The sequence below is a fragment of the Filicampus tigris genome, chromosome 21 (genome assembly GCF_054856515.1).
Source record: "Filicampus tigris isolate MCC_2025a chromosome 21, RoL_Ftig_1.0, whole genome shotgun sequence".
NCBI classification, from domain to species: domain Eukaryota; kingdom Metazoa; phylum Chordata; class Actinopteri; order Syngnathiformes; family Syngnathidae; genus Filicampus; species Filicampus tigris.
The window spans coordinates 8,340,956-8,917,671 of record NC_141237.1 but is presented as its reverse complement, the minus strand read 5'-3'; the positions used below and the strand labels follow the sequence as shown (position 1 = coordinate 8,917,671).

At 40.2% G+C, this 576,716-nt stretch overlaps 10 protein-coding genes and 3 long non-coding RNA genes across 43 annotated transcripts; 6 read left to right on the top strand and 7 right to left on the bottom strand.

Moving 5' to 3' along the window:
• Nucleotides 1–5,330: 5,330 nt before the first annotated feature.
• klf6a (Kruppel like factor 6a) lies at nucleotides 5,331–9,564 on the bottom strand. Its single transcript, XM_086021531.1, has 4 exons — nucleotides 9,210–9,564; nucleotides 7,021–7,606; nucleotides 6,155–6,278; nucleotides 5,331–5,426 (listed from the first exon to the last, which is right to left on the bottom strand). The coding sequence occupies exons 1-4, from the start codon at nucleotides 9,309–9,311 to the stop codon at nucleotides 5,375–5,377; spliced, it is 864 nt and encodes a 287-aa protein (XP_085877657.1). The 5' UTR covers nucleotides 9,312–9,564; the 3' UTR covers nucleotides 5,331–5,374.
• A 260-nt stretch (nucleotides 9,565–9,824) lies between these two features.
• Nucleotides 9,825–10,723, top strand: LOC147127489 (uncharacterized). Its single transcript, XR_015084528.1, has 3 exons — nucleotides 9,825–9,966; nucleotides 10,403–10,466; nucleotides 10,592–10,723. It is a non-coding gene; the product is annotated as an uncharacterized LOC147127489 (long non-coding RNA).
• A 184,160-nt stretch (nucleotides 10,724–194,883) lies between these two features.
• On the top strand, nucleotides 194,884–197,589 carry fzd8a (frizzled class receptor 8a). Its single transcript, XM_086021473.1, has one exon. It carries the CDS (start codon nucleotides 195,275–195,277, stop codon nucleotides 197,024–197,026), a length of 1,752 nt encoding a protein of 583 aa, XP_085877599.1. The 5' UTR covers nucleotides 194,884–195,274; the 3' UTR covers nucleotides 197,027–197,589.
• Nucleotides 197,590–201,923: 4,334 nt separating this feature from the next.
• Nucleotides 201,924–203,227, bottom strand: gjd4 (gap junction protein delta 4). Its single transcript, XM_086021337.1, has 2 exons — nucleotides 203,164–203,227; nucleotides 201,924–203,095 (listed from the first exon to the last, which is right to left on the bottom strand). The coding sequence occupies exons 1-2, from the start codon at nucleotides 203,225–203,227 to the stop codon at nucleotides 201,924–201,926; spliced, it is 1,236 nt and encodes a 411-aa protein (XP_085877463.1).
• Nucleotides 203,228–204,429: 1,202 nt separating this feature from the next.
• Nucleotides 204,430–217,814, bottom strand: ccny (cyclin Y). 4 transcript variants are annotated; one of them, XM_086021372.1, is made up of 12 exons: nucleotides 217,120–217,814; nucleotides 210,221–210,295; nucleotides 209,358–209,378; nucleotides 208,624–208,658; nucleotides 208,455–208,478; nucleotides 208,093–208,193; nucleotides 207,945–207,980; nucleotides 207,598–207,655; nucleotides 207,229–207,348; nucleotides 206,914–207,080; nucleotides 205,850–206,012; nucleotides 204,430–205,757 (listed from the first exon to the last, which is right to left on the bottom strand). In XM_086021372.1, exons 1-12 carry the CDS (start codon nucleotides 217,271–217,273, stop codon nucleotides 205,641–205,643), a joined length of 1,071 nt encoding a protein of 356 aa, XP_085877498.1. In that variant the 5' UTR covers nucleotides 217,274–217,814; the 3' UTR covers nucleotides 204,430–205,640. The 4 variants fall into 4 exon arrangements, with proteins under 4 accessions (XP_085877498.1, XP_085877500.1, XP_085877499.1 ...); XM_086021374.1 differs by lacking the exon at nucleotides 208,455–208,478; XM_086021373.1 differs by lacking the exon at nucleotides 209,358–209,378.
• Nucleotides 217,815–219,366: 1,552 nt separating this feature from the next.
• On the bottom strand, nucleotides 219,367–221,981 carry LOC147127485 (cyclic AMP-responsive element-binding protein 1-like). Of its 2 annotated transcripts, none has more exons than XM_086021233.1 (4): nucleotides 221,960–221,981; nucleotides 221,274–221,362; nucleotides 220,382–220,511; nucleotides 219,367–219,749 (listed from the first exon to the last, which is right to left on the bottom strand). In XM_086021233.1, exons 2-4 carry the CDS (start codon nucleotides 221,302–221,304, stop codon nucleotides 219,605–219,607), a joined length of 306 nt encoding a protein of 101 aa, XP_085877359.1. In that variant the 5' UTR covers nucleotides 221,305–221,362; nucleotides 221,960–221,981; the 3' UTR covers nucleotides 219,367–219,604. The 2 variants fall into 2 exon arrangements, with proteins under 2 accessions (XP_085877359.1, XP_085877358.1); XM_086021232.1 differs by lacking the exon at nucleotides 221,960–221,981 and adding an exon at nucleotides 220,976–221,043 and having other exon boundaries at nucleotides 221,274–221,358.
• A 1,541-nt stretch (nucleotides 221,982–223,522) lies between these two features.
• On the top strand, nucleotides 223,523–231,388 carry cul2 (cullin 2). Its single transcript, XM_086021523.1, has 21 exons — nucleotides 223,523–223,760; nucleotides 225,247–225,379; nucleotides 225,575–225,677; nucleotides 225,756–225,850; nucleotides 226,029–226,134; nucleotides 226,232–226,314; nucleotides 226,403–226,499; nucleotides 226,846–226,956; nucleotides 227,286–227,448; nucleotides 227,528–227,652; nucleotides 227,866–227,973; nucleotides 228,067–228,126; nucleotides 228,226–228,354; nucleotides 228,503–228,589; nucleotides 228,683–228,835; nucleotides 228,927–229,004; nucleotides 229,075–229,141; nucleotides 229,540–229,742; nucleotides 229,927–230,028; nucleotides 230,470–230,586; nucleotides 230,677–231,388. The coding sequence occupies exons 2-21, from the start codon at nucleotides 225,261–225,263 to the stop codon at nucleotides 230,806–230,808; spliced, it is 2,238 nt and encodes a 745-aa protein (XP_085877649.1). The 5' UTR covers nucleotides 223,523–223,760; nucleotides 225,247–225,260; the 3' UTR covers nucleotides 230,809–231,388.
• A 3,236-nt stretch (nucleotides 231,389–234,624) lies between these two features.
• Nucleotides 234,625–505,840, top strand: LOC147127483 (partitioning defective 3 homolog). 4 transcript variants are annotated; one of them, XR_015084281.1, is made up of 26 exons: nucleotides 234,625–235,113; nucleotides 250,601–250,702; nucleotides 293,704–293,878; nucleotides 306,118–306,302; nucleotides 308,903–309,040; nucleotides 320,547–320,650; nucleotides 321,182–321,265; nucleotides 323,942–324,067; nucleotides 327,070–327,267; nucleotides 327,362–327,549; nucleotides 329,823–329,962; nucleotides 330,178–330,306; nucleotides 339,431–339,619; nucleotides 339,714–339,884; nucleotides 350,241–350,394; nucleotides 357,503–357,689; nucleotides 362,965–363,113; nucleotides 368,174–368,407; nucleotides 372,162–372,390; nucleotides 388,788–388,916; nucleotides 396,447–396,758; nucleotides 437,721–437,841; nucleotides 442,607–442,734; nucleotides 452,727–452,854; nucleotides 500,929–503,843; nucleotides 504,511–505,840. XR_015084281.1 is itself a non-coding variant. In XM_086020897.1 (24 exons), the coding sequence occupies exons 1-24, from the start codon at nucleotides 234,994–234,996 to the stop codon at nucleotides 447,445–447,447; spliced, it is 4,098 nt and encodes a 1,365-aa protein (XP_085877023.1). In that variant the 5' UTR covers nucleotides 234,625–234,993; the 3' UTR covers nucleotides 447,448–449,398. The 4 variants fall into 4 exon arrangements, 2 of the variants coding, with proteins under 2 accessions (XP_085877023.1, XP_085877024.1); XR_015084282.1 differs by lacking the exon at nucleotides 452,727–452,854; XM_086020897.1 differs by lacking the exons at nucleotides 452,727–452,854; nucleotides 500,929–503,843; nucleotides 504,511–505,840 and adding an exon at nucleotides 447,042–449,398.
• Nucleotides 505,841–506,979: 1,139 nt separating this feature from the next.
• Nucleotides 506,980–509,861, top strand: LOC147127482 (uncharacterized). 4 transcript variants are annotated; one of them, XR_015084357.1, is made up of 11 exons: nucleotides 506,980–507,139; nucleotides 507,620–507,719; nucleotides 507,871–507,915; nucleotides 508,345–508,472; nucleotides 508,628–508,722; nucleotides 508,801–508,923; nucleotides 508,995–509,060; nucleotides 509,194–509,263; nucleotides 509,325–509,479; nucleotides 509,563–509,624; nucleotides 509,705–509,861. It is a non-coding gene; the product is annotated as an uncharacterized LOC147127482 (long non-coding RNA). The 4 variants fall into 4 exon arrangements; XR_015084356.1 differs by having other exon boundaries at nucleotides 508,623–508,722; nucleotides 509,705–509,860; XR_015084358.1 differs by lacking the exons at nucleotides 508,801–508,923; nucleotides 508,995–509,060; nucleotides 509,194–509,263; ... (1 more) ...; nucleotides 509,563–509,624; nucleotides 509,705–509,861 and having other exon boundaries at nucleotides 508,628–508,761.
• On the bottom strand, nucleotides 508,157–514,452 carry LOC147127481 (uncharacterized). 11 transcript variants are annotated; one of them, XM_086021056.1, is made up of 10 exons: nucleotides 514,390–514,446; nucleotides 514,223–514,299; nucleotides 514,047–514,133; nucleotides 511,279–511,370; nucleotides 509,676–509,868; nucleotides 509,345–509,450; nucleotides 509,180–509,260; nucleotides 508,810–508,866; nucleotides 508,596–508,663; nucleotides 508,157–508,524 (listed from the first exon to the last, which is right to left on the bottom strand). In XM_086021056.1, the coding sequence occupies exons 6-10, from the start codon at nucleotides 509,413–509,415 to the stop codon at nucleotides 508,466–508,468; spliced, it is 336 nt and encodes a 111-aa protein (XP_085877182.1). In that variant the 5' UTR covers nucleotides 509,416–509,450; nucleotides 509,676–509,868; nucleotides 511,279–511,370; nucleotides 514,047–514,133; nucleotides 514,223–514,299; nucleotides 514,390–514,446; the 3' UTR covers nucleotides 508,157–508,465. The 11 variants fall into 11 exon arrangements, with proteins under 11 accessions (XP_085877182.1, XP_085877183.1, XP_085877181.1 ...); XM_086021057.1 differs by lacking the exon at nucleotides 514,223–514,299 and having other exon boundaries at nucleotides 514,390–514,452; XM_086021055.1 differs by having other exon boundaries at nucleotides 514,223–514,440.
• Nucleotides 514,453–519,073: 4,621 nt separating this feature from the next.
• LOC147127480 (uncharacterized) lies at nucleotides 519,074–521,997 on the top strand. 3 transcript variants are annotated; one of them, XR_015084354.1, is made up of 10 exons: nucleotides 519,125–519,233; nucleotides 519,494–519,639; nucleotides 519,719–519,820; nucleotides 519,972–520,016; nucleotides 520,444–520,571; nucleotides 520,722–521,021; nucleotides 521,093–521,361; nucleotides 521,423–521,573; nucleotides 521,657–521,718; nucleotides 521,799–521,997. It is a non-coding gene; the product is annotated as an uncharacterized LOC147127480 (long non-coding RNA). The 3 variants fall into 3 exon arrangements; XR_015084353.1 differs by lacking the exon at nucleotides 519,494–519,639 and having other exon boundaries at nucleotides 519,074–519,233; nucleotides 520,727–521,021; XR_015084352.1 differs by lacking the exon at nucleotides 519,494–519,639 and having other exon boundaries at nucleotides 519,074–519,233.
• On the bottom strand, nucleotides 520,309–526,585 carry LOC147127479 (uncharacterized). 7 transcript variants are annotated; one of them, XM_086021047.1, is made up of 10 exons: nucleotides 526,523–526,579; nucleotides 526,356–526,432; nucleotides 526,180–526,266; nucleotides 523,378–523,469; nucleotides 521,770–521,962; nucleotides 521,443–521,544; nucleotides 521,278–521,358; nucleotides 520,908–520,964; nucleotides 520,695–520,759; nucleotides 520,309–520,623 (listed from the first exon to the last, which is right to left on the bottom strand). In XM_086021047.1, the coding sequence occupies exons 5-10, from the start codon at nucleotides 521,919–521,921 to the stop codon at nucleotides 520,565–520,567; spliced, it is 516 nt and encodes a 171-aa protein (XP_085877173.1). In that variant the 5' UTR covers nucleotides 521,922–521,962; nucleotides 523,378–523,469; nucleotides 526,180–526,266; nucleotides 526,356–526,432; nucleotides 526,523–526,579; the 3' UTR covers nucleotides 520,309–520,564. The 7 variants fall into 7 exon arrangements, with proteins under 7 accessions (XP_085877173.1, XP_085877174.1, XP_085877178.1 ...); XM_086021048.1 differs by lacking the exon at nucleotides 526,356–526,432 and having other exon boundaries at nucleotides 526,523–526,585; XM_086021052.1 differs by having other exon boundaries at nucleotides 520,309–520,620; nucleotides 526,356–526,573.
• A 2,617-nt stretch (nucleotides 526,586–529,202) lies between these two features.
• LOC147127478 (uncharacterized) lies at nucleotides 529,203–534,935 on the bottom strand. Of its 3 annotated transcripts, none has more exons than XR_015084350.1 (6): nucleotides 534,819–534,935; nucleotides 533,064–533,155; nucleotides 531,563–531,750; nucleotides 531,224–531,332; nucleotides 531,056–531,142; nucleotides 529,203–531,016 (listed from the first exon to the last, which is right to left on the bottom strand). XR_015084350.1 is itself a non-coding variant. In XM_086021054.1 (5 exons), exons 1-5 carry the CDS (start codon nucleotides 534,853–534,855, stop codon nucleotides 531,110–531,112), a joined length of 459 nt encoding a protein of 152 aa, XP_085877180.1. In that variant the 5' UTR covers nucleotides 534,856–534,935; the 3' UTR covers nucleotides 529,203–531,109. The 3 variants fall into 3 exon arrangements, 1 of the variants encoding a protein (XP_085877180.1); XR_015084351.1 differs by having other exon boundaries at nucleotides 529,203–530,995; XM_086021054.1 differs by having other exon boundaries at nucleotides 529,203–531,142.
• Between the last annotated feature and the right edge of the window lie 41,781 nt (nucleotides 534,936–576,716).

Genomic DNA, 576,716 nt, shown 5'->3' with positions numbered 1-576,716 from the left:
TCTTTCAGTGAATATGATACATTGTGCATATTAGTTAACTGGTTACACTAATTTCATTTGTGTAATTGAATCTCAGCGGACCCAAATAACAACATAATGCTTATCGGGGAACTGCTGTCGCTCCCCCACTGTTTCATTGGGCCCAATCCTTCATTTTCATGCTGCTATTGCGGTCATTTGAACTGCTGCTCGTATAGTATTTTAACAGCACAGGGTGTGAGGTAAATCCCTGCAAACACATGGCTCTTATTCCACATTTTGGGAGTAACTTGCTTTTGTCATAATGTCAAATGACTGACTGTCAGGCAAATCTGCCAGATTATCGTTTCCACATGATCTTATAGTGTTCAGCATCAACAAAGCCAATCCCTTTCAGTCATCACCCCTCGTTGTGACAAGAACTTGAATGTGTACTCACTCACTGTCGTGACTCTCTGCAGGGGGAGTCGGTCGTTTTCACAGTTTAACAAGGTCGTGCTCGGCAACATCAACTGGCAGAGGTTTGCTGTAAACTCACCTCGGCAAGGTGATATCACTGAGGATTTTTTGGGGGGTTCAAAAGATGCACTTTGCACTCATTTGAATTTATCAATGAAGAAAGGCACAAATAGCTTCCTCTTTGCAGACAATCTGGACTATACCGCACTGTTGTACATGGACAAAAATATTGTGAGCACTTCCGACTACATTTGATTCATGTCGCTTAAGTTGCTGTGCTGAGCATTGTTGTTGGTGGCACTTTCAGGAACAAATTGAAGAATGCGGAAGATATTTCCACTCTTCTGGAATGCCATTGCGACAAAATTTCAGAGCAGATCCAGTTCTACAGAAGAGTGGTTAAGATTTATTTGAGCAAACATGATTGTTTTGTCGCACAACTTTTATGGCAGGAATGATTCTTATCCTGGCTATATTTTGAAGTAAAGTGAGGTAAATACATATTTTGTGGCTGAAACTACCACAATAAAGTGGCAAATGACTGGAAAACAATATTAGATAAATGCCAAATATTTTAGATTATTAATTGATTATTGACCTTAATGGACTGTGAGACTATTGTTTTTGAAATATTTGATCCTTTTCATACTTTTTACATGAGAATTAATTAGAATTAACATCACCGGTTGTGAATATTTTGTGATTGTGAATATTTTTCTTATTTATTGTTTAACACAATATTTTGCTTTCATTATTTCACAAACCAAAAAAAAAAACAATACTCATTCACCAAATTAAAAAGGAAATTTAATTCTTTTTTTGCGGTTAGCTGCATTACTGTACCATGTTTTTTTGTTGTTTTTTTTACAATGCCTTGTGGGCTACATTATGGTCATGCAAAACCCTGCATTTCCATTTGATTTCGACTCTTTTATTTTTTTCTAAGTGAACACACTTGATTGTTTGCAGATAAAATGGACCGTGAGGGGTCCGGACTGGTAAAGGCTGATAGCGATGTTAGTGATTACAGTGCGGCGGCGGGGACTGCTTGGTGGGCACTTAAAACGTAAAGGAAGGTTGGTGACCTCTGATTTTCCTTCTCTTGCCCCAATAAGACAAGTCCTAATAGACTCCATTAACAGAAAGAGTTGGAGGGAGGGAGCCCCACACATCGGCTTTCACAGTGAAATCGGCATATGTGATGACTTGCAGTCTGGCTGGCTGAATGGACCAGACTCGGAGCCTGATAACCTCCTCTTCTCTTATTATTTCCCCTCATTTAACTTGCTGGAGGCCTTCATCACCCTCCATTTTCTCATGTGTGTCTGGCTCAGGCTCAGTTAACCCAGTCGCTCACTCTTGCTACTTGTCTGTTATTTCACAGTTTGAATAATGTAGCATTTGTCTCGGGTATACTAAAATAGTAGTGCCTTTGCACTTACGCAACGAGAGATGTTTCTATTCAATGAGATTACATGTGACTTATTGTGAACCGCTTGGATTGAAAACGCTTGGATATAAACAACACAACAGGAATGACAAAACGGTTGATCAACACCGGGAAAATGATCATTTACGCATTTGTGTTTGCATCTGTACCCATTTTGTTTTAGAAAGAACATGTTTCATTTGTCTTTGTATCTCCATGTTCTGTATTATGCATGGTACTGGAGGTAGATTTGAAGTTTGCAAATCAAGCGGGGCAGATCAAGGAGCTGCAGCATTCCCGGGCAAAAACAACATTCCTCGCCAAATCTGGGGGGTTCTTAAAAAAAAAAATGGGCTAATTACCAACTGCTTGCGAACCTCATTTAAAACGCAAAGGGCTTTTACTGGAAATCAGAGGCGCTAATAAGTTGCCTGCCCATTCTAGGTCATCAGCATAAGCAGGGGAGCATGTTATTTCTCGTTAGTTTATAACTTAAACTCGGCTCTTTGGTTTACCCACTGCTGTTTTGTATCATTATCTGCGTTAAAGAAAGTAATCATCAAACAAATGTATGAAAGTGTCTCTATAATTAAATGCCATGGGCTATAAGAAGGAGAGATAAATTATTTATACTGCTTTGATGAGCAGTAGCTTGCTGTAAGGAATGGGGAGCTCATGGAATTTTCAACTACGGTATACAGCAGCGTTTTGCAGGAAACTTTTCTGGGGGTGTTTCATTTGGGTGGGGGTAGACAAGGGCACTGGGCGTCCATGTTTAACAAGCTGTTATTTTCATACTGTTATTTACAAGTCAGGAAAAGGTGAGGCCTTAGAGAGCAACTTAAAAAATGTAGGAAGGATGTTGCACAATAGAGCACCTGGTCAACATCATGGTTCTAAATTCACTAAGTAGGTGACATAAAATGTCACATTTGGACCCTTGGTGCCCGCACACTGGCTTTAATTTAATTTTTGTCTGCATCACCGCAGGGCAAGAAGCGCTCGCAATAAATGTCGGCCAACTGAGGAGACTCAACAAATAAGACAAAGGAAGCAAGGTCAGATAAGAATTTCTTATTATTCCAATAAAAAATACATTCATACAGAAATATAACAATTTTGCAAAACAATTCCAAATAAAAATTTCATAAAGCATAAACATAACAATTTTACAAAAGTTTTTTTTTTCCTTTTATACAAAGAGTCAATTGAGAACAAAGCTGTGTGTGTGTGTGTGTGTGTGTGTGTGAGAGAGAGAGAGAGACAGAAGAGCTGGAATAGTGGCATGAAAGAGATGACGTCAAGTGAAAACGATGTCAGCAAGCAGAGCTGTTTCAAGGCTCAATTACGATTTGAACTGTATCGGCTGCCAGCTATCTCCAATCCATCGTAGTTTCAAGTTTGCACACGTCCCGGTGCACCCGCCCATCTGAAATCTATATATTGCAGCACAACATCTGATTCCTTTTGGCAAGGTGGCGGGGATCGTTTAATCCTGCATGAATTGCGGCCTCCACCTTTGGGCGAGTATCCATTGCAAACTCAAGATGCAGATCGCCCTCGGGCAGTTAGTGTTTTGCCTCTCTTTTCTGATTTAACTTTTGACAAGCACTGTCAAATGGTTGATCATTATCACCCCGCCCCGTCCCTGCTTTTTGGGCCAGATCGTGCTTTTGCTTTTCATAATACTGTTGCTGCCTTGCTAAAACAACGCTCCCCAGACAGGTCAATACCCAACCTCCACAGTCAGCAGTCTGTGACAGATTCCATGCCAACAAAGCCTTTAGCAATTCATTACTGCGAGGCACTACAAGGCGAGGCCTGTCCAACTGCAGCCTGTTAATTACAATAAATCTTTAGCTATTTCTTCAGTCCCACTTGCAGGCATAAAAGGGACGAGGAGAAGGGGGTGGGGGGTTTTTACTGAGAAAAGGATCAACTTAAAAATCATGGGGGTCTTTTTGTACCTTTTGAGCTGTGTTTGATGGACATCAGTACATACTACACAGTAGTTGACATCGTTAATAACGAAAAATAAGTGCTTTAAGCATACAGCATTTGAACTATTTACAGAGTTGTCGCTAAATCGGTGCTGTGACTCAAAAAGAAAACAAGTACTTCCATGACCACAGTTAAGAAACAAGAGATCGCTGTCACCAAACACAAAGGGAAAACATTTGTAATTGAGCCTTGATCAAGCTTGTCAAATCACCCATATAACAAATATGACCTCCCGAGGGGAGCACACCACCGCTGCCTCGGGGCAGTCACTTGCATAAGGCACCATTCAGGTCAACAGTGCATTATTCGATAGAAAGAAAGTACAAAAAAATTCCAAAATTGTCACCCCAAGGCAGAAGATGAATGAGAAGAACGAGCAAGCAGTGGTGAAATGAACACAGGAATGAGAAGGATTTGGTTAAATAAAAAAAGAGGGAATCATCAAGGCTTTATGTACAGTATTGTAACATTTTTTAACCATTTTGCATTTTAGCTGCACTTTAATTGAAACTATTTGCAGTCCTGATTATAGTGGAAACGGGAAATGAACAAACCCTAGAACCATGCAACACCTGTCTATGATACTGAAGTTATAGTTGTGTTATACCTCTAAGCACACAGCTTATACAATTGAACTACAAATGAAGCTTTGTAGCTTGTAAAAAAATAAGAAATCAGGCTACATAACACATTGCACATTTAGTAGCTGCACCAAAAAAACACCAAAACAAAACAAAAAAACTCATCTCATACAGCGACCACGGGGGTGAGTTTCGGTCCTGGACCAGAAAGGTGACATGTTTTTCTCGGGTAGAAAAACGTACTCACCCCCAAGTCTAGGTGCCAGACAGACTGCCACTGGGGGAACATAAGTGGAATGTTTCCCCCAGAAACCCCACTCAGTCCACAGCAACGTTGGTGCCAGCCCCCTCGGAGCATCCAACTAGCCATCCATCCTCTCTTCTTCCCTCCCAGAAGCCTCCTTTCTTCCCGGAAGGGGGCAGGCAGCCGATGCCAGTCATTCACAGTACATTCGTGCTCACCTCAGACAGTTTTTGCAAAGTACCAGTGTATCAGCTGTCCGACGGGGAGATGTCCCCAAAACATCATGCACCATACAAACAAAATCATTCATTCTTTTCTTGTCTTTTTTTTTCTTTTTTTTTTTTTCGTATTTTTCCTGACCGTTTTAATCAAAAATTGCTCTCAGCATCTTTCTCCCTAACATTGATGATTTTGTCCGCTTGTTGCAACCTTCAGGGCGCCCCTCCTCTGAAGAGAGGTCCCGGAGGCACTGGGTTTCAGTATGGTGCAAAACAGCATGCTTTGGCTGGAACACACTCCCACCACTCGGCTCTCTGGGATAAGTTCAACCAAGAGACTGGTAGGGAGACTGATTTTTTTTTTTTTTTTTTCCCCATTTAAAAAAAAAAAAAAAAAAAAAAAAAAAAAAAAAAAAAAAGTTTGCCCTCCGCTGTGTTGCTTGGTTTGGTGCTCACCCCGGTTTCAGATGTGCCTCTTCATGTGAAGGGCCAGATGGTCAGACCTGGAGAAACATCTGGGGACGGGAAGGAGGAGGAGGATAAAAAGGCAAACATTAGTGGAGCAGAGGCTGGAGGCTGAGACATGTGTTTTCAAGGACAACGGAATGGGGATTTTTGCAGCCGTTACGTTCATTTTGATTCTTTATTAGAAAAGTCCCCTGCTTGGCAATGCAATAATCGGGCCATGTCCAAGACTATTTAAAAAAATATATATAAATAAATCCATGATCAAATTGCATTTCAATGACTGAAAAACGGTTAGGGTGAAGACTCAGTAAATGCATATGTGTAACCTGCACTGGCTGCATTAAAGACAATGTCTACCTCTACACCAGTCATGACATATGATTCCCAATCTTCCCTTGATTTGCCATTGTTGTTCTGACTTTTCTGCTAGTTACATTCTTCAGATTGGTTAAAAATGGTCACATGCCATGTTTTTAACTTACTTAGCCAATAAAGCTATTTTTGAGTTCGCCATCTGTTTTGGCAATTCGGTATAATGTTCTTTTTTAAAGCATTGTTGTTGAAAGAAGCAAACAAAAAGACACTTGAAAACACAAAGATTGAGCCTTTCATAGTGTTAAACACTCTCCCCTTGATTCGCTTTGCAGATCTGACTCAGAGCTTTAAAAGTTTCCATATAAAGTTCCAAGCAAGATGCCCAGCTTGTGAACACATTTTTGGCCTGCCAGTGTGAAACTCTGCTTATACTATTGGCAATAAAATAAGCCAAACTTACCTGTCACAGTGACTGCATTTGAATGGCTTTGCCCCGGTGTGCTTCCTGAAGTGTCTGGTCAACTCGTCGCTCCGTGCAAAACGCCACTCGCAGCCCTCCCATGAACACCTGTACGGCTTCTCACCTGCAACAAGCAAACATAAAACCATTTGAAGCAAGACCAAATCGGGATATTTTGTTTTTCGGCCAAGGCTTGTGCTGTGCTTTTAACTCAGGTCTTATTTGCATAATATTCAAAATCAATCATCCCTAAGGGTGAAACAGGTCTGATGAGTCATGCGGAGTCACCCAAAACAGATTCCACTGAACCCGTCGGATGACTAGCATGTTTTGTTTGACACTTTTGAATGCAACGGGAAGCATGCTGGGAATGCTGCCGCTGATGTAGGACAGAATGTGAAAGCGGGATATGCGAAACCAGCAAACCCACTCATACAATTTCACACCTCTAATCAAAAAGTGACCACTCAAACGCGGCGAACCCCCCCCCCCCCCCCCCATAACACACCGCCACCCCACCCGAGCCCATTCTGCCTTTCCCAGGGCGAAACTCAATCTGTTTTGAAGTCCTTTTATCTCTCATGTGCGACCCCTCCCCCTTACGCCTGCTTGCTTGGCTCTCTCACTGGGCCAGTCAGTTACATTCCACATAGATTAGGTCACAGTTTAGGTATCCAGCCATGCAAGGCTAATGTTGCTGTGCACCAGCTGAGGACATCATGCAATGTGGGCCTTTAATTACGTTACATGTCGGATGTAAGATGCCATTTGAGGTGGATGTCTGAATTAGGAGCCTCTTCAATCAATTAAGACTTTTTAGGTCTGAAAAGTCATTTATTTATTAGCAAGTAAAGCGTACAACTCACCTGTATGAGTGCGCTGGTGTGCTTTTAGGTGGGAGCTCTTTGTGTAAACCTTGCGACACCCGTTGAACTGACACCTGTGTATTCTCCTCCTGCCGTCCGGAGAAACATCCCCGCAGGTGAGTCCCGTCTTTTCCGAACCCTTTGCCACGCCGCTGCTCCTGATTTTGGCCGGCAAGTGCAAGTCGCCGTGTGTGCCGACCCAGCCGCTCACGACGCCGCCGGGTTCGGAGATGGCCTCCGGCGAGGACGGCGGAGTGCTGATCACGGACGGGCTAAAAGGTCCAGAGCCTACCAAGGCAGAGCCGAGAGGGTTGGAGGTAAAGCTGTGCGTGGGCGAGAGCTCCTCGGAACTGTCTGACGCTTCACTGCTGGCATCCGAATTCACGCTGTTGGTGTCAAAAATTTGGCTGTCATGATTGTCCTCCTCTTGGGGGGCCAGGGGCAGCTTGGGGTCGGACTCGGCTTTGGCCTTATCCCCGCAGGCCAAGATCAACTTGCTCCAGAGGTCCTCCTGGCCATCAAACTTCAGATCAGGAGTGGAGACGTAAGGCTCGCTCTGCAGATAGCGCTCCAGCTCCAAGCATGTCTGAAGCAATGACAACAAACCAGAAAGTACAGTGAGAAAACATGAGTTTTAATACAACCCCTGCAGAGTGTAGGCTCCTTCACGCTGGATTCTACAGAAGGGAGGTTGGGGGGTCCTTTTAAATGATGTACTGTATGTGTTCACAAGCCCAAACACTGCATGTGGTGGAATACTTGCCTGCAGCAGCAAGTGATCACCAACCAATATGCGTGTGGATTAAAACCAAAATATTACAAATACCTTCGTGTATGATGTCATGCATTCTACAAACTATTGTTGAAGCAAAGTGTCAATCAGCCTGATCATATTAAAAAGGCACAAAATATGGTCACAATGTATGCAGGTTGTGTCCTGAATCCCATTAGATTGTGCAGGTATGTGGTATGTTGTTGCCATGAGTGTATTTCACATGCATTTATAATTATATGACAACATACAGCATTATCTTAACCTGCGACTGGCTTGGATAATACATTCAAACCACCACCTTCCTCATTGAGTAACATATACTGCAGCTCTCAACATTGTCATTTTAGTAGCCCAATGACTCACTGAACAAATTTAGATACCTTTTAAGGAAGCTACTCGATCCCCCCCCCCCCCCAACATGAGCTATTCAGCTGCTTTTCCTCATGCGTACCTCTGACATGCAATCACATCCTTCCTCACAGTGTCAGCTACACTACACAGCTCTCCAATTTACTCCAGCGGCCATTAAAGTTGAAAGGCAGGGCCATTCATTAGATGCTGCTCAGAGACAGCCACGCTGACTACGTTCATGTAGAATAAATATTTCCTCCAGGAATACATGTATGCCTCGCTCTTGTGCAGCCTTAACAATGTTTCCCAGCTGCGCTTGCTTCCATGCATGCCAGTAGGGAATTGAAATTTGATATGCTCTCATCTTGTGCTGCTGATTCCAGTTTAAAGATAAAAAACACACACTAACCATGACATCAGGTACACTTGTACACATCCAGTGCACAGTTTCTCAGAAATGTATTCGCTTTCAATGTATGTAATAGTATGGTTGTAGTTTGTAGTGATGTGGAACTGCACAGATGCATCACAATGATAATCATTTTGTTGCCTTATTCAGATAAAAGTGAGGCGCAAGATATTGGAAAATACGCTCAGTATAATAGAGCGCACACCAATGTAACTTCAACCACGATGATAAACATTTGAACCTGACAGCGTCAACCACAACTCGCTGCCTTACAGGCAGAAATTGTACACAAGTGTATCTATTCAAGTGTGCGATTTGTTTGATATTCTTACGAAAGAAAGTCGGGCAAAGCACCTCTAAATGTGTGCCTAGAATGATCCGCAGAGTTTTTCGACAGAACCAGCATGAAATGCTGAATGGAGTACGGCGGAGTCGTGCCCACGCACGCAGGATCGCAGCGCAAGCCACACATGCACGCGGGTGTTTTGGACTTCCAGCTGTCAGACGTGACACAGTGATCCACTTCGCCTAGAGCTCCACGTTCAAGCCATCTAATCACAAGCAATTGGCCGGTCTAAACCTTAAGCATGCACATGTGAGTGCACCTATGTTATTTCTTGACGTAGCTGAATATAGAGTGGATGATATATTCACCTGCTGCCAGTACTCCTCCAGTGACGGTAAGGCGGAGAAATAGCCCGTGTCGTGAACTATTTGAAGTTCTTGAAAGATACTGCACATGGGTAGAACATCCATTTTCCCGAGCTTCTGTCAAAGTAAGCCTATTTGATCTGCGCGTGAAATGTGTTGTGAGGAAGAAAAACAAGCCAAGAGGAAAAGGAGCGAAGAGTGTCCCCTGCTGTAACTCGCATGCGACGCAAACCAAGCAGCGCTTGCTTTCAAGCAGCCTCCTTCCGTCCCCCTCCTTCTTCTCTCGCTTGGCGTTTAAGGTATTTGCAAACACTGCACCGGACTGGATGGAGAGCAACTGGCTCTGCAAAGTTCCCTATTCAAACCTCCAAGCCCGCCCCCCCTTCCTCACGGCTGTATGACGCGCACGACGGTTCAGCCAATCACTGGCGGGCAGCCTCCTGCATGCCAAATGATATCACAACCGACCAATGGCGATGAAGCGCCACATTCATGAGGCTAACTCTGCGCTCTGATTGGCGCGTTTGACTCCCAGCGTCTCGTCGCTGATTGGCTAGTTATTTTTAGCATGTATATAAGCGCGCAACGCGGACGGCCACCCGCTCCAGTCTCTGCGTTGCTTACTTCATGTTTGACCACAGACAGCGCATGTGAGCCGAAACCGCTCGAGCCTTTGAAAACATATCCTCTCGCTCTTTCTGTGCTCTCAAGTAGCACTGTGACAGCAACGTTTAAACGCTATGAGCTCACCAAAAGTATGGTGAGGACTGTGTGTTGACATCGGTCACGGAAAAAAGAAGTTTCAGCATATCCTTGGAACAGTGGTTGCTGGAACTGTCCAGTCATTACATAAGCACATTAGTTTTATGAGTTTAAAATGAAAATAACCTTTAGTCTGAGTAGTTTTGCATATAACACACTTTAGAATTCAACTTGGCATGCTCCCAAACATAGTCATTTCATCGTGAAGTTTATTAGTATCTTGAAGATCCAGGAATATTTTATAGTGCTTTTGATTGCTTTCATTATTAATTGTTTTTATAATAATGATGCATGAGCATGAAACAATAGAATTCAGACATGCTTGTGATGCAATTGGTTTGGTTCTCATTGGCATGTCTGTTGAAGATTTGAAGATACTGTATATGTCAGGTGTGCTGCCTCAGCTATGTGCGTGTGTTTTGGATGCTTTGCAGGTTTGATGTGTTGGAGTGAGTCGGCAGCTGAGTCCAATCCCCCTAATCACCGCCACTACTTAAGGTGCTCTGGGCCGCCAACACATCGGCAGAATGTCTATGCTCTACACGACGTTTGTAGCTATCTGTTGCCTAGTACTGAGCTCTACCTTGCAAGTGTGTATTTAGTTGTCTTTTGTCTGACAACAGATTACTCATTGCCATCATTGTTCTTGTAAACCCTGCCTGTCTGCTTACCTGCTTGAGCCCCACACCTGTGACCCGCTTGCCACCCCAATGGAACTCCGCTTCACTCTGGTCACATCGGACATTCAAATAAACATTTTTGACCGCTAACCTGCCTTTCCCGTTTCTACATTTGGGTCCCCTAGTCCCACCCACGAACCCTCACAGTATATCATTTCCAAACATATTTGACACTACTTTTGGAATAGTATATTTATTCCCTAAGTACACAATATTACAATCTCAGAGAGCGTACAGTAGTGTAGAGATGGTGATGCCACGCACTTCCCAGCATGCTTTGCAGCACTCCTTGTAAATATTTGTAAATAGTTGTTGCGCTTTGATTGCTTTGTTGTGAGTGGGCCTGTGATGACAGACAGGCAAAGGTACAAAGGAACATCTCAGATAAAAGCACAGGATAGACAAACTTGATAAACTTGAACGCTATCTTAAGTGAGGAGTCAGTATGTGGAGTGAGTGGGCCTGGGTTAACTGTGTCATTTAACTCCATATGAAGGTGTTACAATAGACAATGTTTTGCCATATTTTGCCGTTTGTTGCACAGGACAAATTGCCAAGAACCAAAATACAAAAGTAGGCCAAGACTCACACCCTGAAGCTCACTTGCAGACAAACCAGCCAAGTTGTGCCAACTTTCTGCCCTTTAAAGGCGCACACTCATAAATGAAGGTACTATTAAAACCGTACTTTGGGCCTTTATTTTGTCACTTGCTTTGATCCTTTATTTTGTCACGGCATTGGGCATGGCTTGGTGTTTTTCAGTATTTAGGTTCCTCAGTCAATCAAATCGTCGCCCTCACCAAAACGTCTCGTATCTTCCCATGCGTCCTCGTAGGGAGCTCTATCGTTGTGTGTTGTTACTTTGTTTGTGGCATGATTTTGCCATTGAAAATGTTTGAGCTCTATACTCAAGGCTCTCATGTGCTTTCGTACTTTCTCACTCTAGGTCATTTCTCCCTCTGGTGCCGACCGAGCCAACAAGTAACTGTGAGAAAACAAGCTGTGCTCAACCTTATGGTACAGTTGATTTAACAAATGTATCTTCGCTTTAATAGGCATTTTGTTAGCGTGTCTTCATACTGCACATTCTGAAGCAATGTCTTCTTTTTCCCCGTGCGAAGGAACATCATTATTCTCATTTAGTGTTAAAAACGTGTGCAGTGGCCTGGCAGAGTGTCCACTGTTTTATGTCAAACGTGTGTTTATTAGCTGTTTCACACACTTGGCCATACTAACCTGTTTGTCTATACAGAACGTAACCTCAGCCAATAGAGCTTCCCAGTGTGTGGGAAGCAGACTAAGTTTACAAATGCATCAATTGATTCAGACCTAGTAAAGCAAATTGTTGTTGGTTAAGGACACCAGAAAAGAGCATAAATGAATATTCAGGCAGACATGACAAGTGTAATAATTATGCTACTGTATAAAGTTGCATGAGGGGAAAGTGTTGGGTATGAAGTTGAGGACACTTACTGATAACCGAGCGTAAAGCCAGCGTGTCAGCGTTCTTTTAAAAATCCATCTCTTATAAACCTGCCTGAGATTAGTTTTGGATGAGGATGAGCCTAGAAAATCTCCTAACCTTGCAATTTAGGTGAGAAGTCTTGCTTCCTCCTTCTGTGACTGGAAGTAACCCAAAAGTATTTTTCCTCTTCACGTACTGTGTGACACGGTACATTTTTGCTCCTGTGAGCTCTCAAACATCGTTATGCTCAATGGTGACACTTGTTGTGAATGATGCATCCGCTTGTAACATTCCATGACATAGTGACTCTACGTCACCCCGAACGCCCTTTTATCATGTGCTCTGCCGCTGTGCCAGTCCGCACTTCCTGCACATATTGCATAAATCCAGAGTGTGAAGTTAGACGACGACCTGGCACGCCATCTCCAGATGAGATAAACAACATTTCGAACACAAGAACCACATTGTCTTCCAAGTGGCAGTATTTTCTGTCATTGGCTAAGTAGACAACTGAGCATCCTTTGTGCTACTCTCAGCTGTGAGGCCGTATTTGTCACCCACGGCATCTGATTTAGTCATATGGTGGCGGGATGTCTTGTTCAGCCTGGAGCTGGGCTGAGCAGCCCCGTGAAGGAATTCCACTTTGCTTTTATGTTTCAAAAGAGGCTGTTCATTGTGTCCTTGTAGAACTCAATGGAAAGTCTAATTTGAAAAGTGTCCATTTAGTAGAGCTGCTAAAACTCCTTTTGTCACAAGCACATGAAATGTAGAAGAATGCGAGGCTCCTCATTGCACAATAATGGCCCGTCATTACTCATGTATTTTCCAAGTTGCCAAGGCTTCCACTGTATGTATTTGATGAATAACATAGTACACGTTCAGGTCCCGCCGGAGCATTAGTGGGCTGCTCTACGGTAATCACTTCCTTCAGAAGGCGTCTTAGATGAAGCATTTAGAGAATGCGCGGGGTCCTTGCATGGCAGTTTTATCTTGGAAGGCCAGGTCTGCAGCTTTATCATCGTTATGTAATTCCAGGCCCGCAAGTAGCCGCAAGGAAAGAGCAATTACGGGGTGACCCATTTAATGCATCACTGTCAACCCAATCAGTGAGTTGTTCCATGGAGGGGTTTTTTGGGGGTACAATTCAGCGACCTGAGACCGCTTTAACTCTTTTAATGGTCACCATGAAGGACCAACGTGAGAAGTCAATGGCCCAATGTTATGCTAGGTTTTTGGCCACACAAGCTTATTTCTAACATTTATCTTGTTGAATTGTCAGTACTGCTGGAATCAAAATTAATTGGAGTGAAGCAGATGATGGAAAGAATGTAATAATATGGAACATTTGACTTCAGAATAAAATGCTTCTGAGTGTCCATGTGTGCCATTTAATGACGTGCTACTCTGAGTTTAAATAATCGGGTCACTGCCATTCATCTACTGTACCCATAAAAGTTAATGTGCAGAAGTTACTACTGTATGTAGGATTAGTCACCAATTATCAACTGCTTCCATGGAAAAGCACTGATGAATTCACATAGAATTGCTGCTCAATGAAAAGCATGTATCATTTTTAAAATTTGTTTTTACCCAATAAAGAAATAAAATGACTTCATTTTGGATATAAAGAAAAAAAAATCCCAGTGGCTGTTCGTTTGGATTTTAACAGACGCCACAAACCTTACTGTAAGACAACCATGGAAAATAAGTGACTTAAATGAAATTGTTGTAATTATGATTTCAAAGCCGACATCCTTGTAAGTTCACATGATGGAAGATAAGTTAATAAAAGGCAGTATTTTTTTGTATGAAACTAAATCTCATCAAGACTCAAAGCAAATGTGATTATACTCGTACTGTGTATAAATATAGTGTATATATGATTGAATACCAGAACACTGAAATAGGCATTAAAATCACCAAAACAACCGTGGCAAGGCCTTCAAATGAAGATTTCAGAAAACATTAGGTGAAAGAGATACAAAAAAATAAAACAATAGGGAATATAATTAATTCTACAACAATATATCATTGGATACATGCCGTATGTCAAGTCATAATGACACAAAAGTCAAAGAGTCTTGTAATGTAGTTCAGTAATGATCAAGCATTTCAGTGAGTGCCCTCACTGAAAAAGGGTTAAAGAGTAAGATTTGGTCTAAAATGAGCTGACACGTTCATTTAGCATATTTGTTTATGAGTGTCACGTAAAGGCTCCCGCGACAAATTCATTGCCAGACAATGTTTATGCCGGCATGACAGATTCCGAAATAAACCTTTGCTCATTATTTCCCCGCCAACTATCAGAAGGCCAGTTAGTAATGAGGTACATCACTATTGATAGAGATGCATTGCCCTCTGTGGGGGCCACTGAAATTTGTCCAGGCTTAAATAAAATGAAAATAAAAATAATTGATTGGAAATCAATGTACATATATCATTCACTCTTTTGTTAAAAGGAGAAATGGAAGGAGAGCGAGAGAGGAGGGGGTTGTGGTGGCGGTGCGAGGTGGGGGGGGTGGGGAGAAAAAAGAGCTCCTGGAAAATCAATATTCATTCAAATCATAAATCAGAATTGAGTCAGCGCTTGCAGGGAGGGGAGATAATCATTGGCCTGGTTTTGGATTACATACTTTGGCAAGGCTGAGGCTTGACCAGCCTGCAAATATGTCCCCGCACATCATATGCACACACGTAACACAGAAACACAAATAAGATCCTCTCGTTGGAATGCAATGATGGTTTTATGCCATGTTAGACTCACGTCTCGCTGTCAGACCACGTCTGGGGACAGATCAACATGTGTATACTTTGGGCCGCATGGTGTCACTTCCATCAGTCAACGACCTGGCTCTTGACCTTGAAGATGAAGAGTGGTCCCCTTCCCGTAAGTGTGTGTGTGTCTTTGCTGCTAAACAGACATGCATCAGACATAGCAATCAGTCACGGGGGCTCTTGTGATGTTTGGTGATGGTGCTTCATGAATTGGTCTGTGTGCTTGCATTCAGAGTACAGCGATACATCAGTTTGCTGATACATTGAGGTGGGGAATCAATATTGTCCACCTCCAATGTGATAAAGGATTTCGGATTCTTGCTGCACTCAAAAGCAGCAGTCTTTGATTTGGGTGCATGACTCATCAATTACAAAATCTTATGAAGTAAGGAACTCATCTATTATCAAATAACTTTGGAATTTACTTGCGGAAAACCTGATATGTAAAGTACATGTATAAACATAATTGGAATATAGGATTTCACAACTTATAGTTCACTAAAAATCCTTCTACATTTTAAGTCCAGAAAATTATTGAAATACGTAATGACCATTTACACATTTTGTTCCCTATTTGAATCAATTATCATTTTTATGACATTTTTTAGAATGATACTTTGCTTCATTATATTGACTAATTTTAAAAATAGCCAACATAGAAGCACATGGTTCTACTATCTCATAGCGATGTATGCGGGGTCCATTTTTTTCTTCTTCCACTAACAAAACACTTCCCTTTTATTTCATACTGTAGTTTGTATGTGATGTTGAACCATGGTGGTTTGAGTCGATTTCTAACATGCTTGGCATAGTGATGTTGTTATGCATGCATGTTCATCCAACTGCAGCATGTTAGTACACAAACATCACCTTGTTAGTGCAATGGAATGTGAACATTCATGCAGGTATTTAGCCATAAATCTAAGTACCGCATAGCATGTACTCATTAACCCCGAGCATGACTTTTGTACGCACATCAAAAACATTGCCCTTATGGAAAAGATACTACATTTACATTTTTACACTTGTCCCCGAGTAGTTTTTGGATTTATTATTCATAGTTGTGAATAGAAATGTTAATAAAATTTGAATTAGCGTAACTTTCAGAGTGATTATGTGGTTAAAGCTTTTCAGAATGTTTTAAAAATGTAAACCTCATTAGTCATTAGTACTGGTGCCAAATAGGGTAACGACTCATCCATTAAATTTTCCGGATGCCGAAATGGCTGGTAGCCACCAGTTGGGGTGCATAATTATTCGGCCTGACTTGTCAGCAAAAACAACACCGATTTAGATCCAAGAATAGGTTTCATTCTTTAATTATGATATTGAACCACAATTGTGCGGTTACTGATTAACCAAAACCAGGGGTCACCAACGCTACTTCTTGGGTACTTATAAATGTGAAGGGATACCAGTTTGATACGCACTCCTGAAGTAAGAAATTTGCTCAAATTATTAAGATTCAAATCATTTCAACACACACACAGTGGAGAGTTTTAGTTGAAATAAACATCTACAGCATACTGGAAAGCAAAATGCAGTCAAAATGTCCAATTATGTGTGCATTGACAACAGGAAATCACAGCTAACCATGCAGGCTTTGTCATATAGCCTTGAGGTTTTCAAGCAAGTGAATAGAAACAGTGTCCGCCTCCTATCATTGTTTGCCTTGAGCGCTTTCTTTGTTAAAATGAAACTGATGAACAAATACTCCCTTGCTACACTAAACACACGCGCTCTCCCTCAAAATTGCACTTGGCAAACACAAAAGCGTCACATGCACCTTGAGGATTTGAAGTTTGTTTGAGCATTGCAGTCACGTACAAAGATATTTCAGCGGCAGATCTTAAAGGTGCTGGAAAATCAGTGGGACAGTTCAATAGTTATTGTTTCACACAGAGTGGTGCATTCAGAGGGTACATGTTGCTTTTTCCCTTCCATTAATGCCAGCAACTCAGGACTACTATATTATACTTAGTGAAGGAATGCTGGGTATTTTATTATTTTCTGCCAACCTCTGTGGGAACCAGTACTCTCGGGGGTGGTATTTATTGAGGCCACGGTATAAACAGAGACCCGAGCCGCTGATTAGCAGACTGGGATATAGTCAATGTACACATTCTGTGGGAGAAATGTGAGTGGGTAGGTCTGGGTGGGGGTTACGCTCAGGTTACCATGACTATAAGTGTAACGTACTTTGGTCAGATAAAACGTCACCTATCACCCGGTTGAAGACGGCCCACTCATGCATTCCTTGTACGTGAGTACAAGCACATAGCGTTGGCTCATAGTTTGAATGCTGTGTTGCAGGAAACATATTGTACATACTGTCGTCATAGTTTATCACTCATGCCACAGCCAGGTGATTGTTGTCTCACCTGGCCTGGATTGTGTCTGGAATTTTACTGTTACTAAATACAGACTTGAGTCAATAAGGAACTAGTTTCGCATTATTCAACAGTGGCTAGAAATTCAAATGGGAGAAATTAAGCCTTTTATTGTTTTTTTGTTTCCGCACTTCTGTCTTTGATTGGTTGTTTTTTGTCAGTGCAGTGGTTTTCTTGACTAGAGGTACAAGATGAAAGGCCAGAGAGTGATAACCCCCACAGGTTATTTTAATAATGTACTACTGTCAGGTCTACATTGACAGTTTTAACAAATACTATAGAATAAAAGTTGAAAAAAATAAAAAATAAACCCCCATTAAACCCAACCCCATGTTTGACACTGATATTTTAACCGTATGTCCCTTTCATCCGTTGATGTCTCATGCTGTGCATTTAGAGCATTTGCCCACAGTGGGTTTGTCTTCACACAACAGTGAACAATGTGACTCCACCACTTGCTTATCATGCTTGTCCAAACTCAGATCTATCATTTATTGCCACAAATCTGTGTCACGGATCAGCTAGCCAACTCCTTTGCTGTACTGATGATAGGATTGATGAGAATTACAATGGCAATTTAAGAGAGGACGAGTGCATTTATTGTCTTCAAGGCAGACAGAGTGGGACTTTTTCCACTTGGTTAAGTTTGTAATAAATGACCATCTGTTTTAAAGTGAATCTTTAAGCAGCAAAAGCACTATGAGTAAGTCTTTGGTCCTCACATTAGGAATCCAATTTCTTGCAGGAATACAAATAATCCAAGCAAGGATTTGTGATCTTGTAAAGAATGAACATGGGCAATATATTCTCAGGTGTAGTTAATCATAATTGTGTAATAGTCAGGCAAGCCGGTGACCCACTGCCAATGCTGCGTGTGAACTTTAGGAAGCTGCCGTGTATAGGAAACACATCAGCTCCCCTGCACCTTTCGCCAAGGTCGTGACTTTTAAAGGTTGACTCCAAACACAGGCTTTGTTGACTCAGCGGCTGTCTGTACATTAGGACACTCTTAGTGGGCAACCTAACAGACTGCTGTTGCCAAAGTAACAAATCCTATTCGGTATGACCTCACCGGTCACTGAAGGTTGTTGAACTTTGAACAGTTATGTCATTTATTTGATCTGTGTGTCATTGGCACTTCCTGTCATAAGCTCCTCCTCTCTGCAGCCCTCCCCTTTTCCCTGTAGTTCACCTGCCTTCTCTTTTTGGCAAAAGGAATGCTACACCAATAGCCCCTTGTGTCCCTTCATAACACATTGTCATTGCTTTAGTGGGCTTCCATTTTGAGTTTGCTATAGCATAATCATTGCTATGTTAGCCCTTTTCACTTCATGCATGTACGTCCATTTCCCCAATCTTAAATAATGGATATTCTCTTCAAGTGGGTAAGAACATTGATTTAAAGTGATCCACACTAGAAGGTTTTAATTGAACATTACAAATGCTAATTACTTCAGTCACAAAAAAAGAAAAGGAGTTGTTATACTCAAAATATAATGTGATGAGGTTAAACTTGCAATGATGCTACTGTCCTTTTACTTACGCTGCCTGGCTATTTCAAGCATATTGAACAAATACCCTTCAAGTTCCCCATTAAACAACATGTGGCCTTGTTTGTACATTATTATCATGGTGGTTGCGGCAATCAGGTGATCATCATCCATGATAGAGAATGTCCTTCTCTCCTTCCCCCAGCAGATACCTTTGCCCTGCTGAGAATGACTCATTCGTATCTCATGACTGCTTTCCAATGAAACATGTTGTTCCGAGCGGCACTTTACTGGCAAATGGATGAGTGGTGAATTATACCATCACACCACCTCCAGGGAAAAAATAAACAAATATGCAGCAAAATCCCCAACTATATTCACCCGTGACTCCTATATATACACATCCATACAAATAATTGAGCAAATTGTTTCATTCTAAAATACTAAACAACAATTATTGAATTGACCATAGCTATTTTTTCTCCAGTTCTTTACTTACAGCATAGGAAACAATAAAAATGACATCAAATACAGAATGTATAATTTAGCTTTATCAAAGGCAATAATGGTTTTGATTAACAGTTGATTTGCTGTCATTATATTGTGTGTTCATTTTGTGAATAGTTTTCCCACATTCCGAAAACAGGCTTGTTAAGGCTAATTGAAGACTCTTTTCCTAAGGTGCAAATGTGAGTGCCAATGGTTGCCTGTGTAAATATGCCCTGAGAATGAGTGGTGACCAATGCAGGCTGGGATAAGCTCCGGCACATCCATGACTCACTTGAGGATAAAGTGTACAAAACGTAGACTTCCTCAACATATTGCTCAAATGCACCAAAGAAGAGTGTGTCCCCTAGTTTCATTCTGTGGCTGAACAAGGGGACAGACACCATGAGGTCCGCTACACTGGTGCAGCAAGGTGACATATAAAGACAGACAGACAGGCTGGCAGACTGGAGCAGACAGGTAAACACACAGGCAAACAGGGTCGCGCGAATGCCCCAGAGAGCAATGACACAAGCCACTGCTTCCATCCCACAACACACAACCTGAGCAGGCAGACGGCTTTCCAATGACTGCAACGCACAGCGCGCTGCTTGCCTGAATCAAACACACATCTTCTAATGACAGGAGACATGGCTGGCATCCCTTGGGAACAATACGAGGGAAGGGCTGCACACATGACAAAAACCACCTCTTTCCCCAAATGGCCTGGGCTCAGTAAATAACAAGAATGACAACACCAAGCCAAATAAGCCATGACAGCATGTGGGGTACCCACAACAGCACCTAATTGATCATTCTCTGCAGGTGACACGCACCCGGCTCGTACACGCCGCTCTCACTTTTGCATCGTGGCTATTCTTAGCGCATGGTGTTCTGCGCGGCTGGATTTTTTTTATTTTGAGCTCAGCCGCTTTAGCTGCAGACACTCGTAGAAAGGTGTGCTTCTGTGACACTAGACAGTTCTTTATTCTCGATTAGGGAACTAAACTTGTAACGTTCTCCAAGTAGGTTTGACATCAACCCACAGCAGGCTGACCCATTGTGAGAATTCATTAGCAGCCCTGGCAGATTCTAGCACTGTTATTTGGGACTTTCGCTACATAGGTGTGATATGTGGGTCAGCGTGGTGCAGGAGCAGGCAGGCCAACGTCACGACTGGACGTCATGTCATCCTCGTGCTATCAGACCCTGACAGACGCGCTGAACATCCTCAATAGTAAAGCATGCTTATCCCAGCCGAGCCTGCTGACCAGCACAGTTTAGCATTCCCTGCCTTCTACAGTGCCCTAATCTGGGAATTTCACAATGTGTCTGGTCTTCCAAACCACGGCACAAATCCTCCCCCCCTCCCTCTCTTTACTGGTTGACTCTGTATTAGTCCAGTTAGCACATGTGCCCACCCACAAAGCCGACAAGTAGAACTTCACACTCTCACACCCTGTGCTCATTCAGCAACCCCAACCACACGCAACACTGAGTCACACAAGGATGCTAATAAGAGCTGTGGATTTCTCCTCGGCTTCCTCTCTTTTCTTAGTTTCCTTCTCTGTGAGATCATATGTAAGTAACCCTCAAACTAATAAACCTACATTGGTGGCTCCTAAGGTCTTTAACTTGCATTATGCCGCGTGACATTGACAACATTGAGAGGAGAGTGTTTGCACAGCAGAGGTGGAATCAAATCCACCGAGAAATCTATTTCCTTGAGAAGCCAAACAGAAACACGGGAATAACAGGACACATCCTGACATGCAATTAGGCTACAACTGCACTTTGGGAGAATTGCAATTAGCATCTTTCATTTTCATGCTTTCTTTGTCGTCACCCCGTTCAGTGTGAGCTCCTTGTGTTTCAGCTCAGGCCATCACAAGGGGAGATGGAAGAGATAGTCAAGGCCGGTGTCGGAACCTCTCAGCTGTATGCGGTAATTACTAGTGTCCTTGATATTTGATGTGAAATGGGGATGGTAACCTTTAGTGTTTGCCTGTTAGCCCACCCCTCCTCTCACTGTCCCTGCCCTCGATTGCCCTACCTCCCTCCACATATCACTCCCCTGCTCTCCTGGAGAATAGACGGAAAACAAGAGGCTCACTTTGGACAGAAGTGCGAAGTGTGTTTGCGTGCCAGCTGGTGCCCTGGGACATGGTCGAACATCCACTGGTTCAACGGCGTAGTGTCATTTCTTTGATGCAGGAGGGAGCAGTACTGTAGATGTTGTCAAGGGAGGGCAGGTGAAAGGTTAAAGGGCCCAAGGTGAACCCTTTAGTGCTATTTACAGTATACTCTGTATTTTATGATGACGTTTGCTGCATTTTAAGCAGTGCACCAGCAGGTATACTGATTGATTGTTTACTGTAGGATCCATCCATCAATTTCTGTCGCTCATTCTGTTTAGGTTTGCAAGGGGACTTGACTGTCCCAACTGTCTTAAGGGAAAAGGCCAAAACACTTTGGATTGGTTGGCAGTCAATGAACTGTATATTTCAGCTCCCGTTCCTACATTTCACTAATATACACATATACTTGCTGTTGAAATAGCTTAGAGCCACTTCAGTTTCTTTTATTTTCATGAATCACGAACAGTTGCCCATGGAAGACCCAAATGCCACCCATGGGCAACTGTTCCTTTATTAAAGTGGCCACTGTGGACACAATTCTCATCTGATTTTCAAATCTCCAAGGATTGTCTCTCTTCATGAAAACACCATTCCATATACCAATTAGTATTTCCCAACACATCTTCAAACTTCAGGGGGTGTCGTTTTGAATGATATTCTGTACGAGATATACGGGCCTTATGCAGAATGTCACGTGACTAAACTGGAAAAAAAGTTGGTGGTCTTTTTGTTTGTGCAGCAGTAACTGTGTCAAACATTATCAGGACATTATCAACAGTTTATATGTCTACTGGTGCTTTGTCAAATATGCCACATTTCACAACTGTTTTGGACATGCAAAGAGAAAATATGGCCAGGCGTATTCGGAAAATCAAACTTCAAGTTTGGTAACACACATTCAAAAACTGGACTTGTGATGACTTGCTCTTATAGTGGATTCTCTCAGAGTGTTTGGAGACTCAAACATGGCCTGTGGCTACTAATTAGACTAACTATGCCATCGGTCTCTAATGAGCTGTTTTAATTGGCAGAACAACAATTGAAGTAAACCTTGCAGCTATTAGTGGAAACCAAACATGGGCTGAAGAAACTCCTGCTTTTATGAATGCATGTTGATTGTTGCATGTAGTAAACGCTCTACTGGACTGTAAACAGTGAAGCTCCAATCCTCTTGATGGTTTGGTAGTGCTCCGTGCAACTTCTTCTTGGGTTTTAGGCAGCCATGTCATAATATTTCATCCAGACACAGCAGCCATTAGACTGTGTTTTCATCAAGTTCTGTTAGGAGAGCGCAGGTGTTAGCACCGAAATGCAATTCAGATAGGCATCTAAGCAGGCAATTACATAGTTTGGTGTGGAGATGTTCGGTATGGTGCATATATGCGAGCTGCCGGTCGAGTTTTATACATAGTTTGTGGGACATAGATCGTGCGAGAGTGGCTTTCTTTTGAGGAACACTGACAGCTGGTGTCTAGATTCTCTGTTGTTGATGAGAACAGATATGACGTAGTCTAGGCCCTACTCAGTTTGAGTCACCAGAACCTTAGATATACCGAGATTAGAGCCATATCAGATGTGAGTGCTTCCTCTACCATATGTCAGGTCTTGTGGAAGTCGAGTAGTACCAGATCGTCACAGATGTTGAAAACTTCAACATATACATCTGTAACATCTTGCTTTTCAATGAAAAACAAGGGCAAAAGACATGACCCCTGTTGCACTCCGTTTCTTAGGTGGCGGGGACGATTACACTGCCCATATCTGGTCCTCAGTTAAAAAGGTCAGATTTTCCAAGATATTGGTGATTTTATCCAGGATCATGTGGAGAAGCTAAAGCACTAGGCCTTGGTGCCACACAGTGTCGTAAACTGCTTTGCTTGCCCTTTTCGAAGCTGTCCTCAATCTCATTAGTCAGTTTGATTGCTGGTCGGAATCCAGCTTGTTCTTCAGACAGCTGGGGGTTGACCATTGGATTCGAGTGGCTCCATGCAATGACATTCCATCAGATTTATAATTTTGACTGCTGCTTTTAAGGCACCATGTTGTGCAATCTAGTTGTAATACTACGCTATAGAGAGCTCTTGCCGACACATTCTTAGCAAGTGTGGCAGGTTGCAGCATGTCAGGTGTTTTGACAGTCAGCTTGCGTTAAACATCTCTCTCAGGCACCTACGTCAAGTCTGGTCAGAGGCCCACCCCACCAGCTGAATAGCTCTGGCTTATATAACACTGCTTCACATTCATCAGGCTCTAAATATCAATGTTTACTTTAGCCTCTTACTATTTTTCTTGGAGTTCCTGTTGCATGGAAAGCCGCAATGGAACATAAGTGGTCACCTGCATATTTGAGATGCCGGGCAGGATGTATCATCACGGACCACTGTAAACACACACCTGATCTCTGTGCACGTGCTTAATGAAAGCTTCAGGAACACTCATGCAAACAAAATGTGACAGTTGAAGAAAAACTGAAAGGGATAAATTACACCTGAATCTATGTTTGGACTTGCAACTGGTAAGAGAAAAAAAAAAAAAAAAAAAAAGAAAGATTTGAGGTTTGTGTTGGAACACGTTGGAAAAGAAGTAGCTGCTTTGCTACTTTTACAAACATGGGGAGTCTTGAGTATCTTACTGTTTATTAATGTTTGACTCATTCCACTGAGAGGAAATATAGATGTTGCATCAATAAAAATATCACAACTGCTCTGTAATAGGCTATAATATTGCAATTACAACTGGTTAGGGAATTCAGCAGTAAAACAGTAATGGCTTTCCATTACAGCCACAGCAATAAAGACGTTTGGAGTCACATTATCTACACTTATTGATATTTTTGTCATTACTTTTCTCAGCTAATTTCAAGTCAGCCATTCTATACGACTTTTATTGATTCGCTGAAAAAACACCAAGAAGCGGGTGGAAAGATATGAAGGTGAAAGCAGGAGGGAATGTTGCAGAGCCACTGAGGTCAGCACCATTGTGTGGTCGTGATCTCCATCTTCGTCCATTGTCAATCTGTGGATGCCAGGCCTGAATAGGGCTTTTCTTTCGCCTTGATACACTTTTGACCTAAACATATCTCCTCCTTGGGAAAACATGTTGACCTTGTCTCGCTATGAAGTGACCGGCTGAGCCATTGGGCTAAGAGTGATAGAAGACAACATTTTGATGAGTGTTTTGTGTTCATATTTGCGATTTTATGAAAGTTGTATTTACAAAATTTTGACAAACTGAGATGAGCACCTGGGAGTTAGTTTAGGTTAATTGTATGCTTAGACTATTGGTTATATTGTATCTATATACAGTTCTTTTGACAAAACAAACACAAAACCTCCACGTTCAAAAACTCAAAATAACCTAGGAAACCTCAGTTCTTTGATTTTTTTTTTTTTTGTGTGGCGAAAAGGCACCACTTGCACTGGGGGTGTAAAAAGAACAACCATGTAAAAGGGAAAAAGGCAGAAAAGGATATCCAGGCTTGCTGGGGGTAACCGGAACACACAATGATGCAGGAATGCAGGGAGAGATGCCAGGCAAATGGAGGACGCTGATGCACAGAGGCCAGCCTATTGACTGGCATCTTTCCAACAACTAGTTGCATTATCTATTTCTTTTCTGCATTGGGAATAGAAACACGATCCTCCTTCCTGAAGCCCAAGTTCTTGCAGATGAGCGCCACCTCTCAAGTCAGCAGCCTTGTGTTAAAAAAAAACATGTAAATGTTTCTAGGGGTACGAGAACTCAACCCAGAATTCATTCTTGGGCCCTTTCGCCCTGTTAGCATCTACACCACACAACAAATCAGTGGCATGATAGGCACTGAGCTTTAGTCAAAAATTGCTCAGCAGTGGCTGGGAGTGATGGATAGTCTTGTAGAAGCTCATTGTTGATGGTTTCCCCGCGCACTTGCATGCATTTTCATCACATATGCTCATCTCCCAACTTTTCATCAGAGGTCATTAGCATCAGGTCGTGCACTGCTCCCAAAGTCCTATTGCACTAAAAGACATCCACTCGCTATGTTTTTTATAATACTTCTGTAAAATAAGAGCAAGAGGGAGGGTTAGGGAATGTGTGATTGCCACCTGCCACTTCATTCAACTGCATTTTAATCTGGGCTGTCTGGATAAATCTTGTTTCGCAAATGACTTCAACTGAGGAGTGGCGGCGCAGACGGAAGGGAGACGAGATTTTAGCAGCTGATACCTCGTAACAAATCACCTGGATATGAACTATCCGCTTTCTAATGGGAATCCATATTCATCTTCCTCTCCAAAAGCTCTCCAGCGGGGATGCAGATGTGTGGCTGCTTTTATATCTTCCCCTTATCAACTTTTCCATCCGTGTCCCCTAATCAAAACCCCCCACACACACATCTTTTAGGCCCTCCACCATCCGCATACTCATATTGAATTTCCACAGCTACACCATTGGTTTTATGGACCATCTTTGGGATTATTAATGACACGGCACAGCGTTCTACATATGAATATGGAGATCAGCCACATTGTGCGTACGCTCTCCTATAAAAGTGGATTGATGTAAATCTCAAATGTCTTCTGATTGATGGCACCACCCTACTGCTCCACCGGCTTTTCTTAATAATGTGGCTTTCGTACGGCCATTATCTGTATATTTCCAAACCAAGACCCCACATAAGCAGCCGTGAATGATAAGTGTCCTCAACACAAACACCCCACACTACGTCAATTCAATGGGCTGCATTGATAAAGGGGTCAACTTCATGCTGAAAGGGATCACATTGAAATCATAACAGGTTTAGTTCTAGTGGTCTATTACAATGTAAGAAATGTGCATTTTATTTAGGCATCTGGAAGGGCACCTTCATGCTTGTTGCTCTTTCAGAGGTGTTTTGCAATACTCATGTGATGCTTGGACAAGATATGTAGGATGAATTATTACAGTCAAGGCATTGCATTTATTAACCCACCCATGGAAGTTTGGTCAGTGCCTGCTTGAATGCAGAGACTTATCTGATATCTGCGTTTCTGGAAACAGACAATAATAATAATATAGTCTGGTTCTACAGCAAAATTAGTTTGTATTGACTAAAACATGCAAACTCCAAACAGGAGGGCCTGAGATTCAAACCCAGAACCTCTTGACAGTGAAGCACGTGCGCTAACCACCTTCATCAAAATTTCTGCAGCTCCATTCTAAATCACCTCTGAAAGATTTATTTAATGATGTGCTATTTTAAAATAATTACTTAACCAGGAAGTGTCTGGAGACTAATCTGGATAGCTTTAGCAGGGATGGATTTAATGACTCCCAAAAAAATGAAAACGCTGAAGAAACATTAAAGCCCCAGTAGCTACTAGAGCAGGGGTCACCAAGTCCGGTCCTCAAGGGCACCTATCCTGCATGTTTTCCATCTCTCCCCGCTGCAACACACCTGATTGAAATGATCAGTAAGTTCACACCATAATGTAGATGATTTGAATCGAAGCTTTCTAATTTTATGTTTTGAAATTAGTAGTTCAATCATGTTCATTTTGCATTCTCGCAACATGCCATAGTTGTAGTTTTTTTGATTTGCTGTTGTCCTTTAATGTTATTCATGGTTTAAAGTAATACTGGGTGTTCCATGCAGCGTGCTGTCTGACGCGGTGACTTTTAGAAGTCAGGCGAGGTTGTTTTCATTTATTAGAACGCGTTTGTGATGCTGTGTGTCTTCAACTGTTAAATTGCAAGTCTACCTTTAGAACAGACAGCTGAGATAAAGTATGAAAGAGCCCTCATCCCTCTCCATTGTCGTTAGCTCTCTCCAACTGAATCATTTAATGTGGCTTCAAACTAGTAACATGAGAACAGCTTCAGAACTTCATTTTGAATGATGAATGAGACAGCTGAGTGCCGATTGGTTAGTTGCCATAGGCTTCTCACTTGTGATCAAAGGGTAGTGTTACAAATGTGTGCTATGTTTAAATGTTCACATAATATTAGTGGTTGTTTTTATTTTACACTATGTGAGGTCACTGATAGCGTAGCGGAACACGCGCCTGAGTTGTGTGCGGGCAGCGTGGGATCGATTCCCGCTCAGTGACCGTGTCTGTGTGTGCCCTTCGACTGGCTGGCGACCAGTTCGGGGTGTGATCTGACTTCGCCCGTTGACGGCTGGGATAGGGTCCGGCACCTCCCCGCGACCCTGTATAGGATAAGCGGTTTGGAAGATGACACATGACACCATGTGAGAGTCATGTTAATATATTAAGTGCAACACAAATGTCCTTAACAAATTGCTGTGATGTGCTGAAGCACAACCATATAATTGCCCGTGACCACATTGAATTATATAATGTCATGCAAGTAGAATTCAAGCATCATTTTCAGGAGAAATTTTACAATAAGCAGGAAAGAAGGTCTCATTGTGTCAGCTTGAAACAGCAGCTTCGTTCAGTTGGCCTTACTGACCTTCCAAGCCATTACAGTACAAGCTGTGCTAGTCAAACAAGTGGTCATTTGGGGAAATTGACAACAGATCATTTCCTTTCAATTCAAAATTTGATTAACCAATCATTTTTCAATTTTGAGCACATGGCTGTACAGAACATGGCTGTGTGTATTTCTAGAATAAGGACATCACCATAGGAACTGTTGTGATTGTCTCTTGTGGAGGAGTCGCTGATACATCATGGCCTTGGCACAGATGTAATCTGTCAGTTCAGTGACAAATATACCAGCAAGACAGTCATAATGAGAAGAAGGGAGCAGCAACAACAACAGTGGTAACTGAGTTCAAATGTGTAATATTCACAAATCACTTTTGCCAGTGATAGGGTGGCAATTATAAAACGAGGGCTAAAAAGACCATCCTTTGCCTGTTGACAGGGGTTAGGGTTGTTTTTATATTATTTTCATATATAAAGTGTTGCCCTGTTATATCGCCGTTCACCTACCGCTGTCCTAATTCATGGCAGATTTTTTTTGTGCAACACATCTATGGGTCTGTCACAGAAATATCCCCTGTAACTAAAATCTGCGTTTTTTAGCAATCATTTTTACAATATGCTTAAAGTAAGGTACGCTTCACATCCAAACCAAATTATGCCATACTGGTGTGATTATAAAAATAAGACAATTAAAAACATCTGAAACTCTCACGAATATGTCCATGTCTTAACAGTGATTTTTGTGTGTCGTCATTGTTCGTGTTCAAAGCAGTAGTGGAGTTGAGGAGCTTCCTGGGCGGTTCTGACCTGCGCTGCTAATGAGTATCATCTGCACATGTTGTGGAGCACTCCGCGAAATCAGATGATAGTCATGTTTGTCCAGGATTGTTATCCCGGGTTGAGAAACAGCTTGGGCTAAACAAGTGGAAACAGAGTGCTCACACATAAGGTCGGTCTTGCAGTAAAAGACACGGAAACGCTGTTTTTTTTCTTTTCTTTTTTTTCGTCACTTTCTCTTTCGGTTTCATCGTAGACTGATGCTGCATCATCTCATCAACAATTTGGTAGGGTTTTGACTGCAGATAAATGGCAGCTCTACAGCACACCGGCAAATCCTATCACTCGGGGGGGAAAGTCAACTGTGTTTTTATTTGGGAGCAGCAATTTCATCTCCGAGTCTTCACATCCGTCTCAGAAATCCAATAAAGATGACTGACTACATTTTATCAATGCAGGATTTATCTTTAAGAAAGATTTGCATGGCCACCCTGATAACATGCTTGAAATAAAATGAAAAAATGGATAAGGTTTTTTTTTTCTCTGACTTACATCCTCAGAGGAGCTATTAAAACCTTTAACGGTGCATTTACTTCTGAATAACACAATTAGACAGCTGATTTATAGTTGCGCTAATACTGCTTCATATAATTTGCCCATTTGTCAAATAGTAGGGTTATTTTGTGCACATTTCCACAACTTCCCACTAGAGATTTTGTTATCTGATCCAAACCAACACACTGACAGTGGCTCTTTGGCCCTGTGACTCGGGAAGAGCCTGTTCCACCCTTGACCTTTGTCATTATCCACCAACAACATCGTGGGCAGACAATCAAGGGATCAAGGCCGGCCAGGAGAAATCCTGTCCCTCGACATAAAAAAGGATGCGCAGGGCGATCTCTCCCCCACTCATTGCCAGGAATTCAATTTCACTCAGCTAACATCTGCCACAGATAAGTGAAACATAAACAATGTCACTCACAGAAAGCAAGCAAGTGAGAGAGGGGAGAGAAAGCTCCATTTCGTCTCCCCTATTGGTACTGAAACATCCTTGAATGTACGTAACCATGCAGTTTATGGATAACTTTTTCTTTCTTTACTATTATCTCTGGATGAAGAAAAATCACAGAAAATCCTTTGGCTAGATTAAGGAAAGCATTTGCTTGACAAAGGAGACCATTGTCAGTGGATGGAAATAGGGGCACAATAGAAGTCAATTTTCCTCAAATGTACCATTGACAACAATGATCCCAACAGGGCTAATTGTTAGACAATAATCCAGTTGCATGGTGGCTGTTGCCAGAAAAGGTGGTGCATCAAGTATTCACACCCAAACCTGTGGATTTATTGTGATCGCTTGTTGTTGTTTGGCAATGCAAAAGTGGGAAAAACATAGCTAAATACAATATGTTGCACAATGCAAACTTCTCAAGTGGAATAAAATACGTCTGCCCCAATTTTACAGAGATCATACCACTGTCCCTTTTTTTTTGCTACCAATCGGCTAACACTTACTGTTGCATTAAAAAAAAAGTACTCCAAGGGAAATACAATGATTCATTCATGTTCCAACTGTTCTCATATGGGTCATGGGCGAACTGTGGGGCATATCCCAGCGGCCTTTGGAAAAGTGTTACACCTGGGATCGCGGGCCAGCTAATTGCAGGTAGTTCAATTATGCTTTAATTGTATCATTATAATAAACCAACAAGTATTGTGCCATAGTGATGATAAATGAAACAAAAAATGCATTTTTGGGATGAGAATAGTAATGAAACGACTGCATTGAGATTTCACATTAACAAACGCTGAGAATCCCAAAATACCCAACTCTGAATATACCGTGATTGAAACCAGGTTTCAAAACCAACATTTCAATATCCACAAGCTCCTGATACTGACCGACACCCGCAGGTCCGTCTTCTGGTGATGTTTACTTCTGTACTGCTGTGTCTTCATTTGAAAATACCATAATGGTTGAGATGACACAGGCAGCAACAGCTTGGGATAACCCGATTGGACCTCCTGACTTACTCCTGAAGAAACAGCATTGCAAACTATGTTGTTTACATTTTGTCAGCGATAGACTGCGGTGCTAACCTGTACCAGTATACACAAAATTTCATGCTCATACCTTTAAAGGATGAGGTTTGCTGAGTGATTATAGCCTATAGTCAAATGTAATGTATATCTACTTTGAATCATGCATGACGGCTTTTTTAGTTTTACTGAGGGAATTTGCCTCTGTTAATGCAGAATAACATTTAGTCACCTTGAAATAATGGCCAAAGTCATATTTTGGCAAAAAATTTAAAAAAGAAATAAAAATCCTTTAAACATGTCCTCATGCTGCTGGCTATCTCTGCTATATTGGCTACATCTTTAGTTAAACAGGTCATTATTTTCTACCCCTCAAATGAAATGATTGTTATAATATAGTCAGTATTTGGTTCAAGTTTTTTTTTGTGTTTCTTCTAAAAAAAATAGGTCAATATTTTAGGAAGATGATGATTCATAAAGTCAATAATAATCTCAATTTTTGCTGATCTAAAAAGGTTTTGGTTAGCATGTTATGTGGATTTGTCAAGGACTTTCTGACCAAGCTCATCCAAATAAGCCCTTGTGGACCTCTCTTTGTGCAACATTTTTTTCCCAAAATGTATTGGCTTGTTTCAGGGTGAAACTAATGGGTCTAGCTCTGCTCTTGATTAATTTATTGATTAAGAGCCTCCCAAGATTTCTGCATCCATAACTAAGCAAGAAGACGCATGAACCAGAAAATGATATTATAACTTGAAGGTGGAAAACTGTGGTTTTGTCATTATCCACACTTCATAATTCACTCACTTTTCCCCCAAGCATCACCTTGTAATTTTAGCCAAATGTGGGGGAAACTCCCCCCCATAAATTTCCCAAATGAGGCTTTTTAAAGATTTATAGTTCCTAAAGTAAGATTATCTGCAGCCAGATTGGGTTGCCTGATCGTTTCACAAATGTCATCAGTAAAAGCATGAATGCGCCCTTGCAACTATATGTGCAGCTTTACCAATGTCCTGCCTTTAGATTTATTGCTTTATTCAAGTACATAAGGCAAACCTAATGCAATCACCTTATGCTGATGGGATAACACAATTTTATCTTTACTGCCTCAAAGGAAAATGTAGCCCACTATTTTCACTAACTATACTCTTGAGAGACAACAAGAAACCCTAAAAACGTAATTTGTGTCCTGTGTGTGCCAGTCGCATGTGGAAACACGGTAAAGAATCAGTATTCATGCAGATTTTGGTTATTTGGTGAGCAGACCTCATTATATTAGCATACCAGGAGGTAAATGACAAATAAATGCAGCACTCATCACCATTTCTACTTCTGCTTGACGATGTGGTGCTGGATGAATGAATATTGATGCACAGCTTCCCCTCTCCGATACATTTTAACATGGCTCCTTTTTTTTTTGGGGTGGGAGGGGGTTGCAAGGGGTAGAGAGGGAAGAAGTTTAAAAAAAGAAAAAGAGCAGCAAGAAGACTTGTAAGTAGCGCACATTGTTAGCACTGAAGGCGTTTCCTGCTGCTAGTCAATAAACAGGATGCTTGCTTGCTGTGTCATCCCAGACGTTTGAAGACAGCTGCCGTATGGCAAAGAGAACAGCTTGGTGTCTGGATTTTGGAAACGACAGCTATTTCTGGGATTCATATTCATCTTCTCTCTCTGAAGGGGTGGAGATGAGGATGAATGAAAACAGACGCTCTCCACCACTTCCACTCCTCCTCTCCCTCGACGCAAGTCCCTCTCCTTGCAGTTACCTTCACATCTGTTTTTTGTTGCAACGCAAAGCGGATTACACTTTTCAATACTGATGTTAATTTTTTTTTTTTTTTAAAAGCCAGTCTTGACAATCGCCATGGTCAAATAATTATTGAAATTGCAAGAACAAAAGAACTGTGCGACATTGTGAAAGGGGGAATACACGGAAATTCAAATCCATCCATTTTCCATATCGCTCGCTGGTCACCGGTTCGCGGATGTGCTGAGCCTATCCCAGTTTACTTTGGATGAGAATTGGATCGCACTCTGGACTCGGCGCCAGCCAATCGCAGGGCACATACATATAAAGACAACAATTCATACTCACATTCACACATTTGGACTGTTTGGAGTATTTAGTTTAAGCCAGAACACCCAGAGAAAACCAAAGAAAGCACAGGGGGAACACGCCAACTCCACATATGAGAGCTGGAGCTAAGATTCAAACCTGGATACTCTTCACTGTATGCACATCAAAACAAAAATATTAAGGATGGAGAATAAAATTGGTTCAAATATTGTAGATGGCCAGAGCATGAAAATATATTCAACTGTTTTCCCTTCTGGAAGAAAAATCATACCAGATACAAAGTATTTTTTCAAAACAATGCTCTGTTTAGAAATTCATAAAAAAAATGCCTCCTCAATCCCAGTTCATTAATAAAATCCAGACTTTATGAATATGCAAATGTTTAGCATCTCCAAAGATGTCTTCAAGTCTTGCTTGGTACACTGGAGGTTTCAAGTTTCCACATGCACGTATGTCATTTCCATATTCAGAGTTGGTTTGGACCTGTATTGTCACAAAAAACTTTTCTTCATCTACCTTTTTAGCATAAAGTAAAAGTAAGAAAAATCAACATCAGTACAATTTTCCACTCTGTAAGGTTTGAAAATGCCTGTGGGACGTTGTTATTGTCTATTTTTTTTTTTTTAATCCCCTGCAGTTTCAGAAGCCCCCTTGACTTGCTCTACTCAACCCCAACCTGAACTGATCGTACCCAGCCCAGCCGGTGGGCAACCCGCGAGTTCATCCTCCCCCTGGGAAGCGACTCACATCCTTCCTCTTCAGTTCGTGCTCTTTACTATTCTCCTTGTATCTTTCGCAGAGCTCCACTTCCGTCCAGAGCGAGAGGATCACCATCTGCTTGGCCAAATCCCTCGCCAACTCACCGGTTTCCCCGCATCCCTCCCGCCTGATCTCAAAGCCTCCTTCCGTTTAGGAGGAAGCTTCACCTGCTGATTTGCCTCATTTCCTGCTGTCAGAATTACTACTGGTGTTTTTTCACATTTTAGAAACATCACAATTTTGTTTGGTCTTGACTCGTTTGTTCCCCGGTTCCCACAGTCGAGGCTGTAATTCACGTGTGGACACTTAATTCTCTCGCGCAGACAACCTTGGCTACCATTTTCTCCCTGACCCGGGCCACTGCATGACAAAGATGCTGGCATAAATCATACCACCTTTGTTGGTATCTTATCAGATCTTTCATATGTCCCTTTGTTGGGGGTCTGTCATCTTTACAGCAACATAAAACCGACATTGTGCCAGCTTGACCTTATACTTACTGTAGGCCCAAAAGAAAGTCCATAAAAGACGTTCGACTACATTAACTTCCAATGCTGCATTCTTCTGTCACAACCCATTTCCCTCTGATTCTTGCCATTACACAGCTTAGGAAATATTCTTATTGTTTTTTTTTTCTTTTTTGCAGCAGCAGATCTATTGAGTTAGGTAACTCAAAACAGGATGTTTCGCTGTGCAATTACCGCTCACGAGGAATGATGGAGGAACAAACAGAGGCTGAAGTCACAAGGAGAAGTGATTTCAGTTTCTCTCTGGGTGGATGTCCATTGTTTTACCTACCCTGGTTACTCTTTGTTCAATCTACTTCCTGTACTATCACAGGGCTAAAGTTACTCAGCTGACCCATAAAGGTCACCCTGGTATGCTTTTTAAAAAAGTGCTGCACAAAGGTCTTGGTCTATCACAAGCTGTTCATGACTTTTTGCAGCAGTCTTTTTGACACAGTAAAAGAGTAAATAGTTAGCAGTATTAAACACAAATAAAAATCGAACTCCAAAAATGTTGGTATGCCCGATGATGAAAAATTGAAACGAGATGATCAGGTAGCAGTGACTTTCAGTAAATAATTCGATCCAAAGCAGATCAAAATTTCTTTTGTGGTCTTATTTTTCATCAAATTCTGGTAACAGAATGTTCATACAAATAACAACCCAATTGCTGTGGTATTCATACTTACATTGTCGTCATAAAAGCCATAAATAGCTTGGATGACTTAAATCGATCTCCACCCCTTGATTTACATGGCTTTGTGAAACTACTAATAGTACATCTCAGACCTTGAGGCTAAACCAATTGATCCCATACAATGTTTTTCATTGGTCTTAGATGTAGAGTATTGATATAGTGAATATGGATTTGCTCTATTAGAGTTTGCAAAGATTTGGACATTCTCGAAAATGAACATATATTGGCTCATGGACAACAACGTGTATGAGAAAACATTATTGCTTGCTGTGCTATGTTCAAGGCATTGCTGTTTAGGTACGACAAGAGCTTACTGATGCAAATACAATCATAACTAAATCAGCCAATATTGGATATTCATGATTAATGAGCTCCAAGACTGATTGATCTGTCTGGGACAGTCATGACAGGCAAAATGTTTCATTATGGAAATCAATATAATTGTCTGGGTTGACAGCAAATTTTCAAGTGCGTAAAGAGCTAATCTAACGTTTGATCTACACTATATGATGGGGCTTATTAGGAAACAAGGTTCAAAGATCAGGGAAGCTCGGAGAAGCTATTGATGATATCGAAGCTGCGTTGCCAGGCGACCAAACAGCTTGGCCATAACAGGAAATGATGTCATTGCCTCCGTCTTAAATGTGCAACATGCAGACATGCTGGATTTTTTTTTTTAGACACAACAGGAAAAGTAAAGTTGATGTTGTGGTGTATTAAATATGCATACACAAGCTAACAAAACACCTTGTTCTCTCTCCCATATAAGGTTTAAAAGTTACAGTGGCTTGTCAAAAGGACACTGTTGGTGCTAAAGCTGTTCTTAAAATTGGCACCAATTATATCATATGATAATGCATTCAAGACCTGGAGGATGTATTGTTTGATTGTTAAGTATCAAAATTGGAATGCATACAAATTATTATTCAGTGAAACACTGACAGGTAACGTAGGAGTTTTCAATCGATTCAAAAATGTCTTTCTTGAAATTCCAACTATTTTTTGTAGCCTACTGCTTATCCTCACAAGGGTCATGGGTGAGCTGGAGCCTGTCCCAGTTTAAGGCGAGAAGCAAGGTACACCCTGAACTGGTTTTAGAGTCCATCCAGCCATCCATTTCCTGTACCACTTATCCAACCTGTCTTTGGGCAAAAGATGGACTACAACTTGGACTGGTCTCCAGTCAATTTCACCTAGTCACCTCGAGCCAGAAAACAATTTACACTCCCATTCACACAGTCACTGAGTGGGAACTAAACCCATTCTGCCTGCACCGGAATGAGGTGAATGTGCCACTGCACCATCAATGACCCTTTCTTGAAATGGTCAGTTGCAAACATAACTCACCCTCAGTCAGCTAGTCAACAAATCCATATTTGCAGAAGTCCATTTGTACTAATGGTAGTGACAAAAGCAAATATTATTAAATTATTATCCAATTCTTCTTTGCTACGTTAACCGACCTGCACTTCAGCCACTGCTTCCTGTGTCCATTTGAAAGCTTTCTAATGTGTGGTTTCTGTACGTGCTTTGCATCCGCACTCCTTTCATTAGAAGCTGTGTGCAAGCCACTGGAGCGGGTTGATAGTTGCCAGGTCTGAGCCAGAAGGGTTCATCTGTTGAAGATAAGGCTGAACCATACCAGAGCAGCCTCAGGCACTCTCTCTGACATCGTTTAATGCCTGCTTGATAGAGCTGTGTGGAATGTGCTATCTCGTACATGTCTTCTCTTCTTCAGCGGCTTAGTATTTGGACTTCACTCGCCACAATATCACACAATTGTAGAAATCATGCTATTTTTTAGCAATTCTAATCCAGAACTAATATTGTCTTATAATGAATTTATAACACTGGCCTATTCTTCCTGAATACCTCCTGCTCTGAATCCCCACAAACTCCCTTCTGTCATATTGTCTCCTGCATTAAAGTCTTCATAAATGATCTGCAGTGTCTGTCAAGGTTTAAAGGGAAAGTCAACCCAAACATATGTTTTTCAAGAATATGTTCTACGCAGGCCCACTAGTTGAAACACGGCATTGTGATTAAGATTGCATTTGTGGAATGTGAATTAAGCAGCAAAATCCACACGTTTTTAGTCAACTCATGCTCAGGCTGAGCAACTGTAATGTCAATTGGTGGATTAACTCTTATTCCACAAACGTGATATTTATCAGAATGCCTTGTTTCAACTAATGGGCCTGCATAGAACATATTCTTTGAAAAATATGTTTGGGTTTATCCCCTTTAAAAAAATACTTTGGTGGTTGCACCTTCAAATAATTTGTGCCCCGGTGAGGATGAGCGGGGCCTCAGGTCTGGTCACAGGAGGCACACGAAAGCCGCATTCCCTGAAAACATGGCTGGAATTTGGCCGCAGGGCAGATGGGTATCATTTTGACACAAGAAGGTGGAATGTGTTTTTTGTTGGAGGGAGTATATGTGTTGAAGGAAGGCAAAGGGGGGCTCGCACATGAGTCAGTGGCTTAGAGACCTATGTGATGTAAACTTGTGCGGAGGTGATGAAAACATGCAGCTGTAACAGGGGAAGTGCTGCTACACAGTGCTGGAATGTGTCGTCTGTTCAATGGACCTTATGCATGGCAACACATTACCGGTGGAAAGATCATTTGGCATACCAGTTTCTGCTGTCAATATGTTACAAGCTAACGGAAACACATCAGACCGAAAAAACCCTCCGTATTTAAAAATATGCTAACCTGCGATTGCGGTTGAAAAACGGGCGTCCGCCAGTGACGTCACTGACGTTCGCCAGTCAATCACTGGGCATATATTGACAAAATAACAACCATTCACACTATGGGCTATTTAGAGTTTTCTCTAAATTATGGCACTTTCAAGGATTAGTGTCAGAACCTTTTCGGAAAGTAGGACTATTTTAATCAAGTACTTTGTGGGTCACAAACATTTGAAGAGCATCCGGTTACATGCAAATTTTAGAATTCTCAAAATAGTCTTTAAGAAGACAAATTAATTAACCAATTCTGCAAATAGTATGTAGTTGTTAATATATGGAAAGAGAATTTGCAGAGTTTATCATGTGAAAAAATGTTCCCACTCACCAACCCCCCCCGCCCCGTGTTTTTTCCAGAAAAGTATTGGACAGGATTACCTTACCTCTATTTGAGCCACCCCACAAAACTTGTCCTAAATCCTGCCAGAATTGGTGTGAAAACTGTTCTGATTACTTTCAAAGCACTTCATGGCATAGCTCCCAGTTTCATTCATTTTATGTTTTTATCGCAACCAACAGCGTCTTACTTAAAATAAACAGCCAAAGAGTTGCTAAAAGGGAGTAAATAACTACTTTCCCAAATGGAAAATGACACAATGCTGTTTGACAGACAGGTGTTTTTTGGAGTGCAAGTATCATGAAGCTGTTAACGTTTTCATGTTTTAAAATGCAGGCAGGGATCATCGTACACAACATAAACCGAATGTTTTGAGTGAGCTGTCGAAGACCTTGTGACATTTTATGTTAACTGTAACTACTGAGCTTCGTATTAAGGGAAACTGCGTGTTTACTGGACATCAGTGGGCTTCTTTTACATCCCTGTGGGAGAACAGTCACTTCCCATTAGCTCGGCTGAGGATGGCCACAGAGGATTTTCATCTCCAAAGACAGGCATTACCTAAACATTGTATTAGCATCTTGCATTATTCATTGAGCTTATTAGCGGAGGTGGACTTTGGGTTATTGCGAATCAGAGGAACAAATATTGTCCCATAACATTAGCATGGGAATGAGTAAGCTTCCCAATGAATGACTTGCATGGAGGGATTTCATAGAAGAAGCCCTAGAGGTAACATGCAGATTCATACCTAATAAAAAACAATAAAGGGTTGGATTAAAATTGTATGACCAAATCCGAGATGATAGCTTGTGAACTACATCTGTGTTAACATTAGGAATAGCACAATTAACCTTGCAATTAAGGGTCATTGCACCATGCTAAAAAAAAGCACATGATAAATTATGATGGGCTATGATTATGTGGACTTTTGTACGCATGTCTGCACATATGTTTCCCTCTTTACAGCTTCTTAAAGCATCAATTAATTTTGGATGAAAATCAATGATCCTCTAGGAGCAAACTGTCTCGTTATTGCCTGAGGTTTTGTTTTCCCGAGATTGGAGACTAATGAGGCAGCGCATGCATAGTTCAATCCCATCCTGCGCCACCCTCCACCCCCACCCAGTTGGATGGTCTTAAACTCCACATGCCCCAATGCAGATGTCTTCAACACTGGATACTCATTAAGGGATAGGCTGAAATTCCAGCCCAGTCTCGCTTTTTCATTTATTATGAAATAGAAGTATGGGAATTATTTAAAACCTGTGGGCGGGAGGGGGCAACTGGCAGCATGCAACGCAAACTGATGCGACTAATACACCAATATACATTTCCAAAAGGGAGTGCTTTTGCTTAAACAGCCAAGTAAACATTGCCTAGTCATGGATCTAATTCTATAGAAAACGTCTCAAGGATGAGCTGTCTCTCTTGTATGATAATGATAGGTTTTTAAATAAATTGCGTCAAAATATTTCAGGCTAAAATTACATGCTTTATATGAAGTACTCATTTCTTTCAATTATCCCCATCTTTACGACATCGTGCCTTGTTCATGACCATGCTTGATGGGAGTCATCAGACTTCAGTCAGCAGGCTCAACGTGCTCCCACTCGTCATCGGCGTGACGTACAGAGCTCAACTTTAGTTGACCCTCTTACATCACTTCGTTGCCTTTCATCTTACTGCATCGGTCATAATTACATTATCCAAGGGTGAGCATGTGTGTAGGTGTGTGTGAACGGAAGCCGGAGAGCCTGTTTTGATCCCAAACATTTAAGGTAGTAAATACATTCAGCTTATGTTTATTTTGGTTTAAGATAACTTGCACCCAGAAGGAACTTTGATTCAAACTGTTATTTGTTATACATGGGCTAAAACGGTATCTGTGGATAATGCACTTAGTGAAAACTGTAAAAATGCTTCTCTGGGAATGTAGCTCACAGAGGGCTACCATTGACTAACACTTTCAGACAACCAGTTGGGAATTCAAATAATATAAGGAATACCAACCACACACTTTAATATATACATTTTTGCCAATAAAGTTCTATGTATGCTGCTTCAGCATTGCTGATAAAAAAGGATGCTGAGCCCAGTTACAGCTCTGACTGGTCAATAACACCTTGGGGGACTTGTTAAGTAAATGGTCAATATACAGTATGATTTTTATAGTATAGTCAAACCTCAAAATCAAAAATATCATGAATCCACCGTTGTATACCACCTCAAGCAAGGTGTTTGCATAACATGGGAAATCTTTGCATAATGAGCATCTGAAGGAAGTGTCTGCGGTGTGCTTTGCTCTTTGTCTTCTATTGATTCACAGAAAGGTACCATTGATGGCAAGGGGGAGAAATGGGATGGTGAACATAAACATGGAAATTAAACTGAGAATTAAAGTTGACAGCAGACCAACATCAAATACAAAACAAGAATGAAACATACAGTGGATTCTTCATTTTACAGACTAAATGTGGGGAGGTGTTGTCCGTTGGCGCCGTTGCACGTTAAATTGACGTTGTGTCCTAGAAATACCTAATACAGTACAAAAAGTACTTTTTTCGCCATCTAAAATTGCTCAGTACAGTACAGAAAAAATAAAAATCACCTCTGATATGATTGGATTTCATAGATAAGGGCTTGACAAAAATACAACAGTTTACTGTACTGTACCTCAGATCCACATACACATACACGTACTACATGACGAGTGCATGCTCCCTTAAATCGCCATATATATGAATATGACATGCTCCTTTTGAGCTGTGTGCCTACGGCAATGCTAAGCTAAGGTTTGTGCTTTCCATTACGTTCGATGGGACAGTTGCCCCTGCTAACATGGCCGCCATATACGCCCATGCACTGCCTTTGATGGGAAAAGTCGGTCCTGCCAACGTAAGCATGGGTTAGAGAAATAAACATCAGGGCTCTTCCTAAGAGCTCAAAAAGCCAATTTCAGTGGCACACTGGCTTCGATTAGGAAGAATAATATTGTATTGCCGGCATTGTATTGCCATGGTGACTCCAAATCAGTTAGTTTAGTGGTGGATCTGCTTGTAGGAAACTCAATTTACAAAAAGCAAAACATATTTTGTATTGTTGCTCTGGCTGACTATTTGATAGTCCTGATGTCATCAAAAGCCCTCATTGCCTCATGAACTTTATCTAAGAGAAACTACATGATGTAACAAAATGCTAATGCTCTGCCTGTTTTACGCTTGATCTCAAGATTTTCCATGCCTTGCATTTGACTTTGAAAAGCCAGTGACAACAAAATCTTGTTTTACACTCAAAACATACAGTAGCTTGGTTGTGTTGGCTGGGCTTTTTGTTATTTTCATTTGACCAGATCCAAAGTGGGTCAGCCATGTAATAAAGGCCAGCTCCATCGTCCTTCGTCTGGTAATTTGGAGCATTGATTGAACTCCGTCTCAACTTTCCGTTAACCTGCGCAGAGGGGCATGAGGCACGGCATCACTCAAGAGAAAAAAAAAAAGGGTAAAAAGTAGGAGGGGTGACTGAAGGGGAAGATGTCTCCATATACTTGATTTGTTCTCTGGAATGAATACAATGTTGTAGCAGTGATCATCTGGAAATGTAAACACTTGCAGAGATATCTAGAACCAACATGTTATATATAGATATACCAGAAGTGTGTATCAAACTGGGAGCCCTTTTCACATTAATGAGAAAGAAGGTTGGTGGCACCTGCTGTACTGCATGTTGCTAGTATGATACCAATAATCACTTTTTTATAATCCACCCATTCCAGTGGGCATGGGTGGGAGTGCAGTACTGCTTGAACGTATATTAACGATCCCGCATTTCAATACCTGCTAATGCCCACCATATTGTTTGTCCTTGCCACATTTCATCACGTCCGTCGTGTATCGAGTGCCATTCATCACTCCTCCGTCAAACACGTTTCATGCGGGGGACACATAATGTGGTCGTAAAAAGATGGATGCTGCGGCGCATAAGAAGCAGTAGATAATGGCCCTTTTTGGACTTGAGGGTATTTGTCACTTTTGTTTGTACACCAAATAGCAAAGTACATCAACAAGGACAACTGTGGTTTACACGAGCCATTGGCAGGCAGCCAAGCAAAGAGTAATAACCAAGATGGGAAGGGGGGAAAAAAAGGAGGCGCCTTACATCATCTGTTGTGTTGAAGACTGGCAGGAGAGTGATGTGCTGTAGATGTGTCACCGGGGAGTTTTAAACTGGCAACAATTGCGGCAAAGACTATTACGACAGGTACTTCAAGAGCCTCGTTTTCCACCATATCTGGCTATCTGAACAATTACCTAATGTGAGAAACAGAAGAAGAGCGCTGAATCACAAGTGATAAGCACTGACGTGAATTTTCCTGGATATTACTCACACCTTCCACAAGGAGATGGGCCGTTTTGAAACATTTCATTTGTCTATAGTCAATTTCCAGCGCTCAGAGGTCAATAGTAAAATGGCGCTCCTACGCACACAAATTGTTAATCCCCCAGTGGGCACCTCCTCGCTGTCTTCACTCTCTCTGCCTGAGCCAGATGGCATTTCTCACCACAAATGAACCCCTACAATGAACGCAGCCTTGAAAACCGGCAGAAAAGCCAGTGGTGCTACATCTCTGAATAAATAAAGAGGCGGCAAACAAAAGGCGCTCTGATCAACAAGACGCCTTGAAATCTCTTTTTAATATGCTAAGACCTTCAGAATATATCAACCTGGCTGCATTAAACTTAGCTTAACATTTAAAATCTACGGGGGATTCGTGTCTGAAGAAGCTGTTAAATCCTCATTTGTTTTGTGGAAAAGTACTCTCATAGGTGTGCTGGAGTGCTTCTCTATTAAATATTGACGTGTTAGGTCTTTCTTTTTCTGCTTTCTTTAATTGACTAACTTTTTTGATTAGTGCCCTGAGATGCAGTTAGTTATAGCTGTGGTAATAATCCTGAATGGTGTATAATTCAGGGGGAGACAAACGTCTGACGCAGGACATTTGTGAAAGTAATCCAAATTCTGATAACTCCGATTTTGTTCAAGGACTGGTTGTCACAGTAGCAACTAGAAAGGTTTACGGGGTGGAGTGTGGCAAAAACATAAAATTAGAAAAGTGGACGGAAGCAGAGAGGCAAGCCAGAATGAATGCTACCGCCTTCGCTCAGAAAGATTTTTTTTTTTTAAAAAGCAAACAAGGCACTGGGAAAAATCTAAATACTGAATTAATAAGGTAACGAAATAATAATAAAAAAAAACAAGAGTCAACAAAACATCCACCTCTACAAGAAGCATGACAAGGGGAACATGACTTGCAAAAGCAATACTGATGACACACAGACTGAAAGAAGCCAGGGAACGAAATGTAAATAAACTGACGAGACGACAAGACACGAGTGGGTGGCGGAAGTTGATTGGTTGACACAAGCAACAAAGCTGATGAGTATGTTTTGAATGGACCATTTTTGACTAAAATTAATTCAGTTTAAAAAAAAAAAAGAAATCAATGAAAATAATCACTCTCCGCCATCGAATGGAACTGATCTTTTTGAATCAAACTTTGCGATCATCGGTACCAGGTATTTATGGGGTATTTAACAACTGACTGACAATCAAGTTTGGTTTTATCAGCATAGTGGCCAAAGTTACTTTTTATTCTTCTCAAGGTCTAGTCTTACAGTACGAACATTTCATCGTTGGTTAATTCGATGCAGCCGGCAGCGTCTGACATTTAGCCACAGGTTTTGCTGATTTATGGAGTCAACCTTCATCATCAATTGTTTGTCTATCGCATTGACGTCAACTTCTGTTTAATCAGCTCTTTTCTGACAAAGGTCATCAGAAAATATCCAAACCTGAACCGCGCATATTATCCTGATCGAAAAGGCATGCGCCAAAACATTTTTGAATTGGTCTTTTTTTTTTTTTTTTTTTCCCTGCAAGTGATTAACCTTTTCAGAAATTATATGTGGATTTGACAGGAACTGGCATAATGTGCCTCATCCCTCAGCCTGGATTAAGTAAGCATAGCTGTGTGTTAAGCAGGATGAAAATTGGAGTGTTTGCAGTGAGACAGTTTGACGTAAACTGTATGTGGGTCAGGTCCAAACTGCCAGACTGTTAGTCCGTATTGAACACTGTCATCCCTTTTCTCTCTGTGCAGCCTCTCAAGCTCCTTTCACATATTGACCGCATGCATTACAGCTTGGGGAACATGACTACAAAAAGTCCCTCATTAGAAGTTTGGGTTTCTCTGAACATTATATGAGAGGAGGAGGAGTATTGATCGCAGCAAGATAGCTAACTGGAAAACACTTCCCATCGGAGCCAACTGAAGCTCATTTGGGAGGCGTGTATCTGGCAAGCTGGAGACTATTCCACATCTGGTTATTGGACCCCGGGCGGTAGTGACTACAGTATGTTTCTCCTGCAATCAGGAAACACTGGGAAATCTATATGTGGTAATTACAAATTCATGCCACCACTGTGAAATTGAACACTTGGCGTCATTATAAAGTAATGGGGGCATTAAATTGAAGTTTGCAGCGATTATCTCCCACTCTGCTCGTCAGTAGCATCAGCAGTGTGCCACACAGTTGCAACATTATACTGTCAGATTGCAAAAAGGAATCCTACTTTATTGGGAGGGAACACTGAAGTGCTACACAAAGTGGGATTAAAGAAAAAAAAAGAAAAAAAAAAGAGCCCCATGCTGTAGTTCGCTTGGTTCATAGGTAAATCCTTTGCATTGCTCACCAAGCTCATTTAGAACACATTATTTCGAGAAGCACTACTACGGCAGCCAATTTGTACATGGGAATGTAAAATACGCTATGACTCATCCATTATCTCCATCTGTAACGTAATTGCCTCACATGTTGTAACTCCCACGACACTTCCATAAATATTCATGCAAATCCAACAATTCATAGGAGACGCACATTCACTTCAACTCTGAAGTGGCATCTGCTTTATTGCAAAAAATACCCCTGACTCTGTTTGATGTTGGACATGAATGGCCGCACTGACAGAGGAAGACACTTCAGACAACGACGCTGCACTCATCGGGCTCACGGATGAAATAGCACTACATCCTGACATGATCATTACAGTATATGGAAAATGTTAACTGCATGGCAAAATGAGGTAGAAGAGAGCTATTATTCAATTAGCCGATACGTGTGAGCTAGACCACTCAGTCCGTCCTTAATCGTGGATGCATACCGTATTCCGTTGATCGGGTGAAAACAAATTATTTTGCTCCCTGATTTTATACCACAGTCTTTCCTCAATTAAAAATGCATTCAATTTTCATTTTTTTTGTTAATGGTAATATTTGAAGGCAAAAGGCAAACACCCCAAACACAGAGGAGTCGAGCTGAGCCGATTTGGTACCGTGCAGTGGAAAAGTTGGAAAGTGTTTAAGTAGGTTTAGTCATGCACGATTCCTTCACAGCCGAAACAGAAACGGCAACGCTGCTGTGTTTGTGTTGCATTTTCAATGTAATATTTTCTCATATTGCTTCTCCTAAACCACTTTATCCATATAATTTATAAATGCATTATCCAGCCTATTTTCCCATCACTGATTGCTTTAATCTGTGTTTACTGGAAAGTCCATCTATCTTGAGAAAAAACAGCTTGTTCTTTGAAGTTATCAGGGATCAAGGCATTCAAACATCGATCGTTCTCCTGCCATTGTTCAGAAGTATTTTCTTTCCTGATTAACACCTTGCTTTCTAACCAGTATCAGACTGTAGTCTCGTCACACTTCACTGCTGTTAAAATGTCACAACTCAATTATGAGTCCAACGCTGGGAAGCGGTGATTAGTTTCCACGCTGTGTAGTTAAAAGGCTTCTGATAATTTACCTCATATATCAGGACCTCAGTGTGAAATAGTTTGTACAAAATCCCTCATAATTACAGCTCTTTCCTTCTCTCACTCAAGCTACTGGTCCTTGGTGTCCTGCAAAACAGAATAAGAGTTGGGGTCCATTCAGCTGGAAATATTGTGCAACTGGGAGGACCCATTGGTGTTTGTTGTGGCCATGCTTGACGAAGCTACTAATTGTTCTTGGCTATTTAAAGCAAACATATGTCACCATTATCCCGAAACAAGTGTGTGAGGTTGTTGCTGGTCTCCAGGGCAGCGATGTGCACATCATTGGACAAGTACAAGTACGCTGCCTTCTTATGATTCATTTATACGAATCCAAGAAATGATCAAGTAATCCTAAAATCTCTGTTCTGCTAATTACAGCAAATTACTTTCATTCAAGATTATACAAACTGCAACACTGTTATTTGCCTCATACAAAAAAAAAAAAAACTATACAAGAGACTGTTAGTCATCATAAATTGCAAAGTTATGAGTCCATTGCCAGTATTTCTGGCAAGCCGTCATGCAAATGAAAAATACATTTCGATTGCAATACACATACATCAAAGTGATTTTTCAGTTGTTGCGCCCAACAGTGAAAAGGTGGAAGTATAAAGTGCAACTTGAAGCAACTCGTGCGTGCTATTTTGGATCACTGGCCATGTGATAAGGGTTTGCGATTTAAGAGAGGAAAACGTGTGTTTGCGTGCAACACCAAACCTTTTCACTGCATGTTCTCTCCCTTTCTCAAAATGCCTGTGGACCTATGTCAGTTTTGGGATGAGGGAAGCGTATGAAAGCCTTCATCACCTTTATCGGATCACTCGTTTGCTGCTGTGGGATTGGTTGTGAAGGCCCGAGTGTGAAACTGTGTCTCACACTAGATATTTGAGTGCAGCCACACTGCTCCTTTATTACTTTAAAGTAAATGGTCAAATAATAAAGGGGAGAAAAAGGACGGGAACAGAACATGCTTTTTCTTTTCTTGTTTTTTTTTTTTTTAAGGAGAAGTTTTATAGTTTCTGTTTTAGTGAGGTTAACTTCTTTTTAAATTTGCATTACTTGTAAGAGTGTTGAATGAAGGGATGCATGATTCGTAACCGCGACATAGCTCACGTTACACATTTGTCATTTATTTCTAGACTTGCACGACAGCCAGGAATGTTCCCTGAAAATTGCCTGTGTTGTACAGCACAGTTAAAAAATTATTGATGACAAGTGACAGTCTGACTGTGCAACTGACTGTTTTAATTGAAATTATTTCCCACGGGTAAAAGCATTTTAATAACAGAAAAGAGCTGAGGTTTGCCAGCATGGAATTGTTTTGTTTTTTTAACCACTAAGTTTCCATTGCATTGCTGTTAGTTCTCTCCTGCGGGTGTTGATCTAGTTTGGATATTCTAGTTTGAATTAAAAATTTATTTTCAGATTTGAGCTAAAGCTGTTCAGTGACTCCAATCCTGGCACACACAAATAAAAAGAAAAAAAAATGAAGACACTGGAATGACATGACTGTCGACTTTATGTGGATATGCTAATTTAAGGACAATTTGGACTGTAGTCTTTTTTCAGAAATGTTAGAATAATAACAGATTAAATCCACTTGTAGTATGTTTCATTGGAGCCGTTAAGTTTCACAATAGCTTATTTCTATTTTTATTATTTTACAACATGACCTTATTGTGGATTACGCCATAAAGGTTTGCTGTTATTTGCGATCTTGAATTATGATTTAACAGCAGTGGCTGCCTGATTGAGTGTTGGTCCTTGGAGAAGCAATTGTGTGTCAGTCTAGTTGGTTTTGAAAATGTCAGATGTCAAATATCACACTATAAAAGAGCAACAACTCACATCAAGCATTGCCCAACACTGCTCATAAAACCAGAATATGCTCCTTGTTTTCCGGTGTCAAGTGAAGTGGTGTCTCTCAAGCAGGGGCGGAGCCAGAACGTGGCTAATGGGTGGGCCTGGAAAAATCAGGGTGGGCCTGAATATTTCACTCACTGAGTACAATCCTCCTGTCCCGACTACATCGTATATTCAAATAAAATGACAAACTGAATAATTTGAAGTTCAGATCCTCCTTAGACAACCACAATTGTCCCATTCTTAATATTCAATAGAAAAAAAAAAGAAAAACAAATTCAAAAATAATTTAATAGTAATTTACAAAACATTTTAAAGTATATATTTTTTCATGAATCTCACTGGGTGAGCACTCTGTCAATCTGGGTGGGCCTGTGCCCATGGCTCCGCCCCTGCTCTGAAGTAGTAGCGCACACATCAGCGACATGCAGCTGGCTGGATTTTGTTTTTTTCAGTTGAGCGGAATATTTTCTGTTTGGATAGATGGAGCAGAAGACCAATCATGTGTCACTTTACCATGACGCACACTAATGCATGGCATCAAGCAAATGTATAAATCTGACGAAATCACTAGTGCGCTTCATTTTTCACCGTAATGGCTGCAGCATTAACAGCTGCTAGTCGTCGCCTTATAGTCATTTATTACCACCTATGTTATCCTAGTCTGCCATTTTACTACCATAGTACCATAAATCAGAAGGGGCAAGAAGAGGGCTTGCTCCCCCCACCGCCATGCCTGCTTCTGGAGAGAAATATGGGTCTGTGTGAAGGCTCATGGAAACCCCAAAACCTCAAGACACGGGATCTCCTGTACTGTTTCAAAGTCAAACACTTGCAGCATTTACATCAATTACCGCAACTGCAGCATTTACCTTGACCAAGGAGGTTATAATTACTATTGTTTGTTGAAACCTTCTTGCTATATTTCAGTACGTACAGTAGTCATGGAAATAATTATTCACTGGGTCAATCAGGGTTAAGACCACACATGGGTGGATACTGGCTTATAAGATTGAAGCCTCGCAACATGCACATCAGCCAACAGCATGCACCATGACATCACCAGTGCATAAGTGTTAGAAAGTGGAATAAATACATTAAAAAAAAAAAACTAAGTAGGTAAAATTTAGTATGCATGGCATCCTACAACAATAGCCCCCCCTTTAGCCCAGGGAGAGAAGAAAAATCCTGGGGCCGTCCCTGCAAATGCCGCGTCGCAACCACAAAATGTTGCAGACTTTAAACCGAGGATCCCATTCAGCATCTGTAAATCCTTCAACCTTGTGTATGCAAGATAAGTGGCTATATTGTCAACGTTTCACCCAGATGTGTTAGTGACAGTTAGTGACATTTGACAGTAATTTAACTTAATCAAGAAAAATTACACTTGAGCTTTAAGACATTTCTTGTCACAGACACTTTATACCAGGCAGTAAAATGTTTGCTTTCTCATTTTGCAATAAAATTCAAATAGAACGACACATGACAAAATGCAAATTAAAGAGCAAGTAGTTGGTGTTGAAATATTCTGAGTTGAGAGAGAGAGAAAATTCACCCTGCACATTAATTTCTATATTTTTTGTGTTCTTATGATACAAACACACCTCATGTTTATTCCTTAGAAATCTGGAACCATTCACTTAACTTTTTTTATTATTATTTTTTTTAATCATTTATGTTGAATCAACTTATTTCATTTTAAACCCGATGCTTTCCAGCCAGAAAGAAACAAAACACAACAAAAAGAATACAATCGCGTTTGCCTCCCGCTGCTCTTGTAAGGGTGTGTAGTGCCAGGAAACACTTTGAGGTATATAAATGTTTTGGCTACAACAGTGAAAGCCAATGTATTCCTACTTGGCCCATTCGCTCCTATGTGGCATGGCCACATGCTGCATTTAATTTACTATGAGCTCGACTAAACGTACCAGGAAAGGCGCTCCATAATTCATGAAGGAAGAGAAAGCGAGGCGAACACATGATGAATCTTCAGTTGCTATTCATGTATCCCTGTTGTTCTGTAATCTAAATTTAATGTTAATAGGCAAAGACAAAAGACAGAAAACGAGATTGGAAGTTTTGATCGATAAGTTATAGAAAAAAAGTTAGATGTGCAGAGGCTATATTTTTATGTAGATGAGGGCATGATCAATGAGGAATCATTGAGCGATAGTTAAAAAAAAAAAAGTGTCGTCAAACTTTGCATTCATCACTGCCATTTCCCTTCCTGCCTATTCTCTTATCTCCATAATTAAGTAATTAACTCTCCCCGGTGCTAGTTAGCTGCATTCTCAGACTGGACACAGCAGGAAAAATAATACACTAAATTACTCGCTCCCTCACTGGAGGATTCTGGAAAAGCACCACACGGTAATGAAAGATTAAAGGTAATGAGTGAAGAAAGAGATATTGGTTTGGCTGGAGCCAGGAAGGAATGTTCTCACACCCACGGCGGCTGCAACAAACACATTCACACACAAACTAATCTGAGCGCTGAAAAATGACCACAGGCATTTTCACACACTTAACACACCGGGATTCATGCGCAGATTCATCCACACATGCATAGACGTGGCGTGCAAATCAACACCTGACAGGCTGGCATTTATCACAGATCTTTGCACTTTTCCGTGGCACGAGGAGACGACCACAAATAACGAGGTGCAATAGTGATATATTGCAAGGTTTTAATCACATGATCATGACAAAGGTAGACTTTACACCAGCAGACAATGAAAAATGGCAGTCAATTAGAGATTGACGTTGTTTCTTGCCCGACCAATGTTTGCTTTTCCGTTCGAATGTGAGCATGGTTGGCAATAAAGTGGTAGTGGATTGCAATGATCACTCACAGGAGTAAAATGTGGCTTGTATTTTTCAGTGTGGTGTCTGTATTTGCTCTGTGAACTTGCATACGTTTCCTCTGGGTACTCTGGCTTCCTCTCGCAGTCTAAAAACCTGTTTGTAGGGTTCATAAAAGATGCTAAAAAAACCTGTGGGTGTGACTGGATTTCTGTCTCTTTTTATATTGTTTCCATCACAGAATCGGATTCTTTTCGCTTCAATTCAGTGCACTGAAAAAAAAAAAAAGGCTCTGTAGCATTCCACCTATCAGCACACTTGCATTAGTGTCCTAATCACGGTATTTGATTGCGTAGGGTGGAGGGTATGACGAGTCTCAAGCAATATAAAGAGACCAGTAGTGCAGGAATTATGATACAATGACAACTACATTGCCTTTCCCGCAAACACTTATAACCCTTACATTTAGGGGTCAAAGTCTGTTGGCTTCATTTTTACCTGCTTTGATGCAAACAAATTTTATCTGTGAAATAAAGCCATTTTAAAAAGATCACCGGTGTATGACCTCCGTTTGAAAGGCGGGGATAACTTTTGATCTCGTATGACATGAAAGCATTCACTTTCACTTGCCTGACTTCCATAAACAGAAACTTCTGGGAAAAAGCAAATTGCTTTTCCATGTAAGGCCTTGTACACCTGAAATCTCACGATGATCACAGTTTATTGAATGTGATCTCACACGCGCCAGTAAAAGTTAACAAGCGCTCTCTTAAAGCCAGGCTCGGACATTTATAAGGTCGTAGGAGAGCCTGTGTTGTATGGTACAGATACAGATATCTACTGTTCAAAGGGCCGCTGGTCATCATTTGCTTCCATAGGCTTCAATAAATTAATCTTTCCTTTCATCGACTAAACTTGTTTATAATGACCATCTATTAGTGGAATAGTCATTAACCTTTCCCATGAGTGATCCTCACCCACCTTTACACACACACACAGAATGACTATTTATCCCCATCACCAACTGAATGTCAAGCGGATTAAAAAGAGAAATGCTCCTCCCCTGTGGTGCCGTTGTAAGAACCGGAGGTGATGTTCGCGGCCGTTGATACGCTTCACTGTACTGGACCAAGTCATGTACTGCTTTTCTTTTTTTTTGTTGTTGCTCTTTTATTACTGAAGAGAAAGGGAGGTCTTTCATTAGTGCCGCTGTCTGGGATAGTTAATCCCGCGTCATAATAGGCTGGCGTTGACTCAACAATTTAGCCGAGCATGTCCCTCTGATTTGAAGGCCTTGTTCCAATCTGGCTTCAATCAGCAGTGCTGAGTTTCCGAGGGCACTGCTGATTCTCTCGCCTCAGATGAGTGATCGCTGAGAGACAGTCGGACATGCGCCTGCTGCCAAAACCAGGATCACACTTACTGAAAAATAACACAATCTCACACTGAAATGACCAACTCTGTGTGTGTGGCGGTAAGGGGGGGGGGGGGGGGGGTTGTATGTGTGTGTACGGCCAAGGCGCTATAGTAAACCAAAAGGCACTGGCTGGGCTCCAGTTTGAACATCCTTTAATCCTCCATCTGCATAAATGCTGTTTCTCACACACACTTACACACACACGGCTTCAAGCGTGGAGACAGTGTGATATCGTGTTTTTGATGTGGGTGGCTAAAGAATTAGAATGCGGTGCAAAGTCAGGCACAGTGGGAGGAAAAAGCCACTGTTTCGATTGAAGTGCACTTGTCAGCGGTCACCTGCTGGATCAAAACAACCGCGACGAAACCCCTGTGGCGACAACACCTTTGACGTTTGTTTGTCTTTACATGCGACATCGTAAGCAATATTATGAATGTAATATAAAAGGGCTACAGGACTACTATTAATACAGTGAAGTAATAAAAATACAATGATAAAATGATTATCAGAATGAGGTCATAATTCTCTGAAATGAAAGCAATTATTACACATGAAAACAGTCTGAATTTTGTTGCCATGATAAATTAAAGAAGCGATTAAGATGGTCATGCAAGGAAACACTTTTCCTCAAAAACTCCATTCCTAAAACTTCTCAACTTTTTTCTTTTCAAAGCGGCCCTTCTCCTAATAGACATTCATAAGGGATGCTGAAAAGGTTATTACGTTGTCAAACAAAGTTTCCAAATAACGCACCAAGAAAAGACAAATATTCTCCCTTTCCTGGCTACAGCAGGTGAAAGTGTGAGCGGAGGGAGAGGCTAACCTTCATAGTGACCCAGGTCATTCGGCCTGATATATGATGCAGCATCACAGCGCACACTGCACATTTATAAGACTATGTGTAATGATAAAAAGATAGTGGGGGGAAATAGATGATGGTTGCATGGGGGCCCACACACGCCAACGAGGCCCCTACTTGCAGTCTCCTGGTGGTAGTGTCATAAAGCAGGCAAGAGACGGCGCCTCCCAGGAATACAAATGTTGCCTTTAAGTCAGGAACGTGTGGCCAGAGATGTGCCACCATCCTGAAAAGGGGGGAAGATTCAGCTCCACAGACGATTAATCTTTGTCATCATCTTAGCATTGTGGAGAAGTAATTTAGATGGTAAATACAGTTTGTGTTCCATATATCATCTGGTTGGTGCGATGGCATGCCAGATTTAGGCGGCACATTTAGGGGCTAAGCAAGATTTATGCTAAATAAATGGCTGTAAGTGTCACTGCTGTTTTTTTGTATATCTGAATTTCATCACCTGTGGAAAAAGGTTGAACTTGTGGGATGAATTTTCTTGGGACTTTTAGTAGAGGGAGGAATGTGTAATGTTCAAATGATGAGACTGCTGCCAATCAACAGAAATAGCACTTTAGATCTTGAATGTATCTGCCAACCCTTCAACATAATTTGACTTATTTTTACATTTGTTCATCATATCTCTTCCACTAATCAGGACATATAGTCATCCGAGCTTTATCTCATTAATCAAAATGATAATGTAAATGTCTTTAATTTATTTTACAATAGTAGATTGCATTCATTCATAATGCAAATTAGATTTTTTTTTCAAGAAGAAACAGGTTGGGCTTTCTGCCTATGATGGAAACAAACATGGCATCACAGGTGGGCCCAAAAAAAAAAAACAGTGGGATTGATAATGAATTAAATATTTGTAATGAATTATTTTTTAGACCACTTTTGGTTGTCTTAAGCCAACAGCATAGTCAGGTTTACCCCATTTTGAGCTATAAAATCCCAAGACAACATAAAGGGTCACACACATAATGTAGTACAGCTGGTCTACATCAACCACTTACTGGGTTGGTCCAACTTTAAGACATATTGGGTTATTTTAACCCAGCGGTTTTAAGGATGTAGCGCATTTCCTCACTTTGGCCGCCGGTGAGCCTGGGTCTATCTGAGCCAGACTTACGGATCCGGATACTTGGGTTGTGATGCGATACATATTGCGATACTTAAATATTATACAAATATTTATTACAAAAACTGAGGCATGTGTTTACAAAGTTTTAACTTAGTATTCTAGCACACTAAAACATATTTGAAAGTGTTGCTTTAACCATTTCAGCCCAGCCTATAACAAATATTTGTAAACCTAAACCTCCATTGGTCCACTGTGAGTGAATCATGCCTTAGAGTCTCTCAACACATCTTATGTCATATTTCCCTACTCAGAATGAAATTTGGAGGATTTTTCTCACAGCCACTACACCCCCATCTGGCTTTCCTCACATCTGAATATTTTGGAGTCCTCCCAAATCTAAAGCTGCCTTAACGCCAGGAATTACCAAGCGGTCCCGCTACTCCCTTGACTGCAATGCATGAGATATACTAGCTTGATATCTGTGTTTGAAAACATCTTTACAACTCCCAGGAAGACTGTAGCGTAACAGCTTCACTCCACTGGCCCGGTGACAGAAGTGATGCTGAACGCATGTTTATATATTCACAAGTCAATGGAGTGCGTAGTGAGCTATGCCACATTCATGCAGTAAAACACACCGATTGTCCCCACTGTGTGCATAACAAATGCAAAACAATTTTAGATGTTGTATTCGTATGACATGTGGCGCTAATGGAAAAGATATAGAACACAGCTCCTCGCAGAGTGATGGAATTTTAAATTGTATTCTACACATGAATGCCTCCCAGGGTGAGCGTCGCTCCAAAGAATCTGCTTCATGGTAAACAATGAAGTTTAGAGTGTTTTTTTTTTATTTTCCCTGTTAGGGGATGAGAGCAAATGCAAACGTTCTTTGTCTCTCTGGACTAACTCTCCCACTCAGTTCATGTCTAGCAAGAAGACTCCCAAAGAGGGTGATGTCATCCGTAGAAGTTAGACACACTGACCTTATATCCTTGTATGGAAGCCATGTGCACCAACTGTGGGGGAAATGCAGTTGCGGATAATTGACAAGTAGAGCAGCTTTGAAATGCTGATTTAGCACAACCTGCCACAACCTCCCCCTACCACCCCCAGACTGTTGGATCTGCATGCGGAGGAGGGAGGGTTTGACATGGGGGGCTGGGGGGGGGGGGGGTATCCGTAAAAAGGCAGCGCTTAGGGATCATGCAGGAATCAAGGCCGCTTCTGCAGAGAATCTTATGTAAAAAGAAATAGACGAGGGGTTGTGGGTGGGTGCAGCATTCATTAGCCGTCCCTGCTTCATTAAAACCCGCTTTCTGTTTATTACTTCCTGGCAAGCAGCGAGTGGATTTTGCCATATGAATCCTGTCGCATCGCCTCTGTTTCTATCTGTTGCTATCTGCAGTGGCCCGTTACGGTCAGGAGATTGGGATCGCCTTTGGAATTAAAATTTAAAGGCTCATTAATTCTTAAATGGAGTGCCGGAACGTGCCTTCTTATGTTAACATCGTTTGCATCATTTACAAATTTTCTACATTTCTAAGTGGACACTGCAAAATATTACTACGACGTTGTACATTCGTGCAGCACTTCCAAGACTTCAGTAACGATCTAATTAAGAAGCAGTAATAGTGATATATTTAATAGCTGGCGCAGGAATTGAACTTGAGGGACTTGAGATTCCGCTATTGTCTCCTGTTGCCATTAACAACGACAAGGTCAATGCACCGGAGGTCATTTGTCTCCCCACACCTGATGAGAAATATTGACCAAGATGCAGTGAAGAACCCGCTAAATGCCAACTTTTTCACTTTGACATATATTTGCGGCGCTACACTGAGTGTGGATTAAAAGACTTGACGCGGCCGAGAGAGCTATCACTCAGGAAGAAGGATAGAGGAGAGACAAGGGGTTACGCAGGGGCCGTTTGGTCTGAAGCTTTTTTCTTTTCTTTACGGGTAGATGGTCAATAGCAACAGACTGGAAACTCATAGGTGCAGGCGAACAGGACAAAAGTGATGGCCCACCCCCGTCCGATGTCACCCAGGGATCGGTCAGACGTATCCCTCGGGAATGGCGAGACCTTCGAGCATAACTCAGCCCTTTGACCTTTCACCCTCTCGACGAGACATTTTCCTGCTTTGATGGATGACTTTTTGTGCATGGTTTAAATCTCATGACTTACAGAGATGAGCTACAAATGTTTACTGTTGGCTTCAGATTTGTACTCATTTATCCCTACCTTCACAGGCATTTTGACATAATATAGGATTAGCCACCTAATCCAGAGATACTGATGGATACAATGTACGGTATATCATAGTAGGACCCTTCCGTTGACATTACATTATGGCAGTAATTGCTCTCTTTTTAATATCGGGGATGTTGAATAACCCATCCATAGCCAAGTGCTGTATCGTAGCCTAAATGTTTTAGAAACTCCCACAATGAAATCAGTTACATCCTCAAACTCGTTTTATTCACTGACAAGGAGATATTGTTCAATAATTTTACTCCAACCCTAAACATTTTAATGCCCCACCCCTGACCCGAAGGTAAATCCTTTATGCTATGTGCGTCACTGTGCAAATTAGAACCACAACCCATAAAATAATTCAAGGGCAATTCTTCTTCCACAGTATGACAGACTGGGAGTGGGCCAGAATTGTTGAAGATGTATTGATATTATATAAGTAGTAAAAATATGACATGCTGAACGATCATTGTATCATGAGTGGTCTGTTAGTTTTGGCCTACAATATAGCAGAAAGTTATAGCATAGATCAGAATATAACGTGAGACAGAACTAGCACACCACATGTTTCCATTTTATTTAGGGCAGTTTGTGATTGATATGGGTTATTTGGCTTGAAATCCAAATTTGCCTTTACCTTATGTTTTCAGAGAAACTTAGCCTATTTATTATTTATAAATTATCATGATTATTATCATTAATTATTATGAATAATTATTTAATATGTGGAGACTTTGCTTCAAGTCTACGCGTGTGCATTTTCCATATTGCTTTATCTTTTGACTATTGTGATGTTGTTAAAAAGAAGGAAACTATGCATCTACCCACAGTTTTGTGAGGTAGTCAAAGGTCTTGTCCACATTTTTAAAAGGTTTGTTTTTTTTTACACTTAAAACGTGCGCTGCCTCACCATTGCACTTCACCTTTGTTTTCTGTCAAGACAGATGACTATTTTTACATTTCACTAACAACCTGTAGTTAATCTTGTATGACCATTAAGAATGTTAATATGTCACTTTAAAAGGTCTGCCTAGTCAATAAATCAGATTGGGTTCGAGCTGAAGTGGACTCTGTACATTTTACATGTAAATAATTCCAATTTCTTGGTGTGATGTTAACAATATGCTATATGTTCTGCACATTTGTAATTGGTGCTGGAATAATCAGTGCAAATTTCAGTATGTGGTCATGCTTCAAGTCGAAGCTACCTGATGAGTCATTGCAGTTCTCTCTCATTGACTTCCTGGCAAGGCTGCACCTCCTTTCGACTGATGATGTTTCTTGGTAATGCATTGCAGAAACTGTCTGCATTTTCTTACATTATCAGCACGGTGACACACTTGAATGATGTTTACTGTTTGCCTGCAACAGCATGCAGGCTCAAGAAAATTAGAGTTTTTTTATTCAAAGTAAATCAGGCAAAACCACTGGCACAGCTCTTTAACCGTCAAAGCGAGCGTCTCATCTGTTGGTAAGACGTTGGAAAGTACTTCACTTCTTTGACTTATGCCTGAGCTCTTCTTTGTGCTCCACTTGTCATCTCGCTACCCGTCTACATAAGCTACTCCGTAAGGGGGAAGAAATAGCGAAAGCTGTCAAGCAGCGGACGAACTGCAAATGGAATGTGGGCAGGCTGAAATGGACAGTGTCCGACTTTAACGCTATTATTTTGACTTTTCTTAAAGCTGTTTGCTCTTTACCCTGGGCTTGAACCGAAGCCTCACTGCTTTAAATCCCGTCAGCTTCGCTATTCATACAGGTAATCCTTGGAGTACACAGGCAGAGTGGAAAATTACAGACAGCGCAAGCGTTCAAGTCGACCAATGTGTTACATAATAACCTGGCAGGTTAGAACAGTGCATGAGGCTCCCAGCATACATATGACCCAGAAATATCAGTGGCAGCTTTATGACACATGCTACAGTACACTTCTGACTTTCACACAATGGCTAGTGGCTTCTTTCCAACATGGGCTCTGTTCATGCCAAGAATGAGAAAAATCTTAAGGGCAAGAACAGAAGACAGAAGTGCTTTTGTAACACATTATTCCTAGTTGTCAATCAGCGAGTTACACTGCAAAGTGGAATCACAACAATACGCCCAAAGAGTGGTCAGTTGAGTCAACAGTTTAATAAACAACAACATTAATAGTTTGATCAGTGTATGTGTTTACATAATGTAACCTGGCAACAAGAGTAACTCCTCCTGACTTGGGACCGGAAATTATTCTGCCCCTTTCTGTCATGATTCAGCTCTTTGTTTCAGGCAGTGAGCTGTTTGGTGGGTGTGTCCTTCGGCGCCGCACCTGTTCGGCATTGCAATCAAGAACTTTAGAAGGACAGTGGCGTCGAAGGCTCGCCGTCAGATTATTCTACCTTGCTTGCTATCATTGCTCCAAGTGCTTGTTTTCTTGACCTCATCCATTCTAGTACCACAGTGTTCCCGTTCGCTTAGTTTTTCCGAGTATAGGGTTTGTGTTAGTTATTTTGTACGGCCTTTTATTTGTTTGTCAATTGGAGTTCCCTGATCCCTTTGTGACAGGTGATTTTGCGTTAGTTGTTCTCCTTGCCTTATTTGCAAGTGTTTTTTTTCCCCCAATTGTTCAAGACATTGTTGCCTGCGGCTTTATTTGCAGTTTTGACGGTAGTGATTTTTCTGTAAATACATTTTTGTTATACCCTTCTCATTTTCTACGTTTGTGGGATCCAACGTTTCCAACGGAACCTAACACTTTCTTGGTAAAAAGAATAAAGCAATTTCATCTTGGAGAGATGTACCAATCTGAACATGTAAAAATGGCATTTTACACATTACATTTAAATTCATACCAGATGCAGGATCTGAATAAAATCTGGATTAAATGCAATTAGGCATCACATGACAGTGTCTATCTCTTGAAAAACATTGTATTCATTTTGGAGTTCTTGAACATGATATATTTACTTTTCCAATATTAACTATTAATATGTTTTTGATTTCACATTTTTAATTAAGTTTGTGTGGAGCCTCTATAATGTAATATCACAGTAACAATGGGAAATCAAAGTTGATGTCTAAAAATGTAGTCAGGGGTAATAATCGAAATTAGTAAACCTAAAAGCAGTTGCTTCATAGACAACCAAATATTTGGACAAGGGCTGTTGTAAGTGTGACACATGCTTTCAAAGCAACCTTTCGGAAAATGCCCTTTTTCCATCAGCAACAATTAACAGTGACACAGACAGACCCCCGTTGCTTCAAGCAGACACAGGCTCAAGAAGTGGGATTGCTGAGTATTTTTATTTCCTAAAAAGAAAGAATTATAAAGAATAGCTTCGAGGCAACTTGAATTAATTTATAACTCACACACAAAACATGAGCGAATCACTTCCGGAAAGCTCCCTCCCACCCAGCTGTGCTGTAGTGTTTACCACTTGGAGTTGTTTTAGATTACACGGTGCACACAAAGGGTTTTTTTTTTTTCCCTGTTTGTTACCAGTGGCAGAAAGGAAAGAATGAGGAAAATGAATAATTAGACAGATCAGAGAAAGAGATCCTTAGCCAGAGGTCATGCGGCTGATAAATGATCAGCTTGCCTGCGACGCATGTAAAGTGAGTATCAGTGTAATTACCCAGACTGCTGCATCATATGAATGTGTGTAATGTCACCATCTTTTTCCTTCGCTTTCACATCCCCCCAAGACGTTTTCCTTCATTGTCAGACGTTCTACAGACATGAAGTGAAGGTCACTTGACCAGAAGAAAAAGGTTAAGGGAGGGGCTGGGACAATGACGGACTCAGCAGCCCATCAACACTGACTTCTGAATTTAATTAAGACAGAATGACATTTCCTTTCCCGGCATCCTCCCTGCTAGCCCTAGAGGTTGTGATTATCAATTATATGAAAGAATACAAACTTCACATTAAGGAAGACAGTTTGATGGAGGTTGAAGCGGGGCCTTATTTTCACTTAACGCATTTTTGAGGTAACTTTTTTGCAGACTCTTTACCCTTTTAGGACGACTTCAGGTTTTAGAAACACGCCAGCTATCTTCATTTAAACATCAAAGGAATCCAGGCAGCGGCTCATTCTGGACCTCCTTCCTTTAAAAATGAGAGGTGCCCGTGCCACGACAATCTGTGCTTGCTTTGCACATTCTTCAGAGCAGATGAGGAACACTGAGCAATAAAAGGAGCCCATTCTGAGTGAAGGTTTGGTGCTATGTTTCTGTGGGCGACATAGAGGAGATCAAGGGAGCCAGAGAACTGACTGGGCAGGCCTGGAGCCGTCTCGCTCTCCAGGGACTCCTCACTTTAATCACAGCACAGTCAAGCAAAGTGATCATGAACTCCAAATGCCTTTGGTGTCTGTCGTTTCTCTATTTTTGCATCTTCATCTCCTCCTCCTCGTATAATGCCCTCGTATTCTTTCTTCTAGGTGTTCATGGATTTCCTTATAGGTTTTGACTTGCAGTACTGATAAGTTTTCTCACTGTGGAGCACAACTGAGGTGTTCATCGTCTTCTGCTTGGCAAGGAATGCTTGCTGCGCAATCTCTAATTGAGGCCTAGACATGTCCCTGATCACCAAGCCGCCAGAGGCCATCTATCATAAAAGTGGTGCTTAGACCAGTCATTATTCTATAGGAAAACATATGGTGTCACGTATCTGTACACTTTACTGTCCAGTCACAAAGTAGAGACCGGGGATATGGAACCAAACATTATGAGAAATCCTGGGGGTGATGCACAGTAGAGGGCCTCAAACAAGCATGTGCTTTACAGCAGCCTCCTGTCTCCTTTCTGTTTTATTGACAGACCTAAAATGGGTACAAGGCCACCTTTTTAAGGTGTGATGCCACTTTTGTGAACAGCAAACTACAAACATAATCGGTATACCTATATATGTTCCATCATTTCTGCATAAAGACATTGTCATGCGGCCTTGTTTTCGTCAACCACTGTGGTTTGGCTCTGTGGATGTTTTTGCCATGGTAAAAATGTCAAAATATATAACCCTCAAACAAGACAGTTGAACATGAAGAAGACAAAAGCACAGTTTAAAAAATACTGTGGATTATGACAGTGTGTAATTTACACCATTTGTGTGACTTGTTTGTACCTTGTAGTAGTAATAGTAGTTAAGATACTTGTACTTCAAGTAGGTGACGTATCACTTTCAGGTATTTTATATAAGCTTGACGTCTGCTTACATGTGTCTTGGCCAAACTAGACCAACAGGGTGACACAGCTCCTAAAAGCATTTACAAACACAACAGCTAACAACATCCAGAAACAAAGCAGAGAAAATAAAAGTGGCTTACCAAAAGTACTAAAAGAGCATACACTGACAACATTTGAACATGTTAACAGAAAACGTTAAGCACATTTAAAAGTAAAGTAAGATGCTAATTGAACTGCTGTCATTTGGGGACATTGATGTAGTAAATATAGCTGAGTGTCATCAGGATAGGCATGATAGCCGACATTGGCATCCATTCAAGCTCATTCAAGTTTCCAACCTGGTTAAAGGTATTTTATAATCAATTGTATAAAACGCTGCACTCAGATCCAATGAAGCTAGCACTGACACCTTCCTTCGTCACTGTTCAATCTTATCTAATTTAGTGCTTTAATAAGAGCGGTTTCTGTACTGTGCTGAGGTCAGAAACCCGATTGGAATTTATTAATATATATAATTTGCTGTGCTGATTAAAAACGACTTTCTCAATAATCTTGGTTGGCCTGTAATTTGTTAAGACATCCAGTGTTCTCTTTTTTTAGTAGTGGCTTGACGGCAGCTACTTTCAGGGGTTTAGGAAGCTCGCCTGACTGAAGTGAGCACTTGATTATTTGTTGTAACAATAGCCATCCACCTCTGTCACTTAAGATCAAATTTAGACTAATGAATAGCGAATGGCTAATTATGAGTCTCTAAAGGGACTCTTTGTACATTTTAGGGTCCATATAGGTCCAGGTAAGTACCCGAGTCATAAAAGTTGAGTGTCATTTGGAAAGCAGTAGCTAGCTTTGAGAGTATCGCCCCAGGGACACGTCATTTTACTTGGTGTACTTATATAACACACTGTATGTTCCTCACCTGCATGACAACGGTGGTACTGATCTTTACTTTCACCTGTTGTGAATGTAAACAACATGTTTGTTTTTCTGACCGGAATACTTATCATGCCTCTGCCATAACCACTTTTACTTTAGCTACTTCACATTTAAAGTAATTAATGAAAGAACATGGTGTGGATTGGAACAATCAGTGCTTTTGTCTTGCTGACTTCCATATCAAAGCAGAACAGCCAATTAGAGTGCTTTCTCTCTCTCCAATGTCCTCCAACTGGTTTGACATGCTTAATTGGCTGTAAAAGCCACCAGTAAGCCTGACAACTGCTAATGTGCAGAGTGCACTTTGAGCTACAGCTGCAGATTAAATGACAGCAGACCCTGAAACTCCAACCTGGTATATGCTCTATTCGTCAGAGCAATACCACATACCATGTCCCTATACGGAGTATGTCTGGGTAGCATAAGATGCAAAAACATCAATATATTATGAGAGCTAAAATTAGCTGATTTGAAAACATGTAGCTATAGTGACTAGTCAGAAAATCAGCCAATGATAGAATGAAGGTGCCTTGCTCAAGGGAACTTCTGCAGTGGCCAGTTAGCAGTCCTCTGGCTCCAAAGCCAAAGTCCTTAGATGACTTCTGATGCTAAAGCTTCTGATGATTTGTACTAGATCTAATTTATATAACGCAGATGTATACCTAATACGTACAAGAATACATGTGTATTAAGTTTTTTTAAGGTAACAATTTGATTAATGTTGCAATTTTGAGCAACACTATCTTGTCTTCCTATGCTGTAATGAGATGCATTGTAGTAAGACTGTCAGTTATGTTTATCAAGTCTATGATGTCTCTGTTGCGTGGCAGCCGTCAGAAATAAATGACGGTTGAGGCTACGTCTCTGTTTTGAAACTCATTTCCTCTTGTGTGAATGTGGGGGTGGGGGTTGAGGAAAAGGAAGGGAACTGTTATTGGGGTTGCCATGGTGATTCAATTTAAGCAACCACCCCCGTCCTCCGTTCCCCCTCATTTCCTCCCTCGAACAAAAAAGCAAATATTTCTGACAGAAATTCCCTCAGCTGTGGCGGCTTCCACCAGCCGTTCTCAATGAGGTTCGGGTGAATATAATTCCCTCTGGGGGGATCTCCTCGCTCACATGTGCACTCTCCCTCACGAGCTGCTGAGCATAGATTTTGCTCAAAACAATGTACATTTTCTGGAATTTTAAGTGTGTGGATATCATTAGAATAGAAATGAAGATCGCTCCAAAGAAATGGCAGCCTTTTCATGGGAGTCACTAAACATGGAGCTTGGACTGTAAATATCACTTGATGTTTTTCTTTTTAGTTTTGTTAGAAGACAACATCTTTGCATCAAATGTAAAGCTCTATCAACTGCAAATGACACTTTGGAAACAAGCACATCCTCGCTACGAAAGCTGGTGTGACATGGAATGCTGTGTTTATTTGAACATCAAACAGGAAGGCTATAGTTATTCTAATCTCCACCCTCCTCTCAAACGGGTCCGCTGAGCTTTTATTTTCCTCCTCAAAATAGAAAGGCTGGTAGCTGAGGGAGACCTTTCCTAATTCCCCAAACAATGGGTCAGGTCTCTTTTAAACATCTCTCAATAATAACAGGCAGTGGTTTTCTTTCTCACCCCACACAGTCGCAGCTCTGAAGTGAGATCTTGTAAGAGCTTCTGTTCTATCAATACAAAACTGTGTTGGACTGTGATCTGGGCAGAGCAGTTTTAAGAGACATGCACGCACGCACACACACACTGGGTTCGTCTTCAGTTTAAGTACAGCTCTTCCTCCCTACTGACTGTCTCAGTCACCATCTGCCATGTTGGAATTTTGCCCTTAGTCTGGAAGCACTGAAGTCTGGATATACTGTCTGCTTCTCTGGACTTCACCTCTTTTGAAAACATGGCAATTTTGCATGAGGGGACTGTACATAAAACGATATGGGCTGTGGTGCAGAAAAAGTGCTTATTTTTACTTAGCAATGATTCGATGCAGTGGTGTAGCATATTTGTGTGGGCAATTTTCCGAAGGGCCACGTGAGAAACTGGGCCTGTGAACGAGGGGCATGTCAACGTGCTAATCTTAATTGTGTTCCATATTAATTCGATGACGCAATAAATTAGATGGCTTCTTGTGTGGTTATGGTGTTTGTTCTAATTTTGATGAAAAAAAAATGCTGGGAGTAGCCCAAAAAGTCAGAGTCAGCGTATATTTTAAGCCAAAGGTGAGAACAAGAAAGTCAATTCTGTCAAGGGTGAAATTAGGGCTACAAAAACGTTCTTTTCTCTAGGTTTCAAAATTTGGAACATACCCACATTTTGTGCCCTACCAACACCTAACCCAATAACAATAATGAAAACTTTAGACTACTAGACTACTTGTCGTCTGTGAGGTTTATGCATGGCCTCTGAGAGAAATGAAAGTTTATTTAGGGGGAAATTAAGAAGAACATGAGAGCATAAGTCCTATATACGTTTCATGCCCTCCAAATTGCTTTCATATATTCAATATCCCACTGACCTAAAGCAATCTCTCAATACAGCACACCAGTTTGACAGCATACTAAACATTGCACGCATGTGGGAGTAATTTATATCCACCACATGTGCGGGGCTTTTTAACCATAGACCAGTTGGCACGTTTGACGAAGAAAGGGGGAAACCCCCAGTGGTGCCAGAAGAGAGGCTTGACGGGAATCCATGCAACACCGAGTGCCGTCACTGGGCTGAAAGGGAATCCCTTCCTGTTTCCGATGTTTTGTCAGCCGCGCACATGGCTGCCATGGTAACTCACTGTTTACTGAGCTGGTGGTTGGCAGCCAAACAGCAACACGCGCATCATGTGCTCATACAGTCACTGCTATTAATATGCTTCGACCATAAGTCTGTGTGCAGTTTCAGTGGAAAGTGTGGCCAAACCAGCAGGCCATGATTTGCTGAGTGATAGTCCAGTGACTCAATAACAGTCTAAAATGAGAAGGACAGAAACACTACAGTAATGTGGAAACTTGATTTCCATGGCAACTGTATCACAACAATGATGATTATGTGTGGATGGACAAGTTACCTTCATAGGAACATCAGTAAATGTCTATGCACAATGTCTATCTCATTTAGTTTCCTAATTCTTGTCAAAATGATTTATCAACATACTTTTTCCCCCTGCTAACATCAATAACTATTTTCTCGAATGGGGGGTATTCTGCATGCATTTTTAAAAGGGGGGGGGGTGAATTAATGAGAGACATTCCTGGCACCAGTGCAAAGGACCACCAGATAGTTACGCTCTGTGGAGCTCAATTAGGAATCATCGCTATCATTAACTCATGCTATAAACTATTAATGGTCTCCAGCTATTTTTTTTTTCCTAGATAAGGATTCACACATTTGAAAAATTCTCATTAGGATCTAAATTAGGGACCTCTCGGAAACCAAAATGGTGTTATCTATATATTTAAACTCAAATGGAAAAATCCCAAATAAGCACAGTTTTTAAATTTGATGTTCAGTGTTGGATGGGTGCAAACTAGGGATTTTAATGAATGCATACAGGACTGTCACCCTCACGCAAACATCTTGACATTGTCTCCATTTTGTATGGAATGCACACACTTCACTTTTTTTCTCTCCATAAAATAGCAGGGAACATTGCATACGCACTCTACAGCATATAGCACTGACTGTGCTTTCCTCCGGTAAAGAAAGGAAAATCACTGAATTTTAAACAGCTCCATAGGAATCAAAATGAAAGCGATGTAAAAATTAATATTACATTTACATGACTTCCTATGCTGTTTAAAAAATAATGAGACTGAATAAAAAAGCACTCAAGTTAATAGCCTTGAAATATTGTGCCCCTGATATAGCATGTGCAGTTCCAGGAAGAAGACAACGTCCAAATTGTTGGCATATCACCCTCATTTTACATAATGCGTGTGTCCATTTGATAACATAATTGTTGCCTCCATTAGGTCGAGGCTTTTAAGTGTGTTCAGGCTCAGGGTTGACAGATAATGTCTTAAAAAAAAGTTTAAGAAAGAAGAACCAAGCGCAAGTTATGGAGAAATATCCAGTGAGCAGGGACACACGTGTGAGCGCCTCCATGCATTCTGGATGTGATCATGTGTAAGAGTGCAAGCAGGGATATCCCCTAATGGTGTTTTCATGGCTAAGCGCATTATGTCTCAAGGAGAACATGCCGTACCCGTCTCCAGCTCCGGAGGAAGCCCACAATCTCTGGGAGGGAGACGTCTTCCTTGAATTCACAGAATCTCATTAGTGTGGAGCTTCTCATGCCACTTCAGGTCGCCATAACCTCACCGGAGAAAGGCATCAGAAGAGAAAATTTGTATGGTACCCATTCACGGTGAGTTTTTGGAAAGTAATATATTCATGAAAAATATGAACTCATATCTTTGTGGAATTGACAATGTTGCCAAAGAAATGTACAGGAAACGCACTGTGACACTGACAATGTTTTTACTAGCAGCTTTTTAAACTACAAAACATCAGTCTTTATTTACACCCCCAAAAAAGAAGCTTTATTACAAGTGAGTACAATCAAATATTAGCAGTTGAAAACAGTCCATTTCTCCCGTGACCATTCAGTGGTACAAATCTGATAGCCATGTTGTTTTTTTCTAACTGTTTATGTGAGTCACCCAGCGATATTTGAAGCCTGTGTGAAGCTGAGACACAATTTCCACTCATACATCCACAAAGTTGTTATCCTCTTTCATATCTGCCTGTTCTCATGAGAATGTTGTACAAAAGACGATGCGCTGCAATTAGTAGCAAACTAGCTAGAGTCATGCTTATTCCTGGCATAGCAATGATAACATTGCAGGGAAATTGTGGATTCAAGTATTTACACATATACAATGATTATAGGTCTAATTTTAGTAGAGTAAGGCTTTTGTTTTTCATAATTTATAGGAAAAGATTTCTCTTCTCAATTCATTATTGTTGTTACATTGTAATGCTATGAAAGCCAAACACGCATCTATTGAAATAGCAAAATATGAACTGAACACAGCACACGTGGAAATTTGGATAGTGTATTTTGGGTGGACATTTCTGCATGGACTGGATAAATGACATCATTTTGTTCAATTTAAAATGAGTTGCCTGCAAATATCGTCATCAGTGTCTGTTTGCATTTGGAGGGGATTACGACAACCCCGGCAAACTAAGCGCTGAGGCTGCGTAATTGGGAGCATCTGGATGTCATTTTGGTCTTCTCAGTCCCGCAATCATGAACACTATTACATCTTGTTTGGCCATTTGTTACAGTGCAGGCCGGCTTGGAAAACAAATTCCAGAAATAAAAATCCCCCGACTCACTTAGGGATAAAATGATGTTCAAAATTATCCAAAAAAAAAATAAATAAATACATAACTCAAACCTTGTTTGTTTGTTTTTAGTTTTGTTTTCTCAGTATTTCTGTCTGTTTCGTCAATGATTGTGTCCACCTGTGTGCATTCCATCCCCAAAGTGTTAGCCAATCAGCTCCCTCCTACCTTGTGTTTCTCGTTGTCTCGTCAGTGTGCCTGTATTTAAGTTCCTAGTTTTCATTCAGTCCTTGTCGGATTGTTGTCACTGTCATGTTGTTTTGTTGCTCCTCGTGTTGTGTTTTGTTTCCTAGTGTTTCTTTGCAACTTTGCGTTTTGGATTTTTTCAAGACTTTGTTTATGCAGTTTTTTTGTTTTTTATTAATAAATATTTTCTTCAGTACACCCTGCTTTTAGCGTTTTTAGTGTGCAATGAAATTGTAATTGTAATATGAAATATTTGCATGTGTATATGTGCATTAGTATTTTTTCAAACAAGCATTAAAAGAAGTTAGACATAAAAACACCAGGATGATCCGCTTGAAAATAAACTAATTCCTGAATTAGTTTTCCATTATTCATCTCTGAATAAAAAATGAAACCCGAACAAATCGAATATTAGACAGCCTCTTAGAACTGAGGGCCCACTGTATTTCTTTTATTTTTAACAATACTTATTCAACACTGCATCAGTGAGATGCACCTTGGAAAGTAGACTAATGAAATTACAATAAAGACTCCAAATAATCCAAGAATGTGAAGTCCGGGTAGCAAGTGGGTGATACAATAGAAGCTTGCATCACCTGCACCGCTTGCACTGCAGGGACCCCTCCACAAAGGTTAAATTGTATCTGACAGTTGGATCGCCACAGAAAAGCGTAGAGTGGGGGTTGCTAAATGAAAATAAATGAGCTCTTAAATCTAATGAAGGATATAACCTAAATGAAGCACAGGTGGCTGCTAATAGGTGCTACTTCCAAGTTGAAAAGATTTCTGGGCATTCCAGCAACTCTCCTCCTCCTCTTCTGGCATTCTTGCCTTCGGTATTTACTCATTCTTTCCCTGAGGTCGCAGTGTCACCGGCACTAGCTGATGGGAATGTGGCGAGTTCCTGTGTTTTCATTGGCCGGGGAAAACATGGGAAAAGAAGCCGGGTATCCTCTGTGATCCCACCCCGAGCAGAGGAACTCCCCTTCAGCCTGCAGGGCCAAGCTTCACCACACGTAACCTCTTGTGCTGCGGACATGCATGGAAATATGATGTCAGAAAAAAAGGGGCTTGACCTTTGCAGCCTTCATTTCATGGGAAAAAAAACTTAAAACCAAAGTGACAAAACATCCTCCTGGGTAAGATCAGGAACCATTTCAGCAGTAGTGTCAGTTAAACTCCAGACTCCATGGACCTGTTTAAGGCAACTTCATATTACACAAATCACGTTGCTTTACTAAGTCCACACATTTGTAGAATAAAACGGCTACTATTTCTGATATTTGATAGTTCAGTGTGGACCGCCCCTGCCTGTGAATAAACATTAAATCATGTTCCTCATAAGTGGTTGGCAGCAAAGGAAAAACACTCAGCTGTTACGTAATCTCTGTTGCAGTTCATAGAGAGGAAGTGTGCCCATTTACTATATACCTAAGTGTGTATCCGCGGCTATTTGTTTTCGGAGGGAAGACATACACCATAAGCTGCTCATTTAGTTTAGTTGCTTATGATGCATTGCCATGTAATGCTACAGAATGGCTGAAACTATAATTACTGTAAATCTGTGTACATTTGGTGCCGTGAAAAATAATTTAGTACATCCACTTTGCTCAGCATTGTTTCCCACTGAGAGGAAAATGAATTATTTAAAACCATCCTCATACTAAGGAAGGGAGATTAATGGTATAGCATTTTTGTTTTCGAGCTAGTGTGATCATGCACATCAAATTTTTCTCAGTTTAAAAACTTAACACGTAAGGTGTTTATGATGAAGCTTGGCAAGCTTCCATTGAATAATAATAATAAGAATAATAGCTTTGGTACTATGGTATATACGTACGGATGGGAATTGGACTATTTCTTACGGTAAATGCAGCAAATGTAAACACAGTTAAGATTCCGACATAGTGACGAATTGGCTGCATGATTAAGATCACTCATTAGTCTATGGTCAATATCTTTGACTGTTCTGCACACCCATAGCCATTTTTGTATGTTTTTTTTTTTTTCTCACAGGCTCTGCCTACAATTATAAAACGTTATTTTGAACTCCCTGCACTAAATACAAGCCAGCGTCAGTAAATAAGTAATAGATTAAAAGTTGCTCAATGTTAAGGATAATTAAAATTGGATTTGCTGAAGACAATGTCTGTTGCATATCTAATATCTGACTACTCACAGGGTGGGTCCATATCTATGATTAATATTTGTGGAATAGTAAATGTGTGTCAGATGGTTTTCAAACACCATTAAAAGCAGTTTTCTTGTTGTTTCAATAAAAATGAAGGATGCCCAATCCGATGATTGAAAAGTTACAATGTTTTTGTTTATTTTTACGATTGGTAATGGCACTTATAGCCTATTACAACTGCACATTAATGAAAGAACGACTCCATATTTCGTAGATGGGACCACTGTGTGTTTTGAAAGTACAGAGTACAGTCTTTAAAAAGTTAGTTAAACAAGAAAATGTGCTCCACGGCCCTCTTTTCTCTCATATTTCGTTTATAATGGGTGGGGTGCAGCTTAAGTCCAGCTGCCGCATAGTGAACCAGTGAATAATAAAAATAAAAGATGTTTGTAGAGGCCTACATCAAAGACTACCCATTCGTAAATCATGAATAGGAGGAGAGAACGTCCACTGAAGAGTTTTCTCCTTGCCCTTTTATGGCTTACCACTAGTACTTTTTAACCAGACTTGAGCCTTTCTCTGGGACCAGGACAGGACTGACTGTAACTCATAGTTAGTTGACTGCTATTTTAATCGCAAAGGAACACCCTACAAGGAAGACAGAACACTGTGTACATTCAAGTGTCATATTGTAATTCATACACGCTCACATTGTGTCTAGCATTTGGGTCGTGTGTTAACACTGTATAACACTGCAGTGGTTGTTTTTGTTTTGGTGCTCTGGCGTAATGAGACCCAGAACAAGCACTGTATCAAACATTTTCCCTTTGCAAAGGCAAATAATGCTAATTTATGAGTTACACTGTCTCAAAAGTACTCATTTAATATATTTATTGTTGTCGTTTGCAACTGTGTAGAACTGAGCTACTGTAAACTATAACCCCCCCAAAAAAAAACACATTTAATTCAAAACTGATGTAGAAAATAACAAATTAAGGTGAATTCAGCCACAAGAAATGATCTTCAATGACTTTTTTGTTTACACTTGTTAAACAGCACAAGAGGTAACGTCATTTTCTTCTGAGCAAAATATTTAAAAACTCACTAAAAGTACAATGTAAAAAGGTACTTGGGTGAATGCAACGGAGTAAATGTCAAGTTACTAGCCACCTCTGACCTAATTAAGCATCCAGTAAGGGAGAACAAGCTAATTTTAAAGGTTACTGTATGCGTGTAAAATAACGACAGGATCTGCACAGCCCCAACAGTCTTGCGAGCCGTACTGTAAAACAGCTGCACCTTTTCAAGTAACCCCAAATGTATGCCCCTTTCATAATATTATATTACCCTTTGTATGAAATCTTTGTGATTCTCTGACAAGGTGAGCTTCAAAGCACGGGCTTTTTATAAATGTTTTGGTCGGGATAACCTAATCACAAGTGAGTCTGTAGTATTATGAATTATCTTCACTTTACCGTGCCACGTATATTTACTTTAGACAGATGCACAGTATGTATGCGCACACTCCCTGTACCATGCTCGATATCCATTTCTCCCCCTTTACCAATCAATGTCAGTCTTGGGATGGGATTAATGAGTGACATTTGTGAGTCAAATCGCTTCAGGTACAACACGGAAAGATTTGGTTTAGCTTCAGCCCGAGCCCGTTGGCCTGTGGGTAGGAAGCAAAAAGACATTCACCTTATTCCTTATTGATCCCCCCTCCTGCGGGGTGTCATTTATTTGTAGGCTGATATAGGTAAGTGGGACTGATGAGAACAAGGGGCTTGATTGATTTACGCACACATGCTGCGTGACAACCGAGGGAAACTCATGGATCAGCATTCATTTGAGCTATGGCAATCTCTTTCTTGTGAGGAAACATCATCTTCAACTGAACATGCCATGTCTTGTGCAAATAGTCCTCGAAGAGGGTCTGAGCGGTTTGAGGATAATAAATGTTGGTACTTTGGCGTCACTGATGGATTTTCAGATAGTTAGTGAACAGTACAAAGAGCCAAACGCACAAATAGTACAGTAGGCCAAAACTCCAGCAATAAACACAAAGATGAATTCATTCAATTAAAAAAAGGTAGATAAAAAGCCATGTGTAATAAACAGTGTTAGGAATAACACACTAAAAAGTAACACGATTATAGGTTTTTCTTACAATTTGCATGTTTTGCAGTCACACAGTAATTGTAAGATACCACTAATGAAAAAACCTTGTGCTGAACATGGGTTGTTTTAGATTTAGTTGTAATAAATCGAATTGCCGTCAAAATACAATAAGTACGAGTTATATTTGTGAGCTAAATTGCCAAACACTGCAAATAAGGAGGTCCGGAATAGCTTCCTAAAATTGTGATGCTGTAGAGTCCAAGGTCACTTGAAGTGACCACTCTGCTTAATCATCTCTTCAGTCAGTCTTTTTCTGATTGTGGGGCTAGTTTGTGGTGTTTAATTGCACACTACATTGCCAACAACTGGCTTGGCATGCAAACTACAACCTTATTTGACTTTTTGGGGGGAATCTTTTCGCCACAATGACCTTAGAAAGACACAGGAAAAATGGTGTGTGTGCGCGTGTGTGTGTGTTCCTCTTTGACATGTGGTGCAAGGCTCACGTTGGCTGCTCCATGTTTGATTCCAACAAATATTCTAACTCAGACCCTAAAACAAGAAGGAAACTCAGATTCATTACCTTGAATGGCAACATTTCTTGTCCCAATTGTTTGTCAGGGGTGAAAATAGATGCCACACAGATGCAACTCTAACTGAATAAGACAAAACATCCCTCCATGGTTAAAGGCATCATTTAGGCCTCCTCAAAGAAAAAAAAGCAGGATTTGACACATCAGGGAAATTTTCACAAGAAGCATTCCTATGTGGAAGCCAGAGGTTAAAAAAACATCCTTAAAATTCTGTCCCATTGCTTCCACAATGTCAGTTAATTACCTTGTCGTCGAGTGCAACCTTCACACGGTTCCACGGTAAATGCCACGGTGATATTTTCTCATTCCACAGATCCCCACATCCATCTACAATGGCGCTGCAGATTACCCAGTTATCCTCTGAAGGGGTGAACATAATCAGACTAAATATTGTATCCGCAGTTAGGTTTTTGCCAATTTCATTCAAGCGAGCGTGCAATCGGTTTCTGAGGTCCAGACTGCTCCTGACCTGTTGCCATAACATTTTTGTAAGATAGTTTAAATCGATAACGAGGAATTGATTAGTTGGTCACATGTAACGGGTTCAAACAGTTTAATTAAAGTGCTTTGTCCCATTACCATCAACAAATCATTTACAGCAGTTTACACTCCAATAGATGCGGGTTAAATGAGGCAATGCTCTGGTAATACACTGCTACAGCAGCTACAATAGATGATTAATTATGGTCTGTTTGTTTGCTTGATGAACAGAACAAAACATGCCTTGGATGCACTCTGGCGCTTAAAGGCTACAGGTAAGTGAATATTTTTTTGCATCCTTTTTTTTAAATATTTTATTTTTTTCAGAATTGGACCCCCTCCATAAAAAAAAAAACTTGGTTTATCGAGCAGAATGAGTCAAATTTCTCAATTTCCAACAAATTCAAGGTCTGGAGCTATTGGGACAATCGGTCCTAATTATGCCGCTCTCGTTATAAGAGAACCACTTAGTCTACATCTTCTCCTCGCAATTGATCTTGAATGTCCTTCTCTCTAAGGAGACTTTAGTTTGTCCCATGTCCTTAATGCCTCTCTTTCTTCCTTTGTTTGCCTATCTCACTCTCGCCTCCCTTGTTGCCTCTTGCATGCATATTAACAAAATGTGCCTGAAAGACGTTCATCCCTAATGCGAGAGGAAGTTGCAGCTTTATCGGCCCCCTCATGACTTATTCAGGCTAATGTGCGACAGTGATGCCCTAATGGCATGCTGTTGTAGAGTTGCTAACAAATGTCAGGCCTTTAGTGTCCGCCCAGAGTCTGATTAATAAGTGGTGGCCATCAATAGAGGCGGCCCGACCCCCCCCCGGTGAGATGTATAGGAAGAAAATCTGAAAGGACACCAGTATGGACAAAATACATAATGGACCATATGTTGACCAGCTGAAAGTGTCTGCATGTAAGACGCGGTGATAGGCATCCGGTTACAAATGAGTAAGCAGAAGTTAAGGATCTTGCTCAAGGGCAATTTGTTCGTCCATCACCATTAGCCATAAAAGCTAAGTTCAGAGCCTTGAGTAATGCAGAGGTTCTGCATCACATCCATGGGTGCATCCAGTATGAATAACCAGCAAAGAATTTCTCAATCTGAATTACTCATTGTTTCCTTAAACTGTTTCCTCTTAACCATATTGACCCTGTGAAAAGTCCAGCACTTTGGTGGTCAGCGAAGACATGAAAAGCCCATCAATAAAACTACACTGGAAAAACACAGCGGCGGAATGGCACATCCCTGGAGGCTTTCTTTTTTTAAACAGCTCGCGTTGCTTTACCAATAAACTCCCAAACTATGACAAGGCAATTAACCTGCATCATTAGCCTGAGAGGAAGCTCTTTTAAAAGTAACCAAGAGGCAGAAGTTTAAGGAAGGTTTGCATTATTGATCCGATGTCAAGGCCCGGAAGCAGTCGTCGTCGACGGGGAGTTGACAGAGGCTGCAGCGAATTACTGTAATGGCTATCAGTGCCATCTGAAAATCAGCTATCATTGTTAACCACTAATGGGCTGTAACATACTGTTAGTGTGCTTGCTAATGCATTACAGATTAGCTGGATTTGGTTTCCTCCTCATCTGTTTTGAAGGGCATTGTTACCATGTGAATTGTACACTTAGTTGGTAGGTAATCCTTGTTCAGTCAAATTTGAGTAATTCAAACATGTACTATGAACCAATTACAATTCACATATATCTAGTTATTTAGTCAAATGTGAATAGGACGCAATATTGAGTCGGGATTTTTAAGGATGTTTAGAGGATGTTACAGCTGCAAAAGCTTGCAGTTGGCCAGGTGTCCTTCCAGATGGCTGTCCGCTGATACACTTGTTTTCAGTGAAAAATTGAAATGACATTTGTTTGAATTCCTACACGGTGAATTAGTTTGTGCAAACCTCTGTGCGATGATAGACTATTGGTGGTCATCTATGAAGGGTAATTTTATCGCATGAACCTTTTTCCTTAACAATAATCATTTTTGCTCCGGGTTATCCCTGCATTGGGAAAGAAATGTCCAATTACATTCAGTAAAATAAATTATGGCTGACATCTCGAACTCTTTGTTTTTGTGGTTAATCGCATAAATTGTTCATGATCCCATATTACTTTTACCAGAAAATGTTGGCCAATAATCCCACCATTTACACATTCTTCATCAGATTCTGAAGTGCTTTAGGACACCATAAAAATATCATTTCCCCCAATAACACTGCATGTATTATTAACTACCGGAGAGAAGATGCCATGCGCCATAAACACACCACAGAACGGCGGCGTGTTTGATATAACACTCTTTTTCCGGGAAAAGGCTGTTTTAATGGAGCTCAAAGTGATGTGACATTTTGTTCTATTACTCAATTCCCCCGTTTGAATGTTATAACCATCATGTAAAAGTTGATGTCATTTTTTTTTTTTTCTTTCTACCTTTCCCTCTCCAGAATATTTTCATGCCTCATGAGGGCAGGGCGCGATCACACAGTTCATTAAAATTTTACCACACCTGCCTTAAAAAAAGTCATGCGTAAGCAAAAGAGCGAGTGAGAGAGAAAAGGAACCCCGATTGTGAACATGCTGCTTTGGCACTGCGGTGCTCCCCGCTTATGTGTGCCATGAACATGCCTCATTGCCTTCAAAGAGCATATTTAACCAGTATTTTGGGATGGTTGCCAACATTTTTTTCCTCGGGAATTAAAAAAAAAAAAAAGGTTTCACTATCTTTATGTTTGTCATTTTTGAATTATGAATAATTAATGTAATGTTCAGTTTGGTCTCCCAAAGCACGGTAAACATCGCTACCTCCTTCTTTTCATTGTTTTTTCAACAAGGAGATCTCTCAGGTAAAATGCCCTTGCAAGTCATACAATTTGGAATTTGTCAAAAATGTTTGGGAATACTACTTCTTAAAAGTCACATAAAACATTTATGTTTCAAGCAACTTTAACATACTGAGTAAGATCTCATTTCAGAGCATCACCAGTGTGTGTTAAGCTTTTAGTTGGCCTTTTGTGGCTTCATCCGAAACCAAAAACAGGCCAACCTCGACAAAGAATGTTAAGAGAAAAAAATTGAGACAAATAAATGAACGGAACCTACATGAAGTACAAGGAATGAGGGTCAGTGACTAGATTAATCAAGTTATGGCTTTGCTTTGGAGGAAAAAACAAATCCATGTGGTGCAAATGTGACATTTAAAATAAAGAGCCAATAATGTGCATCCAAAAACAGACAATGGTTTAAAAGACAAACATGCTCAACCAGATGTAACTCAATTTGCTTAAATGTCTTCTGAGGTCGCAGCAATATATATCAAGATCAGCCCTCCAGTTATTTTTTCCTGCTCTCAAGTCCAGATGCAATTATAGATGCTCTGTTGTATGTAGAGGATGCATTTGTGTTTCCATGCCTGCACACATGTGCAGCCAGTGGACAGTGTGTGCAGGATGATTGGAGTGTACTCAGCTGTGGAGCTCTTCTCTCTGTCTGACAACTGATAGCTGCCCTGTGGGCAACTATGGCTTTGCAACCTCTCACCTTTACCATCTCTTGATAAAACCCCGGCTTCCTGTTGCAATAAGTGTCTGTATTTCCGGGAAGAAACTATGGCTACGTTGTGTAAACTTTTTATTTTTTCAAATCAAAATTGCACACGTTGAAAGATTGTGCTAAGTATTCAGACCTGCTCTGCTCAAGTGCACACTCTCATTATGCCAAAAATGTGACATACTCTTTTTGTTTTGTATATTTTGGCACTAGCAGTAATGTGTTTCTTTGTGCTGTTTTGACTTATTGCCTACAATAACATATGGCAATTTGTCTTCCCTCAGATTTGTATGTATTCTGCATCACTGCCATGATTAGCCTAAAATAAGTTCGCTATATTAAAACTACATACAACGGGAAATTCTGAAGACAGATTAATGGAAATTACCATTGCTATTGCAGTCATTTTAAACCATCATATAAACGTTACTTTTGTTTAAACACAAAAGTAAAACATCCAACGTTACAGACATGTGCTTTGTGGAACGCGTAAAAAATGCTGGGGTTTAGTTTGCTGACTTTCTAATTTGTTTGACATCATCAATCAATTCTGTTTGTAACACAACTGTCCCAGTCAGGCTCAGGAATTCACACCAGAGGGGACAGCAGGTTTAAAATCAGTTAAGTTGTTCTTTTGTTGAGTGTGGCTCAGAATTCACTTTTATTGTATGCATCTCATCAGATCTACCGTACTTAATAGTGTCATGAAATTTGGGTGGAGGGTTAGGGATAAGTCCTTCCGTCTTTGTCCAGAGTAATGAGCTGTGGGTCCATCCATCATGACTGCCAACATTGACATTGTTCTTTCCACACAGACATTGCATGAACTGCTCCGAACACTTGAGCACGGACATCTTTTGTTCCACAACCTTATTCTGCACATCTCTCAGGGAGTCTTTCCATGTGGAAAAAAAAACATGTCCAATAATGAAACATAGTTTCCCTGTCATGGTGATGAGTTCATGTCAAGGTTTCAGCAACAATAGGGTGTTGCAGACTAGCCTTGAATGGCGTTCAACTCTGGAGTCTTCGTGAGTTTGAAAACACAAAGATAAAATATACACTACTTACAAATAGTGTAAACTATTAAGATAATTTGTAAAGTGATATTTTTTCCCCAACAAAACAAGATCTTTTTATTCAGATATTTACAGGTATATGGTCATAAATGAACAAAAGCTAGACATTAATTTGAAAATCAATCAATTTGAAATTAAACATTGGTCACACTTTCACAACCCACAAACCCACTTCCACACAGAACCAATCTTGTGATGTCTGGGCACTGTCCAAAAATTAAATAAACAAACAAAAAAACCTTTATATCTGGCAATCTGCTGCCTAAATGGACATGGACACTGATGAGCCCACCCACTCAGGTGCTCCACACTGGTGTCAGCACCAACTCTGAATTGTATATAATTATTATTTTAAGTATCTTAACTGTCCGATTTCGGTTGGTCAGCATCTAAAATTTGATTTTTTTTTTTCCTAACTGTAAACATGTTGCCTGAATCCTATTTGGTGCCATTGTTTTTATACATGATCAGAAACTAAAATAAATGTTTCTCTCCTGTATTCGAATTAATATTTTTTAGGTCAAACATTTTGACCTGTTGGTGATCGTCCACCAGTTAAGTGCTCCAATCTCATAATAATTCTCTGTTTGCACATCTCTGTTCGACTGAGATGAAGGCAACTTTGTCGGCGTCGCCGCACCCGAAATCAAAGTTGAACTCTCCACGGTCTGGCTCAAGGGGGATTTGGAGGGCACAAAGGGTGGTCCTCAAGCAGCTTTTAGGTTCAAAGGCCTTTATCACCTCCAGAAGCTTACCACTGTCAACCCCTCGAGAGCCAACTTGCTCTGATTGTGTCCTTGTCTTTAAGAGGTTACTTTCCTAGGCTAACACATGCTCAGGACGGTCATCTTTAATAATCAAGCCCGGTGATGGGTAGAATGACCCCAAACAGTTTAAAGTGATAATCTAGTCATTTTATCCTAAAATAACAGCTGAAAATCGTTTTACGGTACACTGACTTATAATGTCTGTCTGTGTTACTGCCAACTGGCCAACTTAAGTGGTCTATAAAATTGGTGGACCAGCCAGGACACCTCTAGTGATATTTGGGCACGATCAGTGCTAACAGAAGTGTTCAGAGTTGTGTGCTGAAAAGAGCAAATCGAAAATGCGATTAGAATGTAAACTTGCCATCGTTCACTTTTAACAATGTCTTTGTCTTAAATGTTTACAGCTGTTGGTTTGTACATACTACATTAACTTAAGTTCAATTAAACAAGCATCGAGGGGTTGGGATTTTAAAACAACAACACTATTACTTCCTACTGCGGCTTTAACCAACATTTAATATAACGTGCATGTCCTTTATTTGATTAATAGTGTCCTTTAAAATGAATAGGGCAATTGATGTTCTTCATGGGCCTGCAAGTAATTTACCATATTAACTTGCTTACACACACACTTTTTTTGTCAAAGTTTAAGAACCTTGATTAAATCAAGTTAATGGCAGCTGACTGCAACGGCATCCAAATGTCCCACACAGCCTATCCTGTTGCAGGAAGTCACATGAATTCCGAGAGTGTTGGAAGAGGGCAACACACCTCATTGGCTTTCCTGTGATGTCCTCCACCATCTTTGAAGATGTCCTCCAGCTCCATTCACCTTTGAATTCTTATCACGGCCCAATAGATCAGTAGTGAAATATACCCTCCAAAGTTAAGAATTCATGAATTTTACAGAGGAATATCTTCTACCAAGTCCGTATCACCAAGGGAAAAGTTCTTCTTGTGCGGGGAGGAAGTTGCACAGTTAAAGTCAAAAACAGATTGCAGTATTGATATTCCATGCTAACCCTCATGTCATGTTTGGAATTAACGCGTAGGGGAGGGTCCTTGCTTATTTCATAGAAAGGTCACCTTTTTATATGCCTGATAAAGGTTGCGATCATGCATCTAGCATGAAAATGATGTACTGCATTCCATCCGCTTTGTGTGTGTATGTGCTGAATAATGAATCAATATAAACTGATAAAAACACCCACTAAACACTCACCAGACACAACATTAGTAAGATATAATATCCCATACAAGAGCTGTTTGAAACAATTCAGCTTTTGAAAATATAACCACGATATCATTAAGTACAGTACAGACCGCCTCCAATTCTGCCCAATAACAATTTGGAGCAAACCGTGCATGTCAATAATTAGCTATCGTACAGTTCTCCACTATTACACAGAGGGATTGTAATCATTACCAGTGAATAGGTAAGGCATCATTTTAATAATTTATTCATATATAATTTTGTCTATTTATAATCATTAAATGTACTTTTCACTGTGGCTATAGTTTGATACAGCTATTGCACTGGATCACGTTTGATCATGCAGGTGTACCTAACGTTGGTAGGCGAGTGGATGCAATCCTGGTGGGAGTCTTTAAGCTCTCCTGCAATAAAGTGAGACTTTATTTTTAATTGCAATAGTGTGTGTTTGAATATGATTGCTAGAACCCATCGAGGAGTGGAACGCAGTGTGCTGTACAATACAGTATTTTATAATCATTAAGTGTAATAGCAACTTGCACACACACACATACACCAATGTCTCAAAGATGCAGATAAATGGCTGTGAGTCACTTACCTTTTCCATTTCTACGCATCTAATATATACTATTCACAGAACATACAGCACTTTAGTTTGGACGAGCAAAGCAGAGTCCTGACTATAGGTGAGCAGACTTTTCTGATGAGGATGGATTACGTTGCTGTGAATCAATATACCTCCATGTTACTCTGCTGTAATGAGTGCAGAGATGTTGACCTCCGTGTCAGCAACAGGCTACTGCTGTTGTTCTCAGCCGATTGTCCCTCAGGTCGAATGGAACAGGCGGAAGCAGATGGAAGTGGAAGAACATGCATCATATTTACAATAGGAAAACACACGCTAAGAAAGAAACTCGACACACACAATATGACATCCTCTTCTCTTATCAGGCCACATCTGTTTCCTGGAGCTCAGGCCGGCCGACCAACTCCATTGAGGCGACTTGGAGCAGCACAGCTCGTGGTGTTTGGGCCAAGCCTCTATTCACAAATCCTCATCTGCCCTGAGTGTTTCCCAAAGAAACACAGGTCCGCTCATGTATCTTTCCCCACTCCAACAACTATAAACACTTTAAAGGATGTTCGCCATGTCCTCTGCAGTCTCCACGGCTTGCAGTGGCAATGGCCAAGCCATTGTTGACAAGCTCTGATGGTCGTCGTGCGGCTGTTAAATATTTGGACCAAGACTAAACTACGGTAGTCTGTTGCTCCAACATATGCAGCTTTGTCTGGAATTTCACCATCAGGCCAGGATGATTCCAATGAGTTTCACATGTGCAACTCTCCTTTAAACAATTCCTCTTTTTAATCTATTATTTAAACACCCACTGAGCGGGGTGTTACTTTTTCTAAAGCACGGCTTGGAAACGCATTGCCTGTGAATATGTCAGAAATATCATTTCTGTCTGACAGTGATGACTTAAATGCATTTTATTTCCTTAGTCTGTATATGGAAAGTAGGTTCTCTTCAATTACTTTTTGTTTCCCTTCTGTCATTAACAAAACATTAGGACATCAAGCCCTCAACCCAATGAAATATCACAGTATCATATGCATTCATCTAAGATATTTTCATTAGACCAGCAGTCTCCTAGTGTCTAAGCTCTTTCGTGGAAGCAGTTTTGGTACAATATACGGAATATAGCGTTGGTCTTCACCACAACACAATTGAAAACGGAAGGAAACATGGTAGATACACTCTTGAGTTTTAGGAAGACTTTAGCTAGGAGGATGAATCCATGTTCTTTTCTTTGTCTTTGTACTGCTACACCTTGTATTGGGTGGTCCTCTGGGATATCTATTTTTGGTAGCAAAGATTTTATCATGCACATGCTGTCAAACCTCATCATTTTGCGAACAGATGAGCTCATTAATAGTCCCGTAATGTGTGAATCCTCATATGTACTGTATCGATTCATATCACCGCCATACACTTGAATACTGTATGTGGTTTCTGCTTACATATGTACATCCTGAATCGAGCTGTTTTCTCCTCATGCACAGTCTGCACATATGATGTGGATTTGTAAAGCATATACTCCCCTTGGCCTGGCCTGCTGAGGTCATGTATAGTGAATCACAGCAGCTGTAAGAGATTTACCTCTCCACCCTGTTCCGTCTGTCCCTGCTTGCTTCATCATTCAATCCCACAATAACAGAATCCGCTCCCTCAGGTTGTACAGTCAAAAGACAACGTCATTACCACAACATAGCTTGACTTGTTTGTCCGCGTTGTGGCTGTGCGTGTGTGCATATATGTAAGTTTGGTATGTTGACAGTTTGGTATCCATACTGCAATGATTCAATTATAAACACACAATGCAGACTGGCTCTGGACTCACAATAGGAAACCCTGTGTTTTAGTCCACTTCCTGTCCTGTGCACATAGACACACACAAATCACCGTCAAAAAGAATGTGCACTGCATTCTAGTTAATGTATATACGGTCATTATAAGTCACCGACAACAACAAGTCTAATAGTGATTTTGCACTGTATCTTTCTAGTCTTGGAAAATCTTGGTGACATTGGGGCCAAGATACAAAACAGTTTATCCATTTGCAAATCCAAATCTGAGGTAACTGTGGCAATTACCACCAAAATATGCAAAATGAAGAAACATACTAAATCTGTTTACCCTCTTTTCTGCGGGAGGTCCCATGTTTCTTTGCCTCTCCCTGACCTCTTGCTAAAAAAATGTTGGCTTTGCCATCTATTCCCTTACCGCTCTGTTTACTCAGTTACAAAGTGTCGCTAACTGCTCAAATCAGCCATCCTCTAGCAGCATAAGTAAAACTGAGCTTGCTTCTGAAGTACCATCAAGAGGCCAGTGAGCATATGCATTTCTTAGCAATCTCTAATGGAGGTCTATTTGGCTCTCCTCCGATTGGTGTGCAGAGGCAGACTAAAAACATGAAAGATCAACGCAAGGCTTCTGCCAGCATAAGCTAAATTCCTTTAGCAATTTGTACAAGTTTTATTGCATCATCTATTGTACAACACAAATATGTGCTATGTGGCTCTGCAAATGTCTGTTTTTACTTTATTTGTTCTCTCTTCTCTGCCACCCGGCACCTCTTTTGCCCGCTTTTGTCATTTAATGTTTTGTTTTATTTACTGTAGTGACAATCAGAGCCATTCAGAGGAATGACATCATTTTTTTTACCCCATCCTGTTATATAGAGATTGCACATAAATGGCAGCAAAGCTATCATATATCCCTAAACAAACAAGATGGAACAATTGGGTCAATTTCACAATGTACTTAAGCAGGGAACTTGATTCCAATACTCGATCTGACCCAGCAATGGGTCTAATATGACAATTACACACTTGGAGTGCCCTGCTTGCCAAAAGACCTCACAGTTAATGACAAGAGATGGCGGTTAATCATATCCCTATGCAGGGATCAGGGTGTAGCTCTTGGGAGCTCAAGCCTCATTGCAACCTGCCAGTGCAATCACCTTTGAGCAATTACGGCAAGCATTATTCAATATAGCTCAGCCCAAAGCTTATAACAAAGAGACAAAGTGCGGCATGGTGGCTGACTGGCATTAAAACTAAGTACAGTTTATAGGTCAAATACACCCACTCGGAATCAATTTAACGACCCATCGTCACATAAAGGAAAGCACGCGTGTTTGGGAAAATGTCCCGGATGCTAAATTTGTAACATGTACATGTTACCCTTCTCACTTAAGAGGGTTTCACGAATTATATCAATGGGCAGCGTGATACTTGTAGCACTACATGTGTTTGGCCCATATGGCAGCCAGAGAAACATTTTTATGAGAGCAGACAGTTCATAAGATCAGCTGTCCTTCATGACCAACATCTGTTAGCCCGCCGATGCCCAAGGCTTGTATTGCGTGTGCGACTGATTTAGTGCAGCGATGCCCTGCACATACAGTATAAAAAAAAAAAAATCTAATGGCCATATGTCCAATGAGTCTAAAACACTCTATTTTTTATGTCAGTGAATAAAAAGGAAGTGGCAGGGAAAAAGGTGCTCTCAAGCATAGATTGTCTTGAAATAAATAAAAAAAAAAAGAAACTTGACATCTGATCTAATCTCATTATGCAACCAGAACAGCTTTTACTCCAGTTAATTATTTCCAAATCTTAAACAAATACATAAGGTACACACTTAAATTTGATTTCAACTTACAAGTCTGGCCTCTTGCTTCTGAAACTACTGCTGTTCTGTATCCATTTTTACTCGGCGTAATCAAATGACTGATAATGCTGGCTGTGTGTTCTCAGGGATGAGGGGAAATGCAGCATCTTACTAAGATAAGAAATCAGTTCCTGCTTTTTTTGATTGGATTACATCTGGGGGAGGGTAATCCTTCATAATGCTCACTCAGGGAGGCGTGCAGGCAAGAGAGTAAATATGGAAGAGGGAGTGTGTGAGAGGATTTTGGATTGAATCCCAAGGCAAACTAAGAACATTTAACCGGGGAGAGGAAATTAGTAACCCCTTCTCCTCTAGAGTCAGGGACTGGTGAAGAGCATCATATGTAGTTCAGCAGAATTTTCTGGTTCACCCAATGACAAGTGTTTTGTCCGTTCAATTTGTATGCTGCTCGAAAACAGTCTTCAAATGACTAACACAAAAATGTAAAATATGATGATGAATACCATCTTTGATAAATGATATATGGTAAAGATAGTTTCTTTATCAGTGCTGAGATAATACACAGATGGTTCAAGTAGTGGTCTCAAGATAAGTGGCTAGCTTTTAAACAGGGCTCTCTTTTGGCCTCAGGTCTTTCTGGATGACTGATTGACCTCTTGGGATGTGAGTTTGACAACCATTGGATACAACCAGAAGGATATTAGCTGCTGCTGACAGATAGTCAGTCACCTCTCTCATCTCCTGTGAACAAGACAACCCTCACTTTCTCTTTAGGTCTGAAAAATACGTTTGGATGCCGAGAAGTGGGAAGAATCAAAAAAAGTAACAAAGTGCATTTCCGTTTTTAGGTGTCGCTTATTGTCAGACAGACTTCGAACCAGGTTTGGCATATCAAGTTATTACCTTGAAAATTAAAATACCCATCATGGTTAGCAATCATATTATCTCCACTCTTGCAAAAAAGTTTTCGCTTTGTATTATATAATCTCATCTCTGAGATAAAAGAAAAAAAAAAAAAAGATTTGTAGTGGCTGGAAATGTGTTTATATTCTTTGACCCCTTGTCAAAAAGTGCAAAGCCGCCTGAGGTAAAAGGAGTCACTAACTCATGGGTCTGTGTTTAACATGCCTTTGGTATGTGGCCTGCACAAACCTGCCCCCCTCTCGCAGCACGGGCGAAAAATTAATAGACGCTCGTATATTCAACACATTATCATTTCTTTGCCAGACAAACACATAATCCCTGTGCGATACAGAACTGAGTAAATTATCCCGACGTCTCATTCAGTTGCTGAATTAGATGATGCTGAATTAGATTATGCTAGAAAATGAGGTGTTCACGCCAAATGAAAGCAATCATGATGGTGGAATCGGAAGACAATGAAAACATGTCGGCTAATCCAGGCCAGTAGAGGGCCTCCTAACAAAAAATGAATGCTCATCAAGCGAAGAATGATTCTGACAGTAAAGCAGTAAACAGGCAATCCGCATGTGACTGTAAAGATGTTAATAGCTTAACAACACTGGAGGTTGAGAGGTCTATTGACCAAATATTTACATTCAGAATTACAAACCAGAGAGTGGAACCAGTGTCTCCAACTAATCCAATTTTCTGTATGGATTTTTCAAGGTTGATGACAAGAATGCAATACTGCAGGTTAACCTGCAAAATAAAAGCAGGTAAGCAGTGTCAAATGTCCAGGTAGCATGACAAATTTTCTGTCAGTGCTCACCAACATGGTGCCTGCAGGCACCTGGTAGCCCAAAAGGACCCCATGAAATGCCCATGGGCCTGTTCTAAAAATAGCTCACCCGTGATGGGACATTGTGAAATCCTAGGAATGTTGTAGAAGTGCACATTTAAACATTTTACTGTGCACGGGCACTTGGAGACTGCCTTATACCCCGATTGTGTGTTAGTGTGTGACACCACCACCCTTCCCACACCCATAGTCAAAGGGAAGCTATTAAAAATATTTTTATTGATTGAGAGGGAGTGTCCCCACTTTGTTGTCATGTTTATGAATGAAATACAATGACCACCACTGCACTTGTCCACGGAGCTCAGAAGGTGTCTGCCTGCCTGCGCCTCCATCAAATCCACAAAAATCGCATTGCACCACAACTTAGACCTGCTTTTAGCCAGTCTTCCTCCAGTGAGGAGCGTGCCACATTCCCAAACACAGTAACCTAGAGTTGTTCAAGCACGGAAATAGAGATACGCCAATTTTTCTGCCGGGCTACCAAAATAGGGCCCCAACACAAACTCATAATCCTTTTTTTAAATTAGATTACAATGGTTGGATTGTAATAATCCATTTGTTCTCATTTGGAATCATATTGCAAACACTGGACATACAAATAATAATTTTCAAACTGTACAGGCAATTTCTAATGTTGTAGTATTACCAAGTGTTATGTCACTGTGACCTGTGTAAGTAAGTTACCCAATGTTAATGTTGAGCTGTTAAAAACATAAACAAAATAAAACAAATGACGGTAAAACATATTATATCTATATTTTCTCAATTGCGACACAAGTTTGAAAATCTGTAAACTACTCTGAAATGTTAAAATAAAACATTACCTTGTGACAGTGTGTGGTTCAGATTTGATGTGTTTTTTACTGCTTTAAAAGGAAACTTCATGTTACTCATGTTGTACAGTATATTTTGCAACCTTCATCTCCCTTTTTGTCCTGCATAAGAGTTTATCTTCACGATGTTGTAAGACATCCTGAATGTTTTTTTTCCATTTCCTGAAAAATGAAGGTCAAATTATGTTACTTTGAGAGGGGATTATTGAACTTCACGGATTCCAATGTGTTTAGGAGACAACTTTACTATGTAATGTGCCATTAATGTTTTCCCACCTTTTTGTTAACTCAACACTTCTTACAATTCTTAAGCAACACATCAGTTAATGTTGCTGTAAGAAAGCAACATGTTTTATTGCTATTTGGTATGGTCGATGAAAGTGAGGTAAAGGGTCAAATCGCATACACCCCGGTTAAAACTTTCTGGAAGGGTTTCTATTGCTGTTGTAGGAATCCTGAAAATGTCCAAACTTGAGACCATAAATATGCTTTGAAAAATTGTCAGCTCCTGTATATTAAAATCCACTATGCTGAATAGTAAAGTCAGCCTGCAAAAGAGAACATAAGGCCGCACACACTATGTAATCAAATGTACCTTTCACTTGGATAGCCACTGTAAATCAGATAGCATTCCAGCAGTTCAATACTATTGTGTAAGAATAACTGCCTGGGAGGATAAATGCACAAGAAAGCCTGCTTGCTCAGGGTGGAGACAGTCTTTGACTCAAAGTACTGCCCACTGACTGATTGCGTCTCTTTCTAGGAGCAGCTCAAGGAGGCAGATACTTTATGTCTGTTTCACCATCAAATGGGCCAATCTGTGCAACAGGGAGATAAATCGAGCTCTGCAGACCAATGTTCTAACCCGTTATGGCCATCCTGACTTGAGGCACTCCTGCAAAAAGCCACAGAGTAAAAAGTAACTCCTTAGTCCTACCGCTTTTTATTGCCTTCATCTGTAACATCTCATTTGGTTTACTCAAATTCTGGTCTTTCAGTGCAAAAAAAAAAAAACCTACCACAAACATTCCAACCATCTCTGGAATTTACTCCAAATTATTGTTTTGCTTTGACTCTTTGTGAATGTGTGTTAAAGTGTATCTGTGTGTGTGGGTGGGTGGGTGTGCATGCATTGCTGCAGGCTAACGAGTAGTGAGGGAGTTCCCCACATCTGTTCACCATAAGAGCTTGTTGACAGCAGCTCTTCTCTCTCTCTTTCTCTTCCAGCTCCCAGTTCATCGCCCCTCTGGATTCTGTTGGCACTGCTCATCTAAGATTTAGTAGAAAACAAGGTTGGCCTCGTGTTTACGGGCCTCCTTGGCCGCTCATATGAAAACTGTAGTAGGATATTTAGCTGTCAATAACAAAAAAAAAAAGACCAGTCTTGGGAAATGGTGCCGATCATGCAATTTTAGTAAAGTAGTGAGCACAAAATGCAGCTAAATAATCACTTTGACAACTATCAATTTAACAATAGGTTTGCTATTGCAGTTGCAGGACCAAACCCCCCCCGCCACCAGCTCATGTAGCTAAATTTATTCGTTCAAGCATGTTCCATACATACACAGGACATATCCTGTTCAGGGTCACAGCTTCACAGCTGAAGCTGGAGCCTCGTCCCAGTTGATTTAGGGCGTGAGACAGACTACACCCTCAGTTGATTGACAGTCAGTTATGTAACCAAATATTTGAAACAGCTTTCAGTATGATGTAGTGCTGTTCCACACAACTGCAATATACGACTACAACAATAAACATGTTGTTGAATTAGTAGCATTCTGACTGTGCCATCATAAAAACACTGCAATTATTTATGATTATTCATGTATTTGTTTATTTTTAAGGAAAAAAAAAACAGTTTGAGTTTGCAATATTTATACATGTTTTGTTCGCAGACAAGCAAAGGCTGCTGAGTAGCCATCTAGAGTCAGAGTCAGGCTAGAGTGTTTCTGAAGGAGGATTGAAAGCCACCCATGCCTTTAATTGGGAAAAGGTCCATTTGGACGACCGGAGTTGTCCATTTGTTTTTAAAAGGGAAAAGCAATCGATGGGCAGCATTAAGCAGATCTGTGCGAGATCTAAATGCTTTCCATTGGCCACAATCTTTACTTCCTGCTTGGGAGATACAGGCCTTTTAATGACCTGAACACGAAACAGAGATAGAAACAAAGCTGTAAAACCAGCCATTTAGATTGAACCGATGCTGTGCAACCTACTGATTGACCCGTTATGCTCCACCCTCCTTTACCTGATTGCTAATCACATGCCACACAGGGAGCCAAATATATTTTTTTTCCTTTTTCTTTTCATCTTTGATTACACTAATTAGATTGCTTCCAATGTCTTCTGACGCAAATGTGGTACTGTGCGCTTGGGCTCCATTTGATTGTCTACGTCCAACATGGTCCCATTGGCAGTGCTAGTGTTAAAACTGGATACCTTCACATCTCACCAGCCCAATACCATACTCTGGGCCAGTAAGTGTATTGATCCACTCTGTGCATGCACAGTATTGGCAGGCTGTATTCTAATACAGTATGATATGTAGATCTGATAATGGAGACTTATAAGCAGGAAAAGGAAACATCAACCTCATAAAATCACTATACAACCAAACAATCACGTGAGCACTGTGTTGTGTGTTGTAGAAGTTCAAATACATTGAGAAGCGCACAGCGTTCACACCTGCTGTACAATACTAGCGCGTGTGGCTTAAACTGCTGAAGCTGTTCAAATGGGTCCTCAGAGGACCTCTCCATTCCTCTCTTGTCTCCATCAGTGTGTAAAGTTTTCCAACAGCTGGTAGACAATAAAAAGTGAGTGCACTGGGGCTGTGATTGCAAAGATTTCCAGAGGTTTATGGAAGGGGGTGAAGAAAGTGTTCCGTTATGACTGCAGCTTAGAACTGCATAGTAAGTGATCTAATTGATGGAATTTTCTCTTGTATTTCCATAAATCCAATTAATCATTTGTTTTTAACACCAGGCAAAATTAATCCAACGCATTTACTTTTCCATGCTCCTCACTATTGCACTTTGATCGTTCCTAGGCGACCCTCAGTGGATAGAAGGCACAAATTGTAATGCAATTTAACTTCTTGTAATTTGGCCTCAATGACACCAACATCAGGTTCACATTATTCACATGTATCTGTAAAAACACGGTGCATTTTTTTTGTACACTTGATGTAGTCACAGGAAATGTCCTTTTCTTTATTCACCTTGGGTGAGAAAATAAGGAGAATTGGTATCCGAGGATTTTCAGATATTTCAATTCCTGTAAAAAATCAAACCGAACTGAATGGTGCGGTGGTAACTAGTTAATACATAACATAAAATAATACCAACCCTCTACCCGAACAAGTATTTAAAAAATAAAGCACAGCTTCAAATACTGCCAAATATGGTTTGGCTGTCATTTGTTACTTAACCCTAGAACACTAACATCGGGTACGTTTAACCTGAGATAATATCCTGGATGAAATACAGTATTCATCAATTTATGTAAAAGTACAACACTGAATGCCAAATTGGAAGTTGTCTCTTTAATTTCCCAATACAAAATATCACACCAAAAAAATGTGTGGGTGAAAATTACTCTGTTAGTATTCGAGGGTTAATCAATCAAAAATTCAACTTATCGATTGACAGATCAACTTGAGAGAAGAGAGATGTTTTAGAACCGCAGTATGCAAACAGTGATAATTATTCCATAAAGCTGTGAGCAGAAGATAAACAAAATAATGGGAATGAATGGAATGCCAATTAAATTAACCTATGTGCTGTATTGAGAATGGCTGGAGTGCCGCAGAGACATAGAAATGCTTATTCTGCATGTTTTGAATTGAAAAAGACAGCTAAAGTTGAGACAAAATGAAAGCAACCTGAACTTGTCTGTACAGCCAAAATCAAACTGAATTTGGGCTATATTCTTTGAATTCCACTCAAATCTGCATAGCACAGATGGAACCCTTTCTAGTATTCATATCCTTTTGGTATTCAGCCTCTTGGCGATTCCTTGTCTCTGGACGGGGCCCACTCTCCTTTCTCCCAGTCTCTTTGTTCCTCCAAAAAGTGCTCGTCTTCCATTGGAGCCGCGGCTGTTGCTGCCTCTTTGATGTGAGTTGGGCAGACGCAGTGAGTTCTCACCTGTCAGCTTTCATGGCTCCTTGAAGGTTGACTTTGAGCCGGTGTCTGTTAAATTGGGATTGATCGGAACAACGGGAGCCACACATTCCGCGCACCCGAGGGGGAAAATAGTGCATTTCCTGACAGTCGCACTGGGGCTGCTGCTGTATGTTGAAGAGCATCATATTTCATGCCGGACGAGGCAGTTTGATGTGACCACGGAAGTCATTTGTGAGGTTTTTCTTTTTATTTTTCTCAAGCTTGGTGGGAAGTCAAGAGAGGTGGCAGGATATGGCGGGAATCTTTAATGCCCACATCGGATGAGGCAAAGACTTATTGTAAGTGGTTCTTCAAGGCATATGTCTGAATTGCAAACCGTAGTGTTCCAGTTGGAAGATTGGTAAACAACATTTAATCTAAAAAACCTTTCAACCAACATGGAGCTGTAAAAACATTGTGCATGTCAAAGTAAGTGGTTGCTGATGACTCTTTGTAAAGGAAACTACACTTTCCTACAGGGCTGTGCTCGGTCTGGAAAAAGAAGTGTGTCAAACTTCAAACTGGATTGTCACATTACTGAAAGACCAACACAACGATTTTTATCCGTACATGTTGAGTCATTTTAAAACGAGCTTTGAGTGCACAAAAAGCTCTGCCGGGATTGAGCAAAACAAACTATTCAACACTATTCAAACATGTCTAACCATCCGATATATAATATAAAATAATACAGTATTATGACTATGTGGAGAATGCAATTATATCCAATACAACATTTTTCTTCGCCTTTACAAAGAGATTGTTGTTCAGTTTTGATACAGTCAAAGATATGCTAATTTAACAATACTGTATGTTAATTATTGTGCTTGTGGTTAATTTATCCCATATTATTTTCATATTATGCAAATCCGCTCACTTTTTGAGTTATACAGATGAAACATACACAAAACTGCCGTTATTTTTGTTTGTTTGTTTTTTTGGGTTCATCCTACGTTCTTGTGTGGACATATTTATTGTATGTCTTTGATAGATGAACATGGTGCTGAAGCTCATTGCATGTCAGCATTATTCCACGTGATCAATGCCGAACCGGTTAACCAAACGAGACTATATAACCATATATTGTCTACATAAGTTTTCCTGTGTGTTTAATAATAAAAGTGTCTCAATATTTGCACCTTGATGGGACTCCCCTCCGCTGAATGAACATGAGCAGAGATGAAGCAGGTCAGCTAATTTGCCTGCAATGGAAATCAACACAAACCCAAAAGGTAAAGTTGGTGATCTTCCCATTACCATTTACACAGTAAAGATCCTCCTCCAAAGTCATCATTGATCAGTACTAAAAAAGAAATTCTTTAGCCAAGTCTCCTTATCTCTCGTGACAAATGCATATGTGTGGCGGGAAGAGTGGCCGAGAATAGAGATAGAGGAGAATGAAAGAGACCATTAAAGCAGCAGAAAAAGGAGAGGAGAGCCCCCCATGGATGCTACTGTCAGCTGTGGGAACTCAGATGAAAGTGGTGGAGCCAGATAGCAGCTCTCTTTGATCGGGCCTTTGTGTGATAAACATCGCGCTATGCCAGCCATGCTCGGTGCATCGTGCCAGGCTGGCTGTGAAGGTGAAGGGCTTTGAGCAGGCTTCCAGCTCAGCTCTACACTGGACCAGCAGGCATTTGCCATGCCAGAGAGCTGTCTGCAACACAGAACGCCTCTGAAGAGCACACAGCGCACATTCTAAAGAAGAGTGCTCTCACGTTGCCTTTCACTGTCTCGCTTTTCTCGCTCCCTTTTTTTTTTTTTTTTTTTTACATTATTATTCTTTCATTCAGCCTCCACCCTTGAGATCTTTTTTAGCAAACGTTGAGATACTTGTTAGAGATGCAGCCACGCTTCCAGAGGCAGGCTCGCCTGCTGTGGAGCAGCACTCTTATTCCAACCAATCAGCCAGCAACTTTTTATTAAATTAAAAAAAAAAAGTGTGCCAGGAGAGCATACATCCCTTTTCTCTGTGTTGTAATAGTAATACAGCTGTTGAATATTTCATATCTACCGATGCTTTGAAATGGTGCAGGTTTACAAAGTTAGTTGTAACAACAACGGTATGAGGGAATTTTGCCAGTGTTGTTTGCATAGAACCTTACCTCATCACCACCTTTAGCTTTCTTTAAACATTCAAACACGCAGTTGCACTTTTTCTTTTTAAAACGATGTGAAGCTTCTGTAACAAAGCCTCATGGTGATTTGATTCAGTGAAAGAAAAACAGGCTTGCTCTTGCATTCACAGTGAAGAAAAGAAGTTCAATGCAGGGAGCATAGCGTGTTCATTTGAAGAGTGAAAAAGACAGAGTCGCAGAGGGGAGTGCTGAATGCTGTGCATGTGTGGGAAGTGGTTTTGGCAAGATTTGAAATTAATGATCTCAACATGTGCTTTCGCTAGTCATCAGATGGAGAAATGCAGACAAAAGCACTTGCATTGCAACCATGCAAGGGTCACACAGATGGAGATGGTTGGCCTGTGAAACACTGGCTCTGGAAAAAACTTAAAAGGGCCAAATCATACTAAAACACATTTTTGGAGCGTTTAGCCATGTTAAAATGCTAATTCCACACCAAAAACACCCCCGAAATGGTGTTTTCCTCCATTCACTCATCTCGTTCCTTCTCTCTGAACAACAGCTCCACCCAATCCAAAAAAATGACTGGGTCCTCACTTTTATACGTCACAAAGTGAGGAGTCACTGAGGAGCATTTTTAGAGAGAAGCAGCTCTTTCCACACACTGGGTCCTATTTGCTTGAATGAGAGGTCTCCAACCACCAGAGTGGAGCGTCGCAGCTTTCCCAGTCCGACGGTTGTGCCTCCACCCTCGGGGAGGCTGGTGGGCGAGCTGCCGACCAACGTCGGACGTCGCAGAGTGAGTATATATATATATATATATATACTTTATATATGGCCAAACATTAAATAAGTCAACTCAATGAATGACATAGATGTATATATTTCATTCCAAGGCACAATTGGCACAGCGTGTTTGTGTGTGCCACCAATATCTAGCACTGCCAAAACTAGCATCCAAGGGCCACTGTGGCAATGGCCTAAGTGCTGTTTTCCCCTTGTGCGAGCCAGTTTGGCATCAAAAGGATTTTGAAGCCGTTTTTAAGTGACACTTCACACTAGCCAATGTGAACGATGCTTGGGTATGCTCCACCAAATTTGGCTAATATACAGTGCGGTGGCTGGAGCATGGTAAACCTCCCTTCCCCCAGCATAGTTTAAGGAGTTGTGGCTCAGCACGGTACGATTCATACAATCAATGTGATTGTTCCATGAATGAGTCATTAACAATCATTGCCACCTTGCAGAATAGAAATAACAGGACAACTCAAAATACTCCAAAAGTCAGGAAAGGTGCAGTTAAGCACCGCCGTATCCCGAAGTGATGAAAAATGTAAATGAGTTGAAGCATGGATAAATGAAGTGGTGTGGGAGTGGAGCCAGCAGAGTATGATAAAACTGGTCTAGTGTAAATTACAGGAAGGCTGAGAATCATATATTCACACTGCTGGCATTAGTTTTGTCTGCAACAAAATCCAAGAAAAGATCACATAAAGTACTGAGTGACTTTGAGCCAGTCTTCAAGGAAAGTGCAGGAAAGTGGTAACATGTTTCTTTTTTTTTTTAAATTGAAATGCCTTCCTAAAGTTGATAAATTTCCGAATGCCTTCTGAGTGTCTCCACGTGAGCACCCAAGTTGCTACGTTTCTGAAATGATGATGTCACAATCTCTGGCTCTCTACATTTAATTGTGTTCTTCCAACATTGCGGGAACATTTTGGAGTGACCCCTACAGTTCCCGAATGACTGTGCCAGAGGACACATGGTCAGCTGAATTTGGTGTGGAAGAACTTGATCGGCCCGACATACACCAAAAGTCAAGTCAAAAATCTAAGATGCAAAAGGAAGATCATTTCAGTCCCTGAAGGTGGCCCATTATGTCGTGTGAATTAATTGATGGGTGTAACGTGAAAGCTTTCTCGGCCTGGAATCTGAAAGAAACAAAAAAAGCTATGCAAGGACATGGTGCCTCTCAATCCACTTTATGCACTTTAACAGACAGAACAGATTCCACTCTTCAGAGCTGTGAGATGTGCCAGTCAGTCTATCTCCATGGCAGCGTGTGACATTTAAGTGGGGGATGGTTTGACACATGGGAAGGACACCTTGCAGACACTTCGGATCGCCCGATGCTACATCTCTCTAGTGATGCATGTTTCACACAGATGGCCGGGTTATGCATACGTGACCCCGGGTTCATGACGCATAGTGGAGCGGCTATAAATGAATCTCAGGGCTGCTCCCCACTAGATAAATACAGACTTTTATTGGCCCAAGAGGAAGACAAGGTGGGGAATTTATTGGAACTCCTCAACGATTCTGAAATCAAATATTCACCGGACAAGGAAGAGATGAACGTCATCTCAGGGTGACTTGCTGTTTGGCTTGTGTATGAATTAGGAAGAATGTCATTGGAGAGTCATTGGATAAGATGCCCGGCATATATTACCAAATGCTCTTTGTCATTGAACTGTCCTTTGCTGTTCAAAAATGTTCCTGAGGTAACAATTGGGGATTGTGTAGGCCTTTAAACTGAAGGCTCTGGCAACACTTTGGCTACAAAGTCAGAAGAAAAGACCCACACTTTCAATCACTTTTATATATAATAATTTTCTTTTCGTAACAATATCTGCCACGATTCAGCTCTCCATTACGCTAAATGTAATAGGTGTACTGTAATTAGGGGGGCCTTGCCGGTCCCATTTTGCCGTAGTATGTGTGTGGACGTACCTGATTTTCTTGAGTTTCAGTTTGTCCATGCCTGGACTGGCAGGTAGTTGGGGGACCACTGATGTAAATAAGTAATACTTTCATCATTATGGGCCTATGTTAAATCCAAAAGGACTTCAAAGCTGTTTCACACAAACTATTTTTTCAGACTGGACCACCAATATTATAAATCTAATCCAAGGTTACCATGGCAATAAAGAGGTTCTATCATCATTACTATTAGCCACTGTACTATCGAAATCATTTTGAAGCTGTTAGATAAAGATGCTGTAAAGGAGTCTTTCTAAAAAGTCGTTTTAAATCGGCATCAAAAATAGCCACCAGGAATATTGCTTTAGATGTGGTCGATCATGAAAATATGATGAGGTTATCAGGGTATGCAACTGAAGAAAGATGGATGGAATTTTCCTAGAGCCAATATTTAACTCCTGCATGACTCACAAATTCTCCTCAATCTATGTCGTTAAGACAACGGCAAACCCTGAATGAGATATCACGGAGCATGTCAAGGTATGAGGCGGTTGTCTCAACCCACTGAGCGTATCCAACATTGTCACCGCTGCTTTCCTGTCTGCCAGCAGTGAACATCCGGCGCTGACACGAGGTGAGCTTCGGCTCTTCCCGGCATCAGTTTTGGATCACTACTTTCAATCAAAGCCAATAAAGGAGGCCCTGCATAATGTGACAGGGATTGTCTCTCTCTTGCTTTTTGATGCCTGAGCAAGGCTCAACTAGAGCAACCCCTGTCAGAATGCCGCCCAAAGGCTCAGACACAAAGAGATAGTGGGTTGGAAGACTATGAGTAGACAGGTAAACAGACAAAAAAGTTGCAGGCAAACAAAAGGCCAACAAAGAGTCTAAAAGTCAGACTGCAATAAACAGAGGGGCGGCGATAAAGACGACAAATGAATCAAAGCTGCTTCATATTCAGCTTATACAAATGCTATCAGCACATGATAAGACTGCACTTTTCATTAAACAGTCCCCGTGGACCAGCTAAATGTATTTACAAATAACAGCAGTCAGATTTACTGACACAATGAGACATTAAAAAGAAGAGAAAAAAAACGGACTGATCTTATCATCTTCTTGTTTCGTATTGATTGCCATATCTGATATCTTGTTTCACATCTTTCCTCATCTAATGCAGTAACAGCTGTGGAAATCGGAGCTGATGGCCTGATGTTAACTGTGCTTATTGCGGTCATGTAATTATAAACTGTAATAATGCGCAATTTATTCGATTAGTGAAAGCATTGTAAATCAGTAATTGGAGGCTGGTGACTGCCTTGCTGCTCAGCTGAGACCTTGCTGTTGTAAACAGTGCCATCTAGTGCACCTTGGCTTGGGGCCCAGAGTCAAAGGGGGCTGAGGGGAGCTCGAGAGGCACAGAGGAGAAGGCGAGGAGGTCAAAACTGGCATATCCAGCAGTTCAAATGTGCACAAATAGATATATTTCCACATTTTGCAGGAGATCAAAGAGCCTGTTTGTAACAACTTAATGTAAGAGTCACTGTTTTAAGTTGTTGTGTGACGATAAAAGCGAAATCGTGACATCGCGATGTTGCGGTATTAAAATTGCCTCTGTCAAAAAAAACGGTACTTTGATACTTTGCGGCGCTGAGCGAATAGGAACACATTACAATGAAAGAACTGACCAAGACTATTTCTTTGTCACTGCTGTTATGAGGCCCAAAAACACAATGTCGTGCGATTTTTTTTTTTTTTTTCATACCACCAAGCTCCCCGTAATATCGTGATAATTATCGTCTCGTGAAGTTCATAGCGTGATAATATCGTATTGTAATGTTTGGATATCATTAAATCACTAGTTTTAAGTGAGGTATACGGTAGGATACATATCTCAATGAAGTGTTGGAACAGAACTGACAAAATGTAAACATTTGGCCTTTTTCTGCTCCAGCATGTGGAACGTCAGTCAACTCGACTGTACAAAAATAAGAAATAAATCTTGATAAACCCATGATATAATTGACTTCAGTTTGCTTGTCTCTTTAAGAAAAATTAAGGTCATCCAAGGATAACGCTCATTCAGAAAGACGTCAAAGAGTGCCTGATACCGCAGCGCATTCTTCAGCTTTTACACCACGGAAAAGAAAGCAATGTACCAAATATACACCAGATCATACCAACATTCATCCTGCAGTTATTCCCAAAATAGGACGTGACCAGAACCAGACTGGTCTCGCTTTGAGGTTTTCTATTTTGCTGTGGCAAAGTATCAAGGAAAATGTTAGTCGAAGTGTATAAATGAGATCAAGATGAATCAGAAGCTCTGGATTCATTTGAGGCCTCTTGAACCACAAGATTTCCATCTTCAGCTGAAAGCCCAGAGAGACCCAGATGTGCAACGCCAGGGCAACTTTGAATGTGATTTCCTCTCTTAAGCCTTGAGTGTAGGTAAAGGCATTATAGCCAATCAAAGCTCTTAGCCTTCCTTCTTGTGGGATTTCATGTACATTACTGACAGTGAGAAATGGCCTGCGTGAAACACAATATCTCACTTCTGGAGATGATGCAGAGAAGAGATGGTGTGTGTGTGTGTGCGTGTGTGTGTTGGCAGGCTTATTACCATGCCTGACAAGAACTAAAGAGGCATAAAAAGAGCATTTTTAGTGTTAAGGCCATGATTCACTTCTTAAGGGGGCTCTTGTTTTTCAACAGAATGGTTTTACAAGATTTTAGTTGTAACTAATAAAATATTAAAATATATTCAAGTTTGCCACAAAACTGTTAGTGTAGCCACAATATGTGAGTGTGAGTTTTTTTTTGTGTTTCCATTTAATTCATTCAGGATCCTGTTTGTAGCATTTTTTTTTTCCTTTTAACACACTGAATGGGCTGATGGAAAACGAGAATTTAAAGACATCTAAATTTGAATAATATTGAGGTGATTAGGATTAAAGGGCTAGGAATAGTAATTTGTTTAGTTCATATATATATAAAAAAAAAAAAACTCCCCCCCTCTGGTAGTAATCTTTCTTTATAATAAATTAACATATACAATTATGGTGAACTGGGCCCATGATCAATCAAGCCAATACTGTCAAGTCCATTGCCTAGTAGGCCAAATGAAAGTGTGATTTGGTTGTATTGCGTGTACTTGACATCCATAAAAATGAAGCTGAGATTTATCGGATACCAAAACGTGTGAAATCAAAGTGTCTACAGATGCAATAATATGTATGTGAAAATAATATATTTGGAAATGGCCTTATAATAAAATGTGATGTATCGCTATTGCCCAACAGGCTTGAAGGCAGAAATGAAGCCAAATAAAAACCATATTGAGGTGGCTCTTCTATAATTGACTATTTGACTTCGCTGTGCTCACTTGTACCATGGCTTATCTATGCCCTTGCCCATGACATAATTGAGCTTTTGGCAGCACATTAAAAGCCTGGCACATGGATTAGCATTTTGAAATGAGAGCAATTTAATGCCTTTATTAACAAAGTGTCTTGCCACATTTTTTTTCCAAAGCAGATGAGAAGAAGGAATCCAGATGTTTCTCTTAACCACCTTTCACCTTCTAAAGGACATTTCCAACTTGTGATATTGATGTACGAGTAAAAATATGAATCCACTTACGCACATGCGCACGCGCGCACGCGCACGCACACACGCATTTCCTTCCATCAGTGAAACCTTCCTATTGGGACTTCCTGCTCTAAGTGTTGTTTGCTCAATGCCCACTTGTCTCCCCCCCAGCAACCTCTTCCTGTTCCTCTCTTCTGTTCCTGTGTGTGTGTGTGTGCGTGTATGAGTGTGTGTTTCAAGTGCATTTGTCTCTGCGCTGCATGTTTCCATGCACAGTTTGACATAACTATGTGTAACTTCACAAATGCATGCGTATATTTTTGTGTTTGTCACAAGACAACTGACATGAGTTATCCTATTCGCTAAAATCCAACCAACAACCAACTCTAAATCTTTCTGACCACTCAGCTTGAATCCTTCCAGGGATCAACTATTGTATACAAAGGGCGACAAATACGTTTGTGTGTGTGTGTAACTCTCCCATATTTTCTCATTGCGGTGCCAAAGCCACACATTTTTATTCCCACCCTGTCAAGCACGGATGCTTGGCCAGTGTTCCGGTGCTTCAAACTATAACAATCTGTTGGGGGAGTTCTGAGCTATTGCCTGACAACAGGTGTTAAGGATATATCGAAAGCCACCCATCTGTTGGGAAAACCACTGAATTTACTAAAGAAACTTAAGGCACAAACTTTAAGTTGTCACTTTTCTAACAATAGTAACGCTAACAGTTGCTCTTTAATAGAAATATTTTCATTGCTTAAAGCAACACTGTGTAACCTTAAGTCATGGCTGGTTGGTTATGGCGGCGCCATGTGGACAAAAGCAGTAGTGATTTGAGTGAAGTCAACCACATTTCCCATGAGCGCCAGTGTACTGTTGTGAAATCCTGAGCTCTCGCTCACCCGCAGTTGGACTGTATTGCATTTCTGTTTCCTGTGGCTGTGTTTAGGGTGAATGGCGATGATGTAGTAAATCTAATTGTGTCCAAACAATCTAATATGACGATGTTTTGTCTTTGTAACAAATGTTGTCACGGTCCACGTTAGTTGTGGCCGTTAAGTTGGTGTGTGGTTGAGCTCCTCTGCTCTGCCCTGATTGGTGGCCTTCGTCCCCAGTTCAGCCATCCAATCAGAGCAAGGGAGGGTAACCAATTTTGTCAATTGCTTTCAGGTGTGGCACCAGCAATTAGTTTAGGAGGGACTGGGTCGCTGGTGGATTCAGCAGGCTGCGGCTGATGTAGTCAATCCCTGGGCTGGCTATGGGTGATGTAGTCAGTCCTTGTATCTTGTGTTTGTAACAGCCGTCTTTTGTTTAGTGCACCTAATTAGCCATAACCCTCATTTATCCTTTTCTGTAGCCACTATCCATTCATTTTCGCCATAACGCCTAAAATTCAGCAATCAATTCATTCTATTCATTCGTGTGTGCACCGGGGATGATCACTCCATTTTGTTTTAATGTGGTCGGTCTTTTGTTAGAGCACTTTTTCATTTTAATCCATTCCAACTCCCACACCTATTTTAGACCCCTCCTCCTTGCCATCTTGAAGAGGGGTCATAACAAATGGGGAAAGGTGGAAGTGACATATACCGTAAATCAGTCAGCACATTTGTAGTTTTTTTTGTGTGGCAGGGTTTGTGGTTTCCTCCTCAAAGTTGCCTAGTGACAGTAAAAGCGATACAGACCCCCTCAGGCCATGAAAAGGCCACCTTCCAATCAGTTGTAAGTTGATATTTCATCAGAAAAGTTATGAAAATATTTTGTTCAGGTCGAATACTTACATGGTGTTGCTTTAAGTGTCCATTACGTCTTATTGTTATCCGGTATTTTCCCAATTTACCATTTGAAAAGAAAAAGACTATTAGTAAATCTAATTATTTCTTCATCAAGAGGTATTTGAAAAAAATAAATGAATAACTTAGTCTTCATTCCTCTTCATTCCTCTTCATAATGGTTAATTCTATGTTTTGCTTTGAATGTTTTAAAGCACTTTGAGTTGCATTTTTATGTATGAAAAGTGCTATATAAATAAAATGTGATTGATTGATTGATTGAAATACTGAGAGCTCACTAAAATTTGAAAGGGTTGAAATATACCTTTTCATGATATTGGATGGTCACGCATACTGTTGGTTGTGATTACATTTGCTAAGCACTACCCATGTGCAATGACATGCTTAGATAGTATATATTTCTTATTCTGTCCTTGTATTTGATTTCACATTCTTTTCATCAGAAATTATTGCATAACAGCTGCTCATTTCATGGTCAATGAGGTAATTGTTTGATCATCATTTGATACAATTCGGATTTGATTTTGTCTTAAAAGACAGATTGTCATGGTTAGTTATATTATTTGGTATTTTGGTGTGCATACATACTGTACTTTGAGTATTAAATTGTTCTATTATTTTAAATTACCTTTATCAGCACCTCTAGGAACCATAAATCACACAAAATATGCAATAAATATACAACATTGGAAATATGTCTTTTTAGCTAAACATTTGCTGTCCAAGAAAGTGAGCTTTAACTATCAGTACATTCATTATGTACGAATCTAATAAAAATGCTTACTTTATCATTTCGATGAAAGTCTATTTTTGCCAGGGCCCCGCATTTCTAATGCATAATGAGTGCACGAAAGAGTGACGTGATCTTTGCCTTTCAGAGCCACTTTCCCCTCCGACCCAGAGTCCAGAGGTTAATGACATCATTAGCATTCTGTTGGGGCTTGCCTGGCCTCTCTTTCCCAGCAGGGCCCGGGCTCTGCTTAGAGGCTGACTAAGCCAGGGAATTAACATTGGCCAATTGTGTGTGGCCAGTGAGTGTGTGTGCATCTGTGACTGAGAGAGAGGAAGAAAAGAGAGCAGAGAGTGGTGCTGGTATGGTGGTGTGATCATTTGGTTGTCACAGGATACTGGCATAGTGAGTCAGAGGCTGAGGATGAAGAGAGGGAGTATGAGAAGGGTTGAAGTTGGATGGGGGGACAAGGGGCAAGATGAGAAGGAACAGGATGTACTAAGAAGTGACTCAAACTCTGAGTCAGAGGGAGTGTCCACAGGTCACACACACGTGCACACACCCTAACACACACTGATACTTACCATACAATCCTTCAGTATCATTTGAACACTTTAAAAAATAAGTGTGGAATTGAAATGGAACTTGTCCACTGTACCAAGCCTGATTGTGTTAGCTTACTGCATTGAAAATCTATATTCTGAAGCCACTTTCAGGAAAAAAAGCCGCAATGTCTAAAATTGCAGACATTTTTAACAAGCTAAGGCTTCATCTGTTATAACCCAAATCCACACAGGACAGCATAATAAGAGGTTAGTGGAAGGTAAACGCTCCGTAAGGCTAATTTTATCTGACAACTTCACCCAACTATTGCTCTGGGTGAAAGAATGGGGTTGCAATGATTGTACTGAGATTTTCCTTGGCTGATTTAGGCCAATCTTGCTCCCCTTGTTCAACTACAGAATGGGTCAGCAAGCTACAACTCTCGAGCTACGTGGGGCAATTTGTGCCATTTGACCAAATTCCCCTCAAAGTTTTGACCGACTGTTGTTTAGACAGGGCCGCTCGGATGGCGCTCAACTTCTCATATCTTATGTCATATTGTTCTATAAACTGCAAACAAGTCTAGACTGAATCAACAGTGACTCTGCTAGTTGCAGCCAAGGAGTGCCCTCTATTTTGCATCCTTCAGAACATTAGTAATCAAAAATCATTTTACAAACAATCAAGTACATTCCATTCTGGTTTGTCACATATATTTTGCAGTTCGGATGCACTGTGGCACCAGGCTGCCTCTCACAGGTCAGTGTTAGTAATACAACAGACATTGTTATGTGTGTAGTGTGCAGTGCTGGACAGCTCGAGTACACTAGACACAATTTTTGGTCTCTCTATTATGAATCTTTAGAAAATGTCAACAGTTCTTTATTACAGTCATATCATTTCTTAAAAGTTAAACTAAAATAACAATAAACTAGTTTGTGTAATTATGTATCCCTGTGTGAAACTCGATTAGCTGTGTTAGTTGTTATTTTAAGAGTCAAATGGATTTGCAGCTCGTGGCAAAAGAGGTTGCAGACCCCCGCCCTATGGGGTGTCTCAGGACTAATGTGTCATCCTATTTCCCTGAAGCCACCACTAGTGGCTTATTGACAACCCTGCGGTGCAATCACACTCTCTCATGCAACAGCAATGGACTGTTGCCACTTAAAGAACAAGATGATGAGATAAGATTATGAGATAAGTCAGGCTGGCACGTATTATTCCCTCACAATGTGTGTCATTGGTGGGAAACTACGATAGGTTCTGGCTCGATTTAGCAAGAGTAATTCAGTCAAACAAATATTGACTCATTCACTGCCAGACATATTCACTCCCTCTTTTACCTTGACGTTTGAAAAAAATATAAATAAGTTCCTGGCATTGAATGGCTGAACTGTGAAAAGACAAGTAAATTCCTCAATGGCAGTGAATGAGTTAATTATGACTAATGTTTATGTGTTCGGTTGTTTCTGTGTGCTCCCCCTACAGTTCTGAAGTATTTTAAGAAACTGTTGTTAATTTTAAATAAATGGTGAAATTTGAGTGAAGCGATAGTCATATTACAAAACTCATGAATCCTAATTCGATGCTGGTGACAAGAGAGGTATGTGAGGTCACTATGGCAATGACACTCACCGCTCCCCTCATTACAAGCCAGTGTTCCATAAAAAAAGTCATTTGAAGCTTTTATTTTTGCATACGGGCGCACTGCCGTTTTAAGACCAGATGTCTGTTCTGATCGCTTCAAAACAAAGTATTAAATGGCGGCATCTCAAGTTGACATATCTGTAAAATTGGATTTATTGATTGAAGATAGATGTTTTACTGCATCGAAACATACAAATGCAAGTATTTGCGGTATATACCATTGACTCAGTGTCATTCTAAAGAAGATACAGTTAACGTGATGGAAACACTAGACCAGAGACTTATGCTCTTTGTTATTTTCTCAGTCCTAATTGCTTTGGTTAGCCTCCATGTGCTCAAATGTGTGTTCAAATGTACTGTACGTGTGTGTGTTTTCATTTCTTTGACAAAGGAGCAGAGGGAAAACTGTTATGTAACAAGGGCTTTTGCCTTGTGGCATGCCGTCTTTGGGGATCAGCCAACAGTTACCTCCCTCACTTTAATTTCATTTTCACTTTTCGTTATGATTCATTTCCCTTTTCAATTAGACCCCTGCATAAAATTACATACCAAGAATCAGTCAAAATACAATACTGACTGCCAGCACCTTTGGATTTATGCCACAGTGTACCATGTCGGTGTAGCGAGCTGGGCCAGATGCATATTTCATTGCTCATAAATAAACGTCACCCCAGCATCAAGGCAACAGTAGCATTTAAAGCAATTCAATGATTATGATCATTAGCAGCTAGAAATGCGGGACATGCCAAACAGTCATTTTGGCATCTGGAGCACTGACTAAGGAGATTATGTGTATTCCCATCAGGTAATGGTGTGGGCCAAGTCAACAAATTAATGAAGGACAAGGAGACATGGGAGGCCGCTGGGTGATTTTCCATGCAGGTGACTTCCACTTTCGATGTGGACTAAAAGCCTTGGGTAGCAGAGAGCATGCTGATCTGCACACAGCAGTGTGACAGTTCTGGCTCACCGTGGGTATGTCACGCCTCTGTGCCGGAACGCTTGGACTGACCCAAATATAACCTGGACATTCTGACGGTCCTCCACTTCACAGGTCACATTTATCAATGCAAAAATAGTAACACGGTTTAAGAAGAGAGGAAGAAGAACAATCCTTTATAGTATATTCCCCTGACAGGAAATTCATTTCGACTCTGCTGTGGCTCTTACATGCATACTCAGAAACCTATGAAGATAAACGTAAGAGTCCTGGAAGCAAACTACCAACTTTCAAGTAACTGTTTCCATTTCATTTGGTCCATTGAGGGTCCTTGAAGACTGATTAACTATCATCCATAATTAAGTAGATAGATCAAATTCATCCAAATACCTGATTAAAATTCTGTAGTTCTGAAACATTCTTATATCACCGTTTGGTGGATTACAATGCTGTTGTTTAATAACATTACTTTAACATACTTCCATTAAAATAATCCTTCAAAACATCTTGCTTTGTCATGTCTTTCACCCGAGTTGGAGAATAATTCAGAAAATGAGCCCCGCATCATATTGGCGAGCATAACTCATGATGTTTGCTGGTGTAGTAAAGTGGGATCCTTTGTGTCGTAAAACGTCAATTCAGTGAAACTGCTTTGTGCAACCAAAAGCATTGCTCTCATGTGTGCCATTCTTCCTTAAAGTCAATCACCGTTATATCACTGTTTCTCCATTACTATTGACCAGTTTGTGAGCCTAGTGGCTTCCCAAGTGTCCAAAGCAATAAGGTAACCGTCACCTAAGGATTACCATGTCAAGCCCCTGTAAATTTTGCGGTCTATTGAGTGAGAATACTATATGTAGCATTTTTTTTTTCCTCGTAAGAGGATATCCTAAGGCACAGTCTAAAAGCACACTGCAGTCAAAAACGTTTCGGCATCATGAAAAGAAACTGCAAATAGCCAAACAATGATGCACCCATAAAGGTCTTTGGGGGATCTTGTGCAACGTGGGTTGCAAAAGGAACACCACTATGCCAACACCCCGTTATTACATTGAAGTGCTGACTTGCTACATTTGCAACAAAGAAGAACTTGTGATGATAGCTCCATTATGTCCCGCTGCAATCTAATAAACCCACAAACCTAACATTGTGTCATCTGATCTATTTGGACTCAGTGAACAATTCAACAGCTCGCCGCGCTCGCGGTGAGCTTTCCTGCCATGCCGAGGCAGGCTCCCTTAAGAGGAAATCACCTTGTTGTTGAGAGGAAATTGTATTTGCACTGATACGGTGGCCTGCATACTAAACCACCCAGCACGCCACACCTGTAAATAACAGCCATTCTCTGACACTCCACATGTCACCACAGAAAAGTGGTCAAAAATTTAAAGCTCCCAAGTTATCTTAAAACAGATGGAGGAGTCTCAGGCCTCTTCTGAAAAGCACCTGCGCTAATTGCTCTAAGCAAAGAGGGAGTAAAGGAGAGGGAAAGGGCAGCATATGCGCGCAGGAGATTTATGAGCAACAAACAATCAAGCAAAAAAAAAAAAAGATTGCTGCACTGCCTATAGCTTGTCAGACAATTGCTCATGGCTAATGATAGGACGTAAAAAATGCTGCTAGAAGTGCAGCTGTTTAAAAGTGCATATGCTGTAGATGAGATGGCGGATCTCTCAGAAGAGAGTGGTGCCATTTGCATGCCAGTAGTAGCAAAATGAGGTGGTTTTCCAAGCAATGTCTGAACAAGCTGATCATGTGCTGCACAATTTTACACTCTATGTAGCGATTCACAATGTACATTAGGATAAGACTTGTTTCATTCAAGTCTCATAGGTATCAGTAGCAGGCCATTTTAACTAAGTAGCCAACTGTCAAATAATTTAAGAAGACAGATGCGCCATTTGTGGACTACAAAGAATGCTAATATCAAAGCCATGTGCTTCCCTGATAATTTGCCTTGATCTGTGCCGATAACCTAAAAAGCAAGCAACGCATGCACATATAAATGAGCAACAACATTTTTGCCCAGCCTTTTTATAGTGAGACAACTTTTAAACATACGTGACTTATTCCATTCATGTGATTTCACTGCTCGCCACATAAATGCAATCAAATTCAGACTCATACATTATACCTGACAAGTCATTTTATCCTAAATCACATGCGATCACTTTCCCTTGCTTGCTCTTACTTAATGTCTTTAAAACATGACCGTCGGAAGGGCGTCTTGTCCGTAATATTTACTTTGTTTCCTCGACTTTGGCTGACCCTGCAGCATCCAGTCTGCCCAGGAAGCAAAGAGCCTTGTAAATTACATTAAGATACTGTGTGAAACACTGGTTCATTCCAAAATGCTGTATCGGCATTGACAGCTGCCGATACAATTCGTGACGTCTACATCATCACCCCAAGTGGAATGAACAGCGCTGTCAACCCGCACAGTGGGGTGAAAGCAGCTGAGGAGAGGGGGGAAAAAAAACGCTCCGGACTCATGGATGCAGACAAAGTCATGGCTATGAAGAGCATAGATACATAATAATGCACATACGTTTCTCATTTGTCATACTATCTGGTTTCGGTACGTCAGTGCAACTGGTCTCACATTGAGCTTCAAGTGTAACCTCTAGATGGGAAAAACAAAGGGCAGTCGTGACATGATACATACAGTAGCCACGGTTAATGCCATTTTCCAACATGTGTCACCCTGAGAGAGGTGGGGACTTTACGCCTGACCCCAACTCCTTCAATCCTGCCATGTGGAATACTTTTACATATCGAGCCAGCCTGTCCATCCTCCATGACCCCGGGGGCACAGATGGGATACGCCGATAGGCTTAACCAAATCTCATGCAAGCCGGCTGAAAAATGACGCTGCAGGTCCCCGGATCGCATCCACACACAAACACACACACACACACACACACACACATACACACGAGTCCCAGGTGAATTGCATAGATTTTAAAAAGGCCACTTTGAATTCAAAGGAGGCTCTGCTGTGAACAATCAAGGAACATGGCTAGCTGATTATGTTCGGTCGGTGTGGGGAGCATTCTCATTCATTTATGCATCTCAGCATGCTCAGTTCTTTATATTCATTGTATGAATCTGCAGCTCCCTTGAAGTCAGAAATTGTGAGGAAAGTCACAGAGGTACTGAACACCAATACATGTCCTTTACGTGTTTCCTCACGAATGTTGCTGCACTGTAACTATTTGAATTATTTACGGATGCATCATGTTTGAGCATGCTTGTAAAGACTGGCATTCACAAAGCGACGCGATATAGAGTCATCTGAACGTCTGACTAGTTTGGCTTGTGGTTTCAAAGAAAATGGCTACATGAAATGTGATGCAACAGTACTTTTGTTGCCGGCCAATCAAAATGCTAGGTCATAATAAATGACCATTCCCCACAAGAATAGCAAAATGGATGCAGTGTTTCTCTACGTAGCGCCCGTGTCTTCTCTCCCCATTTCCTCTCTTTGTATTCTCCACCAAATGAGAAATATAGCAACAGCATTGAGGATAAATTTGCATATTCCTTAATCATGGCAACATGTTGTTTGTGGTTCAAGAAAAGAAAACAGGTGGCGCTTCATAACATTGGTTCCAAAAAGAACACTAGGCCTTCCATTTTTGTTGTTGCAGTGAGTTCAGGATCCTCTGTACGCAAGGGTCAGTTGCCGATTGTAATTTGTTCACGATTGTCCAGTTCTGTTTAGCAGATAGAGCGCCTCGTCGTTGGACCATGGACACGTCCATGGAGTTGAGACATGTTAAATCAGTGGCATCTTTCATTTTATTTTTCCAGAGTGGCATTTTTTTTAAGTATTTGTTTGCATTTTTAATTGTATTAATTTATCCATTTTGACCATCCCATATCAGCCCTCCTTATTATTTGGGTCTGTAAAGCGCCATGGGGTTGTTTTTGCTGTTTGTTTTTGTTTTTTTAATACAATTTGACCATTGTTTTGCTTTGCTGTCTGCCAAAGCACTTTTGTTTAACTCTTGTCTTTAAATGTCAACTTCTCTATAAATAAAGTTTTTTAAGCTATAAATAATATAAACACCTGCAAAATATAATGAAATCCATTTTTTCCTCTTAAATTCTTAGCTAATTATTCCCCTTAAAACAAAGCTATCATTAATCATTTTTGAGCGATGCCTTTGAGTTATTCATTTAACATTTTTTTATATATATTTGCAGCGTGCAGAAAGACCCCCTCATGTAGCAACCAAAAATACCAACAAAAATATTAGAAAGTGCTTTCAGTATGGTGCACTACAGTTGGGCACCTCCACAAACTAAACCACAATAAACATACCGAATACCTCCCTATTATTGTAAAATCAAACTGACTATTATTTGACTTTTAAAGACAGATTTACTGGCTCTTATTAATAAAGTGTAACTAATATCGTGGTTGGTACAGTAAAGTGTATGCGTCGGCTGCAAACATGATAAAGATCAACCGCAACTGCCAAAAATATGACCCAGTTGACTGGTGTATTTCTTTTTGTTCTTAAAGCCATTTAATTAAATATATGTTACAGTTCTGATCAAAGTATTTTACCACACATACCAAAGCCATTGACCTGTGAGAACTACTGACGTTGTACGTCAAGCAGTCGCTTTTCTTTGGCTAAACTGATGCGGCACAGTCTGTACTCGGGAGGTCAGAAGTTAATGAAATTCCTGTGTTCAGTTAAATGGTCATTTAGGTAATATAGTGCCTTCCATGCACACCAGCCATAAATCATCCTAATTTAATAAATGTAGGAATAATGATGAGATGTGATGTGAAGACATTTACCCAGAGACCTCATCCCACTTTAATAGTCACCGTGTAAAGCAGAAAGATGTCAGATTGCATTTAAATGGAGATCTATCACAGACAATTGGGTCAGATTCTACCTGAGGTTTGTGGTCCAGCACACATTTCCCCGTCTCACATAGGAGAAAATGTCTTCTGTAAAGAAATATAGTCCTAAATTCTCAATGTTCTCGATTGTACGTCCCGATAAAAGCAGCCTAATTATAATTTTGGACAAATCAAAAGCAAAGCGTGCATAAGCCAAGATGGACAATTTACAAGACACACTTTTCCGTGGGAGGGGAAAAAAAATGAAGTGTGAAAGAGGAAATCTGGTGTTTTACAACCCACCAATGAATATCAATTGTGTCATATCCAGTGGACTGAATGGACGTCAATGTGGGGGAATATTTTGAAGCTTTCCAAATATCAGCACACGTGACCAATGTGGTTTTATTGTTTCTACTGTGCATTTTCAATGAGATTCTCTGACCAGATTCTCCATAACAGACTCCTCGTTTGAAGAAGTCACAGGCACCTTGCGGGCCATGGGCCACATGTGGCCCACGCACTCTCTCAGTGTTACTGAATGCCATGTGAATCAGATTCAGCTTGGAATGACTCAAGTCATGCACAGTGGGAGAAAAACTGCGCAAGACAAGCAGACACACTCACAGCAAGAACTCTTCCTGCAGGTGTCGTCCATTCTGCTGGCCATTGTGCACAAAATTGAGGATGCGGTGCTTTGGGCAGTGTTGGGAATTTTCCGACCCCTCAAGCAACTTCTTTTCAAAAAACGACGAATGACAAATCTAGAGATGCGCATGAATCGACCAAGGTCTCTAAAAGTCAATACGTGTTGGTCTGGAAAAAAGGATTATGACTCAATATGGAAATATTAGTCCCTTCATTTACAAAGCGAGTAAATTAGCAAAACGAAGCATTATGCACATGATGGATGAATACTTCCGTAATAGATTTGTAATCGTGATTTCTAACAATACATCATCTATAATATTTGTTTTTCATCCATTTTCTAGGGCAGTAGTGGTTGTGTGTTTCAGTCTGGCCCTATGAATAAAGTAATTAAATATGTGCCTTTAAAATCATAACAGTTGCCCTCTTTGATGTAAATGGTCAATGGACAAACAATAGTTTTCCCTTAAATTATTATCCACCTCATGATGCACTCTTCAACGATGCATAGACCAAAAAAATGTACCGTCTCATTCTCCAAAATGTTTCATTATAATATAGTGCCCCCTAATGGATCCAAAACGTCAGTGCTTCATAGAATATGTATGGGATGAGGCCCCGGGGGTCAGTGGGGGCAGCCCACTTTGAAACTGGCAACTATTTGGTACTGAACAACAACAAACTGGCTATTTGCTGTTACTGCCAACTATGAAAGGAGCATGAAGACAAATAAATGTATTTGACTTTCAAGACTCACAGCAATGCCAAAGATCTCAAAAGCACCACGTCTCTGGATTATATCAATAAACAGGTAATTATTTGGTATTTATTTCCAAAGCAAGACTCTCCACTATGTAAATGTCTCCTAGTTATTTGATTTGATCAAATGCCACATACTGTATATGTATATGTGTGTGTGCTTTATCTCGGGAAGGACCAGCTTTTAGTTACTGCCCACTCCAATGTAGACAAAAGCATGATTTAAAAACAAACAAGCACAATATGACTGGAGATAGATATTGGTTGTCACCATGGGTGACCTTACATTCTGTCTACATAGCATTTTACTTTTTTTGTGTGAAGGTGGGTCAAATATTAGCAAGTGAACATGCATTTACCGTACGTATGAAGGTTGCTTTAAATCTTCAGCGTCTGTCTTCCTTCAATGGCTGCTGGGGCAATGTGACTGGACTGAGATCTGTGGGGGGAAAAAAAGACCCAGGAGGAGAACAAAGGGTGTTAGAGAGAGAACAGACTAAATATCTGACCTTTTCTCTCTGATAAGGAACATAATAGCCAATGCCCTGGAATGCATATAACCACTGACAGTGATATGGTGCAAGCCACAGCTTTGTAAGGTTCATGTAAAAATATGTGTGGAATCATCTGGAAGAAAACAATTAATTGGCTCTTTCCTTGAGAAATAACAACACTAAAATAATAATTGCTATTCTCTGGACATAATGAAACCGAGGCACGGTAGATGACGTTCAGTTATACCTTTAATGTTCTCTGGGGATGTTTTCTCCTTTGGTTAAACTGACTGTGCCCCCTGGTGGGATGAGAAAGTGCCGTGAGGTTTGTGGCATTGAATTGCACATGAAAGACAGATATTATAAAGTCCTCTGAGTATATGTTGAAGTGCAATTCTCCACCTGAAAATGAAATCCAATCTAAGTGTCTAGCAACACGGCATTACATAAAACATGCGCATCGCAAACAACGTCACCGTGTATTCCAATCAATGGTGAGGTGATGTTTATAGCGATGACAGGCTTTCTCATCTGAGCAAGGCGAGGTTTGCTGCCATGCTGAGTGTCTACTAAGTGTCAAGTTGACCGATCAGATTGCTCGGTTGGAACTACCTTAGGGTTGCTTGTCAGATATAGTTTACTGCCGTGATAAATGCAGTTCTCATCTCGTGGGCTTTCAGGTTTTAGGGCTTTCAAAGCCCCATTGGCAGGGATTTCATTTTAGCTCCCAATCACCTCATGTCAAAAGTGCACGGGCACATACCAGTAACACCTGAGTTATAAAGTTCCTGTGGCTAAAATGGCCTGATTGCCTGTTGTCATCGGCCAATAATAATGGCCATATTAGAGGCAACCTGATGGGGGGTGAAGGGGACAAGAGTACACACAGGGGAGCAAAGAGGGAGGAAGATGAAGGCAAGGAGGAGGCGAGGAGGCATGCCTATGTCAGAGGGGGATCACACTAATGATCAGTGCCTCAGTCAATGTGGCATGTCTCAGCAGGTAGATGCAACCATGTCAGCTGACAAGGGGCATTCACCTGCCATCCTCCGCTTCCTGGTATAGGCTACTCACATATTGAAGCCATATTCACTTGGAATACATCCAGCAAATCAAAATATGATTCAATTGTGTTATTCTTGACGTCTTTTTTTTACATGTTGCTCTGAACCGCGTTAAAACAGAGAGAGAGTCGGCTACCACCTTGAGTGTGTCTCAGAGCGGTGATTCTCAACTGAAGGGTCGGTCGGACAGCTAGTTAAAAATTACAGGGGGTGGGGGGGGGGGCGGCTTGGGGGTGGGTTCGATTTACGCCAGTGCCAAACAAGACAAATGAGATTTTTCAAAAATGTCGTCACACGGCACAAGAAGGCGCACACAGTTATGTTTATGGCCCAGGTCAGTTTGGATGTTTGTATTTGTAGATATGATGTCGTGTACATTTGTAGATATGATGTCGTGTAAAGGAGTAACGCTTACACCAAATTGAAAACCTAAAACACGTGACACTAGCATGGACAAAATTTGTTGATTCCATCCTGTGTTCAAATACTACAATGATCCGTGGCCACCATCAGGTTGTCTTTATATTCATGAATGATATGAAGAGAATATCAGCAGGCTGGCTTGAAAGCACCTATTAAATAATGTAAAATTACAGGCACTCAGAGGAAGATTTCCCATCATCAGATGATCACAGAAGATGGCTGGTGCTGATGAGATCATATATATAACATAACTGGAATCCATCATCCTTCGTTTAGCACTGACTACTTAAAATATCTATTTTCTCATTGCTTGTTTTATGGTATGTATCAAGTGAGAACCATATTGAGCTATACTCTTTAGAAGACATTTGTCACTCACCTGCTGGGATGCTAACATGACATTGAATAAACTGCTTCCCATTATAAAAGTCATAAACTATGCAAAAATGTCCCGACGGTGGACATGGTTGATACATTTGTGTGGCTTGAGCAAGCATGAAGCGTAGCAACATTTTTAAATGAGCATGAGCTCATTTACACCGTTTTTCTGGCAATCGAGTAGTCACAACCAAGAGGATTGTGACCTCGCCCTCATCCTGCAGCGATGTACAATCTTTCGATCGGCTGGACTAGGCAGGAATACCGATGCCTCATGATGGTGACTGACCCTCCCAGAGGAGAGCAGTCGGGACAGCAAATGACTAAGGGTCAGTGCTCACTAACAACTGGCCCCTGGCACCACGTTGTGATGGATGAGGCATGTGAAATGGCAAACAGAAAATTGGTCTCCTGAGGGGTGTAAGTTCCAAATTGTCTGGCGTGGGTGACACCATGTGGCGCCATGTTCCCGCTTAATTAGGTTTACTCGAACAATTGTCTTATGAGGAGAGAATATTGATGTTAATTTTCAGTGTATTTTAGTCCAGAGTGATAGTTTTTTTTACCTTCAATTGGCTTAATATGACAGATATGTTTCATTAACTCCTGATGGTACCGAGCAAAATGGAATGCTTTTTTTAATCACATTGTCATTTATTAACATTAACATTTAGAATTATAGCAGTGCTATCTTGGTGATCATGGGTTGAATTACAAAGTAGGCGACACGCACGTAGCTGATAAAATCAAAGGACACTTCACTGGGTACGCTTGCATAGCATACCTTTAATTGTAACTGAAATTCGGCCTAAACAAAGATAATTATTGCATTCATTATAGCGGCCGTGGCTTGAAATAGTATTAAGTCCTTCAACCTTCATTTCTTGCTCACAAGCAGTCAGGCAGTGCTCAGAATGCAATCAAGCATGTATGCTTTAACTAGTAACTGCATTAATCTTTAACTCATTCACTGCCGGACATTTTCAGATGCTCTTTCACCCTAACGTATAGAAAAAAAATATAAATAAATTCCTGCGGTTTAATGGCTGGACTGTGAAAAGACAAATAAATACGTCAATGGCAGGGAATTAGTTAATATAGTAAAGCTGTGAGTAAGATATGATGATGATCATAATTATTGGTGTCCCACAAGGGGGGTATTCAACTCACACACTCTGACATATCCAAAGTTTAGTTGCATTGGCTGGGACTCAAACTCAACCTCCTGTGTGGCAGGTAAAATTCTACCACTGAAACACCAATGTAACAAGCGCCCGTTCACACTAATATGAGTCTACGATTAATCTAAAGTGCATGCTGCTTTGGAATGGGGGAAGAAAGAGCTAATCTCCCTTCTGTCCCATTGAATTGAAATTATTTTTAAAAATAAAAAAGAGACATATTTCTCGTAAACTAAAGAGTGCTTAACTCAATGAGTACTATTTATTATACTTTGTGAGGTAGTATTAAAGGATGGGTCACTTCCAAGGCTCAAACCATACTGCATATTTCTCCACAGCCACTAGGTGATAGCAAAACACAACAGCTTACCTCTAGTCCTCTACCACAAATAGTTGTTTATAACATCCCTGAAATAAAGTGTCCAAATTCTTAAAATAACACGTTGCTAACATACATTACATACAATTATATTTCAAATATGTGGAAAAGGTGGGTTGGCCACAAAGAAATGTGAGAAAGTTGGAGATAGAACAAAAATAAAGTGTCTGAATTGCTACTAAATGACCCTTAATCATTCCTTCAAATGTGAATCACTACCTATCATGCCAAAAACAACATCTCAGCCTACTTGCTTCCCTTTTGTAAGATTGAGTCGCTCGCCATTTACAGTAAAGGAATGACATGCTATAGCTTGTGAGTGTGCCCCTCCTTGTGGGCACACATGCAAGCGAAACGCCTGTAATTGGCCGACGAAAGCCGAGATGAAGACATCAAGAAGGAACAGAAGGAACGCATATAGTCCAGTAACCAGATTCGAGATAAGAATATGTATTGTTTGGTGCAAAGCCACTCGTATGGTAAATGCAGAATCTGAGCTTTTCCCTTATGGAATGTGAGGTCATTTGGCTGAAGAATTTCTGCAGAATCTTTTTTTCCCCGCTGTCATTAATCATTCATGTGTTTAGTTTAAGCCTATGATCTATGTGTAAAGCTGTCACGGTGTGCTGTACCAACAACATTAAAGGATTTAGAAGCTCAAATTTACAGTTGTTTTGTTTGTAAAAGCCAGAGGGCCTACATGAAGATATATACGAGGCGATATGTAGGCCCCTGATGTCAGTCTTAAATTCTGATGTGTTGGCTCCAAAGTTTGAGGTATTATTATGCTGCCATGGCAACCCTTCTAGGGGTTTTTTTTTTTTTTTTTTTTTTTTTTTCAGTTAATGATTTGGATGTTCGCCCTCCAAGCTTAAAGAAGCATTGTGGAAAATGACTGGATGGATTTTCTCTGTTATGTACGTGATTTGCAAGTAGTCAAAAAGTAAACTAGAGAATAAGGTCCATTTGTAAAAAATATAAAACAGCACACTCATCCATCACGGGTCCACCCGGAGTATGCATGTAATCAATCACAACCAAGCACGTGCAACCTTGTCTTTGATGTGATACATTCAACAGACAGTGCATGGTGCCTTATTAAATCTTCTGCTTCAATGGCCTTAGGCCTTACATGGGATGTTACATGATAGTGTAGCAGGTTTTTAAACTTGATTTCTTACATTATTTTACTTTTATGTACTTTGAGGATAAGGTGCATCGCATATATTGTGGGTTTTTTTGCTAATCAAGTGAGGTTCAAGATTAGTATATTGCATAATGCATTTTTCTGTAGAATGTGTGATGTGTGTGGGTTTAAGGTGCTGGAAGAGGGATGGTCATCTTGACAGGCAGACTTAGGTGGTGTTGTATTTTTTTATGCTCATTCTATGTAGATGAACTCTATAATTTAACCATGCCTCGTTTTTTTTCAAATTATATGCCTGACCCTCACGCTGGTATAGGATTTCCCTGTCGTGTACTTAACGTGTGCTATTTTGAAACCCTCTCACTGTGATTATTTTGGGGTTTTTCCTTTAATCATTTTGTGTTTTGTCTGGAACAGAGCGTTAAAATGTTTAAAGTAAGCTGCATGGATCGCAAACATACTCAAATGACTCATAATTGCAATAGGCATTAGCTTTGAGTCTGAGCTGCAGTCTAGTGTAACCACAAAAGTCAAACACAATTCATTCAGGGGTGTTGGTCGACCTCTTGAAATACAAATAAGAATTAAGATGCATATCTGATTGGTTTGCAGTCCACTCTTAATTAGTTATTATTGATATTGACATTTTGTCGTAATATAGAGCAGCCAGGACAGAGGTACATGTACCATTTCTGTATCCACGACACTGTTATATTGCAATTATCCATTGGTAAAGTTCATTATGGAGCACTCTTGTCAATGCAGTCCAGGTATTTATGTTATTTTTGGCAATCACTCTTCGTACATTGGCTGTGTTTGAATTCACAGAAAAAATGCACTAAATGAAAAGCAAATGTGTTGTGAACAGTTCTGCTGTGCCATGTTCAGTACGGGATCCTGAAAATAAACGCTAGGGGGCACCAAGCTATAAGCGTAGATCACATCAATCACTTCGAAGTTGTCCTTCCATCCAAATTCTGCACACACTTTATGAACCTCTCTCATTAGACATGTTATCATCGATGTGTGACCTGACCTGTATGCAACTCAGATCTGGTTGAAGTTGAAGACAAATTAATTAGAATATTGCAACAGCGTATGTTCAACAAGCTGACAGAGTGAACTGGTGGAGACAATATGTGCAGTTCAAATGTACAGCGCTCTGAGCTTTCAAGCTTTCCCACTTAGCTGAATTTTGCTGTATTTTCCACAGATTTTCGCTTGAGTGGCCACACATAAATTGATACAAATCCATAATCCTGATCCAGCTTAAATGTGTTTCTCTCCCCTGCCTTTTCCTTACACGAGTGTGCAGAGTATTGATCCGGGCCTAAATAATTGAGCAGCTTAATTTAAGCAAGTGTAAGGCAGTAGCATGTGTGGGTTACACAAGCATGTAAGGGGAAATGGCACTGGATAGTACATCCCAAAATTGGCCGTCAGATTAGTGCACAAGTGCACAGAGCTTTAGTCCAAGTAAACAATATATCATGCTTTCTACTTGTAAGAAAGTTGGGAGGCATCTAAGAAGGAAATAGACAAACCAATTAAGGCATTGTTACAAACACCATCAGTGTAGAGTCACCTTAGTACCATGGGGATGAAAACTTTTTAACAATAATCACATTTAATGCAAAAGTGCCCTCTTCATCTTCATGCTATTTATGTGCTTGAAGGTGAATGCAAAGCATTGCTGATGTACACCTGACTTCAAATGCAAAGTCTCCATTACTCTGATTTACAAACATGCTTAAATGCGTGTGATTGCCATGAAATTTTAAAGGTATGAGTTTGATATAAATCACAGCTGTCAACACCACACATGGATTCTCCAACATCTGGATACAGGAATATTCCATACAGTATGCCACAGCTGTTGCATAGAATTTTTTTTTTTTTTTTTTAATGAATTGTGTCTGGAATTTACAAACAACTTTCAAACTACAAGAATGTCTTGGCAGGAAGTTAAACGTGACAGGTGTTAGCTGCTCTGCATTACTTTGACCTGTAACCAATCATACTTTATCACTTTATCTGTAGTCATTTTGCCAAGAAATTGCCCAATCATATGGATTGTACTTTTTTAGTTAAATCCTGAATGCTCAGCATGTTACCACACTCAATGTGACAATGTGTCGTTATCTATTCTGTGTTCCAGCATACCAACACTGACTAATTTACATCAACAATGCTTGAAGAATATAAAGTTTCAATGGTACATTAAACATGTAAATGGTCCAAACACATACTCAGAGGACGTCCAGGCTCAAGTAAATCTTAATCTAAACATGAAAAACCAATACAAGAGGTCAAAATGAGTGCTGGGGCTGAATGCATACAAACAGTAATGTTCAGGGGAATTCCCTTAAAACTGGGCAGCAGATAGGCAACACCTGACAGAGGGCTTAAAGGCAAAAGAGTGACAGCAGAAGATCTCAGGTGTCAAGTCTGGAACTGGCAAGGAGGGCAAGAGATTTCAGATGGACACGCTGAAGGCTGGTCTCAAGCAGAATCACACATCTTTGAAGGCAGGAATGACAAGCAAAGCCACTGTGGAGGATAAACCCAGGAGTCGCCACCTCGGAGCTGCTCTGGCTGTGCACCTTTTGGAGAAGAAGCCTCTCCAAAGGCCAACACTGATGGTAGCAACAAAGAAACCACACTTGAGGATGACCATGTGAAGGTCTTTAAAAAGCAACCCCTAGGAAGCTGGATGATGGTCAAAGAAACTTCTTTAGAACAGAATGTGGTGTCAAACACAAGGACAATTGGAAGTGTGTTACAATGTGGAAAGAAGACAGCGATGTGACGATGTAGCTTTAGCATACAAAATGGACTACATCTTGAAATAATCACCAGGTAATCACAGGGCTGACAGAGAAAAACAAAGATTACTTACGTCTTTTGTGCCACTCTGTTTCCGTGACCACTGACTGACTCTGGCAGAGGCACAAGCAGACCAAAAGTGTCAGAGGGCGCTTGTTCTGTTGGTTTCCCCTGATTCAGCGCCTCCAACTGGGTGACCCAGGTGCTCATGACTTGGCATTTTCTGACTGCAATCATACTCCGCCATGATAAAATAAGTGCAATAATTTCTTTCTTGGCAGAAGCTCACACTATTTCTGTCACATACACTGTGAACTCAAACCTCCCATCCTCAAAGTGACAACACCTTCTCCGATACCTCTCACTCTTTCATTGGCACTCGCTTTACATGTCAGTGAGGGGACAGGCAAGGAGCACACCAGCAGCTGATCTTGAAATATTAGCTAGTGATTTGTGGATTGCCTGACAGACAGATTGAGGTCTATTATGCAAGGTAGGTCATTTGTCATATACGATCTCGGGTGAATAAAGTGTATACGTAGTCATGATTACAGCCACAGCATCAACAGTTCATTAATTGATCGTTGTTTTTTTAAATATTTGGGCAGAGGATCTCTTTTAATGTTCTGAACTTCCATTTGAGCAGAATTGAGCAAAATAATGCTGAATTTGTGCGTCACTCAACTTCTTATAGCCGTAATTTTGTCTTTTATAAACCTGTATGACAAACTACAAGAGACTGAATCAATAGCACCTCTGCTGGTTGCAGCCAAGTAATGCAATTTTCTGTCAGACGTGTTCTAGCCCTTTTGTAGCAGATATTGGAACACAAACAGTGGAGCAACATATGTAGACCGACCATAAAACAATACAGGCATATTTTCTTTATCCGCACACATTGGTAGGTGTCACACAGTCACAATATTGTCATCCCTTTAAAAAAAAGTCCTTAATAAAGCTCCCTGTCATGCAAAATCATGTCAAGAATGACGTTCAATTCATATCTGATTGAGGTTAGGCTCATATTGAGGAGAATCTATCAAGAAAACATGTTTTCTCTCCATTTTCTCTTCGGATTTTCTTTTTTTGTTCCCCTCCCAAAATACAAACAATGAAAACAGTTTCAAGGCACCTGGTTGCTTCAGAATAAGCTTTTTAGTGTATACCATCCTGCGCATAGGAAGGATCAATCATTCCTGTGCATTCAGTAATAAAACAGAAAAGAAAAAAAAAAAACGTTTCACTCAATGCCTCATTATGCACCAGGAGACACTATGATGGCCCATTATAGAACTTCAGAAAAAGAGCTAAGCAGATGAGGACACCTATAACGCAGGTCCTCTCTGTCCTACAGAGCGGGGGCCTATGACTGACACACAGTCTGAAGTGCTCCCAGCGGTACGTGAGATAGCCGAGAGCAGAAATGAAATAACGCAATCATTCAAGGAGAGAGTGCCAATTATCGAGAGCTCGGGATCGCATGCATGCAAAATAGTTTTAGGGTTGGGCATTTCTGAGTACGCTGCCCACTGCACAACCACCAAGAACTATGAACACTTTTGTAGCAATAAGCACTCTGCTGGAGTTTCAGTAACATTTGGATTTCATGGGGTTTATTGTTCAGTGGTTGTATTTGTAAGAGAGGTCACGCGAACAGCAAGGCAGCACATAACATTCGCATGAGTTTATTTTAAGTTGAACATGAGCTTGACAAGACCATAATAATTCAATGAACAATAGAGGCATTGTAGAGTATCAAATGGCAGATTATATCAGAGATTTGTATTAAAAGTTGAATGACATGGTACAATTTAAATGGCAACAGTGTTTGAAAGAGCACATATCAGGGGTACAGTCATACGTCATTGCTGAGTTCAAATCTTCATTTTGATCTGAAAGCATTATGTCAGAATGAATGAACAAAGTGAGCCAGACATTGTGTATGTTTTTAACTTCTTGTCCTTCAGTTTCTTTATTTTAAAGGCTCAGATAGCTCTGTGATACTTATTGGGGGTTTCCCAAAATACAGCACTGGTATCATGAGACAAGAGTCATCCAATTTCACGTCATGGTTGCAATGGGAAGATCCACATGCAGGAAAGCAGGAGAAGCAAGTCGGGGAATCGAGGTGTACTGAACGAAACAAATAAAAACACAAAAAGGGTTACTGGGGAACAGAAACAACAACAAAATAAAACACACAGCACTAGAAGAAGACAATGTGACAGCATACGTGCGTCTTTGAAAAGCACATTAACTGTCTTATATATTTCTATCTATGTTCTGTCCACACTATGAAGCTTAACTGCCCATAAAGAATATTGTATGGTTTAATATTATTTCAGTATCATCGTCTCTCCATTAGTGCCCATTATATGATGTACTTCCTTAACAAGAGAGGTGTCAAATAATTATTTTTTGCGGGACACATTGCAGTTATGATTTCCCTCAGAGGGTCATTAACTGGACTGTGAAACAATCTAAATGATATCATCGCTACATCATAATTTTTACAGAAAAACTTGATGGATAACTACTTTTGAAGTCAGTGACACATTGTTTGGCTTTAAAACATAGCGCAAAACTCATTAATGGCCTTGCTTGGTGACATGCTTATTATTTTTGACCATAGGCAACAAGCCTGCTGACCAAGATACTGACCGGACATCCTGATGACCCACTGTGGCAGCAGCTTCTTTCAGAGGCCCGATTAAAAGAACAGCAGGCGGTGGAATTTTGACCTGTGACCTCTGTTGTCTGCTCTCCTTTTCCTGTTTCACGTCACTTTGACTTACTACTGTATTGTTGTGTCAAAGTGTGGAGGGCAAGGGTGTTGAAGTTATAAAAAAAACTTGGTTTAACGTCATAGTCATAGCTCATCATGTATCTTAGAAGGGATTTAATCAGGAGGGCTTTTTCAAGCCTGTCTTATGTTATAATACAGTTCAAATTCCATAAATGCACTGATACTGATCCTAGTGTTGGTGTCAATGCGTACTCGTACTCAGACTTGAAAAAAATGCTGCTGCACTCAAATCACCTTGTTGCACCTGGTGGGGACCATCTGAGGCATGGCTTGGTGAGAAAACAGGAGAAAGAAATTATTACTTCAGCTATCCTGTCACAATTTGATTTTATAACTTGCGGTACTGTCAAGGAGCAGTCCCGTATTTCGTTTAACTCACTTTATTATGTATTTAACAGACAGAAGTTATTTTATTATCCTATATGAATTTTCACCAGACTTAACTTTCTTCATCTTTTATTCCTCCTTTGTCCCTTATCATTTTTATGTACTTCTTTTATGTGATGCTTCAGTGTTCACACATGGATACCAAATAACTGAAATGTCTTCTGTTACAACCTTCATGTATAGTAAAATATGTGCCGAAATCGTTAGAAAAACATTTCAAAATGTCAGCAATGACAGGTTGTTACTCTATAAAGAGTTAGTGAGCAAAACGTATGCCACTTTCAAGAAAAGTGTGTGTGTTTTTTTAATTAAAATAAAATGTACTCGGTCCTAAAAAAAAATGTGGTATAGGTGCATTCCTAATAAATGCAGTACAATAATCTTTTTAAGCAGTGGGCAAAATCCTGGGTTTTCCCCATAGGGACTACAATGACTTATTTCCATATCTAAGTGAAGTGAAGTTTCACAAATTGAAAAAAAAATGTTGGCTGTTTATTATTGCCACAGCAGTGTGGACAAAACAAAGCCTTACATCTATCTGAAACTGTAACTTGGAAATGCTTGCTCATTCTTACCTAATTATCTCCCCCAGCAGTGCGGTTCCAACTCTCTGTCAGGAGTAAACAAGACCCCAGCGGGAAAAGGCTCCTGTCTTGGCTAGCAGGCCAATTTTAATAAATCGATGCGCTAATCATTGGATGTGCACCGAGTGTCCTGGTCGTGCTTCCAGTCCTACTCCCTTTGAGGGTAAGTTAATTAGGTTTCCAATGCTGAAAAGCTCCCGACATGCACAAAGAAGTGAAAGGTGAAATTGATTTTCTTTCCCCCCAGTATTTCTGGCATTTAGCTGGTAACAGCGTACAGGGTGAAGGGAATTTAATGACAAAAACAGAAAACAAAAGACCCAGTTTGTGTGGCTTAGGGAACATTTAGCTTAGGATACAGCTGAGGTCTAACGAAGTGAGATTAATCCCTTACAAATTGGGCGAGTTTATTTACAGACAATTTCTTACCCAGTGTTTTTCCTCCGTTTGCCGTCCTTGTTCATATGTTACACAGAAGGTCAGCCTGCTCATCAATCTGCAAATCCATACACTGTGCAGTTTTCATTTTGGTCTGCTTACATTTTAGTGCCGATGTAACAAATCAAATGTGATTTCCATTCAAAATATCTGGTAGCAAAACACATTTTCAAGGATTGTACACTGTTTTGTTTACATTTAATACATCCATGCTCCTCATTCAGTGCCGTAACATCTACTACCACTACTCTGATGACGCATCTCCAAACTGGGACATTTGAGACAAAACAAAATTGTGTTACTGAAACATCATATATCCAACCATAGAGACAATCATTTTTTTCCCCGTGCAACAACCAAAGCCAATGTTGCAATCTTGCACCTCTCCAACCAAGAGCAAACTATTATTTTTGTGCTGAACGGTGCCCAATATTTGCTCATTTGTTTCTAAACTGGAAAGAGTATGATGTCTAGAGTTCCTTGAGGTATGTCTGCGGCATGTACACACTTGAAAACACACAGACACACACAATCTGGGATTTGGAAGGCTTCAGCAGAACCTTAAGGCCTGTACAGCTCTTGTATGGAAAACTCCCTGGAAGCATGTCCCAGGACGTCAATGTGTGCCAGCTCCGGTATTCATACAGCATTTTCTCATTTTACTGGCTGCCGAGTGCTTGCAGTAGGAAATCCATCAGCAAGCAACATGGTATACTATTTCACTTGACATCCGGTCTCCATATGCCAGCAATTGCTCAAAAATGACTCTCTATCTTCTCTTTGCTTGGTTTGGGAAGTTTTCTAAGCAGGGGAGAAGAGTATGGCCGTCGTAAATAATTTTCATAGATAAAGGCGGCCCAAAATTTCTGATAAATATAAGAGGAAGTGAAGGTCTTGTTATCAGTTTGTCTTCAATTTAAAACCAAAATGCCAGTCGGTTTATTGTATCTAGGCTACAATTTAATGTGTCTGCCTCAAAGTGTTTTGAGTTTTGAGGAGGCACTGTGAGAGCCTGTTAAACATTTTTCCCGTGAGTACGAAAAAGCTGGCATGCCTAAGTCAGCTTTATAAAAAACGTTTCAACACTTTCTCCTTACAATTAAATTCTCCTAGTAGCAACATGCGTCCGCTCTGCATTTTTGAATTGCATAAAGCTCACCTGATGTTCATATTAAAAAAAAAAAAAAAAAAGTGTGTTATCACTCAACCAAATCAATGTTGAGTATGGTCAGTTGACTAAATTTTCAATTAAAACGTTTGATTTCTACTTTCTTTTGTAGTTGGAGGTGAATCAGAAAAAAATACAAACAGTAGTTAGTAGTTATTTCTGTTTATTACGCATTGATTTCTCAAATTTAAAGGCCGGCGTTTGGGGAAAAGAATTCTAATTACACATATTGAGTGAAAATCAAAATAATGATAATTAAAATGGGAGTTTCCTGACATTAACCCCATTAATAGGCAACTGCTTTAACCCTCAAATGCTATCCCTGATGGCAATCAGTACTGTTTATTATCCCCAGTTAGTATATACTAGTCCAGCTGTCTGCTGCCTCCATGACGCTCTCTGCGTTACAGGTGTTTATTTTGCATAAGTTGCGAGTGGCGACTGCTGACTCTCGCTAGGTGGTCTTGCCTTTATAACTAAGTCTGTATATTTTGTTTTCCAAGAGGCCATGGGAAATGACATCCCTGTGGATGCCCCTGGGAGAGCAAAGTGACGATCGAGGGACAGTGTGCATGACTTCAGTGGATGGTTGTAAAACCCAGAGCCTGACTTGTCATGTTTTGGTCTGTGTTGGTTTGTTGTTGTTTTTTTTAGTTTTGTTTTCTCAGTAGTTCTGTGTCTGTCTCGTCCATGATTATTGTGTCCACCTGTGTGCATCCCACCCCCTAGTGTTAGCCAATCAGCTCCGTCCTACCTTGTGTGTCTCGTCCAGGTGTTTTTCTTTGTCATCAGTATGCCTGTATTTTAGTTCCTAGTTTTCATTCAGTCCTTGTCTGATCATTGTTGCTGTCATGTTGTTTTGTTGCTCCTCATGGTGTGGTTTGTGTCGTAATGTTTCATTGTTACTTTGAGTTTTGGATTTTTAGGGACTTTGTTTATGCTGTATTTTTTTGTCAATAAATAGTTTTGTTCAGTAAGCCCTGCTTCTCCTGCCTCCCTGCATTTGGTTACACTGGCCCGCAACCATGCCACTACTTAGATAAGGTCGACATAGACTGAGGTAAAACGAATGCCTCGTGCACTGACACTTTATGTCGGGCTGAGTAATGATGGGCAGCTAAAGTCAGAGGTCAACCACACAGAGTTTTTCTGTCAACTCTTTTTACAAGCTTGAGTCACATGCAAGCCCTCCTATAAAAAAAAAAAAAAAAAAAGCGCCTAGCAATTTGTGCCCACTGCAAAAACTAGTATTTAATTACTGCAATTAGAGACATGGCTGTTTATTAAAAGGATAAGTATGGTAATCCTAAAGATGGCTTTATGATAATCCTAAGGATGGTCATCCTTATCCTTTTAATAAACAGCCACGTCTCTTCTTGTGTTTACTTTCCCAACGCGTCTTAAAATTAACTCGCTTGTTATTTTGTTTGAAAAAACAATAGTAAGGAAAAAGGTTTTGACACTTTATATCATGACAAATGTGCTCTGAGGTGTTTCTTGCAGCGTTAATGTCTTCTTTCATGCTCATAACGGGTGGTCTTCCTTCATTACCCCTCCTTTGCTGTTGCTGCCTCTCAACACAGATCAGCCTGAGCTTGTTTGCACGTCTCCCATGATGAGAATGATAAGGCAATTCGCAGGCGAGAAGCATCAGCGCGAGTGATTAAATCATCTCCACAGAGACTTTTTGCCTACACCGTGTTGTCATTGTCTCCATGTTTACATTCATTAGCACTTGTCTGAAATGTTTCTCAACCTCTGTCCCATCAACCAAGCCAATCATTCTTTCACTTGAAGTGCAAGCAGATTCTATCAAGCTCAGAAAATGTTGTTTGTCTTACAAAAGAAAGGGCATGAACTTAGTCAAGATTTCACTTGTCAGAGTGTAGACGATGTATTATTACGGCAACACGAGCAACTAACATTCAAATTATCTTCAAAAAATGGAAACTGAGGCACTTAAAGTATTTTGGATTAAAAAGCCTTTATTTCAACATGGCCAGTTGGAGATAATGCCTACACGTTTCAGGCTTGGTAGGCCTTCTTCAGGACAAGCTTGACATTCAAGTTAGTTTGCAGTCCCTTAAAGTGTCCCTTCATCCAAATCAATGAGCAGAAGATATTTGTCTACCAGTGAGAACTTGTCATACTGAATGCTGTGATAATACAGTGGAAAGGAACTGCATTGGTGTTGTGTATTTATTGACATTAGTGGCATTAAGCCAATCTGTCATTGAATTTTGGAAACATCCGTGCTGCCGAAATTTCGATTCAGGAATTCTTTGCAACAATTAAACTTTGCTGAACAATGCCTGCTCAATTTAATTTGTCAGGTAATTAAAGTGTGTGTGTGACGCGCATCCGTAACACAATAGTTACTGAAAAAGAAATCTGAGGTCAACCAGCATCCTAAACCTTTGAGGTTCTACCGTTAAAGGGGGAGTCAACCCAAACTTTTTTTTCCCAGTCCTTTAAGTGGACATGCACACAATGATGGACTGCAGCAAGTCGGTATTTGTTCTTCTGAAGAGGCTAGTGACAGCCTCGACTGCCAGGTCCACTGAAGTGACAGTTCATCTCAATCAATGGCATTAATAAGTGTCTCCCTCTCGGAAACAATGAAACAAAATTAAGAAGACACACACAAACATACTCCTCCCACTGCATAAACCAAAGCTCATTCCGAGCATACCACTGCCATGCCTTCTATTTGATCAGTCCATTAAGTCCATCTGACACATGAAATGGCCTCCCATGACAAGAGTCAAAATGTGTTCCAATGTGCAAAGACACACGGGCTTCTTGAGGGGCCGCCTGACGGCACAAGCAGGGCGGTGGACGAGAGGACTGTCTGCCGGTATTGGAGGCTGTCAGCAGGCATGGACAGAGGTCACTCGCCGCCAGGCCTTATTAGCTCCACATCAGCAAAATGTGGCATGTCAGACATTGCATTGAAATAGAGGAGGGCTCCTGGTGTGCCTTCTGCCTCTCAGCACCAACTTTCTGGCTCGATGGTCATGATCAAACCCGTCTGGCCCTACCTACTGCGATGTCTTGTGTCACTCCATTAAACAGCATGTATTGCTGGTTTCACGCCAAGTTAAGGAGGTGACAGGGAAAGTCAACTTGACCTTGAAGTCCAGCAGCTGTAATTCCTTTCCAGAAGTGTTTATCATGCAACTAAGAAACTTTTTAAAGAAAAGGAATTTAAAGAGTGAGCACAGATTTAAAAAAAACCAAACAAAAAAAAAACGAACATACAAAAATGATCACTTTATTTCTTTTTCAATACTGACAGTTTCACTTCATAACCATTTTGTGATGCAATTGAATTGTATTTCTATTCTACTGAGTCTATTGATGGAGAATTAGCTATGATGTGGAACCACGTGAATGCATTCCAAAAACAATTAAATTTTGAAAAGAAAACAATTAGGTGGGTGATGGATCTCAAACAGAAATATTTAGTTTGGTCTTGTCTATTTGATCTGCAAAGCTCAGTGTAAACAGCAAAGACCTCCGTAACCATTCCCATAATAAGATCCGGGAGTTTATTTTAAAGAGTCGTTATTTAGATTGAGTCATGATAGTAAATGTAATAATTGTATTGAGGCAACAGATTCAGTACGGACACAGTTAGGCTATAGAGGCCACCACAAATGTTGGCAAACACATGACATATGTTGGGACTGCAAAGTCTGGAGAGTGATATAGCAGGGGATCGCTGTATTGACATTGATATGTGTGGGAAAAGTATCATTTCCTTAGAATTGCGCCGAACACAACTTATAAAGTTGCAAGTACATGATGGATATAGTCATCTCTCTGATATATTAGCAATAAACCATCTGTAAAGTAAACACCAGATTTAAGTCACCAATATGTGTATGCACAAAGAATCTATTTTCATTATACCACCTAAATGCCAGTTTATGGTTGATCCATCCATCACAAAATACAGTATATAGCCAAAATCCATGTCAAAGTTGTTAACAGGGAGTTAAATGTTAATAATATTAAAGCCCCAAGTCTCAAAAAACAACCTGACTCTTTTGCATCCACACTAGGGATCAAATGACAAACTCACGATGACAGCTGCTTCCTGATAAGTTGATTGCCCCTCTGCTTTTCTGCAAGTGAGCCAATTGAATGAAACCAGAGTATGCTTTATGTCTGCCAACATCGCCAGCTCAGGCTATTTCCCCTTACCAGAGGGCTGTTTATACTGTAACTCAAACTGCCAGAAACGTATATGCACATCATAAAGATTACTTTAGGCTAAGTCATGGAGCCCAATAAAAAAGATGGTCTTGCAAATCAATGTTCACCCTAGTTACTGTAATTTAGGTGTTTCTGTTTTCTGGAGATGACTGTCACTGCATAAGCAAAAATTGTATGCACTCGAAATTCAGCAAATCAGCATCCAGGAAAGAGATGATTAATTGGATGTGCAGCTGACATGTAAGTGCTCCTATGAGCAAACCCTCAACTTGTGTTTTTGCTGACCATTTGAAATATGGCACTCTGAGGGACGCAACTGAGTAACTCCCACCTCGAGGAGACAAAATTGTGATTTACGTCCCCTCTTAGTCTGTTGTGGATGTTATATGCATAAAGGGACTCCACCGACGTGGGTTAAAATGAAAAGGGGAAATGTAGGGAATAACCAAGCAGACTGTGTATTGTTTGTTTTTTAAGGAACATTCCATGAGTTGACAGCTATTCCCTTGTCAGGAGATCCGCAATGTGGTACAAATTTCCAGTCCGAAAAACTGAAGAGTATCAATTCCCATTAGACGAATTACGGAAACTGAAGAATGTGTGTTATATTTACAATTTGAGTGTGATGACAATCACAACAGGAGGGGTGAAAAAGTGCAACTCATTCATGGAAACAAATTTGGGTTATGGTAAGGTCATTGGGGAAACACTGTATTTAATTGGATTAAGCTTTTTATTCGTTAATTCCAAAGCACTCTGACTGCTTTCGAGTTGACTGAATGTGATGTATATTTAAATTGGCTTGCAAGAACGATACGTGACTGCTGCATCTGACTCTCTCCATTATCATTCCATGCTGGGGACCCCTGAAAAACATGGTACATGTTTTGTATGTCTTGTCTTTTGACAATGCAGAAAGCATGGAACCCAGTGTTGTAAAAATTATGTTAAGAGAAAAATATACAGAAATACACCCACTGGTTAAAGTTACAAATGAACCTTAAAACTGCCATTAATATATAAACTATCCTAATGTCACATACAGGTGAAGGCTAAGGTTAAAGTGAAGTATCTCATCGTCCACAATTACAGTAAGTTTGTCTGCCTTTGCATATGCTTACAATTCATATTCTGGTATTATTCCTAACGATATTTTAAATAAAATATGCACTTATGCTGTTTTTATATCAAAACAAATTGGTCTCTCCTGTATTCAGCACCATAATCCTGTCAAGTACTTCTATTTATCATGCAAGGGACTTTGCAGCAGTAAGACGATTCCCTGTTGACTACTACATTACTGAAACGCAGTACTGTGTGTTTTATTGTGGCCAGGTGTCTGCACTGCATGCAGTAAATTCCTGCCCTTGTGCAGACAGGGCGGGGTTCCAATCACATTAAATACTTCAGCCGTGTAGTGGTCCTGCCTGAACCTCAAGGATTCCAAAAAACTGCAACATCAAGTAGGCCCCAACCCCTTGCCTCAGGATATGTGCCCATACATGGGCAGCTCTGTTGACTTACCCGAGGTGTTAAAAGTTTGCATCCGAAAAGTCATACATTTTATAGCGCGCTTTAGGAAGGTTCCGCAATCTCGGGACAAAGTCCGCATATCAATTGCCTTTTTCATACCCATTTTCCACAATTCCATAGTTTGACCATTTTTTGTTTAAATGAATAAACAGCAGGCTGTGAAGCACATACCAAGAGTGTATGGTGATATAATTCATCATAGTAAGGCCATTAAAGAGGAATTATAAATGTGGAGTGTCATAAATCTTGAATGTCATCATTGTGCTTCACAGGAGTTTTCAAATCATACATTCACTGCATAACTGCGCTATAATCAAATGTTGTCGATTGATATGAATTCATGTATTTAGCAATATTCTGCTTACATACACTCCTCCGCTTTCCAGCTATTATACCATGTTGTTTCAGCTTTTAGTATTGATCGCACTCCACCTTTTAAATTATAAATTGTGTTGCTGAATTCAGAGAGGTCCCATATGAGTTTGTCAAAGACAGAAAAAACGGATTTGTGCAACTTGGCACTGAGTTGTTAGAAATCAATACAGGTCAAAACATGTCACCGCCATCATTCTTAATTAGCTAGGGCCAAATACAAGCTGGCAACAGAGCTGAGAGGTAAAATGGGGATGTGGATGAGTCTTTCCTGTTCCCCTGACTCTCAAGATCTGGGTCAATACTGTTGGACACCACTGCATTGTGGCTGAGCTGGACAATTACATCTAATCTACTCGTCCGCGCTGTGCAGGCTGAGATTCAGTGGTTTTACTTCATCATTCTCTGCAGGATTCCAGGATTGTAAAGACCCGTTATCCCGTGGTACATTTGTTTGTTTGCAGGAATAATGTGAATCGAAAGTTGTTAGCGATGTATCAAATCGGGTCTGGCGAATTAGTCCAATGTCATGGATGTGACTAAAACCCAAGAAAGACTGTGCGCGTCGGAAATGCACAACCCAACGTCATCACTCAATAATACATGAGAAGATGTTTGGATTGTAATCCTTTCAGCACAAACATTGTGATTCTTGGATACAAGCAGTGGGTTATGATACCGTAAACAATGGATGCAGAGAGTGAATCAGGTTGCATCCCTGTCTCGGCATGAAATTTCCCACGGAAGGGCGCGTCTCCGGAATGGGCTAGCATTACTTTGGTGGAAACAGTCACACAGCTTAGGGGTTTACAAATGTAAAGGAGTGAATGCACGACAGGGTCAAACGAGCAAATCCGGTCCTGTGTTCCTCCTTTATTGTGAGGTTTCCACATGCTATGATATACTTAACACTGCCAATGAAAAGAACCTTCCTTTTCACAAGCCGGCTGACCTGTTAAAAGCAGGTGTGTCTCAGATATAGTTTCACCACCACCTTCTCCCAACCCCCATCTGATGATACTGCTGCCTGATCCGGGTACTTATCAGGACATAAATGAAAGCAAATCAAGAGTTCAGGTGAAATGCATTTCTTTTTATTAGGATTTCAGTTTTTTCATCTTCAAAGAAATACACGGTATTGTGGGGGCTAAAGTAGTTCTTGCAACAAACAGACAATAACTAAGGAAGATGAGGTTCACCTTTCTCACCTCCAACTGCCTCACCTGTTGAATATGGAACAATGTATGAAGAGTGGTGACCTAAAGCTTTCTCACATTTTTACCTTGGGCTTTAGAATGGAAAAGTCAGATCGTCAAGTCAATGCCGTTAAAGAATATCAGGTGATAGCTATTTTCATTTCCACTCAATGGATTCTCCATAAGGCATACCAGCACTAAGCTCTAATTATAGACTCCAATATAATCCAGAATGTGAGGTATTTTCTTCTTTACAAAATTCTGTACAATATAAGAAAAGCATTCAGCAGAGCACATCTCCACAAAGTGTTATAAAATGTACGAACTATAAGTCTCTAGGGTTTATTTGCTTTCATTTATCTCATTTTGACTCAAACAGTATTTATTTTTATTTATTAAACTCGCTCATCTGTCTTTCCTATGCACTTTAAAAGTACCGCGGCAGTGAATTATCTGGAAGGGAAGATACATTTTCGGCATGTAGCTAACTTGTGCCGGATAACCACTGATGTGACAGAAGTTCTTATATAACGAGGGACGAGGGACCCATGCTGGACTGCTCTGTGCATCACTAGTAGTGATGGGCATGACAGTTCTTTCAGTTCATCAAAAACAATCGTTCAAAATATTCAGTCTTTTGTTTTGTTAACTGATTACGGTAAACTCTTTCTTATGAATGTGGTTCAATTAACTTCCTATAATTAACCAATACTTCAGACTGCAGAACCAGGTGTGCCATCAAGGCTATGATTCCTGGTTAGCGAGCTTGATTGCTGGCTACATTCTTTCACGTTGACATCATATCCAAGCTGTTGCTGCATTTTATGTAAGCAGAAACAAGCATGGGATGGAGCCAGAGACACAACATCCGCTGCATTCAGCTGACAGTTTTTGACCCCACAGAACATGTGAATGGCTCTAAATAAACTGAGGCGAGGAAAAGAGAACCTGCAATGTTTGTTCAAATTCTTATCTCTGACTGTACATTTCCTTTTAGATTTCCTTTGTGTACAAAATAGGTCCTATAGTTTATACTTATGCCTAAAGAAGACAAGCAAACATATATCCTGTGAGACAACTTTGACAGTTCAACATTTCCGTTTTTTTTTTCTTCATAGAATAGTTGAAATTGTTTATACAAATTGGAAAACGTTTCTTCATTGTTGGATCCAGACATCTAGAGAAGCACAGTTAAAATTGCTGTTGCTAATCATATTGGGACATTCGTAACGCTATGGATTTTGTCTTACACGCTATGTGTGCACTTTAAAAGTGAAATTCAGTCCCTCAAGTAATGCTATATAATTTTGTGACATTTCCAGTCAATTCCCAGAACTCAATTTGTCCCCTAACTGAATCATAAAAGCCAGTAAGTCTGTGAAGTCATAAATAACGAGAGTCTATTTACTTTGGGAAAGTGAAAATCTACACAGAAAGGTGTTTTATATTAGTTGTGTCATACTGAAGGATAAACAGTGCAAGCTTTGACTCAGAGTCATTAGTATTTACTGAACATTCAAAAAATGAATTGCTGGAGAAAGCAAGTTAGATGTTTTAAACGTAAATATTTCCAATATGTAACAGTGGTTACATCATTGTTTGCTTGAGCCGAACTCAACCATGAAAACACACTAGAAATAATCTAATTGGGGGATATGTAAACATTCCCAGTATGTGTAAGACTGGCAAACTAGCTGCCCTCCTATCAACGTCATATTTTAAGGAATGAGTAATGCTCTTGCCTCACCACTTTTCAGACCAATATTGCTGCTTCAGTGAAATCTATGCCTTTTGGCAAAGTAACTTCTGCTGAACATGGCTCTTTCCTATTACTAAAAGACTGGTTTAATCATACTATATCTGAGCCTCATTCAGTTTCCCAAATCATAAAAACAGCACTGAATCGAACTGCATTTCCCCCTTAGGTTTTCTTAAGGGATATTCCCTTATGAGTCCTTTTTACTTCTGTCAGAAATGTTGCTTTGCATGCTTTATTTGGCCTAGGGGACAAATATTGACATTTTACAGTGTAATTGGAGTTGGGCCAGGTTGAGGTGCCCCCACCCTCTGGATTTCATGCGACAGAAGAGACCCTGGAATCACAATGGAATTTGTATGCCACATTGAAGCTTTCTTAATTAACTAGGACTTGGTTTACAGCAGAGACAACTGAGGCTACACCCAGAATATCCACATATGCCACACTATACATCCCGAAAACGTTAAGTACATCTTTGTATCGTATATTACCATACCTCTGTACTTTAATTGAATCATAGTCCTATTAATGGTAGTTGAATTGAATCATTAGGTGGTGACAGATTCCTACCCCTTGTTAAGCGCTTAAAGTTATTGGCTTGGCTGCTGAACATGAGTCACCAAAGTAGCTTATACTTCAAAACTGTAACGACCCCTAAAGCAAAGAAATAAGTGTTCCTTGAAATTCATTTGAATTGCAAAATTGATATTTGCAGATCTATATGAAAACCAAAATCCAAAGAGACTCTTTTGTGAAAATACTACTCTCCTCCATTCAGAGTAATGCAAATGACTAGTTTACATTTATTGTGTATTATTGTACTGCAATAATGATGCAGCTCAAACTATAAATCATGACAAATGAATGTATACGTTTAATACATTTTTGGAGCCAATATCTTGGCATGACCTAGCTGAGATCTCTGGATTGTTAAATGTGATATTAACAGCACCTAGACAGTAACTCTGATCATGAAGTTCCTCGGGAAGGAAAAAAATACTGATGCCATCTCGCAACTGCTAGTGTAGGAGGTAAGTGCCCCTCTGGCTGCTGTCACTGCTCATTATAACTGATCACGATGCAATACTCTGCAAAATGTACTAATACAGCGATTCAAGAGTTCTTTTCAGGTATATTCTTGTATAGATCTGTAGAGACTGCATGATGGATTGTGAGTTGATATTTGCAGATCATGTACTGCTGTCGGATAGTTTTCCATCTGATTGGTGATATGATAAATATTTACACTTCAGTATGCTCCCTAATACTGCTGCTGGAAGGCGGTTCGGGAAAATAAGAGAGATCTCCTCACCTGATGGCTTAGAGATTATTTATTAATTTACTCACGGAAATGGGTGTCATTACAAATACTGTCCTCAAAGTAGATAGTAGACAGAGTAAGACAAAATACATTTATAAAAAAAAAAAATGCATTGATTTTAGATACATAGATTGATAATCTCTAATTGGATCGTAATAAAATGAAATTGTAAAATGTATCTAAATCATAGTACAAAGACATTCTCATTCTTGCTTTCTATTACAGCAAAAATTCTTCTGACCTCAGGTAGCATGCACACAACAAAGGATGATGGTTCTTTCTCTCTCCCTTGCAGCAAGGGCAAACAGCTAATGTGATTCGTTTGTCACCGCCTGGATGACAGCCTCCTGTCCAGGGAGCAGTTAGTCCAGCACGTGTCTTTTCTTTCCGGTCGTTTGTCGGAATAATGGCGCGCCGAGGCCAGTACTCCATAGTGACCGGGCCTGTTTTCCCAAGCAGCCGACAAGCTGCTCAGGTAATTAGTCAATGATTTGGATGATTGCAAAGCTTGGTGCCCCGAGCTCAAGTCCAAAGGATTGTTACTTGCAATGTCCCAAGATACTAATTTTATTTATGGACTAATTATATCTAATTATATAAGGGACCGTGTTTGGTAAGCAAAACCCGAGTCAAAAAGAAAAAAAAAAAGAAATCAAATTGTTGTCCTTACCACAACTTTCAGTCAGTGAGCTTCAACAAAAGAATGTGCAAGTGATGAACTCCATCTGCCACTCTTTGTGTTCAGTAGCAATCCAGAGGTGCTGTATGATTGTTGTAACATTGCAGTCCTAAATTCCCTCCATTGACATTTTAGTTCCAGTGTCATTGGACACACATGTCGTAAAGTTACGTGTGGAGAGCAGTGTGAGGAACTTCAGTGGTTAACCATCCCATTTCAGAGGCGAAGGGTTTACAATGGATTTACAGTCTGTTTTGACCCCATTAGGCCCATGAGTACGTCTGTATCAACAGTTTCAGGGAATGTGTGCAGGGATGTATTGCAGGGAGACGGAAAGAATAAAAGAGTGTGGAAGGGGGGGGTGGGTTGGTGATAAAGGAGGCTTCCAAGGCCACTGCAGAGCAGGGTTCTGAGCATTGCATCAGGCCCATGTTTATTTCATAAACATTCGCTCCAGCTGTCAGTCGAGAGGAGATCGTATACGCGCTCTCTCTCACCTCTGAAGCTATCCACTGGGGTAAATAAGCAGCAACACTCCTGAACAATAGTGTCCTCGGGAACAGAAGATTCTGCCTATATCTCATCTCGGAAAACAGATTGCATTTTCAAGTCCTGATTGTGTCTATTTTGAATAAAGTAAATATATGATTGGAGCTGGAGAGGTCAGCGTTCATGTCCTCATGGAAGGTCAAGAAGGCACATTTAACTGTTTCACATCAATCAGCAGTGGTATACTTCATTTTGCTTTTCTTGGTATCCCATGATGAGAGACGTATGACTCGAGCGGATATAGAGGTCTAAAGGCCCCCGCATCCCCTGGGTCCCTCCACCCGCAGCACTCATGTGGAAAAACTCTCAAAAAATGCTTGAATCGATGCCCTAAGGCCGTAAAACCTATTGACTGTGCGTTCCCTGCATTCATTTGGAGAGAGGCATTCATTCGTAACTGCACAAAGTGTGTTGTCACATATCTGCTTTTTGCACTTCGAAAATGTGTGTGCTCGTGTGCAATTTGGACTGAACTGTTTCTCCACTCTTCCTGCTGGTCTTATGTAAATAGAGTTGTCAGCCACTTGTTATGGTCGGGCTGGGAGTCATCAGGAGGCCCTGGCAGCCTCTGGGTCCCTGGGCTCCATGTGATTCATAGCTGGCTGGGGGACAGGAGGGAAGTTTAAGTCTGCCCAAATACAAACACAGAAAGGGAGTAAGGTGGAGGGAATGCATCAGGCGTGAAGAAAGAAAAATAGGTAGTAGAGAGGGAGTGATGAAGGCGGAATAAGGAGCGACATCAGGTGGCTTGGCAGTTTGTAAAGAGGCAATTGCTGCGGTAGAGTTTGGGTGTGTTGAGCTTGAATTTGCTGCCTTCTGTCTGCTCTTCCACCTCTCAATCACTGTCACTCCAGTCATCGCCGCAGTTTATCCCTCCTGCACTCTTGCCCTCATTAAAGTCTCTTCTTGCATCTCTCCCCGTATTCTCCCTCCCTTCCTCGACTCCCACTCACCTCTAACCCAACACATTGATTGGCATGAACCAATTTCTGAAACTTTAATTTTCTCCAAACCCCACGGAACACATCGCCTCTAACTATTCTCATGTTTGACTCAAAGTTGTAGAGCAGCGAGGACTTGTAATGATATGGGGGAAATGGAATCCATGGCAGTATTTGAATAATATAAATATTAGCAAGATGTCAAATTGGGATCCAGTGCTGAATATCTATTTAATTGCAGCACAGCTGAATTTTTACTCTCTGGAATCTAGATGATGAACTACCCAACTCAGCAAATTGATGAATAAGGATTTGGAAAAAGTTTGAGTATTCAGAATTCTATACACACAGCATCACCTGGTATCCGTTGTTTGCTGTTACACTGTTTTAATCCTCATTCACTTTGCTGATTCGTGAATAGATTTTATGTCTGTGAACCTAACTGTGCACATGAGTGTAGTTTTCTTTCTTTTAGTATTTACGTAGATGGGTGCAGATAGAAATGGGTATTTGCACCGTTGTGGGAGTGAACACAGTCAAGTTGGTATAAAGAACAACAGCATGAAGGAGGTATATGGGATGGGCTGAAGACCGTCAGACCCACACTGTTTGTTACGGTGCCACGAAAAATGGTGGAAGGCAGCCCAAGTATTTGTGATACTTTTCAACAAGAGGAGTAAGACAGAAATGTGGGCATACTGTATTTTGTTTCTTTAAGACTACAAACAAAAACAACTCCAAGATTGGAATGAATGGGAAGGCAATAATTCAAATCATTTGAGTCATCTGTGCGGTTAATACCACTGTCACCTTCATCATTTTAAGCACACCTTGTGGAGTCTTGCATGCGTGACAATTAATTTATGATGTTTCTGTTTACAATTTCCAATGTGTAAATGTGTAAAAAAAAATAAACGTTTGAAAGCTGCCGATTTTATATTTTTCAATTACCGTAAAAATAAAACGGGTAATATCTGTGATCATTTTCACCACTATAATTGTGATGTAAAAAGTTACTGCGCCATGTCTTCTCTCATTTATGATAAAGCACAGTTTAATGCCATAGTGTGTGTGTTAGTTTATGTGTGGGAGTTGTTATGGCTTGAATTGATAATGTTGTTAAGGTATTCATCGAAAAATGAAGTCAGTGATTATCTCTGCCTTGCTCAATTGAGCTTTTTTTGACGCTTTGTGACTGAACGTTGAACCACAAGCTTGACACTAAGCGATTTGGAAGACAGTGCACATTAAGTCTTGAACTGATGTTACATGTGAGTCCCAAGTAGAAGCGAAGATTATTTGGGAAAGAGAGGGTTTGTCTGGTGAGAGCTGACGTGTTGGTGAGCTGATAACTGCATCAGAAACGATCATCCTTCCGCCTTGATAAAAACATGAGGCCGTTGCTCGTTGCTAAACAAGGCCTTATAGCATTGATGATAATAATAATAAAAAACAAGTCAGAAATTCTCCAGACCAGCTCGTACCTTACTATGTCCTATATTTACTTTGGCTGTACTTGTACTAGCAATTGTTATACTTTTAAAATACTCTTTATTCAGCCTTATATTAGGATACAATTGGATGAAATGCACCCCCAGAGCAAGCTAGTCCATTAAAACATGGTCACTGCAAGAATGTGAGGTGGGAAATCATCTGCTACCTCCACACTGTATTTCCCTTGTCACTTCACCACTGGAGCTTTGCCCACTAAAACAGAGGTAATTAAATCTCCCCGCTCTCACAAAAAACACAGCTGTCTACCACCAAGCACCATGGCTCCTCTAAGTGAATGTAAATTTTCAGTTCATGGTGCAGCAAGAGAGGCGAAGGCAGTCACCGTGACAGTGCCAGCCCAGAATAACCGCTGTACTGATATAATTGTCCCTTTTCTTTCCCCATTTAACTACGGAACATATGGAAACAACTTGTGTGCTAGTTAATTGATGAATTAAGTACAGTCATGTGTCTGTCTATATTATAAGTATATTTTTCTTTTCTTTCTGTTGTGCGATTCAGGGGCAATGATGACAATGTTACCTTTTATTGGTCTTTTACTATTTTTACTTTACACTGCAGTCAGTGGTTCTGGTGAACCCCAAGGAACAATGCTCTCCCCAGTCTTGTTCACACTGTACATTTCATACTTACGTGATAATGGAACACAATTTGACTGAATGAAGTCAAATATGGTGGAAAAAACAGATATCACTGGCTATCACTGGCACTCAGTCAAAAAGACAGACGATGGGCGTGGCGAAGATCTTGGCTTACATTTTAAGATTCGTTCTGACTTTCATGGCAGGTGCATGGGGTCTGAATTTGTGCTTATACCCCCTGTCAATCATCTGGACAAACCCACTGAAGCAGATCTATAATTCAACTACAGGGACTACGGTGAGCTTCTACTGTGAGCTGTGCAGCTTTTGTAGTCTGTATGGTAGTGGTTCAGTGGATTTACACAAATTACATGCGAGTTCAGCCATCCCACGTGATAGTACGACCAATCAAGTCACTGCATTTCAGACACTGACTATAGTAAAGGGAAGCGATAAAGACTACTGCGCTGGAAAAAAAGTTGAGTTAAAGACAGAGGAAGGGAGAGACCGAGATTACTGCATTGGAGAAAGTTGACAGGGTATGCCAGATAGAGGAGAGAAAATATGGAGCAATTGGCACTTTCCACAAAAATCGTGGACAGTGAAAATAGAGTAATAATAATCTGTAATGGACTGACTTGTTTCTGTTCATTCGTCCCACTGGGAGTACTAAGACACTATATCATATCTCATACAATATGTTTCGAAACTGTGGCACTTAGTAAAAGTGCAAGATCTGTTTTGAGGAAATATAACTCAGAGCTCAATATGCTCCATTCAAGCCCAGGGCAAGCTAGAGCTCATATCTTCCAATGAGCAAAAAAAAAAAAAAAAAAATGAGGACCTGAATATGAGTGGGGAAGAAAGTGTAACTTTTAAAAATTATTAAAATGTGGTCACATTTATTCTCTGTAAAGTGGGTGAGACTGATGTTAAAATGTTAAAGGGAAAAATGGAAATGATTCGGGGAAATGAAATGATTGACTGATGTCGACATGCATTCAATTCTTCTTTTGCATGAAGTTGCGGCAAAAAAAGTGATTGTTTCCCTAAGATAAAGCAAAATAAAAGGCGTTTCATTCATCACTCCGCAGTCCGTAAACAGTCCCATATAGAGGATGTTTTGTAAAAACATTGTGACTTGTTTGCTGAAACCGTTTTTGACATATAAACATCTGACAAAATGTTACATCAACATCAGCATTTCTAAAATGTGAGGCAGGAAATGAAGCAGAGCATTATGTTTGTAGATTATAGGTGTCATCACTGAAATAACAGACTAAAATCGGAAAGATTTAACACTGGCCCAACTATTATCTTCTTTTCTAAAATAGCTTTCCTTGTACATGTACAAAGAATGTTGTTCTTTCTCCTGCCCAATATTGGTTGAACGGTTTGGTTTTCATCAGGGTAGTTTAGTGAGACGCAACACCACTGCATGTATACTTGGCTTTCAGAACCAAGGTTGTCTCTCATTTGGTCAATACACTTGTGTAATATTCTCATATTACACGGAGAGATCCCAGTTAAATTATAGGCATGTGTGTCCAAGGACCTACCACACAGTGGTTATTTTAAGCCCCCAAAACCAATGTTCTAATGTCATTGCACTCAACCATAACACCATAGAGCAAACCTAGGGTGAACGGCGCTCAAAGCTGACTTGTATATGAAAGCCTATATTTGTCGGGTTATATTGTTTCACTGTCATTTAAAGCTGCTGTGAGTATTTATACTCAATGCATCTACCAGTATGCATAATGTACTATAAAAAACAACAACAGCAGTATTTTACTTTCAGGCTGAATTATTGTAACCACTGCAGAAATATGTATGGTTATTATTGTTATTTGTATCGTTATTGAGTCAGTAATCACCATTTTATTTTAGAAATGTATTATATGATAATATCGGACGCATAAAGCATTTTTCCCCTCTTTATTCAGATTGCTTTGCCAAATATACCAGATGTGTCTCCTACCTTAATTAAAGAAACTAATAATTGAATTAGTTGACTGATATGTGAGAAAGGTTCCAGGAATGGTGTCACAAAAGATGTATTTCCATCCCAAACTGTGAGTTTTCCCCTTCAGTGCAGGCCAGTACTTTTTCCCACCACCGGTCATAATCCCAGTATAGCAATGGGCCAGGGATATCTCTCTGCAATCCTTATCCAGTTTTTGCCATGATGAAATGGGTCAAATGTGGAAATGTCAAATTCAATTTAAGATGCAACTAGATCAGATTTAACATGGATAATCGAATTTAATATTTTTTTAGTGCTTACATATGATGACATTGGATCCAAAATACATTGTGGATCTGGATGAAACCCTACCTTCTTTTAGAAATTAGCTCTTCTCTCATTATTTTTGCAGGTGACTAATGTTTTAGGCTTGGCAGAGGTCTGTGCTTTCTGAGTGCTCTTATGTTTATTATGCTTTTATCATGTACAAGTGCAGCTTTGTCAGATGTGGTTCTGGCAAGCTTTGAAGTACCACTTTCTGGGTGTGTGGCGGTCTGTTTTACATTAACATGTAAAGCATATGGTTTCTAGGTGTTTTGTGTCTTTCTCATTCAACATGATAGATCCCATGACACATGCAATTGCCCTTCAGTTGGATGGCAAATTGTGTGAGGATCAGTGTTTGATGACGGGGCACTTTGATTAGTCACTGGAGACCAGTAGAGAGACAAAAGAATATGCAGGGAAGCATCTTGAAAGCCAAGTGGTGTTACTTCAATGCCTTCAACGTGCACCGAAAACCAAGACGGAAAAAGGACAATCAGTACGTTATCGCTTTTTCTTTTACCTGCTTTCAGTTTTTTTTTCAGAAAGGCAGGTGCCAGGTGTTCTGGAAGCAGGCGTGATATTGATATGATGCTGTGGAGTTGACCCTGCTAAACTTTCTCTTTGTGATGATTATTCCTTGGATTCTTTTAAGGCCCAGCAGCTTGCAAGTACTCTGCTTTTTCCTCAAAAAAATAGATGGCCATTTTGAGAGTTTGCCACACTGATGGATCCCTGCATTATGCTTTCAAGAAAAATACACCTCCATCACTTTTTAACCACAACAGTGAACATGTCAACTATAACTGGGCTTTTATTCCATATAGCCTACTGTGTTAGCTTCCCTGTTTATTTATACCTGTAATTGGTTTATGAGGGCCACGGCTGCAGGCGATGCATCACTCATTAACATGGCTATTTTCAACATATGGAAGCCGGGGTTTGGTTTTCTTCCCTTTTAAAGTGAAAAAAATGACGTGCAATTTCAAGGAAAAACATCCCCAGTGTTTGAACAAGCGAAAACAAGTGGCTATATTTTGGCAAACCACATAATCTCGCAGCGTATTTATCCAAACAAAGCCTGGTCCAGCACCATCCCGCTGTGGCTTCCAAATGGTTACTGCATCATCCTCCTCGATCCCTACAATAATACGAGGAGCCTTTGGGCTATTTTCAGATTTCCCAGAGTTCTTTGCTGAAATACAACACTTTGTGGTTGAGCTTAGTCCCTCTCACTCAGCTGTGTTTGTTTGTGCAGGTAACATCTGGTTATGGCTGATAGCTAAGATTAGATATATGCACATATATACAAACAGTGAATACATTTGTACATGTGGCCAAATTCTGTAAATTCAGGACGTCTGGATGTCTGAAAACTTAATATGAAAATTTAGTTAAAATTTTGAATTGAAGTCAAAGGGTAAGTGCAGCTCATAGTGGGAACCTAACCCTGAAGCCAACTCTCATCATGAAAATGAACTCCATCTGTGGTGTTAACAGGAGTTATTAATGAAAATGTTGAATTTTCTCCTGATCATAGGTATGTGAATGGTTGTTTTGTGCCCTGTGATTGGCTGGTGACGAGTACAAGGTTGTGTGACCTGCTTCTCGCCCAAAGTAATTTGGGATAAGCTGATGGGATGTCCCCTAATGAGGACAAGCGATATAGAAAATGGATGTAAGATAACTTACTTTCACGACTGACTGCATGTCGAAAAATGCCCAGGTCTACGAGTATCTCAATTCTTTCTTTGTTGTTTTTTAATGAAATCCTGAAGGACACGTTTTCCTTTCAATTGCCCAATGCAGTGCAACAGGAGAGTAACTTTTGTCTCTCTGGGAGCAAAACAAGACCTGAAACAAGAGCTTGTGGTTCCATTGGGCCCTCTCACACAGGTGTGCCAACAAAAGCTCCAAATGGATCCAACCACTGACCCCTGGTAAAGGTCATGTTGGACTCCAATCTAAATTCCTGACTGACAAAGCCATTAAAAAGCTGTCTGAAAAGGCTACCTATCTACAATGCAAGGCCGTAACACAAATCTTTTGCAAGCAAGGTTTCAGTCCAGACATTTGGAATGTGTTATTTCTTTGGGAGCAAGGTGGAGCTCTGGATTAAAGTTTCAAAATTAACTGTGCTGGTTTAGCTACTGTAGGTATAACTGGCTTTGCCGTCAAGGCCTCAGCGTAGCCCTGCCAGAGAAAACCCCGAGGAGGAGGAGTATTTTTCCCGAAATTCTGGCTCAGAGGTGCCCACATTGCTGTCCCTCACAATTATCCAAAGTGTGACCATGTGGTGGGGTTTGGTATCGCTAAAAAGCAGACTCCCCTCTCGGTGTACTTGTCTCCCTCAGATCGCCGCAGTCTCTCTCTCCCTCTTGCCCTCTCTGTTTGTCTTTTGCCTTCAGCAGTTTCAGCGCATGCAGAATGGTCGAACTTGCCACGAGGTGTTTCCAGGGGTTGAGCCCTTTCAGCCTTTGACAAGCATGTCCGTGGAAATGCAGAGCTGTGACCTTGGCAACAGTGCTCATGCCGGGCTACATCCAGCCAGGAAGACTCAATGTTGCTCCTCATCTACAGTTCTCTCTAATTGTGTGCACACCTCACTTGAACTACTCTTAGAGAAAGCTTCCTGAAAGAGTTTTTGAAAGGGGATGAAAAAGATGCTTCATACCTTTTATTTTTATACATATATTGATGCGTAAATTTAACAGCTGATTTAAGATCTTCTTGTACAGTTTATGAAAGATTGTTATGAATGCTTGAGTGCATGTTAGATAACATATATTAGCTTTCTCGTCAGTTTGCTGTGGAAAAAAGGGGGGAGAAAAACAAAGCGGACAGTGTCTCTGCCCGGCAGAATTGAGTTGCAGTGGCAGAAGCTGGCAAGATTTCTCCAATCTCCCCCACTCTATTGACTCTGTGGATAATCTTGACTCCCCAGAAAAAATCCTTAAGCAGCTGGCCACAAACCTTGAGCTTGAGCGCACATGCATACAATATCTCCCTCCAGCCCTAAGGTTGTTTTTCTTCACTCTCCCCCCGCCTTCCCCTTTCCTCTTCCTCCTTTCCTCTTCTTCCCCAGTTCTCCAGTGAGCCAACATATGTGGTGGAAGAAAAAACTGCATTTGTTTGTAGGGACTGCAATAAAGTGCCAAAATCAACACGGCTCCTCTCTTCGCGGAGACCTGCAGCAAATTGGACTCAAGCTTCTCGGACCCGTGTGAGGCCACTGTCTCCGGTCTGAGCCCTGCAGTGAAAGCGGAGTGCATGTGAGCATTTCTTGTTCAAGAAAAAAAAAAAAAGCAAGGCACACAAGTCAAGCATTTTCACCATTTCCTGTGTAAACACAGATGCCTTCTGAGAGTTGGGTTTGATTTGTGACCACACTGTTTATTAGTGTATGCAGTGGTAAGCAAATATTAAATGTGAGTGCTATAATTTAATATAAGCACGTCTGTTTGCTTATTATATTACGCCCAAAAGGTAGAAATTCAAATTCAACAACGTGAAACCACTCAAATCAAACGATTATTATAGAGGCCATTGTAGTGGTTGGCCATATTTCAGCACAGTTCCTCTCATAGAAATCTATTTCAATTGAAGTAATCTGCTCCAGAGTCAAACTGTTTCCATCATAGGTTTTCTAAACTGTACTGTCAAAGTTTGAAGTACTACGTCAACATTCGGAACTATTACGCAAACGTAAAATGAAGTTTATCACAATATAATAAAAGTACGATGAACTTTGTGCTCTCCGTGATTAGGAATGAGTTTCACGCAACACTAAACGTGCAGATGGAGGATTAATGTGTGTGCCTGGGAGGTGAGTATCTTGCAATTAAGAATAAACACAGCTGAGTTCACTGTGTGCATCCTTTCGTTTATTATTGCGGTCAAATATATTGTCGGTTTAGCTCTGACAGAGACGTCTGTACCATTTCTTTACTGTACATCATAATGGTTATTGGATTTCAGTGTCTGGGATTCAAGATGCAATTACAAGAAGCTCCTTAAATGTGACAGTATGTTAACTTTTCACACTTTGGATGACAAAAAGCTATAGTTGGAAACAGGGCCCATCTCTCAGCTCAAGGACGCACTGTTGAATTGTGTGTTTTTTTCAACGAGATACTCTAATGTCTTTTCAAGATTCAAATTGTCTTCTCTGCATGTTTATCATAGCAAGTCAGTTTCCGTTGGCGACGCCAGCTGTCTTTCGATTATGTAAATACTAGCTGAACGTGCCATTGAACGCACAATAATTTAATTTCCATATTTTTATTGCTAATCTACTTGCAAACATGGCATCCTTAACTAGCACCTATCCAACAGGTACACTTAAGTTGAGGTTCACGTCACACGTAGTTTTGTACTGCTCAATTGTAATGCACATTTGACTAATAAAACGTGTAATGAATGGCTGAAAAGGTTTAAAAGAAATTGCAATGCTTTTTCAGTATGTGCTGTATTTTTTTCTTGTGGTGAAACGTAGATTCAGGAAGACATCTTAATTACCCTCTCTGACTGAGGTAGCTGCTTATCTCCTGTCCTGAGGCTTCCTGATCTAACCAAGAGGAAGAGGCTCCAGCATACAGAAATATCGCCTTATGTAAGACATCCCATTGTTTGATAAATCTCGCTCAGTTAAAGGTGAAAGTGTGAGCTACAAGTTTTTGTCAACAGATAGCATTCAGATCAGTGACATGACGTCATTCATTTGGCTGTGGTGCAAATTAAAGCATTCCTTAGCCAAGTTGTAAAGTAGCGTGTCATTGCTGTCCTGTGAAAAACACATATCTAAATTTTTTTTTTTAATTATCACATCAATGGGATGCCTGTGACGCGGAGACTACATTAACGAAAAAAATGGACATACGTGTCTTTCACAGGACAGAGACGATCTGCTGGAAAAAAAAAAACACGATACTAGCACTTTGTTTGTACTGAACTGATTTAAACCACTGCTTGGTGAAAATGGACCTTGTGATGGGGTGAAAAAAAATGCGATTTACACAATTTACAATTGAAATGTGAGGCTGTGATTCAAAATAATCAGAAAAAAACAGTGCATACAGTTTCATAGGGTTCTCGAAATAATGGTCACTTCCATTGTGCGGCACACATTGCATTTGGAGATAGTTTTTTTACCCGCGTCCGACTCTCCCGTGCTCTCTTCTTTCTGAATGCTTCAAAGGTATCCACAACCCCCCGGGGCTCAGTGATTGAAAGCTTAGAAAGAAGGACTGAGTGCCAAAGTCTTATGAAGAATGCAATAGAAAATACATATATTATTCAGATGACATTCTAACACTTCTGTCTGGCGATGCTGTCATATATGATCCAGGAATAATTTCAGACATTCACAGGTAGTTGATGAAGCCAGAAGTAAAAAGTCATCCGATAACCATATCACCAAGAATTGGCATGTCAAAACGTCAAAGATGGCATACTTCTAAGGGTGTACCATGTTGCAGCAGGATGAGAGAAGAAGAAAAACACGCCCTCCTCCATTTGAATGGTTATCCTGGCTATAGATGAGGTGTGACCACATCAAAAACTCATCGAAAGCTAGTGTGATTTCCCCTTCACCAGGGGGGTTCCAGATGTCAAAGCACCAAGCGATTAGCATGGCTCTGACATTAAGAGGAGGGCAAAACCTCAGATACCAACATATTCATAAACTGCTCTCCAAGCAGGCCTGCAGCCACACCACTGCTGCTTTTGCAATCCACTCTTCGCATGGCTGTAAAAATCCCTTTCCTCTGCCTGTGTGCCATCTCAGCACAGTTAGCCTCTCCATATAATCAAGTTATATCAAAATGCCTCTCAAGCAAGATGGACCCCCACGTTGCCACAGGCCACACACTCAAGCAGCACTTTGGTGGCATAATATCCATGGAAGTTAGAAACACTTCTCCAAGTGATGCTCAAGTAAGAATAAATTATGGACATAATATATTCTCCAACCTGAAATTGCCACACTATTATTTGTAATCTTTGTTTGCAGAGGTATCTCATATTTTATTTCTTGCATTGGACTTTGGATGCAGCTGAGCAAAATGAATTTGTCATCAGGTTTAAAGGTTTTTGGCAGCTATCCTGGAGTCAGCCAAGGTCCTTGAAGTAGCAAAGGCTTTCCTGCTGCTCACCTCCTCTGCATCCCAGCAGGTCCATGGATTAAATTTATAGCTTCTGTCAAAGTCCCTGACAAGCCTTAAAGGGGGAGCAGCGCTTCTCTGGCTCCCCCGATATCATTCCCCAAGGATTGGCAAACAAGACATTTTTTATGAGCCGCTGCGATGCTCACGGTGCCCCAGTGAGCTGGTATAATGCGACTCTTGGTTTAGATGCCACTCATGTCTTATGCCACTCTGCATGCCACAACCACTTGATTAGATCCGCCAGATTTCATACATCTGTATTATAATCCATATAGACACAAGGGAAAAAGTTGTGTAGTCAAAGTTAACGTTTTTTTTATATATATCCGGTAGAAATCATATATTCTGTTTTCTCTGTGGCCATTGTGAACTCATATAGAAATCCATATAATAACACAACAGGGCAATTAAAAAAAAAACAACTAAAGCTGTTGGAGCCAAACACAAACATGTCAAATTCTAACCTTGTTGTCAGGGCAGTTTTTTTTTTTCAAACCCCCTGTGCTGCAATTCTTTAATTATTGATTTTCGAGCTCTCCATCCTCGGCAATCCTCCAATTATATAACCACAAGGATTTCCATTGACGGCTCCGAGACCACTTGTCTAGTGCTCCTTCAGATGCTGTGCCCAGCCCTGGAAACAAACCTTGGGAAAGTGTTTGTGGGAGGGTTAATGAATTTAGATCAGGGCTTGCCGCAAACACAGCCTTGCCATCCACTGCAGCGGCCTTGAAGTCGGCGGCCCCGAGGTTAGAGTTGGGTCATCTCTGAGACAATGCGGCTGATTAGGATGGCAAACACCAGAGACTGTGGAGGCATGTCTTGCAGCCAGAGACCCTAAATTCAAAGCCAGGGACCTCAATGACAAACCCAGGAGGCATTGGCGAAACTGAGAAACACAGAAGGTCTGTTAAATTTACTTCACAATGGTTCACAAGCAGATTCAACAAACTAGTCAGCCAATGGAAAAGTAAAATATTGAATTTACACAACAGAAATGCTTGGTCAAGAAGCAGTCTATGAATAGAATAGAATAGAAACGATGCAACCATGTGTTGCAACGATGCGATGTCAAACAACGAGTTCCCATTTCACAAACATTTATTGTATTTATATATCTGATCTGACCTAAAGGTTAAAAGTGAACTCTTCCAAGATTGAATTTAGAAAGTGTGAGCAGAGAGAAACATTAGCATATTACCAAATGAATTTGGAACGAACCCTGTGGCAACCCCGATGCTTAGTTCATTTGCAATATCAACTTGCCTTCGGACCAACGCGACTAAACAGTCCAAAATGGAGGGAAGCTAATTGCTCAGCGGTGGCCAGTGGCAACGTGAGAGTCTATAATTGGAGGACATGCAACACATTTGCATATCGCTTCCACTATCCTTTGAGGTGATGATACATTAATTGCGGTGTACACTGCCTGCGCTGACAATATTCTTAGTCAACATGTTTGCATGAACGCCTCAGTTGAGCTACCACCATTGTATTTCTCCCCCTGTCCTACTTTACATGCACAGACGGAAAACAGAGTCCCATCTTCAAAGTTAGGTAGTAAAACATTCATTTTCAGATTTCAGTTTCAGTTTTCTGGTTGTTCTACTACGAACTTCCACAACTTGTTTCAAAAAGATTTTCAAAATTGTAATCTACTTGTGCTTCTTTGTTGACCTGTCGCTCTGCACAGGGCCTTGCTACTCGGTGACGGGCTCTTCGCTGAGTGCCGCTTTGCTGTTATGTTATTTTTTATTTCATGAAACCCTGACTGTGGGTTGTGTGCCATTCAGTGACCCCTCAAAGATCCGCTGTATGCGTACTAAAGCAAAGATAAGGCTTACCTGGTGACTTTCCAGCTGAGATGATGGGTGTGTGTACTTCCTGGTAATTGTACAAAAAGGCTTCTTCTCAAGCCCAAAGAGCTTTCGTTTTCCTTGTACGACACAGTGCATACTATACAGTCCTGGAAATGTTTTATCCTTCTCTAAAACTTTATCATGTGTTTATTCGATAAATACATGTATGTCACATTATCGTCAGTGTGATGGTGGAATGTGTTGCCACATTTCTAGCAACACCAAGAGGGCCTAACTTGAACACTTCAACCATGTTGTGTCATAGAGGCCAAAAGGAGCAGCCTCATTATTACAGACGAGTACTCAATTTCCCCACTTTGATGAGCAGTCCCCCTTCCAACCTTATTGGGCTTGTTAGGGGGAGACAATACACCTAGGCGCAGCAATGCCCCATGCCTCCACCCTGTTGAACAATGAGCCTGTTGTGCTTAGCCCAGTAGTGAGGGCAAGTCCTGGGAGACTAGGCATAGGCAGCTGTGGTGGGATCCAGAGACAAGGACTGGAGCTCGAGGAGAAGGAGAGGGGGTAGGAGGAAGGGGTGCGTTTTGGGGAGGGTGTGTGGGTTTATGGAGTCTAGAGGGCCAGTGTGTTGTGGGAACCTCAATCTCCCCGCTCAACCTTGTCCTCCCTCCAGCCACCCCCATCCTTTCTGACTCCCCAAAAAAAGGCCAATGCGACAGCACCTCTATTTGCAATGCAGATCATGTCCAGGAGGAAAGTCTAAAAGAAGTCGGGAATCAATGGTTCTGTATCAATCTGCTGCCTGCTAATGTCCTCCACATTCTGATTCTTGACCCCTTCCCTGCCATTCCCAAGACAAACCACCATTGTCCCCAAAGGCCCCACCTTTCCCCCTTCAGTCTATTGCACAGCAAAAGATGCCACATTAGGCGAGGAAAACCCACAACTCAAGGTTTCTTTGAAGAGAGTCGCACTAAGTGTCATTTAGAAATGTGTTAAGCAGGTTTGTGGCCGTGACATAATGGGCTGAAAAGAGAAAAGGGTGAGAATGGGGAGGGTGCAAAAGTAGGGGAAACCAGTCAGTGTTTAGTGAACAACATTTAACCCTTGTGGTCATTGTCATAATATGCCAATTTGTGTCACAAATCTGGTTAGAGTGATACGGTAAATCAGAGGAAGAAAAGAAGAGTGTCAGGTGACATTTCTCAGTGACAAAAAGAGAGGAAACACTATTGGAACTTGCATGCTCATCACATCAGAGCAATAGTTTGTCATTTTCGTATTTGCAGTGTTTAATTCCCATTTCTGAAAGTGATGGCTGAGTGGTTTTGCATTTTACTGTATTACTTCACAGTAGGAAACGTATTTTAACACTTGATAGACAATTAAGAATGTTAAAATGCTACTAGAAAATTGCACAGTGTTACAGTGGTGTAAGATTGCAACTGTAGCATTGCAGAGAGATGCAATTTAATCGAGTGCGAAACATGTTAAAAATTGCATGCTGTTTAATAACTATACATTAAACATATACACAAAAGTATGAATCATTTTCTTATCCCTTATTAACAATACAAGTCAATATTTAACTATAGATGTCACAATACTGGCAATGTGCTTAGTAATCATTTAGTTGATCTGAAAATATGGACTTGATAGTTTATTAATCGCGTCTTGAAGTAACTCAAGCAGAATTAAATTCATTACTGACTGCAACCATAGATGGATAAGATAAGATTCAGCCATGATTTTTTTTTTCTTTTGAGCCCAACAATTTGCTATGCAAATAATTAGTAAAAGTGCAACTGACAACTCACTTAGAATGTAAACCAGCTATTTTCACCCATTAGTCTCTTGGTTAGAATCATCAGTCCATTTCCAAGCTCTTGACCTGCAGGTGAAGAGAACTGCATCAGGGGAATAAAATTGGCTGATATGTGATTCTGAAGCCAAAAGTTCAGCATTTGCAGGATGTTTGGCTGAAGTCCATTTATTATGCAGCAAGACTGAGATGGAGCGTCGCCCAGTGGCACCTTGGCTCTCATTTGGAGCAGCTGAAAAGGCCACAAATGGATGCAGTGACCCTTCAACTCACTTCGGGACTAAGTGAACTCTTGAAATCAGCATTAGGCAGCCAACTGGGGCCATTATGTAGGTCGTTCTTCTGCATTTCTGTCAACTGCACATGTGGATTACATTTCATCAACTGGACAACACTACTATGGCACCTCTTAAAGCTAACAAAGTCATTCAGACCTTTTGGGGGTTTGCGGGGGGGGGGGGGGGGGGTCGAAAAAATCCTCTCCAGTGGTGGTGCATATGCATGATTTCTGACCGGCTGCTCCACAAGAAATACTATACAGTGGATTAACTAGCAATGAGTGGTATGATTTGAAAGGCAGTCTGTCAGCTCCCCCTGTCCATGAGAAGCTCGCTCAGTCCTGTTGCCTGCTGTTTATTTATGAGCAGGTCTGGGCCCAACGCTTTTAATCATTCATGAAACTTCGACAGGCTGAAAAAGAAGTCAACAACATGCTGGATCCTTACCCGAGCCAATGTTGTGGTGTAAAAAAAGATCAACATTTCTCCCGGATTGAGATAAAATATACAAAGGTAAAATCCATAAACACAGAGTTACTTTGCCCATAGAAATGAGCAATTGATTGACGTATCCATAAAATAAACAACTTAGAGCTGTCATACCAGTTCTAACTATTATATTTAGCATATCGTCAATTGGCCGAAATGACAGCATATTCCAATTTACATTATATTCTTTTCACTTTTGGCAGTAATTCTCTGAAAACTCATTTGAGGAAAATAATTATGGTGGCAGGCACCGGCAAAACAACGGTAGATTCCCGCAAAAAATGAATTATGAATTTCTCGCATGCAAGAAAGAAAATTATTTTATTAGCAAAAACGTCGTTTTATATTCTAAATGGCCATATGAATGAAATGGCCATTGTCTTTGCAAGTGTGATGTTTGTCATTGGTATAATAGTAGGATTTTTAGGGTTCCTTGGAAAAAAATGTCCTATCGGTGCATCATGTGAAAATATTCCTGCTCGCTGAAGTAGGCTGCACAATAATGGTGCCGGCGCCCACACATCATTTGATGTTTAACTTTTCCTCGGATATTCTACAAAAGGCCAGTGAGAATTTTTTGGGCCGTTTTTGGTTCACTCTATGTTTGTGCAAGAGAAAGGTCCAGGTTTTAAGCTCTTCTGGTTCAATGTGGACGGTGTATCGTAAAGCCATAAGCCTACACAATTAGCCTTTATTAGCGCACCAACAAACACCATTATGCCTCATTAACTCTTAACTTCTTGATGGATGGACTTGTTAACAAACATTGTTGTTAACAACAGCACATATTTTTCTTGTTTGGCCACATAATGCGTTACTGGGTGTCTCTGAGAAGAACATTTTAGGCTCCATCAACTTGATTACAAAATCGTGAAAAACCATTAACAACCCTCAAACATCACCTAACAAGGAATTCATAGAGTGAGTCTTGTTTTACTTGGCATTGTATTCTTCTCCTGTGGTAAATGTAATAAGAACTGATTCAAACATGCATGAGTTATGCAATATTTGCCACAAACCTATTAATCACAACTGAGCTACAATAAAACATTTGGTACAAGTGCTCGATTGCACACAAATGTATAAGTGAGACAACAACGATATATTTGTTTAGATTTTTTTTTTTCTACGCCCTTGTGTTTTTCACATGTGCACAAACTGGGTCTCATCCAAAAGAATCTTTCAGAAGCGCTTCATGTGCCCATATGTGGGAACACTTAAAACACCTGATTTTGTCAGACAGTTTTCATAGACGAACGATAGCGGTGTTGTTTTCAAAAACTTCCACTCCAGTTTTGAGTCCCGTGTGAATCATAACACATAAATTCTTCTGGATGACAGGCTTTGACAAATGCGGAGGCACAGCTGCAACTCCTGTGGTTTGGTCATGCCAGATCTGAATGTTAACCCTTATGAAGGTTGTATTATTTGGGAATAGGAACATCTGTGTCCGAGAAGGGTAATCTATGAAAGCACAAGTCATTTGAAAAGATTAGCCAATTTGCCTTCCACAAAGTGGAGCCGATTGCCTCAGAGTATTCATTAGGTACAATCGCAATTGCTTGTGCTCACAAATTCCACAGGCTAAAGAAGGAGGACCAAACATGTATGCAAATGAGCCTGACAGTTTCCCAAACTGAGCACTGAATGAGCCCAGCTTGATGAGCAAAACTAAATAACTGTAAATTAAAGCATTGGGAAACTGATAATAAAAGTGAAAAGTATGACGTGAAAACAAAAGCAGGGAGAAAAATAGAACATTTTGAAAAGTTGCCATTTACATTTCAAGAGTTGCCTGAAATGAGCGTGCACAATAGCATGACGACATTAGCGCAGTGCAAACGCCTTGATCTTGCAAAGACAATAAGAGCCCAACAGGAGAAAAGATGGATTGGACACTCACAGGGTCACACCGCTGTTTGTGTGTTTGCTTTTGGTGTTTGCAAAGAACGCCACTTTTTTTTTTTTTTTTTTTTTTTTTTACGATGCCATCTGCGCCACAGCAAGAAAGGCCTACATTGTACGCGTATGGCCCTTGTGAATGATCAAGGCGTTAATGACAATACCGTTTCAAACTTCCCACACTGCTTCTTTGCCTCGATTTTAAAAGTGTGAGCCAGGGAAAACAAGTAGAAAGGCAGCAATTATATGACATGAGACTGCTCGGAGCTTGTGTGTTGTTCGCGATGGTTTGTGTGGGAGAGAAAAACACGGGCTTGACTGTGGAAAGGGCAAAAGTTCAATGCAGTGGAGAGTGCACTGAACTGGACCTTGTGACACAAACAAAACATTATTCAAACAAATGTAGAATTCTCTTTGACAGTGCTCGTGTTACACCAAAGGAACACGAGTAGATCACTCAACTCAAAGATTTATATCATGCTTCCTTGTAGTTCAATGTTAAGCCTGTCCAGCCGCCTCGAGGGAATGCAATATATTCAGAGATGATATACTAGTTCGGTGCTGTGTGTCCATTACATGTTGACAAAATAAGGAAAAGCATCTTGAAGCATTGTCACATTTTGGGGGAGTTGTTTGTACAAGACTACCAATTTTTGGGGTTGTTTTCTGCAAAAACAACAAAGAGAGTTGGCTGAAGGAGTGGATTGGTCCATTTTTGACCCAAAATTATGTTATTTTGAACCCAATGGTTTTTAGAGTGTATAGTGATACTGTGGTAGGTTTTTAGTTATATAATTTACGATTTGTGAATTTTATTTCCATCCATGACTGAAACATTACGGATCCGTAAAAAAAGTGAAAATATGATATTTCTGACAGAGAACAGCACTTAAGTTGTATACAGCCACCGATTAGCAAATGTCAACAAATGAAATTGTCACAGTCCTGGAAATGCATATTTCATAAAGAGTGAAAATATGTACAGAACATCATTGCAGACCTTTTCCAGGAAAAACAAAGTCACTGTGGATTCTCTGCGACATGCAAGAAACACCTTCCATCTTCTAAATATAAAATATGAGATGAAATCCAACCGTGAAACAGCTTTCTACTTCTCAGAATCATCATCTAACAAGTATATAAATTCCGTCTTTTTGAGATGACTCACTGAGTACCTCCCCGAAAGATTACTCTTTATTTTGTAACATAAAGAGTAATACATCAGTAAAGCTGCACACGCTTTTCTGTTGAATCAGAATATTAACTTTAACATTTCTGAGAAAGTATGTGTGTGAAGAAAATGACCACTTTTAAAGATAATCATGCCAAAGGTTTCTCAAAGTGCTGCAGCAAGATCCAAGGCAACACCAGAAGCATCTTTGAATCTGTATTGGGGACATGTAAACAGTCATTATAATATGCACGGAATGCTATTCAAGCTTTTCAGTTGCCTGGTGGAACAGCAACGCCTTGCCAATGTCTAAACAAGCACTGTAAAGCTTGTCACCACATTCAGAAAAAAGACAAATTCACAACTTGTGGGAAGAACTCCACATGCATGGCGCATCATACACACACCTATTCAGGTTGCGTGAAAGTGAAGGGTCCACTCGAGCTGGCGGTGATAATTTTGTTTCTCTTTTCGGAGTTTTCTATGGCAGATGTGCCGGTGCTGTAAAAGCGGAAGGGATGCATTGGGGGCTTGTTAATTAGCAGAGTGTTTTGAAAGGCCTCGCATACCGCCTTGGCTGGCAGGTTGGCAGCACCTGATTAGTGGGGAATAGCGAAGCGCCGAGACGATGCTCTAGTTCCCCAAAATAAAGAGGAGAAACATTCACTCACACGCGCACACACAGGGAGCCCATATGCTGGCCTCATTTTTTCCCTCGTCTTCACCTGACAAATTGCATTCACGCTATGAAAAAGAAAAAGGGAGGGAATACATATGTCTAAAGCAATTGTTGGAGCTGAAAACGGTATATTTTTGCACAACATTGTTTTCCTGCTTAAAGCAATGCTATGTGGAAAAGCTTGATTATGATCAAATAGTTTTAAAGTTTACAAAGTTGTAAAACTTGTCAGTTTGGAATAATTAAAACGACATCCCTATCAATCTTCCCCCAGCTGGACATTAATATATGGCCATTAAAATATGGTTCTGCGTTGACTGACACAGTTAAATGCTTTCTTGATTTATGATGCACTATTTAGTAAAACTGCACTCTGTCATACTGTATCATATGCAGCTAAAACTATACTATTATATTTGTATCGCATATAGAAAGTAATAGAAATAGCTGAGTATGAATTGGAGAGGTAGAGGTTGCACCAGGCCAAAAGGTTACGATATTGATCATATACCCCAAAAAAAGGTTGTACTGGATAAGTGTTCATAATAAATTATGGAAAAAAACATACGTACATGTGTAATTTTTTTATGTTGGAACGGGTGCTTTTTCATTGCCATTAAGTGAATTAGTTTACCGGTAGACTGTGGTCAACTCATTTCAATACCACTTATAACACATTTTTAATTGAAATAAAAATTAGTGATCAAATTCATGATGAAGATAATATATGTAGTTTACAATATTATACGGGTGGCTTGTGTCCCTGAGTGTGTCGTGGTTTTGTCGCCTGACAGTGTGGATGCGACCAGTCCAGGGTGTATCCCACCTCTCACCAGTCAGCTGGAACACTCAAAAGGACAAGAATTGTAGATATTAATTGAGGCATTATACTGTAGAATTAAAGACAATGAGCAATTGTTCTGCTTTCCCATGTGAACAAGTATGCTGTTAAATGTTGGTGGCTAAGAAAACTTAAACATGGCAATGCTACAACCATCTTGAAAAAGTGAGTCAACAGGTTTTAGGGCTAGTTTATTTGTTCACTGTCACTGAATGAGGCCCTATGTCCCTCTGGGTTCTATGATTTCAGAATATTTGTGTTTGTGGAACATGTTTCTATCCCTGTGCTGCCCTCTGTGTCAGGACCACCATGTGAAGCATTTCCTCATGGGAATTTGAAGCAGGTCTTCATAACAGCAATCTGCGCAGAATTATTTCCCATGACTTTAAGATCTAAAAAATGATTTGTGTCTTGTTACTCTATGGTGTTATTGTTGCAACCGCTTTATTAAAATGAGCCAAAACAAAGAGTGTGGAGAGCCAGCAAAAGTTTGTTTGGGATGACATTGTGAACTGGAAATATAGTATAGAGAGGCGACTGTGGAGCCTGCCAGATGGGGACACCAGCTCTGGGGTGGTATAGGTTACCAGAACCTCCTTTTCACTGGCCCTGGGTTCAACTAATGGACATCTGTCACAGTCCCACGACAGCAGACCCAGCCAGTGTTCGTGGCGTTAATGAAATATGTATGAAACAAGGATGTTCAGCACTGGGCTTGGCGCTCCTAATCAATGATTCGATCCAGTGGCACACGCTGTGCGGAGTGCATTTATTATACAGTATCTTTTCATGCAGTCAATTTTATGCATTCTGATTCCACCTCCAGTCGTACAACATTAAATTGGGGCAAAGCAGAAATTGTGTTTAAAATTTAAAGTGTTGCCCCGAGCTACATGCCTCCCTCTCACTGTCATGCATGCAGGATTGTTGGAAGGTGATCTATCCCTCCAACCTTTCCTGCCGATTCTTATATATAAATTAGAGCAAACATTTGCTGCAAATCAATTAGATCCTTTTTTTTTTCTTCTAATTACATGAGGAAAGCAAGCGTCCTGCATGGCGAGTTGCAGTTAAGTGACCTGAGCAGCAGTGGCTGCCAAGGGCAAAGCGGGCTAATGTAAAGCAAATCCTGTACCTGGGGAGCACCAACTATTCAGGCTAATCCACTCGCCTTCAGGCTGCTGTTTAATAGGGGCACCATGGGCCAAGTCATTGTCCTCTCTTGCACCCTACAGCATGCTGCAAAACCCACACTCATTCCTCTGTAAATATTGATCTGAGGCGTATCGTGAGATTTGTTTCATTTGGAATCTGTCAAAACATGATGAGAGCTATTGTTATTACAACTCTTATCCCTCAAAAGAGCTTTGACTGGAGGTTAACACCGACAACAACAACAACAAAATAAAGAATATAAATAGACTGACGGGAGAATGAAGATCTGGCGGTGGATTGTGGCGGTTGTATTATCAAACGCACCTCTTTCCGCAGGCCTGTCATTTGGCACCAGCTAACGGGGGAGCGATAGCAGCTGTCAGCAGCAGCCCTTTACATATCTATCCTCTCAATACATCTCATTGGATACAATTCATTTTACCTGAGGCACTTTTGTCATTCCAGTCAGATTCTTCCATTACGTGTGTGTGTGTGTGTGTGTGTGTGTGTGCATGGCGCACGTGTCGTTGGGTGTATCTTTGGTGTCTGCTACATGCGCACACAAACAGTATGTCTCGAGATTTCCCTCTGCCCTTCGTGTGCACTCATGCGTCACATACGTGTGAGTGCGAAAGCACCGTGTATTTACACACATGTTTACCCTTGCTGCCATGGGAGCCCGGAGTACGCCAGGGGCTGTTGGGGTTACACAGCAGGGGATCAAGTTAGTGAAGAGCTGCCTCAGTAAACTTACTGATTATATGTACCATTAATTCACACCCCCTTGACCTTACTGCTCAATTTATACTCCATCGCTCATAGCAAACGACACGGCTAGAAGAGGCTCATACATCCTAATCTGCGCCTGACACACGCCATTGCTCCAGGCAACACGTGTTGAGTCCATATTTAATAATTACATCCAAAAAGGTATGATGGACATTTTTTTTAAAGCTATTTAGGATTCCAGTTGTTTTCAGAGGCAGTGCAGTATGTTCCAGACTCACCTACAATAGGCAAAAATCCAAAATAGAGACTATTCATAAGAACTTTATTTTATACAATTTTAGCCATCTCACATGCTAAAAGACGTGTAAATCTATTAAAATCCCTTAAACTTCAAAACCTACTTTACAAATTGCAAAGCCTTTAGGAGGCGGAGCCTGGTGGGGATCTCTCATTGTTTAATAAACAGCTGAAAAGTGCACCAGACACTGTAGCTCTTTTTTCCACATATGAGTGCATTACAGAATATCGCTTAAAAACCACAATATATCAGGGACAGAAACGCCGAACCGCAATTTAGCTGTAGTGGGAAAAGGTCAGCGACTGCCATTGGATTTTATTTCAGCCTCTTCACTTTTCCTTCTGCAAGTATTTTCTGATTATTATTTGTTTGAAATTCTGGTGTTGTGTGTGAGTCAAGGTCAGCAGTGTTGATGGTGCACTTCTTCCCCATCCTAAGATACCGGAAAGGTGGACTAGAAATTTCTCCATAAGTGGTTCTCTATCTCCAGCTGAATTCCACTTGGCCTCAGGTGTCTCACAGGGCAAAAAGGCCCACCGACGGGGGACTCTGCCAGACATTCTTAGCAGACCCTCAAAATACGTTTGTTTCTGTCAGGTCAGACTGGCATCGTCACTCACCTTCGAAGCCACCACACCATCAGCTGCTAATCGGTTGACCCCCCTTCATTCTCAAGCAACAAGTTAAACGTATCATGAGGTAAAACCTTCCTCAGATTTTCACTTTTACTTGCTTCTTTGCAGCCATGACTGAAATTAGGATTTCAATTTCCTAAGGGAATTGAGAGGCAGTACACTGTGGCTTCAGCTGGTTATGGTGGGGGCACTACATTTCACCAAGTCCTTCCATCCATTTTCTACTGAAAAGGGATAGCTGGCTAGCAAACACCCTGGTCTGGTCGCCATAGGTGGTCAGCCATAGCGAGTGCATTCTTCGTGCTAATCTGAAAGTCTGTGAGCCTGTCATGTTCCACGCAGACAGCTAAGTCTAATTATTCCAGTCTGCAAGGCTTCAGTTTGACTGTCAGCTACCTGTCTGGGCTGTCTTCTGATGCCACGGGACTGTGTTTAGTTTGCAAGGGGTGGGAGGGAGAAAAAAGTGTGCATGCGCACGTGCACGTGTGTGCATAAAAAACAGTGATCTTCCAATTTGTCTTTGCTGCTCCCTCTTCTATCTTTAACTTTCTTTCTGCAGACACTTCCTTGTGAAGACATCCTCCAGTCGGTCGTCTGTTTCAGCCTCCTTACGTTTCCACGTTCATGAAGCGATTGAGTGAAAAATAAAATCTAGAGACACCGGCAGAAATAAAGAGTCACTTTCGGTAAAATGTAGGCCCTCCACACAGATAGCCCACTAAACATAGCCTGCTTGGTTCAACATCAACTTCAATTTGGGGAACCTCAGAGTATTTTGTTCCTGCATGTAGCAATTAGGATGTCAAATCAAACTTGGAAAGGCAAACAGCAGAGCAAGCCTCCAATGCTGCTATTTCGAGCTACCTCGTCTCTGTCTCAAGCACTCACACATCCAGACGCACACACACGACAGGCTCTCTCCTACTCCCACACAGCCAGCTCGAGCGACTAACGATGATACAAAGTTTCTCAGTGAGAGAGCTCCTCTATCCCTCACATGGACACACACAAACACAGTGTCATGGAAATGATCACATCCCCAAACAATTCTTGAGTTCCTGACCCAGTAATCCATGGAGCCATAAATCGGGGTTTTCAGAGAGCGCCTGACCTTTGACTCTTCCAACACCAGGCCCGTCCTTACTGTCAGTCAGCTCTTTATCTCCCTCTGACCTCTAAACATTACCCAGACAACAACAGGGCAAAGCCAGAGTCTCTATTCATTTGATTGTTGTAAACCAAGTTTCTCACCATGACATCAATATATTTTCCAGTCAGATATATTCATCATCTGAAATGTGATAGGAATCCTTTGGACCAAATCTACACTACCACATGCATCTTTTTTTAAATCTCTCAGGACAGATTCTCTTGAGGCAATTGTGCTGTGCTTGGTTATCCTGGGCACCGAAAATCCAAAGTATTGTTGTCATTGCTCTGTGATGTGAGGACACGCCTCCCTTGCCCAAGCTTGCTTGGAAGAGGTTGGCATGGGAAGAGCACTGTTGCTCATGCACTGGCACGTAAAATGAAGTGATCGTTGCTTATTGGTTATTGATCGATATAACAATTTCAAATATATGTCAAGACACAGGAACCATAATGCTTTGTTGCATTTCAATGGACTGGCAAAACTCTGTTCAATTTAGTACAGCAGCAAAAAGATGGAGTCATTTTTTACTGGACTTAATTCCTAAAATAGAGGAAGTATATTAAATTTAAGTCATGAGAGCTGACAGTTCATGACGAATATGGTGGAAAAAGAGTAGAGTGTCTACAATTATTAGTCAAAAACATTGATCTTAACCAGTGACCTTTTTGTCACTTCAGTAGCACATTGAACATAAAGGGTTTTCAAAAGCACAACCACATGAAGGCAATATCTTCTTTTCGCCACTGACTCCTTTATTTGAAACTTCCTTTTCACTTTTAACTTCAAACGCTGTAATTGATAATTGCTTCAATCTCATTCAAATGCCTGTAATGACAGACCAATTCTCTGAAATGACAGCATTTGAGTTAACTTTGGGAAACAGTAACATAAACTTTAATCAGTGTTAGCATGCCATTGCATGAACTGAGTGGGTAGTGCTATGCCAGTATTTCCTTTTTCTTTTTTTAAATAAGGCATTTTCCAAAACAGCCACTAAGTGGAACAGGCACCCTGCTGTTTGTCTGCAAAGAGGGAGACGCTTGAGAATTTGGAGGCGAGCAGGGCCACCAAGGGACATTGCACTCACTCTGGGTCACTGCCTCTGAGGTCAACCCCCTCCTCCCCTTTTGGTCCCCTTTCAACCTACAAAATGCCACGAGTAACACAATTTCTCAACTTGGCAAACTGATCCACGGGTCCGGTTTGACAAGGCCCTTAATCTGGTATTGAGAAGTGTAATCTTATTTCCTATCTGAAATGGGAATGTGTCAGTAAAAGATGTGGTGTGTGTGTGTATATACAGTGTGTATATATATATATATATATATATATATATATATATATGTGTGTGTGTATGTATGTATATACATATATATGTGTGTGTGTATGTATGTATATACATAACTATGAGCATAACTGACAATCTTGTGAAAATAAATACTTGGAATGATTTAATTTAAAATAGCAATGTTAGCTGCTGGCATCACACAAGGGCACAGAGAAAGAAAAAAGTTTTAAAGTACTAAAAATAGGATACTGTGGCAGTAATTGACAGTTATTAAAAAAAAAATGTTCCTATCCGCTATGATGTTTACACATTGTGAAGTGAATGGAGCTTGGCATTCTTCCCTAGCTTAGCACTGCTTATGTTGGAGGATATTATCCACCTCTGTGAAGCCTCCTCCCAATGTGATGACAAGCTGCGGAGTAACCCTTCACACAGCTGGAAGCTCGGGGCCCCAGACTTTAGAGGCGTGCGCCCAGCCCCTCGACAGAACCCACGCCAGTGTACAGTTTTGTTACTTTGCTCCTATGCCCCTCCCTCCTCACCTTCCCCCCTGTGCTGCCTGTTTTTAACACTAATTTGCTGTGCTGTCACCATTCAGATAATGACGTTCAATTTTGATTGACCCTGTCAGAGGCATTGATACTACTTTATTTTTGTGGCTCGGTTTACAGTGGTTTAAAACTGCACTACATCATGCATGGGAAATATTCCCATCTTTGTCTAACACGTTTTTGTAATTTGTGAGGAAACTGGAGTACCCAGAGAAACCTACACAAGTATAAGCAAACACCACATAGGAAGGCCAGTGACAAGATTTCAACCCAGAACTCCAGAAGTTGCAAATCTGCGCTAGCTACCAGCGAGGCCCACTGTTGCTCTCTGGGCTGACTGACGGAAGGCCTGTAAAAAAACATGACTGATTTACATCCTTGCTGCCTGGGCTTCCACAGACAAGCGCTGCCTCCCCGAGCAAGCCACACAGAGGTTTTTAGGGTACAACAACCATACAAGAGGGGGGTAGTTGTTCTCTACGAAAGAATAGTAGTGCAAAAATGCGAACGAAACGAGGGACAAACGAAGGGGGGAAGCAACGGCGTACGAAGGGGGAGAAGGAGGTCATAAGGGCAGTGCAGGGCGTTCCCAGTCAGCGCTGTGTAAACAGGCCTCCTCCTGGAGTGGACAGGTTGCAGGAGAGTGGGGGGGGGGAGTCTTCCACGGGCCACTGAGGCTGTCAGCAGAGTAGATAACTGATGGCAGGAATGTGGCATTTATTCTCAAAAAGAGAGAACAGGAGGACGAGAAGGGAGAGCGGGAAGGAAAGGAGGGAAGGAGCCCAACTAGTGGCAGAAAGTGGGGGCCACCAATTAACATGTACTTGATGCTTTCACATAGCCGGGCCTCTGGCTCCTTAAGAACTGCAGCTGCATTTGTGCTGGCAGGCAGCTCCCTGCCCTCCCTGGCCCCATACGTTCACATAGACATGGCTTGAACGACACAAAAACAACATGACGGTACAGTGCTCTCCTTGTCTCAGAGTTTAGTCATGACTCCGGAGACCTGTACGCATCTGGTGATTGTTTTACCGGGTTAATTTTTATTTTAAATTCATTACCTCTGCCATAGTATGGCTTGATCAACATTAACAATGTAGAACACATTTTTTTTAACATTTCTTGTGACAGTATTGTCAAAACAATCCCACTGCTGCATAAGCCGCATGTCTTTTTCAAAAGCATGCTTTGATTGATTACACAAAACACTCCAACCGAATTTTCTCAACACTCTGAAGAAAGGTGCCAAATTTGCCAAAGATGGACGTGTTTTAAAAGTGTATTATTTTTTCATTTTATGCAACTCTTGTACTGTACATAATGGCCAGGTGAGAAAGTGACCCAGCAGATGGCACTGTGGGTTCCACTTGCCCAATTTGTCACTCGCTAGCCCATGTTTTGCTGTCGCCGAATTGTCGTCCACTTTGTGAACCGCCAGCCGCTGTAGCACACCATTGTGTTGGCACATACGCAATGAATGCTAAGTGCAGTGTGTAAACGCCTTAATAATATGGCTCAACAAGTCATGATTTTGCAATTCAATGAGTCAAATGGGCGTTTAGGGTTATTCAAGGTCAGCACTGTAAATGTCATTTTCGTAGATACTTAATTCTTGAAAGTTTTGCAAAGTTACACCATCGATGGTTTGTCAGCACAATATCAACTTGAACAAAAAGTAGTGCTGCTTCAGCAGACTCCTTATTAATTCTAATCTCATCCCCTAACATCATGTAGGTTTTTCTTATCATCAGCTGTTTTTTCGAAGCCTTCTTGCGCTGAATAACTTGACATTAATTGTGGTCGTAGGTGGCAGCAGTGATGTGATCCCATAGTCAAGTTCTGTCTGCGGCCTCTGTGGGTGTCCTGCCACCTGAAGACTCTCATTCCCCTCTGATCCCAAAACAGTTCCTAGCCATGTCCTCCCATCAGGAGCACGTAGTGCAAAGAGAGTTGGAGCTGACCTCAAATCTGCGTTCTAGGGAACCTCAGAGATCTCCCTCTGCACCATCCATCTGCAAACGGAGAAGCGATCCTTGTGTTTGACCCTCCCTTTTGCACCACCCGCCGTGGTGGCCTTTGAGGCCAAGTGAAGTGTAAACAAATCCAATATACGCTGCATTGTAAGGCACCCTGAGGATCCCAAAGAAGTAACTCCAGAGGTACAAATCACTTCAGGTCACGGTTTGCTTGCTTTTTCTTGCTCTATTTCCCTGGGGCTACCCAGCCAGCAGCACCATCATACACGTTTATTTACATTTGGACTGCTTAGATTGATTGAATGGGCCCCTTTTTGGTTAAGACCTCCACTGGCCTGCTTAGTGGTAAACCAGGACATCTTTATCCTCTGAAGGAATGCTGCACACACCCAATTCCTTCACTCAGAGTGATATCTTACTCAAGTCCATGCTAAGGCATGATTCTCGCTAAAATTCAGCGAATGGTGAAGTAAAAAACGTGGCGAATTAAACTCTGAAGGCTTTGTTTAAAATATGACTAAAATATGACTAACTATGAACTAAAATTTCATACAATTTCTTACGACGTTCTTGTTGGAACCTGCTGCATAACACAGTCCCTATCATATCTCAATATTTGCAGACGTTACAACTCCCATTCCTCTCTATTTCTCCTTGCTAACCACCTGCAGTGCAATCGTTGGACTGACATTTCCTCCAGCATGCTCCTTATAGATTTGAGGCCATTTTTTTTTTTTTGTTGCATTGTCCCTGGAACTGAGCACTCCGTTGTGTAAATAGCAGCGAACTCGGGTCAGCGGGGCATAGGACAACTATCCATATCCTGGACAACACCCTCTCCTGACCTGGCAGGCACTTATCAGGTCAGCGTGGGTTCAGCCTTGAGGCGTAACCCACTGACTGTCTGCTTGGTTCGTACGGTATTAGGGAAGAGACGAGGAATGTGTCATGTTGTGTTGCAAGGAGGCGAAAAACAAGTGTACTGAATAGCTTGATATAATAGCAAAGACAGAACTCACTGGTGTTAACCACACCTTATTCTGGCTCGAAATTTTCAATGATATATAAATTACACTATTGACAGTCATGTTCCTGGGAAGTCTGAGTGAGTCTAGTAGTGTGTATAGAAGCAATGGCAAAGGTGTGTGTGTGTGTGCTTGAAAGAAACAACAACAACATGCAAGCATCTGCCTGCACACGAATAAGAGATTGCCGTATGGTCCGATGACTCTATTCAGCCAAATATGAAGACGAGTACTTGTAGATGGCAGTTGCTCCAGATGCATATCGCTTCAGTTGACTTTTGGGGTAATTGGGTTTGACACCAGTCTGAGAATGATTGCTGCAAAACTCGTGTAAGCAGCATAGCAGGCTGACTGGGAGCATTGTTTGAGGAGGCAGCAGGAAAATACTCTTCAAGCACGGCGGGTATGATTACCATCTGTGCTTCTCAGCCTTTTTGTCCATCCTGTCATATGTTCTAAACTTGTCCATTTATTTATTTAACAATTAGTATTCTTGGAGGGCTGACAGACTGAGCCTGTCCAGGCAGACAGCCACAAATAAATGTTGCTTGACTGTGTGAATGCTGAGTGTTGAGCATTCAATGAGCTAATATCGTTCAAATATTTCCAGGTTATTCAGCTACCCGAAGTCCAAATATTTAGATTTGAAGCCAATCAACAGAAAATAATGATGCAGCAGTGATGTCACCAATTCCAGCATGAAAGCAAGGGCTGTAAGAACTCACTTTTTAACCGGCAATTTTTATTAGAAAATTATCATCTTATTGCATGCAACTGCTCCTCTTCAAAGGCCTAAATAACCAAACTTCCAATGTCTGAGTTAAAACACAGACTGTCAATGTCAAACATAATTAGCTAGCTTGTTTACTTGTTACTTGTTTTTTACCTCCATATTGCCACTGCACACGCTGATAGGATGCACAAGCAGGCTGGTGCATCAGCATAAACACAGCCACACCTGGTATATGTCACGTGAAATGCACATTAGGTTTAAATATCTAAATAATCGGATACAGGCATTCAATTGAAATTCGGCTGCTGGACCCACAGTGTAAATCCAGACTTAGCTGCGTCACTACATGAGTGGCAACATCTGGTGTAATGCATTTCTCAGCACAATATGGTGGAAGAAAGTGTGTGTTGAGTGTCAAACTTCACACCCCTGTCCCGATATTACAGCATTCAGCTAAACACAGGCGCCATACCGTTTGTGTTATGGCTCTGATAGTACCTCGTGGCAAACACCACCCACACTGGAGTCTGGAGTCTGCAACTGCTTGGTTTACTTAATGCTGTGATGCTGGCTCAGCTGAGATCTACAAGTCTGGCACAAAACATTGTCATCTCACATTCATGTCATCTATGATGGCTTGCTGACCTCCAACTTTTTGTCATAGGACAACTTTAGGTAAGGCAAAGCAGCTTTATTTACGTATATAGCACATTTCATGCACAAAGTAAATCAATGTGCTTCACAGAATTAAAACAAAATAAACAGTTAAAGACATTTAAAAGCAAAGTAAAGAAATAAAAAGTAGCCATGCACTGGAGGATCAAGGATTGGGAAAAAATTACTTTAAAAATGCTTTAAGCAAGGAAATATTTTTTATAACACTTTATTGTGTGCTCACCTAGCTAAATATCCATTAAGACAATTTTATATAGCACAAGCAGAATGAAATTGACAGGAGGTTTTGCTTCTCCACCACAAAAAGTGACTTGATATTTATTTCCATTGGGGGCCATCATTTTAACACTTTATTATTGTTCCGTGTGAGTATTTAAGGTCAAACCGGGTTTGGCCATGACACTAATGACACTAAAAAATATATGGGCTTGGTTTCTTCATGGTCTTGTTAAATTCCTGATCCCTGTCCTATAGACAAAAACACATTTTACAGCCTTTACATACTGTATACATACAGAGGTTTCACATGTGTTAGTAATCCGACAAGAAGGGTGCACGCATTGCATAATCCCAAATAAATCATGGAGACGGGGCAACTTTTATTAGTTATCAAAGTTACACATTTATATCGCAACAAGGCAGGACCATGTCATTCTTTGACAAAGGGAACCTTTACAAATAAGCAGCTCCGTTTGTTATCCATGTTAGGAATGTCAGGATTCAGACATGCGAAACGCCATTTGCTGATTTCTGTCACGCTCCGGCACACTCCACAAACCAATTAAATGAGAATGACAGTTTGAAGACTGATTTGTCATCTCTTCAACTCCATCTGTCAAGGATTAGTGTATGCATACCAGCAATGCTGTCATTGTTTGAACTGTGAACAAACTTTCCTTGAACATTCTTCAAGTATAATTTTAACAGACTTGTAAGTGTAAAGATCAAGTTAACCACGTTTAATTGCAAAACCTTTTAAAGCAAAAGGCATGTCACGCTTTGTATTCCAATTTTTTCTATTCTTATCACACATGATAACTAAAAACAAAACATTTACCAATATACTTTACCTTAACTTTGATAACAACAAGCAATAAAATAATGATAGTACTGTTCTACTAAATTCTGTCATAAACCGTCAATTCAATTTCCCATTAAAATGCCTCTTAGAGGATTTTGTGAAGAATATGTAATATTTTTGGTAGACTTCTACCTTGGTAAAGGAAACTAAGGTATCAACATTTTTTTTGATAAATGACAAAATACATATGTTGTTTGTCCAAAACATACTATTTAATACAATTTGTTTGTGAAAACGAATATACATTTAAAGTAGCATCATCTTGCTAGGTGTGTTTTGTGACAGCTTTGAAAACTATTTCAACCTGGTGCCTGCAACTGATGGCTAAGATGTACTTCTCAATTATGCATTAGGCAGGCCAGTCAGCACCCCAGGGCCCCCGTACACCTCCCTCCCTTGCACTCACACCCTCAGTCCCACACACACCCGTATTGTACAGCCAAATACAGTGATGATGTTCCCTTTGCTCAAAGGTGAGTAAGGCCTATTGATTTGTAGACAGAAAGCCCCCACTTCTCATCTTCCCTGGCCCCAGCTGCAAAATGGATTGGGGCTGAAAAAGGGGTGGTGGTGGTGGTGGTGGTGGTGGTGGCGGTGGCGGCGGGGAGGGAAGAGAATGTGGTGGAAGGCTGTTAGATGGAGTGGGGGGTGTTGAAGGAGACACAGAGAAAGAGATGAACTGGCAAAAGAAAAGGTACCAGTGCTTTTGTTACTCTGTCAGCGTCGATGACGTCATCCTCCCTCCCTCCCTGAAGACAGAGTGAGGAGGTAAAGAAAAATAGAAAAGTTAAGGGGAGGAGAAAAGTAGCTGGTGGTCTAAGAATCTACTCTGGTGGACTTGGAGGCATTGTGCAACAGGGAGAGTCTCCTTGGGAGCCCAAAGCTATGCCGTTTTATAACACATTTGTAAATTCAAGCAAATTAAACTGAAAATATCAAATTGAACATTTAGAACAATTAGAAAGGTGTCACAAACGCTAAATGCACCCAAAACCAAAATGTGTTCATTCGCTAATCTCAGAATTGTGGCGCAGACGTACTCCACGTTATCACTCTTGCAGAGAATCTATATAACGTAATTTTTTCATCTGGTTAAATATAGTTTGGCGTTGACGATAAATGTTTGGAAAGGGCTGAAATAACTTGAAAGCAAAAACAAGGTTGAGTGTGCTTTCAGATAAAAACAAATGTTGCGGACACAGGCCCTAAGTTATGTTGTAAGTCACTCTAGCCACAAACCATGGAAACAAGTTACTACCCACATGCAACTGTGTATTCTGCCGACTTTTAATCTAGATTTGAGATATGTTTGTGCTTTTTTTCACTCAAACATCTTGCTTTGCATGTGTTTCCTATATTTGAAGATTTTCTTTTGGGCCTCCCGGAATGTTTTGCCGTGCATTGGCAATGCTGTTCTGTTAGCTGCTAGACTTGACGTTGTTTTTTTTCCCATATATTTAAATACTAATTACTCTAGTCTTGTTGTCCATCTAGTTGGAACATAAAATGCATTTGCTTGATTGGCATTGATGTCAGATAAACATTTCAATACCAGTAAAGTGAACCAGAGCAAAACTGAGATAAAGAGCATTGTCTCCCCATTTGTCTTTACTCCATCCACCGATGGCTCCCCTAAGTGGACTCGCCATTGATAATTGCACAATGCTTCCCTTCCTGTGCAACAAAGGCTCCCCCAACCAGATGGCAAATTAATGCCAATTGTTGAAAAACAATGTAGACGTCTGATGACAGACGCTCAGGGCGCACGTTGGAGACGATAGCGAGCCAGTGTTTGGATAAGGTTTTTCCCATTCTGTCTCCTCCTGTGCTGCACACCCACACGGAGCGAGGGGTGACCGAGTAGGAATTATTTAATACTCAAGTCGTTTGACGCACATCTACCAAGTTCAAATTGGTCTTTGTATTTTAGTGTTTTGATAGACAGCCCAGTTGGCTTCAGTAGCTCCTTTAATGCATACTGTGTACATGCATAAAAGCGCCACTGAATATACTGTATGGTATCTGGCTTGTATCTAAAGCTCTTTTTGTAGCTACTTCATTGTTTTTTTTTTATCACAGCTATTCCCTAATAACATGAGTTTCATGCAATGCCTGAATTTAGATTTTTCGGTCATTTAGTCATTTTAGCGGTTTCCACGCTATCAATACTAGACAAAAATAAAATATAACAGCATGTAACTGTGCCGCTTACATTATCTGGAGCACTTCAGAATCAAATATTTATCACACAACATGACAAATACAGAGACATTGTAAATGATATATAAATCATACTGGCCAGAGTTGCAAATTTTGGAATAAATTGAAGTCTGTATATTGCTACAAACATGTTTTGCTGGTTGTAACAACATTTGATCTGACCAAGCAAGAAGACAGAAACATGCTTTTGTATTTTTTGTAGGCCAGAATAGCCCGCCCTGTGAGGTGAATTTCAAATCTGACTTGTTAAACTTGTTAATATACTCAAAGTTACATTGGCCAGCACTACCGATTCCGAAGGCCCTGGGTCTGCAATCTGATCTGAAAAAAAGAGAACAGACTGTTGTGGATACACTAATACAATTATAAATGATTAATCTTGAGCACAAAATGTTTATTTATGTTTGTACGTTGACCCACATCCACAAACCACTGCTACTTTAGTTTTGTATTTTTGCAAAAATACAGCTGTGCATGTAACCTGCACTATTTGTCACGTCTCTCCTATACAGCCCCCCCCCCGCCCTTAAATACCCCACCCCAACTCTCTGTCTCTCCCTACCTTTCTCCTACTCCCACCAGCGTACTCGTCTATCGACCTTCACTATTTCCCCTGCAGCAATGACAGGATTATGTCTGACATGTTTAAGGAAGTGGCAGTCTAGAGGAGGCAGGGAATGAGACAAGACACACACACACACACACACATTCCTGATGGCAGCCTGCCTCAATAACCATGTATAGCGATGCAGGTTTCTGCAATGTGTCTGTCAATCTGTCACGGTGCTGCTGAAATTAATCTGTGTGTAAAGAGTGCATGGGAGATGAGCCAGAGAGGTTTTAGGGTTATCATTACAGATGTCAACAAAGATGACAGGGCAGCGGTGATGCCGTTGGCCGAAGGCCTCCCGCATGATTCAACAAGGAATTAGCCCACTTTGTCAAGTGGAAGTGCAGGTACAGGTGAGCATTTATTTACTTGCTCAGTGGTGTGAACCAGAAGGACGATCTCCTGTCACCTCCTGTGCTGTATTTGTCTGTCCGGAATATGATGAATGACTCTGGAGGAGTAAATGCACTCTCCAGCATACCTTCTCCATCTCAAATAACACAACAGCTGAGCCAAATTCCAGCAGGATGGCTTAATTGAAGGGTCGGTTTTCCTTGAAGGTGATTCAACATGAAATAGCGACAATAAATGAGCGGGGCTGTAGATTCAGATTATTGTCCTCAGGTGCGATTACACAGGAGAAATACTGCAAGATATGGGCATAGTTGATGGGTGACATGCCCCCCCCAGCCCTCCTATTTTGAGAATCTTAACCTAACCAGAGGGGCAATGGCATGTGAGGGGATGATCATTTACAATTCCCCCACCCCCATCAACTTTTGAAATATCTGCAAACCTGCTGCAAGAGCAAGAAGGGAGAAAGTATGGAGAGGGGAAAAAATAGGAAGTATGTAGGGCCGCATTGGGTCAGTAATAACAGCGTCCACGAGCAGCTCCTCGTATCCGCTTTCTTATACTTTTTGCATGAACCGTCTTGAACTACAATGCTCGGCCGGGCATGCTGAGAGGCTCCCGATAGCATGCTTTATAAGTTAACATGTCAGAACGTGTCGATGCCCCATCATACCTGTTAAGAATCACTGTTGGTACAGACAGGACAAACTCTTTGCCTGCCCACAAAAGCTGCCATTCATCAGGTATTATATGACGTCGCAGTGCAGTAAATCAAAGATGTTGAAAGGCGTCCAGAGTGTCTTTGAAAATCATACGTCTGCGCAGGCAGGTTTGATTTGTGGTTTGGGTGTTAAATGGGGGTATTTTTTCAGATTCACATAAAAGTGAAGCTAAATAGTTTTTCGGCTGAGAGTGGCTCCGTCTCCTAGAATTGTACCCCCAGGTGTACACAAGTGATGAAACTAAGCATTTACAAAACATCTACTTACGACCGACGGAGGTACAATTGTGAGGTACGGGAGAATTATAGCCTATAGCTGCAAGTGTTCCCCTACATGTAGAACTCAAAGATGTGCATGACTGCAGTCAGAGAGTCGTAGACGCTAAACCTTGTGAAAATGTATTCACAACAATGGCTGCTGAATGACTTACTCCCACTCTGTCCTCGGGGCTTTACCTGTAACTCTGAGAGGCATACGGCAAGAAGACCATTCTTGTAAGCAGCAGAGGGGGATGACTTTTAACGATGCTGGATTAACCCAAACCGCGGTATGTGATGCTATGCTTGCACGAATGGCAATTATGTAGATAATTTATTATACGTTATTCATCCTCAAGGTGATTTTGTCTGCGCGCTCTCTAGTGGAGATGTCAGAATGCGGGAGCTCTACAAATATGTTGTGCCACAGAGCAGTTGTGAACTAGCCTTTCATAGCCACGTCTTTACCATATCAACAGCAAGTTTTGAACTTTGATCTCATGGTCCGCTATATCCGACATGTATTGGCCTACGTGTCTATTTGCGTTTTGTTTTTGTAAAATGAAAGAACATTTTGCAATATTTGTACCTACAAATTGCTTCTAGAATGCGCTACTTTTCCCCAATAAGGATAAGCGGAATAAAAACAGCTGCGTACTTCCTGTGTGGAATTTTCAGTCTCCCCGTGCTTGCATGGGATTCCTCCAGGTGTCCTAATTTCCTCCCACATTTCATAAACATGCATGTCAAAATCACTGACGACTCAAAATCATCCATAGATTTGAATGTGAATGGTTAATTTTCTACATGTACCCTGCGATATGCTGGGGACCAGTCCAGGGTCACCCAGGATAGGCTCCATGATAACGAATTGTAGTTCTGGTAAATACTACGAATGTTCACCATGAAGCGTGTGTGTCCTGAGGACTGCATCACCACAGAGCTAAGATTAAACCTCGGTTTGTTACAGTTGCTTGAACACTGAATGTGGCTTCTTCATGTGGTTTCCAACACAGCTCATTTTTCACTAAATATATTCTTGAACACCACTACATCATCTCGCCCTCCATGTGCCTAACCTAACGTGACCAACCCAAACATTTACTCAGTGTAAAAAGACCATGGAAATTTAAATACTGGATATTAGCAACCAAGTGGTTTTATAGTATGTTCTTGCAATGGAGCAAGTGAGACAATTTATCCTCAACAACCACTCTCAAGATTTTTCCACAACTTACTCCATTAAGTTTGTCCAGTATGTCAGCCTCTCCATTGCTTATTCTACTTCGGGCAAGGAAACATTTTTGATCATTTTAGAATTGTCTATGCATCCAAATGAGCAAAATTGTCATTTATTCCAACCAATCAGATACGACATATAATTAAAATAATACTAGTGTAAAACTATTCACTGATGGTGTAGTAGTTCACTTTCCCAACTTCCATGCAGGACATTGTCGACTGTTAACGCTGCCTTCAGTATGTATCCGCAAACTAGGTACCCCACGGGCAGGGTTCCAAATGTGGTACTTTGATGATCTTGACCAAACTAAATTGTTTCATGGAAACTGACGTTATGAACAAGATAATAATGATAATAATAATAAAATCTTGACTTCCATATTCTGAGAGATGTTTGCGTATTCATGTCACCCTATTGTGTATGAAGGCTGATCTCAATGTGTAGGCATGCTATATTATCACTTGTGAATGGGTTGGCAAGTGATGGCAAACGTTCAACGTATCAAATCACTTCGATCTCAGGTGTATCAACTGCTTTTTTTACATCACCTCATGGAGCATTGGTTGAGAGTGGAAAAACAATTGAGACTGGGTTTTGGTTTAGTTTTGTCAGCCAAGAATCCTTCACCTATACAAACACAGGAAGTGTGCCAGGATAACGCGAGCCAGAGGAGACGATAGGACGGTGGTGGTGACAGATGGGACTAAAAGACAGTGGGGCAATCTTATTGAGTGACGAGACGTTCATGAAGTTTAGAATGTTTTAGAATGTTTAGAATGGACCCGAGCAGGGCCAAAGGCGTCCAAATTCTACTAGATGCATGCCTTTTTTTTCCCGAAATCTAGGCCAGTATATTGGGTAATACTTTTCCAATCGTCCATCAACTGCCTGTCAACTTGCGGTAGGCAATATATTCATGCATGCGGGCAAGAATTAGAAAAGGGACTGATTGGTCTTTTATATGGACTAATTTTCAAATGGGCTGCGGTCATGTCAGGCAGACAGCAGCCATGAGACCACCACCCCCTTCCCCCAAACACACAGAAACCAGATTTAACTCTGACTGTTAAGCATTCGTGTTCTGTGCTTTAATTCAACAACGTGTGCCGTGAGTTGTACAGGAGTGATGTTAATGCAAGATTGTGTAGTAATAGGGACATGGAAAAAAATATTTATGTACCACTTGCGAACAGAGTTTTTCCTGCAAGTAATCTGACTTTTTCCAGGTTTCTATATTTTCATTCGGTTTTTCAGTCACTTTTATCGTCTTGACAAAAACTCGGAAAGTATTTTAGTCCAACATTAACAACATTCTCCCAAGTAAGTCATTCTGCCATTGTATTCAGTATTTTTCCCCGAGGTTTGAAAAACAAACCCAAGTCTTCCAAGGTTAGTAGCATCTATCAATAAAATATAAATGAAAAGCTAGATTACACAGCTGACTGGCCAGGAGCCATCCTTCCGAAGGCAAGAGAGGGGAAAATGAAAAGAAAAGACTGGGAAATGTAAAAGTTTGGTTGTTTTGCTTCGGCCGGGCCCTTCCTCGCCCATGCTATGCAGCAGCTGTATACGCACCCATCAAAACAAACGTGGGATGCCAAGGGCTATTCTACTTTCAGAACACGCCCGGCACCACCTATACACACAAACACAAACCTGTGCGCTGATTCTTAACTGACTTAATCACTCAGTGGCTATGTTCTTCGACAGCTGCCGGTCCATAATAACCCTCGGTGGCAGGATGTAAGTCTCATTGTGTTCCATCTACTTGTGCATTGCAGGTTGAACCTTGTCGTGTGGATTCAAACACAAATAATGTGGTCATGAACAGTCATGTTTGATTTAGGAGTAGGCAAATAGCTCAGAAGACTTTGGAATTTGAACAAGAAGGGGCCTCTATTTGTATATTACGAACCCTCATTTTAAAATGACCACTTTTGTATATGTCGAGAAAAGTACTTTGGCTATTAATACTGTTCATTTTAGATTTTACACAACACGCTAAGCAGGAGCCAGGTACTGTATGTCAGTATTTGCAAACACATTGCACCAACAGAAAAACAACTTTTAAAAACAGATCATAAAATACTACATTCTCTCATCAATTGTACTTGAGATGGTGTGTAATTATCTGACAATTCATTAGACACACCTACACTACAAACTGTGAGTGATGTGTTGATTGCGATAATTTACCTCTGCAATTAGGTTACATCATACAAGAGGTTTTATAATCGAGAAAAAAATTCGAAAATATTCTTCTATTGAATGAAATCAAATGAAAATAATAATTATAATACTAAAATGGGAAAAATGCAAAATTCTAATAAATATACAGCCGGGATGCATTTTTGTTTGTTGTCTAACAATTAGAATAATGTAACTACTACATTAGTCAACAACACTACTAGAATACTAATTAGCTTGTACAGGCTTTCTCTACTACTACTAAATAATAATAATAATAAATAATGATCTCCATGTTTCCAGTGACTATAACGGTGAGGAAAAGTGAAGCGAAAACCCTGAATGTTGTCCTAGAAAAATTGACCTGGACACCAAAGTGAGGTTTTGTCCAGTACCCCTGCTGGTGAGTCCACTACTCGAGTCAGTGAACCACATAATGTGAATTGTTTCCGGTGAGTCCGCTAACCCAGCCAACCAGAGTGTGTCCTAGAGACATCATAAATGTGATTCCTTATTTAGAATGAAGATTAGAATCATTAACTTTGGTTGGTGTGAGGAACCAAGCAGGCAGCCCAATGGCGCAAACTTGAGTTGCAAGACACAAGCTAGCAAAATCAAAGCAGCCCCTTAAAAATGACATCCAAGTTCCAACCTCATTGAGGACCTATACGAGTAAACTTTTCCAGTCCTGCTGCCCACCCCACCTCCACTGCTCCTTCTCTCCCCTCCCATTCACCTCCTTTCTTCTTTTTCTTCACATGCTTTTACAGTGAGGTACGCTGAAAGCTCTCTTTGTTGCCACGGTCTGTGGCGTTTGAATGGTACCAAACAAGCGCCCAAGTGCACCGAGCCCCCAAGACGGCCCGCTGAATAGAATTCTTCCCCTGACTTCTCCCTGGCCGAGCGACAATGACTGGGACCACTCCTTTCTAGTCGGGCCCGCACTAATGGCTAAGACAATATTTGCTGGAATGAGGGGGATTTAATTTGCATTCAGGCTGTCTCCATTTCTTTTCACAAGACTTTGGCCTGCTCAGTTCAACGGTGCCGCAGCCTCTGAAACTACACTGCCGATTTTGCTTTGATTTTTTTTTTTTTAACCCCCTCCACCTCCACACAGTAAGACCCCTGAGCTAGTTTTTTTTTCCTCAATCCTTAGTTCCTGTAATTTAAAGTGGAAAAAGAACAGTGAGCATCTGGGTGCTATTGGAAAGGAACAGGTGTGACTTTCGAAGATTAAACTGCCCCTACATATCAAATTCCTTTTTGATTTATGCAAATGTGTTGCACTGATTTCAAGATCCTAGGGTGTAATTCCTTTTTATATAAACCTTTTTGATTTCGAAGGCTCCTGATGAAAGTGTTACTTAAAATGTGTCCATACAACAACCTGCATGTGTTATCTTAAGCTGATTCTCAAAGGTATTCTTACCGGTACAAATCGGACTTGGGCAACAGAAATAATTGGTCATTAATTATTTCGAGGTGGTGGTTTGCTTTAGATTTTAACATAGAAATAAAGTAGGCAAAAACAACACAGAATTCTGACTGGTAGAGGAAGGAGTGGTATGATTCTGTCATCGCCCAAATTGTGTTCTTCCTGCAGGTTCATTGAAGTCCCTCAAAGCACACACAACATCAAGCCACACACACACTGCTAATTATGAACTTTATTTGTTTTCACGTTAGAAAATAAAAATGTTCCTGAGGATTGTTACCACGGAAATCCCCTGACTAAATGGTCGCCGCATCAATTGCACCGTAGAACAACTGACTTTTATGTTTTGTTTTGCTGGCCAGCAAGAGGCTCAGTGCGACTCACCAACAAAAAGGACTACTAAGCATGGCATCAATCTGAAAATTTGAAAGGCGTGGAATTTATCCGTGATCTGTCAATTTACCAGCAGAGACGTGTATTGTTTGCATCTTTAATGATAGTAAAATCTATATCGAGATGTCAGGCTATGCTTACTTTGCACACCGGGGGTGAAACAAAAATGAGCTCGGCATCAGAGCAAAAAATAGGCATGTGATCACTTTTATGTTAATATTTGAAGTGTGAATGTGTGCAGCACATCACTTCCTGATTTGATTCTGCCAACACAGTAAGAAACATTTTTAAAACGTTTCCTGTTAAACAGGCATCTAATTAACTCCTGACAAAAACAGTCCCTTGAAAGCATGTGTCAAACTGAAAGCCTAACGTCCAGAATCCGGGTAACACAACATTTTATGTGGTTCACTAAAGCAAATATAGTGCGTCTACTTAAAGTTTCTTGACGAATTGATTTGTTCCTTTCAATGTGGCTTGAAAACTCTACCAAAAGTGTGAGTTTCTTCACTTTACATATATTCTCAATATTTGCACACCACAATGTTCCATGACGGATTTCAAATTCAGTTTGTTCCTGTAAGCCTGTACTGTATAATAACAATGAAATGCAGGGACAGTTGTGTATACATAATATGATGAGATGATGTCATGAGGCGCTCTGTGGGAAACCATAACTACCGTGTGGTCCGTGATGAAAAATGACTTTGACACCCTTGCTTTAAAGTGGCCCTTTGCCTTGTTGACAAAGACAAGTTTTAAAGCTAACACTCAGCAACCCTACTGTAAAGATGTTTCTTGCCCCAAAAAAAGATACACACACACACACACTCACACAGCGTTCCTTTGATTCAAATTTGTCCTTTGGGGTTGCAGCACGTCGTTCCTGCATTTTGAGCAGCAAACTGCAAAACGTTACTGTTTTGAAGATCTCTTTCAGAAGGAAAAGTCTTCTTCTGTCGAGAGGTTTGTGCCATGGGAACACGCAGGAGGGAGGTAAACAGACATTTGACAGTGCCGTTCACTCACTGCAATAAAGCGGTTTGTGTTTGCGTATTCTGTTTGAGGAGTCGGAGCAGGTTTTCTGTCCCAACATTTTGCTTGAAGAGTGTATTTTTTTTTTCTTTCGTTCAATTTTTTTTAGCAGCTCACATGAGGACAACTGCTTGACCTTGTGTATGACCTCTTCACAAAACTGCACATCATCACTGCTGGTAACACCGTCAACCCACTTGCTTTATAATAAATGATGTTAATTTCAATGGAAAATAAACAAAGTGCCTTCTCGAAACTTTTGAAAGCGTATGTTTAACTGCTCCTGTTGCAGTAATTTGGACATGATGAGACCAAGACAACACCTAAAAATTGATCACCCCTACCTCGATCAACCCAACTTTCATTAAAACGTTCATGAAAACAAACAAACAGTGAATAGCATCATCAGTTTGTTTTGTTTGTTTGTCAGTTTGACTCACGCATACTTAACAACAGTGGCTCCGTACTGATAAAAAAAAAAATAGAAGTATGCAAGGAGAAAGATAGACAGCTACAACCCAAGTTATTAATTAAACTTAAATTTCCTATGGAGGTCTATAAGCTCAGAAGAGGAGGGGGGATAGCCATCTTTTGCCTAATCAGATGTAATTTGTTACAAAGCAAAGATACACACACAAAGGTGACCTTGAAAACGAAGAAGGGGATGATCATGCAGAAAAAAGTTGAACAGAATCAGAGTTGGTGAAGTAGGAGTGATGGAAGGGTGATGGAGGCCAAAGTTTTGAAATGTGCAGTGTGTATTGGGCTTGGAGAGACACAGGAGGGGCTTCGTGTAGTAAACCTCAATCATAATGAATGTAGCGCTCAATTTCTGCCCAGCGACCATTTTGGACTAAGGGGGACCAAATCCGCCATCATTTTTTTTCTCGCCCGCGGCCATGTTGACTCCAGCCAGGCTGTTGGGTCTGATATGACTCCAGGCTATGTGTGAGCCAGTCCTGCCTGCCGTGTTTCTCTGTGGCCAGGTGGGTTGCGGTGGGGGTCTGTGGTGGGGAGTACTTTGAGAGTGTGTGTAGTTTTCCACAGGGCAAATACTCATGCTCCCATCCACCAAATTAACAAGATGAAATTCCAGTGATAACGATTGTGACAGCTTGTCTATCTGCTATGTGCCTGCTGAAGTGAGATGAAGCCGCCTGTGTCTATACAGCTCGAATTCCAATGATGCAATAACATACCTCGAATCTAGTTTAATAAATTCATGTAAATTATATTATTCCTGCTTTATGACACGGTGACTTTTCTTCACTGAGGCTGTGCAGTATACTATAGAAAAGACAAAGAAGTGCTATATGGTATTTTAAAATCACATTCCAATATGATTGTGTGGGGGTTTGCCACAGGTGAAATATTCCTGCCAGAGCTATACTTAGACAAGACAAATGTCCACCCACCAAATTCACTTTGTTACAGCAGCACTTTAGACTCATCGTTCTGTTCCCGAGAACGTACCATTTTTCCATTTTCCATCAATTAACAATGTTGGATGATTTATGATGAGCATTTTACATGAGATCTGCAAGAAAGAGCCCCTATCCGCTTAAGGCTACACTTAAGTTCTTTTTTTTTTTTTCTGTGCAAAAGAGCACATTCTATACCACACTTGCTTCTTGTCACTTAAAGTTGTTTAAACGTAAAATTTTCCCATAAAACAAAAGACAATTAAACATTGCATATTTAAACACCAAAATGTTCAACCAAACCATAGAACTTCATCTAACAAAAGTTTATTGGCTTAATGCTAACATATAATGTGAAAAAGCCTGATGGTAATTTGCATAGATGTTCCAGTTAACTATCCACAAAAACTACCACTAAAACACACATGGAGTAGGAACATACAGTATACAAAGTATTCCAAAATACTCACAGGCATTTATTCTCTCTGTGGGAGCAACCAATATTAAAACAGCGGCGTCCTCTTCTTCTCTGTTAATTATGCTGCATGCTTCCAGTAAACCTTTGACAATGTGGCACTATACATCGAAAGGGCTCAACTCTAAATCTTGACTTGCCTATACAGTATATTGTAAAAACTCATAAACAAATGATTGCTTAAAATGTTCCAACATAGCAAGGGCGCAAATGAACTGTGATGTATACGAGGTTGTCTGTAAATATACTATTTGAACTGTGCTACTCTTGTCTATTCAGACTTGGAGGAGCTGGGCTGAGGTAGCAATTAAGCGGAAGTCTGGGAACAAGAATCAACAAGAGCTAAAGAAAGGAGGAATAACATGTGGGGAGACTGAGATACAGTTAAAGGAATGTTATATTTGCCTTCATGGGATTGAATATTTAACAAAGTGCCTGGTTAAAATATAACACAATGTTCAGGCATTGGCATCCCTATAAATATTTAACTAACTGACAAGTGTAGTCATAAGTGTGCGCTCTTAGAAATTGCTGCAGGAAAATTTGATGTAGGATTAAGACATTACTATGACCGTACGTGTGACACCATCCCTCCCTAGTTATGTTTTCATACTTGTTTGTGTTGTGACGAAAGGCAAACTGATTCAAGTTGACATTAATAAATTCCATTTCGTTTTTGGCAGCAGGCTGACAGGTACCTAAACCGTGTACTGTTTAGGCTTTTTTTTTTTTTTTTTTTTATTTTAACCCAGGAACAGAAGAGAATATATTTTGAAAAGGTTTTGTATTCTGTTCATTATTTATTTATTGAATGAATGTGTACATTTGGAAGTGCTTACTACTTTTAGAACATCCATCTCTCTAGCACTTGTCTTCATTAAGATCATGGGTGAGCTGGAGCCTTTCCCAGTAGACTTTGGGCAAGAAGTAGGGTACATCTGGACTGCTTGCCAGTCATTTGCAGGACCAACAACCATTCACACTTAGACCTACTATGTGCAATTTCGTGTCTTCAATTGACGTAACATGTATGTTAACATAAGGAGAACATGTAAAGACCTTCCAAGAGAGACTGAGCCCAGACTCAGAAAAAAGTGACTGCGGAGGAGAAATGCTAACTGCAATGCACTTGAACACCAGGCTAACCATTTTTAGGACAGTTGAAATAAATAATTTAAAACAGTCTATGCATCAAAATCCATCCATATGTTGTATATGTTTTCTGTAGATACACGATTAGAATGGCAAACTAGTTAAAACAGGACTATTTTTTTTTCTTATGCATTTTCCAAAATTTTCACATTCAGATGTTAGTGTTGTGAGGAAAAAAAATCCAGTTCACACAGAACTGCAAAAGTGACTGAAAATGCTGAACTATGCATGCCAGGCCAGTAGGTCACCCACCTTTTTAACCCTTTACTGTCCATTTGCTCTGTCGCCATAGAGCTTGAGGATACACTCATACAACACCACCTTCATAAAAACATGTCTTGAGAACAATGTGGGTCTGCAAAAACAACTGCATTTCTTCCTGGACAAAAGAACAAACCCAAACTTTTAAATAACCTGTGACATACATAAAAAACCTGTGACATACATAAAAAACAAAAAAGATACTAATAAAAATTGTTATTCTGCTTTCATTTACCTCAATGTAATGCTACTGGAGTTCAAGAAATTGAAATTGTATACAGGTATATATGTATGATTGTTGTTTGTTGACGAGGGTATAAGATCCAAATTTAAAACAAAACTTGAGTGGAATTTAACAGTTAAGTGTGTCTTGGGCTAGATACGTGAAATGTGCCAGCTAATTTATTCACACTGACCAACAGCATTAACAAGACAGTAGGTCGCGTCTGCAGTCACACTAACTGCTGCTAATCATATATTTGCATTGAGCAAGCAATCATACAGGTGAGAACTAAGTGATTCATTTAAGCGGTGCAATTTATGGAAATTCAATTCAATACCATTTTTATTTCTAAAGTGCCAACTCACAGCAAATGTTATTGTATCTCATGGCACTTAACATATTGGGCAGGTCTACAACAACGTTCCTTATTCATTAAACTAAAAGATCCCCGATGTTCAACAGAGGAAACAAAAGCAGGAAAATCTCTTATAAGGCCCGCTGCAAACCGCAGGAACAGGCTGGAGTGGATCATAGCAAAAAAATGACATCCAACCACTCAAACAGGTACATTGAGCAATTTAGCCCTGCAAATCAACAAACACGCAATAATGTTTTCAGGCTCCACCAACACCATATTTTACTGTATTACTTTCATTGAACCTCAAAAACATGGTGCGATTGTCAAGGAAGGAAGAAGCAGATTGTCACAAACCAAGGAAGTGGGCGAGAATAAACGACAGAGTGTGGATAATATAAGAGACTGTCATGCACCGTTCATTGACTGTACCCAGCACGCTTTGTACATTGCTTCGTGCATCCTGCTTGGCTATTTTTTTATTTATTTATGTGTTTTCTTCATTGCTGTTATGATAGGTAAAGTATTTTTAATGTCCGAGTACTGACATGCTACTGCATAGTATACTGCAAGTCCTGGGCACATACACAGAGTTTTGTTTTCAATGTGTTTGTTGTTTTTGACATGTTGAATGACAATAAAATGGCATCTAATTTTAAAATGTGAAACTGTAAACCACATGGACATCACTTCCACCTACAAGACTGGGGGGATACGGACATACCGGCTAGTTGTGTTCACACATTTTGAGATTCAGTTGTTAAAATTATGCACAGTTGTTTCCAATGAAAAAAAATTGAAAATATTTTTGTATATATGTTACAGCTTTATTCTCTTGACGTTGTCGATTTAACTTTTTATTTTCAGGCCACAATTTTGTGGCCATAATACTTCTTTTGAACACATACTTGTCATACAGGCCTCCTTTCAGACATTGATGAAGTGCAATAATATGGAAGAGTCAAACATTAATGCAAATTAAAAAGACCCCTAAAACGGACTTTTTCAGAAGATGGGGTTGCAATGCTGCAACCAAGGTTAGTGTTCATGCGAAATGCTGCTGCTTCATGGGCTGTGGAGGTCGTAGGTTATGGGAACCTGCGGCGTGGTCAGAGCCTGGAACCGTGAACAAATAGGAGGACGTTCACAACAGGTGAGATCTGATACCAACCCCATTCATTGTAAATGGCCATGAGATACAAGAGCACAGAAGCATGGAAACATGATGATTTTAGACCCCCAATGTCACATTCTAAAGAAACCGTTGTGATACGTGCTCTGGAGTGAGCTAACCCATTCCTTTGTTGTTGTATTTTATGTTTTGGTTTCCGAAGAAGGGGAGGTTGCTATTTACCCTCCTGTCATGTCATACACCCAAGAGAAGTCAGAGAATAAATTACAGTTTAAAAGTAGCTAATATCTTCATTGAGCTAAGCAAAAACTACATCCTCTGTCAGTTTTTCTTTAATTGCGATAAGAGATTTGCAGCCTCTGGATGCTTCCCTTTATGTCAGATTAGAAAATGGGTTGTTCATGAATATACAGCTGGTTAGCTTCATTCTGCAGCATTGGTCCCTGTGTGGTTTTAAGCCCGTTCGGTGAAGGTAAATAGAGTAAATACAGACAGACCTTGCAGCTGCTAATGTACTTAGTGTTAGCGGTAAACAAAATGAGATTACTGTGGAGGGAAGGCAAACTCAGAATTTGATTTACTCAGCTTAGCGTAAACAGCTTGTCAAACTGCTGCTGTGCTGCAGTGAAATGTGTATTCCACTAACAAGCAGTCTAAGTGTTTTTGTGCTATTCATAAAGTGGATGAGGGAATTGTCACTGAAATCGGATGTGGGACGTGTGTAGACATCTTCCAAAAAATACATCTTTTTTTAGCTTTCTTCACTGCTGTGTGTTCAATTCTAGAGAATCATGGCGAGGAAAGCAAGCATAATACACACTCATTTGCCGCAACATTAGGTAGCACTGCACAGTTTTAAAATATGCAATGCACGACAAATTCTACCTTGACATTTTGATTGGCACTGTCATTGATTTAACAATAAAAATCTTTGCATTAGGAACTTCTAGAACCACAATAATAGGCATTGTAAACAAATACCTCTCTGAAAATGTTTTCTTATTTTTTTACAATAATAGATTTTCGCTATTCTAAAATGTCACATCCTTATGGGACTAACGCTTGGTTGAATGAGAAGGAACCAAGCTCAGTGCTCTTTTTATGATGATGAATAGATGATATTTTTTTTCCAAGTTGCAATTTATACGCTCTCCTACCCATTTTTTTTTTTTATCTAGTTCCGATGACTACAGCGGTCATATTATTTCCCCCTCTTGCAGTAAAGGAGAAAGATTTGAACGTCTCCCACTCATAAAAGACAGGCTAATTGCATGTCATTGATTCAATGCCTAATTTTAATGGCCAGGAGAGGTCATTTATTCACTCTGTCTAGGCTTGCTGATGATGAGATGAAGGATGAAAGATAAGGCTGCAGAGAGAGATTGTAGGTGGGAGAAAAGTGGGCCAGAGCATACTGTAGATAATGTTGGTATATTCTGTTCTTTAGTCCTTTCACCCTTCCCAGATGGCTAAAAATGTCTTCCAACTCCTGAGCCGATAATTGGGAGTACGGACAGAAGAGGGGAAGTAGTTTAAATTACAATTGACTGCTCCTAAAGGAACCAGACAGGATGTTCCAAAGACAAATTTCCACCAACCGATACAGTTGGGTTTGGCACGGTACGTTAACATGGATAATGATCATAACATATAATAAGTACTTTCTTCGCATTCCATTCCTGTTTTCACATTGACGACATAATTCTCAGTCAACCAATCGCGGGTAACTGTGTGTTCAGCTCCACTCCACCAGTCTTCTTCAGTTTATGCTCCCAACGGATGAATACCAAAAAGTGCTGCAGTACATTTTGGTCAGTTAGCCAATAGCACGACAAATGGTGTACCAAACTGAAGTAAATATGAATCTACAGCAAGGACTACTGATAGTTCAGCAAGATGCCACGTTTGTCCAAAGAAGTATTACTTACACATCGTAATGAATGATCTCAGGTGTAGTGGACCACCACCCCACACACACACACACACACACACACTCAGCTCCACTCCTCCCCCACCTCCAGGCTGCCTGCCCCACCCAGATTGGTGGTAGATGAAGGCATCACAGGCCGCCTTTTTACAATGAGAGCACTTCCTCCAGGCCTAATGGCCTCTGAGCTGCAGCTTTTGTCCCCTGATTAGCCAGCCTATTGAAGGCTCAGACCCCTAATTGCACAGCCTGTTTAGCAACCGAGCATTACAGTGAGTATTAATGAGGCACAATTACTGCGCCCAGGAAATCTCCCGTCCCGGACCACTCCATTTTGTGCGGGGGTACCCAAAAACCTCCTTGAGTGTAGAATTCAGCCTGCTGTGGAGCAAAATGGAGCACACACATCCTATATCCCACAGCTTTTCAAGGGGGAAAAAAATACATGTATTTATTCGAAGCCATCTCATAATTAGGCCCTAGAGTGAATGACGAACGATTGAGTGTGCGAGGAAGGAGAGGGGAGAAAGAGAGGAAGGGAGGTGAGGGGATGGCGAGAAAGCAGCATTCAATAGCAAAAAAAAAAACCTACAGATACAAAAGGCAGAAGAATGACAGACACATGAGTTGAACCCTGCTTGGAGAAATGAGGGGACAGAAAGATGGATGAGGGGGAGGGAGAAGAGTAGGGTGATGGGTGATGTTGCCAGTGAGTTGAGGGGGTCAGACACAGATTAAAAGCTACAGTTTAGTCACGTATAACATTTTTGCGCTGCGGCTTTGTCGGAAATCTACAATATGGAAGCAGCCAAAGGTGACTTTAAAGATGGAACAGTAAGCTCCTGGGTCCGTTCCACTAGGGGAGCTGAGGGTTACTGCTCGAAGCCAACTCACGTTGAGCCGCCACCATCGGGGGAGGGCTTTCTCGCATGCATTTTATCCACCTTACACACACTGAAATTTGAAACGTCTTTTTTCCCCCCATTTCAATTCAGCAGAGTAGGCCAACGGGGGAATAATTGCCGAACTGTCACCGCTTCGAATGTCCTCAGAGGCAATGTGGTCATTAATAAAAACCCACTGACAAGGAAGCTTCCTTTCTTTTTTAATTCAGCCAGTTAAATGTACATTTGCATACAAGAAAATCTCTGCCTCTGACAGTGTGTGCATTCGGGAGAAGTGGGGCAGTACACCACCAGATACAGCAGATGGCATCATGTTGAAAAAGCTTGTATTTCTCATAATGATTCACTTGGAATTAATTTATATAAATAAATTTAACACCTTTAATTACTATAACAGCAATCTTTACTTCATCTTTATACTGCTGTTTTGTCCGTGATATGGCCAACTGAAATTGGCTAGTCATGACCACAATCAAAATACAGTAGCCTACAGTATATGTGTTGAAACAAAAACGAGGCCCTACTAAAATAAAATAAAAAATTGGCCCTGGCAGTTTGACTTTGACCAGCCCGTAAAGATGATTGGACCATGTTTTGATTGGAAACAAAACAGTCAGGAAACATGACATGACAAAAGCTAATGTGATATATGTTGATTGGTTGACAAAAGGAACAGGGCTAAACAGGCGGAGACCAAACCCAAAACGAGTAGATAAGACATGAAAAAAATGACACAACATGACATAATATGAAACAAAAAAAAAAAACATATCATGACCCTATAAGTGACCCAATTCAAATTTTTGTTCTCATGAGGAAAATTCAGATAGATGAGAAAGAAAAAAACATCTGAAATCAGATACAATTACAATCATAACAATTAACAACCAAAATCAGATGTAGCGTAAACAAACAGATCCTCTCTACTCCTTCAGTTAACATGCAATTTTAGCATTTACATTAAATGCACTTGAAACGTACAAATAATATAGTTCCAAAATCAGATGAAAGGCATGACATCAGAAGTGGGTACTCGGAGCTGCAGTGTGAATCTAGCCTTTCCGTGCGAAAGCTGAAAATTCTATCTACTTCCTGAACAAGAATGGACCAGTTGTACAGATGAGATAAGACAGAGAGGTGGAAATGTTCCTCCCGCTCCTGTAATTAACATGGACGTCTCAGTCACTCATCAGCATTCCGTCCGCACCACTTTTGTGAAGAGACGTTCACCCAACACACGTATTGATTCCTCCGCCGCCTCGGCAGATTGTAAATGCATTTCGGAGCGGGCCAGCTCCTCGAGTGCTTGTGCACGGTTTGTAAGGTCTTAAATTCGGCCTAGATTAGCCTCCCTAAAGAGGATTTGCAACTTTTGTGTGGAATATTTGCAACGCTGGCCGAGACATTTCAGGAATGTTCAGTGGGGCTTTCAGAGCATTGTGTTTACTCACCTGTCAGTCTGTTTCTCCTTTTCTTTCACTGAAATCCCCCACACGCCTCACCCACCATGTGCACTCAGTGCGACCAAGTCTGTTGGCGTTGACAGTGCAAACGTGAGTACATTAGTCTCATGCGATCTGTGCTGGGAGCCTGTCTGTCTCAGCTCAGCTCAGAGCACTTCACCTGAATGGCCTTTGTTTCCCCGTGACCCCCCTTAGAGCGGGTCGCAGCCTGAAGCCATTCCACCCCACTGTGGCCCTCCTCAGGTTTCCCTCTCCCAGAGATATCCGGGGGAGGAAAAGAAGAGGATCACGACAGGGAGATGTAAAAAGAGAGGTTAGAGGCTCAGGTGAGCTTAGCGTGTAGCTTGTCAATCACACATCATACAGCATCGCTCAGGGGAGGTTCTTTCCTTCCACTCCAGTGCCCCCTCTTCTCAACCTATGATGCTTCCATTCAACTTTGAATCTACCAAACCCGAGAACTGCATTAGCTAGCACATCACGAGGCCTGACCTTACTACCCGACGTGATATATTTGTATTTCTACAAGATACTTTTTACCGGGATGGACGACGCATCTATTATCATTATTAGCGATGTACCAGGTATCGGTATCGGAGCGATGCCATACTTATTTTAAGGTATCGGATACTCGCTGAGATTGTCGATATCAGCCACAGATACTTAAAGGCAAAAAAATCCGACAATGAGTAAGTCCACCTTGACTGTAGTTGCCGCTGTACTGCGACAGTTTGACACGTCTGAATCATCATATGCATCGGCATATTTTGTCATAGTCTTAAATGAAATTTTACATATAAACATTACTCGAGGTCTTTTCAGTATTGGTCTGAAAAAAAGTGGTATTGAACGTTCCATTAATAATAATGACAAACCTGTGACCATGTCAATCAAAAACTGTGCCTTATTATCTCCAGAATGTTTGATAAATCTTATTGGATCTCTTTGAGAAAATGCTCTCGATAAAATGGTCATCGCTGTATGCATAATTAACTTGAGCAGTCTACTCCCCACTCGTACATTGTCAGGAGATGCCGATCTAAATGGTGCCCATGGCTGATAAAGACGTCCTCGCGAGGTGAGATAACATCAGTGACTGGAGAGCCGAAGCATTATTAACGCTGAGCTTTGCTTGGCTGATGCAATCGGTGAAAATATAACAAGTGCCCTCAGTTGAGCTCAGTCAAGCCTGCTAACCTCATTTGAGGGAGATGATGACCTTGATTATAGTTTTTGCTGGACTGGAGACCCTGTCGTGTTTTGAGGTGGTCGATAGTGTTAGGGTATCGCTTTCCTCTCTGCGATGTTGCACGTTGCAGCGTCTCGTCATTGCTGTTTGTGTTTACAAAAATGAATGACATAGTCTGTTTTTTTTTAGTTTGGCTTTTGACTTTAGTTTAATGTTTTTCCTTGTGTTTCTATGTCCGTCTCTCGTTATGTTATTGAGTCCACCTGTGCTTGTCATCCCGGTCCCCGGTGTTAGCCAATCAGCTCCCTCCTACCCTCTGTGTCTTGTCCAGGTGTTCCTCATTGTATCATCAACTTCTGTATTTAGTTCCCTCCTTCCTTTCAGTCCTGTTTGGTTTGGTTGTCATTTGTCCATGGTCTTTAGTTTGTTGTCGAAGTCAACCCAAGTCCTGTCCTAGTGTTTTTTTAGTTTCTTTTTTTATCCTTGTTGTTTTGGAATTATTCCAGCGCCTTGTTGTCCTTTATATTGCACCAATGTGATTTGGTTTATTATGCAACATCTGGATATGGTCAGTGTTTTATTTATGTGCCTCTAAATGACAAATTAAGAACGTGAATGGAAATTGATCATCCAAGTCAGTCACGCATTTTGGTTCCTTTGTAACACAGAAGTCACAGTCCACCAAGGACCAATCAACGGACGGAATCAAGTCAAGCTCCCTCCGTTTCTCAGTATTTGTGCGGATAAACAACTCTTTGAAATAGACAGCCTGGCAGTTGAGAAATAAACACCGCATGCCACTATTAGATGAAATCCACTGATATTGATGCTAATGATGACATTGTCACCCCTCATTGTTTGTAAGAGACAGGAAAATGACTGTGATACTGTTTGTGAACATCATTTGTGAGCTACGGCTATAATCATTATCAATTCTAATTCATTATTCATATAGAAATGACACTGCTGTCAGTGTTTATTCGAAAGGGGGCGGATAAAGCTTGACAAGATTCCGAGGCTTTTCTGTTTATGTAGCGATGGGGGGGTGTGGTTGGAGGCAGAAACTGTGCGCAGGATAAGGTCAGCCATGTCCCACTATTTGGCCTTGGGGATTTATCTCTTGCTTGCACACTGCCAGCGAGAGATTTCAAATATATTTTGTGTGAAGGTTGTAGCAAAGTGGGAAATAACAACATTGTTTACATACATAATCGTGTTTTAATCAGACTGCTAATGAGCACTATAAGATGCCCAGGGTAGTTCATCAGGGGCATTGCTTAGCCTCTGATGTGCATAACAAGAACAATTCTGGAGTTTAAACGAGACGCGCCAAGCCCGAGTTGCAAACTCCACAAGGCCATTTGCGTCGCACATCTGCTCTGTTCATCCCACCCTCTGCTTGTGGTTTCCCGTTTCCCTACCTTGCCATTTTCCGCCTCTCTCGCTTTCCCGCCTTCCGTCTGGCGGCCATCCTCGCCCGTGCCATCTGTTTCTCCGTGCGCCACACGCAGACGAGACAGGCGGTCTTAGAGAGGGAGCGAAACAGGGGATGAGGGAGGAAGACGAAAATGAAAAGTATGCATGCTTGGAGACACCGGAGTCATTTACTGGGTGCTGGCACGGAGATATGACCAAAATAAGACATGTAATGAATTCAAAGTTGGCTAATTTGACTATCTCCAGTTAATTCCAGATAAATTCGAGGCAAATTAAGCAGCCAGAATGAGTCACAGCTCCAAGATTTCACTCTCTCTCGCAATGAAATGTGCTTTTTGGAGGCTTTTTCAATTAAATTGACTGCATATATTTAATAGGCTAGGCAAGAAAACCTCTAAAGGGACTCTGGTTGGAGTTCTTCCATGATTTTGTAATTTCTGCATTCTATTATTGACATCCCCCCTTGGCACGCTACAGCAGCAAGGCTCTTGGTCATTCTTGGTCAAGAATGTTGCCCCACATGTCCTGACAGGAACTAGGAAGTGAGATCAGATTTTCTAGACTGGCGTCTCTACCTTTCAAATCCTCCTCCTCGTTTGCAAAGCTCTTAATAGTAAGGTTGTGTCTCAAAGGGTTCATAATACCTTCATTAAAAAGTGCATGCTCACCATCCAGATTGTATACGTACTTCTTATTTCCTGGACTCATCCTTAAAGTAGATTTTCTTCTTCCTGGCTACCAAGGAGATCTGGAAAAAAAAAGAAAATGGTTAGACTCCAAGTAAAGGCTCATTTTAAAACTATTCAGAAATTGAATGAATCCGAGTGAGATCAGTCGCAGTACTAAGAGGCCATATCGAATTGAATCTTCTCATAAGGAGGATCTGCCCATCTCTGCTTGTCATGCTTGTCAGTATTGAAACAATGTAATTCCAATGTGCGTGTGTGTGTTTGTGCGTGTTTCCTTAGCAAACGGAATCTCCGCAAATCTTCCTGAGCGGAGAGAACAAGTTGCACGCTGTTTTACAAGAGGGGGGATAAATCTGTCAGGAGTGTCAAGTAGCAGGCGTCAAGGCAGCCAAAAGCAGACTCCTGCTAGCTGGCCAGATTCTTGTGGCATCAGATGGCTGAAAACACCAAACGATTACACAACAACGCTCACAAACACACACACATGCACACGCACACACACATACGCTTGCTTGGCTCAGGGACGGCAGCCAAAAGCAGTCAGTTCTTTGGCTGAGGTAGAGCCGGCCAGATTCCCCCCTTTGCAGACAATGTTGTGTTTTAATTAATTAATTAATTCATTAATTTTAATTAAAGTGAGTGAAAAGAAATCACTTGTCTCAAGATTTCAGTAAGAATCGATCTCACTGGTTTTTTTTGTGTGTTTTTTTTCATTATTGTTTTTTTACACATTACATTTTCTCATTTGAATATTTGTGCAGGACAACATGCTGCCAGATTTAAAACTACATTAACAAACATGTCGCATTGGTAGAAAATGGCAACAAAACTGAACAGTATCATTTTTGTAAAAACATTTTTTATACGCTCTTGTATTAGAGCTGACATTATGCAGGTGTACCCAATATCCCTTTAACAGTTTGAGGTGGATCCTTGACCTTTTATAATTTAATGAAAACATGGTTAAGAAATTGCTAGAAAGAAAGTGTGGCGCTGTATTTTGATACAGTTTTTGTTAGGGCTGCTCGATTATGAAAAAAATATCAATCATGATTATTTTGGTAAAAATTGAAATGACGATTATTCAAACGATAATTTATTTTTTGGGTACAAAACAAGAAAATGTTTAAACAACATAAATTCAAGTATGATTTCCTTGTGGAAACAAACAGTACATTGGATATAAATGTATGCTAATAATCGTTTTTTACGATTATGCCAATTTTGTAATCGTGGCGTGTAATAATTTCGATTAATTGCACAACCCTAATTTTTGTATTTATTCTCATTCGATGAGGCATTGGTGCACGCGCTGAAGTAACCAGTGATTATTATGACCAAATAAAACTGTGACAGAGATTTTCATTTTCCCTACCATGGTGTTGTTAGCTTTTAAAATGGGTACATTTAGCATGCTGAATTAGATTTCCCTGCCACTGCATGAGTTACCATTGTAGAAGTGTTGCTGGACACTTGGTGGAGATATTGTTCCATTTTAAAGACTTTAACGTCTTGCTCTTCTCACTCAATGGATTTCCTCCTTAAAACACACACGCACTGGTTGCACAGGGGGACCGCAGCTGTAAAGAAGGATTTACAGGGGCCGCCTGTCCTCCCAGCAGTAGGCTGATTGGAGGGGCCGGCTGTGTTTGTTAAGGTAATGGGCCCTAGGTGAGCTAATTCACAGGGTACACGCTCCACGCTCTGTCACCTCAGCAACACCTCGATTGGGGCGTAGGGGGTGGAGTGGGTGGTCCAAGCTCTTCCCCCAAATCTCCTCAGCCTTGCTCCATCTACTTCAGCTCCACCTGAAAGTGATTAACCGGGGCCAGCCATGAGCAAACAAGCCCCATATGGAGTGTCTATAGGCTGGAGCCTGGGGAGCCTTCCTCCACCTCTTTGCAGAAAAGAGGCCTGAGCAAACACGGCTAATGAAGTCTTAACAAGCAGCCCGGGGTTAGTGTGAGCCCGCTAAATGCCACCGAGGCTCTTGGAATTGTGTCCGGCAGATTGGCTAAATCTCCTCCAAGCGTTCCCTTTACAAGATAAAGTTGCATTAGCATATCTCCGTCTCGCCATCTCATATAGTCTTGGAACTGGGAAGCGGTCACACTTGATGGGCTTCCTCTTGGAGGACTTGATTATGTCGGGCAGAATTGGCGTTTAAATGGAACGCATTAACTTTGCTTCCTGATGTTCATTGAGGATTTTATTCATTGGTCACACATCCTTCTCAACGCTTTGGTGTGGGCTCATATTCTCGCACAGCATGAGGCCAGCGCAAGATGAGCAGATATCATATCGTCATAGCGCTGCCCCGCTCTTACTTTTTTCTCCTTTAACACATAATGAGAGATTTCACACCATCCATCGCATGCACAAACAAGCACTCATCCAGACTCGTGTAAACCTCCATAGAGCTGGCTGAACTCTTGTCTCCCAGCCAATAACTGTGCTCTCGGCTCATTTAATCAAGCTGTGCTGTCCAAGCAAGCTCAACTCTGGGCTATTACTTTCATTCAGTGGGTCAAGGCTGTAAAAATAGCTACCTCACATCATAAAGATCGGGCTGCAAACCAAACATAATATCAGCAATTTGAACTCGACGCACTGGACCGCGCACACAATGTTGTATTATGCTCGGGTGGGGATAGAGGGAGATGCCTGTTGTGCTTGACCAGACCTTGGCCTGCAGGAAACGTAATGTTACATATATAAGGCAGTAACTGGAAGTGACTTTTTCGTGTGCTATTTGCCATCTCAAAATGTCATACCAAAACTGAGGACCTCTGTTGCCTTTTTACACATACACAGAAGACATAGTTTTTAAAAAAGGAAATAATCAAAGGCTTCTGCGAAAAATATCAGTTTGAACTACCTTCATGCATGATGTCAAGCAAGATGTCAGCATACCTCAGAGATAGCTCATGTTTTGCTCTTTGTTGCTCTATTGCTTATTCCATAAGAATTACCAGCATCAACCAAGACTGTTCAGGATGGAGAATGTGATAAAATAAAGGGAATATACAGTGTAAGTTACAGGAAGTAAATAGACTCACATTCAAAGTCATATAGCAAAAATAGCTTCTGACTAACTGCGTACAAGAATATTAAAATGTTACTTATTATTCCCTGTTGAGTGAATAAACGTGACACTGCATTAAGTTTGTTTTTTATAAAGGATCACATGACAGCATCCGCTGTTATCATATCCACAATATGTCCTCATAAAAGATATTTTGTGTGTTGGTGTATTCAACATGACTTTGAACCCTTTTATTCTTCCATCATTTGGAATTTAGGTTCGACAGGCATAACCTTATGAACCTTAATGTCAGCAATTAGATTTTTGAAGATGCTTATCTGTAGCGTGTTTTTTAAATACAGTAATAAAAAGGTTTGACCATTCTATATGCCTTCGAACCAACATTAAAGATAGTAAAACTACTTTTGCACTGGACCTTTTTAGTTTTATGTTTACCTTGAGTCGACTTTGTCATTTGTTTTCAGGAAAAGTCAGTGTCAACTATGACTGAACTCTAGCAGAACACAGATAACAGTAGAAAATGAAATCAGACTTGACTATTAAGTGTAAGTGACGACGACAGAAATAACACCAAATAGATACAGTATTACAACAGAGAGATCATCAGTCACACGCACTAAGCGCGTTAACACGGAGATGAGTTGCTCTGTGTCAGTTTGCTCTGCTGCTTGCTCTCTGCCGCGCGCAATTACGCCTCCCGTGGAGCTCTATGCAAGCGTTAAACGAAACATTAGCACCTCATTTGAAAAATAAAAACCGCTTTTCACAAGGACAGACAACACCCTGGGTAGCCTTACCAAGCGCAAATTAACCAATTTGGCAAACTGGCCTCTCGCTCGCACTCACACAGGGGGGCAACAATTTTAACACAAAATGCATTTCATACAAACTGAACTTTCACATGAATTAAAAAAGTTACAGAAATCCATAAATTTTGAATCGACAATCTTCAATAAGACATAATACGTGTATTATTGTGGCTATGGTTTGTTTTGCAAATGAACTGCAGAAAAACAGCTGTTTCTAATACTTTTTGTCACCTGGTTTAATTAATATTCCTGCAATGAGTGTCAATTAATAACTGAGCTTTATTGTCTTTGTAAAACAAAATGTTCTCGGAGTGTATCTAATTAGGTTGTGAGCATCTTGTTATTGGTGGTCAGTGTCAACAAAGTAATTTCAGCACAACCTTGAATGACTTCACCTCGGCCCCGCCCCCGCCGCGTTGTGATTGGAGTAGTTCGTTTGGGGGCGTGACCCGCCAGCCTCTTGTGTATATAGCCACCACTTCGTCTGCTCGCCGCTGATTTACATGAGAACCAATAATAAAGGAGTAACAAACGCGCTGAATGCGTTTTGCAGGAAAAGAACAAGGCGAAGACGCACGTTTTTCTGACAGCAGAGGATTCGTGTCTTTTTATCAACGGATCGGCGAAAGGATAGTGACAGCGCTGACAGAAGAAGACGGTGGATTCTCCTCTCCTCTCAGCCATCTTGACTGCTGCTGCTCGCCGCACTGAAGGCTTGTCTTCTCCTGCTACATTCAAAGTAAACACAGCCGGGCCGGCCACTCGCAACTCCATGCAAGCTCTACGGAGACGCGAGATGGGCTCGCCGCGTGAAATCTGACCGGACTGTGGGCGGGGGGTGGAGGATTTACGGCAGTATTTGGATCAGAAAAAGGGAAAGGAGCCGAGACGCGCCACTGCTTGAAGAGATGGAGCCCGACCTGTTTGGGATTTACCTGCTCCTCTCTCTCGCCCTCCTGCCCAGATCCAGCTGTACCACCGCTAAGGAGATCACCTGCCAGGAAATAGCCGTGCCCCTGTGTAAAGGTATCGGCTACAATTACACCTACATGCCCAACCAATTCAACCACGACACGCAGGACGAAGCGGGACTGGAAGTCCATCAGTTCTGGCCTCTGGTGGAGATCCAGTGCTCGCCCGATCTCAAGTTCTTCCTGTGCAGCATGTACACGCCGATCTGTCTGGAGGACTACAAAAAGCCGCTGCCGCCTTGCAGGAGCGTGTGTGAGAGAGCCCGGGCCGGCTGCGCGCCCCTCATGAGGCAGTATGGCTTTCCATGGCCGGACCGCATGAAATGTGATCTGCTGCCCGTGCTTGGCAACCCCGACACGCTTTGCATGGACTATAACAGAACAGACTCGACCACCGTGTCGCCCGTCCTCCCCAAGCCCACCAACCATCCGGCGAAGGGCTTCAACCCGCCCAAAATGAAGCCAGGTAGACCCAGCCCGCCGAGGAAGTACAAGCCGGCTGCAGGTGGCTGTGAGGCGGGTTGTAAATGCTTGGAGCCGATGGTGCCGGTCAACACGGAGCGCCACCCGCTTTTCAACCGCGTGAAAACAGGCCAGATTAGCAATTGTGCCATGCCTTGCCACAGTCCTTATTTCACCCACGACGAGAGGGCTTTCACAGCCTTCTGGATCGGATTGTGGTCCGTGCTGTGCTTCGTGTCCACTTTCGCCACAGTTGCCACCTTCCTCATAGACATGGAGCGCTTCAAGTATCCAGAGAGGCCAATCATCTTCCTCTCCGCCTGCTACATGTTCGTGTCCGTGGGCTACATCGTCAGGCTCATCGCCGGGCACGAGAAGGTGGCCTGCAGTAGGGACTTGGACGTGGAGCACATCCACTACGAGACCACGGGACCGGCACTGTGCACGGTGGTCTTCCTCCTTATTTACTTCTTCGGCATGGCCAGCTCCATCTGGTGGGTCATCTTGTCTCTGACTTGGTTCTTGGCAGCTGGGATGAAGTGGGGCAATGAAGCCATCGCCAGTTATTCCCAGTACTTCCATTTGGCAGCGTGGTTAATCCCCAGTATGAAGTCTATAGCGGTCCTGGCTCTGAGTTCCGTGGACGGGGACTCGGTGGCCGGGATCTGCTACGTGGGCAACCAGAACCTTGACAACCTGCGTGGCTTTGTCCTAGCCCCTCTGGTGATTTATTTATTCATAGGCACCATGTTCCTTTTGGCTGGATTTGTGTCTCTGTTCAGGATCCGCAACGTCATCAAGCAAGGTGGCACCAAGACTGACAAACTGGAAAGGCTCATGATTAGAATCGGGGTCTTCACGGTGCTCTACACGGTCCCGGCCACCATCATCGTGGCGTGTTACTTCTACGAGCAGCACAATAGGCAGAACTGGGAAATCACCCACAACTGCTCCAACTGTTTACACGAGAGGGACCGCAGCAGGCCGGACTACGCCGTCTTTATGTTAAAGTACTTCATGTGCCTTCTGGTGGGCATCACATCCGGAGTGTGGATCTGGTCCGGCAAGACTTTGGACTCTTGGAGGACTTTCTGCACCAGGTGCTGTTGGGGTAGCAAGGCTACCAGCGGCTCCATGTACAGCGACGTGAGCACGGGCCTGACGTGGAGGTCAGGTACGGCCAGCTCGGTGTCTTGCCCCAAGCAGATGCCATTGTCGCAGGTTTGAATAAAACCAAAACAAAAGCAGCTTATGGGGACTGCTAATTGTTTGGGAGATAACCCATCACACCCTGTCTTAAGCAATTTGCATTGTAATGAACTGCTGCTGAGGTGCTGCCCTCCTTCCTCCGCCAAACTGTGGGGAGAACATTGAAACAATGTCCAGGCATTCACACAGGTTTAATTTCTCCCTGTTTGTATGAATTAGAGGCTCATCTCCAATTTTGGGGGCATTACTTCTTAACAAACTTCGTACAAAGCATTTTTTATGAAACATTTTTCTACCTATCTTGTGCCAGATAATGTTGAAATGTCAATCATGTCAAATATGGTTTAAATTAAGCCTTAATAGTGCCCCGGTGTTTTTTTTTTTTGTTTTTGTTTTTTTTACGGGTCATTCGTTTTGTAATTTCAAAAATGTATTTATATACTGTAAAGCTCATGTACATTTGTTTATAAAAAGAAAAGTTTATAACTATTGTATATTTGTAAAAAGTGTAGATGTCTTTTTGTGGGAGAGCAAAAAAATATGACTTCTATTTTGACAATAAAACATTTGATAAATTTAAAGCGAATTACCTTAATTTTTTTTTTTGTGTGTGTACGTGTGTGTCTTGCTGAGCATGCGTGTTTTGCGGTCATCTTTTTTAAGGACGACAGCTTTTCAGGGTCTCCGGCTAAAGAGGAAGCCCTTTTAACCGTCAGAAAGTGGTAATTAGAGGCAGGGGTTGAGTTGGAGCATCTCCATAATTGTTCAAGTCCTCTTCACATGCCTGCAGAAGCCTGCTTTCTTAATTTTGTAAAAAGGGGGACCGCCTGAATGCAGTATAAATGCAGGGAACGGACCCTTTTCATCTTCACAAACTTTGATCTTTCTTTTCTAACAGCGCCGGATAAAGGTGGTGTGTGTTAGGAGTGTCCGTCTGATGTGCCAAGGTTCCCCTAAACGTCCCCATTTGGAGGCTTTGATGGGCATTCTACAATTGAAAGAGCATTTTGGATCCCGTGCTTCTTGGGCGATCGTCAGGACTGAAACCTGCCAGTGCCCTTGGATCTTGTGTGTGTGTTTTTTCCCTCGTCTTTTTCTGTGGGCCTGAATTGAAACATCTCTCCATCGGGCTCAAGCTGTGTCAGCGAGTGCAGGGGCCTTGACATGAATGATTGTGAAATTGCAAAGAAAGAGCCACAGGTGGTCTGTTCACATGATCTCACATCTTAGGAGTGTCTAATTGAGGTCTTTTTGCAACAAATGTATCTTGTTGTGGTCTTAATTAAGCCTTCAGGCTTTTATAGGACGTTATACATTAACAGTTTAGAAATTCATTTGATGAGCTAGTCAGTAGTGACAATGTGCTTTGTAGGGACAGCTTTTCTGGGGTGGAAAAATAACATTCAACGTACAACAAAAAAAAACAAAAAAAATGATATACTGCACTATATGTATGCACAATATGAACTGAACTGAAATCTTAAGTTGCAACATTTATGCTTCCACTAAATAGTTGTCACATTTTCCATCCACCTTGCACGTTGTTTATTCCTGCCTTTACCTCCAACATCCCAGCCAAGTAAAGCCCCAGCTACTAGCACCACCTAGTGGTCAAAGATCTTTTGTACAGCTTTAATTCTGCCATTCAACTTGACATTCATTTGCAAATACTGTAGTTCACTCACTGCCATAAATCATGTGTCCACCGCGGAAGCATGCGCGGTCTTGAAGTTGCACGTACACTGTGATTATCAAGAAACTGGGCTTCCTATACTGGTTTGACATGCCTTGTCGGAGCAGTTTACAAGGGAAAGTTCCAGGAATGCCTCTGAGGTGAAGCGTATCACACAAACCAGATTTAGTACGTAATGGTGGCAGCAGGTCATTTAAAATTTGCAGCAAAAGCCTAACAAATTAACAGAGCAGTCGACATTTGCAGAGTGCATCGGTTTGGGTGTTATGATAGTTTTACTGAGCAAAATTTCAAACGAAAATGCCATGTAATGTCAAATTAATACGACTCGACATTTGGTTTTAAAACGTGGGAGTTCGGGTTACATTTGAGCGCAGAGTACGTCAAATCCACAGTTTCCGTGGGTGTATTCTTACACTAAATCAAACACATATCAGCGACCTCTGAGCTGGTTGACCTTTCCAGATTAATGTTGGAACTTGCTGACCTCAAAGCTCAGGCAATTCCCAGTTGACTATTTGAAATGCCAGATGTTGGAAAAATAAAGAGTGTTTATGGGTTTTTTTGGACTGCATGGCAGTCAAGGGGTGTCACTGAAACTTTTTTTTTTTAAATTGAGGCCTTTATTTCTCTATCTTTTTTAACTTTAAAAGAGATACAAAGAGCATAAATTTGCAAACTCGCAATGCTAAGAAGCTGACTTTTTTTGGCACGTCAAACAGCATAAAGGCATCTGGTAAAAACACTAATTGTTCAAGGTCCTCACTTGACTTTGTCTTCTTTGGATGTTGTCCAGCTATTCGTACAAGGTTTAGTGGTCCTAATAAGACACACCCGCTGCTTGCGCAAATCCCACAATCGCTAATTTACACATAGACAATGTCACAGATTGACTGACCCAAGAGGTTTCCCAAATAGGTGATCCTGGAATTGTAGATTATGATTAGAGAGCATGAGATTAAAATATACATGTATAAAAACAAACGTTACAATGAATGAGTAAATCTACTTGTTAAAAATGGGTGTAGATCCTTGATTTATTTAAATTACTTCAAAGATTTTAAGACATTGAAGTAGAGGATGTGAATGAGTCAAAGTGTCATGATTTTCCTATTTAATGATCCAATTTTATTAATTGTAGTTTACAAAATTGTCCACTTAAGGGCGCCATTGCTCCTGAACGATTCCCGCACGTGCGTGGATGTTTTCCACATGAGGAATGTGCATGGTAGTATTTGTTGCAGGGTTTCAATGAAGGCCTTTTAGCAGGTTAATCTGGTACTGCTTGTTTTAATGACCTCATTTGCGTTGCTATTCATGAATTAGCAATGCCAGACCCCTCAGAAACACCCTGATCCATGTTTTTTACATGTAACTATTACGAAGTAGGGCTACAATTAAGGATAAATGATTAATCACTGATGAACTTTGCCATATGTTGTGAGCGACATTTAAAAAGACATTCCAGGTTAAGATTTAATGCAAGAAAGTGTAAATATAACAATGGTTAGGACAATACATAGGTTTATACTGTTTTGAAAAGTTCGTACAATACCAAAGAGCAGATGAAATTTCAAGTGTAAAATTCAGGACTTCACATTTTGTGTTTCAAGAGGACAGCACAATGCTAAATATCACAATCTGCAAAAGAAATTGCAATACGATATATGCCCCCCAAAAAATTAAAGTGCAACAAAAAACATCACATTTGAGCCTAAGTGTAACACTGAAGGTACTACTGAACAAAGAGACTAAAACCTGTTAAGACATGTTATTAAAAATAATGTAGCAGGACATTGTTCAGGGCTGACTTGTGCAAGAGAGGAAATTCACCACCAGGTTAAGCAGACAGTTTTTTCCCCTTCAGCAGCAGCAATAAAATTATGATTATGTGAGTTATAAATAACCGGTTTTTGATCGTGCCAACTGTTCAATGTTTCCGTTCACTAACAAGTAGCTGAACAGCAAAAATGACAACAGGTGTTTTGGTGAATCCCCAGAACAGAATATGCCTATTGGTGAGTACAATAGCTGATATGAGCTTGTAATGATAAAACCGATGCTGACGTTTGCTTCTGGAAAATGAAAGTGACATCCCATGAAGCTTGTGGTCTCGACTCTCGACACAAGAAGGAGCGGCATAGCCCCGCCCGCGGTGATGTGAAGAAAACACCCCGTGGTCTCTCCCGTCCTGAAAGGGCCAAGCATTGTGAAGATAGGTGAGATCCAGGAGGCCCGGAGCTTTTTTGTTATCACCTTCCAAAAGGGACCACAAGAAACAAAGACCAGGAGATATCACCTTACACAAAGACGACTCTCCGGGCTGAATGAAACGCGTGCGAGCAACTGATTTACTACGGGAGCCTCCACCCACGTCGGCATGAAGCAGACGAGGCTGTCAAACACTCTGCTCACTTCAGATGCGTTGACTGTTAGTATTCTGTGAGACTGCGGGGGTTTGACCCTAAAAATCTGTGCTTTGATCAAAGTGAAACCCAAGGAGACATCCCACAGGGCAACGGGCAATAGTGGTCCTTTTGCTGGGCTCTATTTCTAGTAATGTTGCTCCTCTAAAGCTTGCTTGGCCCTGAAATAGAGTGACAAGCTGTCTCCATAAATACTGAAATTTATGGGGGTTCATATTAGCTACTTTGTGATTGTGATGTCCTTCAACTTGTGCTACGCTTACTCTAATTGATGACAGAACCTTAGCATGATACAGTGGTCCCTTGACTTACGAATTTAATTAGTTCAGTGACAAAGGGCATGACCCAACCAACGATGGGCGCAAAGGCTCCTGACATGAACTTTGACCTCGAGGACAAGAGGCGCCTTATGGTGGATGGGTCATGGCCTCTTTAAAGCTAGTGTGCTCGGGAGTGGTGGAAACAGGTGAGCTGTACTTTTAGATTAGCTCAAAGTCGAAGTGCGCCCCACCCAACGAGGCTTAAGGCTCGCACATCTTCCCTTCCGCGACTTGGGGGAGTTATTCTTGACACAAGATATTGTTTCTTTGCATCAAAGGGTATAAAACACAAGCCCCAAAGAGAAGGCAACCCGATCTGCTGGCAGAGTGGTGATTAGAAGCACGAGTGACGTACAACGAGGTAGAACGGCGACGGATCCAACAGTTGTTGCCACTATCTAAAGCCGGATCTCAAGTTGCTCTCACATCTTATTTGCTTTGGTCTCATCTTGCATGACCAAAAAAAAAAAAAAAAGTCACACCCACTGGGATCTTTTCTCCTGACCTTCATCGTTAGATAGTTCTGTACCGCTGCCTAGCTCCACTAAAGTGTACTGACCAATCCTCTTCACACAGGCGCCTGTTGCTATGGGCTCATCTCTCTTGGGTCTCGGTGACACCGCAGGGTGAAGCGCAAGGTCCCGCCTGGGGGGTGGCGGAGGTTTGAGCCTGCTGCGTTTACTAACACAAATGGCTTTGGGCGTGCCCGTCGGCTCTAAGGGACAGAGAGCCAGCTCGTCACCTTCCTTCTCAAGAGCCTCCTCTTGGGAAGGAGAGTAGCCGTTGTTTCCATCGGCGTCGCAGCCCAGAGGTTCCAAAGGGCGAGGGGCAGAGGCTGCATCCTGAATTATTCCGAGTGACCTCCTGCTGCCTTGCCTCTTCCGGAAACTCCCTCTTGGACCGACTTCCGTTTCCAGAGCTTGACAACCCAAGGAAGAATTTGCATCGGGAGTCCCCGGGAAATTGTGCTTGTCCTCATAAATGCGCTCCATCAACTTTTTTTGACTCTTCTGCCTCACGGAGCGCTTAATAGCAGAAATGAAATCCACAGCATTTAGAAAAAGGGACAGGGCGGACACGCCAAGCATAAAGTTGAGCATCACCGTCTTCTCAGTGGGTCTGGAGATATAGCAGTCCACCTGGGTGGTGCATGGAGGGTGCTGGCAAAGAAACCTCTTTGGGATGTAGAAACCAAACATATAGTAGTGTGCCACCCCAAATCCTGCCTCCAGCAAAGTCCGGAACATCAACTGAAATATGTATGCACCGGTGAAGCAACGGATCAACCCTCGCTCTAATCCTGGAGATTTTTTTCCCCCTGAGGTCTTGATGGACAGTCCTTGCTGGATCTTGTACGGTTGTACAGTTTCACCTGGACCGAAGGAGCTCCCGGTTACAGTGAGGCCATTTGACACCTTATGGATCACATAGATCGTAAAGATGATGTAGGGCAGACTTAAGGTGACAAGTTGCACGAGCCAGAAGCGGAAAAGGGATATCGGTGAAAATATATCATAGCACACGTTGGCACAGCCTGGCTGAATGGTGTTGCACACAAATCGCTCCTGTTCGTCCTGGTAGAGAGGGTAACCGGCGAGAAGGAGGATGAAGACGCGCAGAAAGATCATCACCACCAGCCACACTTTTCCTGAATTGAAAACATTGCAGGATTAGAAGTGCGCTGAACTGCAAAATTCAAAATCAACATCAACTCACCGATCAAGGTGATGTTTTGATTGATAGAGATAAAGATGATTTCTGATGGACTGGATCCCGCCATGTTCACTTCGCTCAGTCATCCAAAACCTTTCGGCATTCCAAGTTTAGGTTTCTGGCTAAAGTCTCCTCGCAGTGCCTCAGCATTTTGCTTTCTCTTAGACCTGCAGCAAATTCACTTACACTTGATTGGACAGTTCCAACCGCAGGTGGAACTTAGTCAAAACTTTGGTAGCTAAAATCCAGCATGGCCCATTACGAGTTTCCTAAAACTAACGGAAGAGGAACCCCATGAAAATGCTCCCGTACTCCCTCTCCCTGAGTCCCCTGCAGACAACTGGCAGTCCTGAGACAACAGAAGACGGGAGCAAGCCCCATTGTGGATCTATTCTTAACACGCTTGCAAAGGCACGTCGCTGTCCTGCATGGCATTGCAAAGATATTTTGGGGCGGCAGGACGTCCTTACAGGAAGGCATCGGACCTCCAGGGTTACAAGTTCTAAATTCAAACTGAATTCCGGCCATGTTCAAAGTAGGAAAAGCATAAAAAGTGCAAACCTTTTGTTGCAGCAGCAAATAATAATTCAAGTCAATATGCAATTTTGTTAGTTTTGCAAGAAGCATTTAGTTGATTCACATAATTTGCTTTAGCGGGCCGGATCTGCCCCGAGGAACTTGAGTTTGACACATGGTCTAGAGGTTGGCTCTATCTATCCTTCATAAAAATATTGTTGACATTGCTCAGACGTTTTTATTAAACATAAGTCAACAAAACAAAACCATGTTGTTATTACCACAATTCCAATTTCCTCGACAAACTCTATGTAAAATTATACAATGAATTTTAATCAGACATGTTTTGTCCACATTTGTGTGAATTTTTAGCAAGAAAGTCTGCGGAACAAAAAATATGCAGGTCATTATTCTTACTATGTGCCAAGCAAATCTCAAAGTAATTCACATTATAAGTTGTTACTGAAAAATTGTAGTCGGGAAAAAAACAAAAGTTACTGCTAACATCATCTCATATTGCTGTTTTTATAACTAAATATATTTTTTATATACATTCCATACACCATACAATGCTACGCAGTGAAGCATAATGAGTTTCTTCATTTAAATAAAATATGATCCCAGAATTGGTCTTCAAAAGTAGGAACAAATCATTTACTGTGCACCTTAATTGTATTGCCCTATATACCACGTAATTTACATGACGGTACCGTAGAAACAGTGTAATAAGAAAGAAGACAAAAGTCCTTGAAGGTAGCTCCCATTGAAATCTTTATACCTCAGATTCTTTGAATGATTTGTCACAATTGCTGTCCACCTCATGTACAGTAGAAACGGATCTAATATAAATATTCTAACAGTACAACCGCATATGTTGCCCACTGGCACGGTTATGTACACTATACAGAGACAATTTAGCAAAACGTATACAATCTGTGTGTGAACAGTGTTAGATAAGTATCACATATAATAATGTCATTCAGCTCGTCTCCAGAACACAAAACTACCCTGAAGAGTCATGTTTTTAGTAGCTTCTGAATACAGAGTGCTCACTTGTGCTGTTTAGTAATTAACAGGAAGAACCATACAAAATGTAGTGGGGATAAAAAGTTATTTGTTAGTTACTTGTTCATTTCATCGGTGGTAAGGGGTTGAAGTTGGTTCTTACAGGCACCACAGGTCAGGACAATGGCAGTGAAGAAAGTACAACGTGACCTTTGAAGTACATCCCGGGCTGAGAAGTGGATGCCAGAGTCCCCTCCCCCGCCCCTCAAGTATGCAAGCTTCATTCTACCTGATTGCAACAATGAGGCAATGCATGAATATTGCTTGAAGTCAATGTCTGAGTTGGACTCAGAAGAAGCTTTAAGTTCACCAGTCCTGTCCAAGTGTCAAATGGAAGTTTCACACTAATTTTCTTTGACACTATTGGCTCACAAAGCAGGAATGCCAGGCGTAAGGCTGTTAGCTAAATCAACACTGTGTAAAATACGGAAATCAATACAGAGGTGCTGATATGCAGAACGGAATGTAGACAGAGCTGTGTAGTGAAATGGGAATGAGCAGAAACATATAAGAAACAAAACACTGGAAAGTGGAAGAGATTGAGAATTTAAAACTATCTATGAGCTCTTAGAAATAAGCCAAGGAAGAGATTTAAAATGACAGGAATGTAGCCGGGCTGCCACTTGATCTTGTCATTTCCCTTCCGACGTCAATGGTCTCACGTCACATTTCAACGTAACTTCTGCACTTCTTCACTTTGTTGCACTCGCACACTTCAGTTCGGTTCCGCTCAGTGCAGTGTTATTTACAACAACTAGAGAGGTGCAATCTTGCTTTGTAAAAGTGCCAGATTGTGTTTGTGTGTCTCATCAGGCAGACACACCCACGTATCCACAGGACAGCTAGTTTGCCTGCTAACCAGACAGGTTCCGCTTTCTCGCCGCTGCCGGTGGCCATCGTTAGGAAATGATGGCCGGACACCACCGCACAACCGACAGGTTGTCTGCGCTCACGGACCGCTTCTTCGCTAGCTTCTTCAGGTCCTTGTATTTGTCATCGCACAACCTGGATATAGCCTGGAGGTGGAAAAACGAGGCAGGTATCCTCACTCAGTCTAAGAAACGCACGTCAAACCGTATCCTAGCAAATCATGAGCGGCCATGCTCACCTCAAGTTTCTGGGCCTTGTCTCTGCTGAGAGCCTCGAGAGGAAAGCTGAGGTTGTTCGCCTCCGCCAGGGAACGCAGGTCAAAGTAATACTTCGCGTAGACACTGGACGGCACGTTGATGTTGAATTGCAGCAGCTCCAGAAACTGCCGCTCCAACTCATTCCTTGTTTGGAAAAAAAACAATCCGGGAGTTGAAAACATACAGGACTAAACTGTTAATTGACTCGAAAGAACCACGTCCATTTGCTTCTCTTCGGTTCCGTCCATTTAAGTTATATTGTCAGATGCATTTCAGTTCTATTTTTCAGGTACTTTGTTTGCTTTGTACAGCAACACACAGGCTAAATTTAGCCTCACTGGCAACCAAACTCTGCCAAACAATTCGAACTGTGGCAATCATCCTGCTATTCTGGTCGATGTGTATTTATTTTACAAGGCCAGGTGAGGGTGTATCCGGTTGTCTCTGTCTATTAGGGCCTTTGGGGATTGGAAATGGATCTCCCAAGGAAATCTGGGCTGAAATGCTCAAGTCACTCTTATGCTCGGATGCACACACGCATGTGTGGCTCATCTCTCAGGCGGACTGCCCAAACAGGTGGATTACAGTCATGGCTGAGGGATTTCTGAAGCCAAGGACAGGATCACAGAAGTAACGGTGGAGACGAGCATGAATACAGCAGGGGTTAGAGGTCAAGCAGCAGTAACATGTTAGGGTATTTGTGTTCCATCTCAGAATACACACAGACAAGATGCCTTCCAATAAAGTCCTATATGGAATAAAGATCAGCATATGTTCTGGTCCTCATGGTGCTTTTCTTGCTTTCCTCTGGGTATTTTCCAATCTTTATTTGATCGGCATCATGTCTCAGTTCAGTAAGCATTTGTACGTTTGTGCTGAGAGCGCAATGGCGGCCAGGCCAACAACCATTTCAAAACTTGAAGTCAAGCCAGCCCCGCACTTTAGATTTCCAATATACAACTAGGAATTACGGTAAGGCAATTTGAGTGCCACTTTCAAAATAAAATCCCCAAAATATGTCGTGCAATGTTTTCATATAACTCACATGTCCTCCACAGTGATATCCTTGAGAATTTGGCAGTAGTCGACATTCCACACCGCCTGGTCATCCCAAACTTTGGATGCCAGAAGGATGGCTCCTAAAACAATACGCTTCCAGTTGGCAGGGCAAATGTCAATCTCAGCATAGGTCAGCAGCCTCTCCAAATACACCTTTTGACAAAGATAAATATTGATTATTGCATCGTCTTTAAATACCGTTTTCCATAATATGTCCGTTGGAAAGAAAAACAACAGGACACAGTATATTGAAATAAATAAATAAATATAATAGCAGAAGGTTTACAGCACGTGCACTTACCAATGTGACAATGGCACATTCGGCTGTGAGCTGCGCAGCGCTGAACAGCGTCCTTACGAAACGATAAATCTGCTTTTGCTCAGGGTCGTGCTTATCGTAGTCAGGAGGAACTTCAGACTTCTGCAATGGTGATAGAATGCACAGGGCAACAGGCAGAGTGGTTAGGTAAACAATATTTGCTTGAAGTAATGCTGTGCCGTGAAAACAAATCAGTATGACAGACGCATTTTTTTTTCCCCCAATGTTTTGTAAACAAACAGCAAAAGGTCAATTTTCTGTTAAAAATCTGTGGAGTTGAAATGGCACCAAATTCACCATTTAACAGCTTTCACAGCAATACAAATATACGACATGTCATCACTGTCTTACCGACAACGGATGCAGCTTCTCATCGAATATGTCTAACAACATTCTCCCGTCGATGTCTCTGGAGTAACAAACAGCAAGGAAAGCAAGAAACTGCATTAAACGCTTGCCTGGGATACGACCACTTCAATAATGAATGAATGGACCATTTAGCTGGACTGCTTATTGCGGAATGCCCACAATTTCCAGTTATAATCAGAAAAGAAGAGAGCATTTGCAAGTTCCACATTTTTTTTTTTTTTTTACTTTTCCCTTCTTAGCTTTGGTACTGATTTGATTCAAAATTGTACACTGACCGGACTTTTAAACAAAAGAGACAAAATGACGGGTAGATGCAATTATTTTCTTACCTGTTCCTTATGTGATAGAATATTGCAAGGGCTACACTGGTAAAAGACAAAACAAAAGATCATTAACTGACAGGTGAAGGTATTAAATGCACAATGTACATATAATGGAGTGTGGGGGGAAAAAAGAAAAGAAAGAAAATGTAATTACCATTTAATGGTGTATTTGAGGTTGGGTTGACTGACAGTGCTGTCGTCAAGGAATATGGTCGAACATGAGCTGTACTTCCTTCTCACTGGGCCTGAATGATGCTGGAGTGGATGCACAAAAGTAAAAGAGCAAGGTCTCCAGTTTTGTCTTTTTGGACCAGTCAAAATATGAGATAAGATGTGGAGGATTTGAAAATATAATTTAGAAGCGATGGAATTATCGATGGAACAACCAGCCCATACAGCAATGCGATGACACGGAATTGTTGTCAGTTTACATGAACAAAGAATACGTAACACTGAAGATGTGTCGTTTGAATAATGGAGACACAACAGTGGATATTGCTTTAGACTTTTTTTTACCTTGTTCTCCGAAATGTGTGTGAACTTGCAAAAACGAATAAGAGACAGCAATTACCGTACTGTTTGCACACAAACTGCTCATTTCATTATTTTTTTTAAAGAAAAGTCATGATCCACTTTTGAGTGAACAATTAAACAAACACATTTTGCCTCAAAGTGTTATACTCACGTGGTTGATGTAAAGGCTCTTCCTCTTTTCCCGAACTGAAAGGAAAAATATGGAACAAGTTCACATATCACAACAGTAGCACACTCTAGCCGACAGGTGTCAGCATTGATCCAGGGTTTCTTGAGCCTCTCTCTTTTTTTTTCAAACAAATTCTGGCACAGTATTTAGTCACCACCACGACAACCTAATTAATAGTTGAAAAGCAAGATAGATTTACCTAAATAGAGCACAATGCAAGTATGCTTCCTAGAGGCTAGGCTGCAGTATTGGAATGATATGAGTGCAATCTGTTGGATGCAATGAGACAAGCCTATATCATCAACATTGCATCTTCTTTACTTTTATTCCTCGAGATTTTTCGTGCACAAAAAGAGCAGTACAGTATTTCAAAAGCAATAAGTTTTCTGAACCTAAAACAAGTCACAAGGGTTATTCTTAAGAGTCTGAATCAGTAGCAAGGGCATTATTAAGTGCAATAAACTCAAGGAAGAAATTAAAAATGATCACTTTAATGACCAAAACATATTATTGTGCTATCTCTGCACAAGAGAACATCTCAAAGACCAAACATGCACACAGTTACAAACCACAGACACTCATATATACTGCAAAGCAAGAACAAAAAAAAACAGCGACATGTTGCATTACGAGCACAAAGTGCGACTGGCGACAAGTGAAGCACAGTGAGCACGACGCTACCTGTCGTTTGTAAACAGACACAGTCGCGCCCTTACCTCGCTTGTTGTGCACAGCAACTGTAAAAACAAAAGCCCAAGTTGTCGCCATATCGTAACATTCACCAAATGTCAGTGAGAAAGGTTAGCATTACATTTTTAAGTGAGTTAAGATCAAGGCCTCTTGTTTTCAGGCCTTTCTCACCCCATTTTTTCTTATTTGAAATTATGTTAGAAAGCAGGAGAATTTGAGACAAAAAATTGTTGAGGCCAATAAAAGAGCATTGCATCAAATGAGACTTCAAATTCTTCAGGCAAACAAGCTCTTCTACAGCGTGCGCAAATGGAACAATATTAAGCCTTTTATAATCGCATTAAGCAGATTACGTCTCTACTGCATTTAGTCTAAAAGGAACTCCATCACATTTCAGGGGCTATTTCTGCCACTAACCGTGGCTATTGAAGATGATCAAAACGCTTCATTGTAGGGGAAAAAATGTGATGACTATTGCTGGGAATGTATGGGTAGATGAAAGTGTACTTTTGTCTGATTCCTTACTGTACCTCAAATTGTACAACAATATATAAATATATCTATATGTGTGTGTGCGTGATTTCGTGCTTGCAGAGTTGAGTAAATGAGCCGCCTCTTTGAAGTTAATTCCCCTTCTCGGCAAGCAGAGAGGGGAGGGATGAGCAGTTACGCACGGAGGAGGGGGGGGAGTAAGACGTAAGAGACACCGTGCAAACACGGATGCCTTTTTCCTCAGTTGATTGTGCATTGTCCTCAAACACATTAAAATAAAATGATCCTAGCGGGTACTAGTTAGCCAAAAGGACAGCATGATTAGAAATAAAGTAGAGACAAAACGTTTATGGAATGTTTCAAAGTAAATGTGTGTCTCTCATGGAGCAAAACTCACCATCGGTCTGGGACTTGCTAAGGAAGATGGTGCTGGCTCGAGGATGGTCAGAGGGATTATACTCCATCGGCAGATCTGAAAATAGAAGACAAAACATCAGTCTGGCCTTTATTTCAAAGCATTCTTCACATTAAAATTGCTAAAGGATTCAAAAGGGTTTCTTGTAAATATGTTTCAGTCCAAGTCAAGCATTGAGAGTTCATATCTGCTACCAGCTCAATCCAAGCACAGTGCGAAACAATGAAGGTATGGACTTCATCCAATTCCCAAAGGTTGTGGAAAACACCCAACAACAGTCAAACAGTGTGCAACCAATGCATTGTACACAGCTTCCTGGTTTCTCGGATGATGTCAGTGCAACAGGAAAGGTTAGACGCACTCGAAGGTCGGAAGGTGATGAGGAAGTGTCGGGTGCACACGAGAATAAAAAGCTGATAAAATGGTGAAAAAGGGAGCACAACCACCGACCACCAGATTGACTAGCAATTTTTAATGTATTTATTTTTGTCTGAGAATGAGAAGGCCCTCCCTCTTCACTGCTTGAACACCCCACTAATTCCCTGTGACCGAACGCACGGAATACACGCGGGGCGATGCGATATTTTGTGTTCTGTCTGAACCTAGCATAATGCTAACAATAGCTGAGGCATATACCAAAGGTGACACAGACTCTTTGGGTACACAGCAGGTTATGCATCCAAGCAATAGCTATTGTGCAAAATCCTTTTGAACTGCCATCTTTTTATGTTGGAGAGCCACTTGAAGAGCCTCAAAGGACAAACGCACGCGTGTATACATATATACACACGCACACAGAACCACACCAATGTAGGAGGTGGTGTGTGTATACACTATTGTGTGTGGGAAGAGGCAGCAAGCACTAAAAGAAGGTTTCATGATGCTCACAACTGTTGGGGAAAGGGATAAAGGGATCAAGTCAGTCACGAATCACTGAAACATTGTACTGAAATTGCAAATCAATGCCAGCATTATTTCGGACAGGAAATGGACTATTCACAGTCACTGGTGTAAGTGACCTTTAGTGCTCTACTCCCACTGCCCACTGGTATTCTCCCAACAACCAACTTGGGATGAACTTGAAGCATCCAACTTCCTGCATTTCAGGAACCGGAGAGGAAATATAATAGTAACGATTCAGTTAAGTTTCAACGTACAATTGGTCATTGTACCAGTTTTTCAACTGAATATCTTTGTATGAAGGTACTGAAGCTGTTCGAGTGTAAGAATAATTCTTTTTTTGCTTTTAAATAACTTGAGTGCTCTGTGCTCAGGTACCAAGCGCTCCAATATACCACGACTATTAACAGTGTGAACTATCTTTATTCATTCAGAGCACACTGCAGGAATGTTTGATTTAAAGATCACGTTGACCTGGTTTTGAACAAGTTTATTTTTGGGCTCTCATGTCACACTCCTGGACCGTACTTTCGGAGAACCACCCATATTCACTGTGTCAGTAAGTCTTTTAAATTGTGTATCAGAGGTATCAGCGTGTATCTCACATATTTCCGTTTTATTCGTTTGGCTATTGTATTGGATGAGAAGCGGGTCCTATTTCTCTGTGACAATGCTCTAATGGTTGCTAAAAATGAAAGCATGCATGTTTACTGCATGGGGGGATGACAGAAGGCTCACTGCTAAGAATGTGTAGGGGTTGAAGACTCCATGGCAAGTAGAGGATAGTCATTTGCTCTGCACCCAACAGAGTCACAAACCCGCCCTCCTTCTTTCACTCCCCTCTCATCCCCACATCTTCTTGCTGTAACTAGGCAACGGTGGCTTGAGACGACTCAGATGGTGGAGGCAGGACATTCAAAGGCTTTTGCTGTCTTTAAATCTGCCTCGCCCCCCTGATTCACTCTACTAATTGTTGGTGAGCCTGATAGAATAGTGACACTCACGTATAATAGCACTGCTGAAACAACAAACACCAGCAGTGCGGTTGATCTAATGGGCACCTTTCTGATTAGGAAGAAAAGTCGGGATTTCCGGTGGAGAGTGAATGGCATAATGTTAAAGGTCTGGCTAATAAGATTAAACAGTTAGGTGTACTGGCTTTACAAACAGACACATTAGAAACACCCAAAAGAAGACGACCAAGCAAGGAATCCAGAAATGGCCATGAAGATATACTGTATATATATATATATTTATTTATCTCTAGCCACAGCTGGGTAAAACCGCAAGCCGTGTCCTGCAAGGCGACATGATAGAGAACGGAGATGGATTATAGTGTAGGAGGAGTATAAAAGAATAAATAAATAAAACTTGTACGATGAGGGGATACTGGTGAGGATAATCAATCTCATTTACATGCTTCATCCACACTATGAAATATGAATATGTGACCGGCTCTGGCTTAATGGTCCAGATGGGTAAAAAAAAACCTGTTATTCATATATTCTAATTCTACACTTAACTCCCTTTAAAATGACATATAATACATGGACATACCTAAGAAACTGGCAAAGCTACAACAATTTTAATGTTGCCAGGTTGAAATTGCTAGTTTTGAGGAAAACATGTTTAGTTGTGGCACATACATCTGTCAAAGATCCATAGCAACCAGTACCTTAGGTGAAAAAGATACTGACCCTAAACTTTCAGGAACTGTCCAAAGACCACTGAAAAGTAAATTCCAACAGGAGGTCAGGACATCTTCCGAAATTTTGCTTACTTTACTTTGCTTCAGAACACTGTTTTTATGCTTTGGCCAAAGCACCTATATTGGGCATTTCAAGACTTCATTACGCTTATGCTTAATACTTGAATGGACAAACATAGAAGGTCAGTAGATTATACAACAAATCACTAAAGCGCCAGTATTTGGAACTCCCCTTTCCAAACTTAACAAGACATGATTGGTGGAAATTTTCAGTTAGTGCCGGTATTGTTTTTTTTTTTTTTTTACAACTTCCACATGTTACAAAAGCAACCACAACCCATAAATCTCATGTCCAAAGCCATAAAATGTGGCAGTATCAAATCAAAACAGGAACTTTCATCCACACAGATTCACCTGGGCACGTATTGTGTTTTTCCCCCAGGGCATAGTTACACAGTTTGCATTATTCCACTGTCTTAAACATTATAAACTTTTCATAAAATGTATAAAACATGTATTTATAGAGCATCTTTCCAGGGACCAAGAATGATTAATGTAATGCATATGTTGTGTTGCGACTGTGTTCCTAAGCTTCTCACAACAACAGTAAGCGACCTTTGGCAACAGATGTTTTCCCACAATTGCTGTGGCAGTGTAAGGCTGTGATTGTACATGTCATGTCAGCTGCCAGATGTTGACAACCCGGCATTCCTAAGAAAGCAATGTCTATAAACCACTAAAAGTGAAAACGCTTCAAGCAAGAGTACAGTGATCAAATAAGTGTAATTATATAATATATATATATATATATACACAGTACAGTGTTGATGAATGGCAAAATATTAAACGAAACCTAAATGAGTGCATATTTATTAATGCAAATTTGTGTCCAACTCCCCCATGTATAGTATATTGAACATGTAGGTCAACCTGTCTGGAACTCATACGTTGGAGACTCCCGAGGCTCATCAACCAGGCATAAATAATCCATGCCCAGATTTCAATTAGCCTGCTAGCAAGACTCGTCAATATGTTCATGAGTGCGCCCCGCAAATTAACTTCAGCGCCATAAAGACAGAGAGGAATGTTGGCGCCGGGAGCCAAAGCACATTTACAGATGTCAGCCTTAACTAACAGTGAGACATGATTCTGCTTCATCATGTACATTTATATTCTTGAAATACGGAGTACTTGGAGTTTGTTGACTTGGATGACATTATACACAGTAATTTAACAACATAATAAAGTTGAAAAACCACAATGGCAGCTGACTTGGAAGCCCTGTCAATCAAATATTAGCTTTTTCATTTTGGTATTTTGTGCTTGGGGCCTTAATGCCAGCAGACTTTCGGCAAGACTACACCCTGTACTGGTAGGAAGTCATTCACACGCGCATTGACACCTATGGACAATTTATAATCTCCAATCAACCTATTATGCAGGTTTTGTGAAAGTGGAGATAAAGTATTTTTGTCAGCAGAGGCAGGAAATTTGTCACTGTTTTTGTCATTGTGCCTGGAGTTAGTTGTAATGAGGGACCACGGGAACATATAAACAGAGGACAACTGCTTGGGCAAATCAGGTTTCCAGTAGGTTGACTGCAGATTTACAGTGAGGACCACTACTAATATGTACTTGGGATGAGCGAGCATGTTGCTAGCGTCACCAGTGTCAGCAGTTTTCATGAATGACTTTCTTTTTCCATCACATGCTTGTTGAAACAGCGCACACAAATTCACTCACACATAGAAACACACACAGATCACAGTTGAAATGTGGAATGGAAGATGCAACTCAAAGGGTACAAAACACCACAAAGAGTTAACCCCAAAATCCCTGTCACGATTGGATCCATCTGATTTCTGCGCTGCTATTGGTTAACAAATCATTTTCAAATATTAACAATTAGGGATTTCACATTTGAATCGGTTCGGTACCTAGGAATCGATACCGGTACTCAACGGTACCAATTTTTGGTATTTTTGTGTGCATGTTTATGGTAATAAATGATAACATCTCAAAATGTTTTCATTTAACATTCACTTTTCAAAATATAAACTCTGACAACAAAACAACATCATGAATTTAAAACAAATGAGCCAAACAGGATAAAGTTAAAATAAAGATCGAACATTCTACAAGTAGTAAAGTATGAATAATATTAATAAAAAATGAAGTGCTACAAAATACAAAGTGCGAAGCAAAGTTCTTTAAAATAAACTCGACAAGGAACCAAGTTAACCAGCAATACAGTAAAATTCCTCAATTCAATATTCTGTCCCGTGAAAAACACTTAGGTCCATTTTTTTTTCACGTGAATGGGGTTTCTTACAGACATCCCATAAACGTGAACATTTAAAAATATTACAAAATGGGACATAACGTGTTTTTCACGGGACAGTGACGACATATTTAAACAAATAGCTGCTGCAACATTGAGATTTCACATTTTTTATTGCTGCAAAACTAGTGGCCAACAGTCGGCCACTGATGAAAACTAGAGGCAGAACCACGTGCACTGAGCAACGGTTCAGTCATTTCGGCCGTGTCACTCCGTATGCAGCGGGCCTTAGAACATGCCAATTGGATCATGCCTTTCATTCCTGCTTGAGCATCTCTAGGGATGGCCCAAGCCTGCAACTACAGGGCCCAGTGGTATAAAAATGATTGATGGACTATTAGCACCATAATATCAATCTTTCAAAGGCCATCACTCATAAAATGTGCAAATGTGTCCCTGGCCTTGGCAGCCATAGCTCAGTCTATAAGGAATTGGCTTGGGGACAAGAAGGTCACTAATTTATTTCCACAAAATGGAAAATGAGACTGGCTGCTGTATGTTTGTAAGCACTGCTAAGATGTGATTCAGCAAGGGATTCAAGCACCATATTTTAAACAGGTGTAACAATATGAAAAATTAATATCACAGGATTTGAAAAGCCGTAAATGGTATTTACCTTCCACCACAGGTAATCAATCTTTCCAGTGTGGTAGTAGCTGTGTTTTGGACAGCTGGACAGTCTGCAGTCCGAACTGCAGAAACTGGCTTTCTTTCTTTTTTTTTTCCTTTTTAACATTTGTTTCGCTAAGCACATATCATGATTTCCCCGAAACTCTGGTTCCAACACTTCCACTTTCATCTGCACTCGTCCTTGAGGCTACAGAGGCAAGCGCTAACTTTAGCCATCAGTATTTGTTTGGGCAATCTGCTGCACAGCTTGAAAAAAACATGCTCACAAAATTGAAGAGAAGACCCATTTTGGGTCGAAGTCTGGGCTGGCTCTGAGAGGAAATCAGCGCTGTGCAATAAATCTGCAAAATGCCCAAAACAGCCTTAGGGTGTGTTCTTGCAAATTACGCCAAAGTTTTTCGAAAGGCTGCACATTCCATAATGCAAGAAAAGGAGATGATGTGTTCTGTATTTCCTTGCATTTTTTCACTTCACTATTTACTGTACCCTCCTTACTTATACAAATATAACTGTATAAATATAGGTTTCCCCAAACCTAGAGTTGGGTGTTGATCAACTGTTACAGCATCCAGACAGCCCAATAAAATGTAATATATATGCTGGTTATGGTGTTGTTACACACATCTGATTTAATTCTTGCTCCATTCACAAATGCAACAACGTGGACAGAATAACTCAAGCGTTTTGACTGCCAGAATAGTACCTTGCAAGTCAATAAAATGTGAGGGATACTTTTGAGCGCCAAGAAATGGTCAGTGGCTCAAATCAGCATTGCTGTGTGCCACTTCACACTGGATCGAGTCACTATGAGACCAAAAGTTGATTCTACTGATTCGCTTAAAGGGGGAATTTACTATTGACTTAGGTGCAGTGACTGAGGTTCATACAGCGTGACTGTGTGTATTGTTGTGTGCTCTGTTTGTACTGTAAGGTTTATAATTACCCTAGCTAATTTCCTTTAGCCTGTCTGTAATGTTTGCCATTATATGTTAGCACTGAGCTAGCAGATTTTTGTGTGCAGTGTTTACCACTTCTTTGTTTTGTTTGTCAGTTTTGTTTGTTTGATTGCCCCACAATCAACGGGGTTTCAATGTACTGTTATTCGAGAAAGCAACCCTGAGCATTACCTTCATGTTGATTTGCAAGCAAAGGCTCATTAAACCGAGCTATGAGCCAATAGAAGAAATCTACAGGAGTTATTGCTGCAACGAGTGGGTGGGTCCTTTGCACAAATGTTGCAAGTACGAGTTGCAATGTAAGGAATTCACAAGGATCATTGAAGCCGTATTACCATGTACTTACCGTCCAAATTTTCTCTGTCGCTGATGTGCTGGAGGTTGCAGCCCGTATCCTCCCGGCTCAGCTCCGGCTCTGGCCGATAGGGCTCTAGTCTAGAGTGGTTGTTCCGTCGGTGTTTGGGGCTCGACGCCACGCAGCAGGATGGTGTATTCCCCATGACCAGATTAAGTAATTAATGCTAGTCGTAGGACGCAACTTTTAGCTTCTTGGTACGGGAAAGAGGAAAAGGCAGGGCGGTAATCCGAAGAGACAAACTACAAACTGGCCCCGTTATCCGCTCGCGTTACACGCCCTTTCTCGATCGGCCTATGATACGCCTATCTGATGACTCCGATCCATTTAAATGTTGCTAAAATGCTAAATTAAGATAAGAGAGGAGACGAGCAGCCCCGAGCCCTTTCTAAACCTTCAGGCGAGGGCAGATTATGTGCCTCCATGTAATACACTTATCTTTCTCTTCAGACGACTCCCTTCGTCTTGTTATTCCAGTCTGAGCGTCCCCTCCTTCTTTCTTTTTTTTTCCTCACCAAATCATTTTTTTACGCTCTTGCGACCAAGAGAGGAGCAACACATGACACATTTGCTCGTTCGGCAAATATTTGTCTCGACATCGGCGCTACATTGTAGCCGATAATAGGTGCACATCAGTGGCTTATTCCGCTACCATGTTGCTCTCATATGCATCGGGGATGTTTCCCTTCTGCTTCTTCCCCATATACATCAAACATACCGATACCCAGCCTATGTGCGGAATGTGCGTTAACAATCCCGCCATGTTGAATGTGTCAAAATGAGATTTTTCACTCAATTGCTGACTGTGGTTCATTCCCGCGATGAAACCAGCATTAAAACAAAAGAGTCTTTCTCATTTCAAAAGAATATCAATCTGATTTTCAGTAGTTGCTTAGCTAGCATAAGATAACATTTCTCATACTATTCAACATTTATGTTTTCCAAATTTTAATGAGCAATGGAAACCCCAAAAATGTAAATTTCAGTTATCATCCAGAAAACCCAAATATTACATCTACTGTACATTTCATGACATGGTTCTTATAGACACTGATTAAATATTTAATTATTATTAATTATAAAATCATTATTGTTATAATTATTATTTCTGTTTTAAATTTCCATTATCTTCGCAGTTACAGTATTACATACAGCTGTTTGAATGAGTGTTTCTCATTCTAACGTTGGAAAAAAATACCAATGTCGGTTTGGTGCCTATCCATTGTATATTCTAAACTTATAAGGAGTAAACACTTCTAATCATCATACTAAAAGTGACATTGTTTTTATGCCAATCAGTTCCCCAAATATATCAGTGCGTTCCGTGTGTGTGCGTGTGTGTGTGGGGGGGGGGGGGTTGTTGTGCGTGCGTGAATACGTGACTGAGAAGTATTCATTTTGTGTACTTTGGAGTGTATCAGTTTATAAGTACAGTATAACGGACACATTCAACATGGCGGACGCGCTAACGTAGGCAAACATCGGGTCATTCCCAGGCGAGCTCTGGGTCCAACTACAGTACTGTAATCCCTTGCATTGACATTTCCGTTTCGACTGTTCTTCCCTATTGTCAACCATAGCCTGTTTATGAAGCAGCGCTACCCTCTGGTCAGGAGTGTTAACCCTTAATGTTTACCCTCACTGTCTTGTAAAGTTTCAACCTTACCTTAAATGATTATGTCCTTAATAAAATTATACTTTATACATTTGCCTAACATGGATAACATTGATGTAGTTTTAAGTTTATGGGGAAATGTAGTGAAACATTGTTTATAAAGTTTTTTATTTCTATATTTATTTTTATTTTTATTTCGTAATCAAAAACATATATAAATATCAGGCATCACTTTTTGTGTGTGCAAATGCAGGTCTCATGGGGCATTGATTCTAAAAATGTATTTGGTGTCAGCAGAATGGAGTATTTTAATCAAGCATAGACATTTGAAAAATGACATAAATTAATATTTGATATTCAAATACACTGTGTCCATATAGCATTTGCATATAGCCATGAGTGCCCTGTAAAATTTGAGCTTACTCGCTTGTTAGATATTTGAGTTTGCTAATAGTTAACAAAATATCAAAACCACTTTTTTTTTCTCAACAAACCAACAACTGGTGTTTAAATACCGCAGGAGATAAGCAGGGCAATGAATAAGAAGACTATTAGTGCTGCAAAATGAACCCATGATGCTGCTGCTCTTAGGCCTGGTGACCTCAATTATACTGGATGTTTGGTTTTAAAAAAAAAAAAAAGACATCTGAATAAGCTCCATTGAATAATGATCTTGAAGATTGACTTGAACTAGCATGCTGTGTTTGCTGAAAGGTGCGTGAGAGAAACACTGAAATTATGTGAAACACTGAAAAAATGTGTAACAGCAGTGATTTGGGGGCTTGTTTGGCACGAGTGTTTTACAGTGGGTATTGCGGCTGTTTGTCCTTTCTCTTTTTTCCATCTTCCAAATGAAAAAGATCACTCCGCTTTGTGCCGGTAGATGTCTTTCATGGCTCTAAGCTCCTCGATCAGAGTCTTGTTTTGATTTTCAAGCACCAACACACGATTTTCTAGGCATTTAACATATTCTTTCTTCTTTCGTCGACACTCCCGGGCAGCTTCCCTGCAAGAGTCGCACAAAGACAACAGATAATTCATTCAAGCCATTAATCAGGGTTACGCCAGAACCAGAGGCAATACAATGCTTTCTTACAGTTACATGAGTTAAGAATAACACTTTGCTTGCAATAAAGTTGAAGTCAACCCCCCAAAATGATTTTCAATAATATGTTCTATGCACCTTCACTATTCTAAACACGTCATTCTGATTAATATTGCGTTTGTTGAATAAGAGTTAATCCACCCATTTTTAACCCTCTCTGGCCATTTTGTCACTTGTGTCGACTGAAAATCACATCACAACTGCTCAAGGCTCCGGTAACAACCAATCACGGCTCACCTGTTTTCTGAAGCTGAGCCGTGATTGGTCGTTACCTGAGCACCTTAGCTGCTCTGATGTCATTTTCTGTCGACAGCAGAGATGGGGAAAACGGCTGGATTTTACTGCTTAAGTCATATTCCACAAACACAATATTAATCCGAATGTTGTGTTTATACAAGTCGGCCTGCATAGAACATATTCTTGTAAAGAAAATGTTGGGGTTGACTTCCACTTTAAGTCTGGAATAGAGAGAAACTTTTGATACTTTTTGCACTACTACTGTTCTAACAGGGTGCTTAGCATCAGATTAATACCTATTCTTCATCAAGCGCTGTTCCCTCTTCTGTGACACATCCTCGAAAGGCTTCTGGGGGATGTGACTGCTGGTCTCTGCCACAGCCAGCGACAGAATGGAGCTGGTACCAGTGAGCTCACCTGTGGAGCCTGCATAAACAGAACAAGTGTGGACTTTACCCGCCAGGCTAACCCCATGCAAGATGATGGAGGACATGCTCAGCAGCATGCAGGAGGTCTCAGGGAGAGATTAGAATCACAAAGCCGTGAAGCAGACGCGCCACACCCTCGCCCACCCTGCTGTTTCGTTTCTTGAACCCCACACTTTGTTTTGTTTTTCTGTTGCATCTCTAAAAAAAGTAGAACCCTACATCAAGTCTCAGTCAGCATCATGAGTGGAGTTCACCTTGGGATAGGGCCCTTGTATCAATGTACATTTCCTTCTATTCATTGTTTCCATGGCAGAACTATTTCGCACATCACATGCAATACATGGGTGATTAATTCCGATATACGCTGGTATTCAAAAGGAACTCAAAAGAATCACACCAAGGCTGGCTACTGACGTCAGTCTACATCTTACTCGCTGCATTGCATACTGTGGAGACCTTTACCAGGAACAGCGGTGACGTCAGCGACTGCTGCTATTTGCTTTGCGTGGGCAGAGCAGTGAAGCATTTCACTGAGGGAGAGAGAGAGTGTAAAAAGCCGACTGTCAAAATGCAAGCCTAATTGTGGGAAATATTAATTGTATTGTAAAATATATTACAATACAGTATTTTAAGGTGCATGTATTGTTGTTTGTTCTTGTTTTCCAAGTTTCACTTGCTAAAACACTGCTAAAACTCAAGTATTGGATGAACAAAAAAAAGGCTACTGTTTTAGTGCAGTAGAATAATTAAAGAAACATACCTGTTTCTGTTTCATCCCCAGTTACAGCCATACTTTTCTCCTCCCAGGATTTTCAAGAGAGTGCGTCTCTTCCCGCGTCTTCACTCTGACTAAAATATTACCACAGTCAGCGGCAGCGCCAGGGTTGTGGAACTTACAATTAGGGGCATTGACATCATTATGACATCACTGGACTCCAATGTCGACAGCACTGCTCACTTCGAGTGAGTCAGGAGCTCTGCTGTTTGTCTGTGGGGATTTTTTTTTTTTTTTTGTCATGGTTTGTTCACAACTCTAATCTTTAGCACTTCATTAAACACACAACACACTCATTTACACTTTATTTTCAGGTAGCAAGATGGAACAGTGGTTGGCACATCTGCCTCACAGTCGACTCAGGCCCTCATGCATGGAGTGTGCATATTCTCTCCTGGTGTTACAGCTTCCTCCCTCATTCCATATTAGGTTTGTTGAACACACTAAATTGCCCATAGATGTGAATGTGAGTGTGAATTATGCTCCATCTTAATGTGTATGTATGTAAATAAAACACTAAGATGGAATAGTTACAAGCTTTGAAAAATTTAAAAAAGCAGCCTAAAATGAAACAGAACTTATAACGGTATACCCATGGTTACAAGGTTAAGAGAAAAGTCTATTAATTCTTACTATGCTAGCTTTCTGTTTAGCAGATCGATAATACTTACCTGCTGGGAGACACCTCTCACCGCACTGTCTCACCATAGCCATATAGCTGTAGAGGAGTCCAATTGTAATCAGCTCTTCTTACAACAGTCTTACTACAGATAATCAGTGGAATTTTGTTTATCCGTAGGGTAAGCTGTGGAGGAAAAACATGACATTCTCGAAAAAAGAGAGAGAGACTGCAATTTTGGAATCAGTATGTCAATTTTAGTTTTAATCATTATAAAAATGTAATTCAACTGATTTTTTTTTTCAAATTCCCCAGTGTTATGGAGAGTGGCTATTATTGCAACAATGTTGTAATTTATTGCATACAAGTACCAGCAGCCATAAAACGATTTGCACATCAGGGTATGTTGTACTACATACTTCACATCTGTTTTGCATGAAAGTGAGCAACTTCTTGCAGCATGTGAAAAGGCACAGTATTCCAGCCAGGATGATTTGACAGCATTACACAACCCCAAGAAACGTTTTTTAACCCACATTTTCAATGGGCTGGCCACACTATAACTTCACAATTTTGTTGGTCTGGACCCATGATTCTGCTTGCTTCTGGTGTGTTTGAGGTTTTCTTTTTTTTTTTTTTTTGTCTTTTGTTTTTTGAAAAACATTTTAAGGGGATTTCCTCACCGGAATAAGACAAATTAGGAAACAATAAAAACTAGTAGTGAGTGATTGATTTTGTGAGTCATGACTGGACTGCTAAATGATTTTGAACACAACTGTACATCCAAATTCATAATTAAGTCAAATGTCTCCCTCTGCTGTCGTCATGTGGGAAACCATCAACCCCAACATGTTAAGTGTTGCAATATGTTTTGCCTAATAAGTGTAGAAACCAAATCTGTAGAATTTAACACCATCCGTCGTCGTACGTCTTACCTCAGAGACATTCAAGACAGTATGACCTGTAATTTTCTTGTATAATATGAAATAATCTGAAACTGCTGTTTCACAAAAACAATAGCTGCTCTAGATGGCTTTTGGGGACCACTGGAAGAAACACCCGTGTCTTGAAAAGTACAGACAAATTAGAAGACAGGTTGTTTTTGGGACGTATGAGACAAATAATTACTACATACAATGTGACACACTTCCATTCAGTTTCCATCAGACTCTGAATGCTGCTATTTGTGTACTGGCAAAAAATGGGCGAAAAATCTTTGAGTTGATCAGATCCCTTTTCACTTTAATTTTTTCTTTAATTTCTAACGATTTTCCCATGTTTTTATGTGTGTTATTGTTACTTTTTTTTTTAATAAAGAGACTGGTCAATAATAATGTGGGGTAAAATTCCCTTTGCTCAAAATTATACCAATAATGGTCCATCTCCATGATCGTGGTCTCGTATTAATTTTATGTAATTGAGTTGATTAAAAATTACGTTTGATGAACATTTTTTTCATAGGTATTTTCATGTTTTTTGGTGGAAAAGTGGAGGCGAACATCCCGACAAGCGACTCTTCCTACTCAATTCCTATGAGCTTTCCGTAGTTCTGGGCGGTACCACAAATGTAAGTTTTCGCTCTCGTTTTAAACCGAATTTATTTGGCCTCTCTGAATGCTTATTTGTAATCATGTGGGACACTAGTGGTTGTTTAAAAAAAGATTCCAAACTCAGGCTTCACTACTGTACTAAACTACTGTAAAAACTACTGTTGGAGGGTAATTTATGGAACCTTACATTGCCCCCCTTTCAAACAATGGTATAATCCAAGAGGTAGGGAAGAACAGTGAGACACATCAAGCCTGTGACAGCGTAGAAACTAGAGTTTTCTAGCAAGGATTTACTGTACAGTGGTAGGTACAATCCAGACGTTTATCCTTGAACATGGTTGGTGTAGTTTCAGCAGCATGTTTACAGAGCTGTCAGTGCCAAACGAGGGACATCGCAAAGTAGATGAGCATTTGCTCGCGATAGCTGCGCTACTGCCTGTAGTTTCCTGCTAGGTAACAAGCTGCTAGCTGGTGCCTTACAGTGCAAATGAGCAAAGACAAGTAGCATGCTCGAGAGATGCTAGTTAGCCCGATCGCTAGCCGTCCTATTTTGGGACTGACATTCCGGTAGCTGGCAACTTTCGCTTGGCTGCCCTCTTTATGAAAAAGTCAATGCATTTAATGTCACACGTCATGTTGTACAAACGTTAATAAACAACGGCCGTTAAGAAGTAGCTCGTAGCAAGCCAGTGGCTGACGTTTTTGTGTGATATTCATTTATTACACAATTTTACACCAAGAGTGGTTAGAGTGCAACATCACGTTTCATTCTGCTGTTTCTGTTGCATGCATTGCACGACACAGAAACTAATTCACATGCATGCAAAATAAGAGTGACGACCAGTTCAACGCTTTTGTGCACCTGACCGGGATGAGAGTTAGGTGCCTTGCGCAAGGGCACATTGACATGGCTCAGGAAGGACACTAGCATCTTTCCAGGAACCAATCCCAATGTTATGTTTCAATTCAGAAAATAGAATCGATCCGTTGACCCATCCAGGATTCAAAGGATTTAAAGACTTCATAGGCATCATTGTGAAATGCATGCATAGCTGGGTTTTTTCTTCTCCTGAGGATAAATAGTGGAAGATAATTTATGCAAGATAGTTGTACAATGTTAAGCAAACACAACACATCTTCAATCCTAAAAGTGGAATTCTGTTTTTGTATGTTTTTTTGTGTATTTTATATGCGCATAGTAGTAGAACTAATTCATACAAGAAGACGACATGAGAGTGAGATGCTGAGTGAAGGATGCCTCTGAACAGCTGGCACTAGGATGAGTGCTTTACTCACGGGTACATCAGTGATGCTGAGGATGCATCGACCAAATCCATTTGCTATCATTTGGTCTGCTTTGGCATTCAAACCCAAGTATAGGAACATAGAATGGCCATTTGTTTCAAGTAGTTTGATTGACTATGTGCAAAATTGAGCAATGAATTGCACACACCTGCTTTTTTTACTTTGCAAAACAATTCTCTACATTTATGCCCATTTTCTGACAGGCTACGGACCAAACCAGTAACTGAATCTTAATCAGATTCATTGATTAATCAACAAAGTAATTGCCACATTAAACCATTTTAAAATAATAGTGCCCTTATTTCTGGGTAGGATTCTGTCAAAACTGAACATGGAAACAAGTCTGTAGCTCAAACTGCATCTTGAGGAATGTCTTGATACATATTGCAGACAGAGTTCAAACATCCAAAACTAACAGTGTTGCAATGCTTGTGTATTTTTGTCTGGCATTGGGTTGAATTATTTTTGTTTCCGTTTTTATCAGGAAAAGGCTGCACAATGTCCTTGAAGCCACGGGTGGTGGATTTCGACGAGACATGGAACAAGTTACTAACGACAATCAAGGCTGTTGTGATGCTCGACTATGTGGAGAGAGCAACGTGGAATGACCGATTCTCGTATCCTGATTGAAATATTTTTTTAAATTTAAATCTTAGTAAGTGATGAATGTTTTTATTGAGTCATTTAGCAAAAGCTATTTGAAAAACACATTTTTACATCTTTTACTTTTTTTTTGGGGGGGGCGGTAAAGTATTTCTGTGTCAGTATCATTTGACATATCGAAGCATATATTTCCTAAACTGTGACCCCAGTGATATATATGCCTTGTGTGTTGCATACCCTGAGCCTTTAGGTGAGAGATTATACACTGAAACAAAGGTTTTCCTAGAAAATCATGTTCGGAATTTGTACAAGGTAAGCACAACTCCAAATCTGAAGTGTTACTACATGCGGCTTTTCCAAATATTTGTCCTGCCTGTGCTTGCATCGCAGAAAGTCTTGGAATCGGAAGAGAAGGTTTTAGTGATGTACCACAGATACTGGGATGAATACAGCAAAGGGGCTGACTACATGGACTGCTTGTACAGGTAACACTGTTGTCGTACGTTGACCACCATCTTACTTACCATGTAGTTTAAAAGTCTCACTCCATTAATGTCTCACATATACAGCGTTGATGTCAATATAATGTAGTTGGCTGATATGTTCTATTCATTTAATTTCCAAGTTCTGTTACGTTAAAACAGAAACCTTTGCCCTCTCCAGGTATCTCAACACACAGTTCATTAAGAAGAACAAACTGACCGAGGCGGACCTGCAGTACGGCTACGGGGGAGTGGACATGAATGAGCCGCTAATGGAGATCGGCGAGGTATTGACTGATACGGCATACAAGCTGCAATAAGTTTTCAACGCAAGTTCGGTCTCATCGATGCTCCAATGGTAAACGGTTTTTAATTTGACTCTAGTTGGCGCTGGATATGTGGAGGAAGCTAATGATTGAGCCTCTTCAATCCATTCTGATCCGGATGTTGCTGAATGAAATCAAAAAGTAATACTTCTCACATCGATCTCAGCCACTGGAAATGCAGATCAGGTGTTGTCAAAATCAGAGCAAAATTCCTCCTTTGTCCCTACAGTGACCGTTGTGGTGAGAACCCCAACCAGAAAGTGATCCACGGGGTAATCAACTCCTTTGTTCACGTGGAGCAGTACAAGAAGAAGTTTCCACTCAAGGTGAGAATGTGAGATCAATTTTCACTTTTCAAACTTGTGTTGATACCATTGTGCCACATCGTCTTTGGTATTCAATCATGCCCCTGATTCATTGAATTATTTTGTATTATTATTATTATTATTATTATTGGACAGCATGTTGGGGTTTGCATGTTTTCCCCTGTGCTTGCGTAGGCTTTTCGATGTACTTCGGCTTCCTCCCACATTCCAAAATAATGCGTTTTCGATCAACTGAAAACTTTAAATTGCCTGTCGTGGTGAATGTCAGCAGACAGTAAATGGTCACACTCATACGGGCCAGTGATTGTGTTTGTATGCCTAAATCCCTTCTGTCATTGTGTTGCAGTTTTATCAGGAAATCTTCGAAGGGGAGTTTGTGACAAAAACGGGAGAATATTACAAACAGGAAGCCTCAAATTTACTCCAAGAATCCAACTGCTCACAGTATATGGAGAAGGTAGGCACCCGCCGTCGATACAAGTAATGGAATGCTTTGTCAGTTCTTGTGTGAGTCACTTGTCCCGGTTAGCCTTAACCATGTTTCTATTTTTTGCATCTACTATCCAATTTATCGTGATCTCTGTGTTTTGTAAAATTCATGTTAGTCTGATGTCACAAGTGAGTTAATATAACAGTAAAGAGGTAGCGACAAGTTCATTGTGCTCTGTTGTTTACACTGGTTCATACACATATACTGTTTTAGTGATGCCATATTGTGTTACTTTCTTCGTTACTGTATTACTTAGGCCCATTGCAAAAGACCCCGATTTGTCTCCCTTCCTCCAGGTTTTGGGGCGGTTGAAAGACGAAGAGATGCGTTGTCGGAAGTACCTGCATCCGAGCTCCTATGCCAAAGTCATCAATGAATGCCAACAGAGGATGGTAGCAGACCATCTGCAGTTCCTCCACGCAGAGTGTCAGAACATTATTCGGCAGGAGAAGCGAGACGGTTAGCTTTCCTCCTTGTTTTTATGATATGAATTTGTCAGAGCTGAGAGGAGAATAACTTACTGTTTGTTTTTCTCCAGACATGGCCAACATGTACACACTATTGCGAGCCGTGTCCAATGGTTTGCCGCACATGATCCAGGAGTTGCAGGTCCATATCAACAATGAGGGGATACGAGGCACCAGTAATCTATCTCTGGAAAACGTTAGTGACACAGCACTACTATATTGGTTACATTCTACAGCTGCTTGAACAACAAAAATATTGAAACAGAATCTGGACCCTACATTTGTGACTTAGTCCAAACCTAAATTCAAGTTTGTTCACTTTGTATATCCACTGCATGGAGGTAAAAAGGTGACTCTTCTGTTGGCATGTGGTTCTTGCGAAGACCTCCTTCTTTTTGCACTCTCCTAGATGCCGACCCTGTTTGTCGAGTCAGTGCTAGAAGTTCATAGTAAATTTGTTCAGCTCATTAACACAGTTCTGAATGGAGACCAGCACTTCATGAGTGCGCTCGATAAGGTAACAAACCCTAGAATTTGTGTCACTGTTAAACACCAAATCATTTTAAACACGCTGACGTATACTTTTTTGATATGTTTATTTTTGTCTTAGGCTTTGACGTCTGTAGTGAACTTCAGAGAGCCTAAGTCCATCTGTAAAGCCCCAGAGCTGGTCAGTGCACCACCCACACATAAATACTGTTTATGATATAAACCTTTGTAGTTCAGGTCTCGACTGGGTCACTTGTCCTCCTTTTGTGTGTCTGTGCAGCTGGCCAAATACTGTGACAATCTCCTGAAAAAATCTGCAAAGGGAATGACCGAAAATGAGGTGGAGGACAAGCTGACCAGCTTCATCACCGTTTTTAAGTACATAGATGACAAAGACATTTTTCAAAAGGTGAAAACAGCCTTGGTTGGAGTTTTACTATCTTTTCACCCTTTACAGTGTTTTTGACTTGAAGCCATTGAGCTCAGTGCTGTCATAAAAATAGAAATGTGTCTGTATTTAGTATCTTCAGAAGTCGTGTTTTCTCTTCTCTTTCCAGTTTTATGCCAGAATGCTAGCAAAGCGATTAATACATAGTTTATCTTTGTCAATGGACTCAGAAGAAGCCATGATCAACAAACTAAAGGTAAAATCTGATTCATAATGCGCTTGCTCGTCTTTGAATCTACTCCTTGATTAAGCACTCGCTCAGACCAAACTCTCATGGCTCCTCCCACAGCAAGCATGCGGCTATGAGTTCACGAGCAAACTTCACAGAATGTATACAGACATGAGTGTGAGTGCTGACCTCAACAACAAGTTTAACAATTTCATCAAGACAGAGGAGACTGTAGTGGACTTGGGTATCAGCTTCCAGATATACGTATTACAGGTGAGTAAGGCATGACATGCCAGATGCCTTGGTTTTAATGTCCACGAGCCTCTTCAAAACAAGTTTCTATTCCTAACACATGTGTTTGCAGGCTGGAGCGTGGCCACTCACGCACGTTCCATCTTCCACATTCGCCATCCCACAAGAACTGGAGAAGAGTGTCCAGATGGTAAAAAGTTACACTGGAGCTTTAAAAGAACATCGCTGTTAAATAATCCTGTTTTCCATTTTGCCTACAGTTTGAATTGTTCTATAATCAGCACTTCAGTGGGAGGAAACTGACTTGGCTACACTACCTCTGCACAGGTAACGTAAATGCACACATGAGGCGGGAAATTCTCAGGGCTTTAATCAAACTCGGACAGTACTTGAGACTTTTTGAGAATGTTCACTGGTTGCACTAAATACTGGAAAGAAAGTGAGACAGAGACAATAAGAGAAAGTTGGCTAATATGAAGTGTTTTTACCTCTTCTTGGGATTTGTTTTAGACTTTCTAGTGCACATTTGTGTAATTCAGTTTTATGTATACGTCACTCTTTAAGGACATGTTATGCATGTTTTTCACAAAAAATAGTGCCCAGGTATTTGTATGCAAGCACTTACAACGTCAATATTCTTGCTTTTTAAACAAACCAAATGCAAAGCAATCATAAATGTTGTTCGGTTCATGCCAGTGATCTGTGCACTGCTTCCCTCCCATCAGGCGAAGTGAAGATGAACTACTTGTCCAAGCCCTATGTTGCTATGGTGACCACCTATCAGATGGCCGTGCTCCTCGCGTTCAATAACAGTCAGACGGTGACATACAAGGAGATGCAGGATGGTACGCAAATGAACGAGAAGGAGCTACAGAAGACCATCAAGTCTCTTTTGGATGTGAAGATGCTCAACCACAACTCAGAAAAGGTGAGAAAGTCGAGCTTCCATGCAAACGCAGATTGTGATATGCTTTTGTCGTATCAAATGAACGCAAACGTGAATGTCAGTGTAAGTCTTTTCAAATAGCAATAAGTGCTATTGTTTTTTTGAAATAGTATAACAATTCAGACTGAACAATGACTAAACTAACAGCCGCACTTTCTGCCGACAGGAGGAGATTGACGCTGAATCCACGTTCTCGCTGAATATGTCCTTCGTCAGTAAAAGGACAAAGTTCAAGATCACGACGTCAATGCAGAAGGACACCCCACAGGTTAGACGCTCATCTAAAACCCGTAAAGGGGAACTCAACCCTCAAATTTTCTAAGCAGCCAGACCAGTCGAAACACGGCATCAACTAACGACCAATCATGGCTCCGCTTCAGAAAACAGGTGTGCCGTGATTGGCTGTTACTTAAGGCCTGAGCAACTGTGATGTCATTTTCAGTTGACAGAAAGTGACAAAATGGCCGCCCCCTGAGATGGCTAAAAACAGGGGGATTTTGCTACTTAACTCATATTCCACAAACGGAATATTAATGAATCATAATGTCGTGTTGTTTAGAACTAGTGAAGGCGCATAGAACATACTATTGCAAAGAATTTTTGGGGGTTGACTTCCCGTTTACCCATTGACGTTAACTGCTACTAGATAAGAGATGCAACTTTATAAAAAAAAAAAAAAAAAAAAAAATTCCATATCTGTGCTACGTAGGAGATGGAGCAGACTCGGAGTGCTGTAGATGAGGACCGCAAAATGTATTTACAAGCTGCTATAGTGAGAATCATGAAGGCCCGCAAGGTGCTCAGACACAATGCCCTCATACAAGAGGTGGGTTGGTTTACGTTGCCGCAGGAAAATTGCTCGCGGCAGTCCTGTGCAGTCTGTTTGTAACACAAGAATTATCGTCCTCACGCGCAGGTCATTAATCAATCCAAAGCCAGGTTCAACCCCAGTATCAGTATGATCAAGAAGTGCATAGAAGTGCTCATCGACAAGCAGTACATCGAGCGAAGCCAAACCTCTGCGGATGAGTACAGCTATATCGCTTAGCGATGGAATTGGAGAGCCACACAAAAAAACCCACCTGTGTGACTGTGGCAGATACAGGTTTTAAAACATAAAACAATAACAAAACAGACTCACGCATCCATTTTTTTGGGGGGGGAACTGTCGCCATCTGCTGGGAGACTAAACCAGGCTTGGAAAGCCAGACGACAGCTTCCCACTCCAGCCACCGTCTGATTTGAAGCTGTTTACAACATCACCAGTGCCACGTGCATCATGTGCGCGAAAAACGACTCAAAGAGAATGCTTATATACTGTAGTTATTGGTGAGGAAAAAGCAGGAGGGCATCTGAGGTGACTGAAAAAAAATAATGGATGAAAGAGTAAGTTGGGGCATCAGTGATGCATTGATTGCTACACATCTTAAAAACAGTCTCTTTTCTCACGTTTGCAGTTTTTGTTTGTGTGTGTTTTTTTAATGTCCTGGTTAGGAAGAATTATGTAATAAAGCTGTTATACTGACTATTGTATTTACTTTCAGATGTAAAAACAAAAAAAAAAAAGACAAACATGACCTTACTGCTTGTCAAATAAATAAAATGAATTCCCAAGGCTTTTATTTAAACTTTTGGTCAATGGGTTGTTACTTCAGTACTACATGTTTTTATAATCACTCACTACTTTATATAGGAGCTTGTCCAACTCAGCTTTTATCGTAGCAGAGCTACAAGCCGCGTCGTTAAAGAAAATGTGATAGTATTCGATTAATGAATACTATAATATTCACTACTTAAAGCTACAATGTGTAGAATGTTTTGATCTTTCAATGATCATTTAAAAAACCCACTATTCATTTCAATATGCAAAAAATATATGCTCTATCACATCAACGTAATTATTTTTATATAACTGTAGGTGAAGTAATTAATTATATTACATAGGGCGCGCCTCCCCTACAGGAGGCTGCCATTATTTCGCTGCCATCTTTGTGCTACGGATACTCGAAGGAGACAAACTTAGCGAACGTAGTTCGTAAGCATCATGACTTCTGCATGTATAAGAAATGCAATGCGCTTACTTCATGACTGGATGGAATACTTGAAGTCGTTGAAGTCCTAAACTCTGAAGCTACACATCTACTCAAACATTTAAATGAAGAAGTGGATTTTATAACTTATCTCTCAGAGAAATGTTGTGTAATATTTTTTAGCTCCAGCAGGTGCCAGTGTATTTTTTTTATTTTTTATGATGTGCTGTCAAACTTGAGAATACAGGATGGTGATCAAGAAGGGAGACACTTTTTTAACACTGTACAATAAATACAGATTAGGTACTTTTCCTCACTAAAGTCACAAGGTGAGATGGAGCATACACACACACACGCAAATGCACCCGTACACAAAGGGGGGATTGGATGTTAACTAAAAATCAATGGAACAAACCGGTTGCGGCACTCACCTGAATCAGTTTTACTTCCTATGGGAGTACTGTGGGGTAATCCCAAAAAGGTGCTGTCTAGACATGCCCCATATTAAAAGCAGCCTAAATTAGCTGCAACGTATTTTAAGTAGGCAATAGGATTTTACTGACTTTAGAATTATCAAAGCCACTACCCAGCTTGTCCTGATCTAAATTCTTGTTCCCATCATGTAAGTCTAAAACTCAGTGCTGTGTGCATGGAAAAGCAATCAGATTGATTTTCCAGAAACATTTGAGTACCGGTACTAGGTTTATGCACAGTCTGGGTCTGATCTTGCCCTTGATGGAAGTGTACCATCTATGCATTGCTGACATAGTTTGCTTGTCAGTAAAGTTTGTCAGAAAGGATTTGATTCAGACTTAAACTGAATGTGTTTTAATTTCTAGTATTGTTTATTTGTAAGATATCAATCAGGTTAATTTTAAGAGTATGATAATCATTATTTATCTGGTTGCTCTAGATCTAAATACAGTATAGTGTGCATTTGTAAATAATTGTATGCATTTTGTTTTTATAATTTTGTTGTAATTATATTATATTTACTGCAATATTAGGATTTATTATTGCAGGGGTTAGGATTATACTGTCTGTATCTTATACATCCTTTCACTGTTTTGTGAATATGTTTGATGTTTTCACTTTTTTTCCTTTTTTAATTTTACATCTCTCGTGTGTAGTTATAATTTTCTTCTTATAACGTATTTTTTTCGTATTTAAAATAAAAGTACATTTTTCTTACATGCTGATAGTATCACAAAGCCTTGGAAGAATGAAGCCAGAGAAGGGATTCATGATTTCAATAGTAAATTAGGTCACACTGCATATCAGCCCTCGGGGTGACTTTATTCTGCATCATGGTTTAATAATTGAAGCATCTATCATTACAATAAAAAACATTAACCAGTAAAATACCTGTTAAAACTGTGATTTTGTGACCAGAAACCAGACAGTACAGACATGTAAACCCACCCTGCGTCCCATATCAATCTGAAATATGGAACTTCTACACCGTTGTGATAGTCAAAGGGCTTTTACCTGGAGTTCAGTAACTTGTGGAAGGACATTTCGACAAGAAGTGGAAATCGAAGCCTTCCTCTCGATTGAGGGACTACCATACCAACTGGGCAACAGCATTGCCAAACGTCATTTCGTTACATGTCAGGGGCGGAGCCATGGGTGGGCCTTGGTATGCACAGGCCCACACAGATGGACAAGACTGCCCATCCAGTGAGATTCATGAAAAAATATATACTTTAAATGTTTTTGTAAATTATTATTCAATAATTTCTGAATTTGTGTTTCGTTGTTTTTTTTAAAAACATTTTTATTGAATATTAAGAATGGCATAATTGTGGTTATCTCAGGAACCTCTGAACTTCATATATTATATTCAGTTTGTCATTTTATTTGAATATACGATGTGTCGGGATAGGGAGATTGTGCTCAGTGACAAAAATTCAGGCCCGCCCTGATTTTTCCAGGCCCACCCATTAGCCATGTTCTGGCTCCACCCCTGTTAAATGTTTTAATTGTTTGACTCTTCTGTTGTTCTGTTGCCCATATTAATAGCACAGATGTGGGCTTTTGACGGTGAAACTGTAGAGCCAATGTTAGCTAGTAAGATTGCTATTATGTTTATTTCAATTTTGATTTACTAATTAGAAATACATTATTATCAATAATATTGTTTTTTTTTTTTACTCATCATTATTATCTACTGATGATAATCATATGCGAATGAGCACAGCTCATGCATAAAGTTCACTCTCTATATAAACATCTTTACGTAAACAACCAATACCTTCACGATGCATTTTAGACTAACTAGCTAACAGTTATGAAGATTTACGTACTTTCTTGAAAAACTTTCCTATGTCCAACCTTCCATCCACAGTTTTCCCTCGGCTGTTACTATAATTAAGATTATTGTTATTGGTATTACGTAATGATTGGCTGATCCAAACAGAGCCTCAGGTACTAAATGAAAGAAAGGTCGCAGGCAAAACATTGACTGGATTTCCTGCAATAAGGGCATTGACTGTCAACAAGTGGAACAGATTGGATTGGTTAACAACACTCCTACATGAAGTGAAGGGAAACGGACAGATTTACAATCAAATTTAAGTGAAAAAAAACAGAATGTTTATTTTTGTTTAAATTTAAACCCATATTCTGGCCAGCTTTTATTGAATTTGTCAATACTAGTTCGGGGTATAAAAGAAATATGTTTTGAACTAAAAACAAAAAATTCTTTAGTGGGGCGGGGGGGGGGGGGGGGGGGGCTGGAACATTTCAGGGGCCAACCCCTCCTAAAACAGGTTTTGTGACGCCACTGTTTGGGACCTCCATAGGACACTAAAACGCAGTCTAACATTGGTTGTTAAAGGGTTAAGCGCAGAGCGTGAGTACTTTTGCCAGCCCTGCTGGTTGCGCACAGGAGAGGACACATTCCTGGTGCCTGCTCCAACATGTGGGCGACCCTCGCAGCGTCATGTCAGCTGTGCGCTCCCCGCTGACAAGCCGCTCGGCTGCTAAGTTTCTCTGAAGTTAAGTCAACACAAGAGAGGAGGACGTCAGCCGGTCACAGCAGCCACTGGATCTCATCGCTTGGACTGTTCCAGCACACTTCAAAACGAGCTTTTCCACAAGCAGCGGGGATTTTTTTTTTTTACGTCTCCCCAACGCCGCCAGGGATGGTTTGTGTCCCTTTACCGCGTCGTCTTTTTCCTCTTTGGAATTAACGTGAGGAAATGAAGGTGACTGTGTGTTTCGGACGGACCCGGGTGGTTGTCCCGTGCGGGGATGGAAATATAAAGGTGACCAGCCTCGTCGAACAAGCTGCCATGAGGTACAAAAGGGCCATCGCCAAGGTAAGAACAGAAGGCATGCATGTGCAACGTCTCGCTGCAAGGCAGGGCGACTCCAGACATTTGGAGCCGTAACATGGCGCTTTTCTCGTGCAAATAAAGAGACAGAGGGCGGTGGTAGGAAATGTAGTTGTTACCCAGCGTGAGTGAACCAAACGTGGACACCTATTATGACTGGAAGGCGCAACTTGCAAAAACAGGGCTAGTTGTGTGTGGTGTTTTGTTTGGTTACAAAAGTAGGAAAACACATCGAAACTGGAGTTTGTGGACAATAATTCGATGCTTGTTGACCCTGCACGGGTTGGGTAATTAAGCGGAGCAAAACACGCGCGCAACATTCTGCGTTTGTGTGCAGGTGTGTCATTACAAACTGATGACAAACACACTTGAAAGGAAAAAAAAACAACTTTACACTTGACGGTCACCCGCACAATCGAATGGAATATAACATAGAAGAGGTATCTGAATTTATTTAAATAACATGTTATACTGTAATCTAACAGTATGATTTGGTTGTAGTTTGCAGTGGAGTGGAACTGCACTGCGTTATAGTGAGAGATGTTTTCGATATTTTGGTTACTCTGTTTAGTCACGTAAACGTGGGATCATATCCAGAGATGGGGAAAAGCGCTCACTTCAACTTCAGTAGAAGTACAGATACTTGTGTAAAGAAATACACTGGTAAGTACGACCACGGATACTTTGAAATGTATAAATCTCAAAAGTTAAAATGTTTAGTCAACAACTTGTTACCATCGTTTTGCTAACGTGACAAAAGGGACACAAATAAATACAAAATTAGCAACGGAAAAAAATATACTAGTAATATATTAATTTTGTGTGTGTGTGTTTTTTTTCTCTTCAGATTACATGAAACATGCTTTGAATGCCAGAGCATTGTAGTTGTTAGGCTGTCACAAGACAACGCATCCGCCTTAAATCATTATTGTAGACCACAGCATCCACAGTAATTCTCTTAAACGAGGTCACGGATGGGGAATATCTTGCTTCTCCAAACCTGTTGCAGTCATCGTCTCCGGTTTGTAGCTGCTGTACCTGTTTTTTCACATAATGATATGTACTGTAAATGGATATAGTAAAAGTAAACGGTTGTCAGAAAGACAATACACAAGTACAGATGCCTGAAAAATCTACTTAAGTACAGCAACAAAGTATTTGCACTTAGTTACTTTCCATCACTGACAATATTACCTTTGACTCATGCAGGTCCACCTAATGTGTCCAGTGAATGTAATAACAAATCCCACTAAAGTATACACCCATTACCCTCTTTTAAACGCTAACCACGTTTTGGAGCATATTCAAGCTTCATGATGGAATGCAAACCCTGTTCCAAACCAGAATGGGTCCTGACAAGGACCCATCGTTTTTCCCTCTGAGAGTTTCTTGTCTCTTTGTTTTCAACCCATTTACATTTAGTAAATGAATTAATGGTTGGTAGTGCCCTGACATTTTCTCCTTTTTGCCAGCAAACTTTGAATCGCGAGAAAACTTTACAGGCCCTCGGAAATGGGCTTCACTCTTAAGATAATTCTTACTAAGGAGTATTTGAGCCAGGTTGAGAAGAAAAAAAATATGGAATAACAAAGTTAAAAGAATAAACTTGTAAAATTTAAACAAAAAAGTCATAATGTTGTGAGAATGTAAAAATGTCCACTTAAGCCTAAACTCGCCCTGAACCCTTTTTTGTAATAAAATTACTCATTTGAAAACCAAAAGATGTTTTTGTTTTAACATCTGTATTTTGTCCTTGTTACAACCAGTAACTTTTTGTAATCCCCCCCCCCCCCCACAAAAATGTTTTGAAAATGAACAAATAATTTTGACTGTTCATTAATGTTTTGTTAGTGCCAGAACTAAACATGAACATATTATCATTACAAATCCTTTTGTGATCAAAATTCCAGTATCGGTTCTTTCATTTTTTAAATTTTTTTTATTTTTTTTATTTTTTATTTTTTTATATCAATGCAATTTTTAAGCAGTTTAAATCAATTTCAAGTTTGTTGAGCCTGCTATACCTTTTTGCAAAAGATGACTAACTTTCCACACAGCAATACATATAGCCACTGAGACTAAACAGTGCTGAAATGCGGCAGGTCAACATTCATCCTTAAAGAGGACTTCCTCTGACACACACCAATGATCACACATCCCTTTAATAGTTTTCCGCGGCTCAGCAGAAAGGAAGCGACTGGCCCATTGATCCGTGCTGCGGTACTGTAAATGGAGAAGCGTTGGCTCCGGAGAACATGGCCATCTGCAACAGGTCCGTTAAGCCCTTTGGGCCTCTGGAAGACATAATCGCTTGTATGGACGGTCACTTGAGAGCTGAAAATGTTCTCAGAGCTGACAAAGCATTAAACCATAATCCGTCTTCTAAAGTTGCAACATTTATTAGTAGTACGTGGATGGATGCAGAAAGACATAGGCCTGAACATTAGCCTTTGCTTTACTGTCTCAGATGATGCTCAAAGTGTACATACGTGCACAATCTGGCCAATAATGGTCGGTTTTGATTGCACTGACAGATAGTTATTCACACAAGCTATACTGGTTTTGCCTTTTCTTGCGTTGGGGCTTTCAAAGGCTTTGTTTCAGTGTTGGTGGTAGAACAAAGAATGTATCAATGAGCCACTGAAAAGCTATGAATTTCAGAGCCAATCTGCTCTTCACTACGCACAATCATGGCGGGTGAATGCAAAATTGCTTTGCTCGTCTCTTCGAGGCTGATGTTTTTCAGCACTTGGCCAAGCAAGTAATACTTGCCCAAATGTTATTTATTTTCACATTCAGGGCTCTCTTGTGCGTCCGCATCATGCTGCTGATGCTGATCCCCATTTTATGATACTTGGAATAACAGCTGCAGTATATCCCTGATAGAAACTCATTTCCCAGTACACCATCATTTTCTGTGGCTCAGCAGAATGGCGGAGACGAGTCCATTGATCGAGGCTGTTGCACTGTAAATGTAGACTGTGACACAGGTCATTGAAACCCTTTTGGATACCGTTTCACACACATGCAGAAAAGCATTCCAAAAGTTGCCAGTTGATTAAGGAGGTTCCAAAGATTTCCACATAGGGTCATTTAATCTCAGGTGAAGTTGACTTGTCGAAACTGCACTCAAATGCACCATGAAATAAACCTGTAAGTGTACTTGTATGAATGCTAATTAGCTAACTACACTCAGGAACGTACCTATTGGATAAGTCATAGAGAGAAGCTGTATCCGAATAGCTGTAGTACAGCAGTGCATAATAACTGGATATGTAATTATGTGTATAGACAGTGCAAAGCTGAGCTTGTGGGTCCTGAACGATGACGGGAATGCGGCGTGATTGATGGTAATTGACGACGGATAAGTTCAGGCTTCTGGTCAAGCAGCAGAGATTTTTCAAATTCATTTCTGCCACATCAGGGAACAGAGCACCGGGGAGGAGAGTGTGAACTCAGTAACCTCTCATCATCATCTCCTTTGTGCAACGTCTCTTCTATCATTATCCCTCTCTTTTTTTTTTTCTTTCTGCGCACAGTGTTGTCTTGCTGAAGACTAACCTTTATGTCACGTTCCTTTATTCACGGAGGTGATTGCCTACCAGTCTTTTAGTAAAACATCCCTCCTGCTTCACCTGTCCAAATATGCTCAAGCTTTCTGTAAATAGGCTTGTACTGATTGCCTACTTGTAAATATGCCTTTAAATTTTCATTAAGAACTGAGTCCTACATTTATTATCTTGACGAATGGAGGATTTTAAACTCCTTTTATTTGTAGTTATTTGTCACATGCACAATTCAAACCTTACAATATTATCACAATTCTTGATAGTGTATCCACATATGCTTTCTCATTGTGAATTTGGGCTGCTCGATGATGAAAAAAATATGAATCATGATTATTTCGGGAATTTAAATCACAATTTTTCTAATGCTCATTTATTTTTTGGTACAACACAAGAAAATGTGTAAACGTAAAAAATATAAAGACAAATAAATGCAATAAGTTCCTTTTGGACCAAACACAATTGATTAAAAAAAATATAGAATATTTTAAAAAAGGTGCAAATGTGTAAATTCAAGTATGATTTCCTTGTGTAAGCAAACGTTGGATATAAATTAATTTTAATAATAGTTTGTTTACGATTATGCCAATTTTGTAATCGTGGAATGTAATAATAATTTTGATTAATTGCACACCTTAGAACCACTTTCTAAAGTGTCAACTGTCAATGCCTTTACTTCCTTAAATTGACACTATCTTCATATGCCAACACTATAGATATGCAAAGCTAACTAAGAAATATCGAAAACTAGGTTAATGCATTTTACATCCTCCTTGCCTGATTTAATGACTGTAGCGGGTTCCCCCACTCAGTCGACTGGCCCTAAGATCAATGACACCACAGTTAGGCCTTTATCTGTATCAAACAGTGTCTCTCTTCAGGGTCAAGGTAAGGGCATTTCAGGGCCTCCCCACAGTCTAGAATGCCACTCATGTGTACACAAAACAGTTGCACACGTGCTGTGTGGGTGGTGGGGAGAGCACAGGCATGCAAAGACTTGTGCCAGCCAACGGTGCAACAAACATCAGGGACTCTCAGTTCAGCGTTGAGCTTGAGAGTTGCATGCAAAGCTGCAAGGATTTCTGGCAGTTCTTGCCAAATGTAGCAGTCGGCAAGCCGTGCTGTAATCGTGCCAAATACCCCTGCCATGCCAAGTCGTTGCATGAGTGGTGTTTTCTGGCTACATACGGTGCAGTCTATCAGGATATTTGGGGTGTTCTTCTTGTGTCACTGCTCATTTGAATCAATATATAGTTTTGGCATGGTGATTTTTTTTTTGACTTCATGTGCTTTCACAGACTTATCTGAGAATGAGTAACCAGGAGAGAGAAAACAGGAGTTCCAGCGTCCTATGAGTGTATGATTTCCTGTCTAAGCCAACGATTTACAAACTCTGTGCTTCAGAGAATCCAGTTAATCATTAGCCAGTGCTGTTAGAAGCATCACAGTAGAGCAGACGTACACTTGAAGTTGTTAGTCGATGTGTGTATGTGTCATTAGGCTATTTCTCAGAGCATTGAACAAAGTTGTTTAAAAAAAAAAAAAAATCAGTATTACTTTTGAGACTATTTATTTACTGATGTATTTAGTTTTAGCTGATATCTTCTTTTTATTTTGGGTGCTGCTGTTTACAACTGATGATGTACATAAGGTTGAGGATGCTGTGCTATCTCTTCAAGCAAAGGACTGAACACAAACAGTGCAGCAACAGATGTAGACAGACAATGCAATGATAATCAGTCATATATTCTACATACTCTGCGGAGAATAACAAATATTAGTGCCGTCCTGATGAGCGGAGAGCAATTGAGATGTCTCATTGAACAGTACTGTCTGTCTGTCTGTCTACTGATATCCATTATACAGCTGGTTTGTTTTTGTAACTTACAGGTCCCCCATTTCATTTATTTCAATTTTATTTTTTGTTGTTGTGTTTCTCAACCCACATTTCTGTGAGGTAACGTTTCCTTCCTAAAGATGGATGTAATCATAGAGAGCAAGTCCTAGCAAAGGCCAGCTATGTGCTTTGTTTTGACACATGACAGACCACGCCCTTTGGGTGCGATTCAGCGCTTTGCCAGAAGCTTATAGCTGTTAGTCCCATCGTCCCAAGCATCGGTTGTTTGTGGAACCGTTAAAGGCCAGTTCCAAATGTTCACCATCTATCCATCTACCCATCCAATCCATTTTACATGTCTATAATTGTGAATTAAAAAAATACTAAGCAAGAATGTTCACCGTGGCTAACAAGTGACAATACAGCTTTCTCTTGTATCTGCATTTTTTTAAATTTAGCATTTGGACGAAAAGGAATATCAATATGAATAGATTTTCTGCAGCTTCAGTTTGCACAGTGGCCATGGACTCACAATTTCTGCAGATGTTCTGTATTGTCTATTATGTTCATCGGAAAAAGTACAAGAGTGGCAGAGTTGGACCAAACAAGATTACAGCGGTCTGGGAGTCCCTTGGAAGGCAAGGAGTAACTTAACTCTGCTTTTTCAAGGTTTAATGTGAGCAAACAAGCTGCCTTTTCTGTCCGTGCCGGATCACCAATTTATGTGCATGTTAACATTGCACACACGTGAAGGAAAGTTACCCTTGTATTGGTCTACCCTTGTATTTGATCCAATTGATGCATGTCTAAATTTGAAAATGTATTCTTTACAAAGAAATATTTTGTATATAGTCCTAGTCACACTGAATCAATAACCAAGAATAATTTTGCTCAAAATTAATGACCATAAATATGTTCTCTCAACCCCGTTTTCTATTAGCTAACTTTTCTCTTCAGCACGTTTTATAAAAGATGACTTGGATTTGTGCAAATGTAACCATGTAAGAGTTTGCCAAACATCTTCCCACCGTAATATCCTCTCAAACATCCACACTAAGCTGTAAAATGGACATAGTCAGGGTTGTTGGAGAAAAATACAGTACCTTCTTGATTTGCACGGTTTTGTTGGCGGCACCGCGAGGAAAATCAAATCGCTTATTCCGAACACAGCAGTACCGCATGTGCCGAGTGATAGGTACAATTTGGCACTATGCTGAACTATATTTCTGCCTTCGTACAGTTAATAAATGTGGAGTCAGTTAGTGGTAGGTTTTCTGTGGCACTTGAAGTCTCTCTCTTCCAATAAAATGGTTCTGTCCTCTCTGGCCATATACAGTAGTGTGGCTTGTCGAAATAATATGAAAGTAGAAGGGCGGAAAAAAAAACGTCTTGAAGAAAACGCACCGAAAACTATATGCACCTAGCGTGGCAGGCTTTAATTACAACGCTGACATCTGTGCCTGCTCTGAACCCCTCAGATCTGCTTCCAGTGACCAGCCAAATAACAGGCTTTGCCATTGGAAAATCATGTTTTAGCGTTTCACTATTATTTTGCAAAGGCAATTAATTTTTGAGCCCTACAACTGTGCCATGTACATCATCTGTAGCAGTTAAGAATCAATAATGATCAAAAACATGGCAAAAGCATACTGATAACTGAGCTTCTGATAACTAAATGTATTGATGTGTGCACATTGACACAGACATGTTTAACTAATTAAAAGCAACTAAATGTGAATAAATAGATTTTGCCAGAAAAAAAAACAAAAAAAAAACTTGATGGGCTCCAGTGCACGGAAGTAAAACTGGTGCGTTGCCAATTGTGACCGGTGTTTGCTTGGACTTTGAAACTAGGTCAGTCAGTCCAGACTGAGGAAGTGCGGCAGATCAATACTATTTGGACGTAACCGTAAATGTAAGGCGGTTTCATGAGATACCTGAATATATACAAGATGGCTACAAATGACATCTGCATATTGTACAACTTCTCTAGAGAAGTTATGGAAATCCACCTGCTGTATTTCCAACATGTTGATTGAAACTACATTGTGGGTGTTTGCCTATTCAATACTGGTTATAAATGTGACAATTCTAAGCAAACGGCAGTGGTTGTCAGCTATCCTCCAGAACATTGATGGGCGTTTATCGCACATTCCCGTGCAAATGAATTTGAATAGCACTACTAAGCAAGACTGTGTAAACCTCCACCATCTGTCCAACACATCTGTCACTCACTAAGACTTCCTCACGAATAATTATTCAGTTTTGTCACGGAATGTGTGAGCAGCATCCTGTAGAGTGCAGGAGTGTGTGGGTGTGTGATTGACCTGGTCGAGCCGGTTTCTCACTCACTGTCAACAGCCACTCGAGTCTTTCAACTCAATGAATTCACTTTGCATACGACTGAGTGCCCTGCAGCTCTCAAAGCTTTCATTAGCTCTTTTTTGGCAGTTGTGACAAATTTCTTGAGGAAAATCCTCCAGCTTCCCTGCTAAGTTCCTTTTTTTTTCCAACTACATCAGCACAACATCTTTCTATCAAAGATGCAGCACACTTTTTTTTATGTGACTTCAGAATGGTATTTTTGTCTCCAAGAGTTTGGTCATATTTCAAACTGGGCAACCTTGCGAGGTTCCACTGTAATTTTCTGATAATACACAGTATAGGCAGATAAGATGTCTGCTGGCTGGCGGACTTAAGAATTACTTGCATGACCATGATTAAATAAATTTCCTGGTAAATTTGTTCATACTAAATGGGTGCCTATGTACGACATAACTACTTAACTCCTCGTGTATATACAAACATGACCTGAAGTGGCATGCAATATAGTGCATAAGTGATATCCTTGTTAGCAGTAAGCTATACAAGGTAGTAGTTGAATTTGACAGAAAGTGAAGAATCCTGCGAGACAATCAAATATCTAAGGCACAGTGTAACCTCTGTTCTTAATTTGGACTCTCGTGCTCTGGCTGTCATACTTCTAGGAGCAATTATGTGCGTGACTTTTACAAGCCGCAATCACTTGTCCGTTTTGGGAGATAATTTGGTTGCAACCTATTTGAATGAACAGCAACCCACAAGTGCTGGGTTGTGACACCTAAAATGTCAGGCCCAAGATGACTGCTTTCCTTTGTCGGGACCTGTGACTCCTAGCTCACCGCCAATGTGAGCGACATTTCAGTGTTTGATGTCCTGTGATCTCCTGCTGCTGCTCACACAGCTGCAGCGCACCAGTCCACGCTCAAGCCTCCCTTTGGTTCAATAAGAGTGGCTTGAAATATGCTCACTTTGATCTCAAGCAGTACATTGCAGGGTATCATTATATTAGAGCACAGTGTAATCTACGTCTGACTGTTTTGATGGTTAAATTATTTTTGGATGAGGTGTTAACTTGCTAATGGTGGTGTAAGTGTAAAATTAATTACAGTACGTGTGTCCTTCCAAAGCTTTTAAATAATCTTTCTAAACTAGTGGTTGGAGACGTTATTTGTCATTTTACTAAGCTATTTTTAAAATTCCGGAAAGGGTTCTCATTGTTAAAATTAGGAGCCAGTTCTCTTTGTCCATCAGTGATCCTTCCTGGGTGACTCCACAGAAATTCCTTACAGTCACTGCAATATGAAGTCTGCTCAAAGAGTGAAACCTGACCAACTTCTTCTTTCCTTCCGCCGTATGATCTTTCCAGGCGCTTAAATTTGGTAGGTCGACTATAGTTCACAAGTATCCGTCAGTCCCAGGAGACTTTTAGACCTTCTGTTTTAAATCATCCTGGGTGGGGGCATCTGCAGTTCTTCATCCCCAGCAGCAGACCATAAAGGACTCTTGTCACCATTTCCACGTCATCCTCCAACCACCACAGCCACCACATGGCCCTGTGCCATATTCTCTCTTACTTTCACACCGCGCCTGCCATCAACACTGGTGGTCTCAAAGAGAGATTGATCGGGGCTATCCTCCATCACTCAATGCCTTTGAATGAGTGCAGTCTCAGTGAAAGCAAGGAGGGTCAGAGAGTAGCTGTAGGGGAGGTTGTCAAACCGATACAATGCCTTTTACAGCAAATGTTATGAATGGGTAATGGCTGTATTTGTTGTTGACAAAGGCAATGTGTTAAACTCTTTCGTAATCGTGCAATTTGTTGTATTTGTTATTAAACCTCTGAATTTAAGAACAAGTCTTTCATTGAGTTTGGTGTACAGTGCTTTAGATTATTGATTTACAGTTCATACAGTAATCGGTGAGAATGGAGCAAGGTGGAATGTTCGCTCATCGATTACCAGAGAACTTGCTCGAATGAACCTTGCAGCATAGCCTCCAGTGGTTTCTGTCATCAGAATTTCTTCATCTGTTTTCACCACCTCTTCTTTCACTCTTGTCATCACTTACTGTAGATCGATGATACTTATTGCATACATTGTCTATTCCTCTTTATTCCTCACAGAAAAATCAGGTAGGAGGTAGGGGTGCTCGATTATGGGGGGGGGGGGGGGGGGGAATGAATCACGATTATTTAGAAGATCATTTATTTTTTGGGATGAAACAAGAAAATGTTTTAACGTAAAAAATACAAGGACAAATACATTTCTTTGAAACACTGTTTCCACCATGTGTCCCTTTGGACCAAACAAAATTGATCAAATTAGTTATTATGAAATAAAAAAGGTGCAAATGTATAAATTCGAGTTTGATTTCTTTGTGTAAACAAACATAGTGCGTTTGATATAAATGCACATTAATAATCATCTTTTACGATTATGCCAATTTTGTAATCGTTGGGTGTAATAATCGTGATTGTAATTGAATTTCGTTTAATTGCACAGCCCTAATAGGAGGTACATGCCCTCAATCCTTCCTAACCAACTGCATCCTGGACCAAGCCATTGGTCACTCAATGCATGGTGAGGGCATGAGATGAAATGCGAGCTCAGGGCTTATGTTGACTCGAAATAAGTGGTTCAATGCATTGACGTGCTCTGAAGCTTGAATGGCCAGTCCATTAGCAAGCGACAGACAAGGGCAGGAGAAGCAGTGGGAGGAGCAGCCGTGCAGCCTGCAGACATGACATCCACAATATTGCCCACTATTCTTGTTCCGTAAGTGTTCCAGCTGCTGTTCCAGTGGGGGAATAATTCAAACCATCTGAAGCCACTAGTTCTGCTCTGCTAAAAATATGATGTTATAGTTAGAGGAGTAAGGGCAGCCGAGTGTGGGAGATTAGAGAGTGACAAATTTGAAGCAGAAAGAAGGAGCTTTCTGTTTTTGTTGATTCTGAGTTTTTAAATCTTAGTGCATACTGTGAATCCCACCTTTGCTTTAAAGGGGAAGTCAACGCAAACATTTTTGTTTTCGAGAATATGTTCTATGCAAGCCCACTAGTTGAAACAGGCCATTCTGATAAATATTGCATTTGTGGAGTAAGTGTTAATACACTCGTTTTTCGAGGCATCTCTGGGGGCGGCCATTTTGTCTTCTGTCAACTGAAAATGACATCACAACTGCTCACAACGACCAATCATGGTTCAGATTCAGAAAACAGGTCAGCCGTGATTGATGTCATTTTCAGTCAACAGAAGACAAAATGGCCGCCCCCCAGAGAGGGCTAAAAACGAGTGCGTTTTGCTGCTTAATGTATATATTCCACAAACGCAAAATTAATCAGAATGCCATGTTTCAACTTGTGGGCCTGCTGGGAAAATATTCTTGGAAAAAAATATGTTTGGGTTTACTTCCCCTTCAAGTATCAATCAGAGATAGAGCCAGTGTTACTGATGACAGAGCTGTCTCCATCATAATCCAGCATGATGAATCCAAGTCATGCTAAGAACAACCCAGATTGTGAACATGCCACTGTTAACCTTGGGTGAGCCAAAAGTCAACGTCGGCTTTTGACTTGACAGGCACGAAATGCTGCCAAGATGTTGCATTTCCGAAGTGTAATCTGAGGAATGACATGGAATGCTACATGTTCCTTGTGCGCACGAATCTGAGCAAACATTCTGGACTATAGGCATCAACTGTGAGTTCACTTTAAAGTCCTAAAATATGTTTGTGTGGGAAAAATAACCATTTGGTGGATTATTTTCAAAATATTTTTCAGGGATGGAAAAAGTCACTGTCAGTTTATGGGTTCACTTGCTTGACTTGTGATTGTGCAGGCAGTGTGGGTTTAGTTCCCACTTAGTGACAGTGTGTATGGTTGTCTGTTTTTATATGTGCCCTGTAATTAGCTGCTGACCTGCCCAGGGCATCATCTGCCTTTTGCCTGAAATCAGATGGGATTGGCTCCAGCTCCTCGCAAGTCTGAATAGCACAAGCAGAATCGAAAGTGGATGCATGGATAGGGATGGAATACTCTGAATTTTCTGTTTCATTACCAGTATGATATTAAGTAGATCAACGCTGCTTGGAGGAGTTATGTGATTGCAGAGGTCTTTGTGTATGTATCTTAATTTTTAATAGCTGGCGTAATTTTATACTTCTTTAGACAGAAAATTAGTAGTTGGTTGGTGGGATTTGGGAGGCAGCACATTAAATCATTTTGGTCATCTCTGTGATGACCTTTCACAATTTTACACCAAGGCAACTGTGCTGTTAGTTCACTATATTGGCAGATCAAATGCCCAGCTCTCGCTTTTGGTGTGCCTTTCTCATAAAAAAATAACATGTCATTGTTATAATTCTTGATGATTGACAGAGTGCTTCTCTTGACTCTTTTCATGGCCCCATCAGACTAAAACATATTAAACCATTAGCATAACTTCATTAATATTCTTAGTTATTGAACAGGTTGTTGTCTTATCTGTCATTCTATGAATGTGTCTTTTTTTCACAGCTCTGTCACTGTAACTTTAAAGGGTTAGAAAAATCCATTAAATGTTTGAAAATAAGGGCTGACTTGTTGAGACAGAGCATCTTTTACACGTACATCTTTCACTGTCATTTCTCTGAAGGCGCAAAGTGAACTATATTTATATTTTGCCAAGTCATCATACGCTGCTCCTCACATCTGCGAGAAATATGACCATTCTAGTTGGGTTGCTCTGGATGAGCAGATGGCTTAAATGCAGTGTCTCCCTCAGGGATCTGAGGCTAAACCATCTCTCTGTAACATGACACCCGCCTTCTGCTTCTTTCCTCTAATAGCCACTTAAATCGTATTGTTGGCTCATTCATGATGTTTTAATTTGCTTTCTCTTGTTCACTGGGCTATCGAAGTGTGTGTGTTTTCAGCAATTGTGCCAGACTTTGAGAGCCTTTCAGTTGCACCTTGCTCACCCTACAAAATGCATCTGTGTACGCAGTTGTTGTAAGCACAGGTGTGGTGTATTAATGCTGACATTATTTGAACACATTGTATGATTTCGGAAGTGACAGGCATTCTCCTGTTGTACCACAAAGTCATACAACTTCTTCTTCTAGCGGTATGTTTTGCCGACTACAAACCTAATCGGTTTTAGGCCTTAGAATGACGAAGAGCTGTATGTACCATAGCCCAAAATTAGCATAGCCTGACCCTAGCTTGACTCTGTAATTGACTTAATGATGTGTCATTCAGCAACCACTCAATGAGGTCCTCATTGCCATCGTTTCTGGCTGCAGTAGCAATTTCAGCGCCTGTTGAGTCATGTGGCAGTTTTTGTTTATTTGGACCAGATGTGGAGCTTTCTTTGTAATCATAAAGGTTGTTGAGGATCAGAAGGTCACACAGTTTTAGACTTTGCTGCAGAGGACTCAAGAAATTAGTATGACTTTCATGTTTCTTTAACATAGTTGGATAGTTTCTCCTCAGCAGCTCCAACGCAACTTTGTATATTTGATTAACATTTGTACAGATGTAATCAGTGGTCTATCTTCAAAAAAAGAAAAGAAAAAAAAAAAAAGGAAGGATTTAGTTTGTTTGCATTGCGCTGTAAAGCGCAAACTGAAAGTGGGAGGCTGACAGCTTGAACTACTGGTTGGAGCTGGTGAGTCACTGGAAGGTTGGAACACCCATGACTCAGAAATCACAGGATTTACATTTTCTTTTTTTGGTGAAAGTCTTGCTCTGTTCACTTCTCAAACACTGTTTTGTCATGCACACTCAGGATGATTAGTACCTGTGTCAGCTTTAAAATAGTTTGTGTTTGTTGTGCGACCGTTTCATTAACTCTGTCAAGAGGTTACGTACCTCTTTGGGTCTGTTTCCTCAGTCTCCAGGTTTGTCTAGTATTTCTGTGGCTTTTAAAAATGCTGTACCTGTCCAATGGTGTGATAAGCAATGTTTCTTTCAGCCACTGGCCATCAGGACAGCATCATCCTACTGTATGACTCATAATGTAGAGATCAGATCACGCCTAGTTGACAAAAGAGAGCTTGTTGATACTATTTTTAAATGATAATAGACATCGTGTTATCTTTGTTGGGAAATCTTCCTGCGCGTCTTTTAGATGTAATCACCAGTGTCGAACACTTTGAAATCAAGTATAGAGAAGATGATGATTGTGTTTGAAAAGAATGACCCCGATGTGATTTGAACACGCAACTCTTTCTGATCTGGAGTCAGACACGCTACCGTTGCGCCACTAGGTCCTGTCGATGGCTTGCAACAGAAAATCTAGTTGCGGCTGCTGTGGGGAATGGCAGCCGTGCCGCAATCGGAAACATTCATGTTCTGTCCCTCTCTAGCGCAGAGTCCTCCCTTCACTGACTCACCGCAGGGCGCAAGCTTTTGTGCAACTTTTGACAAGGACAGGAAATCTTCCGTGGTACAAAGACATGGATACAAGGGTGGAAAGAGCTTTTGTCCGGCTGGAGATTGTGTGCGTTTGTGTCAGACACAAGGGAGCAACCTGTGTGTCACCTCACAAGTCAGTACCTGATCAAGACACATGCTGTGGTGTGGCTCTCAGGCGGCATGAATGAATAGTGCCAAGCTTGCAATTAATGTAAAATAATGAGGTCGTGGCAAGAGGGAGATGAGCAAACAAACACTCATGCTTCATGTACACTAGTTTAGACAACAATTATGAACACATTTCACTGTACTGGTAATTTATTAATAATCTAATCTCCAGCAAACTCATTCACAAGCACATACTTTTCCTGAGGTCCCTCTCAGTGGTGAAGTCTGATTATACTTCTGTAATGAGGGCTTTGCTGTCATATTTCTCATGGCAAAGCACCGTGGTTGTAAAGCTCCTACACCACGTCAAGCATGTCAAATCCAAAGTGCGTCTGCTCATGTTCTCTCGGCTCCACAAGTGTGTCTTCGGGATTATGTTTTTGTGGCTGAGCTGCTCTCAAAAGTAATCCATCTGAAGAACAAGCCAGAATGATGTCTGTGCCAAATTGACATATGGCATTTGAATTCAGTTTTTATTGTTGACTCTACACCCGAGGTACATCAGTATAAGGTGAATTCAAGCATATTGTGCAACTGCATATTCAATGTGGCTGTCAACAATGTCCTCTTCCTGCTCAGTTTCTTGTCACAGTACTGGACTTAGAATATTTTCCTTCCTTATAACCTCAAAAAAACAAAAAAAAAAAAAAAAAACTTTTAACACACCAGCATTCCTTTCATGAGTTGGACCATTTTTCCCTGTGAACCAGAGTGGAGTTAAGTAAAACAGAGCCTGAAGGCATTTGACCACAGACCCAAAGATAGCTCAGTTTAGAGGAGAGCGAGGGCTGAAGAAAACAAACGGACAGAGGGAGGACACAACATACACAAAGAGCAAGAGGATAACATGATGGAAGGAATAGTCTTCTCATCTTTGACAAGATTCCCTTTAATGCTTCAATGCTTGAAGACCTTGAGCTGGCCACAGCATGCAGAAGATTAAAACATTTCATAACAGCTAGTATGAAGTCAATCCATGAACATGTCCCAATGTGCCAACTGTGTAGCGCATTTATGACCCACATAGTGATCAGATCAGCTGATTCCAATATCTGTTGGCTTGGCAACGATCATATGTTATATGGCTCAGATAACGTCCCAAATCCTACGCACTTGTATTGCAAATTAACTTAATGCTCAATTTAATGCATTTTTCGAACATGACCTATTCTCTCTTTTTTCTAGGACCCCAGTTACTGGGTCCAGGTACACAGGTTGGAACATCGTGATGGCGGAATCCTCGACCTGGATGATGTCCTCAGTGATGTGGCGGATGACAAAGATCGGGTAAGTCCTAATGTTTGTAGAAATAACAAGATAAACAGTTTCATTATTGGTGTTACATATAACATGCATCCTACTCACTGGCAATGCTGATTATTACATTTATTAATGTGTGTAAATTGCTGCAAACTCATTTTGCTAGTTTTGCAACTTGGCTGGCTCTGACTAACCATTCAAAAAACGGACATGCTAACATCATCGAGGGGCAGCTTGCTGGTTTTCGGAGAACAATTAAAAAAATCTGATTGCTCAAATAAACAGTCCCAATGCTAATATGTATAGTTTGTTACCAGAGCTACTGATCCTCAAAGCCTTGGGCAGATTAGATTGACATGGCAACACTTAGAGGCTTAAATGTGATTTGAAAAAATTCCAACTTCCACATTCATTACTGGAGGCAGTGCAGCCAAGAGAAATGCTACGAAATGAAGAGAAAGGACTGGGATTAAATGTAGGTCAGTACATTTGTGTTTAGGCCCTGACCTTCCCGCCACTGGAAGAACTGATATGCAAACAACAACCCCAATAATAAACAAATTGTTGAGTGAAAATTTCTCTGAAAGTGTCAATCAAAACTGAAAAAGCCAGAATTGCAATTCAACTCTCATATCGGCTTCCTTCACATTTGGCAGACGTACCGAGCATCGTTGCCTTCGAGTGTACGATGAATAGGACCGTTGCTACCTAAGACTTGAAGTATATTTCAATGTAAAAGCTAATTTCATCTATTTTTGTATAAATCAAAGAAACAACAAGTGGCTCACTTCCCACTCAACTATTGACCAAATCCAAAACTTGATCTGCTGCCCTCATTCTAACAAGATCCCACACAATTCACATCACACCCGTTCCACCGCAACGTCACTGGCTGCCCATTACACACCTCATTTCAGGCAAGATCCTCCTCCTCACATTGAAAGCCAACAATAACCTCAGTATCTCACCAACCTCCTTCATGTGAACAGACCCACCCCGTTCTCTAGGTGAAATGTTGCGTTCGAGTTTTGCATTTCCCGTGTTATTATATTGTATTGTGTAAATTTGTGTCCAAAACAGCTCAAATGATCAGGAGAACAGTATGTGTAAATACTGTGTGGGTGTTTGGTTCCTCTTCTGCGTTTATGGTTGCAGTAGTAAATCCAGTCTGGCCAGTTCCTTTGATCTGCAATCAACTCTGTCCTAGTTTCTCTGTATTTTACAAATAGTTAACCAAGGACATTTCATTATTTTTGACCAATTAAAGCTAACACTGGTCAGATTGTTGTTGATGTGAAGGTTTGAAAGGCGGTTTTCACCCTTATGTGGTTTGTTTAATGTTTTATTCATCAGTAGTAGTGGTTGAGGGATGACATGAGTGAATATACATGTGCAGTAATCAACAAATAATATTATACTAGCTGTTTAAAAACAAGAATGAAACTATCCAGCATCATGAAGTGCTTTAGTGTGGGCTCTGTAAGTGAGGACTTGACTTGTCCATGTCAATTTTAGTCTTCAGGTTTTTTGTTCTCTACTGCCATCAGCTGGATACTGATTGAAAATACAGATGATGCGAGAAACTTTCATTACGTCAGAGCATCTCAAGACGGAGACAGGCCATTAAAAAAGAAAGTTAAAAAAAAAAAGTAGCACAGAACATTTTGAGTCTGTGAAATGGCTGCGAATTGTTTTGATTGTTGCAATTAATCCTTACACCAGATGGAAAAGTGACAAATGGAAGCGATACGTTCAGCCTGAGATGTGAAACAATGGAGTAAAGTGAGGAGTTAATTAATCAATGAAAATGCTTAATTAACTGCAATTATCTTCAACTTAAGTGCACAATACAATGCAAACCTGGCATTGTGCAGAAGACACATGAGTACCATCCTGCGACTAATTGGTAAGTATTGCTCTGCATTCAACAAGTGTAGTTTATTTGTTTTTAAATTGAATTTGAATTTAATGATGCAGTAAATCTGATCCCTCTATCCATTTTCTACTCTACTTAGCTGTTCAGGGTGACTCAAGTCCAGTTGACTTGCACATCCAAATACTGTACCTCCTTTGTGTATAGTCAGACAATTCACACTCACATTCACACAGGTCAGGCAAGTTAGCTAGAACACCATTGGTAACCAGTACCTTTAAAGACATAAAAATATGAAGAATGTCTTGTCTGCAGAAGTAAGCAATGTGATATATGTGCATACAAGTCTTCTATGCTAGTTTGTTTCATTTTATTTTGATTTGGTTCACCCATTCCTCTGTCTCCCGAAACATACCTTGCAAAAAACACACAGCAAACCACACCCACTATGTTTTGCTTCATGTGCAACTACTTAGAGTGACATTGTGACATCGCCCCTTTGTGTTTGGCGTCTGGCTCGGCTTTATTTATGAGCAGAGGTGAGGAAGGCTTCCCTTTCCCGCTGAGGCTAATTCAACGCGTAGTCGAATCCTCAGGGGTGCTTGCTAGAAAATGCTCATTAGTACAGAAGCTGATGAGGCCTAGACCAGAGCATGACTGGAGTGGGTACACTTTTAGACCACTAAGAGGCGCTGTAGTCCTGGTTTTACTGCTTTAGTGTTGACCCTGAACCACAACTGTATGGCACAAATGTCTATTCTTTATTATTTTGTTGGGGGTGTTTGTACTACTGTTTTGTAGAGAGAAATAACTATGTATTTACTTTATAGCATTACTATATTACTTCATAAAATGTGCTTGTATTATAGCATAATATACTTTATCTATCTATCTATCTACATCTATCTAAAATCGCTGAATGAAAGGTTCATAACAGGAACCAAATACATAACGCTTGTTTTCCCGTGATGGTCAATTTGCAATTTCTCGGGCCCTGAAGCTGGCATTGCCATGGCAACCATCATTGGCACCAAGTGGGCACCTGCTCTGGGTCGAGATCAAGCTGTGAGTGAAATTAGTCGAGGCTAAAGCAGGGTCCCATCAGCTGTTCCCCAGGCACCAGAACACTGCCGGGGGAAATCAAAGACTAATTACTAATCACCAAGTGTGTTTGTGAGTGTGTGTGTGTGGGTGTGTGTGTGTGTGTGTGTGCGCACAGGAAGTAAGTGGAAGTAAGTCTTTTTGACATTCACGCTAGACTATTGTGTGCGGCCAAATCGTGTAAGCCTCATGTAAGCACATTGTTCATGATCAACTAATACGAACAATGTGCCTTTCATGAAATAAGTTAATTGATCCATATAGATCAATTTGATTAACACATGATCATGTGCACACATTTTTTATTCTCCAAATGCAAAAGTGTGCCCATTAAAAGCAGCATGACATGATTTCATTTTTCATTGTTTCAACTTGTCGCTTAGGGGAAGAGTATTGATTTTATTCTGTTGGTAAGTTTGTCTGAATGCCATTATTGTTATTACCATGCATTCAATTGACTCAATAATGGGTCCTAATCTGCACATGACTTGTTAACTGTTAATGTTTGACAAAGGGGTGCTAGAATAGCCATTAATGTCTTTGTCTAGGCATGCGGTTGTTGTATTTGCTCTCATATCCATTACAAGAGCTGTCTTCTTTTGGAATTTCCAATATGAACCTGCATGTCTTATTGGCTGCTTGCTAAGATAAAACAAATCACTATGCTTATATTTAAAAATGTGTTCATGTAGTTTGCAGTGGTGTGAGAGCATATTTATGACTTCATAAAGGCAACAGTATTGTTAAATATAAATATACTCTTAGGTAAACAATAAGACGCCCGTGTTCTTTTTACCTTACCTCCTCCTGGAAATGGTATTTAATGTCTAAAGTTTCTTACACACATTTGACTAGTCAAGTATGCATCAGCATGCAGGAACACCAGTCAGCTCTAAATCTGCATGTAGGCAGAATATGCTCACCTCCATGGCTTTGTTCAGATGTTTATGGGCAACAGCAGGCATTTTTTTCCTTTTCATTTCTCTCCAAGGCTTTGAATGTATCGCTTGTTTTTGTTTGTTTATTAGGTGGGCAATTTTGTAGCCACACTTTCTTGGGAAAGATTGTTGTTCCTTTTCAGCCGCTCCCGCCTTCACACAGTTATAATCCCTCACAGAGGGGATATAGCCAATGTAATCACAGCCGTCGTGTGCCTCGCCATCAGGGGAACCACAGGATCTGCTTTGAGCAACTCTATGGCCTGCTGATCATTTTATCCTTGTAATACATTAGAAAATACAATACTTTCATGATATTTCATTGACATTTAAGGTGGAAATGCGTGACATGCGCTCACATTACCTCCAAATTGTTCATGACTCGCCAGAATGCTGTCTGGTAATGCTGGTGGTGTTTAACCAGAATAACAAAGAAAAAAATACATATGTGGGAGAAACAATGTTACCACTACATTGCCGCCCCCGAGCATCCCCCACTCTTCCTGTTTGTTTCATGAATAGGGAAGGTTGTCCTGGTTGACAGCTGTCAGGGCCTCTTTGGTTCGAGTGACTGGGTAGGTATTTTGCCAAACAGGCCTATTATCCGTGCTGTTCTGTGGTGGGCCTTGGGGGGGTCGGGGGGGGGAATAATTGGGTCAGAGACAAACCATAAATGAAGATGACAGATACAGGCCTTCCTACTGAGCTCCTGGCACCCTATCATATAGTCCTGAAGGGGTGCGCCAACATGATGAGAAGTGTTTTTTGTCTTTTCTATAGAAGGCCCAAAAGCTACTTATGGCAACTGTGACCAAAATAGTGTCAAAGATGTCAACTTGGTTTCTCTTTGAAATCCTATAGTCTCACTGTGTGGCTGCAGGGAGTTATTTCTTTAGGACCTCTCCTCCTGGGGGACATACTATTCCTCATTCTCCATGTGCCTCTGGAGTATGATGACCTTCATGAATGTTGCTCTAAGGTCAAAAACACAGTAAATTGAAATCAACTTCAATCTATTATGACTATTGTAAGAACCTCCCTGAGCTATTTACTGCGTGAGATTTATTACAAACTACACACTGAATAGTGGACAATATACGGTTTGGGAAATGGAAGGATCGATGTGTATAACCTGTATATGTGTATAACTTTCAAACTCCACACAAGAGGGCCAGAGCTAATATTAGAACCTTGGACCTTCATAGTGTGGACTTGCTATCCACTAGTTTACTCTGTGCTGCGCCATTATATAGTTTGAAACTGCGCCAAATCCCACCATGTTCCCTTGACTTTGATTTGCTCAATTATCAAGAATCAATTCATCATGTCAATTCCTAGCTATGACTTTATTTGCATGTACTTTCACTCTTCAACAGATGCAGTACGGTAACAGATGAAACAAAAACAAATGGAATCTTGTTTGAAGACACGAGTGATGCTCGATATAAAGTCGTAAATGTACAGTAGAATAACTGAAGAGGACCAAAGAAGTAGAAGAGACGCACTCAGATTGGAGAGCAGGCACTGAGGCCGCGAGCTAAACCGAGCCAAGCATTGCGACTTCGGAGCTGAAGTTGACACTGGCGTGTGAAGGCAGGGAGGCGGTGCCAAGGCTGAGGAGCTAAGCTGGGTAGTGAGCACTTTAGGCTTGCATATTGTTGCAGACAGGCATCTGAATCCCTTCGAACGCCGTCGGAGTACATCCTCACTGCCGCTGTACTCGTTTGAAAGGGCTCTTCAGATTATGTTGTGTTCTCTTCTCTAATACTAAAGGCTTACATACATCCTCCATCTCCACTGTACCACCACTAGCTTGGCTTTGTACAACAACATAAGAGCGGTGTGCAAAAGCATATTTAGAATTTTGGTTTCAAAACAATCATCATCTGTTATTAAACTGAGACGCTCAAGAATAATCAGATCTGTATGTATTCAGTCTTGGAGGGCATCTTCTTCTTTTTTCTATTCATAAAAGAAAGAATCTCACCACATGTGGTGAGTAGCGTGTATGCCTTTACTTGGAACATGTTGAGTCCTTGCATGAATGACTTACATATGTCTGTAGTACGACAGATGTGCCCCAGCCTAGGGCCTCCTAGTTATAGCTCATTATGTGAACATGTGTGTGTCCTTTTTATTTGTGAGCAAGAAGACTTTTCACGCTAAACCCATTCAGAAGTAAGTGGGGAGTCTTGCCTATAAAGGAGCAAATAAAAGCAGACATTTACACTCAGAAGGCACTCATCCACATGCTCACACACACATTTACAAATTTCTACAAGTTTAACATCTACAGCTTGCCAACGTTGTCCTACTAATGTAGAAATGTCACACAGTATTTGACTCTTGATTGTCAATGGACAGATTAAGTACGCTCAAATATAGAACACACTTGAAGAACGATGAGAGCAGATGTGACGTTTTTTTTATTTATCCTTGTGTGTGCGTGTACCAGCTTTTACTTTATTGTCCACTTCGGAGTAAGGTTGACTTTCCTCTACCCTTTTAGCCGCCACTCTATCGCGACCACCAGCTGGGTCCTCCTTTCCGCTTGTGATGTGGAAGGTGGTCATGGTTGCCCTTAGCCATGTTGGAGGGGTCGGGGGGGGGGGGGAGTGATGGGGCAAGCTATTTGGCAGGATATTCCGAGCCTGCCCAAAGCCCCCTCGCCGCTTGGCAAATATTGCTCTCTTGCGCTGCTTCCCGACTGCGTATGATGCCATAGCATCATGTTGCTACTGCTGTTCTACTTTTGGCAAAACTTTCTGCGCCTTCTGAGTGAATTAGACGCACTCTGTTGTCTTTTCGCTCTCCACCACGGTTTGCAGTTTGTTCCGCTCCTGACATCGCACTGTTTTCTTTAGATCAAACCTCCGCCTGCTAGATTTGTACGCTTGGCTTTTGTGTCGTGTCATTGTGTCTGGGAATGAGAGCTGGAAAAAGGCAAGCGAGAGGTATTGCATTGGAGTGTGCGAAGCTGCAGGTTGATGTGAATATCAAAGACTTCTTTTTCTGCCAGCAGGTGATGGTGCCTGTGGCGTTCCTACACAGACAGGTGGTCTCATCTGGTGTGTGTTTGTGTGCATGTGTTTGAGGTTTTATTTATTTTTTATTTTTTTGGTGTGTCTGTGTATGCTCGCCTCTCCCGTTTCACAACTGCAGAAGCGCATAGTACCTGGTAGTGTTTGTGTGTGTGCTTCTGCTGGTTAACACACCACATCAGATTTGTGGCCTCTGTTATTTAACAACCATGACGTCTCATCCAGGAGCCTGCTTTCAGTGGGGTTGCATGTATACCAGGTGGAACAAAGTCTTCACTGCCTGTATTTCATGGTTGGCTTGGTGGAAGAGAAAGTCGAGATGCAATTCCTATTCAATTGCTTCTGGTTTCTCTGACAGGTTTGAGTTCGATTGTTGATTTGTAAAGTTGTAGCGCTTCTGGAGAATAACAAACTGTTCTTACAAGAACTTAAAATGAGAATCTTTATTATTATGACTGAATGACTTATAATTTTCGCAACATTAAGAGTGCCTGTGACAAACTCTTATTGAACATTGTGTGTTTGAGCGCCTGTGTCATTTTCTTTTAGTAATGTATGTTCCTGTTTAGGTTTTATGTGCAGGCAAAGAGACAATAGGAAAATAGTTTGGTTCATTTGGAAAGCAGTGCTCAAGAAAGTGTTTTGTTCTATTCAATTATCCAGATAACAGATTAAGAATGAATCTAATTGTTGGTGAAATTAAAACGGGCAGTTACTGTAGGTATGCAGCCAGGTAGTCTGTAACCACTTTTGACATGGCAAGACCATGTGTAACAAAATAGTATAATGCTATTGTATTGATAGCATGCCATGTTAATGCTTTTCACGGGATACAGTCTCATTGCTGCAAAAAGACTGATGCAATGGAAGTTGTCATCACACTTGTCAATGTAGATCAATTTGTGGATAAAGAAGGTTAACAATTCAGACTCTGAACAAGGATTGGTCTTTATTAATTATGGAATGTCATAAAAAAGTACAAAGCGAATGAGTGCACCAGATAATCCAGCAGCGCTGTTTTTGTTCTTCTCAAACATTCCTCATCATACATATCTTAGCTAGAAGTGAATTTCTTTAGTAGCCAGGTAACAATGGAACTCGCACAACAACAAAGAGCCTATTAAGTTAAGAGGACACCAGAGAATTGCTCTTGTATACAAAACATCTCCTCATTTGGCATTGATTCACTCAACATGCACTGGGAGCATGTCAGTGACAGCACACATCAGAAGAATAATCATCTCTCCAGGGTGTCACAATGATCCACTGGCTGAAAATGGGAGTTCCAGTCTGTGCATTGCTGATTTATGGCATCCATAGGTTGGACGTTCCTTAATGTCCAGCAGGGGGCACTGTGGCGTCACCTTTGCACAGTGATAGCAGACTGGGCCAAACTCCTCCAAACAAATTCCATAAAAAAATCTTGTCATTTAACTTAAAATTTATTTATTTTTCAACAGCATTCATTAATAGTTTTTAGTGAACAATTTGTTTTAGCATAATATCAGGCATTTGAGTGATAATGATCTTTTAAAAGTAAGGTGCAAAGCATCTCAGGTGGTGGTTACCTGGAGTATCTCCTTACTTGATGTTTGATGGGTATTTCAGAGGAATTTTGAAGACAAGGGCTGTTCACTGTTCAGCACCCTCTTTTTGGGAACTCAACGCTCTGTTCTGAAGTTCACCATGACGGATCCCTTTATGGACTTCTTCTCATCAAAGCAGCACTCTTCTGATCTGATCTGTTCAGACTTGTTTTATATTCATTCACTCACGCTCGTTTATTGAAAAACTTCAAAACGACGCCGAGGCTGTAAACTTGGAACAAACTTTGTCCAAAGTTCCACTGAAGTGCTTCCATAGGAAGAGCATAACATGCGTGAAGCCTTCACTTCCTCGCTCTGCATCACAGTTATGACAGGAAAGAGTGGGAAGAGACATTCCTTCTCCAGAGGCAGGGAGGGAGAGTCGCCCATTTATTATCCACTGTCGTCCTCCTCTTCCGCAGCTAGTTGCCTTACATCATGCGTGAAATGGGTCCAAATGGGTTCCCTTTGTCTGTTGAAAGGATTCCTGTTATGCTTAACACGTGAAGCTTGACCTGGTATGTGCCTCTGTGAGATTCACCCTGCCTCATTGGAGTTACACTGTAAACAGTGGGGGGGACTCCTAGCACACTTGTAACACAAGATAACCCCCCAAACTTTTTTCTTTGTCTTTAAGTCAAGTTTCTATTCTGTTTATTCTTTTTTTTTTTTTACGGTCGTCGGGAATTGGAACATTTTCCAGCTGACTTGAGGAAAAATGCAGACTACACTCTAGACTGGTAGTCAGTCAATCACAGGACACATCTAAATACTGTAGATTGTCTCTCTCTGTGTAGTGTAGTAGAGAAAACTTTTCTCCATTCACAGTATGCTTCAAATTCCTAAGCCCTCTGCTTCCCAATTCCCACCGTAGACATCTTTGGCGAACAGCTCATCGGTGCTGCTGCACGTCAGCGGGAGCTTACGCCCTGAAAGCATATTGGCCCAGCGCTGGTTAACTTTCCGGCTTATGCTGTTGATGAAGTCAAGAAGCCATCACCAGCTTCTCTTATCCCCGATAAAACCCGCATTGTGCTCCTGAGGTTTAGAGATGAGAGAGGGAGCACTGCCAATAGATAAGAGACAAAGCAGGTTGCAAAAGTTTTGCTTCTGCGTGGGAGCTCAAAACACTCAAAAACAAGTAAGTAGAGGGGAGACAAAATTCCCTTTAGAGCTGTATTTATAATGTGCACCACCTACATGGTGGGTCGCTGATGGTGTAGTGGTAACCTCGCCTGAGTTGTGTGCGGGCAGCGCGGGATCGCTTCCCACTCAGTGACTGTGTCCGTGTGTGTGTGTGTGCCCTGCGACTGGCTGGCGACCCGTTCAGGGTGTAGTTCGCCTTTCGCCCATAGTCAGCTGGGATAGGCTCCAGCGCCTCCCCGGAACCCTGTAAAGGATAAGCGGTGTGGAAGATGACACAGAAGAAACCACCTACATGTCCATCAGGGTCACATTCAATCACATAACTCTGACTGACACCAAGTTGTGCTCTGCCAAAGCTGAAAGTGCATTAGGACAGAACCTTTGTAGATCTTGACCCTTAAAGTGGCAGTCACGCATTTTGCCCTGCCATGGACACACACACATACAGCTTCATGATCTGTAATTATATACTTTATTGTGATTGTGACATCTGGAAGCAGTTAAACTAAAATATTGACATTGCACTTAAGCTGTATTGACTGAGGCGGGACATGTTCTGTGACTTATGCGGGACTATTAAGCCCGGTGGAGCTCGGAACAATGCGGGTGATCTAATGACTCTGGTGAGCAATGTTTTGTCTCTGAAGCTGTGCCTGTAGGCAATGAGGCTCTTTGGGGAACGCCTGTCACATTTTCTTTGTACTTTTGGCCAACTTCAGAAAACATCAGTGGGAGATGACGGTGTCAAATTATACATACAGACACGATATACAAAAGTAGAGCTGAAACGAGTGCTACTATACTGTGGAAAAGTGGCCTTAGCTGACGAGCGCTACCCTCATGATTTATAACGATTTTGCTGCCCCCGCTCTAAATTCTCCAGTGTAACCTGTTTACCCCAAAACACACATCACAGTTTTTTACATTACCCAGTGGCAGTAGCTTTTGGTCCTTAATGGAGCTGAGGAGTAACAGTAGTTTTGTGCCCTTGGCGGATGGGTTTTATTGGCCCTCAATGAGATGAGCTTATTGGAGGCCTCTTTTGTAGGAGGTGGGGTTTTATGGCTGATTGTGTGGATGTGAGCAGTCATAAACCCAAGTAGAGGGGACCTTATTTTATGATCTCATTTGGGACTGGGCCTTTTTTTTCTTTTCAGGAATAACACTATGTAATGTGATTGTTGAAGAAATTTCATGTGTTTCTGCTGATGGTGAAATTGGTGTCAAGACTGCCTAAAGGTCACTGTTCCAAAGTGGTATGGTGTCTTGTATTGTTTGCATCCTAAATGTTTTACATTAAAGAGCAGCGCAGTCAAGATGGTTAAAGTCATTTTCCACACGGAAACAAGTTGTATTCAAATGTAAGAATCCCCAACTACCAGGGGTGTAACGGTACGCCAAATCACATTTTGGTTCGGTTCGGTTTCTTGGAAACTTTGGTTCTGTATATTTTCGGTACAAAAAAAACATTTTTTTTTTTAAATGTTTATTTTGAAAAGATGACATGTAAACTGTATATTCTTTCGAAAAAATAAATAAAAGTGAACCAATCGGCTGATATTCTAAGAAATTACACCGAACCGAACATGCCATACCGAAACGTAGTAATACACTCGTTACACCCCTACCAACTACTTAAGATTAATGACCAGAACTGGAAGAAGTAAATCACCTTTTGAGTGGTACTTTCCACTTTATGTCAAACACGGTTATTTTTGTTGAAAGTCATGGAGCATGCATTCCCGCTTTTCAAAGATCTCCAGAAATATTTCTTTTGGGACATTTTAGCTGTGTGTTTGTCTTTTATAGGCTTACTGGGGCAAGGAAATAAGATAAGTGAAGTGCTTTAAAGAAGTACAGACAGCAATGGCCGTTTAAACACTTTCTTCGTCAGTGCTGGGCCACGGCCCGTTGGTTGGGCACCCTGAGCAACACACCCCCGTTAGAGTGTTTGGCATGTCTTTCATCGTTTTTTTTGCCTGGGCTTTGACATGTTTGAGGAAGATTATACTGACTGTAGCGCCTTGAAGATTTGTGCATGTTGTATGAGGTTACGGTCAGAGTATTAGTGCTGAGCTGCACGGGGAATACTCTACACCTCATCTCTGCGCTCACATAGCCACTGATAGGAGGCTCATTATGCATCAAATGGCCGTAAATGGCCCTCACATTGCCAGTCTTATCTGGATGAGCAGTTTTCCTCAGGCGCTCTAATCTTAGTGTGTGTTTTACAGTGTGTGTATGCTGTATGTATGCACAGCCAGCTTATGTTTTATCATATCTTTATTTCCTACATGTGTGCGCGCTCCTGTCCTTGTCGTTCCCATCGCGCCGTTGTTTGTTTCTTGCGCGTCTTTTTTTCCCCGTTAATGTATGGATGGATGCGCATATAGTTGTTTACCAGACTGTTAATGTGTCCAATACTAACCCTCTCCCGTCCCACTTCCACATTAGCTCACCCAGCTGATAGAGAGCAGCGATAACACCCCCTATCACATCAAACGAGCCATGGAAGGGGATTGAGGGGAGAATGCTATCCTTCTTTCCACTCCTTTTTTTTTTCTTATCCGTCTTCCCTCCATCCCCATGTTAAACCAATTAACAGTAATTACCAAGCCACCGCAGGCACACTGTCTTTCTGCTGGCTCCGCTGTTTCGTCCTCATCACCACGCTGACATGAAGGGAGGCTCCGATACGTGTCGGGAAGCAGGTCATTACTGTTTATTAGCTAAGGGAGGTTGATTTCCCCTGATGAGCCCTGCAGGAGCCCAGTAAAGTTGAACTGTTTGGTCAGGCAGCTGACTTTACTAGTCAGTTTTATTTCTCATCGTCAGTTGAAGTGATTTTATAGTTGCAATGATATCAATGCAAGTGCAAGATTTTTATAGAAGCTGTGTGTTTTATTTATGGGTTGTTTTTTTTTATTATTTTTTTTTGTAGGTTAGAACTTCAGATGTGGTTGCGCTAGTTGATGTCATCAAGCATGACTTTCCGGCTGTGCCGCCATCTGTTTTCCCCTTTTTTTCCACTCCATTTAAGTTTAGAATAGAATGGCACTTAGTAGAACTCAGACCGTTGCAATTCCGAACTCTTAATTTGGACAAGTACCGAATTATACATGAAAAATCTTGCTCATATTCCTTTTCAGTGCATACAAATCGCTTTTAAAACATATCCTATTCCAAATGCTAGCTCTGGTCTAAGGTCATATTGGCACACAGTGTTCTGCATTGAAATTATTGAGCATGTTTCCTAAATGTCTTCATTACTCAATGGGACCACAGTGGAATCCCTAGAATTGAATACCATAGACTGTTTGGAACATTTTCAAATGTGGAGGTCCACCAGTATCTTGGAATGAATTGTATTCCCCATCTATAGGTTCCACTGTACAAATTGTCGTCAACAACATTAATCTAGAAATTTCAAATGCAAAGTTTAAAAAAAAAAAAAAAAGCTTTTAGAACCAGCTACACTGCTATGGTAAATTGTTTGAAATTTGAAGAATAATACTCTTACTGTAAATTAAGTAACATCTAATATCGTATCCCCTAATGGACCATAAGCACCAAACAAATATTTGTTACCTATTTTACCGCCAACCTATTGACATTTTTGCTTTAAATGCTTTATACATGCATGACGACAAATTGCCTAAAGGTAGCACAATACAAATGAAATATAGCTGTCAAATCTTAACATTTTAAAACACATTTCAGTAGATCAGCAAGGTTCAGCAGCGGACTTTTCACGCCACTATATGCACCGTAGGAGAACGTATTCCCCAATCTAGTTGACAGTGATCCTTTCTTATACTCTGTTTACACAGCATTTTTTTTAATCTCTCTCTGGTCTAGACCATTGACCAGGAAAACAAATATTGCTTCACACAAACCTGAGATGATTTTGCAGTGTGGCTAGTTACCAAAATGTACAAAATATGATATGACTCGTTGGGATATGAAAAAAAAAATGCAACTTTGCAGGCTGAACACAAATTTGTTGGGATTGGATCAACCTGCCCAGGGAATATTGGTTCCAGTTGAATGGCAGAAAATGAGACAATGATCTCCATTGGTGATGCAACTCTAAGGGTTGGCTTCCCACGCATCCCAAAGCAGACAACAACACTTGAGCAATGCAGGAGCTTTTAATCCAACTAAGGTAGAAATACTAAACATATTAAAATACAAAGACGAAAAATGATGATGAAAAGCCGAAAGGATAACAACAACTAATGGTCGCAAATAAATACAATACGACAGACTATAAGGGACTAAAGGTGGACGGGGAACTACGATGGATGGCACGCTTTACAGACACTTGGCACATGGGCATAGTATAAAACCATACTAAATCTATCCTAGACAAGGAAAAAATGCAAAATACAAAAATAAATGAGTACTGCGGTACGATGGTGACAATCAATTTGATTTAATAATCTGACACATTCCTTCAATTGAGACTGAGTTTAAATGCAGGATGACATCATTGGCAACAGGTGCGTCAAAGTTCCTCCCACCAGCGCTAAAAAAAAAATATGAACAGCAGACAGTAAAACAAGCACATGCAGGAACAGAAGTGAAACAAAGACTAGATTATCACATCCAAATAAACTAAAAATGTTCTTGTTAGAAATCTCTTAAATTCAAAAGGGCCACATTGCGAACAATCTCAAGCCTGAATAATGCTCCCCGCATATTGGAATTAAGAAAACACGAGTAAATGTTCATATTCAAATGAGTCATTCAGTGCAGCAAGACATAATCAATCGGTCACAGATCACGGATGACTCAAACAATAAGACAATCAATCATGCTTAGCAGCTCTTCTAACCTGTAATCAGCGCATGCTGAAGCACGATGTTTTCTTGAATATGTATGAGCGCGTGCACACGCACACACACTTGATTAAAAAATGAGATTTAGATGATAATCGCAGCAAACAAAAAGAGGTAATAACTCCAACACATCCCATAAGACTTGCTTGCTCAGAAGAGACCTTGGACGCCACTGTGCACACGTTCAGAACCAAACAACAGACTCCACCATACATAAACTCGTGAACATGCCGCCACCCCCTCAAGTGTTTGAGGGACCATGACCTCATCATTTTCAAAAGCCTCCATTTCCCTGCTGTGAGTGGTCATTGTATGCCTGAATTATTTAGGATCTTTTTATATTAGGTGCATTGATATCGACCCCAATCCAATGAGGTCAGTTTTACTGACTGATAACTGGACTACTGGGATAACTGGGATTGTGCGTTGGTGGCCATTCACCAATGCGGTGATGGGATGGTATAGAAACATGATCAGACGGTTTGACAACATCTAACCATTATTTCATAGCGAGACCACAGAGCGAGTGACAAGATAGACAGCAGAAGTAATAATGTCCTAACACTGATCCTTAGGTGCTCAAGGGTTTTAAGATTAGGGTTAGGAGCAGATGATAGCTGCAGAGGACACATTGTGTGAATATTTACAAAGTTCAAAATTCATGAGAATGAAAACGATTCTTCTAATTACAATTATTGTCAAGAAAATGTCAAATGCTTGCTCCAAACATGTGGTACGGTCCAAAGCATGTTTCCTTCCTCCGCAATCAGTGTGAAGAATAATATTTTATAATGCGTCTGGGCTGTTTTTATAGTGTCTCCCAGCTGCAGGTGGCTGAACCGTCTTATGGTTGCGTGGCGTGGGAGGAGGAAGGGGGAGGCACTGACCTGTGAAAACCTCTAGCCTCAGACTGCTCACTCTAATTCAATAAGGCCATTCAGACTGCACGAAGCCAACATATGTGGTTACCCATGTGTCATGATGGTCCCACGCAGGGCAGCTTGAACCAGTTTTCACGCTCATTTTAACACTTGACTTATGTTTCAAGCTGCTTTCATTTTTTTGTTTTTAAGTAAGCTCAACTTTTCCATATTCACGGTATTAATGATTAATCCGGGTGAAAGCTGTGAAGATAAAAACGTCTGCGGGCTGAAGATCCAATAGATAGTGTTGTCCTCTCTTCCTATTCCCACTTGTCATCTCTAAAAATGGCAACGCGGGAGAGAATGATGTCTCCTTCCGTGGATGGATGGACGGAGGGAGAGCAGAGACTGCGGGGGCCCGATGTTGACAAAAGGAGAAAAGGAGGCATGTCTGTGTGGAGAGAAAAGGGCAATGGGAGGTATCTAATTACCTTCATCCCCCTCTGCCTCTTGTGGCTGTCTCCTTCTTATATCAGTCCTTGGCACCTCCAAATTAAATTTGTCCTGAGTGGGGGATGGGTGGCTGGATCACTTGAGGGAAGGTGAACACACTTTGCTCCATCAGGGGCCCCAGAGGACCCGAGTAGGTTGCTGACGATGACAAGCCAGATGCAATCAGGAGTATGCATGTATGTGTGTGTGTTGAGTCGGGAAGACAGGAGAAGCCTATCTTGAAGATAAACACAGTGCAGCATCAGTGGGGCCCCGGGGCCGAACCAAACGCCCACTTCCTGTCTGCTGCTCATGTCCACTAACACAGAATTGATTCCTCTTCTGTGCAAGCGGAGCCATCAATAGTTGTTTCTCAGGCTGGAGTTTACTGACTTGGTGCAAAACTGCAGCATCTGACAGAGGAGCAGATGGACAGCAGATGAAAAGCAAAAAGGCTCCTCCGGAAATGTGGAGTAAATGGGCTCGAGTCTCAACTGACAGGCGCCTTCAGCCACTTAGTAAAAAAACAACAGCAAAAAACCAGCAGACTACGATATCGTCTTCTCAGTGCATTTATTCTGAATTGATAGAACCTCACCGGTATAGAAAATACATTTCTCTGTAATCTGTAACATATTTTAGATATGAAAGCAATCGACATAACATCAACTGGCAAATTATGGATTCATCCTGCATAAAAGATGGAAGGCTCCAACATAACTGTTCACATCAAAGTTAAAGCAAAGTGTTTCATTTAACTTCAATTTACATAACAGACCATATTTTGAAACCAGAGCAAATCAGAGCTTGACCACTGCGAACATCAGAGGTTTCCGTATATTGGTTTAGCTCCTGTTTTTTGTTTTTTTGTAGATTAAATGGATGATTTATGAAGCTATAGTGCTCGTGGTGATACTATTTCTCATGGGCATAATATTGGATTCCTCCAGGAAGGAAGAGATTCTGTGTAAGGGTGGGACGCCAGACCACCCACCCTATTGAAAATACAGCACTTAGCATTGGCTGAAGAAAACACACAGCGTAGCCCAAGGGTTCAGATGGTTTGTTTTTATTTTTTTATTTTTTTTTTAAATGTCCAACACTGTGGAGGATTTTTGTTGAATTTGTTAGTACAGTACTAAGGTTGTTAGAGCCAAAGTTACTTGTTTTAGAGTTTTGAAGTATGCCTTTGCAAAGAGTTATAATTTTTCACATGGATGCTAACACAGTGGTCCCAAACACCAGATCACGAACCATAACAGATGAAAGGTAAAAAAACAATAAATTGTTTAGTACTTTGAGTTATTTTTTTCTGAGTCTGAAAAATATTTTATTTTGAAAAGTGACTGGATTGTCTCCATTACATCCGTCTATGACTGAATCTTGACACATGTCAAGATGCTCGCCTAATGCTAATATTGAACCTAAAAGCTAGCAAAATAAGTAAAAAAAAAAAAACACCCAGTGAAGATTCAACACAAGAGCCTATGTAATAGTTTGTAATTTTTACAGTATACTTACCTAATGCAGTGCCCTCACATGTGAGAAAGGACACCACGGTTACTGATGCACTTTCCAGCTGTTTATTAAAAACCGGGAGAACATTAAAACGCAGTTAGCACACTCATGCAGAAGCTGCTGTCGGCCACAGCTCACACCTAGACACACACACATCACTCCACCAGGCCCTGCTAACACTGAAATTATTATATGTATAGTATTTTCTATAAACTCTAGCCATCATTTTTTGTGTTGATATACATGTAAATTGTGTTTAACCCATTAAGGACGGGAGCGCAGAACCACGTTTTTACCACTAAAATCGGGAGCTCTGTTGCGTGTTCCTCCCTTTAAAGCCGGAGAGCGTATACATAATTTTCTTTTTTTAATCCAATTCTCGGTCTCTTAGCCAATGAAATACATCAGAATATACATGTGACGGTGTTGTGAGTTGTCGGAGCATATACAGAATTTTTTCGCAGAGTAATGGCGGACGCCGTCGATCGCGGTAGCTAAGCTTTAAGTCACAGCAGTGATATAGACGACACGCTCGCGGACTTTAAAGCCATGAAACCATCCAAAAGTGATGTATGGTTAAGATATATGTTTGTAGACAATGACGATTTCAACGTCTTTGGACGAGAATACAGCATGGTAATTACCATTCGATTTAAAAAAAAAATAAAAATAGTGCTTCACTTGCATCTTCGATTGAAACAGTAAAGATTAATAAACTTGCACCCGTGTAAAAGCCACATGACTAAGCTCTTAGGTTCTTTTGGAATATTAATTATTTTGTAGGTGGCCAAAATGTCAGGACTCCAAAGACGACCGTAGGTTTTAGTGAGATGTCTCACGAGGGGCTTCAGGCTTTAATGATTTAAAAGGTGTGTTTCAAGTGAGTGTTTAAAGCTTGTGGGAAGGGTAAAAACAAATCACATTTTGTATTTTTTGTGTTTTTTACGTTTTAACTGTGCCTTTTTCAAACATGCTAATCCCACAGACATTGACTAATTATATTCAATAACAGTCCAGCCACTGTCAACATTATGCAGCAATAGTGGCGAAATGTCAGTGAATCATTTTTAGTATGGCATTAGTACCACAAAACATGTTATGTCCATATCTCTGCAATAGGTTGTTGTATTCTAATCACACATGTCCTGTTTGAAATGATTTAGTGTGCGGTGTAATCTGCACTGAAGAAAATTCCCATTAGCTCCTTTTGAGTTTGTTTTAAGAGAAAACCATGACAAAGAGAATGATTCATAACCTGCTTTAAGTGTGTGTGTGGTGTGTGTGCGTGCAGAGCAAAGTTAAGCAGCCTATAGGCGAAGGGAGCACCCTTGGGAGGGCTTTTATTCCAAGCTAAATGAAATCCTACATCAAGCACGGTTTCAAAAGCCATCCCAGAGGCCTGCTTAAGAAAATATCAACGCCCCATATTCCAGATCCTGGGAGTTTTCAATTCTGGGAAAGGCTCACCCCCGTTGCTCTTGCTATTCTAGGGACTACAAAAAACCCCAAATATACTTTATATCTATAAAACCTAAATATACTACAAGAGACAACATTTTTTCACCTTACTATTTATGTCAATATAAGTGCTTCCTCCTACCTTGGTAGGTCTACTTGAGTGCTTATAACGAAACATTTATTATTGTATTTGCAGTATGTAGTGGTGTAGCGGTAATCTGCATAATCCATACGTGTGTCGTCTCAGTACGAAGCTACTCCACTGCAAACTATTGTACAACCTCAACGGTAAGCATATTGTTAAATTTGTAAGGATTTTTAACAAGGGTAATTAAAGAGATATTTTGTTACAGCACTTTTATTGGATTTCATTTTATTGAGCAGGAGTATCTAATGCTGTTGTAGGTAAAATGGTAAGAAGCTTCACTTAAATTCTTATTTTATGTGGGTGCACACTTGAAGTGGAAGAAGAGTTAGCAGCCCAGTTACTAAGGGACTGTTGATCTCAGTTTAAGGCTGTGTGCCTCTGGTCTTCCTCAAAAATTCTCCGGAAAGGCCACATGCATATTAGACGGACTGTATATGTGAGATTTTGTAACTAGATCATGACAAAGTGCCGGACATTTGCCCAAAACATCAATTCACAAGATGGAATGGATCTGCTCGGAAACGGTGGTGACCATCTGCTTTCAGAATTACAGGACAGCAGACACCTCAGTGCCAAGTAGGAAAAACTGTGAAAATGATTATGGGGTTGAAAAACAAAAGAGCCTTTGTTCTTCCTTAAAGTGAGGCACAATGCTGCTGTTATTTTACTCCTGATGATGGATACCAAATCAATCCATTTAACTAGGGAAAAAGTGTCTATGCTTTTTTAGTGAATATTTAATTTTGCTCAGGTTCATCAGCATGCTTTTTTTTGCTGGATCTCGGATTAATTACTGAACCCCAATGTCTTTTTTTTTCTCGTTTTTCTTCACAAGACTGGAAGATAAATTGTTGAACTCATATCATTTGAGAAAGATTTTCATTCCACCAGAAGCTCCTATTATGGAAACTATAAAGAAGAAACAAAGTGGTATTGGTTTCCTTTGAATAACACAAATAAAGCTCTAACTGAAGCTTTTTTTTTCTGAAATCCAATGTGCAACTGTCCTTTTATGTGAAATTATGTTAATAACAAATACAACCACTCTTCCTCTATATTTTCTTGTTATACTGTGACTGTGTGTCATGTATAATTTACCCACTTCCAAACTGCAGTAAAAATACAGGTATCAGTAAACATTTGAAAAGCTCATAGATGCAACTGTCAACTCAAATGAAAGTTACAATGTCACATAATGAAGACTTATGATGAAAATTAATTACATTAAAAATACATGATTACATGCTGATTTGCCTTGCCCCTGTCGCTAGATATCAGTTTTGTGTTGCATTTTTTTTTTTTTTTTTTTTTTGGGCCGCTACTTAATACTTTTGCAGAGACATTCTTCATAATATTGAGGTATGGTGCACATGTTCAGTCAACAATATCTTATGATAGCCAGTAGATGCTACCACTTCAGTGAAGTACACCTCTCCAGAATAATTAACTCAACCACGTAGCATCTCATGATGTGAAAAATATCACATCAAATGTAAATAGCCTATTCCAGCAGTCACCCCAGACTGTAACAAATAGCTTGTTGCAGAAGAGGAGCTCTTATAAATACCCATTAGATGACACAAATGTCTCACTGCCATCTTTGGGACTGTGCCCCAGCTGCCTGAATGGAGCCCTGAGTGGCATTCATCAACAGCCATTGTTTTTCTTCTGACTCCTTCATTGGAGGTAATTGACTGGAGAATTATGTTGCATGATCAGTGCACCTATGGAGATATGAGCACTAGATTGATTTGGACAATGCATGTGCTGTGAGCCTGACACTGAGATGCTCTTATTCTCATGAAAACATTACAATGAAGCTGGACAACAATGTGTGATGAGAGCCGATGGGTAAGAATGAGTATAGGCCTGAAACCATCACTGCGGCCCATTTATTTAGGTGCTGCATTTTTCATAATGAACCGCTTTGGGCCTCTCAGTGTTGTCATATTAAGAGCTGAGATAATAAGATCTAGGAAGAAATAAGTGAGGTTATTATACTGACAGGCTGCATGGAACCACGGCAAACACGGGCCAGTTCCTTGAATGAGCTCTAAATAGCAGCCAGGCCGCCCGCAATAATAATGATAATAATAATAAAAATCCTTTTTGTCAAATCATGTATGTAAATACGAAGAGTAACACCACACCACCTTTAGCTTATTTCAGCCTTTTCCCATGTACCGTTGTAAAAGTGAGACAGATGACATTGGAAAGTTATTTGTGGTTTGGAAGCACATACCTCGGGTCAAAAATTTGCAATGTATAAATGGACACCATGTCTTTGGTAATGTTCATTGTTTTTGACTTGGAGATTGTCTTTTCTTGTCATATGGAAAATAATGTGAAATGGATTCCTCCAATGTTATCTGTTTCTTTGTAGGAATTAAACTTGCTAGTTTTTGTGAAAATGGTTAGATGAGTCTGAAAAATTACCATTTTCACAACGCTGGCTGTGGTGTGTGCACGTCATGCTTTGAAGTACGGAAGCTGCTTAAAAATGTTGGACAAATAGTCAAATTAATCAATAAAATTGAATAATCACCCATCCTTGGTGCATGGTATCGCTTTATCACTTTTCTTGCATTGAATATAATTAATAATCAACAACCCATAAACAATTAAAGCTGAGTTCCAGATTTTCATAAATTGGGAGGTAAAATGGAATCGTACAGATTTAACCTTTTGACCCAAGATATGTCAATGGTAGTGTTGTGGTACACACAGCTGACTTTAATGGCACCAGTGTGGGATATATTTCCGCTGAGTGACTGCGTTTGTGAATGTGAATAGTTGTCTACTGTCTAGATCCCATGTGATTGAACGGTGATTAGTCCAGTGCGTAGTCAGCCAGTTTGGATTGAATCCAGCTTCTCCTTGACCCTGAACAGTTTAAGATCTAGAAATTGAGGGATGGATGGATGGATGGACCTCAGGTAGCTAAAATACCTTGGTTCGAATACCCTTTAACGGCCTGGGTCCAAATCAAGTCTGTTGGCCCAAATTCCAGCTGGACAATTTTATTTTCCGAGAAACTGAGCGAACAAGGAAGTAGCCCAAATTGGACCAAAGATGTATTCTGAAATTTAAGCAGCTTAGTGTTCACAGCCTATGCGCCATGTGTATGTCCCTGCATGTGTAATAGATTCACTCCAGTGACTGAGGGCTGTGTTGGTCCCTGGAGAGAGCGAAGCACTTCTCAACTGCTCGGCTCTGTCAAATCAAATCCTTGGACGTGACATTGGGAACAAAATCCTGATTAACACAAGCCTTGTCGGCTTCTGAACATATGTGTATGCAATACAGATACACGTCCAAATACACACACACACACGCCCACACACGCATACACACTTCCTCAATTCGAAAAACATGGCCAGGGTGCTACTGGATGACTGGCATCAATGATTAACCTGCTATTTATAGTACCACTGTATTTTCATTTTCAGTCAATATGTCACAAAGATCTCTTACTTCCCAGACTATTCGAAATACCTGGAGTTATATATCTTGAATGAATTTATTGTATTTCAAGACTAAGTAGAACTAGTAATGACTAAAATACATTTCAATTATTCTATTCTTTTTACATTTGATCTAAAATCAAATATTGGAAGAATCATAAATGCAGACTATAACAGGCTAGTAAGTTGTACAATACTGTTAAAAATGAAATTCCTGTTGAACTTTATAAATTGGCTTGCCACACTCTGAGAGGCAGGCTTTACATTGACAACATCACAGTGATGCCGGGCTTATTGCTCAGTCAAACATGCAGAGGCACATTGACACAAAGCCTCCCTCGACCATATTGGAGGCCAGTGGCATTCTCATCCGGTCAGGGGACCCAAACGTCAGCACTGTTACTCAACCGAAACACTTTCATTCTGCTGCTGTCATATGCGCAAATTGGCTGACTTCAGTCACAGCCTTTTTAGGCCTTCTGATGTTCTCATCGCTCCTCTGCACCCAATAGGTTGATTTGTCACCTGGGATGAGAATTTAAACTGAAAAACAAAAAAAAACAAGTGATATACAGTCATTACAATTACAGTGATACTAATCCTTCGATTGAATTTTAATTCACTTCAGGGGGATGGGGGATTTTTCTTTTTGATTGATGCATTTGAGTTTGTGGTTCAGGATAATTATTTTGTGTGTTTTTCTGCAGTTTGAAGAGACAGTTTACGCTCAATCATGGCCATGAACAGAGATATACTTTCTGAAAGAGGCACAGTCTCGTCAGTAATTTGGAATTCGTTTGGCTTTGCAGCATCAGACAGTGGGCCGAAAACAGTCCGCTGCAAAGAATGTTTATAGGCAACCAAAGATGGGTAGCGCGACCAATTTATTTAAACATTTCAAATAGACCAAACATTATAGTTAAATCATTTTCACAGCTCTGGGCAAGTTTTCTGCACTCCATCAAAACTGGGGCTAGCAGAGCCAATGTTCCCCTTTTATTCTTAAGCAGTTTTAGCAGTGGAATGGATTTGCCTTGACTTGTTGTGCTGGGAAACCAATCAGGTGTTAGGATTTGTCCCATTGCTTTGATAGGCGACATTCACAGATAATGTGATTATCTGTCCATCTATGACTTTGATGGCATAGTGTGACAAAAGCGGCGGAAAAGCGCCAACATGTTGAAAACTTGATCCATGATTTGTGTTCTGTCTCACAATCATTCAGAGGCAATAAATGAGGACTCTACAGACTAGACTACAATAGAAGTAGGCTAGAGTAAAGTTACATCCCTTCCTTAGCCTGAAGTTGTCTGGGTTTGGCTTGAGGGATTAGCTTTGCTGAATATTCTACAATACTTAAATTAATAAACATGACTCGGAATACAAGAAAGAGACGAGATCCTCTCAAGTTTAGTCTACATATATGGACCTCATTCCACCACCTCATTGATAAGGAATGTTTTTTTCATCTTCCTCCTTTGTTTTCCACCATGTAATCAGATTGTGTTGTAATGAGGCTGTAGGGGAAGGGGCAACAATTATGTGTACAAAATGAGCTCAGCTCCTCTGTTGAAAGCGTATTTTAAAAAAAACATGTGGTTGGAGGAGATGCTGCTTGGAAATGGCCCAGATTGCTCCCCATGGGGCTGTAACGTCGCTCGCTACTGATAGCGCAGTGTGATTGCAGGCTGTGTGGGATTTTCGTGTCGCTTGTGTCAAGCAATCTAGAGACAATAATGGCCTGGCAAACTAAAACCCCCATTTGGAGAGAATTGGCATCCCCCTAGTGTTGCATGCATCCTTCATGATGAATTACAAATCCTGTCACATCACCTTACTCACTCCATTTCACAGTCGTTATAATAAGCTGCTAGGTTCGGAGGTGAGCCACCAAGGCGCTAGAGAATGCTGTCTTTTTCATAACTGTAGTGTTGTGGCATGCATAGCACTTTTACATCTTAAGTCCATGTTCCATGTTGCCTTTATGTGTAAGCAGAATAGTCTGCGTGTAGTACTACAGTATATATTTGTAGTGTGTGAAAGGAGCTGCATATCATCCACCAAATTCATTTGGATGCTCACTTTCACCAGTGTCTCACTAAAAAATACAGACAAAAAGTTGTTTTTCTTGGCCAACTTTCAGTTTAATAAGAAACCAAACAATGAAGCGCAATTGGCTTGGTTTCTCCTCTGTATCCCCCCACCCTCCTATCTCACCATGTCTCCAGGGCTGTGTAGAACTGAAGCAAACCATTTTTTCTGGAACCATATCTATCATGCAGCTTGTCCTCATGCAAATTCCCTCAGATACACTAAAATTTACATAATTTCCAATTGACTATAGCCTTTTCCCGGATCTTTATTACCAGTCCTAGTTTAAAGTATGGAAGTGGCTTCTCGGGAGGCTGCACCATTCTCACCTTGTGATGATTTAATATCACATTAAACCTGCCTCGTTTGGCATCAATGGACAGTTCAATTTTGCGATTAATAAAAATCTTTCTTGAGATGGATATTTATTTGAACGTTTTTGAGAGGGGACAGGTAGAGAGAAAATAGAGAACAGAAAACATACTTCTGTACTTCTGTTTAATACTAGTTATATGATGATAATCACATGTGGGGGTAATTATGAAATAACTTGATCTTGACAAGTGTTAGGGGTGTAACTCTACATGTATCCATCTATCCATTATCCAATCCGCTTATCCTCACAAGGGTCGCGGGCATGCTGGAGCCTATCCCGGCCGTTTTTGGGCAGTAGGCGGGGTACACCCTGAACTGGTTGCCAGCCAATCGCAGGGTACACAGAGACAAACAAACACCCACACTCACAAACACACCTAGGGGACATTTACAGTGTCCAATTAACCTACCCTGCATGTTTTTGGAATGTGGGAGGAAACCGTAGTACCCGGAGAAAACCCATGCAGGCACGGGGAGAACATGCAAACTCCACACAGAAAGGCCGGGACCGGATTCAAACCCACGACCTCTGCACTGTGAGGCGGACATGCTAACAAGTTGACAACCGTGCCACCCACTCCACATGTATTCAAATACAATTTTTGGCAGGTATGGGCTATTTGGGAAGGTAGAGAGATGTACCAAATTCACACACAGAACATACTGAATCAGGTAAGGCACAGGAAGTGGAATTGTGTACGTCAGAAACAAATACAGCGCAGCTCAGCCTTTTCACTAAATTACTTCATAGCTAGTGATATGCTTCTGGCAGGGTATCAATCTTAACTCATTTGCGCGTACATTTAATCAGTGCATGATAAGGTAAGATAGTTTTCTTTAAGTAAAAATTACAAAGTTTGTTGTAATCATGCAAAACAGACACGTGGAAAGTGAATGGAGTGAAGCTCCCCAAGCTTGCAAAGTTAGCATGTTTACTAGCAATCATTAGGCCCAAGTTTATTTTGTTATTTGTGTTTATTTTGATTTTGAGCTCTGAGTATTGAGATTCCGGCTCTACTGCCTTTCTTTACCAACATTTTGTTTCGTTCACTGTTACTTTTTTTCTATTATGTGACCAAAACCTTTGGACAATATTTCCTCTACTAAACGTCACCCCATGAATTGCTAAACTTTTTACGATTCTGTTTCTCTTCTTGTCATACAGTATAGGATGTTAACATCTTAGAATGAGTGCATTATCTTTGTTGAAATTCTTAATGTTATGGTTGACCGATATTTGACAGGTGAGATACGATTCAATATATGCATAAATGCCAGTTCATTTCTAACAAAGACACACATGCGCACACCCATTCACTGTCTTGCTGAACATCTTTGCATTGTGGACTCCCTCTCCCCCACCTCCTCACCTTCGCATTTTTCTTATAATAACCTGGGCCAGTTTCCAAGACAACCACTCCATCAGCCTCTCAGCCTCTTCATGTCTTGGCTTCCAATAATAAACCTGAAAGTGTGTGTGTGTGTGTGTGTGTGTCACACTGTTTTTGCTCTCTTATGTATAAGATGAAATATGAGCAGGCAGATGTACATTCTTGATGTCTTTGTCAAAGTATAGCCCATAAAAGTGTGACACGCTGAGTTTAGAAAACTAGCTGGCATGCTCACAGGACATATGGATTGTGTCTCAGATGTTCATCATGTACAGAGTAAAAAGACTAAACATGCACACACACACATACGCACAATCTCATATGTACAGTCTTTGTTCCCTCTTGATCAAACTATTCCACCACAACACTGAAGCTCTGGCCATTTTACATCTGTTTTTATTAATGTTTTTTTTTAGTCTATTTTCACAATAATATGCCCCTACGTGTGCTTGAATGTATCTGGTGACAGCAATGTTGATCAATGGGCTGTCAGTGGCAGAATCAGAGGAAAGCAGGCCTCGTTTGATGAAATTCCATGAAGACGGACAGAACATCCCAGTTCTCACAATGTGGTCATGGACTGGGCAGTACAAACTGATGAAATATACCAATTCCCTCACTTTAAAATGGTTGTTATCATTGCATACTGTTTTACTGACAGTTCTTGCACAGTACTAAGTTATGATTTAATCATGTCAGAATCGTTCACGTTAGGGACACAAAAGCACACACCAACATATAAACGTCTATATAAATGTCTGTAATGATAAAACATATGAAGTAGTGTAGGTAATAAGTACTTAGCATTACTATGCCTTTTCACAGTCTTCTCCATTCTGTTTTTAACTTCCATTACCAGCTCCTTCCCACCATCCCCCTTTGTAAAGCGCAATAATGCTTTGACTGCATAAGCAAATATTTGAGTCTACTGTTGAATCCCTAAATAGACCAATCGATGCTGCAGGTATTACCGTTAAGTATATAATTTCCCGGTGGATATATTGACCCAAATCTTTTTCAAGATTGAGCAAATATTACTTTCATCCATTGTGAGGTTGACAAGAGACATACAGACGCTGAACTGAAATTGGTGTCACAAATTACTTGACAAAGATTTGTTCAGGTTGCATGGAATCTTTCTTTTTCTCTAGTTTTGCAGTCCAACCACAAATAATTCAGATCACCCAGTAATTGCACCTGAAAGTGCACCAAATAGCCAAGAATGCTTGGGCCGGCAAAACGTAAAACATGTCTGTGGCCTTCATGTCATCAGGCTAATTGGGCAGAGCCAGGCATCCTGGATGCATAGCTAATGAGCACCTCCATCTCAGCCGGGATCTCCCGGCACGTCTAACAGTCACATAAATTCTCATTTATAGGTCATAATCTTCCATTTATGTATACGGGCTGCCCCAATTAGAGAGCTGGGCTTTCAGACTGATTCCTCTCTTGGGGATTCAAACCTCTGGTATCCTTATGCACGTGGTGCACTGTTAGTGGCAAGCACTGCTTGGTGTCCCAGACAACACATGAGGATTTCTGGTAACTTGGCTCATAAATGCTGCTGGTACTGGATAATGATTATAGGTGCTTGATTTTAGTGTCTGTTTCTGTGTCTGTTAATTAAGAGGGACTGGCAGAAAACTAGCCCTGAGTCTGGTATAGCTGAAAAGTAAATAGCAGTTTTAAGTTCTCCTGGTGCTACCTGTTCATCAATTTTCTATACCACTTATCCTGCTCAGGGTCACTGGGAGCTGGAGTTTATCCCGGCAGACTACGCTCAGAAACACAAGCCACATATAACTGAAGCTATGCTGCCTGCACGGAAGGCGCTTGCATGAACCCCTGCACGTAAATGTGACTCTCCTGTTGCCATTTTGCCATTTTTGTGCTGCCATTTTTGTGCTGCCATTTTTGCCAGGAAAAAAAAAAACAAGTTCATTATGAATGGCCAAATGTTTAGAAGAGCCTGTGGGTCAAATTAGACTTGTAAATGGAGCATAAAGCTGGACGGTCTCACTTTAATTAGAAGAAAGAATGTGAATTGCCAATGAATGCAGACATTTAACTCTGTCCCAGTGGAATCACCTAAAGGCCAAGCAAACACGTTTCTATCACCCCATGGACGTGTAGTTTTGTAGACCTACCATGAGATCCAGGCATCATGTTGGAGAAGTGATAAGTAGTTCATCCTTATAATACAACCACCATAATAAACAGATTCTTAAATTTTTTACTTCTCTGACAATGTGAGTCAAAACTGAGTACTACTATTACCTTTGCAAAGTCAAATGTTTTGTTTTTTGATATCATTGTTCAGTAGATTCCCGCAAGTTGTCAATACTTTGACGAAGGACACAACAGGCATGACTCACAAATTACACTGCAGCCTGTTCTTATTGTAAATAGTAAAAGTGACGTGGATTGACAGACATGTCAGTGTGTATATTGCACTATTATGGCTCAAAATGTTCCAGCCAATTTAGAACTTATGGTCACAAGCTCTGGTAAATGACAGGATGGACAATAACCATGCACTGCTGAAAAGATGTGTTCCTTGTTTGCTGATAGTTATTGTAGAAGGTCCTTTACAAACCAGTCCCAGAAAGCCAATGCTCGCCCGTAATTTACCTGTAATCCAATGAAGTTCAATGATTCCGTGGTGGTTATTTTATGGTTCGCTTCTAAATTTGTGAAAACAATTCCATCATTTGTTGCCTGTTACCTGAAAAAGATTGAAGGTAAAGGGCCTTCTTGCTGCATCAGTCAATCGTCATGTAACAAAACTATATAAATAAATCAAACAACTGGAGGTAACAATCTTGGACATTACGTCTTGCATCATATGAAGCACTTTTACTTCAAGGTTACCTTTGAAACGTGGCAAGAATTTTTTCGGCTCTGTGCTATTTACTGACAAATCAAACCTGGCAGTCTTTATATTGCTCATACCACTTATCTATCGACTATTTATCATTGCATGAAAAAGTCATTGAGTTTTTGATGTGGCCTATCCCCTGATATTATGTTCCTGTTGACATTCATTCCGTACATGATACTACAGTCTCTTCCATTTAGTGGTCAGCTCTGAATAATGCATAATAAGTAATGAGCTTCCCAAATGGATCAGTAGGCAGTCAGTTAGGCCACGCATAAAGCAATCAATTATTCGATCAATAGCGTTCATTAGGCCATCTTATAGTTAAGCTGCAAGTATGGCCCTCTGGTTGGAATTAATTATTTACCGTCCACAAAAGAAAGTGAGACGGCTGGCCCAGTTCTGTCACTTTCATTAATAGTTTGGGAATGCGAATTCAGACGTGTGGTTATCACATCCATCTGTTAGTATGTGGTGCATATGCAGTACGCCTAATATGTATAAGTACATGTATGTAATAAAATAAGATGCATACATAAATACCCGTATAGTAGCATGCATGTCATTAAGTTTAGGTGTTATCACAACGCTATACTGATTGCGCTTGTTTCTTTTCCGACAAATTCAAGAATCCCTTGGATCAACCCAACTTGCAGCTGAAAGGTATCTCTTCAAACACAAATAATAAAAGTTTCTTTTGCATGTTTGCAAACTGACCTTGTCTTCACCATAGCAAAAGTTGTGTTGTGGACAAACTGTAAAAATTCAAACTTTTTTTTGAGTGCCTCATCAGTTGTGAATTTCAGAAAAACAATGATCCGTCTTTGTTTTGACACTAATTGACTCTGTGATTTGTGCCTCGTGCTATTTTGTCGAAGTACGCTGAGAGTAAAACTAAAACCCTTGAGCCACGATGCTGATAGGATGGAGCCAATGGAGATCAGAGTCTGGCGCCACCTTCACTGTATTCCCCTTGGGACCCCTTAAGTAACAAAAGGGGTCAACAAAGTGCGTGTTCAGTCTCATTTAAATGTTGAGGAAAGCAAAGCTGTGAAGTGGCTTTGAAGATGGGAACTCTCTATTTACAAAGTACAAACTAGTGGGATAAAAACTGTTGAACTGATTTAATTTATCTGCAGCTACAGTCTTTCACCTGAAAACTAACTTAACATTTAGTCCCAATTCCCTGTTTATTGTCTTAAGTCCCCTTCCTGCCGTGCTTCCTTTCTCTAATTGCATCCAGCTATTGGGAAAAAGACCTGAATGGTGGTTGAGGTGTTAATTGGTTTGAAGGACTGCTAACAAGAGACACACTGGTAAAAGGCCAGTTAGGAAGGTGCATGTGACCCTTAAACAGCACAGCGTGCCATGAGTGCTGTCATGTCTTATTTATACAGTAGGTGTTATGGCTAATGCCATTAGATGCTCTGGAGTAACACAAACATTAGAAGACAGGTTTATTTCTATCCAATACTGTACTTGGCAAACCCAGTCTTGGGCCAATCAAAAGTAGGGGTTTTAATTTATTGAGTTATATAATATATCAAGGACATTTTTATATTAAAATGTGTGTGAATACCCCTCACTGGTGAAGGCAAACATCTTGTGCTATTGGCTATACTCACCAAAAGCTCTCATTTACCCACTCATCTCTTACCAGTGACTCAGGGCTGTAAACATGAACCCATATCTTAAGGGATGTTCCCATTTGGTGTGTATGATGTTGCATTCCGTTGGGACTATTTTATCGAGCCCAAAAAATGACTCAGTTTAATCAGAGGTGAGACAAGTATGGAAATAATCCGGTCAATGTAAATTTGGAGGTTGCATATGTATTGCATATTCAACTTTGTTTTTTAATCAGAGGAGTGGTACCTTGTTTGAAGAGTTTATTTGTTCTGTTACCTTTTACTTTTTTTGTACTTAGAGCGGTGGAGGGTGTAAAGCTCACTCGTAACTCAAGTAATTGCTCATAGGTCATGGCATAAAATCATCTGATCAACGGCGCTTAAATTGGGCCACACATAATTCAAGGTACCACTGTACGACTCGATGTTTCAAATACCACTGACAACATTCAAAGTGTTGGTTTAATGCCTTCAAAATTTGTTGGAAAGGTTTTATACACTCTTAGTGTCAGCAATGTTGGTTATTGTCAAGTGTCAAGGAGTCGGAAGCTGCTGTTTTGCTAGGGAGAAATCTGCTGATTTGGGTCCTTAAAGCTGCAGCTTACACATCTTCTGAAGGAGGAGATTAGGCTCTTGGGGGGATTTTTACATTGCACCTCAAGACACATCACATGCCAAGGCCTATTTTCTACGCAGATCAGCTGTCCACCTGCTAGAGGAGCTGACATTTGGCTCCTGCTGAAGGCTTGACTTTCCAAAGGAGCCTTTGAGACCAGCTTAGGGGATTTGCATGTATGTTATAGCAGAGGGGATCTCCAGCTGGTGTTGGCGTCGTGGCCCAACGGGGCAGGCAGCTGTTGCTTTAGCCAGCAAAGCTTTTCCTGCCTCTGTGTTGCAAATGGATGGGTTATGAATGAATACATTTCCACAACTGCTTGGACATCCCAAAACTTACAAACTGTAAATAATTGTCAACCAAACCAAGCTTCCTAAATTCAAACTGCTAGTATTGTATCATTTCATTTTTTGGTGCATGCCATTGGTAATGCACTGGTTCATATAGCTGACTTTAATATAGCTTGTGTGGCCTGACTGCAAATCAATTTTCCTTTTACAATGAAAATTGTACAGGGCAGGGCGTCGTCCGCCTCCTTCAATTTAACCTTAATATTTTTTGTCTGCCTCAACCACTTCCTGTTTTAATGTTTCGAGCCTAGTAGCACTGCAGATGAACAGGACATTGAGGTAATTTCTTGCTTCACATTATTATAGATATACTGTAGATTATGAAGGACTTGCTTGATGTACATAAATTGATCTGTTCAAGTAGAAAAGTAATACTGGTGTCTACATTGTAAATTTCCATAGAAACCCTGCCAAAAAGAGAAGGGAAAGCAGCACTTGTATTTTTGCATTTTATTAATAAAGTTTATTGAGTGTGAGTGAACAGTTTGCGTGAATTCTCAGGCTGTAGACCTTGAAGAGGTACAGATTGTGTTCAGCTCCTTCACACCCTGATCCATCAGCTGATTTGCATTCATGCCATCATTTGTTAGACAACACTGAGCTCCCAGCTATCTTGTGAAGTACAAATCTGTATTTTACCTCTCCATCTCTCGTTCCTTATTTCTCCCATCATCCTATGGCTAAACTCTCTTTGGTGTTATGTGTAATCCTCTGAGTTTTCTGCGGAAACACTTTGGCGAACTTTCTGTCTGCCCTCAGCTCTGCAAAAGTTTTGTGGTGTTTATGAAAGTGAAGAGTGCCTCCAGGCAACTCTTACGTCTATTTGATGAGTCCCAGGTCAAAGTTTTGATGTTTAGTGTCTGAGATGACCTTGGAGACAATTTTTTGATGTGTCAAATAACTTCAAATAATTATGGTGTATTTTGATGTCTGCTGTTGACAGACAAATGGAAAACATGTCACTTAAATTTTGCTGGCATAATATCACAACACAGTAACTCCTATCTTAAAGTGGGCCTCGGATGACTGACTCAGGGACCCGCATTGTACGTAATACACAAGGGGACAAGTAGGGAGACACAAGTTGACCGGCATTGACGCCTGAGTTTCAGGGATTGGCTTTACTTTTTCTCAGAGAAAGAGAAGAATAAAGTCACACTAATCGCCCTCCTGCCTGAAATACTCATTAGCAGTGCCAATTAGTGCGATTGTCGATGAGGAGCTGGAGCCAGCTGTTGCCCGCCAAGACCTCAACCTCACCTCATTCACCCATACATATTTTAGGCCTCAGCTACTATCTTCATGAATCTACTTATTGAGCAGTTTGAAATGTTTGTATATCGTACATTTTTACCGTTTTACTGTGACAGGTAGGTGGATGGAGTCAGATGTAGTTTACAAATCAATACCAAAAAGCATTAAAAAAATTACATTCGTGTCAGACAAGAGGATAATCACAGTGGCATTATCCAAAGCGCACAGCATTGAAAACAAAAACAACTACTACTGCTACAACAACAAATGACTTCAATCACATAATACAAGAAGACTCAAAACACTATACTGCACTTTAAAAAATGTTGTTCTTGTGAGGACATCTTAATGACTGTTTTGATTATAAATGCTGTAATATTTAATTGAGTAAGTTGTAGGAAATGCCTGTCATTGTACATCCTTCAACACCTTTCCTCATAACTCAAAGCTCTGTATTTGAAACCCTACTTTGCTCCCATCCGTAACCTTCCAAGCCAGCTAAACCCAGATGAGAGCTCTGCCCTGCCCAGCAAAGCTTTCCAAGGTTAGGACAAGGGGAAATTGCAAGGCAATTCCTACCATCTGTTTTATTTGGAACCTGAGCCATGTCTAGCTGTGCAGGGCAGGTACCGAAGAAGAAAGGCTCCACTATACCTTCTTATGGCCATAAGACCATAAGGGTTTTTCAGTGACATATTTGGCCATGTTAAACCCAAGCGTACTCTGCTGCTTGCATTTCTATTAACATTGTAATTGCACTGAGTCGTGACTGGGTTCAAGCCTTTCTGGAGTGGGGCCAAAGTGCACCTGACCTTCTGCGATGACAGCTTGCCAACATCAGCAAACCCTTAATTCACCCAACTCTCTCCTTCAAACAAGTCTTTGTTGAAGGAAACCAGAGAAAAAAAACACTTAAATGGCTCACTATGACACTTATTTTATTAATTTTCTGGTTAACGTTTTCTTTTGAGTGATTACAGTTGATTAGAATCGATATTTCCCCGTGTTTGCTACTTTACAACCAAAGCTTTTTAAATAACAAACATGTTAAGTTGGAGGAAACGCTTGAATCACTTTTTGGAAGCTGATAAATATGAGAGACAGAGACGGACTTCCTTTCGCACAGATTTATTTGTTTTTGCTGTGGTCTGCATGGCTATTGATGGCTGCTTGGAAAAATAGTCTAGCTTCTCAAAAACTCAACACCAACTATAACACAGCATATATCCACAACCAATTAGTCTTCCCTTGTATATCTGAGAGCCACAGAGTTTCCTTTCATACATAAATATTGTTCCTCCTTTTGCAAGAGACCCAGTCATGGGAAACCTCTGACCTCAAAGCAATGTCGACCTCTAAGCAATGTCAACCTCCCCCTCAAAGGTTACTAAGTGAAACTAACCAGTCTCCTTGCCACTTGCTAACTATCTCGACTACTGTGACACCTTCATCTATCACAGCCTTGATCAGGGGTATCTTTAATTACACCCTTTTCCACGACTGGATCGCTATCTTTTTTCATCCTCCCCATAACAGAATGCCATCCGTCCCTCCCAGAAAAGCTATAGCATGTCCCAGTCTCAATGCTTGCGACTCAGTAAGTCGATCCAACAGGAAATCAATAGCGAAGTCTAATGCTGAATAATTGAGGTTATGGGAGTTCAGCAGCACTCCCTTGACATACTCCCTCTTCTTGTCCTCTAGTCTCCTATAATGTATAGAGTGGGGAGCACTATTTCCCCACTTCCCGTCCTTTATAGAGTTGTATGGATACACTTGTTTTAGTTATTCCTGGTTCATGCAATGCAATACTCTGCCAAGTTCTCTCAAATAAACTAGTTTCCATCCAGTGACAAATCGCATTTTAACCAAGAGTTCTGTCATATTACCCACTTGGAAGCAGTTCTCTATACAGTAAACAAACAAAAGCCTCACTAACCTAATGACTTATACTAGATTGTATGACCGTCTCGTGTTGTGGAAGAATGTACAGGGAGGTGAGACAATACAGTACTGTACTTGACATTGCCATTTCATAGTACTGTGTTCACTAGAGGGCTCAAGCTGCCTTCAAAACACACTGATCTCCAAATGGAGTTAAGAGAGCACCCCAGTCAAAGAGGCTGTAATGAGCCATCCACAGATGACAGAGTGAATTTCTGTCCCTCAAAATACTCACAGCTACAGTAACTTTTCATGTTGCGGACATGGTCTCTGTTCCCAAACTGTCAAGGGTACAACAGACATACCTTTGAGAGTTCCCCCCAGTCACAAAAAGTTTTACATCTTTATGTGTTAACCCAGCCACAGTTTCCACCCATCAGAGCAAGCACTCCTTCCCTCCTTGTTGTCTCCTCTCCCTTCAGGCCAAGACCACTCAGACCTGCAGATGGGCAGATTAACAGCGATGTCCCCACTGGCTAGTTATGTTCATGTTGGTCTCAGAGCGTGCATGTTTGCGAGGCAGGATCTTTTTGAACCACTTCGCTGTCTCCTTCCTTGCCGACTGAGCGACTGGCACACTTGGCTGTTTTCTGGTGGATGTATCAGAGGTTCACCAAGTGGCCATCTACACATAGCCACTGACTAAGCCAAGCATCTCAGTGGATGTCTAAGTGAGTGTCCAATTACAAACTTTGGGTAGGCAGGGAGAACGACTGACTTCCTCAACGGCTCAGTAGCTTGGAGTGTGAAATTACTCATTAGCCGGCTGCCTAGGTGACTTACTGACTGACTGAATAGTCGGGAGGAGGTCAGCTCACCTGACAGACTGGTAAGATGTGTTGGTGGCAAAAGCTCAGTGAAAATAAAGGTTGGGAAATTATGCTTTTATTAATGCATTTTAAGAATTTAAGGGAGTATACTATATTTATCTTTACAGGTTTGACTTTATTATGGAACACTGCAGATGTATGCAGCAACTGTGTATGTTGCTATCAACCCTATCACCAAATGCCATTACCATTGTGTTGGGGAACTCTAGCTCTATTATGACAAGCTCAATCTATAAAAACACAGTTTACACATAAAGAAAATATTTACTTAGTCGAATGTTCTAAATAAATTACTCTCACTCAAGTGTTTTGGAGAACCCTGCACACTGTGCAATAGTTCAGTTGTGTTTGGTCGCGTTCGGTTGGGTCACTCGGTGTGTGGCGAGCCTTCGAGAAAACCAACATAAGGTCAGTGTCAATCTACAGCGAACTTTTGCAGTTTACTGATGGTGCAGAGCATTGTCATGCCATGAAAGTCTTCATAGAGTTTGTTGAGTTAGCCTAGTTTCCTGTAGTTCATAAATATTATACAATGATTAATTCCTTTGCAATATTTAATTTGCATGTTTTTTTTTTTAGACGTCAAACACTCTAGGGTATTTGTTTTCATCTTCTGTCTTTTAGTCCCAAGCTGAAAGTGTGATTTGCATATTTAGGAAAGTGCGCACACGTGCTGCCTCTGTTGTTGCTGCATGGCTTGGGGCTATCAGAACCTAACTTGAGGCCATCCAAATGATTGTGTAATTCACTGAAGAGTTCTTTTTCAACAATATGCACATCAAAACATCCATCCATTATCTGTACCGCTTCTCCTCACAAGGGTCGCGGGGCGTGCTGGAGCCAATCCCAGCTGTCTTTGGGCAGTAGGCGGGGGACACCCTGAATTGGTTGCCAGCCAATCGCAGGGCACACACAAAGACAAACATCCGCACACACAATCACACCTAGGAGCAATTTTAGAGAGTCCAATCAACTTACCATGCATGTTTTTGGAATGTGGGAGGAAACCGGAGTACCCGGAGAAAACCCACGCAGGCACGGGGAGAACATGCAAACTCCACACAGGGAGGCCGGAGCTGGGATTGAACCCACGACCTCTGAACTGTGAGGCGGACGTGCTAACCAGTCGACCACCGTGCCGCCCCCACACCAAAACAATGAATACAAAATAATTCCCTTGTGTCATATTAGAACTGTGTTTTAATGTTGGTTCAAGGATTTGATCATTGTTGAAAATTGCTGTGGTTTTACGATCAATTTTATTTCATTTTATTTATTTTAAGTACTTCAGATCATACCATAACCTTCTTCTGGGGTCCACTACAATTGACCAGGGTTTAAGGTGACCTATTTTAATTGCCATTTCATGTGGTAAATACAAGGTTGTTTTGCCACAATGAAGAGCAGCAGGATACTGACTGCTAAAACAATAAAACTCATGGTGACAAGCAACGTTTGGAGAGTACTGGAGAGTATACAATATTAATCATGGTATATTCGCCAGTGGGTAAATTATTTGTTTCTTGCACTCAGATGAATCACTGAGCAACATGAAATTAGTTGAAAAATAAAACCCAAATGTGAGCTTCATCACCAATCCAAAATAAAGGCGAGCCTTTCCTCAACAAACATGGCTGACATGCTGTTCACATACTATAATGACTAACTCCCCAAATCCAGTGTGTTTTGTCTACTGTTTACATAGCTTTTCCATATGGTATAAATTAAATTCTTATGAATAAGCGGCACATACTCTCTCCAGGCTTTGTGCAAGACGAATATGTGAATGAAGGCACTTCTCTCCGAAAGACAGTGACTTGAATAATGTTTTTTTTGTAGTCTGGTTTTGCCAGAGCAATGCTAATCAAAACACTATTGAGGACATCTTGTGCTTTTGGGTATATCTGTTTTTAGGTCAACGTCGATGCTCCCATTCTTGGAGATTTCATGCTCGTGTTTGTCCGCATTGCCTCAATAAGAGAGCCTACCTAGCTGTTGTTTTGCATGTGAATCAGGACTGTCTGAGAATCGTTATTAGACTGAGTGCATAAGGGTAGATGGAGACAGGCTTGGGAGTGCAGGAAGTATCATATGTTGATTATTTTATATAGAAGTTTGAGGGTGTGGCATCTTAAGGTGCCTTCAACTCGTGGCTTTAAGAGAAATGTCGCTGTACATAAAAAAAACTTTCAACACATTTTCAAAGAAAAAAAGTTCATTGGTTTGATTCATAATCATGTGTCTGCCAAAGAAATTATATTTCCCCCTCCCCCTCACATATTCAGTGGTAAAGGTTAAATTTGATCGCATTATTTTAAGATGATTACTTTGTTGAGCAACTCGGAACATGAAATGAAAAATAAATGGCTTTGCTTCTTCCGATCATTACCTGATCTGTTTTACCTTATCATTACCTGTTTTTTTCTTTTTGCTTAAAAAAAACAAAGCAACACTCGCAGAAGAAACTTGTTAGGACCCACCTTTACGTGACATTGATATACTTTTGCTCTACCTGTGAGAATGGGGTAATATTAAAATTAGCCATCATTTCATGTCTTGCTTAGAGTTACCCTTGCATCAGCCCTGTGTGAAAATGCCTGAAATATGCACGTTTCTGAGGCATGCTGGGGTTACCATTTTCCCCTTATTTTATATACTAGTAATGGCAGGCCAGAGTGCTCGACACTTATTCTCTGAATATTTGATGGCCTTAATGAGCAGGAAAAATACAGGACTAAGCACTTTGCTGGTTTGCTCCAACTTGCATGTGTAAGGAATAAAAGACAGAAGGAAAGCATGAAATATTAAAAAGGGTGATATACCACAGCCAGGAAGAGGATGATGACGTGTCCACTGATGTTTCTTAAGGTCATGACATTCCAGCAGAGAATATGCCAGCTCACAACAATCAAACACGTGATGAAAAACTGAATTGTTGAAGGACCTTCTGTCTCTGTGGAAGTCGTAAAAATGTGAGGATAGAGTGCAGTTGAGGAAATGGCAGATCATAGCCATTACTCAACATTTTGAGCCCTTGGACCTCCTGGTGGAATGATTCACAGTTTCTACCTTTACTGTACTGGTAATAACTTCATGCCCTTGATACCCTCGCAATAAAATGATAAAAAATGATCGGTATAGTAGATGAAACTGTTTGTGTTCCACGGTATGGGCCATTCTGTATTCTTTTTTTCTTTATAGTTTTTATTGCAACAGTGTTTCCGACCTTGTGCTTAATACACATTTTATTAAAAACACAATTCGACCTATATCACATCACTACTTACCCAAGACTGTGGAGTTAAATACACAATTTCTGTTTACCTTTTTTAAAGGTTATGTAGCCCCAAAATAATTCATCATTACATTTGGGCAGGGGAGCTAAAGGCACTGAGTGATATGCTACTTTAATTGGTTGAAGGAAATTTGTGACAATAGAATGGAATCAAAATGATATGAAAAATACCTTTTCATAAAAACAGCCTGATCTTTTCAGACCTTTAAAATGCTGAATGTCCCCAATTTTCACCATATCTTTACTGTTGATATGACAATGTAGGCAATAAGAATCCACTGGTTGGCGCAGCATGAAAGGAGCATTATAATCGCATATATGATTGACAATATTAACAATTTCCTTTCTTTCGCTCCAGAAGCAGTTATCATTGTCATGTAATTGGGTATATCTTCTCAATTTGAGGGTCAAGAGTAGAAGACAAGTTTCCTGTAGGGTGACTTATGTCAACCGTCCTTTCCACTTGCCTTTGAAGAAAAAAACTCTCATGGCGAATATGGATCCAGCTTTGCATCATCACAGTGCAGGTATTACACATCTCTTGTGGCACTGGCATCTCTGCCCGTGACTGCTAATAACCTCACTTGTCTTGCTTTTTCACGGCATCAGTGTCTGAGCACTTGGGACAACTGTTTTGTAATGTTGCCAATCCTAATGCCAGTGCTCTGTGGCAGATCAGAGCTTTTTGGAGGTGGTGGGATGTCTTTGGTGAAGAAGTAAGGCTAGCGAGGCAAGAGAGGACGCAAGGGAGGCAGAGGTTGTCAAAACAGCACCGCATCTCTTCCTCAGCTGCTTCCCATCCATCTCATGCTTGTCCCTTCTTTGCTGCCAAAAGTGGGAAACAGATCAAACACGACTAACATGAAAGGCATCCCTGACATTTCGCCCCCCCCCCCCCCTTTCCCATCTTCCTGCTCTCACTGTGATAGAATTGGAAATGTTGGACTTCAAGTATCACCTGTGGGCTGCAGAAAATGCCTCCCCATGTTTTGCGTCATCTTAACTCTCGACCTTTATCATCTCTCACCATTTCTCTCCTACTATCCTCTGGCTAGCCCTAACCTTAACCCGGGTAGATAACAGCTGACTGGCAGTTGCTGTGACAGTTAGGTACACTATCCATGAATTGTAAACCATAAACTGGCTAGCTATTCCACCCTGGAGTTTGCAGGCGTGATGGTGATTCCTACTTTTGCTATGTAAACTGTCTGACATCAGTTATCATTTTGTGTTGCCACAGTTATCATTTTGTGTTGCATCTTGGAATGTTTGGGTTTATTTCAATTGCTCTTGTTGATGACAATACTGATTTTCTGTTTCAATGTATCTAGTCTGTCTCGATCACTTTTCTCACTGCACCACATTAGTTGGTAACCCAAGTGACTGTTGGTGAGTAGCCAACAGTATGACCACCCCAACAAAGAAACATATTTGTACCATAACCAACTAAAATGAATGTTGCTGTTAGAAGTAAAAACAAGGAACCATTTATTGTATATGGGTCAGGATGGCTAGTATCTATTTCATACAGTGCTCTACTGAAACAGTTTTAAAGCACCTTACCATTTTATCTGGAGCTTGGAAATAAGAATATTTGGTCATTCTATTCACTCTCCTCTCCCTTTGTCCCATTACCTTATTTACTGTTTGTGTTTCATTGTGGTTGTTTAAAATTGTCCCTCCCTATCAGTTTGCTTTATAAAGTTTCTGCTCTCATGCTTCTTGAAGATCAGCCGTGCTGCTTCCATTTGTTTCCACAAAATGTTTGCCTCCTTCTAGAAAAACAATAATCCATTTTAGCGCTTTCTCTTTTGAGTTAGGCAGAGAAAAACTTAAATGCACAAATGAAACGTGAAATTGTGTAATTTCAAAACTGTCTGTGACCAATTCTCAAAGAAAGGGAAAACATCTATGTGAAAGACTTTCATCACAAAGCTGCATGAGAGCTGCCCCTTCAACAGCAACAACAGCTTCAGTTTTCCCTCTGGTCAAACGTGCCCTCTTCAAGGCTCAGAAAAAACACGTTCAAAGTATTTGGAGCGAGGCAAGAAAATATGACTTAGAGGTACTTTTAACAACCTAGTCACTAAACTACTACAGATGCAGATTAATAAGAGTGAAGTATGAGATGATATATATACATACATATACATACATATATATATGTATACATGTGTATATATACATGTATAGATGTATACAGGTGTATATATGTATATATGTATACATGTATATATACATGTATATATGTTGATTGATACATGTATACATGTATATATGTGAACCTAACAACAACAAAAAACATGAAATCATGGGGAGATCATGGAAACTCCTCATAGTAAGGGTAGAGCCTCGATTTGAACCTCCAACCTCGAAACTGTGAGGCGGATGTGCTTGCCACAACATATTGCCATGCAAAGATTTGTTTCTAATATTTGCTTTCCATAATGACATGAGGTGCCTTCACTACCATTTGTTGTTGAGAATGAGCCCATGTTAAATCCAGACCCATTTGATCATTTTCAATTTTCTCGTAGGAAGTGTCTGAAAACGGCCCACATTTTATTATGTATAAGTAGGCACATTCAGAATGTATTAAAAAGTTAGCCACCACAATATCAACAGTCTTTATTCGTCTTAAAATGGACAGCTGGCAGGCAGAGAAGTCATTGAGTTGCTAAATACTCCCAGGAACGCATGAATAGGAGGCCTGATTACTTTGTCACTAATTATTCATTGGCTCATCACAATCACTTTGGACAGTGAAAATACCTTTGGGGGCATCTCTCACTTTCTCTTGCTGTCTTTCACTCTCTCTCTCTCTCTCTCTCTCTCTATCTATCTATCTCTCTCACGCTCTCTCACTCTCTCTATCTCTCTCTCTCTCTCTCTCTCAATCTCTCTCTCTCTCTCTCTCTTCCTCCCTCTCTCTCTATCGCACTTTCTCTCTCTTTGGTGTTGCCATCTTTAGGCAGCTGTCCCTGTCATCATTAACATAGAGAGTTGCTGATTGCTATCTGTAGTCTCATTAAGACTCTGCACACCACCAACACCCAACTCCCCAATGCATTGTCTCCTATTTTGGGTATCATATATATATATATATATATATATATATATATATAACTCACACTACTCTAAAAAGTTTTACATTGTTACATATTCTTTTTTAAAAATGTACACCTTGGTACATTTGCAAATGTTTTGACAAGTACACTTTCAGGAAAAGTGCCTTGTAGAGCCTCTTCTCTGACAAATTTGCCATCAACCCTCACAACCAATGAAATGCAATTTGGAAGTGATGAAAATACAGGGTGATTACAGTGGAGAGGGTGAATCAGTGATAGACATCTCCCACAAATATTGGTATGCATAGAAAGAAACAGCTCATGGGAAAATACGAAGCCTGCTTTAATTGTGCAAAACCAGCATGAGACATGGCTGTCACTTACATCAATGGTAAATCATGTGCAGAGTCCCACAAAACACAGATCATCTCATTTCAAAAGTGCCTTTGACTAAATAAATTAGGTAATACACTAATTAAATAAATACATTAGCACAAGAGATCTTAATTGTGTGTTCATTGGGCTCTCACAGTACAAGTCAAACATACTTGCATACATACATAAGAACATGCAAGTGATCCAGACTTAGCAGTTAGTTGTGCAGTATGTGTTTGACTCTGATAAATCTGACATCTAGTTTCTCCTCTCTGGTCCGGTGTCTGATATTTGGTCATTTATGACATGTGTTGGATGTATCCTCTACAAATAGTGCTGTAAACCTGGATTTTTAAAACCTTTTTCTTTTAGAATTCTACCAAGTCATAACACAAGCTCGTCATGTCAAAACTTTTTTTTCCGTAATAGTTTTTCTAAAGTAAAGACCTTCTTTCTCTCACCAGTTGATGGCTGTATATGAAGAGCAAGATCCTCACAATGGAGGTGATGGTACAAGCGCCAGCTCCACCGGCACTCAGAGTCCCGAGCCGTTTGCTGGCGAGCTGAGGTCAACTTCAGCCTTCCAGCCCTACCAAGCCAACAGCGAGATTGAGGTCACACCATCTGCTTTGAGATCAAGTGAGTCCAATGAAAATATTTTGTAAGCACAAGTTCAAGAACTTGTGAGATCTTGTATTCTGGTATTGCATATTGTAATAGTATTCATATAGATTGTCACAGTGAGACAATGTCACCACAGCAGTGATATTACTTAATAAATCAAGTAGGGCTGGGCGATATGACTGAAAACTATATCACAATATAAGTGTTTGGTATTGGTCGATATCGATATATATTGATTTTTTATTTTATTTTTTTTAAACTAAAAAATATAGTGACCCGAAGAAAAATACATTTGGGTTATTTTATTTTAACATAATACTTAACCTTTAATAAGAGGTCAATGTAACTATGAAAGAGTGAAATAAACTGGTCGGTATAAAGATTGAATTAACTCAATTTTAAAGATAATGTGCTTAGAAGGGCTGAGAAATGTTTGAAAAACTGTCACAATCTAAGTATTTCATATCCGTCAATATTGATAATTATTGATTTTGTTTTAAACCTTTTCTTTAAATAACAGTTAACTGTCTTTTGTACATTATGTAGTGTAATGTGCAGTTGTCCTCCATCAGTGCATTGTAAATGCTTATTTGCATTAGGTCAACCCCAAAGCAGTTGTTAACACATATATTAGCCTTCATTCAATGTTCATCCAATGTAAGTGAACGAATACTCTCCTGCAGTGCATAGATCATCATGGTTGCCGGGCCTGTGAGCATGCTCCGTTGAGTTAACAGCTTCTTCTTGTTGGTCTAAATACTTCTTACTCGTTGGTTTAAAAGCTGCTGCTTCTTTGGTTTAAACGCTGTTTCTTCAGGTTTGGTGGCGGAAGCGCAATGCCTACATCACGCACCATGCTGCGATCGGGTTTGTTTTTCTTTTTTCTTTTTTTTTTCTATCGAACGTTTTATCGAAGGCATTTTCTATTGGTATCGATTACGTGTCAATCGCGATACATATCGAATTATCGGCCCAGCCCTAAAATCAAGCAGGCATTTAGTTTAAGTAAAGTTCAGCAAAGCTCACTGTTTGTAGATTGAGCTGGCATCCTATAGACAAAAAAGATCTACTTCAAAAATGAAAATAAAAGCTAAAAAATTAAAACAAAGCACAGTGACTTACATGTTTCTATTCAGCTGTTCAGCTTAATGTAATTGTTGTCAACAATCCAGCTTTCAGGATGGATGTCAGTAGACAACAAAATGAAAAATGTTTTTCTTCAAATACAAACTTTAACAAAAAAGAAAAAAACCTCCATCCAACAATTGTTGGACTTAGGCGGAATGGAATCAATTGTTACACTTGACATTCTGCAGGTGTACTATGTGGAGCCAACTGTCTGTCAAGACTGTGCAATACATATAGGGAATGCCAATGCGCTGACTCCAACTGACAAGCAAAACCGAGACAAAGAAAAGGAGCTGAGACACAGTCGCGGTGTTTAGTCATGCGCAAATCTGAGCGTACACGTCCAACAAAGGTGGACATGCACGTAAGCCCAAAATGCCACCCCAAGACATCGACACAGAGGTTGCTCATGCTCGTGTTGACGTTGCGTGAAGTGGAACCTGTAGGCTGATGCGCTGCTGTCTTCAAACTTCAAAACTCATCCATGACCAGAACTCACACACATAGGCAAAGACTCAAACACACGGACGGGTGAACTCTTTTCACCTTCACTATTGGAAAAGTTCATTCTTGAGGCTGGCCATCTGTCTGTGGTAAAGATATTGTAAATGGAAACTTTTGCTGAGAGCAGTTCATGGCCTTTGACAGTATGAAAAGTATTTTTGTTTAAAGAAATCTTCTCTCTGCTTCATTGCAACTGAATTCTTTGGCCTACCAATAGCAAATTATACTAATCTAATTACAATGCTGAATGTAAGTAAGAATCTATCAATGATTCTTTCCGGCAGGCAATGCCGAGGATATGTTTTGTTGAAAGTGCAGCATGACTACGAGACTGCATTGTTCAGTGTTGTTTTGTGGAGACCTCGCCGATACCCAAAATTCTGATTACAATTCCAGGGCTAGCTCAGGGTCTAGGGGTGTTGTGATTCAATATTGTTGAGTAACAGACATAGTTGTGCGTAGAAACAACAAAGAAACAAGCAACCTTCTCTCCAGAGTTTTAGATGCGCAAACAACTGGCAGTGAAATTGCTTATCAGAAATCAAAGTATGATGTCACCCCTAGCAGCGATGCTCTGAGGCAGGGAGGCTATTTATAATCATCTTTTGGAGCTGGAATGATTGATTTCCCCCATTGACGACTCTCAAATATTGCCTTCCTTGTTTTGTCTTTCCAACAGCTTGGGGTCTATTTTCAAACCTGCAAACGTGCAGTGCAGGTCAGACTTTTAATAACTAGATTCGAGATAAGATCTAAATTGTATTAATGAATACATCTTTTCCAGGCAGGTTACAATTTCCTTATAGTATATAAAGGAAGTATTTCAAACACTATTTACACAGAGGTTTAAACAACATTCCATGGAATAGTGATTGCTGCATTTTCTCTCGAACTCCAGCTCTCTGTGCGGATTCAAATCTAAACATTGATCTGCTACGATGTGGATATTTCAGACTTTTGACAACTTCAGTCCTCACAACATCGTACCATCTGTACTGTAATCATGATTGGACTGCCTCATTAGTATCGGATAGTCGGATAGTCATTGGGATTTATGAAATGAGGTACTCTTGCCTATTTCAGAGAAAATCAAACCCCCGTACTGACTAATTTGATGAGTTAATAGATATGGCACACTTGGCATGCCAAAAGTGTGCAAAGTAAGGACTAGTGGTTAGGTTTGTTGAAAGATATTTTGAAGATTTATAGTACAGACTATTGTTCAAGTAATTCAAACAAAAATATTCAGAATATACAGAAATTCAGTAACTTTGGTAAAGTGTTGTGCACTGTCCAGCACTGACCGGGGTGGCAGGTGGTCATTAAATAAATTGGCTGTGTGTGTTCGTCTGTACGTGCGTCGGTGCATTAATGCGGGCGTGTGTGAGTGATTGAGTGTATGCATCAGGTGCCTTTTGAAGAGGATGACCTTTTATCAAATCCAATTTGTCTTCGCTACTAAAGAGGCTGGTTGCCACCAGCCAAGGCCACATAAAAGTTATGATACAGTTGAAATGACAACTCGTGACATTTGTGCACACCCTGTGGCAACCAACGTTTACTGTTTTTCGTAATAAATTCATTGAATTCCAGAGAAATTTGCTGTGAGCCAGTCTTAAAAGAAGCTATTTCATACTTTTTGTCAAAGGGTTAAGCTCATGTTGTGGACTGCTGCTCGATCGGAGAATCTCCCAGCGGATTTTTGGTGATTTCCAAAGGCACCGATTGCCCATTATAGATAAACTACCAGGTTTAGGTTTTGGAACCACATGCTGCTCGGTCTGATAGCAGCTACTGATACCGATCTCTGTCACCTGCCTTCTCACTTTATCAGTCACCTCGGTCCAGAACCACCTCCTCCATCTCTCACTCCACCAATGAGCTGGTGTCGCAGTACATTTCTTCAGGTTTTGATATGAGTGGAATGAGGGAGTTGATTGGTCTGGTGGTCGGTAATTATTATAATATGCTCTGAAATGTCTCGTGGCAAACTTTGGCTTACAAACACAGAGTTTTTGTTTTGTAAGCAGTAACAATAATACGGCCCATAAAATATAGAAATTGCAGTTTGACGTAGGTAACAAAATATGGCATTTACAATATGTATGCTACATACCATACATATGTACATGTTGTACTTTTTATATCTGTTGTATGCATTCATATTTTTTAAATTTAAATTTCTATTGTGTGGTCGAGTATTCGGATAAAATATATACGTGCTTGGTTAAAGCAACAGTTGCGAATCCACGAGAGGGTAAATAAGACTTCAAGTACACTTAATAATAAACAACCAGCTAGTTTATCATATTGCCATATAGTTGGCTTCCATGAGGGTTATCTAAATATTTTGCCCTGCAACCTGCAGACACAGTCATCTGTGTGTATCCTCTCTTGACTCAGTTCACTCACACATGCTGCAGTGAATCACACACTCAGCAGCAAGGATGTCTGCATGACTCGATCATCTCACCAAGCTTGCCTCGTCATTACAACACTGATAGCACTTTTAAACTCCTCAGACCTCCTGAGCCCCATCGTCTACCTTATTGAGCAGAGGGGCTATCATACTCAGTCCGGTTGGGGGAGCAAGAAGGCCGTTCCCAGGCTGCGGTTTTAAACTGCTAACGAGTGGGTGTTCACTTCACACTTATTGGTCATAAAAACACTCGTACTGTCATAATATCATCCCCACCCTATTATAGATAATTATTGAAATGGCTAACAGTGTTAAATGGTGACGGGAGCATTTTGGAAATGAAGTGTGAAGTGTTTGAAGTGGCAAAAGACCCCACTCAGCACTGCTGGGATTGTGTTACCAGTACCGTGCCTGTTATTGCTCCTGTAAGGGTCTCAATAAAGGCATAGCCAAACAGCTGAATCATGCTGTGCTATGTGTGTGTGGGTGAGCAAGAGCTTTTTGACTGCTTTATTACTTCCTTCACACGGCTGAGGGCAATTCTGCTGAGCGTTTGTGTCACACTTAAACCAACATAAGAGCAGTCAGGCTTGAATGAGAAACATAATGATTTACACTTGGTGACATGGAGACATCAACTTAAATGGCGAGAGGCATTAACCCTGTGACAGGGAGCATGGGAAGCGAGGCGATGTTTGTTTGCTCTGAATCGGGTGTCATGTCAGCGAAGTAGATGCTTTGCAGAGGCGCATTACAAAGACGGATTAGTGGGCTGTGGCGCTCTAAAATATTGGCTTTTACATAAGAATCTCAACGGGAGGCTTTAATGATCACTTCATGCAGTCAGAAGTTAAAACATATTTTCAGTGACAGATATGATAACTTTGTGCACAGATAGAGAATGGGAAACCTGACTGTGGACTTGACAGCCATAAGACCTCCAGGATAACAAGTCATTTCCGAGGTGTGTCATTTGAGCTCTCTGGGGTTCATTTACATGACATGTGAAAAGAGGGTCACGGCTTGCCAAGGGCATTGCCGCCCAATATAGTCACGATAAGCCCTCAAAGCCATTTTGGGCATTTAGCATCTCTTTGTCTCCAGGCTCTTCATCCCTGTGGACCAGCGAACCACCCTTCCTCCTGCCTCATTAGTCCCTTTTGTGAGAGGCTCCCCTCCCGCTGTTGTTCCTGCACTAACCTGCTCCAAAATGTCTCCCAAATGGGAGGTCACTTATTAAGATAGAACACATGGTGGTGTACAGTATCTCTCTGATATGTTTATGCTCCCACTGACAGCATGCGACATACATATTAACACAAAATATATTATAATTATTAACGCTTACTCGCACAATATTGATAGTGCTTAATTTTAGTGATTCATTGAATGTCAAGATGTTTTACATATAGAATAGTGGGATGCACATAATCTGTCTTCCGTATGCATTATAGCCCATATACCATATTGAATTTGCAGCTATGTTTATACTTTTAATGGTTGTTACAAATATAGAGCATTTGGTTCCGGCATTTCAAAAATATTTGTATGAGTGAAATGCAGTGGTCTACCCGTCACAATAACCACAGTCTTTGTAACGCACCTGCTTTTCATACATGGTACTTAAAAATGCAAAATCAGCCACCCCAGTTTGTCTCAGGTTAGATAAGTTACATCGCTCATTAGCCCAATACATTTCTGTTTGATTAGCTGTGAGCATATTTACTTGATTAGACGTGGCGCAACTGTCCGTGGTAACAGCCAGGCAGTCGCCCTTTTCCTGCTCTACATTTGTTTGCAAGTTGAACAAGTAAGCAGAACTTAATTAGTAAGAAGGGACGATGCTATGATTTGGCATTATCCTCCGAAGACCAGACCATTTTGACATGAGAAGTTACTTAGCGTTGGTTGTGTGGCAGTATCTCCATAGCAATAGAGCAAATGAAGACCATGCTTGTGCAAGGTATGTCGACAGTCCGTGCCCTAAAAAATCCAGAACCATCCAATATGAAGACCTAATTCACATCAATGGTATTCAAAGAAAAATGTTCTTTTTATATTTATTTGGCTGCTTCAACTTTGTCTCTCATTTTATTTATTGCATGCCAATCGTCAACCTCAGCTTTCTGTAAATTGCCTGTGATTTATATTTTAAACAGCAACATAAGTCGTCTTGGCTGCATCTACTCTTGAATCTCACATTCCGCTTTTTTTCATCCTCCTGTTTTTCATCAAGCCCAGCAAAAAGAACTGGGACGATCCCTTCCCGCTACATTCCTATCCTCCCACTCCCAGGGCCACTTTCAAGGTACTTACTTTGGCCCACAATCAGAGCTTTGATAACAGTAAAACACGGCTCCTCTTGATTGATTGTTTTTTTATTTTTTGCAACCTTTTAAAAGTTACTGGGCAAGTTACTTGACAATATGCAGCAGTCAACCTTCTTTAGGTTACCAATGGAAATTTTTAGTTTCTCAACATTTATTATTGTAATTAGGGCTGGGCCGATAATTCGATCTCGATATGTATCACGATTGACACGTGATCGATACCAATAGAAAATGCCTTCGATAAAACGTTCGATAGAAAAAAAAAAAAAAGAAAAACAAACCCATGCGTGATGTAGGCATCGCGCTTCCGCCACCAAACCTGAAGAAGAAGCGTTTAAACCAAAGAAAAAGCAGCTTTTAAACCAACGAGGAAGAAGCATTTAAACCAACAAGAAGCTGTGAACTCAACGGAGCATACTCGCGGGCCCGGCGGCCGTGCGCTATGCTCGCGGTTAATCTTTATATCGACTAGTTTATTTCACTCTTTCATAGTGACGTTGACCTCTTATTAAAGGTTAAGTATTATGTTAAAATAAAATAACCTAAATGTATTTTTCTTCAGGTCATTATTTTCAATAGTTTAAAAAAAGAAAAAAATTCAATATGTATCGATATCGACCAATATGAAACAATATACCTTAGGAAAAACAACAGGTTTGGGCCCCACATTTATTATGTAGTAGACTGCACAATGAAAAATGTTATGAGTTTTGGAAAGCCCAAGTTTGCAAGGTCATGCAACACTATTTGCACTGCCCGAACAGGGCACAGAATTACCAGGTATTTCGTGTATCCTGCAAGATTGCTGGTTAAAATGAAAAATCCCTACTTAGACGACTGTGTATGTGGGTGTGCATGCGTGTGTGTGTGTGTAGGAGAACTTGTAGATTGGACACACACATCTGTCATGGTCTCCTAGGGGAAGTTCAGAGTAATAAAATGTCTCAAGCGACGAGAATCAAAACTATATGAAGAATAAAATACTGACTGATACTTTGATGTTAGCGTGACGAAACCACCTGATGTGACTCATTTTTTTTCAATTATTTCGAGTGTGTGTGTGCGCAACTGAATGTGTGCGCATGTCTATGTGTGAGTGAGTCAGATTCCTCGGAACATTTTTGAACATGGACAGAACTTTTTCAAGGGTTTCTTCAGTTGCATATACATACAGCATGCCACATCATTTTGAACTGAATGTGGTGTTGTAAAGTTTTACTTAATTGTAAAATGAAGTTCTAGTCACAGGGATTTTTTTAAGTAGCATGAAAATCCAAAGAGTGAATTTGTTGAATAATTTATCATTCTTGTTTAAAACCTCATAATCCTCTTTTGTGTTTAACAAGGCTCATTTGATTTGTTTCAAATTGTACAGAGACACAAACACCAACCAATAACTGCTAGCGGATGTATTTTTGGTGTGTCAAAAATTTGGTTGACGCTGACTCGTAGAGTGGAAGCAGGGGTAGGACTTAATTTCCCAATATCTGACCTTTACTTTGCCTTTGCAAAAGAGGACATGTGGCGACTCACTTAAGTTCTGAAGATGTTGTGTGTCACAATGTGCCTGTTCCCTTTTAGTTAGCGGCACTGTGTATGCTGCACCAGTTCGTCTGCTGATCTCGCATGCCCATTTCCCCTCACTCGTAAACAATACTCTGGTATCTGAACTCTTCAACCTGAGGTAGGACTTCACTCCCAATTCAGAGGGCACAATCCACCCAATATGACTGAGAAACATGACCTCTGATCTATAGGAGCTGATTTTTATTCAGACAGCTGCACACTCAGCGCCAAAGTGCCCGCGCAAACACTGAAGGTCACAGTTTGAGCCCATCACAACCAAAGATGGGAGATGAGATGAGGTCCTCAGGCCACAAACTGGACATTTTCTACACTTTGGTGATTTCTAGAAAATGTTGTCTGTGGAGATAACGATGCTACAACCCAATTCAGAGGTTGTGACAAAAAAGGTAGATTAAAAGGCAAACGCATTTTTTGCCGTGCAATAATGAAACACAACGATTAACAATACAGGTGTAGTCAGGCTGCTTAGTCGCAAAGGTTGCTGGTACGCTTCCAGTAAAGAAACAGTGGCCACTAAAATAACAGATAAGAGTGAAATTTGCCAAAATGTGTTTTTCTTTGGACAGATTAGACAAAACTGGAACTTTTTAGTTAGTTACATCCACTCTATTTTCACATTTGCAAAAATAAAGTATGCAAAGAAAAGAGCACCAAACTTACTGTGAAACATGGAGGAAGCTTGGTTACATCTGCGAAGGGAGAAACACGTAGTCTGTAGAAAGCATTACACAAAAACACAGTTATTAAAGTGTGTTCTAGATTTTGGCCTTGACTGCCCTTCTCCATTGTCACAGTCCAGGCCTCCTCCCATTCTATAACCACCGTATTCTCACGTAAAATGGAACCTTTTGTACCCATGTAGATGATTCGGGTCAGTATGCAGTGGAAATCCTCCCTCGCTTCACACAGGGGACATCAATATGTAGTCAGTGGTTGGAGAGGGAGAGTTCAAATGGCTCAGAGCCATAATTTATTCAGGTATTGAACTGGCACAGACTTGATGTATTCAAAGTAACCCAAGAAAAATAAAGATAGCATTTAGAGATTTCATGAAGCCACGGTTGCTTGGTATTTTTATTCAGATCAGTTTGAAAAGTGAACTCATGGATTGAGAGTGCCGGGACAAAAATGCCACTAAAGAAATAAAACACATCTCCCACCATGCATAGAAATAATGTCATTGTAATATATGTATAAGCAATTTAGTTATTGGGTGACTCTAGTTGAATTATTTTAAAATTTCCCAGACTTAGATTGTTTGTGCCACTCTCTTGATGACCACCTGTGCTAAATTGATCTCACTGCCTGTGACTGGGGTGGGAGACGGACGGACTCATGGACCAATGGACTTCTGACGGACTAACTGATGGACTGACCAATTGGCAATTACAATTTGGTTGGGCTTGAAAAAATGACGGACTGACAAATGACGAATGATGGACCGGCAACATTTAGTCAAATGCCCTCCTCTGTTGAATAGTAAACTCAGCTGTCTTCAATGGTCAGTATTGGGGTATGTGTTTGTGTGTGTTCTCTAATATATGCCTCCGCCAAACAAGGTGGAAGAAAATAGTAAAGGTCAAACTAATAAGAGGTGATAGCCCTTTAGACTCACAACCCTGTGGTAAATTGTGTGTGGACCCTGCGCCCTGGCCATAATTCCTGGATCAGGCCAACTTTTATTAGCCCGTCACCACTTCCAGCCTTCTGGATTACTCTTCAGCCGGATCAATGGTTGACGCAGTTGGAATCTGTCTGGTAATTAAACATGGGATCAAACCCTCCCAGTCTCCCATCACAAATTAAATGGATGCAAACGTTATTGGGTGTAATGTGGGCCATTTTCATATGGTCATCTTCTTAAAAAGAGAACCCTTCACTAAAACTGTCCCATCTGTCTAATGACTCTATGGGTTTCTTTGAGTTTGTAATATATGATAATACTGTATGGGATGTTAGTCGTGAACTTGAAAAGGTTGGAAGTCCATTAAATGCAATTATTTAATCCAGCACCCAACAAAAGAATTAAAGCACCTGGCTGTAATTTTTTCCCCACTTCATTGTTAGTAGAGATATTTAGACTCCCTCCAGAGCAGACTGCAACTAAATTATCTTGCTCGAAGCCACCACTGGCTAATCAAGATTCAGTTGTATTTTATCATGTGTCGGCAACGCTTCATTACCAATTCACAGAAATGCACTTGTCAATTAGTGATCCATGTACGTGGTGCATGCAGCTGATATCTCGCCACTCACAAATACCCTCACATGGGCAACTTAGTGGAACATTTGGGTATGTTCCCGTTATCAGAAGCTAACACTTGTATACCTATTTGCTATTGCTAATCTGGGTAAACACTGCAGCTCTGCTTACCCTACCTACATTTTAAGAACCAGACAAACTAAATATTTAATTGATTGTTTAATTCCACACATGACCGGTGGGCAGCCACTACAGGGACCCAGCTATTTGTATAGCCAGCAATTAAAACGTCAATTTCCATAGTATGTCCCCTTTAAAATATGCATGTTGACGTGGTCAGGCTGATTGGGGTTCATATGAAGGCCAGTTGGATGTGAGCTGCCATTAAGAGGGCTTTAAGATCACATCTGCAAAGGGCACTTATGGACTTTTTTTGTCCCGTGACCAATACATTCTTATGCTAATTAGATGTATTCACATTGATGAGAACGTCTTTGTCAAAGTTACTATTTCACATCTTAAATGTGATTTGAGATTTAACGTTTGAATAAATGAAGGTAACATACCTTCCCATCATGTTTTTTGGGTAGTTGCTTGTTTAAACTCAGGTTAAATGTATTAAATGTAGTGAAACAAGTCACCAACATTGGCATTCTGGGGACAACAGATTAATGTTGTGCGACTGAAACAGCTGCCCTGTTCACATATCAGCACATTCCTTCACACATTTTCTGTCCCTATGGTCTGATCAGGACATAAAACATTAGTCAGCGCCCGTGTACGTGGAAGCATTCTAGATTTTTTTTAACATGTAGGCTTCCATACACCAAGATGGTTTGCTTGACCATTAAAGCACATATTGCGGAAAAAAAATAGATGAAACAAACAAGCCAAATCATGAGCAAGGAAGTCGAGTGATTAAATCAATGGAGTAACATCATTTCCTTCATCTGTTATCATGATTTATTATGTTTGGGGGAAAAAGCATGTCACTGGGATGGATTAATACATTTGATTAAACAGGATGAATGACAATGGCACACGTTTGAGAAATGACCTTCAGTGTCCACCTATTGCTTGGTATATTTGGTGATGTGTGAGCGTTACTGCGATTAATTTGGGTTGGACATTTGACAAGCAGACTGTTTTGCAGTCTTATTATTGTCACAGTTACTGGAGGCAGCCACAAGAATCACTTACAGTGTCTTTAAAAGCTCCCTGCTCTTGTCACAGTATTAAATATGCATTTTTTTTACAGAACAGCGTAAGGCGAGATTAATCGGCGCTGCTCTTCCTACGAAGACTTGTCTGCGGCATATCAGATTGAAGCTTAGCACCAGCATATGCTCACTGCACTGATCCAGCGATTAATGACAGCTGGTTACCAAACTATTTGCATAATTATGGATATATTGCTCAAGCAGCTTGAACGATAAAAAACAAATCCATCTGGCCTTTTGGGAGCTTGCTAATGATTCTCACCTTACCAAACTCTCAGATCTACTTAACTGGCATGCCTTTGTAGCAGCAGGATTCCACAGTGCAAGTTTTCACTGGAGTGAGGATTGGACCTTCATCTTTGTTTTGTTCTGACTCGATTCAGGACTCAAAAGTTGAATGGTGGTAATTTTGCTTGGCCGCTCACAGCCCAGAGTTGCTTATGTAGTTTTATTTACACACTGTCTATAACCTAATGGAATTAGACCGGGCATTCTGTAAATCTGCTATTATCGGATCCTGCATGAGGTGCTAGAATTGACATTATTTATGTGTATGGGATTTTTTCCATATTTTTAAAAACAAGGATGAGGATTTTTAGACGGGTGGTTATTCTGTGTGTGGAGGAAATCTACCTTTTACTTATTTTGTGACAGTACTCAAGCCAAGAGAAACTTTCCATGCTGTTTTATTAGACCCAGTATTGCGTGGGAAAACTACCCGCGGTGCTGCCTTTGACATGTAATCTAACAACCTAACATATGAGTGAAACGCTCCATTAGTGGATGCATTCCGAGGTGGAAAATGCTTTGTCTTAATCCATGCTGTTTTCCCCTCATTTTCCTTTTATTCTGTCCCCGACAAGACATGCCTCTCCATGTCCGTCGGAGTAGTGATCCTTCCTTGGTTGGACTTCCAACTGGAGAAATCACTCTTGGCAAAGAAGAACCATCCAGAAAGGACCCAAGTCGCTGGACCACGACTGCTGGCTTCCAAAAGTATAACCACAAGCCACACATGAACCCTGGTACCAACAGCCTTGAACGAAAGGTAAACATCTTAAACTCATTACAGCCATTGCCTTAACAAGCCAAAGGCACAACACACTTCTCTTATACTGTGTGTGTGTGTGTGCGTGCGTGTGTGTGTGTGTGTGTGTGTGTGTATGTATATAGGTGTGTGTGTGTGTGTGTGTATGTATATATATATATATATATATATATATATATATATATATATATATATATATATATATATATATATATATATATATATATATATATATATACTTATATATATACTTATATATATATATATATACTTTATAAGGCACACAAAACAAACAAACAAAAATACCTTGAAGCAGATAACTCCTGTAATCAACATGAACAAATCTGCTGTGAAGTCTGTTCCCATTCAGATCACTTGGTACTACATGTGTTTTTTTTTTTTTTTTTTTTTTTTTTTCCTCCAACGCTTTTAAGTATTACAGCATCCGCTCTGAAGTCACAGTGCTGCATTTGGACTCCCCAAGATTCAATTGAAAGCCTCCATTATCCAGCAGTTACTCCATTCTTAGCTTTCATTCAGAATTTATGGATGAAATAAATTTGCTTCTGGATTTATTCTTTTTTAGACTTGAAAAGCATGTGGTTGTAAAGTTTCACAGCAAAAATAACAGCAACAAAATTAGCTATATGCTCCCTGTGACTTACAAAACAAGAAGGGATGCCAATTAACTTTTATAAAAATGGCCATACACCCACGTGGTGGAGATAGACCTTTACCACTATCTGAGATGACAATTCAGTACACAAGATGTGACACAGCAACCCTCCATGCGATTAGTGTGTCTTGCGGCATCGTCTGATAATCCTTTTTAAAGACACTCCAGTTGTCAGAGCCACAACACTTCCGAGTGAAGAGAGGGGAAAGGCTATTAAGCCTTTTATTTGGTCGAGAAGGTGTCCTTTCTGGCCTGTGTCACCCTGACTCTAGACGGGCTTGAGACAATATAAGCAACAAAGCCTCAGTACTCTGTTGATGCCACTGCTGTGCCCTATTTGTATGGCATTTGCTTACTTTGTTGCTTAGGAATAAGATGGTCTGCAATTTATTACCTCTAGATTTCAAATTACCGATGACATAAATCTAGACTTAAACATCAGAACAGCCACATAAATATTCAACATATGTGATGTGCTGACCAGATTAAAAGAACATTTTTAAAGAATTACGCAGACATACAGTGCATCCAGAAAGCATTCCTTATTCAAGATTAATTTCATTATTTTTTTCCTCCAAATTGTACAACTAATACCCCCCCAAGACATTTTTTTAAAAAACACCTGTGAATATTGATATTTTAAAAAATATATTAAAGTGAATAAAAAGCTAAGAAATCACATTTGCTGTGAAGCTCAAAATTGAGCTCAGGTGCAGTGTTTCCACTGATCATCTTTTAAATGTTGTTTAATTGGAGTCTAGCTGTGGTAAATTCAGTTCATTGGACATTAATTTGAAAGGCACACTCATGACCGTAAAAGGTCCCACAGTTGACAGTGCATGTCAGAGCACAAACCAAGCATGAAGTCAAAGGGATTGTTTGTAGACCTCAGAGACAGGACTGTCTCAAGGCACAATTGTTGGAACGGGTACAAAAAAAATGCAGCTGCTTTGTCGGTCCCAATGAGCACAGTGGCTTCCATCATCCATAAATGAAAGGAAATTGAAACAACCGGGACCCTTCCTAGAGCTTGTCCGCTCGTGTAAACTGAGCGATTGGGAGAGAAGGGCCTCAGGCAGGGAGTTGACCAAGAGCCCGATGGTCACTTTGTCAGAGCAGAACAGATGCTACTTACTTACTTTAGTCAGTTAGTTAGTCAGTTAGTTAGTTAGAAGCATGTATCAGCAATAACTGATGCCAGGGTAGAGCATGCATACAAAATGGGTTGAGTCTCCCACTATTTCATGGTCCTTAGTGCGTCTGAGGTTTGGCTAATTCCCCACATGGGCAATGAAATCCTAGGATCTATTGGTCAACAGCTAGCACTGTAAAGTTCAATGCAACTTTCATTGACTTTACGATCCCTAATGCTCTGTTGATAGGATTTCAGCTACTTTTCTTCTTTGGTTTCATGCTGCATTGTGTCAGTAAAGATTAGATGGTGAGGTCGTTATGTTGTGTGGCAAAAACAGAGGCCATTCTTCCTATCAGAAAATCATTTTAGTATATTCAAGTTTTACTGTTTTGTCTGCAGAGCTTCCTCTGGTCCGTCACGCCGCATTTAACTCTGCTAAGACTTAGTGGTGCACCAGGGATAGATTGCTCTCTGATAGCTTCAGCTCCCTTGTTTTTTATGTGTATTTTTTGTTTTAATTGAAATGGTTACATGAATTGTATTTAGATAGAGGGAGCTTGGGAGATGGTCTCTCCTAAGCTGAAGTTGGCTAACAGTTTTCATTTGTTGCCGTGCATGACGGAGTGATTGAGAGGCGGGCAGCAAACTAACAACACTGCCGAAATGGGCTTCATTGACTGTACTACTTAATAGATTCTTTACTTCTCATTCTCAACTATTCGCATACGCGCCCTACTACTGTAATTACAGTTGAATGTTAAAAAACTAAAACTGTATGTTTATGTTAAGGGCAGGGGAGGTCATGCCTACCGGAGTCTTCCACGAGATGCAAGTGGCCGGACCACTCAGTTTCAAAGAGAGATGACCAGATCCTCCCTAAGTGCAAACCACCCGATGGTGGACCGTTGGCTTGATCGACAAGAACAGGTATGGTGGTATAGTCATTACGATAAAATGTGAGACATTTATAATATTACGTATAATACTGTAGCTCTTTGTCAAGACATTTATATTTTATATTATATTTATGCATTGCCATTTAATTTGTACTCAAGATTGCTTCTTTGGAGAGAATAGTCCCTTCATTCTCCTCTTTAGTGGGTAAAATGCATGCTCTATGGAGTTAAAATCAAGAAAATTACATGGTCAGTCTAAAACTTTTCACTTCTTACCCCTGATGACCTCTTTATTTTGTCATGTCAATGTTTCGTGCTACATTTGCTATGTTGGAGAGCTGATGTATATTTGCATTTTGCTATTACAGTTAGTATTTCCACCTACAAACCTCTGTCAAACGGAAATTCCCTCACCCGGAAAAAAAACGTATGAATTACATTTTCTACTCCTATATTACATTAACGATCGATTCCTGACAATGGAAATTTATGTTTTTATGAGCAGCTCGTACTATGGACCGCTCCACCACCATCGGATCCAAAACGCCGACATTTAAGTTTCTTCTTTGGCATACGTTTTACTGAAATTGCGAAAGATTATAAATTTATTCATTTACATTTTCGTCTGTAGTTCATGGCATCTAAACGAAGAAGAACGGTAATGACCATGAAAGAGAGAGTGAAATGCACCCGATTATGCGAGACACTTGGAGTCGGAAAAACTCAAATCTACAAGAAAAGCCTTGATGTAAAGCCACCATCCAGCAAGAGAGCTATGGAGATGCCATGAAAAATGCTTTTGTATGCACAAGAATTCCCAGACATCAGTGATGATCAACGGGACAGTTTCTTGCAATCAGCAACAAAACTGTATGATACGCAGGCAAACATTTTCATACAGCAAAGAATGAAGCCAACACAACAACTCAAAATACTCATTTTTTCCCAAGTCTGAGAAAAATGAACACTAAAATACAGTACAGTTTACTGTAGTTAAGTACTGTACTGCATTGGTGTTACAGTATTTACAGTATTTTTTTTCAACAGTATTTGGACCATATTTGTTATACTGTACTGTATTTTGTTCATATACCTGTACTTTATAGTTTAGTTTTTGTTTAATAAAAAATTGGGGGAAAATATTTTTTGGGGCATTATATTGCTTGTGTTGTTACACATGTATTTTGTTAACATACTTGCACGTTCATACAGGACATGCACTGTAGTCGTTTCCCAAATAAGGAAATTCTGTTATAAGGAAAGATTAAACAATGCAAATATGATTCCTCACTAGAGAATACTTACTGTACTCGTTTAATGTTTTAAATCCTTCCACATATGTGAAGTCACAGCATGAGATAACAGTAGGGGTCAGTGCGTCACATCTGCAAAGTAATGCCGTGCACCACTGGACTTTGCATGCTTGTCTCCTCACTTCACACGTTCATGTTCTGTCTGCACTTTGCGATTGTCTCTTACAGCCACTTGGTCCCTCTATTGCTACATCTGTTGGGATGGGGGGGGGGGGGGGGGGGGTTGTGTGTAGGCAAGTGTTCCATTTGAAAGTTATCAAAAGTGACAGAGAGCTGTAGGCAGAATAGAAATGACCTCAGGGGGGACCTTGTGTAATGACTTGACAGCCTTGCCTTGTCCTTACCACAGAAACCCGCTCTGACCTGTATTGGATTTTTTAGTTTTTTGATGGATAGCTTCCTTTACTTTTAAGAAACGGCTTTACTGATTTTGCTCTTGTTAGTTAGTTGGGTCAGTGTTTGTGTACGTATATTAATATTTAATATATCTTTGTTATAATTGTCCTGTCAAAGTACTCGAGGATGCTAAAAAATGTGGGTAGCACCTTTTTGACAGAGAAGATACATGAGCCTAAAAGAAAACACTTTGCCAAGGTTACTCCTTAATCTATTTTGCCCCCAGTTATGTAAAAATAAAATAAAATATGGGAACCACATGCAGTGCAATTATCTGAACCTTTCAAGCACACATGCAAAAATACACCATAGAAGCAACCTGCTTTCGGCCTCATGTGGTTGATTAATTCCACAGCAAAGGAGAACATGGTGTCCCAAAAGTCACCATACACTTCCTGAATTCCATTTCTTTGCAGCATTTCTATTTATTGCAGTACAGCATTGTCACCGTCTCCTTTTTGTTCTCAGTTTACATCCTTATATTTAAATATCTCTGTTCTGTTTCCATTTTGATTTTCGTTCCGATCCACATGCTTCGTTGGGTACACAGTCCTCTCCGCGCTGCTGCTTGTTAACGCACTAATTCTTGATTAGAGTTCATGTGTTCGACTTCTCTGATTTGCCCCGTGGAGTGAGAAATCACTTTCTCAATGAGAATAATTGAACAGGGCAGTGCCAGCTCGTTACCCACAAATCATTGGGAGACGGGGCACCTTAGCTGCAGGCAATAATGACTTCAGGGGATAAAACTGGGGTGCCGGCCTGGATCCAAACCAGCATGGACAACAGTGAACAGATCTTATCTGATAATACAATTGCCATTTGGGGTTTATTATTCATTCAGTTTTAGTGGGTTAGGGAAGACCAATACTCAATGAAGTCCTGTAAGACATTTTTATTTATTTTAAAAAATGTATAAATTTGACCTGACTTGACATTAGTGTCACAAGCAACTTGAGCCTTTTTAATTTGTTTTTGCCGTTGTTTCTGACTTTTTCATATTTGATATTCCACACAATTCCATTCTCCACAGTGAGTCAAATTGGTCAATTTCAACACAGTGAGGTCCAGTATACTTTCCTCACTTTTTTATTGGTCCCATTACAATGGGTAAATGCTTTTAAGTTGCCGAAGAAATATAATAAGGCCCCGGCCGACAATAACCGTCTCCTTCACAAAACCGAAGAGAAACATGAGCTGGGACTGCCTCACCATTGTGACCTAAAAGGCACATTTCATTTGCATCGCCTGCAGTACAAAAGTGGGCACAGTTGGATGCGAATAGGTCGAAATTAGGTGCTTTTTCACAGCAGAGTTGGTAGAAAGAAAGTATCTAGAGAGTGAAGCTGAGAGGGATAGATTGAGGTTGTAACTTTACCAGTCAGTTACTTATTTCTCTTCCAACCAATGGAATAAAATATATGGTATGTACTGTATATGTAGTATGTATACCTCGTATGTGCGCATTACCTTTTTGCTATAGAAACTGTGAGTGTATATACACCAATGAAATGAACAGAAAATAAAAATAAGAGGTGTCACAGTTTTGCATGCGCACATTATCTGAAAAGAAGATTCTGTTATCATGTTAAATTCTGTTATCATCATCATTACCTACTTTTTATTTACAAGAACAGTATAGCCAATTAGATTATTGTGGATACCCGATGAAGTATTTTCCAGTCATTCATTGACATCAACTTGAATTGTATTCCCTGTGTATCTGTCCCTTAACCCTTCGCTTAACTTCAATTTTCTCTCTTGATATCCGATTGGCGACAGAATTTGATCCACAATGCACTTCAACTCACTAGATTGCTGTGGCCCTGTCAGTATTTTGGGACTCCTCAAATCCGACACGGGCTCCTTACAAACACATCTCTTCATTTATCTAAAAACACAGACTTTCTCCAAAGACTTTGTGCCCTTCCTTCATTCAAGAGTCTCAGATTCCAATTAAAACCAATTAGCATGACCACCAGCACCTCCACCCCCACCTCGAGCCCCTTTACTTACATTATGGCCACCTGCTCAAAATAAGATCGCAAACATGGATCTATGAAATGGACTGTTGAGCCCCATAATCACCAGCTGAAATGTGTACAGTTTACATTCTTCTCAATAATTCATTGTTCAACATGAGTTCTCTGATTCTCTTGCCCTCATTTATCAAATCCTGCCTTTATGACGGACATCAGAGTGTCAAAATATGTCACTGAATGTAAGACTTTGGAATTAAAATGCTATCCCACATAATCCATGTTATTCTTCAATGTTGGCATTACTTGTTGATGTAACATTTAAGAGTTCACTTTGCAATTTGGCAGTGCAGTGATGTGTGAGTCTCATTCACGGGAAGAAAAACATGTATTTAACCACATTTCATATCTAGACTATGTGCACTCTGATTGAAATTAACATCACTGATTTACTGACGCTCACTGACCTTCACAGCATAAAAGATGGATTCAACGTTCTAAGCAGTTGAAAGCAGACTGTCCTCCCACTTAATAAGCTCAAAATTATGATTAATCTCAGAGAAGCACCACCAAGCCCCTTTTTAATGTACTGGTAAAGACTCAGGATTCAGATGAGTCCATCCGCTCCCAACATCCGCACCACCATAGGATTACTTCTTCAGATCACCTCTCCATCACCTCAGTCAGTGTCTAAAAACATAATATGCCTTTTGAAATTTTCTTTCATACATCAGAAACCCTAAATATTCTTTTTAAGCTGATGTAAAGTGCTATTTGAATGTAAAAGATTCTACATTCCGTTTGGTTCACTTCCCTTTTATTCACTTTTAAATGTAAACCCTGATCTGGACAAAAAAGTGCCATGATAACTCAATTTTCACTAATCCTCCCCCCCATATGGCCCTCTCTCGGGTTCAGGAGTAGCTATGTCTTGTGCCACCGTTATTGATGAGGTTTGTGAAAAGCCTTGGTCACTCTGCCTGCTTAGGGTTCTGTTATTGACCTGGTGATTGATTTAAGCTCTCATAATTAGCTGGCCTAATTACGTTATAGTTCAATTTAACAATACAGCGGGCAAAGGCACAGATATCTGTGTCATTGGTAGATCACTCCAGATCTGATATATAAAACAGACCCTGGCAGATGCTATATTCAAAAGAGCAAGTTTGCCTTTCAGGGAAGAAAATGCAAAGATTGTGCATATACTATAGAGAAAGATAAGGCTCCTTTTCACAAATGTTCCACAAACATTGCTGTCTGTCTTTTAACCTTCCCTCCCATCTACATGCCACTATTCTGTTCCCTGATGTGGACAAATGCAGCCTCACATCTCTGATTTAATTAGCTTAACTGCATTAGGAACCTGTCTGTCTCTGTAATTTGCCTGAAGTAAATCCTCGTCAGAACATTTACAAGCCAGACACTATTTCCACATCAAATGCAGACAGATTTTAATTTAGTTGAGGTTGCAGAAGGGAGTAGCTAAAGCATAAACCTAATTTGATATACTTTGGCTTCGAGTCTCCGACAACACAAACATAGATTCAATGTTGTCTTTAAGCCCTGGGGGGGTTGAGTATATTGCTAAAGGACACGTTGACAGGGTCAGGTTTGAAACCATAACCTTCAGATTGGGAGACAAACACTCTATTACCCTGAGCCATGCTACCACATAATGATCACCATCGTTAATTATACTGAAGTACGTGCAGCAAATGGCTGGTGATGCAATGTAAATGTAAAAATTAATAGTATTAAAGCAGACATTCTGTACATTTGATTGTGATCCAGTCAATTGCAAGAAAATAAATTACTAGAATTCCCCACCGGAGACCAGCAGATGGCGCTAGATTATTTTTCCAACTTGTAATTAATCGGTTCTTGGATGCTGGTTTCTAACTTGCTTTTACTGTGTTTACTGGGACTAGCCTTCTATTAAAATCACATGACTGCTAAATGACTACCGTATTTTCTGGACTATAAGCCGCGACTTGTTTCCTAGATTTTGAGCCATGCGGCTTATAGTCCGGTGCGGCTATTCTGTGGATATTTCTTCCACCGCTCGAGGCGCTCTAACCGGAATGACAGTACAATTCAATACAATACATTTCCCATTAACTGGATGTGACTGCAGGTGGAGGAGTTCAACAGGCGAGGGCGCCATAGACTAGGTAGTTGCATTTGGTGCTGTAATGCTTTGATTTTATGTTTTCCTAGAGGTCCCTGACGTGCACATGAATGCGATTGGCTGATGTTACATCTGTTCTGTTGTTTCGATGTGAAATGCTATTGTTGATTTAGCATGTCATGTGTTAGATTGGATGACTTTATTAACATAAAACAAGACAGGTGCATATGTAGAATGTAGTAGAACAATAGATGGTGGAATCTGGTGCACATTAGCTGACAAACTGGAGCGGAAGTCGGCAGTGAAATGAAGATAAGTACTGTTTATTTTCTCTTGGTTCTCCTCTGTTTTAATCAGCAACGTTGCTGGTAAAAGGCACTGTTAGGAAAGAATGTGCTCAGATACATACATGTACATTTACAGTTCATAATCGTTCTGTAAATGCAGTAAATATAAAAGTTTTCAATATTGATAGGTGCGGCTTATATAAACGTGCGGCTTCTTTAATATTTTCTTTTTCAAAATGTTCTAAAATAGAGTGGGTGCGGCTTATATATCGATGTGGCTTATTGTCCGGAAAATACAGTGTATTTAATTGATCTTTGGGCGCACAAATTATGCTTGGCAACCAGGGCTTGCCCATACAAGTGATATGACCAGGAAAAAAAAATCCAATAAATTCTGTTGATCTACGTTGTTGCACCTGCTTGTTCAAGTAAGGGCCTCAAACATTGCCTTAGCAAAGCACAAGTAATTATACGTTATCCCAAAAAGTATTGCATCGAATGTTGTTTGTGAGAGCTCAAGATTCAATAATGTCAAGCTCAAATAAATACAGAATGGAAAAGGGTAAGTAAGTTGAAGGATATCACAAATTGTTAAACCGAGGACAAGCAAATCCTCATCTTATTAATTTGGCTCACCGATACAACACTTTCTCATTAGAATTTGTCCCTGTTTTTATGTTGTGCTCACATTCAACTCACAGTGCTCACAGTGCAAAATGGCAGGCGCCAATGTCAAAACAGCTTTGAAAAAAAATGTTGTTAAACATTTGTGAATATTTGATTTTAACACAAAATCAGCCGATCCCTGCACACCGAAAGGGCCATCATCTTAAATCACAATAATTAAAGGAGATGAAAATCCTCATGTGAACCATTAAATTCTATATAGGAACTTGTGTTCAGGTTAAATTGGTCATTATGACCCTTTCATCCACTGATCAGGTTCCGTCTAAGCCTCGTCTAGTAAAAGGTTTTCGTATGGCCGTCATCAATGTAACTTAGTGTCTCATATTCTTAGTTACCGTGACATATTGGTTGTTTTAATGGTGGTGTGGTATGACAAGACAAGAGTAGAGGAAGGGTTAAGAATGTTGGAAATGGTTGGGACTCTGTCCTTGGGTGCAACACTCCGGTCTTAACTCAATCAAGAAGCCCACTTTGGAGGCTAACTTAACTTCAATGACAGCACTCTTCTGATTTTGAACGATATAAGATGATATAAGATCCAACACATGATTTTGACAGTTACAAATCTTGGACCATATTATCCCATCTTGGGTTGGTTATTGATTTTGAAGCATAAAGTTCCAACTAGGGCACCTTTCCTTCCACATCAAAACATTGTCGATCTGAAGTTCTCAGCAAAAGATTTTGGCTCTTAGAAAAATCCAAGTGTTGGTAATTGCTTTGTGGTGTTTAAAGAGCCTTAATGGGACTATTAAGAGTTATTACCAGCGATCTTGTCTTCGTGCATCAGAGCCAGAGTGCATTGCAATAAGACTGTGATGTCCTGTATCTGCCTTTTATGTTATACAGTGTTTAGTCTAACTGCAGGCTTGCTGGCGCTGCAATTATTGTGGTTCCCTTCACCTCTCTACCTCCCCATTGTAGCCGTTGTTTGTTGCCATTAGCAGACTTCCAATATAAGGTACAATTCACATAACACAGTTAAACTAATATTTTTACCCTGTCCTATCAGGGTGGAGGTGAAAGTGTGTCTTTGTACATATTTCAACAAGTCAGTGTTTTAATCACCGTAAATTGCTTACTTCCTCGAGTTTTACATGAAGTGAAAACATCCATTGTTCATTCCAAGACATTTCAACATCCTGTTCTTTGGCCTCCATTGTTCTGCTTGGCACAGACTGGTCATTATAAATGAAGGGAAGGGTCTGACAGAGAGGCCCATTCAACACATGAAGCTGTCAAACACATGCACGTACACGCATGTGGACTTTAGCCCTTGGGGGGGTCGCGGTGGCCAGAAACCCACTATTCTTCATGACCTTTCACCTTTCCCTTGTTAAGCCGTTGATGCCAAAGATGGGCTCAGGAGGGAGCCTTCCTCCTCCCCAGCTCCCCTAACAGCGACATGTTGTACTTGGCCATGGCTAATGGCACAACACACACTCACATCGGCACTTACAGTGGGTTTGCTTTAGTGCACGAGCTGCTTGGGGGTGACAGCTCCTCAACGCCGTCTTTGTCCCATCCCCCAAGCAGTGGACTTTATTATACATGTGAGTGTGTGTGTGCATGCCAAGCCAGACAGCTGCTACCTTCTCTTCCTCCTCTCAGCTTTCTAACCTGCCAACCAATTTGAAGGTAACAAGACTTTGCACTTTGCGGCTTTGTCTCATTCACCCCCTCTCTTGCCTTTCTCACACTCACCCTTCCTCAATAAAGCCTTGACCCTCGCATTTTGCTTTCTTTCCCAATGCCACTGATGTGGCGGATTTTATAGGGGCCCAGCATTGATCTCTAACCCCTCCCTACTCTATTTGATAAATCAGGTTTCTGGGCAAGTTAGGATGGAGGTTTATTAGAGACAAGCAAGAAGGGCGAAAGAGCAAGCCTGGACTGAGTGCTACTGGAATCTGAAAAGCCTTGTTTTTTTCCCCACTCCACCGGTTACCATGGGACCAACAGGGTGCTAAAAGCACTCCAGGGAAGGGAGAAATGGTGGGTATAGAAAGGAGATATTCAGAACACAGAGACAAAGAGCGGCAGAGGTGATGGAGAGTTGAAGGAGAAAGAGGTGAATGTATATTTAGGCTGTCACTCAGTGCTCAGTAAAGACGCACAATAAACACAGGTTGGCAGTTAATAGAAGGTGATGGTCACCTTCTGGCTTGGGTCACAAGGACAGTCCACCATCATTATTGTTACTGTGGGAGGAAGTCAGCAGTGGTCCTGTAAAATGATGTGACAAATATACTGTAAATCATCTACAGTCATGACAGCGTTATTTGTCTGATGAGGTGAATTGTGGAGTGATTACAATGCATGCGTTAATTTGATACAAAATTCTCACAGCACCGCTTTTCTCTCGATCGATCGATAGATTGATCGATTCAGTACTCAGTAGATTGATCGATCCATCTCCTGATCGATTTACTGAGTACTGAGTGACAGATCTATCTCTCTATCCATCTATCCATTTATTTTAGGGTTCAATTTAAGATTCTCCTATTTGTCTATACATCATTAAATGGCTTCGCCCCGGCGTACCTCTCTGAGCTCCTCCACTCCAACGCAACTTCAGGTCTGCTCGAGGTGTCGAGGACCAAGCGGAGCCTCAGAGGGGATCGAGACTTTTCGGCTGCTGGTCCTTCCATTTGGAATGACCTCCCATTGGATGTTAGGTTATCCCCCTCTCTGTCCACTTTTAAAACACGGATGAAGACACATTTCTATTCTCTCTCTCTCTCTGTCTCTCTGTCTCTCTGTCCCTCTGTCTCTCTGTCTCTCTGTCTCTCTCTCTGTATGTGTATGTATGTGTATGTATATATGTATATGTGCGTATATATGTATATGTATATGTGCGTATATATGTATATGTGTGTGTATGTATATGTATATGTGTGTGTATGTATATGTATATGTGTGTGTATGTATATGTATATGTGTGTATATGTATATGTGTGTATATATATATATATATATATATGTATTCCTTTTTTGTCATGCCCATTGACACTCACAATGTGATTTAAACCAGGCGTTTTCTTATTAAGCCTTGCATCTCCTTCAATATCCCCCAGAGGGCGCTTGTGAAAGGCCTGGAGCATATGCACCAAAGTTATGGAATACCTGCTTTAAGACCAGACCACCTTGCATTTGACCGCAACAATCTCAAATAGAATAACCTTTTTTTTTTTTTTTTCTTTTTTATCACACCTTTTCTGATGTATGCTTGACACGTTTTTTAATGCAGTGAATCTGCTTAATGACATTCTACCTATTGGGACGTATCAGCTCACCTCTCTGATTGTAGTAATAACTATGATGACGGGCAGGGTACCAGGGTGCTCTGCTATTACTCACTCACTAACTATAAAGTAAAAGATTGCCTTTGAGTTGCATTTTCCTATATTTATTCCAATAGCAAAGTTGCGTTTTGAGATGTGCAGTAGCTCCGTATTTCTCAGGAACCTAAGTCCTTTTGTCCACTTCATATGTATATGCATGAAAATAGCCAGCTCACCTCAGGGACCTTTCTAAAAAGCTTTGTGAATAATGGCCCCACAGGCAAACCAGAACCTCAACTGACATACAGTATAATTAAAGGTGTGCCTGACCGGATGACTGATTCATTTTCAAGCAGAGCGCTTCGGGAAGGCAATCCATTGGGCAGATCAGGTTAGCGGAGTTCCAACGGTGGACTGCTGATCCCACTTCATCCCCCAACTCGAAAAAATAAATAGGAGGCAAAGTCACTGTACATTACCCCTGTATGTTGCCAAAGATACACTTGCCTCTTGAACATTTTTGAAACAATTTCCATAATAACAGAAAGCCACAAGACCTTTTTGGACATGTTTGACATTTCAGTAAAAAGAGAAAAAGAATGGTAGCGGGGAAGAAGGGTGCTGGAGTAAATGGTTTCCTTATGATACAATATAATGTCTGAACCAGAGGTGGGTAGAGTAGCCAAAAAGTGTAATCAAGTGAGATTACTGTTACCTCAGAATAATATAATGATGATTTACATGAGTAAGAGTAAAAAAGTAAGTAATTATCGATACCGCTTATCCTCAAAAGGGTCGCGGGGCGTGCTGGAGCCTATCCCAGCTGTCTTCGGGCAGTAGGCGGGGGACACCCTGAATTGGTTGCCAGCCAATCGCAGGGCACACAGAGACAAACATCCGCACTCACAATCACACCTAGGGGCAATTTAGAGTGTCCAATCAACTTACCATGCATGTTTTTGAATGTGGGAGGAAACCGGAGTACCCGGAGGAAACCCACACAGGCACGGGGAGAACATGCAAACTCCACACAGGGAGGCCGGAGCCGCGATCGAACCCACGACCTCCAAACTGTGAGGCGGACGTGCTAACCAGTTGGCTACCGTGCCGCCGCTTAATATAAATATTAAATCAAAATAAATAAATAAAACTGTCATGAAATACGGTAAATAAAATCATTATAAAATAACATAATAAAAAAATAACCTCACCATACTTGGCTGTAACTCCATATGATCAACTGCAGTTGTTCTCTATGTTATTAAATGCCTCGCTTGCTGAAAGTTTCCCGGTATTGTGGCTCTTACTTGTTCCAGCAGGTAATTGATTTTAAAAGGTAGCACGGATAAAAACACTACCAATCAGCACTAATGACCGAATGGCAAAGTATGGGAGGGTTTTCGTCATTTCTTTTTTCACAAGGCCGTTTTTTATGTATTCTTTTTTTCTTCTTTTGTTTTCAGGAGGAGGAAGATGCAAGGCGAACACATGAACAAAGAATTGAAAGGATAGAGCCAGTAGGAAGAGCTGACTCCTCATTGGACCATTCACCTGTGTTAAATCTAGAGTGAGTAACCCCCAAAACCCCCATTTAGTATTTTTTTCTTGTTTAAATGTCACAATTTAAAATCCAAACCAATAAGTGGAGAAATAAAACACACATACCACATGAGAATGACAAGATAGGATAGAGGCACCCTGGTCACGTTTGTTCATTTGTCTTCATGTCTTTATCTGCACAAATTAACCCCCCGCCCCATGATTTGCACATTTTTCAATTAGTCTGTTTTTGTTCCTAACACCAATTTGATCTTAATCACTTAAATGGAGTCTCAGTTTGAGTCCATCGTTGACCCCGAGTTTCACAGGGGTGACTTTTGTAATGGATGACTTTGCATTGACAATACAATGCAACTACCACCAACAGTCTATGCTAACCTCCGCCTCTCATAAATTTAATCAGCCAGTCATGTTGACTGTGTGCTTTTTATACCACGCTTTTCTAGGCTCATGTAATTTATGCGTTTTTATTTCATGCATGTCTCCCGCCACATCCTCCCTCCCACCCCCTCTCACCCCATCCATCATCATCTTGCAGAGCCATGCTCAAGCCAGTTGAGGTGTCCAATAAAGGAGGGCCCCTGGGGATCCACGTTGTGCCATTCAGCTCGCAAGATGTCAGGTAAAAAGAGGGCATCATCACCTAACTAGCTAATGTTTTTGAATTACTTTTCGTCAGTCGAAGGCTGTATATTTCCTTTGACTTTTAGTTTCTCTGCCAGAAGATAAACCTCCTTGGCCTGTAATATTTCTTTTCCCACAACTTGGAGCCCTCCCTGTGGGAAAGAGAATAGATTCAAGTAATTTTACTCTTGGCTGCACAGTTTTTAAAAGCTTGTTATGTTTCTTTTCTATTGTAACCTTTGTCCTCAATCACAATAATATCTGCTCAGCCTTGAAGGTGATTCCGCTCTCTTTTGCCTTACATGTTTTTTTCAACCAATGCATACTGCCACTGACAGAGCACAGGACAAGCAGTGTATCCAAGTTCATGGTTATTGCAGCAAAAACATAAAGGACGGTGGACGCAGCCAAATGTAATCAAACTAAAAGCTTGCCTATAACACTAATCCGTGCTGTTCGCCAAGGCAGCATCAAGGTGAATGTGACTACTCAGCTCCACGGAACGGGAGACGGGGAAAATGAGTTGGAGAGACAGAGCAAGGAGATGAAGTGGGATGACATTTGAAGTAAAGGGGCGTGGCTGTCATGAAGATTGGATATGTGTCATTTCTTTGGGGGCACTAATCTCATTGCTGTGCATAAGCAAGTGTTGGGAAACTATATTTAGGTTTGATCTATTGTCATTGGTGCCCTCAGAACCTGTGACACCTTGAAACATCCTGCATCAGAGGAGCAAAATAACAATTAAGGACATTGTATAACCATGTTACGAGAAATGTCTTGATCATCTGGAATCTTGGTCATGGTCTTATCAATAAAATACGTTGTACATTTCAACAGGACTTACTGATGGGTAAACCTTAACTTGCTCCTCGCAAGCCAACCTTGAACGGTTGGATTTTTATGATTATTATTGTTATTGTTGGTGGTGATGTTCATAAAAATAATCTTCATTGCATATGGACTAGTTGGAATATCTCAAATGGAGGAAAACTGTAGTTGCATGCTGTTTTTTGTTGAAAATATTCACAAGTTTCCTCCGAGCCTTTAGATAAATTTGTATTTTCAAAGTCCCTGTGCTTCCACATCTAATGAATTCACAGTTGAAGTCTGCATTAAATGCCATTTAGCTACAACTCCCCTGCTTTCCACCGCTAAGTGGGGAAAAATTGAGTGCGTTTGTGTATTAGCATCATCACAATAACCGTGTGTAGACCAAATCATCTGAAAAACAAATGAAAGTCTTTTCGCTATCGGAATACTGATCAATGATCAAAGTCTCCTGTCTTTGACTTTCCTCAAGTCATTAAGGTTTGCCAATGCGTTAATCTGCATGTAGGCCACACATTGTTTTCAAGCTGCCAACACTTATTGAGATGAGGCACAATCATGTCTGCTTCCAGGGCACTCACAATTACTCTTGTGTTCAACACAGTTGATGACCTGACAACGCGGTATCAAACAAGGAGGAAGAAGATAGGGCCTCTTTTGAGCCTTAATTTTCATTTAATGTAACTGTTTACCCCCATTGAGCGGTTGAGATGAGTCTGCCACGTGAACATGGATATCCATATTATGAAGCCAATTAGGTTCTAAGACTGGCCTGTTTGCCTGAAACGCTAAAGAGGTCTGAAAATCTGCCCTTGACACCCCCGTTAATAAGGGTCACATTTTCGACAAGTGGCTGTTTATGACTCCAATGGAAACATGACTTACTCCTTATTAAGACCTTGAAGTTGCTATTCTCACAGGAATTGGCAGCGAATGCTTGCGTACAGGTTCCACCCTAAACTGAAATGAATGTTATGCGGGACAATTTTCAATATTCATTCTATTAAAAAAACAGCTTGTGCATACCTCATTGACTTTTATTACAATTAAACAAAAAAAAAAACACTTTTCACAAAACCTTGTGAAAGAGTGTGGCATTGTCTGAAAAAACGAATTGAGTAATCCAGAATTTGCCATGTTTGGCCTAGATAGAGGTCTGTATTTTCTTTTTATTTTTTTACTTCCCAAATTTAGTGGAACTATATTTTGTTAAGATCTCTTTACAAGTGGTTATCCCTGAGGAGCTCACTTGTGTATTCATTTGGAAGAGGAATTGATGGGGTGGTATGTAAAAGTAAAGGTAGCCTTTGAAAAGGGATTGCTGAGATGGCAGTGGCATGGGAGTTCTTACTGTAGGTATTTATTACAGCATCAGCGTCTCTCGGCTTAAGCTCCAGTGATGGCAAAATTCACTGTTCTCTCAGAAGCCACAAGATTATCTCTTTTAGTTTTTGGCTCGGATTGCTTCACACAAGCTGTCATGTCAACCCGCTAGGCCTGCAGACAGCGTGGGTGTGCAAAAGGAACGATTGAGGCTCTGCATATTAGTCAGCAAAACAGTGTATTTCCAGGCCAAGAGAAATCTTTATACAGTTGAAAAATGTTTTGTGAGTGCAAACCGTAAGAATTAGATACTGTGGGATTCGTGACGTAGGCGTGTGTGGTGACATTAATAACCTCAGACAATAAATCTTATTGGCTTGTGTAGGTTGACATATTGAAACATTGTGTATGCTATTACTTTGTTGTGCTGTTTTGCTTCTTACTTGTTGATATTTCTTCTAAAATTCAATTTCCACATGGTGTGTCTCAATGATTTAATCTGTTGGGCGATACTTTCCAGGACCCAGGGCTTGCTAGTCAAGCGTCTGGAGCGTGGAGGCAAGGCACAGCAGGAACATCTCTTCCACGAGAATGATTGTATTGTCAGAATAAACCAGGGAGATATACGTAATCTTCGCTTTGAACAGTAAGTTATATTTTTTGGTCCTACCTCATCCTGTGTGTTTTTGTGGTCATCACATTTGACATGTACTTGTTGTATTAATTGCACAATTCAATTATATCAGTTAACTGTGTATGCAAAGGCTTTCGGGTTCCTTTACACAATTTAACTACCTACCACAGAATGAAAAATGTTTTTACTTTGTGTTGTCGAAAAGTCTACCAAATATGCAATGATATTGTAAAAAAAAATTTGCATTTCACACTCATTTCCAAAAATACTGCCACATGTATGCCGGACTGACTGATAATTGTTAATGTTACATTCTAAAGACACACTAATGTGCACCAACTCCTTGTCATCTTGGGTGTCTTTTAAATATACTTTGATAATTCACGTGTGGGTTTGAAATTTTAGTGTCTTTTGGCCCCTCCCATCTGGGTTCACTTCAGAAAGTCAACCACATTATTTGTTTTTATGTGAGCTAAAAAAGCTACTAAAAGGACAAATCTTAAAATCTGTTGTGTATATTATTCTTAAGCATTGAACTGTGTTTTTTACATCTTCACTTCAGTACTACTTTCGTTTATTTTGCATACATTTATAGTGTGAAAGAGAAGACAGTTTGATAGCCTTTATAACCAACCCATGCAGGTTGTACTCATCTGCGAAATGTTATATTGTATATTTATGGAGCACTGTTCACATATACACACTCAACTGCACAATAAAATTGAAATATTCCTGACATGCAGGTCTTGCAGTGATCAGCAGTTGTTGACCAATGCTTCACCTTCCAAAAATAGGGACATATTCACTTCGTTTCTGTCTACTCATTGCTCTTATTTAATTTCTTAATATGAGCTGATGATTTAAGACAAGGCATTTGACCTCACGTGACAAGAGTCCCAACGTCTGAATGTGCACACTCACCCATGATATATACTTACATATGGGCTATATATGAGCCATAAAAACATGTGGGCTGCCCAGACAGTTTATTTGATGCATCTGTCCAAACTAATAGTTTACAGTATATGTAAATTGCGATAATAAACAAACTTTACATGAATACCTCAATATGTCAATATGTATGTAAAAATTAGAGCATAGTTTTGAATGTTTTCAATACAGATATTTTTTCTCAGATCATGCATGTGTGGCCATTGTTGTGTCACTAGTTTGTGTGAAATTTGATCCTGGAATAAGCAATGAGGCTTTATATAGGCAATGTCTGTTAATATCTAACCTTTATTGATCTTACTATTAATTGGGAAAAACATTGATTTTAGAGACCAGCCACTTACTGGTGAAGAGAAAAAACTCAGTCGACGGGATGAAACAAATCCAATTGTATTTCATAGTACACTGTCAGTGATGGTTTGTTTTTCTGTTTTTTTTTTGCGCTAAAATTTTGTTGCTGTAGCTTGTACAAGCTGGTTGTAAAACAGTCATGGTTACTTACTAAGTATGCTAATGCATTCGACAGACTGTGCTAAGCCATGGAAATGGAAAGACTCTTCTCACCAATTAACACACATCCCTCGTTCTCCATGAACACACGGAAAAGCTGTTTTGCTTTTCCAAGTTCCCCCCTCCATTAGAAAACACACTCCACATTGACATCATATTGTGTATGATTGTAATTGTACATCTCACTAAAGTGAAGAAGGTAAACTTACCCCCATTAATATTCCTCATCACTCTGTTTTCCCCTTCCTTGATTGTGAACCCCACAGAGTAACAATTTCAAGGGATCTTAAAGTGATCTCAGCAGATTGTTTTGCTTGGGTAAATATTTTGATACACTTAATCTGACAGAATGATGTATAGATGGGGTAATTTGTCATTCAATCAAGCCTAGGTGGAGGCTGATTACACTGCACGTGTGTGATGTAAACACAAACATATAGACACTCTTACCCGCTCAGTCATTATTCATGTCTCGGTGGTATTTGAACATTTCCATATGAATAAAAATGGGAGGGACATTTGTGGCTGTGTTTGAATGAAGGGCTGCTGCTGTGGCAGAGTCATCTTAGCAGTGACATTGAGGGCGACCTAGCATGATATTCCTGGTATTATATTAGGGGCGTGTAATGCAGGCTCGCACCACACCAATTTACCCCCTGTGCACTTGCTCCTGACCAGCCTATCTATATGCTAAGTGCCACTGGCAAAACAGATTCAACTATTTTTGTGTCTGGTAATAAAGCTTGCACATAATTAACATGTGTTTTGGATACTTTTATCTCTGTGTTAAAATATTTGCTATATTGAAACCCTTTACACGCTCCACTCAGATTGGTCTATAGCCAATATGTGTTTAATTTTTATCCACGATTCCATCTGAGGAGGTCCGATTGCATGCATTTTCTTCTCTTGACGCTGCCATGATGTGTATCCGAATTGTATCCCCCCCAAAATTGGCGCTTCAATACAGTGTAAATCCAGTCTTATTGATAACAGAACACACAAACACGTTACATATGGCAACATTGTTTGATATGGTAAACATTTGCATAGAAGTGCCAATAACTATTATTCAGTGTGTGGCTCATTGTCATTTGTGATTGTATTTTCCTTGCTCTTGTACTAAATGGTGCCCAAGGGTACCATGTTGGTGACCTCCAAAGACCACATAAGTAGCCTGTACTAGAAAAATAACTCTGAAAGTGTAAACATTTGCAGAGATTTATAGAAATAGTGTTGCATATTTCGAGCAAATATTTATTTCAGCAGTGTGGATCAAATGGTCCTTCACATGAATCGGTACCCAATAAGTAGCTCTCAATTGCAGAAAGGTTGGTGACCCCCATACAAAACCATTGGTAGTGCTCCATTACTAGTCTTAGCACAACTCTCTTTATCTTCTCTTAGCACACAGTACTTCTTAGCCCATCTATTTCTATCTTCAGAGTTATAATCTATCATATTCTACTTATCTCTCTTATCTTGTTTGAACCGATGCATTTCTGTCCATATGTGATGTTCTCTCCCTTCTTTCTCCACTGCACCACCCCCAGAGCCCAGAACATTTTCAAGCAGGCGATGGCCTCCTCCGTCATCCTCTTTCATGTGGTCCCGGCCGCCATGAAAAAGCAGTACGAGATACTTGCGGGCAAGAGCGAACTCAGCTCACCTCATTCCAGCAGAGTCCGCTTCAGCCAAGACTCTCTGCATTCGGGTGACAGGACCAGCCTCGTCGGGGGGCGGACCTCCAGGTCTGTGCCACATATCTGTGTATTTTGCTGGAACCCCCACTTTTTTTTCCCTCATGTTTTGCAAAAAGTGAACCTGTTTCCCCCCATTCTATAGTCAACAGGGGTCCCTAGCAGAGAGCTCTCCAGAGCCAAGACGGAGATATGCCACACCAGCACAATCATTGGTCTCGAGTACCTCATCTACCTCCTCCACCTCCCTGCAGCGCAGAATAAGCACAACACAGTCCAGCAGCTCCTATGTTAAAAGCAAAGGCCGCAGATTCAACATCCAGCTGAAGAAAGGTAAAAAAACAATACATGAATACATGAAACAACAGGTGATGGTGTCGTGATTACTCTGGTCAGCATTTTGTGGTCAGCTAAAGTGCTAAAGAAAAGCTTGTTTTCCTGAATCATTCCTAAACTCCATCAGTACTTGGTCTTCATTATTCATTTAAACCTGTACACCTCATTGGCACAAAACATACTTCTAATATTGTTTGGTACAAACTTTCATCAAAAACACCATAAAACACCACTGCATCATATTATTCCCTGCTTGTTGCTAAATGGTGAACAACTGTAAGATGCAGAACCATTTTACACAACCTTACCTGGAGCCAAACACAAACGAGCTAAAAATAATTCCCTTTTGTGAGATTTTTTTATTATTTTTTTTTTTATTTTTTTTTTATATAAACAGCAACTTGTTTTTATTACTTCAGTGGTGCTTACTGGCATGGATGTCCTCATTTTAAAGGTTCAAGCCATTTGTTAACTCCAAATGGACAGTAATTATTTCCCACATGTTACTGAAATTGTAAAATTAGCTTAGATTGGACCGGGCTGTTTTCACAGTAATTACCTTTAGAATGGTAATGCACTTTTAAACGAGCTGTAGTTTTGCCATTGACTTATTGTCCCAAGTACTAAAACAGTGAGTGCACGTCTCACATGGTAAACATGCAAACGAAAATAGGTTTCACCATTCACGTCATTGTTGTATATTGTAGGTACCTGCAGAAATGCGATTCAATTTAAGAGCTGTAACTCTTAACAAAGCACATGATCACTTTTAATCATGGCTGTTGGGGAGGTTTGGTTAGAATATTTGAAAAAATATGTTAATTTGTTCCCATATTTTGTTAAGGTTTAGAGGTGCATTTCAATGGAACCTCTCAATTAAAGTTGCATTTTCTTAAAGTGGAATTTGTGACAACCAACTTTAAATATAGAACATCAAACCTATACAACCTATTTCTGTCTCATTTTTTTAAGCAACAGCACCCACAACTTAGCTGAAATGTGTTCCTTCATAAGCAACCTCTTTTCAATCTGTTTGTTCGTGCGCTGACGCCTGAAGAAAGTTTCCAGCCACGCTTCGCTCTCCCTGCGCTTCGTCTTCATCAACACAATCACTGTCAGCCAAACCAGTGACAGGTCGACAGACTGTAAGGAAGTCGAACTTGGGAAACTAGGTCATGATGGACTATCAGAAGTGCTGACAGCTCTGTGAAATGAGAAGCTACTTAGACGGGAATACTAATGTTAGCATCAGAAAAAGCCCCACTGAAGCCACCTTTGTGACTTTTAAATGCCAGTTAACCACTGCAGATCAAAATGCAGCGTAGAATCTATCCCTGGAAACACTTAATTACCCTTTTCAACATTGTTGAATTAATCCATTCAAACAGATCTGTCAACACTTTTGATAGTAGCACCCCAAACACACCATTTTTTTTCTCCCCAGAACTTCCATATTTTGGTGCGCCCAAAAAAATGTGATCTTTCGGGTCAAATTTTTGAAGGGGGAAAAAAAATGAACGTACAATGGATTTTCAAATACAATTATGAATCGCCAGTTGACATTTGAGCAACTTTTTGATTGTATCGACAAATTCATGTCTCCTCTGCAATAAAGGTCAGGTCACATGACTTCGGAGTTATCAGTTATTGTATTTACCCATTTGACCCCTCGACCAGCAATTCATATTCATTTGCTGAATCTTAAAGGTCACCAATCCAAAACCAAAAGAGGCTTTGTGCAGCATCGAGCTCAAGTGCTTTCTCATATCGAGCCGATGAAATTCACAAAACACTTAAAAAACATAGAGTAAGGATGAATCAAAAGGAAAGAACACTGAATAATACATATTGTAATTAAACACTTAATGAGTTTGAGCACATTGACTCGGATTCGATTTTAAGCCTTTACTGTTTTTTTTTTTTTTTTTATGTCTGGTTATGCTTTCAGATAATTTGCATATTCTGGAAAGCAGAAAATGAAGCGAGAGCAATTTATTCGGATTTAAGAATGCACTGAACAAACTTGTGGGATATTTTGTTTCAGTAAATCCTCTTTGCTTATTCAACGTTTTAATGCGGTGATGATGAAATACACTTAAAAAAGATGAGATAGTCACACTGCAACAAACTGTTGAATGATGTTTTGTTAAAATACATTTTTGAATTGAATTTATGTTGCACTGATATAGTTGTAGTTGCAAGTGTGGCCTAGAATAATTATTTGATTTTTATGTCAAATGCTTAGCGTTCATTCCTGTATGTTCCTGTAGGTCCAGAAGGTCTTGGGTTCAGCATTACCTCCAGAGATGTTCCTGTTGCTGGCAGTGCCCCCATTTATGTTAAAAATATTCTCCCTCGGGGGGCCGCCATCCAAGACGGGAGACTAAAAGCTGGGGACCGTCTTCTGGAGGTAGGAATCTTAAAAGAGTTTTAGTCATCCCTATATATTATTCAGAAGATACTGTATGTTATTAAAGAGATTAAATGTGCTTTTACTGTTTTGGATTTGTTCCAAATTAGTAATATTAATGATTTCCCTATGGCTTTCATTTCATTTCATGGCAGATCTAACTTTAAATTATCACGGGAAATGACAGATCATTAATAAGTAATACTTTGATGCAGGTTGGTGGAGTAGACTTGAGTGGTAAGACTCAGGAAGAGGTGGTGGCTTTGCTCCGAGCTGCACCTTTGGGCGGAGCCGTGAATCTGTTGGTGAGTCGCCAGGAGGACCCTCTGCTGCCTCGAGAAGTGGTCAGTACCCAGTCAAAACCTACTGACATAACGTACTATTAATATTCCCAATGATTAAATGTCCAGACCTCATCATTTGCATACACACATACTGTATCTCAAAGGCGACTGATCGACACGCAATTCAAATTCTACTCCAACTACTTTACACTTTTCTCGAAATTTGTCATGTGAAAGCCAATTGTTAAATACCTCTGGACCAAACCGTTTAAATATGCTGACTTAAGATGTTCCGCCAACATCACCAACCGAGAAGCATGAGTTGCGACAGGGTCACATGTACAAACACTCCAAACCTGCTAATGTGCTCGTAGGCATCCACATGTACTGTACGCAGAGGAGATTCACTAGTCTGACAATCAGGCCTACTGTACACACATACACAGGCGTAGGCAGATTCCCCACATGGACACAGCTGCCACATGGAGCTTCCACGCAGGGTGACTTTGGCTGTCACACGGCAGATGGTGAGGCTACTGCCCTCGTCCAGTCTGGTCTTCACGGCTCTGACAGCAGGCTCAGTTGTCAGAGCACCTTGGCAGACTAGAGGCCCCTGATGCCACAACCTCACTCCCGCTCTATTCTCAACCTGGCGTCTGTACTAAATCAGTCGCATCTCAAAATGTGATCATTCACCAGTTTAATTGAATGAAAATGCGTTGAAGAAATACAAATTTCATCATTTGCAATCTTTCGCGGTCACTCTTAAATGCTAGTTGCCGAACCCTGCACACTGTGTGACGGAGTCTTTGTTGGCCATGTCACTTGAATTGCAATGGGCCAATCTATTCTCTCAAATTTATGGAGAGGTCTCTTCTGTTGATTGATTTAATTTATTGGCTGAAGCACATAAGACAGCACAATAAAACTTCCCATCCTTCAGTCAGGCATCACTGAAGATAAAACCACAAAATAAAGCCCAAGGGCTTATTTCCATTGTGGTCCTCCATCATGATTGTCCAATGTTTTGGTCCATTTAGCGTGCCATGATGGTAATACCCTTGTGCTTTGTAATTTCAAGTTAACCAAACCAATTCAGTTTCTCGACGGTCGTTCAGTGATGTCGCAACGTGCGTGACGTGCAACGCGTCACTTCATAAGTGGATTGGTGCTGTTTGGGTGTGGCTGCTGTGCTTCTCCTATAGCTCCTCAGGCATGAACGAATTAGAGAGGAGCTGTCATGGAAAAGACAGTCGAATAATCTCTTCAGTCTTTGTTTTCACTTTGCCAACTTTTCCGAGATGAGCTAGACTGTGAGTTATATTTTTCATTACTTTCCTCAGGAGATTAGTCTTTTCTTCCGCTCACCCTCGCTGTTATTTGCCCTCTCTCTTTCTGTTACACATTCCCCAGCACTGCTTTCACAAATCTCAATAATCCCTACAAGTATGTTCATAAAAATCAGATAAGGAGGCCAAAGCCCTGTCAGTGACAGTTATTACAAAAAATGGTGGAAAAGCATAGTGGGTAATTGCTATATATGCGTGTGTGTGTGCGCGCGCGAGAGAGAAAGCAATTATATTTCAAACTGTAGCATGTGTTTCATGCCTCACACACAGTCACACGTGCAGGTTTGCTTTTGTCTGACTGACACATACCTGCTTATGTGAAATGTCAGTGCCAAAAATCCCTCCGTATCATCCTGTGGTTTGAGTGTTTTTTTTTTTTCCAGTGTGCTTTTGTGCACCCTGGCGGGATTATCTCACACTCCCAGTATGTTTTGGTTATGACTTTAATTACCATTGAGGGCCCTTTTTTTTTTTTCAACTTTCAGAAATAGTTATCAATTGCGTCAGTGAACATTTTATTTGACAGACTAAACATATTCTAGAATATACATAATACAATGTTAACCTTGACCAAACATTAGTGCCAATTAATTATGATGGACTTAATAATCAATTAATTATTAATGATTCAGTCAGTTGTGCAGAATTGATTGTTGATTTGTTCCAATCTGCCAGGGAGATCACTTATGTGTTTTAAGTCACTCAGAATACTTTTGCTTCTAACGTAATCTTTGTAGTATGTGGCTTACTATGTTTTAGAAGAGCTTCCCGGCAAAATGGATGTGGATGTACATAGGTCTTCTTAAAACAGGATTACTACAGAGTACAAGATGAGAGGCAAATCATTTAGTTGCCTGTCCGCAGATTTAAAGGTTAATCCATAAAGACTGGAGAATGACAGACGTGAAATAAACACAGCCATTCAACTGTGTGTTTATACTCAATGGAAGCACTCTCGATTCTGAAGGTGTTGGGCAGGTTACATTTACATGGTGAATATGGATTGTAAAAAAAACAACAAAAGAACCACAAATGATTGGAAACTGCACAGTCAATATACACACTATGCAATAAAATTAAGACAAAAGACTATTGGAAATAAATCATTTCACTTAAGTTGGAAATGTAGTTCCGTGTTTCCGATAGTGTTTGGGACAGCAGAGAAATGAATTTTCACAGCAAACAATGACGACTTGTCACATATCTCAAACTCCCATCAAAGAGTTTGATCTCACAACTGTTTAAATGCCAAAGTTTAAAAGCAAAGACATGTCAGTCTTGTTTTAAATTGTCTTGAAGATCCATACACTGAATGTCTTTTCACTTTTATAAACTTTGGAACCTCACATCAAGTACTGTATTGTTTTTGTTGTTACTTTATCACCCAGCTTGCGTCTACAGTAAGGTGTAGTTGTTGTTGCTGTTGGCCTCTATAACAAACATATTTTCAACCCCACTACAGATGCTAAATCACAAAGATAAAAAAGACCCACAATATAGGTTTGCTGAGTCGTATGCCCTAGTACTTTCGACTGCTGTTCTTACTTGCTCTTACATCATTCAGTGGCCACATGACTTTTTTTTTTTTTTTTTAACATATTCAGTGTCTGAACTGCGATGAACAAATGGACTTGACGAGTCTCTGTCCTAAAAGTGTGGGCCACATAAGAGCAATTAAACAGTACATTAAAATCCCCTTTAATGATCATATCACACTTGTCACTGATCCATTAGTAGCTATATCTGCCAAGCAATGAGATTCGTAATTGCACAATTAATACCAGCCTCTGATTGATGTGACAGATGAATTTATGGCCTCTGTGAATGCCCGAGATGCGTCAGACAAACGCATGACAGTGATGCTGATAATTATAGTAGGCTAATGGCCCGTTTCATAAGTGCCAACCCTGGTGGCCTGGTTTAAAATCCCCCATATTATAGTTTAACAGCTGCACAGTGATTGAGTAAGATCGTTGCAATAAATAATCATAAATTAACCCTGCTTCTCTTAGTCACTTAAATTGCTGGATATAGAAGAAAGTAAGAGTCCCTATAGCGTAGTGGTACATTCACATGCTTAAAATCGAGCACTTTGTTTTTTCTTAGCAGTAAATGCGAGTGCTGATTTTTGTCTTCATTTTTTAAAAAATAATTTCTCTGACAAAATTGATCCTCAAGGTTGTACAACTCATTGCTTGCCATTATAGAAGCTGGAAGACAAATGATACAGAGATCGATTGACTTAAGTTCACTCATCTTCATTTCATTTTCTCAAGGGCAACTTTAACTTTATCATCCTAGCTGTCATCGAGAGTTTCATTTGGAATTGTATCTGGATTGAAGACATTCAAAACCTCTGAGCACAAATATATTATAGGACTATAAAACTAGATTTGGAAATGTATTTATTACGTGACTTGACTCTTTCTTCCAATTTATTAAAAAAAAAAGCTACATTGTTAAACTTCTAGTCAGTTTAAGAGTACAGGAATGAGATGGAGAGAAGTTGTACTAACTTGATATAATGCCGTCATGCCTCCCTCCAAAAAAAAAAAAAAAAAGATCACATCTTTGGTGTTAATATAATTAGATGAGATTTACTGTAGAGCAATGCTTCTTGCCTCAGTGTTCTTGTTAATTAAGTGAGGGAGACAGAACATTTATGTTCTCTTCCAGGCTGTTGAATAAATCAAAGTATTTTAGCTTAACAAAAATCTTAAAAAGACATCACTTAGTGAAATTACACCCCCCCAAAAAACAGTATCTTAAAACTGGAAGGCTCTAGAAAGCCATAGTAGTGTTAACTGCAATGAGCAAGGTAATCTATAACTTGCTGTCAATATTTTGAACAGCTTAGTAGCATGTTTCAATTGCCTTTCAATCAATGAATAATGATATATTTCTTGAATGATGGAGCCTGGTAATAAGGATTATGTGTGTTGTTAAAACAAAGACCATTTTGTAACATTGTTTTTTTATTTTCAAACAATGGAACCTTGCAATGCAGGTACCATCCATTCCAGCAGGATGTTCAGACATCAAGTTAACCTTTGAAGGTCACACATGTTTAATTTTTCCTACAATATATAAAGGAAACATGTCCTCTCTACAAATATCGTTGTTGCTGAGCACGAGTTCAAAATTACAGTAATTTATTTCTTTTTTATAGATTTTTTTATTTATATGTATATATATATGTGTGTATATATGTATATCTATATATGTGTGTATATATATATATATATATATATATATATATATATATATATATATATATTTCATTTGATTCTTTATAGTAAAATGTATGTGATGAAACAATGTAATCTGATTAGTTATCCCCCCTTTTTTATTATCTGTGAAGCCATAGCTGATGAATTGTTTCTTCTGCCTCATTATTTTGGCAATGTGATCAACGAAGAGAGATACCAAACATGCTTTGTCATAATTATAGATTATCCTTCCAAGTGCTATTGAAGACAATACCAGCCTGTCGAATAATTTCTAAGCATAAAGTGCCACCTGTTTTCGTTTAGCACTTTTCAGCAGCTGTTCCTATAATTATGTTTGCTGTCAGTGCAAAGAATGGGAGGGTGCACTGCAGCATAGTCCCATGCTGACAAACAAGGTTATTAAAGGCCACTTGCGGCGATGGTTACTTTTTCCCAGAAGAGGATTCAATGTGTTTCAACAACACATATTAGGTTGAAGTGTGTACCAAAACTGGTTACATATTCTTTAGGGTGCATTTTGTTGCAACAGAAGCCTGCTTCCAATTTCTCTATTCAAGGTTGCTTTAGACCTTTAAATCTGCTACCAGCTTGTTGGCTTCATGCTTCTGAAAACCCCGCTGTATCTCAAAAACCTTGGATTTGTTTTGTCTTCTTTTTTTTTTTGCATAGTATCTGGCCCCTTTGTCACAAAATATTACACTGCCTGAAGGAATTTGTGTGACAATGCTCATCACACATTTTGCAATTACACCCATGGCTGACTTCTTTTAGCCTCTTTGAATTTATTTCCAATGACCTTTATGTCACCAAATTAGGCCAAGTGTGGAGAGAAGTTTCCAGCAGTGTTAATTGTTTTAGGCATTGAGGTGCAGAGAGCTCAGATTTGTGTGTGAAAAGAGCTAATTGTGATTCATTTGCCTTTTTCCCCTCCTCCAAGCCGCTCTTGCTTCCTCACACCTGTTCACTGCACCTTCCTTGTTCGTATGTGACGAGTGCAGTCAGGGGGAAACAAAATAAAAAGGCCAATTAAGCAGGGAAAGTAGGTGGGGGTGCCCTTTTTCTAGACTAATAAACAACATTTTCTTCTATTTGTCCCTTTTTGTTCACCTAGTTGAATGCCATCGCCCCTTTAAAAAGAGAACTAAATAAACAGGTGTCTCTGGCTTAACAGTGTTACTTGGTTTGGAGTAAATGTCTCTTTAAAAATGGATTTAAAAACGTTTTCTTTGATTTAAAGCAATTGTTTAGTTTCAGTGCCAATTCATGCTCTTAACAGAGCAAAATTCTTCTAATGTTCATCATAATTGTGCATGATGTCATGTCTATGGTCGGTCCAACAGGCTGTAACGTGTATTTTACTGCTGGACAACAGACACACATTGGACATAGCAAAAGGGGTCGACTAGAAACAATAAACAAGGTGCAAGCTGCTGTATTATTCCACAATTTTTACTAAAAGTGCACTCAAGCAACTTTTGTCAAGTCCCCGTATGCATAAGAGCAAGCAAGCACGCGTGCGTGCGCAATGAACGCTTCAGCCAAAAGGAGGATTTACAGTTTGAGAGGGGTCACACTGGTGACATTTAAAACAAATGCTGTGCTGAGTATTTTTAATGAGCAAGAAGTTGGAGATAAGCTTAGCTGAAGAGGGAGGATTTGCTTTCTCTCAAATCTTCTGCCTTTCCAGGCGCTGGTGACAGCGTTGTTGGCGTTATGTCCATAATGTGTGGGGAGTCCGTGCTCGTAAATGAAGCCACTGAGTCACCAGAACAAAGCAGCACATTGATCTTCATGCATATAACGTAGGAGGACATTAATTACAGTATCGTCCATGCGTGCATAGCAAGCACACAACATGGAAGACATGGTGCTGTCTGCCACACTTCCTGGTCTACTTGTTCTCCAAAGTGTATTTTATGCCATCAAAAGAATATCTGGCGCTGCATCTTTCACATAGAAAGTGATAGACTGATTTCATAGTATTATATTATTTTCAAAATCGTTTTTAAAGTTAATAAATGTACATGAAAAGTAATGAAGTTATCAAATTAATTGTAGACAAAATATTACATTTTTACTGCGGCAAATAGCATACATATGTGAAGCATCCCTTTAAGTGAACCTAATTAAAGCAGTTGTTACCATTTACCTAGTTTTATGTGCTATTCTGCCAGTGCTTCCTGTTCCCTATACAGACTGTCAAAAGACAGGATTCTGAGGTAGAGGTATCCTGGTCGGTTTGGGGTGGGTTGAATCGACACTGCAGGCCCTGTCAGGCTGCCTGACATACTCATTCTAGCCAAGCAGCACTTTTTCCTGTCTAATGAAAATGTTTCACTGCTCTCTCATCCTCTGCCTTGGCCCGCTATTCCCGGAACACTGCTCTGAGTGGGCGGTTATTCTGTCATCATTGTGAAGGGAGTGTGCGTTCAAGCACTCACACACCTTTAACCCATTAAGGACTAAAGTGCCTGTCTCAACAGCTCCCCAAAACCTAAGGTCGCCTTTGGAATTACCCTTGAAAACCTTAAGATTTCCTAGAAATGCAACACTTACAAAATGATTAGTATATCAGCCCCTGTAGCAGACAGAAACATAATTCCAAAAGAATTAAATAGCTTAGACGTGGCTTTCACACAGGCAGAATTTATTATTTACAGTTTGAATCGATGATGTAAAAAAAATGTCAGTGCAAGAGAAGCACCATTTTAATTAAAAAAAAAAAAAAGAAAAAAAAAAAATCGAGTGGTAATTACCATCCTCTATTATGTTACAAAGACGTCTATATCGTCATTGTCTACAAACCATCTCATATCACGTTTGAGTGGTTCCACTGGTCGTGCGTGTTCTCTATATATAGCTGCCGTTACTTATCAGAGCTCCGGGCGATCGACGGCGTCCGCCATTAGCCTACCTACGGCTCGGAAAAATTCCACGGCATCCTTAGCGGTCTCACGCCACCCTCACGTGTATATTCTGAAGCATTGAATTAAAGAAACGTTGAATTGGCTTAATAAAAAGACACCAACGTATCTGCTCTCCTGGCTTTAAAGGTAGAATGACGCAACAGCGCTCCCGTCTCTAGTGGTAGAAACGCGGTTATGCGCTCCCATCTTTAATGTGTTAAACATGCACACTTAATCGGAGTCCAATGTCGTTTGAACATGAGAATGTATTTTTTGTTTTTATCTACACATTAAATTGTGCTTGATTGATATACAACGTAATTCATTATTAATGTTGTTATTATTATTATTATTATTATTATTAATGACCTGAAGTATTACTTATTAAATATGAATACATATAAATTTGTAAGTGTCTGGTGATATTGTTTGACTTTCAAAGTGACATTTGATGTCAAATTCAGTTTCCATTTCCTACTACGGAGTCTGGAAAAGATCATTGCCTCACAGAATTTTTTTTTTGGAGGTACAGAGGGACAGTGGGATTTAATGGATTCCGCTGTTCTGTGGGTCAGATTGTGCACAAACCCAGCTGGTGGGTAGTACAGATGTGTCCAAAATGAAAGGAAAGGAGAATAGCAGAACCAAAAAAAATAGAACAAAAAAAAAAGTTGGCTATCTAGCATATTGGGTGGTGTTCAAAAGAACTTTCACCTGAATGCACTGCTGCATCCTAATAACTCCTTAGCCCATGGAGGAAGAAAAAAGACACCTTATGCTCTGTTTTTCCTCTTCCCTGTGCTTAACACTTAATCCAAGCAGCTGTGAGGGGCACACACCTGGCGGCCATCCATCTGGCTGTGTGCGAGAGTGCATGTCTGTGTGCTGATACGAGTCCATTTAAATAGGTCTTGCAGTGAGGTCTCTGGGGTTGATTGCGCCCACTGCCATTAATCTTCAAATGGACTTTATCTGGCCCATCACGACATCCCAGAACGGCTCCTATTCTCTCAATCTGCAAACAGGGGGCATGGCACCAAACAAAGCACAATCTAGTCTGTGACTTTAAACTAAGGCACTGTACACACACATACAGCCAAATAACATAGGAAAAAAAATACACCAGCAGAGAACAATAGTAGAATAAAACAGTATATAACTAGACAAGTATGTTACATAGGAGTCAGGTTCTATCAATAGTATGGTGCACTTATGGTAACCTTGACAATGTAGCCTTGTGAAAGAGTAGAACAACAAATGTCAAATGTCTCACACACAATCCGTTTAGTTGTATCTTTTCTTTCCAACCCTCTTTTAGTCCCTTCCTTTTGTACTTGCTGGCCTAATTTGTAAGATTTTTACCATTCTTTAAAGCTTCTTTTTTTCAGGGAAGTTGCTTGTGGGTTTAATCCCATATAATCTTCCCGCCAGTTGTGGTTGAAATCTTTGTTGCTTTACCTGGCTGTGGCTTGGTATCCACAGAACCACTAATGTTCCACTTTAAAAATATATATTTTGTTTATTTATTTGTGTAGTTTCACACTATTGATTGGCATTTTCCAATCTTGACGCATCTTTTTACATTCCTTTCCTGATTTATATGATTCAGGTTATTTCTATCACAGGTCCTTTGATAGTTTGATTCATGGATTGTTACATTTAGTCAGATGAACTTTTTGTTTTTCCTAAATTTCTACAGCAACAGAGTAATGATGACCTAGTGTTGACACCTGATGGTACCCGGGAGTTCATGACTTTTGAGATCCCACTCAATGACTCTGGTTCAGCGGGCCTAGGGGTCAGCGTCAAAGGTAACAGGTCCAAGGAGAGTCACGCCGACTTGGGTATATTTGTCAAATCCATCATCAATGGAGGTGCTGCTAGCAAGGCAAGTAACAACAACACAAACATATTCAAGATCAGAAGGCTGTCCTCAAAAGTACTGCATATCTTATCAGGACATGTTACATCTACATCTACAGGATGGGCGTCTGCATATAAATGACCAACTCATCGCAGTCAATGGGGAGTCACTGCTGGAGAATACCAATCAGGAAGCAATGGAAACGCTACGCAAATCCATGTCAGTCGAAGGCAACAAACGAGGAATGATCCAGCTCATCGTTGCTCGGCGGGTGGCGCAAAACACAGAGGTAGCTAACAGCTGCACTTAGCACACAATGCAGACACAAGGGCTTGGATGAATGAATGCATCAACATGGCCACCCAGTCAATTGTTTGCTGGTCACAAACCCAGATAAATGGGAGAGTTGCATGAAGAAGGGTTCTGGTGTAAAAAATACTACTACTAATAATAAGTTACTGTATGCTTGTGACACACTGTGACACCCCTTGATGGGAAGAGCCAAAATTTCCAACAACAACGAAATATTTTCGATATTTTTCTTTTAAATCTTATGAGATCAAATACAATAAAAATGTCTTGGTAATATTCAGCTTTGCCGGATATTCTCATAGAGATTATTGGTTTATCCATTATTGCGGTTGTATTTGGTACTGGTACAGGTTTTGTCAAGGCAGTGTTAGATTATGCGGATTAATTTTTCTATTAGGCACTCAATATACTGTTTTGATGTGTGCAAACGAGAGTAGTAGCCATATTTCCACTGCATGAATGACAGTTTCAATCTCATGATTGAAGGCCTTAATCCTTAAAACATCTCACTGTAGATTTTGGAGCTGTGAAATAACTGAGGGATAACTTAAATATGGCGACCAAAAAAACATGCAAATCTTCAAATATTCTCATTTCCTGTGTGGGATAGGTGATAACGGCTCGCTTTTATTTCCATCCTTGGTGTGATTTACTTGGGCCACATTGGGCCTTTGATCTGATATCTAAGAAACCCTTTGCTGAAGTATGATTGACAGTTTTGCTGAAAAACACTGCAGGATAGACCGATAAAGGAATATGTTTTCCACCTAAGTTTGAGATTAGTATTAGAAAATTGTCAAGAGCATTGGTTTGAGGAAGGTTATCTTATTTTGAATGTACTATTTTTATCGAAAAATTCCCATGAATTGTTGTACTCACATTAGTCTGAGTTGTTTTGTATTGTAAACAATACATACAAAACATAACATGTAAAGCCAAAAATTGTATTATGTATATTTTTTCACTGTCTTTGCTTCAAGTAGTCTGTTGATGAATTCCACCAAGTTTGATGGGTATTTAAAACAAACAATATGTTCCGTAATTGTCTGTCCCTCCTATGTTGCAGCTCCTTGAATTGTAAAATGCAGAACTGTTTTTGTGCTTTCTGTTTTCCCCTGGCATTTATATTAACTTACCATGCAAACCTGGCTTTCCCCGTTACACTTGAAGGAGGACATTCATTCCTTCTGGAAAAGCACAGCCTGGAGGTTTAATGAGTTCTATCACTCAGCTGCAGTCCCTCACTTGTCCTTTTTAATCCCTCATCAGCACGGAGAAAGGTGGACATCTCTCTGTAGTGTGATAGCCGACATTTTTTTTTTTAAATATCATATTTGCTTAGAGAGGAAGGTGCCGGACAAAGTCTGAAAGCTGGTCTTCAATCTGACATTTACTCCTGCATATCCTGGTGTGCACTGATGGTTGTGCAGAAAGCTTTTTTACCGGTAATCAGTTTTTGCAGAGGGTGCATTAGATTTTGTCCATTAAAATCCAATTAGAGACGACCACACACAGGAAGCTAGTGTCCTGAAAGGTAAATTGAATAGATGCCGCCATGCCACTTTATGTTTTTCATTATGCTCAAGAGTAGTGGCAAAATGAGTTAATTGAGAATCTAAGTTCATGGGTGGACCCCCAATAAGAAAATGAGAGTTCTCCTCCAAACAACCAACACCCCCATTCACAATGCCGGACCCCTGGCCAGGCAGATAGCATGTGGGGAACCAGCACCAGTTTGCCACTGTCACCCAGCAGAATGGGACTGAGCACTGGAGGCCACCATTGAAATGAATCAGATCCATCACTGTCTGCAGGGGATAGGAGCCGAGCTGCAAACACTAATGCATCAGAGGGGGAACCTTCCACGGGTGCAGCATATCCAGGCTGCTTCATTCCATGAAAATTACACTGATTTCATCTTTGCTTGGTCCTGCGGGCTAAACTACCACATGTTCTAGAACACAGCAGTGTATATCTTTCTAGTTTTTTTGTTATGTTTTTGGGGTGCACAATAGAATAGCATGCGCACACCTAAATACATACAGAACTAGCCAGTATTTTATAATTTCGGAACCAGCCAAAGATAAAAAAAAAAAAGATTAGATTTGAAATGTGAGGAAACGGCCACACTTAATGGCGTGCATGCTAAAATGTTACAGCGTATAATTTAAATATTAACCGTCATATGAGTATAAAAATACATTACAAATATAATAAATGCCCTTTTGACGCTAAATTGAATGGAGAGTAGCTGCATGTGTGACTCTAGAGGCGTATTATTCCACATTGGATCAATTGAACAACCCGAGCGGCATTTAACTTAGAGAGTCCACTATACATCTCCCATTCATAAAATATTTAATCTCGACCCATACTCACATTCACTGTTAAGGAAAACAAGCGGTGGTTTTCTTCTTTCGCATACCCTTGCTTGAAATGAGTACCCAGTTTTAAAATACGATCACACTGGTTTTCCTCAGATGAAAGCTTTTAGGTTGTATTCATACATGTCATTCTTTTGACTTTATTGGATAAAAGTGTTGATTTCAGTCACTGTGCCATACACACAAAGGCATAAGAACCAGAGACACACAATTTTATATCTGCTAGATCTCCCCCAGAACAATTATTCTCTCTTCAGGCGCGTCTTTGAAAAAGTATCCCTATGCCCCAGATAGTCAAGGAAGTTGATTGGTCACCGACAATTTGTTTCAAGCATTGTAATTGCATGGCTACTTATTCAAACGGACTCATTTTTGTGTCTATATCTTTGTTCTATAAATATATGGCATGTGTGTTAATGTTAAATCGCAATTCAGAAGAAGCAATTTCAATTCCATTTATTGTAATGCCACGCTGCTTTAATGGTCTAACTTCCATGGAAAACTCCCATCACTGATCTTTTTTTTTTTTTTTTTTTTTTTTTTTTTACATTTTGTTCAGCATAACTATTACTTGCCCCTCCAAAAGTACTGCAACAGTGAGACCAATTCATTTATTTTTGCTGAAGATAACATCACCTGTATTTTGCTTTTAAGGAAAAGTATTATCTAGCATGTGACTGACAGGTGTGTTTTGTTGCCCACCGGTGTCCTGTTACCTCGATTCTTCAAACGTTAAATAACACTACCCTCAGTTTCGGATTTGCGTTTTAACTGTGAAGATTACATCTATACTAGGAACAGTTGCACAGTTCACAACCATGAAATCCAGGGAGCTGTCTATGGATGAAAAGCACGCTATTGTGAAACAATATGTGGAAAATCAATTAGAGCTGTTGCACAAACATTAGTCATAGCCAATACAACCATTTTTATTGTTCTGAAGAAACAAATTACTGGTTTACTAAGTCACAGATGTCAGGAAAATTGAGAAAGAGCAGCAACTGATTAAGGGAAACAATGCAAGAGCTGGTAAGTATCCCCCAAAAGAACTGTTAGTGGCATTCAAAAAAAACCTTGACAGGACAGAAGTCCAGGATTAGACCAGTATTAATTCAGCATCACAAACGCATCCAGATGTAGATCGAGATGTAAAATATGTCCAACCCAAATGTTTTCTACCAACAGCTAAAATAAAGGAATTGTTCCAGTACTATTGGAGGGAAGCATATACAGTACATGACTCATACAGTTTTTAATGAAACACTCTTGGATTTTGATAAAGTTGGACTACATGAAAAAACAGACATTTTGCACTGACTATAATGCTTATGGAAGTGGGGGTGATGACAGTGGAGAAAAACATGGAGACATTTCTATGGCGTATGGAGAAATTTTGCGTAATTTGTTGGGTTGATTATAATAAATGAACAATAATGTGAATGAACATTATAAACAAGCTCACATCAAACACAATCAGCGTATTGAATAATTTTAATTTAGTATTTTTAATTATTTTGTAGCAAAACCCCGTCCTCCACTCCAGACGAATTCAGATGAAACAGTGTTGCAATTTTAAGTAGATCTTGAATAGGGTAGCTTTTAAAAGAAGTGTCCGAACTTTTATAAACAGTCCGAAAATGTGAAGAGCAATGGTAGAGGCAGGCAGATGAGCCAAATGCACTTTGAATATGATATTGTGCGGAAAAAAATAAGTTCTTTTCCCCCCACTCATTTGTATCCCCCTTTTTTAAGTTCAGTAGAAATAAATTAGGCTACCTGGGCAACTGAGACGGCGCTGATAAACGTGCATGTGTGCTGAGCCATGTGTGAAAATGTTAAATTGGTTGTCCTGTATGTCAATCCAGTGACAAATGTTATAGTGCAGATGGATGATAATAATAATTTCAGTGAACTATTTGATTGATTAAAGAATGGTTGTCCCAATAAATCGGCCGCTGATTCTACCGTATTCTTTAAAAGAAGTTTCAGTTAGCATCTGTTTCTGTCTGTCACACAGCCACAGTTTATGTCCCTCCTAGGTATTAATGATATTAATCACGCATGTATCTATCTGAAAGTGGACAGCCTGATAATGAAAATGCTTCTAGCTGGCACGGATTTGAAATCGACCACATGCCTGTCCACACATTTGCGGTGTCATTTAAGTCAGAGATCTCCTGCACTGACTGACACTATTGACAAAGTGACTGTATCTGCGTTTTGTCTACCACCATTACTCAGAACTTCAACGTTGCACACAATCACAGATCCATCACCCCGCATCACCTGACTCTTGCACACTTACAAATTGCATCAAATATCACATTTACAACATATGTTATACAATTTTTCACAAGATGTAGCTGTATTCACAAAATATTTGCTTGAGTGCAAGGGGATATTAGCATTTTTTTCTTCAAATATTTTAGCCAGTTTTGTGAGGAGAACAGCAATCGTTTCTTTGGCCCAGACTTAATCAGCTCCAGGGAGCTCAGGAAGTATACAGGCCAGCTCAGTGACGTTGTGCAGCACATTTCTAACCTGAGCCGCAGTCTGGAAAAGGTCCCAGCCCCATGGAAAACTTCCTGTGTGGTTCCCCCAAGAGCCCATTAAAGTGAGGCAAGACACTACGGAACCATCATCCTAACCTCCCAACTAATGAAAACCATGGAGAGAATCGCTCTCGGCCATCTGCGCTAACTGGTTAGCTCCTTCCTCGCTGGATCTGCTGCAATTCGTCGATTGGCCAGGCGTTGGAGTGGATGAGGCCATCATCTTCCTTTGCTATCATTACCGGATGACCATCACTGGTGCGAGAGAAGATGAAGAAGGCAGGTTTGGACAAACGGCTGTAGAGTACCTCTGCACCTCCTTCAGAGCCCGATTTTACACATGAAAGAACAATGCAACAGCAGGTCATTCCCACCCGTAGCACATAAGACTTTTCAATTGCTCGAAATAACCATATAGCACACATACATGCACAAAAAAAACACTTTTGAATGCCACCTATGTGCAATATTCTCTGTCAGTTTAAAACAAAGGTGCTCTTACACAATGTTGATGTTTCTTTAAATTTGATGGTATTTATAAATAGCATGTTCCGCTCTTACTTGGTTTATTTTGAAAATACTTGCTCTTATCATAATATTGTATATAATGGCTAGCTGCTGTAACTCGTGAATTTTCCCACCAAAATAAATTCTTCTTAGTCTTCTGAAATAAAAAAATATATATGTATCTGCCATGTTAGTGTCGTTAGCCTGCCACTGGCTTGTTTGTTATGCAGTCCAGTAGCTCTGGAGTTAGTCAGGGGACGTTTATGTAAAGAGACAAGGAGGAAGGAAGTTGCTGGCCCGAACAAAAGACGTACTCTCGGACGAGAAGCCGATCGATAAATCCTGGAGAGAGCTATCAATCAAAACCCCAGTCTAGTAATTTATGGTTTTATTAGTATTGAGCTGACCACTGCTGCTGTAGAACTTAAAACCATGAGATGCCGGCTAACAAGGAAGCAAAATTCCTGACGTGGCATTTTATGTATATACAGTATATGCGTGTGTGGGTGTATTCGTTTTCTGTAGCACTTATTAATTAAGCCCGTGCCAACCTCATGGATGTCAGGCAAAAGAACCATTACAATGATAGTGAATATGTGCTATATTTCCATTTTCCTGAAATAACATGTTAATATGCAGTCAACAAACTGAAAATAGTATAATAAAGGCATGTTTCGGGGGCATGTGTATACAGTATTTGAGAAGGTGTGTGAAAGACCACTTTAGTGATGGATTCTGGGAAATGCAGTTTGCAATGGCATTATTGTGTGTAGAGGAAGCAGAGTAGCAGACATGCAATTCTCGTGCTACCACCCCTTGAATTCTCAGCCTGCTCTCTGCGGACTAACTCGTTTAGGAGAAGCAGGGGAAACTCAATAGGACCAATTGAGAAATAATTTATTGAATCTGGTGGTTAAGCAGGCTTCTTGGCCCCAGTGTAGTGACTAGTGACATTTTAGTATAACATAGCCAGCATAGTCGATGGGTGTTCGTATGAAAACAAACAGTAAGATACATTATTTCTGTGAATAGTATGGCAACTTAAATGTCATGTCTACCACTAATTGATTCTACACAGACCAAAAGAAATACATGTGTATTTTGTAATAAGTGCATAGAAAGGTGTTAACTACATTGTGCACTGTAGCTAAAGGGATCAGCATTAACATAACGTTTGATCAATTACATCTCCACTTGTAAGACCTTTGGCACCTCAACAGTAAAATCTGATCCCAAGTGTTTGAAAGTGTAAAACTAAAGTATAGTGTTTACATTGTATACCTTATGTACAATTTAACATGTCAGACTGATCAGTAGGAAACACTGGTTTTATAATCCAGAATATACTGTAGCAACAATTTTTGGACTGTAATCATGTCCTACTGTTGTGTTCAGTTTGTGTGTCTTTATTAGTGGATGTTTGTATTCCTTTGGACAAATGGAAGTTTTGCTAAGAAGGTGTGAAATAAACGAATGAAAGTGAGGTTTCTGCCTGTAGAGAGGTGGCTTGTGCCTGTGGCAAGATGCAGCATCTTAAGTCGGTAATTACAGCATTACGGTAGAGGTGACTGGATTAGGGCTATGGCAACAGGCTGATGCTCGGATAGAAGGCCAGTAAATGGCAACAGACTTGACATTATTAGCCTTAGGTGACAGTTTAAGACTCTCTGTTGACACTTTCTTTCCTCCCCCTCGCTTAAACCGAAGGTCAGAGAGATGCTGACAGAGAGGCCAGAGCAATTTGTGTATGAGTGTGCATTTACGACAAATATTGTCCCAGAGAAATTCAGGCAATACACACATACATACGAGTATGTGATGGATCTTACTAGAAATAAGCACAGTCACAGTTTTCTTCCTTACTGCTCAGTCTATATTCTAAACCACTCAGAAAACAACTAGATTATGGCTGATTAAACACTTGCTGAGGTAGCAAAAACTGATTAGAAGAAAGGCTTAAAGACACACAATAAAGGTATTTGATCAACTTTGTGTTATTTAGGGATTACATCAGCAGTGTAATACCCTCAAACTGCACCACCCCTACATATTTCTCCTTTTATTTTTCAGTAAAAATTGGTGTTCTCTGACTAGGTCGCCACAATCTCTGCAAATACTAGAGACCGGCACCGTGATTGATTAAATGATCCAGATCTTTCTTGTGTGTAACTGATTGCTTATTAATTGGGTGGGGGTTAAGGTCAGGGTGATGATCAATTGAAAGGTTGGCATTCTGGTGAGGCGAGAACAATTTATTTGGGATTTTCACTGAGCAGTGTGGTAGTTTTTGATTTTAATGAGGTACCTGAATGGACCTCCTTCAACTCAAAGGGTTGTAATCATCATACAAAGCTAAGTTCTGTCATCCCACAAGGAACTCCATGCACTACACCCCTGCTGTTCACATGCCATATTTTAATGATAGTGTTTACTGACCATCCCCACCTGCCACCGTAGCCCCAAAATAAAGTGAAAAACATTCCACTTTCTGCAAACAACCTCTCTGGGCCTGAAGTTGTGGCTAATTGATGCTTGTGCTAAATAATGCAATCGTTGAAGGCGTCCTCTTGGAGCAGACCTAAATGTTTGATTACTACTCTGGCATAGTAATGCATTCAGTCTCAGGGTTTTACATGAACATCACCACTACTTTCGGTGTAAATTCTCCCAAGTCGGTAAAAATTGTCAGTGTGATTAAGTTTTATCAGGGGTGCACTTCCAGGCAGTGCGTTGCTGGAAACAGCACCCCCTACCTAACTCTGGCTAGGAAAGCCGTAGGTACATGAAACTCGCCCAGTGTACTCATACCAGTACCATCGTTGCATAGTTAAAAGCAGGACATTCTGGGCCCAAGAGAACAGAATTTGTGGGGGGGATGGACTTCCAGGCAGTGCGTTGCCCGGAAGAGCATCCCCTTGCTAACTCTGGCTAGGAAAGCTGTAGCTACATGAAACTCGTCCTGTGTACTCAAACTAGTACCATCATTGCACAGTGAAAAGCATGACAACCTGGGCCCAACAGAAAATATATTTTTTGGGGGGTGCACTTCCAGGCAGTGCGTTGCCGTTAATGTTATACATTAATGGCTACATTATGCCACCATCCCTGTCTGACCTTTATGTTTTCTGCTGTAACACTGAAAATTTCCCCACTGTGGTATCAATAAAGGCCTTATTCTTATTCTTACTCTTTTTCTTATTGCTAACTATGGCTAGGAAAGCCGTAGGTACATGAAACTCTCCCTGTGTACTCATACTAGCAGCATCATTGCCCGGTGAAAAGCATGACATCCTGGGCCCAACAGAACAGTATTTGTGGGGGCAGTGCACAGAACACGAACACTTTTATATATATAAAATATATATATATATATATATATATATATATTTTTATTTTTATTTTTATTTTTATTTTTATTTTTTTTTAATTTTTATTATTTTTTTGGGGGCACAATGTGACTCCAAAGTCTGTTTGCAATGAAAATGCCTACTAATATTCTCAAATTTATAGAAACAGTGGCATGGATGCCTTCGTGAAGTTTATTCATTCTCAGCTGGTTGTCTCCAACGAGCCTCCTAGTTTACGACTTTTTCCATTTCAAATTACCACCTGATGGGATTGACTGATTGAGTGTCGAGCATGCCAAATAAATCTTCATTTTACAAATTTGAACCTGACTGAGTCTCAACCATCTAAGGCCATATATTTACGATCGCTCCCATTGGTGATTATATTATATATGCGCTGACCCAGGCATTCATTTGACACACACAAGCTCACCGCTGGTTTCTCTTTGCTTTCATCAATGTTGTTCAGCTAAAGTGCTGCTTTTTCAACCTTACTCCAACCACTCCCTTTTATTAAAAATCCACTAAGTCCCAGTTGGCTTGTACGCATCTCCAATCTCGAGCCAAGTTGTGCTACTCCCGTGAGAGTTTAACATGGCAGCACTCATAATTTAGAGGAACCCCAGATCATGCAAATCACAACTTTCTTCACTGTGTTTGCCAAAGATTCCCTTTCTTGATCTCATGTTTTTCCGCGGCCACAGTTTCCATTACTCTTGTCGGTCTTGGCTGGAAGCCAGAAGAAAAATGATGGACATCAATACTGTATTATCTGGAGACTCCTGGTTCAAAGCATGCTTGAGTTATAGAGTCAAACTGATCTTGAGTATCAGGCTTTCAGCAAGGTCTCTGTAAAAAAAACATTCTATACAGGGATCTTTTTTTCAATTGTTTTTTTTTTTTTGCAGTTTAAAAAGCTTTGTGGCCATGCCAAACATTTGACTTCACTTTTGTGTGGTATTTCATCTTGACTGGAAATCAATCAACTGATCCTTACTAGACCAGTTGGCATTAACTGCAGCAGGACTATATACTAAAAGTAACAAAACATTGTCTGAGTGTCTTTACAGTGGGTGTTTTTTTCATTGATTGAAACGTGGTACTGTAATAACTATGTCTCTAGTCTGTTGAAGACAGTTTCTCTACCAATGCATCCCAAACCTAAGGTTAAATCATTCTTCAGTTGTCAAAACTGGCACGTGCACTGACTTGTACATCGTGGTAAATAACAGGCCTGCATATTGTCCACATGACAAATATCACTTGTTTCGGATGTATTGTTTGAGACAGCTGCCAATCGACCCATGGGAAATCCATGGAGTTTTTATCGGCTTCTGGCCAGCTCAGCTCACTGCATGAACCGTTTCACACTGCTGAGCCAGAAAATACTCACACCAGCAGATCGGTCCCTCTAACATGATTTTGGAGAAAAGCATTTTGTCACACAGTCAAATGAGCAATCTTTTTACATACACGATGATGAGTTTTAATGTCAGTGTACAACTGTCTAAGCTTCATACTCTCCTGTACTTGTGTTCTATAGGAAGTCCCTGGCAGCCCTTCTGTGCCTGGCCATCGTGCAAATGCTTCCAGCCTTAAGGATAACCATGAGCGCCGGATCTCCCACTCCCTGTATGAAAGCATTGAGGGATTTAACAACAGCTCCACACCACTATCAAATTCAGTTGGACGCATTGGTAAGTCATGGTTACATCAAATACTTTTTTTTTCTATGATGTATTTCATTGTTTTTCTATGCTTGCTTTCAGCACTGTTTCTGTGCATTTCTGTGCAAGCATTCACTAGTAGGAGTCTTCTTAATACTGTCCTGAATAGTCGCCATCTGTCTTTCGCAAACACTTTCAAAAGAATATGTGCGAATGTTGCTAATTTCTAAGCGTCACTAAAATTCGATAAATGTTGCAAATGACTGACACGGCCCACTGATTTTCGCCAACTCGGCTCGGAAACAGCCAATCATGGCTCAGCTTCAGAAAACAGGTGAGCCGTGATTGGTTGTTACCCGAACCCCAAGCAACTGTGAAGTCGTTTTCAGTCGACAGCAAGTGTCAAAATGGCCGCCCCCTGCGATGGATAAAACAGGTGGATTTTGTTTGTTTGTGACTTTACTCATATTCCACAAATGCAATACTAATCAGAATGCCGTATTTAGACTAGTGGAGGCGCATAGAACATATTATTGTCAAGAACATTTTGGGGGAAAAAAGTATTTTTGATAGAATAAAGACCGTTTGCACATTACGTTCTATCAAACTAGGTAATTTGTGTTTGCCACTTTCCTCTCTAAAATATTTAGAGTTTATCCATGAAATTCTGTGCTAGCTTCTATTAAATCTCCCAGTGTGCTTTCACAACCTTATACACAATATAGCCCTGCGTCTAAAGGTACACAATACTTTTCACCATTCAAGCCCCGAAGGGATTAGCGTCATTGCTAATCTCCCCTGCGTTCACTTTACTGCTGACTGGTTTCACTCAAGCCAATTCCCAATCTGCCCAGCTGCCATCAACTGGCTGACATCTTAGCTCTTCGGGTGTATTGGAATTGGCAATTCAATCCACCACCAGTCACTGCTGTCATCTCACTATCGATGTGCCTTTCGCGTGCATGCACACAACCCAGGTTGAGCGAGGCTGTTTTTATGGAATGAAGCCATTTTTCATCTAACCTCACCATCCTCAAGTTATGTTTTCCATTATTTCTTTTTCATATTGTTCATTATAATTTGCATACCCCCACCTTCTTTCATCTGTTATTACTTCCTTCCCATTCCAGCTTGAGCCCCCTCTTGATGCACTTTACTTTTCGCCAGCTACATACAGCAAATGGGGTGACATTGTCATCGGTCAATGATCTTCACCTTTTTTCCCTTCCACCCTTCTCATTTGTACGCCTATCACACACACTCACACACACACACACACACACACACACAAGTTCAGTCAGAGTGGTGCCACTCTGCCACTGATGATAGGAGATCAGAGACTGTGTCAGACAGAATCTTCTGATGGTTAATTAAGCCTCCAGATCAATAGGTCTGACATTGACGCCATACCTTTGACACCCCTTCTCCCTTCTTTTAGCTGGTCTTTCATCTGTTAAATAAATAAAATACATCCACATTGATTGGGTTTTCTTCTTAGTTTAGATATTTATTCCACTGGCTGTTCTGACACAGGCTTGTGTGAATGCCGCTGTGATCAAAAGAGGCAACTGCGGGCACTCTGTGGGCAAAAAGTTTTCTCTCCAGTCGAGACTTCAAGGGTGCCCAACACTCATCTCATCCTGCAGACTCGCAGTCAAATGGGTCAAGTGGAAAAGTTTGAAGGAGTGTGTCTTGAAGCTGGAAAGTTCATGACAACTGAAGCTCAGCGGCGTCTTAGATCTGGAACTTTTCATACTGCGAGCAAAAATGTCAATCTGTTTTCTTCTGTCTTTGGGCTGCCTCTGAGCCTTGCACTCATTAACCCGTGCTGACTGGCAATGACAGGCCTTCTTTACTCCGACATTATAATATATGCTTGGGAGACACTAGTTGAGTTTTAAAAACACAGAAATGCATCATTTCTTTTAGGTTGCCATCAATTCAACCAGGCAGCTTTCACTCACTCTTTGTGGGTTGTTTTCTGCAAACCTGTACAAAACAGCCCCCCAAAATTGTCCTGCTTTGTACAAAAAAAACCCAAAAAAACAAGAAGCCTGGGTAAATAGACCCAATTTGTGGATCGGTCCATTTTTGATCCAAATTGTCTTATTTTTGACCCAAGTGTTTTTAGAGTGTATCATTTGGATCAATATTCACAACTTTAAAATAAGGTACAGTATAGCTTTTTTGTCTCCGACTAAAATTCATTAAGGGAAATCCCCGCCCCTTTTATTATACAGCCTAAAAGGGAGGTACTATATACACTCTACTGGTTGATTTTGCACTTTGCTCCTAATCCATCTTTAAGAAATATACATATTTTGTTCTATCTACCAATATGACACATATTGCTGAGTATGTGTGAGATGTGACAGTTGTGGTTGGTAAGGCAGATGTTGAGATGTGGCTTTGCGAGGTCATGATGCTCACAGCCGCTAGCTGAGCCTTGACTGACAGCTCGATATGGAGAACTGGTAAATTATCACAGAGGCTGGACACTCTTGCTTGGGTAGTTTTGGATCACATCCACGTAGCCGCATGCAGTCTAGAATGTTTAAATCAACTTGTGCATGATTGCCACAGAGAATCATAGGGAAACTGTGATTACTTGTTCCACCTAAACTGTGACCATTCTTTTTTTCTGACTTATTATTCATGGAGAGCTCTTGAAGTTGGTTACTTTTCACACAATATTCTACTTAATTCACATGAGAACAGTCTGGCATGACCCTTGAGCCAGATGGCATTATTGATTGCAGTGTAACTTACCCTTGGTCTTTGCTGAGCGGTTTTAGCCTGTCATTCAGACTCTCCATGTGTATTTTTGTGTTGTGTGTGTGTGTGTGTATGAAGCACACACATCTCGATATTAATAGTCAGAAGCAAGCCAATTCCCCGTTTTCTTCAGTAAACCATGCAGTGCTGTGATATTGTCAGCTTTGTCGTCACACATGCACAAGGCTCTAGGCTGAATCCATAACTAGCAGGGGGTGAAGTGCAGTATGTTCTGCTCGACTCCTGGCTCAAATTAAATGGGTTTCTGACAATTTAGTTCTATTCTTTCTTTCTAACCACCCACCCTTTTGCCTTTGGGGAGTGTAAGGACATGACTTTATTTCTTACAGAGAAAACAGAACAAAATTGGGTTTGTGGAGAAGACCTATGAAGTGGAGTGAAATTTCCAGTGCGCGCACAGTGTGACAGTGACAGCCAGGCTAGGATGCAAGGGTTGTTATCACACCTGGCTTTACCTTCCGTTCTGTGCGACTGAAAAGTGCTGCTGGGTGTCAAGTCCACATGCTGGGGTGAAAATTGAAGCCCGCGATCCAACACTGTCTGTTAATGTGACCATTTGGCCAGGCTTCCAAAGGAGGCAGGGTGTGGGAGGCTAGTGGGAGCTGTAGGTGGCAAAGATGAATGAAAATCCTGTTCGCAAACAGGAAAGATCTTCTTGTGATGTAGTGTGCATGTTCACTTTTTCTATTTCCTCCCACATTAAATGTCTCAAACACGAAGTGTTAGCATCTGTCTTGTGAGATCGGATCCCAAACCCAAACACTATTACCTCTGTCTGTGGCATCTATGGGGGGATTCTTTTGTGAGAAGTCCCACACTGCAAGTAGCTAGTCCACTAGTTAGCTAGGGACTGGTGCTAGCTATGTCTGTGCTTTGTGCTTATTAGAATAAAATATACTGGGTACTCAAAGTTTTAACTAATTGTTCAAACTCACCCAAGTCACTCACTGTCAGGTTTAGGAACTACAGTCTATTGTCGTTTGTGTAGTGTTTGGTGAATTATCCCATACTTACCTTTATGTTTAGAACAAATTACATGACACTTGAAAAGAGAAATGCCTGGGCCATATGAGCATAGTGGGCACCTCTTAAACTAATACAGCTTGTCTGAAAAGGTTATGGTAGTTTGAGCTGATATTAAAAGTAAATGTCATTCAAAAGGTTAAATGACACAATTTAAACTCTTTCTATAGAGGTTGGTTCACACCATATGCAGGCCAAGTAAAACACAAATAGTATTTGTATTTTTTTCCTCTTTTAAATACGGTATTTAAATAAAATGCATTTGTGTGTGGTTGTGTTCTTCAGGGGTGAGTGTAAAAATGTGCAAGAGATTTTTATAATTACAACAGCAAGATTAATACAATGCTAATATGATAAGAGTGTATAAAATGTATGCCATGAAAGAGATCTGCAATCTCAGTGTGCTTTTATGTTTTGTTTTTAAAAACACACAGTGCAATTAGAGATTAGGGTTGACGTTTTTCTACATGAATAGAAAAATAATACAACATTAAATTCAATGTTTTCTTTTGTTAACTTCTGAGCCATTTTGTTGTGTTCATGTGGAACATAAGGGAACACTTTCAGGATATTGTGCCTAACTCTCAGAGCATTACTTTTCACCAGTGCATAGTGAAATTACCCATTCCGATACATGTACAGGAGTGATAGCTATGGCAGCATGGGTTAACAAATAACCCTTCCATCACTCTGATCAATTGGCCATAAAGCGTCCTAGATGAATAAACCACAAGGGAATAATAAGAACAGAGAGCAGAAAGTAGAAGTATGGATACAGATGGAGGAAAGAAGATGGATCCATCCTATTAGCGTGACCTCTCACCTTAGAGCTCAATGTCTCAGTGGGTGGCACCTTGCTTGGAAGGCAGTGAAAAAGAAGAGTGAATTGCTGATCCATTGGAATGGATGTAACCAGGTGGTCTCTCTGGCCACGGAATACATTTGTCTGTGTCTGCGCCGGCTGCCAAAGGGAGGAAGAACATTTCTGCTTCAATATCACCAAATAGCTTCCACGCAGCTGACCACAACTGGCCTGAAGCCTGCTTGTGTTTCATTGTAGTTGGAAAAACTGACTTCCTCTCTTGACTTGAGTTCCATTGACAGTAAAAATGAACAAGAACATATCCTATGTCTCTGTCTTTTGAAAGTTCCAGAGTCTGAACATTTGAATGGCAAAAAATAAAGTGAAATGCCTGTCTGTGACAGAAAGCCACGTGTGGATTCAGGTGTCCCATTAGCACCTTGGTTCCTCAGTACATGACTGAAAGTGCTAATAAGTCACATTTTCGCCTACAAATCACATTAAAAAAGTGATCACTATTTCCTGCATTGAGTGTCACAATGCCTTTTCGAACTACATGAGCCATGAGCCATCATGCCCTGTTAGTGACGCTCTAAAATGACAAGTCCTGCCTCACCAAACTCAACAAACTGTCTCGCTGCCCTGTGAATGACATACTGGTGTTTACCACAAATAATATATAAATAAATATGAATGCAGAATGTACATTCATAGTTTTTGTTCGGTTTCCAAACGATTTAGGGCTAGTTACGTTCTTAAAATGTATTCATAAATCCACATTGATGGCAATACATTCACAAAGGCCTGATGCTAATTAGGAGGAACACTTCATTATACACCTCTGTCGATACTTGTATGTTGGATTTTACATTTTTAAATGAAATAATTTTTAAATAATTTTTCTATTCTCCATGTGTATTCAGACATTAGTACTAATGGAATAATATATATATATATATATATATATATATATATATATATATATATATATATACACACACAGAATATTCATAGGTCTAAGAATGGTATGGTCAGCCATATGAACTGAGTATTCAAACTTCTCCAAATACAAAAATATGCTTTTTTGATTAGCACTTGGTTTATTTTATGCTGCATATATAATAGCTACATTCTTTATTCAGATAGATGTGAACCATGACATTGTCATTTCAGACAAACACCACCATCATTATGTTATCGATGTATGTATGTATATCATCAATGTCCAGAAAAACTGAACCCACTTACCCAGACAGCTCGGTTTCAGCATTTGCCTGGAGTTTGTGACTGATGCTGATTTACAGTGCCCATGAATTCAATTACCTAGGGTTCCCTGTCAAGCCGCCCAAGTGAGAAATTGCCTTCATTTCACCTATACAATGTTGGCAGACATTTTAACTCGTTTATGTGTTTATAGGTGGTAAATCTAAACACCCCTGATTCCTCCCAAAATAATCACTTATGTTGTTTTCATTCACAAACATGTTTTATACAAAACAATGGTGCCTTGTGTAAATTCAAATTAATCACATACCATGAGACTCTATTATCATTTGAGTTAAAGGTTAATTTGAGTAGAACTTGCCAGTGAGTCAGTTGCTTCCTCTGCACAGCTGTTTTGTATCTTTATTTTCCCTTTATTAATTTATTTTGTTCCAGCAACAAACTAAACTGAATTATACACCTCATGGCTGCAGTAATTGCAGCTCAAAATTACTTCCGCAGTATGCATTTGTCATTAGTTGGCACTTTGTGAAATTAAATACCTGTTTGAATCATTTTGATGTTTTGGCAGGGCAAATATTGTTCTCTGCTCTTTTCAACGACACAAAGTTGTTCCTCAGCCATTGAATCATCAAAATGTTTCTCTGTTAATGAAAACATAGGCACAGCACCAAATGTTTGAGCATTTCTAAAAGCCTTTGTCTAATTGTAATCAGATGTGTGCTTGAACTTTGCTCTTGACTTTGCCTTCAAACTTGAAAACGTATTTTTCCGCCCTTTACCGAGACAGCGGCTTGATCAACGTGCAGAAAGAATCCTCCACCTCCGTCCTCATTGAGACATCTCTTAGGACTGAACAACCCTTCTTCTCCCACACTTGCTATTGAGTGTCAACCAATGCGGCACATTTCCTATTGACTTTGACTGCTGAGGAGATGTAAAGGGGCAATTCAAAGAAGTCTGCTACAAAGAAGGTCATGCAGGACTGAATACAAATCAGAAAAGCACTTCTACTCCATGTCTTTGTCCTCTGAGAATGTTCAAGGAGAACGGCTACAATGACTCACACTTTCATTTTTTGGCGGGCTTCAAGTGACATTGAGATTTTGCTTTGGATATTTGTTTCAGGTTTTTGCCCATATTGAGGTTTGCAAAGCACTACTTGGTGTGATGGTTTCATAAGAGTTTAATGAAGTGAAATAATTTATTTTATTTTAAAAAGTTGAAAAAATGTTTCTTGAGTCAAGTCGATTGGCTGACTTGAGCCATTCTGCCTCTTCTCCTCTGCCGTAGGTAAATACCAGCTCTCGCCCACTGTGAACATGCCACAGGATGACATTGTGTTGATAGAAGACGACAGGCCACCCCTGCTTCCCACCCACTTCTCGGACCAATCATCTTCAAGCTCTCACGATGACTTAGGATTCGTGGGAGAGAACCCGGTGCAATGGATGCATGAGCTGCCCAGTCAGAATGAATGGTAAGCAACAGATGGAAAATTCCTCCGATTGGCATTGAGCAAGATGGATGACATCACAGCAGTCTGACTGCACCTTAATTAAGTGGGAAATGTCAATGTCATGACATCATTGGCTTTTTCTCTTAATAATGAACCGCTTGGGAAGGGTCCAATGTAGCCAGATGACATTTACGGGTATTTGTATTTGTGTTTTTTATTTTTTTCTCACTTTTCCTCTTAATCTATTGATGGATAAATTTATTCAGCATTGCATGCGGTGGACGTTTGTCATAGTGGATTATTGAACATCCCATATGGCGACAGCACACTCAACCTTCCTCACCGCCTGTACCTGCTCTCACAGTGCCAACTGCACACTTAGCATGACTTGCGGACCTGCACACAGGGCAGAGGTGTGCTCTGTACCACTGCCCAGGGTGATGGTGAATAATTCATCTCGTCAAAGTCACATACATGAACACACGGCGAGCACACGTTTCCTTTCACTCAAATGCTCACAGCTGCTCAAATGCATTCTCCTCCTGAACTTATGGTGGTTCTGGTTGCACTTAAAAAGGAGAACATCCCCCACACACGGTATTAACTCGCATGCCAAGTAAGCACCAAGATAGACTACTTGGTATTGAAACTGTAACTTTTTTTTTTTTTAATTATGCTCTTCCGGCAGTGTAGCAAGGACCCGTATATGTTTTGAATATGTATTGTGCACTTTTTCACCTCTGGCCTTCTCAATATTATGCAGCTGTCTTTACTCATGGGACACACTTTGCCAAGGCCACAACTGGCTGCTAAAATCATTCTAATCCAGGTTTTTTAGTGAATGATACAACCCACATTTCAGGTGCTTTTAACTACCCCAGCCCCTATTCAAGATAAATCATTGTTTAGAGGAATCAGTCTGACAAAAGATAAAAAATTGACCTACTTTCCCATTTTCTTGGCATCCCCAGCCAATAATGTGTTCATGTTCATATCTGATTGTGGGAACAACCAGAGCGGCTCCCTCTATAAGCAAATGTAGAAATTAAACAGGGCATTGTGACCCAATGTCACGGTTCTACAATGACAGTAGCCCGTGGCCACTATGTGACTGTGTTGGGCCACTTGAAGTTCAACTGATGCTGGCCCGACTGGCTCAGTATACATTTCATAACTAAATGTGATGAAATCCACATAATATTTTGAGTTTTACCCATTTAAACTGATTAATCATCATTGATCTTTTTACAGCTCAGGGCACATTTTTTTCAGTGTTAGGTTAAATCCTTGAATAAGGGATGACTTGAACAAGATATAAAGCTCAAATGTTAAAATCAGTTAGGTTTTTATACAGATTTTTTTTATTTTTTATTTTTTTATTTTTTTTATGCCAAAAAAAGTAAATGAGTAACAAAGAAGTAATATTTTATTAAAGGTTTAAATACAGTATTAAATACATAATCATTGACACTGAATGTAGGACCCTGCAATGTGTTAGGCAGTGCATTAAAATGTGTTTTTATCGAAAGTCAACGCAAACATTTTTTTTTTCAAGAATTGTTCTATGCAAGCCCACTAGTTGAAACTGGGCATTCTGATAAATATTGCGTTTGTGGAATAAGTGTTAATCCACTTGTTTGTAGCTATCCCTGGGGACAGCCATATTGTCTTCTGTCGACTGAAAATTACATCACAACTGCTCACAACGACCAATCACGGTAAAGTAGGTAAAGTCCATAAGCTACAGATTTACACGCAAACAGGCACACATGCGCACATACCTAGCTGTATGTATATACCCGCCTGCTCACACACTCCGTTGCACAGATGCCCTCAGTCTCACAGGTGTTTAGATACACATTGGATGGTAAACAATATTGCACATTAACATATAAAGTGGAAATGGTCCATATAGACATGAACAAACTTTCAGGCTAATAATGCAGACAGTCTGCTTCTTCAGTTGATCTGCTAATAGACTCGGCCATCAGGAATACTGTATAACTAAGAATTACATGTGCCTGTGTGTGTTTTCCCTGAAATGCTAATGGTCCCCTCTAGCTTCATGAATATTTACTGTGTCTCTGTGGTGCGCCTTTGGTACAAGCATGTCATACATGCTCCCTCTTTTCTCCTCACCTTGCATATGTTTCACAAGGCTCTCCATGCGGGGTACTCAATGTCGGTAACCTCCTTTGCACGTGAATATCAGCATGAATAATGCTGTACCGCAAACATACAAACTCACAATTTAATTTGCCTGAATAGTCTGTTAGCTACTGTTTAAATCTGCAGATGAAGAGTAAATTGAAGTGAAACTGCAGACAGAGACACAAAACCAGGGCTCAGTGTCTGCTGTGACATTCAGAGTCTGGCACATTTCCAACCGGATAGGTGTGGAGTTTGAAATTAAGGAATTACTGTCGCTAACCAATTCATAATCAAACTTGTTTATGTCTTTCCTCTCACTCTGTGACTATTATCTCATTTAAGAGAATACAACAAATGACAGGTGTGCGGCTGGGATGTTTTGATACCCCCATCAATTCACTTTTTTTTTTTAAAGAGTTAGACAGTTATATCACTGCAGTGGCCTGGTGACCACTCCATGGTGTACCCCTGCATCTTTCCTAAAGTCAGCGGGGGTAAACTGTGGTTCACATGTGACCCTAATGAAAATAGAGCGGTGTGGTATGTCCATTTGGCTCAGAGTTCTGAGGTTCGGGGTTCAAAATTCGGCTCCGGCCTTCCTGGTGGATGGTCGCTTCATGTGACCAATAAGAGAAGAGAGTGAGTTACTATAAAAACAAGAAGAGCTTTTAGCGTTTTTAATGCCACTGCCGGGATGCTTTGCCACATTTCACTCCCTGCCAGGAGAAGATGGAGACAGCAAAGGTTGATTTAAAATGCACTCCAAAGCAGTGCCTGTGAGCAATGCTCAGCACTGGTTAATTTTAGATGACATCAGGACGCTTAGCGTGGACGGAAGCATCTGCTTGGAATGTTGGAAATTGCTTTTAAACGCTGCTTGAAGAAGGAGAGATGAGGAAACATTTCATCCATATGAGTTCGGCCTCAAATTTGAGGAATGACCAGAGGCATTGACAGCAATGATGGACTCAGGAAAAAACATTGCAACTCTCGTCAGCGAAAAATATTACCTAATTTGTATAGTGTATGTACAACATAGTGTGTGTGCGTGGGTGTTTGTGTGTGTGTTATTAAAATGATATACAGCAGTCATTTTGTCACTGAAAAATCATAAATAGTGGGACAGATACAGTTAGCAGGATGATGCATAAATTATATAAAACCGATTACTATGAAACATTGTTGAGGGGTGGCAGGAAGAAGCCATTACATTTTAGTAAAGCTCTGGGTAAAGGTGAAGATGCAAGAATTTAATTGACTTTCAGTTTCAATGTATATTCACTAAGACTGGAATTGCAACTGCAACTAAATTACGATGTCAACTTTAATTCCCTAGCAACATATGCTCTGCTCTACATCATATGGTTGGCAATTTGCAGCGTTGATATGAAGCTAGTGAGGCAAATGTTCAATAACGGTGTACGGTATTTGATTAGTTACTGCAGCAATATAATACAAGTTTATGAAAGGGTATGCCAACAATGTCCGTATTTAAAAGATTGAGGGAAACTCCCTTTTTTTTTTAACTATAAATAACATGCAAATACTACATTATTCTCATTTTCATACTCCAGTTTAAGTGTTAATGTGACACGTTTTCTTACAATGTCAAACATATTTTCTCTAAATGAAGGTATACTGTATATATTACTACAGGATAGATTTAAATATACTGCGTCATATTCCAATTAACACAATTCAGGTAGCAATTAAACTTGCAAAACAGCCGCTCTGGAAAACAGGGTACTTTACCTTTTAACTATATTTTTAGCATCCAAGAATCAGCTGACTATAAATTGGTAGAAAGAAAGAACTAGTTAACATGTCAGCATTGATAGGAGTCGCTTGCATGAATGTTTAGATTTTCTTTTGTCTAAGGCATTTTTAGTACCATTTCATCTTCGTGAGCCTGGATTGTGCTTGCGTGCCAACACACAGGGAGGATGGTGGGGTAACCAAATTCAGTATTTCAAATAAATCTCACACCCATATAAACAGATTGTGTCATCCTATATTTATTGAAAATATCTTGATAATGTAAAAACTCAACATACCACCCGGGCGCAATATGTATTTAGAACTCCCAAAATGAGTTTAGATTCAATTTCACTTCAGCTGAAGTATCCCGCTGGACATGCCAAGCTACTTTCCACTTTTGTTTATGTTTTGACACTCTGTGTAGTCATTTATCACAACAGCTAGAGTGAAGTGAAAAATAGATTCTTTGCTGTCCGAACTGTCTCGTTCAAGAAAGATACACTTGTTGAGACAAAACAACAGTGTGTTGTATATTGTGAGTTATGTGAGGGGAAAGGAGAGTGATGATGAATGAATAAATAATACATCTGTTCTGTCATTCCTTTCTTCCTGCTCCACTTTCTCTCTTTCCTGCGTCAGCGGGACGTGGCCCCTCTATGGCAGCATACATGGGAATACCCGAGTATGGGTGACAGCAAAGTGACATATTAACACCGGCCTTTTGGTGACACATGAAACACGTCTGGTGTTGAATGAGCTCGACAAACCAAATCACAGTTGTTTACATGCAGACAAGTGCCAGCGGGTCTATCTGCGGTCTGGTCGTTTTTATTGTGTGTTCGTTTGTAAGATGGAAAAGAAAAACACTTTTCATGCTTGCATCGTTTCGAAGACTTCATTAGGACCACATCTATCGACTTGAATGGCAAGGTGTTCACCCTAATTGTAATGCAAATACCAGTGCCCCCTCACCCAAAGTCTGCCTCCCACTCCCTTCCGATTTTCAATTAAGATCCAGACAGAGATAGAGCGCCTCAAAGGTAAATTGTAATGGGAGCCTGGACTCTGTTCCTGCCTCAGACATACTGGGGGAGTGGTGTTATAGAGGTATACTGACCTTATATTTGAAACTTTGACTTTTAAAATATAATACTCTTTAGTTTTGATTGACTGTCAGAAAGATAGTTTAAAATTACGTTGATTATGGAATTATTACAGTGATGCATAAGTGCACAGCTATATCAGGAAAAATATTTTTTTTCCTTAGTTCCTGTATTGGATGTCATTTGATTATGCTGATTCTATTGCCCAATCGTGGCTTTAAAATGAGCTTGCCTTCACACACTTTAACACTACTTACCTAACTTCACTTTCTCACCTGTTGCAGCTCATTGAGTACCGATGTGGACCCGGATGGATCATTTCAAAGGGAGGGCTTTGCCCGCCAGAGTATGTCAGAAAAGCGCACCAAGCAGTATGAAAATGCTGCTCAGTTGGAGATCATCAAGTCACGCAAGTCCAAGAGCATGGATCTCGGTAAATGCTTTGCTTGTTTAATACTAAACATGAATGGTGTGAGTTTTTATGCAGAATTCCTTGAATTGACAAATAAGAGCAAACTTTTGAACTTGTGGGGTTTTGTTTGCATGAGTTAAAAACAAACCCTCTTACCAACATGTCTAATTAGCATAAAGACATCCTCTAGGTTTTTTCAGGGTCAGTTGCAACTATAATTTGATTTGTCTGAGGACAGGAAGTGAGCGGAGTGGACAAGGGGGAACTCAGATGGCTTATTGCTGCAAATGCACGTCTTATCTCAGGGCGGTATCAAAAAAGCCTCTTGATTGTCCCAAAGTGATGTCAGCATTTACTTGTATATTTGATTAGTTCTGAAAAGGAACTGAGTTATTGTATTTATCAGACAATCTTTGAATAAGCCTTGATGCATTTTTCTATTTTACTTCTAATATTATTATATCATACATGCACGGTTGGACGCATTTGCTTTGGAAGCACTTAAAGGCCCTGACCTCAACCCAATCACACATTTTTGAAAAATAATGGGTCCAGGCCTTCTTTTCTCTAACATCAGCGGCCTCCGGCTTCACAAATATTCCAATACCAAAAACCACCCAATTAATATATGTGACTCTCCAGCACGAAACGGATCTGAAGTTGAACTACTGTGTTTTGAGCTATAGCCCGAAAAGCACTCACTTTCTGAAAATGATTGATTTTCAGATTTATGATTCAAATACCAGACACATAAGGAAAGGTCACTTCCCAGTGGGAAGTGATGTGAATTTTTCACCTTAATGACAAGAAAAAATGTTTTGCTTGACGGAGTGCAGCGACAGGTGACCAAACTTGCGCTGACCTCACGGAAGTGAGCGGAGTGCACCTTTTCACTATCAGTGACTCTGTATATACTAACTACTATTGTAGTGGCTTACTTTAAGTAGAGTCCTGTATCACATTGTGGATAAAGGTATAATCCTGGTCACATATTGCGCTATTTGTTGCTGTAAATCGTAAGAAAGCTGCATGCTAAACTAGCGATACGCCACACATTAGTTCTCAGCACTAATACTACTATTTCTTCTTAATCTTCTTATTCTTCTCTTTTTGGCTTTTGGTGCATTACCACCACCTTCTAGCCACTGGCCATAATGCGCCAAAAAGAAACTCAATATGATTAGACAACAGGGATTTAGAGCTCCAATTATAATATATACCTGAGTATAAGTCGCAGGACTAGCTAAACTATATACAAAAGTGTGACTTGTACTGTAATCTGAAAAATGGAAGATTGAGAACTTTCTTCAAAGTTCATTTACTCATTAATAAGGCTTCTCTTCTTCCATGCTACCTTGACTAAATGCTTAACATGCTCAACGACGAGCTCTCACATCACTGGCCGTAGGGATTTATCTTTCTCCTTTAAAACATATTCCAGGTGCTACTATATCACAGCAGCAGATGGATTTCTTGTCTTTGAAGAGCCTCATTGTTGAAATATGCTAAATTGATCAGACACCCCATGTTCCTGTTCCATTTAGATGGAGAATGAGATTGGGCAAAGAAAGAAAAAAAATATGTGAGGTACCTCATCTTGCGGGAATATCAGTGCCTTGTAAGCCTCATGACTGACAGGCTCCTCTACTATATATCCTCTACTTGTAAAACCCCACTCTCAAATTACACAGCTTCTTTTCATGAACTTTATAGTCCCTTCTCCCTTTACTTTGCATGTTGCATGATAGCGCTCATACCTATTTATGTTCCTTAACAGTAGCTGATGAGATTAACAGCAGTGCAAGAACCAGTGGAGGTAAGCATATGTGCCAGGACTTTTATTCAATTATTACAACGGGCCATTATGGTTCCATGGGTCGATAAAAGAGATTACACAAGTGACCCCCCCTCTTTTCCCATTACCAACTCATTACAAACCACAGTTGGCTTTTTCCTATGGCTTATGCACAATGGTCGAAGTAGTTGGACAGTGCTGAATGGTGACCGCTAATATTGGAACATGCAGTTGTGCTTACAAAGGAAATATCCGGTTTGAAGGGCTACTAGTAGCTAAGTGGTGAGTCAGTAGTACTTGCAACAGGTGGAATTGTAAAGGGATTTATAGGCCTATTTTAGCTGTGGTTTGTGGCTTGTTACTAAAATGAATTGACACACTCAAGTTAACACAGAAAGGACACATTTCTCATTCATCAGATAAAAGGCTTTTGTGATCTTTGGGAGCTCCAGATCAGCCACGGGCAATTGCCAGCTCCTCACTCAGTGCACTCCAAGAGTTGAGGGATACCATGTGAATCTAAACCAAACCGAACATAATGATAAAAGTCACTGACAGTGTGAGTCAAATCAGTGACGGTGGGAAAAAAATGGACAAGCTTAGCATCCATCAACTACAGGCGCTGAACAAGTATACCATTTCGGGCACGAGTCGTCTGCTGTGTGTTTTTTAGCGTCATACAGGAGCCGATACGACACGTGGAAGTGTATCATTGTCCAAAATGTCTTGCTAAAATAAATACTTAAGATCAAGGTTGGACTGCGTGCGTGCGTGTGTGTGTGTGTATATATATATATGTATATGTGTATATATTTTATAATTTTTATTATTTTTAACGACACATGATGAGGGTATGAAGGACGTCGTCTGTCATGTTAATGATCTACAACTGCCAAAGACGTGCGAGCCCGAATGACTCCAGGGATATCTTCCCTCCTTTGGGCTACCTGGACTTGGCCTTTCCCTGACCACCTTGGAGGCTATTTTTACCATAATTACCCTTTTACCGTCCTGGCTCTTTGAATAAATTATGTGTAATGGAGCCCCTGTCTGTACACACATCTTTACATGCAAGAGCCTATGGTGGATAATAGCTGGGTTGCATAGTTTTAGCTGCTCTAATTATAGTATGGGCTCCTGTCCCTGTAATAACTGCTGCTGATTTATTCATGGAGTTTGCTGTGGCTCCCCTTTAAGGCTTAATAGCAATGGATCTTCTCCAATTAAGAGCCCCTGCACTTAATATGCCTAAGGAACACAAAATAGTGTCCAAGTTTTGCCTCTGGACGTGACACAATTTCAGGTGCACCCACTATTTGTTGAGATTATTTCTTTGTGTGTGTTTCATTGTGATGATTTTCATTCCTCCTCCAGGTGTGTGGGGAGTGGCAAACGCTTGTCTGTATGCAATGGGGGAATATGTATTTTCATGGCTTTGAATAAGAGGGCATCGAGGAGCACAGCGCATAGGCTCTGGAGATAGGAATCACATAATAGAATGGCATACAGAGAGCTGTCCGTCAAACTCTCCCTTGAGAGCTTGGGATTTTTCTGACGAAAACAAAGGAAGGTTGCAGCTGGCAGTGGCCTTCAGGCAAAGACTCTCTCTTTTTCTCTATCCTTTCCTTGCTTTTCCATCGTCTTTGTGTCTCCGCTACTCTCTGCCGTTCTCCAGACTTGTGAGAAACAATGGTGAAGTGGATCGTGATGCCGAATACAGAGTGGGAGGATAATTCCCTGTTTCCGAATACGGCAGATGTCATTTTGGTCCCCTTCAACTGTTGCATCCTGTACGAGCTTGCAATCCCATTGTGTCAAACGCACTCTGGCTTCTGTGTGTCTGCTCTCTGTAGGCTTTACACAAAATGCTTTTGTGTATGCGTGTGTGTATTTCGGGTGAATACATTTTTTTTTTTTTATACGACTCTAGTATGACTACATACGTTTGGTCCTTCACCCAATTAGATAATTTCTTTTACAAAGACGCATTGCATAACCACACCCCCTGGCATTTTTAGCACACATATGTACAGTGTTGTTTTATCGTTTGAGCCTGCCTGAAGTGCACATGTAAGCTCATCTGATGCAGCATTATAGGATTGTTCAGTTATTTGGAATGGTGCTTTCGGAATTGAGTCCTGGTTCTCCTGGGATTGGACATGTTTACTAGCATTGATGAAATCCAAGATAAAATGGAGTTTAAAAATCATGACAGTGCATTTGCTAGTCTGGAAACCAGACTCAAGAGGATCTCAGCTGACCTTTTTAGCCTATTTGACTTCTTAGACAGTCGATCTATAGGCACAATGAATGGAAGAATATAACTCACACTTCATTTAGGTGCATTGGTAGCAGATGTAACAGAAGGAGGGGAGTCCCTTGTGACTCTAAAGACCTTCATCTTCATCTTCAGCCGATTCCTTGTATTGGCATAGCTCCAGCCCTTCGCAAAAACAAATATATTTCAGTGGAGGTACTGCATATAGGATACTACGTTATTTTTTTTAAGACATGGGCGATTATTTTCTTTGCGTAATATATCTTTGGAGCGCAAGACTCCACCTAAAGACCCACTGGGGTCACCCAGCAGCATTGGGTCACACCTCATTTACCCAAATTCAAACATGCCAAGATCCCTGACAGAGAATTGTGTCAGTCATATGGTTTGTGTTATTGTGTCGAGATGTCTGAGTCCCTGTAAGATGAACGCAAAGCCACTACACATCAAGTGTTGCTAAACCTGCGTTCCATGTGGTGTGTGAAGAGGTAGAACCTTTTCCAGTGTTTGCAATTTATGTGACCCGTATTTACACCAAATGCGGAGACACAGGAAATTCACAGGATTTCTTCAGAAAAATTTACAAGTAATCAAGAGACCTCTAGTCCAGCACATGGAATCAATTTTGGAAAAAAAGGCAAGGAAATCAACCACTGTGTTTACCAACTGGGCGAAGGACTCCACTCAACACTCCACAAGTGGCTGAGTCACTGCCACTGTTTTTGCGGCGATTCAATATTTGAATCGCAGTTGTGCAATGTGGCAAGATCGCAAACTATAGCCAATCAAAATGCAGGGAAGCTTTCACACAGGCAATGAAAGGCGAGACACAGCCATCCGCCATGCGCCTCCAATCTTTAGAAAGAACCTATATACAATACAATATAAAACAATTTGATTTATATAGAGTTGTCAGAATTTATATGGTAGGTATTCCACTGCTTTTGTCTGTGTACTACACAGCATTAGCTATCACATCTCACTGACCCGATTTCCTTTTTTCCACAGGTTCTAAAGGACAAAATGTCGGACCCTCGCTGGGCCTCAAAAAGTCCAGTTCCCTTGAAAGCCTCCACACAGCTCTTGCTGCAGCAACACGGAACGGTGAGATCAATGTCAACAGGCCACGCTCTCGAATCATCAGGGGCCGAGGTTGCAATGACAGCTTCAGAGCAGCAATCGACAAGTCGTACGACAAACCAGTCGTTGATGTTCCTGAGGAAGAAAACAGCATGGATACATGTAAGTTTTTTGACGTACCATACAATACTCGCCAGTCACCATTGTTCTCAGTCATATTCAATAGACATGCTTCCAACTCTAATTACACTGATGTGTCCATCCCACCGGAACAGTGTTAATCTGGACCCATTAGACTACATGACCTTTTTCTATTGCCTTAGAGTCCAATCTGAATGCTCCCTTTCCTAAATAGCCTCACTGATAAGTGGTTTTCTTCAGACTTTAAAGCAGTTTAGTCCCGATTCCTTAAGGTCTTTTCAAATTATGCTTCGGGAAGTTACTCCACTTTTGCATGTAAACATTACAGCGTTGATAGTTTTACCTGTCATACCTGAAAACGAAAGCTTCGCAGTTTATACTTCCACGTTTTATTATATTGTGCGATTCTTAAGCAAACATAAAGTGTATAATTCCATAGAGCCTTTTGAGAATGTCAGGATTCTCAAGTACAGCAAATTGGATCACCAGTCACTAGAGAATACCATGTTCTTCGACCGAACAGAAAAAGAAGCAGAAAAAAACTTCAATTAAAATGTATTTTAATTTACTGTAATTGTGCTAATTATATATACACACCTCAGTTTGTACCAGAAAGCTGAAATGTGTAGATTTTTTTTTCACTCATTTTGTATTTATTACTGAGGAACTTCCTCAATTTACTTATTCTAAACTTAAAAAAAACATAACATCCACACCAGCTTGTGAATGAGTGAACATATCCATTTCTCCTTGGTGTTTGATGATAAACAGGCATGTGTTTGGCATAGGGAGACGGATGTCTTATGTTTTGCCAACAGGTAATAATACTGCAGCACCACAAGAGTAATTGCAATATATACATTTCCATCCACCAAAAGATTCCATTAAACACGGACGGGGGAAACATTTGAAAAAGAGGGAAATATTTGCCTGAAATGCTTTGTTCTCATAAGCTCTGACGGCGAGCAACTAAATACAGTCTTATCTCTACAAAGAAAAATGGGGAAAGCAGGCGATTTCCGCTGCCGCGGTTTATTGCATCCACCACCCCTCCCCACATGATATTCAAATAACTGTGTTTTTCAATTTAGATAAAAGCAGCCAGTTTGTGCTCGTCACTGAGGTTAATAGTCAAAGTTGACAGATAAGCCGCCACTGTCCTCTGCTCTAAGACTTTTATTTAAATAAAATAATAATTTGGCATCTCCTAAGTAAAATGTGTCCCCATAAGATAGCCTGCTCGGCAAAATGCACTCCTCCTTGTTCGACTTGGTGTTGTGTCCTTTGAAGATACATTTGAAAAAGAACCGCAAAGGAATATCTGCACTTTTGAGCAAAAAACCCTGTGTTGTAATAAGACGAGCAATTGTACTTGTCTGTCATAGCCTGAACTGACAGTCGAGCTTTATAGTTCTTGATTTTTGAAAGCATTAAAGTTTCACCAAAGTGGCACAAAATGATTCCTGTGGTTTTCTGTCCCTGCAAATTATCTCCTGACTCTTTTATCAACGCTTCCTCTGCTAGTTGGGGCTGTCTGTCAGGCCTTTTCTTCTCAGATCTATTCAATTCCTGAAGATGGCTATACCTTTTCATGTATTAAAGGAATTTTGCTATTTCTGAACCTGAAAGACTCATTTGATTACATAAATTGCGCTAAATTATGAGGGAATGTAGTAGATTCCCTTCGTCTGCCCTGCCTTTTAAGGCAAAATAAAAACCTTTGTGATACCTCATATCAAGAACATGTGTGCATTTAATGCTAATGCACTTGCAGAACCACACATGGTAATGCCACCCGGGGAGTTCTCAGGATGATGCATTTTGGCATCACTGCCACAGCAGTATTAGCATCCCTGCTAATCTCAGTCATTTGAATAACCATATTCCACTGGCAGCAGCTGCATGCACGTTTCAGTGATTGATAAGACGATTGGTGTGTGATGAAGCTGATACCTAGCCAGAAGGTTCCCTCAGAGCTGTGGAGATTTAAAGAGGGAAGATGGTGAGGGCCTGTATATGACAGAATGAAAAGCAACCATAGGCATAGGCATTTACTAAAGGTTTGTGCACGCAAAAAGATGTGGAAGGTGATCTAGTCGGAGGTCGAGGCAAGCTCATTAGTACTTACGTCGCAGCAGCTATAGCAACAAGCTCCGGCTGGCTACTGCTGCGGTTAAACACGTTGCAGAGTCGCTACAAAGTCAATAATACGGGCCGGCGAATACATTTCACTTCAGACAAATATCGTTCTCCTCACAAAGGGATGACGAGGAAAGATAGAGAAGCCATGCCAAGATATACTAAGATTGACATGTGATCGTGTAATTAAAATGTTGGGTGATTGAGTACATATTTCAAATCCCTGGGTTAACCTGCAAAAAATTGCCACAAAATTTGATTTTTTTTTTCCATTTGCACTTTATTACAATACAATACAATACAATTTTATTTATATAGCGCATTTCATAACAGCAAGAGCTGTAACAAAGCACTTTACAAACAATACAATAAATAAAAATGAATTCATTGATTAAAATAATATTGTAACATGGTATATGCAGTGCAATTTTGGTACTTCAGAATGAATTGGTAAAAATTATTATTTTCCCCCAATTCAATTATAATTGCAATTTCTTATTTGAAAATGTAAAACATCATTGTTTTTTATCTTTTTGTTTTATGTTTCATAAATGGACACCGCCTGGTCAATAAAAAGCAAACATGTTTAACATGTTTCATAAATATATAATTTTAGCAGGGTAAAAACAGTTTCATCTGTAGTTGAAATATATATATTTTTAAATATCATATTGTATATTTGATTATTCCACAAATGACATGAATCACTGCTGCCCCTTGAATTGTGACTCAATCCCACCTTCCCATTTTATTCTTTCTCACTTCTGTGTCATCCCATAGGCCTAAACTCTGTCATTGTCTCAGTGTACCACTCTCCTTTTTGACCCTGAGTTAATGCTTTCCTTCCTCTACCAAACACACAATTTGGATGGCATTCCATAATCTAAAAATCTCTAATATGAGGAATACATACCTCACATCTCAGAGAGAAACTATTTATTGCAGATAGGATTTTACAATTATTCCATATTTGCAATTAAGATCCCTTGGAGCCTTTTTCAAGATTACTTTATATTCATACTGTATATGTATAATTACTGACATATTAATTACATTTTGCACATCACTTCTTATTAGATGTGATGGGAACTTTGAGTTTAATCAACCATATATCACCTAAGGACTTTGGATTCCATTTGATGTCTGGGATTGAATTAGACTCAGACGTAAATTACAAACCCGATCCACATGACTAGCTCAATCACATAATTTATGTGAAATAGGCTGAAGGAGAAAAAAAGGTCCAGAAGCAGGCAAAGGGGTTAAGTTAAATGCATATATTTGAAGCCGACTTTGAGTAAACCTACTGAAGTTTCGGATAACTACAAATCTCATAGGGAGTAAAATGTAAATATATTCTGCTTTAATGAGGCTGCGATCTTCTGTGTGTATTGCTCAAAGATATGAAATCACGTGAGACATAAATGTTCCTTTAACGGTTGATCTGCAATCAGGAGCAAAAATTAAGTATACTATGTTATGAATTCAGATTCAAATTGAAGACGTGCTTCCATGTTAAGTTATATTGTGACATATCTAAGGAGGGCTGTGCACAAATTGCTAATCAGGCATATTTTTCTCCTGATTCTAACCTCTCACAATGTTTCTTTAACTCACCAACATGTTGTCACTCAAGTGGACGAGGACACAGAAGGAAGTTCCCGATCAGGTCAGGATTCAATGTCCGCCAGTGGTGACCTCTTCATTGGCCCCAGTCTCAATGGCAACATCTCCAAAGAAGACACGTTGAAACATCGGGACAAGGTGGAAAAGAAGAAAGCCGAACGGGATAAAGAGAAGGAGAAAGACAAGGACAAAAACAAAGCAAAGAAAGGCGTCCTCAAGGGGCTCGGCGAGATGTTCAGGTAAGATCTGAGCTCAGTACCATCCACTGCCTGTGTAGCCTAGAGTAACAATTGCTTTCTGCTTCATTTAATGCCATCGAACACTTTCACCTCGGGATCATACAGAATTTGACTGCATTCCTTCAATGTTGGAGTGCTAATTAGGAGCTCCTCTCCTTGAACCCAGCAGGATGCAGGGAGAAGGTGAAGGGGTGGGTTGATATGGACCTTAAGAGCCTCTGGCACAATCGACAGATTATTTTAACAAGGCGGACATGTTTTATTCATGAATAACCATGTGCATGCCCGACTGGCCAAACAAACTGAAGCCATTTGGTGAAACTATCGCTTGCGTTAACTCGTAGTCATGTTATTGTTGTTGAAGTTGTTTTTTTGTTTTGTTTTAAATGATTGTAAGAGTTATTGATACCTGTTTTTGCGGTCAAATCAGTAGCTCAATTTCTACTGTCAATTTTCAACGATTTACACAATTTGAGAGGTTGTTGTTCCATATCTAGAACAAGAATTATGTTGGTGTTTTAATTATACCTAATCCAAGATGTTTGCGATAATTTGGGTTTTAGTTTTGGAACACCGTGCCAAAAAAATGAAGGCAGTCGATTCGGTGCACATTTAAATAGGGCATGAATTAACGATGGAGGGGCTGCAAGCCCTGTTGTGCCTGAAGTTACTTCCGTGTGGATTACTTTAATGGGATTAGCAGGCGTATCACATCACATGGCTCAGCAATGAACAATAAAGTCGACAAGTGTGTTTTGGGGTCACTACTGCCACATGCCACAGTGTTGCTTATTTTCTATTCTGGGCTAGTGTGTTATGAAAAACATTTTTTTCACCAAGAATGAGTGTATATAAGGTTAGGTATAAGGCAAACCTTTAGAGCCTGACATGTGGCTGTTTAGTGATTTTTATGAGTGTAGGTGACCCCTCCACATGCCCTTCTGACTTCTTCATCACACCTCATTATCTTTGAGTGCCGCGTCCACTTAGGATTTGGCACACAGTGGGCTTAGCGTAACTCCCGATATATACCCAGCTCCTGGTCCCTGCGCATTCAACGGCTGAATGCAAAGGAGCAAGAAACTCTTGAACTAGCATGTTTCTGGCTCTCAAAAGTCTGTCTGTCCTCTCCTTGTTTGTTACACTATTTCCTCCTTAAAAACTATTGACAGCTCTCACACCCGCTGCGCTGTTCTATTATCCTCATGCCCCGCCCCCCATCCAAGTTTAAAAAGTTAAAGAAGGAAATGAGGTGAGAATAAATGCATCCCAGTGGATTCAAGAGCAAAACTTTATATTTCAAAAAGAGACTAGACATAAAAATTGCCGCAGGCAAAAAAAAATTATATGTGATGGGTGCAATTTTAGTGAAACTAGCAAAAGCCCGACGGTGGTTTTAGATTCTGTGCTTGACGAAGGCTTTGTCTTGTCAGTAAATTCAATACTCTCAGGCTTACAGATCACGCACACGCTATACATTAGCAAGTTTTCGCATGTGAGCACTTCACTGTTGTATCCAAACATCAAAAAGACATCCTGATGAGGTTAATCCTTTGTAATGGATGTCTCTGTGGTTTTGTGTCTGTCACTCTTTATCCCTATTGCTCTCCCATGCAAGTCTCGTTCTCCTTTCCCTCTAAGGGGGTTTCAAGGAGTTCTGCATCGGTGCTGCAATTTGAATTCATTTGCATGCAGGGCCTTTGGACAGCCTGATGAATGTGGATTTCATGTCCGGTTAATGGACATCCTGACTGGGAGTGCATTAACAGCGAAGAGAAACAAGGATGGTCCTAATATGTATTATATAGTACAGTGAGTTGAGAAGGCAAGCTTGGCAGATAAGTAGACGGATATCATTTGAAAGCAGTTATCAAATGTTGGCGCTTGTGATGCTCTGTGATTCACGGTGAATTGCAAAAATTGTTTTGGGGTGGATATAGGGGCAAAACCACCACGACATTAAATAAAAACTGGGAACATTTGCCATTAAATATCATATTGTAATAAAAGTCATTCTTTTTCCCAACCCCTAGGTACTGTTAAAAGGTCTATACAATGTGACAAATTTTCATTTTTTTCCCCCCTAAACCCATGTGTAACACTACACCTCAATTTTGTGTGTTGTTTTTTTTTTTGCCCAAGAAATTGTGTGATATTCTCGAGAAATTATGGTAATTGTCTCAGGGCAACTCGGAGACCTTTTTGTTTGACACATTTATAGGAAGGTGCAGTACCCCAAAACTCCTAAATGTGTGCGGATAGCATAGCATGTGATCATTAGTTCCCAATTCTATCAGATTTGTTTAGTTTTTAAGACTCTTTGCCCTAGGCTGTGTTGGCACGCTTGATGGCAATGATGTCTTGGTCTGGCCTGTGAGACTGCCTTCAGGCATGCCTAATGAGGTGTCATTTTGCTGCCTCACAACTGGCTGACTGACCCCCTTCATCAAAGCTGCATTCCCATTATTTCATGACCTTATGTATACGGATGAGTATTAAATTGATAACTAGACTGCACTCGAGGAGCTCAATTTCCGCATATCATCACGTGAAATTACATTACAATGCTACTTTGACCCCATTAATATGATTTTCACAGCCATACTCTCCTAACTCTCCCAGACATTTTTAAACCTACTGTATTAATGATTGAGATGTTTTCATAGCAATTTTTTGGGAGAAGTATGACACGGTTTTCATAAAAATTAAATGCCCAAATTTTGTTTTTCTTTTTAAGTAATATATTGTAAATGTGCAACGTTTCTGGGAGGTGTTCTAAATATAGTGTGGAAAAACTCATATCTCATGCAAATTCAGTTGCCTTTTTGCTCTGCCCCCTGCCAGGTCTATTGAGGCCCCTTCATTCACAGCGCGAGCATTCCTGGAATATGTGATTTAACTTGCCGTTTCGGTGTTCGATGAGGCATATAGAAATAATATATAGAAATATAATATATATACTGCACAGTATGGAATTGACGTGGAAAATACCCTAGCTGGGAAAATGGAAAATTACTGTAATTTTTTTTCAACCCTTTGAATCACTCAACCTCAACAAATAATAGCAAAATTGTTTACTGTTATTGTTATGGCACAGGCCATCAGCACAACCAAAGACAAACCAAACAATGAAAAACATAATTATTTCGTGGAGATGTGAATGTAGAATGGAATTTAACAGTGTACTGCTGCTGTTCCGTATTTATTTACTACTACTTTTGTTGTCTCCTACTGTTTTTTTTTTGTGGGCGGGATATTTTTTGGCATCACTTCTGTAACTGAATTGTATATATGTGGAACATCAAATTGATTTGGACAAGAGTTATGCAAATGTAAAACACTCCTGGAATAAAGTAGCGTGAAGGAGATGAGCTGGTGGAGGCTGCAATATTGAAAGGCATGGCCAGGGTGAGGAAGTGGGGGGCAGGGTGAAGGGGTGAGAATGGGAGCGTGTGCACTGGAGTGAACTGGGGCACCAAGGGAGAGTAGGGAAGGAGGGATAAAAAGGGAACAGGGCAATGAGAAAAGAAGGGAGCTTTTCACAGCGCCACAGTCACGACATCATGAAACTGTCTGCCCGCAGGGAAGGATTAAAGCTTCCAGAGCAATTTAGCCTTTTTCTTTTTTTTTTTTGCATGCCGTTTGTATGTTAGTGTGCACATTCAAGATGGATGTGAATCCTGTGTGTGTGAGGCATGTTTCCTCATGTGTGTAGATGAAAAGACATGTTAATGGGATCTGGCATCATCCTCACCAATTCTCAAACCCAAAGGCAGACGCACACACCCTCAGCGCCCCTGCCCCCACCTCATCGCCACTCTGATAAGTACCATGCCTGACGTCGAGCCATCAGCCGACATTGGAGCTGGCTTTGACAGCCGCGCACCCCCGTCTTCTCTTTCCTCCTCAGCCCCCATCACCCGGGGGGACCTCCTCGGCTTGCTCTTCCCAACAGATGAATTCCCACTCAAGGATACCCAGAAACCTGCTGGAGAAAAGAGCGTGTGGAAATACATGAAGTGGAAGGCCTCCTGTCTTTCAGTTTATTATTCTTAGGGAGTCTGGAAGCACACTGGGAGCGTGGCTTACGTGTGTGAAATTCAATGACTATAATACAGCTGCCATGCAACAAAGGCATGACTCACCTTATGTGTAGCATGAGAGTAAGTGGTTAGCGTGTTCCTGCACCATTCCATGTCTTTAGCCCATATGAATCTTTTTGCTTGTGTGGGTGGGAACAGCAGATGCCTGGTAAGCCAGTTTGATCATTAGCACACCGACATGACACATGCATTAGCCTGGCTTTTTATACTCGCACACCACCATACCGCTGGCGTGCCTGATAAAAGTCCGACTTTCCACCCTCATGCGCCACTGTTTGCTTCTGCCGTTCTCAACGCACATTCACATATGCATTCATATTGTGTTTTGGCGCATTTGAGTTTAAGATGGCAATTAGCCACCTCCACATGTGGGCCGTAACATCTGCTCAGTGTTATCTGGGCAAACATGATAATTGTTCCTCTTTGGCGTCACCTCATTCATCATAATGTGTTTAGTACAGCTGGCGTAATGTGAAAAATAACAATAGTAATAGAACAAAGACAATTACATGTAAACACACATTATGCATTGTGATGACCACAGGAAAAAAATGGCTAAGGACAGGGACATTGTTTATTTGATTAAAGTTGCCATGATGAACAAAGTTATGTGGATATTTTGTCCATCACACCTTTGAGCTACAGTATAAGTTGAGCAAAACAGATGAACTGAGAACTGAGTCTCTGTCACGTGTACGTTGTACATGTTTTAGACCAAACTCAATATCTCAAGTGCAGTCACAGCTCAGCGACACGAGGTCCGTATTTTTTCCAATAACTCTATACTGTTCTGGCAATAACTTTCACCAGCTACTCTCTCAAATCTTGACTGAATGAGAGATCCCATTACTGTACTGCAGGTCATGTAACAACGAGGCACAGCACAGGGGACACATAAACAGTTATTGCAAATACTAGCATCACTGTGACAGGAGATGGTAGGGGGAGAGGGGGGGACACCTTGTTTTACAAACCTGGAAGCAGCTGTGCTGCAGGCCTCAACGAATTGGACACCACTTTCAGTTCTCTGGTAGACTAAAGTGTTTAGATGTAATAAGAGACATTAAGTGATCGGATTAAGGAGGGGGAAGACAGGACTCTGTGATTTTAGCCACCACATGAGAATGAGAGCTGATTGTTTGAACCATTGGGGAAGACTGAAGAAGTGGAAGACTTGGCGACCCGGTTTCTCTTCCATTGCCTTTGTCCATTTGACATGAATCAAATTGGGCAGCAATGGGCCGACATCAGACAAACCCACAGTGATTAGGTTTTAGAATGATCATGCGGCGCTGCGATCGAGACCTTGAAGCATGGGAGCGTCTGGTTTGTGTGTGAGGAGAGATGGTGCTGCAAGACAGATTTAATTGAATCTGAAATCTTGTCAACCTGAAATGAGATCCAGAGATGTCTCTTGCGCTGCGTCTCAGGCGGAGAGCCGCTGTTCGCAGCCCTCTCGCCTGTTATTAAAGAGCTCAAATTAAGTGGAGTGGTGCACCCATCCCTGTTAGGCCTATGACTACTAATGATACAACACCCGAGGGATCACACGCAGACCCACCAATGCGTTTGACTTCTCTTCTAAAAATATGCTTACGGGAATGTACTAAAGTCAAAGGTCACTTTAGCTTTGTTGTTTTAGCAGGTAGTTAACTATAAAAGCTACAGTGACGGACTAACTCACACTACTTAAGACCTGTAAACCTTGTGAAAAACAGAAAATATACATCAATCATGAAAACGTGCTTGATTTCAAAGATAAGAGATAAAAAATTTGCAAATGCGAATCAATTTATTTACCCTCTGTGTTAAGTAAATGAAGCCCTTGCTACTGTAGAATTCATTGCTAGTCTGCTCACCCAACCACGGGGGCTTAGCATGTAATGAAATAGGGGCGTTTGGCTGAAACGACCTCTCCCATCCGATGACTTCCCACCTGCTGATGTGTGCGTACATCTCAACATGTAAGCGATAAGATGAGTTGTGGGGAGGGAGAGGATAACAGTGCGGCCAAGAGAAAGAATAAGCTGTGAAAATTGCTTTTGAATTACAATGGTAATATCAATCGATGTTGGATTACACCACTGATTTCCATCAAAGGCACCCAATTAAATGCAGCCATATAGTGCTACTCGTGTTGCCAGTATCCTGACGTGTTTGGCATATAATGGATCATGATTTTCTGCCGTTCTGACTGACATTCTTTTAAACCAGAGTCTGTAATTCAAGAGATTGTTTTTTTGTTTTGTGATTGCATTAGAAATTCATTCTGCCTTTGTCCTGAAGGTCAATTTGTAGTTCTTTGGATGGATAAACTGAAGGTGATCCCTCCATGTGCCATTTACAGTATGAAGTACCAATTATAATGTATACAAGACAATAAGAATAACATATAGATAGCAATGCTCAGTTTTATGACACTGAACTGTTTAACAATATATTTATTGTTTTGATATAGATGATGAAAACAGATGACTGTAAGTCATTAAAATAGCCTTCAGCATTTGACCCTAAAAACTCAGACGAGTCCGGATCAGTTTATTATATTTGGGCAAGACGAAACTAGATGATATATTTGATACATTTTCAAAACAACTGCATGTTAGATGTTAGCGCAATCGACCTCTAGCCTATTCTCTGCCTAGCTGTAAGTGTACCAAGTATACATTTTGGAAGGAAAGCACAACGTTTGTTGTAGAAAAAATTACATCAAACGTGAATTGCACATGGATAGTGGACCTATTCACAAGATCTTTAACTTTGGACATTTATCATTAAATCTTACTTTATAGTTTTTGTTATGAGATGTGTCCAAGGTTATTTATCAAAGCCTGTTTTGGATGTGCAGTTGTGCAGATTTCTTCTGTTGCTCATCCTCACTTTATTCACAATTACTGTCACTCCCACCCATTTTTTTTTTTTTTCTCCGTTATGCACACCCATATCCCTCCCCGCCTCCTCACATCCCATCTGCCCTGTACATTCATTGTGGCATTGACAGAAAGACCTCTCTCGTCTCCCTCTGGATGCCGGGGAGGGTGTGGGGGGATGTATATCACGGATCAGTGCTTCTGCTGTCTTCTGTCTTCAACAGACTCAAATGCAACATTTAGACCAGTGTGCCCATGCCTGTATTCCGAAGTCAGTCTATGAGACACACAAATGCCCTTGACTGTCTTTTTGAGCAGAGCAGCTCAGACATACATCTTATTGAAGATATTGAGAAAGTGGGGAAAAAAAGGAAACAATTGCAGAGTGAAAAAGACAAAATTTAAATTTGTTTTGTATTATTTTTATAATCTTGTTATATTTGGTTTCACTATGCAATAATCACTGTTTCGAATTGTGTCCAGTACATCTATATATATATCTATATATATATCTATATATATCTCAGGGGTCACCAACTCCAGTCCTCGAGGGCACCTGCCCTGCAGGTTTTCCATCTCTCCCTGCTGTAACACACCTGTTAAAATGATCAGCTCATCAGCAGGCTCTTGAGAAGCCTGATAACGATCCTGATCATTTTAACAGGTGTGCTACAGCAGGGAGAGATGGAAAACCTGTAGCACAGGTGCCCTCGAGGACCGGAGTTGGTGACCCCTGGTATATATTAATTTAGAATCTACAACTGTCAATTACGTTTTAAATGATCCGTGGTAGAAATTGCTATGAATACCCCATCCAACTTTTTAGTTCTGTGGTTCTTCTACCTATCTATCCCCACAAAAGTACTCAGTACTGCGGTACCCTACCCGCCCCTCTGTGTCGTACACTGACAGTCGTGGTTGCCGTTATCAAACGACCCCAGCATATTTTGGTTCCTGAGTCTGCTGAATCGCGACTTTCCGTGCCTGTGATGAGCGGCAGCAGCCGGCTTGAGGATAACGAGAGTGTCAATGATCAAAATGGACCATTAGGAATGCAGTGTGCCGCGCCGTATCTAGGTCACAGACTGAGCCGCCAACTGAAGCTCCTCGAATAAGAATGCACAGCACTGACCCCCCTCCCCCCCGCAGCTATTCTCATCCCTATTCTTGTATGTTTGTGCGCGAGCATGTCGCCAGGTTGGTTAAATGCTACTGTAGTCAAATGTCTTTGTCCGCGGGCATGTATGATTTTGTATCGTATGCGTTTGCGTTTTGGAAGGGTTATCGCTTTGCCTATGCGTATACACATTCAGACAATTTTATCATGGGAACCTCCCTCTGAGGTGTTTCGATGTAAATTGTCCTTCAGAACATCCCCACTCACTGAGCTCACACACTTTAACAAATTGATGTGTGAATACATTTGGATTATTTATTTGTGTTGTAATGAGAGACTTTAATCAGGGGGTGTCATGTATTTGAAATGTTCCTCATAGCCTAAACAAAAACACGCCAACACACACACATATCCATGCACAGAGCTATGATTTATGAGAAACATTAAAGGCAATTATGTCGAAGAAGGTCTCATTTTTTTGTATTGTGCAGGCTGTTTACAATACAGAAAACGCACATCATCCATTGTGCATGCATGTGCATAGAGATGACAACACATAAACTAACTTGAGAGCAACTGCTCCTGAAACAAATGGAAACGTTGTTACATAAAGAAAATTACTGTAATGTATGTTTATTCGTGGTGTGTTTATAATGACGTAAACATGATTGATTTTGCCATATCATAATGGAACCTTTACAAACTATTTTGCCACTGTCATTCGCCAAATAAGTAAATCCATTCTTCTGTAGAAAGAATGGGAACTGCCAAGTGAAGAAATGTTCAGCATCTATTAAAACAAATGTAATTTCCATGAAACTAGTATATTATTGTAAGCAGTTTGAAAGAGATAAAGATATAAATATGATCTGGCATACTATATGAATGGCAGTCTTTGTTCGCATTCATGACTTTTGCACACTAAACAACCGCAATGACGACCACAGAAATGGACTAATCCAAAGTCAAAAATGTTCTCAGCTGGCTTGTTTTAGAACCGATCGAAGATATTGCCTGCAGTGTGTCCTCCTACTAGTGCATGGCCTAATCATGAATAAATACATTTCATGCCTCCATGATGCAGTACATACTGTTTTCCCACCCGGCATGAATCCCATTCTCACTCCTTCATTTGTCACCCTGCTGTTTTCATACTATTTCAGAACACATTTAGCAAGCTCTCCCCCAGAGCTGAAAACCATCAGTAGTCACACAAGTCCCAAGTGTTCTCATACAACAATTCACATTTCTTGATTATTTTCTGCATCAAAAAAGCACAGCCCATGTTTATCTGCACACTGCACAATGATATCCAGATCTATAAGAGCTGCAGCCCCCCAAATTAAGTGTATTCTGCTTGTTTTTTTAAATTTTTCTAAACAATGTGATTAAATGAAAATAATGCAAATATTATTTCAAGGCAGCAACTCACCCTTTAAATGTTTAAAATGTGTGAGAAATTATTGACTGTGGACTGCAAAAAATAAACTGACAATTCTGCCAGTTCCACAATTCCAGTTTGACACAACTGCACACTAACACAAATTACAAGAATAACTGGGCTATTAAACTCATATCTGAGTGACCATTGGAAGTAATCAAATTACTTTATAATAGCTGTTTGAAGGTGAAAAAGTAAATGGGAGTTCTTTTCACTCTTCACAGCAACAAATGTCTCAAATGCATGTAGGAGCTCCAGCCTGGAAGATTCGGATTAACTTTCAGGTTGGCCAAGCAGAAACCAAATGACTCATCCGTGTCTGCCCTTGAAATTATCTTTTCGTCACTCACATACAGTAGTAGATGGATACTGTTTATTCATGCGTTCTGAGTGCCACGTTCCTTTTTCAACTCTGAAAGATGCAAAGTATTTTTTCGCCTAATGTCCTGAAAGTAATAATGTGTTTGAAGTTGCTGCGAAGTAGGTGCAACCTCAAAGTGTTCTTAGTGAATGAAGTCAATTGTGAAGAGGCAAACATGGCTGACATCTGCAGTAAGCAAGTATTTTCTTTGTTTTTTGAAAAGATAGTTTAATAAACAACAATCTCTGAAAACAAAATGAAGGGCTGATTTATGAAAGGTTTGCGTGTGTGATGGATCAAACCTGAGATGAACGCAGACAAAATGAGAGGCGGCAGAGAGAACGGCTCTTTTCCACACATGCAAACTTTAATGTAAACTGTAAACTGTAAATGTAAATTACATGTAACTGTAAACTGTAAATGTACATTTTTAAATAGCCTGAAACAACAGTTAGTGTGACATGTCGCAATTTAGCACTTGCTTTTTAGGATCTTACTAAATCAGCCTTTAGTCTTTTATCGGGGATGTGGTTCATCATTTCTTTATCTTTCCGTTTGCATAATGAGTAAATACAGAAGTCATAGTGGATGTATTCTGGATATAGTCTTTTTGTTTTTGGCATGAGATAAATATTAATTTTTGAATTATGCTGGCATACAAGGACCGTTTTGGCTGCAACTACTACACATACTAGCATTCCTCTAACAAATGTATTTTGCCTGCAGCAGAACTCAAACTGTACCTCTCTGATCCAAAGTCCAAGTCATTACGTATGAGTTACTGTCACTGTCAAGGTATATAGATTTCTCTTGACTATGTAAATAGGAATGTTCAACTTCCTTTTTATGGAATGCAGAAAACAATGTAATGTAGACAGAGATGCATCTAATTCTGTATTCTACTTCTCACCGGGAGCAAACCACATTTCCTTCCAAAGATGTTGCAAATGTCAGGATTGTATTTTTTCATATTTCCGTGCATATCGTGTCAGTGGCATATTTGCCCTCCTGTATCCCACCATCAGTGTTATATACTCTTCTTTGTGATTTATGCAGTTGAATTGCCGTTCAGTGACTTACTTTTTCACTGAAGCTTCACCCCACATCTGAGAAATATACCAAATGTGTGACCGACTATATGAAGTACATTTCCTTCATGAGCTGCTGTGTGTAGATGTATGCGAGGCATGGCACTTACATTGAACGCTCCTACTTTCTTCCTGGTGTTTCATCACATTAGTAGCCATCAAAGCATTGAATCTATTTGATATGACTGACACGCGCAAGATTGCATACAGTCCAAATGAGGCTTGATGGCCATTCAGACATTATCAGGCCAAGTGGTGATGAATGGCGCAGTGCTCCAGCTTGCGGGTGACTCCTACAGGTCAGAGATATTCTCGGTGCCGATCTGCATTCACTGCTTCACTATCTCATTGATCATATGCGCATGTTACCCCGCTGCGTGGTCACTATCTTTTCATTCACTTGCAAGCTCTTCACTCCATCTTTCTTTGTTGTTTGAGAAGAACTCTGCGCGTATGCATTCATCACTTTCAGTTGACTGCTGTTTGCCTCAGTGAGATAGATGCTTAAGGACGGATCATTAAACAGTACCACGGCCAGTTAGTCACAAGCAGAAGAGCAGATCAGAGCTTTATGGGGATGTGATGGTCTATTTACATGGATAACATAACCATATGAGAGCTACTGTAAATATAATTGGCAATATAGCCCACTTGCTAATTTCATGTTACTTCTTTGCGTTGAAATGTTTATTTATTTTACACTAAAACAGTAAATACTGTGAAGCGTTGCATCCGCCAGATACTAAACTTGTCTTGGTTTGAAATTATTACATCTAAATATTCAAATTATTACTGCATTAAGGTCATGTAAGATTTGCTGCAATGTTAAAGAAATCACATGATAGCAACATCATGCACACCTTAAATGTGGAGTCTTGCTTAGTGGTAACCATGGTAACACCTTGCAGTCGTAGCATCAGTTTTGTTCAAGGTCATACGCTGATAACAGTCATAAGTTCCACACATTTGAACTCTGTTGTATGCACCCTCTCAGACAACTACTTCGGGTCTAATGGTGCATTCACACTATCGCCCTTTAATTGGTTTTAATCAAACTGTAGCTTGTTTTAGTGTGACTGACAGTTTCATCGGCCGAGTGAGAGAACACAGTGACACCTATGGGCTGAAGAAACATGTTATGTTTGGAATGTGTATTCTATGAATACAAACTGAACCCCAGTTACACAGTAACTTATTTGACAAAACGCAAATTACAGGTGTGAGCGCATTTTTGGTGAAATAACAATATCCTCCAACTTTAACTGTTATATTAGGCACTTTCCTCTGAGTTATGGTTAAAAAAAAATAGAGCATTCCACATAACTCTCACTATATAGTATATGCACAACTAGATAAGATACACAGCCTCATTTTGTCAGGTTGAAAGACATTATTTTCATTCAAACAGTGTATTTCAGCTTTCAATCAATATGTTATTATCAAGCCTTGTCAACTTCTCTGTCAATACAGCATGATTAATGCTACGGTGCCAGTTTAAAAAAAGAAAAGAAAGAAATGACTGAATTGGGTCTTTCCTCCTGGTGCCGTTTTACCCATACAATTGTATTTGACCTTCTGTTTGTTCTTTTTTATTTTATTTTATGCATCGAAAATGCTTTAGCAAATATTTTGCTGTCTAAGTAGATGTGTGGCGAAATTCAAAGGTAATGTTACTGCTTGTCTTGATGGACTGGTGACCAGTCCAGGGTGTCCTCTGCCTTTCGCCTGAAGTAGGCTGGGATACATTCCAGCTCCTCGCTATACTCTGAAAAAGATAAGTGTTATAGGGAACGGAAAGATGGAGTGCTTGTCTTTCACTTGGATGTTTCAGGCTGCCAGTAAACAGGAGGCAACTTTTCATTTTATTGCTGCTGATGCCCTGGTTCTGTCTAACATGCCAATATGTTTGACACTCACAAATCGCCCAATGTACTGATGTTGATTCAGAGGATAAATTGAAAGTAGACTTTTTTTGGACGATCCTACAAAAACTGTCACCTGCATAGATGATAGATATCAGCCTGTGGATAAATTACAGACTCTAACTTCCTGGAGCTATTTGTTGATTAATTAATTAGGTAATGCATGCAGTCTGCGGAAAAGATCCCAAACATTATCACCTTGACCTTTCCTGGGCATAAGCACAACATCTCCCATCATGCTGCAGCCGTTTTTAAGAGAGGCAAAAGAAGCAGCCGTATCCGAGGAGGAGTCATTTTTTGATGGCTGATGTTTGGCGAACCTGGAATACTAAACATCCAGGAGGGAAGCATTCTCCCAGTTCATGAATACATTCACTTCCTAAACCCCAAATTCAACGTTTTTTTATTTTTTCAATTCTTGTAAAAGTTTAAAGCTGTCAAATAGCTTCAGTGAGGTAAAAATAAACTTGAAACAAGACATGAAAACATGTATGACTTATTTCTGAAAATGCACCAGATGAAAGAAATCCAATCAGTTTCTAAAATCACTTATTTTATTAGGTCACTGGCAACATTCGACCGAAACGTGCCTAGAAGTGCTTTTTCGGTTTTGGTACAATAAACTTTTGTCTCCGATGCAACACAGCTGAAAAAGGATGTTGTGATAACACAAGCATGGTGAACTGAGTGAAGTTTGGTGCCTTGGCATGGGGAAATGAACCCAGAGCCAAGATTGCCCCACTGTGCCGCCCTATCTATAACATTCCCTTACAATTAATTAGAGCTGGTAATATTACTAAAAATTTGCGGTCCGTTTATCGCCTTCCAACAGCCGCGGTACCCTTCCATCGTCCATCTATCTGCTTTTTTGTCGAGCCGGACCAAATAGTAATCGTCTATAGGCCAGTCCGCCTATAATTTTAAACGGACTTCCGTTAGCATTTCCCTATACCAACTTTGTCAAACTACCCCTAGCCAGTGGCCGATATTTGAAACGAAAGACTCACCGTGGCACGGAAGCCTCGGCGCGCCCGGACTAAATGTGTCTCTTTTTAGGACAAAATGAGTGTCCGTCATAGGCAGATAGACACCCAGCTCTGCAATTCATATTACTCTATATGTAAACATACTCTTATATAAGTTAACAGTAAGTTGTATCCACAAAAGCTGTGAATATTCTCAGAAATCATATTGTAAATTATATTAATATAATAATAATAATATATAATTAAAACGAAAGTTATGTCTGTAACTACGGTTTTATGAATCCCGAATGACCGCCAGGGGGCGGTGCTTAAAGCACTGAATGTTCCCTTCGCTTATGCGCAGTTCGAGTAGGCATACCATCCATATTAGTCACTTGTGACACCTGGATGACACTGGGCGTGTATAAGTTGCGGTGTCACCAGAGGTTTGTTTCCTACAGTATCTTCTCGCGTGAACACAAGGATTTCGAGTGACAGGATGCCTTGGCGGTCATTTGGGATTCATAGAACTGTAGTTACAGACGTAACTTTCGTTCTATTTCATCCCTACTGAATGCACTGCAAAGAGTGGTTAAAACGGGAACCAGTCAACACCTTGGGAATAAAGGCGGCGTTCAGCCACAGGGTGACACCGGCACCATCCGGGTGCCACCCCAGGCATGCAGGGCTGGCTAACAGTGCATGCAGCTCACGACGCGCTTCGCGGAGGCATTGGCCTCCTTCAGAGTCGATGGAGAGCGACCCCTATCCAGGAGGGACTGCAGGAAGTCCTTAACAGTGGGGACCGAACAAGACACAGGGTCCACCCCACCAAGCAAAAGCCGTTCAGCCACCTCTGCAGGGGGTGCAACAACAACAGACCCAGCGGAACAACAGCCGTCATGGAGGTCAGCTTGCCCAGAAGCCGCAGAAAGGCGACGTACTGCAGCAGCCTGTCGGCCCGGAAGAGTGCGAGGAGGCGCAGAACATCGTCCACCCGGTGAGAGGACGGTAGGGCCCGCATATTCCTGGTGTCCAACGTCATACCAATAAAGGTCGTCCTCTGAGAGAGGGTCAGAGTAGACCTGGGCAAATTAACCCTGATGCCCAGCCAGGCCAAATGAGCAAGCAGAGTGGACGTATCCCGGACCACCTGAGCCCTTGAGGGCGCACAGATCAGCCAGTCGTCCAGGTAGGACAACACAGTCATGCCGACAGACTGTAGGGACGCAAGAGCAGCCTTCACAAAACGAGGGAGGGAGAGCCCGAAAGGGAGCACCCTGAACTGCCAGTCACGGCCCCTGTAGGCAAAACGGAGAAAGCGCCTATGCTGAGGTGCAATCGGGATGTGGAAGTAAGCGTCCTTCAGATCGACGGACGTAAACCACTGCCCCCGGGCGACCATCCGTAAGACTTTGGCCGTAGTCAACATGCGGAATGGCAATACCTTCAGGTGGTGGTTGAGTCCCCTCAGGTCTAGAATCGGTCGGTATCCGCTGGTCTTCTTCGGCACAAGAAAATAAGTTGAGTAGAAGCCCCCGGAGTGTGCCAGAGGGTCCACCGCTTCGATTGCGTTTTTGGCCAGGAGGGCGAAGGCCTTGGCCGGGTCGATGATAGTGGTCTCCCTGACCCGACGGGAGACAGGGGGAAGTTTGGATGAAAGTATGGAAGTTTGAATACATAAAAGAAGGCCGACCCATGGCCTTCTATGTATTCAAACTTCCATTCTTCAGTGCCATTAGCACTTAAAAGGATTCTGACAGTTACGACTGAATCTGCCTAAGCAACAAAACACACCAATGGATAAAAAAATCAGCACTCTAAAACATATACACACACGCTCTCTGCTATGTGCCTCCTCATGACGACAGCATTTTTCTACTTTCTATTCCTCATCATTTTCAGCCTGCAGGTCTCCTGCCATTTATTCTCTCCGTACCAAGCTTGGCTGACCTGCGGAATTTACGATCATCGGCTCAGCTTATTCCCACTTCACTGTAAAGCTGTTGTGGATTTACCACCACTCGTGTGTAACTGCTGTGATTAAAATGTAAAAGTTTGCAACGTTGCAGTACAAGTTGCATCCGTTGTGGCTTCCTGTAGTTTGTTCCAACTTACTCATGAGCTGTCACTGCTCTCATTGATTGTCAATTTTTCTGGAAGGTGACAGGATGCCTGAGGGTTTTTATTTATTTTGTTTTACTTTAGAAAATGTTATATATTTTTTCAATGCCTCAATAAGAACTGGACTTCAAATGTATTCAGTTCACTTTTGTTTTTGCTTTTTTAATTGCATTGTGCATTTGGATTATATTCACATGAAGGAGACATAGTAATTCAACAACAAATGACGGAGACTGTGTTCTCAGCTGTCTCACCTGGTACACACTGAACCTGAAGAGTATGACAGTTTGACACTTTAATTTCCTTTCTGAGCAGTTTAACCTGATTTTTTTTCTGGATGAAGGAGGTGACGTGCGACTTTGAAAAATCTGAGAATTAAATGCGTCTGCCGTTCTCTTTTGCTTAGGTTTGGGAAGCACCGCAGTAATGAACAGCCAGGAGACAGAGTGGAAAGGAGGGCCTCCAGTAAATCGAAAGCTGAAGATGTGCAGGCAACTGAGGAGGAGACGCAGCGGATGAGGCTTGAACAAGAGAGGTGAGTGCTCAGAAAGAGTTCTCGCCTGTTAAAATCTCTGAGTCCCCCTTCAACAAAACTCATGTGAAGAGGAACAATGCTAAAATAGGCCATGTTCCCATAAACATTTTAAACAGAAAACAACTGAAAACAAAGCTTTATAGATATATATATGTGTGTGGGGGGTGGGGGGGGGGGGTGAGTGCGGGGGTGTCTCTGCGTGTGTGCGCGTGTGCGCGCGCATGTATATATATATATATGTATATGTGTGTGTATATGCATATATATGTGTATATATAAATGCGTGTGTATATGTGTGTATATGTGTATATGTGTGTGTATATGTATATATGTGTGTATATGTGTGTGTATATGTATATATATATATGTATATATGTGTGTGTATATGTATATATATGTATATATGTGTGTATATATATATGTGTGTATATGTATATATATGTATATATGTGTGTATATATATATGTGTATATGTATATATATGTATATATGTGTATATGTATATATATGTATATATGTGTGTATATGTATATATATGTATATATGTGTGTATATGTATGTATATATATGTATATATGTGTGTGTATGTATGTATATATATGTATATATGTGTATGTATGTATGTATGTATATATGTATATATGTGTATGTATGTATGTATGTATATATGTATATATGTGTATGTATGTATGTATGTATATATGTATATATGTGTGTGTATGTATGTATATGTGTGTGTATGTATATATGTATATATGTGTGTGTATGTATATATGTATATATGTGTGTGTATGTATATATGTATATATGTGTGTGTATGTATATATGTATATATGTGTGTGTATGTATATATGTATATATGTGTGTGTATGTATATGTATGTATATGTATGTGTATGTATATGTGTGTATATGTATGTATATGTGTATGTATATGTATATGTATGTATATGTGTATGTATATGTGTATGTATATGTATATGTATGTATATGTATATATATGTGTGTATATGTATATATGTATATGTGTGTATATATATATGTGTGTGTATATATATGTATATATATATATGTATATATATACGTGTGTATGTATATATATATATATATATATATATATATATATATATACATTCTTGCCTGTGCTGTTCAGAGGCGTTCACCTAATGGCGCCTGTCCGTCCCTGTGGATTTGGCATGATTGAATGCTGCTCATTATTATTGCGAAATCCGTGTGGCTCTGCATTTGTCTCGCGCCGCAGCTCACTGGCGTTGTTAATCACTCTTGAATACACTGTCCCTTCATTTTCAGTCATTTTGGCTTTTGTTAGTGGACATTGGAGTGTGCAGCGGAAGAAGGGAAATTCAGTTTGCAGGGTTTGCCTCATCCCTTGTGGATGAGCACTGTTGAATTCTCTAGCAGGGGGGAACAATATTAATGCAGGCTGAATGAAAAGACAGCTTGCTGCCTCATTGTTCTCCGTCGACTAAATGAACTCAGCAATCAAACAGCCACTGGTAATAACAGCTAATTGAATAGAAACAATAGGGCTTGATATCACTCCCCCTTTCGGCAAATGAAGAGAAGGGTGGAAGGCTGTCAAATGCAGCAAACCAGTGTGCACGCACGCACACACACACGCCCCCCCCCCCCCCCACACACACACACACACCCTCACTAAGGCTCTCTTCTATGCTGAATGAAACATCTGGAGGCCTTGCTCAGAAAGCGGTCGCACTTTTCTCTCTGGTATTTGGCTCAGACATGCAGCGAAGGTCCTCGCCGCCACCAGTGTAACCCCCCTCTGGCTGAGGGCCAAACACATTTTCCTCAGTGCGCCCTGGAGACTGGTAGGCCTTGGAGAAGGAGACGCTCCACCCAAGGCCATCTCCTTTGAGCACCTCCCAAAACGACTGTCATGCTAAGCGGCAAAATCAACACAGACCCACAGAGCGCAGGAGATAAGTGCAATTGCCTTCCCTAAAATGGACACACACTATTTAAATCCTGAGTGCTGTCACACAATTTCTTTGTCTTGCACCACATTCTCATTCCCTCTCCGTTCTGCATGCATGGGTTCCAGTCCCAGTTCCCTGTGCACGAGGCACACCCAATTCTTCATTTCTTTTGTACCTGCTCCCAAATCCTATCACTCAGCCGAGCCTGGATTGTCCCATGGTTAGTGGAAAGCGAATCCTGGGGGAAATCAGAGGGGTTAATAATAATCCCACCTGCCATGATGCCAAGTCCATATTGAAAGTATTTAGGTTCCAGAAATGCATCTTGTTACATTTTTAAAGTTTATATATATATATATATATATATATATATATATATATATATATATATTTTTTTTTTTTTGCATTTCGCTGCATATGATTCCAAAACTCACTTGCTGGGTCAGTGCAACCCTGCATAGACTGCCTAATTCTGATTTATAGGCAGTGATTAAATTGAGTTGACACTCCTGAAATGAACTTCTGTGTGTTCCAAAGAGCAGTCAACCAGGCAGTGAGTCCAATGGTTGTGACTTCATATGGTTGGTAAGATGAAGAATTATGATTCAGGCGTAACGAAATGGATTCCAACCCCTGATTGATTAATTAAACGCGAGAGCGAAAGGTGTCCCCCAAGGATTGTATTGTATTTTACCAGTCACTTTTGGATGAAAGGTGGCAAAAGGCGGTGAAATCATCTAAAACGGTCGCACTCTGCAATGCAATCAACATGATGAAAGCTGGCAATCAGTTATATTTGTTTTTCTAAATTCTGGCACACTCTTTCTAGTGGAGCTTATTAACTCTTTGGAGTCTCATCAAGGCACAACTCGAGCCTGCGGGGTTTAGCCTGATCTGTATCTGTTCAGTCCAGTACCGGCAGCCGTCACTCTGGCCCCTTTTTCTGCTTTGTGGACACGCTTATCTGATTGGTTCCTATTAACAAGACTGTGGAGACAACAAGCTTTGTGATTGGACCTTGTCCGGGTTGGAAGAGCAGCCTTTTCTGCGGCTGTCACCCGCTTCCATGAGAGGGCCTTGGGGGAGAAAAGCAGAAAGAAAGAGAGCATGTGTGGTGTTGTTCAAGCCTCTATCAGTCTCTGACTTATCTCTGCACATGTTAGCCCTGAATCTATTTTTCCGGGCAAAGTGGGGGCACATCAACGACAAGTTGACAATGCTCCCTCTTCATTTTATGCCTGAAGTGAGCTACATTCTCTGTCTTTCTCTGTGGCAGCTGATTATGATGTCCATTCTCTCTTATCTGCTTGGCTCTGCTCGCCTTCTAATCAGTGGCCAGCACTCCACTGTGACTCTCCTCATCCCTGTTCCCCCCAGACCACCGAAGAGCATGATTTTTTTTTTTTCTTCCATTTTCTCTGACACTATTCTTTTAATTTGTTGTGTGTCCACTATCCATGTTGTGTGTCTACTTGTTGACTCCGGACAAATATAACCTGACCCGTGTTTCTGATCAGTCACTTGGCATACAATGAACCTTGATGACGTGTTTCTGTAACAGTATGCTCCAATGGTCCATCACAAGCCTATGTTCTTTATTCATGCAAATAACACAGATGGAAAACTAAAATAGCAGTCAAAAGAACGCAGACCTCCATCAAGACCGAACAATCTATCACTAATTTGTATACTTTTAAAATAATGACTCGCTAAGTTATGTGGTTCAATGGCAGTATGCACAGGTCGGACCCCTGAATCTTTTTTGTTATTATTGTTGTTATAATTTTGACTAGTGTAAATGGGTTAATGTTTAGTTGTGTAAAAAGTTCATCTGTAAAACCCCTCCTTTTTTTGCGCAATCCTGCATCAAACCGACCAACCAATGGTGAGCAAAACCGTACCTCTCACCTGTGGCGAAGATTAAACAAAGCAATTTGCTTCAGGGCACACTATTGCTTTGTGCAATCAGGAAATCCCTATTACACAAGGCATTGGTGGCCCCAATGTTATTATTCTAATTTCTCAAGCTACATCATTATTTTTGTATCCTATTTGAGTCTAAATTCCATAAGTTCAAAGGAAGCGTGAACTGTCTGATGGGGAAGTGTGATTTCGATTATAATTATTTTTGTGATTACAATTATAATTATTTTGATACCTAAGGCAAGTTAATGCGATTATCTCGGCTGTAAATGAATACCCTGAAACCTGGACAATTATCTCTTATGATTGCATTATGCCATTATGGGCCAAGTGTCAACAGAAAAGACGGGCTATCTGGGAGTTTGTAATTCTGCACAGACAGCTGCAAGGAGTCATTTGCTGCACTTTGATTGAATTCAGATATACATACCCGCCCTCCATCTGCTCTTCACAACAATAGAACATGTTTTGATGAGGGTGCAGTGAAAAGAAAAATCTATTCAGTGCGGATGAGAAAGTCAGAGAGCAATAGCATTCTTTTTTCCATCCGCTGCAGGAACAATGCATACTGAAAAGGCAGCCTTTCAAACTTCTAAGAGTGTTGACTTCAAAATAAAGTGCCTGGGAGTAGGCCATCCTCTGTCCCTTGACTGACTCTCATTGGGTTGATTAAACATTGACGAATGTCTGCTGGTTATTTTTGGCTCAAAGTAACATTGACATTGGAAGGACATTGGGTGAACTGACAGGTTTCTACCAGTCTCTAATTTTCTCCACTTGAACAGGGGTGTGGAGTCTTTTTTTTTTTTTTAAATCCAATGTATGTGTGTCACTGTGGTTTTTAATTTGCAGTGGTGTGAATGCCGCACTATACATAAGACAACCAATTAAGTCGGGCAATATGACTGAAGGACTGCAATCATATAAGTTCATGTAATCAATGAGCTATTGTAAAATAATACAGCACTGTATTGCTCTGCTGTTATTGTTGTTTTTAAGCTGGAGTGTCCTTACATGCCTTTTATACGTCTTGCTCTAGTAACCCTCCTTGTAATTGGGGCTTTACAACCATAGTGATGTGTTTAGTTTGGACAGCAGTTCCCTCAGTGTGTGCATGTTAAACCATGATGTGATTAATAGAGTTTATTATGGTACAAGTGTGGGGGTTGCCTGTGAGGATTAATTGTGAGAGTGAGACGTTGTGCAGGCAGGTTGCCCTAAGTTTGTTTTCAGTAGAGGGCCAGAATCTCATGAATCAAATACTGCAGAACAATTTATTTTATATGTCAATAAGTTTGTTCACCTGGGAAAGCATTAACAGTTTTAAATAGTATGTGATTGTGTTAGGACTGTTTGTTTCTCCCCTGTCCAGTCTGCAATGAGCAGTTTACATCCACAAGTCAACTACTGACTTCGTGCCAGGATTTTTTGTTGTGAGCAGTCCAAAACGTTTAGCTTTGGCTTTCTCATTACACAGCACACATATATATATATATATATATATATATATATATATATATATATATATATATATATATATATATATATATATATATCACAACAATGCCATTGTTTTGCCCTCGTGTTGCCAATAAAAGCTTAACAGCTTGATTTTTTATTTATTTATGCGTTTAAGAAGATCGAACTTAGTCTGTACATGTTATTGTACAACACGTTACAATGACAAAATACCTGAAAAATATTTTTTTAAGAAACGCCCTGCTTTGTGAATTACTTTTGCAGTCCAGTCGAGTGTCAAACAATGCCGGTTGACTCTGGATCGGAGCAACGGAGCAGTTATTGTTACTTTTTCACGCTTTGCTGTTTAGTCACCCAGAACCACTGGATCCACACTGTAACAACACACACTGCTGGTTATAGATATAGTTAGCAATGTTCCACTGAGCTGTTGTTTTTAAACCTGTATTAAATCTTGGTTGAGTGTAACTCTCATGGGCAAATATCGGCATGAGCTAGCATCTTATTGATCCACTCCCGCTGTTGATCACAAATCCAACATGGCTGGGCAGGGGTCCACTGTGTATCATACATTTAAAAAAAAACTGACAGTGAGTGAAAATAGAACGGTATATTTGCCATATTAAACCCCTCATATTAAAATATTGGAAAAACCTTCCCAACAGGAAAATCTCTGTGCTTTGTGTCGTCAGTCCAGGCAAGGCCATTATCTCATTACAAATGTCAACATTGTCATTTTTATGAATCTGATTACTTCATAAAACGCCAGAGGGTTGGTGCTTGGATCCCAGTGGGCTTCCATGAACCTCTGCTAACATTATTTTCTAGTCCTTCCTGGCAGAGATCAGACATCACTTCAGCCAGATGGCAGGTGAAAGGGATTTAGGGAATTGTTTTTTCTAGCTTTGAGACTTACGTTATGTCCCTTCATAGTGTCCCCTGAACAGGTGGCGACACTGTGTGCACGCGTTTGTGCTGTTAGTTAATGATTTCCACATTGTACCTGCACTGTGGTCATGTAAAAATAGAAGAACAGACATGTTAATACACGGCCAGTGACTGCGTATCATGCAACATCACATTAGGCCTCCATCAAAATGTAATTGTGTAAATGCTGAGCAAATGGGATTTGAGATGGCTAGAAATAAATAAGGCAGTCTATGAGTAGGATGTGGGAATTGGGTTAATCCATAAAAATGGTGATTGTTTGAAACCTGATTACTGTTATTAAAATACAGACATGGAGGACCGAGAAGCTGGCGGGGATTCAAGGCCTGTTTCCAACGTGTCAATCATTAGTGAGCAGCGGTGAGGGAGGTGGGGCGGTGGATGTCAGAGGTCGTTCATGACCTAAGGTAGTAGGGATGTGTTGCACCAGTGGGAGGTAGCATGCTTGTGTCAATTTGTGCAGATGTGTGCGCGACCCCATGACAGGCCTGCAACATCTGGAACCTGTGAGCAGTCGGGTGGCTGCTGTTAAAGTGGGAGGTCAACCTTTACCCTGTTACTCAAATGCCAGCGCTCCTCACTTCCTTGTAGGCAGAGCTTCATGACTTAGTTCTGTTAGCTACAAACGCATGCATGTTCACATGGAGCCGTCCTGTGAGAAAGGAAAAGACTTGAGAAAGGCACCATTGTCTTGAAGTGACCCGAGGAAGAAAAGCAAGTAGAAGGAAAAGAACGTTCGAGAGGCTCCCTTGTCTTACTCCTCTTGCCAAAGGATTTGGTGGCTGGTGGCTCATTGAAAGTTTCATATTTTAATAATACTGCAGGACTATCCCCCAATTTTTTTTTTTTTCTAATAACCCGCTACCCACTTAGAATAATCTATGCAGACAGAACTTGTTTTTAGAGTGACATTATCAGTTACACACACACACAAAAAAAAAAAGAAATGCTGTGTGTAACCTTGTTTCGTGGTCATGAGTTACCCTTATTTGCTGAAGGGCTGGGTCCCTCTCCGTTGTAAATAGTAGTTTACGCCACTGTGCATACCAATTCATTGCGCAATATTTCCATCCTCAAAATGATGTCTGTTGGCCCCGTGGTAAACCATGGATACCACGTACTGGATATAAAGTGATTATGCAGGTGTAGCCAGTAAATTTCCCCCATCTGTGTATATACATATTTTAAAAAAATAATATCAACAATTACCTTGTTATTCCTAGAATACAGGCCAAGATGCGTGAGCTCCGGGAGAAGCAGGCAAAGGAGCGGGAATATGCTGAAATCCAAGATATCATCGGCCACTCCACATTGAGCTCAGACGAGGAGCACACCTATGCTGGCATCGGATCTTGGGACTCGTCAGTGGACAGCGGCAGCCTCGAGCCTTATGGCACTCGCCACCAGTACCATCTCCCTCTGGATCCCCAGAGCCCTCATCCTTCCTCCAATGTTCCAAACAACAACCCACCTCTAGAGGCAATCTATGCTCAGGTCAACAAGCCTCGCAATGGACGCCCTGCATCTTCAGACAGGTGAGTCAAAAATTGATTACGGAGGTTGACATGCTTCTGACTCAACATCCAAATGTACTCAAAAGCAACAGTAAGACTACCTTGTTTCCGTTTGTTACACAGTCTAGTTCATGTACATCTTATTTATGACATATAAACTCTATTGTGGTTGTGTTTGCTCATTTTGTTTTTTGCGGATAATAAATACTACACACTTGACAGCTAGCAGATTTCAGAGGGAAGGTGAAACAACAGCAGGAATCTTTTATCTTAACGTTGGAATGTAATTCTGTCTCCTTTTTTCCATCATTATCCTTGGATCAGAGGTAATCCTCTCAGCCTCACACACTTTTTTCAGTCAGGCTCTGTTTGAGTTCATCTTTGTTTCACTCACAGCTTCTATGTTGGGTAAAGATTATCTTGGTGTGTCACCAATGCTATGCTGCGTTTAAGTTGTGATAGTACAGTAGGTTCCAAATGAAGTCCAAATGCTACTTAAATTACTAATTTATGAGTGATGTATGACTCATTTTGTTACACTGACATCTTTTTAACTCAAATACAAGGAGACAACATTTTTGTTGGTGCAGTGAGCAACTTGGGCAATATTATGTAAAACTCAAACTGATATGAGCTCTCAATTTATCATAAAAAAAATAACTCCAAATCCAGTTACTATATCAGTAACACCTGACAATAAATATATAATGGTATGCAAATTAGTCTCACTGTTCTGAAATTGGAGGTTCCAATCCAGGCCCTGGCCTTCTGTGTAGAATTTGCATATTCTCCCTATACTAGTCAGGGTTTTTTCCAGGTCCTCTGACATTCTTCCACATTACATTAGGTTCATTGATGACTCTAAATTGTCCATAGGTGTGCCTGCAAGGGTGAACGGTTTGTTTTATGTGCTCTTGCGATTGGCTGGCCACCAGTTCAGGGTGTACCTTTTCATCCCACCCAAAGCTGGGATCGTCTTCAGCTCTGTGACCCTAATGAGGATAAGAGAAATAGAAAATGGACAGATGAATGAATATAATGCTTTATCATGAGAGGTGTTTTTTTAGATTATAAAGCTATTGAAGGACATCCCTGTTGTGGCTAGTAAGTGTACACAGTAAGTGTATATGTTGTACTGTTCTTCTACTAAACTGGGAAGATTATACTCAATGGGCATGTATGGCACCAGCTCCACAGTATGTGTATATAATAATGTTTTTCAAGGATCAGCAACCATCTTAGATGACTGCCCCCTCCTTTATCCTATGTAGTCAGTTACAGCAGAAATGACATGATTATCTGACCAAACTGATAACTAGTTCAATCCATGTGCATATACAGGTCTGCCTAAAGATAGACATATGTAACCGCAGTACAGAATCAGTATATATTTGAAATAATTTCTCCCCACGCCAGTTGTCACACTGCCAAAAGTAAAGATTTTTCAGCAATGATGAATATGATTCTATTAAATATCAATTCAAGCTGCAGCTATTCTCTAAAAAAAACAGTCTGGGGCTTTCATTGAAAAACATTTGGTTCTTTCCCCAAGAGAAGTCTAATTGTGTTTAGCGTATTCCGATTACATTTATTATTATTAATTCCCTCTGACCACCTGGCTAATGTTTTTCTTGCTTTTTTCCCCTCCTTTACAAATGTTTTTGAATTGAAATCCAAATACATTACGCTCGTTATTACATCGTCTCTGAGAGTAATTGGTTTGTTAAAGCAAATAACTCAGAAAGAACCTGCCTTATAGGGTATTGGTCTCCCACTCTCCTGTTTTAGTTAGTTTGTGTGACGTTTAATTTCCATGGGTTTATTGAAGGATCAAAACCTCAGTGTTGCATGTTAAATATATATTTGGGAAAAAAAACATTCCCTCTGGGTCGGTGATATCAAAACACATGGCACAATGTGGAATTGTATTTGCAAAGACCCAATTAGACGTCACATTATTATCTGCCTGTCTATGCGGTTTTTATGTCTTCTTGCTTGACTGCCTGTCAGTCTATTTTTCTAAGTCAGGGATGGGTAAATTAATCAGTGGAGGGCGCGACAATTTTTCTGTAGCGCTGCCAGGGGGCCACATAGGACCAGGCACTTCCTAACTAAAAAAAAAAGTTATCGCCTCATGAATTGTCATTGCAGTTTGAAGTAAAGCGGAGTTTTTTCTCTTTGGTCCATTTAACTAATTAGAGACACTTACCAGACCCTTGGTTGAAGAGATTAAGCCCACATGCCTCCAATTGCCTGTTACTGTTTATTGTTGTTTTGCAATTTGGGCGCTTTTTTGTTTTACAAATGTGCATTTGTTTAATACCATTATAAAAGCAGTCACCCATGACTCACCCAGCATTTCTAAGTTGCCCACTTGTTGAACCTCTTTAGATCATAAGACGAGGCTGCAGCTGGATAAATAATCCGGATGTGGACGTTTCTGTCTAATAGACCTTTGGTAATGATGGGCTGATGGGAAGGTCGGGATGACTGTAAAGATGGAATGAGTCAGACCATGTCATATAAACCCTGAGAGATGGCAAGGCAAGGCAGTTTTATTTATATAACACATTTCATACACATGGCAACTCAATGTGCTTCACACAAGCAAAGACAACACCTATAAGCATTTACAAACACAACAGTAACATTTCAAAAGCAAAGTAGAGAAAACAAAAGCAACCAACAAAACTACAACATTTAAGCACATTAGCAGAAAACTTTAAAAACATTTAAAAGTAAAGAAATAAAAGTGGGTTTCAAAAATATTTAAAATAATAATTAAAAAAAAAAAGAAAAATATAAAATTGTCTAAAGGACCTTAATCAAAGGTATGAGAAAAAAGCTACGTTTTTAACCTGGATTTAAAAGCATTTACACTCTGGGCTGACTTCACTTTTGTTGGCAGCTTACTCCATTTGCATGCAGCGTAACAGCTAAATGCAGCTTCACAATGTTTACCTTGAACTCGCAGTTCCACTAGTTGACCCAAATCTGCAGATCTCAGAGTCCTACAGGGTTTATATTCAATCAGCATTTCATTCATGTATTCAGGACCCAAACCATTCAGTGATTTATAGACCAGTAGCAACATTTTAAAATCTATTCTACACTTAATTGGGAGCCAGTGTAAAGCCTTTAGGACTGGAGTAATATGTTCCGGTCTCTTTGTTCTGGTAAGAACCCGAGCTGCAGCGTTCTGAATGAGCTGCAGCTGTTTGATGCTCTTTGAGGGAGACCAGTAAGAAGACCGTTACAATAATCAAGTCTACTGGAGATGAAAGCATGGATAAATTTGTCCTGGTCTGCTTGCAGCATGCAACCCTTCAGTCTGGATATATTTTTCAGATGATAAAAGGCTGATTTAGTGATTGATTGTATATGATTGAAAGTCAGGTCTGAGCCTATCAGTACCCCAAGATTTCGGATTTGGTCTTTGGTTTCTAAAGACAGACAGGTGTTTTCTAACAGCAATCCTCTTTTCTTTATTGCCGAAAACAATTACCTCTGTTTTGTTTTGGTTTAGCTGAAGGAAATTTTGGTTCATCCAGTTAATTTGCTCTAGACAGTGACACAATACGCTGATTGAACTGGTGTCATTTGGGGACATTGATATATATAGCTGTGTGTCATAGGCATAACTGTGATAGGCAACACTGGTGTTCTGAAGCATTTGACCCAAAGGTAACATATACAGACTGAACAGAACTGAACTGAGCCAAGACCTCAGGTTCATGCTCAGTCTGCTGTATTAGGTTTTACTGTTCCTTCGCCGTATCAATCTAAAACAAGAGCTCATTTGACAATTTATTACCAGCCCCACTGTAATTAAAGATGACAGAACCAGCCATGTTTGGACAATTGTGCCACCCAATAAAAATGAGGGACATCAATAAAAATGCATTCTTTATTTCCAGAATGTCAAGTTTTATTTAAATTGTATACAGCACAGATATCAAATTTCACTCTAAAAGTCAGAGCATGAATTCTGCTTTTTTATTACTGGATTTACTTTAGTAGAGTGGAAACAAAAGGGAATTGATGTTGTTTTTAAGTTTTGCTACGCCTTGTTTATTAAAAAGTGGTCGTGCTAGCAAAATGGAATGACCTAATTTCTAGACAGGCAGCTGAGAAGTTAACCACTCCATCTGCCAAGGGACCCCGGGGTTTGGGTGACTGGCACTGGATGGTGCGTTTGAGCATGACAGCCTGACAGGTGCCAGCCTCCAAGGGATTTGTGGGAGGCGGGCGTGAAACAAAGCATCACCTTTTGAAACTGCTATTTGATTGACTGCTCCCATTACCCATCAGGATTCTAACACAACTGAGAGTGAGAGCGCTGCAGTGGTGGAAGTAAGCATTGGGGCAAAGCAGGCAGGGAAAAAAGACATGGAGCCGATAGAGCTCAGCATTGCAAAGCTTTTGAAGTCCTGTGAAACTCAGACGCTCCAGAGAGGCTAGCAGATAGAGGATGAGAGCGCAAGAACTCAAAGATCGACACTTAAAGAAACACTTTTTTCCCATTGCACTCACCACTCTAAAGTCGAAATCTTCACTTGCATGGCCATGAAATTTGATCACGAGGTAGCTAATGCATTTACCGAAGCGGATAAAAGACCAGGGTTTCCAGGTCTGGAGGACAGATAAAAGAAGGGTACCTCTCCTGGAAGATAGTTTGGGTTGTCGGAGGGAATCTTCATTGAGACACCACTAAAGAGGCTTGCACCAAGTGTCCAAAGTAAGAAATAGAGTACAAAACAAGCTAGCAGCCTGTCGGCCCGCACTTTGAAAGTACTGGTCTAACAGGACTACTAATACAGCTAAATAAGATGTGTTCTGTGATGATCTACCTCAATCAGTTGCTTGCTGAGCCATTATTAAGTCAACGTTTGTGTTTTCTCTCTCATCCTTAGTTAATTAAGTCTGCAACCAACAAGCCGTCTCTGTGATTTCTATTGTATTTCATTATTTTGCAATCAAAAGAAGATTAACAGTCCTTTTTGATGGTAACATCTGTAGCTCTGATTAAATGTTACCGCTCAATAATTTATTGGTAAACAAATTAATCTTTTACGACCCATGCTTCTGTGTGTGACTTAAATAACAGCTCATAAGTCTCAAATAACTTTTCATGTTGCTCCCCAAGGGAGTAAACACGACTAGCATATTGAAGCACTTTGCCTTAATGAGACACATGGAATACCGTGCTGTAGTAGAAACTAATATTTTACTAAGTTATGGGGTATTTCTAGGATAGACTATCTCAGTTTCAGCCATTTTGATTTGTCTCATTTGAAGTAAGGTTATTCAAGGAAATGGATGTGACTGGGTATGTTTAGTTCCTTCTGGGTCTGTTAAACCATTTCCACTGATACAAATGAACAGAGCAAAACGACGATAATCAACATTGGAAGCCTAGACTCTACTGAATTGGGAAATGGCCATCACAACTGACCAGTGGAGTTAGTTTGGGAGAAATCTCATGAGAATGTGTCTTCATATCTTTGTTTCTCTCCATGTCCGGAGGCATGCTACCATCAGCTCCTATTTTGCCATTTGAACATCCTTGTGGACAGTACTGGCATAGTGTATGCCTTTGTTTATTTGGCTTTGGGGCACAAATTATTGGGCTTCATTAATTCCGGCAGACAAGGGTTCACACTAAACTTGACATAACTTAAAAAGATATTTCGATTGTGTTGCTCACTTGCTTTGCGAATAAAACTGGGAGTTAGGGGTGGGCAATATGACAATATTAGATCGTTAAGCGGTTTAAGCGTGTTCACGGTCTCATAAAGCTGAAAGATCGTTTGATCGTTTACATGGCACATTCTAAACAGTTTAGCTCTATGGCGGCTGACGCATATACCCGACCAACCAATCACAGCACGCACAGTGCACGGTACGTGACACTCCCCGCCTCCCCGTTTGTTTGTATAGCGGAAGGCTATAGTGGAAAGTCACCACAAAGCAGAGTTGGTCCCGTAAAGAAACTCCACATCCACATTGTCGATTTGGTTTGGCTTTTCCTCGGAGGAGAAAGCACTTATTTGCAAAGTTTGCAGAGACTCGGTTCGGCCGTCATTTTTCCCCGTGTGTGGTTGAAGATAAATCTAATGCAATATTGAAATAAGTGAAATTAAAAACTGCCGCATTGATTCACATGACCGACGCATTGTGCTGTTGGCGACAGGTCTGCAACACATGCCATGCACACATCAGGAATTGTTGCTGCTCTGATCGGTCCATTATGTCACATGTTGACACACAGTTTCCCACACGGAGAGGAGGAGAGAATGCAGCACACAGCTTGTTGCTGCTGCAAACCAAACTAGTTTGGAAATGTGAAATTAAATGCATCGTCTCGTCATCTCGGTCCCTTTGTGGTTGTAGCAGGCACGATATCCATTCTTTGTTGCTGTCTTTTTGAATCGACGCCCCCCGACTTGTTTCAAAACAACTTGTGACCACGACTATATTCAAGCTGCGTGCAGCACTGACTCAAGGATGACGCTGGCACATCAAGATGGAGTTCATGCACTTCATCTGGCGTCGTCCCTACTTCCGGAAATATGCCGTAGCAAACCTGCTGTGTAAATTGGTTTGCTGGTATGCTTTTATTTTGAAGGCCGTGAAGAAGGGGAAGTGTGCAAAATAAATAAGTAACTTGTTGACTGTGACTTCTGGCCGTCTGTTAGACCCAAATAATTATACAATACGACAAAACCAACCCCCGAGGCTCACAATGGAAGTAATCACACGCAGTTGGGTAAGTAGTAAAGTACTAGTGGCGCATTTTGAAGCGTGTCCACAGCGGGTTTGAATAGTAAATTAGCCAGCTAATGATCCTTAAAAAACCTCTGTCGTTTGCATCTCTCCCGCGGCGGCGTCAATCACGGACACTTTTTTTTGGGGGGGGGGGGCAGAACGGGGCGGGGGATGATAATTTTTATGAATAAGGGCGGGGGTCGTGGCCGGCAGGGTACCCAGGTCAAGGGTGGAGGGTCACGGCCGGACCGGCAAAGAAGGGTCAAGTGCCCAGCTCTGTTAATTTCTATGTTGAAATATTTAACTTTGGCAACTGAAATTTAGTTGGGCATCACACAATAGTCAGTTAATGCAGTTTATCTGCTCACTGTCTTTAGTGTAAACATCTATTAAGGAATGATGGATTAAAGTGGACACAGGAACAGAGGTGGAACATCACACGCAATGACCAGAGTGAAGTTTAACATCCAAGACTTTCCACGCCCCTTTGTAATGGAAGCAAGCTGTTGCTGTCGCACTGACGTTGCGACACATCTTATTGTACGTTAATCGGGTAACTTCTGTTGGCTGTGTTCCTGTCTCAAATGGTGAGGTGACTCGGCTGCAAAAATGTGCATCTTTAGAAGCAGGTAGAAAGTAGTGGCAAGCGAAGCTGGCAAAGGCTTCAACTCACCCACAACCCGAGTGAGGATATAGAAAATGGATGGATGGGGTAAGAGGGAGAGAGGGAGTGTTTTTAACAAGTCCTTGTATCAGCTGCTGCCGTGCATGTTGTAAATGTTTTCATCCAATGTGGTAGTACTGTTCTGGAAAAGCCCCATGTAAACAATGTACTTTGTTAGGTGTCCAATTTGATGCACAAACATCGGCTTTTTCCCCTCTCTTTCAGTCACCTCAGTGCTATGATGATAGCACAGGAGTTCTAATGTAGAAAATGTACATCAAACTTATCACTGGTTTCTACACAGATAGCAATGTGTATCTCCAAGGCAAAGCAAGTGAATTATTTCATGCTCTGTTTTCATTTCTTCTCCCACCCTTCTCTCCTGCTTCAGAGAGAGGCCCCTGTGGGATAGATGTGATGAGATGGAGCACGCAGAAAGCAATTTATACTCCGTTTGTACCATTACGTTCATTTAAGAAAGCAAACAGCCTGCAAGCAGACCAACAAGGCGGGTTGGGGGAGGGGGGAGTGAGATATATAGACCCACCTCTCCTTCAACTCAACATCAAATGGATCAAGCTGATTAAGCTTGCATGTACAGTATGTGTTTTATCAATACTTCAGATGAAAAGCCTGGAAGACATGCAAGTAATACCTAATGAATTTTCACAAGACGATGAAAGAGAAGGAGATGGGTGTTTTGCTGTGAGCATGGGTTCTTCTACACAGAAATATGTGAAACTGAGGTGGGAATAGCTTTAAACAAGCCTTCCGGCTATTGAAACCTGCTTTGCTGATCAACTTCTAGCAATCAGCAGCTGCAAACAGACAGATAACCCGCCAGCAGAAACTATTTTGGAGGCTCCCATGGTTTGACACTTGGACTTATTCTAATGCTTTTAGAGAGAGGTTATCAAGATGAGAATTTAAAAATATATATATGTGATGGCTCATTTGTTATAAACTAAGAAAGGTTAAACAGTGCAGTTGGTTTATATGACGAGCCTTTTTTTTCTCTCTGTTTTGCAGGGATCACCAATATTTTTGAAACTAAGAGCTACTTCTTGGGTACTGATTGATGTGAACTGGTTTGATACACACTTATTGTACTAATAAAGTAAAGTATACATTAGCTAAAAAAGAAAGCATTTTACAGAATTATTGCAAATGTGGGGCAAACTTTTGTATTCAGTCAGTTAAATCAAAGTAGTCCATTTTGAGTCACTAACAATGTAGTATGCCTGTTTGTGGACTTTGAGGTCACATTTGGTTTTTCACATGATAGATAACCCAATTTCATAAACTAATAACAGGTCCACTCTGCTAGCATAGAATTGTTGCTTTCATCCAGCAAACAGGCGCTCCCATACAGCCCTTGCCAGAAATGGATCAGGTGAGGAAATTGATGGAGATGCGCAGCACCCTGAGCCGAGTCAGGAGAAAACACATGACTCCCACACCACCTCATCTTTCTTACCTTTCTCTCATGTCTATCTTTAGTTCTGCTCAGTGGGAACACATATGCGCACACACTGTCATGTAACGCATGACCTGAGTGTGCCACGGATGACATTAAACCTCTCTCTTTTTTAATATGTGCACTGATATTTTAGGTCAGACTGGAAAATGTAAATTAACGCTTTCACAAGGAGTTACAGTGTGAGCCATAGATAGTGTGGAAAACTAAATTGTATTGTCAATACAGTTTAACCTTAGTTTTCTAATATTGTGGCATTGTGGATAAAAGAAATATCACATGTGCATGCCTTCTGGATCCAAATAAGACACTGTACTGCTCTTTTGAAGTTGAGTAGTATGAATGTAAACCGACCTTAATTTGTCAAGGGGTGAGTGCCCTTTAAAATTCTTACAATTAATGGTAATTGGTAAACCTTCAGAAATATTAAATCCCTAATGATTTATAGGGTTGTCCAAAAGCCAATACCTTTCAGTGGTTGCTGCTTCCACCTGTGTACTGAACACAATTTTCTGAGGCATATCTCTGGGGTGCAACTGTATCAAGAAGTTCAAAGTCCATTCTAATTAATAGCTCAGCCATTGTGTACAGGGCAAGTAATTGAATTTCCCTCAACCACAGAGTTGGTCAGAGTGTGCATACACAACACAGGCATAGTTGCCGCTGTTTTAAAAGTAGCATCCATATTTGTTGTCGTTTCCACATTCCATTGGTCTAAAGGCTCTATCCAATGTGATGATCCAGTGGGATTTATACCTTATTTTTGCACTTGCATGACAGTTGAATTTAAAACAATATAAGTGGAGTATTTACACATTTTATCATGGTTAGAGTTCACAGATGGAACTGATGAATTGCATTAACTTTAATACATTTGGGGAAATTTTGAAATTCAAACAAGTCACAGGTTGGACAGCCTGAATCATAGTCCCATTCTGAGTTTTAAAAGACGATCAAAACACTTTTGTGAAGTGAATGAGGCCCACTCTTTGAATGCAAGGCAATTATATGGTACATTTGAGAGAATGATTGCCATGAAGCAGTAACACAAAAACTGAACGATGTTTCTCTCTTGGCAGAATGAGTTGTGTGACATTTATTAAGTTGATCTACTGTCAAAATAGTGTTTTTTGTTTTCAACAAGAGTTAAAATAACCCTCTGGTTTTAATGTCAATGTTGACATTTTGTTTTTGACATGTCACCAGATCACACAAAAGCCTGAGGCTCTTCGCTTTTATATAGGCCATACCGCGGCATTGATTTGGCTAAAGGATACTTTATGCAGAATTTGACAAGTGGTCTGCTTTGTTCAGTCACCTCACCCAAACCTGTTTGAGCTTCCTGTGAGACCTAATAAAACCTTGTCGGGGCCAGCAGACAGACAGAGTGCCTGTAAAAATGCTCTTAGCCGGTCACAACCCAGTAATGACACACACAGACTTATTTGTCTGCTGTAATGGGACCATGATGTCATCACACATCATCCTGGACCTATAGGTCTTGAAACCTGGCTTGGTCTCAAAGTGAAGGAGTTATAAAGAAAATGTTTGTGTGTAATTGGTTACTGCTGTAACGTCTGTGATTAGTGGACTCTGATTATGCCAGTACGTGACTTACTAGGAGCATTACTACTCTAAGGTATTTCAACCAAGTTATTGTCTGTATTAAATTATTGAATTCGGTTAGATTTGAAATGGGTTCTCTTATAAAATTTGCCTGTTACAATGACTGTATTCTTTGTGTATCTAAAGCTTTGTTTAAGCAAATTTAGCTTGTTTTTAAAATTGTGCAGGACTTCCAAAGTTTTGGAGTGTGAATGTTAACCCTAACCACGGAGGAACGAGTGTGTGAGTCACTTTTCTTTTGCTCTACAGCATCCTCCACTGATGGTCTCTAAATGTCACGATGAGAGATGGCAGCCCCGAACCACTTGTCTTTACCGCAGTGATTAAATATAAAGTATAATCCTCATCCTGCAGTTATACTGCGGTCATTAAAGGCTCACTGTAAGGCCAACTTGCCTTTACCCTGGATAATGGTCATGTTTTAGTGATAGTTGGCGACGTCAATTAAACTCTACATTGGTTTTACGACTTTTTGAAGCAAGTTGTTGCTGATCCATTTTATGGCGGTGAGGGGTGACTCGGTTATGAACCTTTAATTCCCAAGGCAGTTTATCTTTAATACTATTATTGAACACAAGTATTTGTGTGCAATTTGTGTCTGATCATCAATCAACAAATACTTGCTGATTTCAAACGTTTTCACATGTACTGTTGGACTTTCAGTCTTCTGTTTCTTGCCTCACCTCTGATAGACTCTGACCAAGGGATGCCAATTTGCCAAAATGATCATGGAAAGTAAAGCATTTAATCATCAAGGCAAAGACAGGTGAGAGGATGATGTTTGACATAGTCACGATAGAGAAAGGGGGATACACTCGAGTGTACGATTGAATGGCTTTAGACTGTAAAATCCCATTGGCGGCATTTTCCCTAATAGTGTCTTGGGCTGTATCTGTCTCTCTTTATTTGAATGAATGTGGTTTGAAGATGCAAAGGTGTTGGTGTGCTTGACTGTATGTGCAGGCTTCTTTGTTGTCACGAGAGACGGGGGGAAGACACACACACACAGTAATGCACACTTACTGTAAATACACTGAATGTGGAGCCGCCAAAGCTGATTAGTCAAACTTGTGATTTCCAATTTCAAACCCCTGACACAAATCCCACATTTAATATTCATGCAGACGTGGTTGGCCACGTTGTCCCGTGTTGCCGCAGGGTTGTTGGTTGTGATGTTGGGGAGGGTCTTGTGTTGATGATGGGAGCCTGTTAATCAGCTTAGTTAAGAGGATGACGATGAAGAAAGATGACTGAGAATGTATTGTTTCATTTTTTGCACATGCTCAGTGGATACTCCATTAACAAAAGTTGTCCACACACAACGGATGGTCATCTTATCAAAGGGTGCATACCGGCCACACAGCTCCCCGTGTGTTAACACGTTCACTAACCTAGTAGTAAACAGACAGCAATAATTTCCTTCTTTACTGATTTTGCTTCAGGCTGTTTATACAGTTGTGTGTTGGTGCTGGATGTGAGGGTTGCCATGCGTTTACACAGACAACACATACTTTACTTTAAAACCGAGATTAAGGCCTTATCTCACAGGTTTTTATTTTAGGGAGCGAGAGTAAGGGGGAGTTCACTGTCAGTGTCCTCTCACCTTGTAATCATGTCGGGATGTTGTGTAGTCATCACATCCCTGCGAGCAGAGAGAACAATGGGGAGGGTCAAAGTAAGATAGTGTTAAGAGAAAGGGAGGCACAAAAGATAAAGAGACAATAAAGTGCAGTCACGGTAGAGGAAGAAATATACGCGTAATGTCCCCACTTTCATGTCCGTGCAGTAGAAGTTATCACCACTTTTCACCTTAAACCCTTTGAAACCAAAAGATGATCCATTTTACCTTCGTCACAAGCTTGACATTTTCGCAATGATGCTCTGTTACACCAAAAAATACAAATAAATACTGTTACAGTATTTTATTACTCTCCAATGTTACTCTGTAAATCAATAGGAGTATACTTTTATAATATAATACCATGAACCATTTTATAGTTAGATATACTTACTTAGGGGTTAGGGGTCGGTTGGTGAAACCTTTTGGGGGTTTAATAATATATGGTGAAAGGTGTTATCAAAGTAAATATTGGAAGATCTGCATACTCTTTTTGTTGTCTGTAACAGCATATAATGTTGATAAGCCTGCATCAGAGTAGTTGAGCATCACAATTGACATTATGTTCCGCATTACTGTTACAGTTCACAATCCAAAATGTCTGCTTGAATGGGATTACTGTTGCAAGTTTAATGTAAACAAGCAAAGCATTATGATTCCGAGGTTGTTTCAACACACACTGGCTGAGGGAGGTGTTAAAATGTGTGCACTTGATACATTTGGTATTTTACATTTGGTTCTATAGTCCTAATTAGACCTCTTGTTTAGAAAAGATGCTTTCACACATATTGTTCACTTTCTCTAGTCTTAATCAGTTGAATGGTTTGTCCTCAGTCCTTTCTTTCCTGGTTTGGTGTTTTCTGACTTGGTAAAACAAAATTCCAAACATGCCCCAGTAAACTCTATGAGATCTCACTCTTCTCTCATTGGTTATGTGAATATCGACAGAAGGATTTTGTTAACTGGAGTAGTTAGAGAAACAATGCTACCATACAAAACATTCATGATTGCATTCATTTTTAGGTTTACCAGGGTTTAATCTACCAGGAAAATAGTAATGTCCCCTTATCATTTGAACAGCATCTCCTCAACTTTGAACTGAACGTCTCCAGGTAAAATTGTTTGACACATACTGTATGTATTTCCAGAAATGTATTTGATAGTAATAATACAGTTTGTATCATCACATGATGAAGTAGCAGTTGTAAGGATAAAAGCATTAAAATATGGGGTAAGTAGATTGACAGAAAAACATAAAGGTATGGAGGAGTGAAACAAACTGAGGTGATCATAAGGACAAAGAGAATCCCAAAGGAAGAGTGGCTGAAAAGGATTGTAATGAAAAACACTTCACTCCTTTGCCTTCCTGTTTAGGCCACAGCTGTAGAACTCCCATTCCATCATTCATCCCTGCCTCTGTGGAGCTGTGTGAGGTGTTTCCAGCCTCCGCCGACGCTCAATAACTCAAGCCTTCCTCTCCAAAGAGACGCTCCTCAAACACCACCTTTTTCCCATCTCCTCCCAAGCACTCACATCACTCCCATCAGTCTGTCTTTTAAACAACTAGCGGAGACATAAGAATCAACAGCCTGCGACCAACAGCATAACTCCACATAGCGACTTGCCTCATCCCCACAGGGCCTGAGGGGGAAATGTGGCAGACATGTGGCTGATCTTGCTCCTCTGGGAGACTTTAGGAAAAATTGCAGCAATAGAGTCTAGAGGGGCTATAATTCACCAGGCTGACTCCATGATGCTGTGACATGGTTATTAGCCATATAAACTAGAGCTGTCACTGTGCCATTATTGCTCACATTCACGTGAAACCATCCATTTATTTACTCATTTTCGTCTGAGTCAACCGCTAGTTGCACTTTTCAGTATTTCAGCTTTTTGTGTCATTGTCACAGGCGTATTAACATAAAAAGAACTGGACATTGACTCTTACCTTCAAATGAATCTACTGCATGAACTCCTTTATCTCGTGAAGTTGAATGCATCTCTACTTTCTGACCACAATATTGAGTACACCTGCGCAGTCTAATGAGATCATACCGGAGTACAGTGGACCCCCGCTATTCGCCGGGCATTGGGACCGGGCCGGCATGTGCAAAATCTGCGAAAATCTACGTACAATTCACAACCACTGAAATGCATCGGGGAGGGAAAGGGGGAAAATGTTTTATTTTTTTTCAAACCTAAACAACTTTTCCAAAAAATGCTGATATAGCTTCACTATAAGTTTTGGGCGAAATGAGGATTTTTAGAAAAATATATTATTATTATTATGAATCTGTGAATATGCAGATCCGTAGATGACGACTGTAACACACTTTTTTACATCTCACCCAATATCAAATGATCATCCAAACTGATTTGCAAAACCTTCCCATTCCCTCAAACACTCAAAATATGCAACACGGAGACCAAATCCCAATACTTTTCTTTCGTAATAAAACCCATAAACATAAATACAGTTTATATCAGCACACACAGCAGTATACTGTACTATACCAATTTTGAATCACCCTGCCAGACTATTTTGCTGTTTGAATCCTCGGTCCATCACTTAATTACCTTCACCGGGCCTGATGCTCCCCTTCGTCAGCGACACTATATTTCACCTCATGCGCTCTGTCTCACGCCATCTCACTTCGTCCCTCCTACTCTTTTTAGCACCCTCTTTGACATGCACATACACACTCGCATGTCGGCGCCCTGAGGAGTTGCTGTCAATCACCCATCAGGCTCCCAGGTCAATTTGCCAGCCTGCCAAATGTGTTGTATCAGTGTGCTCCTCGGTGTCAAGAGCCCTCATTATAGGCCAAAGGCTAAACCAAGGAGGAGAATGAGTCTCTCCTCTTCATTATTTCCAGTCCCCCATGATCCCCTAACCTCTTTGTGCTTTCTTAGACTAAATATCACCACCCCAACCCCCATACCTGGCCACAACAGTACTTTTCACCAACCAATCTGGCACAGCCTCTGTTTTCCTTTGAGCTTCAGGCAATTGCTCTGGTGCTGCATGTGGATCCTTTCATGCTTTCTGACTTCCTATTCCTCACATCTTTTTCTCTTTCTGTCATAGTTTCTGAGTTGATCTTGTTCCCTCCCAAAAGCATTCAAAATTAGTTAAAGGCACTTCAGTGCTGTTTTGCTTTGCACTCTATGATGACCAATTCTTCCCTTTTTAAAGTGACTATAGGAGCATTACTAGTGCTTGAAATTTTGCACCTTCTGCTCCGGAGGACAAGCTGTGAAAGACATAAGGATCATTTCTGTGAAATGAACTGTTTTTTCTTTAACATCAATTATTTATATATATATATATATATATATATATATATATATATATATATATATAGATAGATAGATAGATAGATAGATAGATAGATAGATAGATATACTATATATAGTTCAGCTATAGGTTTTATATATACAAAGTATATTTGGCAAGGTACCCTGGCGGGAAACATCACGTTACCACTGATTACTAATGCACAAATTAATTTACCAGCATGGGCGCATCTGCCTGATGAATCACTTGTAATTAGCCCATAGGTGTAACTGCGGTGTCCTCGGTTATCTACCTTCTCGTTTGCTAGGATGCAAGCCAAACCGGCTGATGCAAGTTAGATTACCTTTCTGCACTCCACACAATTAAACACATTGACACAATATGTTGCTCAGATAACAGGCCCACTATTGGGATAGTTTAAAGAATTGCCAAGATGCATTTCCTCTAGCACAGCTGTGTGTGAAGGCAACACTTTAATGGGATTTTATATCAGGCATTTGTGCTACACTGATGAAAGTAGTTAACTTGTTTAACCAGAGACCTTGACTTGATTCACTTCAGCAATGCAAAGACATATTTCAGTGTTTACGCTCTATGTACGTAATTGTGAAATTACTGCTTATTACGTCATCTCATATTTAATCATAATCCTTAGAATTGTGTTATATATGCAGTGCATATTTTATTATTCATTAAAATATTTTTCAATGTGACTTATAAAGGCCCATTATAATATATTATCTAGCAGGATGAAGTAAGACACTGTAAGAAGAGTCAAAATCAGAGCGTGAGTGAGGATGTCAAGTACAGTAGCTAAACCCAAGGCCCATTCATCTTTGCCTCTTCCTCCTTCTGATCCTCCTCCTCCTGCTCAATGGTCCATCCCAGCGCATGCCAATGTCGGACTAAACAGCAACGCATGCCCCTTGCGGAGACAACTCATTCACCTCCACATATGGTGCTTCACCACTAAGGGAGGAGAACAAAAGAGGAAGTGTGGTGGGAGAGACTCAAAGACAAGAGAGCATTCTCAAAGTGATTAGGGCGCGTGCTAATCCGTCCTCCCCTACCAGGTGCTGAGAGAGGAGATAACCTGATCAACAACACCAACCATCAGGCCTCACCATGCGGACCTATAAGTGTGCTCCAAGTGTGGCCAGGTTGAGTGACTGGCTGGCTTGGAGGACGGGGTCTAGCAGCGAAAGGGATAACAAGAGCGAGTAAGAGGATGTGAGGGGACTTTGTCTTTGTTTTTGCAGAGGCTAAACAAGGATTAGTGGTTTGCTGACATATTCTGTCAGTTGCCCCACTGTGAAGTCTGCTTAAGAGGCCACAGCCCAATGAAAGTGGCTATAGTGAGAATGACCTTCCCCAGATGTAGTGCCTCACACACTGATCCAGGCCTGAGAGTGACTTTGTTGATCCCCATAGCGCAACAACACATCACATTGCAACATAATGCATTTTGGATTGTCTGACACAAGGCTTTGAAGTTTGATTTGATTCTGTTTTATATCCTAAAGGCAATCATTGAAAACCTGGTACCTGCGTGTGTGTGTGCGCGTGTGTGTTTGGGGGTGTGTGCGTGGGTGTGCGTGCGTGTGTGTGTGTATATGTATGTATGTATGTGTGTATATATATATATGTATATATATATATACACGTGTCACACATAGTCACATGGGCTACCTCGACAGCTGTGTCTCAATCTTTCTGGCACACTAAAATGTCTAAATTTAGGGCGACCCCAAAGGGGGAGGTGCACTTTCTAATTTATTTTTTTTTCCAATTATTGAATTCCAAATTGTCGGCCTCAGTATTTGAAGATAAAAGGTGGTGTGAAGACTCAGAATCTATATGAATGGCTTTATATCACCTAACAGGTTATCCAAAAAACAATATGGCAATTACACATTTACGGACATTGCATAATCAGTTCAAAGTGTCAAGAGTCAGCGTGCCCTGATCTGACCATGGTTAGGGTGTGCCAGGGATCTTAGATCTTGAAGACAGTATAAATGTTAGGGCTACATGTTAGACCGCGCCTCTTTTCTAGCTTCACCGTTTTGGGTGAGAGCGTTAGTCAATGTAAAAATGTCCCAGTACACTCGAGGCTAAAATTGAGAAGTGCCTGCCCACTTAAAGCACTGTATAGAACTTAACTACAGAAGAGCTTGTGGTGAGCATGTTGTCAGTGCCTTGTGATTGACTGGCAATCAGTCTACTGTATATAGGCCCATCCATCGCCTTGCCTCTTGCTCGAAGTCAGATGGAATAGGCTCCATCTCACCTGTGACCCTGAAGAGATAAGTGGTAGAACTGCACTGGACATCATACCAAATCGTGAGAAATGTATCATGCAGAGATGGCAAAATATTTAGTGTGTGCTGCTGCATATGGAGGGTTTGTGTGCTTCATAATAAGTTATGACAAGTGTGTGCCAACTACTGTGTATATATTGCTTTTCTGCTGGGTTTCAATGAGACGCTTAATATTGCAGGTTATGTATTTTTTGTTTTGTTTCTTTTTCTTATTTTTACTACCATGGGACTGTCATTTCCAGTTTATGTGCAAGTCTGTCAATGTTTTAACTGTTAAATTACTTTTGCTGGTGTATTTTCCTGTGTGCTTGAAGAAAAGTATAGAATATCCTGTTGAATGTCTGAGAGGAAAGTGCAAGGAGAAACCAGAAGTGACAACAAGATCACTGCCATTTTCGTTCTGATGTACTTTTCTCTCCTGGAGAGGAAGGGAACCAACCTAGCAAGAAAAGACATGACATCACCTTGAATGCCCCTTCCCTAACTGACCACTTGTCCTCATGAGTGCCGGTCCCTGCTTATTTCAGAGTAAATTCAGGGTGCACTTTGGATTGGCGGCCAGTCAATCACAAGGTGCATGCAAGCAAACCAATAACACCTCGAGGCAAATTTCAGTCTTCATTTAGCAGAACAAGCCTGTTTTTGGGGGGATGGAGGAAGAAATCAGGGTACCTAGAGAAAACCCACGCAAGCACAGGAAGAATATGCAGACCCAACACAACTGAGATTCAAACCTGGATCTTAGATCTATGAGATATACATGCTAACCACTACCACATCATCCTGCCTTACCAAGGAACACCCATGAATATTTATTGACTCTGCTACACACCAGGTGTTTGGGAATAGCATTAGTCAAGGTGTTTGTGTAGCAGAAAGCAAGTTCTTTGCTCAGTCCCGCCCCCCATCCAATGCATCTATATCTGAAGAAAGAAGCAAGTTCTGCTAACCTAGCGCTCCGTCTGGCTCAGTTTGATCTCAAGTGACAAGTGAGGGCTTTGCAGACAGGAGAAGAATAGCAACCTGGCGTACGAATAAGGTGGCTTTGATAGTTGAAATTAATGAGGCTGGATATGTTTGGCAGTGCTCATTATGCCTACACATAGAGCCCAAACCTCGGGGGCCCCAGCTCTGCTTTCTCCTCTTTGTGTCATGATCTCTCCACTCCTGATTTTCAGCCTCCTTTACACTTTTTCCTCTTTGTTTTTTTTTGCTACTTCTTCCTCTCTGCATTACTCTCTCTCCCCCACAACCTAAACACCCTTCCCGTCTTTCAAATGCTGTGTCTGCGATGTGCAAGAGCAAGATAATATAATCAGCCGTGCATGGTGAGAACAATAGGTGTCATGTCGGGCTGACAAAAAGCAGATACTTCTTCAAAGGCACCTTAACATTCCACTTCTGTCCAAAATGAATGCAGCTAAAGGAAGGAGCAGGGTTGGAACTGCTTAAGTGTTTCCTCTCACAGTCAGGTAAACCTTCCAGAGCTGCGAATTCTGACTGTGTGTCGCATGAGCAAGAATTAGTTCATTAATGTTTCATATTATCTCCATCAAGTAGGATATTTTTCTCATTCTTGTGGATTGGTTTGTTTGTGTGAAGTTCCTGTCAAAGATTTATTTCAAAGTCATGGCCTGGAAATATAATTAATAAGCCACACAAGTGATCATTTTGAATGTTCATCCCAAATCTCATGCATCTTGGTACACTTTTATTGGTTAGGTAAAGTTTATATTGCTGTCAAATCATATGTCATTTGAAGGATATGGTCTTCAAAATTTGGCCGCAATTGAAAAATACAAATCAACATGGTCAGATGCTTATCTAATCTAGTCATTTCATGTTCTAATGTGTTATTTTATGTAGGATCTTATGATTACAATGTATTGCTTTGAACCTAACAGAAGCTATGTATCTTACTACCGCCTTACCATCCTTTAACTATCAAACATTGCCGTCCACTTTCACTTTGTAAGTGGCAAACAAACATTGGCAGTGGTCCGTGGTCTCTGACAGCTGTTATTAAAAGTAAAAAAAAAGAATCCGCAAGGTTTGACTACCACTGCAATGAGGCCAAGCAAGCATAACCAGTTTCAAAGTACATACCGCATGTATGTTTGTTTCTCTATTATTGTGTGTCTGTGTGAGTTAAAGGGTTGATGGTCTCGAGGTTGGCTCCGGAGATAAGGCGGACATCTGTTAGACTGTCTTTATCTCTGGCAGTGCTCCTGACACACAGTAGTGGTAGGAAGCCCCATCTAATCAGAACAGGCCCAGTCTTGTTGGGGGGGCTTAACATGACTGCCAGCTCAAAAAGCCTTCCACCCTGAGTTCTGAGAATACAATGCAAACACACAAATAAAGATTCGTGCACAAATGGCAATAGCCATAGATATAGATGTGTGTGTTGATAGTTATAGATATAGATATAGATGTGTATGTTGATAGTTATAGATAGATATAGTTGTGTATGTATATCTATATATAGATATAGATATAGATGTGTATGTATATCTATATATATAGATATAGATATAGATGTGTATGTATATCTATATATATAGAGAGATATAGATATAGATTTGTATGTTTATACAGTATATATATATATATATATATATATATATATATATATATATATAGATATATAGATATAGATATATAGATATATAGATATTTATAGATATTTATAGATGTGTAGATGTGTATGTATATATATTTGTAGATGTGTATGTATATATGTATGTATATGTGTGTGTGTGTATATATGTGTATGTATATATATATATATGTATGTATATGTATGTGTATATGTATATATATATGTATAATATATATATATACACACACACACATCTACACATCTATATATATATAGATGTGTGTATATGTGTGTGTGTGTGTATTGTATATATATGTATATCACATACATATACAGGCATAAAGACTGGATATCTGCTTCCCCTAATAATAAAATGCAATTTTGCTGTAGAAGTCCTTGAATCTAATTTCTTCAGCTTCCAGCCTTGGGGGAACCTGAGCATGACTGTGTCACAGAGCACACAGAAAGGTCCATTAAGGCTTGGAATGATGAAGTCGGCTAGAACTTTTTTTTCCCTTCTTAACAGATTTCTACTTAGTGTCTTACCTTCCCGGCCTCCAATCAACCTGCCTCTACCATTTTGGCCTAAGCGCCCTTGCATGACAGCCTTAGCCCTGATGCTGCTTGCTATGTTTCCCAATCTATTTCTCTCAGCTCGAAGCAGTGCTGACCGTGTCAACTGCAGCCAACTTTCACGTCACACATAATACCCGTCGAGCCCCTTGACACAAATTGGCTGATATTGACTGCAAGGAGTCTCACAGTGTATCAAGATTGATTTAGTTTTTCTTCCTTGTTTTTCTATCAGACGTTTGTTTGGCTCAGGTTGTGCTGTATGTGTGTGTTTTCATGGTAACAAGCAGTGACACCAGCCTTCAGTGCTGTATGAAACTGGTCCTTTGGAAGTTTAATGGATCTTGGTGGGTCTCGTCACTGTGTGTCTTGGTGCAGTTGTCCCTGTAGATCATGCAAGGGGACAGTTTATACAGCTCGGGTTGCTCCCTGTGTTATACATGGATCCATACTTACCTGTACTGCCTTGACAAGCATATACCATACTGTGAAAGAGGTTTGAATAGCTTGAGGCAATTATGATGTAGGGAAGAATAAATGTATAATCCAGACCATTATTTATTTTGAAGACTCATAGAAAACAACCACACTAAATAAAACACGGCACTCAGCAGCCATTTTAATTGTTTTATATTCCTCAACATTATTCACGCAGGGTTTCCTTTTCATTTTAATGATTGTCTGAAAGAACATTAGCATCTGGAGATAGCATCTTTCTCTTGCCTTGATTGTAAGTTAACGGCTGTCATTGTTCCTCTCATCTCTGAAATGAAAATATTTTGCAAGTGAAGCAGCTCTTGTTCTAGGGAGTTTTAATTCATATTTCAGACAGGCTGATGAGGAATGAAATGTCATAAACCAGATCACTGCTAGACATGAGCATAATGTTCTCAACTTAATTATGCCTGGACTATGACTTTCAATTCTTATTAGAGTCCATAAAGAGATTATCACCAGATCAACCAGCACAATGAATCCCACCTGTTGCACAGCTTCTCAAAACAAGCTGACATGGATTTCCCAAATATGGACTGCCAAGTCATAGTTCCCTCATTTCAAAAGTCAAAAGTCACACACCAAACCCCATTTAATGGCTCAATTAATGCAATTTTCTTTTTCTTTTCCTAAATCCTTACATGCCAGTTTTCACAGAGGGAGACCTTTGACTGGCGTAAACCCAAACCCCCAATCCTACGACTGCCTTTGTTATGCTGAGACTCAACATGTGTCACTTTCACTGCTGTGCTGTTTCCCCAACCTCTTTAGATAAATGCCAATTCAAGGGAGTGTGTGTGTCAGGAGAAATTATGGCATGACATGTCCCATTGGAGAAAAGCCAGAAGTTGTCTTGTCTGCACACATTTCTCTAATCATCTCCCAAGTTTTTTTTAAGTGTCCAAACTTAGACTTAACTTAAACAGAGCCATTTTTAAGACACATTTAAACCTACCCGTCATGTCAGAACACAAGCAACAGTGTCTGCCTCAAGCATAACACATATTTGACTCTCCAACCCATTTCATAGACATTTTTACTCGAGTGTCCTTAAATATATATGAATTTGGACTAAAATAATCATTTACTGACTTGTGTAAGATTGAATACATTGGCAATACATTTGGGACAAAATGCACATTGAGGACATGCAGTATATAACTGTTGGCCCAGCCCGCTCATGTGGTTTCACTGAAAACATATTGTAGTAATGGCTAAATTCCACCACTAGCCACAGTTCAGATGTCCTATTGTGATCATTTGATATACTGCCTCATGAAACCGCAGCAGTAACTATAGCCATCTTTGCACTGTTATGACTGTAATAATGTTGTAGAAGTGATGTGGTAATGTAGTGACAAGGAATCATACAGTTCGCTGAACTTGCACGTAATGGGGTAATCAATAGCTTTCACAAGTTTAATGATGAAGAAGTACATGCTATGGTTATTTTTAGCTGTGCATAAGTCTTTGAACAAAACCTAAAGATTATTACAAAACATTCCCACGGGGACCATAGCACAGCATGGTTGCTTCAATGTACTTAATTGCAAGCTGTTGCATTTACCTCCTCCATGACGTTTCTATGGGAACACAGTTCTGTTTTTTGGAGCAAGGTATTTTTGTCTGCTGTGTGAAATACTCTCAGCATATTGCGACATGTTTTGAGACTGAAACAAAATACATGTCCCAGGATTAGAGGGATGCTGTGTTTTTAGCTTTCGCTTGGGTAGTTACAAGTGTGACAGAAAACACAAATCTGTTTTGTATTTGCAATGAATCTGTGTGATTTTTAATGCAAATGCTTTATTTGTTTGCGGGCATGAGTTTTGCTCCATATCAGACCACTGATGGCAAAAAGAGGGAGAATATACTATACACTGTACTGCAAAATAGCATGTGTTAAGAGATGTTTTCATACACTCACAAATGTATTGCTGGTAGAACCTAAAAAGGTAGCGCTTGATAGTACAACACATAGCAACAAATCATTCATTTTCTGTCTGTAAGAATTCATTTTGTCACACATCTACTGACTCCGTTACTACCTTAGAACCACATATGCACCATCAGTATATGAGATAATAAAGTGAGAAAAGATTTATTATGACAACTGTCATGAACTTCAAAATGGCATTTTGAGAAACAGTTCAGCAAAACACTATACTGATACTATATGTTATAAATGCAAATGGGCATCAGTGCACCGAACAATTTCCACTTGTTCACACAAGTGCAATGTACCCTGACATCAGAATGCTACAGTGTATGTTCACACACACATACAGTTTATGCTGCCACATTAAGAAGTAGGCCCATGCGCTTTCACAGTCCAGAGTGGCTTCATAGCTGTTATTTAATGTTCATTTTGTTGTCAGCTTTAGAATCCTCACCCATTCTGTTACCCAGGGGTAAGATAGTACACTTTAGGCTCCACAAAACCAAGGACAAGCCTTGAATTGCCGCTACAATTTGAGCTATCAAAGCATAATGGGAGGATAAGATTACTTTTCCTTCTTTCGTTGGTATATGTGTGTGGGTGACACACGGTGGGTAGCTAAGCAGGTTTATATTACTTGGGCCTGTAGGCTTGGATTTACTGTTTAGAGAGCTCTTTATACACTTTTGCCCTAACTGTGGAGGATTCACTGTTCTTTGTTTCTTGTTTTTTGTTTTTATCATAATGTTTCCTGTTTATCGAAATGTTGCTGTAAGCTTCTCTGAAATCTAAATTTTAAAAAAAAGAAAAAAAAGGTTCCTTCATGTAATCTTTCTCTGGTGACTTAAAAAGGTTCTTTCTTAAACGTGTCAAATCCAGTAGATACAAATATACAATATATAATATGGGTAGAAACATGAACAAACCATTGGATGTGTATTACCCGCACTTCAAATTGAATGGTTGAGACATGAAAAGATATGAGAGCACATTCCAGAAGGTATACGTTATTCCTTCTGAACACATAGTGATACCACAAGTAGTGAGGTCCATGTTTCCCTCTGTAAATGAATGCCATTTATTTATTTATTTAGCTCAGTCAAACCTTTGCCTGGGCCAAGAGGGCTTTCTCTTCTTGCTAATGGTCATCTTTGACAGAAAAATGGCCACCATGCTTTTTACCACATTCTTCTTACATTGATCCCCCTGCCTATTTTCTGACTGTAATGGATGGCGTTGGACCTCCCTCTCCGCTGTTATTACAAATAATTGCGAATCAATATGCACTTAAGGCCGCGCATCGGAATAATATTTTAACACATAATTTCTTTTCATCGATGTTGCATAGTCCCTCCTTTTTACAGGAGTCAGCGGTGACCACAACACTTGCCATCCGAGTCGATCAATTGATGCAATGAGCTAAATACTCACAACTGTAACGTAAATGTTTTAGTTAACCTTTTTTTACTTAATGTCCAGACCAAAAATATTTGAAAGATGTAATTACAATAATAAACCGATTTTGATACCATTCTTGTGCTGGATCTAGCTAAGTTGTATGTTTGTGTGTGTATGCGTGTTGTAGTGGTTTGATTTGCACTACCTGTAGAGCAGAGGGAAATGATAAAAATATCATGTCCCCAGAGCCTGTAGAGTTTTGTGGTCATTACTTTGCTGAACAATTTGACCCCTTTATGTCCAAACAAAAATACTTTTGATTTTCAATAATGTCCACAGGACCGTTGGTGTAGCTGAGGTCAAAGGTTAAATCACTACATGTTCCTTGTCGCCTCTCAACCTGGTCTAATGTCAAAGCAAGATCACTTATAGATTTGAAAGGATATCCGATGCAAGATGCCCAAGGCAATGTGGGGTCAAAGGTCACGCGTGTGCATGTGTTTTGTCAGCACGATTTGTCAGTGGCAATTTCCATCAATTAGAGATCGTTTCACACATTTTCTGCCAAAAGTTAAACTCAACAATGGGGTGTTTTACAAAATTCAAATGATGAGTGTTCCTGAATGAATACATATATTTTCTAGATGCTCAAGATGACACCAGTTGTTGTTGTTTTTTTCGCCAAACTGCTTATACTACACTCTCCTTTAAATATCAAGAATCATTTTTTTCCTGCATAAAGCAAATGAGAGAGTGAGAAGTCTATGGCTATATTTACACTACATTAACACTTTTTTGCTCCCATTTGGCCCAGTTTGGATATAGAGCATGACAGTATAAAGAGAAAAGAAATCACGGCATTGGATATCCTCAGATCAGATCAAACCCCTTCAATTTGTGGATAAAAGTCAGATATAAATCAGCTAGCTGGCAACGTGACTGCACTGTTAATGAGATTAGATATGCCCTGTCAATGGGAAATACAGATCAGGGATGTATGCACGCATGCACCTACCAGAAGAACACACCTATAGTGAATAACAAAAACTTAGGGTAACTACAGCGCAAGCAAAAATCTTTGATAAGATCGAAGAAAGAAAGACAATCACGTTCAAGGAAGCGACAATTATTCGAGGAAAATTGCAATAAACAGACTCTGCCCTTATCCCCTGTGAATAGTGGTGACAATCACAAACACAGGGGCCATATTACCAAAGCAAAGGTCAGCGTTCCCCCGGAATCTGCCTGGTTGATGTTAGTCCATCTTTAGTTGGCAACTATACACACATAAAGTACACGTGCAGCAAGGGAGAGAATGGTAAAGAAAAAGACAGGGAAAGCCCTTCTGTACCCTTGCTACTGGCGGGGATACATGAGAAGCTAAAAGACCTTTGAGAACATTTAACATTTAATTTATGTAATGTCAAGGTCTTTTCATACACAACTGTATAAGGACAAAATTAGTGGTACTACAAATACCAGCACCATTAGCATTTTTTGCATATCATTTTTCCCCATTTACAACTAAAACAGCGCCCACTCTTCTGGGAAGAATTTTTGTAATATTTTCGAGTGTCTGTGGGAATTTATCTAACAGAATATTTGTTTACTAATGACAGTCTCAGTTCTAGTTCATCCCAAAAGCATTTGATGGATATATGGTTGTGTTCTACCAAACCTGTCCTTTCAGGATCTTGCTTTGTGAACTGGAACAGAAACGGCTGCCAAAACTATTTCCACAAAGTTGTCCACATTTGAATTGTGAGAGATTACATTAAGATTCATGGGGAAATGCTGCGTGTGTCACCCTGTCCCTGATTTATTTATCCAATTCATTCAAATGTGTCTCAATTTACTATACATTGTGGATAAAATCAAAATGTATTTAGACTGAGCGAATAAATTGTGACAAGGTTATGAGCTATAACCGATTTATCTCAATACTTGTGAGTATACTTGTCTCATGTTTTATAACTTCAGCTGGAAGCTGGTTCATGTTTCACAGTTTCAAATCTGAACAATAATAGTGGAGTTTTTAGTTTTAGTTAGCTTTAAATCTTATGGAGGAAGCCTGTCGACACCAGAAAATCCATTTGCCCCCCTTGTCCGCATGCTATTACCTGAACAATGCTGAGCTAATGAACTCTGCAGAGTGGCAGGGTGGCACTTCCCTTATCTGTCTCTTTTTATTTCTACCTTTTTATTCACGCCATTTGCATGATGCACCTTCCAGCAGCGGCTTTGTTCCTTGACGAAAGGGAGGCAGATTGCTCGGACCTAATCCTCAACCCCACTCTAATCAAACCTGCCGCTCCCCTCCTTTGCATTTGAACATTGACTATGTGATGGAGGAAAGCAAGGCCGATAGAGGCATTTAAATATGTATATAATATATAAGTGCCAGCAGGCTAATCTCTTCAAATCCAACCTACAATTTTCAGTCACTTTGCTTAGTTGTTTTCTTTGTCATTCTCTTCCATACTACTATAACTGAAATTGATTTACTTTTTTAATGTGACAGTTAACTCCAACCTCAGTACCAGTATTGCTTCAGCGAAACACCTCAGGCTGTAAATTATGGGCTGTGGATGGATTTTTTTTAATTTATTTTATTTATTTATTTTTTTACAAAATAGAGGACAAGAACTGACAGGACAGAATCAGAGACGAAATTATATATATTTTTTTCTTTTTTTGATCTGTGATAAACCTCCATGACCTTTTCTCCAATCATGACTATCAAATCATTATATTTATCTCACTGTTGCTGTGACAAGATCCCAAAAAGATAAGTGAGATTATTTCTCTCGGCATGGATATGATACCCCCCACCCCCTTTTTTTTCCCTTTCCATTCTATGGTGCTTGAGCCCTGAAGCAAAATGACACAATAAAATACAGTTTTCCAAAGTGATCTGAGCAACCCAAAGCTCCTGTGACATTCAGTCTGGATAAAAATCTTTGGGGTGGAATCAACAACATCCCCAGCAGTCTCAGCATTTCACCACCGGGAGGAAAAGCAATAAAAGTACAGAGATAAGATGATCTGATGAGGGAGACATTTTTGGCACAAATGATGCTGCCAGTATTTTTGTTAACTCTTGCAACGTTTTATTGTGTAGCTTTCATTGTTTGGCTGCTTTGCTGTAGGGGATTATTTACACACTTGGACTATGTTGATTTTAACATATTTATGTGCATCTTAAGAATTGTTTAGTACATGCACTTCCTTTCTTCTTTTTTTGGCAAAGATGGTGACTCAATTTTGCTATGTTTTTTTTTTTTTTTTTTTTTTTACAGTGCTTGCAATACTTTGTTTTACCACTGAGGTGGCGTTCTCAGACTGAAGGATGGTGGATTTAGGAATAAATACATAATATGCTAATATACTTTAGGCAGCATGAGACTAACTACTCAGTGGTCTCCTTTTGTGTTGGACCTCCCTTCACAGTATATGCCCCTAGTAATACAGTGGACCCCACACCCCACCCTCTCCCATAGCACACAAAGAGGAGACAGAGTTGGCCTGGATAACTGGGATAATAATTATTGCTGCATTTACTGCCAGCTGGGTGCCTGAGAAGGTCAGGGAACAGCGTGAGGACAGCCTTATCTCCGTGTTCTTGCTGGCTTCCATATGACAACAGACAATAGGAGCAAGCTTTGGCCCTGAACAGAGCAGCATGGCAGAGGCCCACCTTCCACAGACAAAACACAACAACCGCACAGCATCAGAGCATCAGAAGTGCCACATTGGCTTACTGGCAGAGCGAATGGCTGCACTGTAGCTAGTCGCAGTGGTCTGGGAATAAAAGCCAAATGGAGATGGAAGGGAGAAAGAAACAAAAGCAGTAGAGCGGATGGAAAACAGCTACAGCCAGAAATAAAAGGAGGGGGGAGGCCCATTTCCACACAAGTTAAAATCATGAACTTGTTGCCTTTAAATCCTTGTGCCATCCGTGACACCAATGGCTTTAATCTGAATGACACCTGTGACAAAGACATTCCTAATTTATGAAGAGGACTTTGACCTCCCTATTCAAATCCTATCTTGATGTGTTAGCCTGCTAAAGGCTCACTGAAAAGATAGCAGTGAGAGGTTGAAAGTCCGCTTTCTTTTCCAGCCATCCCGTTGCTCTTATTCAACTGCCCCTCTGACCTTACCCCTCTCTGAGTTACCATGGCACTGAAACCTCCTGTAGCAAAGCTCCCTTTTCTTCATAAATCAGATTTTTACTACTCTTTTCAAGTGTATCTCGTGACGGCTCTATTTTCTTCCATTAAGTTGGAGCGCTTTCAGTGGCCCATGTTTCAGTGAAAGAATGCAACAGTTTTCGCATGCATGTTTTTTATGCACAGGCGTGAGAACAAGCCTCTGGGGGAAAAAATGGTGGGAGTTATTTGCTTTCTCTTGCATGCATTCTTCGATACCTCTTCCCTGCTTTTATCTTAGTGCTAGCTGGAAAAAGTATCTCTTGCATGAATCTTTTTTATGGTAACTCGTTAGCAAAACTCCAAATGAGGATCAGCTATTTTCTCCCTCTCCTTGCACTTTTTCCATGTAGCCTTAACTTAATTAGATTAAAAGGGAACTTGGCAACATCCACAGCGATGTTTCTTACAGTTAAAGTCACTGTCTCCATGCAGACTGATAATAATCAGATCTGCACTGCACTGCATTGCTATAAAAGTGCTATATTGACCTGCAGTCCATACTATATGTCATACACACCCACCACTATTGCTTTGTGTTTGTTGGCACAATACCTAAAGCAGTATGGGGGACATATGCCTATCAACAAATGCATGAGACCACTGTCTTTATTTTAAATGACCAGATTTCACAGCAGGACAGCAGTACACCTTTTAATATGTAAACCGGCTTATCTGCATAACACTTTCTGGTTTCACAATTTCTATGCATTGTATAGAGATCCGACAGGTCCAAAAGAGGTGCATTTTTAGCCAGAAAGTGGTGAGAAAGGACAAAATCAGGTCTTACAAGCATCTATAAAAGCTTCCAGGTACGGCGATCAATATCAATCAACTGTATGTTATTTATATAGTGGAACTTCTATGGCCTAACACAAGCTCTTCCAGCATTCTGGTCGACCTTAGATTTTTCTGCTTTTCAAAGTAAAGTTTCCAATGGGAAGCAATGGAAATGCAAATAATCCATTCCAGTTACACCGTTACCGTTATCACAAAACAAATGCAATTCACTTGACAAGGATTCTCCAAAAGTTAACATTCTTAAATACAGTCTGAAAATAGGTTAACCACAATTAATAATAAACTAATAATAAAATCACTAAAATCTTCTCTACCTTAACTTGGATAACCAGTGGCATGTTTATATGGCAGACCAGGGTATAGTACGGCTCCCGGGCCACAGCCGGCCCATACGCATTCTCTGACCAGTCCTCGCAATGATCATGAAGTCAAATTCAAATATCAAATATGCTTTTATTCTGAAAGTGGTTATTAAACCACTTCAATTCAATGTTTTATATGAATTCATTAAATTATTACAAAACAAAGTTGAGCTTATCATGTTGGGGTTGACCTCAACCTGTTCCAATATCTCGTGGCCCTGTTGGAAAATGAATTCCCACCTCCGTTATATGATGATGGTGGAGGTCTACTTCTTTGAATGCATGTCATCTTACTATATGTAGTATTTGGTCTACAGATTTTTTTTTTTCTATTTACATTCTGCGCATAACATCCTTTGTTTGCGGCACAAAAAATGCACAAACGCCACACTCGATTAAATGTTATCATGTCTTGCATCACATTAGGGTGCATACCTTTTGCATACCTTTGTCTAAGATGTGTATTGGGCCAGTCAGTCCTTCCACACCAGACTCATTTGAACATGGCTTAATGGGCCTTGATTTAAGTCCTCGCCCATGCTGAACAGACAGAAAAGGGCACAAAGTTGGCAGCATAGTGCTACAGCTAAAAACTGATCCCTTGCATGTCATTACAATCTCCTCCCTTGTTGCTGCGTGCTGGGAAAGGCGAGTACCAGTAACTCAGACTATATGATTGTCATGACAGTAATGATGACCACATTATTCCCCTTTCTCCCTCACTGTTCCTTTGCATGTCTTTTCATCCAAGGAGATGTGTATAGGTCCATAGTTGATCATCTAAGAATTTCCTCTTGAAAGGGCACAGCTATAGCAGAGCATGAGGCAAGTTCTCATTACGACCATCACTGTCAGTTAATCTCTGCCCACTTACATCCAAGACAAAGGGAGCTTACTTGTCTGGACCAGGCCCGTTTCACGTTCATATTCAAATCCAAGTCAGGAAATGAATCTGAAATTGCCTGTAAAGAAATTTCCATCTCAAGCCATTAGAGCTTGACTTTGGAAAGGCCGCCATTACTGATATAACCAATGGAGAGCATTTGACTGTGTGAAGAAATTGCCAATTTGTTACACAAGCTTGAAAATCTCCCTTTTATAAAATGTTGTAATGGCGAGAGAAAATGTGGATTTATGCAAAGGAAAATATAACCTGCCATGGATAAAATGACCAGATTTTACTTGGTAATGCTAAAGTGAAGAAAAACATCATATGTCTTACAATAAGGAGAGGCCACACACAGTCAAGCACTCAAATGTGCACAACTCTTAAAAGGAATTATGTTAATCAGTTTTACAGACCATTTTTGTTGGATCTTATAAAATATTAGATATTCGCTCATTACTTCCTAAGTAAATGTTAACATTTGGCCTTGTATCAAAACCAATCTGCCATCTGTGTACTTGACTATTTTTTTTCTTATGTTCTTGGTCTTGTATCTTAATTTTTCCATCACCTTGACAGACAAATGTTCAGATCTTAGAGCTCAATAGCACAAAATGTCAAGCCTGACCTTATTTCAACCAAAGTTAAGGTGGCTTTGGTTCTCGGCATGGATGTCGTAGCCTATTTGGGGGAATTAACATTGTGTGAACATCAGCCAATTGGCAACTGTTCTTTAGTGCTACCAGCTGTGTTTCCTTCTCTTTTAAACATCTACTTTCTCTCTCTTCTCTCCCCTCTCATTAATCTTTACAAGATCCCAGAGTATGACATGAGTTAAGCTTTGTCATACTGTATAAACAGGCCTTTGACGCCTGATATAGCTCTTCTTCAAGAATATTCAGTTTTTATGGGACTGTGAGGGAAGATGCCACATATAGAACTGTTTCTATTTGGGGGTTTTGTTTGTTTGTTTGCTTTTTTGTTTGTTTGTTTTAACTGGTTTAATCTGTCCTGAAAGTGGCGCATTATATTGATTTGGGTTGTTAGTAAAGAAAATATTAGAGGGAAAATCAGGGACCACTCTTATTGCACAACTCATTTTTTATGATTATGACAAAGCCATTTGAGACTGTGTGCATTGTTAGACTCAAAGTTGAGAATGGCTCAGGAATGGCATTGTCGAGCATTCAGGACATCTCTGAAGAAATACTAATTATTATGTTTTTTTGTTGTTGATGTTGTTTTCCTTGTCCAGTCAAGGATGACCCTCAGTCAGGCTATTGGGACTTTTCAAAGCCTAGCTGTTTGTTCCTGCCCCAGTATAATTCAGACTTTCACCTTGTTCATTTATTTGTTTTTTTTATTATTCAAGAGAAAATATATTTTTATTTAATACATGGTGCAAGTACTTTACAATAAACTCATGCCAAAAGTCTTGACATAGAACCGTTGTGACGCTTTATTTTTTATATGCTTTCACACTGAAAGGTAACAGCAAGTTGTCAAAGGGCAATTATTGATTGGTGCATTAGAAAGTAGTTGTTTTGCCATAACTGGAGGCTATATGCTCACTCAGCAGGTTGAGAAAAAACACTATTTAGAGTTCTCCAAACACTGGCCTTTTAATTAAAAGGCACATAGCTTGTTAATGTTTCTGTTCCCATGCTCCCGTCCCCAACCCCTAAGGCAAGGGTGTAGGGATAGTTCTGTGCATTTCTAATAACAGTATCTTAATGTAGGTGGGACTCACTTGTGCATTCATTTACACTTCAACTACCACAATCACCATCTGTGCCCAAACCCATGACCGCCTAGTCTCTTAGGACACCATTTGGGTAGGGGGTGGGGTTAATCCTCTGTGGCTTGTCTGGGACTCTGGGAAAATGCATGACATCCCTTCACTATCCCCCACACCTTGAAACCACCTGAAGCAGTGTAGTCTTTTGTCATCAATGCCCCTCATCTCATTTCAATTAAAGAGCATACTCAACCCTTGGTGCCACCTAACAGGGCTTGAAAAATTCTCACGGACATTAAAAGGCACATTACAGAGCCTTGGCTGAGTGCTTTGCTGTGACTCATTTAAAATGGGACACCTTATTGGGCTATTGCCCACATAGTCTCGCCAAAGAGGGACCATGCCATGAAATGCTTTTTTATGGGGCTAGCGAGCTGAAGCTAATTATGTCTCCAAGCTCCTTTTGTGATGCTTCAGTTTTAAAGGTAACAGAAAAAACAGGTAGAAGAAGCAAACAATGTAAATATCGGTCTCTCTATTTGCATACACAAAATATAAACATTTGTCCAAGCATTCATATGCATATGGTGCGTGTCAGTTGGGGATACCAACGTCTGGCCATCAAGACTTAGCTACAGTATGGGAGAGCCTTGTTAGCTCATCAATGACTTTGCTGCCCTGCAACAAGTAAGAGATTGTCAATCCAGTTCCTTTGTAACATTACAAGCTGACTAGGTTGTGTTCGAACTCCTTTCCTCTACGCTAATTGTATTCATGTTAGCCAGTTGATATTAAAGGACAGCATTGATCAAGATGTGCAGAGATATTGACTGGCGGTGCTACTGATTAGCATTTTGGTCACAAGGGAAGTGATGTCTTGATCATTTAAATCATATCTGTGACTATTTGTGTGACTTTACTGGAAGTAGCAGCACATACAGGAGGGTATTATATTAAGGCTTTAACAGATGTCACAGATGCTTTTGATTGATTGATGCCTGATACGAGATGATGAATGCATATTCACATTGAACAGAGTGCTGCCATGGCAGGGCCCGCTGTGGCTTCAGCAGTTTAAGGCAGCATTAGGGCTTCATTAAGGCAGAGCGCCTCCATGGCCATAGATCATAGCAGTGACAGGTCAACATTATGTCTGGTGGGGTTGATAATGATGTCATAAATGCAAGGGTCAAGGGTTGAAGGGCCATTAACATATGTTAACCTTCTCGATACTGATGGAAGATAGCATAATCGAGGCATTTATATTTACCCTGTGACATTGTGAGCTTTGAAAAATGCCCACCCTTACCTGATGCGTGGGTTTGGTATGTGGGTTTGTGAACATTTTTGGAGACAACAGCCATTATGGTTTTATACACCAAATATAGTTTCCTCAGTGCATATTGGTATGTTTTAAAGTGGATTGTATCCATTTTCTGTTGCGTATTCTGTTTAGGCTCACAGGGAAACTGGGTTTTGAATATGGCATTGAATCACAGGGCATACGTAGTCTGACATCTTAACTTTTTATTAGGCACAACATATAACCCAATTTTATTTAGCTACACAATACTGATAGAAAATTCAGGAGAAAATTGAAAATCATTTTCTATAATCAAAAGAGTCCTTATTGTCACCAATACGGTGATGATAGATGGGCGTGAAATCACTTCAAGCGATATATTACCACTGGGAAGTCTTTTGAAATTCAAATTATTCAATTATTCTCTTTTAAACATTCCTGTTTTAGTCACCCCATCTGTCAGTATATGCCAACCTCTTAAAACTTCCATTGATTATTACACAAAATTGATAGCCTATATTGAAATGATGCCCCCAGCCATATTTCCCCCCTCTGCTCATATATCTCGTTTGTCATTATTACAGGTCAGGAACTTTGATCTCTGCCCTCCTTCCTCTTTCCTAATTTTGTCTTTAAGATGAAGGCTCTGAGACTTAATCCAGTAATGGAACAGACAACACAGACAACCAATTGGTGGTTGAGCAGGCTACCCCTCCGCTCCTACTTCCCCACTGTCCTACTCTGTTCCTCTATTTATTCTGTAGAAGTAGCACCCACTAAAAGCGCCCCTCGTCTAATTCAAGTCTTCACCACTTAAAGCTGGGACCAGCTGTGTTGGGAGCAAGGAAATCATTTTACTCCATATTTTTAATTCAGGTTTATACCATCAATATTTCTGTTGTTTTAAGTGGCCCTGACCCTTGCTTTGCTCTGACAAGAATCCCCCTGTGCCTCGTTCTTTAATTATATATAGAGGGAGCAGTGGCAGTGTGTATTGGACTGCAAATACGAATGATTCTGCATTGGCTCAAGGCGCACCTGCAGCGTGTGAGTCAGTGACATTTACAAAGGGAGCAGTTGTTCTGCATTTACCGATATATGGTATTGTGCTTGAGTAAATGAGATACTTTAGTTGTAGACATTCTAGATGGAACCTCTGGGACCTTTGTTGCCCTTATAATAGGCAGGATACTTGCTTGTTAGCCTCTAAAGGCTGCTTTTCGATGACTATACCATTGACCAAAGAATACCATACCAGCTGCACTGACCTTTTAGTTTGTTCATCCAAACACCCTGGAAAGAAAAGGAAACTTGTTTTCTATGATGTGCAAAATAACTGAAAAAGCTGTCATACTGTATGCATGCCAAGCTACAAATCGTCGTTTTCGGATGCAACGTTTGTATGTCCAAATATTTTTGTTGTATTTCTTAAGAAATGTATACTATTGGTCTGTCCCCGTGTCATCTGTTACTTTTAAGCAGTATTTACCTATTTAAATTGTTCAAAATACATTGAGAATGAATCTATTAATGAAAAATGCTGTAAAACTCCGCCTCTTCCCTCACTCTGTGGGAGTTGTGCAACAATGTCACCTCAAATTTAAAGTCTGTATGTGCTTTTGACATGCTAACATTTGAAAATATTTTGGTTAGACATCTGAGAAAACCTATTTTGTTAAAAATGGATCACTGTATTGCTCATGTGCAGAAGGAACTGGTCAGCCACAAAGTTACAATAAGTGCATGAAGATTCATTTCCGCCTATCAAACTGCTTTGTCAGCTCATCATTACATTTACTGCATCACAGATGGCTCTAAGACTGTTGACAAAGAATTTGGGAAGATTATGTAACCAAAGTTGTTTGATTTTGTTGAGAATTAAAGGCTTTTTGTCTGGCCGTGGGGCCAGCATGGGCACAGCCTTTAATGCGGATGGCTGGCACAGACTTTTGTCATGTTAATGGCCATAATGGCACAATTTTCTGACAATTATATATTTGTTTGGAAACAGATCCCAGCAACCAAATGCTTTCCAGAATTGCTCGTGAGGATAAGTGCTTTGGAACATGAATTGATGAATGAATGCAACGGTATTAATAATAATAATGCCCTGTTTCTTATGTATGCTTGAATACAGTTGTAGACACATACTGTATTTGAATTGGTAAATATAGTTAGTTAACAGCAGCATGGCCAATACATTCATTAAATTTTGTATGGGAATAACAGTGACAAGTGGGGTTTCAAAGGAAATTATTTCTGAGGAATTCAATGTTTTGACTTTGTGAATATGAAGGGTGTATTAGTTGGTTTTATGCAGTTTGTGTTCTTGTGTAGCTCTGGCTTTGCGGGTCTCTGATTCTCATCATAATTTCCTTGTTTTAGCCTCCAGCGTTTTCCATTGAGGCAGAACTAAATTTTATATTTCTTTTATAAAAAAGAATTAAATGATCTAGTGCCAAAAACAATCCAGAACAAATGGAAAAAGATGGAATAAATGTCATTTATTGCAGTAAAACGTATTAAAAGTGTTCATGCTTCACTTTTGCGAGTCATTGCCTCATGCTACCCAGCCTACAATGACCATGATTTTGGCTAGCATCCCAAGTGATACCTCTTAGGACCCTCAAGAACCCCTCATGCACACACACAGGCAATCATTAATAGCTCAACAGCAGCAGTCCCTTCTTGGAAGAAGGAATTTTTGCTGGCGAGGCTCATTGACTGTGTATCAGTCACATGGGTACATTGGTCATGTCATAGCTTGACAAATCCGGGGTGCTATTGGGCCTTTGTCCAGCTTGCAGCTGTCTCTTACCAAGCTAGTTGGAGAGAATGGGGAGGAGGTGCTATAGGCTGATGGGAATGTATGACCTATCCTTGTAGAAGATGGCTTAGGCATTTAGAAATGACACATACCAGAAGGAAACAAAAGAAAAGTCAATGAAAGAAAACATATTTGACCAAATTGCGTTTGGAACATGAAGAAAAGTAATATGGAGGTGCAAAATACATAAAATCCTCTATTCCACTGAATGCTGAAAAGTCCTGGTTTGCAAATTTTCTCTGACGAATAAACAAACATTTCATCTTCATCCTTCTTCTCTTATAAAAATGACCAAACGTATTGCAGATCTAATCGTTTTCCTGCCATCACAGGAGGCCTCAGTGGCTGTCCATCATCCCTCCAAAAGAACCGTTCTCATTCTGCCTTTGAATTAAATCTTGGTCCACATTGCGATGAAATAAAGATGAGCTAAGCCTTAGACTTGATGCAAGATTGCCAGAGGGCACAAACTTAACAAGTCCATCCCATCATCTGCTGCACAGAGATACTGAGGACAAAGTAGAAAAGAAGATAATACTACATTTCAATCAACAATTATCAGATAACATTGTGTTTTAAAGTCATACCGGAGCCCCTGTAGTTCAGCTTTTTTTGCTTTAAGTTGGAAAAGAAGAAAAACAGGAACAACTTTTTACTCACTTTAAATGTTATACTTGTAATTAAAGAGTTAATTTTCTCTTATTCTGATTAGTCTGGCCTAAACTCTGACATACATATGCTCATGTGACCAATGCTGTGCTCTCTTTGATTGGATTACTCTTTTATTAGCTCGTGTGTGTGTTTATGGATCAGACTGAGACTCAGCACATGTCAGAAGTGAATACAAGGACTGCAGCGTTGTTTGTATCCTTGCTTTAAGCCCTGTGGTGTCGGAGACATCTGCCAAATCCTCCTGGATCAAAGGATGACTATTACATTGACGGGCATCCAAAAACCAGAGCCCCCCACCTCCCACCCCCCAAATAGGCTTTAGAGGGCACATGACCTCTGTCAACAGTTCAGGTTAAAAAACACAGGTGTGTTGGAAGTGGGACATGTGTAAATACACTGAAACACAACAGCTAATCACAAAGCTGTAATCATCAGCAGATACAGTACATTTCACACGAGTTCACACTGCTTTAAAAGCCTTGATGCTGTGTGTTTTTTTTATGATGAACATGAAAATAAACATTTGACTCTTGATACTTGTATGCTTTCCATTCAAAATAAGTAACTATGAGAGTGTCAAGGGGAGCATAGACAAGGAACTGGAGAAAGGGGATCGATATTCAAATACATTCAGAAGCATCACGGCCAATATTAAAAGCCAACTCAAAACGAAAGATGGTGGCCATGAGGCTTGTGTGGCACTGTTACAATGTTCACCTTGTCATCCAATGGATGCATCCATTTTCTTTTTCACATTTCAAAAAAGGTAAACAGTATCAGGCAGTGGAGCACAGCCTGTCAGCCTTTTGGCTCACATGGTGGAAAAATGCATGTATGCATGAGTCATTTTATACATGTGACCTTTTGCCTTATGCAAAAACAAATGACTTGAATTAAAGTAATGCAGGGCTCATTCATATTGCCTTTCACCCATCACATCTGCTGATGTGAAAACCCATTCCAGATGCATTAAGAGTAGAGGGAACTTTACAGCTGATGTATGTGTAGGAGGCCTATAGATTACATAGTAAGGAATCCTTTTTTTTTTTTTTAAATAATAATAATCATGTTTATGCACAAGCTTACCACTAGCTGGTAGAGTACTCATTTGCAGGATTTAATGCAATTTAATGACCCCCATCTTCATCAAACACTTATCAACCTGTGCACATGTTTTTCAAGAATCAAATTAATTTAGTACCGCCCAGTGGAGAAAGAAGCTCTTGCAAATAGTCTGGATATTGCAGAGGCCGCCTTTGAACTTCCATGACTAATTCCTGCTTGTTGAAGCCCACTGTCATTACTCCCAGATTTCTCTTGGGGCAATTTTCATTCATAGCACATTGAAAATATGTTGAATTGCCTTGTTACAACATTTTTAATTTTGCTTTGCTGATTCTACACCCTATCATCTAATCCACCGCACTCCAAAGCAATGGGAAAGCAAAGTGAACCTCTTTCTATGACTAATGTGTTAGTGAGTAAGATGAGGCCAATTGATCTGTGTAGGGAGTGTATAATAGCACAGACATTTTTTTTAGAGCTACTCTATGGTTTAACACTTTTTCCCCATTGCCAGATAGTTCCCACTGTCCCATCTGTGTGCCCGACACTGCTGATGACGCTTGGGCTTGTTTGTACTTAGGCCCTTACTGAAATTGCAGACTAAAGAATATACCATAGCTAATTATGTACAATGGGCTCAACATCTATCTTTGACCATTTTTACTATGACACCCTGTCTTGACATAGTGAGGTTATGGCCTGCACCTTTAGTGCTTTAATGTCATAGTCACCACTGATCTGACCTCTCTATGCATCCAATTCTGCAGTCTAATGTCCAATTATGGCTGGACATTTAACTTTTTCAATTGAACATCAATGAAATGTGGTGTATTCTATTGAGATAAGAATATGATTAGTTTTATAAGAATTCAAGTAAGGAACATTTTCTTACGAACAAATTAAATTGCGAAAATGATGTTCGAAGATATTAGTGGATGAAGCCCATTGATTTTCTAATGAGCAGCTTTTCACATAACTGAAAGCATTAGCTTCCTCTCACTCTAGTGAACCACTTAATTGCAACAACCATATAAAGTGTATGCTTCCTGCACTCCTTTTCACAAGAACCATAGCAAGCAAATGGGGTATAACTAATACAATTGATTTTGGTAAGACAGTATGAAAGAACAAGATAACCACCAAGTACTACTTAGGCCAGCTAACAAAATCTCTGCTCCGTCCATGTGCAGTGGGTTGTGCTTTTCATGATACTTGATTGGCAGTATGTCCTAGTGCTTGTTCTAATCTGCCATCTGTCATCAAAGTTCGCTGTGCCCAAATAGACAATCACTTCCACCTCTGACGTATGTACCACCTGTAAGTGCTTCTTTCAAAGACATGTACAATAACAGCACCGCAGGTTCTGAATTTACATTTACACTTTTTATCTCTCTGCTGATGTCAACCTTTGTTCTGATTGACTGCTTTTTTTCTTTTCTCTCACATGCTCTTGATTAACCTTTCACTTTTTTCACTTTGCACCAAACCCAGACACCCCTGTCCCCCTTCTACTTTTATCTCCCTTTACTTCTCTCACCCTATATACCCAACCTCCCACTGCAGAAATTCCTAACCTTTTTGTCATTTTCACCCCTTTTGTATGCATACATGCAGGAAGGCAAGCTGGTTTTCTCATCATAATTATGTGTTTTGCCATGCACTGCCTCTGTAGCTGGTGATAAAAGCGGAGCCTGATTAAGCTGAAGTAAAGGCTATTGATTCCTATTGACTGGCCTCTCAAAGCCCTTTAATGTTGGGGAAGAATTTCCCCAGTGTTTAATGACAGTGTGCCAAAAAAGCTAGCAATCTGCTGCCAAAAAAATACATGCAGTGGTGTCCTCTTATGCCAAGCCAGGTCAGAAAACCATAAGCTGCGTCAGCTTCATAAATTCTGTGATATCTTACTATTTGTAACTGTAAACAAAATAAATTATTATTATTATATTATTTATAACACAGTTTTTCTATACAAGTCATTTCCTTTTTCCAATGTGTTGCATTTGTAAAATATTAGATTTGAAACGGTCATGTTTGCGAGCCACAATCGGGGCTCATAATGAAAAAATAACCAAAATCAGACTTATTCCATGTACTGTTTTTAACTCATATATACTTTTAAAAAAGCCTATTCATTCTATATACTGTCTTTAACTTAACTTTCAATTTTCAATTAAATCATTTACAATTGGAATACAAGTTGCAGTGACTTGAGTCCCCATCTTTGGTTTCCAGACGTACTGTAGGTACAGTACAATGAATGAACATGCAAATGAGCAATTACCTGTAAATGTAAATGTGTAAATACTATTTAGACTGAAAATAGTTTGCTTTGCTCCCAGCAGTCAGACGGCTCCGAGTAACCATGACCGGATACAAAGACTGAGGCATGAATTCCAGCAGGCAAAGCAGGACGATGACATGGAGGACCATCGGCACCCCTACAGCTTGGATCAGTCTTTGGTGAGAATTTATGTCCATACATGCACAATGAAAAAAAAAAAACATTCTGTGGTTAAGAAACACTGTTTAGCTAAAGGTTTAATTATGTATTAACTATGTATCAAATCGTTACTCATATGTCTGACGATTGATTGATTGATTGATTGATTGATTGATCGAGGGAAAAGTTCAGACTTATTTAATTCCTACTTCTACCTTTTTGATCATAATCCGGATAGTGGCACACTGTAACGTTTAAAAGGTATAACCAGAAAAAAATCAGTTTGCTTGAAATAAAAATGAAAATAAAGTGGTACATGGCCTTAAAAAGACATGCACTAGCTGACTAGTGGAAGGATGGGTAAGCAGAGGCACAGGAATGAATACTGTGTTGTGGAACACTACACTCAGAATTCTGAGAGAAAACATTGATGTGTTGTTCCCTTGTACCAAGTTTTCAGATCTGACTTCACAGAGAATTCCTTGACAAATGTCCAAGAACTAACCTTTAACTTGAAACTTAATTGCATATTCCTCTATCCCATTCCTGTCTGGGAAACAGAGCATACTTGCTGCAGGAACAAGCATGGTGGGCAATGAATGCAAAGCACATTTGATGCCAGCTAACCACACCAAACACATTTCCAAAAAAGCTGGGACAGGGACAACAAAATACTGGGAAAGTTGATGAATGCTCCAAAAACACCCATTTGGAACATTCCATAGGTGAACAAGTTAATTGGAAACAGGTGAGTGTCATGAATTGGGTATAAAAGGAGGATCCTTGAAAGGCTCAGTTGTTCACAAGCAAGGATGGAGTGAGGTTCACCAGAAATAGTCCAACAGTTTGAGAACAATGTTTTTCAATATACGATTTCATGGAATTTAAGGATTGACGCATCTGTGGTCCATAATATCCTGAAAAGATTCAAAAAATCTGGAGAATATCTGCACGTAAGCGGCAAGGCAGAAAACAAACACTGAATGCCTCTGACGGTTGAACGCTCAGGCCACACTGCATTTAAAAACCAAGATCAGTGTGTCAGGGATATGACCACGTAGGCTCAGGAACTCTTCAGAAAAACATTTTAAATCAGCACAATTGGTCACTACATCTACAAGTTAAAAGTCTTCAAAACCACACTGGCTTCTGCGGTCTCGAAATCATCTTGTACTGATGCAAACTGAAAAAGTGTGTTGTGGTCTGATGAGTCCACATTTCAAATAGTTTTTGAAGATCATTGACATTGTGCCCTATGGTCCATAGAGGAAATGGACCATCCCAAATGCTATTGGTCCTAAGTGGAAAAACCAGCATCCGTGAGGTATGGGGGTGTGTCAGTTTCCTTGGCATTGGTAACTTGCACATCTGTGAAGGCCCCATTAATCCTGATATGATCAATATATTTTCACACCTAATATTTTATCAGTAGACATGTTTCTAGAATACATTTTTATTCTCTTCAAATGTTTTTATTTACATGTTTTAATTGCTTTTTGCTACATTTTTACCTGCTTTTTAGGAACTGATGTTATACTGAGAAATTTACAATTTACAGGTCAAAGCAGCAGCACTTGAATGTCGAAGTCATTGGCTTTACTCCAGTCTGTACTGAGTGGTTATCTCGCATGGCAAGGATCTGTTTTTATTTTTCTTCATGTCGTAAAAGGTTTCTGTTAAATTTAAGAGCATGCCCCACCAATCCCCCACCCACACTGAAAGAACAATATGTATTTGCTCGGGATTTGTTTCTGTGTTCGCTCCACATCTAGGTTAAATCTGAAATTAGTCATCTTTCCCAATCACGTTCCCAATCTCTTCCTTGCCATGCTCACTGTCAAAGTGAGATACTATCTGCTTGTACAGCACTAAGCAGTCTCTGCATTTTTCTCTCAACGTCTGAGTTCCTAATTGCTTGTGATTGTTGACACTGTTGAGCATACCTTTGTTATTCCGGTGGTAATAAGATACAGGGCCAGCCTTGAAGTACTGAAGTCTATTTTATTTGTCCTCTTTCATGATATGCTTTTTTAGTCCTCCCCAAAAAGGATTCACAAAGGCAGTACTTGTTAGATACAGGCTTATCTATGTTAAATTCTGGTACTGATTAGGGAATCTTGTGAAAATGTAGGTTAGCTATGGATTTGATCAGGTAGATCATTGGGTCAAATTTTGATCAAACAGCATGAGTTGTTTACCAGATGGTACTCCAATTTTAAACTCATGTAGTGGACGCTTAAACTTCATGTTAGTTCTTTTGAGTCTTAAAATATTCAAAAGGCTTATGCTCAGATGGATGTACCTTTCTGAAAACAAACTTGAACTTGCATTTAAAAAAATACATGTAAAAATGTAAAAAAAAAACAAAAAAAAAACAGGTAACTTGTTATATTCTGTGAATGATGCATTATGTAATGTTCTAGTGGTGCGTCATAAAACCACCAAGTTGCCGCTCACACAAGTTGTTACTTTTATATTTCTGTCTCCTCTCCCCTGCTTAGAAAGAGGGGGTTTCCAGATGTTCACCATAAATTGCTCAGTGCTTTCCAGTGTTGTGTTTGTCTCTCCAGGGGAAGAAATAAAATAATTATATGCTGTTAGCATGACCACAGATAGGCGGTGCTGACTATGCTGATTCTATGGGGCAAATCTTTATACTGTATGTACTTTTTTTTTTTTTATATATCATCATGATATCTGCCACTGCTTGGACAATCATCTCTACTAACACAAAGTTTGGCTTGGTGTTACAAGAGAAGTCGATAGCCGATATCCAACCCAACCTTCCATTCATGTGGTCAAAGGAAACAGGAAACGGCAGACCACACTGCCTCCTATCTCATGGTTTCTCTGCCCGAAGCTACAAAGCATGGGGACCACCAGCGACTGATCTTAATTAATTTGCGGAACTACATTTGTGTCGCACTAATAGATCTTGACCCTCGGTTAGGGTTAGGTTTTTAAGTACTTCAACCACCTACAGCTGCTTTCCTGGTTTCATATTTTTGATAGCTGCAAATGATTGTCATAACAACATCCCCCTTGCTCACCCTCGGTGATCACGCTTGGGTTTAAACAGGTGTAGAACACCCTCTTTTACACCTTTCTTTGTCTGACGTAAAAATCCAGGAAGAGATACCATAGCTACATCATGTTTCATTTTATTGGATAAAAACAAACACCGTGGTCTCCTTGATTTGATTCCAACAAATGCCATGTTGTATATAGGACTGTGTTCAAAGGCCTACCATGGAATAATTTGATTGTACTTCCTGGCCTAATGCCATTAAAGTGACAGATTTTCTCTCTTGGTTATGTCTCATGCATCTCTCCTGACATGGCATCATCCACCTCAGCCCTTCAGTTGTAAACCAAATGGTCACATGTCCAGATTGCCTACCACTTCCTTTCACATAAACATTGTCTTGACTAATTTCTCCCTTTCTAAATCAGTCCGAGTTTAAATTATTTCTTCTTGTACACTTATCGTACATCGGCTTTACCTTTTAAGATGTGCTGTTGCTGTGACATTTTAACCATATGAGTCCAATTGGCTTCAGCTCAATTGAATGCTGAGGAAAGGGCCTGCTGTTGGCGTTGAGTGAAATGTAATTGCACTGTTATTGCAGCTGTCCAAGAGATGAAAAAGCAAGCATTTCACAAGAACGGAAATTCTTTGCTGACAACCTTTCCAGCTTATAACATATTTTTCACCCATCTCTCTTTTCAAACTCCACCAGTACCGTAAAGATTTGGATATACATTGTATGGACTGTTAACAGTATGTACTCATGCAAATTTATCAATTGGAAAAAAAGAACTACATAAAAATGTCTACAATCTGTTTTGATTGACACAAACACTGTGGTGTTAATCAAACAAAAATGTATGAATGTGGTTGCCTTTAGCATTGTATGCATGTTTTTTTTTTCTACTCGATTTAGCTATAGCACGAGGGGCGAAACCTCGGTCTCACCACCTGCTACAGTATTGCTAGTTGAGCCCTCATGTTTTACAATCACTCTCACTTTAGCTATCTTAAAGATGCAAACTAATTACAGTCTGATTATGAAATATCACAGAGATGTAAGGATAATCATGAACATGTTTTGTGAGAATTTTCATGCCCAACTTTCAGTGATGCAAAATCTACATCAGACCCAAATTAGTTTGATACTACAGCTAATTGTCTGCAATTTGGCGACGCGTTATAATTGAGTCAGATTAGTGAGAAAATTAAATAATGCAATTTTTTTCACCATTTGTTTTTCTTACCAACGTCCATTTTGTTTCCTCACATCAAGAACAGCACCACACACATGCATGCGAGAGAGATGTCAGAATGACGGGGCTCAATGTTGCACCCCTGGGCTCAGATCATTAAAATGTCCTGTCTATCAATGTCAGTTGAAACATGTCATGGTAAGATTGATCCTAATGAGAAACCTTAGTGTGTTTTGTGTTTAATCGGTTTATTATATTCGCCTGAACTGCTCTGAACTGAAGAACTGCTCTCTCCATGTCAAGCCTCTCACTTTTGGGCTTACTGATAGGGCTAGTTAATATATTCATGCCTTTGTGAGTCATTCCTAGCATTTATTTACAGGATTTCATATTACAATTCATCATACTAATATGTAATAAATGTATTGTGACGCAGTGCTTTAAGATTTAAACACCTTTTTAGTTTCCACATACTCTGCAGTACTGTCAAATTCTAAAATATTTTAGACTGCAATTTTCTGTTGCCTAGTGCTCTTCTTCATTTGTTTCTTTCGATTGCAGTCTAGTAACGGGATGGAAATGCAAAGTGGGCGCCATTCGGTAACCATGGAGTCTCAAGTCCAAAAACAGCACCAGGAGGACGGAGGCAGTTTTCGCCAAGCCCAGAGACAATACAATTCTCTGCCACGGTCAGTCTCATTTGTCTGTCAGTATGCATGCATCGATGAAAGCATCCTCTGCCTTTCCTGACCTTATATGACCAAGCTCTGTCACAGCACCATATTTATCCCCATTTTTTTTTAAAATTCTACTGATTTTATCTTGCCAGATCATTTAATTCAATAATCTTTAAAAAAAATAATGGTCAAATGAATAACTCAGCCTTGTCCCTTCACAAATCCAAATCCCTCACTTCCTTCGCACCTGTGCATTATTTTCAAAACAAATTTACTTTTGCAATCCCACTTATTGAACTTGAGCCTGACACGAGTCCTCAATTTTCTGTTCTTCTCATCCGTTGCCATCCTACTGTTATGTGTGTTTGTGTTTTGAATCCTGATCTTTAGTGTTAGGAGGTTGGGGGTCAATTCTCTATATAGCGTATGTTATTTCTTCTTCACCATCCTCTGGTGCTCTGTAGTCAAAAATGTAAACACAGCAATTACTTCTGGACAATTGTCACATTGTATTCTTCTGACATGCCATTTAAAGCTGAATTCCATTCTGTGCAATTCCTATTTAGTAACCGATTCTTGCATTCAGAATGTATTGTGGTGACTGATCCATTCATTTTGTGTGAAACTTTTATTTTAATGGCTTCAGCTCTCTTCTTCTGCACAAACACATCATTTTTCCGATGCCATCCTGTTTTCATTTCCATTGCTGTCTCTGAACAGTCACATTTGGGTCGATTAAAACATGTTTCCGTCTGTGGATATGGATTTGCGGTCCACATGGACGCATAATCAATGTGGTCTGTATCGGCCAGACCAATCGTTGCATTCCTTTCATAGGTGTTATCTGCTGGCATCGCATGTGATGTGACAGTTGACTCCCAGGCTCCCCTCCCACGGTCAGTCGCTTCTCTTGGGAAAGTTCATCTGGCCGGTAATAAAAGACTGACTATGGTGGATTTTGATATGCATTCCTTCCATAATCTCCTACCACACTTAGCAGGCGCTTGTGTGAGCTCAGGCTTCGTGTTAGACTATGGCAAATGCCTTATATCCCGAGATTAATAACCATAATCCTCCTCAGTTTCCCCATTTTGAGACATTTGTTCTCCTCAGGAATTCCCTTTTAAAGTGAAAAGTAAATTCCCAAAAGAGCTTCCAGAAAAAGCCATGGTAGCTGCATATCTGATGACAGACAGGCTAAGCTCGCCGTCTGGGATGTGAGGATTGGAAGAGCACTAATGAAGGGTTGTTGTTCGAGCAGGATTAGCAGCGGCAGGCAGTGGTGGGCGAGGAACAAGCATGTTAGTAGGAAACAGAGACCACTGATTAGCTTGAAAGAGACACAACACGCATAACACACACATGAATGTAGTTAAGATAAGATTCTTAACAGCGGGGAGGTTAAAGGAGGCCAGCGGCTCACCCTTCTACTCAAGCAGCTCCTGCATACCTGAGAAACAAGCCTCCGTACCATGAAGAAAACATTTTACATTTGCTTTGGAGACCTTCGGATGTACGTCATTATTCACAACATTTGGTGCGCTTTCTGAATTGAGTAATAAATAATGAAAGTTAGCATATGATTTCATGAATGATAGTGTCAGTAAAATCTGAACAATTTTATCAAACGTTTTTGTTACAGCTTCTCCTATTAGATTGTGCCGGGGTACCTAGTGCTGAGGATTTTCATATAATATTGGAATGATAGAACCGATGCCAGTCTGCTGGCCTGTGTGTGTGAGTTCATGCACACGTGTGCACGTGTGTGCTTATGCCCTTCTTATGAACTCCGATTTTTCCCAGCTGTTTAAAAGAAACACCCTGCAACCACAAGTTTTTCCTGAGAACTAAGTTCCTGCCTTTGTTTATATTCTGTCACTCTAGAGCTAACTCTCTCTGTGGGGTAATATATTTCCCCCACCCCCTCTGTCTGTAAATTTAATCTACTTAGTGACAGATTCTGGCTCAGGAGTAGAAGTGATAAGAGTGCTCTACTTATGCATCAATCATGAGTACATTCCTGTGGGAAAATGTCTTTTTTTTTTCTCTCATCCTCACCCTTCTCAAATTTTATTTTATAAAAAGTAAACTGTCACTCCAGAAATGTGGATAGCTGCCTTGCGCGACAGGCGCACAGAGTTTCCAAACAAGCAGTTCCCTCATGAGTTGTGTTGGCAGCTCTGTAAGCCAAGCCAGGGTGTAAATGCATGTTGGCTCAACGAGACAGCGAAAGCCTGATGTGGAACATGTGGTACGGCTCGCTCCGCAGTCTGGCCTTACATCTGCCTTGCTCAATGTTATCCTCACATGCATACTACTTACACTTATACAAACACACACGTGCAGAGCAGAGCAGAACAAGCTAATAAGCTTGAGTTTCACATGGTCAGTACATAAATGCATTTGCAGCTGTTTGCATGTAGAATTCAAGCAGAGCTGTTTGCTATGTTGGCCTCTGGAGATGAGCATTCATGAGCATTGCTCAAACAATTGCAATTATCAATTTACACATGCGTTTCAAAAACTGAAATATTTGATGACCACAATCATTGTACAAATTGTGTTTGCTATGTAGGTCATATATGTATTGCCCTCAGTGTTCTATTTCTCCTCGTTTAATGAACCTATTGCGAGACACATTTCCCATTTTTGTTATACTTGTAAAACGAAACTGACCACATGTGATCATCAAGTTAAATATTAACCCAACAAAACACTGCCATTATGTCATACTTGCTAATCTCACATGATGTTCAGCGGGGGTATCTAATGTTGTGGCCAGTGAATGCATTAAAGTATGTACCGTATTTTACGGACTATAAGACGTTACTTTTTTCCTAGGTTTTTAACCATGCGGCTTATATAAAGGTGCAGCTATTCGGTGGATTTTTCTTCCACCGCTAGGGGTGGTCTAACCGGAATTACAATACAATACAATTGCCACTAACAGGATGTGACTGCAGGTTGAGGAGTTCAACAGGCAAGGGTGCTATGCAATAGGTTATGAATTACGTGGTATGCGGAGGTAGAGCTGACAAACTCAAGTGGCAGCGGGCAGTGAAATGAAGATAAGTACTTTATTTTCTCTTGGTTCTGTTCCGTTTTAATCAGCAAAGTTGCTGCTGTGTTAAAAGGCACTATTGGGAAAGAATCTCTTCAGGTACATACATATACATTTACAGTTCAAAATTGTTCTGTAAATGCAGTAAGTATCAAATTTTTCAACATAGATGTGTGCAGCTTATATAAAAGTGCGGCTCATATATGTTTGTTTCATTATTATTTTAAAATAGAATGGGTGCGGCATATGTAAAGGTGCGGCTTATAGTGCGGAAAATATGGTATTTGAAGTGGAAATTACAGCTGTTAAAAAGAAAAATAACTCCTCCTTGTAAACAATCTTAACAGGGATCATACTGTTGTCTGCCTGTTGTCAACTCGACATTTACCTTAATCCCTTCACAGACCTTCTAAATATGTCTCCGCTCACCATAATCTACTCCATCATCGCTGGCATGGAGCAGAAGGCTCCATGGCAACTACAGCTTCTGCAACTTGGTGGTGAAAATGAGGACTCAAATGTTATTTTAAATCTATTACATTTTAGGGTTTCACATAGCAAGCCTGTTGCAGTTTGATAAAAACAGTTATACAAAAAAAAAACTTCAATAGTCTGTTTTTTGCTTGTACCTTTTCAAAGCTGCTTGTTTCCCTCTTGAACACTTTGAGCTCAAAAGCCTTTTAAGCTTTCAGCAGGTCAGTGAGGTGTTAATGTGTTTTTTCTTAGCAACCTGACGTAAGGAGCGCTGTCACAGGTCTTCCAAGGCACGTTTCCTCTAATGGATCCTAATAATGGAAAAACAGATCTAACACTTTAGCTCAAAGACTGAACAATTGCCTATCATAGCTCTTGGCCACATTTGTCAAAGGCATGCATGAGCAAGAGAAGATGTTAGTATTTTGGTTTTTCTGGGTCGTCCGGTCATCTCCAAATATCAAATGAATGAAAACAGACTTGTACTTTTAATCATTCATGTTTAGAATGTGGAACTAATAGTTTGTAGTTCAATTTGATTCCAATGTCTTTTCCCTGTCCCTCTCCCTTGTCTGTGTCTTTGAGGTTGGGTTCAGTGGCATAAGACTGATAAGAATGAACATCCACTTTATGCAGTCACCCATGGCAACATTTTAACTCAATGCTTTATTTGGTTGATTTTATTGGGAATAATGATCAGAGTCCGTCAAATGTAGCCCACACATGAAGGCACGAGATAACTGTTCACATTCTTCCCAACACACTTTTCACTCTCTGTGTTTAGGCCACGTAAGAATCTGAGCACCGTGTCCCAAGACACATGGGACAAGGCCTACACACCACCAGACGGCTCTCAGGATGCCAAGGACAACCCACGTCACTCTGGCAGCCACGGATCACATAACGGCTACCTGGCAGCTTCCAGCTTTAACACTCGCGTGCTCTTGGAGACTCAGGAGTTGCTGAGACAGGAGCAACGACGCAGAGAGCAGGAGGCCATCAATGCCTGTCTAACTCCTGAACCAGGTCCTTCTATCACCGGTAGTAGAGACCACACTCAAGCCCCCTTGCCGAATCCACCGAAATCAAAAGGTCCCTACAGACAGGACGTTCCCCCATCCCCAACTCAGCTTGCCAGGCTCAGTCGGCTTCATCAGGGTGCAGAGAAAGGGAGGCAGTTTTATTCCTGAAACCAACAAAGCAAAGAGCATAAAGGAAAGTTAGGACTGATTTTATAGAACTTTCATTTAAAAAAAAAAAAAAAGTGAGCAAGGAGTCCAAATGCTGTGATATTAAGAATTTTATTTGAGTATTGATATTTAATTTTCATTTTATCTGTATGTAAAATAAAGTCTTGTAATATTTTCTTATCTAGAATACGTGCATACAACAAGTGCCTTTTTTTTCCCCACGATTACACTTTTGATACCAGCTTTGTGTTTTTGGACATTCTGATGAGAAGTAAGAACAAAATGCTGGACTTTTACATAGCAACCTGAGAGAGTTTGCCGTTGTGGGGTAATTGGTTATGTAGAGATTATCTACAGTGTTTGTGTGACGTGAGAAATCCATGCTTTTCTCACCACACATCAACCAAAAGCTTGATTTCTTTCATCTTGCTTGGCTTTCTCGTTTTCTTCTTCACATTCTGTCCTGCGCCCGACTGCAAAAAAAACCCAGCTCCAGAACTATATTATTCCGACCCTGTCTGGCCTACCCAGGGATTCCAGCTTTATAAATTGAGTCAGGTCAGGGTTATTACCGGTAATTAATGTACCTCATTAAAAATGAATGCAGCCCTTTTGTATTCATTTTTTGTTGTCATGCTTTGCAAGGAGCAAGAAACGGCAACCTTGCTGGCAAGGTTTGGCCCCGGCCTTGTCCGGAATGATTGGGATGTAAGTGAAGCCTGCTGGCCCTGAGGTGTCAGAGCTGTTCCTTACTGAATATTTTATCAGGGTGGTCACATGGGAAACGCACCAGCTCTGCAGTGGGTGGCCCCAGTCTGGAATAAAGTGGCTATTTTATCAGCTGAATACAACGGGGCTGAATTGGTTCGCCCCTTCATGATTATGTCCATTAATGGAGGTCCATTTGGCTGTGTTTTTGACATTGTCAATAATTGATGGTTTTTTTTTCACTGTGTGCGACTCTATGTATTGCACTTTCATTTGTGCGAATATGATGGCTTAAAAAAATGAAACTAATGAATAACAATTTGGAGCACATGTTGACTACAATATTAGAATATAGAGGGTTTTTTTCTCACCATATTTTTCTAAATATGGGCAAATCTTTTTTCACTCTTTTGTATCCCTTTACCACAGCAATCGATGAAACATTTTGAATGTCACATTTTAAAGTTTTCATTCATAAACTAAAAAAAAATAGTTTTAATTGAATATAAGTATAAGCCTGTGGCAATCAATTGAGTACAAACTGCTTCTACTCAATTCTTTCTAGGTGCGATGCTTATGACGGCGCTGGTGTGGTTGTTCACCGTTCAGCATGTGAATGCGTAATTTGAACATTTTAGTGTCTATGATTTTCGTGTCTGTGATTGCTGCCAGTTGCCGAATATGTCAATGAATAGAGTATGTCTTGGCATCCCTGCCATATGAAGCTTTTGGCTTCAGAATTGGAGAAAAACAGAAGAGTAGGAGGAGAACAAGATGGGAGCTCTGACGATGATTCAGTCAGAGGAGTAATTGCAAATATTCCTCAGAGTTTCTGTTAGAAACTCAAGGCTACCACTCTCTTTGATGCTGTTTCGTCTATTCATCACCTTCCTTTTTCATGTTGGGTGTCTCTCTAGCCAGAGTGTGTGTGTATGAGTTAAACTGGCTATGATCGTGTTGCATAACACATGTACCAGTATCCTTATATGCAAATGTCCCATAATATGTTTATGATTCCCCTCTGTGATATTGTTTTGGGGGATTTTTTTCAATCCAGCGCAGAATATAATGTTACGCTTCAGTTGTATTCGTGACCATCTTTTATTGTGATTTATTATATGCACATGGTACTATGGTGGTGTAATAATGTGTAAGCATGGTATCCTCATTTTTATAAGAGAATATGATTAAGAACTGACCTTCTGTTCTTTTGTGTACATGCAATAAAACATTTTTTTTTCCAAACAAAGCATTTAGGTTTTTATATTTACAAAAGAAAATGAACCACCCATTTTCTCTAACTGCTTATCCTGTTCAAAGTCGTGGAGAGCTGAGGTCGCATTTATCAACCAAGCATACGCACAGAAGTGTTGATAATGAGTGCATACGAACATTCAATCATGAAATTTATGTGATTCGTCAACTCGGACGGAAGATACGTAAATGTAAGCGTACACAAAAGCTTGTAGTATGACTACAAAACTCAAAATGGAACGCAAGCCAATGCCTAAAGAGCCTGTCCCGCATAGCTTTTCCGCTGCCTCCGGCTCGTGGCTGCAGGCAGGACTAGCTTGAGTTTCTGGGTTATTAAAGGAGCGTCACATTATTGTTATGTACTTTTTAATTTTAACAAATTAAACTGTCTACATTAATGATGATAATGTATAATCCTTTTTTTTAATTCTATTTTTATTTCTTAGTCTGCTCTTTCCAATGATCCAACAGAAATAACTGGAGATATATATATATATGTATATATATGTATATATGTATATATATGTATATATATGTATATATATATATATGTATATATGTGTATGTATATATATACATATATATATATATATATATATATATATATATATATATATATATATGAATCTGATTCATATTCTTAATGTCTTTTTTTTTTTTAAGGTTTTGGGGTGCTAATCGCTTGATAATCGTACTTTTATCTGACCACATTGACTGACAGAGCCATCAATTTTCTACTGGCATCACACAGAAACAACCAAAAGAAAATAGTCTCTGCATTTGTCATCTGGTTGACAGATCCTCGCTTACCTTTTCTCATAACTCATCATTTTAACATCAAATGTCTTCAGCAGTTCTATGGCTAGTCATTGGCAGCAAGTCAAAACATTATATAGGTTGGAGGAGCAATAAAAATATGCAATGAAATTAGATCATCCCAGTTCTTCCATCCCTATAATCTCCATTCCTGATTTGAGTTTTATTGTGAGCTGACTCAACTTCTAAAAACAGCTTGTGATCCTTGACATGGTGATGAAGACAAAAACGTTTAAAGAAAAGCTAACGTCTGGCCTTAGATGTCGGCACCGGCTCTTCATCACAGACTCCTTGCCAAAGCTATCTTCATCGAAAGGAATGGAGAAGCGCTTGAAATGATCCAGCTGGCCATTTAGAAAATACATCCACTTGATGATTCCACTCATATGGATACCACCTTTGGGGGGGATAACATTAAGGTGAAGCCTGAGAGGAGACCAAGCAGTGGGAATTTATCCAGCTTGAGAGGTCTGGGCGAGGCTTTAACTCTTAATACCTTGTGGGGAGTTAAAAACCAACGTCTCTGAAGTAGCTCAAACTTTGATTATTCCTCCTGAGCCACAATCCAGTTCCTCCAATATTACCTTTAAGTGCATGTAAATAGAAAGATTTGGTGAGTGATGATGCTGCATTCGGTCCAGAATTTGCAGAGACGGATGCTCTTTAAAATCTGTCCTCGGTGCCAGCAATCACTTCATTTTGTAAAGTCTATTTTGCATTTAGTGTGCTTTAAACCATTTCTATTTCATGTTCTCATAAGTGAGTGAGTAAGGACAATAAGGAATGCACTGGATATTTTACATTACTTGAAAAGCGCAAACTGTTGACCGCATCAATATCAAATTTAGCATATCTTCAAACATGCTGGACCATGGTGTTATGGGACGTAACAATGGTTTTGCATGCATGATTGGCATGATTGTTTGGATTTAGATGCCCTGCAGTAGGCTGAAAACCAGTCCTAGGTGTATCCCAACTCTCACCCAAAGGCAGCTGGGATAGGCTCATCTTAACCGCAACCCGAATGAGGATAAAGTATGAAAGATGGAGGGATGTTTATGAGCTATCTCACAGAAGACGTTGCCATTATTACCTACTCTATGGTTGTTTGTTTTGTGTATATGATGCAGTGGTACTCTATTAAATTTCACGGAAACAATGTTCCAATGAAAGTTTGATGGCAGTGTGTGAGGGGGTTGGGGGGTGCTCAACAGGGGACGGAGGATGGAGGAACAACAGCATTAAAGCATGGTACAATAGAATAGGCCCTAAGTGAGAGTGCTCTGAATGGCGAAGAAGAGAAAAGAGAATAGAATGTGAGGTGAATTACAGCAAGCCTACGGGGGATTAAATTGTGGTATAATGCTTTTGAATCTTGAAGTTTGGACAGATTTATAAGTATGGATATCAAACAATCTAGAGAAAACTCCTCTCAAAAGCTCTGTTGAGATTTAAAGGCCAATAAAATGCAGGCTTCAACCCAGCATGGTGTCCAACACAGCATGGAACATATTGGGTGCTCTTCTATAAACCTTTATTTCTTTATGGTCCATGGAGGCAATAAAACTGTCTTTGGGTCCGACAGTATCCCCATTTCCATGACAATCGTACTAATGAATGGAAAACTGTCAATGAGTGACAGAAGAATGCTCTGACATCTGAAAGCCAGACTAGTAGATCCAAAGAACAAAGGTGATGAATGCAGGAAGGTACGTTAAAACCCCGTCCCCACAGAAACAAGATGAAGTATATGCACAAATGCGTTATATGATCATCCACACGAAACCAGTGTTTTGGGAGCTCGATTATGATCGTTTTTTTTTTAAACTTCATTCCAGAGTGAAAACATTCGAAAACGCTGCCCTTGTGGTTCTGTTTACAACACATAGGCGTCATTCCTGCGACGATAACGAGGTAGTCCCACTTGCTGCATAACGCTGCAGAAAATGTCAATTTTATTTCCCCTACTTCGTCAGTCCGCACTTGATCTCTTTTCATATTCCTGCCATTTGTTTTGTTTGCATACCAAAGGGGCTCTTATTCTCTGTTGTGTATACATTTATATACAGGCAGTCCTCATATTACGACATGAGGTAAACCATACGATGGTTCGATTTTACGACGCCCGTGCCTCTTCCTCATCCATTTCGTCCCCTTGCCTTTTTCGCCCTCCTCTCGTCCTTCTTAATCCACTTCTCAGCAGTAATGGGAAGTACAGCATCTTAGGTTTTCATTTGAATGTATTTTCGTTTTTTTATACAAAGTATTTTGACGTAAATTTCGACTTTAACGATGAAATCCAACATAGCCAAAATCCAGGTTACATTGCCAGTGGAGGAACGGAACTCGTTTGTAAAATGAGGACTCCCTGTACTACATAACTTTGTATGAAGACACGCATTACTTGAAGCAATTTCATATGTGCGGTAAACTTTTGAAAAAGAAAAAGAAATTGATCGGTTCCTTGTGTGTGTGGACTTGGCCGGTTTTGTTTTTGTCAGAGTCACCCATTATGAGACGAAGAACCAATCTGCTGCATCACTGGGAATTTGAAAGCGGAATCCAATGCTGTGATAAACTGTGGTCATAAATTCTGGAAGATGCATAAGAGAAGACAGTTGAGCTGCAGGTACGCACACACACAAATACTTAAGTCACATTACCTAACATCTGGTGAGTGTGTATTGAATGAACATAAGGACGTTCTTTGGACCATGAAAAGTGAAACGTGTGTGGTGAGAGGTATAGATAATAGATTTGCTGAAAATATGAGAAGAGGCAGTGTAGTGTATGCTTATTGTTTCCCCTCCCTATCTACAGTGCCGTAAATGTATTTATTATCTACTATGTGAAATCGACAGCATATTTTAGGGAGAACCGTTTGACCTTCAAAAGATTTTGTCAGCACTGGGGTGGGTGCGAGAATGTAAACAGGAAGAAGGTTTGCTGTATTGAACAGTGAATGAAAAAAACACTAATAAACAAAACGAGGAGCATATTAGAGAAGAATAACAACCTTTTGAACATGAGGGCCTTCTCAAGTGGGTTTTTCCTTGAAGGTAATAGGACCTGTCGTATTCCACACTCTCAAACACAGAGTGCGAGAACGTTCGGGACCCCTTACTTTTCAAGTAGCCTGTCAAAGCGGTTGATTGAAAACAGAAGGTGTTCTGAGATGCTGTTTGATTGGCGACACATGGTAAAAGAGCCCATTAGGAACGACAGAAGTGGATTTTCTGGCAAAGGCGCCTTTGATTCCTCAAACGCGTGTCTTGAAGGCATCTGCCCTGCATGAGGCATCAATCTCATGCTCATGCGAGTCACTAGGGAGTCGACAGAAGTTATCTGCAAACATATACCGATCTTTCAAGGATACACTCCTGAGAGTGGGTTAAGTAAATATAAAAATAAATACAATTCATAACCATGTGCGACCTAAGTCTTACATGTTGACCAGCTTTGAAATGCTAATTTCGTGTTTGAAGTTTCCTTGTGCAAAAAGAAAAGTAGCGCAATGAATGCAAATATTAGCGTTGGTTGTTGTTTTGATCTCATAATAATAATCTCTCCCAAAGAATTCAGACTTTTTCTGTGTAATATGTGAATAACTATGACTTAGGTAATTATATATATAATTAGTATTCCCCTCCCCCTTGGTGACAAGGGGTGGGGTTGGGAGAGGTGAGGCGGCTCTGGTACTGATCTGTTGTTTTGTGCTTGACAAATGAGAAAGTGCTCACTGATGATAGCATGAACGAGGCGATCAGGAATTTTTATAATGATCAAAACAAATATATAACGAATTAATATTTTAAAGGACAATGCGACGTCCCCTTTTATAATTTTTTTTTTTTAATACAAAAATATAAATGTGAGGGTGAAGCGTGGTTTGTCTATGTGTGCCCTGTGATTGAGGGTCTACCCCACCTGGGATACAGTAGCTCAACTTTGACTCTAGTGAGGTTATGCGGTGTTGAAAATGGAAGGATGTTTGTATTGCTTGGGAGAACTCATGTTTTTCTACTGCTTCAAAGTGAGGCATACTGGGTCCCTTGTGAGCCCACCGCTCGAGTTACCAAATGTGCTTCCTTGCCAGATAGTGTTCAATATCCAGTTCTGTCAATTACATTGACATTTCAGTTGTTTGACATCAAGTCCACATGCCCCTTTCTTCATCACTATCCTGCAGAATGACAGCATTGATGTTTATGGATTTATGAAAAAAAAATATTCCTGTTCAGTAAAGCGTCTCTGTATAAAATCTACATGGGAATAAATCCTGTAATCTCTCCTCAGTTTACACAGTAGAGTGGCTGAAAGCAATTACTCCTGACAAAGAAATCCCCCCACCACATCTCCCTCCTTGGCTTCTATACCAATCCCAATGCATTGCTTCGAGTTCATCCTCTGAACTTTCCAAAATGTCTTCCTCTATTCCCTTTTCCTCCCTGAGTGCAGGCTGTAACACCCCCAAGATATCATACACACAGGAGAGCCGATTGAAATAGCTGTCAAAAATTCTCAATGTCTTACACACGTACACACAAACCTCTTTGTTCTACCTGACCCCCACACTTCCCCTTTTGCCCTCAACTCAACACACAAGCCCACTCAGAGAAAGAGAGCGCCACATCAAGTTATCTCTTCTCAGTGGGATCCTCACAGGTGCTGAATGATGGCCGCATGGGAGGATGGGGAAGGTATGGGGGTGGTTTTAGTTGGGAAAATAGGCGGCGGGAAGAGTCAAATGGGATTAAATAGAAGATGAGTGGCTTTCTTTTTTTGACTAGCAGGAGGAGGTGGGGTACGGAGTCTACTACTGGTGATTATTAAACGATAGTGGGGGGGTGGTGGGATCCTGACATCTGTGGGCGACTACTCGGGGAGGTGGGGACGCTGGGGGATGGGGGCAAACATATGTTGCAGTCACAGCCGATGGAGGCGAGAGGCACTGATAGCCTTCAACCCGGTCCTGAAATGTTAATGGTGTGGCTCTGATGCATATTAAACACACATCGGCACATCTTTCTGACATTAATGCTAAATTTGAACTACGTGCTCCCGCATGCTTTAGATGTTTGTTTTGTATTGCTAATCACCCTGGTTTGGTTGTTTGTTGCAGTTTTTTTTTTTCATTATTGTTTCATTATTGTATATTGACTTTTGCTCTCGTTCTTCTGGTTACATATATGCCCCCAAACCAAACAATACATACTTTAAGTGAATGTAATTAGATTTTTTTTTTGTGTTTATTTGGTTTTTAAACAATAATCTGACTTTGATTGGGAATGTAACAGAGCAAGGATGATGAATTGTTTGCTTACCAGAAGCAACAATGCGGCAAGGTTACAGGATTTTACAAAAGACGTTGTTAGCTAAAGGGAACGTTTTTGGCTGGATAATAATTGCACGTGCTAATGGCTCCTTTTTTGTCTAATATTTTCCTCAATGTGAGTTTAAACACTAAACCCGGTACATTTTGAAAACACTTGTTTTTAATGAGTTAACATAATGCTGCATGGTACTTAAGTCATAAGGCATAATTCCTTTTTGTTGTTGGTGAGGCAGACCCTTTGCCGAAACGGACAGATGATGTAAATAAGATTTTAAAGAGGGTATGTAATGGTTTTCCATTTACATGTTTTACTCACCATAGGTTTATAATAGGGGCTTTGAAGTCAACACAAATGTAGACTTTTTCTTGTAAATTAATGACAAAAATCAGTTCACAAAACGTTTTCCCTTCCTCGACCGGATTAGCACTACAATATACTTTGCCAGTGCGGCTGTTAAGATGTTTTTTTTTCAGTATACTGATTATAATCACTCGAGTGGAAAGTGAACTCACACTCTGCTATGTATTTGTGATAACACACATGCATGGCAAGGAAAGATGTCAGAGTTAAAGGGGTGGACCAACAGTGCTGCACCTCCTTAGCTGCCATTTGCCATTTGTGTCTTAACTGTTATTGGTCAAATGATATGAAAATAACCCATATATCCTTTTGCCATTGCAAAGCTCACTGAACTCAGCTCCGCTACGTTGATGTCTAGCACAATATACTGATGCCACAGCTGCTCAATGTTGGATGAACTTAAACGTTTGTTTTTTTACTTCAAAGGCTCCACTTTATTGATGTCAATGTCTATTAATGTTGACTGATCATGTTAAGATGTGAGCCATTTCAGAGCCAGACACGTTGTTTTAAATTATACTTATTAGTAGAGTTTTACCATGGAAATCAAAACCCTAATTCAATACAAATCCTAAACTATCTGATGTCATCGGACTTGTCACCATGATTATGTGTTTCTGATTTAGCTACATCTTACGCAATATCTGTTTTTGCCTTTTTGAGAAGATACAGATGTTGTAGTTTAACACTAATGCATGTGGGATCTTCAGTCTTTCATGTGCTTTCGTGCTCTGACAGCGTGTATCTTTAATGGTGACAGTGTTTTGTTCTTCATGTCTCTTGGGACAGATAATGGGAAGCGCTCCCCTTCAGTGGCGAATGGGCCAGAGGAGGCTCTGTAAACATGAGGGAATGAAGATTAATCACACACTAGAGATGGTGCTCCCACTTTAATAATCGGTATTGATTACTGTCACCTTACATCTGCACCAACAGCTGCTGCGAGACGGGCCCGTCGCCCAAGGCTGGTCCACTTTACACATCCCCTGTTAAATCATTGTGTATTCAGTGGAGAACAGCTCGATTATTGTTAAAAAAAAAAAAAAAAAAAAAAAAAAAAAACACCAACGAATCCAATGTACTCACTCTTTGTGTAATTATAATTTTTATATTCCAAAAGAAGACTTGCTAAAATAGTCAAAAAGTGGGTGGCATAAAACGATAAAAGGTTGCAGAAGCAATAAAAATGTTTAGCCTTATTTCATTGTGTCTTGTGAGAAGGGATTTTATTTTTCCAGTATGTAACATCTCTTTTTGTGCCACTCACATCAATCAACTTCTCATGAACAATGTGTAAATAAAGTCCATATTCATTTTGGGTGTCCTGTTTACACTTACAATAAATAGATTCTAGAATTACAACACAGTAAATCCATCCATTATCGATACCGCTTGTCCTCACAATGGTCGCGGGGCGTGCTGTAGCCTATCCCAGCTGTCTTCGGGCAGTAGGCGGGGGACACCCTAAATTGGTTGCCAGCCAATCGCAGGGCATATAGAGACAAACATCCGCACTCACAATCACACCTAGGGGCAATTTAGAGAGTCCAATCAACTTACCATGCATATTTTTGGAATGTGGGAGGAAACCGGAGTACCCGTAGAAAACCCACGCAGGCACGGGGAGAACATGCAAACTCCACACAGGGAAGCCGGGGCCGGGATCGAAAGCACGACATCTGAACTGTGAGGCTGACGTGCTAACCAGTCGACCACCGTGCCGCCAACACAGTAAATAATGCACATAAATAGACTTTGGAAATGAAACACCAATATGCTTTTAAATGGGATTGTTTCCTATGCCAGTCTTGCTGTGAAGGGTGTGGCTATGGAAACATCCAAAAGATTCATTTTCTATAGTGCTTATCCTGTCCCGCGGTCGCAGGGAGCTAGAACTGATCCCAGATGACTTTGGGTGAAAGACAGACTGCACTGTGGATTGGTCGCCACTCAGTCACAGGGCACAGAGACAGATAAATTACCATTCACTCCGAACTGAACTCACGTAGCCGGCGCAAAATTCTGGCTAAACGTAGCCCAATGACCGTGGAACAATGGTGGTGCTAAATGTTAGCTTACCAATAGGATTGGGACAATTTCTAGGCTTGGCTGCTTAGTTAGTACATCTTGACTTGAGCTTGTCCAGTTTGCTTGCTTTTGTTTTCAAATTCTTTGATGCTGTCGGGTGCTAATTTCATGCCTATTTAAAGCCCATGACCTCCCGCTACTTTAGAAGCCAATTTCCTTTTGATCGACCCATCCAAGAAGCCTAGTAAAGGGGAGCCTTGATCTTGAACTCAATTTTGATCTTCATCTTTTAAATATACATTTACATAATGTTGCGACACTTTGCCGGCATTTTATTGCTCCCTTGGGGCAAATTTCTTTCCAAATATACGAAACTCTGTTTTCATGAAGATCGGCTACATGTACAATGTGTGAATAAGAAGTGTATCATGCCTTTAGGGCACAAATCTAAACATCAAAACAACACCGCCAATTGGTGTAGCCATAGTGATGTAAAATGAAAAACAACAAAATCCAATAATATCTGAACTCTGACCCTGAGGCTGATGTGTGGTGGTGGTGGTGAGATGGCTGTTGCACAGACAGCTCACAGTGGGTAATGAGAAAAGAGAAACTGTGATGTTATTCTGAATGAGAACACGCAGTGTTGTGACCCCAGGATGACCTCTCTCCATCTTGGGAGCCAGGGGCAGGGCAACTGGGTGAGTTTGAGTCTTTTGGGGACTGTTTGATTGGCGTGTGCACGCTGTCGATATGAGCACGTACAAGAAAGCTGACGTGCAATATACTGCAACTGTAGCGGAGAAGTCCAAGATTGATGTCAAAAGAGAATAAAATGCTGTAAATTGCAAATGTAGGAGGTAGGATACAAAGTTGGGTATCACTTGTTATATTGTTAGGATTCCTACTTATTTTCTCATACCGGCGCTGTCATGTGAAAAACACTAATGTCCATTTTTTTTCAATTTTTCTTTACGTGAATGGTGTTTGCGCATGACAGACATCGCATTAACGTGAAAATTCCTTTTTTTGCAAAATTGGACATGCGTGTTTTTCACAGGACATCCACGGTATAATGCCTCTCTTAAAAGAAATGTGCATTTGTCAATGTGTGCCATGTAAAATGCTTTGTTGCCTTTGCCAAACAGATACCGGTACATACAATATAATCAACTCCATGTTCTCGACTGCTTGCCTACATTAGGGTCTTTGTGTGAGCTGGAGCCGGGTCTACCTGGAACTGGTCACCATCACCAACCAATCGCAAAGCGTATATAGATAAAGGCGGTGTCCTTGCAAACTCCCCGCACATTTGCCAGAGTAGAGATTCAAATCTGGAAGTTCTCAAATATGCCTCAGGTCGGATCAAAAGTCAGAGAATAGAAATGTGTTCTACGAGTATAATTGTAATAATGAAGCTTAACTTGAATTCATATGTACCAATACACCTCTGTATTGGTACAAACGGCAGTAATACCTATTCTAGTAATATCAATGGCTGGAGCGCACTCTTATTGTTGCACTTGGCAACAGGGAGCTCTGGACTTTGTCCATTGGACTAATTACACGGTCATCATGTAGCCACCTGTAAGTACACACTTGTTCTATTTAAAAACTATTCAAAGAGATCAACCTCTCCCATAATCATGTGGCCAAACAACAGATCGATAGAGGCATTTATTTACAATGACTTTTCAAGGAGAATTCACTCATGCATTATTGGGAGCATACAGGCTTTGGAGAGCCAAAAGTAAGATGGGATGTTAATTGTTAGGTGGTAATGATGAGGATGATGATCCGAAAAAAAAAAAATCAATGTTTACATTCATTCGTTTCAGCAGCACATCAATGTGCTCGTATTCACCGAATAACATTCCTCTCGTTATGAGGGGATCATGTAAGCATACATGAACGCTGTCATTTTCTAAAAGGTATACGGATAAAAAATGATTTGTGTCATATGTTTATTTTAAATATCAAGGCGCCAAAGCCCCACAACCCACGTTTACCCTCCTGTCACAATGAGTCGTCACCGTCATGAAAGATGCTTCTTTCCCATTTTAACTATCCGAGGGCACATATAATGATGGAGTTTAGCAGACATATAACAAACCCTTCTATTATTTGTGTCATACTTTTGAGGTCAGCGTTTCAGACAGCATTAGCTCATCTATTTGGGCTCAGCGGTGTGTAATACTGATTATTTGATGTCAAAACTGAAATCCAACAGTAATTGTGAGTGTCTCATTCATTTCATGTACACTTGCAAATTAATCTAAAAAAGGACTCCTTGGGCTGTCTTATTTACCCCCGCGCATATGTCAAACATTAATGCTATGAGGTGAGTTTTTTTTTTTAATGTGTCATGTTGGGATCATGGGCATTGTTCAGTCAACATTAACATGATAAAAAGTTTTAGTGTCCTCGCTCAGTTCAAGAACAAGCTAACCTTTCTTAGAAGGGTGAGGATTAGTATTGAAACCCCTCTTTGCACAAAGTGATCCAGTGATAGATAAGAGTGATCGCATAGGATCACTTTGGCTGACTAATCCCCCTTCACATGGGTCTTATAATAATTTTCGGCAGGCAATCAGCAATTGTCAATGGATTATCCTTTGAGAGTAACCTTGCCAACTGTATTAATCTATTACGAGTCACCCTTGTGTAATTTCATATTAAAGTGGGTGACAATTCATTAGGTGGGTGCGGCAGCTTCGGAGTGCTCAATGTACTGCAATTAAAGCCCGTAGTGGAGGGCTCTGACCCTGGAATGACTGCACAGTCACAGTGACCAGGGCAGCTAATGGAAGTAGAGGACTGAGGGGACAAGATGGCTGTCATACTCTCACCAAAGGGCTTGACCACACTGACAGGTGAGGACAGGCCTCTTGTAATTATTTAGTGAGGACACCAACCGGAACATTAGGACAGACAAAGGGAAATGGTGATCGGATATGAGAGTGGTCTCAGAAAAAAGAAAAAAAAAGTTGTTTTTTAAGTGGATGTTCCTTTGTGATTGGTAGTTTATTGGAGTGGGTGACATTCAACATGAGCACAACGTGGAAGGCAAGATAAATGAAGGCAATATACGTTTTACAGCCCAATAAGATGAAGACATTGCACCACCTTAATGCGATAATTTATCTTTAAGCATAGCAATAATCCACCAAGCCAACATTTCATGGGTTGTTTTATGTGAAGTGCAAGCTATAATTTCAACAGCGAAACAGCCTTTGATAGGATTCCCCCATCACCTGTTTTCTCAGCTGTTACAAAAAAATGAAGTTAGATTTTGTTTGGAAAATGGACAAAACTTACAGATGACTTTTTAAGACTACGTTTGGCTGGTGAACAACAAAAATTAATGACCCGAACATCACAATTCTTAAGTTGCCACGATGTCAGAGTTTCAGCCACATCTGTTTTGATCGCGTCATAATGTTATGTTGATTTAATGTGCTGACATCTCCTGTGAGAGAATATCAGTGGAGCCAGAAATAGGCAGGGACACAGATGCACAGTGCATTCAATTTGATGTTTGTTTGTTTTTTTTTAATCCGACTTCAGTTACACTTCATTTTGTGACTTACACAGTACTCCATGTCAACTTCAACTTGTATTGAATTCCAGTCCACTGTCAGAAAAAATATATTGTTGAATGAGGAATTGTGCAATGTGCTGATTGTTAAGAACAATAATGCATCAAAAACTTTGAGCCGAGGCACACCACCAAACAAAAAATGTCACAAAAAGTATGAATATCTCAATTTGCACATAAAATGACTTTGTGTGAAATCTCTTCCTGTTTTATTGAAGAAACAAAGCTGATATACTTGCAGGAATCTATGACTAATTCTGTTTGAATGTCAACAGGTTTGTTGTATTTTATTTTGCCTGTCACTAAACATTGCTGATATAGATTTACACTATGTTACATTTGCAATTATCAAATGATATCATTATGACAAATTAAGTCCAATTGGATATTTTCCGTCTTCGCCACGCGACACACTATGTGGTGCCAAGACTTCCTGGTTGCAAATGATTGAAGTCGATTAATAACATCTGGTCTTTTTAAAGCCAGTCAAGCAAAAAGTGAACCATAATTTTCCTAAAACATTTTTTTTAATCAGTGCCAACTACTTCAGAACATCAGTTCAGTCATCAGTCATATTTAAGGTTTGAATATTCAAGTCCCCTCTCAAAAAGTAAACAATGTCGCTTTTTTTTTGTCCTTATAGTTAAATAAACCTGAGAGACTAAAGATGTGCATAAATCAATTAATTATTTAATCAAGAATTCGGTTGTTTTAGCGGAATGGATTAACTGCAGACAGAGGCCCTTGAGGCAAAACTGTGTGAAGTAGTTGGAGACCAGCAGAGGCATCATTGATTCTTATGTCAACTAGTTTGTGTCTAACAAAGAACAACTGATCAGTTACTGAAGGAATTTGATCAACATCCACACAGACCTCCACCCTGGTTTAACTTCTCCAGGCAGCATTAGTCTACTCAATAACATTTGTCGATCAAGGACATTTTGTTAGATCGCCACCCCTATATCATCTATTTGGAGAATACATCAGCAATGATAGCGGTTGCTTCAACATGTTAAGTTTCCAGAAAAGTTTCCTTATACTCAAGCGGGTACCCACTGGCAGGGACATGTCTCACCACCTTAGGGGGTGTTGAATCTCACAGGTTAAACATAGAGCGACAAGCGTGGGCTGCCACCCCACCTGTTATTCCTTGTCACACCAGACACGCTGTATCAGAGTCAGACACATAACAGACATATGACAAGGGTACAGACGGTAAAAACACTCATGTTTATACAGACAGGAAGAAAATATAGAGAGCTGGAAACAAACTATACTTTTTTTTTCCTTTGGATGGGAAGCAAGCCAAAGTATACCTTCGCTGTCTGACAGCTATCATGGGCATTGCTGGCATATGCTCAGGGGAAAGAATATTGTTTATTTAATGTTGAGAAGCCATTGCATTATATTCCCTTTTGTATTTTCCTGACTTTTAGAATACAAACCAATTGCTGCTTGTTCATTGTCATGATGCATGACTGGACCATTTTGTCTCTTACATCTGTGTAAAGTTACAGTTACTAAAGTTTGTAAAGCCATATTTTTCCCGTGGTTCAGTTTTTTGGCGGTAAACTGATTGGGTGAGTATTTCTATTAGGGGTAATTGTCGGTAGCACCAATCACATAAATGATGTAACTCTATATTGCAGTCATTGTGACTCCTACAGAATGGTATTGGCGAGTATCTCAACACCACTGAAGAAAAAAGAAAAAAAAAAAAAATATATATATATATATATATATATATATATATATATATATATATATATATATAGAGGCTACATTTTGGAACTTGATTGTTTTCCATCTCTCCCCGCTACAACACACCTGATTGAAATGATCAGTAGCTGATCATTTCAATCAGGTGTGTTGCAGCGGGGAGAGATGGGAAGCATGCAGGATAGGTGCCCTTAAGGACCGGACTTGGTGACCCCTGCTGTAGATGTTTTTTTTTGTTTTTTGTTTTTTACAAACACAAACTTTTTCAGTTTTTGTCACTGACAAGCCTGCCCAAATGCACATTGAATATGACAAATATTCTTTGTCATATTCTTATGAGTTACTCAGATGCAAGCCAGCCACTGAATGGGTTTGCAGAGACATATGTTCTCTCACTTACTTATGTTTATATAGTCTAACATAACTGAATGAGAGGAAATCTGGACTGAAGTTACGTTTCATCAATTTTCCCGAACAGTTAAATCACAGCAAAGAATGCAGTTAAGTCTGTCATACTTAGCATCATGTGAGACAGACGAGTCGAGACAGGGAGTGAGTGACGCCAGATCCAATGAAACACTGTCTCTGGTGATTCAAAGCTTTGCTTGGTCCAAACTGGGAGTCATGTGGAGGGGTTTACGGGTAGCTGCTGCATAGCTAAGCTTTCGCTGCTGATCTGTTAAACAGGAACAAGACTGCCACTTGGGTGACAGTGAGCCTAGGATTAAGAAAATGGATTTGGGTGCTGGTGAAGCATCGCCAAATGGTGAGAATTAAGGCAAAACAGTGAGCAGTCAGGCTCATCAAGGTGTGAGAAATTTTGCGAGGCCTGAAAAGAGTCCACTGCTGGATACTTGAAAGTTTATCTTGGATGCTGCTCCAGCAGCGGCCAATGAAAGAAAATCTCAACAGTATGAATATGCTGCATTTGAAGCCTTTAGAGGTAGTCATGGATTTACGACCTTTGCAATTTATGAGTTTTTGACTTTGTCTGTGGTTACATCTAGTCTTTTGCATGTTTGCCCCAATCTGAATGTTGAAACTCTTCAAGGTTTCGGATGAGATCTGATGAGGACAGGCGGTATAAACAATGGATGCGTGTTTTTTGGGCATTTTTGTGAGTCTGCAATATTATTATTTTTTAATTCAAGTGTCTTCCATTTCAAACCAGGCCTACCAAATGCCATTTTTACCTACTTTATAATTGCTCGAGTTAGTAAATCAGTTGACATTTGAGTATATAATGATGTCACATGCAATGATTTGGACATGCAAACGAGCACGTCTTTTAATATCTAATTTGCCTCTTTACTAAACCAAGAGTGTGAGTTAATACCTGCAGGCATGCAGCAGAGTAATTTATACTAGTGCCAGAAAAAAAAAATGTGTCAGAGAATTAATTAAGGAATTAAGGTGCAGATAGCAGTGGTTCCAATGCCTTGGAGAGACAGAAGAAATAACAAAATAGATTGGAGCCATTTTGCACAACTTTCCAGCATAATGGCAATGTTTGACGCAAGGAAAACCGCTCCCTTTTATATAGGTCAATTCCATTCGTTCCATCTTCCTTCGCTTTTATTTCCAACTTCAGTGCCTTCAGTAGAGTTTCAATTGTGTGTGTGTATGCATGGGGGTGTGTTTGCGTGTGCGTGGGGGTGAGTGTGTGTGTGTAGATGTACACTCCTTGATCTCAAACTGATTGCTGGGGCTTTACTGCAGTGACGAAGGGTGACAATGGCTGTCGTGGTTGTCAGATGGCTCAGCCTGCAGCATATCAAGCTGTGGTTTACAGCACGACTTTTGACATGCTCAATCGGCCATTAAAGACAAATCACTGTCAGTGCTACATTGCGACTGACAATCAGTCATCAGAGGGAGGAGCATCATAGATGCCTTTGAACAGAAGGTTATAGTAAGTCAGATGCAGGTGATTTCAGGTACATATTGTGCTGTATAAATATTCTGCCCTTCTTTTCTGGTCTGAAAGACATCTGGGTGTGGCTTCCTTGGCATGACAGATGCATCATCTCACAAACCCACCTGCAGACGAAGGAACGGAAATGAGGGATTTCCTGTATATCGTTGTATGTTGTGTGATGCAGCTAGAGAGACAAATTAGTTTATTAAATGAAGAGCTAGCCGAAAGTTGACAAAGAAATCCTGAAGCGGTGGCATGCACTGGCTTATCAGCAATTCCCTTCGCTATGTGACTCCAGGTATTACAGTAATTAGCAGATAAACAAAAGCATGGTGAATCAAGTTTGCGTTGTTTGTGAGACATTTCTATCAGGAGAGGGTGATGAAAAATGAACCAGAGCAGAGAATTTAAATTAAATTATGTGATCAAAATTATGCGTGGACACCAGTAGGAATTTGTTTGCCTTGGGAAGCTTTTTTAATTAGGTGCCTCCAGTGCGAAGGTGAGAGACCACTCGCTGTCCTAATGAATGGAAACCTGTGATTCGTAGTTATTTGGAGATGGCCTAACATTTGCGGTTGATGTAGGCCACAGCTCGGAGACTTCAGAGAGAGAGAGCACTTTTTGATTTGCTTGAGGTGAATTTGTCAAGAGAACAAATGAACAATACATATAATATATATAATGAAAATTAACGATAAGCCAGGTCCAGAGCCCAAGTTCGAGAGAGTTTTCAGGACTTCAAACAAAACAATTACTTTCCCATAACAACCTCAACAAAATTACGCTAAAGTAGAAATAACGCAATGAAGGTCGCAAAATTCCGAAACCATGCATGCAAGGCTGATGTAAGAGCCTGAAACAACCCTGAAATGAATACCTTCAAACACCAGGAGCTGAGGTGTGAGATTGAGCTGTGCTCTGTCTACAATGGAACATTAAAGTTATCATGTAACACTGCACGCAGGGACTTGCTCCTCATAAAACATCCAGCGGAGCTTTCCGAACAGCTCTGGCTTTCACAGCAGGTCAAGTATATATCGGCAGAGAGGGGCCTTTGAAATTGTGCGTTTACTGTTTCAATTAAGGAACCATACTGTGGACTGTAAGTGATAATGAAGACAAACAGCATATTTGTACGGATAAAAAGTAAAGAAACGTAATCATGAGAATAAAACTAAAGCGCTCTGTCACTCATATCACAAGGCTCATAAAAGTTAATTCCAGGGTCAACAAGCAGCTGGTGGAGAAAGAAGGATGAGCTAAGGTGACTGAGAGGGGTTGCTGGAACACAGTAGAAAAGAGACTAGCCTTAATCCCCTAAACTTCCTCCTGAAGGCAGCACTTATTTCCCCCCTAAATTCCGGATTTATCCTTTTCCTGGGGAGGGGATGTTATCAGATGATGCTTTCTTCTCCCCCTATCCCCTTTTCCTATCCCTTCTCTACGATGCATCTGCCAGGTGTGATAAGGCAGACAAACTTTTACCTTTTACAGGGCTATTAAAACCATTTTCCCCTGCAGTTTTGAAATGATTATCGCCTTAGGCCCACAGTTCCAGGTTAGCTGATAGCTCACCTCCATCTGGCCATATCTTTGTGACTCTTTGAGGTTCGAGTCTGGCTGGGTGGTTGAAGATTATATGCATTTACTAAACAGCTTGAATACGAGGGGGGAAAACAGCAAGGGATGGGGATGACGAGGGGAAGAATTGAAGAGCGCTGGGCATCCACAATGCTGTGGTGGATGATAAGGGATACGGTGACAGCTCTTCCACTTTCTGTCTGAGGCTTGGATTGACTTAATGCGGGACACATTGTCAGCTAAAGGCCAACTGCATTCATTCTTTAGCTTTTATTTAGCCTTTTTATATATTTTGCATTAGTATGAAATATCCCAAAGGGGTCAATATACAGAGCATATATATATATTAGCAACTTTCTTACATAATCTGACAGCTTCAGTTGTTCTTTTGGAAGTAAAAGATATATATATATTAACATTTCATTTAATTGCTCTTGGGGAATTCTCTCACGGGCTGACCTCTGCGACTTTACAGCATAATTACTAAGACTGTGTCAGCCAGATACATCCCGGAAGGTCAGTGACCTTGCAATCAGCATCAAGAATTAAACAGATGATAAAACAGGCTTTACAATATCCTAATGATGAGTTACCAGACCATGGAACCTGCAAATTAATTTTTAATGTAAACCTTTACAACAAGTCATGTGGGAAGAAGTGAGCATGTGGTTAATAAGACCAACTGGGAGGCATAAAGGTTACTAGAAATGAAGAAAAAACATCTGTTGAAAATGCTTAGCGTTGAAGCCAGTAAGAATTACAGGTAAAATGTTAGTGTACATGGTTTGTGCAAAATTTCTTGTTTCTTTGACATTTGAGATGCAAAATGTTGCTTTTTTTGACACTTCTAATGGACTCTCACGTGTACATTTAAGTCATTTGATGATATACAGTATTTATGATCAAGATTTGATACTATGAAAAGCATCATAAAAATAGTATTGATTGTATATTAACGTGAAGATAAAAACAATACAAGGCCTTTTATTTGTGCTGTGAAAATATTTGTTGCTCAGGATGTTCAGTGCTGTTTTCGTCTGACCTTGCAGCAGTTCGCCTCTTTGTTATTCTAGACGACAACATGGCAAAACACCTTTGACTCGAGAAGCTTCCTTAACGAAAGCATGCTGCCAGAAGTGATTGCAACAACTTGGGCATGTCGTCAAGAGCCTGCCCAGTGCCTCGCAATGTGGTGTTTAATGAGCTATATTTAGGTCTTCTCTAAAGTGATCCCTGTCCCCGATTGCAGACCCCAAACACCTCTGGAAGAATCATTTAAACACTCACTCAATACTCATATACTCTCTGGCTATGGCAATGAATTGAAAACAAAGCAGGGATGGGCATAGTCGATTATTTGATTAATTCAAATTTTGTCGACTATGTTTAGTTGATGATTGTTGGTTAGTTTTTTCTTGATGCATTGAAGTTCAAATGGAGTGCACTCCTTGGCTGCAGTAGCAGAGATGCGGTTGACTGGTTGACGAAACTCCTCTGGGCAGTGGGAGGAAGTCGGTGTACTCATGCTGGCATGGAGGGGAACATGCCAACTTCACACAGGAAGGCCAGAGACCAGATTCAAAACAGCAACCTCAGAACTGTGTGAAGGATGTGATAACCACTCCTCCACCGTGCCGCTTCAAATCTTATCATTTTAAATCGTAATACTCAGTATTAAGCGTTGATAGGAGAGCTCTGTGTTTTATTTTAGGGCTTTTTTTTCCCATATACATTTTCTTTTTTTTTTTTGTATTGAACAAAAAACAAAATTACGCCCGCATACCTAAAATTGCTCTGCAGGGAGATACAAGTTTCTTATGAGCAAGACCTTTCAATAATGGACTTCACTATTAATCATCCACCCTGTCGCTGCTTCATAGCTATTTTCTATTTCATTTAGTTGCCCTTCGTATTGCCAGAGAGCCCCTCCACACCGCCCCCCCATCTCAAATAACTCGCTTCCTTCCTTTCTTATAATATGACATTATTGGCAAACACATCTCGACCCTGACTGTGAATGCCTCGAATGCATGAAGTCCATCAACAATTAAACGCCAGTGTGACACAGAACTGCTCGGTCGCCAAGAGCTGATGGTTGCGTTGATACAATTATTTCATTTTGAGGAACAGATGCAATTGGATTAGGAGCACGGCTCTCATGAAAATGGGAGAAATCAATGGTACAGCCTAATGTTGGCTCTGACTCAGTTTTCCAGAGGACCATTTATGTATATCCTTTTGGACAGGAAATAAAACATAGCCAATTAGCGGTAATGCAGGTGGATCTTTGTTCATTATCACAGATGTAATGTTTAGTAGCACAGTGGATATTAAAAAAAAAGTACTCAGATGCCGGGTTTTTGTAAGATATTAAGAAAAATATATAATTTCAGAACTTTGTCCACATGAATGCATCCTATAATCTGTATGTCTTGATTAAAAAAAATATAAATAAGCATTCTAATACATTTCACTTACATTACAGCACTCTTTTTCTCTTACATTACAGCACTCACTCAATCTTTTTGGGTAGAAGTCTATCAGTGTGGCCTAGTGAGTAAAAGATATTTCTTTGAATCATTAGCTAGACCTCTACTTGGAAGCTTTGAGGCAAAGTCGTCAAACTGACCATGCTTGAGATGACCAGTGCTAAAATCTACAATTACATGGTGGCAGTCATCATAGCTTGGCTGCGCTTTTAGCTGAATGTGTGTCAACAAGTCTTGGTCATAACTTATTTATAGTGTTTACTCTGGCTCTTCCCCAAACGAGAAAACGAGAAAGAGAAATGGGAGGGAGGGCGTGGGTTGATTCAGAGGCCCAAACCTCTACAGGGGCCCTGTAACAAACCATGATTTTACATATTTATGGAGTCAGAGGTGTTGCTGCACTGTTGTCGCCCCAGAGTTTGAGTCAAGCTACGGTCATTTGTCAGTTGCATCTGCTGTTAGGTCATGCACGCTGTGTTGCCATCAACATGTCTTTTTCACGCTCACCCTTACTGAATGCATTATAGTTCAACAAATACATCCCGTTTACTAGCTAAACGCATATTTATGCAGACAGATCCAATGCCGCTGTGCTATCAAATTTAGGTTACCACCCCAGACTCATCAATCACACATTTTTCATGTGCACATGGTTAATAATTCCCTGTGATTCCACAGTCTGATGCCCAGAATGCAGATTTCCCTTGGAAAAAAAAAACACAACAAAATTACTTGAAATGACAGATGAAGGGCACATTCCAAAAATACAAGACAGATTTTAAAGGAGCATCCATTTAATGCATTGCTTAACGTTAAACAATGGTAGTCTGTTTTATTTCAACATTTCAAAACATTTGTCATCAGATTGTTTTTTTTTTTTTTTATATATATATATATATATATATTTTTTTTTAATCACCGTCCAAAAGAACTGAATACCATCTGGAATGAATGGGTTTCCTTTGAACTTTTCATACAATTTTATTTGTGAACGTCTGACGTGAAATCATTCTTTACTTAGATCAGGGATGGGCAGCGTGTGCACTCTGAGATGCCACTGGATTAATAAAAAATTTATATTTTATATATATATATATATATATATATATATATATATATATACACACACACACGTTTGCATTTAGTGATACCTTTTAGCCACCATCACAACGGGGTTGTGTACTTATGGATGTTATTCCCAGAATTAAAGACAAATAACTGTTTTTCTAATTACCCCGATGTCCACACCCTGTACTACACACTGCTAATAAGTATTTGAAAATGAAAAAGGCATGCTAGTTAATGGTCACCTGCAATTTCTTGTCAGCTGCTGTTGCCGTGGTGAAGCAACTCCTGCTGGGAGAAAAAGCATGACGCATTATCAGTCCACCTAGCTTTCAGAGATTTCAGCAACACACCGAGCTCAATGGGTTCCCATTAGGGCACTGGTGGCTGTGGCAGAGGCTTGGTGGGGGGCGGGGGGACACTTTATACAGCTCTCAAGAAAGTGTAGCCACCTTTCCATCTGTAGAGTATGGCATGTCTCTCATGCCAATTAAAAGGCTGAGAAAAATAGCACAGCCCCCGGGCTTAGTTTTGCACAATAACATTTGCATAAAGGGAAACCATCTGTTTTGCAACCTTTAATTCTTTTTGACTGTTACTTCTGTTGGCTCTAAATTTCCACGCTGTTAATTTTATTGTGGGCAAGACAACTGGTCAGAATAAAAAAAAGGTTCTGATTCTTATTTAAATACAGAATAGCCAAAGCCACAATGTATTTTGGAACAGTGTTTTACAGTTGTGAATATAATCATTATAAAACATTGGATAAAGTCTGCCTCTGCAAATTACAGTACCGATGTTAATATTGGTTCAGGGAAAATTACCTGCAAGTAAACAATAGTTATTTGAGCTGACTGCATTATTTTAAGATACAGTATGTATGTATATTATGCATTAGAATTCACATGCATTACTAGAGTAGGCCCTATTAGCATTTTGATTATATCCTGGGTTGTAATAAGAATAGTGTCTCTCTCAATGTCGTCACCTCTCGGGGCACCTCAGTGGTCTATAATAACTTGCAGACTGGTCTATATACCTGTAATGTTATGTTAGCACTAGCACTGCTAACCTTACTTTTCAAAGTTGTGCGCAGCACTTGTGAACATTTTGCAATAAAATGACCCACATCCTGCCCTATAATACTGTAATCAAGTTGAAGTTGATTTAAAAATGGATATTCAACAGCCTGATAACTACCAGTATGATCGGCTAGAAATGCGACTCAAAATGTATGGTGGTGCCAGAAAAATAACTTGCCATGGCTGACAGGTAGCATCGCTGAATTTCATTTGAAGAAGACCTTAATTGAAACATAGAGTATGTTTCAATTAAGGTCATAAATGTATGCTAACATTTGCTAATATGTTTTGTATCTCACGCCAGACTCACGAACCTCACTGCACGTCACTATTCAAAACATCTGGTTGACATGTGGGAATAGAGCTCAAAAGTTCTCCTGGCTTGTTCTACAAACCTTTTGAGTTGACTTTTTCATTTGGATTAGATCAAATCAGCCTTATTGCCTTCAGGACATTGCCAGACCTTTGGAACTCAGGGTTTGGTGCCAATTTAGTTGCAGTTTGGTCCTTGTCTCGAGCAGATCACCCGAAGCTCACATCATTGCGCACATTGCGCATCCTGCTGCAAGCTGCATGGCTGATTACACAGGCTCACCTAATTATGAGCGCCCATCTTGTGGTGCGGTGAATAAAGACGAGGACCCATCTTTCCCTCCAAGGCAATCAAGCTGACAGCCGTATTGGTGACTGCTGCCACTGCAAAGCTTGTTTAGAGATTTTTTTTTCACCCATTTTTTTTTTTAAATCACAACAAAGGCTCTAGTTAAGCTCTTTATTCCAGAGGAGGCACACTTGGAAATAGCTGGCGGTTGTCATCACCACATTTCCAGATCTGCAATCAGTTTATTTTATCCTTTATAATGCCTCCCTGACTTTGGCTTATATTTGACTTCCCTGCAGTAAATTTCCAGTCATATGCTTAACATCACATCTCGCATTTTACATTACATGTCATAATTATTGGACACAGCTTGATATTGCTGCATTAAATGATTATAGGAATGATATAACTTTTTTTCCCGAAGAAAACTAACTTTTTCTGTATTTGAAGCACTCACAATGATATGAATGAGTCTATCCAGGGTTTGAATTAATACAATGCAAAATAGTGTGGTTTCGGAGAAACTGAATTTTCTCCTAAGCCAGCGGGACGACTGTTAGTAGGGTTTTGAAAATAAAAACTATGTGGTTGGTGGAAAAATGTGCATTGCCACACATAGAAATCCCCCGATACCATGCAAACATGTTCCTTAAGGGCATTGGAATTTGTAGGGATGAAATGTCCAATGACATAACATGGAATTGTCTTTGTATCTATATATATTATGTATAATATATACTGTGCACAGTATATATATATATATATATATATATATATATATATATATATATATATATATATATATATATATATATATATATATATAAATAAATGATAAAGATTATCATTCCAAAATGTGAATGCCTCGAAATAATGCCTCTGGTAGTCTTTCAGTTAAAGACACCGTTTACTTATTGTTTAATTCAGCAGCATAAAATTAGATGCACTACATGGTCCCCTGCAACACAATTATAATATTGACAATTAGTTGTGGCCAGGAAACAAGTATGCATATCATTTGGGTGCCACTTCATTATGTGAATGACTTATCAGCTGGCCTGTTGGGAGCAATTCCATTGGTTTTTTTCCCCTTCTTCTTTCGCTCGAGGGAATGATGGGGGATGAAAGTGCAAACACACAGCAAAATAGCAAGAGACTGCTGCTATGCTAAAAAGTCAATAAAAGCAACAGCATGGAAGGGAAAAGTGATTAGCAGTAAAACTAATAGATTGTGAAATATTGTGCTAAAATGCCATCTCATTTGCTTCCTTTTCAGTTGGAGATTAGATGTTTTAAGAGTTCCGCTAATGTAATTTGGTATAAAAGCCAAGTTAATTTCTAATGGTTTTTAAGGTCTGTTCTTATCCATTCTATATCTTAGGACTGTGGTGTATTCTTGTTTTTAAGGCGGTCCTGTGTGGAAATAATGTGAAATGTTTAATAACCCGCACGAATATCAAAATGGATCATCTTCGTCCACAATGTTATGAACTGCTGATTTTATCCGAGCCCACTCTCCAAATGCAGATCTCGTTGAATCACCCTGTGATCGCCTCCTTTCTCCTTATCTCCCAGAGCTTTTCTTTTCGTGAAACGCACAGGAGACGATGCTTCACTGCGCACAGTGATAACGGGAAAAATAAATGGAAGGGGACGAGTTTACCTTCGATTTATTATGCCAGCATGAGGGCATTCCAATTGATGTCTTGCCTGAGACTGGATATGGTGGGCATATGGGACACCCTCCTCTGCAATGCAATATTCAAAGAGATCTTACATAATTCATTTTTATATCCTCTGTTTTTGGTGGAGCCAGCCTCAAAGTGTCACTGGCAGGCCCTTTTAATTTGACAAGCCTGTGAAGCTGGTGCACAAAATCTTGACTGCTTGGCTTCTCAACTTTCTCGCGGGACGGGTTGATATTGGGATAATAATGAGACTCTCGTTTCAAAAGAATAGATGAATTAATAACCAGTCATCTGTCGGGAAGGAGCAGTTCAAAGGGCGTCATATTCCCCCGCCTCACGTGGCTGTACATTTAAACGAGAGTTAGCGTGATTCATTCACGTCATACACGGTAAATAAACATATGCTTTTGATGTCTGAATACAAATATTAAACAACCTTCTGGAATTGAGCAAAAGGTCAAATAGGAGTTAATATTTAGCTGATTCAAAAGTAGACTGTGTACCAAGGTCAGTTGGAAATGTCAGTTTGTGGCCAATCAACATACAGTAGAACTACGAAGGTTTGATATAGACTTATCTACAGACATCGTAATCCATAATTATCATCTTTTTATCGTATAAATCTCAAATACCGTACCTATTTTGTGGTTGCTTGTCACACCAGTCTTATTTAATGATGATGCAGTCCCACTTTATTGTTTCCTATCCATCATTTAGATTGGACCCTGGTGGACCCCTGTCACATCCTCCAATATTCTTAACAATGGCCAATCTTACATGCAAATTGCCGCATAGAATAAAACTGTTCCGTTTTATTTCTGGAGCCGCTCTCCGCTCTATCTGAGTAAATGTCATCCGTGCACAGCGCACCGTTTGTTCTTCAGTTGTTTGCCAGTGAGCTCCATTGTCCTACTAAAGGAAATCCATGCACCGTGGCCGTGTTGGCCACAATACTGATAATGATGTTTTGCAGATTTGCTATTCCTTTTGATTATCTTTTTACTAGCTCGAGTGTGCTAGTTATCGTTTTCATTCCAAACATGCTTTCTCTTCTTTGTGCACCCCCCACACACATCCATGTTTTCTAGGTCACGTTGCAATAAATCACTTGTAACTGGAGCACATATATTTTCCATTCACCAGACTTTTCAATCATTCATCTCCTTCACAGACCATCTTAAAAAACACAACAAAATTACACCCTGTGTTTGTTAGCCGACACCCACCTGGAACTAGTTTACTTCTCAAGTTGTCCAAAATGAAATGGTCAGGGCCCAAATAGAATGTATGAGAAAAATGTGTGCAGCCAACTCATTTGGACCACCTGTATTTATTCCAGCACCCCAAGACAGCTGGGTCTCGAGACACGAGAAGCCATTAGCAAATTATTTAACCCTTCTATTCCCTCATGCCATGTACGTTCATTAGGCCAGGTTTCACTCAGTTCAGGTACAGTTCAGTTCAGCTCTCCTTGACATGGTTTGGAGCGGCAGACTCTGCTTTGGTCTGTGATATGTCAATAGATGTTTCGACCACAGAAATGTATGTGAGCAAAGGAATGCAACAAAGAAAAATGAGACGGCCAACAATAGGGCATTTCAAGTCTGTGTGAAGTGGATTCCTAAATTTGGTTTCTGAATACATTCTGACTACACAAAAGGCACTTTGCATTACAGGTTATCATTTAACAACCCGAAGTGTCTGGCATGGTGCCACTGCACTTTATGTACCTTTATATGCAAGCAATTGAAATGTATTTTTTCAGTGAATTTCATTGATTTAGTCATTTTTTATTCATCTTATAAAGCCACTTTACTAATATACACTTGTAGTAAGCAAACAATATGCTGAAAATAAACTGCCCACAGGAAGCATGATGGCGTTATTCACAATAAGCCTTCTTTGAGTCCTTTCTAAATGCATAGATTCACTCTCAACCACATTCATCCTGCATTCTTATTGTTCACTTATTGTACTCGGCGAATGGATCTTGTTGATACTGCCGAATTCATATTCAACACCATGCTTGAGTAGCTAGTGGCTGTAATTAAAATGGGTGTTGAATTACATGTTGGATTGAAGCTCAGTAATTACTTGGACTGTTTAATTCTGTCTTTCAGTATGCTACAGAGTTTGTATTACTAGACAAATGCAATGGCAGCTGAAATATTCCTCTCCATCTCTCCTCTGCCTTTGTTTAAAATGTCCCCAGTTCCATATCAATGCCTGCTATTGAAACCTACGGACTGCCACACAGAGAGGATGGAAAAAAACATTTTCAATGTGGTGTGTGACAGTTATCTTTTTGACAACCCTGACAATTCTACTGAATTTGTGACTATGTAACCTTGTCCTAATGATGTTTTCTTTGCTAGGTTCTTAAACGTCCATGGCAGGCATGTGCTATGTGCAAATTGATGCAAAAAGGCCTCTGACAGGGTCTGACGGGAACAAAGAGGTTTTTTAAAAAAGATGACCCAATGATCTTGAGTCATACTTTGGCGGTGTAACATTGTTCTACCAAGTTGAATGAAAGGTCACGTTGGTAGGTTTATTGTGTGTGTATACAGTATAATCCTACACACATGGTTGAATATCCACGGGTGAAAAGATTGCATTCCTTTTTGCGTCTGTTTTGCAAGTACCACATTGTAAAGGAGGAAGCAAATGTGTTGGCACATGAACATTCAGCTTTGACTGTAAACAGTCAGAAATGTTATCTTGAACAGAAAGGTTTCCCCCAATTCACAGTAGAGACCATTGTTACATTTGCTTTTTGAGTATGCATTGCATCCACATTGCAAAGGCAAACACTATCTGTCATCAAGATGTTTGGCAACTGCCAAAACGCTCAAAATGCTGAAAGTAGATGCTTTCTACATCAGGTCATGCTTTTTTAGGCTCCCCATGCGGTATTATAGAAGAAAAATGAAGAATAATTCTTAATTTCTCCTGTACTGGGAAATTCTTACTCATTATACCACATGCATATGGCTTAATGCTTTGTAGCATATATGCAAACGTACACTTATGCAGTAAGGGAGCGAGTCGGCCATGCAGCATCTTTCCAGTAACAATTCCAACCACACGGGTCATTGTTCATGTATCCAGGGCAGATCTATTTTGTTGTCGGGTCATGATCCCTGTCGCTGTTACAGATGACCCACCGCTGGCCCGCTAACTGCAATAAAGCCCAGATGTATAGCTGCACTGTGGCAGAGATATGTATCAAATATGTCACAACATGATTTCGCAATTTTATACTCTATGGCTTACGTGACTACCTACGTAGGCCTTTTTTGTTGACGCCGTCATTGGAACTTTAGCATACAGTGCAGTGGTACCTCGACTTGCAAAACCGCCAAACATATGAATATGAAATGAAAACACTTGCAAGGGGCATGGAGCAGATGCTCACACTCAACTAACTGCATTGTAAACGTTCAATAATCAGAACTCCTGTCTTCCTTTTTTTGCGCTGGCCTGGTTCTACTTGGCTGGAACCAAATATTTCAGAGGGGGGTATATCATTGAAAAAATTTTGAGAACCGCTGACATTGAGGACACACACTGTCCTCAGATGTAATCAGCGGGTCGCTTACAGTCCAGACATAAGCCACGTTCGTGGCTTTGCTCTTGTGCCAGCGACCGCTCGTGCAAGTAGTGATTTTATTGTTGCACTTCCTACTTCTCTTTTCTCTGCAAAGAAGAGTGGCTTATAATATGAATAATTAGTGACTGTGATAAATTGCAGTGAGCCCCATCCCAAGAGGCCAGTGGAGAAGTCTTACTCAAAGACGACAGCCTTCCACTGTCTCTAAATTAGCTGTTTTTAAGACGTCAGTCAACAGGCAGTTGGGGGATTTCACTATGTTCTGCTTAGTCTTTGGAACATTTCTCTATAATTACTCTGTGCTATATCTATGTGCAAATTAAGATATCATGTCCAATTAACACTCACAAAAGGCAGATACCATATAGTGGGTAGTGGAGTCCTAATTGAACAAGTGTACATTTCTTGCGTTCAAATTTCAGGGATTCTTCATGGTTTTAAAGGATTAAAAAAAAAATGTATGGTGATCCAAAGCAATGAAGTAATAACCTGCCTGCACATAGGGTAAGTTCACAACCATTTCACAAATTAATTTGAGCAGAAGGTAAAAAAAGTCCTCCCTTAAAAACAGAATAGGGATCAGTAAATGGATGCAGTGGCTAATTACAAGCCAGATTGTGAGTGCTGACCTTTGACAAAACATTGCGGTCCAAAATAAATGAAAGCAAAGTTAATTAGTAGAAACCAGGCCATTTCTTTTCCTCTCAATAATGTCACATTTAGAGTAGACTATAACGGTTTAGCAAAATCTTGCATGCAGCGTTGTTGCTGAAAAATGGTCCAGTAAACTATACTAAAGTAAACTGATTTAAGGGTTTGAATGATACTAAATCGGCAACATGCTGATTTTTCTGCCCCACGATTAGGATTAGGAAATGTGTATACCTTGGGCAATGAATAGAATCATACTCTGATGGTCTGATGATCCTGACAGAAAATAACATCTGGAAAAGTACCAAGGTTGGGCTGAACTCAAATAACTCAGACAGATGATTGGCCACGTTTGCCTCAATTAAATAGCTTTCATTCTATTATCCCTCCAAACTAAAATTATATGAAGAGCTCTATACATTTATTTAGCTAATAGACCGAACGATTTTCTTTATTACTGGCTCATGGTGCAGACACAGACAAAGACACAATATAAAAACAAAAATATGCAAATAATAAGAAGCCATAATTGAAGTTTTACTCGGCTTTAGGTTTCTGACTTTATCAACAAAGTCCATTTAGTTATGGATGGGGTGTGGTCTATAGGCAAACAAGGGTGCTAATATGTTAGCCACATGCTTAGCAATAGGGTCTGAGAGGAATGGTCTACGATAGCCGGTAATATAGTGCATGTGTGATGGTTCCTGGCCTCTGTCATGTTTGTTGTTACTGCAATGTTTTGTTCTCTCTTACCTACAAGCTGAGTCTCTTTTCAGTCTTTCTTGATTCATTTCTCTATTTCTCTGTATGAAGACCTTCGACATTAAAACAGGAAACCCATCTGGTAACATGGTTTATGTAAATGTCAGGTTACCACGACAGTGGCTCCAGGCTTTGTTTTGATTAGTATAATTAATTCTAACCTCTTGTATTCTTTTTTTTTTATGTTCTTGTTTTTCCTCTTGGCTTTCACATCAGCACTGAATCAGCCAGGATTTCCTGAATGACTCATTAATCACATGAAGACTTGGAGTTATGTGCATTACAGCATGTCCAGGTTGGGATACCCAACATAATAGTGTGCTGAAACATGTTTTATCATGTGTTTATTGTGTGTAAGAGTGCCCTAAGTTCATTTGGTTATCATCACAATTCACAAAGGAACAGCACAAATGAGATAAATCAGTTCAATCCCATTCACACCTGGGCACAGGAACAAAAAAAGACTGACTGTAGCCTGGTGCCACCTGACTGATGAATACACTCATGCATGTGGACACTTGGCTGGCGCACAGAGAATAACAGGGAGGGAATCTGGCACTTCATCAAGTAGACCCACTAGTGGGAAATCGTTGTGCAAGAGCGATGAGGATGATGCGTTTATCTAGCTTCCTCTCTGATGCATAACTGGCTCTGGTAGCCTCGTTCTCTTTTGCGCTGGGTCGAATCAAACATTACGGTGTTCAGCTGAACTCTTGCAGGGGTTTTTGTGACTAATCAATTGATTGTTAATGAAATGTATATGATCAAGCACTGCGATTGGCTGGCTGATGAACAGTCTAGGCAGCGTAGCCTGCCACTTGCCCCAAGTCAGCTGGGGTAGGCCTTAGATCACCAGCGACCGTAATCATGACAACAGGTATAGACAATGGATGAATGAATAGTTGTAAATAACCAATATCCTTTTATTGCCAGTTTATGTATTCTTCATGTACGCATGATGGATTTGAATTTGTGTCAGTAAAGTGTAAGGTGTTAAAATACTGTAAATTTGGCCTGGCTTTTGTGCAATAGTAACGGCGGTCCTTTTGAACCTTTTCAACAGTACTCATGATTCAATGCACTGAGATTCTCATTTTATCAAGTTTAGTTTTGCGACAGTTAAAAGAGAAAGAACATTAATAATTGCTGAATAGCATAATGCTGTCGACAAGTGGAAAAATTGGAGCGCTCAATGGTCAATGTGGCGCATGTGTAAGAATACGTGTCGCTTGATACACTTCCTGTGTGCATGTAATCCACTGGATTCAAAGTAAATATTTGTTCTCTTTGTTTTCATTTTATTGTGTTAATTATATGGCCTAAGATTATTTTTGGACAAGTATTTACTGCAATTATGACTTTGCTACTACATTAGCATAGGTGTGCTCTGACTTGTGTACAAAATCGAGTCACAGCGCGTCATAGGAATTCAACTTGGTTGTAAGTCGAGGATTCCTTACAATTTTTATTGTTCCTGCAAATCACTTAGTACATCACTCACCTTTTGTTAAAATGTGCCTCTCTGACCTATTCTACTTTAGTACATGATAATTGCATTCACTCCACTAAAGAGATAGTGTCATCACAATTGGCCATCGGGGTAATGTGGCCGTCTTACAGACTAACGCGGGCAAATCTGTTTTTGCAAAACATCATTTGAAGACGCACATAAATGAGGCTTGTACACTCCGATCAGTAATGAGATTACAGCTGAAGGCGCACGCGAGGACATTTGTGCGAGTGAGTTAATTGGCAGCCAAAGGACCTAAAGACGAGATGCTATGCAAGGCCTAGAAACATAACAGTAAGTCATATCCAGGGCAAGACTAATTATTCTAGGCTGTCTGCCAGATTCTCAATATTACAGCTTCGCAAAGGCATTTGATGCATGCACTTGCTCAGTGTTACATTATACGGCAGATGCTGTATATTCATCTTGGGGGATGAATACTCTCAGACAAAACCATCAATACAGGGTACCAGGAGCTCCAAAAGGCATGTTTAGTTGTACACCTCGCTTGTAGAGTTTAGTGTACGCACGGGAGGGTGGCACGCTATATGGAAGAAATATTGTCATCGCGATAATGACCCGTGCTATATGGGTATTGCAAACCCGTGTAATAAGTGTCATATGGAATCGTATGCTTTTTTTTTTTACTTTGACCAATCAGATGCAACCTTAAATGCATATCACCATCCAATAGGACAACAGTATCTAGGGGCATTTTATATATATATATATATATATATATATATATATATATATATATATATATATATATATATATATATATATATATATATATATGTATATATATATATATATGTATATATATATATATATATATATATATATATATGTATATATATATATATATGTATATATATATATATGTGTATATATATATATATATATATATATATATGTATGAGACAACTAATCAGCAAACAATACATTGAGCCTGCTTATATGCCGTATGAAAAACTATAATTCTTTACAATAATAAAAATGTATTTCTTGTGGTACAAGGCAAATATTGGAATATCTATCTAAGTATTCAACACCCGTAGGCCTATTGCATGTTTTTCCAATGGCGTACAGCCCAGTGTACAGGCAGAATAATTTCTTTAAAATAAAAAATCTTCCTGCCTGCATTGATTGTGCATGATTTCTACACTCCAATAAATACTCATACAAAATTTGTTAGGTTTGACAAAAGGTATAATTATACTTGGACACTTGTAGCGCTTATTAGCACATTGTTTTCCAAGCTCCGATAAAAACTAACCCTTATTTCTCTTTGCCTGGCACTGGATTGGTAACATTCCTTGTCTCAGTATGAAATCTGCAACTGGGTAAACAGACAATAGTGAGGAAATAAATAATAGAAGTAGCATAAATGTGGAAAATAAGGGGGTGGGTATAGGGCCACATTGGTATGAAAATGCCGCAAGGTAAATAAGATTTGCTTCCATTTCTGTTGATACCTGTCAAAATATTGGCACTCTCGGCTTAAGATAAGATGGAAACGCAGCATGTGCACGTGTTTGTGTGGAGGTGGTTATGCCTCGGGTGGGGGTGTGTAGGGATTCATTTTTGTTCGATGAGTGAGAAGGGAACAGAGCTAACCGAGTTGCCACCCCAGTTGACTCGGCCTAATAGAAGAGCAGTGATGCAAGGTGGTGAGACAGCCTTTGATCAGCAATCTCCTGTGATATCAATTAACCATGAATGTTCAGCCATACAAGACAAAGATGGAGAGTTGACCAGGGTCACAATAGGTGCCAAGGTTCTTTCGAATGGCATGTAAGTGATTGAGTTTCGCTGTCCAGAATTGAAACGATGACAAAAACCTGTTGTGTTTACGGTTAGTAGAACCTGAGGGTGAGGAGGGTAATGAGTGGAAGTCGTAATGCTGGAGCCTACCCCATCTGACGACAGAAATCTTACGTAAAAACCTATTATAATGAAACATACCACATAAACCATAAAGTTTTTATGCATTGGCAGCAACATATTTCCGTACAACATTGAAAGAAATTGTGTTTCTTATCAACTGCATGATGAATTGATGTTTATTTTTCACCCCAGTCACTTATAACCATTCCCTTCTTTGCCTCACTGCAGCCTCTGACTTTCTGTCATCTGTCTTACTCGTTTAGGCATTGACATGAGACATCTGGCACTGGCCAGACATTCCTGAGCCGATGACCAATGTCCTCAATAACAAGGATGTATGGCTCCATTAGCCAGCTTGTGATTATTTAATCATTTCTTAGAAGGCTTTAATTGAAATGGTATGATGGATCATCAAGAGGTTGGCTCTCCACAGAGAGGTTTAATTGGGCTTCTGTCCTCAGTGCCTCACCATGGATCTGTCACCCACTGGCAACATTATTCAATAGGCCAGGTAGGATTGGATGTGAGTTGGCCAAAATACATGTGGACAAAGTTACATGTTAGAAGTGGAAAGATATGGTTTATTAATACATAAGTCTGGTGAACATAGCATATTATTGCTGAAAAAAATGACATGGCATTTTACTTTCTGTATTTGTAATAACAATACTGTTATCGTAGCTAATATGAATAGTTCTATCACTTCTACTCACTATGTGTGCACTATTGGTCATCCAAGCATTATGTCATTTAAGAATTATTGAATGAAATCTATTAATTAGTTACAAATAGTTTCCACATGCATTTAATGCCGATGACCAATGTCCTCAATAACAAGGATGTATGGCTCCATTAGCCAGCTTGTGATTATTTAATCATTTCTCTCTTTCAAGAAGTCATTTCTCTCAGTAATTTCTAAGAGTTAACGTGCAAGAGAGAATATTTTGCATGAAAGCTTTAGTACTGATGAACACTCACGCTCAAAGCACAAGAGCTGCAAGGACGCAGTTATTGATGTGCAAATGTTTTCTTTTGATTTGTATAGCGGTGCTTTTAGGCACCAAGCAAAGGGCAAAATTATTTGCTCACCCTACCACCACAAAGCAAAAATCTGTTTTGCGTACGATGGAAGTGTGAAAAATACACAAGATAAGAAAAATGCCATTAATATGAACCATATATTGATCATACACAGTATCTGCAGGGCGATTTTTTTTGCTCACCACCCACTGTGGCTAGTGGTTTCCCCGAGTTACTAGCCATTCAGCATTGTCACTTGCTTCAATTTTTTGGGCTAAGCAGACCGAAAGAACTTCTTTCGGGTCACGTGACTGACGGAGCTCTATGGCGGGAGAACCGTATAAGGCAACTGTAGAAATAGTAAACGTCGACACTGTTTTCTGTTTGATACAAGATGTCTTCAAGACATGGAATGCTGCGAGAGGTCATGCTTAACAACAGTTTGAACTCTCAACGTTTTTGTCGAATTCTTTTGCGGCCGATTAGGTTAGAAAAATAATTACAGTTTGAGGGCAGACGAGTGATGTCGCCAATGTCTTTCTACAGAGCTCGCAAAGATTAGTTAGGGCCCTTGTGTATTGATCCCATGGGAATATTCTCTGAAAGTCTCTCAACTGCCTTCTACTTAAAGCATCATCAAAGGCAGAGGCAATGTGCCCGCTGAGCCGTTTGAGTCAATACACTTAATGCGATGCACTTCACGCTTCCCCTCTCAGACACCAGTTGCAGCACAAACGGATAAACAAATATGCAACGACAGACCCAAATAAAAACTGGAAAGAAAGTGTGAAATCCTCAGGAGACAACTTCCTTCCCGAGTTTTTCCACTGCCATTGCTCCACTATAACGCCTGTAGCACTTAATAATTTACTGAACACATATTCCAGAAATAATGTCTATTTTCTGCATAGTTCGCACGCAATGATGCACAGGATAACATTTTATGACGATGGACTGATTATAATTCCGATCACGCCCCTTCCAGTTACACCACATCCAACACACTAATATGGAATGTACGGTTATTATACTTCATTACAATTCATATATAAATATATATATATTTTTATTTTTTTTGTACCTATTTTCTTTGTTGGCTGGTTTGAGCCTTAGTTTAATTTATTGTTATTATTTTTTTTTTTACAAATGCAGTGGGAAAAAAATATCCCACGCCCGTTTACTCTCTCTCTCTCTCTCTTTCTCTGTGTCGCTTTCCTCTGACATTATTGCTGTGTGGTTATGCTAATGGAGGAATTATGTTGTTTTATGATGTACTCCGTTGATAGGTTGACAGGCTGTAATCTCAACCAATTTCACAACCTTGAAAAGTACATACTTCATCGCTGTCCTCCTCAAATTGGACCCATGGCGACGAGAAACATGAGTACGCATCCAGACAATCTGTTATACAATAAAACAATAAAGGACCTAATCAAAAATTCAACAAATGATGGCATTAACAATTCTGGAATTAGATTGTGTCCGACCCTTATTTCAAATAAGTATAAGGCCATGATCGTCAACACTCTTCACAGAGCTCGACTAGGAGATTTGGTCTAATTTAAAATATACGTTAGGTGTGTATGCACGATCGAGCGATTACAGAGTGAAATCATTTCGCTTGACTTGGGGAAGATGTATTTGGTCAATGCTCATTTTGAATATCTCCATGTGCTTTTGTGGTGCTGACGCTGTGCTCAAGGGCAAACAAAATACCTTCAATGTCAAGTCAGTGTTAAATAATGAGCATAATTCTAGATACACTGTGGCTTCGGACATTATAATCGCAAAACAAACTCTATGGTGTTTATATTGTGATAAGCATCCTTGTGGACAAATCAGACAGTGTTATTTTAGTGGATTAGTGATTATGACCCGTTTATAAGCATGTTTGATGATTGTTATCTCACATGCAGTAAATGGCTCAGTGGAAATAATGTTAGTCACTGACTTTGTTGTTCTTGCAAGTAAGAAAAAAGTGAAGGAAGAGGTTATATATACAGTAGATTGTACGACCCCCATTTTGGAATGTTGGTGGTCTTTTTTTTTTGTGGCTGTCATGATTGTGCCGCCACTACACATTTGTGCTTGTCTGCTTCAAAGTTTAATCGCAGTTATGAAAAACATGGGTGTGAAAATATATTTGATTTTTGTGTGTACGTGGGTGACAGGAAAGTGTGTTTGTGTGTTCACTCTTCGAGATAAGAGGAGCAGAGATTGTGAAAGTCATTTTCCCAAAACGAGGGAAAGAAATCCCACACTCAGGCATAAACTTGTCAAGGACACAAGAGGAAAGCATTTTTGTGATGCAAGTTGTATCAAAGCTGTTACTATGGGAACACTTCATTGTGGTTGCTTTGCATAAAAGAGTCAGGGTAAATTAGAAATCCAATTTGTATTGTTTGCTATGCTCGGAATAGATTACCAATGTATCAAGCCGCTGATGCTAATTCAGTTGGCAGTCTACGTTGTTGTGATGAGAAAGGAGAGAAGTGAGGGGGCGGTATTTGTAGAATGTGTTGCGTTGTTTGTCATCATTTTTATCTTGCAGCCACTCCACAGGCTGCAGGCATATGGTTTATGATAATTATAGTCCGTATCAGGTCTCCCTCTCACCCTGAGTCATTCTCACATCATCTGCGATTCACAGCACCCCTTTATTCACTTTCAACATGCACTTTCAAATTCAATACGAGTTTGAACACTCACATTAGCATACCGCCCAAAGGTGAAAAGAAAAAAAATCCAGTCTTTTCTTTCGTTTCCGACTCTTGTTTTGCCTCCAACTCCTCCGAGACGAGGTGCCGGGAGAGGTGTTGTTGATGCACTGTAATGTTAATTTTATCCCCCACTGGAATCTGATACAGCAGTTTGAGTCCTCGCTACTTCAAGGACTCTGAGCAAGTCAACTGATGGAGAGAGAACAACTTCCTGCATGAATTATATGGATAGCCATATTTACTGTCAACATAATGTGCTCGTAGCCATGAACGGGCAGTAATTTAGAATTTCATGTTTGTTTGGTTTATTTGTGCTGTTGTGTAATAGAACAAAGCTTATGCTAATGACACTGTATTTGGCCAGCTCGTGTTCACACAGTCATTGGGTATCAATTCAGTTTGTTCTAACTAGTTTTTAGAGGAAGTGAACTGCTTTACGATATCTACTTCTTGCAACATCATCGCAATATTACTGAAGGATGTTTATCTTTAATTTGAGTTGACACCTCCAACCTTCTTTTGCAGTCTCCCGGTGTCCTCCAGGGGTGTAACTGTGACTAAGATCTGAATGTAATCCAATGTTATCATATGTGACAATGAGATGTTTTTGTTGATGTGTTTAATGGTCGTATCTGATGAGAATTGATTGGTCATAGAATCTAACTCACAAGTAAAGCTATAGAATTAAGTGCAGACATTGAATTGCATGCTACTTTAAAATGATGAAACATGTGCTGGCTTTGGTTGAAGTAACATTGTGGTGGTAGTTGTACATGATGTGCTGCAAGCCACAACGGGTTGGGATTTTAATGGAACCACATATGAAAACAATTCACCATTCCAGACATTAGCATATACTTCAGGTTATTTAAATGGATTGGAACTGTATGTGTACTTTCCAGTACTTTCTGTACATTTCCTTTAACTGGGCATTCCTCCCTTGGACCATTGCATTTCTTTGTAAACACAGTCATAAAATTCCCTTTAATCAGTAGAGTTGCTGTAATGCCAAAATCAACATTGGGGCCAAACTGGAAAGAGTTGTGAAGTTGAGAGGAATCCATTGAGTCTTGGCAGCATCTTTAGTGAAAAGCAGTATTGTTTCTATTGACAGCAGCTCTGCTATGGGTTCTCAATTGTCAAATGAGACAAGCACATGGGTGTTGGTTTAAAAGTTATAGTGGGGTTTGTTTTGGCCAGGGGTGCCCAAATACGGTCCTCAAGAGCTCCTATTCAGCCTGTTTTGGCTGTATCTCTACTGCAACACAGCTGATTGAAATCATCAGGACTTAAAGCGAAAGTCAACTCAAACATACCTGTATTTGTTTCAAGAATATGTTCTATACAGGCCCACTAGTTGAAACAAGACATTTTGATTAATATTGTGTTTGTGGAATATGATTTAAGCAGCAAAATCCACACGTTTTTAGCCATCTCAGGGGGCGGCCATTTTGTCACTTGTGTCGACAGAAAGAGAAAAAAAACAAACAACCATGGCTCAGCCCTGAGCCCTGACACAGTTGCTGTCATTTGCAGTCGATAGAAGTGACAAAATGGCCGCCCCCAGAGATGGCTAAAAACTAGTGTATTAACTCTTAGTCCACAAATGCAATATTTATCAGAATGCCTTCGTTCAACAAGTGGGCCTGAATAGAACATATTCTTGAAGAAATATGGTTGGGTTGACTTCCACTTTAAATCTGAAAAGGTACCACAACTGTATACCATTAAAGTTCCAAGAACAACATCTCATGCTAAGCTGCATGACTAGAATCTTATTCTCAAAGCAAAAATGAAATGAATGTTCACTCCCCTCAAAAGTATCAGAACAGTGATGCCAATTTCTTTATTTTGCTGAAAATTGAAAACATTTGGAGTTAACGTCAAATGGTGACTATTAAATGAGACAACTATGAAACTATCTATTTTAAGGTCAGAGTCAGTCATGTAATTTTATTACATATAACATTACATTTAGTATGAGAATTATATATTAGGTTTTAGTGTAAAGGCGGAACTGCCTATGAAACCGTTTTTAACACATCCCAGCCAATCCAAAGGAATACAACAGCACAATCAGAGGGCATGTTGACACCCTGTATTCAAAAGTCACTGTAGCATGCCAGCGGCTGTCACTTTTGAAGAGTGCAGGTGCTCTAAAGTGTTGGAGTACTGACAGTGTGCTTGTTTGTCACTCCATGCAGGTGCCCAGACAGATATAGCAACACTTGGCTGGGATATGTATGTCATGTACCAACCTGCTAACCTAACAGGGTCATGCAACTCCACCTCTGTGTGAACTCAGTCACGTAGCCATCAATCCAAAAAAAGCTGTGTTTTGTCCACAGAGTAATTTTTGTTTTTAAATTGTTTGGGCATGTTTGTATTTATTTGTTAACACCAGACTAGCGGTATGTATTTCATTTCCAACTAATTCTCACAAGAATCTAGTAGGCCATTATACACAATTAAAAACAGCTACACTTTATTGTTGTGTATGAGTGATTGCCACAACAAATTTGAAAGCTGAGACAAAAAAACGGCTGTGAAGCTGGACCACCAGTGTGTGACCAATTTCTGGGTTCTCTCTGTGCTTGATCAAATGCAAAGCTCACATTCATATTGAAATCAGACTTCATCTTGAGCGTCGGAGGCTGAATGGGGTCAAGAGCTTGTCACCATGTGTTTTAGCAAAAAGGCCAATAGCATCAGTTTGATGGGAGAGCTATTATAAATGGTGAGGGCTTTAGGATTCAGCTGCACTTCTTTAAAATATTTAGTACTGGCTAGAATCCCCCCTTGTAAACCTTTAAAAAAGAAATAAAAATAATGGGTACGGATGATAATTGAATATTTGTATGAGACTATTTCAGTTAATACAGTTACCGGTGTAGTAACCATGACAAAAAATAATTGTTTTGGTCATTCATATGCTGTTAATTAACCCATTAAAGCCTAAAGCACCTGGCTCAACAGCTCCCCAAAACCTATGGTCGTCTACAGTATGCAGGCTCACTAGTTGAAACACGGAATTCTGATAAATATTGCAGAATATGAGTTAAGCAGCAAAATCCACCCATTTTAGCCATCTCAGGGGGCGGCCATTTTATCACTTCAGTCGACTGAAAATGGCATCCAAGTTGCTCAGGGCTAAGATAACAACCAATCATGGCTCAGCCGCAGAAAACAGGTGAGCTGTGATTGGTCGTTAGCTGAGCCCTGAGCAACTTCAAAGTCATCTTCAGTCAACAGAATTGACAAAGTGGCCACCCCCTGAAATGGCTAAAAATGGGTGGATTTTGCTATATTCCATAAACGCAGTATTAATCAGAATGTCCTGTTTCAACTAGTGGGCCTGCATAGAACACCTTATTCAAAAATATATGTTTGGGTTGACTTTCACTTTAAGGCAACTGTAGTTTTCAAACACCTTTAACGCTATGGCTTGTGAACATCTTAACAGCTAATTTTTAACTGATGTTTAAACAGTCCTTGTGCTGCATACTGGAACTATTTCACAAGTAAAATCCACATTATCTCATCGTCTTGTTTTTTAAGTGCCATCTGTTTTTCAACACAAAAAAAAGGCAAAAATGTGATTTTGTTCAATAGCGAAATAACTGAGGTACAACACCCATAAATTAATACAAAAAAAAAAGACTGTCAAATACAAACTGGCATTTTTGCCGACGCTGATGTGCAGCCAAGTTCAGAAGCTTATCCGCATTCATTGTGACATAAGTTCATACTCATGAATAATGACAAATACTGTATATGTAGAATCATCACGGCCAAGAAAGACACTTTGCAAAGCTTTACATTATCATTAGAATAAAATATTTTTACATCTCATTCTTCCTTGCTGTATTGTTAAAATGGAAACACGTACAAATGTAAAACACACTTTGTCGCCAGCCTTGGCAAATGCATGTGTGGCCCAATTACAGTGAGTCAATCTCAACCTTAGCTCACCCCCCTTGCAGATGTCTTGCAAAGCAGTGAGTTACAAGGTTCAGATTAAGGCAGCTATTGGAAGCTGAAAGAAAGTAGTAACCGTGGTAATGAGGGGCTTTAACTGCTTCACAGCAAACCCCGCCCCCAACCAATGGAACACTGATTGCAATGTCAGAGAGGCCACTCTCAACTCAAAATAACATTTGTTAATTTCAATTCATTTATTTCATGCTGTGTGTTATTTGAAGGTCCTTTCAGGTTCACAATTCCCCATCCTCTTCGAGGGCCATCTTCAAGGCTGCAATAATGGGAATTTTGGTTGTTACGGCAACCTGGTTTGTACCTTATGATCTTAGCAGCAGGCCACAGCACAGATTTCATGAGACCATACTAATGGGATAGATGTTTGGAGGGAAAATCAATCCTGCTTACTATTTTCGTGAAGGCAGATGTCCCTGTGCCTGAGATGACATCATTGCACAGAAGGAGACTCTTTTAATGAGCCCCGCCCACCAAAATAAATACACAAATACCGAAATAAAGAAAGATATGATCATCAATACCCAGAAAATGGCTGTGAAAAATATGGTGTAAATGAATACCGATCACGAATCTTGGGTATCAAGTCACCTTTTTAAATCACCCCCAACCCTTTTGATATTATCAGTTTGAGCCAGTAAGATTTCGCAAGCATATGCCGTCATTTGCCAATCTGAGAGCCTGTCAAAGCCTATTAGACATGTCAGAGGACCTGAGAGTGTTGGAGAGGGGGGAGGTACCTGGTGTCTGGTGTCAGACCTGTCAACTCAAACCACCCCCCCCAATCTGCTTACATGCCTAATAAAAGTGGACGGTCTGTGCGCCAAAGAGCGGAATCAATGTAGCATGGCAAGGTCAACAGTGAGACAGCTACAGTTGCAAATTGGAGGAAGTGGTTTGTGAGTGACTGGGTGAGGGGATGGAGGATGGGAGGTGCTAACATCCTCCACTTGAGCCATATTTCACCTATCGCCGCTACTCTTGTGGAAGGTCACAGTGCAGTTGATGATTCCGATCTCAGAGAGATGGACCTAAGCTGCATATCTGCATAGCATTGAAGGATCTAAATCTCCATCAAGTGCTAGATATTAGCCAACTGGTTAACCAAAAACCAATATGGCAATTACACATTTACAGACATCACATAATCAGTTAAAAGTGTTAGAGTCAGTGTGCCCTGATCCGACCAAGCTGGAGAGGACCAGCCCTACAGACTGGGCCAGCCAGGGAGGAGACCAGCCCACATTATGTTTAGATTTTGAAGACAGTATAAATGTGAGAGCTTCATGTTAGACCGTGCCGCTTTTATGCCCTCGCCCTATCTGAGAGCATTCGCGAGGATGGGAAAGCTGCCCAGATCTGATCATTCTTTGATTCCTGAACTTCAGAGATGGAAAAGAAAACAGATGAGAAAATTCTATCGACTTGTGCGAGTCTTTATTTACATCAGATAATCTTCTTGAAAGATAAAACGAACATGCATTGAGTAAGTAGTTATTTTGTAAATTGCTAATTGGGCTTATGGCCTCGAGACCTGCAAAACATTCCAACAGCATATTACATTTACTGTATACATAATGTGTACATGTACAACACCAAAAGTATCAAATCCGTCACTCTGGGTGGTATAAGTGTTATGCATGTTTGTCATACAATAGACTTTTCTGACTTGGTCTGCACTGCATGGTCTCAACCTGTCAGCTACTCTGAGTTCGGCGCTACATTCATTCTGGCTGCTGAATAGTCGGGATACTCTGTTGGATATCGCAGAGCATGCCGCCCTAAGGCAAGGACATTATTCATTCTTGCATCACCATCCATTGTCCGAATATGTACACAGACTCTCAGAGAAATGGAGGCCTGCGCCACTGTTTGCCAGCTACATATGGAAGCAAACTGACAGAACCATACAATGGAATGTTAGAACATGTCATTCCTGCTTCTCCTACTGCAAAGAATCCCTCAATATACCCTGACAGAAAAAGATGAAAGGCGTTTCAAATGCGTCTCATAAGGCTTAGGTATCAATAGAGGGGTTATAATAGGTTTGCGCACTGTTTTGACACCTCAAGTTACTCATGCAAATTAGCATTCACAAAAGTTAATACATTCACAGTTGGGATGGGTGCACCTGTTTACCCGTGTGGGTCTATTTGTCAAACACAATGATCTCTTCTCCAAAGGGAGCCAAGTGGTTGGGGGGGTTGGGTTGTTTGTAAAATGTTTGCATGCAGGATGATTTGAAGTAAAATCCGTGGATAGAAGCTGCCATCGCTTTGATGTCTGACATGTCGTGCAGTGCAGAGTTATATGTAGGTTACCAGAAAGCTTTTCATTCCTGCGCAGTGTTTTCAGTCTGACAAAGGGGGAATATAAATCAGCCACCCCAGAATTTGTGGGGGTTATACAACGACTACCTTGTTGCATGTAGATGAACGCTTTCATCAGAGGAAGTGTGACAAGGATGTTATTTATAAATGAAAAGTGGAATTTCAAAGGTTCAGCGACAAATGATCAGGAATGGCATATGGCAAATCTAGGACTGCGTGTCCCATGACTAGGGCTGCCAGTGCAACATTTTAAAATGTATGGTATCTCTTGAACTCTGTCATTGTTACAACTGAAGAAGTTTGTGCTTCTGTTTGTTTGGAGACAAGCAGTCTGTCCAAATGGGACAAAATAATATATTGCCAGGGAAACTGAGATAAGACAGAGAGAGGTTATAAGTACTTGTGTCTGTGTGGTGATCGCTGTGAGATGACGGCAGCTGTGGCAACAGAATACATTTGAATGCTGATTTTGGTTAATAAATAACTTTGTGAACCCAAGCACCTGGTCTAGTTTCTTGTGCAATGAAGTGTCAAGGGGGAACGGCGGGACAGGGGGTGGGGGGTTTGTGGCATCCGTTGGTGCCGCTGGCGATGGGAATCTATTGGAATTATTTCTTTAGTGTATTGCAGTTGAGTCAACAGGATTTGATTATGGATTACGTATTTTGCGAAGCCAACGTGGATGATTTGTCGGTGTCTAGCACGCCTCCAATGTAATGCTATGTAAATGATGGCCATGGGAACAACACTGTTTTTGTGAATCATTGCTGTTAGGTGGAAAGCCATATATCTTTTTCACAAATCAATACGGTCAGTCAGTCCTTAGATCTGTTATTCATACAAACTATACTGACCAATCTGCATGTTTGAAAATGTCTCTCTGTTTCACAATGCAATGATAATGGCTCAACAAACATTTATTGCCTGTTTGTTTGTTCTTTTTTTAATTATGAATTCCGCCCGAAGCAGTATCAGTTTAACGTAAGTATCAATGCAGAACTGAGTTTTATTGTTTAGCATAAAAATCCACTGGACCCAAGCTGTTTTTGAATGTAGCAATACATAATGGGGTGCTTTCCAAATCTGGGTTACACATTAAGCATGTAAATATCCCAGCAGCACTCCAATTAAAACACGCCACTATTTAATCCAAAGCGCCACCTCCCAACTCTCTTTGACTCCCTCCCTCTTCTACCGCTCATTTATATTCACAGTATGCTCTGTCACTTTTCCCGGGCTTTAACTCTTGCTCTCAGGGCAAACTGTACCCCTGCCGGGAGAGGATGAAGACCAGAGCCCCCCTATCATTAAACTAATTTCCTAAAACATCAGGGTGTACTAATGAGAAATTTTAATTAATATTCTAATTATTTTTTTTATAATTGCCTGTGCCAAGTGATTACTGTATGGTCCTTAATTCTGCACCGCGCTCAGATTGGTGACAGGAGTTACAGTTTCTTACATTATTCTTGCCATTCTGCTCAATATGATCAACTATCACGAATAATTATAAAGTCTTTGATCATTAAAAGTGCCCTCCCAACTCATTTAGTTTAAGTGCACGCGACATTCTATCTCATTGTTCATATCCTTATGCCTGAGGTCACTCAGAAGGAAATGGAGGAGCTTTTAAAATGCTAAACGTTTAACGGCTGTGGCTGTTTATGGAGCTGTTGGATGCAAATTGTATATATTGATGTACTTGCAAGATGTTAGCATTGTGGAAGCAGATTAGGTTGTGATCAAAATATACCTTTGAAGCACAATAGCAACTAACTGAAAATAATCATTCCTTGCACAGCTTTGTTTTTAATGTGTTGTTCATGAAATATTGAAAATATTGAAGATTCTGTTTTCAGTATACCCTGAGGATTAAATATATTTTTACCACTGGTGTATTGGCACTTGCGATTTGTGTGTGTGTGTGTTTCTTTGCGTGTACGCTGCTAAACGTGTCGCCCCACAAATGAAGGTTTCATGTGACTGCTGCTGTGTTGTGTCTTGCGCAACCAGAAAATACCCTGGAGGAACATTGTTGAGAACGGTAGATTTAAAAACAAGAACAATTCCACATGACCATATTGTCCATGCAATATTATATAGAGTATGTCCCACAGTCTCGATTTCTACTGTTAATTACATTGCTAAGACATTATTCAGAAGGTGTGTGACTGCCATTGATTGAAGTCAGCTTTTTTTTTTCATGGTCATGCTGTTGTGCTAGCACGATATACGAGCATAGAAAAGGCCATCTTGGCATAGTCTGCCGGACATCTGCAGCAGCTGATCAATTTATTTTCGACATGGAGGCTGCATAGACGAGCCAAAGACATTTGGGAGACGCACACACACACACACACACACAACCATGCAGAGGAGAACATGAAATGAGGCTCTAATGACTTGAGGTTGATTAATATGTGCTTCAGGGACTAACAAGGCTTTGTTGTCTGCGATTTAAAATTACATTCCAACATTTTCTTTTTGAAACCAGGTCATATGATGTTTGCTAGCAATTTTATGCTGGATAAATATAATAATTTCACACCCCCAGACTACAATTTGATTGGGCTCCAGCAAACTTGTGCATTACTTTGTCTAGGTAGTTGTGCAAATTTAACAGAACCCATTTAGCTCACCCGCTGTGATGATTCCACCGAGGATCAACTCTGTACTGCAAACATTTCCAACAGAGTTTCCACAGCTTTCAACATTTTTTCAGCATCCGCCTATTTTTATGCATGTATCTTTGCCCTTTTTTGTTGGTTGGAAGCAAAAACTGTTTTGCATTCTTGAACATGCACACACCATAAATATTGGATTAAGTAAACAAATCCACAAGGCTCGCTTCTCAATACTATTGCCGAGTTGGCCTTTACAGCATGCGCTGATACCACGGTCACAGTCTTTGCTTGAGACCCGACATGAGAAAGGAGGGGGGGCGGGGGTGAAATGAGAGCGAGGCAGGGATGTGTGTGTGTGTGTGTGTGTTGGGGGGGAGTTTTAAGTGGTGGTATAATCTTACCTGAGTATTATCTCACAGGCTGCGCTGACTTTGGAAACTTGGAAAACAAGTCAGCCTGTCAGGTGAGGGGTAAGGTTACCCGAGTTTGCCAGTAATAAACATCCACAGAATGAAGCATGGTATGCAATGTCCACACAAACATGGATATATAAAAAAATATATAACTTAACAACTGTAAAACATTAAGATCCTTTTATCACAAGTGTTGAAGTATTGGGTGAAAATGTCTGTGTACTGTACATCTAATGTCACACTCTAGTTAGCCTTTGCGGAGGCTGGTCCTTTTAAAGTGCCCCAAAAAGTCCCAAAAGACAAAGAAACAGAAAAACATGCCCGGAATTAATGCTTTCATTCTCCAAATGGAGAGCTTGAGGGTTTTACTGAGGTCTGGCACAATATGCTGATGCCTCGAGTTTTGTATTGTTATTTTTTTTTTTCCCATGAACATTTTTGGTCAAATTGTGAATCGTATATCCTCAAGGGTATTTGACTTTAGAGGTTCAACGGCATTTGTGGGGCTTTGAAATTGCCAACACATCCGATTGTCAAACAAGCTGTTCTCTGAAGCTCCTGACACGTTAGAGATGCTTTCGACATGTTTAGAGTCGTTTTTGAAGTACAAATACAAATGTCATCTTTTTTTCTCCTGTCTCACTACGCTACAAATGACAATGAAATCTGCAACCAGTTCTCTAACGTAATTTCAATTGATGCCTTTTTATCGGAGAGAACAAGCTCACAGCAGCATCCCAGACCACCCATACATATATAAAGTTACATTGGTAAGGATCCTTCACGCGTGTTCCTGACTTCATTAGAATTGAACCCTGCACATGAATGTCTTCCCTAGAAATTAGCTGGATTGTAAAAGCCGAGATGAGAACAGAGCCACAGCACCCCTGTGGGCATCCAGTATCGGGTGTCGCAGAGTTTTAATGGCCCTTTACATTAACGCGCTAGTGCGGCAGCGGATGGGCTGGCAACATTTGATGCTGTTTTATTGGTTTCCCCGGCATCAAGTTGTCCCTCGTGCCCATGTAATACAACAGAAGGCATCAGCGCAGAGGACGAGCCCCCTTGCTGCTGAACCGGGAGCATATGTTTCTCAATGTAAGCTTATTGCTCATATTCCATATTCTCTAATGGTTATGGGCGCAGTTTGTTCAGAGGGTTGCTGGGGGAGCCATCAGTCAGGAGGTTGCGCGGCTGATGTGAGCCCCGGCTGAGAGTTTTATCGAGCGACGTGTGTTAGTTTGAGAATACGTCTGGCAAGGGGGAACGGGGAATGAGCACCCGCGGAAAGATAGAGATGGGTGGATGTAGTTCCATGGCTCTCCATCTTTAAACTGTGAAATTTTGCATTCTAAATCTTAAAACGTCACAGTTCATTGTGTTCAAAAGCTTTCACCAGGTAAATCATTGTGACAACAGTGAGAAATACAGTTTAATGTCTGAGCCAAGATGGCCGTAGGAGTCCCTGTGGCATGATGTTATGTGACAGACATGGGGAAGGGGTCTAAGTATTAGAGGCCATATTTAAGCTTTCTTCCCCTCCCATATACTGTAAATATTACTGAACCCATCACAGGATAATACTTAAATGGAATGTGGCAGTTCTCTTTCTAGTAGACTACAATTGCTGTGGGACTCCGTTTATTTGACAACCAATATCCAAGGCAATGGCACATCAAAATGTACAGTATGTACTCTATAGGCAAAGATCACTAAGCTTAATTTTCACCGCGAGAAAAAATATGAGAGAGAAAACACATGAAGGTAACAAAAATACAAGACACAATATGATGCAGTGTGGTTCTAAACAACTGTAAAAACAACCACAATAATAAGCACGGTTAATCCAAGATGAGAATTATTAATTATTGTTTATAGAGATCTTGGATTGCATCTTATTAGGCGATTTATATTAATTGCTGTGAAGATGAAAATCTCTACATAATTTGTATGCTATAGTGCCACAGGCTATTACTATTATGACTTAAATGTGAACATGCACAGTTACATACAGTATATTTAATCCTCAAAATATAAATGGTTGTTTGGATAGATTTTTATTCGTGCAACGTTAAATAATACATTACAAATATTACATTGTGTGTGTGCACATTTACAAACCTCATTTGCAACCAATGTCCCACATTTGTGGGAGTATTTTGAAGTATTGCATGCGATGCCATATAAAATGTTGGTTATGAAACGCAAGGTTTTTTAATATATCTGTCCATGTCTGAAAATCATATAATGTGGGGTTTCTATGACAATTACAGAGACCCCATTGCCATTATTATGACCTGTTTTTAAGTTATTTTAAAGGTGAAGTCAACCCAAACATATTTTTTTCAAGGATATGTTCTATGAAGGCCCACTAGTTGAAACAAGGCATTCTGATAAATATTGTGTTTGTGGAATAAGAATTTAATCCACACGTTTTTAGTGTGTCAAGGCTCAAAGTGTCTCAAGGCTCAAGTAATGACCAATCACGTTCCACCTGTTTTCATGATTGAGCATCTGTGATGTCATTTTCAGTTGACAGAAGTGACAAAATGGCCGACCCCTCAGATGGCTAAAAGCGGGTGGATTTTGCTGCTTAACTCTTATTCCACAAACGCAGTATTAATCTGAATGCCTTCTCTCAACTAGTTGGCCTGCACAAAACATATTATGGAAAATAAAATATGTTTGGGTTGACTTCCACTTTAAGGTTATATTTAGTATTTGTATAATTCAAATGGAAACCAAGGGAATTCCCTCCACGAGACCAAACCTGTAATCAAGCACATAAAAAGAGAAATATAAGAATATCGGGATTATATTATGGGTTGGTTACTTGAATTCAGCTCTCCACTTGGGCTGCTGTGCCACCTTTACTAGGTAATGTGAAATAGAGGAAGTATGCCATGATAAGCTTGCTACATTGGAAAGATTTATGGACAATTATTTTACCGGGTTGTACAATGTGCGGCACAGGATACAAATCATAAAAAATTAACTTGGGGAAAAAGGTCAATTTGGACATTTGGGCATTGTAAAGGGCAAATGCACAAGCATAGGTTGTTCACCCTGGAGTCTAACTCCAGTCCTCACAATCTCATCTACCATCACTTATAGAAGCTCTTTAAATCACAGTACTGCTGCCTCATTTCATTTTTTCCTTTTTACCCAGATCGGCCGCAGCAGAGTCACCGGGATTCCTGAAACATTGAGCTCAACCATGCAGATAATGTGCTTACGATATTGCTTTGGTCAGCGGTGAAACTAGGGCACACAGCTTCATGAGATGCTAAAGCAAAGATGGCAGAGGCTTCGACTTGAGCTTTACATGTTATCTGCAGGATGATTACTCTTGACTCACTTGGTGCAAATGCAAATGTAATTTGGGGTATTGAGTTGCAACTATCACAGAACAATGTCATTGTTACAACCTAACCTAATTGTCCAAGGTAATATAATTCAGGAAAATAAAATCATCATCATTTTACAGCCTCATTTTCACATCCTTCACCCTAGCATCAATCTCTCATGGTGATTGTTTTTTCCTGCAATCTCTGGGTGGCAGTTCTGTTTGTGCAGAGTCTATATATGTCAGAAAGGAGCATGATGTTAATTTCGTGATCCGTCACACATCTCGACTTTCTGTGACGGGAAGTGAAGACGAGTTCTGGACTTTCTTATCGCTTCGTTCATTCCTGTCCACCCCTGCAAGGTTAAAGTATCATCACATATATGTGGATCAGGGCTGAATTGCTTTCCATCTCCTATCAAGAATGAGTCCACTCAGAGTGAAGTATATTTTGATACTATGACTCTGAGTCAATAGCCTGTTTCAGAGAGAGGAGTTTACTATATTGATGGTCGGTAAAAACCTTCTATATATTCTGAATATACACATTATATGTACAGGTATGTATGTATGGTTGTGTTCTGCTTGTTGTCAAACAACACACTCCATTTTGTCTGATCAGGGGCTAAGGGTGGTTTCAATGTAAGCTTTCATCACACAAAGAAATGAAAAAAAAAAAAAAAAAAGATCTACCTGACACTTCTGTCACCAAGCCTCCCAGGAAATGTTTCATAAAGCCAGTTCAATGATGTTTGAGCCTCGTTGTTTTCTATACAGTCGGGAAACAGGAGCCCCACTGGGGTCCCACAGCTTTGCACTTTGGCCAAAAAGGTAACAGAATTAACTAGCCTTTGTAACCTGTGAGCTGCTTGGGAAGGGGTGTTCAGGTATAATGAAAAGGATATATACAGTAGGTTTTTTTCCCCAATATTTTATCATTGATAGTAATGCTGACCTTTTAAATGTTATGGTTAACATGTATACAATGTAGCATCAATCAAATTCCAAAATTGTGTAGATATACAATATAATACTATACAATTTTATTCATATAGTGCATTTCATAACAGCAAGAGCTGTAACAAAGCACTTTACAAACAATACAATAAATAAAAAACAGTCTAATGATATGGGTTCTATGCAGCCCCACTCGCCAAAAGATGGAATTCTGATTAATATTGAGTTTGTGGGTTAAGAGTTAAGCAGTAAAATCCACCCATTTTTGTTCAACAACTAATCATGACTCAGCTTTAGAAAACAGGTGAGCCGTGATTGGTTGTTACCTGAGCCCTGAGCAACTGTGATGTCATATTCAGTCGACAGAAGTGGCCACCTCCTGAGATGGCTAAAAACAGGTAAATTTTGCTGCTCATTCATATTCCACAAACGCAATATTCATCAGAATGCCATGTTTAGACTAGTGAAGGCGCATAGAACATATTACAAATATGTTTTGGTTGTTGACTTCCCCTTATAATGGCAAATGTTCACAACAGAAAAGTGAAGGAGTCTTTGTGTTAGAGGAAAACAGACCTTGAAAATTTGCATAAAAAAGGCTCAAATTTCTGCACATAAGAAAGGAAACAGGCTCAAAATACTGCACAAGAGCAAGGATATGTTCATCAGCATAAAAACAAAGCTGGAACTATATTGAGTGTGAAGATCTGTGAAGAGTAAATTTGAATTTGTCAACATGTGGTTCGAGGTTGTTTGCGCAACAGGATGATGCTCTGTAGAAAAAAAAGGTGATCAACGACAGCCTGGGGAGCAACCCGATGATGTATTATGGCCCTGTTTTATTTTATTTTATTTTTTTTCCTGAACCACAAGTTTTGTGCCAGAAAGCCTTCCCCTTTCCTCCCACACTCTGGGTCTGCTAAGAGGACACAGAGGGGAAAACACAAAAATAAGCGTCTGGAAAGAGAGATGGGAGGAAAGATGAGAACTCTCCCACCCATTTTAGAACGGTTCCCACATGCTGGGCTTTCAGTGGGAGGACTGGGTTATTACAGTAGTTTGTCAAGTGTTTTGTTTGGAACCATCGCTGCATCTTGGTTTTTCCCAGTGCTGGTTAATTGTTGGCGAGCAATCAGATTTGATTGCACTGAGTTCAAACTCAAAGCAATTTCAGCCTCTCACTGGGTACTTTAAAAAGCTCCATTGTGTTCCACATGAATGATAGACACGGCGCACACTAATGACCGAGCATTACGTATATGAATCACCTCACCGCAAAGTATGTTGTGGACATTTCTCTCTGGTTTATTCAACCTGGCACACGTTAATAATAAATTGTGTTTGTAGTTTCACAATATATCCATCGATGCATCCACAAATGTTTTTGTACCGCTTGTCCTTATTAGGGTTGCCGGTGAGCTGAAGCCCATCCCAGCAGACTTTGAGTGAGAGGCGGAGCACACCCTGGAATTGGTTGCCAGTCAACTCCACACAGCTGAGATACGGATCCAACACAAATGTGATATAATACAATGATAATGTTGTCCAATAGAGGGGAAAAATAGGTTGATATAAGCAGTCTTGTGTTCAGAACTCATCTTTAGTGAGTTTTTGAGGTATTTGGAACAAAGGTAAGGACGATGACTTGTTTGTATGGGTTGTATCTTTAGATTCCAGTCAGGGGTTGGCATACTCAAGAGACCAGATGGAAAAATATGTCAAGCAAATAGAGCAGAAATTTTATTGTTGTGGGTAATGACTTTCCATAACATGCGGTGAATATAAAAGGAACCCCCCATCCTTTTTCTAAGAACCCCCTTTTCATCTCACTCCTCTCTTGTCTATTTTTTATTTTACAGACAAAGCCAGCTGCGGTGCATATGCGTGAATAGCTTTCAAATGTAAAAAAAAAAAAAAAAAAAGGCATACCTATCCAAGCACATGTAGAAAATACATTCATTGATTGTTAATTTACATTTACATCCAAACATGTAAAAAATACATCCATTGTCCATTTATATTTGTACCATAACGAGCAATAGCCTTCAGTGTATAAAAAGCAGGTGCCAATCCCATGGGGGTTGCATTAGTGTTTCTTATTATCCTATTATGCCCGTGATATACTTTTACTGGGTCCAAGCAAACAATTAGCCTCAGCATGGTGCTGGCTCATGATATTTTCACATTGGTTTAATTTGTGCTGGAGTCACAGTGGCTAACCAACAGTGGTTTGTGCTAAGGCTCCTACAATGTGCAATGTGTTATGCAAAGAGACCAATTGTCAAAACAAAACCCATGTTTGTCATATTTGTTAAAGCAATCAGTATAACCTGACAGTAGTGCATGAATATAATGATGAGTGAAAAAAAAAACAAAAAAAAAAACAAGCCGTCTCTGGCACCTCTGAATAGATTTTTAGGAAACCACCAAATATTGTTTGGACATTCTATGGAGCGATAATTTTATTATCTAAGTAGCATAGAAAAATTTGCAAGTACTGTATTGTCCCACAAATTATTTACAGTCAATAAAAGTAAATATAACCGAGATTGCTCCATACTGTACAACCCCACCTTCACGACTTCCTTCCCTGTGATGAGCAAAAACAAAGCACCAGAGGCAAAGAGAGAAACGTCTGTCATTACATTGGGTGAGGTGTTCCTTTTGATTCCGAAGGAATAGGTTCTGCATTAATGGAGTCATTTTGACTCGTCTTCTACTTCAAAAGAGGTGAAAACAAAGACTGGGGAATGATAGCCGCAAGCAGTGTCTTCACCCTGACAACATTGGATTGCTATACATTACTGGAGAGGGTGGTGTTTTTTTTTCCGCTGTGGCATTCATGTTGAAAATGCAATTTTACTGAGCGAGCGCCTGATGACATTCAGCTGTTTGAATGATTTAACTGTATCCCACATAATTGTCAATGTTGGAAATCGCTGCTTTATACTGTGAGTTCACAGCCACCCAAGTCTTCTAATTGGAGCGTTTGTAAAATACAAGCAAACAGATGAGCTGTGATGACAATCAAGCCAAAATTAGCGTAGTGAGCTGCAGGTGCTGAATCTGGTAGCAGATGCTGGCTGCACTAAGTCTATTGATTCGCCGCAGCCACCTTTTGCCACACAATCAGCAGTTCACACAACAGCATCGGAATTAGCCATTTGCATCTGCTGCTTGGCTTTGCATCACTGTCAAATTATCATAAACTCTACGGAGAGTGCTTGAATCACCTTTATGTTCAAATGAACAGTGGTTTGTATCGTAATCTACTGTTTTGTTTTGACAGGCAACGGTCAACATTTGTTCTGTAAAAATGAAGATCACACGATGGAATGTCGATGAAGAGAATGATGTGCAGACCACAAAAAAACACAGAAACGAGGGAATATTGTGTGGGTTTAGGAGAGCACAAAAGAAGTGAAATGGCGCCCATCATAGCTATAGGACTAGAGTCATGACATTTGAGAAGCTTTGGGAAAGGTGGCTAGTGAAAGAATAGACAATATATTATGCAGGAAAAAACAGATCTTTTGCTTGTCTGACTTGTTCATTTCTTTCCTCGTGTTTGTAGCTGCACAAATCCTCCATTGAGAAATGCAAAACCCAACTCCACATCACAGGCTACTGAACAATTGAGTATAGAGGGCTGACTGAAGCAGCATATGTAACAAAAGATTATGCCACCTCCGAAGAGTACCAATAAAATATTGCTGGAAGGCAATGTCTTAGCTTTTGCTCTTTCTCGGGAGCCGAAGGGTCAGGATGATGCCAATCTCTCTCTGTCTTTCTTCATGTAGAAAGGACAAAGAGCGCACCTCATTACTTCAAGATTGGAATGAGAGGTGGCCATTTGAAGGCATTAGAGGCTGCACTTACACCATTGGTCTTAGCCCAAGACAGGTTCAGATTGATCTGCTCAAAATGTATTCATCAGTTTAAAAAAAAAAAAGAGAGAGAGAGTACCATACCTGTCAACCCGGGTGTATTGAATCTTATGAACGTTGTAATTTGCCCTAACATATCTGTATATAATTTTACAAAGTATTTGTAGCCCATGTGCAAGATTTAAAAACTACAATCTTTCTCACTATTATTTATTTTGAATGTTTGAAAAGGTGTTTCCACCTCTACAAATTACGTTGAAAGTGTACAACTTGACATATATGAATACATAACCTTCTAGGTTCTGTGTTTATTTCAACTCAGATTACATGTGATTTATTTATTTTTTCTCTTATGGTGCCATGGCACTCGGAGACTGACAATGGAACAATGTCACTTGAATCATAGGACCCTACCAAAACACAATAAGAATTGCGTAAGTATACATTACAAATGTCAAGAGATTAAAAATTCTACTATGGGCAACAAATTCAAATTGGTTGATTGAAAGGTGCCAGTTTACTTTCTGAGTGTTGGTTCAAGACAGTAGGTGTCAGCAAGAAAAAAAAAAACAAGTATATAGTCCGTGTAAATCCGTGTATCATTCGTTTTTCAAAACAAAACAAGGAGTAAAAAAAAAAAAGAGACTTGTTTTGTCAGTGTTTGTTCTAAAAAATGAAAAAAAAAACAAAAAACAAGCACTAAAAACGAATAATGACTCGTTTTCTGATTTCCAATTTTGTGCACAAATGGAAAATGGAAAAAACAACAACGGAAAAACAAATAACTGGTGATCTGGATGTGTCATGTATTTCGCGTATTGTCATTCGCCGCAAATTGCGTAACACGGAAGTAAACTTGAACCGGAAAAGAGCTTTATACGCACACTTTAAAACGTCTTAACTTGCTGAATTTCTAAGCTATTTTTGTACAGTTTGTTTTGTTGCAAACGCCAGACTTGTGGCTACAATAGATAATTAATGTGCGTTGAAAATGCTTCTTTACTCAAAATCGTGACCTTTTTGGATAAAGGTGGATACGAGCAGTGGTAGTAAATAATAGTTTATTGATAAATATTATACCATTTTGTGTCTCTTCGATAGGCTCAGGCTCCCGCTCTGCAGAAACACATCTTCAGTGACGATTGTCACCAACAGCCAAGATCATGAAGCCTTTGGTATCATAACTGCATGTCTGATGTTTCTAGCAAAACATTGAAAATAATTCAACGTGTTATTATTAATTTAATGACGCAAAACAACTCAAATACGAGGGACTCCGACCGGTTAACGAGGGTGAGGCTCCCTCTAGTGGTTGTTTACCGGTATCTCAATGGGAAAGACGACAGGACCGGAGAGTGAAAACTGCGTAATGCCACAAAACTGCGAACAATCACCACGAAAATTCATGTGGTCATCTATATTCATACGAACTAAAACCTCTGAAATTACCACACCGATCATCCCAATATTTTGCATTTCATAACCACCGCATAGAAGCTTAGTGAGTGTCATGGAGTGCAAGACAACCTCCAGAAAATCCAAAACACTGTACATCAGTTATACACCTATGCACTGTCATACAAAGCCGCTTTTTATAAAATAAAGTAAAATAAATACAAATAGAAAAAAGAAAAGAAACGACCATGTACAGAAGGGCGAAAACGACCATGTATAGTAAGGCGTTTTTGGGAGTAAAAAAACAACCATGTATAACAAGGCGTTTTTTGGCCATTGTTGTTTTTTTCCCCCAAATACGCGTTACTATACATGGTCTTTTTTTTTTTTCCAAAAAAAAACATGGTGTTTTTTCCCCCCCAAAAATCACCTTACTAATTATGGTAGTTTTCCCCCCCAAAAAACACCTTACGGCTTATGGCTGTAAGGCATTTTTGGGATACAATACAGCCTCTCTCTCAACCTTCCAGCGGGGTTGTTCTTACCATCAAAGCATCTTAAAACGACTGAATTTAACATTTGTGACTGTGTGCGGATTTTTTTGCTTTTGACTGAAGCAGACAAGAAGACACTTGTATTATTCAAGCACTTTATTCACAATCACCAATAAAGCAAAGTAACAATCATTCGATGACTCTTTGTCATTTTTGTCTTCAATTCCAAACCAAGTTGAATTTGCAAAATCTTTCCTGATGGGTGACATCATGAATTTAGCAATTTGCAAACACTGGTGGGATTATTTTTAGATTTTAGTGGTGTGATTTAGTCCAGCAGGGGACAGTGTAAATGACCACTTCAAGAGGGATGCCAACCATCTCTCCAAATGTATTTCCTTTTTTCGAAACTGCTTGGAGACCTGCAAGGAAATTTGCGGCATGAACTGTTGAGCATTGTACCGTAAATACGATCAAAATTTTTGAAAGTCCTCCGTCAAGGTGGCAAAATGGTATAAGACTTGGAGTGGGACTCGGGCGACACGGGTTCGATCCTCACTCTGTGTTCCATTTACGAATTAAACGGAGAACAAAGTAAGATTCGAACCCGAGTCTCCCGAAGACTAATGCTTGTCATTAACCATTGGACCAAGCTGGATACTTTGTAATTTGTTGGTTAGTCGTAATTATTAGTTCGAACATTGGGCATATACGATGCATACATCCCAAAATTTTGCAATTTTTCCATCGGAATGGCAAAACGGTATAAGACTTGCGCTGTGGTTCCGGCGACTCGGGTTCGATCCTCACTCTGTGTTCCATTTACGAATTAAACGGAGAACATAGTAAGATTCGAACCCGAGTCTCCCGAAGACCAATCCTTGTTATTAACCATTGCACCAAACTGGATACTTTGGAGTCCGGTGGTTAGTTGTAATTATTGGCACGAACAGTGGGCATATACGATAAATACATCCAAAAATTTTGCAATTTTTTGATCGGAATGGCAAAATGGTATAAGACTTGCGCTGTGGTTACGGCGACTCGGGTTCGACCCTCACTCTGTGTTCCATTTACGAATTAAATGGAGAACAAAGCAAGATTCGAACCCGAGTCTCCCGAAGACTAATCCTTGACATTAACCATTGGACCAAACTGGATACTTTGGAATTCGGTGGTTAGTTGTAATTATTGGCACGAACAGTGGGCATATACGATAAATACATCCCAAAATTTTGCAATTTTTCCATCAGAATGGCAAAATGGTATAAGACTTGCACTGTGGTTCCGGGGACTCGGGTTCGATCCTCACTCTGTGGTCCATTTACAAATTAAATTACGGGCTGCACAAGGTTCGAACCCGGGTCTCCAGAACACTACGTGTTGTCACTAACCATTGTACCAAATTGGATATTGGACGTAACCTCGGTTTTCTGTATTTATACCTTAATCTGAACATTATTCTCCCACTGCTTGAACTCGTTGATGACTATGACTAAGAGACCAAACGAGTGCAAGGGTGCGATAGTAGAGTGGTAAACGACTTGACGTCTCCTACATTGCGAAGTGGGTTCGAATCCCTTTGATGTCAGGTTACTTGAATTGTGTTATGTCCTCCCGTTTTTTTCATGTCAAACTCCTCCTTGGCAATCTGCTTTCTGCATAAAGTAAAAGTTTTCTTTTTCATTTTTTTTTCGGGAAGTGACGTAATCACCGGAAACCTATTTAAGTCAGGACAAACGCGCTAATCATTCTTTCTCACCGCTGACAGGCTCCGGTTGTGCTTGTCCTTCTGCTCCTCCGCACGCATCTCCACAAGATCATCGAAAACTTAAGACAAGGTGAGTGTACTGTTCATGCATTAAAAGCCTTTTCAAACGGCTTCACTGCTTTTGCACACCTTGGACGTAAAGTAACACTTTTGGCTTTTTTTTAAGCACTAACATGCTAAGCTAAAACGTCTAGCGTTGGCAATTATCGTCTTCTACAACCCTAAATAAATTGCACTAAAACTCATTTTATGGGCGTACATGCTGATTAAATTATTGAACGCAATAATTTACGTTTTTAACCGTGGTTAAGTTCATGTTTGTTCAACAGCATTGCAGGCACTTCGTGGGACGATGACTATCGAAGCATTTGCAAACATTTTTTCCCCCAGCATCGATCTGGATGAAAGCGCCGTTTTGGGCTGTCCACTGGTGCAAAAAATAAAATAAAATGGACCGTAAAAAGGCCGACTTCCTGTGCGTTTTTATGTGGATTCAGAAGTAACCCATTTTAATCAAGTGTATCTAATTGTCTCTTTTTTTTGTCCACAGGTTTGCATTTCAAACAGAACGGCCAGATTGACAGCAGAATGGCAGAATCCTGTGTTTTTAATATACAAGATATCATTTAAACAGACGAAATTGAGTATCTGTGAGTATTTCTTTCTACGAGCTCACATCTTTAACACAGTGGCCCAAATTAATAACACTTAGAATGGCTCACTTGAAAAGGCAGGTTGCTAAGCCACTAGCTTGAAAGCCTGAACATTTAAAAGTAGCATGCTTGTTACCATGTCTTTCAGGCCACCATGCTGTTGAAGAGACGTCCAGCTCTGCTCTCCTCACTGGTAAAACACACATGCTTTTATACATGTACAAATGTTTATTTCAGCAGGCGCTAACCATGATTGATACAATCAATCAGCAGAGGTGTGTCAAATCCAGGTACAGAAAGTAAAACCCCTGCCACAGTTTGGCTTTAGCCACAGGTGCTTCTACTTAACCAGGTCCGGGGAGCTCGTTACCTGCTGGTTGAGTAGAAACACCTGTGGCTAAAGCCAAACTGTGGCAGGGGTTTTGCTTTCTAGACCTGGATTTGATACACCCGAGTCATGCACTCAATGACACTTTGTTTTTTTTTGGGGGGGGGGGGGGACTTGTATTGCTGCAGGAATAAGCCCCAGCCAAGATTCTGGATGAGACTGAAGGAAGGTGAGGAGACCTGGTGACTTTCCAGCAGCATCAATTGCCAACTTTTTTTCACTCTTTTTCTGCAGTCATGGTGGAGCTTCACTGAGAGCTGTGAATCAAGACTGTGATGTATGAACTGTCCTGCTCCTGTCCGCCTGGTGGCGCTGAAGAACCTGATCCATTCAGCATGGATCAACTTGTGACCTCTTATAAGGTTCGGACGTGTTGCCAAAACTGAATCACAGTACTTGGTCTCGGTGGTGCTGCTGCAGGCAATCAGGAAACATAGCATCAAGATCAACATGCTACAAAAAACTGATGTTTTAAGAGGATTTACCTGCTTTTTCTTTGACTTTGCATGCAGTGCAGCTTCCAGTACGAGTGCCACCTGGGACTCTCGACCTGCTGGGCAAAGAGACAAATGCTACAGAAACGTGTGGAAGCTCCTCAAAGCAGCCTACATTGTCAGTGTTGAGACGTGCAAATAAATATTCTAAATGGCAGCTTGACTGGTCTCGTTTTTTTTATCCATCCTGGAGAAGTCTCCTCACCAGTCCAGTTTCAGGAGCTCTGCCTGCTCTTCAATGTTCATCGCGCTCGACCAGCTGCTGCAGGAGAAAGGTGAAGTCAACCAAAATGAGTCGCCATGTTCCTTGTCATTACAGGTACAACACTACATTCATGCCATGGCAGTTGCTGATGCTACAAGCTTTGACTCTCATGTCTTTTGGCTTAGGGCCACACACTAGTCGGTGCGCTCCTTGCTGGCCAACTGTCAACTTCACATCATCCAACTTGAATGGTGCGCAGCAAGAATCTTGCCATGGTGTTCACGATGACTGCATTAATGAAGAGCTCCTGCAGAAGCGTACAGTCAGACGTAACTGCGTTTCTGGTAAGTCATAATTGGTGTCTACTCACATGTTGTCATGCAGATGGAGCCACTGGAGTGCTCCAAGGTGAAACGTGACCCAGTGCGTCTGCATGAGGATGAGCCCACTGCTGGTAAGAAAAAGGTAGTGTTCCAGTTGTCTCGACAAAGTTGAATTTTTGTTCTTGTGTCCAGTGTGGCGCACGATCAAGTACCTCCTCACAGCCCGAGACCAGCGCAGAGCTGCATTCCAGCAACACTTTAGCTTTTCTTGTTGCTTCCTCATCCACAAGGTGCTGAAGCCAAACTTTGGGGCAGCCTGTGAAGTGGGAGACATTTACACTTAGACGGTATGCTCTTAAAATGCTTTCCATTGCACAATCCTCATGACAACTTTTTTGATCAAATTGTTTTTTTTTCTTCCCCTTTCTAGGCAGCGAGGAACATGATCAGCTTCCACCATAAAGCAGCTGTGAACACTTGTCTGGATTGCTGGTAGGCTACAAGCCCAAAACGTATTTTTCTGCACCATACGTTGACTTAACTTTTGACTGACGGATGTCTTTTTGTCTTAGGTCCACACGCTTGTCCAGGTTCCTCTCGCTGGCCGACCACTTCACCAAGCAAGGTCCCGACGCTTGTCTTCGTTCTTCTGGCTGGCCGACCACTTCACCAAGCGGCAACAAGCAGACTGTCATCCAACTTGCAACTTGTTTTTTATGCTTTGTGATTGTCTACTCTGCAAAATAAATAAAGCTTGATTTACAAACACTTTAACTCTCAACTCCATTCTTAAACACATCATAAAAATCTAACTTTATGAATCTTAAATTAAAAAAACAAAAACCTAAAAAAAAAAAAATCCAGAAATTTTTTTTTTCTAAATTTTTTTTTCTAAATTTTTTTTTTTTCAAAATTTTTTTTTCGTAGGTTTTTTTTTTTTCCTAAAATTTTTTTTTGGAAAGAAAGACTGGAAAGTGGGCGTGGCCAGGCGGGCATGAAGCTCCCTGATTCGCTGACGGCTCTGGAAGTGGGTGGAGCAATTGAGATACAACGCTCTGATTGGTCGAAAAGTGGGCGTGGTTATGCAAATGAGCAGCGGTGTGATTGGTGGGATTCGGAGTGGGCGTGGCCATGTGCATTTTGAAGCGCTGTGATTGGTCGGTTTTGTAAAAGTGGGCGTGGCTATGCAAATTAATGCATTCTGATTGGTTATGCAAATTCGAGCTGCTCCACGATTGGTTGAAGCAAAATTAGGCGGAGTTGGGAGGCGGTCCTAGCAGCAGATAGGTTTTCGGCGGCACTTTTGAGTCTTCAGGTCAAAGTTGCACTTCAGTCACTACATGGGACACAAGTCTTTTACTGTTCCCCTCCATCTCACATGACTCAAAGCTCGATGAATTTAAAGATTTCTCGAGTTTTGAGTCATGAGGAGACAAACAGGAGTAGTAATGTTACACTTGGGTCCACAGTAGCAGTGACTGATGTGCAACTCTCACCTCAAGACTTCAAGCAGCCTTTGAAGAGTTTTCCACTGCAGTGACCAGCATGCATGAAAGGCTTTAAATGAGGACAGATTTACAAGTAAAAAACAAAGACTCATATTCAAGTTGAACAATTTATTGTGCACAAAAGCTAACATAATTTAAAAGCATTTTACAGTCAATGTTTGTGTGGGCTAACTCAGGTTGCACACACAAACATTGACGACAAGCAGTTTAAGTTTTGTGTGCTCGACAAGCTCATGTGTGATGTCACTTACTTCTAACGACACACGCAAACTTAGTAGATGTGGCGCCAAGGGGGACGGGAGCACATCTGACATCTCTCACAGGGACAAAAACTAAGTGCCAGCTACTGCACAACATTATCATCACACACTTCTGGACATGTTTTAAAATGACACTCATATGAACCAGGTTAGTTAAAAAAAAAAAAAATTACATTATTCTTTCAACTGACTTGGCCCACATCATTGTCATTTAAAAACATGTCCAGAAGTGTCTGACGATGTTCGACATAGACAACCTATGTGTGGGCAGAAGCTTAAGTTGAGTGAGAGAGAGGTCGGCGCACTCACATCCACCTTGTGGTGCAAGGTGACATCACACATCAGCTCCTCAAGCACACAACACTGCTTAATACTCACACGGGCCGAAATGCAGGTTGATGACCCTTCCGCATGTCCCACAAGTCTGTCGGCTGCACCTTTGAGCCCCAAGCCTCCTCCATCCGGTCAGCCTGAAAACAAAAGCAGTGAGTAACACTCTTCTGCACAGAAAAAAAGATTTAAAAAAAATAATAATCTTAAGATTAAAGTCGTACTATTAGGAAAATAAAGTGGTGTAGTTTCACTTTGAACACATACATTTTCAAATGTGCCCACACAAGTAATGCATCTGTGTGAGCAATCAGCAGCTGGCTTTCTCTCCTCACCTGACTTCCAATGAGCAATTCATGCTCCTTTCAATCAACTGGTCAACCAGGGCTTCAAAGTCCACCCACTGAAAAAACTCAGTTTACATGCTAAAATATTGAGTAGTTCAATATTGTTCAACTGTACACAAAAAGTCAAATTACTACAACCGCCAACAAACTGCTCCTCTATCATATCCTTGACCTCCCCTTGTGAAGATATCACTTTACTCTTGTCATTTTACAACACTACATTATCTAAACAGTCTATGACTTTCTATTTTATCAAAAGTATACAATTTCTTAAGTTGACAATGTAAAATGACAACTTCAAATCTCGTAGCACAATTATTTTGTCTGTATTCAAATGTGGAACTATTCATTTAGGAAATAACAGATTCAATTGTCCGTGAATACAGTCTTGGACTCTAATGTTTGATTTTTTTTCAGGATCAATGTATACATTTCATGACATTCTGAATAATTTAAAGTTGTTTTATTTATTTTATCTTTTCTTTTATATATATATATATATATATATATATATATATATATATATATATATATATATATATATATATATATATATATATATTTTAAATGTAATGGCTTTTCTATTTAATGACAAGGCCAAATAAAGAGCCTCCATACCCCAGCACAAAAAAAACTACCATTGGTCACCAACCTATCATCAAGGCACCTCTCAGTGAAGATGCACTTCTACACCACATACTCGAAGGTTTGGCACATTTGTTTTATACAGATAAAACAAATTTGAAGTTCGGCTGTCAGCTCTCCTTTCACTGCTTTTTAATGATGTTTTAAGTTTTTGCCATGGTATCGCTTCCTTATTTTGTCTCCTTTTAAAGTTTTATAAAATAATTGACCTGATTTGTCAGCCCTTGCTTGTTACCAGTGCAAAGGTTACTGTCGAGCCCTGCAATTGAAGGGAGGAGAAAGGTGGTGACAATAAGTCATTCAATTAATTAGTAAAAGGCAAGTTGTTGTTTTTTTTACTATGGTACTGGACAGGATGGGAGGGGAGTGAAAATATACTCCCGTGTCACCCTCTAATGCAGGGGTGTCAAAGTCAATGGACGGAGGGCCAAATAAATTTAGCTACAAGCCCAGGACCGGACTGATCGAATGTTCATTGAAATTTTTTTAAATGTCCAGATTGGATCGGGTCCTCCATGCCTGCTGATGAAGGCCTTCATGATATATTTCTGTAATATATTTCTTTGCCTAAAATTTAATATCCACAAATCCAAATTTAGTCACGCAAAACCTCTCCGAAATTTTCGATGCAGAAACCAGACAGTATATAAATTCTATCCTGGATTCTAAAAATATGAAAGATTAAGACTGTTGCTTTATGTTATTTATTTAGAATTTTTGTTTAAAATCCCCCTGGCTCTTCTTTTTTGTTTTCTTTGTGTATTATGTATGTATTAATAACTTTGTTTGGTTTGTTAATAAAAAGAAAAAAAAATATATATATATATATATATATATATATATATATATATATATATATATATATATATATATATATATATATATAGAGAGAGAGAGAGAGAGAGAGAGAGAGAGAGAGAGAGAGAGAGAGAGTTGTGTTGTTTCTGAGATTAATGAATATATCGCGCATCTTTCTGGATGGGAGGGGATGCGAGCGAGCGGAGGACGAAGAGGAGAGCTGTTGCACTTTTTTGACTGAACGGTTGTCGTACTGTATTGGTGTGGGATGCGGCCCACATTAGCCGGTTGGACTAATAAAAACATGATAATTGAACTGTGTCTGACGGCGTGTTCTTTGAAGGTGCTACAATATATTATAAAGCCAGACGTCATCGGCAAGCGCGAAGGACCCGATCACATCTGCTACTCACACCAGCTTGCTGCGGTCTGCGGGCCGGTTCTAATAATAAATCAATATCATCCCAGGGGCCGTAAAAAACCTTCTCGCGGGCGAGATGTGGCCCGCGGGCCTTGACATTGACATATGTGCTCTAATGCAAGATGCAATTTCAGTTAGTTTTCATGTTTGTGAAAGTATTTAGTTAACTATAAAAAAAATAGATAACTTGCTACTCGATTATTATTTTTACTCAGTTTAAGTTTTATTTTATTTTGCAAAAAAGTTGCCAAATTGGCAACACTGAGTAACCTTAGATATAGTCACAAAGCTGTCAAGGTAACTAAAAACCTTTTTGACACCTGAGAATGCTTTTGAAATGAAGAAAATTCATGTTTCCTTTAATACGGCTAAACCACATTTATTAAATTTTAAACGTTAAATTTTTGTAAATTAGTGTAAATATTTACATGATAACAAATATACTCTATAATTTGAGTAACTTAAATATTTTCTCAAAAAGGTCTTAATAGACACGATTTACTAAAGGCATATTTAGAAAATAACATTGCGTCTCATTAGACCGTGCTGTTGTACCTCATGTTTTGACCGGCTGAAGAAATGGAAGAAAAAGCAGCATGCAGTACCTTTGAAGAAGATGTTGACGGTGACATGTGCAGGTAGACTACCAGCAGCAGGTTGGGAAGCCATCAGTCTTCCATTGTGGACATCAGCTTTGGTGTGGAAAACATATACAACCAGATCCAAGTCAAACGCTTTCCTTGATTGACAGCTAAGTGCTACTGGTGGGCGTCCTAGCTACCTGGCCACCTTTGTTGATATTGTTGTGCTAGGGAACTTCCAGTGACGTAGCGAGCAACAATAAACAAACTAGAGGGCCTAAGTGACGTAATTATGCTCCTTAATGGTGTACATATACATTTATATTAAAACGGCAAATAGACTGTCTAAAATTTTTAAATTACTCACTGAAACAGCTAGTAGTCACTGGAATATCTTCTCATTGAACCGGATGTATAGCCTTCTTCTTCTTCTTCTACTAATTCTTCTTCAAAGTTTTTGGCGGATTACATCTTCTTGGTGCGTATCGCCACCTACTGTACAAGAGATCGCAAAGGCATTTGGCAAGCAGACGTTATCCTCTGATGTTATCTACCGTAGGTAGGTCAAAGACAAAGTGATGTGTGTCGTAACTGAGAAAGATCAACTCCAATAGAAACAAAAGGGAATGTTTGAGAAAAATTGCCTTAATTGCAACGTCTCTTGCTTTCCAACACTGCATCGTGTATACAACATTAACACAGTTATGAATAATAATAATTTTCTGCGCCTTTTGGTGTTGGAAGATTAAACAAAAACAAAAAACAAAAACAAACAAAACAAATAATAATAATAATAATAATGATAATAATAATAATAATAATAATAATACATACATACATACATACATACATACCTGGAGCCTATACACCTCCATAGTTTGTTCTAGTGTCCAATGTTTTGTCAAAATTGGCATCACTTTGAGACTTCCACTTGCCATTCTCACTTCAGTGAGAGATAAGTGGTTGTGTTTCATTATTTCTTCTCATTTAAAACAAGCAAAACCTGTTGTTTTCTCAAACATTTTGGTCATTTTTATTTTTGTTTAGTTGTCTTGTTTTGTTTTTCAATCCACTATATCTGTTTTGAGGTTTAACCTTGACACATCAGATGCCGCTCCTTACCTTTCCACTCTAAATATCTTTTTTCTTTTTTCTTTTTTTTTAACGGACAGCCGCAGAATGGGTGTTATATATTTAAATGTAACATCTCTTGAATTAAAAATGGCTGTCATTACTCACGTTAAATTACATGAAGTTCCGGTCACGCCCATTCAGCGAATCACAGATGCCAGCAGGCAGGCGTGTTGTTTGTTCGAACAAGCTCGGTTGTTGACAGACGCACTCAACATTAGCAACGAAGATACAAGATATACTGTGGTCATGCCTAATGTGAGTTGAGTTATTCTCGCGACGCGTTAAGTCAATACAGTTTGCGAATCTGTACATTTCCACCGGAGCCAAACGGCTTCGAGATAAAAATAATAATCGACCCCAAAAACCCTGATCGCTTAAAGTTATGGTGCAGCTGTCTGAAGCTATGAATACAAAATCCAAGGAGACGTCGTCGGTTGGGCGTTCTGGAGTCATGCAATTGTCAAAAATTGGATCAGGATGAAAATGACTTTAACACTTAAATTGTCTCACCCAAGCAAATCGCATAAAAGCCTACTTGCATGACAAAAAGACTAACACAAGTAGTTTGTTGTTGTTGTTGTTTTTTTTTTCATTTTTAGCAAGAAAGGGGTTAAAGGAGGTTTTTCGGGTTTTCGCGAAGTTGTTCTTTTAGTTTTAAAGACGAGTTGTTGTTATCCTTTCGGCTTTTCCACTAGACTATGGGTAATATTTTTTTATGTTTTGAGTTTGGAGATATTGTTTGAAAATTCGAGCCCCTAGCACCAACTATGAATAATATGGATAGTACATGTTGCGGAACATTTCTGTTTGGAGTGATATACTTGACAGTTTAGAATGGCCATGTAGAGTAAGGCATTTTGGGGGGAAAAAAACGACCATGTATACTAAGGTGTTTTTTTTGGAAAAGAAATGACCATGTATAGTAAGGCGTTTTTGTGGCAAAAAGCGACGATGTATAGTAAGGGTAAGGCGTTTTTTTTGCTAAAAAAAAAAAACGACCATGTATAGTAACGGTATAGTAAATTTTTGGGGGGCCGGGGGGAACGACCATGTATATAGTAAGGAGTTTTTTTGGGTGGGAAATGACCATGTATAGTAAGGCGTAAAAATGTCTTATCACAGCATCTTAAAATAACTGAATTTAACATTTGTGACTGTGTGTGTGGATGTTTTGTTTTTGACTGAAGCAGACAAGAAGACACTTGATTTATTCAAGCACTTTATTCACAATCACCAATAAAGCAAAGTAACAAACGTACAAGGACTCTTTGTCGTTTCCGTCTTCAATTTCAAACCAAGTTGACGTGGCAAACTCTTTCCTGATGGATGACATCATGAAGTTAGCTATTTGCAAAAACTGGTGGGGTGGGATTATTTGTTAGATTTGTGTTATCAATTTAGTCCACGGGGGATGTTAGCGGTGTAAATGAACACTTCAGAGGGCTGCCAAACGCCAGACTTGTGGCTACAATAGATAATTAATGTGCGTTGAAAATGCTTCTTTACTCAAAATCGTGACCTTTTTTGGATAAAGGTGGATACGAGCAGTGGTAGTAAATAATAGTTTATTGATAAATATTATACCATTTTGTGTCTCTTCGATAGGCTCAGGCTCCCGCTCTGCAGAAACACATCTTCAGTGACGACTGTCACCAACAGCCAAGATCATGAAGCCTTGAGACAGTATGTCGGCTTGATACATCAGTCAGAGGTGCTTGACTATAAACGTTATGTTATGAAAGCCTCGATTATAAAATTACCTACGCGTTTGGTATCATAACTGCATGTCTGATGTTTCTAGCAAAACATTGAAAATAATTCAACGTGTTATTATTAATTTAATGACGCAAAACAACTCAAATACGAGGGACTCCGACCGGTTAACGAGGGTGAGGCTCCCTCTAGTGGTTGTTTACCGGTATCTCAATGGGAAAGACGACAGGACCGGAGAGTGAAAACTGCGTAATGCCACAAAACTGCGAACAATCACCACGAAAATTCATGTGGTCATCTATATTCATACGAACTAAAACCTCTGAAATTACCACACCGATCATCCCAATATTTTGCATTTCATAACCACCGCATAGAAGCTTAGTGAGTGTCATGGAGTGCAAGACAACCTCCAGAAAATCCAAAACACTGTACATCAGTTATACACCTATGCACTGTCATACAAAGCCGCTTTTTATAAAATAAAGTAAAATAAATACAAATAGAAAAAAGAAAAGAAACGACCATGTACAGAAGGGCGAAAACGACCATGTATAGTAAGGCGTTTTTGGGAGTAAAAAAACAACCATGTATAACAAGGCGTTTTTTGGCCATTGTTGTTTTTTTCCCCCAAATACGCGTTACTATACATGGTCTTTTTTTTTTTTCCAAAAAAAAACATGGTGTTTTTTCCCCCCCAAAAATCACCTTACTAATTATGGTAGTTTTCCCCCCCAAAAAACACCTTACGGCTTATGGCTGTAAGGCATTTTTGGGATACAATACAGCCTCTCTCTCAACCTTCCAGCGGGGTTGTTCTTACCATCAAAGCATCTTAAAACGACTGAATTTAACATTTGTGACTGTGTGCGGATTTTTTTGCTTTTGACTGAAGCAGACAAGAAGACACTTGTATTATTCAAGCACTTTATTCACAATCACCAATAAAGCAAAGTAACAATCATTCGATGACTCTTTGTCATTTTTGTCTTCAATTCCAAACCAAGTTGAATTTGCAAAATCTTTCCTGATGGGTGACATCATGAATTTAGCAATTTGCAAACACTGGTGGGATTATTTTTAGATTTTAGTGGTGTGATTTAGTCCAGCAGGGGACAGTGTAAATGACCACTTCAAGAGGGATGCCAACCATCTCTCCAAATGTATTTCCTTTTTTCGAAACTGCTTGGAGACCTGCAAGGAAATTTGCGGCATGAACTGTTGAGCATTGTACCGTAAATACGATCAAAATTTTTGAAAGTCCTCCGTCAAGGTGGCAAAATGGTATAAGACTTGGAGTGGGACTCGGGCGACACGGGTTCGATCCTCACTCTGTGTTCCATTTACGAATTAAACGGAGAACAAAGTAAGATTCGAACCCGAGTCTCCCGAAGACTAATGCTTGTCATTAACCATTGGACCAAGCTGGATACTTTGTAATTTGTTGGTTAGTCGTAATTATTAGTTCGAACATTGGGCATATACGATGAATACATCCCAAAATTTTGCAATTTTTCCATCGGAATGGCAAAACGGTATAAGACTTGCGCTGTGGTTCCGGCGACTCGGGTTCGCCCCTCACTCTGTGTTCCATTTACGAATTAAACGGAGAACATAGTAAGATTCGAACCCGAGTCTCCCGAAGACTGATCCTTGTTATTAACCATTGCACCAAACTTGATACTTCGGAACTCGGTGATTTGTTGTAATTATTGGCACGAACAGTGGGCATATACGATAAATACATCCCAAAATTTTGCAATTTTTCCATCAGAATGGCAAAATGGTATAAGACTTGCATTGTGGTTCCGGGGACTCGGGTTCGATCCTCACTCTGTGGTCCATTTACAAATTAAATTACGGGCTGCACAAGGTTCGAACCCGGGTCTCCACAACACTACGTGTTGTCACTAACCATTGTACCAAATTGGATATTGAACGTTACCCCGGTTTTCTGTATTTATAGCTTAATCTGAACATTATTCTCCCACTGCTTGAACTCGTTGATGACTATGACTAAGAGACCAAACGAGTGCAAGGGTGCGATAGTAGAGTGGTAAACGACTTGACGTCTCCTACATCGCAAAGTGGGTTCGAATCCCTTTGATGTCAGGTTACTTGAATTGTGTTATGTCCTCCCGTTCTTTTCATGTCAAACTCCTCCTTGGCATTCTGCTTTCTGCATAAAGTAAAAGTTTTCTTTTTCATTTTTTTTTTTCGGGAAGTGACGTAATCACCGGAAACCTATTTAAGTCAGGACAAACGCGCTAATCATTCTTTCTCACCGCTGACAGGCTCCGGTTGAGCTTGTCCTTCTGCTCCTCCGCACGCATCTCCACAAGATCATCGAAAACTTAAGACAAGGTGAGTGTACTGTTCATGCATTAAAAGCCTTTTCAAACGGCTTCACTGCTTTTGCACACCTTGGACGTAAAGTAACACTTTTGGCTTTTTTTTTAAGCACTAACATGCTAAGCTAAAACGTCTAGCGTTGGCAATTATCGTCTTCTACGACCCTAAATAAATTGCACTAAAACTCATTTTATGGGCGTACATGCTGATTAAATTATTGAACGCAATAATTTACGTTTTTAACCGTGGTTAAGTTCATGTTTGTTCAACAGCATTGCAGGCACTTCGTGGGACGATGACTATCGAAGCATTTGCAAACATTTTTTCCCCCAGCATCGATCTGGATGAAAGCGCCGTTTTGGGCTGTCCACTGGTGCAAAAAATAAAATAAAATGGACCGTAAAAAGGCCGACTTCCTGTACGTTTTTATGTGGATTCAGAAGTAACCCATTTTAATCAAGTGTATCTAATTGTCTCGTTTTTTTTTTTGTCCACAGGTTTGCATTTCAAACAGAACGGCCAGATTGACAGCAGAATAGCAGAATCCTGTGTTTTTAATATACAAGATATCATTTTTAAACAGACGAAATTGAGTATCTGTGAGTATTTCTTTCTACGAGCTCACATCTTTAACACAGTGGCCCAAATTAATGACACTTAGAATGGCTCACTTGAAAAGGCAGGTTGCTAAGCCACTAGCTTACAAGCCTGAACATTTAAAAGTAGCACGCTTGTTACCATGTCTTTCAGGCCACCATGCTGTTGAGGAGACGTCCAGCTCTGCTCTCCTCACTGGTAAAACACACATGCTTTTATACATGTACAAATGTTTATTTCAGCAGGCGCTAACCATGATTGATACAATCAATCAGCAGAGGTGTGTCAAATCCAGGTACAGAAAGTAAAACCCCTGCCACAGTTTGGCTTTAGCCACAGGTGCTTCTACTTAACCAGGTCCGGGGAGCTCGTTACCTGCTGGTTGAGTAGAAACACCTGTGGCTAAAGCCAAACTGTGGCAGGGGTTTTGCTTTCTAGACCTGGATTTGATACACCCGAGTCATGCACTCAATGACACTTTGTTTTTGGGGGGGGGGGGGGGGACTTGTATTGCTGCAGGAAGAAGCCCCAGCCAAGATTCTGGATGAGACTGAAGGAGGGTGAGGAGACCTGGTGACTTTCCAGCAGCATCAATTGCCAACTTTTTTTCACTCTTTTTCTGCAGTCATGGTGGAGCTTCACTGAGAGCTGTGAATCAAGACTGTGATGTATGAACTGTCCTGCTCCTGTCCGCCTGGTGGCGCTGAAGAACCTGATCCATTCAGCATGGATCAACTTGTGACCTCTTATAAGGTTCGGACGTGTTGCCAAAACTGAATCACAGTACTTGGTCTCGGTGGTGCTGCTGCAGGCAATCAGGAAACATAGCATCAAGATCAACATGCTACAAAAAACTGATGTTTTAAGAGGATTCACCTGCTTTTTCTTTGACTTTGCATGCAGTGCAGCTTCCAGTACGAGTGCCACCTGGGACTCTCGACCTGCTGGGCAAAGAGACAAATGCTACAGAAACGTGTGGAAGCTCCTCAAAGCTGCCTACATTGTCAGTGTTGAGACGTGCAAATAAATATTCTAAATGGCAGCTTGACTGGTCTCGTTTTTTTATCCATCCTGGAGAAGTCTCCTCACCAGTCCAGTTTCAGGAGCTCTGCCTGCTCTTCAATGTTCATCGCGCTCGACCAGCTGCTGCAGGAGAAAGGTGAAGTCAACCAAAATGAGTCGCCATGTTCCTTGTCATTACAGGTACAACACTACATTCATGCCATGGCAGTTGCTGATGCTACAAGCTTTGACTCTCATGTCTTTTGGCTTAGGGCCACACACTAGTCGGTGCGCTCCTTGCTGGCCAACTGTCGACTTCACATCATCCAACTTGAATGGTGCGCAGCAAGAATCTTGCCATGGTGTTCACGATGACTGCATTAATGAAGAGCTCCTGCAGAAGCGTACAGTCAGACGTAACTGCGTTTCTGGTAAGTCATAATTGGTGTCTACTCACATGTTGTCATGCAGATGGAGCCACTGGAGTGCTCCAAGGTGAAACGTGACCCAGTGCGTCTGCATGAGGATGAGCCCACTGCTGGTAAGAAAAAGGTAGTGTTCCAGTTGTCTCGACAAAGTTGAATTTTTGTTCTTGTGTCCAGTGTGGCGCACGATCAAGTACCTCCTCACAGCCCGAGACCAGCGCAGAGCCGCATGCCAGCAACACTTTTGCTTGTCTGCTTCCTCATCCACAAGGTGCTGAAGCCAAACTTTGGGGCAGCCTGTGAAGTGGGAGACATTTACACTTAGACGGTATGCTCTTTAAATGCTTTCCATTGCACAATCCTCATGACAACTTTTTTGATCAAATTGTTTTTTTTTCTTCCCCTTTCTAGGCAGCGAGGAACATGATCAGCTTCCACCATAAAGCAGCTGTGAACACTTGTCTGGATTGCTGGTAGGCTACAAGCCCAAAACGTATTTTTCTGCACCATACGTTGACTTAACTTTTGACTGACGGATGTCTTTTTGTCTTAGGTCCACACGCTTGTCCAGGTTCCTCTCGCTGGCCGACCACTTCACCAAGCAAGGTCCCGACGCTTGTCTTCGTTCTTCTGGCTGGCCGACCACTTCACCAAGCGGCAACAAGCAGACTGTCATCCAACTTGCAACTTGTTTTTTATGCTTTGTGATTGTCTACTCTGCAAAATAAATAAAGCTTGATTTACAAACAACACTTGAACTCTCAACTCCATTCTTAAACACATCATAAAAATCCAACTTTATGAATCTTAAATTAAAAAAACAAAAACCTAAAAAAAAAAAAATCCAGAAATTTTTTTTTTCTAAATATTTTTTTTTTCTGAATTTTTTTTTTTTCAAAATTTTTTTTTCGTAGGTTTTTTTTTTTTTCCTAAAATGTTTTTTTGGAAAAAGACTGGAAAGTGGGCGTGGCCAGGCGGGCATGAAGCTCCCTGATTCGCTGATGGCTCTGGAAGTGGGTGGAGCAATTGAGATACAACGCTCTGATTGGTCGAAAAGTGGGCGTGGTTATGCAAATGAGCAGCGGCGTGATTGGTGGGATTCGGAGTGGGCGTGGCCATGTGCATTTTGAAGCGCTGTGATTGGTCGGTTTTGTAAAAGTGGGCGTGGCTATGCAAATTAATGCATTCTGATTGGTTATGCAAATTCGAGCTGCTCCACGATTGGTTGAAGCAAAATTAGGCGGAGTTGGGAGGCGGTCCTAGCAGCAGATAGGTTTTCGGCGGCACTTTTGAGTCTTCAGGTCAAAGTTGCACTTCAGTCACTACATGGGACACAAGTCTTTTACTGTTCCCCTCCATCTCACATGACTCAAAGCTCGATGAATTTAAAGATTTCTCGAGTTTTGAGTCATGAGGAGACAAACAGGAGTAGTAATGTTACACTTGGGTCCACAGTAGCAGTGACTGATGTGCAACTCTCACCTCAAGACTTCAAGCAGCCTTTGAAGAGTTTTCCACTGCAGTGACCAGCATGCATGAAAGGCTTTAAATGAGGACAGATTTACAAGTAAAAAACAAAGACTCATATTCAAGTTGAACAATTTATTGTGCACAAAAGCTAACATAATTTAAAAGCATTTTACAGTCAATGTTTGTGTGGGCTAACTCAGGTTGCACACACAAACATTGACGACAAGCAGTTTAAGTTTTGTGTGCTCGACAAGCTCATGTGTGATGTCACTTACTTCTAACGACACACGCAAACTTAGTAGATGTGGCGCCAAGGGGGACGGGAGCACATCTGACATCTCTCACAGGGACAAAAACTAAGTGCCAGCTACTGCACAACATTATCATCACACACTTCTGGACATGTTTTAAAATGACACTCATATGAACCAGGTTAGTTAAAAAAAAAAAAAATTACATTATTCTTTCAACTGACTTGGCCCACATCATTGTCATTTAAAAACATGTCCAGAAGTGTCTGACGATGTTCGACATAGACAACCTATGTGTGGGCAGAAGCTTAAGTTGAGTGAGAGAGAGGTCGGCGCACTCACATCCACCTTGTGGTGCAAGGTGACATCACACATCAGCTCCTCAAGCACACAACACTGCTTAATACTCACACGGGCCGAAATGCAGGTTGATGACCCTTCCGCATGTCCCACAAGTCTGTCGGCTGCACCTTTGAGCCCCAAGCCTCCTCCATCCGGTCAGCCTGAAAACAAAAGCAGTGAGTAACACTCTTCTGCACAGAAAAAAAGATTTAAAAAAAATAATAATCTTAAGATTAAAGTCGTACTATTAGGAAAATAAAGTGGTGTAGTTTCACTTTGAACACATACATTTTCAAATGTGCCCACACAAGTAATGCATCTGTGTGAGCAATCAGCAGCTGGCTTTCTCTCCTCACCTGACTTCCAATGAGCAATTCATGCTCCTTTCAATCAACTGGTCAACCAGGGCTTCAAAGTCCACCCACTGAAAAAACTCAGTTTACATGCTAAAATATTGAGTAGTTCAATATTGTTCAACTGTACACAAAAAGTCAAATTACTACAACCGCCAACAAACTGCTCCTCTATCATATCCTTGACCTCCCCTTGTGAAGATATCACTTTACTCTTGTCATTTTACAACACTACATTATCTAAACAGTCTATGACTTTCTATTTTATCAAAAGTATACAATTTCTTAAGTTGACAATGTAAAATGACAACTTCAAATCTCGTAGCACAATTATTTTGTCTGTATTCAAATGTGGAACTATTCATTTAGGAAATAACAGATTCAATTGTCCGTGAATACAGTCTTGGACTCTAATGTTTGATTTTTTTTCAGGATCAATGTATACATTTCATGACATTCTGAATAATTTAAAGTTGTTTTATTTATTTTATCTTTTCTTTTATATATATATATATATATATATATATATATATATATATATATATATATATATATATATATATATATATTTTAAATGTAATGGCTTTTCTATTTAATGACAAGGCCAAATAAAGAGCCTCCATACCCCAGCACAAAAAAAACTACCATTGGTCACCAACCTATCATCAAGGCACCTCTCAGTGAAGATGCACTTCTACACCACATACTCGAAGGTTTGGCACATTTGTTTTATACAGATAAAACAAATTTGAAGTTCGGCTGTCAGCTCTCCTTTCACTGCTTTTTAATGATGTTTTAAGTTTTTGCCATGGTATCGCTTCCTTATTTTGTCTCCTTTTAAAGTTTTATAAAATAATTGACCTGATTTGTCAGCCCTTGCTTGTTACCAGTGCAAAGGTTACTGTCGAGCCCTGCAATTGAAGGGAGGAGAAAGGTGGTGACAATAAGTCATTCAATTAATTAGTAAAAGGCAAGTTGTTGTTTTTTTTACTATGGTACTGGACAGGATGGGAGGGGAGTGAAAATATACTCCCGTGTCACCCTCTAATGCAGGGGTGTCAAAGTCAATGGACGGAGGGCCAAATAAATTTAGCTACAAGCCCAGGACCGGACTGATCGAATGTTCATTGAAATTTTTTTAAATGTCCAGATTGGATCGGGTCCTCCATGCCTGCTGATGAAGGCCTTCATGATATATTTCTGTAATATATTTCTTTGCCTAAAATTTAATATCCACAAATCCAAATTTAGTCACGCAAAACCTCTCCGAAATTTTCGATGCAGAAACCAGACAGTATATAAATTCTATCCTGGATTCTAAAAATATGAAAGATTAAGACTGTTGCTTTATGTTATTTATTTAGAATTTTTGTTTAAAATCCCCCTGGCTCTTCTTTTTTGTTTTCTTTGTGTATTATGTATGTATTAATAACTTTGTTTGGTTTGTTAATAAAAAGAAAAAAAAAAAAAAATATATATATATATATATATATATATATATATATATATATATATATATATATATATATATATATATATATATATATATATATATATATATATATATATATATATATATATAGAGAGAGAGAGAGAGAGAGAGAGAGAGAGAGAGAGAGAGAGAGAGTTGTGTTGTTTCTGAGATTAATGAATATATCGCGCATCTTTCTGGATGGGAGGGGATGCGAGCGAGCGGAGGACGAAGAGGAGAGCTGTTGCACTTTTTTGACTGAACGGTTGTCGTACTGTATTGGTGTGGGATGCGGCCCACATTAGCCGGTTGGACTAATAAAAACATGATAATTGAACTGTGTCTGACGGCGTGTTCTTTGAAGGTGCTACAATATATTATAAAGCCAGACGTCATCGGCAAGCGCGAAGGACCCGATCACATCTGCTACTCACACCAGCTTGCTGCGGTCTGCGGGCCGGTTCTAATAATAAATCAATATCATCCCAGGGGCCGTAAAAAACCTTCTCGCGGGCGAGATGTGGCCCGCGGGCCTTGACATTGACATATGTGCTCTAATGCAAGATGCAATTTCAGTTAGTTTTCATGTTTGTGAAAGTATTTAGTTAACTATAAAAAAAATAGATAACTTGCTACTCGATTATTATTTTTACTCAGTTTAAGTTTTATTTTATTTTGCAAAAAAGTTGCCAAATTGGCAACACTGAGTAACCTTAGATATAGTCACAAAGCTGTCAAGGTAACTAAAAACCTTTTTGACACCTGAGAATGCTTTTGAAATGAAGAAAATTCATGTTTCCTTTAATACGGCTAAACCACATTTATTAAATTTTAAACGTTAAATTTTTGTAAATTAGTGTAAATATTTACATGATAACAAATATACTCTATAATTTGAGTAACTTAAATATTTTCTCAAAAAGGTCTTAATAGACACGATTTACTAAAGGCATATTTAGAAAATAACATTGCGTCTCATTAGACCGTGCTGTTGTACCTCATGTTTTGACCGGCTGAAGAAATGGAAGAAAAAGCAGCATGCAGTACCTTTGAAGAAGATGTTGACGGTGACATGTGCAGGTAGACTACCAGCAGCAGGTTGGGAAGCCATCAGTCTTCCATTGTGGACATCAGCTTTGGTGTGGAAAACATATACAACCAGATCCAAGTCAAACGCTTTCCTTGATTGACAGCTAAGTGCTACTGGTGGGCGTCCTAGCTACCTGGCCACCTTTGTTGATATTGTTGTGCTAGGGAACTTCCAGTGACGTAGCGAGCAACAATAAACAAACTAGAGGGCCTAAGTGACGTAATTATGCTCCTTAATGGTGTACATATACATTTATATTAAAACGGCAAATAGACTGTCTAAAATTTTTAAATTACTCACTGAAACAGCTAGTAGTCACTGGAATATCTTCTCATTGAACCGGATGTATAGCCTTCTTCTTCTTCTTCTACTAATTCTTCTTCAAAGTTTTTGGCGGATTACATCTTCTTGGTGCGTATCGCCACCTACTGTACAAGAGATCGCAAAGGCATTTGGCAAGCAGACGTTATCCTCTGATGTTATCTACCGTAGGTAGGTCAAAGACAAAGTGATGTGTGTCGTAACTGAGAAAGATCAACTCCAATAGAAACAAAAGGGAATGTTTGAGAAAAATTGCCTTAATTGCAACGTCTCTTGCTTTCCAACACTGCATCGTGTATACAACATTAACACAGTTATGAATAATAATAATTTTCTGCGCCTTTTGGTGTTGGAAGATTAAACAAAAACAAAAAACAAAAACAAACAAAACAAATAATAATAATAATAATAATGATAATAATAATAATAATAATAATAATACATACATACATACATACATACATACCTGGAGCCTATACACCTCCATAGTTTGTTCTAGTGTCCAATGTTTTGTCAAAATTGGCATCACTTTGAGACTTCCACTTGCCATTCTCACTTCAGTGAGAGATAAGTGGTTGTGTTTCATTATTTCTTCTCATTTAAAACAAGCAAAACCTGTTGTTTTCTCAAACATTTTGGTCATTTTTATTTTTGTTTAGTTGTCTTGTTTTGTTTTTCAATCCACTATATCTGTTTTGAGGTTTAACCTTGACACATCAGATGCCGCTCCTTACCTTTCCACTCTAAATATCTTTTTTCTTTTTTCTTTTTTTTTAACGGACAGCCGCAGAATGGGTGTTATATATTTAAATGTAACATCTCTTGAATTAAAAATGGCTGTCATTACTCACGTTAAATTACATGAAGTTCCGGTCACGCCCATTCAGCGAATCACAGATGCCAGCAGGCAGGCGTGTTGTTTGTTCGAACAAGCTCGGTTGTTGACAGACGCACTCAACATTAGCAACGAAGATACAAGATATAGTGTGGTCATGCCTAATGTGAGTTGAGTTATTCTCGCGACGCGTTAAGTCAATACAGTTTGCGAATCTGTACATTTCCACCGGAGCCAAACGGCTTCGAGATAAAAATAATAATCGACCCCAAAAACCCTGATCGCTTAAAGTTATGGTGCACCTGTCTGAAGCTATGAATACAAAATCCAAGGAGACGTCGTCGGTTGGGCGTTCTGGAGTCATGCAATTGTCAAAAATTGGATCAGGATGAAAATGACTTTAACACTTAAATTGTCTCACCCAAGTAAATCGCATAAAAGCCTACTTGCATGACAAAAAGACTAACACAAGTAGTTTTTGGGTTTTTTTTTTTTTTGTTTTCATTTTTTAGTAAGAAAGGGGTTAAAGTAGGTTTTTCGGGTTTTCGCGAAGTTGTTCTTTTAGTTTTAAAGACGAGTTGTTGTTATCCTTTCGGCTTTTCCACTAGACTATGGGTAAGATTTTTTTATGTTTTGAGTTTGGAGATATTGATTGAAAATTCGACCCCCTTGCACCAACTATGAATAATATGGATAGTACATGTTGCGGAACATTTCTGTTTGGAGTGATATACTTGACAGTTTAGAATGGCCATGTAGAGTAAGGCATTTTGGGGGGTGGTGGAAACGACCATGTATACTAAGGTGTTTTTTTTGCTAAAAAAAAATCACCATGTATAGTAACGGTATAGTAAATTTTTTGGGAGGCGGGGGGAACAACCATGTATATAGTAAGGAGTTTTTTGGGGTGGGAAATGACCATGTAAGGCGTAAAAATGTCTTATCACAGCATCTTAAAATAACTGAATTTAACATTTGTGACTGTGTGTGTGGATGTTTTGTTTTTGACTGAAGCAGACAAGAAGACACTTGATTTATTCAAGCACTTTATTCACAATCACCAATAAAGCAAAGTAACAAACGTACAATGACTCTTTGTCGTTTCCGTCTTCAATTTCAAACCAAGTTGACGTGGCAAACTCTTTCCGGATGGATGACATCATGAAGTTAGCTATTTGCAAAAATTGGTGGGGTGGGATTATTTGTTAGATTTGTGCTATCAATTTAGTCCACGGGGGATGTTAGCGGTGTAAATGAACACTTCAGAGGGCTGCCAAACATCTCTCCAAATGTGTTTCCTTTCCAATTTCGAAATTTCTCCGCCAAGATGGCAAAATGGTATAAGACATTGCGTGAGACTCGGGTGACCAGGGTTCGATCCTCACTCTGTGTTCCATTTACAAATTAAATGGAGAACAAAGTAAGACTCGAACCCGAGTCTCCAGAAGACTATGTATTGTCATTAACCATTGGACCAAATCAGATACTGAATGTAGGCTTGGTTGGTTGTATTTATATCTTAGTCTGAACACCATTTTGCTCCCACTGTCTGAACTCTTCGATGAATATGACTAAGAGACCGGAATTATTCCAGGTGAGCAATAGTAGAGTGGTAATCAACTTGACATGTCATGCATTGCGAAGTGGGTTCGAATCCCACTGATGTTGGAGCGCTCAACTTGGATATTATCACTTGTTTTTATACATGTCATACAACTCCTTGGCAATCTGCTTTCTGCGCTCATTTTTTTTTTTTTTTTTTTGGGGGGGGGGAATGAGGTAATCACCGGAAACCTATTTAAGTCAGGACAAACGTGCTAATCATTCTTTCTCACCTCTGACAGGCTCCGGTCGTGCTCGTCCTTCTGCCGCTCCGCACGCATCTCCACAAGATCATCGAAAACTTAAGACAAGGTGAGTGTGTTCATGCATTAAAAAGCCTTTTAAAACGCCTTCATTGCTTTTGCACACCTTGGACGTAAAGTAACACTTTTGGCTTTTTTTTTAAGCACTAACATTCTAAGCTAAAACGTTTGCTCTAGCGTTAGCAATTATCGTCTTCTACGACCTTAAATACATTGCACTAAAACTAATTTTATGCTGATTAAATTAATGAACGCAATAATTTAAGTTTTTAACCGTGGTTAAGTTCATGTTTGTTCAACATTAATGCAGGCACTTTGTGGGACAATGACTATCGAAGCATTTGCTCCTTTTTTTTTTTCCAGCACCGTTTTGGGCTGTCCACGGGTCCAAAACATAAAATGGACCCTAAAACGGCCGACTTCCCGTGCATTTTCATGTGGATTCGTAAGTAACCACATTTTAATAGTGTATCTAATTTTCTCGTTTTTTGTTTTTTTTTTGTCCACATGTTTGCATTTTAAACAACTGCCAGATTGCCAACAAAATGGCAGAATCCTCTGTTTTTAATATAAGATATCATTATTAAACAGACAAAATCAAGTATCTGTTAGTATTTTTTTTTTTTTTTTAGTCTCACATATTGAATACAATGGCTCACTTAAAGTCAGGTTGCTTAGCCACTATCTTGCAAGGCTGAACATTTAAAAGTAGCATGCTTGTTACCATGTCTTTCAGGCCACCGTGCTGTTGAAGAGACGTCCAGCTTTGCTCTCCTCACTGGTAAAACACATGCTTTCATACATGTACAAATGTTTATTTCAGCAGGTGCTAACCAGGGGGCCTCCTGTGATACAATCAATCAGCGGAGGTGTGTCAAATCCAGGTACAGAAAGTCAAAACCCTACCACAGTTTGGATTTAGCCACATGTGCTTCTACTCAACCAGTTCCGGGGAGCTCGTTACCTGCTGGCTGAGTAGAAACACCTGTGGCTAAAGCCAAACCGTGGCAGGGGTTTTGCTTTCTAGACCTGGATTTGATACACCCGAGTCATGCACTCAATGACACTTTAATTGTTTTGGGGGGGGGGGGGGGGGACTTGTATTGCTGCAGGAAGAAGCCCCAGCCAAGATTCTGGATGAGACTGAAGGAGGGTGAGGAGACCTGGTGACTTTCCAGCAGCATCAATTGCCAACTTTTTTTCACTCTTTTTCTGCAGTCATGGTGGAGCTTCACTGAGAGCTGTGAATCAAGACTGTGATGTCTGTCTTGCTCCTGTCCAACTGGTGGCGCTGAAAAACCTGATCCATTCGGCATGGATCAACTTGGCATATTAAGAGCACTCTCCTCAAAGCTGCCTACATTTTCGATGTTGAGACATGCAAATAAAAAATTCTAAATAGCAGCTTGACTGGTCCCTCATTTGTTTGTCCATCCTGAAGAAGTCTCCTCACCAGTTCAGCGTTTCAGGAGCTCTGCCTGTTCAATGTTCATTGCGCTTGACCAGCTGCTGCAGGAGAAGGTTCAAGTCTACAGTGAAGTCAACCAAAATGAGTCGCCATGTTCCTTGTCATTACAGGTACAACACTACATTCATGCCATGACAGTTGCTGATGCTACAAGCTTTGACTCAGGTCCACATGCTGGTCGGTGCACTCGTTGCTGGCCAACTGAAGACTTCACATCCAACTTGAATGGTGGACAGCAAGAATCTTGCCATGGTGTTCCCAATGACTGCATCAACTTGGAGCTCCTGCAGAACATTCAAACCTAACTGCATTTCTGCTTAGTAATATAATTGGTGTCTACTCACATGTTCCTTGTCGTGCAGATGGAGCCACTGGAGTGCTCCGAGGTGAAGCGTGACTCAAAGTTCGTCTGCATGAGGATGAGCCCACTGCTGGTAAGAAAAAGGTAGAATGTTCCAGTTGTCGACAAAGTTGAATTTTTGTTATGTCCAGTGTGGTGCATGATCAAGTACCTCCTCACAGCCCGAGACCAGCGCAGAGCCGCATGCCAGCAACACTTTTGCTTGTCTTGCTGCTGCTTCCTCATCCACAAGGTGCTGAAGCCAAACTTTGGGGCAGCCTGTGAAGTGGGAGACATTTACACTTAGACGGTATGCTCTTTAAATGCTTTCCATTGCACAATCCTCATGACAACTTCTTTGATCAAATTGTTTTGTTTTTTTCTTCCCCATTCTAGGCAGCAAGGAACATGATCAGCTTCCCTCGCAATGCAGCTGTGAACACTTGTTTCTTGATTGCTGGTAGGTGACAAGCCAAAAACGTATTTTTCTGCACCATACGTTGACTTAACTTTTGACTGACGGATGTCTTTTTGTCTTAGGTCCACACGCTTGTCCAGGTTCCTCTCGCTGGCCGACCACTTCACCAAGCAAGGTCCCGACGCTTGTCTTCGTTCTTCTGGCTGGCCGACCACTTCACCAAGCGGCAACAAGCAGACTGTCATCCAACTTGCAACTTGTTTTTTATGCTTTGTGATTGTCTACTCTGCAAAATAAATAAAGCTTGATTTACAAACAACACTTTAACTCTCAACTCCATTCTTAAACACATCATAAAAATCTAACTTTATGAATCTTAAATTAAAAACCTAAAAAAAAAATCCAGAAATTTTTTTTTTTCTAAATTTTTTTTTTTTTTCTGCATTTTTTTTTCGTAGGTTTTTTTTTTTTCCAAAAATTTTTTTTTGGAAAGAAAGACTGGAAAGTGGGCGTGGCCAGGCGGGCATGAAGCTCCCTGATTCGCTGATGGCTCTGGAAGTGGGTGGAGCAATTGAGATACAACGCTCTGATTGGTCGAAAAGTGGGCGTGGCTATGCAAATGAGAAGCGCTGTGATTGGCCAGTTTAGCAAAATTGGCCCTGGATATGCAAATTACCGCATTCTGATTGGTTATGCAAATCCCAGCTGCACCCTGATTGGTGGAAGCAAAATTGGGCGGAGTTAGGGGGCGGTCCTAGCAGCAGATAGTTTTTCGGAGGCACTTTGGAGTCTTGGTCAAAGTTGCACTTCAGTCACTACATGGGACACAAGTCTTTTACTGTTCCCCTCCATCTCAGATGACCCAAAGCTCGATGAATTTAACAATTTCTCGAGTTTTGAGACATACAGGAGTAGTAATGTTACACTTGTGTCCACAGTCGCAGTGACTGATGTGCAACTCTCACCTCAAGACACTCAAGCAGCCTTTGAATCGTTTTCCACTGCAGTGACCAGCATGCATGAAAGGCTTCAAATGAGTTGAGGGCAGATTTACCAAGAAAACGCAAAGACTCATATTCAAATTTGAACAATTTATTGTACAGAGAAGCTAACATGACAATTTAAAACATTTTACAGCCAATGTTTGTGTGGGCTAATTCAAGCTGCGCACACAAACATTGACGACAGGCCGTCGATGGAAGCAGCTTAAGTGTTGTGTGCTTGACGAGCTCATGCGTGATGTCGCTTACTTCTAATGAAACACACACACTGAGTAGATGTGGCACCAAGGTGGATGGGAGCACATCTGACATCTCTCACTGAGACAAAAAACTAAGTGCCATCTACTGCACAAAATCATCATCACACACTTCTGGACATGTTTTGAAATGACATTCATGTAAACCAAGTTCGTGAAATATATACTTTTTTTGTTGTTTGGTTTTTAATATGACATTATTTTTCAACTGACTTGGCCCATATCATTGTCATTTAAAAATATGTACAGAAGTGTCGGCGCACTCACATCCACCTTGTGGTGCAATGTGACATCACACATCAGCTCCTCAAGCACACAACAACAATCAATACTCACACGGGTCCAAATGCAGTTTGCCGTCCCTTCCGCATATCCCACAAGTCTGTCGGTTACACCTTCGAGCCTGAAGCTTCCTCCATCCACCCAGGCTGAAAACAAAAATAAAAGCAGTGAGTAACACTCTTCTGCATAGAAAAAAAGTTTTTTTTGTTTGTTTTTTTTTTAGATTAAAATCATATTTCCACACATTTTTAAATGTGCCCACACAGGTAATGCATCTGTGTGAGCAATCCGCTGGTGGCTTTCTCTCCACACCTGACTTCCAATGAGCAATTCATGCTCCTTTCAATCAGCTGGTCAACCGGGGCTTCAAAGTCCTCCCACTGAAAATACTCCTTTTATGAGCTAAAACGTTGAGTAGTTCAATATTTTTTAACCGTACACAAAAAGTAAAACTACTACAACCTTTTAAAAATACCATTTTACTTTTGTCATTTTACAAATCTACATTATCTTGGAAGCATATGACTTTCTTTTTTTTCAAGAATACACAACTTTTATCAAAAGTACCCAACTTTTTAAGTTGACAATGTAAAATTTCCAGTTCAAATCGCTGAGCACAATTATTTTGTTCCTTTTCACTTTGGCCCTAAGAATGGTTTGTATTACAATGTGAAATTATTCATTTGGGAAATAACAGATTCAATTGTCCATGAACACAGAATACTACAATTTTGAACTCTAATATTTAATAAAAAAAAAAAAAAAACAATCAGGATCAATGTGTATTTTTCCCGACCTTCTTAATCACTTAAATGTGTTTTTATTCATTTTGACAGTTTTTTTTTATTTAAAATTGAATGTGCATTTATGTAATGGCTTATCTATTTAATTACTTTTCATTCACTGAAAACGCCAAAGAAAGCGTCTCCATAAGCCGGCACAAAAAAGCAGCTACGATTGTTTTTTTTGAACGTGGAGTTATTTTGCTGCTGCTAACTCCTCTTTTACGCCGCAGCAACAGCAAAAAGAAGAACGTCGTCGTGTCAAGGCAAAACAAGCACGAGGGAAACAAAATACGACCGTTATTTGTTTTGCTAAATCAGGAGTTGTGTTAAATAAACACACAATAAAAGTTCGTTTTCCGTTTTTCATGTTCCAAGTTTTAAACGAAAAACGGGATACTGTATAGCTCGTTCAATGGAGACACCAACACTGCAACCTAGCGGCCGCGGGAGGGATGGCTTTTCAACAGTGTGAATACAGTACTGTATCTTGAAAAGGCGTGACAAATTGTGTCAATGTCAACAATAAACACGCGTGTCCACTGATCCACAAACCACCAACGTATATTCGACACTTCACACGCGGAATTTATGATAAATGCACACACACAACATTAAAAAATACACATGTGAAAATGGCGAATATATTTGTGGATCTGAAAAAAAAACGTGAAAATCACTTATGCGGTTGTGTGAATGATTTTGAGAGAAATCTCTTATATGTGAAGCCATCACTCTGCCATTGTGGACATTAGCTTTGGCGTGGAAAACATATAGATAACATTCAAGTCAAACGAGTTCCTTGACTGACGTTTTTGACAGCTGAGTGCTATTTGTGGGCGTACTAGCTGACTGGTCACTTTTGTTGTCATTGTTTTACATACCTTGCTAGCTTCCAGCGACGCAGCGCGGACCAATAAACAAACTACAGGGCCTAAGTGTCGTAATTATGCTACAAAGTTGTATACATACATACATTTACATATAAACGGCAAATGGACAGTTTAAAAATGTTTGAATTACTCACTGAAAACGCAGGTGGAATCACCGGTAGACCTCCTCATACAACCGGATGTGTACTCGTCTTCAAAGTTTTTGGGCGAAGTACATCTCCATGATGCATATCGCCACCTACTGTACAGGAGGTCGCAAAGGCATTTGGCAACATGGCATTTGCCAAGGTAACAGGACATGTGCAACCTAACTTTAATCTTTTTTTGTTTTGTTTTTGTTTTATTAACAAATATTGACCAAGCATTTCATTTTTTATTTCTTTTACCTTCCGAATTATTTTGAAAAACAAATGATACACTGATTTATTGCTACAATATGCGGCTGACACATTTTCATGCTTTATATCTTTTGAAACTTGGTGAACTTCAAGGCTATTACAACGTGGACTGAAATTCTTTGATGATATTATTTAGGTCATGTTTGTAATGCACAATATGTAAATCTTCACTGTTTACCCAGATGATGCATATTTGGTTTTGTCTGTAAGGAAATCCACAGAGGAGTAACCCCATTAGCGCACTACAGGATAAGCACACAGGGACCCTGGAGAGATCATTATGAATAAGCTGTTTGCTGGCCTCCTATATATAATTAACAATGCACAGAGAATAATTAGTTTAACAATAGTTGCATTATTGTGGTAATTGTTGAGGTTTGATGCAATTCAATTCATACAGGCAGAATTTTGCATCCAATTATATTAGATTCTGTAAGATTACATACCATAGGGTTAGAGTACAGCATAGGCTATTGGTGTTTATAAAAAAAATCATTGCGAACAATAAAGCTACGTAGAATAGTTTGAAAAAAGGAATTAACATGTGGTGGAAATATAATTTCCTTTTTCCTTTTCATGGTTTCTGTTTAAGACCTTTAGGTAAGGTATGTTTTGTTTGGGCAGAAATGGAATTGGGGCTAGCAAAGGCATATCCCACATTCCCCATGTGAGCTGTGAGTTGCGCATGACAGCTTCATATTTACACGTGAAGACAGCATGACCATAGAACTATTCCATGAGGGATGCCCCTCTGATTGTGTTCCCTCAACATGCAGCACAAGGAATGAAATGAAAACGAAAGCAAATATGTGTTTTTGGTGATAAAATAGACACAAATCTTTCATTTGAAAAACAAGAAGAATGAAAAGGCTCTCTGCTGTTTGTGATGAAAAAGATAAAGTCACTTTGATTCGCGTTCTTTTGGAAATTACATGAATTCACTTGAAGGAACAGGTGGGGAACTGGTTGTGTCCGTTTGTGGACCGTCTAGAGATGGTTCCCAGAGGCAATGGGCAAGCATTCAAACAAATGCCAGCTTCGTTTATCAGAACCCTGCCTCATCTCACCATCTAGCCGTCGCTTGCCAAGTGGTTCACAGGCTGCTGCATGCGAAAGGCGCAATTTCATGGGCTGTTGGCCAAACTTTCTGTATAGACAGGCTCAAGTTTGTTCAGTCATATAATTTAGCCATGTATTTAATGCAGTGATGAGTATGGTCAGATGTGGTCATGCAGCTTCAAATTCCACGACTGATTATTTGGCTATTTTGCACTCCAATTATTGCGCTTGATATACAACACACAAAGCTAAAACCACTCTAATAGTTACAATTCATCCAAACAAGAACTTTGTTTATTTGTGCGTTTTGATCCAAGAACAGGTTGCTAGTGAAAGGTCGCCTGTTATGCTCACACTGTATGCCTTTTTACGTCTTCATGGCTTCACAGTGATAGTTTAGCCTGAACTATGCTTTGTCTGTTTTCAGGTGATTTTGTGATTATGGGTGGAATTCAGTTACAAACATATTATTCTTTTTACAGGTTGTATTGTTACAATCGACAGGTCATTGTTACTCAGACAATAACTATGTTTTGCTTAGCAGAACTGGAACACACAATAGCACTGTTTGATTTGGATAACTTGATAAAAAATGCTATTATCCAGAAGAATACATTTAAAATGTTCATACCATAATACCACGGTAAATATATCCAGAAATAAATCAAAGTGTATTGACGGAATCTGTGTTGTCACTGATAAACTTAGTGATATGGAGATGGATAACATTTTCCAAATAAACATCTAGGGGAGTTTGAGTATTAACTTGGCAACAAGGGAAATAAAAATGCAGGTCCATCTCTAAAGGGTGAAAAACAAGCAATTTATACCTCAGCAATAGCACAGAGGTGAAGGATAATGAGAGCGGAATCCATTCAAAGAGGTCTCCATTCAGGCAATTGCCACTATTGCGTCATCCCTGTGGGACCACCCAAGTGGGTGAAACTACTCAGTAGCTATTTTGAAAACCTTTCTGTTGCTTTTCATTGACATGTTACTCAATTGTTCAAGAACTGCGGTCAAGACACAGCATGTGAAGCCTTTTATGAGACAAAGTGGGACAAAGTTATAGCAATTCATTACTTTGTGACCAGGTACCATTGATTTGACAGTGTGTGATATGCACAATCACACCTACAAATAGGCCTAATACTAAAATCAAATGTACATGCAAATGAAGTGAAAATATTGAAGCACAAGTTTGGCTTTCTGTTGTTGATTGGTTATGTACAGCTCAAAAATCTTGCCAAGAGGTCCTGCTGTTCAACGTGTAACAAGCCAAGGCCATGACAAGCATAAGGTAGCAGCTGGTCAGCGCCGTTTTCATTTGGAAATGAAAATGCTTTCATACATAAGCGCGGAAACACGCGCACATGCACAAGGAGTAGAAGAAAAGAGCCTCGGGTTGTTTCAAAAGTTCCAGATGAGCAAAACTTTTGAAGTTGTTGGATGTAAATGTTCTCCAGGTTTCATGTTGAGATGACTGGGCTAGCCTGGAGTCCATATTCTTCTTTTGATGATTCAATACCTGATCCAAAGGATTATGGTGCTCACACAGGACCCATGGGATGAAATGTAGCAAGAAAAACCGTGAAGCAAGGGGAAAAAAGTCAAATAAATGTGACTCCTCTTACCTTGTCATACAGTTTTCTTGTTGCGTCATATCTAATTTGATGGAGGGAAACTTTCTGTGCTGGCAAAATGTGCTTATGTTATGTTTTTTTTCTCTGCAGGTGCAAGTAGCATATTAACAAAGGAGACAAATGGGACTCAAACGGAGCTTTAGGGCATCATGGTGTTTCATGAGAATGCTGATCCAGTCAAATGAGTCTTGAAAACACAAACTTGGTGAGGAGGAGTTTGCTTGCCTAGTCAGGATTTTACATTCATCCAACCAAGAGGGCAGTCCTGACTATTTTTTCCCCCTTCTCTTTCTGTCTTCTATTGTTCTGCTTCATGGCTTCATCAGCATTTTCTTCCCATCAGAACGTGTGGGATTATGCAAGACATGCGGCATCAAATGATAGGTAACTTACCCCTTCTTTGTCTTTAAGTCCCCTAAATGCTGAGCAGGTGTATCTGGGAAGCCTGGAACAACACAACAAGTCAAGTCAGTCAAGCACTGTCAGCATATACATGCGTGCGGACACGCATGCACACAATAGGTCATGCACGCATGTAGCAATGCTTTTAGATATCAAGGTCAAATTGTAAATGAAAACATGCAGCTGGTGTACAGTACAATGACCATGTCAGTCATACAGTATATTATAAGCCATTACACTGGTTGTCCTTAAACCATTCTTGCATGTATTGTCAGTTTCTCCACTAAGCGGCTACACCGGATCCATTGTGTTGAAATATTCCCCCGCATGAAAGCAGGGCCAAGTCAGTCGAATACTTGTTAACTCAGCCCCGCTATTCATTGTGGCAGTGGCAACATAATGCGCAAGTTTCTCTTTCGTCATTTTCTGAATAGAAAAATGAGTGAATACTTTTCGAATAATCATATGAAAAATGTATGAAAACTACAATGACACAGATGTGTCTTCCAAGGCTGAGCAATTATTATTTCAATTGGCTCCAAATTGACATCCACCTCCTGCATATGCCTCAACAAAATCTACCTGGGTGGAAGTAAAGCGACTTCATGCAATATGCTGTGTAACATCGACGCTAGCCAATGAATAACAGAGCACTCTCTTATTTTTTTTATTTTTTTTGTTATTCGAAAAGACATGTTTTTCCTAATGGTAGCACAGGCCCTCAGTGGCATGTCCCAGAAATTCATCTGATGCTTTTAAACTCAAATTCATTGATTATTGGGTGTCACTGAGTAAATTGTCTCTGAGGCATTGTGTTTTATCTGTGGCATTGGGTCATCTTTTCAGTCATCACCCTTTTTTTTTTCTGCAGGAACTCACACTGTCCTTTTTAGTTGATAAAATCTCTCTATCCCTGCCCTTTTAAAAGATCCAGTTCAATACTTGTTCCATGTGCTGGAAGTTTCTGATCCTTTGATTAAAGTTGATTCATTTCTCTTCCTTGCAACTCATGGAATGAACTGAAACAGTTTTTGAATTTTACCTAAATTATTAAATATTTATTTTATTGTTTGCTTGTTAATTTGATATAATGACTGAAATGGTGCTAACATCGCAATTACAGAGTTCTTGTTTGATTCAGAAACATGTATCCAGCTGGTAAGCCAATGATCCATTAAACATACAGTGCCTACTTGGCCAATTCAAATGGACCCACTATTACATCCAGTAAATACTCTGCTCCGTTTAATAACACTATTAAAGTTTATTGTGCGATGAAAAGACTACCCAGAGTCCTTCATAGCAGTGCAGGGAAAAATGTGTACTGCAATTTGCACCACATTATCACTACTGCTCTGTTTTACTGTCAATGTAATGACCCATTGTGGTAAACAGTTTGTTAATGTGGTTGTAGGTACTATACATTTAATTCAGCCATCCAAGTTTGAAGGGTATTTATAGTCTGTTGCATCTTTAACATCGCCGTGCTTGGTAAAATACATTAACGGTGTGATGAAACGTTGCATCCTCTTCCCATGCGGTAGCGTCACCCTGAATTACACTTCGGTGGCTGCACAGTAAACCAAACAGGCTCAAGTGTAGCCTTGCAGGCAGTCAGTCATTCTGCCCAGCAACACCTTATCCCAGGCATGACAGATAAGTGTGTGTGTGTGTGTGGGGGGGGGGGGGGGGTCGTTGGGGGAGGCGGGGATGGCTGCGGTGTGAGTGCAAGGAATGGATGGCTGAGTTCGACGTTTTGGGAGTGACGGAGTGGTGGGTTACTTGAGCCTTAGCTGTGTAGGCACTGAAGTGTTTTCCTAGCATATTTTTAGGCTGAATAATGTGCCTCCGCAGATTTAAACTTTTGAGGTAGAGTCTTACTTCTGCATGTTGTTTTGTTTTATTTGCACAATAATATACCAGCACGTACACAAATGTGATTAGACTCACCCCACTTGAGCGATTTTATTCTATTTTTTCATTCAACAGCTGTTTAAATTTACTTCACATCACTGTCCATTGACATACTGTACATATATCATGTAAACAACTTTCATATGAGTTAAAATTCCAATAGTTTGATGTGATTGGCTGCGATATGCTGCATAATAGTTGTGTGGCAAGTGCGATGGCAGGAAACACCTGGCTGACTGATGGATTGCTATAGTTTAAGAGGAGTTTCAGCAAGAGGGGGCCAGCTATGCGGAGGGGGTGGGGCAGAGGAGGAAGAGGAACTTTCAGTAGAGCAGAGTCCATGACAGTTAGGGCACATGGGGGAAGGCAGGTGGTTCGGTTGTGATAAGGGATGAAAGAGGCAGTGAGACACACAGAGACTTGTGATGGCTTATTCTTAAAAGAACTGGACATGAGAACCCATGACTGGTTCCAGTCAGCAGTTGAAACAGATTCATGGATGAAAGAGGGTAGGGGCATGGTGTGTCAGTGATGGTGGATGCTCACATAGTGTCTTGGAAGGATAAACTAGGAAGCTATTCCCAGTATACCCATTCCTATCATTTTGTCTTTATACGCCACCAAAATTGATTTCAAATAAAAAAAAATGCATTAAAGCGTTTTGCAGTCTTTCATCTCAATTACGTGAGTTTCACTCAGATGTAGTGGTTACCTTTCTAAAAAATGTAATCGATCTAAGCATCCATTTTGAGGGGCTCACAAGTATTATGACCGATCAGTACTTCATTTCCTCTATCATCTTTGTTATGGTAAGGTTTCGAAACAGCAATCTAAAGTCATATACTACAAAACAAGCAGCCAACATTACTTTTAAAAAGACAGTAATATATGATTTTAATTCCTACTGCAATATTACACACCAACCTAATAAAAAAAAAAAAATGTGGGTTGCCACAACATGAAGAATCAATTCTATTAGATGTGTTATGGCATCAAAATAACATTTAGATCCTGTTAACTTGCAAGAGTCTGCTACAGGGGGTCTAAAACGGGTTTGGGTAATAGTTGGCTCCAACATGCAACAGATTTCAGAGCAAGAGATGATGTGTTTTCAAATCCTGTTAAGTCCATTTTGTTTGGCTCTGTGTGCGCAATTGTGTGTGTGCCGAAAAGGGACAGGAGATCATCAGATTAATAACTACCTCTTTTATTAAGAAAACGCTGTTACTTTGTTTGTTCATCTGAGCATGACCAACTAAGCCAATACACTCGCTGCTGCAGAGCTGATTATTGTCCATTATGTTTGTTTGGAGGACTTTGGTCGGACCCAAATGGATTAGGGCTGATTTAAAGACTAAAAAAGAGGGGATTTGAGGGGAGTGTGCAGTTGTGTACAGAAGCGGTTCCTGAAAGTAGGAAGCAAACACTTTGAAATAAGTCTGGTACTGTATAGTCTTGTTGCCTGGTGACTCTGTTGCTAGCTGCTCTGACAATGCAAGAGGATAATGAAATCTCTTGCTGTTCCAAGTCTCCAGGCAATGGCGCAAACAGAAGAGAGGAAATAAATATACTTCCAGTCTTTGTAGCCTGTGGATTACAACTCACTTAATAACCCCTTTTGCTCCAAAGCAATAGCTTGGGACATTATAAAGTATGACAAGAGAAAAGGAATAATTCCCACTGGAACCTCTGCTAGAACTGTAAAAGTTGCTTGTTTTTTCTCTCTCTTCACTTTTTATTCAAAATCACACGAGAAAACACGAACAAAGTTGAGGAGTGGAAAAAAAATGATATGCACTGAATGGCCACAAGAACTGAAAAATTCAATGAGAAGCAGTAGGAAGAGCTATAAATGGGTCACTGTCTTCATTTATTTATTATTGTATCTTATTCATAGCCTTCTTTCTTATTGTTCTTCTCTGTAATCTCTCCATCATACTTTGTATATACATTTTTTAACATTTAATTTTATAACACTTGTATGATGTTTGCTCTGAAATTTTCTATTTGAATTGTTTTCAAACACATTTTCTTTTTTTCTACTAGTGTATCCTTCAAGCGGAAGTCAACCCAAATATATTTTTTTCAAGAATATGTTCCCAGCAGGCCCATTAGTTGAAACACAGCATTCTGATTAATTTTGCGTTTGTGGAACATAAATTAAGCAGCAAAATGCACTCGTTTTTAGCCATCTCTGGGGGCGGCCATTTTGTCTTCTGTCGACTGAAAATGACATCACAACTGCTCACAACGACCAATCATGGCTGACCTGTGTTCTGAATCTGAGCCGTGATTGGTCATTGTGAGCAGTTGTGATGTCATTTTCAGTCGACAGAAGACAAAATGGCCGCCGCCCGAGATGGCTAAAAACGAGTGGATTAACACTTATTCCACAAATGCAATATTTATCATAATGCCCTGTTTCAAATACTGGGCTTGCATAGAACATGTTCTTGAAAAAAGAAAATGTTTGCGTTGACTTTCCCTTTAAAATCAATTGAACCAGCCAGACGCCTTTTCTGACTCTGGATAGCCCATAGCGATTGGCTGCATGTGTGTTATCATCTGAATTAAATAGCATGCCTTTCAATAAAAACCTTGTGAGCTACCAGCGACATTTTACTCACATTGAACTATGAACAGTCTCTTGAGTAATATTCTATTTGGACTATTGTTCCTCAATGGCAATTTCAGCCGCTTTGGTACTCTTCTCCATTCATACCTGTCATTAGTGAAGAGGCCTCCTCCGCCTCCTCTGGGCACGTCACCTCATGGAAGGTGTGAGTAGAATCTATTACAGCCACCTTTGGATTCCTGCTCAGAGACGATGAGAGACTATGAGGATCTACACTCGCTCTTGCCGCATGAATGTGAATGTATCTAACGTCTGCCCCCTTTACCTAACTATTTATTTTAAACATTGTCTCACTGCTGCCACTGACACTTACGCTTATTTTTCTGCCCACCTTCCTCATGTTACATAAGATATTTTATACAGACCTGGCATCTTGACAATTACTTGGAGCAAGGAAAACAACAGTCACATAGAAAAGCAATACAAAAAAAAAAATACATGACTGTCAAGTGATGACTTCAGGCTCTACCGCACAGAGAAGATAAACATGGATCACGTATAGCTGTGTGCGTTATTTTGTGCATGTGAAAGCATGCTCCCTGTGCTTCTAATTAGCTGATGTGTTCATTAGCTCTGTGAGGGGATTAGACGTGCAGTCAATCAGGGTGACGGGCTAAAATGTGACTCTTCTCTCTCTTGTAATTGCGCAAACTAGTGAGAAAACACCAATATTGCACACTGTTTCTTTTTCAGAGTTTCTCACTCCTGCTTAACATCATGGTAAAAGACGTTTAAAAAATCAAGTATTAAAAGTTACTATTCTTCAATGTCATCTTGGTGGCTACTCCTTTATTTCCCTCAAAGGCTGCAGTGCATTGTTTCCATTCCACACACCATTTGTAACCTTGAAGAACCAGGGTGAAGTGCAAAACTCCTACCACTTGATTTCAAAAGAATAATCTTTCAATGGCATTGGCAACCAGGGGAAAAAGAAAGATGTGGCCCTTGTGTATCTATGGTTACGTTGGTTTTATTGCTGTTTGTTTTGGGCAGTAGGCGCAATAAAAGTGCTGTAAGAGAAATGAATAGGCACCGGGTGCAGTCCAAAAGAAAGCTCATAGAAAAAAAAAATCCCTCCTTTTCAAAGCCATCTGGTTTCGTGATTGGGTCTCGTGATTGGATTGCCCCTGAATGCACGCGTTCATCATGTTTTAGTTTTCCAATTAAGATTCAGAGTGCAAGAACTCTCATGTCTGCTATTTAAAAAAAAAAGCCAAATGGAAAATTAAGGGTCTCTAGTAGCAGGCTCGATCAAGCTTGGCCTCATTTCGGTGTTAATGAAATATAGCGGCGACGACTCATGCATGCGCAGAGGCGGGGGAAAGGGGAAAAGTGCACGGTGAAGGGAAAATAGGGAGTGTCAAGACATGAAATGCACGTGAAAGCTTCATTTATTTGGAAATCACACATTGTCCTGGTTAGAAATGTTTCTGTATGCTGATCATCTGTTATCAGACATCTTATAAGGCTATTTAATATTATTGCTTGAGAGATACTTGGCACGCCCAGTCCAGACTGATAACCAGTCAGGCATCGGGACACATACAAATAGACACAAACAAAATTGCACGGACAAGTTGAACAATGTTGTTCAATGGTGAACATTGTTGAATGTTTCTTCTCACTGATGTGACAGCTGGAGAACAGAAACCAAGTAAGGCCAAAGCTTTTCTGTGCAGGTGAAACCATTTAAGCATGCAAACCTATTCACTGGGAAACATGTTGGCTTGTTTGGAAATGTTGTAGTATTTGTCTGCAGTGTTTTTTTAATTAAGGTTATTGATAACTATTGGGAACCAATGATGATGTAATTTACTTGTAACATGTTAAGAATATTATCCACTTTTAATGAACTTGTTCTGAGTGCATTTTTTTATTACCAGTTTGCAATGACAAATATTTACCGATTATGATTATAAAGCATCAAACACCTTTGCTAATCAAGCTAAGAATAAGGATGAACCCAAATTTGAAGTTAAGAGAAGTATGGCGGATAGATTTTGTTTTTTATTTTTTTGTTTTTTATTTCCATCTTCCAGTTGCAGCTCTCAAATAACAGATACTTGTTCAATGAACTAAGCTTAGGAGATATAACACCTAATGCCGAATAAAGTTGCTTCACCAAATTAACATGTTTGACTCATCAGTGAGAGTGCTACCATTTGGGGAAGGGCCCCTGTGAGAGCTTGAGGAGTAAGCATTGCATGGTGTGCTGCGCTCATTTAGGTATTCACCCTTGGGGGCCATAATTCTCTGATGTCTGCCACTGATGAGCCATGTTCTGATGGCTCGGGCATTGTCTTACACTGCAGTGTCGTAGTTTTATTTAAAAGCTACCCAAGTTGCCTGTCTAAACATTGTGGTCCCATACACTGCCATAGAAATAGACCATTGCACACTGTTTGATTGTTATTTGACTGTTTGGTTTATGATATAAGCGTTAGATTGTTCTCAAAATGGAAGAGTTTTAATAAAATCCTCTATAGCTTTTCCAGCAGACAAGCAAATAATGAGGCATAAACTTCAGTACCGTAAATGTAGTCATCCAAACTACAGCAGTAATGATCATTCGTGGTGACACCCAACACTTATCCAGGCTAATATTCATCATCTGCCTTTCTGAAGGCGTGTTCAACAAATTGGAGGGGAGACGTGTCTCTCTAGGTATTATTTAGCAGACTGTGAGGAGGTGCCATAAAAGCTAAATGCACCCCATGCGTGAGTTATGCAGCAAACATGAAATTAGACACACATCAGTATCCAAGAGCAGACAAATGGGATGATGAAATGCATTCAAGCATTGAAATCTGAAATCGGAACATTTGCCACATTTGAGTTGTTACTGATTGCCATCGATTGACCACACAGGAAATTTTATTTTGAAATGGATTTTTGGATGGTGAGCGATGACACCAGATGCTTTAAAAAACCTCTCTTGATTCATTAAAAAGTCACTGTCACCAGAGATGAGGTGGGGACGGGGGTTAATCCTTGCTCACAATGTGTGTGTGTGTGTGTGTGTGTGTGTGTGTGTGTGACACAGTTGAGTGATCCTCCTCATGTCTCTGAGGGGTAATTAGCTTTGGCGTGGCCTGCCGGTGTTCTGCAGGCCTCCCCAGTCCCAAGACTCAGCTGGCTGTGTCATGGCAGAGGCAGAACTGCGTCTGTGGGGAGAATAGCAAGCAGTGGACCCGTTATGATAGAGGATTGACGAGGGGGTTACGTTAGAATAATACGCCCGTCAGACTCCCGTCTTTGTGTAAGAAATATGTCTTTCCCTTATGTGATCTCCATTCCTCTACTTTGTTCGCCTTTGCCATCTCTTCAGTTTTATGTTTCATTTCAATGCCCCCTCTCTCTCTGCCCTCTGTTTCCATCAATTCTTTGTCTTTTCCTCCACCCTTACATTGATTTTTCTCTAACACGGAGCGTGACTCCTATCAATATTTCCTGCTGCTATGGCCAACAGCCATCCAGCAGTGGTTAAAATACAGAACTCGCTCATTCTAATGTTAACACATTAGAGGCTTGTGTCTACCTACCATTCCTCTTATATTCCACCAGCTTTGTTCACATCTAGCTGGCATTTACGATTCATTGCATGTGATCGTGTAATGTGTTAGAAATTGTTGCTGTATCAATACAGCAATCACTTTAAATTTGCTCAGTTTTTATTGTCTTGTGACTCTAAACACAAGTTGGTTTGGTTTCAATATGGAAGCCAATTTTAGGACAAAACTAATCTCTGAAAGTTGAGTATTGTATTTATTGTTGAAGTTTCTACATCTACAGTGGTTAACCTCTCTTTACAATAGTTTGGCAGACAAGGAGGTTGTTTGTTTGTCTACCATGTACAGTTATTGAATGTTTTATGATGGCAGCAGTTTCACCACAGAACTTCTTTATTTAATTTCATAAATTTTATAATATATAGTATTTATTTCCCTATTGGAATAATTGATTCTAATGTCAATAAAACTGGAATGGATTGTGAGTTCTCAAGAGGTTCTTAAGAGGTTATTGTAATTAGTTTTAAAGCACTTGCTCTTCTCCAAATAGATTCCAATAGCTCTTCCATAGATGCATTGTCGGGATAGTATTTAGTGTCGACATTTTTAAGTGGTCAGGGCAAGCTAATACATACATAATTGAAGGTGTAGGGCCAGACTGATGAAGCCTAAGGCTGGTGGATGTTCTTGGAAAAAGTGAAACTTTAATGACGGGAATTGATTTTGTAGAGTGTAATTAACGAAGTGAAGGAGGGGTCGCCAAGCCTCATTAAAAAGGGTGACTCTTATTCTGTGTTCCTAAACAGACAGCTTGGGTGACCATCACAATGCCATTTCGCTAATGATCGGTTCAGCACCTTTCGCCATAACCTCGGCATGCCAATCACAATCACACACAAACGCACAATTGTGTTCTTTGTGGGTGCTTGGATGGGGGAAAAGGCCAAAGCTGTAGCTCACCGAGTCACCAGGACGCCACAGGAAGTGCCTGAGCTCAAGCATTCCACGGAAGTAAGAAGGTATCTGCCATCTGGTTGACCTTTTTATTTGCCGTCATCAATACTTAGGAGGCCAAATTATATTGAACTTGAAATGTACTGTTCACCAGAACATAAATAATGTACATCTGCACTGTGAAAATGGCATTTTAGTATTTGTATGTAGGTGTGAACCTGACAGAATTATAAAACACGTGTACATTGAATACATAGCTATTTATCATTTCAATAGATGGGGAAGATTGGTGAGCATGCCACCCAGTATAAGAAATTAGCATAAGTGACTTTCTTAAAGTGGAAATGAACCCAAAATGCTCTATACAATAATATGGTCTATGCAGCCCCACTGGTCTAAACACGTCATTCATATTGATATTTTGTTTGTGGAATCTGAGTTAAGTATTAAAATCCACCCATTTTTGTCCATCTCACTGGGCGGCCATTTTGTCACTTGGTGTCCACTGAAAATGATATCACAGTTGCTCAGGGCTCAGGGAACAACCGATTAGGGCTCAGCTTGAGAAAATAGGTGAACTAGGTGACTGTGATGTCATTTTTAGTGGACACAAGTGACAAAATGGCCTCCCCCTGAGATGGCTAAAAATAGCTGTACTTTGCTGCTTAACTCATATTCCACAAATGCAATATTAATCAGTATGTTGTGTTTAGACTTGTTGAGGCGCATAGAACATATTATTGCAAAGAAAATTTGGGGTTTGACTTGAGTTGGCATGTTCTCACCATGACTGGATGGGGTGTCTCCCACATTCAAAAGACACCTGTGTTAGCATATTTGAAGAATATATTTCCCATAGGTGTGAAGTGAGTGTGAATGTTTGTTTGACTTGAACAAAATAATATGGATAGATGGATGGATGTGGCTGTAACAAGTATGCGAGAACTTATGCTACAGCAAAATGTCTCCCATATAAATTTTGAAACAATGCATAAATGGACATCAACATAGACTGCTATGGTCTCACAGGACTATACCAGATCGGGTAGCCCTACCCCCCACCCCCCCCCCGCCCAGCGTAGACCTTGAGGCGGGATCTCCAGCCACAGCAAAAAGGGCTGTCCTACATCCTGACATCCCTTAATGAATGTGACATTTAGCTGATATTTGCATGTCATGCATGATGTCAAATTAGCATGCTGAAACACTAAGCTTCAGATTAGACAAAGCTCAGCAAACGCACACAATCCATCATGCAAAGATTTACTACAGGTGACCCATGTAGCTTAGCCAAGAAACCTACTTAGTCCTGCTTCCTCTGTAACCTTCATTAAAATGTTCCACACATGACTTATTTACAAAGCGTTGGAGCGAAACACAGAATCTCTGCAGGGAGAAACTTTCAATCCCATCCGTCACCAGATGAAATTGCATTGGTGACAAGAGGCAAAATATCAATCAGAAGTAATTTCTTCCCACCGCCTCGGCTGTCAGAGCTGCAGTAGAAAGTTGACCCTCTGTCATTATACATTTGTTTAGCCTCTACATCATCCACTACACTGACTACAAAACACTCAAAGATGTTGTGGCGCCAGCAGCGTGAGAGTATAAAGCAGAAAGGTCATTTGTGTGGCATGTCCTGCTCAGTGTTGCTCAAAAATGACTTTACTAAAAGCCACAGGCAGGTAGACAAGTGAGGCTATATTGATTGCCTCTTATATGAATCATATAATAGCAATGGTAAAGTCAACCATCAACACCCCTAATAGCAATGTTATGTGAGTGGCAGACAGCTATCGCCAATAATAGTGCTTCTATCAGCAGGTTGGGGCCCAGACAGCCTTGGGAAGCCCGCCGGAGTGACTGTCAAGGATTTAACTGATTGGTATTACTGGTTCCAGTAGAATGAATGTCACTCCAGTCAACACTGTCTGTGTATGTCAGACTGCATCCAACTCCAGTGTCGCCTGCAGACAAAAACATTGAAGCGCCTCTGAAATGATTCCCTCAGCTCCCCTTGCAAAACACTGCGGCAGTGGGTATGTTTGAATAGAAATGTCAGGTCATTAATAACTATTATCACAGCCCTTTTGCATTTTCTATACCTGAGGCAGAGGAAACACTGTTTACTTGAATAGATTTGTTTCCTACTGGGTCATCAGGAAAGGTGAAGCTGAAGGCTGGGATATGGGTCCAGGTGATAAGAATGGCATTTGAAGTTAAAAGTCATGTGCGGATGCCAGTATGACTACACGTTTCCAAGTAAAATAATAATTCAGAGACAGTGAAAGGTTTTTGTGGCCAATCTGCAATGAGCAAGTTTGAAATAAGGGATCACCGTTCTGATCACAAAATGGAGTAATATGTCTATTTAAACAACTTTTATTTACTGCATATACTTGTGTACTGTTTATGAGTATCAACTAAAGCCCTCTCAAGAGGTTTTGCCAATTTTTAATGAGTGCATTAGCACATTACGGCTAATATAATATATTGTCTTAATCACCATAGAATAGGAAATTAAAATCATTGTAGCACAGGAACACTGTGCAGTACAATTAATTGTTTTTTTTTACTATTAACAGCAGTTGACTTCTTTTTACATTTGCATGGCAGGTAAAAATGCTAAATTGTTATTAAAAACTTGTATGTACAGTCAAAAAAACGTTTTATGATGGTAGCAAACTTTCGCTGGAAATGAATAACCACATTTCCAATGTAAATTGTTCAACATTCAAATAAATCACAATTCAACCAGCTTCTTCCGACTGATTGTTTAACAGATGAATGTCAGCTGTAATTGTTTTAGTTCAATTAATCAATAACAAAAACAGCTTTACAAATGTCAAAATAAGGAAAAGAGATGGTCAGCTCCCATGCTCATTTACACTTCAACTGTCAACTGTATCTGCTTTCATGGTGACACCCCTCAGGTTGTGTATCTGTTCATCACTCTCTCCAAGATATGTGGGCTCCGAGAACCCATCTGTGGGCTTCCTCTGAAGCCTCTTGAGAGGGCCACAAAGGCTTCTAATTATCTCTGACCTTCTGGCTCTCCCTCAGCTTGCCTCCCTCTCAGGGCCCCTGTGGCTCACTCAGGACTGCCTTCTCCTCATGAGCTCCACATCTTCCCTCGGTTTGCCCCATCTCACCTCCAAAATAACCCCGCAGCTTGGCCCCAGCCGCTAATTGCTGCCATTTAATAGACAAAGCCTGTGTTTGGTGCAAGGCAACCCTGAAGGTCAGTCAAGGAGAAGTGCTCAACCACCTGCATGTTTGCTCAGGCGTGTGGGGTGTTTATAATTTTTGGTCTGATTGGGAAAATGTTCCATTGGAGTACAAAGAGAAGTCATCCATAGTCAACTGTGCTAAGTCATTTTTGTTCTGGGAATTGTAACTAGTTGCAGTCGCAGCGTGGTCAATGTCATGACTAGCAATGTTACCTGAAAGCATTGCTGTCTGGTAAAATCTGAATTTGAAGATAAGATCATTATGTTTTTGTTTTTTTTCCCTGATATATAAACAACAGAGTGATTGGGTTATTGGCTGCTTCTAAAGCTGAGCGAGTTTATCATTTTTTTTTTTAAATTTATTTTGCATTTATTTAATGTAAACTATTCTGAACTCCTCCTTTAAAAATGGTTTAAAATTGCTGTTTATGAATTCCCAATATAATAGTTATTGCAGTTGCATTAAATGCTTAATTACATTACATGATCTTGTCAGCAGATGATGGATGGGTTTGGGACAAGGTGAACTTTACTTGTCACTTCAAGCGTGTTATAGCTTAAGCATTGTTTTTTTTTTAATTATTATTTATTAATGGTCATGCATGAATAAAAAAAAAATCAAGACAAAGCCTCACACTTTGCAGAATATCGATTTTTCACCTTCTAAAAGGCGACCTGGCCGCTTGCAGTGGCCCATGATGAACACACTGAACCCCAAAACGGATTACTTGTATAGTTGCTGCTCTAATTTTCTTTTTACAACATCAGAGGCCCATAAACTTTTTTGAAATGATAGCGTTTCCACCTGCCACAAACCACCAACCATCTGGGAATTTTCTCTCTTTTTCATTACACATCACTGCCATAGATCAAAATGTCCAGTGAGTAACCTGACCAAAAAAACATCGCCTCAGAGACTGCAATTATGTACCTCCAAATGTGGAGCATCGAAATAGGGGCTGACACTATAAAGCACGTCAGTTAATATCAGTGCGTCAGAGCCCTGTTGTAAATCATGACTCCACTGCTGCACTCTGTCTCACGCTGAAACCTTGCTGGTCGCTAAGAAAGTGTTGCCAAGGAAACCGTGAATTAAATAAATCCGCAGTGTCATGACAGGTGGTTCAGGGGGACTTGATCATACAACACTGGACATGTCCGGTATACAATCAACACACTGATAATTAATGGGGAAGTTGAGCAAAGGACTGTTACAACTCATTCCATACATTTTGACACTGAAAAACAAAAAAATAACATTTTCAGGCAAGATTCAGGGATTATTGTTGTTATCACGCTCGAGAGAGCTCTTATTTTTATTTCTTTTAAATGCAAGCTAACACTGCATGGATAACCTTGAATCCTAAAACAAGCTCACTGGCAACCTGAACAGGAAAAGGTAAATTCGCTTTCAGAGCATAAACAGTACGGTGTTTGTAGAACTGACCTTGACTCACGTGAACCTTCAGCTTCTCACCAGGCTAACTAAGCAGCATGCTGTATATTCAACTCCTCATAAAAGCAAAATACCTTGACAGATGTAGTCTCCAAAATCAAATAATGGTCTAGGTTTTTCATACTGGTCAGCAAGCTTACTCACCAACGTCAGTGACAGTGACAATATAGTTTGTCCAAGTGACGCTGTTCCACATCTGCTGCAACATGCACATGGCATGACTACTGATCGCTGGTGAAGCGTGTAATGAGTGGCATGCGGATAGTGCTAAGATTACCAGTATATGAAAAGTGCACAAAAAGCCAGACAGAGACAGTTTAGTTTAAGCATTCAGGAGTGAGAGAAATGTAGTGGATAAATACATGTCAACTCGGGCAAAGACATTTGATGATTTCAAAAGTTATGCTTTTTTTTTGTTGGTCCTGAAATGTGCATATCTAAGGGGAAAATTATGAGTTTTGACCCAATTTTTATGCAGTATGTTTATCCTCCTCAGATAAGACTGGCAGATTGCATGACGTGATTGTGCTTGTATGTTTGTTGATGTACCGTTTTTGTAGCTCTTCATTTTGGTTTCTTCTCTTTGCAATGTAGGACACCTAAGTGTGGTCAAAAACATGCTTCTTTAAAAGGGAAGTCAACTCAAAAAATGTCTTTGCAATAGTAAATTCTATGCACCCCATTAATATAAACACAGCATTCTGATTGATTTGTGTTTGTGGAATTTTTGTGAGTTAAGCAATCAAATCCACCTGTTTTGTCCATCTCTGGGGTGGCCATTTTGGCACTTGCTGTCAACTGAAAATGACATCACAGTTGCTTAGGCCTCAGATAACGACCAATCATGGCTCAGCTTCAGAAACAGGTGAGCAGTGATTGGTTGTTACCTGAGCAACTGTGATGTCATTTTCAATTGACAGCAAGTGACAAAATGGCCGCCCCTGAGATGGATAGAAATGGATGGATTTTGCTGCTTAACTCATATTCCACAAACACAATATTAATTAGAATGCCATGTTTAGACAAGTGGAGGAGCATATTGTGAAGATAATTTGGGGGTTAACTTTCTCTTTAATTACACTTGTATCTAACTTCAGTAAAAATATTAGCTCCCGGAATTTCTGGTAAGAAAGTGCCAAGTGATACGTTCCAGTGATGACTGGAAGAGGTGGATCCCACACAGTAGACAGAGAAAAACAAAAAGGTGTTTAGCAAAAATGTATTTACCATAAGATGAAACTACCGTCAAAGTACAACAAAGTTCACTGGTGAAAAACAGCCAGGATGAAACAAGCCAACACAAAACGCTTGCGAAAAATGCAAGGAGAACGAGATAACGCAAAATCACTTGTCAAATAGAGGACAAGGAAACAGGCAATAGTAACGAAACCAAAACCGTAAGAAATAACAGAACCAAAGATGCTACACACAGCAAAAACACATGAGCAGACAAACTAGGCACGAGAAGTATGGCGCAGTGATTCCAAACAAGGACAAAATAGCTGACAAAGAGTGGTCGCAGTCCTTTTAAAGTCCTTGATTGGTGATGCAAAGCAGGTGCGGCACCGGAGGACACACCCTCCAATTCCACCACCAACTGAAACAAAGCAAAACCATGACACCAAGTAGTCAAGGAAAGTATATGACCATAAGTAGCTGGATCATATTCATATGTAGTTTGTGAGTGTTAATGTTATGGTTAGTGACCCCTGCTGTACATCCTTAAATATTGAATGGTGTCAATTTCTGTCTTCTTCTGCCTAAACTGGAAATCCAGGGGGACCATCCTGTTTTGTAACTGTGTGTGTGTTTTAATGGTGTGAAAGCGCGGTGATTTGTTTTGTCCTTGTTATGCATGTTTGTATTTTGTATACCAATGTTATTTTAGTCATTTCCACCAATTACAGCTGAACAACACGACACCGAATTCCCCGGTTCATCCATAATGGATCAAGAGATGTCCTAGCTGCTCGGGAACGGGCCTTAAACAACTCGCCACGTCTTGGCGCTCGTCCCGGCGAGAGGAACAACGACCCATATGACAAGGATTGGGGAGCTGAGGCAGAACAAAGCTGCTCAAATATTGATCACTGGGGTGTCTTTGAGGTGTTTAGTCTCGGCCAGACAGCCGCCCGTGGGACTTGGTGGCGGGTTTTAAAGGCTATGCAACCAAGAGTGTAAGTGCAGGCAGGCTTCGCGGGCTTTATCCACCTTCCGCTGTTGATTCAGGCAGAACAGAAGAACAGAGGTCCTCCGAGGGAGTAGCGCATCACCAGAACCACAGCATTGATCAGTGAGGATTTATTGGATACACATGTACACTGCATCTTTTCCTGTAAAAGAGTGCCTACGGTTTGTGCAACATAGTTAGCGGAAATGTTTTATGTCTAAATTGTAACCGTAATATGTCCCATATGGCATCCTCTGTAGTTATTTAATGTCTGTCATATGCAATTTGTCCTTTGAAAGTTACTAAAAAAACAAAAAAACAAGCAGATTCCTATTCGCTCGAATGAAAATTTTAACTGCCTTCAGATCTGCCGGGAAATCCGCAGGAAAACCAAAATGAAGAAAGAGATTTACTTTACTGCCCTTGTTGAGATTTCAAATATAGTTACAAAAAAACCAACAACAAAAAACATGTTTCAAACAAAGCCATGACCCCTATTCTGTGTACAAATACTGTATAAATAAAACCAAGTAGGTCAGTCAGGATAAGTGGTAGAGTGAATGGATGGATGACACATTCATCTTGTTTAAATTTAACAATGTTTTCTATAGTTTACCGTGATGGCAAATTACCCTGGATCAAACTCAGCTCTTGCTATCATTCACCATTCTCTGTTTGCAAATAAAGTATAGAGACAGACTGACATATCTGTTTTGATTCTATTTCACTAAATTGTGCACCATCATGTCATCTTCAAAACCACTTATCCTGTACAGGGTCCCGGGTAGGTGCTGGAGTTTATCCCAGCTGACAATGGGCGAAAGGCGGACTACACCCTGAACTGGTCGCCAGCCAGTCGCAGGGCACACACAAAGACACCGTCACTGAGCTGGAACTGAACCCACGCTGCCCGCACACAACTCAGGCGTGTGTACCACGACACCATCAGTGACCTAATTGTGCACCAATTACATGAAATATATTTTTTTCCTCTTAATTCAATTATCAATAGCTGTATTAAATGTGTATTACAAAGACCCATAAACTTAGAAAAATAAATAAATAAAATTATCAGCATTTTTCACATTTGGAAAGCCTTCAAATGGTTGTTTTCTGAAGCATGAACATGATTATGGGACATACATATTATCAGGGTGAGGGTGGAAAATGAAAGCCCTTGCTTGGCTCCACAGCTCATCTGGCGGTTCTCTAATTAAACTAAACTTTTTTGATGAGCCCCCAACTTCTACTTCACCTAGGTAAGCTGCCAATGCCGCTCTGCCTTGCTCCCCGTGCTCTCGGAGAGGATTTGGATGACTGCCACGGATTCCCTGCATGTCAACACAGCATCAGGTGCATTTCAACTCATTCCATGCCCATTTCAAATTTCCATCCTCGGTACTGCAGTCTGCTGAAGGGCGACGGCTGGCCAAACATCTCCACTTTGCCAGATTCCCGACACAAGCTGCAGATGCACACGGGGACACAGGGTCCCTTCACCCTGCTGGCACGAGTCCCCGCTCGGCCATCTGGTGCTTCAAGAACAGGTGCCAGTCACTCATCACGCCTGCCCTCCTATCTTCCTGAACGACACAGCCCTCCAACACTGAGGTCCTTGCACCAGCTTCACAGCTCCTCACCGCGTCTCTGCCAACGCACTTATCTCCTGCTGGGGACACTGCCCACATAACACCAGAGAGCCAGCGTGTGAGAGTTGTTCAGAATCAGCTCACATGCACAATGCCTAGCCCGGCGCTGAGCTGGGATGTTCTGAATAAGTGGACTCGGCTTGTCATTTTGGCTGCTCCAGAAAAAGAATGTCTGTTGAATACACAATCACTCGCTTTGTCTTGTCCATTCAATGCTTGAAGAGGAATAAATGTATCGCCGGGGAAGACAGGCTTGTGCACCTGAATCAACCCATCCTCTGTCACTCAAAGATGACATGACAGAAACCTCAACCGGGAGCTTTGGATGGAGGCGCTGATTTGACTGATGAAATGAATGCCCCTGAACATTAGCACTTCAGACCAAGCCCATCAATATAGCGCTATCCTTCTTGCAGACAGCTAGTATTTTAACTTCTTATTGCATCAACAATTGTAGAGCTTTCGAGCAATTTATTATGAATCCCTTTCTTCTAACAAGTCGTCATCAAAGTAAAAAAAAAATAGATCTTTGAATTATAATATGTTCTATTCCCCCTCAATAGTCTAAACATAGCATTCTAATTGATATTGTGTTTGTGGAATATGAGTTAAGCAGCAAAATCCACCTTTAAGGGTGATTTTACAAGCTTTCATCCTTTTTCTTTTTGGGGCACTTTATTTGGGCTGGTGTAAGAACAGTATTGGAATACAGTATCTCCTGGTTCAGGACCACCTGGTTCTAAACGCATTTTTGTTTGCTTTATGTTACAAATATGAGTTTCATTCTTTTTGTCACAAATCATGTTGAGTACATTCAGCCCACCTACGATTGCACTGTTGTGTGTTTTAAAGTCGCAGGTTCACAAGACTGATGTGCAGATGTTCTTGACTGATTACTTCACTTCACACAGACATTGATCTCATGATTTCTGACCAGTCAGCCACAGGCTACAAAAGGTTAAACCGTGGTAGGGAGCATATTTTGCAGACCACTGCTGGTCTTATCTGGAATTTCCTAACTACTTCCAGAGCTTCCATTTTCTCTGCTGTCACGGTTATATCTTAAACTTGTGAATTTACTTATGGAAAACTGTCAACTCAATGCCAACTGGATTTTCCCCGCTATTTGATCTGTTTTAAATCGTTTAAGTTTGTATTCTTAACACAGGCTTTGCACCTGGTCCAAATTCCATGAAACTGTTTGCATGTGTGATGTATCTTTGGCTTTAACACACATTCCTCTCAGCAGAATATGTTGCGGTGCTCATTAGCATTGTCATCTTTCTGCTCCTCCAACACCATCCAAGCAGCTCTTCAAAGATATTGTGCACGCCCATTGTATTCCATCAAATAAATGCCACCACATTCCCCTTCAGCCTCCATCTCTTTGATAAAGATGAACACAGATGAAAGTCGCGAAGAAAATCTAACAGGGTGGTGCATTTGTTGTGTTTGATATCATCGACATGGAGAGGACAATCGAGGTGCAGAGGGATTAGGAGCGCTCACGACAAATGGTTTAAGCACAAATACGGCACTTCATTCTTTTCCACTGCACTCTGGGATCTCTCGATATGAAGAGAGCAAGTCATTGTGGTACTATAGTTTGGAGGATGTTTGCATCACTGAGAGTGGGGTAATCACTACTTAATGTGATAGAACAGTTGAGGAGACAATTAAAGTTAGATGGGTTTAAGTTAAAACGTGGCGGTGTTTGCTGATGTTTCATCATTTAACATAGGCATGTTTAAAGTAATTTAGTCCTCTCTGACATTAGGAAATGACAGTTCCTATAATTGTTATGACACACTGAGGAAACTTCAGCAACATGCCCACTCTTTGGTGAGAAAGCAGGAGTTTTCTTTGTTGGGTCTTCGGAGTTGATTTATTACATTCTAAATGAAACTTTTGTTAGCTCAGGATATTACATTTTTGTGAAGAGTGTGTCGGATCATGTGAAATGTGATTTGTATGTTTGTTTGCGTGAACCCATAACAGTATGAATGCTTACATAAAAGAAATGTATCAAAACGAATGGCTTGATTTCACCTTGTGAAGAAGGGGGCCGTATATTTTCTCTTAATTAGTATTTGTTACAAATGGAAGCATTGCAGCAAACATTTCATTTTATTTGCAGTTTTGACTGTGTGTGTGCATATATATTATATATTATATATATTATATATATATATATATATATATATATACATATATATATATATATATATATATATATATATATATATATATATATATATATATATATATGTCTTTTAATGTTCACATCTCAAATGGAAACTTTGTGCATGGTACAATCGAAAGTAGCATCATCATTGGATTCATTTTGATCAGTCATCAACCTTTTGTAGCTTTGTCAGGATTGTCACTACATGATTCTGCCTCACACTAACAGAGGAGGCCTTCCACAAAATCATAAACACAAGGTCATTTCAAATACTGTATTTGAATAATGATGTTTTTCTGCAGGAAGGACGATCACAGTCCCACTTTAAATGAGAGTTAGAGAAGGGAAAAGATGTATCATAAATAAAATGATTTGGCTGTGTATACTTTGTGTCCTTGGCCAATGATTGCAAGCGTAACAACTATTAGAGTCTCCTAAGTGTTGTATTCTTCAAGATTACCTGCGCTATCATTTTGCATCCTTATTATGCTTTTTGCATGAGAAACGTGCAAAAAAACGTACTCGGCAATCAGCTCTTGATCTCCCCAAAAGGCAATTTGCTCGTTGTTTTGCTTCTGCTGCATATCAACCGAGAGGGGAGTCACTTTGGGTTTCCATTTTCATCATCAGCGGCAGTCAAGAACTCTTGATTGTGCCCAGCGAGTGAGTCATTTTCAATCATGATATGAGACTCATACAGTATCTGTCATGAATAAACATGGCCAGTAAACACAGATTTTTTTCCCCACTCGTATTGTTATAATGCTCACCTGCTGTATTAAAATGCGTAATCTTCTCACAATTGCAGCCCGAGTGATGTCTATTGTATCAACAATATCAGAGCAAGCAACAAAGACCTAATTAGTACCTGCCTGGATATGATGAGGAATAATTAGCGGCATCATGGAGAGTCAGTGACAGCAGTCTTACAAGCGGCACACGAGGGCCCATGAATGGCATGAAACAAAAAATGAAGGGCCCCATTCACCAAATATTTGTATCATATTTTTCTTAGTCAGTCAAATATTGTATTAAACAATGTTGCCTTGGATCTAGTAGCTTTACAAAACCTGTTAGCATCATACCCTTATATTTTCTTGGTGTTGTATACATTATTATTATTATTTTATTTTTTCTTAGTGACAGACGTCATTTTTAGTAGACTTCGCCATTGGAAAACATCTCAATTAGCAAAAAATGAGATGAGCCCAATGACTTAGACTTGGACATATACTGCAAAGCAAATGCAATTGATTTGTGAAGGGACATTTGCACATGCAGATGAAATATTTTAATAAGCTAAGCTCTGAGTAATGGTGCAACATTGGAATCTGATCCTCTCGGGGGGCTGGCGGGGGGATAGCAAAATGAGCATCTTCACTAAAACTCCCTCCCTAAGAGAGAAAGAGTGAAGCTGACAGACAGCAAGAAATACAAAGAGGGACTCACCTCCCGTTCAACAATATCACTTCAACTGGAGGAAAAGGAACATTGTAAGAAGAGGATCATTTCCTTCAAATATGAGGAATAAACAATACACGTAAGGAAGGAAATACAGAAAGTGGGTTGCAAGAGTGAGGAATCCTCCCACCACTGGGTGTGTGTGGTGGTTGGGTTTCATAAGGCTGACTACTCAACCAGTTTACCATGACATCTTCACACATGATGTGAATAGAGGAAGCATTTTATAGCAAGACTTGTAATCAAGCAGCCAGTGCTGGTTAGAATGACACATTTTGTTTTTCATGCAGTTCCAGCAAATAAAATGGCCTCATTAAACAGGCGCCTATGTGGCGCTCTGAGAGGAGTGGAAGGGAGAATGTGAGGTAGACAATATGCCTTCCCTGTTATTTACTGAAATGTCTTACAACAGGACATTGATCTGAGCGGTAAGCTGTTCAGTTATTTTGTTGTTGCCAACAAATCATATTACATTTTGTCAGTGAAACAGCCCCGTATTTTCTGCATGGAGCCATAGGCTGCTATTTCTTATGGTTTTGTGCTAACAATAACACATTTATTTTTTAACACATTCACGATCCACAACCTAATGCTGTCTAATACAAGGTCTTTTATCCAACAAAGACTGAATCTTCAAAATAATACCGCCTCTCTTGATTTGAGCCAGGAAAAAAAATCTGGTTCAGTCATCAGCGTCATTATTTTTTGGGAAGAAATTATATTTGACAAAGCTCTCATCATAAACGAAACGAGATCTGACACAGTAGCCCATAGTGGTGGAATACAGAACCACATATTTATCTGGTGTAGCGGAAGTTGCTTATTTGTATGCCATTTTAACAGCAGTGTGGCCAACCTGACTATTTTATTTTAGTCTGTTTGCAGCCCCTTGGCCATTAACATGCTTACTCATTTGCACATTTTGATGAGTTTACCCCGCGGCAGTCTTCAGGCCCGTTGTGAATGTATGTGTTTAACTTCAAACGTGTCAATTTTGCTCATGTGCAAACATTGTGTGAAAGGACTTTTAACAGGGCTTCAAAAAGAGGTTGCTTTTGTGTGTTTGTCTGCAAGGAAAAACGTTTTGTGTTAACCCCTAAAGCACACACACATACAGACACCTACACAAGAGAGAGGAAGTGTTCAGAATGATGGCACACATTGAAGATTGCTATCGCTCCCGTGAATGCCTTTCTGGTTTGTCCCCACTTGATTGATAAGGGAAGCCAGGCCCAAATGCACGTGTGCGCTCATGCTTGTTTGTAGAGAGAATCCGAGATAGAGCAACAACAAAAAAAAAGGTAGAATGCAACATGCAAAAGAAAAAAAAACACTGTGGTAATAGCATTTGTAATATTTTAAGAATCCTTCCTTGACAGCATGCTTTTTGCAAAAAGATTTGAAGACAGAGCATAGTTTTTCCTGCCTTTATTTAATTAAAGTTATTGGATCTGTGCAAGGAAATATGAATTCGCAGCAATGGCTTCTCCCTGATATCATTTCATGCAAATGATCTACTACCAGGCTTTCAGCAGGAAAAAAAAAAGATGAAGGGGGAGCTCCAGCACAAATCTTGGTTGACTAATCAAAAGATTTTGCAGAGCACTGAGGTTGAGGACTCACCATGATGCTCTATGAGATGGAATAACAAAATTTAAATTGAGTCCTGAGGGGTGAGCATGAAGGAATTTCTGCTTGACACAGGAACCATACACTTCAAACCTGCCGTCACTGCAGATACTGATTCTCTCTCTCCAAAATAATTCAAATAAAACAAAGAATATTTGTGTTAATTCATGGCTGCAGAGAAAAAAAACTTCAAATGAAGTGAAACCTTCTAAAATTGAGTAAAATTTGACATCTCTTGATACAGTTCGAGAACGGTTCGACTTTTAAAGTAAAGCGATTTGATTCGGTTTGATTCAGTGAGATTATGATTTGATTCAATATGGGTGGATATAATGTGACTTGATTTGTATCTTGATATATTTCGAAGTGAAATGATTTGATTCTGTGTGAGTCGATGCACTTCCATCTTTCAAAGCAAAACCAATTTTCTGATTCAAATCAGTTTTTGTTACTCCCCTAATATATACGGTATACAAATACAGTATATGTATACTGTATATATGTGTGTACAGTATATACAAGAACTACTTCCTACTCTTTTGACCACAGGCCTTAAAGGTTTTGTCTTGATCTAGTTTGTATTATTTATTTTTTTATTTTTGCTTGTCATTTCTTTTGAATGCTGCTCTCAAGCTAACAAATAGCAATGAAAACATAACCTCATTCACAAAAAATGATTTTATACACACATGTTAGATCAGCTCCGGTTGCAACTTGTTTACATTGTACGGACAGCTTTGCACTTACCTCCTTACACAGGAGCCCGTTTGACCACAGAGGCCAGGTGACAGATAAAGCTGGCGGACACTCCACATCCAGCGCTGTAACGTCACTGACCTTAGTCAACACAGATAACCAGTGACTCATTCAGCCCACAAGCACAAGACCCCGGTTGTTCAGCAAGGTTATCTTCAACTAAAAGTGGAGTCTGGACCCTGCGGGCATGTGACAGGATGCCAAGCTTATGTGACCTTGTTAGGCTGTGACTCCACACAAACCCCAACACTGCCCCCGGTTAAAGGTTAACACCCACAGATGATAAAAGACCCTCTGTTGTTGTTGACCTGTCCTGTTCAGAATGCATTTAAAAAAATACAGCCTCCTCCAAAGTAGATATAAAATATGTCATTATCCATGTTTAAATTAAATGGGATTAATATTTGACCCTAAGTGTCCTTTACAGCAGTGCAGGCTTATGTTTACATAAAACAATTAAGCGATATTCATTTTTCAATATTTTAATTAATATATGTCTCATTCGGTACTAAACCTGAAATGAGCTAGTATAAATATAAAGCATTTTTGTTACATTTTGAACTCACTAGCCACTACTTTGTGTCCACCTGTGTTATACAGTGTATAATGATGTCAGTATTGATTTAGCATTCATTCTGGTCATAGTTTTCATTGCATATCCAAGACTTTGTCCTTGTCACTCTTATGTAGCTCATTATGTGGCTAGTTAATGTAAAACAATAAGGCACTCGTTCATTATTTTGTCAGGCCAAATATACAGTATAAAAAGACCAAATGAGGCGTTTTTAGCCTTAAAGTAGAACTATAGATTTGTTGCACATGCCCATGACCTCAAGGCATTTGATTATGACTGAAATCCATGACTTGGTGAAGTGCAATATTTACCAAGCACAATGGACAGCCTAAGTCTTCTATCATAGCGCTGCGCCCGAACCGAGCACTACAGATCCTATCTATTTGATTTTTCACAGTCCTAATATAACCTCTTCCACACGAGGCTTTTTATTACCGCTCAGGGAGACAAGCTTTATTTGCAAGCTGTTTGCTGTAGCAAATTGTTATTGCTCTGTGGCATTTCAATTGAGTGAGATAGCAATGTATTGTGTCATTCACTGGACACACGTGACTCCAATAGCAAAATAAAATATTGGAGGAAGGATTTTATGAAAGTGAGCTAGTGATATGCTTTGACATGAATAATGTAAGAAATATTCAACAATAGACTGACGCCAATAGGCCTATTGCCAAACTAGTGTCTGTTGATTGTAAATTCTGCAAACATAGAGACTTTTGTGAAAGCTCACACAAACTCTTTATTGGCTGAGATTAAGCAGAAAGGCAACTTATCCTTGGGTCTGAGATCTCCCGGAGACCCCAAAAGCTAAATATTGTGTTTAGATAATGATTCCGTGAAGCAGTCAAGGACTTGTGCCGTGTCAGCACTTCACGTCTGTTATGTTACTAAGCTATTGTTTTTACTGTCTTTGTTTTCATGAGTTGAGTTGAGAATGCAGCATTTCTAATACTAGTTGACAAATATGACTTCTGCGCCCCTTCCAACCAAACTGAGCATGGTCATTTTTAAAGGCAAATTGTTCATACAGTGCACTACTTGCATCTATTGAGTCTTGCTAACAGTGAGCAGCAAACATCATGTCAAAACAAGACCAGTGTGTTGACTCGCACCGCCAGATCAAATTACAAAGTTCCCAAAAATGAAGGAAAAATGTTCTGCACTGTTGCGTCGTTCCTTCTTTGTCCGGCCCCAAGTGATCTCTGGCTTCTGTGCCTTTGTCTCTATCGTCTTTGTTTCCGTGCCTGTCTTCATTAAACTTGTCAAGTTCTTGCTGCGGCTTTGCCACCCTTCTTCTTCTTCTTATGCTTTGCTGCTCTCATCAGCGTGCCCTTCAGTTGCCTGGAAACTGAGCATGACGAAGACCCGAGGAGAGCACCAGAGCACACCTTCTGACGCCAGTCAAACATCAAACTGAGTTATATAAAGGGGATGGAAAGTTTCAGAAGCAAGGTGAGGTGCGTGCAGAACAACTGTGAGAAGTGCTGTTATGATTGCATAGTATATGGTACATATATAAACAGCACTGATTGAAGGGAATACATACACAAGATTATGTAAACTCGCTAAAACAAAAACGAGAACAGCCAAAACAGTAGGTACACCTGAACAAATCAGTTTTGTGACTGACTGACAACCACTTCAGGTTGCAGTCCAGAGGCTAGACTCAAAATGGATTATTTCGTATGTTAGTTGGATTACATAAAACAACACAGTCAAAATCACATGTACCAAAGAAGAACCAACCCACCCATAACATACCCATCAATGGACCAAGAAGTAGCCTGCAAAACACACATTTAGTGCATCACAATATATTTATTACTTATTATGGTTTCTTTTGGTGCCCAGACCTGCCTCTACCACAGAATTCAAATAAATATGGCCTTGTTGTCTTTTTCCTGTCAATTGCAAACACGGATTAAAAGGCAAACGCAAATATGGTGTCAGATAATGAATGCATACTTTTTTTGGAAGACTTCATTACTGGTTATTCGATTACCAGTGTAATTATGGAGTTCACTACTTTCATTGTGGTTATCTAAGACAGAATAATGCAAAAATAGAAAAAAATAAACAAATACTGGTACTGATTGTCTTCCTCTTGTGGTTTGCTAAATACTGTCTTATTGCTGCTGATGTACACACTACTATAACACACTTTAAGAAAACAGATAACATAGTAAGATATAAATATTATTAAACTTTGATGAGGTCACGCTATAGAAAGGAAGAAAACACTGTACTAAAAGGTGATCATTTTTTCCCTCTGGAATTTTGTTTTGAAGAACCATGTTCCTGTTTAAAGTGTAAACATTCTGATATTTAGTGGCTGTGCACCTTATAATCAGTGCCAGATTTCCTGTCTTTGTGGATTCAAGCTCCCTTCTGGAAAGTGAGCTTTGCCATGACCGCATAAGTGAAAGGAATAATCTATCAAATGTCATGTCCCCTTCTTGTCACCAGCTGCCCACCGCCTCTTGTCAGTGTGTAACAAACATTAAAATGAGCTCTCTCCCATCACTTGTGTAAAAACCTAGGCACAGCTAAGCTGATTCGTACATCACTGCCAGGCAGCGTGTGATGTTAAATCAATATAAGGGGCATGTATTTGTGCGTCGCTCTTTGGCTGCGGAGCTAATGACCGAACAAAACAGATTGAGTGTCTGCTTAGAGGGATGATGGGACGGCAGAGTGGGGAAATAAGGAAACAATGAGGCACCTATCTGAGAAGAGCACTCCATCTTATCGCACGCATTTGGAGGGTTGTTGGATGTGCTGCGCCCGATGCGATGTGACGCTGATTGCAGCCACCATGTCGAGGCGGGATAATGTCTGTATATACTGTAGGTGTGTATGTGTGCGTCATTTGTGCTTTGACGGCCCATTGTGAGGCTTTGAGAGGTTGAAGGGACACTGACAGGGCAGACAAATCAGACAAGCATGTCTCTCAATTGGATGCATGCAAGTGAAACTAATTGACTGAGAAGCTAAACAATCTTAGCATGTCAATCTCACTCTGTTGTTGAACTGCTGGTGGCATAGCATGTAAGTATGGCCCCCAATCACTATTGCCCATATAGAGAAAAATCTTGGACCAGACACTCACTTAACTTCGTATAGATTTTACTGTTTGAAAATTGTTGCTAATACTATACAGTGCAGCCAAAAAGTGTTCAGAGCTGTTTATTTTCACCCCAAATTTTACACTCAACACCTGATGATACAACATAAAAAACACTTTTTGGAAATAATGAAAAGTCCCACCATGCACATATGTATTTATTGCCTGACAAAATTCAGCTGCTTGGTGATGAAATGCTTACTCCCCAAGTGGTGGCCCGGTTATAATAGCTTTGTATTTTTCATTATAGTTAGGTTTTATTTCATTTTAACATTTAAAAAAATATATCTTAAAAATTAATTTTTAGAGCAAGTTTGTTAGTTTTTATTAGTGTTTAGTTTTTCTCAAAAATATGCAGTGTTTTAATTTAAATTTTATTCGTTTAACATTAGATTTAATTTTTTCAAATAAAGATAGAGTGTTTGTTGAGTCCAAGATAAAAAAAAAAGTCACTCGGTATTGTATAATAATACAAAAACAGTCAAGTACAATTCTCAAACTGCAGTTTGACGTTCCTTTTTCTGTAATCTTCAGAAATACCAAAATAAACACATTTAAAATTAAGCCCGAAAGATCATGTACAATGAAAATAAAGAACAATTTGGCTATAATTATGGTTTTAGTTAGTTTTATAAAACATAAGATTTAGTTTCGGTTTTCGTTTTTTTAGATTTGGTTTTCATTTTCGATTTTATTTTATTTTGTTAACAAAAATATTTTTTTTTAATTTTAGTTGTACTTAATTTGTTGGTTTTTATTCATTATAATAACCTTGGTGGTGACTTAAGCAGTCCACGCTGAATTTAATAATCCTCAATCTGTTTTTGACACTCAGAGTAATCCTTCGAAGTTTAAGAAGGATTTGTAGTAAAAAAAAAAAAAAAAAGAAAACAGGCTAGGGTAGAGAGCTGACAGATTGGGGGCGAATTCTGCGCACAATTCAATTATAACATAATTATAAATCTGACAAAGTAACATCTGTGCAAACAAAATATCTGGGAGCCGACACAAACCAGTAACTCAAAATCTGGCATCAGATCCGTATCAGAGAGGCTGGGCTCGGGGAAGGCCGGGGGTATTTCACAATTCAGCAGATCCTGTGTCCAATGGCAAATTAACATAACAGTTAACAAGAATTCAATGTGTTGGAACCAATGTGTGGTTTGTGATTTTGTGTTCTCGCCCATTTTTCAACATTTCCACAAACCTTGTGGCGATTACACCCAGCCATATGTCTAGTCTGTAGCTTCACAGCCACTCCAATCCATTTAGCCCTTTAAAAGGCCAGCTACTATCTTCAAACACTTTATAATTAACCATAAAATATGACCGGAGGAATTGTGGTTTGCCATTTTTTTCTGACATCTAAAAACGGGCTCTGGCTTCTTGTTGGATGATGTCATTCATCTTTATAGCAAATTAGAACAAGACCGTGAACTGTGTGACTATTTAATGTGGCCTCATTTTTATCAAGCAGCAAGGTTGTTTACTTTGATGCAGATTTTTTAAGCATTTCCATTGTCACAAATTGCGACAAACACCATTTGTTGAAAGCACCGGCGGCATAATGTCTCAGCTTCAGAAAACAGGTGAGCCATGACTGGCCCTGAACAACTGTGATGTCATTTTCAGTCGACAGAAGTGACAAAATGGCCACCCCGTCAGATGGCTAAAACCAGGTGGATTTTGCTGCTTAACACATATTTCTTGCCTTGTTTAGACTAGTGAAGGCACATAAAACATATTATTGCAAATAATTTGGGGGGTTGATGTCCACTTTAAGGATTGCTTGAGTGGCCTGTTAAGTTCTTACAGTTTTATGAAGGCGACTGTACAGCACGATGATCATACATTTCACTCTTATAGCCCCCAAATGTTTGTCCATTCCAGCTCTACCCGTGTCCTCGTTCTCTCTCTCTCCCATGTTACATTTCTTTGTCGTGCTGTCCATCTCTATTTGTCTCTGTGGACATTTTGCTTTCTCTAAGGGCTGCACTCTGACACAGTGTAAAGAAATAAGTTTGCTCCTGCAGTGACAGCAGCACTTTGCAGTCAGGATAACAGCTTCGGGTATTGACAGAGTTGAAGGAAAGGGTCACAGTTAGTTGGCAGCAAGGAGGCGGGAAGCTTATTTGTGTAAGGTTACAGTAATGGCATGAGAATGCTTCAAATGAAGTGCTTATGTAGTAGTCCTCCTCACATTTCCACCTTCAGAGACTGAGGGAGTTTCTAACTTTGGAAAATTATCCTTCATTTGTCACATACCATTCTTCAACTAGATTAAAATATCGCGTGAAGTGTGAACATTAACCCAGTTTAAAGATTTGCTGACCTATAATATTTTAGACCTAACCCATTATTTTTCATAATGTACATTTATTACTTATACCCGCTCTTATCGTATTATATCAATGTTGTATTTGCCGCAGTACAAGAACACAGTGACTTTAGCACAGTCACGCTAGCCAAGAAACATCATTTCAGTTAAATAATCAGCGAACATAAATAGCATTTTATAGGGAAACAGTAAATGAAAAAAGACCTCGTGCAAAATGTGCTCACGCAAGAAAGGTCAAATATCATTAATCCTTTCTCTCTTTGAAAAAATATTCAGATTGCTTCGGGAGATGCTGCAGATATGGAAAAAAATGTTATTATAATGGGCGCTACCTCATCTGATGCTTTAAACCGAAATACATTTAACCTGAAATAAGGGTCAAATATTGCGGACTCCTTGCCATGCCATTGTATCACAATCTTAGAGGTTCAACAGAATATTTGAGTTATTACTCAAATTATTGCTTACTGTGTTTTTATTTCAAAATATATCCCTGCCAGCTCAGCATTTTCTGCTATGTTGCAACTGCTTGTCATGGTTGGACCGTTTGTTTGGAATGTTTCATTGTTGTTTGGTTGATCACCCCTTTCTATAATTGGTGTTAGTTGCACTTGTGGTGAAATGAAGACATACTGTTTAGAAATACTGTACGTTCATCATGTCATTCGCAGCTGAAGTTTATAGAAATAAATTGTTTCTATTTACAAACTGGCTAGGAATAAAGTTGTTAAAGACAATTTTGTTACATAATTAATCACAGCTCTTGCCGCTAAGATGCTAAATTGAGGAGATCACTCAGCCAACGAATTTGGACTCAAAAGTCCACTTATGCCATTTCAGCGAGCTTAAGGTCTTTTCCTAATTGGCTATTGTTCAATTTGAAGTCGCTGTCATGTAGTCAGTGGATCAGCTGTCCTTGGTGATGACCACACAAATACTGTTCAACATTTACAATTGAGTGTCTAGACTACTGGGAATAAAAATCATTTGTATCACACCCCACACAACAAGATAATCGGTCTGAATCATATCAGAGACATTGCATAATTGGGTCTTTGTTGATTTTGAATAGAAAGGCTGTATCGGGCTCAACATTTGCACGATTATTGGACTGGATGCAACCTTAAAGGAAAATGGGTATGGTGACAATGGTTTGAACTCAATTCTTCAATTACTTAACTTCTGTATTTATATTCTCCTCAACTTCGTATATTCTTTACTCACTGTGATTAACTTAGCTTTCTCAGAAAGACAAATTTGGAATGAACCATTTGGAATGCTGAAACACTCTCACTGTAGGGAAAAAAAAGGCCCTTGTGCTGCCTGAAATTCGAAAATGACGTAATGTTGGAGGACAGCAATGTTTATGCTTGATACCATTCCTTAATAATTTTGACAGATCTTGTGATGTGACATAACGCACTGCAACCACAGTTTCCTTGTCGTGTTCATCAGACATCCCCATTTTCGTCTGTACGAGTCACATCCTGTTGGCAGCCTCCTCCCTGTGAATAATGTAAGACCAAATCATTATGTCCACTAACTTTTAAAGCTGTGCTTTTGTTCACAGTGGCCCCATGACAACTGCTAGACCTTGTGACACTGAAAAAAAAAAAAAAAAGACACCGCCTTTGTTCAGAATATTAAGCATGGACAAAAATAAAATTTATATGCAATGAAACTAGATTGAAATTCCTGATTGATATGCATTCAGTAGTTGCACATGTTCAACAGTAACAAAACACATCAACAGGAAACACATTTTCATCATGCAGAAAGGATGCATTCAAAGCCAAGACCAAAGTGACCCACTTCAAAATGTGTGTGCATATGTCGTCCTAGATTTACTGACTTTTGATGTTTCGCAATAAGATCTGAACAGCAATGTCGCCCATCCTCAGCTGTGAGTGTGTTCTGTCACTCAAGCACTCTACGCCTCAAAACAGTTTAATTAAAAATGTTGCTTTCTTCCTTCACTTACTCATTTTTTTTGCCTGCTTCTAACGCACAGCAGTTTCACAAACTATTCGTAAACATTGATTTCCGTAGTGTCCATGTTTACTTCAGTAAAGAGTGCGCTGCGATTGATACGCATGTGGTTCACTTGGGGCATTTTGGAATCTGATATGAGTCACATTTGAAGAATGCCACACAAAACCGCACACACAAACAAGGGGATGTGTGTAAAAAAAAAAAAAAAAAATCACATTTGAGCATTAAAAACTTGCAGTGAGGGGATAACCTAACACAACAGAGAGGTGTCCTGCCTGGTCCACCAAATACAAACACCACTCAGGTAAATGATCTGGGGTTAGCATTTACCATTTAAAGCTGTTATTTCGGGTAAAAATATTGTATATTGCCACTTTACTACTCCTTGGGGATTTGTTTCAGGGCTCGGAACAGCACACATAATGTATATCCACCTACACAAACACACTCTGAGTGATTGAGGTACCTCCCACCCCTCCAGCAAGACTCTGACACAAAGCCCAGCTTCTCATCTTCCTCAGTTGCCGGTCTCACTGTTTCAACTAATCTTCGTCATCACAGGCATTGTTGGGATTTCCTCCTCTTAATTGCCGGGACTTTGAGCTCTCTCTGCTGCTGTTTCAGGCTCAATTTCAAACCTGCTTTATCAACTATTCGATGGAGGTGGATTGGCCAGAGGGGGAGATAGGTTTTCCACCTGTTGGGGCAGTTACTGTTACTTAACAAAGTATGGGTGCCAATGTGGGATGGTGAGTTCATTCATTACATGGTGATGTTTTTTTTTAATCTATGGAAATATCTCAAACCTTGTTGAAGAGCATTTGCACACTCTAAAAATAGTCAAAAATGGACCGATCCACTACTTGGGTCAATTTGACCAAACTTTCTGGGTTGTTTTTGCAGAAAACAATCCCCAAAATGGGTAGCTTTGATTTGGACTGTTTTGTACAAAACAATGCAAGAAAGTGGGTCAAATTGACCCAAATATTGGATCGGTCCATTTTTGACCCAAAATGATGTTATTTTGAACCCAACTGTTTTTAGAATGCATGATGACGCAATGACATTTCAGAGCACAATCACATGATTTTTTTTTAAACTTCTAAAACTGTCAGGTTTACACCAAATGAGACATTAGTAAACAACGCACACAATGAGGAGAGAAGACACTCGACACAATATTGTCTTTTTTCTTGCAAGGAGAGCGCAGGGAAGTGTACTATTACAGTTCCTAAAACCCTCTGCCCGGTTCCTGCGCCTCCTCTCTTTTTATTTTCTTAGGAGTCCCTGATTACAAAAGTGATCCAGCTTCAAGAGAAAGGGGAGCGAAAGCAGCTGGAACACTCTGAACTTGTTTTGTCTATGCGTGTGGGGGGGGGGGGGGGGGGTGAGCCTTTATCATACATATGTGGAAGCAAAGCACACCAAGCAAGTTGGGCCTGGATATGGAAAAAGCTAAAGCTAAACCCACAAGCTAATAAAGCTAACAAGCCTAATAATAAAAATCTAACACATGAATCATGATATACATTATTATTCTTACAAAAACCTTTTTTTAACTTAATCTACTGACCTCCTTTTTTTCTGGTGCAGTTTATTCAAGTATCATTTGGCTCATGTGATAATGATTCCAACAGAGGATCTCAAATAAGGACATCACTGTTTGGTAGTGGGACAGATATATTATGTCAAAGTTACCTGAACTCCTTTTGACCCAGTTATTGTGTAACCTCACAACACAAATATTGTTTTGGAACACAGAAGCACACTAATGGCAGTGACTTTTAAAAGAAATAACCACTGAATAAATAATCACTGGTGAGAAAGAAAACACAAACATACACAACATACTGCAGTTGTAGGGTGTCAACCCAGGGTTTTGGTGCAATTTTAGGGTCATTTTTTTTCTCAGTGATGGTCCACCTGTAAATGGGAAAATTCAGAGGTTCCACTGTAAATTGGATGTAATATTTCACACTCATGAACAGAGGATACAAACGGCATTCGTCCAATGGACACGCTTCCCTTTGACAATGTTAAGCAGATCTATGTGGAGTAATATACAACAGTCCACATGAAGAATGGATATTATTGATCCCCTCGGGAGTAGGGTTTTTGACGTCATCCACCAAAGAGATTTTAGCGGGGTAATCTCTCATCATTTAAGTCAGATGGATTCAGCAGAAATCATATCAGCCTCCCAGACTGTGAGCTGAGGAGGCAATATCCCGGTGCAATTCTTCAATGACCTACATAGCTTTTCTGGCTGGCAGTTCCCTCCTGGACGACAGCTCCCTCCCCTTCATCACAATCATCTCTGGGGCTTCTCCCAGTGTGTGCGCGTGATGATGAGTAGTACAACAGTCATTATCTCAAACTAAAAAAAAAAATGAAGAAAATGCAGAGAGGCAAATCAACCATCACAAAAATACAAAAAAAGACAATAATTGAATGAAAAATTAAATTTTCCAAGCAAGGACCCTAGTTGCTTTCCAGAAATGTAATTAAACATCAGAAACAATTGCAAATTGGTGTCTCAAAAAAGATTGCTTGATTAGGTATCGAGGATTCGCTAATTTCCATCAGCGATGTGAAATTGGGGTGCAGCAAGAGCGAGTTTGAGTGTGTGTGAATGTAGGCCGCTCGCACATACGCACACACAGCGTCGCATGTTCAACTTGCACGCACACCCCGAGACTGACAGTCGGCTGCCTCATCATTAATTCAGGAGCAGTCTCTCGCACCCTCCTTCTACCCCTGAGAAGCTCTCAGTGCTTCCCGGCAACATTATGCATATTTATTCATACATCTTTCCTGCTTCGCTAAATGTCACTGTAAATGTGTCTACTACCAATGAGGCCATTTCTTTGTTTTTGTTTCATTCGTTTTACGCCACCTCCTCTTCTTGCGGTGCTTGAATGAGCAACCCCCCTGCAAATGTTTCATGTTCTTTAACTATTACCATAATGTCTCTCAACTTCAGATGCGCTTTATTCAGCCCTCTGCTAATTTCATTCACACTTGGGTTCACCTTGCACAAATGCCTCGGCGGAGGGCGGCCGTCTTTGTAGCATTCACACCGGAGCTTGATATCACTGAGGGGTGTAACCCCCCCAACAACCATCCCGCTGCTAAAGAATCAGCCGAGTAGAGATTTGTTTGTGTCTACTGGCACCCATGTCTCCATCCACAGGCTCAGACAGAGAACCCAAAGAGAACCATCCCATTGTGGTTTCTAGTTGTCTCCTTTTTACTTTGTTGGTTTTTTTTCAGCTAGCTCTATAAAACACACATGCACGTGACATTACATTCTTCTGATATGAAAAAAGAAAAAAAAAAATAGATTCCCAGCTTGTAGCTTTGTCTCAGCAAGCCTTTTCAAAGAGTATGTGAAGCATTTCTTTGGCTAGCATGAACCAACATCTGCCTTTTTAACTGTGACAACATTTAAAAGCGTGTCAATGTCTTTCACCATGGTTGTCATGAAGGACAAACCCAAATACAGTACTGGTGGAAAAAGTCTTAAAATGTTCACGGGCTGCGCCTTTAAGACATGCTGTAATTCCTTGGAATGATGCTACCATGCTCATAGCCAGCTATGAGGTCCCCAAGGTCTGGATCCGAGTTTTTTTCTCCTCTCAGACTTGAGTCTGCACCATGTGAAAGGAGAGACAGATGTTTACATTATTGTTACATGAAAAAAGTCACACGGGTGTTTACATTATTAGGGTACGTCAACGGGCAGAATGCATGAGAATGAACTTACATAGGTTTTCATTGTGTGTCATGTATGTGAATGGACGGACTGTTACATTATGAGTGCATATGTAGGTGAACATTTTAATACTATATTTTTAATAACCAGGTCTTTCAGTGCAGCTGGAATCAGCACATGGACGGAAACTCTGGTTGTCTCAAGTGAATGCCTGAGATCTTGATTGGCCTTATATGGACATTAGACACCAGTCTGGTTCAATTTTGGCACTTTGAAGCTTGAAGGTTTTTTTTTTATTTTTTGGGTTTTTTTTACACTAAAAGTGAAGCACCAGAAAGGAAAATTAGTTTAAGTTGAGTTTGCAAAAAATACAACGGCGATAGGCAACATGTCCTGCTTTGACCTTTTGAACTCGGCTAACTAAGTCCTCTGATTTTACACTACCATTCTCAATCGATTGGCTTCCTGCGCTGTAATATAAGACTTTGACTTGTGAAAGACTTTGATTTTCAAGTTTTTTTAAACAGATTGAATAGATTGGTCTGTTTCAGATTAGATAGGTGATGGGTTCTTTGCTGATCGTGATTGGCTCCAAAATCTTGACTGTGTAAAGCGATATGAAAGCAGTAAGCACTCAAACCCTTTTGCCCCCGCATGTGTGGGGTCACTCATATAAAAAAATGTATGTTGAGAATTCTATCATGTTTATGTCAGATGGTGTTAACATAGGAACTAAAAAAACAACATGTTTTTGGGCTGCATCTGGCCGAGGCCCAATTGCTTGTCACTCAATACAATTGCACAAAGACTACTACAGCAATTTTCACTAGATTTGCTGGAGAGGTGGAGCACAGGCCAAGGTAGAAGCAATGAAATTTTAGGGCATATTTGTATAAGTGGCCTTGGAAGAGGCATGGGTACTAAAGAGTGCTCCAGCAGTACATTAACATTTTCCATCCATTCAAAACCTTTTTGTAACCTCTCATCCAAAATTATTTAATTGAAAACATGTTGTTGGGATAAGACTCAAAAAACAGATTTTTCAATCAAAAATCCAGGTTGGAATGTTCCCTCCTGAGCCAAATAGCTTGAACCTGAAAAGCTTACTTTGAAGGGAAAAAAAACATGCTAATGAAATCAAATCCACCGCTTTCAGCAGCAATAAAAACGTCTGCTTTTTTACCAGAAGTAATTATTCACCCGGCTCTACAAAAGATTATTGGGGCAATATAAGAAAGAGCAAATCCTTTAAATGGTTCTTTTATTGTTCCTCTACAATCAAGCCCTCATTTCAGATGACACAGGCAGGCACCCTTGTGAAATGACTATCCACATTGTTCCTGTTATCCCGAGGACACCAAAGGCTAGCTTTGCCTATGATAGAGATGCCCGTCGCCAATTTAACATTTGCATTATCAGTAAGAAAGATAATTACGAGAATCGGGATGAGACTGAAGCGCTTGCTCTCCAGGACAAAAATATATAATATTCTTCAATGATGGTCTTATCTTGCTCAATTGTGCTACATAAACTTTTCAACAAGGGGACATATTAAAGTGTGTGCTGTCATGCTGCTAAATCTCACATTCTTTCGGATTCACAGTGGCATTTACTCTGCCTTTACAAAGATAATGTTCCCTTTGACTGCTTCCAGGAAGTTATGTTTCAATATTTTGCATTAATATTGAACACGCCATTGAGAGAGTGTATTTGGGGCCTAATTTCAAAACTTTAATTGCAGTAAACAACAGCAGCTATTCACTTCTTGGTAGAGTCACAAAAGAATGCACTATTATCTGCTTTGAATCCTAGGCATTGGCTTGTATTACTTTGGAAGGCTTTACTCAATCAACAGTCCTGCGCGAGTATGATATCACATCCATTTTTTTTCAACTTCAAAGAAAACGCATGCATGGATCATTGCTGTTGAAACACGTTGCGCCATGTGAAGCCTGATTAAAATGCATACAGGATGCTGCGCTTAAAGTCTGACAATAACCTTTATTCCACTTAAATGCACTTGTCTGGAAACCAGCTGTGCCGTCAGTCTTTGAGGCTGAGGTGCACTGCTCACCGCCACCTAACGCCCCCTATAGGGCACCGGGCTCATAACTGTTCAGACCTGCAGCTGGAAACGCTCACTTAAAGTCAGGGGAACTTGAAGCCAGCTTTTTCAACTATAGATTGGACCTCCGGCTACAGGAACAGGCCATGAAGTTTTATAGAATGCATCTATCTTCTCCCAAGGACAGCATTGCTAAAATTTCCTCTTTTATAATCCTTTCAAATTAACATTAACATTTCCAATTCTCTATTACATATAATTGCTTTATTGTCACTGGTTGGTGGCATTTGTTTTACACTCAAAGGGCCACTCTAGGTACACCAGCACTTTTATTTATATATATTTTTTCCTGTCCACTAGTTCACATTCCTCATGAACCAACTAAAATATGACTCTATAAACACCTCGCCTTATGATACAGTGCTGTTCTGCACCACTACAAAGCACAATAATGATCATATTTTAAACTGAATAACGCCCTGACATTGTCAATCAAAACGGGGTTGTATTGGCTTTATTCAGGTATATAATTAAAATGAGCTTAGTTGAATGTAAGATTTACTCTAATCACGCCTCATTTAAAACACAGTACACATAAGCCACTGTTACATGTTAGTAACATGTTAGTAAAAGATTTATTACAATAGTGTTGACGTGCACATAATATCAGTGGTGGGAAAACTACTCACACTCTACTTGAAGTACAGATGCCCGTGTCAAAAAAAGACTGCAGGTAGGAGTACTCATTCAACTCCTTAAGTGCAGACTGAAATGTACTTAAGTGGAAAAGTAAAAATAGATTTTTGCAGTCAATTAATACCTGCTGGCTCAATGGGGAAAAAACTGCACAGAAAATAGTTGACCACATTTCGACCGGCACAAAACAACCCATTTGGTATGAATTATTGTGGGGGCTAACATCAAACAGTATTCTTCAATAAGGGCATGGATGGGGAATATCTTGCTTCTCCGCATCTGTTGCATCCCTGGTTCACGTGCATCCTTGTCGCTGCTGTTCTCATGGTTCCCAATTAAGACCTCAACCTGGGTTGACCTACACGGACAGTCTACAGCTACGTCTATTTCTTCTTTTAAGAAAGTAACTTTGAAAGTTGAAGTAGAGGTACGGTTTTAAATTAAAAAGCCGTCAAAAAAAAAATACATACGCCCACTC

Excerpts from the sequence above, each read along its gene's own strand:
- cul2 (XM_086021523.1), top strand. The coding sequence starts at position 225,261 with ATGTCCTTGAAGCCACGGGTGGTGGATTTCGACGAGACATGGAACAAG. Across the intron at positions 225,678-225,755 it reads ATGTTCGGAATTTGTACAAG|AAAGTCTTGGAATCGGAAGA; the intron begins GTAAGCACAACT and ends CTTGCATCGCAG. Across the intron at positions 227,974-228,066 it reads TCATGAGTGCGCTCGATAAG|GCTTTGACGTCTGTAGTGAA; the intron begins GTAACAAACCCT and ends TTTTTGTCTTAG.
- ccny (XM_086021372.1), bottom strand. The coding sequence starts at position 217,273 with ATGGGGAATACACCATCCTGCTGCGTGGCGTCGAGCCCCAAACACCGA. Across the intron at positions 207,981-208,092 it reads CTCAAATACACCATTAAATG|TGTAGCCCTTGCAATATTCT; the intron begins GTAATTACATTT and ends GTCTTTTACCAG. Across the intron at positions 207,081-207,228 it reads AATGTGCCATTGTCACATTG|GTGTATTTGGAGAGGCTGCT; the intron begins GTAAGTGCACGT and ends CTTTGTCAAAAG.
- klf6a (XM_086021531.1), bottom strand. The coding sequence starts at position 9,311 with ATGGATGTTCTACCCATGTGCAGTATCTTTCAAGAACTTCAAATAGTT. Across the intron at positions 6,279-7,020 it reads ACACCAGCGCACTCATACAG|GTGAGAAGCCGTACAGGTGT; the intron begins GTGAGTTGTACG and ends TGCTTGTTGCAG. Across the intron at positions 5,427-6,154 it reads AAATGCAGTCACTGTGACAG|ATGTTTCTCCAGGTCTGACC; the intron begins GTAAGTTTGGCT and ends TCCCGTCCCCAG.
- LOC147127481 (XM_086021057.1), bottom strand. The coding sequence starts at position 509,415 with ATGAGGAAGCAACAAGAAAAGCTAAAGTGTTGCTGGAATGCAGCTCTG. Across the intron at positions 508,867-509,179 it reads CTCCATCTGCATGACAACAT|CAGCTGGTCGAGCGCGATGA; the intron begins GTGAGTAGACAC and ends TTTCTCCTGCAG. Across the intron at positions 508,525-508,595 it reads CAAAGTCAAAGAAAAAGCAG|CAGCACCACCGAGACCAAGT; the intron begins GTAAATCCTCTT and ends GATTGCCTGCAG.
- fzd8a (XM_086021473.1), top strand. The coding sequence starts at position 195,275 with ATGGAGCCCGACCTGTTTGGGATTTACCTGCTCCTCTCTCTCGCCCTC.
- LOC147127479 (XM_086021048.1), bottom strand. The coding sequence starts at position 521,921 with ATGACAGTCTGCTTGTTGCCGCTTGGTGAAGTGGTCGGCCAGCCAGAA. Across the intron at positions 521,359-521,442 it reads TGGTCTCGGGCTGTGAGGAG|CAGTGGGCTCATCCTCATGC; the intron begins GTACTTGATCGT and ends TTTTCTTACCAG. Across the intron at positions 520,760-520,907 it reads GAGCTCCTGAAACTGGACTG|GTCGAGAGTCCCAGGTGGCA; the intron begins GTGAGGAGACTT and ends TTTGCCCAGCAG.
- LOC147127478 (XM_086021054.1), bottom strand. The coding sequence starts at position 534,855 with ATGAGGAGGTCTACCGGTGATTCCACCTGCGTTTTCA. Across the intron at positions 531,333-531,562 it reads AAAGACATCCGTCAGTCAAA|AGGCTGCCCCAAAGTTTGGC; the intron begins AGTTAAGTCAAC and ends CTCCCACTTCAC. Across the intron at positions 531,143-531,223 it reads TGGTCTCGGGCTGTGAGGAG|CAGTGGGCTCATCCTCATGC; the intron begins GTACTTGATCAT and ends TTTTCTTACCAG.
- gjd4 (XM_086021337.1), bottom strand. The coding sequence starts at position 203,227 with ATGGCGGGATCCAGTCCATCAGAAATCATCTTTATCTCTATCAATCAA. Across the intron at positions 203,096-203,163 it reads TCAAAACATCACCTTGATCG|GAAAAGTGTGGCTGGTGGTG; the intron begins GTGAGTTGATGT and ends TTTTCAATTCAG.
- LOC147127483 (XM_086020897.1), top strand. The coding sequence starts at position 234,994 with ATGAAGGTGACTGTGTGTTTCGGACGGACCCGGGTGGTTGTCCCGTGC. Across the intron at positions 329,963-330,177 it reads CTGGGGACCGTCTTCTGGAG|GTTGGTGGAGTAGACTTGAG; the intron begins GTAGGAATCTTA and ends ACTTTGATGCAG. Across the intron at positions 339,620-339,713 it reads ATGGAGGTGCTGCTAGCAAG|GATGGGCGTCTGCATATAAA; the intron begins GCAAGTAACAAC and ends CTACATCTACAG.
- LOC147127485 (XM_086021232.1), bottom strand. The coding sequence starts at position 221,039 with ATGCTTCACTGCTCTGCCCACGCAAAGCAAATAGCAGCAGTCGCTGAC. Across the intron at positions 220,512-220,975 it reads TGACGTCACCGCTGTTCCTG|GCTCCACAGGTGAGCTCACT; the intron begins GTAAAGGTCTCC and ends CTGTTTATGCAG. Across the intron at positions 219,750-220,381 it reads CAGCGCTTGATGAAGAATAG|GGAAGCTGCCCGGGAGTGTC; the intron begins GTATTAATCTGA and ends CGACTCTTGCAG.